This window comes from Eptesicus fuscus, chromosome 21, assembly GCF_027574615.1.
Source record: "Eptesicus fuscus isolate TK198812 chromosome 21, DD_ASM_mEF_20220401, whole genome shotgun sequence".
Classification (NCBI taxonomy): Eukaryota; Metazoa; Chordata; class Mammalia; order Chiroptera; family Vespertilionidae; genus Eptesicus; species Eptesicus fuscus.
Window position 1 is genome coordinate 35,559,957 of NC_072493.1, and position 565,033 is coordinate 36,124,989.

The following is a 565,033-nucleotide window of genomic DNA, read 5'->3' on the forward strand; positions in this document are numbered from 1 at the left end:
AAGAAGAGAGATGAAATGGAAGTAGCAAATGGCACAGGTGGGCTACTTGCTAGAAGCTATTGGAAGATTCAGCTTCACTGGAAAGAGGCAGTTCTAAAATCTCCATAGTGGGGAGAGAAGATCAGGAAAGTAACATGATTACTGGCAGTGACAACTTCCTCCACTTTACTAGCCCTTTACCTTAACTCCGTGGTTGGCAAACTGTGGCTCTCGAGCCACATGCGGCTCTTTGGCCCCTTGAGTGCGGCTCTTCCACAAAATAGCATGGCCTGGGCGAGTCTATTTTGAAGAAGTGGCGTTAGAAGGAGTTTAAGTTTAAAAAATTTGGCTCTCAAAAGAAAATTCAATCGTTGTACTGTTGATATTTGGCTCTGTTGACTAATGAGTTTGCCGACCACTGCCTTAACTCTTGTCTCCTTAATTGCTAGAGGAAAGGATTATAAGTCCCTAGGCAACAGGGCAAGGAGAGGGAGCTACTTGAACTTTCACTTAATCTTCCAAATTCTAGCATCTTCCCCAAATCCTATGTCCAGGTATTAGAAAAGGAAATGAAAGACACAGGCTTCCCTCCTTTCTTTCTGCTTTAATCTCAAATGGCCTTTTCCTTAGTGACATCCAGTAATGAAGTACTAGCTAGAACTTGTTGAAGCTCTTTCCTTTACTCTGAGGGTCTCCTCAACATCTAACACACCTGCTGTTTTGGATTCAAGTCATCAGCATGCTATGATAAGGGAAGTAGAACCTGCCTCCACTGTGTAACCCCCAAAACTAAGGGGGAAAATGCTGGGTTTTCTGATTCAAAAATCAATTTTTTCTACTATATCAATGCCTCATATTAATGTAAAATATACATTCATTTTTGTGCCAGGTGCTTTCCTTCCTATATAGTCTTTAGGAGAGGATGATGGGAGACAAGAAGGAAGAGGACAAGGACAGATTCTTCTGTCTGAAGGCCTCCAGAGGGTGAGCACCACTTGATTCTGTGTGTTTTTTTATTATATATTTTTTTTAAAATTATTATTGATTTTAGAGAGGAAGGGAGAGGGAAAGAGAAAACATAGATCCGCTTCCTCCTGCATGCCCCCTACTGGGGATGGAGCCTGAAATCTGGGCATGGGCCCTAACTAAAAATCAAACTGTTGACCTTTCAGTGAATGGGACAATGCCCAACCAACTGACCCACTGGCCAGGGCTTCTGGTAAGTTTTCTCGACTCTTTGGAGTATGTATCTGGTATCCATGGCTACATTTCTGGAGAAGCAACATTTGAAGAAAAGGGACATATCACAGAGCTTGTTGGATATGAGAACTTGATCTTTATTCCACATATAGAAGCTGGCTCCTGGAGCTGGGTAGGGAAAGGGCTTTGGCCTGGCCCTACCTCTGTATGGGCCTTAGGAATAAAGGTCTAGATCTGGTGGCAAGACCTTTCTCCAGGTGGGAATGAAAAGTCCTGATGTCCAGTCAGTCCTAAATTAGGGGGTAGGAGGCACAATGTGGGACAATTCATTGGTAAGGTGAATATCAGCTTGGGGCAGGCTCTTCCAGGCAAGTTCTAAGATGCCATAATGGGCAATGCCCATTGGAAGCATGGTATGCACGTTGTTCTGTCCTGAGAGAGACACCACCTCCTGGAACTCCAGAGGACCTCTAGGAATGTGAGAGCGACCACAAAACAGGTGGTAGAACAATCGCTCCCCGGGAACCAGCTCCATGGCCTTTTGGGCCTCTTTGTAGATGATCTTATGGGATTGGGGTTCCTCTCTCAGTAGCAGCTCTTGCAGCAATCTCTGGATTCCGGGGGACTTAAATTGGTACAGATCCATGAGGTGGTAGAACTGTTCTGTCCAACCAGCACTGTCTTCTGCATATTGCTCCTGCAACATCCGTAAAACATGGTAGAGTGCCACAAATGTATCCCATAGAGGCACTTCTTCCTGTTTTTTAGAGCTGGGCTGTGTTGTCTTCTCCATCTTGGGCAATCTGGGAAACCTGCCTTTATCCTTAAAAGCCCATAAGTCCTTTTGAAACGTCAGTGCTAGCGTTTGTTTTTCTACAGAGGCATGGGCACCTATGACAATGTCTCTTGTAGCAGGATAAACATGTTGCCTCTCCATCTCCTTAAGGGCACTGAATATCTGCTCTGCCCGTGCACTCCTATAAGGCTCTGATAGAAGTTGCCAATTTATAGCCTCTGGAATCCTTTTGTTAGCTAATGAGGAAAAAGCCAAAGGTTTTAGATGGCTTTCCTTTTCCTTTCTTTTTATAGGAGGGATCACTTCCAAGTATTTAGGACCCACGATCTTCTTACTGGGTTTTGAGATACATGTGCTTTGTGATTCCAGAACCTGCCTGTGACGGTAAATGATAGCTTCAAGTTTGGCTAGATGCATCCACTCTAAGGTTCCCTTTGAAATAAGGTCTTTGACAAGCTGACACAATCTGTGGAAACTCTCTCTGGAAAGCTGTTTTCCTGCCTCTATCTGTTCTAGGACATGGTGGACCCACTCTTTATCTGAGAGGCTTACATCTGCAGATATTTCCTCAGCTGGGATTTGGGGCACAGGTAATTGTACCTTAGTTTGTCCCATCAGAGATGGATGACGCTTCGAAAGCCACTGCCACCTATCCCCTAGTGGTTTGCCTTGAAGTTTCTGTTCTTTTTCGCTCTTCCTCAATATATGGGATAAATATGGGGTCTTGAAATCTGGTTCTCGGGACTCCAAAACTGTATCCAAAACTTGTAGAGGAATGGGCTGATATTTCTTCAATAGCTCGCGTTGCTTATCCATAAAATTTGTCTCTGGGAATATCCTGGGTGTCTTAAATACTGCATCCTTATCTATCCAGGATATTTGTTTCTTAGACCCTGGCACTGGGATAGTCTTTTCCCTCCCCAGAGCTATTGAGATCAGTTTCTTGGAAGGGATCTTCGGAATTTCCAGGTTTATATCCCTGCCTTTGACCTCAGGGGTTCTTTTTCTAATAGAAGGAACTGTTTCTCTTCTTTCTAGATCCTTTTCTCTTTTTTCTTGTGACTTAAATAATTTTTCTTTTTTAAAGATCTCTTTTTCCTTGTCTATGTCTTCTTCCAATGAACTTCGCACCTCTTCCTCCTCTTCTTTCTCTCTCAAACTTTCTAGTTCTTCCTTAATCATGCTTTTATCCTTCTCAAACACTTTTTTCTTCTCCTTCTCTGCTGCCACTGCTGCTGCCTTCTTCTTCTTTTTCTTTGTCTTCTTCTCCTCCTCTTCCTCCACTTTTTTGTCTTCCATCTTCTTCTCTTCCTCCACTTCCTCTCCCTCTTCTTCCTCCTCCTCCTCTTCCTCCTCCTCTTCTTCCTCTTCCTCCTCTTCTTCCTCCTCTTCTTCCACTTCTTCTTCCTCCTCCCTTTCTTTATCCTCTTCCTTCTCCTCTTCCTCCTCCTCCTCAGACAAACTCTCTCGCTCTACTTCATCTAACAGGCTTTCCATTTTTCCAGAAAAGCTCTCTTCACTTTCTACCTCATCCCCCTGACTGGGAAATTTTTCCTGTGGCATTTCAACTCTCTTTAGTGCTTTTTTCTTACTTTGCTTTTGTTTAAGAAATGTCATTTCTTCTTCTTCCTCTGTTGTTCCCAACTCCTCTTCTCCCTTCATGATATGTTTCTGTTGCCTGGACAGTCTGGTTTCCTCCTCAGTTATTTGTTGCTCTTTCTTTATCATTCTTCTCATTTCCTTGGCCAGTTTTCTCTGTTTCCTAGCCAGTTTCTCCTCATCTTTGGTCATCTCTGATTGTTCCTCAGAAATATCCAACTTTCTGGCATCAAGTTTTTTTTGTTCTTTGCTCAAAATTCTTTCCTGATCCAAGAATGACCTTGTTATCTGTGTCATCTGTGTTTCTTCCTGGGTTAGTATCCTTTCTTTTTTGATAAGGTTTTGAAATACACTTAAGATTGTTTTGCTAATTTTTGCTAGTTTCTTGAAAATGTTTCCTTTAGTCAGCTTCGTTATTACTTTGGTTAGCTTCCTTTCTTCCTGAGCATAAACTCTTTCTCCTCTGGCAAATTCTAATTTTTCTTTGGCAATGTCACTTTGTTTTGTGGCCAATATCCTATTTTCATATGTCAGTATCTTCTCCTCTAGTGACAATTTCCTTTTAAGTAGTTCTAGTTCATTCTTATTCAGTTTCCTCTGTGTTGAGGTTTCTTGAATCTCTCCCTTTAAGACAGTTTCCTTTTCTTCAGCCAGTCTCACCTTTTCCTCGGTCAGTTTCTTCATTTCCATGCCCAATGTCTTTTCTTTCTTAGTAATATCATCTTCTTTACTGAGCAGGTTCAGTTTTTGAAGTACTGCCCTCTTCTCCATAGTGAATTTCATTTTGTCCTGGGCTAGCTTATGCTGTTTCTCAGCTAGGTTTTCCTCTACATGGGCCAGTTTTTTCTCTACATCAGCCAGTTTCTCCCTCTTCTGGAAAATTTCCTCCTTTTCCTTCACCAGTGTCTCCTCTACCTGAAATAATTTTTCCTTGTATGTGTCCAGTTTCTCCTTTACTTGCAGTAGTTTATTTTTGTTCTGGGAAAGGTTTTCTTCAAGCTGGTGCCAGTTCTCTTTCCTATGAATCAATTTTACCTTCTCCTGACCCAGCTCCTTCTTCTCCTGATCCAGAGTCTTCTTCCTCTGGGCTAGTATTTTCTTCTTGTTTGCAAGGTCCACTTTGTTCTGGATCAAAATTTCCCTTTCCTGGGCCAGTTTTTCCTTATTCTCCATCAACTGCTCCCTTTTCTGGGCAAGCCTTTCTTCTTCCTCAGGCAGAAATTCTTTGTCCTCAGCCAGTTTATTCTCTTCCTGGATCAGCAGCTCTTCTTCCTGGACCAGTTTTTTCTCTTCCATAGCCAGTTTATCCTCTTTCCAGGCCAGTGTCTTCTCCTCCTGAGCCACTCTCTCCTCTTCCTTAGCTAATTCCTCCACTTCCTGATTTAGTTGCTCTTCTTTCCAAGCCATTTCCTCCTCTTCCCATGTCAACTCCTCCAATTCTTGGGCTAGTTCCTTTTCCTGCCATGCAATATCTTGCTCCTTCTGGACCACTTCCTCCATTTTCGGGACCAATATAGTTTTAACCTCAGCTAGCTTCCCTCCTTTCTTTGCTATTTTCTCTTCTTTGCCAGCCAGTTTTTCAAATTTTTTGGCCAGTTTTGTCCTATTCTGGGCCAATTTCTCTGCTCCCTGGCTTAGCAGCACTGCTCTTTGGGCCAGTTTTTCCTCTTTCTGGACAAACTTCCTCTCTGCCTGGGCCATTTTCCTGTCTCTCTGAATCAGTTTCCCGTGATCTCTGGCCAGTTTTCTCTCTTCCTGAGCTAGTTTTCCCTCTTCTTGTGCCAGTTTCTCTTCTTCTTGTGCCAGCTTCCTCTCTTCTTGGGCTCGTTTTCTTTCAGCTTGGGTTCGTTCCCTCTCAGCCTGGGCCTGTTTATATTCTTCCTGTATCTGTCTCTGCTCTTCTGTCAACAGTTCTTCTTCTTCTTCTCCTCTTTCTCCTTCTCCTTCTTCTTCTCCTTCTCCTTCTTCTTCTCCTTCTCCTTCCTCTGCTTCTTTTTCCCACTCTTGAGACAATTCTATCTCCAGGGTCAATTCCTCTTCATCCTTGAACTTTTGCTCCCTGGACCTGTCTGACATAGTTTCCCAGACATGTGCCTCCTCATCCCATCCCAGCTTCTTTTCCCCAGCCAGCTTTTCCTCATCTAGAGGTAGCTTCTCTTTGTCCTCTTGTGGTTTCTCCTCTTCCTCAAGAGTCTCCCTTTCCCAAGCTTTCTTCCACTCATCCCAGGATATCCTTGTATCACCATGAGCCTGTTTCCACTCATCCCAGGATTTTTTCCAATCCTGCAAAGACAGCTTCTTCTCATCTGTAACTGCTCTTACTTCTTGCTCAACCACTTTCTCCTCTAGTTTGGCCATTTCTCCCTCTTCCAGACTCACATCCCTCTCTCTTATGGTCATTCTCTCCTCTTTTTTATCCACTTTTATTTCCTTCTGGACTACTTTCCTCTTTTGCACAGAGGGCTTCTTAGAGGATTTCTTATCTTCTTGTTTCAGTATTAGTTTCCCCTTAGTTAAGTCACCTGGTTCTAAAAAAATAACTTTCTTTTTCTTCCCCTTTTTGGGAATCACCTGGATTTCCTGTAATTCCTGTATATCCCTTGCTTCCTTTTGTACTTGACCCTGCCCCTCTGGTATTTCTTTAGTGTCTACGCTCACCATGTCCTCTCTAATTGCTCCTTCATGAATAAAAATTGGTTTCTCCTCTGGCCAAGCTACATCCCAGTCAAGGTCCTCAAGCAGAACTTCACTTTCTTTCTTCAGCAGGGGACAGATCTTCTCAAAGAGCTCCCAGCTGGGGCGCTTATCTGCCAGCACCTTCTGAGCCATGGTTACTAACTCAGTGTTTAGAGATTCTAACATTGTTGTTTGGGAACCAGATATCCTCAGTGTCATAAGACGACATAGGTCATCTCTCCAGGATGAGCCATCTCCAGGGATAGCCCTGTGTCCAGGAGCTCCAAAGGCACCCCGCCTTATGTCTTGCACCTTCTTCGCAACTGGTTCTTCCTTTACATCAGACAGAGGTTCCTCAATTATAACTTCATCTTGCTTTGTCTTTTTTTTGTGCCTCTTTTTCTTGCCTCTTTTGTCTTGTATTTTCCTTAGCATCCTCGTGGTCATTGCAATATCCTTTGAGACATCTTTCTCTGAAGGCTGTTGTTCAGCATCTTTAGAAATTTTTAGTAAACTATAGATTGGAGAACTGATGGCTGTATCCTCCATCTCAACTTTACTCTGATCACTTTCACCTTCTAAGGGACTTGGCTCTGTGCCAGTCTCTTTCAACTTCTTTTGGGCTGCAGAGAAAATCAGGAGATATAGATAAGAAAGTATGGGAGGCTTAAATAAAATATTTTCCAATATCTAGTATGAGCTAGAGGACTACTATAAAAGAAATAGCAATAGAGGGGGCTGAGGCCAGTGTTCCCACCCAGGCCTTGGAGTCTTCCTGAGTTTGGGTGGATTCTTTCTAGGAAGGTTCTCTGTGAAAAGATCTTTCCACTTATCTCTAGTCCTATCTGATACCTCTTGACCCACTTTAACCCTAAACTACATTGTCTCTTGGGGACTCTGAGGCATGAACTGGATCACCCCATACATACCATGCTTTCTTCCCCCTGCCCGGCCCCGTCTGTGGCCTTTGCTGGGCTTGATGACAACTTCAGAGTCATCTGGAATTACATCAGTTTCATCGAGAACGGATATTGTTTTAGGACTCCTTGAGACATCTAAAGAAAAAGAAGGCTTTTCATCTCCATGTGACAAGGTCAGGTTTTCATTTAATCGCTGCTCCACTTGAGTATGAAGAATTTGGAGATCTGTGGCACGCATCCCCAGCAGATTGTCCAGGCTTTCTTCACCAATCATTTCCTGCCTGTGAAAATTAAAAGAGAAGGAGCATGCTGAATTAGGGGCAAGAGAAAATGAAAAAGAACTAATGTGGAACAAGCAGGGGGTTTAGCAAAGTGGACAACAGAGACAGTGTTATGTAAAGTTAAAGGATGGTCAAGAAGAAAGGAAATGTCTAGGAAGATAAATGTCAATTAATGGAGTGATCTGTATGGAGGCTGCAGGAATAGGAGAAGAAATGGAAAAAGGACTGAAGAGTCAGAGGGTTGTCAAAATAGTCTAGGAATGGGGAAAGATTGTGAACAAGGAAAAAGAACAGGAAAAGCCAAGGAACAGGGATGAAGAACTAGTGAGAGAATGAAAGGGGGTAACTGGGAAAGGAGAGAAGAAAATTAGAAGCTAGTAAAGAATTGAGGAAGGCACAAAGAACTTACTGCATCCCCTGGAAAGTATCTCGATTCTGGATCAAGTTTAAGAGTGAAGTCTTAGAGTGAATTCCAGTGTCAGCCATGAGGTTCAGTGCCTTATTCCTCACTCTTTGGTCCTTGTCCATTAACCCTTGGGCCAGAGCCATGGCAAAGAGATGAGTGATAACTCCTAGACGATTCAGCCCTTCCCAGGCTAGCTCTCGGATCAGTGGATTAGAATTGGTTGTATCATCTAGCAGACGATGGGCTGTTTCAGAGCGCAGGGGTGGAGACACTTGGTAAGAAGCAAAGATTTGCCCTAGTGCACTAACACAGTATTGGTACTTCAATGGAGGAGGAGCATAAATCATAATGTTGAGGATTGTCTCAATCAAGCTATTAATAGCTACTTCATTCATCTTTTTTCCCAGCCAACTACGGTTTGTTGTGTCTGTAAAGACACTATAAGTTATATCCTTGGACATTCTCCTTTTTAGGAAGTCTTCATCTTCCTTTTCCTGTGGTTGTTCTTTTACATCATGTATAGGTCTTACCTTACTGTGCCAGAAGAATTGTTGAGATTTGTCCCATTCCAACTTCCGTATGGGTGAATGCAGGTTGCACTGTAGGTATATTGGGCTGCCCTCTGGCCAAAGACGGGCACGAATCACTGAGTTAGGGATATAGCAATCAGGAGCAAAGGGCCATTTCCGGCCATAACCAAAATAGCATTTCAGTATCTGATAAGGGTTGAGTCCATCCCAGGCAGTCAACTGTAGTTGGGGAGGAACCACATAACGGGAATAAGGTTTCTTCAAGCGTATAGCAGTGTCCTCCTTATTCAAGAAACCTGGTCTTGGGGTAGACAGTAGTATGGAGCTTCCTTGCTCATCGTCTTCTATGACATGTGGCACAGTATGGTCAAAGGCAATGGCCCGCTTATTGACAAGTTTCTCCAGACCCACTAATACTTGTTGCCCTTGTCCAAGGTAGATATATTTGGGCACAAACATGGTCTCAAAGGAGAAGAAGAAGCTTGGTATGAAAGGCTTAGGGATTTCTAGCACATCATCTGGGATGCTCATAAAGGAAAGGCGAGCCAACAGGGTTGGAGGAAGTAGTTTTAAACAGGATACCAGATAAAGACTCTGGTTGAAAGTCACAAGCAGGTCACCCCGGTCATTTGCAAAGCAGAGTGGACCAAAATGCAATGATGAGTCCAGCATGGCTACAAGTCTACCGTGAAAGTTCCATATTCGGACAGAGCCATCAATGCTACCTGTGACAAAAAGATTCAAGGTCAGGCATACATCAAAGGACGTAATTGCATACTGGTGCAGAGGCAACGTCTCTATAAACTTTGCCTGTGTCTCAGAGGGCAGAAAGTCATGGAATTTCCAGAGACGCAGGCAGTTAGTTTCTGTGATGGCACCCACAGACTTTGGCAAGAGTATCAGGTGTTTTAGGTGACAGCTGCTGAGAATGCTAGCTAGAGGACGCAGATGTACTCTGGTCCCATTAAGCACAGCTTCTGATAGGCGTATATAGTCATCCATTCCATAAGAACAAAGCAAAGAGTTTTCTCGGCCACCTAAAAGCCCTCCAGGCAGTGTAGAGAGGGCCAATACGGCCCCAAAATGCATGAATTTCTCTATTCGGGCACAGCTGTGCTGGGAAAGGACTCTTATCATACCACTCTGGTATCCAGAAAACATTAGTCCTTCTAGACCCCGACCGAGGTGGAAATGCCCATAAGCCATACATTGTACTGAGTCCTGAGAATTTGGTGAGGTGCATAAAAGATACTTGGCTGGGCAAGGGCAGCGGGTTGTGTCAAAGACCAGCACCTCTGAGCCCCCTGTTGCTACGAAGAGCTCCTCTTTATCTGGGTCATAGGCCCAATCCACAGCCTGGTCCAAGATTGAGAAGGGCCAGGTGAGAACCAGAAGATCCCCTGTTATTGGGGACACAAAGCGTAACAAGCCATCCTCAGTAGTGCATAGAATCCGGAACCAGTTATTACCACAGCGGACCCGACGAACCTGCTCTGGAGCAGAGCCACAAACATTGAAGAGGCTATAGAAGCAGGGCAGACGGCGCAAGGAGAAAGTATGGGCAGTTTGGCAGAAGAAAGTAATGTTATCAATAAATTGGAGTCGATACAATTCCTCGCCAAGTTCTAGTTGCCGAAGCAGATTCCCAGAAGTAAGATTCCACTCCTTAATGAAACCTTCCTTACCAGCTGTTAGCAGGGTGTGGGCTTCTGGCCGGCTGCAGATACATATCACTGATGAGGAATGGGCCTTGAAACTGTGGAAAGAGAAGCTTTGACTGAGGTTCCATACCTGGATGTACCCAGTCGAGTTTCCAGCATAGAGAAAGCCCTGATCAAAACAGGTGAAGCAGCAGGTGATAGATGAGCCACTAGTGGTAGAAGTGAACCTCTTCACTTCTACTAGCTCACTCTGGCCCTGGCGCTCAAGGACCCTCACCACAGTCTCACACAGGGCTAGGAGGGAGCCACTGGGGCCATTCAATATGATGTCCTGGACAAGTTCATCACCAGGCATGGAAACCATGTGGGCGATTTGGAGGCCCCTGCCACTTTGCTCAATGGTCCAGGTGACCACTGCCCCCAGGATACCTGACAGAAGCATCTTCGTTTCTGGGTCATAGCAGAGGCAGTTGATGTTAAAGCGGCAGGGCACTATACCCAGGGGTTTGAATGACCGAAAGTGGTCCCTAAAGAGCCGCAGAAGCAAGTCACCACAGTAGGCCACAAGGATATGAAAGGAACCTGTGTGTACCAAACACTGGATGGGCGGCAATCGTTCAGTCATGGAGAATGTTCTCTTCTCGACCATGTCCTCAGTTTTGCTCTTCATCCATACTACAGCCTAAAAGAGAATAAGATGGAAAGTGCCTAGAAATTATAGTAGAAAAGGAAAGGACAGAATATTCAGCTGTTTTCCCCTATTCTCATACCAAGGAGAAATTAGAGGATTCTAAAGTAATTTTACCCCCTGGTTATGGTGGTTGTAGAAGCAGGAAGCATAGGATTCTTTCCTTGACCTTGGCATACTTTAGGGAAACCATAAAATCTATTTAATGTGAAGACTGTAATTTGAGAAAGTATGAGGGAGAATTCCTGGATCCAAGTCACTTTTTTAAAAAATAAGAGTTTATTTAAGCCATAATGAGGACATATATCTGGGAGCAAAATATTGCATGCTCTCCAGGTCACTGGGTGAGGGCTTATATGGGCAAGGCCCCTGAAGGATGGGCTAAAAAGAAGAAAGAGTAGGCAGTTTTACCTGTATTTCTTTTGTGCTTGTCACCCATGAGAGAGAGGCAAAGAAGTCGGCATCAATGAAGTAATAGCATATAAGTGGCATATTCTGAGGATGGCGAGACTCTTTAAATAGTATCTCAGACCGGTCACTCAGCACAACTACATCATTCTTTGAGTCATCTAAATTTTGCTGGGGAGAGGCATGGAATAAAGTAAGAGAGCAGGACACAAATGCACTAAATATATTCTCACTCAAACTACAATTGAAGCAGTTCCAAAAGTCATGCTACACCCTCAAAAAAAGATCACTTGTGTTACACCCACACATGCACAACGTATCACTCGTGGACACCTACACTTAACAAGCATGTAACAAAACCGCCAACATGAGAGAACCAACCTCTATAGGGCCTATATGGGCAAATTTTATAGTGTGAGCACAGGGGAAACTGATGTTCTTCTCAATATGAAGTTAACTATACCTGTCCTCTAACATTCTCCCTTCTGTCTAAAAGGTACATATGCCATGAAAGAAACATTTAACACATTAATTAGGAAAGAGCACTGCCATATACCCACATACAATATAACTGTGTCCCAAAAGGCAGTGCAGCTTTAAGCTATTAAGGCTTAGAAGTGCACTAAATAAAATTTCTAGGACACCATACCTGGCCTTTAAATTTGACAGTATGATGTTATATACAAAATATATTATCCCACAGTGACAGAACATGTGCTATTCAACATGAAATTGGGATTCTTATACACAGTCAACTTTAGCAAAACTGAGTTTAGCAAATGTTTTCTCTAGTACTTTCTCCTTTCTCTTTTATTTATTACTAGAAGCCCGGTGCACAAAATTTGTGCATTTGGGGGGAATCCCTCAGCCCAGCTTGCGCCCTCTCGCAGTCTGGGAGCCCTCGGGGGATATCTGACTGCCGTGGAGGTGGAAGAGGCTCCCTCCACTGCTGCTGCACTTGCCAACTATAAGCCCAGCTCAGGGCTTGTGGCTGAGTGGTACTCCCACTGTGGGGGTGCAATGACCACCAGGGGACAGCTCCTGCATTGAGTGTCTGCCCCCTGATGGTCAGTGCACATCTTAGCAACTGGTAGTTCCACATTTGGTCAATTTGCATATTATCCTTTTATTATATAGGATTATTATTTTGTTGTTAATCCTCACCCGAGGATATTTTTTCCATTGATTTTTAGAGAGAGTGGGAGGGAGGGAAGGAGGAAGGGAGGGAAGGAGACAGAGAGAAACATTGATGTGAGTGAAACATATCGATTGGTTGCCTCCCACACGTCCTGAACTAAATTGAACTGAATTGTATGTGCCCTTTACCAGAATAGAACCCGAGACCCTTCAGTCCGTGAGTAGGTACCCCAACCACTGAGCCAAAACAGTTAGGGCTCCTTTCTTTTTTAGAAAAATCTCTTTTCCCAGAGGGCTAGTTTCTCTGACAAATCTCCGAAGTGTTCACCTTCCACTATCGAAATGTTCTTGCAAGCCCTGGCTGGTGTGGCTCAGTTGTTAAGAGTGTTGTGGCTCAGTTGTTAAGAGTGTTGTCCCATGCACTGAGGGGTTGGATTCCGGGCCCTGTTCGGTGTATGTGCAGGAGGCAACCAATTAATGTGTCTCTCTCACATCAAGGTTTCTCTCTCACTTCCTCCCTCCTTTCCACTCTTTCTAAAAAGTCAATGGAAAAAAATACCTTTGGGGAGGATTAACAGCAACAGAGCACATACTAGGTTGCAGGTTTGATCCCCAGTTGGGGTGCATACACAAGGCAACCAATTGATGTTTCTCTCTCACATCGCTTCTCTCTCTCTCTCTCTCTCTCTCTCTCTCTCTCTCTCTCTCTCTTTCTCTCTCAGGTGAGGATTTTAAAAAAGTGTCTTTCCAAAAGGTCCCTAGACTCATTTGGAAATTGATGGTCCACTTCCTCCTAAGGTGACAATTGTCTTTATGGTCTCCTCTGCCTGCTTCCACGAATCTATGCTCCTCAGAAGTGCTCATAACTATTAAGCCAATAACGTTTATGTCCTACATATACATTACCTTGTTTTTAAGTGTGTCATTTATGAGGTATTTAAAATCCTTCCACAGGGGAATGAGTCTGGGGGAAGACATCACCTTGATTATCCCTGGTCCTGCTCAAGACCATTCCTTAAAAACCTGTGGAAATCCAGAACATGCAAGCTTAGCCAGTATACTTTTTTGAGGAGCTAGGAATCAGAAGGCAAGATCCATGAACTCATGTTTATTGCACACTTTTTACAGGAACTATATATAGGACATATTTTCTCATCTAATCCTCACTCAAGCCCAGTAAGGTAGGTATTATTTCATTTTATAGACAAGAAAACTGAGGTTTGGAGAGAGTACATCAAAGAGTTGAGGATTGAATCTTAATTATCATAACCCAGTGGGATTTATGGGTGAGGGAAGCAGAGAGGGGCTAAAAGGGAATACCATCCCAGGCAAATAATAATTCTTTGCTGCTGGTGGTGTGCTAAGAGAGCATTTTGCATGGACTAGGAGTTCCCAAAGTTCCAAAAGGCAGAGGGTATGTCTTAAAATGCAGATCCCCAGGTCCTGCTCTGAACCTACTGAAACAGAACCTTGGAGGTGGGATTCAAGGACCTTCACCTGTTACAAGCTCCCTAGATGATTCTACGAACATTCAAGTCTGACTACTGAGATAGGAAATTGAGATGTTGGGTGCCTAGGACTAAGGGTTAGCCCACATAGCACAGCTGGAGAAAGGATCCAGCCATTTTCCCCAGGCTGTTGGAATCAAGTAGCTCCCTTACATATGAATCATCTGTTCATCATCCTCTTCTGCACTCCTTTATCTTTGGCCTTCATGAAAACAAACCTGTACTTTTTCCAAAAGGATTGTGAATAAATCCTACTTTTAACAAGCCCCCTCTGCCAGGAAGTCTCTCATTACTGTCCTGACAATAGGCTTGTTTTCCTCATTTGTAAAATAAAAATGCCAGTGTTGCCTATTTCACAGGATTGTTACAAAGATCAAATAATTCTTGTGAATACTTTTTAAAGTATACTCTAAAGCAACAAACAATTATTATGATTGCTGTTTTTAGGCTGGTTTGGTTTCAGACAAGTATTTCCTTCCAATCCATAATTTGTACTTTCCTCTTGCTCTGGAAACCTGAAGTAAGTTTATAGTTTGGCCAGAAGAGGGCAATGGAGGCCATCCTTGAGCCTGCCAGATGAAGAAAACATGAACCTCAGTTTAAAGAAGTGGTTCCCCAGAACCAAGATGGTGCCAGGCTGAATGGAAGTCCCACAACTAGAGAAGTACAGAAGAAAGCACATTGAAACTGGTAGGAGGGGTGGAGGCGCAAAACAGGCTGATCTGACACCCATATGTGCTTCTTTTTAATCGGGAGGGAGATCATCTCTGCAGAGGCCACACATGAGGAACAAGAGGTCCCAACCCTACACCAGACCCCCAGCCCTGGGTTTCAGAGAAGTCCCCTAACTTTGGGCTGGAAAAACTAGCGGGGATTGAGGCTGAGTACATTGGAGGCTGTTGGACACCCGTGTGTTCCTTTTAAAGGCTGGTGCATGAACTTACTAGGACTCGATCCCTCTGAGCTCCAGGAGCAGGAGGCTTTGGGGGATCCAGGGACATATGGGGAGGAACTGGATTGTCTGACATCAGGGCAGAACTTGGGGGCAGCTTTCTCCCAGATAGGGGTCCTCATAGGGGTCACTGTTCCTGTGCTGTCACAGAGTTGACTGGCAGCATATCTGAGTTTCCTTCAGCCTGGCTCACACTGTTCACTTGACCCTGGTGATTCCCTGAGACCCTGCCCCATCCAATTTGCAGCCCCACCCAAGCTGTTAGCAGCTGCTTTTCCATAGAGTAGGTGTGCCAGAAGAGGCAGAAAGGGAGAAAGGGATAGAGAACATATTTGAAGAAATAATGGCAGAAACTTCCCTAACCTGGTAAAGGAAAAAGTCACACAAGTTCAGGAGAACAAAGAACTCCATGAAAGAAGAACCCAAATAGACCCACACACAGACACATCATAATTAAAATGCCAAAAATTAAGGACAAAGAGAGAATCTTAAAGGCAGCAAGAGAAAAGCAAACTGAAAAGCAATACCTACAAAGGAATTCTCATAAGGCTGACACCTGATTTCTCATCAGAAACAATACAGGCCACATGATTACTATATTGAGCAAGGCTATCATTCAAAAATAGATCGTCAAACTTACCAGACCCCCCCCCCCCCCCCAAAAAAAAAGGCTAAAAGAGTACATCACCACCAAGCCGGCATTACCATAAATGCTAAAGGGACTTATGTAATGAGAAGAATAGAGAAACCTAGGCATACAGAATTAAAATGGCAGTAAGTTCCTATCAATAATAACCTTAAATGTAAATATATTAAATGCTCCCATAAAAAGACATAGGGTAGCTGAATGGATACAAAAACATGATCCAATTATATGCTGTCTACAAGAGACCCACCTCACAAAAGACACACACAGGATGAGAGTGAAGGGATAGAAAAACAAATTCATGCAAATGGAAAAGAAAAAAAGCTGGAGTAGCAATACTCATATCCAACAAAATAGACTTCAAAATGAAGGCTATCACAAGATACAACAAAGGTCACTGCATAATACTACAGGGATCAATCCGACAAGAGGATATAAACCTGGTAAACATATATAAACCCAATATAGGAACACCTAAATATAAAAAAAAACTTCTAGAGGACTTTAAGGGAGAGATCAACAGCAATACAGTCATAGGGGATTTAACACCCCACTAATTTCACTGGATAGATCTTCCAGACAAAAACTTAACAAGGAAACAAAGACTCTAAAGAACACACTGAATCAGATGGATTTGACATTTATAGAACATTTCACCCCAAAGCTGCAGAACATACATTCTTCTCAAGTGCACATGGATCATTCACAAAGATAGACCACATGTTAAGACACAAAACAAGTCTCCAGAAGTTCAAAAAGATAGAAATCATATCAAGCATCATTTTCAAATCACAATGGAATTAAGTTAAAAATTAACTACAGTAAAAACACCCCAAAACATTCAAACACATGGAGGCTAAATAGCATGTTATTAAACAATGAATGGGTTACCAACAAGATCAAGATAAAAAAGCTTCCTGTAAACAAGTGAAAATGAACACACAACAACCCCAAATCTCTGGGACACAGCAAAAGCAGTCCTCAGAGGGAAGTTCATAATACTACAGGCCTATGTCAACAAACAAGAAAAATAAACAATAAACTATTTCATCCTACAACTTAAAGAACTAGAAAGAGAACAATAAGAAAAGCCCATTGTAAGTGTAAGGAAGGAAATAATAAAGATTAGAGTAGTAATAAATGGCATAGAGACTAAATAAACAATGCAAAATAATAAAACCAAGACCTGGGTTTTTCAAAGGATAAACAAAATTGATGAACCATTAGCCAGATTCATCAAGAAATAGAGAGGACCTAAATAAAAAAAAAAAATCAGAAATGAAGGAGATAAGTAACCACTAACACCACAGAAATACAAAGGATTGGAAGAAAATACTATGAACAACTATATGCCAACAAGCTGGACAATGTGGATGAAATGGACAAATTCCTAGAAAAATACAATCTCCCAAAACGGAATCAGGAAGAATCAGAAATCCTGAATAGGATGATAACTACTGGTGAATTTGAAGCAGTAATAAAAAAACTCCCAGCAAACAAAAGCTGGGGTCTGGATGGTTTCACAGGGGAGTTTTACAAAACATTCAAAGAACAGCTATCACCTATCCTCCTCAAATGATTCAAAACAATTCAAGAGAAAGGAACACTTCCAAGATCTTTTTTATGAAGCCAGCATTATCCTAATTCCAAAACCAGATAAAAACACTACAAAGAAAGAGAATTACAGGGCAATATCCTTGATGAACATACATGCTAAAATCCTCAACAAAATATTAGTAAATCGGATCCAACAATATAGTAAAAAGGTCATACATAACGACCAAGTGGGATTTATTCCAGGTATGCAAGGCTGGTACAATATTTGCAAATCAATAAACATGATACATCAAATAAACAAACTGAAAGACAAAAATCACATGATCATTTCAATAGATGCAGAAAAAGCATTTGAAAAAATCCAACACCCATTTTTAAAATATATAATATTTAAATATATTTTAAAATATATATTTCAGAGAGAGGAATGGAGAGGGAGAGAGATAGAAACAGCAATGATAGAGAATCATTGAATGGCTGCCTCCTGCACGCCCACTACTGGGGATCAAGCCCACAACCTGGACAGGTGCCCTTCAGTCTGCAGGCCAGCTCTCCATCCACCGAGGCAAACCTGCCAGGGCTCCAACACCCATTTTTGATAAAAATTCTCAGCAAAGTGGGAATACAGGGAGCATATCTCAACATGATAAAGGCCATATATGACAAACCTACAGTGAAAATCATACTCAATGGGCAAAAACTAAAACCATTTCCCCTAAGAACAGAAACAAGACAAGGATGTCCACTTTCACCATCTTATTCAACATAATACTGGAATTCCTAGCTACAGCGATCAGACAAGAAGAAATAAAAAGTGTCCAATTTGGAAAGGAGGAAGTAAAACTCTCATTATTCGCAGATGACATGATGTTATACATAGAAAATCCTAAAGATTCCACCAAAAAAAAACACATATACTAGATTTAAAAATGAGTTTGGCAAAGTTGCAGGATACAAAATCAACACCCAAAAATCAATGGCTTTTTTGTACACCTATAATGACCTCACAAAAAGAAAAACTAAACAATCAACCTCTTTACCGTTGCAACAAAAAAATTAAGATACCTAGAAACAAACTTTACAAAGGTAGCAAAGAAATGTCCTCGGAACACTATACAACGTTGAAAAAAGAGATAGAGAATATATAAACAAATGGAAGAATATACCATGTTCATAGATTGGTAGAATCAACATCATTAAAATGTACATACTACCCAAGGCAATGTACAGATTCAATGCGATCCCTATTAAAATACCAACTGCATATTTCACAGATCTAGAATAAATACTCCAAAAATTTGTATGCAACCAAAGAAGACCCCAAATAGCTACAGCAATCTTGAGAAAGAACAAAGTTGGAGGAATCACAATACCAGATTTCAAGTTATACTACAAAACAGCCTGGTACTGGCACAAGAACGGGCATTTAGACCAATGGAACAGAACAGAGAACCCAGAAATCGACTCAAGCCATTATGCTCAATTAATACTTGACAAAGGAGTCAAGAGCATACAGTGGAGTCAAGAGAGTCTCTTCAATAGTAAATGGTGTTGGGAAGATTGGACTGATACATGCAAAAAAAAAAAAAAAAATGAAGCTAGACCACCGACTTACACCATATACAAGAATAAACTCAAAATGGATAAAAGACTTAAACATAAGTCAGGAAACCATAAAAATCCCAGAAGAAACCATAAGCAGCAAAATCTCAGACATCTCTCATAGCAATATGTTTATGGATACATCTCCTAAGGCAAAGGACACAAAGGAGAAAATAAACAAATGGAACTACATCAAAATAAAGAGCTTCTGCACAGCAAAATAAACCATCAACAAAATCAAAAGGGTACCCACTGTATGGGAAAACATATTTGGCAATGATACATCTGATAAAAGGTTAATATTCAAAATATATAACGAACTCATACAACTTTTTTTAAAAATATATTTTATTGATTTTTTACAGAGAGGAAGAGAGAGGGATAGAGAGTTAGAAGCATCGATGAGAGAGAAACATCGATCAGCTGCCTCTTGCACACCCCCTACTGGGGATGTGCCCGCAACCAAGGTACATGCCCTTGACCGGAATCGAACCTGGGACCCTTCAGTCCACAGGCCAATGCTCTATCCACTGAGCCAAACCGGTTTCGGCTGAACTCATACAACTTAACAAAAGGAAGACAAACAATCCAATTAAAAAATGGGCAAAGGACCTAAATAGACACTTCTCCAAAGTGGATATATAAATGGCCAAGAGACATATGAAAAAATGCTCAAAGTCACTGACCATCAGAGAGATGCAAATTAAGATGACAATGAGGTATCACCTCATATCTGTCAGAATGGCTACCATTAACAAATGAAAAGTGCTGTTGAAAATGTGGAGAAAGCCCTAGCGGGTTTGGCTCAGTGGATAGAGCGCCAAGCCTGCGGACTCAAGGGTCCCAGGTTCCATTCCAGTCAAGGGCATGTACCTTGGTTGTGGGCACATACCCAGTGGGGAGTGTGCAGGAGGCAGTTGATTGATTTTTCTAACTCTCTATCCCTCTCCCTTCCTTTCTGTAAAATATCAATAAAATATATTTTTAAAAATGTGAAGAAAAGGGAACCCTAGTACACTGCTGGTGGGAATGCAGACTGATGCAGCCATTATGGAAAACAGTATGGATTTTTTTCAAAAAATTAAATACGGAACTGCCATTTTACCCAGGGATACCACTTCTAGGTATATATCCTAAGAAACACGAAGCACCAATCAGAAAGAATGTATGCACCCCCATGTTCATAGCAGCACAATTAACAATAACTAAAATCTGAAAACAGCTCAAGTACCCATCAGTGGATGAGTGGATAAAAAACCTGATGTACATTTATACCATGGAATACTATGCGACAGTAAAAAAGAAGAATCTCTTACCCTTTGAGACCACATGGAGGGATCTGGAGAGTGTCATGCTAAGTGAAATAAGTCAGTCAGAAAAAGACAAGTATCACATAATTTCACTCATATGTAGAATCTAAGTAACAAAATAAACTGATAAATGGAATGCATCTAGGGACAAGGAAGCATGGAACAGAGTATGGAATCTTGTAAGGTGAGGGATGGTGGGTGGGAGGGAGGGAATCAATCAAAAACCTTATATGCATACTAGGTGTACCGGCTAATAATGGTGGATTTTATAATCAAAGAAAACATGATAATTTCAAGAGAAACATCAGAAGTACTTTATTCAAAGTAATGTCCATTGCTAGCTACACATTTTCCCCATCTTTCAGTTAAATTGTGGATACCGTCACAATAGAACCTTTCTTGTTTTGAGGCAAACCATTTAGAGACCCAATTTTCCACTTCTTCGTATGTTTTGAAGTGCTGCTCAGAAAGTTCATGTGCCATCAATCGGAACAAGTGGTAATCTGAAGGAGCAAGGTCTGGTGAATACAGCGGGTGGGTTAATACTTCCCAGGCAAGATCTTTTAATGTGTGTTCAACTGATTTTGAAGTGTGTGATGGTACGTCATCATGAAGCAAAATTACTTTGCTGTGTCTTCTGGCACGTTCTGGTCATTTCATGATCAAAGTGTGGTTCAAATTGATTGATTGGCCGAAACCGGTTTGGCTCAGTGGGTAGAGCGTTGGCCTGCGGACTCAAGGGTCCCAGGTTCGATTCCGGTCGGGGGCATGTACCTTGGTTGCGGGCACATCCCCAGCTGGGGGTGTGCAAGAGGGAGCTGATCGATGTTTCTCTCTCATTGATGTTTCTAACTCTCTATCCCTCTCTCTTCCTCTCTGTAAAAAATCAATAAAATATATTAAAAAAAGAAATTGTTATTGGTAGCGATCAGTATTAATGGTTTCACCTGATTTTAGAAGCTCATAATACACCATACCTTCCTGATCCCCCCAAACGCAGAGCATTGTCTTCTTTCTGAAGTGCTTTGGCCTTGCAGTTGATGTTGTTGGTTGACCTGGATCAACCCATGATTTTGTGCTTTGGGGATTCTCAAAATAAACCCACTTTTCATCGCCAGTCACAATTTGATGCAAAAAAGACTTTCTTTCGTGCTGTTGAAGCAACATTTTACAGCTGACTTTTCGGTTTTCTATTTGTCTTTCGTTCAGTTGATCTGACACCCATTTTCCTTCCTTTAAAACCTTTCCCATTGCTTGTAAATGATCAGAAATTGTTTGCTGAGCAAAGTTTAATCTTTCTGCAAGTTGTTTTTGAGTTTGACATGCATCTTCATTCAATAATGCTTGTAATTGTTGCTCTTCAAACTTTTTTGGATGACCTGGATGTTCTATGTCTTTCACATTGAAATCATCACTTTTAAAGTGTTTAAACCAACATTCACAAATATCTTGACATGGAGCTTCCTGAAGTATATGATAACTTTTTCTTCAAAATAAAGTAATGAATTAAATCTTCCCACAAACGCTCCTTTTTTGGCATGAAATTTGACATTTTTAAGCATAAAAATATCTATGATGTTAACATATTCAGAAAATTTGACATATGAAGTTTTGAAGCTTGCTGTTAATACAAAATAGCATACATATCAAATCGTATATATATCAACATATGTGTAACTTCATCTATTAAAAAAATCTGCATTATTAACTGGTACAACTAGTATATGCATAACCATGGACACAGATAATAGGGTGGTAAAGGCCTGGAGTGGGGGTTGCATGTGGACTGGAGGGGGTTAATGGGGGGAAAGGGAGGACATATGTAATATTTTCAACAATAAAGAATTATTTTTTAAAAATGTGAAAATATTGTAAGGAGTCTCTGGGACAACTTCATGCATACCAACATTCGAATTATGGGGGTGCCAGAAGGAGAAGATAGAGAGCAAGATATCTATAATAATAAAAGCATAATATGCAAATTGACCGAATGCCCAAACAGCAGAACGACAGTCTGGATGACCTTCCAGATGACCTTCTGGACGAATCCGCGGCTGCGAATTTTGTGCATCGGGCCTCTAGTTGAAAACATATATGAAGAAATAGTAACAGAAAACTTCCCCTACCTGGTGAAAGAAATAGACTTACTTTTTCCAGATACTGCAGAGAGTCCCAAAGAAGAGGAACCCAAAGACACAACATAATTAAAATGCCAAGGGTTAAAGACAAAGAGAAAATCTTAAAATCAGTAAGAGAAAAGCAGTTAGTTTACCTACCAGGGAACACCTATATGACTGTCAGCTGATTTCTCAACAGAAACTTTGTAGGCCTGAAGGGAGTGGCAAGAAATATTCAACATGATGAATAGCAAGGACCTACAGCCAAGATTACTCTACCCAGCAAAGCTATCATTTAGAATTGAAGGTCAGATAAAGAGCTTCACAGACAAGAAAAAGCTAAAGGAGTTCATCATTGCCAAACCAGTATTACATGAAATGTTGAAGGGTATTCATATATATATATATATATATATATATATATATATATATATATATATATTTCAGAGCGGAAGGGAGAGGGAGAGAGAGATAGAAACATCAATGGTGAGAGAGAACCACTGATGGGCTGCCTTCTGCATGCCCCCTACCGGGGATCGAGCCCGCAACCCAGGCAGGTGCCCAGACCGGAAATCGAATTCTGCCCTCCTGGTTCATAGGCTGATGCTCAACCACGGAGCCATGCTGGCTGGCTGAAGGGTATTCTTTAAGAAGAGGAAGAAGAAGAGAAAGAAGAAGAAAAAGAAGGAGGAGAGGGGAGGGGAGGGGAGAGGGAGTGGGAGAAAAAGGGATAAAAATATGAACAATAAAATGGCAAAATACGTATCTATCAACAATTGAATCTAAAAATCTAAATAAACAAAAAATAAATCTAATGAACTGTTTCATAAAAAAAGAGTCAGAGGCATGGAAACATGGAACAGACTGACGAATCTCAGAAGGAAGGGGTAGGTCCGGTGGGAATAGGTTAACCAAAGATCTTACCTATGGACATAGATAGTAGGGTGGTGAATATCTGGGGCTGGGGCAGGGAGGGAACTGGGTGGAGGGAGGGGTGTAATGGGGAGGGGGGGAAGAGGGACATCTGTAATACTCTCAACAATAAAGATTTTCAAAATGAAGAAGTGGTTCCCCAAAGTGTGATCCCCAGGCCAACAGCATCACCATCACCTGGGAACTTGTTAGAAATGCAAATTTTGGACCACATCTCAAATCTACTGAATTGGAAACTGAGGGATGGGCCCACAAATCCGAGCTTTAACAAGTTTTCCAGCTGATTTTATTGCACAGTAAAGTCTGCAAACTACTGGCTTGGAGAGCTATTTGAGTTTCAGTCCAGTTTATCCTCGGCCTCTTGAGGCAAGGTCAGTAGAACCCCACCCTCTAGCATAGACCCTATGTTGCCAAAGACTTCATGGCTGGAGTTTGGGGGCAGCAGCAGACAAAATGTATCATCATCATCTCATATGTAGAATGGGTTAGAGCCCACTAAAAAGCTTTCAAATCAATTGCATTAGTTCTTGAAAAAAAATCTGAGGCAGATATTGTAAATGCAAGGAATGTGAACTCAGAGAGAGAAACAGTGTTCACAAGGCTACATAGATTTAAAACTAAGATTCAATCTATAGTTAAGGATTCTTCTCCATATAAGAGTGAAGAAGAGGTTCTGCTAGCTGATGCTAAGAAAGCTCTCTGACCCACAAACCCACTAATGGGAACTGGGGACTGGCTGTCGGACATCAGCATCCCCTCTGTCTCTTTCCATTCTCCCCCAAACTGAGTGCTGTCCTTTTGCCATATCTTTTTCCAGTCTATTCTACTGTAACCCTGCACTTGCTGCTGCTTTGGACCACCTTTCAGGAGCCAGTGGGATTTGCTTCATATCCTGCACATTAGTGGCTGGCCCGGTTGGCCAGGTCCCACAGCTCAAATTTACCCCACTGGCTCCTTGAGGCCCCAGAGCTGCTGAGAGAGTCATTAACCGCAAATTTTCAGCCCATTGCTCCTAATATCTCCTCTGGGTCCAACTTCTTTTAACAAGCCTTCCAAAAGCAAGTGGTTGGGACCCTTTGGGAGCATATGCCTTAGTGGTTAGTGAAAAAGAAGGCCCTCAAACCCCAAGCCTATTCTATTTTTGCTACTTTCTCCCATCCCATATACCAGCTTCCTCAGGCTACCTCAAAGGAAACTTCTCTCCTAAAACCCCCATGTGTAATTCCCTAATCCCATTACCCATCCTTAAAAGCAAGTCCAGAGTGAGCTCCAGATGCCCTAACCTCAATGGTCTTGACTTCTTAGTATCTCGATAATCCAAAGATGACCTAATGGGAGAATTCAAGCCTTTCAGCCAACTTGGGTGTCAGTATTTGGGACCAAGACATGTTATGTCCTCCTGCCAATGGAGACAAACCAGGTTTGTGACACTGCCACTACATCCTTTTACTTAGCTGCAGGCCCCTCCAACATACTGTCAGTAGTTGGTATGTTGGAAGGCCACCATCCTATGAGCCCTGCCTTTGTAACATACAGCTAGGTGTAGGGGGCACTGCATTCCATGACACTATTGCCCACCCTGAGCTCCTTTTGAGTCATTCAGTGGCTCCATATGCTCTGTTGTAGGAGTGTGAAGGTGTACAGTTCTTGTGCCAAAGAGCTTATAGTTCAGCAGGGAAGGCAGACATCAAAAAATAGTCATAAAATTAATTACAATGGTAAATTCTGGTGATGGTTTATATTATTTTTTGAAACTTTCTGCAACTTTTAATTTTCTCAATCTTAAAACATTAAATTATGCTAGTGGTTCAGTTTTAGGAAGGTAACTAACAAAGTGCTAGGAGTACTTATAACAAGAAGGGTGATGTGTGCTCCATTCTCTGAGGTAGGGCCTGGCACAGATCCCACGGTTTTGCAGGTGGCTCTCATATTTGGGGACGTGTGTAGAGATCCCAGGTAGTGTTAGAATGGCCTAATGAGTTGACTGTAAGGTCAGAGGGGCTGTAAAGCTAAAGGACAATCTTGGGTTATTTATTATACTTTTTTGAATGACATTACTGGTAAGAAGCCCAAGTCTGTCCCTAGGGCTTGGGAATGTTACTCTGGTCTTGCTCTGACTTCGTAGGTGAAATACCAGGTGTACTGGTTAATAATGTGGATTTTTTTTTCAATAGATGAAGTCACACATATGTTGATATATATGCGATTTTATATTTATGCTATTTTGTTGTATTAACAGCAAGCTTCAAAACTTCATAAGTCAAATTTTCTGAATATGTTAACATCATAGATATTTTTATGCTTAAAAATGTCAAATTTCATGCCAAAAAAGGAGCATTTGCAGGAAGTTTTAATTCATTACTTTATTTTGAAGTGCTGCTGAATACTTTGGAAAGCTTATGGTGAACATGCTCCATGTCAAGATACTTGTGAATGCTGGTTTAAATGCTTTAAAAGTGATGATTTCAATGTGAAAGACATAGAAAGTCCAGGTCAACCAAACAAGTTTGAAGACCAACAATTACAAGCATTGTTGGATGAAGATGCATGTCAAACTCAAAAACAACTTGCAGAAAGATTAAACGTTGCTCAGCAAACAATTTCTGATCATTTACAAGCAATGGGAAAGGTTTTAAAGGAAGGAAAATGGGTGCCACATCAACTGAACGAAAGACAAATAGAAAACCGAAAAGTCAGCTGTAAAATGTTGCTTCAACAGCACGAAAGAAAGTCTTTTTTGCATCAAATTGTGACTGGCGATGAAAAGTGGGTTTATTTTGAGAATCCCCAAAGCACAAAATCATGAGTTGATCCAGGTCAACCATCAACATCAACTGCAAGGCCAAAGCTCTTGTCTTCAGAAAGAAGACAATGCTCTGTGTTGGGTGGGATCAGGAAGGTGTGGTGTATTATGAGCTTCTAAAATCAGGTGAAACCATTAATACTGATCGCTACCAACAACAATCAATCAATTTGAACCACACTTTGATCATGAAATGACCAGAATGTGCCAGAAGACACGGCAAAGTAATTTTGCTTCATGGTGAAGCACCATCACACACTTCAAAATCAGTTAAAGACACATTAAAAGATCTTGCCTGGGAAGTATTAACCCACCCGCTATATTCACCAGACCTTGCTCCTTCAGATTACCACTTGTTCCAATCGATGGCACACGAACTTTCTGAGCAGCACTTCAAAACACATGAAGAAGTGGAAAATTGGGTCTCTGAATGGTTTGCCTCAAAACAAGAAAGGTTCTATTGTGACGGTATCCACAATTTAACTGAAAGATGGGGGAAATGTGTAACTAGCGATGGACATTACTTTGAATAAAGCACTTTTGATGTTTCTCTTGAAATTATCGTGTTTTCTTTGATTACAAAATCCGCATTATTAACCAATACACCTAGTACACTTAACTATCTTTATAGAAACAATTTCCAGGCTGACATACATTATCAGGGTGGCCAGTTTCGATTGAGTAGAAGAGTTACTGGGAGTAATGATAGCATCCAGAATGTTTAGGTTGTAAAGTGGTAGGCAGGTATTTTATGTTATTTAATTCTTACAGTGATCCCATGACTTAACTCTCATCCTCCATTTAATTAAACAAACTTCAAAAATGGACATGGTAAAAATATTCAAAATATATTAAGGAGCATATAATGAAAAGAAAAGTCACCTTTTCACTCCTGATCACCTGTTGTTTACCCTTCACAAATGTAACCCTGGTTGTATCCTTATACACTTTTTTCTGTACCTACATAAGCATATATGTAAAAATTCTTTTTCTTATACAAATGGTAGTATGCTCACTGTTCTGCATTTTTCTCAATATATCCTAGAAATGAACTCATATTAATACATATAGTTCTGTTTCATTTTCCAACAGTTGCCAGTTGCATGCTTTCCACTGTGTGGCCAAACTGTCATTTATTTAATATCCAAACTTCTATTAATGGACATTGGGTAGTCTCCAACCTTTTGCTATGACAACCCATGCCACAAATGAATACCTTTTTTAATGCCTCAGACTTTTTTGTTTCTTTTTAATCCTCACCAAGGATATATTTTTAAATTGATTTTAGAGAGAAACATCGAGAAACATTGATCAGTTGCCTCCAGCATGCACCCCCACAGGGAAGTGAACCCACAACCTGTGTGTGTGCCCTGACCAGGAATTGAATCCCTGACTTTTTAGTGTATAGGACAATGTTCCAACCAACCTAAGCCTCACTGGCCAGGGCTTGGAGTTTTAATTTTATTTAACTAAAATTTCAAAATGGAAGCAATTTAAAAGTTTTTCATTATATATATAACTTATTTAGAATAAATTGGGTTAAATAAATTAAAATTTCACCTTTCAAGTTTTAATGTAAAATTTAGAGTTGCATATGTAGCTTGGATTATGTTTCTATTAAACAGTATCGATTTAGATTGTCACTGCCCAATGGTGGTCTGATACCCACACTGGATTTAGCTCATTGAGGATAGGAACCCAGTCTGTCTTGATTTCTCTTGTATCCCCATAATCACCCAACCTGGCATGAAGTGGGTGCTAAAAACATTTCTGTTTAATGAATGAGCAGATGAATGAGCCCTATTCTCTACCCGGAAGATATATATGCTTCCCAGCTTCAAGTCTTACTGATCCTCTTCTTGGAAGGACGGATCGGGTGGGAAGGGTCCTGACTGGCTTTATTTGACCAGAGGTCCTGGCCGTTCCAGCCAATGACCTCGGTAATCCCCTATGGAGTAGGAGTAGCAACCCCTCCCCGCCTCGTTTTTAAGGGTCAGATAATTGATTAGGTGAGCAAGTGCACTAAATGTGGGCGAGGTTTCACAGGCCACAGGTACTCAACCAATGCTCGTCTCCCTCGGAAAGTTATTTTCAACAAATGGACCGTACCTAACAAGGCCTCCCGGCAGACCTCTGTGGGTAGCGGTCCTGAGGCTCCCCTCGAAGGCAAAGCTCTGGAGCGGCCTAAACGGGGAAAAGGCGACCACAACACTGGAGTCCCTCTCTACACATCCGGGCGTCCCGGTCCTCCGGGTGGCGGGGGAGGAAGCCGTGCCTGCCTCTTCCAGTTGGGGCCGCGCCTATTACCTGCGACGACAGGGCTCGTAATAAGGGGCGGATATGGCGTGTGAGGCGGCACACCTAGCAGCTCCCAGGTGAAGGGCCAGACCTAGAAGGAGCGTCTGAGGAGCGACCTTGGGGAATGCCTTGGGAGGACAAGGGCGGACCCAGCGGTTAGCCTCCCCACCTCGCGCCCGGCGGACTGACCCGGCGAGGGGAGTGAGCACGCTTGCGCACTGGCCCGCAGCCGGCAGTAAAAAGCCCAGCGCGAGGTACCGCGCGCGCGCGCACACGCTCTCAAAAGGCAAAAAAAAAAAAAAAAAAAAAGTCCTCCCCGCGGGGCCCGCGGCAATTTAGACTGGAGTTGGCCGGCGAACACACGCAGATGTCCTTCGCCGCCGCTCCGCTCCATTGGGAGTCTAGCGCTGTACGGTCCCCGCCTTTCCCCAGGCACGCGTCCTCGGCGTAAGTACCTCGCGCCTGGCGGAGAGGGAGGGAGAGGGTCCGCCGAAAGGAAGAAGGAGGCGGACGGGGCTGGAAGAAAGGGGACCCCCCCCCCCCCACCCCACCCTCTTCGCGGAGTAAGGAGCGTGGCAACCGGGTTGGAGCCTGCAGAAGACACGCCTCCACTCCTCACTGCACTAGGGGCTGCGGAAGTGCTCTGAAGGTTGGAGCGGCCGGGAGGCGACAGGTGGACTACCATTCCCAGAAGGCGGCGCGGTGCTGCGCCTACGCTCCCGCGGCACCTGCGCACCAGGCGTTTTTCAGCTTGCTGCCGCCTAGGGCGAAACTACAGTTCCCAGGAGGCTCCGCTCGAAGCGGCTTGGAAGTGGGCAGCCTGGAAGTCACTCGGGCCACCGGAGCTGGCGGCGTCTCTAGCGAACGGTGCGGGGCCGGACGCCGGGGTCGTGGGGCCCGCGAGGCGGGCAGCCGGGATGCCCAGGTATGTGGCTCTAGGAGTGGGGGGCCTCACTTAAGGATGGCGGGGAATCGGTGTCTATTGGAGCGCGAGCGGGAGTGTTCTGAAGGTTGGCGGCCGGCCAGGTGTGGGCACCAGTTTTGGGGGCGGCGGCGCTGGGATTCGAGTCCTCCAGACCTGGGAGGGCTCGTATCCGCATGGCTCAACTTTCTAGACGTGCTACCCGGCTCTGTGCGGAAGAGCATGAAGTGGGAGTCGGGGTGCAGTGGGTTCGCGTCCTGGCTCTGCCATTCCCCGGAGCTGCGGTTTAGGGAAACCGTGCGGAACCTCAGTTTCCCCTTTCGGTAAAACGGGGCGGGGGGCGGGGGGAGAAGAGGATCTGCCCTTTGCTGGGAATTCTTTTGAGGTGTTGAGATCTGGCGGCGAGTAAAGCGTTTGGCACGCAGAGGGCACTTATTTCGTGTTTGCGCTATTGTTAGCTCCGGAGAAATGGGGTGAAGGTGTTAGCAACCGCATAGGATTAGTTGAGGGTGTGCGTGTAAAAAGCGGAGTCCATAGTTAGCCGTCAATGCAAGGTGGCTGCTGTTGGCTGAAATTATTTTGTTAAGAGCTTTGGTTTGGGAGGCAGAGAGACCCTAATTCACATTTAGGCTCTTCCACTTACCAGCTGTGCGACCTAGTGAACTGACTCCACCGATGTGTGCCTCGATTTTCCGATCTATAACATGGGGATTTTAATAGTCACCTCATAAAGTTGTTTTGAGGATGCAATGCGAATACCATGTGTAAAGTGCTTAGAGCAGCACCTGGCACATAGCATTCACGAAATGGTCCCTTTTATTCAGCGTTTTTCCAGTGCCCTAGAGACCCTTTGAGGGTGGGGCTCTGGCTATAGTCTTGGTCTCCCCATCGGGATAGATTCAGAACTGGTCTAGTTTACTTCCTGTCCTGCAGCTTCATGTTCCTCATTTGTTATATCAGCCTCAGAGGGTTGTAAGGATTTGCTGAGGTTGTATTCTCTCACTAAGGAACAGCTCTTATGTAAAATAATTGTTTTTCTTCAGTGTTCTCCATCTGGTCCAGAGGCTGCCTGACTGTGGGCTGTGACATGACAGCCCTGAGCGCCTCCCCACATTCACTTCCAGCCTCAGTATCCCACCTGTGAAGTGGCAGTCATAGGACTTTTGAGCCAGGCTTGTTTTGATGATCTCAGGAGATAATTCATGTTTAGTGTTAAGCACCGGGCCGGGTGCATAAGTAAGCACTTAATTTATCTTGTTTTTCTTGATAGGCCTTTGCTGCTGCTTCATAGGGCAGAGCAGAGACAAGGTTATTGGCCTCTTCTCCCCCATTTTTGTTCACTAAAGGTTAAATTGTGGAACATACTGCAGGATAAGGACCTGAGAAGAGATGGTGCTGACCTGCTAGCAACAGTCTTCTGCTCATTCACATACTCTTCCCCCCAAGTTAGCACATTCATTCCAGTGCTTTCTGACCATCCCAGTTCTGTGGGCACTTTGTTTCAAAATTATACTAGCCCACTGAACTCCTTGATGCCTGTGCTTCCTCGATGTCCCCTGGTGACTTGTCCCTTGGCTACTATGAACTCAACATGTTCAGTCTAAACCCCTTCTCCCAGGACCAGTAGTCACCATCTTGGCAAATGGGCCAATATTGACCCAATTGCCCAAGCCAGAAACTTGGAAGTTGCTCTTCTCTCCCAGCCTTCCCAGGTCTAGTTGATTGGTAAGAAGGATGGAGCTGCCATCTCCAAGAAATGTCATTTCTTTGGCCAACCTTGGTTTCCCATCTTGTGGACACCGAAAGTCCTCCTGGGCCACTGGTGGCCTTTTCCGACTAGGTTGAGTTGTTTCTGTGAAGTTGCTAAGGATTAATGTGTGTAACACATTGTATTAGTGAGGAGCAGAGAAGGCAATATAGATTTGGCCAGACTGCAATGCCCACAGGTGTGGTGTCAAGGCTTTGCTTTCAGGGGGCCCATTTCTACAGTGTTAGCCTGGCAAAGCTTGGCTGAGTTGTTCATTTCTTTCTGAAAAGTCATACCTTGTCAGCAAGTTAGAATATTCTGTAAGGGAAGGTGGCCCTACTTGGCATTTCAGGAGGCAGCAACACACCTGGAAACAGACTGGGAAGGGAATTTATTAGATGCCCATTTAGGTTGAGTCTGTTGTCAGAAACCCATTATTGGGAACCCGTGGTTTTAATTAAATTTGTGGTGGCCATCAAATTTCCCTAAATGTTTTTATCTGAGGAAATAAAGCAGTGACATTTAAAAATTTTTTGTTCTTAATTATTAGGGACAACACATGGTTTTTAGCAATCTGTGGAATGGTCTAAGATTTAAATGTGAACTTGTTTTTCAGACATTTCAGTTGTTAGGTAAGTAAAAAAATGGAATTTAGAAGTGCAGTAATTGGTGTCCTTTTTTCTATAAAGCAGATTTTGCCTATGTATTTCAAACAGGTTTAAAAAATGACACAGGTTATGGTAACAGCTTAACCTTGTTATGTGTTTAACTCACAAAATCTAAATTAATTTTTTAAAATTTGCCAAATCATTTTATTTTTATTTTATTTATTTTATTTTTGTTAATCCTCACCCTAGCATATTTTTCCATTGATTTTTAGAGAGAGTGGAAGGGAAGGGGAGAGACACAGAGAGAGAAATATTGATGCGAGAGAGACAGATTGATTGGTTGCCTCCCACATAGCCCCAACCAGGGTTGGGGATAAGATTGAGCCTGCAGCTGAGGTACATGCCCTTAATCAGAATCGAACCCAGGACCCTTTAGTCCGAAGGCTGTTGCTCTCTATCCACTGAGCCAAACTAGCTAGGACATGTGTTTGTGTTTTAGTAAAAGAATTAAACAGTCATTTCCTTTAAGGTAAAGTGTTTGTTTTTAGCTTTCCATAAGACTGGTATTGCTCCTGTTAAGAAAGGAGGACTAAGAAGGACTGCTCTGATCATGGCCTTAATTTATGTGTGTGAGAATGGGTTGAATTTGACTTTTAAAAAGTTATGCAAAGAAATGCATGCTCATTGTAATACTATGTCAAACAATACAGAGCTGTATAAGGAAAATAATGGGTGCCACCCTCCACTCTAAAGTCCCTCCAGGAATAGCCATTCATTCCAGCAGCAAGTATTTATTAAGTGTTTATTGTTTGGGTTTGGAGATTTAGTAGTGAACAAAATGGATATGCACTCTGCCCTTTGAAGATTTGCGTGGATGCTCTCACCTTATTCGGTGCGTAAATGGATATATATATTGATTGTTTTGTTCCTTTTCCCTCACCACTCCCAAAAAGGAGAAATAGGGATCAAGTCACATATATTTGTAACTTGAGTTTTTCAATTATTGACAGGGCATCTCCCTTCAAATCATTACATACAGATCCGACTCATTCTTTTTAACTGCTAGACTCACATTCTTCTAACTATGGAGAGACCATGCTTTATTCCACCATTCTTCTATTCCTGGACATTTAGGCTTTTGGGGGATTTTACCTTCATAAACACATCCATTGAGCATCCTGGTACATAGGCAGTGAAGCATAGTGGCTAAAAGCATAAACCCTAGTCAGGGAACAAGACAGACAAGATCTTTGCTCTCCTAGGGTTTATATTCTAGCTAGGGAGACAAAATAAACAAGGTTATTTCAGATGGTTTTACGTATAGTGGGTGAAATGACAGGACGAGGGTCTAGAGCATGGATGATGGGGCAAAGCTGGTGGTGAGGAAGGGATGGTTACTTCAGCTTGGATGGTCAGGGAAGGCACATGAGCTGAGAGACTGGAATGAACCAAGAGCTGTGAGCGGAATATTTCAGGCAGAGGGAGCAACAAGTGCAAAGGCACAGAGATAGAAATGAGTTTGTTGCAAACAGTGTCACTGTGGCTGGAAAAGAGCAAATTCCTATTTTTCAAGTTCATCTAGTTTGATGAAAAGGATAATATGCAAATTAACTGTCACTCTGCAACAAAGATTGCAGGGCCCATAGCACCCAGGCCTCGGAGGGAGGGAGGGCTTCGGACACAATGCGTGGCTGCCTGACTGGGGCGTGCTCCGAGCCACCGCTGTGCAGCTTGGGGCATGCCCCCAGCCCAGCGGACACAACACAGGGGCTGCCGGGCTAGGGGTGTGCTCCTGGTGGCCGCCGCATGGCCCGGGGCAAGCCCCCAGCCCGGCAGCCCCACGTTGTGTCCGCTGGGCTGGGGGTGTGCTCCCGCCGCCGCCGCGTAGCTTTGGGCAAGCCCCCAGCCCAGCGGATACAATGCAGGGGATCCTCTGCGCATGAGCTGCCGAGGAGACACCTTTTCTGACCGCTCACTGGCTAAGCTCCCTGTACACCACCACTCGACAGTGTTCTTCGTTACTTGGGTAATAAGAATCCAAGAAGGTGATCTAGGGTTTTTCCACCACACTCCTGGAGGAAAAAACTAAGGACCGCTGCTGGAGGGGCTAAGAAATGTCATATCCTGCCCTAGCCGGTTTGGCTCAGTGGATAGAGCCTTGGCCTGCTGACCGCAGGGTCCCGGTTTGATTCTGATCAAGGGCATATACCTAGGTTGCAGGCTCCTCCCTGGCCAAGGCCCAGGTCAGGGCTCATGCAGGAGGCAACCAATCGTAGTGTCCCTCTCACATTGATGTTTCTCTCTGTCTTTCCCTCTCTTCCCCGCTCTCTAAAAATTAATGGAAACATATCCTCAGGTGAGGATTAAAAAAAAAAAGAAAGAAAGAAAGAAATGTCATATTGCATGAAAGACACATCTTGAAAATGCCTAAAGAAAGTTGTCATTTTTTTCATGGTGAAGGGACTGGAGTCCGTGTTGATGAAAACACCTTTGCAGCTATGGCAGTGGCAGCAGCAGTGGCGTGATGGGGTTGGCGCCTTCCCCTGATCAGCCCGGTCACCTCCTGTAGAGGGGAGCGGGCCTAAGCCGTCAGTAGGACATCCCCTGAGGGCTCCTAGTCTGTGAGAGGGGGCAGGCTGGGCTGAGGGACCCCCTCACCGCCCCCCCCCCCGCAAGAATTTCATGCACTGGGCCTCTAGTACTACTATAATTTTGTAAAACAATGATAATAAAAGCATCTAACGTTTACCTAATGCATACTCTGTAGTAGTCATTTTTCTAACCATTCATACTTTTCCTCAGTTAGTTCTCAGGAGTCAATGAAGTAGGTAAGTTTATGGATCTTGCTTTACAAGTGAGGAAGCTGACTCTAGACTCCTTCACACTCATGCCTAATCCCTCTCTTCCCAGGCCCTCTCCAGTTGGCTGAGGCAAGTTTAGGAAGTGGAAGCAGCATTTCCTTCACATGCCGTCTGACACCTGTAGACTATATCTAGTACCTAACTCGTGGCAGCAGGAATGGTGTGAGCATTGCTTCCTCTGGCAGTAAGACACAGTGGGGTCAATTTCTGTTGGAATGTTGGGTTGCTTCAAAACTGAAGGCCCTGCAGCAGAGCCTATCCTCAAAACAAGGTTGATTGCTTGGCTACTACACCAGACACAGGTTAACAGGCAATAGGGCAGGCGTCAGAGGAGAGTTAATAAGGTAAATGCTCCATTTAGGTGAGTTTTGCAAGGTGACTTGGGCTGGCAGGGGAAAGAGTGTTTGAAAGTACTGAGCCAGCAACTCAAGTGGTTGTGTGGCCCAGGACCTTGCTTCAGCCACCATGACTGGGTCCCTTTTGATTTGGTATATCCTGGGTCTTATAGGTTGTTAAATATTTTGAATGGAGCAGGCCTGGTTAGATGTGAAGACAGCAGCAGGTATTTTTAAGACCAGTATATAAGTACAAAGAGTCTCTTTCATCCAGCGGTGTATGAAGCATTTTTTTCTACCTAGCCTGTGTGCCAGGCACCATGCTGGACACGGACAGTATGAAGGTGAATAAGAAGACACTGGTAGGGTTTGCGGAAATGCTGTCCACTAGAAATATAGCGCTAGCTACTGATGCAGACATAATTTAGAATTTTATAGTGGCCACATTTTTAAAAAGTCAAAAGAAAGAAAAAAAAGAAACAGAGGAAATTAATTTTAATAACATTTTATTTAGTTTAAAAGGTTATCATTTCAACATGTAATCAATGTAAAGATTATTGATATACTTTACATTCTTTTTTTCCATATGAAGGCTTCCAAACATAGTGCACTTTACACTTTCAGTACATTTCCATTCGCCCTGGCCACATTTCAGTTGCTCATGTATTGGACAGTGTGGGCTTAGGGTGTGAGAGAGACACACGTAAATCAAGGGTGGTAGTTCACAATGATAGATCAAATATGTCATCCCTGTTTTATATTGGTGAGTAAGGGCAGATGAGTGATGAAAAGCATATTTATTGTAGGCAGGTATAGCTAACCTCACAGCTGCTGCCCATCAGAGGTGCCTTACAGGCCTGGCACTGTTCTTAGTGCGTGGGGGCTGTGCCCTGTGTTCTGAGGTGGCTGATATTGTACCGATGGGGAAGTTGAGGTATGGTGATGAGGAGCCACTTGCTCAAGGTTAGGCAGAATATGAACTCAGGTGCAGAGGCCATACTGTTGTATGCGTTGCACTAGATGGTGTTTGTGGGGGGTGGGGTTTGTGTTTTGTGCAATGAAAACCATAGGAAGGACTCCTTGCACAAAATGAATTCCCAGTTTGTTAGCATCAATCCTCGAGTCTATATTGGTGCTGGTTTAGACTTGAGCAACTGCTAGGTCCACTCCTTAAGTTGAGCTCTAGGTTTTGTTTGAAATAGGTCTTACTTCCCAGGACAGAGTGTAGTTTTGAGGGACTGGGAGGAGGGTGGGCAGCAAGAATGAGGGAGCCCAGCCTATTGAAAGCTCATTTCTAAATGGCTTCTTTGGGTGTGAAGCCTATTTTCCCTTTTTGTCTGCTAACTCTGTCTCTCACAGCTGTAGCCTCCTGTGGAAGCTGAGTGGCATCTTCTTGTGAGCTCAGCAATAGCAGGGCTTACTCTGCATATGAATCTTGCCTTTGCTCTGACCCAAAGAAGCATTGCCGGGTGGGGACACGGGGAGAGGGATGACACTGTTTTCCTCTGTCAACTCTATGGGAGTCATAGTTCTAGATCAGGGGTCCTCAAACTTTTTAAACAGGGGGCCAGTTCACTGTCCCTCAGACCGTTGGAGGGGAGTCGGAGAGTGTGGCGCACATTCCACACATGCGCACTGCGGGCCTGGGACGAATCGGCTGCTAAGCAGGACAGGCAGCGGCAGCAAAAACACCCGGCGGGCCGCAGTTTGAGGACCCCTGTTCTAGACTCTTAGTTACTTCCTTGGCTCAGGGTTCTCCATCTCAGAGGCAGGTGAATCTGAGCCTTCTCCCCAAACATGGCAGGTGCTGGAAGATTCTGAGTCTGTTTATGTCTCCAGGTGGTGACCTAGTGCCAATCCCTGTCCCCGGGTGGTGATTCACAAGGCTTTTAACCTTACCACTATCTCCTACTGTTGGACAATACTTGGCATGTGAAAGATGCTTGGTAAGTGTCTGTTGGCTGAATTAATGATACTAACCAGCATTCACTGAACTCTTAGTGTGTACAAGACACTTCTATATACCTGCTTTTTGTGTAATATCTCTTTTAATCTCAATAGCTACTCCATGATCTAGAACTATGACTCCCATTTCCCATATAAGGATACTGAAGTCCTGAGACTCAGTGCATGTCACAAAGGTGATGAGTGTCTAAGCCAGGATTCAAATGCAAGCCAATGGCTCCAGCGTCTGCAGTCTCTCCATGGATGGATGTATGGACGAATAGGATGGGCAAGCAGGACCATACTGACTAACACCACTCTGGGTACCGGCTTTTTTTTTTTATGATTCAGGAATCTGCACTTCCCCTTTCTTTAAAATTATAAAAATGAACTGGATATTTGATATTATGAAGGAATTCTTGTTAATTTTTTAGATATGATAATGATGCTGTGGTTCTCCTTAAGGAAAACAACCTTATCTTTTAAGACATACCTTCTGAAATACCTATGAACTGTTAAGATGTTTTGGATTTGCTTCAAAATAATATGGATAGGCAAGGAGTGGAGAGGACAAGTGTACAGTTAAATAAAGAGGAAGTAAGATTGGCCATAAGTTGGTAACTGTTAAATATGGTTTATTATATTCTTCCTTTCACCTTTGTGTGTTTGAATGGCTTATCATGAAAAATTAGAAACAAGTACCACACATTTCACTCAGCATTTGTATGTTTCAATCCTAAGTGTATGGTGAGGGAATTCCCTGCCTCTGCTCAGTCCATTTGTACAACCAAAACCGTGTGGCCCAGCCGGCGTGGCTCAGTGGTTGGGTGTTGACATATGAACCAGGAGGTCAGGGTTTGATTCCTGATTAGGGCACATGCCCGGGTTGCGGGCTTGATCCCCACTGTGGGGCGTGCAGCAGACAGCCAATCAATGATTCTCCATCATATCTCTCTCCTTCTCCTCTCTGAAATCAATAAAAATACATTTTTAAAAATCACAAACAAAAAATGGTGTGTTTTTTTCTTGGTGAAATGAGTCACTACTTGGCCCAAGGCTTCAGAAACACTTTGGTAACGTAGCATCCAATAGTGTTGAGGACATCTGCGAGGCTCCATTGGCCACAGGCATTCCCATTGCTCTGAGGAAACAGCCACAGTTTGCCGAGAGCCTCTTCCGGAAGATCTCTTTTTCTCCAGCACCTGACCGTGGGGCCCCTCCTACATTTTTTTTTTTTTTTCAAGGACAAGTTCCAACAAGATCCTCGTATCCTCTTCCATCCTCCCCTCAGGACAGACATGCACAGACCCTTCCACTGACGGGGCTTTGTTAAGGCCCCACACAGAACCAGAAGCCAGCTTTTGATTTGCCTCCAGCACTGCCGTGGGAGGCAGGGAAAGTGGCCCCTTTCCGTTCTGACACTTGACAGCAGACGGAAAGGGGCAAGATGCAGCTTGTGACAGTGCCTTGGACTTGATGATAATTTCACGTCAGGCCAGCAATTATAACTTCTTTACAACAAACACACCCGCACACCCCTTCACATCGACTAAAGACTCCTATTGCATTTGTTCTTTTGGGGTCTGTAAATTAACAGCAGATAAATGTGTGGCAGGAACGCTTGTGTGGAAGCGGCAGGAAAAGAGTGCACCTTTGGGGGTTTCTGCTTATCGTTTTTTGCCAAGTAGGTAGAAATGGTTAATGGTAGCAGTAGCTCCAGCCCTGTTTCTGTACATCATGTTCTTGGTATGTGGGGAGGAAAGCAGGGGAAGTCCTACAGACCCTCTGGCCTTCTCCGAGACTTTGCCCCTGGCACCCTCTTCAGTTCTGCCCTTTCTTTTTCCTTCAAAGGCCTTGAGGTGAGCCCAGAGTGGAGAGAAGTTAGGAGCGCTGTCACCCGTTTTAGCAGCTTAAATTTTTTCAGAGTTTCCAGTGTGGAGCTGGCTGTGTTGGATCTGAGGTTAGCAAACTCTGAATACTGATCCTGCATCTGCTTTTTAAACTTACTCAACAGGTATCCACTGAGCTGATCACTCTTCTAGGTACTAGGGCTACAGCAGTGAGCAAGGCATACAGTGCTGCTTTGAATGGGACTCTCATTTAAGTGAGGGATTCAGACAGTACACAAGATAAGATGTGTGCTGTGTTAGGTGGTTATAAGGACTAAGTGGGAGAAATTAAGCAGGGAAAGGAGATATGAGATACTGGGGTGGAGTGTGTTAACATTTCAGACTGGGTGGCCAGGGATGGCCTCCACGGGAAGGTGACCATGAGTACAGATAGGCCTGAAGGAGGTGAGACTGTGCAAGCAGCGAGGGTGTCTGGGCAGAGGGAGCAGCCAGTGCAAAGGCCCTGAGACCATGAGCCTGGTAAGAAATAGGAGCTCACAAGGAGGCCTGTGTGACTGGAGCAAAGTAAGGGGGAGAGTAAGCGGGGATGGGGACAGAGAGCTGACAGGTTTGCAGATCACTTAAGATTCAGTACAGGTTTGTTTTTTCCTCTGACAGAAACAGGGAGATATTGTAGGGTTGATTAATTTGTTAAATTTTGAATAGTGACCACAGATGTGTGGAACCAAAGGAACAAAAATAAGGCACCCAGTTCCCTTCCCCAGAGATACCACTATCCCAGTTTCTTACTCGTGACCAGTTCCTTGACATTGCGTTATTTGAGTGAATTTCCTGGCTTATGTTAAACCATGTAAAATTACCTTTTTGTGGGTCAAAAATGGTTAAATGCTGGTAATTTTGTGAGGTTCAGCCTAATAACTCCCTTTCGGGAGCCCAAGGAAGCTTACCAATCCTTTCTTGCTGCAGGGGTTGGTGGTCAGAGTTGGGGACCTCTTCCCCTTTCTGCATCCCACACCTGTCTTTCGGTGACTGGCTCCACAGTGTCAGTGACACCACTGCCCCACCTAAGGCCTCATGAACCTTAGTTGTTGCTGTTGAGCCTGACAAGAGGCTGCTGCTTCCTGCTGGGACCTTACCTGTGGGTGGCATTCGTCATTCTTTGGCTTTCTGCATCTTGGTGCCACCAGTTTTGAAATCTCAGATAGCTTCCAGAGGGAAGAGCACCCTTGGACTCTTGCCGACATTCAGCGTGACCTGTGTGACCGGGGTGCTCTCTCTTGGTTCAGGCAGAACTTGTGGGCATTCCAGATCAGTAACTGGCTAGAGTAGCCAGAAGAGTGCCCAGCCTGGAATGTCCATGGGAGTACCTGCTGGACCGTGGAAGCTCAAGCTGTGGGAGGAAGTCTCAGGGATGATGATGGTCTGGACTTGGGAGAAAGGCCTTTAGCACCTCCTATGTGTCACACCCCTATGCTGGCCAGGGAAGCATAGGTCTCTGGAAACCCAGAGTACTGGGCTGGGTCCCAGGGGTGCAAAATAAACCTCAAGGAATTATGGATGCAGCTTTCCGGGTGCTCAGAAAGTGGTGTCAGTTGGTATGCCTTTGGGTGCAAACCACGGTAATAGCAACACATAGTGATTTATATAACATCTGCTATATGCTAGCACTTTGCTAGGGCTTACCATGAAGTGACTCAAGCCTCCTCACAACCCTGTAAGATAAGCAGTCTTATTATTCCCCCCATTTAAAAAAAATATATTTTTATTGATTTCAGAGAGGAAAGGAGAGGGAGAGGGAAATAGAAACATCAATGATGAGAATCATTGATTAGCTGCCTCCTGCACACCCCCTACTGGGGATCGAGCCCACAACCCAGGCATGTGCCCTTGACCGGAATTAAACCCGGGACCCTTCAGTCTGCAGGCCAACACTCTTATCTACTGAGCCAAACTGGCTAGAGCAGTGGTTCTCAACCTTTCTAATGCCGCGACCCTTTAATACAATTCCTCATGTTGTAGTGACCCCCAACCATAAAATTATTTTCGTTGCTACTTCATAACTGTACTTTTGCTACTGTTATGAATTGTAATGTAACTATCTGTGTTTTCCGATGATCTTAGACGACCCTGCTAGCGGTTCTCAACCTGTGGGTTGCGACAGGTTTTAGAGCTGCTATAGAGTCTAAGACCATCGGAAAACACAGATATTTACATTACGATCATTAACAGTAGCAAAATTACAGTTATGAAGTAGCAACGAAAATAATTTTATGGTTGGGGGGTCACCACAACATGAGGAACTGTATTAAAGGGTCGCGGCATTAGAAAGGTTGAGAACCACTGGGCTAGAGCATCCCCTCCCCCCCGCCTTTTATTTTAAAGAAAAATGTATTTTTATTGACTTCAGAGAGGAAGGGAGAGGGAGAGAGAAATAGAAACGTCAGTGATGAGAGAGAATCATTGATCGGCTGCCTCCTGCACGCCCCCACTCTGGGGATGAAAGCCTGCAACCAGGGCATGTTCTGGGAATCGAACCATGACCTCCTGGTTCATAGGTCGTCGCTTAACCACTGAGCCACACTGGCTGGGCTTATTAATCCCCTTTTGCAGATGAGACAACTAAATTTAAATAACTTACCCAATGTCACACAAGAAAATGGTGGTGACATGATTTGGATCCAAGGAGCTTGACTCCAGAGGCCTCACTCTGAACTCTTCATCTCTGTGTGCTCCTGCAGTGGTTCTCAAACTTGAGCTCATAGAATTCCCCGAATGGCTTCTTAAAACACAGAATGCCAGGCTTCACCCACTTTCTGATTCAGTAGATCTGGCTTAAGAATTTGTATTTCTATCAAGTTTCTAGGTGATAATGGTACTCTTGGGAGCACATTCTGAGAGGACCACTAATCTACTCTAATAGGAAACCCCAGGGGAAATTTGTCTGAAATCAGATTTATGAACTCATATAACAAAGAAGCTTATAGGTAGGTAGCACCAAGGTTGACTGATTAAGAAGTTTCACAGGGCCTGTAGGCAAGCTCTCTCTGTTATACCACTCTGCCATCCTTCATGTGTCTCCTGTGCCTTTGTCCTCAGACGCCTCTCATGGCCATAAAATGACTGCCACAGCTCCAGTCGTCACATCCAATAGCAGAAAGAGGGCATCTCTCACCCGCTATGTTTCTCTTCCTGGGTGTTCTGCCTCCTATATTCCCCTTATATCTCACTAGCCAGCATTGTGACACATGACCATGCCCGGGGAAATCACAGGCAAGGGCCATTCAGGATTTCCACATTTTCTTTGTGGCTGGGGATGGAACCGCCCTCACCAGAAGCACATGACTGCTGGGAGGAGAGTGGCTACAGGAATTAAATCACAGTATTATTTGGAAAAGGACTGGAAGAGGGGAGTGGATATTGGGTAGGCAAATAACTGGATCTGCTGCAGAAGTTAGTGAAACAAAGTGGGAACATAATACCCATCCACTTTTGTGTCATAATACTTACCAACTTTGTTTTGTAATCACCTGAATCAGGACATAGCCTTTTCTCCAACCTCGTCAACCTTTTGTCTGAAAATGAAGGTAATCCCAAACTGGGTGACGAGGCAGCACTGTGAGGGGCAGTGTGCTTGGTGTTTGAGAGCATTCACTCTGTTCAGAAACACCTGGATCTCACTCCCCTCTCTCTGCCCCTGACCAATTCCTATGCAAGTTGCTTCTCTCAGAGGTTCAGCTTTCCCCTCTGAGGACTGCCTCATTGGATGGTTGTACAGAGGAAGAGGAAGATAAAGGTTAAGTGTTTACCTCCGGTAGCTGGCACATGGGAAGTGCTCAAGAATGTGGCCTCTGCTATAACATACAGTTGACCCTTGAACAACTAAGGGTTAGCACACCGCTCCCTCTACCCCCAGTCAAAAATCTGTGTGTAACTTTTGACTCCCCCCAAATTTTACTAATAGCCTACTGACCTTATTGACAACAGTTGGTTAACACATATTTGTATGTGATATGTATTATATACTGTATACTTTACAATAAAATAAACTAGAGAAAAGAAACTTAAGAAAATTATAAGGGAGAGAGAATACAATTGCAGTATTGAATGAGGAAAAAAAAATCCACATGTAATTAGACCCACACAGTTCAAACCCATGTCCAAGAGTCAACTGTATTGTGTGAGTTATGTGCCAGTTGAGTCAGCTCTGACTCTCGGTGACCCTGTGAATGAGTGATGTTCACAGAGTCCTATTCCCACAGCTCTGCTCAGCTCCTTAGACTCATGCTTATGGCTTCTTTTATGAGTGAAGCCATCTCATATTTGATCTTCCTCTTTTCTTGCTGTTTCTATTTTTTTCCAGCTTTATTGTCTTTTCCAAAGAGTCCTGCATTCTCATGATATGCCTGAGGTAGGACAGCTTCAGTTCTGTCATTTTTGTCTGTAGAAACATTTCAGGCTTAATTTGCTCCAGGACCCACTGTTTGTCTTTCTAGTGATCCAGGATATCCATAGAGCTCTCCTCTGACACACTATTTCAAATTAATCATTTTTCCCCCTATCACTTTCTTCACTGTCCAACTTTCACATCCATATATAGTAATTGGGAATATAAGGGTATATGTGATCCTAACTTTGGTATTTAATGAGGCATCTTTGCTCTTAGCGACCTTTCCTATTTCTTCCATTGCTGCCCTTCTGAGTCTCAGCCTTCTCTTGAGTTCTTAGCTGCAGTCTTCATTTGAATTGGTGACTGAGCCAAGATAAGCAAACTCTTTAACAGTTTCAGTGTCTTCATTGTCTGTGTTAAAGTTGTGTACTTCTTTGATCATGATTTTTTGTCTTCTTGATGTTCAACTGCAGTCCTGCTTTGGTACTTTCTTCTTTTACTTTTATCAGAAGTCATTTCAAATCATTGCTACTTTCTGCCAATAGAATGGTGTCATCTTCAAATTATAGGTTATTGATATTTCTTCTACCAATTTTTACTTCTTCTGAGTTTAACCCACTTTATTAACATACTAAATGACTTATTAATTGAATAATTAAATATTTTATAATCATGCTTTCCGTTCCCAACAACCTATGAAAATGACCATTTATGTTGCAGACTGAAATTCCTCTGGATGCCTGTTGCTATTACTTATAGATACAGTGTAAAGCTGTTTTTTGCCTTGTAAGACTACAGAGGGACTCAGGAATGGAGGCGTCGGCTCTGAAGTCAGACCACCTGGATGCAAGTCTTGGCTCCATTTTGGCTCCCTGTGTGACCTCAGGCAAGCCACTTAGCCTTGCAGTGTTTGTTTCCAAATCTGTAAGGTGGAGTTGGTAGTGGTACTGCCCTGTTAGGCTGTTGAGAAGATTCAGTGCACTAAAGCTGATAAAGGGCTTAGAATACTGCAGTGCCTGGCCCATAGGCACTCTGTCTGCTGTTCTTTCACTGTTTTACGCTGGTGTGTTCACAGATGACTGTGAGCTATCTGAGAGCAGGGTCTGTGTGGCTTTTGTTTACCACTCTGTCTTAGTGCCTGACTCAGAATAAGTAGGATGCATATATATTTTTGTGGCAGTATTCTTAATTTGTTTCCTTTCAGCTGTCCAGAATTTATTTTATTTTTTTAATTCTCACCTGAGGATATTTTTTCCACTGATTAAAAAAAAGTGTGTGTGTGTGTGTGTGTGTGTGTGTGTGTGTGTGTGTGTGTGTATTTATTTCAGAGAGGAAGGGAACGGGAGATAGAAACATCAGTGATGAGAGAGAACCATTGATAGGTTCTGCCTGCCTCCTGCCTCCTGAAAGTTCCACACGGGGATCGAGCGCATAACTTGGGCATATGCCCTGACCAGGAATCAAACTGTGACAATGTTCATGGGTTGCCGCTCAACCACTGAGCCACGCTGGCTGGGCTCCATTGATTTTTTAGAGAGGGCAGAAGGGAGGGAGAAGAGGGAGAGAGAGAAAAGAAAAGAAAACAAAAACATCAACGAGAGAGAGAGAGAAACATCAATTGGTTGCCTCCTGCATGTGCCCCAACTGGGGCTGGGGATCGAACCTGCAACCAATGGTATGTACCCTAGACCGGGAATCGAATGCTCAACCCTTCAGTCTGTGGGCTGATGCTCTGACCACTAAACATCCAGCCAGAGCAGCAGGCCAGAATTTAAACTCTATGACCATGATTACCCCCATTTTGAAGGTATCAGCTGAAGTTGATTGAATGTGAGGTCAGTATTTAATAATTGCAGCTGATAGTTATTGAGCATTTTTTGTGGGTTGGGGCTGAGTGTTCACCATAAAGATTTCACTAATCTCTCACACTCATTCCATTTTACAGATAAGGACACTGAGGCCCAGGGGGAGGACTGGTCTCTCTTAAGAGGAGATCTGGTGCAGTGGTGAAGAACTAAAAACCAAGAGTTCTTTCACCCCTTTCTTGCTGTGTGACTTCTGGCCTGTGACTTTTCTGTTCTAGAATTTTCTCATCTGTAAAATAGAAATGATAATAGTACCTACTTAGAGGGCAGCTGTGAGGACTAGGGGAGAGAATTCCTATGAAGTGCTTAGAATAGCACCTTGTGCAGAGAAGCTCTCGGGTTTTGGTGGTTATTAATTAGGCTTAGCCGTTCAGTTGTGCTTCCAGAGCTAGCCAGAGAGTCCAGCAGACATGCTTAATCATTAAGTTGTGTTGTTGCCTCTTCGAACTAGCTCCCTCTCTGCACAGGGAAAGAAGTCCACCTTTGGATTGTGAGATTGTGAACGAAGCGGGCAGGCACAAGCCCAGGGCAGGGGGCATACTGTGGGCACAGGTCCAGCCCTGGCTCGGTCAGAGAACAGGTGGCCTATTTCCTGGAGTGGAGGTAACAGGCTAGCACTCTTTGATACCTTTGAGCTTTTTTTTTAAAGCCCATTCAGGCTCCTCAGACCAGGTGTCTGATGAGTAAGGAGTCCTTTTATTTCCCTCCCCCAAATGGACCGTTGGCAAAACAGTCCTCCGGTAACGTGCCTGCCTGTTCACAAACACCAGCCAGTCATCACTTGGGGAACTCCAGTGGTTGGCATGTTCTTGTGGCTGTTGAATAAGTCCCTGTTAGGAGCTGGCACGGCAGGTTCCCGTTTCCGCATTCCAAACGTGCAAGTGGCTGGGGAAGGCACCACCAAGGCCCAGGCAGCCTGCAGAGCTGAAGCAGGTGAACTTTGCCTGGAGAACCAGGCTCAAGAGCCTAGCGTTCCCCTTACAGTTACCTGCCTGCTTTGTGATCAGCGCTATGTTCGGGACATCTTGTAGGTGAGTCATGTTTGTTAAGTTTGGTAGTGACTTGAGGAGTAGAGAAAGTTAATATTGCTTCTCCTTTTCGGGGACCAGACTGGTGGTTTTTTTGTCTTCCTTTTTTTCCTCCTGCCTCTTTCATGAAATGTTTACCTGTCTGCTCCAAACTGTGAAGAAAAGGTGGGTGGAGTATTGAGGGAGTGAGCAGGAAATGTAGGCTCTTTCTCCCTGGAGAAGGAATGGGTCAGTGTTGAGCTCCTATGGGATGCAAACTTCTGTGCCATGTGGTATGGGGCATCCCAGTCTGGTACAGATAAGCTGTGTGGTCTCAGGTGAGTTCCTTTCCTTCTCTGGACCTGTTTCCTTATCCGATGAAATGGGGAAAAAGAGCAGTACCCACTCTCCTTTCTAGTATATGTAAAGTGTTCACACCTTGGCCATGGAGTGGTACTCAGTGTCAGCTATGCCTGTGCCCCCACCCCAACCACCAGGCCCCCAAATCCCATTTATGATCTTATTTGAGACATCTCAACTGCTGCTGGCTATACTCCAGCTATACTGGCCTCCTGCTGCTCCTCCCTCAGGGCCTTTGCCGTGCCTGTTCCCTCTGTCTAGAACACTTGCCCCAGTATCCCTAAAGCTCCCTCCCCCTTCAGGTCTCTGCTCACATGTCACCTTCTCAGTGAGGCTTCTGTCCTTAAATAGTACCTTCATCACTCACTCTTTAGCTCTTTACTCTGCTTTTTTTATTTATTTTTAATCCTCACCTGAGGACATACTTATTGATTGGTGTGTGTGTGACAGAGAAAGGAACACCAGTGTGAGAGAGAAACATCAATTGGTTGTCTTCCCATACCTACCCCAACCAGGGATCAAACTAGCAACCTAGGTTATGTGCCCTGATCAGGAATTGAACCTGCAACCTCTCAGTGTATGGGACGATACTCCAGCCAACTGAGCCACACTGGGCAGGGCTGCTTTATTTTTCTTTATGGCATTTATTCCTACTTGACATGCATTATCTGTCCCCCCCCCCCGATCCCCACTCCTAATTGTATGCTCCATGAAAGCATAGGGATCTGTCTCTATCCTTGTCTCTACCAGTTCCTGGCATGTGGTGGGTGTGGGATAAATTATTTTATGAATGAATTTATGATATCAGGTGCAGGAGTAACCTTATCCAAGGATGGGTGGCTGTATCCATTTGGGGTTTTAGTAGGATGTCAGCATACCCACAGACATGTGGCTGGGAGGGAGGTGGCATGCACACACCCTCCCCTTGGTCTCCCAGCGAGTTCTTGGGCCTGCCTGTAGCCTCCAACCTTCTGGCTTCCTGTCCCTCAGCCCATTCAATCTGCATAGTCCAGCCCTAGCAGTGGCTCATCTGGACAGCCTGGGTGCATATGGCATGGAACAGACGGCCTTGGTGCTAGTGAATGTAGAGGATGTGTGCAGGTTAACTAGGTGGAGAAGGCTTTGTTGGAGATACCACCCATACACATACACGCCCCTGTATATGGAAAGCTGACTATATCACTAGGTTTTGCTCAGTCTTCCTGTGGTAGGGAGGTCAGGGCATGCCTTGGAAATAGGAATGGTAACTGGCCAGGCACAGTTTATCAGTCTTCCCTGCTTTCGCAGGCAATAATTCTTGTTCTGGGACTGAACAGGTTTTAATTAATCGGCGAGCTTGAAGAGTCTTGCTGTGTAATAGCTGACACCTCTTCAGCAGTTTTCTGGCTCCCAGTGTCAGCGGTTGATTCTGTAAGAATATCCTGGAATGGTTTCCCCAAGCTCCACGGAACAAGGTCAGTGGCTCTCTGGGATCTCTCCCAATAGCATGGGACTGAGGTTTGTGTATCACACATTATCACACCTGGGGCCTGCTGCTACTTGAAAAATGTGCAGAGAATTAGAGGAGGTGCCTTTGAGTTCCAAGTACAATGGTTTTGGGGACTTTCCTGGGAGTCCATTGTACATAATACTCATATACTAGCACTGCCTCAAGTCTGGACACAATACTTATCTTCTTAGGGCCTCAGTTTCCTTATCTGGAAAATGGGAATAATTAATAGTACCTGCATTAAATGAGAAGTTAAAATGAGATCAGGTGATCTAATTAGAACTGTGTCTAGTACATAGAAAGCTCTCAATAAAAGGGGATGATAATTATTTTATTTTTTTTATTTTATTTTATTTTATTTTATTTTATTTTATTTTATTTTGAATTGATTGATTTTAGAGAGAGAGGAGGGAAGGGAGAGGGAGTGAGAAAGAGAGAGATTGATTTGTTTTTTACATATTTATGCATTAACTAGAGGCCCAGTGCATGAAATTCGTGCATGGGGGGGCGGGCGGTGTCCCTCAGCCTGGCCTGCACCCTCTCCAATCTGGGACCGCTGGCTCCTAACCGCTCACCTGCCTGCCTGCCTGATCGCCCCTAACCGCCTCTGCCTGCCTGCCTGATCGCCCCCAACTGCCTCTGCCAGCTGACCTGATCACCCCCTAACTGCTCCCTTGCTGGCCTGATCACTGCCTAACCGCTTCCCTGCCAGCCAGATCGCCCCCAACTGCCCTCCTCTGCTGGCCTGATTGCTCCCAACTGCCCTTCCCTGCCGGCCTGATTGTCCCCAACTGCCCTCCTCTGCTGACCTGATTGCCCCCGACTGCCCTCCCCTGCTGGCCTGATCACGCCCCTAACTGCTTGCTCCCCCACGCCGGCCTGATCTGGCCCCTAACTGCTTGCTCCCCTGCCGGCCTGATTGCCCCTAACTGCCTCTGCCTGGGCCCCCGCACCCCTGGCTTTGTCCGGAAGGAAGTTGGACGTCCGAAAGATATCCGGTCAACTGGTCTAATTTGCATATTACCCATTTATAGTATAGATTGGTTGTTCTTGTATGTACCCTGACCAGGGATCAAACTCACAATCTTGCCATATTGGAACGATGCTCTTAATCAACTGAGATATCCAGTTGGGGCCTGATAATTATTTTTATAAATTGATTTCAAGTCCCTTTTTACTTTTCAGTCTGTCCTTTTAAAAAGTATATATATATTTTTTATTGATTTCAGAGAGAGGAATGGAGAGAGAGATAGAAACATCCATGATGAGAGAGAAGCATCAATCGCTTCCTGCATGCCTCCTACTGGGGATCAAGCCTGCAACCTGGGCATGTTCCTTGACCGGCAATCGAAACCATGACCTCCTGGTTCATGGGTTGATGCTCAACCACTGAACCACACCAGCCAGGCATTGTGAAGCTTTTTTATTTTTGCCAGTTTGATGCATATGAAATGAAATCTCATGGTTTTCATTTGTATTCCCCTGGAAACCAGTAAATATCTTTTCATTTATGTTTCTTGTTCTGGTATAGCCTGTTCATCCCTTTTGTTTCTTTTTCTAATTGATTTGTAGGTGTTCTTTATATACTTCGGTTACTAGTCCTGGGCAGCAGCTTATTTAACCTAATAAAAGTTTTGTAATCTCATGTCATTATTTCCTTGGTTGTTTCCTCTCTTCTGTCTACTTCTTTATGTCATTCCAAGAGGAGTCATTCAATTTATGGGCATTTTTATACATTTGTATAAATATACTAGCTGCCCTTTGCAGGAAGATTCCTACAAGAATAGGGCTTCCTGCAGCCTGAGCAAAGCAGAGAAGGGAGCGAAGCCCACCGAGGCGGACTTCCCTCCCCCCGCCGCTGCCGCCTCGCGCTTTCCCTCCCACCGCTGCCGCTGTCCCACTTTCTGCTTTCCCTCCCTCTTCCTTCTATGCTGTCTTCATTCTTCGCTCTGCGCCTGCATATGCAAATTAACGCCATCTTTGTTGGGTTAATTTGCATACTCGCTCTGATTGGCTGGTGGGCGTAGTGGAGTGATGGTCAATTTGCATGTTTCTCTTTTATTAGTGTAGATGACTGTATCTGTGCCACCCACTCTATACATAGCTTTTTTACTTTAGGTATATTAGGATTAAGTTCAACAGCATATAATAGAAAATCTTTCTATATATATAGAAGGCTAATATGCTAAGTGTCCTTCCCATTGTCTGACCGGTCACTATGACGTGCATGGACCACCAGGGGGCAGATGCTCAACTCAAGAGCTATCATGATGCACACTTGCCATTTACTGAGAAATGGCAGCATGGACCTGGCTGACAAAGCAACACTTGGCTTTCCTCAAGTGGGACACAGGCCCCGGAACCACCCTGGAGCCACATCCCACTAAATCGCAGTCGATGCTGCCGAAGACCCCATGGCGCAAAATGGGGCCCACAGCCCAGCCCAGCCTGGAAATGGTGCCTGTGGGCGCTGGATAATGATGTCATGTAGCAACGCCTGGCTTCCTCTCCCTAGTGACTAGCCTCCTTACAGCTTCTGCAGCCCAGGAACACAACTTGCTTTATAGCCAGGTGGAAACGTTTTACACTTTAACCAAATGTCTGTGAAGCGTTTTCCTGTGCCTCATCTCATTTGATCCTCACAGAAGTCCTGGAGCAGGTAGATAGGAGACTTGGTGGAATCCTATTTTTTTTTTTCATTAGCCAGAAAATGGAGATTTAGAAAGTTTAGAAACTTGACCCAACTGAAAAGAAGTAAGAAATGGTGGAACTTGAAAATGACTTCAGGTTTTGTCACTGCACAGAATATAGTCAAACACTGCTACAGTTAATTTTTTTTTTAAATTTCTTTATTGGTTATGGTATCACATAATTGTCCTCATCCCCCTATTCCCATCCCGAACCCCTCCCCACGTATGCCCCCACCCCCCTGTTGTCCATGACCACTGGTTAGGCTTATATGTGTGCATACAAGTCCTTTGGTTGATCTCTCCCCCTTCCCCCACCCTCCCCTGCCTTCCCTCTGAGGTTTGACAGTCTGGTCGATGCTTCCCTGTCGCTGGGTCTGTTTTTGTTCTTCAGCTTATGTTGTTCATTATTTCTCTTAGATGCTTGAGATCATGTGATACAAGAAATACACTTATAAGAACCGAAAATGAGACAAGCCATAATGGTTATTTGCTGGGAGGCAAATGAATCAGTCTGTAATGAGTTTCTTTCTGGGCCAACAGTTCTTTTGAGTCCCAATTTCAATGTCGAACATTTCCTTATGTGTACATGTCAGCAATGATATTTCAGTTCTGGGTGGTGGACAAATGGTAGTGATGCAGGTCCGACCGTCTCTGGTTTGGTCCTGGGCATCCTTCAGCGGCGCACAACTGCTGTCTGCTAGTATGGCAAGGCGTTGTCAGGTCTTCCATCTCTAAACTGTTTCTCTTCTGTCTTCATGGCTGGAGCAGTCCTGTCAATTCCTCTCTATTGCAGGAATCCACATGGTCTTGGAGTTATTTTCTGAAAATATACAAACATATTCTCGACCAAAAGTTAGTATAAAGGAATATTTTCTATAAATTTGACTTGGGGTCCTTTCTCATTTTTTTTGCCCAAATGCTTTTCCTCTGGCTTGTTTTGACACCATGTGTGTTTTTCATGGGTTTCTAGAGCTGCTGCGAATGGTGTATCTTTGGATGTGGAGGTCCGCTGGTCTGCAGCTGGGGTAGCAGGATATTGGCTGCGGTCAGTGATGGGTCGTGGGGCAGTTCCAAGGCCTGTCTTGTTGGTGGTGTTGATGGGTTTCTAAAAAAGGCCGTTCAAGATGGTGTGGGCTCCGTGCTGGAATTCCTCTGTCCAGGGAGTGTCCGCAGCCGTGGTAGTCTCTCCTTGTCAAGGAGAGGCTGTCTGCCAGCCCCTGCTGCTCCTGCGAGATGTAACTTTCCCTCCCTCACTCACACACACCCCACGCACAGCCACACACTCTCCTTTCATACCCTCACTCACTTCCTCTCTCTCCACTCCATCCTGCCAGCCGCCATCTTTCGCGGCTCATTTTGACAGTTAAATATTTCACCCTTTGTTCTCCCTGCGTGATCTACAATAATAATGTGCTTCATGTTGATATTTACTGCTGTGTTGTTCACAGTTAGCTGAAAGAGAAGTTGGGGTGCTTCACTGGGCTGGAAAAAGTAGCTAAATTAGAAAGCATGTCTAATTAAGCAAGTTTATATACTAGAGGCCTGGTGCGTGAATTTGTGCATGGGTGGGGTCCCTTGGCTTGGCCGGCATTTGGGGCCGATCGGGGCATCTCACCCAGTCCCGATTGGCCTGGCCAGCTAGCTGGGAGAGGAAGGGGCCGCGGGAGGTTGGCTGGCTGGCTGGCCGGCCAGGGGGAGGGGCTGCGGGAGGGTGGCTGGCTGTAGGAGGTTGACCGTGGGAGTGCACTGATCACCAGGCGCAGCGGAGGCTTCTGAAAGGCCTGGTGCCTGAGCAGACAGGCACCCAGCTCCCCCGCTTTTGATGGTCCGCGGCGGGACGTGAGCTCGCTGCCCCAGAGGCCCCTTCTGTGCCGCAGCACAGCCATGGCGCAGACGCTGAGCTCGCGCCGCCGCTGGTGACGCGAGCTCAGCATCCCGCTGGCCCAATCAGCCACCCCAGCCACCCCAAGTCCCGCCCCCCCACGCCTCCTGGCCAATCGTGGGCATAGCGAAGGTACGGTCAATTTGCATATTTGTCTATTATTAGGTAGGATGACCACTCTGATTTTATACATGCATAGCCACCACCATGCACTCCCCGCTGGATTACTTTTAAACTAAATAGTTCAGTGTATATCTATGCAAGATAAGGATTCTTTAAGGATATAATGACAATATTATCATAATTAAAAGTAGTTGCTTGACATCACCTAGTATCCAGTCAGTGTTAACATTTCAGATTTTCTCATAAATATCTTTTTAGGTTTAATGTGTTCCAATCAGGATCCAATGAGACTTATCATACCTGTTAAGTCTCATTTAATCTATGGATTCCCCCTCCTTTTTTTTTTTTTAAATAGTTTATTTGTTGAGAAAGGCCATGTTATTTGTCCAGTAGATTGCCCACAGTCTGTATCTGGCTGATTGTATTCCTGTGGTGGTGGTGTTTAACATGTTTTTCTGTCCCTGTGTTTTCTGTAAATGGGTTTTGGACTTAGAGAATGGATCAGATTCAGGTTTGAGATGTCAACACACATACATATACACATACATTTTTCTTTTCAATTCTCACCTTCCCACTTGACTTCTTTCTTTCTTTTTTTAAGAGAGAGAGAATGGAGGGGAGGGAGCAAGGAGGAGAGAAGAGTGAAAGAGAGAGAGAGAGAGAGAGAGAGAGAGAGAGAGACATCGATTTGAGAGAGACACATCGATTGGTTGTCTCTGGTTTGCACTGGAACCAGGGCCAGGCATTGAGCCTGCAACCAATGTACGTGGTGTCCTTGACCGGGAATTGAACCTATGACCTGTGGTTGAAGGACCCATGCTCTAATCACCAAGCAACCAGCCATGGACACTCACATTTTTTTGTGTGAGGAAGGGGCAACCTGGGTGTTGCTGCTTATATGTGTGTATCCAGTAGGAGATATGTAGAGTCCATTGTCTTTTTCTGTGATGTTCCGTAGTGAGTGTGAACGCCATGAATTGCCATTGACTAGATCAATGATTGTCAACTGGTGTGCCACAGAAAATTTAAAACATGCAATACCTGACTATTTAGTCAGGGGCACTGACCTCTTTCCCTGAGATTGTCAAATAAAAGAATGGCCACAGCCAACACAACAATAGCTGTGCAGTGTGAGTAAATCAGAATTATAACTATTTGTTGTCAGATTGGTAAAAAGTACAATATATTTTTTTGTAGAATGTTAGCAATTAGTTTAGGTGTGCCATGAGATAAAAAAGATAGAAAATTGCTGGCCTAGACCCATGATCTCATTTGGTGTTTGCAAAAATTGTGACATTGTAATTCTCTCCTCCTCTGTACTTATTAGCTGGAATATTCCTCTAGAGAGAAACCTCCCTCATCTATTATTCAGTTATCCTGAGGGTGTACTGACTCCTTTGAACTTTTGTTTGCATTAGAAATTTGTATTGAACAATTACGCTGGTGATTTCTTATTGGCTGATTTTTGCTGCCTTTGTTTTTATGTTCATTCGTTCTGTGCTTACTGGTCTCTGCTACTGCCCACACCCCATCTTGGACTTGGGAATAAATGGTGAACGAGTCACCTGTGTGGGCACAGCTGCTTCAGGCCTTACCTTTGACCAGGTGGAGCCCTGTGTGTCTGTCAGTCAGTGTAACCAGGGAGAGACGATCCTTTTGATACTTCCTTTATTTCCCCACCTCTCTTTTTCTGATCATATATTTTCAACCTCTCAGCCTCTGAAGAGTACTTGCTTGGTGCTAGGGGATTAAACCTTTATGCTTGGGGCAAGAGCACTGGAATTTTTTCTGATCTGAAACTTCATTCCTAGACAAAAGAACAATTAAGAGCTCTGCTGCACTGGAGAGACTAGTCCTAGTAGCCTGGCCTGGGGTGAGCTCTACCCCCAGCTACTGTTGTCTGAGTCATAAATTCTTTAGAGCACCAGCATGCTTGACATCATTTCCATGTCTTGGGATCAGTTACTCATTATATTGTATAACCCCTAAGGGCTTTCTTTTCTTCTGGAGATGATGACACATTTATTCCCTAGGCGGCGGGGGGGGTTGGGGGGGTGGCATTTGATGTGGAATGGTGTAGATTCATTAATTCATTCAATCATGGACTTGTTCGTTTGGCAGATATTTATTGTTCAGTTGGTAGATATTTATTGAACATCACATGTATTCCAAGTGCTGGGGTCAGAGCCTAAGAAGGTCCATTTTGGAGTTTATGTTCAGGTTGAAATACACAGGTGATAAAGTGGTAAATTAATAAGATAGTTTCAGGGGGGTTGATAATGCTGTGGCATCATGAAAGCAGAATGGTGAGAGATGCACACCAGCTGGAAGGTGGATGGGGCTGTGGGAGGCTGGATAACTGGTGTTGGAGGAGAGCTTCGCTGGGGTAGGGACACATCAGCTGACTGGAATGTCACAAAGGTGGCACTTCTGTGAAAGACCTAGGGGATTAGCCTTCCTGGAGGAAGGAACAGCAAGTGCAGAGGTGCTGAGGCAGGAGAGTGTCCAGAGCGGCTGGAGCATTGTAGAAGGAGGTTAGAGGGTAGGCAGGGCTGAGCCTCTGGTAGAGGGCTTGGGATTTATTCCGAGTGCCTTCTCTTTCATTCCCTCTGGCTACTGTGAGGAGCATAAATGGAAGAGGTGGGAGTGGATGGAAGTGGGGCAGTGAGGGATGCAGCCTGTACTGGAGTGAGGAGAGGGGTGTGGTGCCAGACCTGAGTGGTGGCCGAGTCACTTGAGAGAAGTATGCGGCCCAACAATTTACCAAGAGATTGTTTCACAGTGGGCGCTGGGTATGGTGAAAGGTTTTCCAAAACTTTCCCGCTTTGGTCTGCAGGTTTGGGTGGGAGTAATAACCATCCCAACTCTCCTCTAACATGAGCTGAGGGTCCTGCTCACACATGACTCGTTTAATCCTCATTACAGTGGACTCTTATTCCCCATTTTAGAAATGGGGAAACTTAGGCCCAGAGAAGTGTAGCCCTAGGTCAGCTAGTTGGGGCTGGGGTTGGAACCTAGGGAGCCGGGCCCACAGTCTGATCTTGTTGCACTTTTCTCACTTCAGCCACAGCTGTTAATTCATGATGTTGACACAGCCTGTGCCCAACAGAAGCAGAATGTCAGTGTCCTACATTTATGAAATCAATAGGGCATCAAGTTTTCATCGATGACTCTTCCACCATCCTCACCAACCTACATCCCAACTCACCTTTTATTATAGTATCACAGGTCAGAAAGCAGGGACTTTCTGGTAACACATACGTAACTTGACACTTGGGCCAGATAAGGTGTATATAGGCCCAGGACTTTGAGCGCTTGAACCTGCTTAACTGATTGGGCTGAAAGTCTTTTCACTATCAAATCCTTCTTATCGCCTCCTCTAGCGCTCCACATGTAAAGGGAGCTCACTCCCCATGGGGCATGTGTCCTATGTGATACCTCAGCCAGCCACATGGATTTTTACCTGGTATCCTCTAGGAGAGAGGTGTGACACCCCCTCCCTATGTGGCTCGTGTGAAAGGTGGTATTGAGATTGGTACTACTTCAGCTTACCACTCACCCTTTGGTGGCACTGAGAGATGCTGATCATGTCCTGTTTCTATTTGCATTTGGGTCATGTGGCAAAATTTTATATTAATTGATTTTTTAAAATTCTGTTTTAAAATATCTTTATTGATTCAAAACTTACAGAAGGGACATGGTGGTTATAAAATAGTTCAAACAACAGATGAATACATGAAGTAAGGCATGCAAGTTTCACGTTCCCAGCATGACCCTGGCACCTGCCACCCCCAAGTCTCACTTGTCTGAGGGACATCAGTGTGCCCTTCCTTATTGTGTGTGCAGTGGATTATGTTTGTTAAGAGCCTGGGCTTGGGAGGCCCCAGTGCTTAGGCTCAAATCCCAATTCTGTCATGTACTGACTTAGGCCTTTACTTAAAGTACTTTGTGCCTCAGTTTTCCCACCTGTAAAATGGTGGTGATGGTCCTAACCTCTAGGCGTGTAAGGATTTATTTTGTTAATGTATGTAAAAGTTAGGGTGGCATCTGGCATGTGGTAAGCACTCCTATGTTATCTTTATTGCTCACATATACATATATGGTTGTTTGTTTTGCAGTCATACTCTCTATATATTGTTCTGTAGATAGCACTTTGCTTTAATAATCTATCTTGGAGAGCCTCCTGTGGCCATGGGTCAGGTCAGCCACATTCTTTTTAATGACTTTATAGTTTTCCATCCTGTCAAGGCCCTGTTTTTAGACACACTGATCGTTTCCAACTTCCATTATTATAACTCTGAATACCTTACACACAAAAAAGCCTTTGTTTTCTTCTTAGATTTTTCTTAGGACAAAGTCCAGAAGGTACAGTTACTGAAACAAACGGTATAAATATTTTTAAAGACTTGTGACCACATGGGAGCAGCCATCGTGTGTGAGGGCGTGATGGTCAATTTGCATATCATCTCTATTATAAAGGATGTATTTCCTTGTTAGTTTGTTTTTCTAGTGGGGTAGTTTTTTATGTGTTTATTTCTTGTTGTTTTACAGGGATTTACAAATCTTTTATTTACCTATTGCAGATTTATATTTCTAGTTGTTTATCTTTTAATTTTTAAAATGTTTTTAAACACCATACTTAGACTTTTTGTTTTGCTCTTGTGTTTTGGCTTTGAATTTAAGATGAGATAAATACTATATCTTCCTCCAAGTTATTTTATGGCTTCATTTTTTTACATCCAAATTCTGGAGTTTTTGGCATCTGGTGTCAGATAAAGATCTTAAACCCACCCCCCATCTACCCTTGGCAGTAGTTAACCAAGTGTCCCAGTAGTATTGATTGAATAGTCTAATCCTCGCCCACTAACTTGAAAAGCTTCATATGAGCCAGGCCCCAGTATAAGTGTTTTATTTAATGTTTACCTTCCAGTTCCCTACCATAACTCAGTGAAGCAGGTTGGTAATACGGGCAGTCCTCGGGTTACGTCTGACTTGACGTACATCATGTTGTGGTTACGGCGCCATCTCCCATTTATTTATATATAAAAAATAAAAGTTCTGTTATTTCAACATATGTACATATGTGTTTTATGTTTTTTATTATTTATTTACCACAAGTAAAGGTCAGGAATTGTTATCTTTCTTTTAAATTTTTTTTTACTGTTTCACTTCATTACTGCTGTGTATGTGCTCCATGTGAATGATGTAGGTGCTTATGTAGGTGGGTTCCGACCTAACAGTGAATATCGTGTTATGTCGGGCCATAGGAATGGATCGCTGACGTAACCCGAGGACCTACTGTTCCCATTCACAGTGAGGAAACTGAAGCCCAAAGTGGTGACCTTACTTGCTCACTGTCTCACAACTTTGATGAGGCAGAGTCTGGTTTGAAATATTGTGGATTTACTCAGTAGCCAGTCCCCTTATCTATATATATCTTATATAATAAAAGGGCAATATGCAAATTGACCAAACGGTGGAACGACCGGTTACTATGATGCACACTCTCCACCAGGGGGCAGATGCTCAATGCAGGAGCTGCCCCCTGGTGGTCAGTGTGCTCCCACAGGGGGAGCGCCAGTCAGCCAGAAGCCCTGAGCCAGACTCACAGCTGGTGAGCACAGTGGTGGCAGGAACCTCTCCTGCCTCCGCAGCATCTCTAAGGAGCAGTGAGTTGAGTGGTAAGGAGCCTGCTGCTAAGGAGCGAGCAAGCGGGCGGTAAGGAGCGAGGGATCCCGGATTGTGGGAGTGATGTTTGCCTGCCGGCTTAACTGGCAGTCAGACATCCCCCGAGGGGTCCCGGACTGTGAGAGGGCACAGGCTGGGCTGAGGGATCCCCTGCCACCAGTGCACGAATTTCGTGCACCAGGCCTCTAGTCCTATATAATAAAAGAGTAATATGCAAATTGACCGTACCTCCGCTACACTGACAAGCCACGCCCACCAGCCAGTCAGGAGTGAATATGCAAATAAACCCAACCAAGATGGCTGAGGTCATGGAGACCAGGAGGGAGGCTTGTGTTTCCCCTGCGATGGAGGAAACCAAGCTTTCCACCTGCCCTTGCCGGCCCAGGCCTCCACTTAAGGCTACAAAGTTTCAATTATAGAAGGTAAATAAATCCCAACAGAAATGGCTGTGGCCACGGAGCGAGCAGAAGGCTTGGCTCTGCTCCAGGCTACAAAGTTTCAATTGTAGAAGATACATAAATCCCATATACCAGGGCCTCCGCTTGGGTTGCTGGGAGGCATGGTCGGCCTGAAAACCACCACAGGCCCCTCGCCCAGGCCACCCCATGCCCCAAGGGAACCCCCACCCTGATCCGGGACACCCTTCAGGGCAAACAAGCTGGCCTACACCCATGCACCAGGCCTCTGTCCTATCTAATAAAAGAGTAATATGCAGATTGACCATCACTCCAACACACAAGATGGCTGCCCCCGTGTGGTCAAAGATGGCTGCCCCCATGTGGACACAAGATGGCCAGCAGGGGAGGGCAGTTGGGAGGGACCAGGCTTGCAAGGGAGGGCAGTTGTGGGTGATCAGGCCAGCAGGGGAGGGCAGTTGCGAGGGGCCAGGCCTGCAAGGGAGGGCAGTTAGGGGTGACCAGGCCTGCAGGGGAGGGCAGTTAGGGGCAAATAGGCTGGCAGGGGAGCAGTTAGGCATCAATCAGGCTGACAGGGGAGTGGTTAGGGGGTGATCAGGCTGGCAGGCAGAAGCGGTTAGGGGCAATCAGGAAGGCAGGCAGGCAAGCAGTTGGGAGCCAGCAGTCCTGGATTGTGAGAGGGATCCCAGATTGGAGAGGGTGCAGGCTGGGCTGAGGGACACCCCCCCCTCCGCCCCATGCACGAATTTCGTGCACAGGGCCTCTAGTATATATATAAAAGCCTAATATGAAAGTGTCCCCTTGGGAGTTCAACCAACCGGGAGTTCGATCGCTTGCTATGACATGTGCTGACCACCAGGGAGTGGCACAGAATGAAGGAAGGTCCTGGCTGGCAGCCGGGGAAGGGAGGTCCCAGCCGGCAGCCGATAGAGACCCTACCCATGCTCAAATTTCTTGCACTGGGCCTCTAGTTTCTAATATTTTTAGCAGAATTTCCTGCTTTCTTGGCTAAACTTCCTTTTGTTGATTAGTAACAGTCATTTGAAGTGTTCCTATGCTATAGTTGTATCTTTTAGACTTATTCCCTGCCTTGTTGCCCTGGCCTGATTTAATTTCATGTTTTTTTCAATAATGTGCTATATAGCTTGTAGCCTAGGAACAATAGGCTATACCATACAGCCTAGGTGTGTTAGTAAGCTGTACCATCTAGGTGTGTGTAAGTACGCTCTAATGTTCACACAACCACAAAATTGCCTAATGATGCATTTCTTAGAATGTATCCTTGTCATTATGCAGCATATGACTGTGAATGTTGGTCATTGTTTCTCTGTTTCACTGTTTGCTCTTTCTCTGTTTTTGAGGGTGGGGACAAAGATTGCAGGAGATGTACAGATATCACTCAGGTATTTCCTGAACACCTATGACATGGCACAAAAGTAATGAAGCCACAGCAGGGCTTATGATAGACACGGTTCCCTCTCTTGGAGCTCATGTTCTAGAGGGGAGGTGGACCATAAACAAACATAAATAATGTAATGTTAAGTAGTGAGTTGTGCTTTGAAGCATGCATATGAGCATAACTAATGGACACGGACAGTAGGGGGGTGAGGGCACATGCTGGGGGATAGGAGTGGCTGGGGAGAGGTCAATGGGGGAAAAAGGAGACTCATGTAATACTTTAAACAATAAAGAATTTAAATTAAAGAAGAAAAAAGAAAGAAAATAGATAGGGGAAAGGCTAGAGAATGATAGAGGCTATTATTTCAGCAGAGGTGACCAGAACAGACTTCTGAAGAGGTGACTTTTCTTCAAAACCTGGAAGATAAGGAGCCAGCATGGAAACATTTGGGAAAGGACATTCCAGACAGCCCAGCAAATGCAAAGGCCCTGAGGTAGGAGCTTGCAAGAATGTTTTAAGAAGTACAAGGAGGCCAGTGTGGCCCGAGGGCTGTGAGGGAAGAGAAGGTGAGAGTAGCAGGAGATGAGGTGGCATAATGAGCCAGGTGGCAAGTTCTTACCCTAAGTTCTTATAGTTGAAAATAACACAGACCTGTGTCAGATCCACATAAGCCTAAAAGAATTCTGAGATGCCTTCTCGAGCCTGGGACAGGTATTGTGTGCTGAAGTCATGATCAATAGGGCCAGGGTCTAGACAAAGTAATTTACTGAGCACTCCCCACTACATGTAGAACACTGCTTATTCTAGGCACTGGGGATGTGGCAGTGAATTAGCCCTGCCCTAGAAAATGGAGTGACATAACAGTACAGTCACACATTGCTTAACGACAGAAATTCGTTGTGTGAAATGCATCATTAGGCCATTTTGTTGTACTATGAGCAACATAGCATGCACTTACACACACCTAGATGGTACAGCCTAGTACACACCTGGGCTGTATGGTATAGCCTATTGTGCCTAGGCTACAAGCCTGTATAGCATGTTACTGAATTGAATACTCTAGGTCCGTGGTCGGCAAACTGCGGCTCGCAAGCCACATGCGGCTCTTTGGCCCCTTGAGTGTGGCTCTTCCACAAAATACCACGGTCTGAGTGAGTCTATTTTGAAGAAGTGGCGTTAGAAGAAGTTTAAGTTTAAAAAATGTGGCTCTCAAAAGAAATTTCAATCGTTGTACTGTTGCTATTTGGCTCTGTTGACTAATAAGTTTGCCGACCACTGCTCTAGATAATTATAGCACAATTAGTGCCCCAGTGCACGGATTTGTGCTCATTGAAAGGAAATTAATTAGTAGAAATATTTTAATATGGCTATTTGCCCTTTCTCTATAATAGAAGTGTCAGAGGTGAAAAAAATTAGTAAGAGGAACATGGAAATAATATATAAATTGATTAGTAAATAAACAATAACAACATGATATAACAAAGACCTGATATGAAAACAAAAACGTGATATAAAAACAACAAAAAGGTGATAATGAAAACCACAAAAACATGATATAAAACAACATTGATACAAACAATGACTGATAAATTGATTGAACTTATTCTAATATCTCCCTGTATACCACATTAAGAGTAAAAACACTTTCAGAGTGCTTGACTAAAAATTCACAACTTTACGGCACACTCTCTTCAAACTCAAGAGAAAGCAACCATGTTCGAAATCGGGTTCAGGTAGGAATATTCCTACTCTGTCTAGAGTTTGTCCTTGTGATTTATTAATAGTCATCGCAAATGCTGGTATCATGGGAAACTGTCTTTGAATTAATTTAAATGGGAGGCCAGTGTCAGATGGGGACAAATCAGTTCTTGGGATCAGAACAACCGCTCCTTCCGCAGATTCTGTTAATACTTCAGCCTCGATTATGTTAGTTTGCAATCTTGTGATCAGAAATCTGGTACCATTACAAAGACCCCATTTACTATTAAGATTTCTCAATGGCATGATGATTGCACCTACTTGCCACATAAATCGAATTTACATATCATTTAAAAGAGTATTCAGCTTAATATTTAAAAACCCTGGCTACCAAGTCAGGTCTGTTTTCAACTTTGCCAGCGTTTTAAATGATTTATAATATCTGCCCATTTTGGGTTGCATGTCATGGTTACGAATAAATCAGGCTTGCCATACTTCATTACAATTGCCATAGCATCCTGATATCACTGCTGCGTATTTCTGGGACTACCCTTCAAAGACAGCGCAAGTATTATCATTTTACCAATCGGCACATTGTCATTTTCAGATCTGGATGTGAGATAATTCATCAAATCACTATATTTTTCAACTCTCAGATTGGTTTGCTTTAATGAAATTTATCCAATTGGTTTCCATTTTTGAATATGAATCGATAATATACAGTTGAGTTAATTTTCCTGCATTTAAAATGAGATTGAACATGTCCCGGACGTAGAGTTGAAGTTCATAATACTGCATTTGTGTGACTTGCTTCCTTACATTTTGTCTAGTATTATTGTCGATTACACTGTTGTCTCTGAGTCTTAATGCAATATCTGTTCCCTGGCCTTTTTCACTATGTGGAAAAAGAATAGGATATGTCATTGCATCTAATGTAGAAAACAGGATACTGATTTGTTTCATTTTAGTGGCATTCGGATTATTGGGATCTGGTTTACAATGAATGAACAAGTCTCTTTCAAAAGGAGGTTCTCCATCTTCATTTTTGAATATGACAGCAACTTCGGTTACACAGGGATAATTATATCTACCTGGATCACTGTTATGATCATATTTAATCGCATTGTTACTTCCGTGGGAGCAATACCTTTCGCTGCTGCTTCACATTGGGCTTCCTTTTCTACCTCATGTAGCATCTTGTATGATTTTGTTAATTCATTTATTTCATTCATGAGGTTGCTGATATTGATCATGAGTCTTTCTGAGCAAACTTGGTTTTCTGGCATTGCTAATCTTTTACTCATCGCTTTGGCTGTATCTGAAATACAGACTTGAGCAAACTTCTGCGAAACACCATTTGAAGGATGTAAAGTTCCAGTACAGTGATAAACTTGACCGTGTATTCTAAAACAGTATGGCCCACATCCTGATGGTGATGCAGTATTTGCACCCATTGAAGCAAAAGAACTATTTATCGAATAAATATTTCCCATGAAATTTTTACTGTCAGAATCGTTTATTGTTAATTGTTTTAAATATGCCAGGTATTCTGGAAAATTTATATCATTTGGAGAAACTTTGCCTTTGCTACAGCATCAAGTAAATTTTCCATCAGATGGTTTTTCATTGGAGAAATTTAGGGATAGGCAAAATTCCACCACAACTGTGTTCGATAATTGCATCCTCATTTACCTGATTTTCACTATGAAGACAGTTCCTACCAGTATTGGTAGTACCCGTCGATGACTTTCTTCAGACATATTCTGTCAACAGCATTGCTTTTCTTTTGGCTTTAGAGGTACGTTGTGCCAATAGTTGGTCTTCAGACATAGTATTCTGTTGACAATTTTGGCTTCAGAATGTCAACAAAAACGTGATGTCATTACCCAGCGCCCACAGCCACCGTTTGCAGGCTGGGCTTGGCTAGGCTGTGGGCCGCATTTTGCGTCATGGCAGCATCAGCTGCAATTTGGTGGGCTGTAGCTCTGGGGAGGTGTTGGGGCCTGTGCCCCACTTGGGGGAAGCTGAGTATTGCTTTGTCAGCGCCAGATCTGCGGTGCCTTTTCTCTGTGCGCGTCACGGCAGCTCCTGTGCTGAGCGTTTGCCCTTGGTGGTCAGTGTGCGTCATAGCGACCGGTTGGACAGTGGGAAGGACACTTAGCATTTTAGGCTTTTATATATATAGACTAGAGGCCCGATGCACAAAATTTGTGCAAGGGGCTCGGCCCTTGCAGCAGTGGCGGCTTGCCTCGGCCCTCGCAGCCCCAGCTTCCTCAGGAAGGTCGTTTGGCTGTCTGGTCTAATTAGCATATTATGCTTTTAATATATACTAGAGGTCCAGTGCACAAATTTGTGCATGGGTGGGGTCTAGCTGGCCCGGCCCCAGTTGGTGGATTGGGGCCGGGCGTGTCGGGAGGAGGGCGTGTCGGGAGGAGGAGACGGTGGGAGGTTGGCCAGCTGGCCCACCCTGATCGGGACCCAATCAGGGCCAGGCCTACTGGGGGGAGGCACCGCAGGCGATTGGCCGGTGGGCTCCGCTCCTGATTGGTATGGTGGGGGCCCATTGGGGGCCCAGCAGGGGTGGCCGGGGGAGGGGCTGCGGGAGGTTGGCCAGCTGGCCCCACCCACTATTGGTGTATGGGGGGTGATCAGGGGCAGGGCAAGCTGGGGAAAGTGGCTGTAGGAGGTTGGCCGCTGGCCCCGCCCCCAGTCAGGGTGGGAGAGGCTGATCAGGGGCAGGGCTGGCTGGGGTGAGGGGCTGTGGGAGGTTGGCCAATCCCCCAATTGAGCCAGTTCGCTGGCTGCAGTGGGTGTTATAGCAACCAGTCGTTCTGGTTGTTATGGCATTCCAGTTGCTGGCTTGTTATATATGTAGATAGTATTTATGTATCTATATCTAAACATAGGAGGGTACAATAAGAATCTATAATAATAAAAGCGGTCCTGACCCGTTTGGCTCAGTGGATAGAGCATCGGCCTGTGGACTGAAGGGTCCCGGGTTCGATTCCAGTCAAGGGCATGTACCTTGGTTGCGGGCACATCCCCAGTAAGGGGTGTGCAGGAGGCAGCTGATTGATGTTTCTAACTCTCTATCCCTCTCCCTTCCTCTCTGTAAAAAGTAAATAAAATATATATATAAAAAAAAAGCGTAATATGCTAATTAGACCAGATGTCCTTCTGGATGATCTTCCGGGTTAAACCGGGGCTGCAAAGGAAGCCTGGGTCCTGAGTGCCTGCTGGTGCTGGAGGGAAGCCCAGGTCCCAAAGGGAAGCCCGGGTCTTGGGTGCCAGAGGGAAGCCAGTGCCGGCAGCCAGGGGAAGGAAGGACTGCCTACTCTTGCACGAATTCTGTGCATCAGGCCTTTAGTAGGGCATAAAAAGATAAAATTGGCTCACCTGTATAGGGCACTTATTGTGAATGGAACTTGCAGGACTGGAAGTTGCTCTGGGTGAGTCAGTGAGTGAGTGGTGAGTGAATGTGAAGGCCTAGGACAGTGGTCAGCAAACTCATTAGTCAACAGAGCCAAATATCAACAGTACAACGATTGAAATTTCTTTTAAGAGCCACATTTTTTAAACTTCTTCTAACGCCACTTCTTCAAAATAGACTCGCCCAGGCCATGGTATTTTGTGGAAGAGCCACACTCAAGGGATCAAAGAGCCGCATGTGGCTCGTGAGCCGCGGTTTGCCGACCACTGGCCTAGGACATTACTGTCCACTACCGTAGACTTTACAAACTGCACACTCACGCTACACTAAATTCATTTAAAAGTTTTTTCTTCAATAATAAATTAACCTTAGCTTGCTATAACGCTTTTACTTTATAAACTTAAAATTTTTAAGCTTTTGACTCTTTTGTAATAACACTTAAAACACACATTGTATAGCTGTACAAAAATATTTTCTTTATATCCTTATATATTCTATATAAATATATTTTTAACTTTATAAACTTTCTTGTTGAAAAATAAAACATAAACACATACATTACCCTAGATCTCCATAGAATCAGGGTCATCAATATCACTTTCTTCCACCTCCACACCTCATCCCACTGGAAGGTCTTCAGAGTCAGTAACACACATGGGGCTGTCATCGCCTCTGATAACAATATCTTCTTCTGGAATAACCTCCTGAATGACCTGCCGGAGGCTCTTCTTGAGGAGGTGTCAATCGTCTCAAATACCTGATACTTTGCTTGGTTTGTTCCTTTAAAAAAAAATTATTTTTAGAAAGAGAGGAAGCAAAGCTGGGGAAAAAGGAGACATATGTAAAACTTTAGACAATAAAAAAAAAAAAAAGAGAGGAAGGGGGAGAGAGAGAGAGAAAGAGAGAGAGAGAGAGAGAGAGATAGACAGACATCAATTGAACCCATAACCTGGGTTTGTGCCCTGACCGGGAATTGAACCCGTCACCTTTGGTGTATGGACTGGCACTCCAACCAACTGAGCTATACCAGCCAGGGCAGCTTTTTTCTTTTTTTAATCATTTGCTTGTAAGCAGATAATACATCATGAGCATTTTTCTCTATTCATGAAAACCTTTCAGTATTGGGGCCCATGTTTGCTTGTTAAGGTCTGCAGAAGCTGCTTCTTTCTTCTTCCTTCTTTCTTCTGCCTCCTCCCCCTCTCCTCTATCCCTCCCCCTCCCCCTAAGGATATTTTTCCCATTGATTTTTAGACAGAGTAGAAGGGAGGGAAAGAGGCAGAGAGAAAGAGACATTGATGTGAGAGAAACACATCCATTGGTTTCCTCCTGCATGTGCCCCAACTTTGGGCCAGGGGTCAGTCCTGCAGCCAAGGTACATGCCCTTGACTGGAATTGAACCTGGGACCCTTCAGTCTATGGGCCAGTGCTCCAACCACTGAGCAAACGGGCTAACTGTGAATATTTGGGGGGTGGGGGGGTTGACTTGCTTTTTATTTTTTCCTATACTTTCCTTTTCCCTTGCCAATTCTTCAGACATGTGTTCCTGTTCTAGTTCCAACAACTCTTCATTAATCATTTCCTCAGGAGCTATCTCAATATCATTCTCATCCACACCCAGGGTAAAGTTGTTGGTCATCTCAATTACAGCCTTGTGTAATGTTACTGCTTTTATCCCATTGCAGTTGAAAAAATGTTAGTTCGAACCATTGTAAGTCGGGGTTTGTTTAATACAGTAGTTTTAGTTAATCCTAGAATTTGTATCTTCAGATTTTCCACAAATGATTTGTATGAGTCAGATGTTTGAGAACCACTTTGCTAGACTTTTCTGAGTGCTGATTTTCAGACTTAAGTGAGCAATAGACATGTTTGGGGAGTTTGTTAAAAATATAGAGGTTCTGCTCCAAACTGTGTGATTTGGGGTCTGACTTCCTGAGTTTTGAGTGACATCCTGGGTGATTGGATGCACATCTGATGAAGTGTAAGAATCATGCGCAGGCTAAGGCCTTACCCATAGAGGGGGCCCAGGGTCTTTCTCAAGTGAATGAAAATAGAATTTGAGAATAGGTCTTTGGAAAATCATTCCTTTCATACTTGTTTCCTAGCCATGCACACTGCATCTTATTTTAGGAGAAATTTGGTTAGATATGTGAGCTTTATTAGTATAATGGTTTAACCATGTGTAGCCCCTCAGTGAGAACATTTGGCAAGAGCTAAATATAGTTCATGATGCAGAGTTGCTTCAGATTCAGAATAAAGTTTGTTCTTGAAGAATTTTGATAGTAGTGGAAATGTTCAAGAGGGTAATTATTCACTGATTTAGTTTGAAGTAATTTATGGTGAATGCTTTGCATGTGTGTGTACACATGTGTACCCATAGTTACTTGGAGGTGAAGGAAGGGCCATGGCCTTTTTACTAGGGTGAAAAGGAATCTTTTGAGTTGACCCATTGGGCTAGATAATCTCTTTTGAAATACTGTCTTGTAGCAGTTTTGCTTTTGAAGCCCCTGAGCTGGGGGTCTACACATGGGCGAAAGACTTGAAGTTCTCCATGAAAGATATACAGATGGACGGTAGGCATATAAATATATGCTTAATATCATTAGTCATCAGGGCAATACTAGTCAAAATTACAATGAGATTTTACTTCACACTAACTAGGATAGCTCTAATTAAAACTATGTACAATAACAGGTGTTAGCAAGAATATGGGGAATTTGGAACCGTCTTCATACATGGCTGGAGGAATTGGTGAGTCTACTTTGGAAAACAGTTTGGTGGTTACACATAGAGTTATCATAAATCTCGAGAATTCCACTCCTAGGTATATACCCAAGAGAGATACAAATGTATGCCCATATAATAACTTGTACACAAATATTCACAGCAGCATTATTCATAATCGTTAGAAAGTGGAAACAACCCAAAGGTTTATCAACTGATGAATGGATAAACAAAATACAGTATATTCACACAACAGTACATTATTCTGTCATACAAAGGAATGAAGTACTGATATATACTACAATATGGATGAACCTTCAAAACATTATGCTAAATAAAAGAAACCAGACACAAAAGACCACATAGTGCCTGACTGTTATATGAAACTAGAGGCCTAGTGCATGAATTCGTGCACCAGTAGGGTCCCTTGGCCTCGCCTGCGGGATTGGGCCAAACCCAGATCTCCGAATCCCTCTAGGGGTCCTGGATTGCAAGAGGGTGCAGGCCAGGCCAAGGGACCCCACTGGTGCATGATTGGGCTGGGGAGGGATGCGGGAGGTTGGCCAGCCGGGAGAGACTGTGGGAGGGCTCCAGGGCGTGCCCAGCCTGTCTCGCTCAGTCCCAACCGGCCAGACCCCAGCAGCAAGCTAACCTACTACTGGTCAGAGCGTCTGCCCCCTGGTGGTCAGTGCACATCGTAGCGAGTGGTTGAGCAGCCTTAGCATATCATTAGCATATTATGCTTTGATTGGTTGAATGGATGACCGGACACTTAGCATATTAGGCTGTTATTATGTAGGAAGGAGGCTGTTCAGATAAGCAAATCTGTAGACAGAAGGTAGATTAGCATTTGCCTACAGCAGGGAAAGCATGAGGGGAGAAAGGTAAGTAATTGCTTTAATTGATTTATTTTTGGGTTGATGAAAACTTTCTAATCTTAGGTTGTGGTAGAATGATTGTACAACTTTGTGAATATACTAAAAATTGTACTCTAAAAGATGGTATATAATCTATTCACATTTAATATGATTATTGGTATGTTTGGATTAACATCTGCCATTTGGCTATTTGTTTTCTATATGTCTCTGTCTTTTTATTCTGTTCCTCTTTTATAACCTTCTTTCTGTTAAGTATATTATTTTCTAGTGTTTTCATTCCTTTGAGTTTTTAAAAACTTTCTGTGTTATTTTAGTGGGTCTCTAGGGATTACAATATGTATGTTTTCATTTATCACCATTTACTTCAGATTAACACTAAAACTTAGTTCCAGTTAAACATAGAAACTTTGCTCTACAATAGTTTCATTTTCTTATCCTTCTTTTGTTATTATTGCCAAGTATATTGTTTTATGTTACAGACCACACAGTACAGTTTTATAGGTGTTTTATGAAATCTTACATTTTTAAATCAGGAGGGGAAAAAACCATGAATCTTTTTTATTTACCCTTGTATTTACCTTCTCTGCTGTTCTTTATTTCTTCTTGTCAGTTGGAGTTACCATATGGTAGGGATGGGGGATGTCTGGCCTGCAGGCTGTATAAGGCCTGCAAAATCATTTGGTCAGGCCCTACCAACACTACGGGTGAGATAATTAAATGTTTGACCAAATATAACAGGCTAATTTTTAAAAAATATGTTTTTATTGATTTTTAGAGGAAGGGAAAGGGATAGAAAGATAGAAACATTGATGAGAGAGAAACATCATCAATTGGCTGCCTCTTGCATGCACCCCTACTTGGGATTGAACCCGCAACCCAGGCATGTGCTCTGACGGTTAATTGAACTGGAAGCCTCTTGGTTCCTGGGTCAGTGCTCAGCTGCTGAGCCTCACTGTCCAGGCCAGGCTAATTTTTAAGTTGATAATTTTGTATGGCCTATGAATGATGTTATACATATCCAAATGGCCCTTGACAGAAAAAAGGTTCCCCACCCCTACCTTATGGTGACAGTAAGGAATCATCAATGCCATAGGTCCTTTCAGCCTACTTCCTGTAATATTTCTTGCAAGTCACATCCAGTAACAGTGAATTCTCTCAGTCTTCTTCTGGGAATGCCTTTATTTCACCTCAATTGATAAAGGATAGTTTTGCTGGATATAAAATTCTTGTTTGATAGGATTTTTTTTTTTTTTCCTTTTAGCATTTGGAACATGTTATCCTGATGCTTTCTGGTCTCCATTTGTTTTTGGTGGGAAAAAAGCTGTTGATTGCATTGATGCTCCCTGTGCCTAATGAGCTGTTTTTCTTTTCATACTTTAAATATTTTCTTTTTGTCTTTCAACAACTTGACTATGTTATATCTAGGTGTGGATCTCTTTTTTATTTTATGTGGAGTTTGTTGGACTTACTGGACTTGTAGACTAATCTTTTTCATCAAATCTCGGATTTTTTAGTTATGTATTTAGATTTCTTTTTCTGTTCTTTCTCTTCTTCTGGGACTTCCACTATGCTTATGTTGATATCCCACATGTCTTTAAGAGTCTGTTTATTTTTATTCTATTTTTTTCCGTTTCAGATTGGATAAATTTTATTGACCTATCTTTATGCTCACAGGTTTTTTCTTCTGCCATTTCAAATCTGATGTTGTACCACACCAGCCCCCTACCCCGTGAATTTTTTTTCCAGTTATTATAATTTTCTTTATTTTTTAAATATATTTTTATTGATTTTAGAGAGGAAAGGAGAGGGAAAGAGAGAGAAACATCAATGATGAGAGAATCATTGATTGGCTGCCTCCTGCACTCCCCACACTGGGGATTGAGCCCGCAACCCAGGCATGTGCCCCGACTGGGAATCAAACCGTGACCTCCTGGCTCATGGGTCGACGCTCAACCACGCAGCCATGCTGGCTGGGTAGTTATAATTTTCACCTTAAGAATTTCTTTAAAAATATTTTTCTATTTCTTTATGATGTCTAATTCTTTAAACATGATTTCCTTTAGATTGTGAACATATTTGTAGAGCTATTTGAAGTATTTGTCTGCTAAGTTCAACTTCTGAGCCCTCTCAAGGATAATTTCTATTAACTATTTCCTTTCCTGAGTATGGATCACACTTTACTATTTCTTTGTATCACAATTTTTTTTGTTGTTGAAAACTGCACATTCTAGATCATATATTGTAGCCACTCTGGATTCTGATTCCTCCTCCCCAGTTACTGAAAACTGCACATTCTAGATCATATGTTGTACCAACTCTGGATTCTGATTCCTCAATACTCCCCTTTTTGCCATTTTAAAAGTTGTTTTGAATTATTTGTTTGTTTAATGACTTGAGTGGACAACTTCTTTGGTATGGAGACCAATGTCTCTGCTCTTTTTTTTTTAAATCTTGTCTTAATTTTAAGTGTGAGTTACTAGGGGATGCCTTTGGTTCAGTATGGTTTAGTGCTCAGCTAATGCCTGATCAGAGGTTGTGCTAAAAATCTGAGTCAATAAGGCTTTTATCTTTTGCTATTGGATCCGTGCGTGGACTGGGTAATATTTTCAAAGTTGAAGCAGTTTATTAATCTGCTGCAGCTATTGCCTTCTGCCTGGCCATCTGATATCTTCCTTGCACACTCCTGAGGCCTCATGTTCATCCAGGGATGTGTGGATAGATAGCTAGGGCCCTTTCCAAACTCTCTGGATCTTGCATGCAGCCTTGCATATCAGTTTTATTGCTGATTGTTGGGAGGAATAATTTTTTGAATTCCTCATTCCTCCATTTCAGAGGTCTGGTTGGCAGTTTTTACTTTTGATTTTCTCTTTAGCGTAAGACATACCCAGAATTACCAGTATTTACAAATTTAAAATATGTAACCTTGGCTGCACATATGGCGAACTTTAAAAATTGGTTTTGTGTCTTTTCTTATTACATTTTACTTTTTATTATGGACAAATTGTAAGCATATGTAAATAGAGCATATATTATTATCTATCATGACCAATCTTGTCTCATTTATCATCTGACTTTACCTGCCCCCTGCCTATTATTTTGAAGCAATTATTACACATTATATTGTTTCATCCACAAATATTTAATTATGATGTTCTAAAAGGAGATCTCTTTATTTTTAATTTTTATTAAAACAATTTTAGTGAGGTATAATTGACATATAACATATTAGTTTTAGGTGTACAATAGAGTGATTCGATATTTGTATACATTGTGATATGATTGCTGCAATAAGCATAGTTGAAATCTGTCACCATGCATAAATTTTTTTTCTTGTGATGAGAACTTTTAAGATCTGCATTATTTACAATAGACAAGATATGGAAACAGCCTGTCTAAATCAGTGGATGAATGAATAAAGTACATACTTTCATTTTATGTACAATGGAATATTCCTCAGCCATAACAAGTGGAGTCTTGCCATTTGCAGCAATATAGATGGAGTTCAAGGGCATTATAGTAAGTGAAATAAGTCAGACAAATACAAATATTATATGATCTCACTATGTGTGGAATCTTTTTAAAAAACTGAACTCATAGATACAAAGAAAAACTGTACTCATAGATAAAAAGAACAAATTGGTGGTTTCCAGAGGCTAGGATGTGGGGTGGGCAAAATGGGTAAAGGGACTCAAAAGGTACAAACTTGCAGTTGTAAAACACATAAGTAATGGTAATGTACAGAAAGGTGACTGTTGTTAATACTGTATTACATATTTGAAAGTTACTAAAACAGTAGATCTTAAAGAGAAGGTCTCTTTTTAAAGACATGACCACAATATAATTACAGCTAAAACAATAGTGATTCCTTAATATCATCACGTAGACTTAGGGAGCTGTGAAAAATAAGGTGCCCAGTGCAATCAAATCGGACTTTCTGGGGTGAGGTCTGGACATCAGGATATATTAAATTCCCCAGGTAATTGCAACATGCAGCACAGATTGAAAACCATTGAGTTAGGTTTCTTGTTATCCTTTTCCAAAATTATTGTTCTTGTTTAAATGTATTGGAGTCAGAGTAGTGTGATAGAAAAGGTTCTCTTTTGGAGCTTTGGGATTTTCCTTTTCTTTTCCTAACATAGGATCTGTTTCTATGAATGTTCAATGAATATTTTATATAGACTGTTTTCTTGTAAAAGAGTTGTATATTATAAACCTTGAAAACCAGGTTGCTAGTTTGTTTTATTCAGATGTTCTCTATCCCTACTTTTGGCTAACTTTATGTTACCCTCTTAAAAGGAGAGAGAGACTGTGTGTGTCTCCCACAGTGATTATGATAATATCAGTTCTTATATTTCTACTGGTTTTTGTTTTAAACATTTAGATTTATATTTCATAACTTCAGCCATGAAAAGTTGAGGAAAACAACAGACTGTCTCCCCGCCCCCAGTTTCTGCATTTCTGAATCCTTTACTTGTAGTTGGAAAGTGTTCTGATGTCAGTGTCATCACATGTGTGTGTTGACATCAAATGCCATTTCAATCTATAAAAATAAAAGCATAATATGCTAATTAGACGGGAAAGCCCAACGACCTTCTGTAGGAAGCCAGGGCTGCAAGGGCCGAGGCAGCCACTGCAGCTGCGAGGGCCAAGCCCTTGCATGAATTATGCGCACCGGGCCTCTAGTCCTTTTATAATAGGCCCTGTCTCTCCACAGGCCATGTTAGCGGCCCAGCCTTCAACTGGGCCTTCAGCATGTCTGGATATTGCCACCTCCTGCACACTTGGAAAGCACCTGCTGCATTTTTATCTTTCAGTGTGGGCACTTTAGGAAAATATGTACATTACAAGCAGCAAGCTGTGATTTAACACCTGATTTTCACATGGTCTGGTGTGTGCTGGGCTGTCTCTCCATCCCCTCTGTTAGTACCATTTGGTCTATACACAAAATCCCCCACTTCCCTGCTGTGATCCATAGCTCACTGTTTTTCCCGAAATAAGTGCTAATTGGTTTTCAGTTCCACTTGGATTTTAATGCTGCCCACTGCAGCCTTGGTCCAGAAACACTGATGTATTTGAAATAATATTTCTCAGGAGGAGAAATCAGCATCGTAGGGAGCTGGCTGGCTCTGCCCTTCCCAGATTACCACAGTGGCTGTGGGCCTCTGCCAGCCACATGCACCACTTTGCTCAGGCTCAGTGAGAGATGCTTTGCAGAGACTTACTCATGATGGCAAGGACAGGTTTGGACAGATCTCCCTTTCCTCCATGAGTGGAGAGCGACGGGGCCTTGGCTCATGGGGGCTAGAGGAATGTCATTTGATCAGCTTGGTTGGTCATGGACTCCTGATCTGGGACCCAGGAGTGTTCCTATGTCTTCTGGACAATTCCTGCCAGAGGTCCACCTCCTTCTGCGTTACCCATCTGGGGCAGCAGGAGGGAGAGGTTGGGTCGTGTGGTGCTAGCCATCTGGGCTGGGGAAGTGATTTCTATCTGCCTCTACCCTCCTCCAGTGTTTTTTTCTGCTCACAATACTCTCAGGATTGTCCCACTCCAGATCTGCCTCAAAGGCCTGCACCTCCCCAGCTGTTCTTTTTCACTCCCTTCATCCGCCCAGGCATTGAGGCAGAGGGGGACAGATGTCAGTCCTGCAGATGGACAACAGAGGCATATGGATGGCTCAAGACTTTTCTAGACCACAGGGTGGAGGGGAGCAGTTCCAACAGGCCAGAGGAACAGTATAGTTGTTAGAAATATGCCCTCCCGCCCAGCTGGTGTTTCTCAGTGGTTGAGCGTCAACTTATGAACCAGGTAGTCTGGATTCGATTCCTGGACAGGGCACATGCCTGGGCTCCATCCCCAGTGTGGGGTGTGTAGGAGGCAGCCAACCAATGATTCTTTATCATCATTGATGTTTCTATCTCTTCCCCCCTTTCCCTTCCTTTCTGAAATCAATAAAAATGTATATTAAAATATATACATATGCCCTCCCAAAGTAGAAAGACCAGTACGTCCTATTGGTTACGGCCATGGTCGGCAAACTGTGGCTCGCGAGCCACATGCAGCTCTTTGGCCCCTTGAGTGTGGGATTGGGCCTAAATGGGCAATTGGACATCCCTCGAGGGGGTCCCAGATTAGAGAGGGTGCAGGCTGGGCTGAGGGACACACCCACCCCCGTGCACGAATTTCATGCACCAGGTCATACACACACACACACACACACACACACACACACACACATTGAGTGGCCAGATTATTATGCGTTCAGAGATCATAATAATCTGGCCACTCAGTGTATTTCTAACTGTTCCAATCTCAAATTGTTCTCTGATAGTTACTAGATGATTGCAACAATTGTAGCCTCAAATTATGAAGTTTAAGCTCAATGGAAGAAGAGGGAGAGAGCCCTTTTTTGCATGTGGAAATGTGTACAAAAGTTCTGAAGTTGACTGTGTACACGTATTGCCATCATGATGACCAGTGCAGGGCGGGAGGCTTTGATGGGCAGTTAGTCCTAGGTGTGGGCTGGAGCTCCACTGACATCTCAAGGTCTGAAAGTGGGGGTTATTTGGGCCCCAAGTGAAAATGAGGTGCTTTGTGGGAAGAGACGATGGATACCAGTGGGGAACAAATAACGGTTATCTACTAATATACTCATATACTCCTGTACTTAAAATAACATTCAGAAATCCTTCTTGTGGCCTTACCTGGTTTGGCTCAGGGATAGAGCCTCAGCCTGCAGACTAAAAGGGTCCTGGGTCCCGGGTTCTATTCTGGTCAGGACTACGTGCCTCGGTTGCAGGCCCTGGCCCTGGTCAGGGCACGTGTGGGAAGCAACCAATCAATGTGTCTCTCATGTCATTGTTTCTCTATCTCTCCCACTCCCTTCCATTCTCTCTCTCTTTTTAAAAAAATATTTTTATTGATTGCAGAGAGGAAGAGAGAGGGAGAGGGAGAGATAGAAACATTAATGATAAGAGAGAATCATTGATTGGCTGCCTCTTGCACGCCCCCCACTGGGGATCAAGCCCGCAACCCAGGCATGTGCCCTTGACCAGAATCGAACCCGGGACCCTTCAGTCTGCAGGCTGATGCTCTATCCACCGAGCCAAACCAGCTAGGGCTCCATTCTCTCTTAAAAAAACAAACAACAACAACACTCTACTATGGCCCCATGATGCAGCCCCTGCCAGCCAGTTTTTTATTTAGTTTCTCAAACAAGCCAACATTTTTCCTACCTCGGAGTCTTTGTCTGTGCTCTTCCTTGTGCTTCAAATGCTTTTCCTAATGGCTTTTCTCCTGGTCTTCTCATCCCTCAGATCCCAGCTTAAATATCAGATCTTTTAAGAGGCCCTCCTGGACCATCCTGAATCTAAACTTGGCCCTGTTATTCTTTCCTGGCAAATCTTCAGAGCAGTTATAAAATTTAATTAAATGTTACAGTTGCCTTGATGTCTTTAATATCTGTCTTCCCCACTGGGCTGTAAGTTCCAGGAGGTCAAGCCCAAGCCTGTTGTTTTTTTCCTCTCATACCTAGTACATACTAGATAATAAAATTAAAGATAACAACACGAAAATACACACCTTTATTTAGTGGATGTGATGAAAGTGAAATGGTTCACTCATTTAAAATTATGGTTAGCCTGTCATTGAACTGGAGCAAGGAATAATGACTGACCAGAAGTTTTTAAAGCCTGGCAGTGAAATTTCAAAGAGAAAGCTTTACTGGTAGATTGAAGGAAATCATGCTTCAACCATATTTTTATGGGCCCTTTGGTATTAATGATGCCAAAGTGACCTTACTTATGGAGTCTTGGGGCCAGTTGAGATGGTACCATCCAGTAATAAAAACTTTACCATGTTAACTAGAGTACGGCAATTAACATACATTTTTTAATTAGTCTGTTACTCATTTAAGGAGGCCAAGGGAGTAGGAAGCTTGGCTATTTGAAAACTTCCAAGGAACTATCTATCCCATACTGCTGACACCATCCTGAATCCCTGCTGTCCATCAAGGATCCTGCAGTTGGAAGCCTTTTTCTGGGTTGCTCTCTTTTCTCTTAAAGGCACAGTGAGTCTCTCAGAGCAGAGTTAAGACAAAGAGAGAATCTTTAATATTTTTATTGATTTCAGAGAGGAAGGGAGAGGGATAGAGAAACATCAATGATGAAGGAGAATCATTGATTGGCTGCCTCCTGCACACCCCCAGACATGTGCCCTTGACTAGAATTGAACCCGGGACCCTTCAGTCCGTAGTAGGCCGATGCTCTATCTACTGAGCCAAACCAGCTAGGGCACAAAGAGAGAATCTTAAAAGCAGCAAGAGAAAAGCAGTTAGTTATCTACAAGGGAGCACCTATATGACTGTCAGTTGATTTCTCAACAGAAACTTTTCAGGGCATGGCAAGAAATACTTAAAGTGATGAATAGCAAGGACCTACTACCAAGATTACTCTATCCAGCAAAGCTATGATTTAAAATTGAAAGTTAGATAAAGAGCTTCATAGACAAGAAAAAGCTAAAGGAGTTCATCACTACCAAACTAGTATTGTATGAAATGTTGAAGGGTATTCTTTAAGAAGGGGGAGAAGGAGAAGAAAAGTATGAACATTAAGATGGCAATAAATACATATCTATTAACAATTGAATCTAAAATCAAAATAAACAAGAAATCTAATGAATAAAATAAACTGTTGAATAAAATAGAATCAGAGACATGGAAACATGGAACAGACTGACAAATATCAGAGGGAAGAGGTGGTGGAGTGGGAAGAGATTAGCCAAAGATCTTAACATGCATATATGCATTACCTATGGCAGTGATGGCGAACCTATGACACGCGTGTCAGCACTGACACGCGTAGCCATTTCTGATGACACGCGGCCGCTGAGGCGGCCGCATGCCGAGGATAAAACATTTGCTGCTCCTGAGGATGAAACATTTGCGAAATAATGTTTTTCCCTCAAAGTGACACACTACCCGAGTTATGCTCAGTTTTTTGGCGAAGTTTGAAACACCAAGCTCAAAAGGTTGCCCATCACTGACCTATGGACATAGACAATAGGGTGGTGAAGGCCTGGGGCAGGGCAGGAACCAAGTAGAGGGGACAATGATGGGGGCAATGGGGGACATCTGTAATACCCTCAACAATGAAAAGTTACCAAACTGGCATGACAGCCAAGGTGGCTGAACCCTCCTCTCTGCAGAAAAGGGGACACTCAGATATGGGGGGGGGGGTGCATCTCAGGGAAGAGTTAGCTTCAGCCACATTGGGTAAAACAAAATCTGTAGAGTGAGATCACCTTTCATCTCCTCTTAAAAGGATGTTGGGTATAAGCTGAATATAGGTTTGGCTGCTATGACAGACTCAGATTAGCAGTGGTATAAGTGAGAAAGCAGTTGATTTCTCTCTCATGAAGTCGTTTAAAAGTGAGTAGCCCAGGGCTGATAATGTTGGGGACCCAGGATCCTGCCATCGCGTTGCCCCATTGCTGGGATGTTGGCCCCATGTTTGTCCCGAATGACTCTCCGCCATTACAGTGTGTGTATTCTGCTCCCTGGGAAGGGAGGATATGAGAGAAGGGGGCACCACCGCCTTTTCTTAAGGCAGGAGTTCTTTTTTCTTCTTTACAGATAATTTACATACCATAAAATTTACCTTTTGAAAGTGTGCAATTTAGTGCTTTTTAGTGAATTCACAAGGTTGTGCAAAATCTCATTACAGAACGTTTTCATCATGCACAAAAGAAGCCCTGCACTCATTTCCCATTTCTCCCTCCTCTCAGCCCCTGGCAACTACTAATCTACTTTCTGTTTCTGTTGAGTTGCCTCTTCTGGGCATTTCATTTAAACTGAATAATGCAGGGTTTGGCCTTTTGTGTCTGGCTTCTTTCATTTAGCATAATGTTTTCAAGGTTCATCCATATGTTGTAACATGGTTCAGTATTTTATTCCTTTCTGTGGCTGAATGATACTACATTGTATGGCTGAATGATACTACATTGTATGGCTATACCACTTTTTATTTATTCACTCATCAATTGATATACCTCTGGATTGTTTCCACTTTTTTATTACTATGAATAATACTGTTTGTGTCCGAGATTTCGTATAAACATATTTTTTCAGTTTTCTTGGATGTGTACTTGAGAGTGGGATTGCTGGGTCATGTGGTAACCATGTTTAACTTTTCGAAGAACAAAGTAGAGTTTCTTAATATTTGTGTGCCATGGACTCTTTGCCATCTACTTCACAAAATCATATTTTTAAATTAATAAAACACATGGAATTACCAATTGTGTTGAAATATAGTTTTTAAAATATTAAGATAAAATTTTGACATAGAAATGGCAGAATTCAGTGGCATAATTTTATAACTATATAATTTCAAAATACTAAAGGGTGTGAATACTATTTTCAGATGTTTGTAAGAATTGTGTAATGTGATTATTTTAAAAACCTATGATTTCTGTTGGTGAGAAATTCATAGGTGTTGTGAAGACTATTGTGGTTTGCCTACTGAAATGCCGAATTGCAATTAGAGGTTAGTGAAAATAAAGAGGTAACCCACAATTAATCAAGCTCCTGAATTCTATCACACTTCCAAAGGGTGACTCAGAAGTAGTACAACCTCTCCCATTCCCATGCCTTTGGTCTGAACATGACCACATCTAGCTGCAAGGGAGATGTAGTCTTCATTGAAACGTAGTCTTCACTCACATCAGCATTGTTCTGGCTAAAATATACTAGTAGGAGTTCAATTATTAAAGAGAAAAGGGAGAATATGTATTAGGTGGCAAGAAAAAGTAAATATTACCCCATACAGTCAGTTCCCCCTCTCCCCAGGTTCAGAACGTATTCTCTCTTCTGATAAGCACCTGCCAAAGGAATTGGTTTGCCTTTAGAGGCCATGCTGTATGAAAATTGTGTGTCTTGGGACAATAGAACACTACTCAGAGTGGTGAGCTACTCCATGGTGAAGAACTTAGCCTGCCTGAAGGAATACATATGCTTGACTCTCATCTCACATTCACACCAGAGCCAGTGCTCATGAAGTGGAATGCTGGACATCTGTTCTATTTAAATTACTTGTCCATATTGCAGGGGCCCAAGGGGTTGTGAGAGGGTCAGGTGCATTCTTGAGAGTGTGGGAGGGAAACCTCTACAATTTGATGCAACCTCTTTATACCGTCTTTTCTGTGCTGTAAGATGTGTGGTTGGCATCTTAAATGACGGGACATTGCTGTTATATTGTAATGCTTGCTTCTAAGTGTCAGAACTCACTTTAGATTACTAAAGGCAAACAAGGGACTGTTTTGTTGGCTCAAAATCCAAGGTCAGCAACAAAGAGAGAGGGCAGCTTAGGCATCAGTGGTAGGAAGTATGGCCCACTGGCAAAGCGGCCTCCCCATTATCTTGGCTGTAGGGACTGAAGAGCAGTGATGTTGATCATAATAATGGTAGCAGCTTATCTTTATTGAGTGCTTACTGTATGCCTGGCAGTATTCATGGGTGAACTCATTTTACAACAACATCATGACCTAGATCCTACTGATCCCCATTTCCTGATGCACAGTGGTTAATTAACATACAAACACACCCAAGATTGTATATAGTTATTCTCAGCAGAGGTGAGATTTGAACACAGATGGTCCTGTTCGCCATTCCCTGTGCTCTTAGTTAGCCTTAGTGTTGTTGGGAGGGTGTGAGATGAAATGCAGGAGTAGAAATTCTAGGCAGAATAATTGGTGCTTACTTTAATGCTCTTGTTTCTCCAGTATTTATTTTTAATGCTAACTTTCAAGTTCCCATGATTGTGCCATCACAGACTCCCTTCCCTCTGTTATGTCACCCAGTGGTGCATCCCCCCATCCTCAGTTCCACCATTTAAATGCTCAGGTGACTCTGCTAATCTCTTTGTCTTCCTTGATTCTAGGCCAGGCCTTCACCCTGGTTTCAGTTTTAAGAACCAGGCTTTGCTGTTCTAGTTTAATTTTTATTATTATTATTTTTTATTGTTTAAAGTATTACAGATAGTAGTAGATATGTCTCCTTTTTTTTTTTTTTCTTCCCAATTGACCTTCCCCCAGCCTCCCCTATCCCTTGGCACATGCCCTTATCCGCCTCTCAGTGTCTTGCGTCCATTGGTTATGCTTATATGCATGCATACAAGTCCTTCGGTTGATCTCTTACCTTCCCAGCCTTCCCGCTGTCATTTGACAGTCTGTTTGATGCTTCTCTGCCTCTGTATCTATTTTTGTTCATCAGTTTATGTTGTTCATAATTTCATAAATGAGTGAGATCATGTGGTATTTTCTTTCACTGACTGGCTTATTTCACTTAGCATTATGCTCTCCAGTTCCATCCCTCCTGTTGCAAATGGTAAGAATTCCTTCTTTATTATAGCAGTGTAGTATTCCATTGTGTAGATGTACCATAGTTTTCTAATCCACTAATCTGCTGATGGGCATTTAGGCTGCTTCCAAATCTTAGCTATTGTAAATTGTGCTGCTATGTAAATAGGGGTGCATGTATCCTTTCTGGTTGGTGTTTCTGTTTTCTTGGGATATATTCCTACAAGTGGTATTAATGGGTCAAATGGCAGTTCCAATTTTAATTTTTTGAGGAAACGCCATACTGTTCTCCACAGTGGCTGCACCAGTCTGCATTCCCACCAGCAGTGAAGAAGGGTTCCTTTTTCTCTGCATCCTCTCCAGCACTAGTCATTTGTTGATTTGTTGATGATAGCCATTCTGACAGGTGTGAGGTGGTACCTCATTGTTGTTTTGATTGCATCTCTTGGATGATTAGTGACTTTGAGCATGTTATCATATGTCTCTTGGGTTTCGGAATGTCCTCTTTCGAAAAGTGTCTATTTAGGTCATTTGCTCATTTTTCGATTGGGTTGTTTATCTTCCTTTTGATAAGTTGTGTGAGTGCCCTGTAAAATTTGGAGATTAAGCCCTTATTGGAGATAACATTGGCAAATACGTTCTCCATGCAGTGGGCTTTCTTGTTGTTTTGTTGATGGTTTCTTTTGCTGTGCAGAAGCTTTTTATTTTGATGTAGTCCCATTTGTTTATTTTCTCCTTAGTTTCCATTGCCCGAGGAGCTGTATCGTTAAATATATCGCTATGACAAATGTCTATTTTGCTGCCAATGGCTTCTTCTCAGATTTTTATGGTTTCCCCTCTTATGTTTAAGTCCTTTATCCATTTTGAGTTTATTTTTGTGTATAGTGTAAGTTGGTGGTCGAGTTTCATTTTTTTGCAAGTATCTGTCCAGTTTTCCCAGCACCATTTATTGAAGAGACTGTCATGACTCCATTATATGGTCTTGCCTCCTTTGTCAAATGTTAATTGAGCATAATGGCTTGTGTCAATTTCTGGGATCTCTGTTCTGTTCCACTAGTCTATATGTCTGTTCTTGTGCCAGTACCAGGCAGTTTTGAGAACAATGGCTTTGTAGTATAGCTTGATATCTGGTATTGTAATCCCTCCAACATTGTTCATGTCTTCCTCTATCTCTTTCCAGTGTTCTGAAATTTTCTGAGTATAGGTCCTTTATCTCCTTGGTTAAGTTTATTCCTAGTTATCTTAATTTTTTTGTTGAAATGGTAATGGGATTGCTTTTTTAATTTCTCTTTCTGTGAGTTCATTATTGGTGTATAGAAAATCCATAGACTTCTGGGTGTTAATTTTGTATCCTGCTACATTGCTGAATTAATTTATTAAGTCTAGTAGTTTTTTGATGAAGTCTTTGGGGTTTTCTATGTACAATATCATGTCATCTGCAAATAAGGACAGTTTTATTTCTTCTTTTCCAATTTGGATGCCTTTTATTTCTTCTTCGTGTCTGATCACAATGACTAGTACTTCCAGTACTCTGTCGAACAGGAATGGTGAGAGTGGGCATCCCTGTCTTCTTCCTGTTCTTAGTGGAAATGGTTTTAGTTTTTGCCCATTGAGTATGATGTTGGCTATGGGTTTGTCATATATGGCTTTTATTATGTAGAGGTATGATCCTTCTATTCCCACCTTGCTGAGGGTTTTTATCAAGAAAGGGTGTTGGGCCCTGATGGGTTTGACTCAGTGGATAGAGCATCGGCCTGTGGACTCAAGGGTCCCAGGTTCGATTCTGGTCAAGGGCATGTACCTTGGTTTCGGACACATCCCCAGTAGGGTGTGTGCAGGAGGCAGCTGATGGATGTTTCTCTCTCCTCAATGTTTCTCTCTCTCCCTCTCCCTTCCTCTCTGTAAAAAAACAATAAAATATATATTTAAAAGAAAGAAAGGGTGTTGGATTTTGTCAAATCCTTTTTCTGCATCAATGGATATGATTATATGGTTTTTATCTCTCAGTTTGTTTATGTGGTGTATCACATTTATTGATTTGCAGATAGTGTACCATCCTTGCATCCCCGGAATAAATCCTACTTGGTCATGGTGAATGATCTTTCTAATTTATCACTGGATTCGATTTGCTAGAATCGAATTTTGAGGATTTTGGCATCTTTGTTCATGAGGGATATTGGCCTGTAATTCTCTTTCTTTGTATTGTCTTTATCTGTTTTTGGGATTAGGCTAATGCTGGCTACAAAGAGCTTGGAAGTGCTCCCTCCTCTTGAATTTTTTGGAATAGTCTGAGGAAGATAGGTTTTATTTCTTCTTTGAATGTTTTATAAAACTCCTCTGTGAAGCCAACTGGTCCAGAGCTTTTGTTTATTGGAAGATTTCTGATTACTGCTTCAATTTCCTCCATAGTAATCGGCTTATTCAGATTTTTTGATTCCTCCTGGCTGAGTTTTGGAAGGTCATTTTTTTTTTAGGAATATGTCCATTTCTTCTAGGTTGACCAGTTTGTTGGAGTAGAGTTGCTTATAGTATTTTTTATGATTCTTCGTATTTCTGTGGGATCTGTTGTTATTTCACCTCTTTAGTTTCTTATTTTGTTTATTTGTGTCCTCTCTCTTTGCTTCTTGGTGAGCCTGGCTAGAGGTTCATCAATCTTATTTATCCTTTCAAAGAACCAGCTCTTGGTTTCATTGATCTTTTGTATTGTTTTTTTTTTTTTTTTTTTTCGTCTCTATGCCATTTATTTCCGCTCTGATCTTTATTATTTCCTTCCTTCTGATCACACTGGGCTTTTCTTGTTGCTCTGTTTCTAATTCTCCAAGTTGCAGAGTTAGATGGTTCATTACCAGTTTTTCTTGTTTTTTGAGATAGGCCTGTAATGCTATAAACTTCCCTCTCAGGACTGCTTTCACTGTGTCCCAAAGATTTTGGATTGTTGTGTTTTCATTGCCGTTTGTTTCCAGGATGTGTTTTATTTCTTCTTTGATCTCTTTGGTAACCCACTCATTGTTTAATAGTGTCCTATTCAGCCTCCAAGTATTTGAATTTTTGTGATTGTTTTTACTGTATTGATTTCTGATTTTATGCCATTGTGATCTGAGAAGATGCTTGATATGATTTCAGTCCTCTTGAATTTGGAGAGACTTTGCCTGTGTCCCAATATGTGGTCCATCTTTGAAAATGTCCTTTTGAGGAAGAATGTATATTCTGTAGTTTTTGGGTAGAATGTTCTAAAGATGTCGATTAATTCCATCTGATCTAGTAAGTCATTTTGGATTGAAGTTTCTTTGCTCATTTTTTTGTCTATAGGATTTATCCAGTGATGTTAATGGGATATTAAAGTCTCCTGCTATGATTTTTTATCTCACCCCTGATATCTTCCAGAAGTTTTTTTTTATGTATTTGGGTGCTCCTGCATTGGGTGCATAAATGTTTACCAGAGTTATATCCTCTTATCGATCCCTTTAGAATTATGAAGTGGCCTTTCTTGTCTCTTATTATGGTCTTCACTTTGAGGTCTATTTTGTCAGATATAACTATTGCTACCCCAGCTTTTTTTTTCATTTCCATTTGCCTGATAGATATTTTTCTATCCCTTTACTTTTAGTCTGTGTGATTCCCTTGTTCTGAGGTAGATCTCCTGTAGACAGCATATATATGGGTCATGTTTTCTTATCCATTCATTCACTTGATGTCTTTTGATTGGAGCATTTAATCCATTTAAATTTAATGTTAATATCGATAGGTACTTGTTTGTAGCCATTTCTGTACTTTATGCCTGTGTTCCTTCCTCCCTTTCTATTTCTTCTTTTTACAGTATTCCCTTTAGTATTTCTTGCATTGCTGGCTTGGTAGTGATAAACTCCCTTAGCCTTCTTTTGTCTGCAAAGCTCCTGATTTCCCCTTCTATTTTGATTGATAGTCTTGCTGTATAGAGTATTCTTGGATTCATTCCTTTGCTTTGCATCACTTTGTATACCTCCTTCCATTCCCTTCTAGCTTGATGTGTTTCTGTTGAGAAATCATTTGATAATCTAATGAGGGATCCTTTGTAGGTAACTCTCTGTCTCTCTCTTGCAGCCTTTAAGATTCTCTCTTTGTCGTTAACATTGGCCATTGTAATTATGACGTGTCTTAATGTGGGTCTTTTGGGACTCATCTTACTTGGGACTCTCTGTACTTGTGTAACATTTTTCTTTCCCATATCCTGGAAGTTTTCCATCATTATTTCTTCAAATAGATTTTCTAATCCTTGCTGCTCCTCTTGTCCTTCCGGCAGCCCTATTATGCGTATGCTACTTCATTTTGTGTTGTCCCAAAGTTCCCTTAGGCTCTCCTGCTTTTTAATTTTTTTCTTCAGTTGCTGTTCAGGTTGGGCTTATTTTTTTTTTTAATGTATTTTATTGATTTTTTTTTTTTTTTTTACAGAGAGGAAGGGAGAGGGATGGAGAGCTAGAAACATCGATGAGAGAGAAACATCCATCAGCTGCCTCCTGCACGCCCCCCACTGGGGATGTGCCCGCAACCAAGGTACATGCCCTTGACCGGAATTGAACCCGGGACCCTTCAGTCCGCAGGCCGACGCTCTATCCACTGAGCCACACCGGCCAGGGCAGGTTGGGCTTATTTATATACCTTATCTTCTAACTCACTCATTTGGTTCTCAGCTTCTTCTAGTCTACTGTTGAAACCTTCCATGGTGTTTTTGATTGTAGGTATATCACTTTTGATTTCTTCCTGGTTTTTGCATAGATTCTTGATTTTCTCATCCATCCGGTGTATGAACTATACAACCATTACTCTGAATTCTTTTTCTGTCATGTTGCATGCTTCCATTTCACTAATTTCCTTTCTTGGTGACTCCTCATTTTCTTTCCTCTGGGGATTGTTTCGTTATCGCCTCATTCTAACGAAGAAGGTTCAAATGTTGATTTTGCAGGGGCCTGGGCCGTGTTCAGTGGGAGCTTCGCACCCCCTGAGTGTCATTGAGGAGCTCCGACACTAAGACGTGTGGCTGCCGTGGGTTGGTGGGAGGCATGCTCGCCCAGGGTCAGGGTCACAGGCGCTTAGTGTGGCCTCGTGTGCGCACCTTGAAACAGAGACCCCGCTGGCATGTGCCAAAAATCAGAGTCCCCTAGCATGTGTCAGGAGTCCGAGACCCCCTGTGCCGGCGCTGAGAATCGAGTATCAGAGTCTCTGTTGCTTGTGCGGCGTCACACCGGGAATCAGTGTCCCTGTGTGCGCATGCACCAAGCACTGGAGTAACTGGCTCTTTGTGTAAATGCACTGGGAGTCAGGGACCTCAGGTGCGTGCGATGAGAAACAGAGCCAAGTCACTGGTGCTCAGTGCTGCCTCTCACGTGGAGAATCAGGGTCCCCAGTCGCACTGTGTTGGCAGGAGGTCCACTCCTACCCTGCGGAAGCCACCTTCCCTGTGCGCTTGCTCTGAATCAAGGTCAGGTGGCTCTGCCGTCCTGTGTGGGCGTGGGATCTGGTCCCGCGAGTGTGCACTGCAGGAAACAAACTCCCCGAGTTTATGTACCCAGGCTCAAATTCAGCGCAGCCTCCCTGCGTGGGCGCAGGGTCTGGTAGCGGGAAACAAACTCCCCAAGATTGCGCGCCCAGGCTCAGATTTATGGCAGTCTCCCTGCATGGGCACGCGGTCTGATCACTGGAAACAAACTTCCCATGTTCGCACACCCAGGGTCAAATTCAGGTAGAGCCGCCGCTGCTGTGTGTGTGCAGGAGGCCTGTTTGAGTGGAGAGGGTCTGGCAATTTCTATGCCATTGCCACGGGGCTGGTGGGGAGGGCGATTGGCTCTGTGACTCACAGAAATCTGCGGCCGGGGTGCCTGGGGTCTTGGTGTCCGTGGGTCTGCAGCTGTGGTTGCAGGTCTTTTCCCCAAGTGGCTGTAGGGTCCCGGTTTGCGTCTGAGACCAGATTGGGTAGTGGCGAGGTTAGGATCCTAGTCTCAGGCAGTTCTGTTCTTCAAGATGGCGTGGTCTCTGTGCCTGCACTGGCTGCTCCTGGAGTGTTTGCGGTGGCAGTGAGGTTTTGCTGTCTAAGACTGCCCGGTTTGGCAGCCCCTTGGAAGACCTACAGGATCTAACTGTCCCTAGCTCTCACTCACACACACCACTCACGTCCACACACTCCTCTATCGCTCCCTTGCTCTCACACACTCTCCCTCCCTACTACCTTCTTGCCTGTCGCCATCTTGGGTCTCTTGCTGTTCTAGTTTTAAATGTGAATTTTAAAAAAGTAGTTGATTTGTTACTCAGCAAACATTCATAGTGCCCACAGGGTGCCAGGTCTGGATCACCAGACACAAGCACATCGTTAAGCAGTGCTCCCTCATGGAGTTGACAGTCTGAAGGGGAGGCAAGAGACTCAGACACTTGACAAATACCTTTACAAACGCTGATTGCCACTGTGATGAGTTCCTTAAAGGAAAAATACAGGTGGTTGGAGAGCATGCTAATCTGTGGAATGCAGTAAGGACGGTTTTCTGATGAGGCCTATGGCAGTGGGGTGAGGCTTAAAGCTGAATGCAGAGGGGAAGCAGACCACCTCCAGGGCCAAGCAGAAAAGCCTTAGGCACTCGTCATAAGCCCCAATCCCACCACATTCTGAAGAGACTGCCCAAATCGAGGCTTTCCCACCTGCTAGCAAGTCACGCAGCCTGTTGGGGCTCAGTTTTCTCATCTGTAAAAGGAGAACACTATTGGTCATGGTGCCCATTTCATTGGTGGCTGTGAGGATTAAGTGAGTTACTATATGTAAGACATCTAGAAGAGCAAAGGCTCTGTGGGTGTTAATAAGTAATTAAAACTTGAATGTTGTGGGACTTCACCTTTTGCACTCGGATGTCGAGTGTGACGCGACACGGTTAGCATTAGAATAAAGGAATAGAGAAAAAAGCAAGCGAGTGCAAAGGGTTAAAACAGCTAATAGAAAATCAAAGAACCCAGCTTGGGGCCAGAATCTAAGTTAGGAAAGTGCTTGACAGGGGCTGCCAAACATGGGAACTTGGTGTGGGGGTTAGGGATGCAGCCACTGGATACCACCCCCCAGGAGGCATGTGGGATGGTTTGGTCTCACAGTGAAGGGAGTTTAGGACCTAGGGGCCAACGATAGTAAATGCCCCCCAATGCGGAGGATTGGTGTAGTAACAAAGGATTGTTCCACCCAGAGTGCCAGCAGTATGTCCCACCCTGGGGTGGGCCACTAGTGTAGATTTCCTGGGCTCTCCCTCCTGCCGTCAGTCTCCTATTGGGTTTCCCTCCCCAGCTGGAAAGATGGATGTTTTTGCAGGTGCAGGCTGCCCCCAAATGCCCTGACCACTGATTCTACCTCCTAAAATGTTTATAAGCTGTTCCTGCCCTGTAGTATTTGGAAGCACTGCCGGCTTCCATGTGAAACCAAGTAAGTAGTCCCAGTTTATTGATCAGGTTGCTTGGGCTACAAGCGACAGAAACCAGGGTGGCCCCCCTGCAGCAAAAGTAAAACTTAAGAGCAGCTCTCAGGGGCATCTCAAATTGGATGTTCAGGGCTACGTCCTTAGGGCCCTGCCATTCTGGGGTGGAGGGTAGCAGTGAAGAGCTCTGACTCTGTAGCTGACCTCTGGCCATCCATTCCAACCTCAACACCTACTCAGAAGTTTCCCAGCCTTTCTGGGCCTCAGTTTTTCTGACAGGGCTAAGAACAGACTTGCTATGAGATTAAATAAATTGATAGATACTTGAGACATTTAGAATAGTGCCTTATACAGAGTATATGGTTAGATAAATATTAATTGCTATTTTTATTTTACTGCTGCTGTTATAACCATTATTATTTTTATCAGCAGTTTGAAATTCAAATTCTTCGGGTCAAGCAGTTGATTGGCCTAGCTTGGGTCATGTGAGTGGGCAGGGTCCCCCACAGATAGGAGGAATGGATGTCCCCAGGAAAAGTGGGCTGCTGTCACCAAAAGTTGGGGCAGAGACACCAGGTAGGCCAGATACCAGATGTCCTCCATGCTCAGTAATTTGAACCAATAAATGTTGGATATTTGCTGGCCAAGGTTTGAACTGAGCACAGAGGACAGAGAAGAGATTGTGATTCATTCCCCAGGTTCCTTCCTGGCAGGTTTCAAAGTTCAGAGAATGAGGGTCCCTGTTAAGACCAAGTGCCTAGAGCAGTGCCTGGCCTTTAGGAGATCAGTAAGTATTTGTCAAATGAATAAACACACAGAGAAATACAAGAGGTTTATGGGGAATACCCAACCAACGCATCTACTCTGTGGTCCCACCAATTATTTTAAAAGAAGCTCATGTTTGTACCTGCAGCCTCCAGAGTGAAGTCCAGAGGGATGTCTCTTCTTGTCCTTATGCACAGTAGGTGTTTAATAATGGCCACTTAATGCTCTCATGAGTGCATGGCCCTGCAGTGTGACAGTCAGGGATAGACCCAGACTTAGGGAGCAGCTCCGTTGAACAGGATGTGCAGACGTGGCTCCAGGATGCATCTCTGTGGAATGCGGTTGCTAATACAAATGAGCTTCCTCACGTCACAAAGCATCTGTTATGTGGACAGATGGATGACTCGCTGTGGAACTGGGCGGGCTTTCAAGGGGAGCTTCATTGCCGCAGTGATGTTTCAGGCTTCCCTTCAGAGAAGTACTTTTCCCCATGAATGACTTAATAAGAAAGATAACAATAGCCAGCACAGTCCAGGTGCCTGACAAAGCACAAAAGAATTAACCCATGGAATCCTCACAACAGCTCATGAGGCCAGTACCAATCCCCGTGGTGCTAAGGCCCAGAGAGGTAAAACAACTTGCCTGTTGGATGCACAGCAAGTGAGGAAGAGAGGTGGGATTTTGGCCCTGGTCTCTTCCTCCAGAGCTTGGGCTCTTCATACACAGCCTCTTTTCTCTCTTTAGTACTAACTTTAAAACAATATTTTATTAATTTGCATATGGTACATTATTTAAAAGTAAAAAAGTCAACTTCCTTCCCATCCCTGAACCCTCCATTTAAGCAGCCACTGTGACCTGTCTCCTTTTTGAAAGTATCTATATACAGCAAATACATCAACATAGTGCCATGCTGCCTGTTTTTGTATGGTCCAGGAACTAAGATTAGTGTTTGCATTTTTTAATGGTTAAAAAAATAAAGTATTTCATGGCATGTAAAATGGTATGAACTTTGGGTTTTGGTATCCATGAATAAAGTTTTATTGGGCACAACCATCCATGCTCACTCAGTTATGTATTATCTGTGGCTGCTTTCACAGCAGAGTAGAGTGGTTGCAACAGAGACCATATGGCTCCCAAACTTAAAATATTTACTTTCTGACCCTTTACAAAAAAAGTTTGCTGATCCCTGCAGTGCAGACTTTCTTTCAGCACTATTCTTAGAGCACTTTTCTTGCACTGGTGGCTGTCTTCCCTTCCTTCTCACCCATTAGTTTTATATCATGGAAACAGAGCCAAGCTGCAAGCTGAGGTACAAGCCTAGGTGGGTTGGTTAGTGCATCCACTCACGTTCGCTTTAAGCATTTCTCAGTCACTAGCTGCGTGCAGGCATCTGGCTGGCAGCCAGAGCAGGTCTAGGCCCGCCCTCAGGAATCCACAGGCCAGTGGGAGATTTGGACAATATCCTACAGTCCCACAGATGGATGTATTCAGGTCTGCAATCACAAGCCTTCTCTGACCCTCTGCCATACCCCTGCTTTGTTTTTACTTGTGATATTTAAAAAAAAAAATAGGTCATGCATTAATATACTTTAAAAACCAATTCTCTGTGTGTGCCTGTGCATGTGCATGCCTGTGTGCCTGTGTATAGATATACACACTGATAGATCTCTCCTACCCCTTCCCCTTGCCACCTTGTTCCTCTTGAGTAATCATTTATATTAGCCTCTGGCATATCCTTCTAAGGTGTTTTTTTTTTTAAATACAAATATCTATTTTTATCTTCTCCTCCTTATACAAAATGTAGCCTTCTCCACACCCCGTCCTGCACTTTGCTTTTTAAAATTTTTGTTATTTATTTAATAGCACATCTTGGAGCTCTCTTTTTATCTAGCTGAGTGGTTTCTTCCAGAGTGGAGGGAAGGTCTGTAAGGCTAAAACAAGGGAGGAGGATCTGTTCTGGCTGTGAGGGACCATGGCCTTGATTCTCAGAGCTCTGTTTCCTTCCATGCCCTGCTTTTCTCTGTGGCCAGGTACATATGGCCTTTACCGCATGTGGCCAAGGAGAGGACAAGAATGTCCTTGATTTACTGTGGTTAATAATGAAAGAAAATTTCTCCTGCGACCTGTTTCCATGAGGCGTGATCTGGTGTTTGGTGGAGGCCCTTTAGTCTCCACGGTTCTTAGCAATCATGTGACAAGACCTGTCACCTATTACCTGTTCACTGGACATAGTCATGGTGCTCAGCACAGGGGGTGTTTGGAGGGTACCACACACACACTGGCTGCACTTAGTTCCAGGGTTGCCACATAGTAAGTGCTCAATGTGTGGCAGGCATGGCTTTGGTTATTTTCGTAGGATGGCCTGGGCTCCTACTTGTAAGTGTAGCTAACAATGAAGAATTTCAATTAGAGAGTCTAATCAACTTGGGTTCTGATATCCCCTCTGCCTCTTAAAATCCATGTTGGGCAAGGTGCTTACTTTGTGTACTTGACTTCTGCCATTGTAAATGGAGATAATAATACCTGCCTCTTGGTCCTATGCTCAGGAAGAAATGAGTTAACATTTGTATTGCACTTAAAATAGTGCTAAGCAAGTAGTGACATGAGTGGATGCCAGCTATTTTTATTTTACTGTGTACCCTTTGCTTTCCATCAGTCTGTGTAGTAGACTCAGGGGAACTCAATGCCCCTGAAGGCCATGCCACCTCCATTCAGAACAGTACCCATCATTAAGCAGTAGTACTTCACCTTTCCCAGAGAACACCTTCCTGCAGTACCTGGAGCAAAGTATTGTCTATTTAGTCAAGAATTACAATACCAACAGACTCACTCCCTTTTATGTGTCATTGGCCATATAAAGTCACATGACCATTCTTAAGTACAAAGAAGGATGGGAAATCAAGAATTTTCCTAATTCTCTCTCCTAGTAGAACAAAAATGTGATCACAGGCATGTTCAGTAAATATTTGCAAGCACACAAACCCATTTACCAATCTAGCCATCACAAGGGGCTCTCCTCTCGGCATTTGTAGGAAGTGACCCATGGAATGTGGCAAAGCAGCTGGTTGCCAACCTGAGGTGCTGGAAACAAGCTTGTGAGGGACACAGTTCTAAAGCCTCTTGAATTGTATCTTATCTGAAACGATTAATTAACCTTTTGCACCTTTTGCACTCGGATGTCGAGCCACACTTGACGCGTAGTTTCACCGCGGGGGGGGGGGGGGGGAAGGGGGATTTTTGTCTATTTTTCCAGTATCTTGTTTTCATTAGCATGAAAGGACAAGTAAAATGTAAATGCCGTCTCAACTGATGCCAAAAAAGAAAAAAATGAAAAACTGATAATGCATGTGAATTTATTAGGAAACTAGTACATGATCTTGTTGGAGAATTCAGAGATGGTACACTAACTTCCAGGGGTAGATTATTATCCACTAACTTAGAGCAACGTTTAGATGGAAAGCTCCATATAATCACACCTCACCCTAACAAAAAACACAAAGATTGTGTTGTTCTAACAGAAAAATCAAAGGAGGAAGAAGAGAGACGATTTATATTTGCGAAACATGTGAATGTAAACCAGGTCTTCATGTGGGTGAATGTTTCAAAAAATATCACACCATGAAAAATTATAGAGATTAAAATTACTCTTTGAATGTATCAATAATTTGCAATATAAAAAAATCCAAATAAATAAGTTTGTATGAAAAGAAACTCCAGTTTTTTATTCTACTGCCACGCTTTGTAAAATCTGGGGTATTTAAAAAATTAAATCCCGAGTAGAATAAAGGAATCGAGAAAAAAGCAAGCGAGTGCAAAGGGTTAAACCTCCTAAATCAAAGTTTTGAGGCAGTCTCAGGGAACTGGGCCCAGAGCAGCCAGAGAAAGGTTGCAGAACTGGTTTCTTCAGGCTGGTTTGTTTATCTGCTTGGCTGCCTATTGAATAATCCCATTGGCTGCTGAGGCCTTCCGGTCCTCTCCTCCCTCAGACTGGCCTCTTTCTGCTGGTGGCTGGATCCCCTGGGGCCAGAGAGTGCCTACTTTGTGTCAGATGCTGTCCAGGGTGCTGGAAACAATAAACCATACATTGGAAATATTTTGGGTTTGGTTCCAGATCACCACAGTAAAGCTAGTTCCTAATCGTGCTAGTGGAGGGTCTTGCCTTCAATTTGTAAGAAAAGTAACAACTGCCTGGCCAGTGTGGCCCAGTGGTTGAGCGGTGACCCAGGAACCATGAGGTTACCGGTTTGATTCCCGGTCAGGGTACACGCCCGGGGTTGCGGGCTCGATCCCCAGTAGGGGCATGCAGGAGGCAGCCGATCAATGATGTTTCTCTCTATATATCCCTCTTCCTTCCTCTCTCTCTAAAAATCAATAAAATAGATATTAAAAAAGAAAAAGAAAAGTAACAACTGTGAAATGCAGTCAAGTGAAGCACAATAAAACAAGGTATACCTGGCCTGGCCAGTGTTGCTCAGTGGTTATAGCATAGACTCATGGACCGAAGTGTCATGGGTTTGATTCTGGGTATGTGCGGGAGGCAACCAATAGATGTGTCTCTCTCACGTGGATGTTCCTCCCTCTCTCTCTACCTCTCCCTCCCTCCCTCCTCCCCCCTCTCTCTTCCCCCTTCCCTTCCTCCCTCCCTGTCTCTTTTTCCCCTTCTTTCCCCCTTCCTCCCTCCCACTCTGTCTGAAAATCAATGGAAAAAATGTCCTCTGATGAGGATTAAAAAACAAGGTATAACTGTAATATGTAACATTTATTGTGCACTCACCATGTGCCAGCCTTTGCAGGTAGTTGGAGTAACTCATGGAATCCTCTCAGCAGATCTTTGTTAGACCCATTACAGAGTGGGAAATGGGGGAGGGGGGGGGAGTGAGTCTAAATTTTCCCTTATTTTACATAATGTTAAATTTTTAAAAATTATGAATATTTGTTATTTCAGTATAATATGAACCTTTTCATTGGTTGCTTATTTTGTTAGCCTGCTTTTTTAAAATAAAAAAAGCAGCTTCACTTTTTAGAGTAATTTTAAGTTCATAGCAAAATTGAAGGGAAGTTATAGAGATTACCCATATATCCCCACTAATGCATAGCCTCCCCCATTATTTTTTAAAATCTTTATTGTTTAAAGTATTACATATTTCTCCATTTCCCCCCCCCCCCCCCATTAACCTCTTCTAGCCTGCCCCCGCCTCCTCCATTATTAACATCCACTACCACAGTGGTGCATTTATTACAATTGATGAACCTGCATTGACACATTGTTATTGCCCGGAGTTTATAGTTTACATTGCAGTACATTCTATAAGTTTAGACAAATGTATACTGCCATGTATCCACCATTATGGTATCATACAGAGTATTTTCACTGCCCTAAAATCCTGTGTGCTCCACGTATTCATCCCTCTTCCCCTCAACTCCTGGCAGCTACCAATTTCTTACTGTCTCCAGAGTTTTATCTTTTCAAGAATATGTAAAGATACACTTTGTAGTTTTTTAGATTGGCTTCTTTCACTTAGTAACAAACATTTAAAGTTCCACCATGTCATTTCATGGCTCGAAAGCTCATTTCTTTTCTTTGTCTCAATGCACCACAGTTTATCCATTCACCTACTGAATGACATCTTGGTTGCTTCCAAGTTTTGGCAATTACAAATAAAGCTGCTATAAATATCTGTGTGCAGGTTTTTGTGTTGACATGGTATTCAACTCATTTGGGTACATATCAAGGAGCTTGATTGCTGGATCCTAGCATGAGTATGTTTAGACTTGTAAGAAATTGTCAAACTTTCTTCCCAAGTTGCTGTACCATTCGGCATTCCCACCAGCAGTGAATGCGAGTTTCAGTTGCTCCACCTCCTGGTCAGCATTAGGTGTTGTCAGTGTTGTGGATTTGGAGCATTCTAAAAGGTGGGTAGTGGTAGCTCATTAATGTTTTAATTTGCATCTTTTCATATGCTTATTTGCCATCTGTATATCTTCTTTGGTGAGATGTCTGAAAGGTCTTTGGCCCATTTTTTAATTGTATTGTGTTTTTTTTCTTGTTGTTGAATTTTAAGAGTTCTTTGGATATTTTGGATAACAGTCCTTTATCAGATGTGTCTTTTGCAAATATTTTCTTCCAGCCTGTGGTTTGTCTTCTCATTCTCTTGACATTGTCTTTCACAGAGTAGTTTTTAATTTTAATAAAGTCTACTTATCAATTCTTTCTTTCATGGATTGTGCCTTTGGTGTTGTATCTAAAAAGTCATAGCTATGCTCAAGGTCATCTAGGTTTTCTTCTATGTTATCATCTAGTTTTTTAGTTTTGCACTTTACATTTAGGGCCATGAAACATTTTGAATTAACTTTTGTGAAAGATGTAAGGTCTATGTCCAGATTCTTTTCTTTTTTTTTTTTTTTTTTGCATATACATGTCCACTTGTTCAAACACCATTTGTTGAAAAGATTAGTTTGTTTTATTAGTATTGCCTGTGCTCCTCGGCCAAAGAAGAGTTGACTATATTTACGTGTGTCTGCTTCTAGGCTTTTTATTCTGTTCCAGTGTTCTATTTGCTCATTCTTTCATTAATACTTGATTACTGTAGCTTTATAGTAAGTCTTGAAGTCAGGTAGTATCAGTCCTCTGACTGTCCTCCTTTAATATTGTGTTGACTATTCTGGGTCTTTTGCCTCTTAAAATAACTTGCTGTGAGTTTCACTGGGATTGCCTTGAATCTGTAGATCAAGTTGGGAAGAACTCATAGTTTGAAAATGTCGAATCTTACTATTTTTGAACATGGAATGTCCATTTATTTAGTTTTTCTTTGATGTCTTTCATCATAGTTTTATAGTTTTGTTCATATAACTCTTTTAAATTTTTTTAATTGATTTCAGAGAGGAAGGAAGAGGGAGAGAGAGATAGAAACATCAATAATGAGAGAGAATCATTGATCGGCAGCCTTCTGTATACCCCACAATGGGATCGAGCCTGCAACCCAGGCATATGCCCCTACCGGAAATCTAACTGTAACCTCCTGGTTCATAGGTCAACCACTGAACCATACCAGCGAGGTGCTCATATAACTCTTGTACATATTTTGTTAGATTTATACCTAAATATTTCATTTTGGAGGGTGTTAAAGTACATGGTTTTGTGTTTTTAATGTCAAATTCCACTTATTTGTTGTTGGTATACTTTTGATTATTAACCTGTATGTTACAATCTTGCTGTAAGTGCTTATTTTATCTTTATTTGTAGATTTTGGGGGTTGAGGAGACACAGAGAAACATCAATTTGTTATTTTACTTATGCATTCATTGGTTGCTTCTGGTATGTGCACTAGTGGAGATTGAACCCACAACCCTGGCATATCGGGACAACTCTAACCAACTGAGCTACCCAGCCAGAGCATATAAGTGCTTATTAGTTGCAGGAGTTTATTGTTTTCAAGTCTTTAGGATTTTCTACATAAGTGATCATGTCATCTGCAAACAAAGACAGCTATATTTCTTCTCTCCCAATCTGTATACCTTATTTTTCCTTTTTTTTTTTGGGGTTGGGGGGGGTTGTTTTGTCTTACTGAATTAACTAGGACTTCCAATACGATGTTGCAGCGATTTTCAACCGTTTGCTACAAGCATTTTTTAAAGAGGGCACTGCCCTCTTTTCTCTTAGATTATCAAGTTTAAAAATGACAACAGCCAATGCAATAATAGCTGTCTGGTGTGAATGAATAAAAATTATACCTTTTTTTGTCAGATTGGCAAAAAACATATTTTTTTTCTTGGTGTGCCATAGAATTTTAGTAATTAGTTTATATGTGCCATGAGATGAAAAAGGTTGAAAATCACTGCGATGTTGAAAAGCAGTAGTGAGAGGGGACATCCTTGCTTGTTCCTGTTCTTAGAGGGAAAGTTTCAAACCTCTAACCATTGCCTTTTTACTCATTAGTTCCCTAAGCCAAACATTTGTAGACCAGGGGCCTTGCATCCACTTCCCTCAGCCCAGTTCTGACCATGCAATCAGTTTTTAAAATATGTATGAATGAATGAGTGAATGAATGACTCATGTGGTACCATAAACAGCTAAATAGACTTACTTGCAATATCTTCTGAGCAGATGTGAAATCAGGGTTAGAGAGGCAGCAGAGGCTGGTGATTAAAAGAAGACTCTGGAGCCACGGGTTGGGGCTCCAAAGCAACTCGGCTACTTACTTAATAGATAACCTTAGGTAAGGGACAGCACCTCTCAAAACCTCAGTTTTCTCATATGTGAAATGGGGATAATAATAGGAGCTATTCTATGAGGTGGTTGTGAGGGTTAAATGAGCTGGAGTTAAAAAAAGAAAAAAAAAGAATCTCCATAAAGGAGAAAAAAATAAATAAGGGGAGAGAGAGAGAGAAGAGAGAAAAGAGAAGGGGAGGGGAGAGGAGGGGAGGAGAGGAGAGGAGAGGAAGAAAGGGAGAGAAAGAAAGGGGAAGTAAGTGCTGGGCACACAGGTACAAGTATAGGAGTCAACTGTTGCTCTAAGGTGTGATGTGGTAATTTTGACTTGAAGAGTAATTGAACCTTTGCTTCAAGTATGAAGAGAGAGAGAGAGAGAGGTTCAATTCTGGGGGAGATGAAATTCAACCCCTGATCCTAAGAACCAGTGATTTAAATAAAAAATGGCTGCTCAGCACTGATGTGGAATTGTAAAACCAACCCTGATCAGCAAAACTTGCATAGTACAGATCTGATTAGAATGAGAACTTTTGGATTTGTGAGGAACTGTGTGTTCTTTTTGGAAGAAGTTGGAAGAAAGACACAGCCGGCTGAATCTCCTGAGAACCATGAGTCACTTTCCCAGATATGTCCTCCGGTTGCAGTCTCATGGAGCACTGCCACAAATCCTGTGCTGGGTGGGGCAGCGCAGTGGTTAAGGGTCCTACACTGTATTGGATCCTTACTAAAGTGCTGTAGTTTGACCTTGAGCAAGTGACATACGCTTTCCCAGCCTCGGTGTCCATCTCTGCAAAATGAAGAAAAGAACCAGTTACTGCGCCGGGCTTGTTCATGAGCTTTGAACTAGTAAAGCATCTTACGCGGTTCCTGGCACTTAATAAATGTGCATTAAATCAGCAGTCGCCAACCTTTCGGACCTCACGGACCGACCACCAGTGGTCCACGGAGCACCGGTTGGTGACCGCTGCATTAAATATTAGCTGTGCTACTATGCTGTAATTACTATTGTTGTTACAGTTGTGCTTTAGCTTGCTTTGGAAAATTGCTGGTCTGTTACTCCACAAATATCTCTGATGCAGACAACTCTATAGCAAACTACAGCATATCATCCTGGTGAACCCTCAAGAAGATCATAGTCATTTCATTAACCTGATTAGAAATAAAGATTTATGTATTCATTCAGCAAATATTTATAGAGCTTCTACTCTGTGCCAAGCACTGTTATAAGCTCCAAGGACACAGAAGACAAGACAGACCCTGTCCCTGCCCTCCTTGAGTGCAAAGCCTGGTAGGGGGAGACAGACTAGAAATAAATAGTATGTATCAAAGGTGATTGGTAGAGCTACAAAGAAACTTGGTAATGCTATGAAGAAGGTCAGGACACTGCGATATGTGTGTGGTGGGAGGGTCTCCTTAGTGGGATCAGTAAGTCTGAGTAGGTGACATTGACCCGAGACTTGAAGGGTGAAAAGGAGCCAGCCAGGCAAATAGTTGTAAAAAACAAGTGCCTGGCAGTGAGAACAGCAAAGTCCTTGGAGTAGGAACGAGTTTGGCAAGTTGGACGAACAGAGACGTGATGAATAAAGGTGAGAATATGGTGGAAGGGATTTGTAGGCTGAGTTTGCTCCCTGAAACCTCCACTTTCTTGCGTCCCTGGGAGTGTTTGGAGAGGAAGGACTGTGGGGAGCTGACTTTGTCATCTAGAAAGAGGTGTAGGGGCCCAGAGCCTTGGTCCCTGCCTTGCTCTTATCAGCCTTCTCAAGGCCCTTACCCAGGGACTGCAGGTTGTTTAAATAAGAGACCCTTCCCTCCATGGCTGGGTTCTCTGACTTCTCAGCCAAGATTGTGGTTTGCATTTTTTGTCCCAAAGGTGGCTCAGTTTTGCTGTCACGCAAAGCCTTGATGCACTACGCCCAAAGCCCACTTTCTTCTTCCCCAAAATAGGCCATTTGAAAGCTAGCTGCCCTGGAGAAGTGCCAAAGAGCAGCTCAGCCAAGGCTAGCCTTCTTCTTGAGGGTGTGAGGCATTAATAAGCCCTTTTCTTTATGCCTAAGGTGAGGAGCGTGTTAAAGTACCAGGGCTTGGTGGAGTAGAGCAGCAGGTAGGAGCCTAGATTCTGGGTTTTAGCTCTGGCTTCACTACCTACCACCTATGTTACCTTGGACAGATAACTTACCTGTGACTTCTTGCCTTGGCTTTCTCATCTGTAGAAGGGGGATAATAATTTCTATGCTTAGAACAGGGAAGTGCTAGCTATTATTATCATCACCTTCCAATTTTAAGTCACAGTAACATGAGTTCCTCTTTCCTCTAGTTTCTTGTCAACAGTTAAGATGCTTGGATTGAATCCTGTTTCTCCACATCAGTCCGTTCTTGCCCAAGAACTTGTTGGTTGTCTGGCAAACAGGCAGGTTTCAGATGCCAAAAAGCAGCCCTGCTTCTGGGGGGGACAGATTATTCAATCCCAAGAAGCTGAGAGCTGTCAGGATATGTGTTACCAGAGATTGGCGACTGTGTGGAGCCTATGCCATGGTGACTGCTCTGCCTGCCAGAGAAAAAAACACTTCCTCCAGGGAAGTCTCTGTGCTCTCAGTCCTTGGCTGTGTATGAGAACCAGAGGAGACTTAAAATCTACCCAGGCTTCCCCTCTCCCCAAAGGATAAAGATTTTTCCAAAACTTCTGAATGGGCCACCAGGATTTCCAGACACTTGATTATGCCTGAGAACCACCTGGAGTTCTTACTAAAATGCAGATTCTGATTCACTGGGAGAGAGGGGGAGGTGAGCGTCTGCCTTTCTGAGGACTCCCCAGGAAGGGTAGGATACTGTGATACCTAGGCCACTGGGTACCCTGCTCCCTGGACCACAACTCTGAGGATCAAGGGCCTAGAAGTTGGCTTCTCAGACTGCAGAATCTCAGACCCCACACTCAACCCATCTGCGTTTTTACCAAATCCCTTGGTTATTCACTGCCCTTTACAGCTTGTTCACCACTATTGAACTTTGCGGCTAGGTCATTCTTTGTTTGGGGGCTATCCTGTGCATTGTGGGATATTTAACAGCATTCCTGGCCACTACCCATGAGATGCCAGTAGCAGCACCCAGCCATGACAGGTCAAAATGTGTGCAAGTGTCCCCTGGTGCATAGGTTGCAAAATTACTCCCAGTTGAGAGCCAGCAGCCTAAAGCCCTTAAGCTTAGCCATGCCTGGGAATCCCTGAGCCAGCTGGGCCCACCTGTCCAGGGTCCACAGCAGAGGTCACAGCTACTGCTTGTTGGGATGGTGCATCCAGACTGGGCCTTGGGCTCCTATCCATCCAGTGGGAATGCTGGGACCTTACTGAGGCGGCTGGAAGAAGAGAGGATTGGGGGTTCACAGATGTGTTTGTTGATGTTGCTTATCTAGCCTATATAATAAAGAGGTAATATGCAAATTGACCATCACTCCAACGTACAAGATGGCCGCCCCCATGTGGTCAAAGATGGCCGCCCCCATGTGGACACAAGATGGCCAGCAGGGGAGGGCAAATAGGGGGGACCAGGCCTGCAGGGGAGGGCAGTTGGGGGCAACCAGTCCAGCAGGGGAGGGAGGTTAGGGGTGACCAGGCCGACAGTTGGGGGCGACCAGTCCAGCAGGGGAGGGCAGTTAGGGACAATTGGGCCAGCAGGGGAGCAGTTAGGCCTCGATCAGGCTGGCAGGGGAGTGGTTTGGGGGTGATCAGGCTGGCAGGCAGAAGCGATTAGGGGCAATCAGGCAGGCAGGCAGGCAGGCGAGTGGTTGGGAGCCAGCAGTCCTGGATTGTGAGAGGGATGTCTGACTGCTGTTTAGGCTCGATCCCACCAGGATCGGGCTTAAACAGGCAGTCAGACATCTCTCAAGGGGTCCCAGATTAGAGAGGGTGCAGGCTGGGCTGAGGGACACAAACCCCTACCCCGTGCACGAATTTCGTGCACTAGGCCTCTAGTATATATATATAAAAGGCTAATATACTAAGTGTCCCTCCGCCCGTCTGACCGGTCGCTATGACGCGCACTGATCACCACGGGGCAGATGCTCAACTCAGGCGCTTCCGTGAAACGCACTGGCCATTTACAGAGAAACGGCAGCTACACTTGGCGTCCCCCAACCACCCCAGAGGGACAGCCCACCAAATTGCAGCTGATGCTGCTGAGACCCCTTGGCCAGCCCGGAGACGGTTGCTGTGGGCACCAGATAATGACATCAGGTAGCAATGCCCGGCTTCCTCTCCCTAGCGACTAGCCTCCTTACAGCTTCTTCAGCCCAGGAACATGACTTGCTTTATAGCCAGGTGGAAACATCACATTAACCAAATGTCTGTGAAGCGTTTCCCTGTGCCTCATCTCATTTGATCCTCACAGAAGTCCTGGAGTAGGTAGATAGGAGACTCAGTGGAATTCTATTTTCTTTTGATTAGCCGGAAAATGGAGATTCAGAAAGCTTAGAAACTTGACCCAACTGAAAAGAAGAAATGGTGGACCTTGAAAATGACTTCAGGTTTTCTCACTGCATAGAATATAGTCAAACACTGCTGCAGTTAAATATTTCACCCTTTGCTCTCCCTGCGTAATCTACAATAATAATGTGCTTCTTGTTGATATTTACTGTTGTGTTGCTGACAATTACTTGAAAGAGAAGTTGGGATGCTTCACTGGGCTGGAAAAAGTTTAGCTACATCAGAAAGCAGGTCTAATTAAGCAAGTTTATTCTGTATCTATAAAAGGCTAAGTTGACTTGTACATGCACGATACACATAAAGCTCTCGCTGGTGGCAATTGCACGCATGTGTTTCAATCTGTCATTGTCGGTCGTGAATTTGGTTGACACATATTATAAAGGGTGAATAGCGATATTAAAATATTGCTTCTAATTAATTTCCTTTCATTGTGCATGAATTTGTGCACCAGGCCACTGGTGTTAACATAGAAGCATTCAAACCTGTAAACAATTTTTGTGAGTTTATTTGAGCCAAACTGCTGTGGACCGCTGCTGGGAAGCAGAATCTCAATGGATTGAGCTAATCCTCCAGGACAGTGGCAGTTTCACACCTTGTTTTATACATTACAATCAAAAGAGGAAACATAAGTGGGTTACATGAAATCCATTGGTGATAGACTAGATAGATAGGAGAAAGCAAATGGGGTGTGGGGGGGAGAAACCTCTGGGACTGGATAAAAAGTAAAACGATACACATCTTTTACTTAGGTGGGTGCAGGATAGTTAACAGTCAACAATGAACTCAGTAACAATGAGGGGATTTGTGGTCAGCAGAGCTTTGAGCGGGTCTGGAAAAGGGAAAATTACTTTGACATTCTAATGATATATTATCAGAAATGTAAAAAGGCAATAGATAGGTTCAGTTAAGGTAAAAGATTGACCTTTGTCAGGGAAGAAACTGGCCTAGGACAGGACTTCCCACCATAAACAGCTTTTAGTTAAATTTTAATTTCAGACCATCTTTTGTGGTTACGTTAGGTCTCTGAGTTTGCAAGGCCACCTTGAGCTTGTCAGGTTAGCACGTGGCCCCTTTTCCTCCACACTTAGAAAGGCAGCTTGGTCCTACCCGTTGGACTTAGTGCAGTGGTCGGCAAACTCATTAGTCAACAGAGCCAAATATCAACAGTACAACGATTAAGATTTCTTTTGAGAGCCAACATTTTTAAACTTAAACTTCTTCTAACGCCACTGCTTCAAAATAGACTCGCCCAGGCCGTGGTATTTTGTGGAAGAGCCACACTCAAGGGGCCAAAGAGCCGCATGTGGCTCGCGAGCCGCAGTTTGCTGACCATGGACTTAGTGGATAGAGCCTCAGCCTATGGACTGAAGGGTCCCAGGTTCCATTTTGGCCAAGGGCACAAGCCTGGGTTGCAGGCTCAGTCCCCAGTAGTGGGTGTGCAGGAGGCAGCCAATCAGATTCTCTCTCATCATTGATGTTTCTATCTCTCTCCCTCTTCCTTCCTCTCTGGAATAAAAATATATTTTAAAAAATAAAAGAAAAACAGCCAATGGGACAGTCGGAGAATTCTCTTCACATAGGACCCTGGTCAAGGGGTGAACATTTATTGAACCCTGGCTTGTGCCAGGTCCCATGGGTCTGAAACACTAGCCTTGCCTTCACAGAGCTTTCTGTTCTGGTTGGGGTGAGGGCAAAAATTAAACACACAAACAGCTGAAAAAGCCAAATAATTGCTCTTTTACAGCTGGTTAGCAGGAACCAAGAACCCTGTTCCCAACGCTAAGCTATAATGTGCTCTTGTCACCAGTGGGCCATTGGGGTCCTTTTCGATCAGGGGTCCTCAAACTTTTTAAACAGGGGACCAGTTCACTGTCCCTCAGACCCTTGGAGGGCCGGACTATAGTTTAAAAAAAACTGTGAACAAATTCCTCTGCACACTGCACATATCTTATTTTGAAGTAAAAAAACAAAACGGCAAAAACACCCACATGTGGCCCGCGGGCCGTAGTTTGAGGACGCCTGTTTTAGATAGTCTGCTTTTATTTGATATGTAACTGATGTGTGATCACAGGGCCTTAGAGGCCCAGTGGACATCTCTGCTTATCTAAGGGGTGTGAGTTTAATTGGGCCACTCATAACTGAAAGATTAGTCGGAGGCCAAAAACCAAGTGACACAGGCTTTGTTAGAGGAAAGACCTGCCGGGCTGTCTCGCAAAGGGAGAGCAGCAGCCCGTGCAGCGGTTAGAACTCTTTGTAAGGAGAATGAGGAAGGCACGAGGGCTTGGGGTACTTGGCGAGAACTGGTTGGCTAGTCAATGTATATGTCCATACAAGGTGTTCCTTCTGGGTTGGGGCCATATCACATTTACAGTAAGTCATTGCCATTCCAGGGATGGATGGGTTTAGTAATCACATTCCAGGGAAAGGTGAGTCTATCAATAACACTCTTAGTATCAGGCTGCACTCTAATTTTTTTAATAATATATTTTTATTGATTGCAGAGAGGAAGGGAGAGGGAGAGAGATAGAAAAAACATCAATGATGAGAGAGAATCCTTGATCGACTGCCTCCTGCACACCCCCTACCAGGGTTCGAGCCCACAACCCGGGCATGTGCCCTGACCAAGAATCAGACCTCTACCTCTTGGTTCATAGGTCGATGCTCAACACTGGCTTTTCTCTAAATGGTTTTCAAATCCACACAACAACCTTGTGATGTTGGTACTATCACTATCCCCCTTTTCCACATGAGGAAACTGAGGCACAGAGGGGGTGTAACTTGTCTGAAGTTGCACAGCCAGTAGTGGCAAAGCTGGGATTTGAACCCAGGTCATGTGGCTTAGAATCCTTGCTGTTAAGCACTCTGGGGACACATTGGGTGGTTGGGCAGGACCAAGATTGTTCACTGGTTCATCTGCCTGGCGACGTGAGGAAGGCCCTGCCTGTGTCGAAAGAAGCAGAGTCCCAATTCCAGACCTTCAGGGAAGAATTACACGGGATTATGTTATGAATGGGTTGGATTTAGGAAACTCCACTTTGATCAGCCTGCTCCTCTCTGGGCCTGAGAGAGAGTGACATGAGGCTCCCTTTGATTGTATCAGGGACTCTTTTTCTCCTCTCAGAGGAGAGTTGGCCTCTCAGGGCCCACTAACATGAGCTAAAAGGCGGCAGTGGGTGAAGGAAGTGAAGGAAGGTTCGATTCATGCTCCCATACTTGCTGGCTCGGTAGTTAGTTGTGCATGATAAGAATGAGCACGGGGATCAGCAGGCCTGGATCCAAGGTACTCCCAGTGGTGTGACTTTGAAACCAGACAACTAATGGGTTTGGGCTGCCTGCCACTACTTGATTCAATTTAGCAGAGACAGGGTCGAATTATATATAAGCATTTATTCCAATAATGCCGGCAGTATGGGAGAGCAGCAGGTCACCCATGAACGTATGCTCTGCATCCCCCCATAAGCCAGCTGCTTATATGGGGTACAAGGACAAATTTTATATGGGGAAGTGGGCAAAAGGAATAAGAATGTGTATGATTATAGGCAATGTGGGCTGGAGGTTTGCAAAAGGCAGGGGCATCCGGGACTCAGTTGTTTCCTTTCTTCAACAAGGTTGTTAATCTTTCCATGATAATAGGCAGCTCCTGGATGGGGAGAATGGGCAGCATTTCCAGGTGAATTCCCAGGTCCCGGGAACAACTCCCAGCCAGGTTAGAATGTGCTTTCTTTAATCAAAACAAAACAATCATGGTTAACAGAGCGTGATTAATATTTCTTATAATTAATAACTAGACCCCAGTATGCTATTTCTGCCCCTAACAACATGCAGGTGATGAAATGTAACAGGTATTTGCTGCTGGCCCTCTCTGCAGTGGGATGTAAAAGCTGTGGTAGGGCTTTGAGCAGCTAATTGTGATAATGGTGAAACAGGAATTTTTAGGGGTGAAACTAGCAGATTTAGGAAATTTTAGAAATCAAGGGGACCATGGAAGAAGCACAGGGCTACAGAGCAGAAGAAGGTGTATTTTCATAGAATAGGAAAGCTGAAAACAGCAGAAGGTCTATATTTATAAAATAAAGGGAGAAGAAGAAAGCCCAAAGGGGATAGGAAAACAATAAGGAAGGAGGGGAGGAAAACCTCATGTGTCCCTTGTGAGGTTCGACCTTTGAGCCCAGGAGTTACATAGTGTTGCAGAAGACCAAAGAAATACCAAGCACGCTTCCTAGAGAAAGGGAGGGACCCCGTTTATTAATACTGGTGGACTCTGGGAATAATTTCCAACACGCAGAGGGCTTCACTTTTTATAACCTTCTGGGGTCTTTGTCTTGCAGATCTGGTTCTGCCCCCTTTTGTGGGCTTACAGGAAGGCCCCCAGGTGTTGGGGGTCCCCAGGCCATATCGGATGATCTGTCCTGGGGCCAGCGATAACGACCCTTCCCTCCCCCCACCCCAGGGCAGTGCATTGTTCACAGTCTTTATGGCCGGACAGCCTTGCAAGACTAGTTGCCTCCTCAGTAGTAACCAGTCTAAGGGGATCGTGACCAATCAGAGGGGATATCAAGGCACCAGGATCTGCAGACTTTATAAGCCACAGGGAAAAGGAACTCCAGTGGAACTCTTCCCCCTCCCCACGTGGGAGTCTGTGCCGTGAGTTACTTTCCCCTTCCCCACGTGGAATCTTGTTCTTAAATAAATTTCCACCTTTGCTATACCACTTTCCGTCCGTGGATTCATTCTTCGATTCCACCAGGCAAGAGCCCAAGAACAATCCTTCCCAGGGGCATGTTCCAATCCAAAAATCCCGTTTCAATGGTAATAATCTTTAACCAAATTGAGTGAGTGCCAATAATGTGCTAAACACTTTACATGCATAATTGCATTGAACCCTCACTCCATGAGGCAGTCTGTCAGTTGGAACACATCTGGCTGCAAGTAACCAGATGCCTGGTGAATTGGCTGAGTAGTGGAGACAGTTCATTCTCTCACTGCAAGGCTCCAGGTTGATGCAGAGGCTCAGGGATGACCTTGAGAACTGGGCACTCTCTTTCTATTTTCCTAACCTTTAGTGTGCAGGCATTTCATCCTGGTGTTGGTTGTTGCATGGTCATGGGAATGGCTGACCCCACCTTATTATACTCATGATCACATCCCTATACAGCATCCCAAGCAGGTAGAAGGAGCAGGAAAAAAGGCTTTCTCTTCCTGTGCCTTTTCTTTCAGAAGGGAATATGTTCCTATAAACAGCTCTACCCCCAGCAGACTCCTTTTTATCTCTTATTGGCCACGAAGGAAATAGGCCTCAGTGATACATCTTCAGCATAGTCAACTATTAATGGAAACGATTACTGAATTTCCCCAGGGCAAACAGAATGTAGGGAGGATAGGATAGGATATAAGAACAAAGAACTGTGTACATGAGCCAGCATCGAGGTGGATACTGTTAACCCCATAGTACTCAGCCAATGAAGAATTGGAGGAGGGACTCTCGCACCCAGGGATAAATAGCCTGTGATCACTACTTCGTGTGCGCCTGTTCACCAGACACGCCGTGCTAAAAGTCTCACTTTTGCCATACTTCTGTCTCCAAGTCTGTTACTTGAATTTGGACAGGTGAGCATTTCTCACACTGTCCCTAGCTGCAAGGGAGGCTGAGAATGTGGAATGTCTGTGCAGTGGGAGGCAGCAAGAGAGACAAGAGTTGGGAATGGCCATATGGTTCACAACCAAGTGTCTGCTGCAGGTGGATATTATTTTCTCATCTCCAGAGATGAGAAAAATCAAGGATCAGAGAGATGAGGAAATGGCTTGCCAGGATCTCATAATTTGTGGTGGTTTGTGGTTTGAATCCCCATCTTTCCTCCTCCAGAGCCTCTGGTCTTAACCCTTGTATAGTATTGCCTTCCCAGGAGGGGACACCTAAAAAGCCATAATGAGGGTTGAGCACCAAAAGCTGTGGGAACACAGAGGAAAGGGAAATTCTGCTCAGGCAGTCAGGGAGAGTGAACTGTCAAGAAGACAGGAGTGTGTAGAGCATATGCACTGGCCTTTGAAAGGTGAACAGGAGTTATGAAGATTCCACATAATAATCATTCACTAGGTTCCACGTAATAAGCATTAACATAATATTAATAAGTATGCATAGAGAGTGCTGTGTGGAACCTGAAGCAAGTGGCCTCCCAAGTGAGGAAGGCCCAGACGCCACCTTTCTCGGACCTGAGATGGCTTCAGTTCAAATATTGGCTCTGGCACTTAAGACCTGTGTAACCTTGGACAAATGACTCTACCTCTCTGTGCCTTGATTTCCATGTCTGTACCAGGGAGGAAAATGCTTAGGATACTTTCAGGCACGTGATAGACATCCATAAATATTTTTTTGATGGTCGCGTGATGGAAAACTTAAGTCAGAAGACAGGCGGAGGTTGTTAATTCTTTTTGGATTTGTACTGCCAGGAAGCCCTCCAGAAAAGCATTACTTCATCAGCTGAGATGACCCATTTCCCTACTCCTTTGTCAAAACTGGGTCTTCCCTTTTAGGAAAATATTCATTGTTATTTTGTTGTTATTGTTGTTATTCCTCACCTGAGGATATATTTTCCCCATTGATTTTTAGAGGGAGTAGAAGGGCAGAGAGAAAGAAGCACTGGTTGATTGCCTCCCGCTCGGCTAGGGATGGAGCCTGTAACTGAGGCACCTACCCCGTATCAATCAAACGCAGGACCCTTCAGTCTGTGGGCTGACACTCTAACCACTGAGCCAAACTGGCTGAGCCTCATTGTTATTTTTTTAAAAATTTCTTTATTGATCAAGGTGTCACATATCTGTCCTCATCCCCCCATTCTCATCCCCCACCCCTCCCCACAGATGCCCCCACCCCCCTGTTGTCCTTAACCATTGGTTAGGCTTGTATGCATGCACACAAGTCCTTTGGTTGATCTCTCCCCCCTACCCCCACCTTCCCCTACCCTCCCTCTGAGGCCCGACAGTCCGATCGATGCCTCCTTGTTTCTGGGTCTGTTCTTGTTCATCAGTCTATGTTGTTCATCATTTCCCCTAGATGAGTGAGATCATGTGTTACTAGAAATATACTTAAAAGAACCAAATGTGAGACGAGCAATAATAGTTATGCTGACAGGCAAATGAATCAGTCTGTAGTAAGTTTCTTTCTGGACCAACAGTTCTTTTGAGACCCAATTTCAATGTCCACCAGTTCCTTATGTGCACATGTCGGCACTGACTTTTCAACTCTGGATGGTGGACAAATGGTGGTAATGCAGGTCCGACTCCCTCTGGTTTGGTCTCGCCCGGACCCAGGGGCACGGCTTCACCCGGACTCATGGGCGCGTGGCCTCACCCGGACCCAGGGGCGCATGGCCTCACCCGGACCTGGGACCCAGCCTCACCCGGATACAGGGGCGCATGGCCTCACCCGGTCCCGGGATCCCTCATTGTTATTTTGATCAGTATGAAACCAGCCTAATATTATCGGTACATCAGACAGTGTCCATATTTTTCATTTGAAACATGAAATGGTGAAATAACGTCATATCTGGGATTTACTTTAATTCAGTGAGAAGGAAAAATGGGGGAAAGAAACAAATTAAGAATAGATGAAGCTTATGCAGCAGAATCTTGATGATTACCAAATCTAGGTTTAAGTACATTGGAGTTTACTGTACCTTTCTCTCTACTTTTTTAGAATGTTAACAATAGCAATAACAGCCCCATTCACCACCCCAACACACACACACACACACACACACACACACACACACACACACACACACACACAGCGTAATAATTGAATAGCAGCGAAACGTTACTGAGCCCCTGCTGTACACAGGTGGAGTTGGATAAATGGCAGCCTTGCAGCCCTTGGTTTTTCCAGTCCTCCTCTCCAAGGTAGCTGGAAGGATAGTAGCTCTCAGACCCAAAGCAGCAATGTTTCTTTTCCTTCCCTGAACTGAGTACTGAGTGACATTTTCCTGAAATGGAGGTTTTTCCCTTCCCGCCTGTAGGGGAGACAAACTCTCTAGTGATCAATTTCTTGGGAACTCTTCCCCCCACCCCCACCCCCCACCCCCGTCCCCTTAGTGGCTAGTCTGGTTTTGCCATGAGAGAGTCATGTGCAATGATGGCAAAAACATAACTGGCTGATCCCCCATACTGACCGAATACTGACTCCAACCTCACGAATCAAGTAAACACACAAGAGAAGTCCCTGTCAAACAGCCTGCAACCATTACCCTTTCTGCAGATTCATGTAAATAGGTAGTGGGCTGTGAGTTTTCCAGTTTGTTCTCCATCCTCCTACATGGTAAAGTTAAGGAGGAGCCTTCACATCCCATCTGGAGCTGGGTGGGGTCTCAGTGAGTGAAGGATGATCTACCCAGGAACTGACCCCTAGCCCCTCCTGAAAAGTCATTCATTAAGAATGTTTCTTGTGAAGTCCAGCAGGGGACTCACATGAGTATGTGTTCAGCTATAGCTTCCGATTGTCTCACTTCTGAATTCCAGCAATTTCTCATTTCCTTTAGGAAATAAAAATGAGTCTGGAGAGAAGTATGAATAATCATGACAAACTTGGCAATAGGGACATTGGGAACTTTGCCCTGAAGCTCAAAGTTGGTGTCACTGTTGCTAGGGTCTCGAACTGTGTGGACCAGGGAAAACAGGACATTTGGGGCCAGATGGCCTGGGTTCAAATCCCAGCGCCACCTCTTAGTGGCCCTGTGACCTTATGAAAGTCACTTAATATCCCTGCCTCTGTTTCCTTTATCTGTAAAATGATGATAGGATTGAAAGTATAAAATTAAGTACTGTTTATAAAATGTTTAAAACCACTTCTTCTGTAGTAGTTGCTCAATTAATACTAGCCATGCAATTATTATATCCCGCTGTGATGCTCAGGCACAGTTAGGGTTGAAAACCACTGTTTAATAATAGCAGTTCTGTGAGAACAAAGATCGGAAGAGAGGAAGAGAGAAGCCTTCTTCTCCCTAGAGTCTGTAGTTTGGGGAAATAGGCTTAATTTTATTATTTAAAAATATTAATTTTCACTTGATGTTTAAAATCCCTTACAAAAGCACAAATGAAAGATTTTAAAGAAGAGATTTTCTCCTTTTCTCTATTCATATACTGCTCATACTAGAAAAAAAAAAAAGACTGGAAGGAAATGAACCACCCTCTTTTTTTGTTGTTGTTAATCCTTACCAGAGGATATTTTTCCATTGATTTTTTTTTTTTTTTTTTTTTTTAGAGAGAGTAGAACCTGGGGGAGAGAGAGAAACATCAATGTGAGACACACAGATCAATTGGTTGCCTCCCACACTGGTGCCCGGGATCAAACCTGCAACCCAGGATGTGCCCTTGACTGGGAATTGAATCCAAGAGACTTTGGTGCGCAGGCCGACTATAACCATTGAGCAACACTGACCAGGGTGAACCAACTTTTTTTATAGTGGTTATCCTTTGGTGGGGAGATATGGGTAACTTTGTATTGTTCTTTATACCTTTATTTTATAAGTTTTTACATGTATATATAAGCATATACCTCTTTCATAAACAGGAATAATTTTGAAAAGGTAAGAAATAATGTGAGCTGTGGCTTCCAGGGCAGTTTGGTGGAAACTTCTCAGAGTGCAGCCGTCTGTTTAATGTTTGTGAACCTCAAGCAGCCTGTTTCCAGCCTTTCTTGCAGCGGTGTACTTCAGCCCTCTAAAATTTCTACTCAGAAAGTTCTTAAAAATCAAAGCAGGTACCTCAACACCCATTGCTCCACATGCCCAGTCTTGCTCTAGGTATTCATACTCTCTCCCGTCCTTCTCTAGAAATGAAAGAACTCCATTTCCTCTGTGGCTCTGACCTTGAGGAGGATCCCCAGTTTTTATTGGCATGACAGTAGTAAGCGCACAGCTCAGCTCACTGCCCATACCTATGGGTGCTTACATGTTAGCTAAAGTAATGAATAACAATAAAATTGGGAACAGAACAGTTGATTGATTTATTCAATAAACACTGATTGAAGGCCTGTTCTGGGCCAGGTACCAATTAGCAAAGCAGACACAGACCCTGCCCGTGAAGCCCACAGACGGCAGGAAAACATAGTTACACGGATAGGGCCTGTGTTCTGAATGTTCAGAAGAAGGATGTTTTTTGAACCACAGAACAAGGCCTACCCAGAGGCTCCCCAAAGAAGTGAAGTTTAAGTAACACATTCCGGTGCAAATGGAAAAAGTGAATTTGGTGTACATCTCTAGATAAACTTTGCTTCTGAATGTTTCCAGCTGTGGGCAGGGATCTCCAGATCGGCGTTGCTATGGAAGCGTCTTTCAGTTCTCGCTTCCTCGCAGAGTTTATTTCCAACTGAGTTGCCTATGCCCGTGCCAGTTCCCAGCTGTAAATACAGACGTGGCGGGGCCCCTTCTTCCTGCTGCCTCAGAGCTGTGCGGAGAGCAGATGTGGCTGCAAGCCAGCCTGGCATCCTCCTCCCAACAGTTAGTTGTGGAACCTGCTGTGTCGCAGTTTCTCTTCCATCCGGGCTCTCTTTCCTTTGTCCTCTCCTGGGACTGTGTCCAAGCCTGTGTTTTGAAACTTTAGACCCCAGCTTGCATTTGATGGAGAAATGCGCTCACGAGGGCTTCCTCTACCACCCAGCTACCAGATAAGTTGAGTGGAAGGAATCTCTTTTACTCAGATCACCTGTTGAGATGAGATTTGCCACCTTCTTGACTGAAACTGTGCTGGCTGTTCTTTGGGACTGACTGTGAAGAATGGACTTGCTGACCTGAACAAAGGAACAGCAACAAAATGGGGGTGGGGTGCAGCTAATTGCTTTTTGAGATTGAAGCCTTTCAGCTATCCTTCAGTACTTTAGAATAATCATTGCTAATGTGTTTAATCCTTTTAAAACCCAAGGAAGTGTTTGTTATTCCCATTTCATAGCTGGGGAAACTGGCTGGGCAAGTTAAGTCCTTGGCCAAATTGCTGTACTGCTCTCCAAGCACCATAGGCAAAGGAGGATTTAACTAGAGGGTGCTGGGCGGCCCAGAGAAACAAAACAAGGCCTCAGGAAGGACTGTGTACCAGTCAGTTACTTAGTTGCACGGAAAAGAAACACTGACTCAAACAGGCATAAACCCCAGGGGACAGGATTGGCTCACATGACTAGAAAGCTCAGAGGTGGGGTAAGGTTCTGGGCTAGTTGATCCAGGAGCTCAGGGTCATCATCAATGACCCACTTTCTTTCTGTCCCTCCATTCTTCCCTCTGATGCCCATGTCATCCTCAAACCTGGCTTCCCTGGAGGACTGGCTGCCAGCACTGATCCAGGTTTATTTCTCCTCAGCTCTGGCCTGAGAGAGAGGATATCTGTCCCCCAACCATAGTGCAAAGCTCCAGAGCTCCCCTTGGATTGGACTAGCGCAGGTAATGTGACTTCCCCTGAACCAATCACTGGCAAGGGTGTGGGACCACTAAGGGGCTACAAAAGCAGAATGGGTGCTGGGAAGCAGCCAACCTATGGATTGGAATCACAACACAAATGCCACTATCAGGATTCTCTTCCTTACTGCTTTTCCCCTACATCTGCTATATTCATTTTCTCCTATTCATAGTCTCTCTTTCTGCCTTTCCCTTAACTTGGTGGGAAACCTGGCCATCCACAGTCCTTGTAGTCCAGGCTGTCAAAGAGAATAGCTCTGTGTTCTCCCAGCCCCAGCCCAAAACAACACAAGGAAGGGAAGATGTCTTCCTTTGGATTCATTATCAAGGGCCAGGGAAGGGGTTCTCAAGATGGTCCAGCAGAGGTCGGGTATTCTCCCTGGGCCAATCAACTGTAGGCAGGCGGGGGGGTCATTGTTCTCTCTGTTCCTTCCTAGCTGCCTACTGTATCCTCTTCCTGGGACCTCTGAGCTAGAAGCTCAGGAATGAAATGAAGTTTTAGTGTCACTTTGGATGGGACTTTGAAAATATCTATCAAGGGGACCCTTGGACACAATTATCCTTTGCCCCAGCAGTTCCACTTCTGGGAGCTTTTGCCTACAGATGTTCCCAAGTGTGAGAATAATCTGTGTCCAAGTGACTCATTGGGGCACTGTTGGTCAGAGCAAAAAATGGGAACTATCCTAGGTGTTCAGTAATAGGGAACTGGCTCAATCAGTCAGGTTGTCTGTCCAGTGGAACACTGTGCAGCGATGAAGGGGGAATAAGGTCCTGATAAAGAGTGCCCTCTAGGTCCGTGGTACACTGCCAAGTATAAAAAAGGAACGCCCTTTGTTAGTACTTCTCAGCCACGGAGGGCATATTGGAATCGGGGAAGACTCCAATCCCTGGCAGCCCAGGAGCATTCTTACCTATCAGACTAGAGCACTTTAGATTTCCATAGCAGTACTGTGTTCTTGGCTATACGTGTGTGTATATGTTGTATATAAAGACATATCCACAATTATATATGTATGTGTTTATATATAATTTTGCTACGTTATTCAAGTCTCTGCTTGCATGGCAGAGACACCACCTCAAAGCGATCTTCCTAAGCACCCTGTCTAAAATGGCCCTTTCTGTGCTCGCTTTGGCAGCACATATACTAAAATTGGAACAATACAGATTAGCATGGCGCTGCGCAAGGATGACATGCAAATTCGTGAAGCGTTCCATATTTAAAAATAATGATAATAAAATAAAATGGCCCTTTCTTTCTGCTCCCTGCTTTATTATTATTATTATTATTATTATTATTATTTATAGCACATACATTCTCTAATGTTGTACCAGATGTACCAGTTAATAATGCGGACTTTGTAATCAAAGAAAACACGATAATTTCAAGAGAAACATCAGAAGTGCTTTATTCAAAGTAATGTCCATCGCTGGCTACACATTTCCCCCATCTTTCAGGAAATTTGTGGATACCGTCGCAATAGAACTTTTCTTGTTTTGAGGCAAACCATTCAGAGACCCAATTTTCCACTTCTTCGTATGTTTTGAAGTGCTTCTCAGAAAGTGTGTGTGCCATCGATCGGAACAAGTGGTAATCTGAAGGAGCAAGGTCTGGTGAATACAGCGAGTGGGTTAATACGTCCCAGGAAAGATCTTTTAACGTGTCTTTAACTGGTTTTGAAGTGTGTGATTCTGGTCGTTTCACAATCAAAGCATGGTTCAAATTGATTATTTGCTGTTGGTAGCGATCAGTATTAGTGGTTTCACCTGGTTTTAGAAGCTCATAATACACCGCAACTTCCAAATCCCACCAAACTCAGAGCACTGTCTTCTTTCCGATTTGGCTTTGCAGTCGATGTTGATGGTTGACCTGGATCAACCCATGATTTTGTGCGTTTGGGATTCTCAAAATAAATCCACTTTTATCGCCAGTCACAATTCAGTGCAAAAAAGACTTTCTTTCGTGCCATTGAAGCATCATTTTACAGCTGACTTTTCGGTTTTCTATTTGTCTTTCATTCAGTTGATGTGGCACCCATTTTCCTTCCTTTAAAATCTTTCCCATTGCTTGTAAACCATCGGAAATTGTTTGCTGAGCAACGTTTAATCTTTCTGCAAGTTGTTTTTGAGTTTGACACGAGTCGTCATCCAATAATGCTTGTAATTGTTGGTCTTCAAACTTGTTTGGTTGACCTGGACGTTCTTTGTCTTTCACATTGAAATCATCACTTTTAAAGCATTTAAACCAGCGTTCACAAGTATCTTGAGATGGAGCATGTTCACCATAAGCTTCCCAAAGTATACGATAACTTTCAGCAGCACTTTTCTTCAAAATAAAGTAATAAATTAAAACTTCCCGCAAATGCTCCTTTTTTGGCACAAAATTCGACATTTTTAAGCGTAAAAATATCTGTGATGTTATCACCTTCAGAAAATTTGACATATGAAGTTTTGAAGCTAGCATACATATCAAATTGCATATATATCAACATATGTGTAACTCCATCTATTGAAAAAAATCTGCATTATTAACCGGTACACCTGGTTACATCTGCTATATTCATTTTCTCCTATTCATAGTCTCTCTTTCTGCCTTTCCCTTAACTTGGTGGGAAACCTGGCCATCCACAGTCCTTGTAGTCCAGGCTGTCAAAGAGAATAGCTCTGTGTTCTCCCAGCCCCAGCCCAAAACAACACAAGGAAGGGAAGATGTCTTCCTTTGGATTCATTATCAAGGGTTTGCTTAAGAGGGTTTATTAAGAGGGTTTGCTTTTGGTGGCTTCCTCTTTAGCATGTGAGCAGTGAGGGTGAGGATTTGTTTCATTTCTTCCTATATCAGCATGAGAGCCTTAGTTGTTGCTTAATAAGTATGGGTTGAATGAGTGTGAACAAGCCTTAATAATGAATATAATCCCCATGTTCCAGTTGTGGACCCGACTCCCCCAGAGACCTTGCCTTCCTTGCTTGGAGCAAACTGAAGGACCCACTGCTATTCTGAAGGGGGAAGAGACAAGAAATTTCCCCAGACTGCCTTTTATGCTGTTAAAACTCTCCCTTTTCTCACATTTCCTTGAGAGAGATGGATACAGGCTGGGGTCTCTTCTCTGGGGGCTTGTGCCTGTGATGGGCTGAGACAGTGGTCGGCAAACGGCTGCTCGCGAGCCACATGTGGCTCTTTGGCTGCTTGAGTGTGGCTCTTCCACAAAATCCCACGTGCGGGCGTGCACGTACAGTGAGATTGAAACTTCGTGGCCCATGCGCAGAAGTCGGTTTTCGGCTCTCAAAAGAAATGTCAATCGTTGTACCATTGATATTTGGCTCTGTTGACTAATGTGTTTGCCGACCACTGGGCTGAGACATGTGTCCATACCATGTACATTTGATGCTAATTCCTCCAGACGTCTGTGGGCCATCTCCTTTCTCTGGCATGGATGAAGCTGTCCTGGGCAGTTATTACATGAAGAGGTAGAGGGAGAAAGAAACTTACATTCTGAAGGCCTTTCTCCTCTGGAGGACCCTTCACTTCAGCCCCATGCTTAATATCAGAGTCCAGTTTGCCCAAGGGACAGCCTCAGGCTTGAGAAGTTGATAATGTCACTGTTATTTCTTTGGTATCTCAGTTATAAAAACACCTTTGCTAACATCTTTTAGGGCTCTCTGTTCCCAGCACCTTGCCAGCCACTTGATCCTTGTTACCTAATTTAACTCCCCCAACAGGCTTATCAAGGGTGGAAATTACTATCCCCCGCCCCCTCCCACTTTACTGATAAGGAAGCTTGGGACCCAGGAAGGTCTAGTAATGAATCATAGTTCACACAGCTGCTGAGAGGCAGAGTTGGAATTTGATTTTGGCTCTAGCGAACCACCAAAATGGCGCTTTCCTGGCATGTGGCCATAGTCTGTTTCCCATCAGCTTTGGGGATTCTCCCAGTGGCCAGTGGAGGAGGGTCTGGTGTCTGTAATGTGATGTGGATTGCTAATCATCTTTGCAAAGTCCTGCTGGCCATCATGAGGCCTTGATGGGTTGGAGGAAGTGGGTGGAGAGCCTTCTGCTTATTTATTTCTCATAGACATTTGCCACACAAGTTACCAAATGTCTGTTTCTTGTCAAGATTGGTTTCCATCTTGGGTAGGGAAGAGGGTTGGACAGGGCCAGAAGAATACTGTTAATCACCCAAGCAGATCCATCCCTCTGCTGAGAACCTTCTCATGGCTCCATCTTACCCTGCGTGAAAGCCAAAGTCCTTACTGTGGCCAACTAGGCCCCACACAATCTATTCCCATTACCTTTGACTTCTCTTCAATGACTCTGCTCCAGGCACATGGGCCTCCTCAGTGCTCCACAGACACTCGGTATGTGCCTGTCTCAGGGCCCTTGCACTGGCTCTTCCTGCTGCTCGGCAAGCTTTTCTCTCATACCACATGGTTCCCTCACATCCTACAAGCCTTTGTTCATATATTGCCTTTGCAGGGAGATCCTCATCTCCCTTCTCTATTTTTCTCTGTGGCACTACCTAATTATATGTTTTCCTTATTTTGTTTATTGTTCGTCTTCCCCACTAGTATCAGCTCCAGTGTTTTGTTCACCTGGATCCCTAGTGCCTGGAACAATTCCTGGCACTCAGTAGACATTTATTGAAAGAATGGATGTGCTCCCAAGTGTAGAATGGCCCAATACTGTTATTATTTTGCTGGAGGAGGAAATGTGTATCTGGTGGGGGTCCACTCATCAAGACTCAGTGACCCCTTTCCATGTGCCAGGCTCCAGCTCTGGGCTTCAAAACACCAAGGTACATAAGTCCTGATTCTCTAAGCTGATTTAAGCCATGGAGGGAGAGGGTGCATTTGCTGAGTAGAACTCAGGTCCTGCATCAAAAGCTTAGCTGTAAGGAATTGTGAGAGCCAGTTCATGGCCTTTGTAATATTTTACTATTACAAAGTGGTGGAGTATGGCCTCCCACCAAGGCTCATAGATGGTAAATTTCCAATCATAGGAAGGATTATGGGCAGCCAAAATGTTTCCATTCTGTAAACATTATATGAAACATTATCATATACATCCAGAAACGGTCCAAGGGTACATCACATATTAAGCGTATAGCTAGATGAGCTTGCACCAGCTGAACACACTCATGTAATCAGCTCTGAAAACATTATTTGCAGTCCCCAGAAGTTCCTTTCCTACTCCCTCCCAGTTACTCCTCTTTTCCCAGCAAAACCACTCTCTCAGTCTCTCATACCTGACTTTGAACCTTATGTAAATGCAGTCATACTTTATGTAAATGTTCCGTTGTGTATGGCCTTTCTGTTCAACATTATGTGGACAGAACACATTATGTGAGATGTCCATGTCATTGTGTTTCATGCCTACTCACTGCTGTGTACAGTCACAGGGAAACCTGACTGGCAGGAAGAAGCCAGCCTTGAGAATAGCTAGGAAAAGTATTCAAAGGCCCTGGGGTAGGAATAAACTTAGAGGGGAAAGGAGGACAGTGGAGTGGGAGCATTTGGGCAATGGGTAAAGTGGAAAAAGATGAGGTTTGAGTTGTATTGAGAGAATTTAAACAGTAATCTGATGTGATCCCTGTTTAATTTGATCCGTCTGACTGTGTGTGAAGAACATAATCTAGGAAGGGGAAAGTGGACTCGGGGAGATCAGTGGAGGATCTGATTGAGTTGTCCAGGTGAAAGATGATGGTGGTAGCTTTGCCTAGGAAGGAGGGAGAAAGAAATGGAATCAGGATATGTTTTAGAGATAGTAGCAGCAGAACTGGCTAATAGACTTGGAGAATAGGAAAGGAGAGACATAAAGGATTCTGTGTGTGTCTGTATCACAATTTTTCAGCCCTTCCTGCTGGTGGACACTCAGGTTGTCTCCCTTTTGCCTTACTCACAGAGGCTGCTCCAGGAAGTACCCACAGGCACATATCTTTGCTGAGCTGAGTCTTGAAGGATCAGGGCAAGGACATTCCAAGGAACCAATTGAGCTAAGGCTGTGGCCTCCCCTGCACTGAGCTCATGTTGGAGTATGGACTTGCTGCCAGTTTTGAGATGGCTCATACTCTCCCATCTCCTACCTTTCACCAGCTGATTTCTCATCTGACCATGTTTAGACCCCTCCTCTCTGTAGTTAGCCCAGAGCTACAGCCAGCTTGGTAGTGGTAGGTGCATTATGTTGGAGTTGCTGCTCCACTCAGGGCCATTGCTGTCTGCGTTCAGTGTCAGCTTTGTTTTCCCTTTGTGGGAATCACAATAGGGTTTAAAAGCAGTGGCCGAAGAGAGGCCTTTGGTTCTGGGCCAGGCATAGAGGATGACTGGCATAGAGGAAGTAAATAAGAAGACTTCATGTTTGTATGAGCCTGATTCTTCTGTGTTCTTTGTCCCCTGGTCCCTCCTGTTTCTTGTCTCTAAGGTTGTTCCTGAGAAGTCAGGGCCTTTCTGAGAGGCTTTGTGCATTTGGGGGACTTCGTTACTGATGGCAGGTCAGCCAACATAAGTTTAAAACAGGCTGTGCTGCAAGCATGTGGGGAGAGAGAGGCCCTGCTCCTGTCTCTTTCCACCATCTGGGCCTTCAGGTCTCTGGAGAAGACCTGACTCCCACCCTGGCTTGGATTTCTCTCTTGTGCTGCTGAGAGGTGCTGGCCAAGATGACTTGTCTAAATTAGCAAATCTGGGAGTTGCCTTCTGCCTGCCCACGGGCTATAGAATAAGAAGAATCATGGATCATGGATAATGGATCATGAGCAGATAAAACTTGTCATGTTTCAGCTCGTAATAGGTCCAAAGAGAGAGAGAGAGAGAGAGAGAGAGAGAGAGAGAGAGAGAGAGAAAGGGGTGGGGGAGGGATGGCCTTAATGGAGAAAAATATAGGGCATAACCAAGTACTCTCAACTAAGTACTCTCCTAAATTGCTGGAGGACATGTGAATCATTGCAAACTTTTTAGGAGATGGCCTGAAAAAATGTTGTATTTATTCAGTTTTGAATGAGCAGTGCATGCACATGATAAAATGTTCAAATGGCACAAAAAAAAGATATACAGTGAAAAGTAAGTCTCCCTACCCATTGTTCCCCGGCTGTGTGAACTCCCCATTTCAGATGTGTTCTTCCAGAGATACTTAACACTGAAAAAAACACATACATGCAATTCTGTACTTTGATCTTGGACACCATTCTGTACTATAACTTTGTAATATTCCCTAAGTAGTTTTTGCTACAGCAGTGGCACTTCTAGAATCTACCCCAAAAAATAAAAAAATAAAAAATAATGGCCCCAATATTTATTTATTGCGGCATTGTTTGCAGGGGCAAGACAAAAACCAAATCCTGAAAATAAAATGAGTGCCCACTTTTCTGGGAATGGTAAAGTATGGCACATCTATTCTATGAAATATCAGCTGCTAAAAAGAGTGAGTAAGAGCACTGCTAGCTGATTTGGAAGCATTTCTGTGCAATATATCTAAGAAAAAGCAGGATTCAGAGAAGTAAATGTGATATCCTATTTGTGTAAAACACAGTGGCAAAAGTCTTTATGTCTGTGTTGTGATCAAGTGATGGATATCCATGGACCTCTGTCAGACTAGGAGAGGCTAGCATGGTACCAGGTGCTGTTGTGAGAAGTAACTTCTGAGTGAAACCACAAGCCGTTTGACCTCCTTCCCTCATCTGGTAGGATGGAATAATCAGAGTTCAGTCAGCTGTGTGAAACATTCAGTGCCACCAAGTCAGTCCCTTGTGAGTAACACAGGAATTACAGAAACACTGAAGTGAAGGTATGTTCCAGATGAAGCTTCATGGAGCAGGCAGCACAGGCAACAACTTACCTTGCATCCACCCCAAACGCAGCACACACAGACATCCAATGGAACATTTCTCACGCCCAACTTGTAAAATGACTGAGAATCTACCCTACAGAAAAAATGGCCCTAATATTTATTTACTAGGGGCCCAGGGCACGAATTCGTGCACCTTGAAAGGAACTGTGGGCCGTGAGGCTGTGGTGGGCACAGGGGCAGGTCTCGGCCCATCCTCTGTGCCCCTGCCCAGCCCCTCCCGCCACGGCCCCTAGTACCCTGTGTGCCAGCAGCCCCGCTCCCGCCCCCACCGCTGCCACTGCTCCCATGGCGCCGATGCTGATGGCGCCGAGCGATTGGGGCCAGTGCCAGCAAGGAGGTGGAGAAGCCCTCGAGCGATTGGGCTGGCAGCTGCTGCTCACACCCGCTGATGGCACCAAGCAATTGGGACTGGCGTTGGGCTCCAGCAGCGGGTGCGAGCAGCAGCTCCGGCGTCAGCAGTGGGTGTAAGTGCCCGGCGGGACCGCAGCATGCGGGAAGCAAAGCATTTTTAGTAACCACCAGAGGCTTCCCCATGACAGCAACGGGCACCCCACCTTGGTCTGGTGTCCCTGCTCACCTGCTCCGCCATCGGCCGATGCCCGCCATGTTCCCCAAGTGCCGCCTGGTGGTCAGCACACGTCATGGTGACCGGTTGTTCTGCCGTTCAGTCTATTCGCACATTAGGATTTTATATATATAGATTGTGGCATTGTTTGCAGGGGCAAGACAATGGTCTGTGACCATGCTGGCCCTCTCCTGGTTGCAGGATAAGGATAGTCTTCTAGGGTTCTGGTGTTCCCCACAGAATAAATGTGGCTGTCAGGGTGGGTTGTAGCTCATGACTCCTTTGGGGTTACAACTTGTCTCTTGCTGGGCTTCAATTCTAGTAGATGTTCTTGAAGGGAAAGGCAGAGGGGTCATATTGACACCCCCTCTCCCCACTGCCACTAGGCCACTGTTATCCATAGTACTCTCCCCGCTCTGGACTATCCCACATTTCTTCCACCCCCACCAAAAAGAAAGATTATAATACTTCCTGTCTCTGGAGTAGCATCTCTTCCTCTCTTTTTACAGGTTGTTCATCAGAAGTGAGAGCTTACTTCTCACTGGCTTATCTATTTCTTTGACCCCCTCAGAGAAGGAAGGACCTGGTTGTTACTGATTCAGTAGCTCTGTCTTGCTTAGGGTGTATATATATAAAAAAAAATATCGCCTCCCCCCGCCCCCGAAAAAAAAAAAAAGAATAACCCTTAGGTTTCTGGTTTGAATAGATGTGTAGTTGATGGAATGTGGTAGACCAGTATCTACCAGTGGATGGTAGAGAAACAGATATAGGTAAGGATATAATGTTTCTATATGTAGATATATGTATATATCTGTATCTAAGAGAAAGAGAGAGAATTTACATCTTTAGTGAAAATACAAAAATGTTCCCTACCAAAAAAAAAAAAAAGGGCAGTGACTTTGTTCACTTTTTCAATTCATTTAACAGGCATTTGGTGAGCTGCTCTTACTGTGCTGTGCACAATTTGAATCTGGCAGAAAACCACTTTGGAAATACTCATGAGACTATGTGAAGATCTTTCTTGAATCTCTTTTCTGCCTCACTCCCCCAAGACCAATCCATTAACAAGGCCTATTTGTCCTTGATCTGAAACAGATCTTCACCTGCCTCCTCCTTTCCATTCCACAGCCCTCACCCTGTCCCAGGCCACCACGCTCTCTTCTGCCACATCTCACAGCATGCCTCCCTGGCTGCAGCCATCTGTCACACGGGCCTCCTGTGACTTTCACCAGGCTTGTACATTCTCCTCTATCTCCTGGGATAGTTTTTTTTTCTTTTTAACCTTCATTAGAAACTTTATTACCAATCCAGTAATTCAATTTGGGTTGCCCTTTGAGTGTCTTTTAATCCTATATAATAAAAGCGTAGTGTGCAAATTGTTCCCTCGGCCAGGGTTGTCCCGGAGTTCGACCAGGGAGCGGCCGCAGGCGACCCGGGATAGGGAGGGAGTACCTGGACAGCAGCTGCTAGGGACCCTACCAGTGAATGAATTTCATGCCCTGGGCCTCTAGTTTATATATAATTCACATGACTTAAAATTCACCCTTTCAAAGTGTACAGTTCATGGGTTTTTGGTGTAATTACAAGATTGTACAACCATCACTGGTCTCTAACTCCAATGCATTTTCATTGGCTTAAAAAGAAACCCTATAACCATTAGCAGTCTCTCTCCCCCCATTTCTACCACCTTCTAGCCCCTGGCAATCACTGATCTACTTTCTATCTCTGGAATTGCCTATTCTGGACACTGTCTCTACATGGAGTCATATAATATGTGGTTTTGGATGACTGGCTTCTTTCATTCAGCATAATGTTCTCAGTGCTCATACATGTTGTACCTGAATCAGTGCTTTATTCTTTTTATGGTTGCATGATATTTCATTGTATGGATTGTACCATAGTTTTTATTTATCCATTCTTCAGATGATGGACATTCTGGAATATTCCCACTCCCACTATTCACATGGGTTCCTTCTCCTTTCTCTGCTTCTGGGCTAAACTCACTCTGATTTCCGATGTGCTACTTCTCACCATTTGTACTTAACACTGTATTTGTTTGCCTATTTGTTTTCTGTCCCCTGTTCTGGACTGGAAGCTTCGTAAGAGCAGTGACTACATCTGCTTTTGTTCACCAGATTTAGTCCCCTACCTTGCAGAGTCCCCAGCATAGAGTAGTATTTAATAATTGCTGAATAAATGACTCAGTATATCTCATAGTTCTCATTTTACCTCCATCTAAGGCAAAATTATTGTAACCCCATTCTGTGGGAAATTCTGTATCTAGCTTTCTACGTGGTATTGAGGAGAAAGCAAGGGTCCTAAAGCATGAGGACACTTTAAATGTTGGCAGGTTACTAGAAGGATTTCTCTGACAAAAAACACTGTCCCTTTTGGTCATCTGCTGTGTAAAACTATAGTGTTATTTGAAATTATTTGAAAGTGCATTTGGCTGTCAAACTGGACCTCGGAACTAACAATGGTGCAAACTCAGTGGAAGGTGTTTTCTCTCATGAGTAAGATGCCAGAGATTTGTAATCCTGGTTTGTGGCAGCCCCACAGTCATCAGGAAGAGCAGGCTTCTTCTCTCTTTCTGCTTCACCATCCCTAGTCCGAGATGTAAGGTGGCTTTATGGTCCAATGTGACTACTGGAGTCAAGCCAGTGAGTCTGTAGTCCAGATGGGACTCTGGGTGTGTGTGTGTTGGAGGGGGTTCGGGAGGACACAAAAGTGGAGTCCAGCCAGTGTTTCTGGTAAGGAATTTCCCTGAAGTCCCATAACAACCATTTATCTCTTGTTGGTCACCCCTAGTCTTAAAGGAGATTGGGGGATATAGTCTTAGCTGAGCATCCTTAGAAGAAAGACAAGAATGGCTAGCTGGTGGGCAGTTAGCACCCAGTAGGTCCATTTCCTGCCTGCAGTATCCTGGGCCAGGCAGCCAGTTTCTGCTCATTGGCCTGGACCTTCAAGTCTCCCTAACTGGCCAGAATCAGAGCAGTAGTGCCTTTCTCCACGTGGTTTACCAGAGGATAGATTTTGAAACATCTCAAGGACCTTCAGTCCTCAGCAATGAAAATATTGGTAGTTCACCTTTATTGAACATTTATCACATGATAGGTCCTGCTCTAAACATTTGTCATGGTGTGATTTCCTAACCCTCACAATACCCCTATTATTATCCCTGTTTTATAGGTGAGAAAACTGAGGCCCAGAGAGGTTAAGTAACCATAGATGTTCTTGCTGGTAATAATGTGGTTGTTTTGTGTGGTGTTTTTGTTTTTTTTTTCATTCTTCCCTTTCAATATATTATGAATAAAAGGATTAAAATATAAAGCCTGACCTATTTTGTTAGATTGACCACTGTTCTGTCTTTCATCTGATTAGCTGGGATCTGGGGAGTTCTTTGTGGAAAAGCACCCAGCATTCGAAACCACATTGACAGGTTGTTTGTATGGGAGTGCAGGAAGAGGTTTAATTGTTGGCACATCCAGCAAATGCCTGGTGACACGGAGGAAAGATCTGCAGGCAATGCAGGATTTCCCAGGCAGTGAGCCCGGGGCCAGCAGACCATGATGCGACTGTGCCAGTGCCCTGGGCTTGGCCTTTATTATTATTATTATTATTATTATTATTATTATTATTATTATTGGTTTGGGGGTTGGGGGGGAAGAGGAGGCTTGGCCTTTAAAATCAGTCTCCTGACTAGAAATCTTTAGAGAGAAAGAAGGCTGTTCCCAATTCAGGTCCTCTAGATGCCCCTGATCAGCCATGCTTGGTAGCATTCTTTCCTAAAGATTGCCAAAAGTTCATTTCTGAGCTGTCCTTCTGGGACACCTTCAAATCCATGTTAGTGACTGCAAACTCTCCGGGGTGAGTTTAGCAGGTGTTCAGTCAGAAATGCTCTGGACTGCAAGCATTGTACCAGAATACACAAGTGGCAATGTCACTTCAACACCTAGGAGGTTGTTTGAATCCTATAACATCTGGATGTAGAGGATGTGGCAGAATCAGCACCAGTGCTGCTGTGACTCTCTGGCTGCAAGGTGGCTGCTGCACCCACCTTTCCCAGGAGGCTGGGGCTTCCAGAGTTCAGCCCTTCTGTTCTGTTAGCGTAGTGTTCTGGGAACAAGAGGGATACTCTCAAATCTAGATATCACGTCCACATTCCACACTGGAAAAAGGCAGACTGGAGAAGGGACACAGGACTGTGTGTATGAGTCTGACCCTTTTTGCGAGGGTGCTTTTTCAGAATCCCTGAGTGAGAAACCTTCACTCATATTTTTCCCTTTGTATTTGTGTCTCTGATCCATTAAAATTGATGTCTGAAAGTGGAATCACATAGGTTTCAAGGCTGAGCCCATATTCTGTTTATAAGTGGCATTGGTGGCAGTTCTGGATCCAGACCCACTAGGTTTAAATCCTTCCTGGCTGTGCCACCTACTTGCTGTGTGATCTTGGGTAAGTTACCTCTCTGTGCTTCTGGTCGGTTAAAAGTGGGGATGCTAGTAGTTCATTTGAGAGTGAAATGAGTTGATAGTTAAAGAACTGAAAACAGTGTTTGGCATGTAGTAAAATCAAAGTGAAAATCTCATGCTTCAAGCCAGAATGAGAATTTATTTGCAAAGCCACATCGTTCTGGGATCTGGGCAGGGAATCCCAGAGCCTAGTCAGTGGGGCGGTGAAGCGTGTCACTGAGGTTACTGTTTCTTCTTCCATAGAAATTGGCAGCTGTATAATGGGAATCTTCCCTGAATGAAGAGGGATTGAACCACTTTATTAGTGGGTAATTCCCTGATATCTCAATGTGAGGCTCTGATAAAGTCTAGAAAGGAGAATGCAGCTTATGGCAGAAGGTCCCGTGGGCTTGGTTCTCCTTCACCGCAACCTCAAAGCCTAGATCAGCCACGTACACAACCTGTTACACAGAGGAGAGCCTGGCTGCCCCTGTCAGCACTTGGTCAGGAGGGTGCATGCGGCCAGGCCATCTTAGAGGTTGGGTGAACATTGCCCAAGCTGTGTGTTCTCCAAGGCAGAAAGCAGAAGAGAGCCTGCTGCCATCTCTGGACACCAGGAGAGCTTGTGGTCCTGGTCCAGCCTTTGGGGCTAATAACCTGCCCACTGGCAAAGCAGGTGCCAGCAAGAGTCATAATCTCTGACCAATCAGATTAGCCACACGTTTGTGTGGGGTTTTTTGTTTCTTTCTTTGTTTGTTGTGTGTGTGTTGGTTTGTTTGTGGGTTTTTGTTTGTTTTGGGTTTTTGTTTGTTTGTTTGTTTTTTGGTCTTTGGAGAGGACCAAGTGAAAGGGAATGAAGAAGTATGAGTGGATGAGCCCCTTCCTTCCTTCCTTCCTTCCTTCCTTCCTTCCTTCCTTCCTTCCTTCCTTCCTTCCTTCCTTCCTTCCTTCCTTCCTCCCTCCCTCCCTCCCTCCCTCCCTCCCTCCCTCCCTCCCTTCCTTCCTTCCTTCCAGAGATAGAGGAAGGGAGAGAGAAGCATCAATTTATGTATTCATTGGTTGATTATTGTAAGTGTCCTGACCGAGGATCGAACCCACAACCTTGGGGTATTGGGACGACACTCTAGCCAACTGAGTTACTCATCCAGGGCCTGGATGAGCCTTTCCATGTGAGTTGGGATGGAAATACAAGGGAAAACTAGAAATGTCAGGTCCAGAAACACAGGAGCAGAAAGGCCCAGGCACACCGGCTGCCTTGGGGTCAGGAGAGCAGCACCCCGGCTGGCCAGCCTCGCAGAAGTATCTCACATGGAGCCATGGCACTATCAAAACCTCACAGTATTTTTGCATTCCCCACCGCGGTTTCCTAAACTTGGATCCCCAACCAAAAATGGAAAACTGTTTTTGATCCTCAGTGAAGTTGAATTCACAGATGTGAAGGGCTGACAGTAGAAGCACAAGTTATACACAGAATTTTGACTGTGTTCTAGGGCCATCTGTACTTTGAAACACGATGTAAGAGATTGGTTTTCATTATGTTGGTTGTGGAGTGATGGAACATGGTCAGACACTTCCCTGAAGGCCCATTTTATAAAACAGAACAAAGTGGAGCTGTTGTAGGTAAATGGGGGTCCTCCCCTGACCCTCTGCAGTCTCCTCAGGACCATACTCAGAGGGGGTAAGGGTAGCACCTCCTGGGCTCTAGTGAGGCCTGGCTCTGCCTTCAGCTGGCCCTGGGCTCTAGGCAACTCACTGAAGCATTCTGAACCTCACTTTCCATCAAGTAGACAGATCAGACTAGATCCAAGGGTCCTTCACCCAGTTTCTGTGGACAGCTTCAGAGGTCTTCGACTTCTTTGAGACATGCAGTATTTTGTGGGTTTTTGTTTTTTTTCTGGAGAGACATGATATAGTTTTGTCAGCTTCTTAGAAGGATCATGTTCACCCAAACATGAAGGAGCACTGTATTGATTTCTGAGATCCCTTCCAGTTCAATCAATCAGTTATTTCTGTTGTATATGATAGGCTCTCCCAGATTCAAACTGGTTTGAACTGCAAAGGCAACTTAATGGCTCTAGGACCTGAGAAAATCCCAGAGCTGGTCTGACCAGAGTCAGTATTCAGGTATTATTCTCAAGATTCCACCCTTCTCCACTTCTGGGCTCGCCTCTCTCAGCTTTTACTTCATTCTCAGGTGTCCCACCCCTAGAGCAAAGTAGCCCTCCAACAACCCCTGCCTTACATCCCATCCTTTCCCCCAGTAATTGCAGCAAAATTTCCAGGGCCAACTCTGATTAGCCCTGCTTAGGTCATGTGTTTCTCCCAGAACCCAACACTGTGGGTAAGGGGAGGGGCTGCTCAGGCTAGGAGTTAGGCCAGGATGCCCTCTCACCCCCAGATTCTTTCATCTGAGTTTCTGTTTCTTGGTATAAAATCCCAGGGAAGCTTTGCTCTTGGCCCTGTGAGTGTAACATAGGGGACAGGTGGGACAGGGTTATTGCTGTAGTGGGTGTGCTGGGGCATCTGGAGTCCTGGGTAAACTCCTGCCCCTATAGCCCATCTTTGTTGCCATTTCTACAACCTCTTGGCATCTGCCTCTCTGCTGTGGCTCCTCCCATGTATGAGGGATCCCAGACCGATGACCATCACAGCTTCCTCCATTTGGCAGGAAGAAGATTCCCAGCTCAGAGAGACAGATGAGTCTGTCAATGCTGATGAGTCTTTCAAGAGCCCTATGCATCACTCTAGAGAAGGAAAGGGGGAAAATTAGAGCAGCATAAAAGCAAATTTTAAGAGGCAGCTATTAAAATTTTACAGGAGCTTTATTGCAGGGGCTTTCTGACCATCCCAGGAATTTTTAAAATGGGAAGTCTGGTGATAAAGGAAAATGTCTGGAGACTTATGGTTCCCTCCTGCCCTCCCAAGCATCTTGAAAACTAGAACTGTTAGAGACTCATAGACCAGTTTGGGGATAGTGCCTACCCAACAGGCTATTTCTGAGTTTTTTAAAAGTATGTATTTTTCTGTATTTGCTGTTTCTATGTTTAGTAACTGTTTTTAAATTTTATTTTGTGCTTTCCTAAGTGACTTGGTAATGAGTTGTGGGAATCATCAAGAACTACAGTTGTCTCTCCCCTTCCATGTTAGTTGAGAGTCATTTAGTTGTGTGAACAAATACTAATGCAGGTCAGCCTGCTTCAGTATAAAAGGAAATGTATGGACTCATAGTCTGTGACAATGTACATGTGATGGCTTCAGGCATGGCTGGATCCAGGGCCTCTCCTAAGGTTTCCAGGACCTAATTTCCTTTCAGCTCCTATCTCTGCATTTCTCTGTGTTGATTTTAACCTCGGGTAGTCTCTTGGGCAGTTCCCCGTGTATGTCAACCACTTTAGCAGCTCCAAGGGAAATAATCTCTTTCTCTGTAGTCCTAGGACATGTCCTAAGGCTGCCATTTATTGGATCTAATCAGCCTGGCTTCAATGCCAGGGCCACCCTGAGCCATCTGAGGCCAGGGGCAGGGAAGAGGAGGTACAGTGGCTTTATTAGTCAGGCTAGGATCATAGGCCCACCACCACCACCACCCCTTTCCTATGTGTAGAGTCATTCCCACAGGAGTTGAGTGGGAAAGGTGAGGTTCAGGGGGCTGAGATGCAGTGTGAGTCAAAACAGCCAATGCTCAGTATCTGATTCTACCCCCAACCCCAAATTATTATCTTCCCTGATCTCAGGTATAGCTTAGGGGTTCTTAATCTCAGGACCATTGACCCTTGAAAGATCCTTGGATGGAATTTAGAGGTTTGTGAACTTGGCTTGAAGAAATTTACATCTTTATTTTATCTACCATCTGAAATTTAGCATTTTTCTTTCCTTCTGAATGAGAACCACAGGCCACAACTGTATTAACTGGTGACTGTCACGGCTAGAAATCATAAATATTTCCATATCACATTATAGTTGGGGTAATATAAAAAAATATCATGTAGATTCATCTATTTCTAAATAACTGTAGTCATTGGATCCACCACTGAGATTTCATAATTTAAAGCATTTATAAAGAAGCATGTGTATTATTATATCTCAAATTTGGTTGTATTTTACAGATATTTTGATACCTGAATATAATTGATTTCCTTTGTAATCTTGTGTATTGTATTTTATACATTTAAAAACATGATTCTAAGAAGAAATTTACGCCCTTCTTTATCAGGCTACCAACAGGAGTCCCTAGCATGAGAAAGATTAAGAACCTCTTTTTTAACCAGAAGCATAGGGGCAAGATTATTGAATCTGTTCTGATTTCTGTACCCTGGAAAGTTGGTTTGTTAGGGTTTCCTTCCTGGGGGGGCTTCCTGGAGGAGCTGGCTAGTGTTTGAGCATGGCCTTGGTATGTGGCAGCATTTTGGCCATAGCAGCATTGGGGAGGAGGGTCAGGGAGGCATTGTCAGCCTGTGGTTAGCCCTCTCTTCATTGACCGCCATGACTGTCGCCTGGCCAAGTAGTCTGGAGCAAGACTGTCTGGGTTCATCCCAGCTATAGTGTACTTTTGACTGGCTGGATGCCTCAGCTAGTGGGTTCCTTACTCACTCCATGCCTCAGTTTCCTCATCTGTAGCATGGACACAATAATAGTATCTATTTTTAGGGTTATTGGGAGAGTGAAATGAGTAGGCACATGTCTGCTAGGATAGAAGGTTCTAGGTTGTCCTCTCAGATCTCATCTCCCTGACTTAGTAAATTCCTGGCCTAAACTGAAATGGGATGGTGAGCAATATAGACAGTAGCTTCTCATTCTGAAGACATTCATTCATCCATGAAATATCCATTTAAATATGAGCAACTCTACTAAATATTCAAAAGCATAAATTAATAATATAAAGTTGCATGTGAAGATAAGTGCTATTTCTCTGCCCCTCCTCACAAGTGTCTGAAGGAAATGTGCTCAGAATGGCCTACTATCTGCCCCAGTCACCTCCCTGTCCTCCTCTCCCATCCCTCAGCCCCTCACTCACCCTGCACGAGGCACATGGACCTCCTGTTGCTACTCAAATGCTCCCCCTACATATGCCTGCCTCAGGTCCTCTGCCATTCTAGTGACCTGGAAGGTTCTTTCTGAGCTAGCCACATAGTTCTTAGTCTCTTATATTCATGTCTCTGTCCTCTCCTCAAGCCTCTGACCACTCTGTGAAATAGCAGCTGCATCACTCTCCTCACCCTGCTCCCTGACTTCTTATTGTGTGTTCATTGTCTTCCTCATCTACTGGAATGTCTGCTCCCTGAGGATAACAACTTTGTCTGGATCACTGGTGTCCCTTGGTGCCTGGCACAGAGCAGGTGCTCAATAAATGTTTGTTGAGGGAGTGAATTTGTGAACAGAATACAGTTAGCAGAAAGGCTCCAGTTGGCCAAAAATACAGCCTTATTCTTTTCTGTCTCTGTAGAAGCACAATTTTTGACATCAGCTCTCCTGGGACCCTCAAGGAACACTAGAGTCCGGAACGTACTAAGGGTGAGTACAGTATGGTTGTTTATTTGTTTGCTTAAATTTTACAACTAGTATAAATAAAGTCTCTTTATTTAAAAAAAAATGAATTTGAGTGTCAAGGGAAAGATGGAAGTCTCCTTCACTGCCCCTCTATACCAAAAGTCTAGCCCCCTCAGAAGTAATTACCACCAGAAGTTGGGTGAGTATCCAGCCAGACCTCTTCCCATCCATGAACATATATGTATCCTATATAATAAAGAGGTAATATGCAAATTGACCCTCACACCCTCGCACAAGATGGCCGCCCCATGTGGTCAAAGATGGCTGCCACAAGATGGCCGGCAGGGGAGGGTAGTTGTGGGCGATCAGGCCAGCAGAGGAGGGCAGTTGGGGGCAACCAGAACTCAGGGGAGGGAGAGCAGTTGCGGGGCACCAGGCCTGCAGGGGAAGGCAGTTGGGGTGATCAGGCCTGCAGGGGAGGGCAGTTAGGGGTTACCAGGCCAGCAGGGGAGGGCTATTGGAGGCAATCGGGCTGGCAGGCAAGTAGTTAGGGGTAATCAGACTGGCAGGCAGGTGAGCGGTTGGGAGCCAGCAGTCCTGGATTATGAGAGGGATGTCTGACTGCCAGTTTAGGCCTGATCCCACAGGGGCAGTCGGACATCCCCCAAGGGGTCCCAGATTGGAGAGGCTGTAGGCTGGGCTGAGGGACATCCGCGCCCTTCCCCTCAGTGCACTAAGTTTGTTCACTGGGCCTCTAGTCCTATGTAATAAAAGCCTAATATGCAAATTGTCCCCTCAACTGGGAGTTTGACTGGGAGTTCGACCGCTCACTATGATGTGCGCTGACCACCAGGGGGCGGCGCAGAACATGGTGGGCATCAGCTACACAGATCTGGCAGCGGGTGGCAATGGAGGCGCTGCCAGCCCTATGGACCCTGAAGAGAGGGGCACCGTGGCGGGATGCTGGAGCACGTGAGCAGGTGGTACCAGGCCAAGGTGGATGTGAGTGGGGCCCAATTGCCCTGCTGATTGCCCTGTAGATGGCAACCAGCAGCGGCAGAGGGGGGCGGGGCCGCCATCCAGCTCCTAGGCGCTAAGGGAGCCGGGCGAGGGCCCAATGACTCAGGCAGAGGTGGGCACAAGGGGGCCTGGGGACCCAGGTGCTGCCTAAGGCCCAGAGGCCAATTGGGACCTGCCCTTCCACGCCAGACGCTCATGCTTCGATCGTCAGCCAGGCCTAGGGACTGTACCTGTGCATGAATTTTGTGCACTGGGCCTCTAGTTTACACATAATTACACATAAGGGTTTCGAATATATTACATTTAAGTTTCATGGGGATTGATAATGAACACCTTCTTGTGTTTCTTTGGGATAGAGTCTAAGCAGGGGAGTGGGCCTCAGAATATGAGGTGTTCCAGTTGGGCCATTCCTAAGTGGGACACCAGCCTTTGTTGGCAGGATGCAGGGAGGGTGCTTAGGGGTTGTTGTCTGAGTCTCGAAGCACCAAGACTCCAGCAGGGTAGAAAGTGGGAGGGTAGAAGATTCTGGCATCCAGACTCTGGATGCAGGCAGTGATGTTGGCTCAGTTGCAGGCACTAGTCAGTGGAGCTGTGAGAACTGAGTGGATCTAGGCAGTAACTTCTCCCTTGGCTGTTTATTGGGTACCATTGCATTTCTTCATCCTGGCCTAAGGCTCTGCCTGGATACCAGTAGGATGTTTGTGGGACAGTCTCTAGGGGCCAGATTTTCATCAAAGGATGCTTCTTAGCCCAATTTTTACCTTTCTTATTTGAAGGAATTTTAGATTTATAAAAATGTTGCAAACATAGTACAGAGAATTTAAATACACATACCCATCACCCAGCTTCCCCTAATATTCCTATCTTAAGTAAGTTTAACACAACTGTTCGAACCAGGAAATTAACACTGGTCCAGTACTATGAACTAAATGACAGATTTTAGTCACATTTCACTAGTTTTTCCACTGATGTCCTTTTTCTGTCCCAAGATCTTATCCAGGACCCCATACTGCATTTAGTTGTCACATCTCTTTAATCTCCAATCTGTAATGATTGTTTGGAAGACAACTACTATGTTATTTTGTAGACTGTCTCAGTTTGGGTTTGTCTGATGTTTTCTTATGTCTAGAGGTTAGGCATATTTGGCAGAACACCACAGAGGTCAGGTGCCCTCCTCAGTGCATTGTACCAGGGAGTTCTTGGTGTCCGTGTGTCTTATCACTTGGGCTATTGACACTTGGTGAAGGTGCTATCTGCTGGGTTCCTCTTCTTCTTTCTTTCTTTTTTTTTTTTAATAAATTTTTATTGTTGAAAGTATTGCATATGTCTACCTTTTTTCCATTGACCCTCTCCAGGCCTCCCCTGCTCCCACCCCAGGCCTTCACCACGCTATTATCTGTGTCCATGTGTTATGTACATATGCATATAAGGCCTTTGGTTGATTACCTCCCACCCACCCACACTCCCTCCAAGATTCTGCACTCTGTTCCATGCTTCTATGTCTCTGGATACACTCTGTTCATCAGTTTATTTTGTTAACTAGGTTCCATATAGGAGTGAGGTGAGATCACGTGATACTTTCCTTTCTCTTTCTGGCTTATTTCACTTAGCTTTATGCTCTTCAGGTACCTCCATGCTGTCTCAAAGAGTAAGAGATTCTTCTTTTGTACAGCTGCATAGTATTCCATGGTATAAATGTACCACAGCTTTTTTATCCACTCGTCTACTGATGGGCACTTGGGCTACTTCTACATTCTAGCTATTGTAAATTGTGCTATGAACATAGGGGTGCATACATTCTTTGTGATTGCTATTTCTGGTTCCTTAGGATATATTCCTAGAAGTGGGATCACTGGGTCATATGGCAGTTCCATATTTATTTTTTTGAGGAAACTCAATACTGTTTTCCATAATGGCTGCACCAGTCTGCATTCCCACCAGCAATGTACTAGGGTTCCCTTGTCTCCACATCCTCGCCAGCACTTGTCATTTGTTGATTTGTTGATGGTACCCATTCTGACAGATATGAGGTGATACCTCATTGTCATTTTAATTTGCATCTCTGTGATGATCAGTGACTTTGAGCATTTTTTCATGTGTCTCTTGGCCATATACAGTATATGTCCACTTTGGAGAAGTATCTATTTAGGTCCTTTACCCATTTTTTAATTGGATTGTTTGTCTTTCTTTTGTTAAGTTGTGTGAGTTTGTTATATATTTTGGATATTAACCCTTTATCAGATGTATCATTGCCAAATATGTTCTTCCATACAGTGGGCTCCCTTTTTGTCTTGTTGATGGTTTCTTTTGCTGTGCAGAAGCTTTTTATTTTGATGTAGTCCCATTTGTTTATTTCCTCCTTCGTGTCCTTTGCCCTAGGAGATGTATCTGTAAACATATTGCTATGAGAGATGTCTGAGATTTTGCTGCCTATGGTTTCTTCAAGGATTTTTATGGTTTTCCGACTTACGTGTAGGTCTTTTATCCATTTGACTTTATTCTTGTGTATGGTGTAAGTTGGGGGTCTATTTTTTTTTTTTTTTTGCATGTATCTGTCCAATTTTCCCAAAACCATTTATTGAAGAGACTGTCTTGACTCCATTGTATGCTCTTGCCTGCTTTGTCAAATATTAATTGAGCATAATGACTTAGGTCGATTTCTAGAGACTCTGTTCTGTTCCATTGATCTATATGCCTGCTCTTGTGCCAATACCAGGCTGTTTTGAGTACAGTGGCTTTGCAGTATAACTTGAAATCTGATATTGTGATTCCTCCAACTTTGTTCTTCTTTCTCAAGATTGCTGCAATTATTCAGGGTCTTTTTGATTCCATATAAATTTTTGGAGTATTTGTTCTAGATCTGTGAAATATGCTGTTGGTATTTTAATAGGGATTGCCGTGAATCTGTAGATTGCCTTGAGTAATATGGACATTTTAATGATGTTGATTCTACCAATCCACGAACACGCTATATTCTTCCACTTGTTTGTATCTTCTTTTATCTCTTTTTTCTATGTTGTTTAGTTTTCCAAGGACAGTTCTTTGGCCACTTTGGTTAAGTTTATTTCTAAGTATCTTAATTTTTTGTTGTTGTTGCAATGGTAAATGGGATTGTTTGTTTAATTTCTCTTTCTGTGAGTTCATTATTTGTATATAAAAAAAGTCATTGATTTTTGGATGTTGATTTTGTATCCTGCAACTTTGCCAGATTCATTCATTAAATCTGATAGTTTTTTGGTGGAGTCTTTAGTGTTTTCTATGTACAATATCTTGTCATCTATATATATAAAAGCCAAGCGACTGGTACAACGAGTCACTATGACACACACTGCAGCCAGCCAACAGGCCTGATCAGGGGCGGGGCCGGTGGCCAACCTCCTGCGGCCCCTCTCCCTAGCCAGCCCGCTGCCCCCCGCCCTGATTGGGGGCTGGGCTGGCCGGCCAACCTCTTGTGGCCCCATCCCCCTCCTCTCCTCGCCCCATCCTCCCAACCCAGCCCTAAGCACCCTGATCGGAGCGGGGCTGGCCAGACCCCACCCATGCCCGAATTGGTGCATCGGGCCTCTAGTCTGGAAATAAATGAGAGTTTTGCTTACTCCTTTCCAATTTTCGGATGCCTTTTATTTTTTCTTCTTGTCTGATCACTGTGGCTAGTACTTCTAGTACTATGTTGAATAGGAGTGGTGAAAGTGGACATCCCTGTCTTGTTCCTGTTCTAATAGGGGAAATGGTTTTTAATTTTTGCCCATTGAGTATGATGTTTGCTGTAGGTTTGTCATAAACAGCCTTTATCATGTTGAGATATGCTCCTTCTATTCCCACTTTGCTGAGAATTTTTATAAAAAATAGGTGTTGGGCCCTGACTGGTTTGGCTCAGTGGATAGAGAGTCAGCCTGAGGACTAAAGAGTCCAGGTTCAATTCTAGTCAAGGGCATGTACCTTGGTAGCAGGCACATCCCTAGTAGGAAGTGTGCAGGAGGCAGCTGAATCGATGTTTCTAACTCTCTATCCCTCTCCTTTCCTCTCTGTAAAAAAATCAATAAAATATATTTTTAAAAAATAGGTGTTGGCACACCTGGCATGGCTCATTGGTTGAGTGTTGACATATAAACCAGGAGGTCATGGTTTGATTCCCAGTCAGAGCAAGTGCCTGGGTTGTGGGCTTGATTCTCAGTGTGGGGCATGCAGGAGGCAGCCAATTAAAGATTCTCTCTCATCATTGATGTGTGTATCTCTCTCTCCCATTGCCTTCCTCTCTAAAATCAATACAAAATTACATATACTTTTTAAAAAGGTGTGGGAGTTTTTCAAATGCTTTTTCTGCATCTATTGATATGATCATATGGTTTTTGATTTTCAGTTTGTTTATGTGATGTATCACATTTATTGATTTGCAAATATTGTACCAGCCTTGCATACCTGGAATAAATCCCACTTGGTCATGGTGTATGATCTTTTTAATATGTTGCTGGATCCAATTTGCTAATATTTTGTTGAGGATTTTAGCACCTATGTTCATCAGGGATATTGGCCTGTAATCCTCTTTCTTTGTAGTGTCTTTATCTGGTTTGGAATTAGGTAACACTGACCTCATAAAAAGAACTTGGAAGTGGATTTTTTGTTCACAGTATTTTCTTACAATCCTTTATATTTCTATGGTTTCAGTTGTTATTTATCCACTTTCATTTCTGATTTTATTTATCCGGGTTCTCTCTCTTTGTTTCTTGATGAATCTGGCTAATGGTTCATCAATCTTGTTGAACCTTTCAAAGAATCAGCTCTTGGTTTCATTTATTTTCTTGTATTTTTTTCAAGTCTCTATGTCATTTATTTCTGCTCCAATCCTTATTATTTCCTTCCTTCTACTTACTCTGGGCTTTATTCTCTTTTTAGTTCTTTATGTTGTAGAGTTAAATAGTTTATTATTAATTTTTCTTGTTTTCTTGAGGTATGCTTGTAGTGTTATGAACTTCCCTCTTAGGACTGCTTTTCCTGTGTCCCGGAGATTTGGGGTTGTTGTGTATTTATTTTCATTTGTTTCCAGGGCCTTTTTTATTTTGTACTTGATCTCGTTGGTAACCCATTCATTGTTTAATAGCATGCTATTTTCCCTCCATATGTTTGAATGTTTGGGGGCATTTTTACTGTAATTGATTTCTAATTTCATTCCACTGTGATCTGAGAAGATGCTTGATATGATTTCAGTCTTGAACTTGTATAGACTTGTTTTGTGTCCTAACATGTGGTCTGTCATTGTGAGTGATCCATGTGCACTTGAGAAGAATGTATATTCTGCAGCTTTGGGATGAAATGTCCAATTAATGTCAGTTAAATCCATCGGATTCAGTGTGTCCTTTAGAGTCACTGTTTCCTTGTTAAGTTTTTATCTGGAAGATCTCTCCAGTGAAGTCAGCAGGGTGTTAAAATCCCCTAATGTGACTGTATTGTTGTTGATTTCTCCCTTAAAGTCCTCTAGACCTATATATTGGGTCATATATGTTTACCAAGGTTATATCCTTTCATCGATTCCTGTAGTATTATTGTCTCTTGTGATGACCTTCATTTTGAAGTGTATTTTGTCAGATAGGAGTATTGCTACTCCAGCTTTTTTTTCTTTTCCATGGAATTTTTTTTTCTATCCCTTCACTCTCATCCTGTGTGTGTCTTTTGTTGTGAGGTGGGTCTCTTGTAGACAGCATATAGTTGGGTCATGTTTTTCAGCTACCCTATGTCTTTTTATGGGAGCATTTAATCCATTTACATTTAAGGTTATTATTGATAGGAACTTACTTATTGCCATTTTAATTCTGTATGCCTAGGTTTCTCTCTATTTCTTTTTATTACATAAGTCCCTTTAGCATTTCTTGTATGCTGGCTTGGTGGTGATGTACTCCTTTGGCCTTTTTTGTCTGGGAAGTTCTTTATTTGACCATCTATTTTGAATGATAGCCTTGCTCAATATAGTAATCTTGTGGTTTGTATTGTTTCTGATGAGAATCAGGTATCAGCCTTATGGGAACTCGTTTGTAGGTAACAGTTTGCTTTTCTCTTGCTGCCTTTAAGATTCTCTCTTAGTCTTTAATTTTTGGCATTTTAATTATAATGTGTCTGGGCATGGGCCTGTTAAGATTCTTCTTGCCTGGGACTCTCTGTGCCTCCTAAACTTGTGTGGCTTTTTCCTGTACCACATTAGGGAAGTTTTTTGCCATTATTTCTTCAAACACGTTCTCTATCCCTTTCTCCCTTTCTGCCTCTTCTGGCACACTTGCTCTTCGAATATTGTTATGTTTCATGTGTCCCATGGCCCCCTTAAGCTGTCCTCCTGTTTTTTAATTGTTTTTTCTTTCTGGTTCTCTGAGTGATTTTTTTTCTGTCTCTAATTCACTGATCTGTTCCTCAGCTTCCCCCAGTCTGCTGTGTATTCCTTCCAATGTGTTCTTTATTTGTGCTATGTCATTCTTTATTTCTGTTTTCATAGTTGGTAACCCATCTTTGTTTTTTGTTTTTTAATATATTTTATTGATTTTTCACAGAGAGAAAGGGAGAGGGATAGAGAGCTAGAAACATCGATGAGAGAGATGCATCGACCAGCTGCCTCCTGCACACCCCCCACGGGGGATGTGCCCGCAACCAATGTACATGCCTTTGACCGGAATCGAACCTGGGACCTTTCAGTCCGCAGACCGACACTCTATCCACTGAGCCAAACTGGTTTCGGCAACCCATCTTTGTTTACCATAGTTGGTAACTGTGTCTTTTCTCATGCTGTTGATTATCTTTACCATCATTATTCTGAACTCTCTATCAGATAAATTTCTTATTTCCATTTCATTTATCTCTTCTTCTGGAGAGTTCTCTTTTTCTTCCATTTGAGGGTTGTTTTTTTGTCTCCTCATTTTGGCTGACTGTTCAGATTTGTGACTATGTATTAGGTAGATCAGCTGCGCCTCTCAATCTCTAGTGCAGGACAGTGTCAAATGCTTTTTCTGACTAATTAGATCAGGCAAAGACTCAAAGCCTTCAGAGACTGCCTCTGGCTACAGACTGATAGGATTTCATCTTGAATAGCCCTCAGGCAATTATCCACAGCCAAGGTGAGAGTTTTTTAACTGGGTGGGGCAATTGCTTCTACCTGGAGGGTAGTTGTTATTCTCAGTCTCTTTACAGGCCTCAGACACTCCACACTGTGGCAAGGGGTTTTCCAATAGGGTGGGTCAACTGTCTTCCCTCAGGCAAAGCTGCCTGTCTAGTAACTGTATTCATGAGAAAGTTGATCTCCATAGCATGAGGGAATGACTCAGCACAGAAAAGCAGAGTGCCTGCCTTCTGAGCTCTAACCCTAGATTCCCCAACCCTGGCTTCTGCTGACACAGCTGCAGTCCACTCTGCCCTCCCTCTGTTGGAGCACACGGTGAGTGCCTCCACATGGAATTTTGTGCATTGTCCCTTTAGAGGGTGCCTGCATTTCCAGCCATCTCTACCTGGCAGACAGCAGCCTTACTGCTTTTCACAGCCATGTGGGTACCCTTCTCAGTTCTGGTGCTCTCTACTGTGGGGCCCAGCTTGGGGATTAGACCACAGAGTTCTCAGTGGAAACCCCCCACAGTTGAAATATCTCTCTGGACCTTCAGTTGCTGTCTATGGGAGCCTGACCAGCCTTTTCAGACCTCCTACCAGTCTTCACTTTCCATCCTTGGTTATCAAAGTCCTCTCCAGCAAGTCTTCCATTTATATTCAGGAAATTTTTCTGTATTTTAGTTGTAATTCCAATTTGGTCCTGGAAGCGTGTCCATGCAACATCCACTTATTCTGCCACCATTTTTAATCTCCTGATTTCTCTACTGTAAAGTGACTGATTTTTCCCTTTGTAATTGATACATATCTTGGGGGAGGTACTTTGAAACTATGCATATTTCTCCTCAGACTTCCTGCCACTCATTTTGGCATGCATCTTGCTTGCAACATTTATTATTATGGTAGTTACCTAATGGTGATTTTTGTATGTCCCTTATTTCTTCTACATTTATTAATTGTTCATATAATTAATTCTGAAGGGAAGGCCTGTTCTCATTAATTTCAGTTTTTGGTTAACATGTTTCTGTGTGGCCTCAAATATTCATTTTATCCTAACATAGTCATGGTTAATGTGGTGAAAGGTCCCAATTCTGAGTGAATTTCTGGTATTGCCTCTTAGACTTCAGAAGAACCAGCAATTTTCCACAAGGTAAGCCTTCGGGCCATAGGGAACTGGAAAGTAGAAGATGGGGTCTCATTTGCTCATTTGCTTCTTTCCTTTATTGAAAAAAATAAGCATTGAGCACCTACTGGTATGTTCCAGGCACAGGAATTCAGGAATGAACAAAATAGATAAAATCCTTTCTCTGACATTCTACTGGACATAAAAATAAATAAACAAGTGAACACAGCGTAAGTTGTGTGGGGACAAGTAACTACAGAAATAAGTAAAGCAGGAAGGGGACTAACTGGGCATAACCAGCGTGATTTTAGACAAGATGATCTGGAAAGGTCTCTCTTAGGAGGCCCTGAATGCAGGGAGTAAGGCAGGTGTCCAACCTAATTTTTCCACCACCCAGTGGGAAATCTAAACAAATTATCTCACTTTGGATCAGTGTTCCAGGATTCATAGCAAACTGAAAAATGTGTCTCCTCTCTAAGCAGTAGCTCCTTTTTACCTGTAGCTCACTGTTGCACTGTGGAAATGCCTAGTGTTGCCAAATCTTCTGATAGTGTTTCCCCAGTAGAAGACAAAAATTAGGAATTCTTGCTAGTCCATTGCACTCAAATTATGGTGTATCAGGTAATTTCTAGTGGTATGTGGATGAATATATTTTGTTTTCATTGTATTTATTAGGTCATTGAGTTACTTTTGTAATAAAGGACTCCTATTTTGCATTTTAGTGGTAATGCAGATTTCTTTTTAAATATATGCGTATATATGTGTGTGTGTGTGTGTGTGTGTGTGTGTGTGTGTGTGTGTATTTAACTGTAAAAGTAAGTTGATTTAAAGAAAATCCTATATAATAAAAGGCTAATATGGAAATTGACCGAACCGTGGAACAACCAATGACTGTGATGTGCACTGACCACCAGGGGCAGATGCTCAATGCAGGAGCTGCTCCCTGGTGGTCAGTGCGCTCCCACAGGGGAGTTGCTGCTCAGCCAGAAGCCGGGCTCATGGCTGGTGAGTGCAGTGCAGGTGGCAGGAGTCTCTCCCGCCTCCCCAGCAGCGCTAAGAACCCCCAAGGGGTCCCGGACTGTGAGAGGGTGCAGGCTGGGCTGAGGGACCCCCCCTTACCCCCTCAGTGCACGAATGTTGTGCACCGGGCCTCTAGTATTGAATAAATATACAGATGGGGCAGATGTAGCTGAAAAGGAAGGGTAGAACACAGTGACTGAGCTTTTTGGTAAACACTGTTCTGGCTCAGTCTTTCACTCTTTCTCCTCTAGATTTGGGGTTCTCAACCAGGAAACTGAACTGAGTTTGACAAATGATTACCACGGACGTGTGCTCTGAGCCATTTGTGTCATGGTGGGTGCATCAGCCAGGAATGCTTTCAGGTGCAAACAAAGACAGCCTAGCTCACAGCAGCTTAAACAAATGAGGATTGATTTCTCTCCCATCACAATAAACCTGGAAGTAACTTGGCTACCATTAGTTGAGAGGCTAGGCTGAGTGATGTTCAGGCTGGAACCTCTGATTTGCTTGGCCTTCCCCTCATGGTTACAAGGTTGCTGCTGCAGCTCCAGCCAGAACAAGGAGAGGGAGGCTCAACTCCAGCAAGATGTGTTTTTCAGTTCTGGACTGCTTAAGCACTCCCCGATTCCCCACAGATGATTCCACTTACATCTCATTGGCCAGGAATGGGTCGCATGGCCTCCCCTACCTCCAAGGAGGACGGGAAATTTCATTTAGCTTCTCAGCCTCTCCTGAGGAGGAAGCCAAAGAAAGAGCGAATTGAGGGTTTGCAGCCAGCAGTGCCTGGCTCTACAGGGGAAGGAAAACAATAATAATTAACATTGGTGGGTGTAGACTGCGCCAAGCCCTGCTGTAAGCACTTTCGTGCATGATCTCATTCAGTCCTTCCTTACACCCAGCTTATTAAGTTGCTGCTATGATCTCCCCATAGAAACTTTTCATTTTTCTTCCCAGAATGAGGTGTCTGGCCTTGGGGTTTTTCCTTTCTTTGGGTACTGCTGGTCAACTCAACAATATTTAGCATGTGCCTCCTCTGTGCCTGTCTCTGTAAGGGATGAGGTGTGGGTGAGACAGCTTCATGCCTGGGTGGTCCTGCACTCACTGGGCTCTTCATCTAGTGAGGGAGGCAGCCCTCAGTGACAGCTCATAGTGGTCAGGGTTGTATGGGGAATCCAGGGGACAGTGGGAGTCCAGAGAAGGTGCCCAGCCCTGCTTGGGGTTCTGGGAGGACTCCTGGAAGCATCTTTGGGTCTTACAGGAGGAATAGATAGCAGTTTTCCTTTCTGAATCTCCACTCCCTTCCTTTATATAAAGAATTTGGACTTAGGTTTCCATCCATCCATTCACCCATCCACTTAACAAACATTGACAGCATATCCCATTTCTGGTCCTGTGCTAGGCACTAGGCTGTTTCTCCCAAGGTTGTCTGGAGAATTAAAAAGTGGTTACAATTCTCAAGGACTTAAAAAATTGTCTGGTACAGAGTAATCATAATAGATGAGCTGGTGGTGATGACCGTGCTTACATTCATTAGCCCCTACTACATGTCAGGGGTTAGGCAGCTTAGTCACCAGCCCATAAGATAATAAACTTTAGCTGGTGCTGTTGTGATTGTTCATTCACCACATACGAGTATTTACCTTCTGTCCAGCCCCAAGCTTGCATAGTGCCTGGATATGATAGAACTATGCTCTGGAAACAGGGCTTGTGGAGTTGAGTCCTGGGCCAGAAATTTCATGGCAGAAGACAGGAGTTTCTTTGGTCTATTTGGAAACCCGCAGCTGTCGTCATCTCACCCCTTTCCATCTAGTTCCCAGGCCTCTCAGCACTGGCTTCTAACACATGGGCTGCTCTTGACCTCTGTGGCCAGAATGCATAGATGCTCTGCTCAGTCCATCAGTTGAGTCCCAAATTAGACCTGACAGTATGGTTTATTCTCTGGGATGGAGCTGGGAGGGCAGAGGAAGGCTGTCAGCCTGAATTAGTTCAGGCCCTTCATGCAGCCTTGCTGGTTCAGCTTCCTCCAACTAATAGAGCTTTCCAGGGTATTAGGGCTTCTGAGTATCCTCCTCCCACCCCCAGGGGCTGAGATTTAGCTGTGATTCCTAAGGAGCTGTGTTTGATGAGGACCTCCAAGGCAAGCTCTGTCTGAAGGAAGCCAGGGCTCTGGGTCCTTTCATCTGCTGCATCAGGAACTGAAAGTGGCGATTCCCCAGGGAGTACAGATCAGCCCGACTTATGATGGTTTGACTTACAATTTTTTGACTTACAGTGGTGCAAAAGCGATATGCATTCAGTAGAAACCATACTCCAAATTTTGAATTTTTGTCATTTCCAGGTCTGGCAATATGTGGTGTAAGATGCTCTCATTATGCCAGGCAGTGGCCATGAGATGATTTTGCCCAACTGTACACTAATATAGTGTGGGTGAGGCTGCGATATGGTGTTTAGTAGGTTAGGTGTATTAAATGCATTTTTTACTTACCATATTTAAGCTGAATTTATTAGGACATGACCCCATCATAAGTCAAAGAATATCTGTAGCTGTTCTATATCACCCTCATCCTTTTTAAAAAATATTATTATATTTTTTATTTCAAAGATGAAGGGGGAAGAGAGGGAGAAAGAGAGAAACAAATAGAAACATCCGTGAGGAGAGAGAGTATCATTGATCAGCTGCCTCCTGCATGCCCCTGGGGACGAACTGTGGCTTCTTTGTTCATAGGTCATAGGCCACTGAATCATGCTGGCCAGGCTCACCCTCATCCTTTCACTGAAGTTCATTACTGGCAGCTGGAGGCCACTGGCTTGCTCCTCACCTCCCAGTCTGTGATCACAATTTCCTCTGCCTCTAGCTGCTTTCATTTATTCCCAGGACTGCCAATGATATGCAGGATTCTATTGTGGTAATAAATCAAACCTGAAATCTTAGAGGTTGGGACACAACAGATGTCAATTTCTTTCTTCTTTTTTTAAATATATATTTTTATTGATTTCAGAGAGGAAGGAAGAGGGAGGGAGGGAGAGAGAGAGAGAGAGAGAGAGAGAGAGAAACATCAATGATGAGAGAGAATCATTGATCGGCTGCCTTTTGCATGGCCCCTACTGGGGGGGTCGAGGCCTCAACCCAGGCATGTGACCTTGACCAGAATTGAACCCAGGACCCTTCAATACACAGGCTGATACTCTATCTGCTGAGCCAAACCGACCAGGGCCAGATGTCAATTTCTTACTTAGGGCATAAAGTAGATCAGGGTGGGGCTTCACGTTATGGTGGGGCTTCATCAGGGCCTCAGACTAACAGGCTCCCTGTCTTAAAGCCTCATGACTGAATCACAGCCTCCAGGGTCATCACTGCACAGGCACCTAGAAGGTCACACAGCAGAACTTAGAGAGTGACACAGTTCATTTCTGCTCACCCCTGGAATTAGTTGTGTGACCCTGCCCAACTACAAGGGGCTGGAAATGTGGGGGGTTATTCAGTGAGCAGTAAATATCCTGAACACAAGAGATAGGGGTGGTTTTTATTTAAGCACCTACTATGTGCCAGGTTTTCTAAGGGCTCTGGAAATACAAAGGAATTCCTGACTTCCTGGAGCTCATAGAGTTCAGTGGAGGAAACAAAATCTAAGAATGTAATTATGGAAGCAGCTCTGTAATTACATCTGTGCTAAGTGCCTTGATGGAGGAGTGGTGAAAGCATATCCCAGGGCGGCCTCGCATGTTTGGATTGGTCGGGAGATGTCTGTCATGAGGACTGCCATTTGAGAGGAGGCCTGAAGGATGAGTAGGTTTTAATGGAATGGGAGGAGCATTCCCAGTAGAGGGAACAGAATTAGCAGAGTCCTGGACATAGGGAGGAGCTTGACTCTGCAAAAGAACTGGAAGACAGACAACCTTAACTGTAGGATCATGGATGGGCGAGGTGGTCGGGGGCAGACCATGCAGGGTCTGCATGGCTGTGGAGAGGAGTTTGGTATTTGTAACACCTGCCGTTTGGAACTGGTGAAAGAATCAAATGAGCTCCATTATTCTTTCAAGGAATGCTGAGTTTCTGCTCTTGGCAGGCAGTGTTTCAGGTAGTAGGGACATAGCAGTGAACAAGACAGACAAATGTCTCTGCTCTCATGGAGCTGGCATTCTACAAGAAAAACAAATAGCCCTAACCGTTTGGGTCAGTGGATAGAGCGTCAGCCTGTGGACTGAAAGGTCCCAGGTTCTATTCCGGTCAAGGGCATGTACCTTGGTTGTGGGCACATCCCCAGGGGGAGGTGTGCAGGAGGCAGCTGATCGATGTTTCTCACTCTCTATCCCTCTCTCTTCCTCTATGTAAAAAATCAATAAAATTTATTTTAAAAAAGAAAAACAAATAATTAAGGCCACCTTACTTGGTAAGAAACTTATGACCATCCTACCTGATTTGGCTCAGTGGATAGAACGTCGGCCTGCGGACTGAAGGGTCCCGGGTTCGATTACCGGTCAGGACACATGCCTGGATTGTGGGCTCGATCCCCAGTGTGGGGCATGCAGGAGGCAGCCAATCAATGATTCTGTCTCATCATTCATGTTTCTATCTCCCTTTCCCTTACTCTCTGAAATCAATAAAAATATTTTTAAAAACACTTAAGACCAATAAATAGGGTAATTTAAGAGAGCATATAGTTTGGCTGCTGACCCATAACAGAAAACCCCATTTGAATTGACTTAAACCATCAGGAAACCAACTCTTTTTGGGCCTCTTTTTAGGCTGGTAACATGACAGCTCAACAATGGCATCAAGATCCCAGATTTATGCTGCTAACAACTCCGCTGTCTGTGAAACTTACTGCCTTCACCTTAAAGCAGGTCCTTTCCACGGTCATAAGGGGGCAGTTGGTATCACTGCAGGAAGTCTCAGGTAGGAACGGAAGTTTTTCAAACTTTGTATGCCTCAAGGATCTGCTAGCCCACCCTTGTGGGCAACGAATTGTAGGGCCAGTGGGAGAACAGGGAGGAGGCAGCTGCCATAGTCTAGATGGGAGAGCGGGGAGGACAAGACCAGGCCAGGGAGAGGGGGGGGTTGTGGAAGGGCCGTTAGGAGGTAGACTGGACAGGGCTTGCTAACAGCATGGCTGCTTGAAAGAAGGAACACTCAGCACACACACACAGATGTCCACTATGTACTATGTCTTCTGCTTGTAAAAGCCATGGGGCACATTTGCATTTTACAGGCTCTGAGAAATCTTACATGAAAGAAACCTGCTTCTTTGATTATAAAATCATTTTTTTTTTATTTTCTAAAACACGCTTACTAATATGTTCTGTAGACAGTTTTGAAAAATGTTGCTTTGATGCCTATTCTCATTGTTGCTGCACATTAGAGTCACATGGGAGCTTTAAGAAACTCCCAGGCCTGGGCCCCACCCAATTCATTAGACTCATTGAGGGTAGAACCAGGTGCATGCTGTTTTTTTAAAGCTCCCCAGATGTTTCTAGGGTGTGGCAAAGAATGAGGACTGCTACTTTATCATGTTTCTTGGGTGAGTTTCCCATTATAAAGCTCCCATTGTTTGCTTGCATGTCTGATTATCCAAGTCATACTTGCTTGTTGTTTAAAAAAAAAAAGTCAGCCCAGCTGGTGTGGCTCAGTGGTTGAGCATCGATCTAGGAACCAGGAGGTCACAGTTTGATTCCAGTCAGGGCACATGCCTGGGTTGCAGGCTCAATCTCCAATAGGGAGCATGCCAGAGCCAGCCAATCAGTGATTCTCTCTCCCTACTACTAACAGCTCTGCTGTCTGTGATACTTACTGCCTTCACCTTAAAGCATTTAAGGTGATGTTTCTATCTCTCCCTTCCTTTCTCTGAAATCCTATCTTATAAAGAGGGAATATGCAAATTGACCCTCATGACATAACAAAAATGGCTGCGCTCACAGCGGGGGCAGGGATTCCGTAACACAAGATGGCTGTACCCACAGCAGAGGTGGGGATCCCATAACACAAGATGGCTGCACCCATAGCCGAGGCTGAGTTCCCATAACGAGCCTTAACGAGCAATCAGCAGGGACCTGAGGCTGCGTGGCACTGGGCCAGGCAGGGGACCTCAGGCCATGTCCCCAGTGCCGGACTGTGGGACCTGAGGCCATGCCCCCCACCTGGCAGGGCTTGACAGGGGACCTCAGGTTGCACCTCCCACCTGCAGGGCTTGACAGGGAACCTCAAGGTGCGCCCACTGCCCCGGCCCGGGCTGCGGGACCTCAGGCCACACACCCTGCCCCAGTGCCGGACAGGGGGACCTGGGGCTGCGCCCCCCACCTGGCGGGGCTTGACAGGGGTGGGGCCAGCTGGGACTGCGATTTTAAGGCACACGTGGGTGGGCAGGGACTTGACTCTGGTTCCCATGGCATGCCCCAGACTCTGACAGGAGGAAAGTTTTCATATACATTTTACTAATTTTCTTTCATCTCTGACACTTGTATTATAGAGAAAGGACAAATAGCAATATTAAAATATTTTCTCTAATTAATTCCCTTTTAATGTGCATGAATTTCGAATTTCGTGCACTGGGTCACTAATGTGTGTATATTATATCTAATAAAGAGGGACTATGCAAATTGTGTGTGCCTGCGGACTAAAGGGTCCCGGGTTTGACTGTCTACACTGGAAGGTCTGTTGCGCAGGAGACACCCTTATGTGGCCTGAGACACAGGTCAGTTTACTTTCTTCCCATGGCACATATTTTTGTTGTTGCTGTTAATCCTAGCCTAAGGATATTTTCCCCATTGATTTTTAGAGAGAGTGGAAGGGAAGGGGAGAGATAGAGAAACATCGATATGACACAGACATCAATTGCTTGCCTCCTGCACAGCCCCCAAATCAGGGCTGGGGATCAAGCCTGCAATCAAGGAACTGCCCTTTACCGGACTCAAACTTGAAACCCTTTAGTTTGTGGGCTAACGCTCTATCCGCTGAGCCAAACCAGCTAGGGCAATAAAAAATATTTTTTTATAAAATGACCTGTGTTGTAATCACAGTCCCTTTCTACCTCTCTGAGTGTGGCCAAGGCACAAAGCCTTCTGATGCCTTAGTTTCCCCATTTATAAAATAGAGTGGTTGTGGGGATTCAGGGATTTAATACAGATCCACAATCATAGGTGGAACATGATCCAAACAGACAGATTATCTTCACTGCAGAAATATCTGTGTGCGGATACTTCCCCAGACCCGCCAGAGTATAGGCTGTATATTGCCTTTCTAGAATCCTAATTGTCCAGCCCTAGCCAATTTGGCTCAGCGGATAGAGCAAAAGGTTCGATTCCAGTCAACAACACGTACCTTGGTGCAGGCCCCTCCCCAGCCCCAGCCCTGGTCAGGGTGAGTGCAGGAGGCAACCAATTGATGTGTTTCTCTCAGATCAATATTTCTCTCTGTCTTTCCCTCTCCCTAAAAATCAATGGAAGAATATCCTCAGGTGAGGATTAACAACAACAAAGAAATTAAATAAAATAAGGCTCATGCCTTATTTTTTCCATATATATCCCTATTATGCAAATAGACTGAATGGTGGAACAACCGAACAACATGACATGTGCTGACCACCAGGGGGCACATGCAGAATATGGCGGGTGTCGGCCTTGGCGGGATGGTGGATCAGGTGAGTGGGGACACCAGACCAAGGCAGAGCCCTGGTCACTGTCATTGGGGCAAGCCTCTGGTGGTTACTGAAAATTCTTTGCCTCCCGCATGCCGAGGTCCTGCCCAGCGCTCACACCTGGTGCCAGTGCCAGCCAGCTCACACCCGCTGCTGGTGCCCGAGCCACCACTCACACCCTTGCTGGTGCCTGGCGCCGGCCCCAATCGCTCAGCACCATCAGTGAGTGCGAGTGGCAGTTAGTTGCTGGCCCCAGTTGCCCCTCAGGGCTTTTCCACCTCCCCCTGCCCTTGAGGGGCAATCAGGGCTGGCAGCCACTTCTAGCACCTGCTGGTGGCGATGGCCCCGCTCGCACCCGCAGCCGGCAGCCAGCGCCAGTCCAGATCACTCGGCACCATCAGCGGGTGTGAGTGGCAGCTGCCGGCCCTGATCGCCCCTGAGAGCTTCTCCACCTCACCCTGCTCCTGAGGAGCGATTGGGGCAGCAGCCACTGCTCACACTTGCTGATGGCACCGGCCCCAATCACTCTGCGCCGGCAGCGAGTGTGAGTGGGGCCGGCGCTGTCAGCCTGTGGGAGCAGCGGTGTGGTGGTGGGAGCAGGGTTGCCTGCAGAAAGGGGACCAGAGGCCATGGCGGGGGGGGGGGGCAGGCTGGGGCGTGGAGGATGGGTCAAGACCCGCCCCTGTGCCCACTGCAGCCTCGCCACCCACAGTTCCTTTCAAAGTGCATGAATCCGTGCACTGGACCCCTAGTTAAAAATAAATAAATAAAATAAAATCCTAATTATTCAGAACTCTGAAACATATCTGGCCTAAGAGGTTGGAAAGGGATTATGCAGCTATATATATAAACTACTCAGCATAGTGCATGGCACGTAATGAATGCTGTGTAAATGTTAATAATAATTATTATTATTATTTAAAGTACTTCATCATCCTTAATCATAATCACGGAAATGCAAATGGTAACCATAGTGAGATACCATTGTACACCGACCTCAGTGGCTAAAATAAAAGGCAAAAAGGTAGGAGATGAGGTCAGAGAATGACATGTGAGGCCTTTTCCCAAATGTACAGTGGGAGGGTTCTGAGCTGAGGAGTAATGTGATCTGACTCACATTTACAGAGGCCCTCTGGCTGTGTGTGGGAGCAGGGGTGATAGCCAGGAGATTGGGGAGGAAGCTCCTAATAGGTCTAGGCAGGAGATAGGGGAGAGGGGAAGGGTGAATCTTAATCTTATTTTGAAGGTGGAGTTGACAGTAAGTGTGAATGGAGTGGGTGTCAATATGACACAGAAGGGTTTGGCCTGAACACCAGGTGAATAAGTGAAGGCATTGAGTTGAGCACAGAGAGAACATTTGCATGGAGAAGTTGAAAGTGCTGTGAAGAATCAAGAACACAGCTGTGTGAGCTCTTCAAGTTTCGAGTTGAGGGGAGAGATCCAGGCTGGAGATGGAAACATAAGAGTCCTCAGGAAAGCAATGGTATTTAGAGCCAGGGACCAGATGAGATCACCAAGGGAGGGTGTGGATAGAGAAGAGAGAAGCTGTTTAGAGAGATGGTCAGGAAACAGCAAAGGGTGGGGTTGCGGGTTGAGTGGGGGTGGGGGCAGGAGGAGGAAGAACATGGAGCCTGAGGCCAGCAGAGGAAGGAGGCAGATGAGGGCCCAGAGATGACTACTGGTTCGGCAGATGTGAAGGACAAATGGCTGATGGGAGCAGGTTCAAGAGAGAGGGCTTTTTGTTTTGTTTTTTTTGTTAATCCTCACCTGAGGATATTTTTTCCATTAGTTTTTAGAGAGTGGAGAGAAAGAGAGGAGAAAGAAACATCAATGTGAGAAAGACAGGTAGGTTGGTTGCCTCCTATACACACCCCAACAGGACCAGGGATTGAACCTGCAACCCAGGTACGTGCTCTTGACGGAATTGAACCTGAGAGCCTTTGATACCTGGGCCGGTGCTCTATTCACTCATCCACACTGGCCAGGTTTTGTTTGTTTTGTTTTGTTTTGTTTTTTACAGAAGTTTTAGGTTTACAGAAAATTATAAAGTACCGGGTTCCCAAACTCCCTCTGTCTCCACCACACAGTTTTCCTATTACTTCCATCTTGTATTAATATGGTACATTTGTTACAACTGAACCATTATTGATACATCATTATTAACTGAAGTTTATAGTTGCCATTAGGGTTCACTCTGTGTTCTACATGGGTTGGGTTTTGACAAATGTATGACATGTATCCTCCATACAGAGTAGTTTCAAGGCCCTAAGGCTCACATATGTTCCACCTAGTCTCCTTTTCTTCCTTCCTCTCATGACAACTACTGATCTTTTTAAAAAAAGATTCTCTCTTTGTCGTTAACATTTGCCATTGTAATTACGAAGTGTCTTGGTTCGGGTCTTTTGGGTTCATCTTGTTTGGTACTCTGTGCTTGTGACTTTTTTCTTCCCCAAATCAGCGAAGTTTTCTGACATTTCTTCAAATAGGTTTTCTAACCCTTGCTCCTTTTCTTGTCGTTCTTAACCCCTATAATACATATGTTGCCTTATTTCAAGCTCCCTCAGGCTCTCCTTCTGTCTTGATTTTTTTTTTATCCGATTGTAGTTCATATTGGGTGTGTTTTGCTTCCCTGTCTTCTAATTCGCTAATTCGGTCCTCCGCTTCTCCTAGTCTACTGTTGAAAGCTTCCATATTGTTTTTTTTTTATTGTAGCTTATCACTCTTTATTTCCTCCTGATTCTTACATAGGTTGTTGATTTTTCTCATCCATTCAATTTATGAACTGTATGACCTTTATTCTGGATTCTTTTTCTGACATATTGCATGCCTCCGTTTCATTCTGGCAATTCCTCCTTTTCTTTGGGGGCTGTTCTTCTGTCTCTTCATTTTTTTTTTAATGTACTTTATTGATTTTTTACATAGAGAGCTAGAAACATCGATGAGAAACATCCATCAGCTGCCTCCTGCACACCCCCTACTGGGGATGTGCCCGCAGCCAAGGTACGTGCCCTTGACCGGAATCAAACCTGGGACCTTTCAGTCCGAAGGCCGATGCTCTATCCACTGAGCCAAACCGGTTTCGGCTGTCTCTTCATTTTTTATCTCACCAAAGGATATAGGTGTCGAGTTGCGTGGGGCCTGTGGCTGCAGTGGTGGGTTTGGTAGCAGGTTGCACGGTGTCAAGCGGCGGCTGGTCCTCAGGTGGTTGCTGGTGCTGTCTGCTCCTCTGGTGGTCATGGGTGGCAGCTGCTCCTCAGGCGGTTGCAGGGAAGCCACTCCTTGTGCGGTCACGGGCGGCAGCTGCTCCTTGGGGTAGGGTTTGTGGGTCGGCTGCTCCTCGTGCAGTCGCTCGTGGTGGCTCTCCTCCTGTGGTCATGGGTGGCGGCTGCTGGAGTGGTCATGGTGTCCAGGGCTGCTGCTTAAGGCTCAGCAGTGGTGGTGCCTGGGGTTGAAGTGTCTGGCTGGCTTGAGGCAGGAGTCCCGGTGTCTGTGGGTCGGCAACTGAGGCAGCAGGTCCCTGTCCACTCAGCTGTAGGATCCCAGGTGGTGTCTCCGAGCACCCTGGGTGGAGGTGAGTCTGGGCTCCCAGTCATAGCAGCTTTCCCTTTCAAGATGGTGCAGCCTCTGTGGCAGAGCCAGCGCTCCAGGAGAGATTACAGCAGTAGCATAGGCTCCCCAGCTATGCGAGCCTGGTCCACCAGCCCCTGAAGGTCCTGTGAGATCTAGCTGTCCCTCACTCAGACACACACAAATACCACACGTTCACACACTTCTCTTTCACTTCCTCCCTCATACTCTCTTCCTCATTGCCATCTTCCTGGACACCATCTTGGAATCCTCTCTATGCTTTTTTTTTTTTTTGAAACTAAAAAGTTTTTGCACTGCAAAGGAAACCATCAACAAAGTGAAATGCAACCTACTGATTGAGAGAACACATTTGCCAATGATAGATCTGATAAGGACTTAATATCCAAAATTTATAAAGAACTCATACAACTCAAGACAAAAAAAAATAAAACAACCCAATTTAAAAATGGGCAAAGGACCTGAATAGACACTTCTCCAAAGAATACATACAGATAGCCAGCATACATATGAAAAGATGCTCAAGGTGACTAGTATCAGAGAAATGCAGATTAAAACCACATGAGATATAACCTCACACCTATCAGAATGGCTACCTTCAATAAACCAATAAACAAGTGTTGGCAAGAATGTGGAGAAAAGGGAATCCTTGTGCACTGTTGGTGGGAATGCAGTCTGGTGCAGCCACTGTGGAAGGGCTGCATTTTTGTTTGTTTGTAAATCCTCCCCCGAGGGTATGTTTCCATTTATTTTTTTTTTTTAGAGAGAAGAAGGGAGGGAAACATTGATGTGAGAGAGAAGCATCGATTTGTTGACTCTTGTACAAAACCCCGACTAGGGATCCAACCCACAGCATCTGTATGTGCCCTGACCAGAAATCGAACCCTCATCCTTTTGGTGTATGAGATGACACTCCAACAAACTAAGCCACCAAGCCAAGGCAAGGGCTGCATTCTTTACATGTGTTAATTTTTTTTTCTCAACAGTTTTGTGAGATGGACCCTTCTGTTTATACTCTATAGATGAAGCAACTCAAGTCAGATCGCTGGTCCAGCGTCACAGGGCTAACTCCAGGCAGGTTCCTGTGACCTCCTGGTAGTCTCACTCGGACCTTCGCTTTGATTCTGATGGCGTGATGATGCCCTGTGGCCACTGTGGCCTCCTCACGGAGGTCCTTGTGTGCCATTTCAGACAGCCCAGCTGCAGTCAGATCTTAGGGTAGCTCAGATCCAGAGAGCCCAGCTTTGATTCAGGAACAGAGCCACCGTAGGAGGGCTGGGCGGGGCTTTCTTGTCCTATCTCTCATCCTCAGCTCCAGCCAGCTGGAGACTAACCCCCTGCCGTTGTCAGGAGAATTAGAACATAGGAAACTGCCTGCAGTTTCTTGTGATGAATGAGAGAAACGAAGTAACCTCCTGTGGCAGGTTTCCTGAGTTCTTGTGTGCAAAGGACACTTCAACTGACTTTTTCTGTGGATCACATGTGAAGGGCTGTAAACGTCCTCCATGCATTGGGATTCGTCGTCCCTTCCTGTCTCAGATGCCCCGTTTCCCTCCTGCAGAGATTTTTCCTTGTTAAACAATTGAAAATGGCTGCCTAGTTTATTGGTCAGTTAGGATTCTTGTAGTTGCAAGTAACATAATGCTGATATCATCTGGCCAAATGGCAAAGACATTTAGTATATCTTGGATTGTAGAAGTGGGTGGGCATCAGGTGGGGTAGAATCAGCAGCTCAAATGTCTGTCATCGGGGACTCAGGTTTTCAGCTTGAGATTCATCCTGGGGCCTGTGTGTTTTCAGGCTTGGGCAGAAGTAGGTTTACAGTTGTGAGTACTTAAAACAGTTTTTTCTTTATTATTTACTAGAGGCCCGGTGCAGGGATTTGTGCACCGGTGGGGTCCCTTGGCCTGGCCTGCAGGGATCAGGCCAAAACCGGCTCTCTGACATCCCCTGAGAGGTCCCAGATTGTGAGAGGGTGGTTCTCAGGTGACACACCCTGGAATCAGACTCCCTCCTGTATGGTTCTGGGTGTGTCTTCATTTTCTTCTGTCTCTAGCAGTGGGGAGCCTTGTTCAGGCAGCTTTGGATTCTTGGGCCAGCACTTCTATTAGTTTTCTAATCACTGGGTTCATGGATATGCATGGTTTTAATTTAATTAACTGACCAATTGCCTTCAAAGAAGGTTCTACGCATTTGTATCCCCACTGAAAGAATAGAGACCTATTTTCTCATACCCATTAGTTTTGTTTTAATAATGGAAAATTTCAAACATTTACAGAGGTAGAAAGAAGAGCACACAGGGCCCGTGGGCACATGCCTGTTATCAGATCCCACAGGTTTTCGCACACGGCCAACTTGCTTCATACATCCCCCTGCCTTTAGATTATTTTGAAGCAAATCTCAAATATGATATAATTTTGTTTGGATTTTAAACTCCACACCCACAATGTGCCTGCATGTTATGGAAGACAAGACAGTGTGTCCATAAAACACTCCTTGGTTTGTGTAGTGCTTTTCACTTTCCAAATGCATCTTCTCCCTTCATTTTTAGATAGATGGGGGTGGGGGAGGCACGGAGAGAAAGAAACATTGATTTGTCCCACTTGTTTATGCATTCATTGATTGATTCTTGTATGTGCCTTGACCTGGGATCAAACCCACAACCTTGACATAGCAAGATGACACTCTAACCAATTGAGCTATCCAGCCAGGGCTCCCTTCATTTTTAGGTGCCTCTAAAATGCAGGCAAGGCAGATGTATCTGTAAGGAAAATAGAGTCCACTCTTGAGTGAGGAAGGAACAAAGAAACCAAGCGGTCAGGGAGGCAACCAGTGCTATAGGGACACAAGGGGTGGGGGCATGGGGGGTGATATGACCAGTGCCCAGGGCATTGTTGGGGAGGAGGGGCAGAGAAGCATCCCCTACCCTACTCAAGATGCTGTTCAAGGTGGAGAAAGAGAGGGAGGACCACCCTGGCTTCTTTCTCACCACCTCTACCTTTCAGGCCTTTGCCACTGTCCCCATTGATTGAACTTAACCAGGAATCCTGGGAAATGTAGTTCCCTGTGGGTCAGGGCAGCACAGGAGGAAGACAGAAACTTAGGCAGCCAGCCAAGACAGTGGTACCACTCTTATCAGGAAGCTTCCCCTTCCTCCTAGCAGACTTCTCAGCTGGAAAAATGTGTATCTGGCTTTTTTAGCCCAATATTGGCAGGTGGAGGCAAATAGAAAGGAGCAGAATGTCACAAGAGTGTTTGCTCTGGCTTAAGAAGTAAGCTTTGCCTTCCACTCAAGCCTGGCCCCAGGCATCTCTCTTCGTGCCATGGACATTTGTACATTTATTCATGCAATAAGTATGAACTTCTAGAGTCAGTCTGCAAGATTTGAACCCAGGTTTGCCATTTACGAGCAGTGTGACCTTGGGCAAGTTACTTCATTCTGTGCCTTACTTTCCTCATGTGTAAAATGGGGTGATAATAGTACCTTTCTCAAAAGATTGCTGTGTGGATCAAGTGAGTTAATACACCTAAAGTGCTCAGAAACAGTGCCTGGGCATATAATGTGTTAGACAGTGTGATTTCATTCTCCCATTCATCGGATGTACTTGAGCATCTCTTGGAGGTGCCAGCACTCCTGTGGAGGCAGGTGAGTAGGTGGGCTGCCTGCCCACAGGAACTGGTAGTGGTGGAGTGGGGATGGCCAGGTAGATGCATGTATGTGAATGCCAGGTAGACAGCCTTTCACACATTCAGCAGGAAGGGTCCCAAGGGCTTCCCAGAGGTGCCATGCCAGATGGAGGTAGGGAAATCAGGGAAGGTCTCACCCAGGAGGTGGCTTGGGAAGTAGGCCTAAGGAAGGGGAAGGAGTAGTGTGCAAAGAGCATGGCAGGCGCCCTGGTCAGTAGCTCAGTTGGTCAGAGTATCGTCCCATATGCCAAGGTTGTGGGTTCAATCCCTGGTGAGGACACATACAAAAATCAACCAATGGCCCTGGCTGGTTTGGCTCAGTGGGTAGAGCGTCGGCCTGCGGACTGAAGGGTCCCGAGTTCGATTCCAGTCAAGGGCACATGCTTGGGTTGTGAGCTTGGTCCCCAGTAGGGGGCGTGCAGGAGGCAGCCGATCAATGATTCTCTCTCATCATTGATGTTTCTATCTCTCTCCCTCTCCTTTCCTCTCTGAAATAAAAAAAAAAAAAAAAAAAAATCAACCAATGAATGCATGAATAAGTGAAACAACAAATTCTCTCCTCTCCCTCCCTCTTTCCCTCCCTCCTCCTCCCTTTCTCTAAAATCAATAAATAAATCTAAAAAAAAAAAAAAAAAAAAAAAAAAAGAACAAAGAGCATGGCAGTTACTACAGGCAGAGCACAAGACCACGGCCAAGGCGGGAGGCAGATCTGGTTACTGAACATTTGGGAATTAGTTGGGAATCCTGGGGGGTGTTTGACCTGTGAGTTATAGCTAGTTTGTGAAGAGAAAACACCTTTGAATCCAAGGGTTGTTGTTTTTTTGTTTTTGTTTTTTAAAATATATTTTTATTGATTTCAGAGAGGAAAGGAGAGGGTGAGAGAGATAAAAACATCACTGATCAGCTGCCTCCTGCATGCCCTATGCCAGGGATCAAGCCCGCAACCCAGGCATGTGCCCTGACCAGGAATCAAACTATGACCTCCTGGTTCATAGGTCAGTGCTCAACCACTGAGCAACACCATCCAGGCTGAATCCAAGTGGTTGTTTGTTGTTGTTGTTTTTTTAAAAAAGATCATCCTTTTGGTCATGCAGAGAGATCTTTGGAAGAGGAGATCGCAGCCTCCGTGGTGGTCATAATGGATCCAATAGTTGGGCACTTACTGGATGGACATCATGCCCTATGCTTTATGTTTCTTCCTCATTGAACCCTCGTAGCCTCCTGTGAAGCCATTGGTGGTGGTCCCGTTTTCCAGAAGAGTCATTTGACCTTCCCAGGCATTGTCATTACTCCTTCAGGGGGAGGTGCCGACCACCTGCCAAGAGCCCTGTGCTGTTCTAGGTCGTTTAGAATGGGCAGCAAAAGAGTCGACATTTTGTGGAGTTCATGCTTCTGCTGTGGGGGATGGACAAGCCAACTTCTAATTGGAGAAGTGAATAGAAGCCAAGGTTTCTCCAAAACCAGAACTCTTAACTAAGGCTCAAGGTGCTGTTTTGAAGTAGTTAGGAACACAGGCTCACATTCCAGCTTTATCTCTTCCTGGCTCTATGTGACTGCAGGCAAGTGACCCCCTCTCTCAGAGCTTCAGTTTCCTTATCTTTAAATGAAAATCTGGGTAGTACCTCTTGTTAGTTAAGATTGTACTCTACTCCTAGTAACAGAAAACCAGTAAACAGTAAACAGTGGCTTAAAAAAGACAACAGTTTCTCTTTTGCGTGTAGGAAGGAAAGGGTGTGTAGGAGAGTGGGTTCCTTCTGACTCCTTGCCCTGCCATCCTCAGCATATGGTTTTCCAACCTCAGGATCACAAGATGACTGCCACATCTACATTTCTAGGAGAAGGGTGGAAGGGACTGAGGCCGAGAGAGAGAGAGAGAGAGAGAAGAGAAACAGAGAAACATTGATGTGAGAGAGACACACTGATTGGTTGCCTCTCACAAGCACCCTGACATGGTGGGGCCAGGGATTGAGCCTGCAACCAAGGCAGGTGCCCTTGACCTGAATCCAACCCGGGACCCTTCAGTCTGAGGGCCGATGTTCTATCCACTGAGCCAAACCGGCTAGGGCAATGTCTTCTTATTGGAAAGTGTAGCTTTACCAGGAGGCCCCTTCGCACACACACCCCCCAGCCAACATTCACTTAATCTCTCATTGACCAGAATGGGACACATAATTATCATAGCTGCAAGGGATCCTGGGAAAGCACGCTTTTTGGTTGAGCGTCCTCTCCCCAAACAGACTTGGACCTCTTTTGAGGAAGAAAAGAAGAGCAGTTGGAGTCTGTGTGGCCTCAAATATGAAGCATTCAGCCTGGTATCCAGTACGGTAGCAGCCCGCAGAGAAAGGTCATAGTGTTCTCAGATTGAGAGGCAAAGTTCTCCTTGTCAAGGACTGCCACCAGTTTGTGTGTAGTTTCCTTATCTGCCCATTGGGAGTGATGTTCCTTGCCTTCGGGTATCCTGAGGAGCATTTGTGAGTCTGTGAAACTGAATGGGAAGGACTCTGAGATACCTCCCACCCTGAAGGAAGCTGGGGCTGGCTTTTGTTTGGAAAATTGCCACATTTTCTTAAAGTTGAATCCATCCCTACCAACTGACCTTCCACCCAAACATACTGTCCTGAAATAGCTCATTTATTCATCTCTGTTCCCCTGTAGTGAGAGAACAGGAGTAGTGACCTGAATCTCCGTGACCAGGTCTGGCACAGCACCATGGCCACCTGGTACTCAGTGGGGACTGAATTCTTTTAGGCTCCTCCTCAAACCTCTGCATCAGCACCATTCCTGCCCCCATGTGGACAGCTACTACAGCTTCCAATGGGACCATCTGCCTCTCATTGTGTTCATTATCCACGTGGCAGCCAGATCACGCACTGTCCTCCTGTACCTGCAGTGAAAGTCAGCTCCAGAATCCTAAACACTCAGGGTCTTTGCACCTGCTGTTCATTTGTCCTCCTCACTTACCATCACCCCTTTCCTTGGCCACCTCTGCATTCTTCAGGGTTTAGCTTAGACACTGTCCCTTCGTGAAGCCTTCCTTGACTACCCACTCTGCAGCACCCTGCTCCTTCCCTTTGTCGATCCTTCCCTCCTGCTTTATATTGACATGTACTTGGTCAGTGCACTCAGTTCATGTGTGTCTCCCCCTCTAGCCAGAGTGCACAGAGGGCTCTTCTTCATTCACTGCTTTACTACATAGTAAGACCCCAGGAAATGTTCATCTGCTGCATGAAAATCAGTTAAGTAAATGAAGACTTACTGTTTTTTCCCGATTTTGAAAACACGTGCATTTTAAAGGTAATTAGAATAAATATAAGAAGGTATAAAGAACACATTTCCAAAAATGACTGGTAGTCCCAGCACCAAGAGATAATCTCAGATAACCTTTTAGCATAATTTTTCTAGTCTTTTTTCTGTGACTGCATCTGCGTGTATATAAATGTTTAACATCATAGGACGTGCAGTAATTTCTTTAGCCATTATCCTATTTTTGGACATTGAGGTTGATTTTTGTGTGTGTGTGCTTTATAACCAATGCCATGGATTTATTTATTTTTTATTCATCTGTGTGATTTATTTGGGATCAATTCCCAGAAGTAATATCACTGGTTCAGAGGATAAGAACATTTTAGAAAGCTACTGCCAGATTTCCTTTAGAAAGGTTCCAACTGTGAACATTAAACAAAACAAAGCAAAAAGTTTATGGTCTGGGAGTGAGTGGCTGACTTCCTAGTGTCCTGGGCCCCCTGAGAGCCATTGCCCTACTTCATCTCCTGAGGACCCAGTGCCCACTTCGGCCTGTCTTCCTCTGCCTTGGCCCTGGCCTGGGTACTCATCCTGCATGCAGTCCTGGGGCTGGATGTTTGATTACAGTCTTGTGCAAATAGAACGGCAGGCCCTCGCCATCTGTCAGCCAGTCCATGGGCCCAAGAAGAGGCTTTGCACCCAGTCGAGGGTCAAAACTGAAGCCTCTGGTGTCACTGCAGGGACATGGCCAGGATGCACTCCTAACAGCATCTGGCCCCACAGCCCCTGTGCCCTGAAGCCCTCCTGAACTTTCAGGTGTGTGTGGATCCCTTCCCCTCAGTCCCCAGCTGTCATGTGGTGAGTTGTCCAAAACTGCTGCTGTGTTTAGCTTTGCTCTCCTTCCTTCCCCCTGGCCAGGAGGAAGTGCACATTCCCCCAGCCTGCCCAGGATGTTTGTGTGCAAACAGATGAAGTGGCCCTACCCTTCTGGGAAGTGGATACCTTTTCTAGGAGAAAAAGTGAATTTTGAGCCAGGGGAGCAAGAGTGACTGGTATGTGTGTGTTTACATACACTGCACACAAAGTCTTGAAACTAATCTTTAGGTCTTCAGAGAGGGTCTTTAAATATAAAACAGCTATGACTTTTAAAAAATATTTATTTTTATTGATTTCAGAGAGAAAGGGAGAGGGAGAGAGAGAGAGAGAGAATGAGAGAGAATCATTGATCTGATGTCTCCTGCACGCCCTGTACTGGTGATCGAGCCTGCAACCCTGGCCTGGGCTCTGACCAGGTATCGAACATGGGACCCTTCTGTCTGCAGACCAGCGCTCTATCCATTGAGCCAAACCAGCTAGGGCAAGACTTTTAAACATACATATCTTTTTCATAAAATTGTATATGTAATACAGCAGTACAGTCTTTAAAAAGGATTCATGCAATGCAAAAGACTTTAAAACTTTGTTATTGTGAAATGTAACAAAGGCTCTGAGAAGTGCGTAAAATGTAAATAGACAGTTCAGCAAGCACTCATGTCAACCTGAGATCAGCAAGGAGATCCTGCCAGCATCCCAGAAGCTTCTCCCGCCCCCAGGAGGCTCTGCTTCTCAGACTTCCATGGTCACCATTTCTTGCTTTTTGAAAGTTTGCCTCACCCATGTGAACAACTCTGAATACCATGGTTCCGTTTCACCTATTTTTGAACTTTCTATATACGAATCATAACTCTACATGTTGTTCTGTGTCTGGCTTTTTGGCTCAGAGTCATGTCTGAGAGTCACATCCTGGTTTTGATGTCGGCACATTTCTGGTACTAAAGCTCATTTTAACTGATACGCAGACAAGCTTTATGAATTTTCATATTTGTGCATTTTGTTTAATGAGTATTAGGAAAAATATGATTCCAGTGCAAGTATCATTAAGTCTTTAATGAGTCAGTTGGTAGAAAGGACCCTCTTGAATCAAAAATAGTACAGGTGGTCTGTGATTGTGCCAAAGTGGAGACAAGTGACTGGGAAGTTTGGGAGCTTCAGGGTTGAGGACAGGAGGATCACACGCATGCATACACTGCCACTCCCCCCTCCCTGGGGTGACCACTTGCAGCTGGAGGTCAGCCTTCCAGGTCTTCTGTTCTGCACTTGACATATGTAGATATAGATACTAGTAGATATAAAATAATTTGGAGTGTGGGGGACTATTTTTAAGTACTAATTTTTTTTATTGTAAAGAGAGAGTATGCCATTCTTCCTCATTACTTCTTGGGGTTTCTGAGCTATTTGATTAAAGGAGCCAATTTCCTTATAAGATTCCACTACAGGGTGGAGTGAGACTGGCAGTGGTGACTCCTTCCTGGAATACGAGAAATTAGGGGCCTGAATAATGCCACACATGCCAGTGATTCTTTTATTTAACAGATGGTTTGGTATCGGCCTCCCCATTTTATTTTATTATGTCAGTAATCTTGGCAATTCCCTAGCGTCTCTCCCTTTCGGCACATGTTGGGAACTTGGAATCTGGAAAGGAGTTAACAGGGGGACCAGGCAGAGGCTTGGGACATCCTCAGTACTGAGTTAACATAGGATTGTGACTCAGGAGCCACAGATGTGCAGGGCTGTGGCCCTCTGTGCGTGCACATGTGTGAGAGAGACACACAAACAGTGGGACATGGAGAGACTGCAATAGGGACCCAGGCAGCAGAGACACAAACATGGCACAGAGATGCAGAGAGATGGGGTAGAGATGTAGATAGAAAGGGACAGGGACACAGAAACATGAGACTCTTTGGCTGTTTGGCTTGCTGATTAGTTGGTTGGTTAACGGGGTGGGTGGTTAGTTGGTTATCTGCTTGACAGGCTAGTTGATTATCTGGCCAGTTGGCCGATTGGTTGCCTGGTTGGTTTTAGTTTTTCTTTTCATTTTAAAGGACTCAAAATACTTATGGAGGACTCACCCTGATCACAGTGCTGTTTGGAATCTGGGAATAAAGCAGTGAACAGTTGCTGCAGGCATTTGGTTGTCTCCCCACAGCTCCCCACTGTGAGTGTAGCTGCTTTGTCGTCATTATTGTTTTTAAATGAAGATGTATGAGGATTATCTCATGCTCCTCCAGCAGTCAGAGGAGGTGGCACTGCTCTCTTTCTGGTACGCGTTGGGGCCCGGATTTGATCCTAGGCCATCTGACTCCAGAGTGTGACCCTGATTTCCGCCTTAAAATCACTCAGAGGTGGAGGGCAGGCATTTATTGAGCCACTGTGTTCACAGCTCTGTCCCTGGGTTTTAGAGATGAAAGTGGTTATGATGACCTTAGAGTCACCCACCTGGCTTTGAACCCAACCTCTGCCTTTTCCCTCCCGGGGCGGTCTTGAACAGGTAACTTGCCACTCTGAGCCCCAGTGCTCCCTTCTGTGGGGAGAACTGTAGGACCCCCTGCCTAGGGATGCTGCATGGGTTGAGTAGGGCCAGGTGTGAGGCCAGTGTCACATGTAGCTTAGGGAACTTGCCCAGTGGAGCAGACCTGGTCTCCTGACTTCATATGTACCCGTTTTTGTTCTTATATGGAATGAGTGGTCACAGGGCAGACTCTGGGGTCAGCCAGACCCAGGTCCAGAGGTCAGCTCCTCCTCTCATTCTCTTTGTGACTTTGGGCAAGTAATGTCCCCTCTCAGAACCTTGGTTTCCCAATTTTGTGTGGTAAGTGCTCTGCACGGGGCCTGGCTCTTGGCAGCCCTGAATCAGGAGACTGGGTGATTACTGATGGCAGCTGGGCAACACCCAGGATAACACAGCCCAGCTGTGTATGTCCAGCTCCCTCACTCCCCTCCCACCACAAGGAGCCTTCCTTTCCACAGGGTTCCTGGTGGGCTTCACACACCTGCACCCCACTTCACCCCACTCCAAAGCTGTTCTCAGGTGAAAACAAGCAGAGCCAGAGATGCTCCTGGCTGGCTCCCTCAGAGCAGGATGGAAAGAGCAGAGCATGAACAGATGCTCTTTGACGAGGATTCCCTGGTTCTATTTAATCAGTATTGTCAAATATTGATTTAATCTCCGGGCCCAACAGATGTGATCATAGCAGGTTTCAGTGGCAGTTAGCCAGGATTAGTTCGCAAGTCAGGCTCCATGTTGGCAAACCATCTTCTAAAGGTGTGTTGGCCTGGCCACAGGCGTGAGCCCTGTGGGGAAACGTGTAAATATTTAACCACCAGTCCAACCTGGGCGGCAGCAGCCATGAGAACAGACACAAGGTTGCCTCACACAGTGATTGGGAGCACTCGGGGTTCCAGGCAGCGGCATCTACCAAAATGTTTCAGTATTGAAATAAATGGCATGGCCACACAGTGCGTATGGCTTGGCACTGGGCTGGCTAGAACCAGTGAGATCCCCTGGAATGTCAGGCCTCCTGGAGCAATGGTTGTGACTTCCCCAGAGGCCCTCATTTGGCCTTTCAGGCCCCTCGCCCGGCTGTCACATCATCCCCACTGCACAAGCGTGGCTGCACTCCTGCAGCTCCTGGGTGGGCCCATTCTTCAGGAAACATCCTTTCGTAATTTTGTATTTCAAAGTCTCATTTGAAATGAGTGGGACTGCACCCAGAATTAGAACAGGAAGCTCTCAATTCACATGTGCTTCGGGGGAGGTAGCAACACCATAGTCTAACACACCCAACCCCACAGGGCCTTGGAGGGGACACCTCCCCATGGCCCTGGCTCTGGGCTACCAGGATAAGCCCCCGTCACTGGGACTGGATCACATTTCTATGAAGGAGAAACACCTTCAGCAGATCAGGGCAGCCCTGGATACAGAAGGCTACCTGGGAAGGAGGCCTTGGCTCCCCGCAGTGCCCTCCCTCTCCCTCTCCCTCTTCCCAGGGACAGATACACCTGGACACCAAGCAAGCTTTATTTGCCCTCAGGTCACAGACCCCTACTGTGTCAGTGCTTCCTGGTCCATCCATCCATGTATTCACCAGCTATTTATTCCGGCTTTCTATTTGTCAGGTCTGTGCTGGGGATGCAGGCAGTGATTAAGACCCTCACTTCAGTGCCTCACACACTTACATATAGCAAACAATTAATTACATGGTAAACTACTTATATATATATTGATGCAGGTACCCCAAAGAGAAAAGCAGAGTGCTCTGAGAGCTCAGGTTGGTGAGAGGGGATAGTCATGTGGAGAAAGTGTCCCCATTTGTCCTGAGTCTTGAATTACCTAGGTAAGGGAAGGGGCAGAAGGAATGGCATGTACAGTGGCCCTGAAGCAGCAGGGAGGCTATGGTATTGTCAGTCAGTGAGCAGTCAAGGCAGCTCAGACCAGCGTGGTTGTGGGAGAGAGCAGGATATGGGTGGTGAATTGGATATGTGGAGCGAGGGGAAGGAAGTATGAAAGAGGACATTGATGTTTCCACTTTGAGCCCTTGGATGTGGCCATCCCCAGGGATAAGTCCTCATGGCCCAAGGGCACTCAGGACAGTCACAGATTCTGGCTTTCTCAGAGTTGCTAACAAGTGACCACATTCTGGCCAATGAAACATAAAAGAAAGTCTGTTGAGCCGAAACTGGTTTGGCTCGGTGGATAGAGCGTCGGCCTGAGGACTGAAGGGTCCCAGGTTCGATTCCGGTCAAGGGCATGTACCTTGGTTGCGGGCACATCCCCTGTGGGGGGTGTGCGGGAGGCGGCTGATCGATGTTTCTCTCTTATTGATGTTTCTGGCTCTCTGTCCCTCTCCCTTCCTCTCTGTAAAAAATAAAAAATTTTTTTTAAAAAGGAAGTTTGTTGAGGTAGGGGAGATGCTCTGGCAGATTCTCCTTCCTGATTGGGTCAGATAGGTAGAAAGAACACTCTTATATTAACTCTTTCTTTCCTCCTTGCCCATGGTTCAGTGAGAAGCTTAGCTATGGCCGCCAGCTGCAACCACGAGGCCACAAGTCAATGTTGAGAACCAGCAACACACTGAGCGAGGCGGGCGGGAGAGAAAGAGAAAGTGCCTGACATCATCCACTGTACCAAGCATGGAACTGTCATATCTACTTCCTTGTTACATGAGATAATGAAATGTTCTTGTCACCTGAACCATTGTTGGATGATATACTCCTACTTTCAGCCAAATGCATCCCCTGTGACTGTCCCACTGCTGCTGACTTCTCATTGTGCTGCTGTGTTGGCCCCATTTTTCCCCCTGTCTACCATTCCCAGCTTCCTTCCTTGCACACCATGCCATGTATTAATCAAGGTCCTCAGATGGCAACAGCAGAAGCCACATTGGCGATCTTGGCTTATAGAATTAACAGGGCCAGAGGAACAACACAGAAAATGGGCAGGAGCCCAGGAACACTGGAGGGAGGGAACCAAGGGTCCCCAGCAAAAGCCATGCCACAGGAAAAGCCAGGTCCACCATCCCCCACCATTATAGGACACTCCCCAGCTTCCATGCTCTTCTGAACCTTGCTCAGATTAAGCAGAGAACATTGGCTTGCTGGCTAAGCCGGGGTCCTGTGCTTACCCCTGGCTGTGGTATAATTGTGGGGAGGGGATGGAGCTCTTGCCCAAGATACATGAAGAAGTGATTAATAGTAGCAGTAACTGTGGGTTAGGTGGCATTATCCCCATTTATAGATTAAAATTGAGTCACAGTTTCAGTAACCAGGCCATGGCACACCATGTTCTAAACCAAGGCTGTATGTCTCATAATGGAGGTCCCCATAGGAAAATCAGGGTGCTTTTAGGAAGGTGACACTCAACAGTGAACAGCTGGAAATGTCCCAATGTGCACTAGTTCTTGAATCCCAGAGGGGCTGTGGGTATCACTCAGCCTCAGAATGTCACAGGGACACTCGGCTGCACCTACTCGGAGAGCAGATTTGTGCAGAGACCAGGGCCTTGAGAACATCTGTGTGTTTTCGCAGAAGGGAACAAAACGGATTGGGGTTTTCCAACTGAGCTGAAAAAAAAAAATGCCATCAGCAAAGCCCATCTGTCAGAAGGTGCTTGTGTAAACAACTCCGGGTCACATCTCAGTGACCGGTTTTCCCAACTAGACCAAATGTGGCTTCAAAGGACTAGTTCTTTGCACTCTGCCAACCTGGCCCAAGGGTGCAGCTGCCCTGCTTAGTGCAAGCAGTGCCCTTGACTGGCCAGACACCTGAGCCTGGCCTGGGACCCCACGCCCAGTAGGGTGTGGGCATCATGACCTCAGCTCTGGCAGATGTCAAAAACCCTAGAGGTCTCAAACCAGCAGCCCCTGCCCAGATCTGGCCCACATACTTATTTTGTTTACCCTCATTGTGGTTTTTGCTGGTGATGCTTTTAAGAAGTATTTATTTAGTGGCTAGAAATACGTGCAAATAATTGGTAAAATGTAGCCAGTATAGCTCCTTCCCTCCCCCCACCCCCCAGTTCAAAACAGATCCTGGGGGATACACAGGGTCTCGTGGAGTGGGGGGCTGGGAATAATAAGAAGAACTGAGTGTGTTCATAAGTACTCAGGAGAAAAATGAAGTGGGGCGGGGGTAGGAGATGGGCAGGACACCCAGCTCCCCTCCCCAGAGGCAGCCACTACTAGTAATTTCATATTGGGAGATATTGCATACAATTCTAGATTTCCGGTTTCTCTTAAAAAATCTGAAGGTCTGGCATCTACATCATACAAGGCTTGGTTGCTAGAGCTGAGGAGGCCCACCTGCCTCTTTAGAAGACACCTCTGCTGTCCAGGTCACCATAGCTTCACCTGGCCTCACTCCTGCCTCCCTTAACCAACCCAACCCTGGGGGCTTTCCACTTTCCTCCCCTGTTCTCTGCCCCATCTCCTGCATGCCTCCCTGCAGTACCCTTAGGAATGCTCCATGGGAACCAGGTTCTCACTTTCTCAGAGGATACAGGCTCACCCCAGTTTTTCTCCATGAATCTGCTTCATGCTTTCCCCTTTCTGTCAAGTCACACATGTACACATACACTCACAACAGGAGGCCTTGCAGTTCTTCACTTGGAGAGAGGATACTAACACTCGCTGACCAGAGTGGCCATGTCTGGCTCCAAATTCCAAAGGAAAGAAAACTTACTGGTCACCTTGAACCAGATACCCAGCCCAACCTAGACTCCGCTGCTCTGAGCAAATCAGGCAACCAACAGATTCTGCCACAGACCATGACTCACTTTCCCTTTCTTCTGCAGCAGAGGGTTTCATCTTCCAGAAGTTCAAGGTAGAGATGAAGGGAGATGATCCTGCAGAGTACTTCAGGTTGCCGTGCAGAAGCACAAATTCGCTTCCCCAGTGGTCTACAATTTGGGGTACACTTGAATGTCAAGTTAGAAGCTGTCTGTTCACTCATTCATACAATGAATAGTCCTGGACACTGTTCTAGGGACTGGGAATACATGGGTGACCAACACAGACACCCCTGCCATTCTGGAACTGATAATGTGTGGTGAAAAGAGTCCGTAAAAAGATAATGAACAAAAATAATTTCAATTGGTGCAAAAACAAAGCAGAGGAGGCTGGTGACAGAAAGAAAGGCTTTGAGGAGACCAGGCTTTTGTGTCTTCATAGCGTGGTTTGGGAAGCTTTATTGAAGAGCTGGCACCATGGGAGGGAAGCCAGCTTGGTGCAGAACCAAGGAAGGCTACCCAGATGTCCTGATTGGGGTTTTCTATGTCAGAATAATAGAAAAGAAGACCCGTGTGATGGGATCTTGGTTGGGGATGGTGAGTGGCATCAGGGAGACTGGCAGGGGTCAGATCCTATGACATTTGGGGGCCAGCAGAAGGAATTTAAACTTTATTCTAACACAGGAGCCATTGAGGAGATCTCAGAAATAAGAGATTTACCACCTCAGGTTTCTAGAGACATTCCTCCCCCAGTGCTCACAGTAACATCTGCCCTTCTCATTTCCTTTCCAGTGGGGTAGCTAGTCCGGCAGATTGCAGAACAGGCCAACAACAGTCCAGCCTCTGTATACAGCCACCAATAGACAGGACTCAGGGGGCAGCAGAGCGTGTTCCATGAGAAAAGTCATTCAGATCCTGGAAGTGGGAAACTCTGCGCACAAGTGATCCCACAAATAAATAGCATCAAGTAAAGGGGGTGGCATTATAAAGTAGAAGAGACTGAAGAAATATATCTGCCAAAGCCGAATGTGGATCTTGTTTGGATCTTGGTTTGAACAAATCAACCTCAGAGACACCTTTGAGACAATGGGGGAAATGCAGTGCAGATGGAATATTACATGGTATTAAAGACCTCTCGTTAATCTAGATTGGTGTGATGAAGTTATATTTTTAAAAGGCTTATCTACTAGAGATATAAGCTAAACTATTCATATAGGTGAAATGGCCTGCTGTCTGGGATTTACTCTAAAAGAGTCTCTCAAAAATAGTGTAGGAGTGGGTGGATGGATAAAACAGCAATGGCAAGTACAATAGCCCCCCCTTATTCACAGTTTCAGTTATCTGTGGTCAACCACAGTCCAAAAATATTAAATCAAAAATTCCAGAAATAAATTATTCGTAAGTGTTAAATTGTGCACTATTCTGACTACCTCACTTCATCTCATCACATAGGCATTGTTTCATACCATCTCAAGAAGGGTGAGTACAGTAAAATGAGGTATTTTGAGAGAGAGCATATTCACATAACTTTTACTACAGTATATTGTCATAATTGTTTTATTTTTATTATAACTTATTGTTGTTCATCTCAAACTGTGCCTAATTTATAAATTAAACTTGATCATAGTTATATATATGGGAAAAAGCATAATACATAGGGTTCCACTGGTGGTCTTGAAGTATAACTCTCACAGATGAGGGAAGAATCCTGTTTACTAAAAGGGTAATATGCAAATTGACTCTAATGGCAGAACAACCAGAATTACCACTGGACCAGTCACTATGAGGCGCACTGATCACCTTGTGGTCCCTTTCCCCAGCCAGCAGGCTCCGATCACCTGATGGCGAATGGGGAACCCAGGGTAGGTGGTGGGGAACGTGTGCAGCGCCAGGCCAAGGCTCCCTCCCCACTGGTCACCCCACACACAGAGGGCAACCCATGGCGGGGGCGGGGCCAGCTGCAGGCAGCCGGGAAAGATGGCCCTGATTGTAGGCCAGGCCTAGGGACAGTACCCATGCATGAATTTCGTGCACTGGGCCTCTAGTACTATAATAAATGGCTATTGAAATTGGTGGGATGGCTCTTCATAGTCTTCTCTCTGCTTTGGGGTATGTTTGGAAATTTCCATAATAAAAAGATTTTTTAAGTGAGTGAAGCGGTCCAAAAAGGTCACTTTCTAGAAGCAGTAACATCACATCTCACCTTTGCCTTTTCTCCCTTTTCAGCATGGCACCCCTGCAGCCTGCTGGCTCTCGCCCCCATCTGCTGTTTGCTCTGCCCTGCTGAACCACTCAGACTGTAGCTCCGGGACAACACCTGCCTCCTGAGGTTGTCCTGGCTCGGTTTTCCACAGCGATGGTGGAGAATTGGACTCCACAGACTCATAACCTTCCTGTCAGGCTTCAGGAGCCAGCATCCTTCATCCTGGGACTGGCAGCCCTGAACAATGGCTGAGGGCCAGAGGACCCCATAAAGTTACTCCACAGCTTATAGGGGCCAAAGCATTCCAGTGCCTGTGGACTATGACCACTTATCGGCCCATTCCCAATGATGGCATGGACCTGGCCGCCAGCTGTGGGGCTAGGGGAGGCAATGTCCTCCCCGGGCCCCAAACGGGAGACTATGCTCCCATGGGATTCTGGGTCCAGAATGGCAGCATGCCCCAGCCCGTTGGTGAGAGCCCAGCTACTGCCATCACCCGCCCCAGTCCCACCACCCCCACAGTGCCCAAGATGGGTGTGCGTGCAAGAGTGGCTGACTGGCCACCCAAGAGAGAGGCCCTGAGAGAGCAGAACAACCCAAGCCCCTCACAGGACACAGATGGCACAAAGACCACAAAGGTGGCCCGTTCCATGAGGAGCATACAGAATGGAGAGCCCGCCGCCAACACCCCAGCCTCCTCAGGGTCCCGGGCCTTCCACCGACTCTCCAGGAGACGGTCCAAAGATGTGGAATTCCAGGACGGGTGGCCCCGGTCCCCTGGCAGGGCCTTCCTCCCCCTGCGGCATCGCAGCAGCAGTGAGCTCACCCTTAGCGAGTGTGACATGGAGGACATGGGGGAACCTAGGGGGGGCCGGCTCATGGGAGCCTTGCCTCTCTTCCGCGAATATGGGAGCACCTCCTCTATCGATGTGCAGGGCATGCCTGAGCAAAGCTTCTTTGACATTCTCAATGAGTTCCGGAATGAGCAGCCGGAGGCCCAGGGCTCCCAGAACCTCACCGAGCTCCTCCAGGCCCATTCAGGCCCACACCTCCCAGGGAGCGTCAGCGGAGCCAAGGGAGACCTCCGCCACGAGCAGCCCACCAGGGACAACCTTCTCCCGCTACAGCCCGGGAAGGAGAAGGAGAGGGCCCGCAAGAAGCCCGTGCGGGGCCTGGGCAGTGGGGACACAGTGGACTCATCCATCTTCCGGAAGCTGAGGACCAGTAAACCAGAGTGTGACGCTGGCCGGTCCCCGGGGGAAGCAGAGGAAGGGCGGAGCCCCCCAGAGGCCAGCAGGCCATGGGTCTGCCAGAAGAGTTTCGCCCATTTTGATGTGCAGAGCATGCTGTTCGACCTCCACGAGGCAGCCGCCAACAGGGTGTCCTCGGCCCAGAGGCGGAACACCACCACTGGGGCCTCAGCCGCCTCGGCCATGGAATCCCTCACAGTGTCGCGGGCCCATGGCCTCGGGGGCCTGGACCCGGCCTTCACCAGCACGGAGGACTTGAACTACAAGGAGAACCTGGAGCAGGACCTGGGCGATGACAACAGCAATGACCTGCTGCTCAGCTGCCCGCACTTCCGCAATGAGATTGGTGGCGAGTGCGAGCGCAATGTGAGCTTCTCCCGGGCCTCAACCGCCTCCTCGGGCAGGAGCGAGTGCCGCCTGGCCGAGCCCAGCCTCAGCACCTACCGCACCAACGCCAGCATCTCTGTGCTGGAGGTGCCCAAGGAGCAACAGAGGACGCAGAGTCGCCCGCAGCAGTACAGCATCGAGCACGTGGACCTGGGTGCCCGCTACTATCAGGACTACTTCGTGGGCAAAGGTGACTGGGGCAGGCGGGCGGGTGGTGGCTTGTCTCTGAGACTCCCCTGCTCATTCACTCATTGTGTGCTAGGAACTATGTCAGCGCAGAGCTGTGAAGATTTAGTGAGCAAGCATCAGGACACAGGGCTGGCACGCCGAAACCTTGAGCTATGTGAGGCAATAGATAGGCATTCATTTAGCAAATATGTGCCTGGCTCACTGTGTCAGCACTCTCTAGAACCTGGGGATACAGTATTGGCCAGTTAAACACAAAAACCTTGTTTTTAGCACTATAATGTTTTAGGGGTGGGTGAAAGGCAAACAATAAAATTAGATAAATAGCCTGGCCAGTGTGGCAGTGATTGAACATCGACCTATGAACCACGAGGTCACGGTTCAATTTCTGGTCAGGGCACATGCCCGGGTTGTGGGCTCGATCCCCAGTAGGTGGTGTGCAGGAGGCAGCCTATCAATGATTCTTATCATTGATGTTTCTGTCTCTCTCTCCATATCCCTTCCTCTCTCTGAAATCAATAAAAACATTTTTAAAACTAAATAAATAGATAAAATATATAAGGTATCATAGGGTAGGAAGTGCTGTGGAGAAAAGTAAAGCAGCCAAGAGAAAAATAAAGTGTCAGGGTGGGAGGTTACGATTTTCAATAGGGAATGGTTGGGGAGAACCTCCTAATAGGTGCCATTTGAGTATTGAGCTGAAGGAGGAGGGGAGGAAGACTAGGGACAGTGTTTCCAGCACAGGGAACAAGTACAATAGTCCTGAAACACCAAATAGGAAGAAGGCCATTGTTGCTGGGCTGAGTGACTGGGGGGAAGAGAAGGAGCTAAGGCAGAAAGGTGACAGGGGCAGATCATGTGGGACTTTGTGGGCCATAGTGAGAACGCTCACTTTTACCCCAAGTGAGATGGAACTGCAGGAGGGTTCTGAGCAGGGGAGGCCTGATCTGACTATGTTCACAGCCTCCCTCTGGGGGTAGAGAGCCAAGAAGGAGATGATTGACACATCTAGGATAGGGGCAGGGAAGAAACAGGCAGGTTCTGGATCCCCTTTGAAAGTGGAATTATTGATGTTTTGAAGTCATTAACACCAGGGAGAGACAGGCTTCATATATCATTAAATTTATTGGTGCTGGTGGGGCAATTCCACGCGGCAACATAGCTTAGGGCAGAGACCACAAACCCAGGCAGGACACTTACAGAAGTGACGCACACCAAGCAGGGACTACGCAAAGGGCAGCTCCTGCTCAGCTCCAGCTCGTCGTTGTCTTGTAGGGAATGCAGACAAACTCAGGGTTGCCATCCTTTATGATTTTTTTCAAGATTCTCCTAAAATTCAGATTTTTTAAAATGTGGATTCTTCTAATGTTTAAATGATGGTAACTGTATCAATTCACAATTGCTTACAACTACCAATAACAGGCTTACACAGCATAGAAGTTTATTTCTCTCATGAAGAAGTTCAGAGGTCAGCAGCCCAGGGCTGGTATTGTTACCCCTCAGCATTAGTGGAATGCCAATCTGAGTGCATGGTCTCCAGGCCTCAGGTGGTCTCCCGGTCCAAGATGGTTGCTGGAGCTCTAGCCATTTCATGCATGTTTCCAGGCAGAGAAAGAGAGGACAAGATAAGGGCAAAAAGGTAGACCTCCTATCAAGTCAATCCCTTTTAAAGAGTTTTCTCAGAAGCCCATCCAACTATTACTCCTTATTGTCTGCTCCTATCTGCAAGGCAGGCTGGGTAATAGAGATTTTTAGCTAGACATAGTCCCTCTATTTTTCTTCCCTCAAGATTAAAGGGTTTTCCTAAAAAGGAAGAAGGGACAAATGGATAGGCAGCTAATACTTCATAGCAACTAGTTGAAAAAATTTTAAAACAGTGTCCTACTCAAGCATAACCACAAGGCTCAGAGTATAGTTTCGAGTCAGGCAGCCCTGGGTTTGGGGTGTTCATCCCATAGCTTATTGACTACATGACACATTTCTTCCTCGAGACTCCGCGTCCTCCTGTGAGGAATAGACATGATTGTAGTAGTATCACATGCCCAAAAACAAAATGACACAGAAATTGAAAATAAAGGGATTAAAAAAGAAGTTTCAGTCAGTTGCTAACCAAGAGAAAGCAGGTAAGGCAACATCAGTATCACACAAAACTGATTTCAAGGCTAAAAGCTCTTTTAGGAGGAACTGAAAAGGCCATTTCATGCTGATATTTAAAAATTTGCCACAAAGCTCTAATAGTTGTGAACCTTTGTATTTGCCAACCTGGTTTAGGGGCATATGTATATGTATACAGGGAGAAGTGAACAAATCCATAATCAGTGGCAGCAGCTGACACGGCCTCTCATTGAAATTGATGGATCTAGGAGCCAAAACAATAAGGTGGAAGTGGATTTGAATAACCCATCAAAACTGGGTTTTGATATTAGTACATATTCATTTTGTGTACATATTACATATACATATGTATACAGTTATGCATATTAATTTTGTACCTAATTAACAGAGGATACATTCTTTTCAGCTCACACCTAGAAATAACTACATGAAAGGACTGTAATGAGGATCAAATAGGATTGTACATTAAAACATGTTGCCGAGACCGGTTTGGCTCAGTGGATAGAGCGTCAGCCTGTGGACTCAAGGGTCCCAGGTTCGATTCCGGTCAAGGGCATGTGCCTTGGTTGCGGGCACATCCCCGGTGCGGGGTGTGCAAGAGGCAGCTGATCGATGTTTCTCTCTCATCGATGTTTCTAACTCTCTATCCCTCTCTCTTCCTCTCTGTGGAAAATCAATTTAAAAAAAACACACAAAAAAACACATGTAGCTCTTCATCAGGCTGGTAGTAAGTACTCATGCAACTTTTTTAAAAAGCAGCTTTCTTTAAAAAAGTATTTATTTGTAGCCCTGGAAGTTCATAAATTAGTTAGTCATTGGTCATTATTTATTGAGTGCCTACTGTATGCCAGGACCGATTGGGAGATACCTGGGTATGCATTAGTGTATTAAAAAAACAAACACAGCAACCGCTTCAGGAGTGAACTGGTATTTGTGGAGTATAGTATTTACTCTGTTCTCTGCCAGCTGGGGAAATTATTGAACCCACTGTAGGTGCTGTTCTGATTGGGTTATTAACTAACATATTATTTGGGCCTTAGATAAACCTTTGATTTGCAAAAGCATCTCATGAAAATAGGCACCATCAGTTCAACATCAGAGCACTGGGATCGGAAGGAATTTCTAGCAGTGGGTAGATGCTGACTTCATGGACTTGGGTCAAGTCAGACTGTTGGTGGGTAACCACCACAGGCAGGAGATACTTGGGGTATACATCAGGAAGAACAGTTTGCTGGGAGCATAATAAAACAGCAGTATGTTTTAGAAAAGGGGTGAGACAGCTGTCATTTCCTGGAGCGAGCAAGAGACTTCCTCCATGACTCTAATGGCTATGTCAGCACAAGGGGAAAAAAGAGTAGTGGTTAAGTTTCCTGGGTCTATAGGAATGCGATCAGATAAAGGTGATGCTTATCGACCTGAATCATGGTCCTTTTTCTGTGACAAACATCATGCCCTGGGAGTAGTAATAGCTAGCACTGCTCACTTGCTTGCTGTGTGCCTGGCTCTGTGCTGGGTGTTTAGTACTTTTTAACTTAATTCTCACAATCATACTGAGAAGTGGGTCCATCCTTACTGATCCCATTTTACTGATGAGAAGACTATCGAGTGACTTGGGCCAAACGCCTGACATAGCTAGTCAGACTTGAGAGGCTCTTTAGCTAGAATCTTAATCACTTCTAGAGTGTTAGCCATTTCATGAGGTAATTTGGCAGCTAAACTGATGAACATTTGCAAATACAGAAGATTCACAATGACGCTGGGTTATTAGGTGCTGTGTACCACACTGAGCATTTTATATTTGTAGCTTCATTTCACCCTCCCATCAGCTCTATGAATTGTGGGTAATGTCAGGGCCCTCATTTCTGAGAGAGCACTGAGGCTCAAGTTGTGTGACTTGGCAGACATGGTATAGTAAGATGGGCGTTCACCTCTTATGGTCTCTCCATTGAATGTGGCCGTGACGGGACTGAGAGCCTGCCCTGACCCGCCGTCCCCTCAGCAGGCCTGCCGTGGGATATCACCAGAGAGCTGTCTCTGAACTCACCTACTCTTCTCTCACAGAGCATGCCAATTACTTTGGTGTGGATGAGAAGCTAGGGCCAGTGGCCGTGAGCATCAAGCGGGAGAAGCTGGAGGACCACAAGGACCATGGGCCTCAGTACCAGTATAGGATCATCTTCCGGACCCGAGAGGTACGTTCCCTATTACATAAATCATAGCTGCTCATACCTGCACTCTTCCTCCATGCCAGGTTCTGTGGGCAAGCGCTTCAGCTGCTTCATCTCTTGTAATCCTCCTGATAACCTCACGATCACGAGTCTCCTCATTTCACAGAAGAGAAAACTAAGACTTAGAGAAATTAAACATGTCTAAGATCAGTGAATGAGTGTCCAGGCCAGAATTAGAATCTGATGTGTCTCACTGCAGAGCCCTGGGTCTTCTATTTGCAAGAAATTATTAAAGGGAGGTATGCAGAGGGTTCTTTCAGGACCATGAGGTGTCCTGCAGAGTGGAAAAAAGATTTAAGGCAACATGCCTGAGCAGGGCAGGAATTGGGAAATCTCAGCCCAAAGCACTGCTGTTGATACTGATGGCTCAAAACACTCCCATTGCATTTCTTCATCCTGAATGGAGAATCCCATCGTCCTGGCTTAGAGGCCTTCCTCTGGGTTACATGTCAGCTGTGACTAAGGAACAAGGCTTATTGGGGACACCCTGCTTGATTAGGCTCTAAAGTTGTAAGTAACAGAAATCTACTTCTAACTTTTTAAGCCAGAAAGATAATTCATTGGTTCTTGTATCTGCAAACCAAGGGGTGGGGCTAGCTTCTGGCGTGGTGGCCCCAGGCACTCCAACAGTGTCACCGGAGAACTCTGCCTCCTCATCTCTCCATTCTGCTCAGCTTCTTTTTAGATTGTGAATGTCATTCTCTTTTGCCTCCAACAAACTCTCTTCATGTCACAGGCAAATGGAGACTGGCCGCTCAATTCTTCTCTATCTTTATGCCTTCCTCTCTACAGGGAAGATACTCTTATCTGCTGAATCTCTAGGAAGGACTCTGATTGGCTCTGCTTGGATCACAAAGTCCACATCCTGGGCCAGTCATTGTCATCAAGGATGATAGAGGAAACTGGCCAGATCTAAGATAATGCATTCCACCCAGGGAGTAGGGGCAGGGCAAGGCATTGTGATTGACAGTTCCATCAGAGCCACCTGGAGGAGGCTGCTTGACAAAAAAAAAAGTGGCGGGGGGGACTGGGTGAGCAAAAACAATGGAGATTTCCAAAAAATCTTTCCAGAAAAGGAGCAATTATCAGCTGGGAAGGTCCCCAGAAATGGGTCTCCCTCAGCCCTGCATAGCCCCTTGGGCCTGGCCTTTGCCCAAACATGGTATGTGAGGCCATCCAAGCCTGGAACTCATCCTGATAGGCAGATGCTATACCAAGGACCCAGCCCCAACCCTTCATGAAGACCTTCCCACTGAGGGGAAATGTGATAACACAGAAGCTTTGTGGCAGCTGAGGCGGGGGCAGCCCCCAAACCTTGTGCCCCATTTTGCAGGTGGTCACCTACCCCTGTCTCTCCAGCACTCTCCTCCCTCTCCTTGCCTTTCTGACCACATGAGCACTGGGGCAGAATATGAGGAGACAGCTCAGCTCAGAGACTGTTGTATGACATGGGAAACTGCTAGGTGTGGTGGTAATGATCAAATACTAATAATATTTACTACAGTTGTTTAGCACTATGTGTTGGGCATTTTCTATACCCTATTATGTCTGTTCACTCACTTAAATGTCATGACAGTTCTGGCTAGCCCCTCACTGCCCCCCACCGCCTCTCCCTGCCAGCCTGGTGGCCCCCAACAGCCCCCCCTGCCTGCCTGGTCACCCCTAACTGTCCCTCCCCCCCGCCGGCCTGGTTGCCCCCAACTGCCCCCCATTGCCCACCTGGTCACCCCTCACTGCCCCCCCCCACTGGCCTGGTCACCCCTCACTGCCCGCCCCTGCCAGCCTGGTTGCTCCCAATTGCACCCCCATGACGACCTGGTTGCCCCTCACTGCCCCCCTCTGCTGGCCTGGTCACCCCTCACTGCCGCCCCTGCCAGCCTGGTCACCCCATACAGCCTGCTGTTCAGTTGTTGTGTGAGGGCGCACCGACCAATTTGCATATTACCCTTTTATTAGTATAGACTAGTGGCCCAGTGCATGAAATTCGGGCACAGGGGAGGTTATGTCCCTCAGCCTGGCCTGCACCCTCTCTAATCTGGGACTCCATAGGGATCAGGCCTAAACCAACAGTCGGACATCCCCCTCACAATCCAGGACCATCGGCTCCTAACTGCTCACCTTCCTGCCTGCCCGATCACCCCTAACCACTCTGCCTGCTGGCCTGTTCGCCCACAACTCTCCCCTCTGCCAGCCTGATTGCCCCCAACTGCCCCTCCTTGCTGGCCTGCTTGCCCCCAACTTCCCCCCCTGCCAGCCTGCTTTCCCCCAACTGCCCACCCCTGCCAGCCTGCTCGCTCCCAACTGCCCACCTCTGCCAGCCTGCTCGCCCCCAACTGCCCCCCCGGCCGGCCTGCTCACCCCCCACTGCCCTCCCCTCCTGGCTTGATTGCCCCTAATCGCCTCTGCCTCAGCCCCGCCACCATGGCTTTGTCCAGAAGGACATCCAGAAGGTTTCCTGGAAGGTCTCCCGGTCTAATTAGCATATTACCCTTTTATTAGTATAGATGAAGAAAAGGGCCCAGGGTCACACAGCTGGAGAAGTGGTAGAGCCAGGATTCAAACCCTGGCAGACTGATTTCCAAGTGGCCTCCCAGGAAAACATGCTTAAAGGAGGGTGGATGCAGCACAGAGAAAGGCAGTGATGCTGGTGGAGAACCATCTGTGTACATAGGAACTTCCTTGTTTACATGGCCCTGAGGTCCTTTTGTGGCTCACCTGACAAGTTTCCCTCAGTGAAATGCCAGGGCCTTGCAGGCAGAGCAGTAAATGTAGATTTTATTCTTAAAGTGATGGGAAATCCTTAGCAGGTTCTGTGTAGAGCAGAGACATGATCCGACTCAGGCTGTGGAAAGAAGGGACCTGGGTGGGGTGGCAGCAGGGCAGGAGGAAGGAGGCCTGGAGGAGGCTGCTGTCACAATCCAGGTAGTACATGGCAGTGGACAGGACCAATCGGAGAGTAGAGGTGGCCACTCGTTGCAGCCTGCCAGTGCCCTACTTTCTGTCCCCAGCAAAGAAGGAAAAGCTTGGGGAGCTTTTCAGGTAATGGCTTTTGGTCAAGTAGTCAGAGCCAAAATGTGACCATAGGCCACCTGTCTCCATTGTGGAAGAGAATATGAGGATTTCTGGTCCACGCTGATCCCTGGCCCCAGCAGAGGGTGCTTTGGAGCAGTGTCTATGGGATACTAACACACTGATCTTGTTGGTGCATTAATTGAAACCCATAGTTCCAAGGCCACCCAGATTAGCATTGCAAAGCATAAGATGTCATTGCTTTTAATGATCTATTTCAATACTCCCCTGCTTATGATAAGAGATTTGTTTGTGTATTAACTACCAAGACCAGAACTGGGAACTCCCAAGCATGAGGTCATTCCATTCCTTCCACGCACACTTCCTGTCCAGGTCTAGTTTGGCAAGGGTCAGCTGTACGTTTAAAAGCAATGTCATGACACATTATTTTTGCTACCTTCTGTCTGTTGACTTAGGGTGAGTATGTTTTACTAGTTAGAACTGGTCCTCCTTAGTCTTTAAACCATAGACCCAAGTGTATTTTGTTTGGGTGCTTGTAACAGTCCCTCAGGGGAGGGTTTTTTCCTTGTACTGCTGCAGACCTTGCTGTGCCATCTTGGTGTGGTCCTGGAGCTGCTGTGCCTAGCCCCAGGTATGGCATCACCTAGTGGCCAGCAGCACATTGTGGATAGAAGCCTGAGCTAGGGTTAGTGAGAATGCAAAGCAACAGGAGTTCTCAGACAGGGTAAGTGGAAATTGGTACAACCACTTGGAAAACTTTGCAGTGCAGTATAATTGAATATTAACATGCCTGGTGTTGCAGCAATTTCTCTCCTAGGTATAAATCCAAAAGAAAATGTGTTCTTGTGCTCTAAGAGGTGCTTCTGTGAATGTTCCTGACAGCACCTCACAGTTGTCGAACACTGGAAGCAGTTTCCATGCTCGTCAACAGTAGAGTGGATTAAATCCATCGTGGTAAATATGTCAGCCTCTTGCAGCAACATGGTCAAATCTCATACCCATAGCATTCAGAGACAAAAGCCAGATATAAAAAAGAAATCCAAACTGTAGGAAACCAAACAATAGGCACAATAAGTTATGGGGTTAGAAATGAGGATAAGGTTGCCTTGGGGAAGGAGGGGAAGGCACAGAAAGGCTTCTGGGAGCTGGTTGTGTTTTTTCTGTGGGTGATGATTACCTGAGTGTTCACTCTGATTATTCCTTCAGCTCTGCTTTATATGTGTTACGGACTATACTTCACAGTAAAAAAAAAAAATTTTTTTTCAAATGAAAAGAATAATGAGCTTTGGAGAATTCAAGCCTGGGTTGGAACCCTGGTTTAGCCACTTAGCTGTGGTGACCTTAGATAAGGTGCCTAACCTCTTGGAGCTTACATTTTCTTTTTCTTTCAAGTTGTGGGGGGTGTCTTTTTTCCCCCACATTTTAAAAGAATATCTTTATTGTTGAGAGTATTACAGATGTCCCCGTTCTCCCCTCTCCCCCCCCCCCCCCATTACTCTCCTCCACTGGGTTCCCACCCTGCCCCAGGCCTTCACTATCCTATTGTCTGTGTCCATAGGTAATGCATATATGCACATAAGATCTTTGGTTAACCCCTCCCCACCCCCCCATCCCCCACCCCTTCCCCACTTCCCTCTGAGAGTCATCAGTCTGTTCCATACTTCCAGGCTTCTGGTTCTGTTTTATTCATCAGTGTATTTTGTTCATCAGAATCCTTGTTCATTTATTTTGCTTTTTAGATTTAATTGTTGAAAGAATACCCTTCAACATTTCATGTACTACTGATTTGGTGGTGATGAACTTCCTTAGCTTTTTCTTGTCTGTGAAGCTTTTTATCTGACCTTCAGTTCTAAATGAAAGCTTTTCTGGGTAGAGTAATCTTGGTTAAAGGTCCTTGCTATTCATCACTTTGAATATTTCTTGCCACTCTCTTCTGGCCTGCAAAATTTCTGTTGAGAAATCAGATGGCAGTCATATGGGTGCTATCTTATAGGTAACCAATTGCTTTTCTCTTGCTGCTTTTAAGATTCTCTCTTTGTCTTTAACCCTTGGGCATTTTAATTAATGATGTCTTGGTGTAGGCCTCTTTGAGTTTATCTTGTTTGGGACTCTCTGTGCTTCCTGGACTTGTGTGTTTATTTCTTTCACCAGGTAAGGAAAATTTTCTGGCATTATTTTTTTCAAATAGGTTTTCAATTTCTTACTCCCTCTCATTTCCTTCCAGCACACCCATGATACAAATGTTGGGATGTTTGAAGTTGTCTCAGAGGATCTTTACACTATCTTCATATTTTTGGATTCTGCCGTCAGGGTCAATTTCCATATTACCCTTTTATTATATAGGATAGAGGTCTGGTGCACAGGTGGGGGCCGGCTGGTCTGCCCTGAAGGAGGCCCCAGATCGGGGTGGGGGGGTCCCTACTTGGGGGCGGAGCCAGCTGGGGCAAGGGGCCACAGGGTTTGCAGGCTGGCCGCACCCCCAATCAGGGTTGAGGGTCCCTGCTGGGGGTTGGGGCCAGGTTGGGCGAGGGGTCATCAGCGGTTTGCAGGTCAGCCACACTCCTGATTGGGGTGGGGAGTCCCCGCTCAGGAATGGGGCCAGCCTGGGCAAGGGGCCGTGGGTGGTTTGCAGGACAACCATGCCCCCGGCTTTGTCAGGAAGGACGTCCGGAAGACTTTTGATCTATCTGGTCTAATTAGCATATTACCCTTTTATTAGTATAGACTAGAGGCCCAGTGCATGAAATTCGTGCACAGGGGTGGGGTGTCCCTCAGCCCAGCCTGCACCCTCTCCAATCAGGGACCCCTCAAGGGATGTCTGACTGCCCGATTAGGCCCACAGGATTGGGCCTAATCGGGCAGTCAGACATCCCTCTCACAATCCAGGACTGCTGGCTCCCAATAGCTCGACTGCCTGCCTGCCTGCCTGATTGTCCCTAACTGCTTCTGCCTGTCAGCCTGATCGATGCCTAACTGCTCCCCTGCTGGCCTGATTGCCCCTAACTGCCCTCCCCTGCCAACCTGGTTGCCCCTAACTGCCCTCCCTTGCAGGCCTGGGCCCCCCCCTACTGTCCTCCCCTGCTGGCTATCTTGTGGTGGCCATCTTGTGTCCACATGGGGGAGGCCATCTTTGACCACATGGGGGTGGCCATCTTGTATATTGGAGTGATGGTCAATTTGCATATCACCTCTTTATTATATAGGACTAGAGGCCCGGTGCACGAAATTCATGCACGGGGGCGGGGGGTGTCCCTCAGCCCAGCCTGCACCCTCTCCAATCTAGGACTGCTGGCTCCCAACTGCTCGCCTGCCTGCCTTCCTGATTGCCCCTAACCGCTTCTGCCTGCCAGCCTGATCACCCCCTAACCACTCCCCTGCCAGCCTGATTGATGCCTAACTGCTCCCCTGCCAGCCTGTTTGCCCCTAACTGCCCTCCCCTACAGGCCTGGTCACACCTAACTGCCCTTCCCTGCAGGCCTGGGTCCCCCGCAACTGCCCTTCCCTGCAGGCCCAGTCACCCCCAACTCCCCTCCTCTGCCAGCCTAGTCACCCCTTACTGCCCTCACCTGCAGGCTTGATCGCTCACAACTGCCCTCCCTTGCAGGCCTGGTCCCTCCCAACTGCCCTCCCTTGCTGGCCTGATCGCCCACAACTGCCTTCCCTAGCAGGCCTGGTCCCTCCCTACTGTCCTCCCCTGCTGGCTATCTTGTGATGGCCATCTTGTGTCCACATGCGGGCAGTCATCTTTGACCACATGGGGGCAACCATCTTGTGTGTTGGAGTGATGGTCAATTTGCATATTATTCTTTTATTAGATAGGATGATATTGTAATGATAGTGAGAGTGTCCATTTGAATGCCTACCTCACAGAGCCTATTTTATTTGTTACTAGAGGCCCGATGCATGAACATTTGTGCAAAAATGGGCCTTCCTTCCCCTGACTGCTGGCACCATCTTCACTCCGGCCGGAGCCACCTTTTCACTCTGGCCTGGAGCTGCCTTTCCGCCTTCCCACACTGCCTAGAGGCCCGGAGTGGCTGGGGTGGTGCGGAATGCCTGTGTCGTCACCATGGCGATGGCACAAGAGTCCCACCCTGCCCCCGGCCGCTCGGTGCCTGCGTATGCAAATTAACATGCCATCTTTGTTGGGTTAATTTGCATACTCACTCCTGATTGGCTGGTGGGTGTCATGAAAATATGGTCAATTTGCATCTTTCTCTTTTATTAGTGTAGATACTTCTTGCCCCCTGACATAATCCATCTCCCACTAGAATGACAGCTCCTAGAACAGGGCTGGCACTTAAGAGGCGCTGAGTCAATATCTGTTAAAAGAAACGAAGTTATGCCTGGTCAGCATGGTTCAGTGGTTAAGCACTGACCTATGAACCAGGAGGTCACTGTTCTATTCCCAGTCAGGTCACATTCCTAGCTTGTGGGCTTCATCCCCAAGTAGGGGTCATGCAGGAGGCAGCCGATCATTGATTCTCTCTCATCATTGATGTTTCTATCTCTCTATTTCCCTCTCCCTTCCTCTCTGAAATCAATTTCTAAAAAACATTGTTCCATGCACTGTCTCATTTAGTCCTCCCAACACCCCTTTGGGGTTATGATATTGTCACTCTACCCATTTCACAAAAGAAGACACGTGAGGCTCAGAGATAGGAAGTCACTTAGTCAAGATCACATAGCCAAGAGGCATCAAGTTCAAGTCCTGGTCCAGACCCAGGGCTTTCTGGCCCAAGAGCCCAAGCTACTGACCATCACACATATATGTTCTAATCCTTCCCTGGTTCCCAAGAGCCTCCTAACAGTCCCTTCTCTCCCTTGAGCAGCTTATCACCCTGCGGGGCTCCATCCTGGAGGATGCCACACCCACAGCCACTAAGCATGGGACTGGGCGGGGCCTACCCCTGAAGGATGCCCTGGAGTATGTCATTCCTGAGCTTAACATCCACTGCCTGCGGCTGGCTCTCAACACTCCCAAGGTGACGGAGCAGCTTCTGAAGCTGGATGAGCAAGGGGTGAGCTGGGGCTGGGTGAGGGCGTGGGGGGCAGTACTTTCTGTCTTGGTCACTTTCCAAGATCAGAAACCAACGTAAGCTAGTTTCAATAAAAGGAGGAATCTTTTATCAAATTCTGGGATTGCCAAGAGCAGGAATGTAACTGGGTATCAGGAGGAAAATAGTCTAGGGATAAAGGAGCCACCAGGTTCGTGTGTGTGTGTGTGTGTGTGTGTACATGTGTGTGTGTGTGTGTGTGTGTGTGTGTGTGTACATGTGTACACTTGTGTTTTCTCTCTCCCTCTGCACACTGGTACCTTTGCTTCTCTGGCCCTCCCTCAGCTCTCAGAGTTGCTGTTAGAATTGTGGCCGCTTGCAGAGACCATCTCACTGATTCTCAGCCCAGGAGAGCCTCTACCTAGCCCACACTTTAAGTCAGATGTTGGTCCATGGTCCAGTCACCAGCGACCAGGGGAATCAGGGATACATTAAAAAAAAAAAAAAAAAAAAACACGGTTATTGGGGGCCCACCCCCTAAAAAAAGTGTTGACTCTACTGATCCCTGCACGCTTCAGAATTTCCTTTTGCAGAGTCCTAGCCAGCTCCAATCCACCTACTATGGGAAGCCGGCCCAGGCAACAGTCTCTTTCATGAGAGAGTGGCATTGCCCTCCATAGATAGATTAAGAATTGGAGGCATGGGCACCTTGTCATGCCTTCCTATAATGGGAGGAAGGGAGAGGGACAAGACAACTGGGACATGTCCCCATGCCTTTTTCCTTCCTCTGGCTGTGGCCCTAAATTCCTGTGTCACTCCAGCAATTTCCTGGGCTCAGCGCCCAAGAAAGCCCCCCTTTGTTCCATCCTCTCTGACATCTCTGCCTGTCCTACCTCCATAAAGCCGCTCTCGCCTCTGCAGCTCTGCCGGAAACACAAAGTGGGGATCCTCTACTGCAGGGCAGGCCAGAGCTCAGAGGAGGAGATGTACAACAACGAGGAGGCCGGCCCCGCCTTTGAGGAGTTCCTCTCCCTGCTCGGTGAGAAGGTCTGCCTGAAGGGCTTCACCAAGTACGCTGCCCAACTGGACGTCAAGAGTAAGTAGCCTGGTGGGGGAGCCAGTTAGACCATAGTTAGAACCGGTGAACCACTCCTGCACGCCCTCCTGATGGGCAAAAGGCCTGGTGATACTAGGTGAGGACCCTGGGCAAGGGGAGCTCCAGGTCTCTGCTGATGGGAGTGCAAGTAGTACTCCCCTTTTAAAAACAGCACAGCATATTCTGGTTAAGTCTGAAAATTCACCAACTCTGTCTCAGCAATTACACTGCTAGACATGTCCTTTGAGAACTCATGCACATGTGCCAGGATATATCCTGCATACTTATAACTGCAGAGCCCAGGACAGTGCCCAGTGTGCACGAGCAGAGCTGTGGTATAGTCACACAGTGCCACTCTATATGGTGACAATGACGACAACAAACTGGGGTCTGCATGAGATGCGTGGCCAGCAGGGCTCGGAAGAGGGGGTACTGAATGATGCCTTTTATACAGTAACTAGAGGCCCCGTGCACAAAATTTGTGCAAGTGTGTGGGGGCCTCTGGGTGGGAGGCCAAGGCCCTGCGCCCAGCCGCTTGCTGTCAGCCTGGGCCTGGGAGTGGCGGCCCTGGCCCCCGCCGCCGCTGGTCATTTGTTTTGTTTTGTTTTTTCTTGGTGTCATTTTTTCCCCCCATTGCTGCTGCTGCTGGTCGCCCTCTGTCTGGCTCCCTCAGTGCCTGGGAGCAGCAGTGCACCCCCCCCCCCGCCCCCCCGCGCCTCCACTGCTGGTCTGTTTTTATTTCCCGTTTTTATTTCCCCCCTGGTGGTCAGCACACAGCAGAGCAGCGGTCGAACTCCCAGTCAAAGTCTCATTCAGTCGACCGCCCAAGAGGACAATTTGCATATTCGGCTTTTATTACATAGGATTATTTTAAAAGCACATTCAATATATTGTTTGAAGGTTTGTTCTTACATAATAAAACTAAAGAAAAACAAGGCAATGATAGATGCGACAATCAGGATAGTGGTTACCTCTCTAGGGTATAACTGAGAAATGATACATTAGAATGTTGGTGGTGGTCTATTGCTTAAGGTGGGTAGTAAGTACAGCATATATGTCAGAACATCCCCTGTACATATATATGCATAAATATATTTGTGTATGATGTATGACAGCAATTTCAACCTGTGTGCTGTAACACAAATTTTTAAAACATGTAATACCTGACTATTTAGTCGGGGCACTGACCTACTTTCCTTTAGACTGTCAAATAAAAAATGACAACAGCCAACACAACAGCCATCCTGTGTGAATGAACCAAAGTTATACCTATTTTTTGTCAGATCGGCAAAACAATATATTTTTGGTGTGCCACCGAATTTTAGTAATTAGTATATGTGTGCCATGAGATGAAAAGGGTTGAAAATCACTGATGTATGGGATTGCAGTGGAAAGTAGTTTGAAGGAGGGAGTGGAGGGTGACATTGTGAACTGGCATCACGGCCCCTCTGGAGAGGACTTGGCCATTGATCTTGGGGGTGGACTGTCGTTGGATTAGTTGCTCAGGCTAACTTGGAAAGCCACAAGATGGGGCCCTGGCTCACTCACTCATTCTTTGCCTTGCCTTGCCAAGCCTCAGTTTCCTCTCCTAGAAATTGAAGGTCTGGATTAGGAGACCAAGTTTAGAGGGATGAGTCAGGAGTTTAGTAGGTGCCTGCAGGTGTCATCATCATCACCTTTGCCTCCTCCATTGAAGAAGGCGGTAGGAGGAAAAAGCATCTTATTGTGCCAGTTACTGGTTTTGTGGTCTCGGGTTTGCCCCTCTCTACCTCAGTTTTCTCATCTTTAAGGTGACAGTAATAATTGCACTTAACTCGGAAGCACAGTATTGAACCTAACGTATTGTGCCAGGCAGTGGACCTGTCCAGCTTCCCAGAGCTCTGAAGGTTGGTATCGCCTGCAGTGTGCTAATGGGGCGCACAGGACTCTTATTACCACCTGGCACACAGGAAGCCTGCAGCAAGTGTGAGCATTAGTATTGTGGTTCTGTTGGTGAACCGCTGAAGGGGCAATACATTCAGAAAAAGGAATAGGAGACTTATTATCCCCTTCTCAGACAAATGCCTGCTTTGTGGCTCAGCGTCCTCCACTAAGTGACGGCCATAACCGTACCCTTCACTGGCTTACTGTGAAGACCAGATGCCTAGCATAGTGCATTACAGAGAATTAGCTCTCAAATAAACATCAACTGCTGCCAATCATTGCAGTGTCACCTTGGGCAAGTCACTCACTCTCTGTGCCTCAGCTTCCCCTTCTGAAACATGGAGCCAGTAATGAGTTGTGCTTCTCCCTGGTCATAACCCCCCTCACATTAGAGGTAACCAGTATCCTGACTCCCATGATTATCATTCTGTTTTTTTTCTTTATAGTTTTGCTACTTCTATGTGCATGTCTACACAACATGTTTTGCTTGTTTTGTAACTTAATGTGAATGCAATCATACAGTGTGTGCTCCTTTGTTTTTGTTTTTTTTTTAATATATTATATTTATTTTTTACAGAGAGGAAGGGAGAGGGATAGAGAGTTAGAAACATCGATGAGAGAGAAACATCGATCAGCTGCCTCTTGCACACCCCCTACTGGGGATGTGCCCGCAACCAAGGTACATGCCCTTGACCGGAATCGAACCTGGGACCCTTGAGTCCGCAGACCGACGCTCTATCCACTGAGCCAAACCGGTCTCGGCTGTTTTGTTTTAATTTCTTTATTGATTAAGGTGTCACATATTTGTCCTCATCCCCCCATTCCCATCCCACACCCCTCCCCACGCATGCCCCCACCTTAACCACTGGTTAGGCTCATATGCATGCACACAAGTCCTTTGGTTGATCTCTCCCCTTTACCCCCACCCTCCTCTACCCTCCCTCTGAGGCCCGACAGTCTGATCCATGCCTCCTTGTTTCTGGGTCTGTTCTTGTTCATCAGTCTATGTTGTTCATTATTTCCCCTAGATGAGTGAGATCATGTGCTATTAGAAATACACTTATAAGAACCAAAAAGTGACAAGCAATAATGGTTATGCTGACAGGCAAATGAATCAGTCTGTAGTGAGTTTCTTTCTGGGCCAACAGTTCTTTTGAGACCCAATTTCAATGTCAAACAGTTCCTTATGTGTACATGTCAGCAATGACATTTCAGTTCTGGGTGGTGGACAAATGGTGGTAATGCAGGTCCGACTCTCTCTGGTTTGGTCCTGGGCAACCTGCAATGACGCACAGCTGCTAACTGCTAGTATGGCAGGGCGACGTCAGTGTCTTCCATCTCTGGACTGCTTCTCTTCTGTCTTCATGGCTGGAGTAGTCCTGTCGATTCCTCTCTGTTGCTGGAATCCACATGGTCTCGGAGTTGTTTTCTGAAAATATACAAACATATTCTCGACCAAAAGTTAATAAAGGAATATTTTCTATAAATTTGACTTGGGATCCTATTTCATTTTTTGCCCAAATGATTTTCCTCTGGCTTGTTTTGACACCTTGTGTGTTTTTCATGGGTGTCTTGCTTTTAGCCTTACAATTAATTTTCTAAAGTATTAATTTTCTAGATGTAATTTACTTACAGGATATTTTTCCTTACATGATATTCTTCTACTATCCCCCCTTTTTTATTTAAACATTAGGAGGCTTTTGAAAATTTTATAATGTAGTCTTGATGGCTTTTGAATTTTAATTTTTTGCACTATAATATTACTGTTTTAGGTTCATTACATGGTGTGCAATTTTATCATGAGATGAACTACCAATAAAAATTTTAGTTAACACTTTAGGAACACCTTTTTGTCCAGTACAATTAATTTTTCTAGAATATTCGCTTGTTTCAACTAGCCAATTTAAATTTGCCTGAAAACTTGACTACTATTTTACTGTCAAATTTATTACTCTAACAGCAATCTTATGTTACCCTGTAAATATTAGTGGAAAGGATTATTTGCCTTCTTGAGTAGGTCCTGAGCATTCCTGGTGGTAGGCTGGATTTAGATATCAAAAACCCACTTCCCCACACCATGGGTACAAGACAACTCAAACAATTCTTGTTGGAGTGAGAGGGCAGCTGCTGTCGGCCAAGTCTCTGTCTGTTACCCGGGTCCCGATTTGAGCTGGGCATGGGACGTTAAGCAGCCCTGGGGGCAGGAGACTTCCTTTAAAAGGGGTGAGTGTTCAGGCCCCTGCAAAGTTGGGGGGTGAGGGTCAGTGTGTGCTCCTTTGTGTTTGGCGTCTTTCATTCAACATTATGTTTGTCAGATTCAACCATGTGGTGACTACAACTCATTCCTTTTCATGGTTGTGTATTTTCCACAGTATGAATATACCAGTTTGTTTCTCTGTTCTTTTTTTTTTAATCTTTATTATTGAAAGTATTACATAATGTCTCCTTTTTTCCCAATTGACCCCCTCCAGCCTGCACCCGCCCCCCCCCAGGCCCTCACCACCCCATTGTCTGTGTCCATGGGCCATGCATATATGCATACAAGGTCCTTGGTTGATTATCTCCCACCCACCTGCCTTCCTTCCAAGATTGTGCACTCTGTTCCATGCTTCTATGTCTCTGGATACACTCTGTTCATCAGTTTATTGTGTTAATTAGGTTCTATATATGAGTGAGATCATGTGATCTTGTCTTTCTCTGACTGGCTTATTTCACTTAGCATGATGCTCTCCAGGGCCCTCCATGCTGTCTTAAAGGGTAAGAGATTCTTCTTTTTTACTACTGCATAGTATTCCGTGGTATAAATGTACCATAGCTTTTTTATCCACTCATCTACTGATGGGCACTTTGGCTATTTCTACATCTTAGCTATTGTAAATTGTGCTGCTATGAACGTAGGGGTGCATACATTCTTTCTGATTGGTGTTTCGGGTTTCTTAGGACACATTCCTAGAAATGGGATCACTGGGTCAAATGACAGTTACATATTTAATTTTTTTGAGGAAACTCCATACTGTTTTACATTATGGCTGCACCAGTCTGCATTCCCACTAACAGTGTACTAGAGTTTCCCTTTCTCCACATCCTCCCCTCATTATCATTACAATTTGCATCTCTATGATGATCAGTGACTTTCAGCATTTTTTCATATGTCTCTTGGCCATCTGTATGTCCACTTTGGAGAAATGTCTATTTAGGTCCTTTACCCTTTGTTTTTTTTTTTTAATTTAAATTCTTTATTGTTGGAAGTATTACCTTTACCTGCCGGGGCTGACCAGCAGACTCTAAGCAACGAATGAATGATTACTTTGACACACATTTCTGTGAAAAGGAGGGCTAAGGGACTGTCTGGCTAAAGGAACCAGACAGCCCCGTTCGCCTGCCTCCTTAGCCTTTTATTGTAACAACAGCTTGAACTAAAATTAACTATTAGATACTATCAGCAGGGTAAGTATCCTTGAGAAGACACATGCATCTGTAGTGTCCTTTAAGTAAGGACATCTGAAAGATTCCAGTAAACACCCAGTGGCTCAGACTTACTTGGAAAAGTCAAGGAGGGGTCTGCCACCTTCAGCAAGAACCCCCTAGAGGCCTCCCAACTTTTGGGAGATTCCTCCTTACAGACTTTCCAACCAAGTCCTGTGCTTCCCCACATTTACTCATTTTTTAATTGGATGTTTGTCTTCCTTAAGTTGTATGAGTTCCTTATATGTTTTGGATATTAAACCTTTATCAGATGTATCATTGCCAAATATGTTCTCCCATACAGTGAGCTTCCTTTTCATTTTGTTGATGGTTTCTTTTGCTGTGCAGAAGCTTTTTATTTTGATGTAGTCCAGTTTATTTTCTCCTTAGTTTCCTTTGCTCTGGGAGATGTATCTAGTAAACATATTGCTATGAGAGATGTCTGAGATTTTGCTGCCTATGGTTTCTTCTAGGATTTTTATGATTTCCTGACTTACATTTAAATCTTTTATCCATTTTGAGTTTATTCTTGTGTATGGTGTAAGTTAGTGGCCTAGTTTTTTGTTTGTTTGTTTGTTTTTTTGGCATGCATCTGTCCAATTTTCCCAACACCATTTATTGAAGAGACTGTCTTGACTCCATTGTGTGCTCTTGCCTGCTTTGTCAAATATTAATTGAGCATAATGGCTTCAGTCTATTTTTGGGGTCTTTCTTCTGTTCCATTGATCTATATGCCTGTTCTTGTGCCAGTACCAGGCTGGTTTGATTACGGTGGCTTTGTAGTATACCTTAATATCTGGTATTGTGATTCCTCCAACTTTGTTCTTTTTTCTCAAGATTGCTACAGCTACTGCCAAAACCGGTTTGGCTCAGTGGATAGAGCGTCGGCCTGCGGACTCAAGGGTCCCAGGTTCGATTCCAGTCAAGGGCATGTACCTTGGTTGCGGGCACATCCCCAGTAGGGGGTGTGCAAGAGGCAGCTGATAGATGTTTCTCTCTCATCGATGTTTCTGACTCTCTATTCCCTCTCTCTTCCTCTCTGTAAAAAATCAATAAAATATATATAAAAAAAAAAAGATTGCTACAGCTACTCATGGTCTTTTTGGATTCCATATAAATTTTTGAAGTATTTGTTCTAGATCTGTGAAATATGCTGTTGGTATTTTAATAGGGATTGCATTGAATCTTTAGATTGCTTTGGGTAGTATGGAAATTTTAAATATGTTGATTCTACCAATCCATGAGCAGGGTATAATCTGCCACTTGTTTATATCTTCTTCTATCTCTTTTTTCAATGCACTCGGAAAACTTTTCGAGTACAAGTCTTTTACCTCCTTGATTAAGTTTATTCCTAAGTATCTTAATGTTTTTGTTGCAATGGTAAATAGAATTGTTTCTTCAGTTTCTCTTCTTGAGAATTGGTGTATAAAAAAAAGCCATCAATTTTTGGGTGTTGATTTTGTATCTGCTATATTGCCAAATTCATTTATTAAATCTGTTAGTTTTTTGGTGGAGTCTGTAGGGTTTTCTGTGTGCAATATCATGTCATCTGAGAATAATGAGAGTTTTGCATCCTCCTTTCCAATTTGAATGTCTTTTATTTCTTCTTCTTGTTTCATCACTATGATTAGGACTTCCAATACTATGTTGAATAAGAATGGTGAAAGCGGACATCCTTTTCTTGCTCCTGTTCTCACGGGAAATGGTTTTAGTTTTTTCCCATTTAGTATGATGTTAGCTGTAGGTTTGTCATATATGACCTTTATCATGTTGATATATGCTCCCTCTATTCCCATTTTGCTGAGAGTTTTTATCAAAAATGTGTGTTGGATTTTGTCAAATGCTTTTTCTACGTCTGTTGATATGATCATGTGATTTTTATCTTTCAATTTGTTTATGTGATGTAACACGTTTATTCGTTTGCGAATATTATACCAGCCTTGCATCCCCGGAATAAATCCCACTTGGTCATGGTGTATGATATTTTTAATATATTGTTGGATCCGGTTTGCTAATATTTTGTTGAGGATTTTAGCACCTGTGTTCATCAGGGATATTGGCCTGTAATTCTCTTTGTTGTAGTATCTTTACCTGGTTTTGGAATTAGGATAATGCTGGCCTCATAAAATAGAATTTGGAAGTGTTCCTTCCCCTTCCTTTTTTTTTGAATAGTTTGAGGAGTACAGGTGTTAGTTCTTCTTTGACTGTTTGGTTAAACTAACCCTGTGAAGTTGTCGGGACTCGGGCTTTTGTTTGCTGAGAGTTTTTTTATTTCTGCTTCTATTTTATCAGTTGTTATTGGCCTATTCAGGTTCTCTGATTCTTCCTGATTCAGTTTTGGGAGATTGTATTTTTCTAGGAATTTGTCCATTTCATCTACATTGTCCAGCTTGTTGGCATATAGTTTTTCATAGTATTTTCTTATAATCCTTTGTATTTCTGTGGTGTCAGTGGTTACTTCTCCACCTTCGTTTCTGATTTTATTTATTGTAGTCCTCTCATTTGTTTCTTGATGAGTCTGGCTATCAGTTCATCAATCTTGTTTATCCTTTCAAAGAACCAGCTCTTTGTTTCATTGATGTGTGTGTGTGTGTGTGTGTGTGTGTGTGTGTGTGTGTGTGTGATTTTTTTAGTCTCTGTGTCATTTATTTCTGCTCTACTCTTTATGATTTCCTTCCTTCTACTTACTCTGGGATTTTCTTGTTGTTCTCTTTCTAGTTCTTTAAGTTTTAGGGTTAAATAGTTCATTATTAATTTTTCTTGTGGTTTTTGTTGTTGTTTGTTTGTTTGTTGTATTTTGTTTTGTTTTCTGTTAATCGTTACCCAAGGATATTTTTCCATTGATTTTTAGGGAGAGTGGAAAAGAGATGGAAAGACAGAGAGAAACATTGATGTGAGAGAAACACATCCACTGGTTGCCTCCTGCACAAGCCCCAGCCAAGGCCTGGGCCAGGGAGGAGCCTACAACTAAAGTGCGTGAGCTTGATCAGAATTGAACCTGGGACCCTTCAGTCTACAGACCGATGTGCTATCAACTGAGCCAAACTGGCTAAGGCAGTTTTTCTTGTTTTTTTGAGGTAGGCCTGTACTGCTATGAACTTCCCTCTCAGGACTGCTTTTGAAGTTTCCCAGAGATTTTGAGTTGTTGTGTGTTCATTTTCATTTGTTTCCAGGAAATTTTTTATTTCTTTCTTGATCTCTTTGGTAACCCAATCATTGTTTAATAACATGCTATTTAGCTTCCATGTGTTTGAATGTATTTGAGTGTTTTTACTGTAGTTAATTTCTAATTTCATTCCACTGTCATCTGAGAAGGTGCTTGATATGATTTCAGTCTTCTTGAACTTCTAGAGACTTGTTTTGTGTCCTAACATGTGGGCTGTCTTTGTGAGTGGCCCATGTGCCCTTGAGAAGAATGTATATTCTGCAGCTCTGAGGTGAAATGTTCTCTAAATGTCAATTGAATCCATCTGATCCAGTGTGTCCTTTAGAGCCACTGTTTCCTTGCTACTTTTTTGTCTGGAAGATCTATCCAGTGAAGTCAGCAGCGTGTAAGTCCCCTACTATGACTGTATTGTCCTTCTCTCCCTTAAAGTTCTCTAGAAGTTTTTTTATGTATTTAGGTGCTCCTATATTTGGTGCATATATGTTTACCAGGGTTATATCCTCTTGTTGGCTCGATCCCTGTAGTATTATGTAGTGACCTCTTTGTCTCTTGTGATACCTTCATTTTGAAGTGTATTTTGTTGGTTATGAGTATTGCTACTCCTGCTTTTTTTACTTTTCCATTTGCATGAAAAATATTTTCCCATCCCTTCAGTCACATCCTATGTGAATCTTTTGTTCTGAGGTGGGTCTCTTGTACACAGCCTATATAGTTGGGTCGTGTTTTTTTATCCATTCAGCTACCCTATGTCTTTGATTGGAGCATTTAATCCATTACATTTAAGGTCATTATTGATAGGAACTTAAATATTGTGATTTTAATTCTGTATGCCTAGGTTTCTCTCTCTATTTCTTCTTCCCATTGCAGCAGTTCCTTTAGCATTTCTTGTAATGCTGGCTTGGTGGTGATGAACTCCTTTGGCATTTTATTATCTGGAAAGCTCTTTATTTGACCATCTATCCTATATAATAAAAGCCTAATATGCTAAGTGTCTGGTCATCCAATCGTCCGTTCAACCAATCAAAACATAATATGCTAATGATATGCTAAGGCCGCTCAACTGCTTGCTATGACATTTACTGACCACCAGGGGGCAGATAGTCAACCCGTCAACCAGTCGCTATGACGTGCACTGACCACCAGGGGGCAGACACTCCAACTGGTATTAGCTTGCTGCTGGGGTCCAGCCGGTCGTGACTGAGCAAGACAGGCTGGACACGCCCTGGAGCCCTCCTGCGGTCCCTCCCTGGCTGGCCAACCTCTCGTGTCCCTCCCCAGCCCTGATTGTGCACCAGGTCCTCTAGTTTTGAATAATAGCCTTGCTGGATATAGTAATCTTGATTTCAGATCCTTGTTTTCTTTTACCTTGAGTACTTCATGCCATTCCCTTTTGTGCTGTACAGTTTCTGATGAGGAATCAGATGATAGCCTTATGGGAACTCCTTTGTAGGTAACAGTTTGCTTTTCTCTTGCTGCCTTTAAGATTCCTTCTTTGTCTCTAATTTTTGGCATTTTAATTATAATGTGTTTGAGCATGGGCCTGTTTGAGTTCTTGCTTGGGACTTTCTGTGCCTCCTGAACTTGTGTAACTTTTTCCTTCACCAGGTTAGGGAAGTTTTCTGCTATTATTTCTTTAAACATGTTCTCTATTCCTTTCTGCCTCTTCTGGCACACCTACTATTCAAATATTGTAATGTTTCATGTTGTCCCACAGCTCCCTTAAGCTGTCCTCCTATTTTATTTGGGAGGGGGCGATGTTGTTTGTTTTAATCCTCACCAGAGGATAGTTTTCCATTGATTTTTAGAGAGAGTGGAAGAGAGAGGGAAAGACAGAGAGAGATATGGATGTGAGAGAAACACATTGATTGGTCACCTCCTGCATGAGCCTTTACCTACCAGGGCCCAGGCCAGAGAGGAGCCTGCAACTGAGGTCCATGCCCTTGACCAGAATTGAACCAGGGACCCTTCAGTCTGCTGGCTGACGCTCTATCCACTGAGCCAGACTGGGTAGGGCTATCCTGTTTTATAATTGTTTTTTCATTTTGGTTCTCTGATTGAGTGATTTTTTTTTCTATCCTGTCTTCTATTTCACCGATCCAATCCTCAGCTTCCCCTAATTTGCTGTGTATTCCTTCCAATGTGTTCTTTATTTGTGCTATGTCATTCTTTATTTCTATTTTCCTAGTTACTATATCTTTTCTCATGCTGTTGAGCATCTTTACCATCATTATCCTGAACTCTATATCAGATAAGATTTTTAGTTCTATTTCATTTATCTCTTCTTCTGGAGAATTCTCTTGTTCTTTCATTTGGGGATTGTTTCTTTGTCTCCTCATTTTGGCTGCCTGTTTGGGTTTCTGACTGTGTATTAGGTAGATATTGTACACCTCTCAATCTCTAGTGCAGGACAGTGTCAATCCCTGTTTCTGACTAATTAGATCAGGTAAAAAATCAAAGCCTCCAGAGACATCCTCTGCCTACAGACTGATTGGATTCAGTCTTGAATAGCCCTCAGGTAATGGTCCCTAGGTGTGGTGAGAGTTTTTCCAATAAGGTGGGGCAATTGCTTCTGCCTAGAGGCTAATTATTATTCTCAGTCTCTTTTTTTTTTTTTTTTTAATATATTTTATTGACTTTTTTACAGAGCGGAAGGGAGAGAGAGAGAGAATTAGAAACATCGATGAGAGAGAATCATCTATCAGCTGCCTCCTGCACACCCCCTACTGGGAACGTGCCCACAACCAACGTACATGCCCTTGACCGGAATCGAACCCGGGACCTTTCAGTCCGCAGACCAACGCTCTATCCACTGAGCCAAACCGGTTTCGGCTATTCTCAGTCTCTTAATGGGCCTCATCAACTCTACACTGTGGGGCCAGGTGTTTTCCAAAAGGTGGGTCAACTGTCTTGCCCCCACACAAAACTACTTGCATAGCAAATTCTGAGTAAGATGACCTCCACAGCACAAGGGAATGACTCAGCACAGGAAACTGGGGTGTTTGCCTCCTGAGCTCTAACCCCAGAGTCCCCAACCCTGGCTTCTGCTCACACAGCTCCAATACACTCTCCCCTCCCTCTGCTAGAGCACAAGGTGAGTGGCTGCACAGGGTATTTTGTGTGTTGGCCCTTTAAAAGGGTGCCTGCATTTCCAGCCATCTTTCCCTAGCAGTTAGCAAGCCCACTGCTTTTCACAGCCAGGTGTTATATGGGCACCTTTCCCACTTCTGGTACTCTGGGCTGGGGAGCCCAGCTTGGGGTTTAGATCCCAGAGTTCTCAGTGGCAACCCCCCACAACTGAAATATCTCTCTAGAACTTCAGTTGCTGTCTGTGGGAGCCCAGACAGCCCTTTCATGACTTTGCACTTGTACCAGTCTCTATGTGGTCTCCACTTTCGTCCTCAGTTATCAGGGTTCTCTCTAGCCAGTCTTCATTTGATTATTCAGGAAGTTTTTCTGTATTTTCATTGTAATTCCAGTTTGGTCCTGGGTGCATGTCCAAGCAGCATCCACTTACTCTGCCACCATTTTTTATTCCATTTATCCATTCTTTTGACTGACATTTGAAGATACTTGTACCCATCTCCCAGGGCACAGGTGTGGAGTCATCTACACTATGATCCTAGAAGAGGAAGTACTGGATCATCCATTATGACTATCTTCACATTCAATAGATAATTGCTAAAAAAAATTTCCCAAGTGGTTGTACCAACTTACAACCAGCCACATAAAGGACTTTAAAAAAATATATATGTTTATTGATTTCAGAGAGGAAGGAAGGGGGGAGAGAGAGATAGAAACATCAAGGATGAGAGAGTCATTGATTGGCTGCCTCCTGCACGAACCCACTGACGATCGAGCCCACATCCTGGGCATGTGCCCTTGACCGGAATCGAACCTGGGACCCTTCAGTCCGCAGGCCGATGCTCTATCCACTGAGCCAAACCGGGTAGGGTCCACATAAAGGATTTTAGTTACTCCACATTCTCACCAACCTGGGTATTGTCAGACTTTTACATTGTTACCCGTCTGGTGGGAGTATAATGTAAGGTTTGCTTTTTCTCTAAATGTATTGAATTTTAAAGAACAGAGTTGAGTGAACACATCAAGTTAAAAACGGACACAGATGGTAAGTGGGAGATGGCAAAAACCCAGAGGTTTGGAAACATGGTACTAACTTGTGTTTCTGTTTCAGCTGACTCCACGGGAACCCACTCCCTCTACACGACGTACCAGGACTATGAGATCATGTTCCATGTCTCCACCCTGCTCCCTTATACCCCCAACAACAGGCAGCAGGTCAGTAGGGTCCAGCTGATAATTTCCAGCTGGTACACGGCTGAACCCCAAGGCACTCTTTCCCCACAGCTGCTAGCTGGCTCCCTGCCTGGCACTAGTGGCTCTGGTGTGGTCCTGTGCAACAGTTGGAGGCCTTTAACCTTGGACCCCTGCACCACAGTTCCATCACCTGGGTCAGTTGTCATTTAATGGCAGTTTTTTCTTAGCTGTTCCTTGGCCGCCCTGCTGGCCTCTGCCCCAACTATCCTCTAGGGCAGGCGTCCTCAAACTACGGCCCGTGGGCCACATGCAGGTGTTTTTGCTGTTTTGTTTTTTTACTTAAAAATAAGATATGTGCAGTGTGCATAGGAATTTGTTCATAGTTTTTTTTTTTTTTTAAACTATAGTCCGGCCCTCCAACGGTCTGAGGAACAGTGAACTGGCCCCCTGTTTAAAAAGTTTGAGGACCCCTGCTCTAGGGCCTCTTTGGTCATTAGGGATCCTATGAAGAAAAGAAAAAAAGTGAATAGGTCAACATTCTTTTAACTGCAACTAAATGAAATGCAAACCAAATTGGCATAAGCAAAAAGTGGGATGAGCTGCACTATATAATTCTCAAGTGTTGGGGGAGTACTAGCTTTACGTATGGCTAGATCCAGGGCTTAAACAATGTTAGGAATCCTTCCATTCCTGACCTTTGCTTTTCTTCATAGTGTTCTTATTTATAGGTCTTCCCAAGTATCAAAGATGCCCATTAGCAGCACTTGCATCATATCCCTTTAGCATAGCCACCACAGGGGAAAGAGAGTGGTGCCTTCCAGGTGTCCCAGAGACATTTCAGCACTAAATCTCATTAGATCACTTGCCAGTCCCTATGTTTGGGGTAGGGATGGACTGGGCTGAGTGGCCCAGCCTGAAGTACATGCCCACCCCTAGAGAGAGTGATTGGCATCAGGAAGGTGCTTTCCAAAAGGGGATTGCTGTGGCTGCCAGAAGGAGGAAGAGGTGAGGTGCTGGTTGGGCAACAACAGCTAATGCCCACTGCCAGGAGGCTCCTCTCCTAGACACACCATGCAGACTCAGTCCAGGAGCAACTCTTCCTAGTTTCTAATGAACAGAAACCCTGTAGACTTTCAATGATTTGGGAAATGTATATTTTTTTCCATTGGTACAAGTGGCATTGTAGATGTTATATGCCAGAAATGGTCAACTCTGGGTTATTTCATAAAGTTAACGGCATGCTATAAGAGGATTGGCCTTAGAGTTAGACCTGAGTGTGAGGTCTTTCTGCACCACTTCCTAGCAGCATGATCTGACCTCTCTGAGACTCAGGTTCCTCCTCTGTAAAATGGGTGGAATGATAGTGCCCATGTCTCGGTTTCATTAGGAAAGGTTCCTGCACTCTTGCATGAAATCAGAATACAAGGCATATCCTGACCAGAGGGGCAGGGGAAGCGGTACCTATTTCTAGGTATTGGAAGCATGAGGGAGGGGTGGAAGCTTGAGTTTGTTTTATTGTTTTATTTATTTACTAGAGGCCCAGTGCATGTAGGGTCCCCTACACGCTTTTGCTTTCGATCGCGGGGGAGCTGGGTGCCTGTCTGCTGGTGCACCAGGCCTTTCAGAAGCCTCCGGAGGCTTCTGAAAGGCCTGGTGCCGGAGCAGACAGGCACCCAGCTCCCCCGCTTTTGATGGTCCGCGGCGGGACATGAGCTCGCTGCCCCAGAGGCCCCTTCTGTGCCGCAGCACAGCCATGGCGCAGACGCTGGCCCAATCGGCTACCCCGGCCACCCCGAGTCCCGCCCCCTACACCTCCCGCTGGCCCAATCGTGGGCATAGCGGAGTGATGGTAATTTACATATTACCATTTTATTAGGTAGGATTTACTTATTTATTTAAAGTTTGGTTTTTAGAATCAGGCAGAAGTAGACTCAAATTCTGGGTCTTTCCCTCCATGTCTGTGTGACCCAGAACAAGTTGTGTAACCATTGTGAGCCTAAGTCTTTTCATCAGTAAAAGGGGGATAGGATGAGTTAATGCCTCAAAGAATTGTTGTGAAGATTAAATGAGATTGCATCTTTAAGATATGGGTATAAGCCCTGGCCGGTGTTCTCAGTGGTTAGAGTGTGGTCCCCTGCACTGAAAAGTTGTGGGTTTGATTCCCAGTCAGGGAACATACTCAGATTGCGGGTTCAATCTCCAGTCAGAGTACATGCATGAGGCAACCATTTGATCTCTCTCTCTCTCCCGCTCCCTTTCTCTCTCTCTCGAATTACTGAAAACTATATCCTCAGATGAGGACTTAAAAAAAAAAAAGATAGGGTATAAAATGCCAGCCATAGTAAATGAGTATTTTTATCTGGAAATTTTATTTAATCCAGTTTAAAACACACATAAAGAACTAACAATATAACAAAATGATGTGAGTCGTGCTTCTAGGAGTGTCTGCATTTCCCACTGTGGCTACCTCACATAGAACTACACGCAGCTCTTACCTGTGGATTCCTAACAGTTACATGAAGGCTAAACTTAGGTAAATAAGAACCGTGTAATTTCAGCAAATAAGTAATATGCCATGAATACATCACCCCTGCGAAGGTTACAGAGTCTCCCTTGGACTGACAAGTAAGGGAGAGAGTACAGGGCTCCCATAAGCCTATATGAAGCTGAAGTTGCCCCAGTCTTCTCGACTCAGCTGTCCCAGGGAAGGGGCAGTGGCTTGGGATCGACCCTGTGGGCTGTCTCTGGTCTGCCTCTGCCATTGTCCATGAGTGTAGCCTTGAGCAAATTGAAGGCTGCCAGCCCATGCTGCCCTCCAGTAGATGTTTCTTGAGTACCTACTGTGTGCTAGGCATTGCTCCTGGCACTGAGGATACAGCAGTGAGCAGCAAACAAAACAGACAAAATCCCTGTTCTCATGAAGCTGACATATTAATGCGAAGAGGCAGATGAGAAACAAACGGAAGAGGGAAAAGCTGTTTGCGAAGTGTCAATAAATATTAAATAACAGGGACAGAAGAGCAGAGATGGGAGTATTGAGGGGGTGAGATCTTGGATAATACACTCAGCAAAGGCCTCTGTGGGAGGGTGACATTTCAGCCAAGACCAGGAGGGAGCCATGTGGGGATCTGCAGGAAGAATGTTTCAGGCAAGAGGCTTTATGCAGAGGCCTTGAGGAGGAAATGTTTCTGGCATGTTTGAGGAGCAGCAAGAAGCCAGTGTGGCTGGAGCAGAGTGAGCAAGGGGGAGCGTGAAAGGAGATGTCAGAGAGGTGATGGGGTGGGGGGGCAGCATGCCTGGAGCTCCCTGGGCCATGTGGCAACTCGGTCCTTGCCCTGAGTGAGCCACAGGAGGTCTCTGAGCAAGGAAGGACATGATTGTCCCAGGTGTGCCGGTTCCCTCAGACCAGTGGTCGGCAAACTCATTAGTCAACAGAGCCAAATATCAACAGTACAACGACTGAAATTTCTTTTGAGAGCCAAAAACCGACTTCTGCGCATGGGCCACGAAGTTTCAATCGCACTGTACGTGCGCACCCGCATGTAGTATTTTGTGGAAGAGCCACACTCAAGGGGCCAAAGAGCCGCATGTGGCTCGAGAGCCGCAGTTTGCCTACCACTGTCTCAGACTATGGAGCGGGTGGGAATAGCGAGACAGTGAGGAGACTGCTGTGATGGTCCAGATAAGATCCTGGAGCCAAGTCGAACTTTGACGCTTTTCTCTCCCACTCTGTTTCCCATTTACCAGCTTCTACGGAAGAGGCACATAGGAAACGACATTGTGACCATCATCTTCCAGGAGCCGGGGGCACTGCCTTTCACCCCCAAGAACATCCGCTCACACTTTCAGCATGTCTTCATCATTATCCGAGCCCACAACCCCTGCACTGACAATGTTGGCTACAGGTATGCACCTCCGCACGTGGCTCCAAGGAGCCACCCAGGGCATTGCCCCACCTCACCCCTATTTCCTTAAATCCCAAAAGCTATTTCCAGCATCTAGGCAGCATGCAGAGAGACGGACAGCGAGCAGTGAGATAGCTCAGGTGGGGTGCCTCCTGTGTTTCAAGTTTGTGCTTCAGCAGGGGAGCTCTTTCCACACACTCCCCCACCTTATAAGAGAATGATTCTCAGCCAGAAAGTGGCATAGTGCCCCAGTTTTTATATTTTCCAGGAGTTTTGAGAAAACCCACTTCTATCTGACTTACGGCAAGAAAGCAGTTGTATGTATTGGCTCTCACAAATGACAAGTTCAGGCCTAGCTAAATCTGTTCCATTGTCCTGTGCGTTGCTTTATTTGCTGGCAGCTCTGAGCACAACATCTTTCCAGCTGCAAATCCAGCAAAAAGAGAGTTTGCCTTTCCCAGGAAAAGAAACTCCAGGATTGAGGCTTGTTGACCGGCTGGGGCTCAGGTGCCCATACAAGAGCAAAACCACCAGCTACACCTAGGCATCAGGTGTGTGAGGAGTAAGGTCCCAAGGGGAAGTCGGTAGAGGGAAGGATGGAGGCAGGGCAGGTAGGAACTCCCTTGGGAGGTACTGCTGAGATTTTTAGTTTACAGATCAACAAGTGACACAGGCCTCAAACCCATTCAGTATCTTCTCCAAGCACAAGTTGTCACCTGGTTCCCAAATGAAAAGCACTCTGGGTGTGGGGTGAGGATAGAGTTGTGGTCCTTGGAAAACCAGCCAATCAGTAGTTCAGGCCCAGGGTCAGCAGTTTACCCTGGAGCAGTGCTGCAAACTCTGGGGAATGGGCTAGGAAGTGATATTTTCTGTCTTTTGAAAGTGATTTGAAATTCAAAATATAGAAAAGGTAAAATTAAACAGTAAAAAATGATCCAAGTCTCCCACCTTTGCTTCTTGGCGGATTGACAACGAGAAGCAGGAGAGGTCTACGTGCATGCACATGCCTCACTCTGCCTGCGGTCCGGAGACTTTCCCCTAGGCACAAATGAGGAACCGAGTCCTCTGTCTATAGCCTAGGCAACAGGCCTTCAGCACGAACTCCAAGTCTCCCACCTTTGACCCCACACTAACCCAGTTGCCCTCACAGAGGCAACTCCTAGTAGCAGTTTATTATACATTAGAGGCCCGTTGCACAAAGATTCGTGCAAAATAGGCCTTCCTTCCCCTGGCTGCCAGCACCAGCTTCCTTCTGGCACCTAGGACCCGGGCCTTAGCTCTGGCCGCTGCCTTCCGCCTTCTCTCCGGCCCTCCTGTAGCTCTCTCCATCCCCCGCGCTCTCCCACCCCCGGCTTCATAGCAGGAGTCCTGCCCAGCCCCGGCCGCTCTGCGCAAGCATTGCCCAAAGGCTCAGAGCGGCCGGGGCGGGGCAGAACACCTGCGTCCTAGCCTAGCCACCACCATCTTTGTCGCGTCAATTTGCATATTCCTTCCTTATTGGCTGTGGGCACCACCATCTTTTGTCACGGCGTGATGGTCAATTTGCATATTCCTTCCTTATTGGCTGTGGGCACCACCATCTTTTGTCACGGAGTGATGGTCAATTTGCATATTCTGTCTTTATTAGATAGGATTCTGCTATTTTGTGCACATACAGGCAAATACTTATGGGTTTTTCTTTTCTACCTTTTTAATACAGAAGGTAGCATATCACACACACTGTCCTGCACTTTGTATTTTTTTCACTCAATAGTCCTTGAGATCTTCCCAAACCAGTACACAAGTGCTTTTTCATTTCGTATGACTGTGTAATATTCCATCACAGGGATGCCTGAGAATCTTCTTCCATCCCTGTTGTTTGGGTTGTTTCCTGTCACCTGCTATTACAGTCCATCCAGCAATGAATAACCTATTTGTACTCTCATTGTACACATGTCCAAGTATACAGCTGGAGAGATTCCTAAAAATGGAGAGACAAAGTCAAAGGATATGTCTGTGGGTGCATTGGTAGCCTTGGTGGAATTGCCAGAATCTATCAGTTTCTTCTCAGCTAGTGTCTGAGAGAAGGGAGGGGGATCCCAGTGTTTGGCACTTGCTGTTAAGGACCATTGTGCTGGATGTGTGGCAGGGCCTCTATGCAACACAGGCTCAGGCCTAAGCCCCCCACTCCACCCCTGCCACCCCTCACCCCTTTGTTTCAGCAGCAGCTGTAAGTGCCTATGCCTTGTGGCTTGAGGTCGCTCAGATGATATCCCATGTTCCTCAGCAGTTGAAAGATAGCCCTGATGAGGGAAGATAGAGTTGTTCTTGGGTGTGCCTGGGTGAATGCACATACTCAGAGGAGGAAGTAGTCCTCTCATCACACATGAGAGGCAGAGGCTGAGCAAGGTTGGGTGGGCCTTCTCCCTTCCTCCCTACCCTAAAAAGTACAGAAAATAATACAACAGAAGCCTGTGTGCCTACCACCAGATTTAACAGATGTTAACATTTTGCCACATTTGTTCCAGCTCTCTCCTCTTTATTCTAAAGAAAGAAAATGTTAGAGATACAATCAAAGCTGCACCCTCACCCTCCTTACCTCTTTCCCCACAGGCAGCTCCTCTCTGGACAAACCTTACCCTGTCCCCGCTGTGTTCCCAAACACATTGCTGTCATAGCACTCATCACCCTGTAACAATGACTTAGTGATGTGGCCCTTGCCTCCCTTGAAGGAAACCCCGTGTCATGTTCATCTTCATATGTTTATCACGGAACAGTGCTTGCCATAAGTGGGTCCTCGAGACATTTTTGCTAGCTAGACAGATACCTGGCCCAAACACCAGGGACACGGAGGAAATAGTTGTTGAATAACTGTGCATACTCTAGAAATACTTAATGAGCTACAGTGAGCAGGTGACCTGGTAGTCACACCGTCTCTAGTGGTGGGACAAGTTGTTCTCCTTTCCCATTTCACGTGTGCTGTTTCCAAACAGTACACCAGCATCCCTGCAGCCTGGGAGCTGTGAAAGCCCAGCCCCTCCTGCTAGGGAAGTTAGAGTCCAGTGTTTTGATTGTCCAGAAATCTTTAGCAGCTTACAGTTTCATGATTTTTAAAATCATGAATCAGGACTATGAGAAAAGCCAAAATCTGTCACTGTAAACAGCCACGTGCTGAATGAAGAAGTTGCAAAGCTATTCACATCTGTAAAGCACAGTCTGAATGCACTGTTGTTTAGTTAGAGTAGAGAGACTGGTGAGGTCATCTCATCCATCCCTCTGCCTGGGGACAAGGCCATGCTCACAAGGTTTTCCACAGAAGAAAATCTGTGTGGCCTTTGAAGAGCCTTTTCACTGGAAAGTGCCCTTTTCTGTCAAACCTGTACACACTGTATGTTGGTAGAAATCTGTTTCTTCTTGGTCTGTCTGTTCAAGATTAAATATTTAATTTTCTTTAAGTTAATCAGTGTTGAGAGCCTGTGATGGTGCTGGGGAACCAACTAAGCCGGGGTGGCACCTGCTCACATGGCCCTCCTAGGACGTGGAACAGGGTCTCCGGGCAGTGGGCAGTGGAGGTGGAGAGCAAGGGGTCTGGGCTCATCGCAGGCAGCATGCAGGAGCTCCCTCGGCAGTCTGCACATGCTTTGGTCCCTTGCAGTCCTTGCTTCATGGGAAAGCCACAGTGATCCTTACAGATTGTCAATCCGGTTATCTCTCTTGGCTAGTGCCTGCATCTGTCAGGGACCTAGCAAGACACAAATGTCCCCCTCAGGGTTTTAGCTGAAGGGATTAATGAACTGACTACTAACAGTGTGGCTAGGTTAAGGGAACATGTACAGGAAAGTGAGGCATCTAGGGATCAGCAGCAGCAGGGGGAAGTTTCTGGAAGTTAGGGAGAGCTATGGCTTTGGGAGAGAGGCCGCCTGACAAAAGCTATGGCTGTGAGTAAAGGACCAAGGACTACAGCTACCGCCACTATCCAAGCCCTGCAGGGAGGCAGTGAAAATAAATCAATACTCCACCTTCTCTCTCCTCTCACCTTCCCATCACCTGCCTGTGCTTCTGTTGGCTGAATTCACCTGGAAGACAGAGGGCACAGGAACACAGGTGAAAGTGACAATTTGTAGAAACCCACCTTCCAGGATGCTGAGCAGGTAGAGAATGGCAGGGACTAGATCTGGGAGCATAGATGGTGGATAACCGGCCCAGATGGTTAAATGCTTGCTAATTCTCATGATCAGGATGAAAAGTGCTAACGCACCTGGCCCTAGGTGACCTTACTAGCCTCCTGCTCTTTGCTCTCTGAGCTCTGGCTCTTTCCTGGTCAGGCACATGCTACATTCTCCCTTTACCTCTTCCTCTGGCTCCTGCTCAGCCTTAGATCCCAGCTTCATTGTCACTTCCTCAGAGAGGCCCTCTCGGACTCCCTGTCCAAATCAGTTCCTTCTATTGTTCTGTCATATCCATTCCCTGTTTTGTCTTTATAAGTTAATTAGAGGCCCTATACATTAAATTAGTGCACCAGTAGGGTCTCTAGGCCTAGCCAGCAATTAGGGCCGATTGGGGCCTTCTGGCTGCCGGCCAGGGCCTCCCTTCCCTGGCAGCCAGCTGCTGGCTGGGGCCTTTCTTCATTCTGCACCGCTCCCAGTGGTCAGCACATGTCATAGCAAGCGATCGAACTCCTGGTTTTCCGGTTGAACTCCCAAGGGGACACTTTGCATATTAGACTTTTATATATATAGATTTGTGAGTATGTTTCTTCTCCTAGATTAAAGGCTCAGGAGGGTAGGGCCCACTATATCCCAATACCTAAGGAATAGGCATCCCAGAAATGGTTGTCAAATGAATATTGTACTGGCTATCTTGTGTTGGGAGTCAAAACCAATAAGCTTACATGGTGTTTGGGGTTTAAGGAATATGTTTTAATCAAGAATCTCATTATTTAGCCCTAGCTGGTTTGGCTCAGTAGATAGAGCATCGGCCTGAGGACCGAAAGGATCCAGAGTTCGATTCCAGTCAAGGGCATGTACCTTGGTTGCAGGCTCCTTGGCCCTAGTCCTGGTCAAAGCTCGTGCAGGAGGCAACCAATCAATATGTTTCTCTCACATCGATATTTCTTTCTGTCTTTCTCCTTTCCACTCTAAAAATCAATGGAAAAATATCCTCAGGTGAGGATTAAAAAATATTTTTTTAAAATCTCATTATTTAAAAAATGGTTCTACAGTAGGTAGAGAAACAGTAGATCTCTTCTTTTATATATATTAGAGGCCCGGTGCACGAAATTCATGCACGCGGGGTTCCCCTCAGCTCAACCTGCACCCCCTCCAATCTGGGATCTCTCGGGGGATGTCCGACTGCCAGTTTAGGCCCGATCCGCACCATGCAGCTTGTTCGGTTGCAATGGTTGCTTAGGCTTTTATTTATATACTAGAGGCCCCATGCACAAAGATTCGTGCAAGAATAGGCCTGCCAGCACCGCCTTTGCTCTGGCCCAGAGGCGCCTTTCCGCCTTCGCTCCAGCCAGAGCTGCTTTCCGCCTCTCACCTTGTCACATCAATTTGCCTATTCCCTCCTTATTGGCTGTGGGCACCGCCATCTTTGTCGCAAAGTTACAGTCAATTTGTATATTTCGTCTTTATTAGATAGGAGGATAGATCTTTTTTTAATTGATTTCAGAGAAGAAGGGAGAGAGAGGCAGAAACATCAATGATGAGAGAGAATCATTGATCTGCTGCTTCCTGCACGCCCCAAACTGGGGATCGAGCCTGTAACCCGGGCATGTGCCCTGACCAGGAATCAAACTGTGGCCTTCTGGTTCATAGACTGACGCTCAACCACTGAGCCATGCCAGCCTGGTAGGAAGTCTTTTCTAACACCATACTCTCGAGTTGAAGTTGTTGTAGAGGCCCAGTACTGTACTCTAAGGAAATCTTACCGAACTTATTGCTCACTCATTTACAGCAACTCGTACTATTTTTTTAACCATCATATGTAAACAGCATAACTCGCGGTGACTCTGTAGCCCCTTGAAATGTCTTTCAACAAGAGTCATCCTCCCCAGTCCTGGGTGATCACTTTGGCAGATGCCACAGCCTATTCACTTGATGTTAGAAATTATCTGTCTTTTAGCCTCTGGGTCTCAACTCAGTTTAGTCATTAGAATGTCCAAAGATACTTGTCAAATCTCCAAATCCTTTCCCCCATCGAAGCTCAGAGCTGCTTCTGCCTGGAAGCCTCCGTGGACCAAGTGGTAGGGAGGCTTACCTCTCCTCTGTTTCTCCACCTTGCACTTGCTTCCCCAGTCCTGCTGACTGCCATGTCTCACCTGTCCAGGGTTGGAGCACAAGGAGAAAAACGAGACCAGGAGGTGTCACTGAAACTGATTGAAGCTGGCTGCATGCTCTCTGGGCTCCTCCTATTATAAGGGTCACCTAGAAGGCCCCTAGCTGGGGGTGGGCAGGGATAATGGGGCTCACCACCCAGCTTTCCCTAAATGTTCCCTCCCTCTCTCTATAGTTTGCATAGTGGGTGAGGAATTTTTGGGAACAGGTTTTATATCATTTCCTTTTTTCCATTCTCACTCAGTTGCTATCTGATTTTTATCATGGTGGCATCTTGGTCAAAACTGAAGTAGGCAGGGTCCCATTCTAACTTCCTAGTAACAGTGAATTTTCAAAATGACCTTGATGAGATGATTTATATCACTCAGGCATTCTACAGTAATGCTGCTTAACTCACCCTCCCCCCTTAAACTCAGTGATTCACACATTTGCAGGTGAGCTGAGATCTAGCTGGCCTTGGTTCCAGAGCACAGGTCAGGTCTATGTCTACTCCAAGTGGCCCTTATCCCTCTGGGACCAGTAGGCCATCTAGAGCGTGCTCATCTCATGGCAGGAACACAGGAGGCGAGCCCAGGCCCCACCCCGCCACACATTGCATGCCTTTGCTTGACAGCCATTGGCTAAATCAAGTCATGTGACCAGGCTCATGATCAGTGGGATAGGGGTAGACCTGCCCACAAAATATATATATTTTACATAATATGTAAAATGAGAACAATTGAAGTTAAATGGTGCAGGAGAATTATTCTTTAAATATCAACAGTATTATAACATCTACTGTATAAGAAGTAAAAAATGCATGTATGTCCCCTAAGACTCTCTAAAGTTTCCAGTCTAGTTAGCCAGCAACTAACTAATTAGAGGTAGACTTCCATTCTTAAAAAGGTGAGCTCTCTAATCGTGTATTTTCTTTCTAAAGGGGATCTCAAATGCCTTTCTTTCTACCATCTAAATGATTTCTCCCTCTTCAGTATGGCTGTGACCCGATCCAAAGATGCTCCTCCTTTTGGTCCCCCCATCCCCAGTGGAACCACATTCCGCAAATCTGATGTCTTCAGAGACTTCTTGTTGGCCAAGGTGATTAATGCAGAGAATGCTGCACACAAGTCCGACAAGTTCCACACTATGGCCACCAGGACCCGCCAAGAGTACCTCAAGGATCTGGCTGAAAACTGTATCTCCAACACACCCATCGATTCCACTGGCAAATTCAACCTCATCTCCCTGACCTCCAAGAAGAAGGAGAAGACCAAAGCTCGGGCAGGCGCTGAGCAGCACAGCTCAGGAGCCATTGCCTGGAGGGTGGCGGCTCAGGACTATGGCCAGGGGGTGGAAATTGACTGCATTTTGGGGATTTCCAATGAGTTTGTGGTACTACTGGACCTACGCACCAAGGAGGTGGTATTCAACTGCTACTGTGGGGATGTCATTGGCTGGACCCCAGACTCCTCAACGCTAAAAATCTTCTATGGGCGAGGGGACCACATCTTCCTGCGGACCACAGAGGGCTCTATGGAGGACGTAAGGGACATTGTCCAGAGACTGAAGGTAAGGTCGAGACAGCAAGGGCTGCAGCGGTTCTGTGGTTCACTTACCAGCTATGTGACCTTGAGCCAATTTGCTTAACTGCTATGTGACTCAGTTTCTCCATCTGAAAATGGGAATGATAATCATCCTATTTTGGGTGATTGCTTTAAGCATTGGATGAGTTATATTGCCCAGATAAGCTTGCTTGAGTTGGTGGACTGTGGCCTCCGGATGCCACTGTCTGCTGGCTGTCTTTGCCTTTCTAGGCCTTGGCACTCTCTGATTCAGTTCAAGTTGGATTGGTAAAGCCCTGCTCTCAGCTTCCCTCACTTTAAAATCCATGCACAGGTTTAGTATTTAGATTTTTCCATTGGGATATGAAGTCCATGAACAGAGCTTCTGCTTTGCTCACTTGCTTATTTCATTTCCATAGATAAGGGCTGGCACATAGTAGCTGTTCAATCAGTACTGATTAGTTGGTTAGTTGAATGGGTTTATTGAACCCTGCTTCTGTGTAATCATTTTACATGCATGATTTCACAATCCTTCAACCGCCCCCATGGAGTATAAGTGCTGTTCTTATACCCACTTGACAGATAAGGAAATTGAGACTCAAAGAAATAAAGATATTCACCTAAGGTTATACAGCCAGTAGATGGCAGAGCAGGATCTGAATCCAGGTTTTTCTGACTCCAAAATCGATTTGTGCCCAAACTCGAGACTGGTAGCCTACTGTTTACTCAGCATGTCCACTTGAGTGTCTATAAGCCCCCAAAAACATGTCTAAGAGCAAACTCCTAGTTTTCCTCCCCCTGCCTCCCGGAGTTTTTTGTCTTAGTAAAGGACAAGTTGGCACTTCATTTGTTGAGGTCAGAAGCCTTGGCATCAGCCTCACTCCCCTCTTTCTATCACACCCACATCCAATCTGTCAGCTCCACGTCCAGTAGTCAGACTCCAGCTACTTCTAGCTTTCTACAGCCTCCACCCTGGCCTTTCCTGGACTGTCCAATAGCCTCCTTACAGTCTCCCTTGCCTCCGCCCTTGCTGCCCTATGATCTGTTCTCAGCATGGAAGTCAGAGGTGTCTGATCATGTCACTGCTGTGCTTAAAACCCTCAGCTCACTCTAGGTAAAGCCAAAGTCCTTATGGTGGCCCGTGAGGTCCTACATGAGGTCAACCTCTCTGACCTCAGCTCCCCATCACTGTCTCTGCTCCAGGCACACAGATTTTTGCTGTTTCCCCAGTGTGCTAGGCAGGCATCCAACCTCAGGGCCTTTGCACTGCCTGTGCCCTCTCACTGGAACAATTTTCCTGATCTGCACATGGCTCACTTCCTCCTCTCCTACAGGCCTTTTTTCATATATCACTTTGCCAGTGAGGCCTCGTTATCTAAAATTGTAAACCCTCTCCACCCACTGCCCCTGCTTTAATTTTCCCTATAACTTTCCGCCATTTGAAGTGGGTTTTTTATATATGTTGTTCACCACTGTCCTCGGCACCGAGTCCAGCACCAGGTATGCAGTAAATATTCAGTGAACTTGTACTGAAAGCATGTATGTATACCACCCTGTAGTAAAAGCAAAAGTGAACATTTATGGAGGACTAACTGTGTCAGACCCTGATCAACACCTTGCACAACTTTGCATTTCTTCCTCAAAGGGGCCCAGTGAGGGAGATACCATTGTCATCCCCACTTCACAGATGAGGAAACTGAGGCCCAGGGAGGTTAAGTGGCTTGCCCAGGACCCAGAGTGAGTTAAGTGCCTGAGTTCTTCCTCCCCAAATCCTGAGAGAAGATTGCACATTTTACCCACATCCTCTTTGTGCCACTCCATCCCATGCCCACCTCGTGCCTACTATGGGTGTGGTGCTTCTAGAGCACCTTTCCGCAGCCCTCCTCACCATCTCAGTGCCCCAGAGCCCACTGAGAAACCAGGTGGCCAGGAAGTGATGGCATAAGCCATCTTCTGTGAAGGGCAGGCCCATCTGAAACAACTCATGAGAGCGAGTCTCTCTTCTTAAATCCTTCGGGGTGAGGAGTCCACACTCACCCTGCCCGCAGACATATTCAATTAGGTACCAAACCTTAACATTCAAAGGATTTTATATAAATACTAGAGGCCCAGTGCACAAAATTGTGCACAGGGGCGGGAGGGTAGTCCCTCAGCCTGGCCTGCACCCTCTCCAATTCAGGACCCTCTGGGGATGTCCGACTGCCTCTCGCAATCCGGGACCACTGGCTCCTAACCGCTCGCCTGCCTACCTGATCTCCCCTAACTCCTCTGCCTGCCTGCCTGATCGCCCCTAACCACCTCTGCCTGCCTGATCGCCCCTAACTGCTCCCCTGCTGGCCTGATTGCCCCTAACCACCTCTGCCTCACCCCGCACCCAGGACCCAGAATTCCCTCCTCTGGTCGGTCACAGGCACCCGAGACCCAGGCTTCCTTCCCTCTGGCCGGCCGCAGGACCCGGGCCGGCTGCAGCCGCAGGGGATGGCTTTGCCTGGGCCGCAGCCGCTGGCACCCGGGACCGCGGGGCAGGCGGCTTGTCCCTCTCCCTGGCCACAGATGCAGGTACAGCCGCTGGCACCTGGGACTGCGGGACAGGCGGCTTGTCCCTTTCCCAGGCCGCAGCCTGGCTGGTCCCCATTCCTCTCTCGCAAGCTCATTTGTGCCTGGCTGGTCCCCATTCCTCTCTCCCCAGTGTTGAGTGTCTGAGCCTTTACAGCTTGACAGTGTGAGGGCGTGACGACCATGTGCATTAGCTCTTTATTATATAGGACTAGAGGCCCACTGCGTGAAATCGCGGGACCCAGCGTCAAGTCCTCGCCCACTTTGAAGACAGTTGTGGACGGAGATAAGAATAGTTTCCTGCCCTAACCTTTCCTTCTCAGGAGCACTTAAATTAACCTTTGTTGGAAGATGAGAATTGAACAGAGCAACACTTAACTTGTTCCCATGAAGAAATCATGATGTTTGGTCGTGACGGCGTCTGGTCGTGACGGCGTCACGGCCACAGGGTTTTTATAATAGAGATAGCTCTGTGGCTTCTCTTAAAAATGGCCTGCGTTTGCACAGGACAGTAATTAGCTAAAGCAGGTGTTGGGTGCCCCCTTTAGGTGATACAAGAAGCATACCATTTGGCCGTGTTTCCACCAACCTTCTACTCACATACATTACCCACCAAGCACCTCAGCTTGTGAGCCTGGCCCCAAGGGTTGGGGCTACCTCCATGAGGAAAGTACTTTTATACTGTGACTAGAACAATAAATAAGAATCATTCTGATTGCCCCTAACCTCCTCTGTGAAGAACGAGGGACAAAGAAACAAAAGAGCAAATGGCAGAGGGAGCAGCAGGGGAATACAGCCCAGTGGCTGAAAGTTGGAGTTCCAGAGTCAGACCTAGGGGAACTGACATGATCTCAAGTTTCCACACCCAATAAAATAAGCTAATTATTAATACTAGCGAAATTGGGCATATAAAGGGCGTACCCAGCACCTGGTACACAAAATTCAGTCCTCAGGAAAATGATCTTTCAGAGGGGGGCTTGGGGCAGTGTGGCTGCATGACACGGCAGAGGTTCCTTCAAACTGATCTGTGTGTTTGGTTTCATAAGGTGTTCCCTCTGCCATTGGACCATTCTGGAGCCTTGTAAACTTCAGGACTGGATCTCTCCTTCGGGCAGTGATTTCTTTGGTTTGTTACAAAAGCAAAGGGGACAGGCACAGCAGTTTCAGGACACTGAGACAGTTGTCCTACCAGCTCCTATCCAAAACGATCCAAAGTAACTGTTGTGGGTGGTTGTAGACTGATCTGCTAGTAGCTGAAATAAGGTGGGCATTTAATACTCTTGTGCTTGGTGCTCAGGCTGGTCAAGGCTGTCAAGGACAGGGCTCACATCCCTTCCATCTCATGGTTTCTCCTTTTCCTTCGGTCACTCCATACCCACATCCCTGTCTGCTGGGAAGGAGAATGTGTGAGCATGGAGAGCAAGCAATTTTATTTTTAAAAACACAAGTAGAAGTTCCATCACTTCAACTCATATCCTGTTAGCCAAAGCCAAGTCATATGTCCACACCCAGCTGTGGGGAAAGCTGAGAAATGTGGTCCCCAACTAGGTGGTCCTGTACCCATCAGAACTCTGACTTGCGGTCGGGGGTGGGGAGTCTTATTACTAAAGGGAAGGAGGGGAGAATGGAGTCTGAAGGCCATTAGCAATTCTGCTGCAGCATTATCTGAGCTGCCTGGAACCCCCAGAAGATTGGGCCCTCCCCAGGACTCCCAGGGCTGGTGTGGCCTAAGTGGTCATGGGCACAAACACAGATGTGCAGATTTGACTCTATAACCCACAGCCAAATACTTTGGACACAAGGATGACTGCTTCAAAGGGAAGAAATTTCAACTCCCAAAGTAGAAGTAATAGGTCAGGATAAATCCAGTCATACTTTCTCTTTGAGGCTTTAAACAATTTTTTAATTGATTTGAAAGAGAGAGATGTAAAGAAAAATACTGATTTGTTGTTCCACTTATTTATGCATTTATTGGTTGGTTCATATATATATATATATCAGAGTACACCCCAGTGAGTAAGGATTTCCACTCTTTTGTGGCGTTCCCATCTTAGATGTTGCCCTACTTCCCAAATTCTCTGTCCAAATCAGGAACCTAACAGTTGTGGTTTCATTTTCAGGTAAGTTTTTTCCATCCAAACTCTCATTTCTTGCTAACTACAGTCACAAATGTGATCAATTTGGATTGCAAGGAAGATTTGTGTGTGTGTGGATGTATGTGTACATATGTGAATGTGTAGTGTGGCTTGTGGGATAAATTAATTTCTTAATGTGGTCAGAAAAGTGTGAAAGCCACCACTCTTATAGGCACTTTAAATAAGATAATTTCTAGCCAGGAGTTGACTGCTCACAGGAAATTTGAACCATCACACATTCTCTTTCCTTAATGCAGATTTAGGAAAGGGAAGACAGATCTTGATGGAACTTGCTTAATAGCTATAGCTTGTTAGGTTCATCTTTTTGTCCCAAGAAGAGGATGTGCTAAAGGACAGGGTTCTGTTCCTTGGATCCTCACATCTATATATGTTTGGAGAACATGGCTTGGCTAGTGACTGCTGCCTCTCTCTGAGATAATGAGCCATATGCTTTCTCTCCAGAAGTCAGGATCCTGGGCTGGGACTAGGTGGGTGTTTGTGCTCCTGCACCCTGGCATCGCCTGGGAGGTTACATGGGGATCAGCTGGGTCTTTGGCCTCAAAGGAAGGAATCTGATCAGGTGTCTTCCACAAGAGCTGACCCCAAACAGCTTGTGAAGCTAGATCCCACCTGTTGCCTGCAGGTGATGACCAACGGCTGGGAGACGGTGGACATGACTCTGCGGCGGAATGGGCTCGGGCAGCTGGGCTTCCACGTGAAGTACGACGGGACTGTGGCTGAGGTAGAAGACTATGGGTTTGCCTGGCAGGCCGGCCTCCGGCAAGGCAGCCGCCTGGTGGAGATCTGCAAGGTGGCTGTGGTCACCCTGACCCATGACCAGATGATCGACCTGCTGCGCACCTCTGTCACCGTCAAGGTGGTCATCATCCCGCCCTTCGACGACGGCACCCCCCGGAGGTAAGGGAACTCACCCTGCAAGGTGGGAGGGGCATGGGGGTGACAGCTCCCAGAGTACTAACAGGAGGCCTCCCCAGGGTTGTTGCTTGAGGGCCTTTGTCATCTGGAAGAGTGGTAATGGTGATGGAGTAGGAGTCAACATCAGCCAAACACATACTGCAAGCCAGTTACGGTTTAAGCGCACCATATGCGTATTATCCCATTTCATCTCCACAGCAGCCCCATGAGATGGGCACCCTCAGCAGTCTGTTTTCTAGACAACGCATGCAGCATTAACCTTTTGCACTCGGATGTCGAGTGTGACTCGACACAGTTAGCATTAGAATAAAGGAATCGAGAAAAAAGCAAGCAAGTGCAAAGGGTTAAAGTAACTTGCTCTATCCCTGGCCAGTGTTCTCAGTTGTTAGAGCATCGGCCCGCTCACCAAAGGGTCTCAGGTTCAATTCTCAGTCAAGGGCATGTGCCTGGGTTGCAGGTTCAATCCCCAGCCCCAATCGGGATGCATGCGGAAGGCAACCAATTGATGTATCTCTCTCGCATTGATGTTTTTTGCTCTCTCTCCCCCTCCGTCCCTTCCACTCTCTCTAAATATCAATGGGAAAAATATCCTCCAGTGAGGATTAACCAAAACAAAGGTAAATTGTCCCAGAGTACACTGCACTTCATTGATTTGTTTGGCACGTGTTTATTGAGACCTTACTATGTGTGAGCTCCAATCAAAGTGCTCAGGATAGAGAAGTGAACAGTGCCTGTTCCCTTGGCATTTGTGTCCTACAGGGAAGGGAAGGCAATCTATACTAATAAAAGTGTAATATGCTAAGAACAAACGACCTTCCAGATGTCCTTCCGGACAAAGCCACCATGGCGGAGGCTGAGGCAGAGGTGGTTAGGGCAATCAGGCAGGCAGTGGAGAAACTAGGGGCAATCAGGCCGGCAGGGGAGCAGTTAGGGGCAATCAGTCAGGCAGGCAGAGGCAGTTAGGGGGCAATCAGGCCGGCAGGCAGAGGCAGTTAGGGGCGATCAGGCAGGTGAGTGGTTAGGAGCCAGCGGTCCCAGATTGCGAGAGGGATGTCCACAGCAGGGATCAGGCCTAAACCAGCAGTCAGACATCCCCCGAGGGGGTCCCAGATTGGAGAGGGTGCAGGCCGGGCTGAGGGACCCTCCCCCTCCCCCAGTGCACGAATTTCATGCACCGGGCCTCTAGTCTATATATATAAAAACCTAAGCAACCGAACGACCAGTTGACTGGTCACTGTGACGCACACTGACCACCAGGTCACTCAGTGTAGGAGCTGCTCCCTGGTGGTCAGTGCATTCCCACAGCCAACCTCTCACTGTCCCTCCCCCTGGCCAGCCAGCAAACCTCCTGTGGCCCCTCCCCCCCAGCCGGCCGACCCACCCCCACCCCCCAATTGCTGGCCGACCCCAATCGGCCCCAATTGCTGGCCAGGCTGAGTGACCCCACCCGTGCACGAATTGGTGCACCGGGCCTCTAGTTATTAAATAGGCAGGTAATCTAGGATCAGGCAGCAATGAGATCTAATGAGAGGATTAAAGTGGGGTAAATACATGGTCTGTAGCATGGCAGAGAGCTACAGATAGAGTGGTCATAGAAGGCTCGTGGGCAGAGGTAGCCATCTGGTTTTCTAGGCCAGACAGGGACTGGTCAGGGCAGTCTCTGAAGTGCAAGTGTATTGGGCATGTTCCTATAGCACAGTGGCTGGAACAGAGTAAGCAGGGGTGAGAGGTGGGAGAGAGGGACTGAGGGGGGCTTTCTGGACACAGTGACGAGCTTGGTATTATTCAGTAGGAAGCCAGTGCAAGGTTTATTTCTTTTCTTTTTTTTTTTTTAATGGAACGTTTCAAACATATTAAAAGTATACTGAACCTGTTGTTTCAACATTTGTCAACATGTGGCCAGTTTTTTGTTTTTAAATCTCTAGCTTCCCCACATTGAACTATTTGAAACAATCCAAATTCTTGGATTGTATCTCTACCCCAGTAGGACCTTTAAAAAATTACTACAACACTTACAAATTTTAACAGTAAGTGAATATCAATTACACAGTCCATTAACTTCTGTCATATCAGAGAGATACTTTTAAAAAAACAGTTGTTTTGTTAATCAGGCTCCTCCTGTTGCATTTGGTTGATGTATCTCTTCGTGCTCTTTTAATCTATAGTTCTCCCTTTTATTTATTTTTTTCTTGGGAACTTATTTGGGGAAGAAACCAGGCCACTGTTCCAGGAGTTTCCCGCTTCATGAAATTAGCTGCTTGCATCCCCTGTTCCTTTAGCACGTGTTTTTCCCATAAACTGGAGTTCAATATTGACCAGATTGTGGTTAAATTTCTTTTGGTAACAGCACTTACCAGTGTGTGTCCATCAGGAGGCACCATGTATCTGGCTGTCCCTCTGTGAGTGATGCTAAGGGCCATCAGAGGGTTCATGTGTGGCAACCTGACTTGTCATCACACATTTCCCCTCAGCTTTCAGCAGCCATTGCAATCATTACCTAGATTTATTTTTTCATTATAGTTTTTACTAGAGGCCCGATGCATGAAATTCATGCAAGAGTAGGCCTTCTCCCAGCTGCCAGCACCGGCTTCCTTCTGGCATCCGGGACTCGGCTTCCCTCGCAACCCCGGCAGCAACGTCTGGTCTAATTAGCATATTATGCTTTTATTATTATAGATATGCTCAATGCTGTCATTTTTTCTTCACTTATTGGCTGTAATTCTTCTGAAAAGAACTTGCCTTCAGTAACTATATGGTTATTCTGAGCTATAATTTACACAGGGAAGACAGGATAAATTCAATTTTTGGATTGATGAGTTGGTACCGTAGCCACCTCCAGAAGTGACCAGAGACAGAGAGGGAAAATCACTACATTCCAAGCTGCACAGAGGGCAGTCAAGGATTTGGCCCTGATTGAGCAAACAAATGGGTCATGAGACAGACAATAAACAACTAAGCAAATAAGACAATTTCATACAGCAAAAAGGGGAGGCGGCCGAGTGTAGTGGGAAGGTGGGCTCTGCAGTGAGATTGCCTAATTTTGAATCCAGCTCCTTTTATTAGCTATAGCCCTTTGCAAGTGGCCTCACCCCCTGTACCTCAGTTTCTTCATTTGTAAAATGGGGACGATAATAGATCCTTTCCTCAAAGGGTTGTTGGAACATTGGAGGAGGTAAGACTGGTAAACCATGTGAAATAGTATTTGGCCAGTAGGAGGCACTCTAGAGACACTAGCTGTGAGATAACTGAGTGTGAAGAAATAAAGGGCATGACCTGATCTTGGAGAAGATGGTCGAGAAAGTGAGAAGGAGCCAGAAGAAGGCCTTGCAGGGAGGGAGCATCCATCACAAAGGTGAGAACAAAGGTCCTCGGCTTGTTGACAGATCAGTAGGAGCATGATGTGACTGCTTTAAGAAATTAAAGGTGGAGGGTGGGAGGAACACCTGAAAGGATTAGAGAAATTCCCAAAGTTCACAAGAGCCTGAACCAATTCCTCTTACCAACAGTTAAAAGTGATTAAACACACCCTGGTTGGATAGGTCATTGGTTAGAGCGTTATTCTGATGCACCAAGATTGCAAGTTCAATCCCGAGTCAGGACACATACTAGGAGCAACCAATGAATGCATAAATAGGTATAACAACAAATCAATATTCTCTCTCTCTCTTTCTCTCTCTCTCTCAAAATCAATACATTAAAAAGAAGAAGTAGGGTGGTGTGACTAGAGCAGAGTAACCCAAGAGGAAGGCATGAGATGAGGTGACAGGAGTGCTTATACACATGAACTCCCAGGACTGGTGTGATCCCCACTTAACAGATAAGAAAGTGAGGCCCAGAGTGGAACAGTCAAGTCACTTGGTGCAAAGTTGTACATCTAGTAAGTGACAGAGCAAACTCAATCCAGGTTGCCCATCCCCATATGCTCTGCTGCCTTTAAAAGATGTTGAAAACTCACCATAGCTGGTTTTGCTCAGTGGATAGAGCATCAGCCTATGGACTGAAGGGTCCTGGATTCAATTCCAGTCAAGGGCATATGCCAGGTTGCAGGCTCAATCCCCAGTGGGGGGCATGCAGGAGGCAGCCAATCAATGATTCTCTCTCATCATTGATGTTTCTATCTTTCTCTCCCTCTCCTTCCTCTCTGAAATAAATAAAAAAATTTTTTTTTTAAAGAGAGATGTTGAAAACGCCCCAATATGCAAGTTCTGGTTATTCCATCCCCACCTTCCTGAGTCCTGCTTGCTCTGAACTCAGTGGGGGACAGTCTGGGCAAGTCTAAGCCCTGCAACCAAGGGTTTGGCCACCCACGTGCACACCCTAGTCCCTCAGCCTTGGAACTCCTGTCAGGCCTCAGGTATCCCTTTTCCCAGTCCTATTCTGGGGCCTCCTGCATCTTTGCAGAGCCAAAGCCCAGCCACCCACTCTGAGCTCTGCAGGGGCAAGTCAAACCAAAGTAACCCCACAGGCTGGCTCCTCCTCTCCTCTCCCTACATTCATGCTCATCCCTACATGTATGCACGCAGCAAGCCAGCCCACCTGTCAGATGACTCTACAAAACTCAGGGAGTGTGAGAGGACGTGAAGGTGCCCTGCACCTGCAGCAGGGCCCAGCTGAATAAAGGTGAAAGTCTGCAATCTCACTTCTCTAGCTTTGGCGAGACATACCAGGGAGGGTGTGACCAGACAGACGAGTTCTACTCCCTGCCCTATTTAAGAGAAAAACTGTCATCCTGCTCACTTTACAAAGTGGCTACAAAACAGGATCTCCTGTTCACAGGGGTGGGTGTGAGTTGGGACTCCTGTGGGTTTTGTTGTACTCCAAATGCAAGAGTGTCTGACTGGCCTCCTTCAGAGAGCTGATAACCCAACTCACAGGTCCCTTCAGCCTCCAAATGCACACCTGGCCTCCTGGCTCAAGTGTCACAATGAGTAGTTTCATTTCTTACTGCCTGTGTGACCTTCTCTGTGCTTCAGTGTACGTCTCTCTAAAGTGTGATGGGCTGATCAGGATTAACAGAACCAACTCAAGCATGATAAAGCAGAAGAGGGACAGTGCTGGCTTATGCGCTTGACAAGATTGGGAGACAGGGCAAGATTTAGGCAAGGCTCTGTTCGAGGACTCAGACACCCTCATCAGGAATCTATCATCTGCCTCTTTTTCTGCATTACTGTCATTCTCAAGCCATCTCCTACTTCATGGGGACAAAGATGGCCCACTCCTCCTCACAGCCCCAGCTATTGGTCTCCCCAGCTCAGCAGCCACAGTGAAATAGAATTTTCCTCCAGCAGTTTTAGAAACAGTTCTGGAGTTGATGCCCACTGTGTCTGATTGGCCCCACTGTAGGGCACATGGCAGTAGCACATGGCAGTCATATGCCAGTCATGTCCAGAAGGAGAGGGGTTTCTGATTGGCCAGACCTAGATCACATGCTCTTACCAGGAGCCAAGCAGTGGGGTCAAGCCCTACCCAGAGCCCACAGACCTGCTCTCAGGAGCCAGGGGTGGAAGCTGGGCAGGCAACAGCAGGTGTGCACTGCCTAGGGCCAGAATGCTGCCCTCCTCTACTTCTACCCAGCCTACCATATCTACGAACTCTGTTAGACATTTGTGTCCTTGTCATTCCTCACCTGGTACCATTCTTCTCTGGACTGTCAGTACCATTCCTCTCTGACTGTCACAACAAGCTGCCAGATGGCAGCTCTGACGTTCATGCTGCTGAGGGGCAATGTGTCTGCTAGGTGCCAGAGCATACCCTCGGGTCACCTTTTGATAACTCTTTAGTAGCCATGTCCTGGGCTCGCAGCCATCAAGCCCTGAAAGTTCCCTGGGCTCCAGAGGACTCAGGAGAGTCACAGAGGACTGGCTCAATGGGGGCATGAGAGCTTCCAAGACAAGTACTCTGAACTGAGCTCCCACAGCCGCTGGGAGGTGGTTTTCTTGAGCATAGCTCCTTCCTCAGGCTCAGAGCCCTCCTTGCTGCACTGCAGCCTCAGTAGAGAATGCCAACCCAGCCCAAGACTCTCCCCACCTGCAGCCAGGAATGCTGCAATTCCTGTGCCAGCCTGGTCTGGGGGAGTCACAGGCCCTTAGTTCTGCATTTATTTCAAGGTTCTGAATTTTGTGGCTTTTTTTTTATTTTTTTTAATTCTCATCCAAGGATATTTTTCCATTGACTTTTAGAGAGAGTAGAAGAGAGAGGAAAAGACAAAGAGAAATATTGATGTGGGAGACACACATTGATTGGTTGCCTCCTATACAAGCCCTGACCAGGGCCGGGAGGAGCCTGCAGCCAAGGTACGTGCCCTTGACCAGAATCGAACCCAGGGCCCTTCAGTTCACAGGCCAACTCTCTATCTACTAAGCCAAAACAGCTAGGTCTGTGACTCGTTTTTTTGGTGTGTTTTTTTAACCATCCTGTAAAGTAGGTCCCCTGCTCCTCTTCCAGCTGTCATTGAAATTCTTGGAACAAAGCAGATACTATCCTTTGATCCTAAGGATATCTCCCTTTCTTTTTTTTCTTTTTTTTTTTTTTAATCCTCATGGAGGATCTTTTTTCATTGATTTTTTTTTTCCTTAGGAAGAGACAGAGAGAAATATTGATGTGAGAGAAACACATCGATTGGTAGCCTCTTGCACATCCCCCGACCAGGGTCCAGGCCCAGGGAGGATCCTGCAACCTAAGTATGTGCCCTTGATGGGAATCGAACCCGGGACCCTTTGGTCCATAGTCCAACACTCTATCCACTGAGCCAAACCAGCTAGGATGGGATCTGCCTTTCTGGCCCCAAGTACTGCTAAGGGGGGGGCCGAGCCAGTCCATGGAGGAAACTGGCTGACTTGAAGCCTGGGTCAGGGAGAAGGGAGAGGAAGGAAAATGAATAGAGGAGGAGAAGAGGGGCGAGGAGAGGAAGTCAAGCCTAACAAAGTTTCTCTTCCTAGGGGGTGGCCAGAGACCTACGACATGAATACCTCGGAGCCCAAGCCTGAGCAGGACAGCCTGCCCTCCGGGGGCCGGCCCCCCTACCGCAGCAATGTTCCCTGGCAGTGGAGTGGGCCCGCCTCCCACAACTCTCTACCAGCCTCCAAGTGGGCCGCTCCTGCTACCCCCGGCCACGCTCAGTCCCTGAGCCGGCCCCCGAAGCAGACCCCCATGGTCCCCTTTCGGGAGTCCCAGCCTCTGCACAGCAAGAGGTAAGGACCCCCAAGGGCATCAACCCCTGTCCCCGCCTCCCTCCTGTCCTTTTCTCTCTCCTTCCTTTTCTTTCCAGTCCCTTCTAAGTCCTTCTCCTTTCCTTCTTGTCCTTTGTCTTCCCCCCTCCTCCCTTCATTCATCCATGCCTTCCTCCCTCCCTCTGTCCCTGCCTCCCTTTCCTTCAACTTAAAATCTGAGCCTGATGTGTGAGGGCCTAGTGCTAATAGCTCAGTCTCTGAGGTGGAAATTCACCATACTATGTATGGTTAAAACTATATATTTTTTAAAAGGTCAAGGGACTGATAAACACAGAGTATAGGATGGGATAACTTCCTGAGGGAGTCAGGGAAGTGGGAAGGGGAGCAGCCCACATGTGTATAGGTATTGCCACCATTCTAGTTCAAAGAGTTTATTGTGGTGACATATACCTTACAGATAAATTCTTTTGAATATCCTATCTAATAAAAGAGCAATATGCAAATTAACTGTCACTCCGTGACAAAATGGCAGCGCCCATAGCCACAAGATGGCCACCCCCAGTCCTCTCAGCCCCGCCAGAGTCCCCCAGTCTCAGGGAGGGCTGCCGCTGAAAGCCGGCAGAGTAAGTGGCCTGGCGGAATGCTGCCCAGAGGCCCTCCAGACCCTTTATAAAAAACAAAAATTCACTCCCCACAGCGCAATCCCCTCGCAGCGGCGGCAGCCTGGGGTCTCAGCCTGGGAGGGGCGCGCAGCCTCACGGAGCAATCCCGTCCCAGCCCCAGCCTGGGGTCTCAACCACTGAGTCACACCAGCCAGGCAGATATGGAGGAATCTTAAATGTTTCTTTCCTTTTTTTAAATATATTTTATTGATTTTTTACAGAGAGGAAGGGAAATGGATAGAGAGCTAGAAACATCTATGAGAGAGAAACATCAATCAGCTGCCTCCTGCACACTCCCCACTAGGTATGTGCCCCAACCAAGGTACATGCCCTTGACTGGAATAGAACCTGGGACCCTTGAGTCTGCAGGCTGACGCTCCATCCACTAAGTCAAACCAGTTAGGGCTATCCAATATGTTAAAGAAAAAACCCTATCTAATAAAGAGGGAATATGCAGGGGAGGGCATTTCGGGGTGACCAGGTTGTCAGGGGAGGGCGGTTGGGGATGATCAGGCTGGCAGGGGAGCAGTTAGGCATCGATCAGGCTGGCAGGGGAGTGGTTAGGGGGTTATCAGGCTGGCAGGCAGAAGCAGTTAGGGGCAATCAGGCAGGCAGGCAAGCAGTTGGGAGCCAGCAGTCCCGGATTGTAAAAGGGATGTCTGAGTGCCTGTTTAGGCCCGATCCCTAAATAGGCACTCAGACATCCCCCAAGGGGTCCCAGATTGGAGAGGGTGCAGGTTTGGCTGAGGGATTCCCCTCCCCCATCCAGTGCACGGATTTCGTGCACCGGGCCTCTAGCATTATATATTAAAAGGTAAAGGACGGCCCTAGCTGGTTTGGCTCAGTGGATATAGCATCAGCCTGCAGACTGAAGGGTCCCAGGTTTGATTCTGGTCAAGGGCACATGCCTAGGTTGCTGGCTTGATTCCCCAGTAGGGAACCTGCAAGAGGCAGCCAATCAATGACTCTCTCTCATCATTGATGTTTCTATCTCTCCCTCTCCCTTCCTCTCTGAAATCAATAAAGATACATTTGGGGTGGGGGGTGGGGAGTTGGGGGAGAGATAAAGGAAGTTTTTTAAGAAATGGAGGGATCTAAGCTGCAGAGAAGCATGTCGTCCCAGGAGTGGGCTAGAACAGCCCTATCAGGCCCCTGTCAGGGCCACAATGGCTGAGGGCATGGGGGGCCAAAGTGGGAGAGGGGGAGGGGAGGCTCAGGGGTATCCCCAGCTTCCTGCTGCCCTTTGCTCAGCAGCCCTCTCCACCCCCAGGGGATGATAGCAGATAAAGCAGATGGGATGTAGTTGGGCCTGGGTGAAAGGTCTGTCTGTCCCTCCTTTGTGAGGGCAAGGGTATCTTCCTCACTCACCTACCTTCTTCCTCCCTCCTGTCTGTTCCAGGCCTGTTAGCTTCCCAGAAACCCCTTACACAGCATCACCAGCAGGGGTCGACAAAGCCCCTCCCTACCGACAGCCTTCTGGGAGCTTCTCCACCCCAGGCTCGGCCACCTACGCAAGATACAAGCCATCCCCAGAAAGGTCAGAATCTCCACTCTTTTCAAACTAAGGAATCTGGCGAAACCTGGGGATCCTTCTTTCCCAGGAAATGCACATACCCTGTAAGTCCAAGGCCGTTTTATGGGGTTCTGGCACCCTGCAAGTCATCAGAGGGTTGGCTGTGCCTGAGCAGGACTCCTGTTGGCTTATCTTGCAGCAGAATATTGGTTGCCACTTTCTTGATACCTGTAGCACTTGTTTGAGCAAGAGCATTCGCTTTCCAGCATGGCCATATATTTCTCTCTCCAGCCCCACTCCCCAAGACCAGGCCACCTGCATTACCCAGTTTTCATAGCCTCTCAGGCTTCAGTCCTGTCCCCTTGGATCCTTCCCCAGTCTGGTAGCCTAAGGGATTGTCCCAACTCCTCCATGACTCCCCGTGCCTCCAGGATAAACCCAGCTACCTTTAGCCCCGGTACCCTGTGCATTTCCGCCTCTGGGGTCCCAGGGACCCCCACCATTCTCTTGTCATCAGACCTGAGCCATGGCCTCATTCTGGATGTCTCCCTTTGTCCTCTCCTTTACTGCGGTCTTCAGCCTTCTGAGCACATCTGCCCCTACCCCCACCTCCTGTACCCACTGCCCAACCCTTGACACCTCCCTGAGCCCCCAGCTTCCCTCCCACTTCCTCTGGTTCATCCTCCACTCAGCAGCCAGGGGAAATCTTTCTATATCTGGCCATATATGTCCCCTGCTCCTGGGTGTCTTAGAGCCCTCAGGACACAGCCTCAGTGCCTCCCTGTGGCCACCAAGACCCTACCTGTCTCTCCGGCTTTCTGCAGTGCCACATGTCATCGTCACTGGTCACTTCCAGTTTCTTGGGTAGGCTGTTTGCATTTCAGTTCTCATGTTCTTACCTCTGCCTGGTTAATTCTTACACTCTTGACCCTCACACCCCACCCCTTTCCTGCCCACCTGAGCACTGGTGCTCCTCCTCCAGGAAGTCTTTCCTGAACCTCCCCTAGCACTAGGGGTTACCACTCTTCCCCTCAGTTCCCTGAGTATTTCCTGACCTTGAGCATTCTCCATTCTATTAGCCCAGTTGAGAGAGAGAGAGCACATTCATGCTTTTCAAGAGCTAAGACCTTCCCAGTTCATCTGTATGATTATCATACAGCACAGATCTGGCACATGGTAAGATTCTTGGTATATGTTTGATGAAAGGATGGAGTGAGTTAGTGATTGTGTTTATATAAGACCACCTTGCCGAAACTGGTTTGGCTCAGTGGATAGAGCGTCGGCCTGCGGACTCAAGGGTCCCAGGTTCGATTCCGGTCAAGGGCATGTACCTTGGTTGCGGGCACATCCCCAGGGGGTGTGCAAGAGGCAGCTGATCGATGTTTCTCTCTCATCGATGTTTCTAACTCTCTATTCCTCTCTCTTCCTCTCTGTAAAAAATCAATAAAATATATTAAAAAAAGAAAAAAAAGACCACCTGCCATAAGACCAAGGATCAGTCCACTAAGCTAGTGGGTCTCCATCTTTAGTGTGCCTCAGAATCACCCAGGAGGAGGACTTGTTAAAATACAAGTTACTGGGCCTCTCCCTCTAGTTTCCAACTTGGTGGGTCTGGAGTAGAATGTGCCATACCAATGCTGCTAGTCCAGGAAACACTTTGAGAGCCGCTGAACTAAACCATTGTTTGATTGAAAGCCTCTGCTGTAAAATGGGGAAAACATACTCTTTCATCTTCTAGTAGTTACCATTCAACTTTCATTCAGCAAAGGGTCCCAAGAGCTTTTTGTGTGCCAGGTGCAGGGAGAACTATTTGAAATACTTTTCAGGGGCTCTTGTTGTCAGTGTTGCTGACCGTGATGGAGAGAGGGTCTTAGAACCGATGTGCACTCTGATGCGTGCTCAAATAGACTCAAGGGGAGTACAGTCCAGCCCCAAAGTTCTAGGCTGGCTATCTGGAGGAAGTGACACTTGAATGGGGCTTTGAAAGATTAGTAAGAGTTTGCCACAGAAAGGAGGGAGTAAGCAGAATGGTATGGAACACAGGAGGCATGGAAAGGAGTCGTGCGTAGGGGTGATGCTACTGATGACTTCAGGGAGCTTGGTTTTTTGTGTGTGTTTTTCAAAGGCTCGGTGTCCTCCATTATTATTATTTTTAAACTTTTTATTGGAAATAATAATTCACAGGAAGTTGAGAAGAAATGTACAGGGAATTCCTTCACCTAGCCTCTCCAGTGTTAACATCCTGCTAACTAGGATATAATATCAAACCAAGGCATTGGTACAATCCCTAGAGGTTCTTCAGAATTCATGTCCTGAGCATGCATGAAAACAAGTTTTTATTTCTCTGGCATAAATGCCCAAGAATACAGTTGCTTGCCAAGATAAGGAATCAACCTAAATGTCAGTCAACAAATGAATGAGTAAAGGAAATGTGTCATATACACACAGTGGAATATTATTCAGCCATGAAAAGGGCTATTCGGCTATTTGCAACAGCATGAATGAGCCTGGAGGGCATTATGCTAAATGAATTAAGTCAGACAGAGAAAGACATATGCTGTGTGGTATCACTTCTATGCAGAATCTTAAAACGAGTCAAACTCAACAAAGAGGATAAAATGGTGGTTGCCTGAGGGTGGGGGAGATGGGGAGATTTTGCTCAAAGGGTACAGAGTTCCAGTTATGAGATTAATAGGTTCTGAGATGGACAGTATGGTGGCTGTAGTTAATCAGTTAGCTGCCATGGAAGGTGGTCTGCTGCTTGTGTCTGTAGACGCTTATGGGGGGCAAATGGTTAATAACTCTGTATTATACACTCGAAATATGCTGAGAGAATAATCTTAAGCATTCTCACCCCAAAAAAGTAACTGCATGAGATGATAAAGGTGTTAATTAACTTGATTGTAGAAATCATTTCACAATTCATATTGTGCACTTTAAATATATTACAGTTTTGTTAGTTATACTTCAAAGCTGGGGAGAGATGTTTCTGAGAGTGCTCCTTGCTCAGCAAATTGAGAACAGCATTAATTCAGTGAATGGGTGAACTGACTACTCTGTATTGCAAGTAGAGAAGTGTTTAGAAAAAAATACAATTGCTTTTTTGTGTGGTATGTCCATTTTTAATTTTAAAAGGAACTGCCAGACTATTTTCCAGAGTGGCTGTGCTATTTTACACCCGCCTGGCAGGGTAGGCCTGCTCCAGTTTCTCCTCCTCCTCAGCACCGTTTGGTGTCATCACTGGTTTTTGTTTTAACCATTCCAATAGGTGCGTAATGATAGCTCTCTGTGGCTTTAATTTGCATTTCTCTAATGGCTAGCAATGTTGAACACCCTTTCATTGCTTATTTGCCAATTATATCTCTTCAGTGAAATGTCTTTTGCCCATTTTCTAATTGGATTTGATGCTTTTTCAATGTGGGAGAATTCTTTCCATAATCTAGACACAAGTCCTTTGTCAGATAGGTGATTTGCAAATATTTCCTCCCAGGCTTTAGTTTATCTTTTCATCTTAACAGGGTCTTTTGCAGAACTAAAGTTTTAATTTTGATGAGGTCCAAACTATGATTTTTTTTTTTCTTTTATGGGTTATGCTTTTGGTATAAAGTCTAAGAATTACTTGCCTATATCTGGGTCCTGAAGATATTTTTATGTTTATTTTTCCAGAAGTTTTATAGTTTACATTTAAGTCTATGGTCCATTTTGAGTTAATTTTTGCAAGAGGTGAGAGGTTTAGGTTGAAGTTCCTTTTATTTGCCTACAGATGTCCAGTTTGTTCCACCATTTATTGCAAAGGATCCATTATACTGCTTTTGCCCCTTAAAGCAAAAATTCATTGGAAGGGGAAATTAATTGATCATATTTGCATGGATTTATTTCTGGGTTCTCTAGTCAATCCCATTGATCTATGTGTATGACCTCAGCTCCACAGGTGGATAGTTGAATTATTTCATTTTACAGGAGGGAAACTGAGGTTCAATGAGATGAATGCACTTAGTCAAGGTCACTCTTCTGGGAGTTGCTGAATCAGGACAGGAACTTGGGCCTGTGTGATTCCAGAGGGCTGGTCCTGACTCCAGACTCTGCTTCCTGCCAAAGAACCCTGAGCTCATTCTCCAAATTAGGGCAACATCGCTCTGGCCAGTGTTGCTCAGTGGATAGGACATTGGCCCATATTCCAAAGGGTCTTAGGTTCAATTCCCAGTCAGGGGCACATACCTGGGTTGCAGGTTTGATCCCCAGCCCTGGACAGGGTACATAGGGAGAGGCAACCAATCGATGTGTCTCTCTCACATGGATGTTTCTCTTCCTCCCTCCCTCTCTTACTTCCTTTCTCCCTCTCTCTAAAAATCAATGGAAAAAATATCCTCAGGTGAGAAAAAAAAAAATTAAGGCGACATGCATGGTTCCTGTGGGCGTCGCTGCCCCACCGTGACACTTGATGGCTGTGATTTTGTGTACTAGGCTCTCTGGCATTGACAAGTAGGAAACTAATGCTTTTTCTGTGGAGTCAAGCTCTTCTCACCCTACCCTTCTCTTTCCAGGGCTCCAGTGGAGCCTGCCTTAGCTCTCTGTGGCCCATTATCTCAGCATTTTTATCTCTATCAGCAGTTGGGCTTCAAGTTTTGCCAAATGTTCCTATCACACCTCATCCCTGAAACCCCCAGAAGAGTCTTTCACAGGCTGTCACCAGCCTTCAGTAAGAGGCTGAGAGCAGGTCAGGGTGCCCCATCTCCTTTCCTCTTTTCCTGCTGCATAGTTGCCCCGTGACATCCTGGAGCCTGTGTGTCCTGAGCCAGACATTCCACCCCAGCACCAGACATTTCTCCCTCGGGACTCCTCTGTCTCATGCTGTCTTCTCCAGCAGGTTGCTACTTTTAGGAAGGCAGAGGTCCTCATAGACAGAACCTGTCTTGTGGCCCATCTTAGATTTACCAAGAGACAAGATGGCAAATTGGCCTACTCCTGCCTGCCATGTGAGTGTGCGCAAGTGACTTTCCCTCTCTGCACCTCAGTTTGCTCACAGTTAAAATGTCTGTCTCTGAGCAGTGTTAAGAATATTGAAGGAGGGCCACCCTTTACAGCACTTGGAAAGGTGCCTGGTACATGGTAAGTGCTCCATGAGGGTGATGACTGTTCCTGCTGAGTGTGGTTCCTATACTGGCAGCTGGAGTACAGAGGCTGGTGGATGCTGTCCCTGTCCTCAGGAGTTTGCTCCCCTCCTGTGCGAGAATAACAACCCACCCACTCAGTTCAGAGCATTAAAAGGCAGAATTGTAAGCCCAGCTCTGCAAGCTGGCAGGGCTGGACTGGGCCCTAGACTTTTGCTCATCACACCACCTGGTTAGCTTTTATTTTTTTCCTGTTTTTCTCCTTCAGCTCCATAAAGAGTGGTACATTTTTTTAAGAGGCATTTGACTGCAAGTGACAGAAAGCCTAACTCGAGAAGGCAGGAAGCATTAAGGGGCTTTATCATCACATAATAAGTCCAGCGTTAGGGTGGGTTTAGGGCTGGTTAGTTCTGCAATGAGGTCCTCAGGGACCAGCTCCACTCATGACCCACGATGGCTACTGTGGCCCCCAGCAAAACCAGTGCCCTGCAGAAGAAGAGGAGAAAGCTTCTCTTTGTTTTCAAGAGTGCCCACTCCTGAATCAACCCTTGGCAAGGTCCCATTGGACCAGCATGACTGTCTTAAACTGTCAGGATGTGCTCCAACCACATGGCAGCATTATCGAGGGCCGCCAGAGCAGAATCTGGGCTCCACCAGCAAGGACAAAGATGAAGATGGCTGGCTGTTGGAGTGGCAGCCAATAGTGGCTACATTGTCTGCCCTACCCTTCCATTGTCCCATCAGTCAGGGTAGGAGATGGATAGCAGTGGAGCCTTCCACCCAGGAGAGGCTCTTCCTCATGTTCACGTCTTTCTTGTTCCTCTCCTCTGTGGCCAAGTGGGAAGCTCTGTTCCAGCATCCCAGTAGCCCAGCCCTGCTGATCTTAAGGCAACCCCCACCTTGGCTTTCCCAGGGTCAGTCAGTCTGTCTAGTTTGTGCCTGGAGACGCTTGAAACTATAGCTAGTTAGTTCCTCACTAAAACCTCAAGCCCTTTAATTTTAAAGTGATTTCCAATTCTGAGAAAAGGTAAGAATACGTTATATTTTCTCAGAAGATATTAAAGATATATTTGATCTCTTGTTCTAAGGATTTTTGCCCAGAACTGTGCATGGTGAGATGCTGGAATGTCCTGCATTCAACTTGACCAGACACGGCAGTAATAGAATGGCCCTGAATGGGACAGCATAGGTCAGTCAGTTTGCACTGGGATTGTTATGTGAATGGACAACAAAGGTTGTCTTGATTGAGGACAGTAGCTGAGAGATGAAGCACAGTAAATACAGGGGAACCTCGGTTCTCGAACGTAATTCGTTCCAGAAGGCTGTTTGAGAAGCCATTTGTTCGAAAACCAAATCATTTTTCCCATTAAAAACAATGTCAATTGAATTAATACGTTCCAGACCCCTTTTTCACATATCACTGTCTCCGAAATGCTATCACCACTGGCAAACTGCTTTTCCTTTATTTAAATCAACAACAGTTTTTCTACCTCTTTAGTGCCTGTGATTGTTGTTTTGTGAGCACTTTCATATCCTTAGCAACATCAGCACACTCATGGCCTCTTTATGTTTTAAAATTGTGCTAATTGTCTATTTCACCAGCAGCAAAAGAAAAAAAAAAATAACATGAAAATATTCACAGCCCAATTTCCTGAGGTATAGCCTGAGAGGCATTTTTGTCATGCTGAAGTATCAGCATGAAGGGTTATCAGGTTGAGAACTGAAGTTGTATTAGAAAAGGGAGACATGTTTTCAGTGAACAACTTGGTCGAGAACCAAATTGTTAGAGATAGGACATGTTTGAGAACAGAGGTTTGACTGTATGTCCCACTAAAGTTAGGATTAGGTTTAGCTGCATAAATATAGAAAGCAGATATTCAGATGAAATAGTTTCTTTCTTTCTCCCACATTGTCAGAGACCCAGGCTCCTCTTCACCAATGCTCTGCCATCCTTGGCCTGTTGCCTGTTGGTCTTAAAGTGGCTGCTGGAGCTTCAGCCTTAGGAGATGGTGAGGCAATGGCACCCACAGCACACCTGCAAAGATTTCCTGAAAGTCACATGCAGCACTGTTAACTCATTGGCCAGAACTGCAAGAGAGTCTGGGAAATGTAGTCTGTTAGCTGATGCTGCCCCAAATATTGTTGGGATTCTGTTAGCAGGGCAGAAGCAGAGAATAGATAACTGGGGGAGCTGCCTTCATGTCTGCCACTCATACCTTCCACTTTCCTCTGATGGACCCCAGCCACTGCTGATGTTTTCCTTTAGTGCTCAGGATATGATATAGACATTTTGAAAAAATAGAATAAACATGTCCATACTTCAATTTCCAGCTGTGGTGGAGCCACATTTTACCAGGTCACCCCATAAGGTGAAGATTGCTTATGCGTTTTATTGTTTGGGCTCTCTCTTCCTTTCCTGGAGGCATTAGAAGTCACGGTCTGGGAGGGCAGGGATGATATGTACACTCTGGGGAGGCGAGGAGGGTTGAGTTTTCAGAAAATCCAGTGCACCACTGAAGCACCGCTCTGCTGCCCTGGCAGCGTTGAAGCCTAGGGGTTTGGAGTTGTCTTTGCAGAGGCAACCCTGGCTTTGTGGCTGGCAAGACGACCCTGGAGAAGCTAACTTCTGTTTGGGATGTTGGGGGTCCCAATTTATCACCCTTCCAGTCTGCAGGTATAGACACAAGCAGCCGAATGGGGAATGTCAGCATCCACTTGACACGTAGAGGCTCAGTAACCCCCAGAGTACAGGGCCTGTGTCCGTGGGGTGCAAGTGACTGAAATTTGTCTGGTTCAAACATTGTAGGAATTTATTATCTCACAGAAAAGGAGGCTCAGAGGCAGAACAGGCTTCAGGGAGGCTTAATCAGGTATTGTGACAGCATTATCGAGGGCCTGGTTCCTCCGCCTCCTCTTCTCCACCCTCGGCATTGGCCTCATCCATCTCCAGGCTGTCGTGAGAGGGCAGCACAGACTCATGGTGTTATATCTGGACCCAGCAATGCCTGGATGAAGAAGAGAGGCCATCTTTCCTCATCATTTCCCTTAAGAGCAAAAGACTTTTCTCAGAAGCTCTCCCCCATGCCCCAGTGGACTTGCGCCGTTTCAGTCAGGTTATGCTGAGTAACGGACATCTGAAACTCTGTGACTTATATCAGTCAAGGTTTGTTTCACACCCACACTGCAGCCCCCTGCCAGCTGGCAGGACACCTCTCAGGACACAGGCACCGCCACCTCCTAGTCATCCCCCTCACAACTCATCGGCGAGATCTAGTCACACAGCCCACCCGGCCAATCTGAAGGGGCTAGGCAGTGTAGTCCTGCCACCTGCTTGCCAGGTGGAGAGCCAGAATATTTTGTGGGAGTCTTAATAACTCACACCCTCTCCCATCTCAGTGGCCAAAATTGTGTCATTTGCCTGTCCTGAACCAACCCCAGGCAAGGCTGGTTTCCTTCATGACGGGCTCTGATGTGTGGTGGAATGGACATCAGGCGGTGTGTTCATCGGATTCACTCCAGGGCGTAGAGAATGCCGCTGGGATTGAGGCCCAGGGTGAGACTTCTGTCACGTCTCTTAAATCTCAACCGCGGCCTGTGGGTGTGCAGAGCCAGCCTCCAGGAGAATCTTTGATTAGGAGATCACTCTATTTCACCTGCTCCACACCCAGTGTGGTAGAAAATGTTATCCCTTTTTTCAAATGGGAAAACGGAAACCGATGAGTTATGCTGCTAGTAAGGCCTCATTCGGAGCCCTGAGTCCGCAGCTTCTCCCACAGTGCCTTCCTCCACAGAATCCGGAGGCCAGTTGTCCCAGCTCACCCTGGGTCATGTGTCAGCCTCAGGCTAAGTGCTGGCATACAGGATGTCATTCAGTCCCACAAGAAAGAGGCTGTTGTGATCATCTCTTGACAACTAGGCAAACTGAGGCTCCAAGTTGAAAAATTGACTGCCTGGCTGGGCAAGAGGCAGTGGTGAGGTTTAAACCCCAACCTGCTGGCTCCAGGGCTCCAGTGTGTACACATAGACTGCCTTACCCTGCTCTTCCCCACCAGAGTGAGGGAGCCCAAGACAGGCCCCATTTTACAGCCAAAAAACAGGGCCCCTGAAAAGCCTGTGGGTAGGGCCATCGCCTAAGTGGCTTCTACCCCTCCTCCCTGGAGAACCCCTCCTTGCCCATCACTCCCTGCCACCAGCAGCTCCTTGGCCTCCTCCCTCAGGCTACAGCACATTTAGCCTCATCTAGCCTCCCTCCACTTGGGCTCTCCTGTGCTTAAAACCCACTGGAGACTAGCTCTCAGGTGGTTTTGACACACCAGCCCTTCACCCTGCACTTGCCTCTTCTCACTCCCCTGCAGGTATGCGGCCGCCCCACACCCACTGCTGTCGTTTGATCCCCACTTTGGCCACGACGGAACATCCAGCGGGGACTCCTCCTCAGGTGGACTGACCAGCCAGGAGAGCACGATGGAGCGCCAGAAGCCAGGTAGGGAAGGCTTCCCTGGGCCAGCTGTTCCCTCCCGCATCACCCTACAGGATCTCTACTCACACAGCCTGACGGGTGACACCCCTCCTCCTGGCAGATGGATAAAGCACACAGGAAAGCTGTGAGGGGGCCACACATGGATTAGAGAGGTCGCCCAGCAGAGCAGTGGGGACCACGGGACAGATCCTTCTCCACCCAGACAGGGCATCAGAAGGGTGTCTGCCAACATTGTCAGTCAGGATTCAAGTACAGATGTGTGACGTGAAGGTGGCAACCGCAGAGGAAAGAGTTGAAAAGGACTAAGAGTGGTGCTCGGGAAGCAGAGCCCACTGGGTTCTGAGGCTTTTCATTGCACAGACCCTCCTGTTTTATATTCTTGAATGTTACGTAGGTGCAGCACATACCGAGAAAAGAGCCCAAAGCATGAATGTCCAGTGTGATGACATGTCACAAAGCAAGCATGCCATGTTCCACACCCAGAGCAAGAACCTGGCCCGGGCCCCTCCCAGTCAACACCCTGCACAGGCCACCCCGTCCTGCTTCTCACAGCCCAACTTCGTCTTACCTAGTTTTGAATTTCATGTGTACAGAATGTAGAACTCATGCTGAATGCATGAGTCTGGCTTCTGTTACTCGGTATCATGTTGGTGAAAGGTGGCCACGTGATTGTATGTAGCAACACAGTTTCTGAGTCGTTCTCATTCCGTTATCTGAATGACCCACCACTGACTGCTCCGTCCTCATGCTGATGGACATTTGAGTGGTTTCCAGTTGGGCACTGCTTGGACTGGTGCGGCTGAGGATGAGCGCTGTGTCTGGCTTCTGGTGAGCACAGGCTCCCACATCTGTAGGGTATAGACCTGGGAGTGGAATCGCTGGGTCATATGTTTAACTTTATAAGAGACTGCCAAACCTTCTCCCAAAGTGACAAACCATTTCCCACACCCACCTATGACATCTGAGAGTTGTAGTTGCTCCATGTCCTCACCAACCTTTTCGTTTCAGCCGTGTAGTAGTAGCAGCACATCGTGGTTTTAATTTGCACTTTTCTGGTGCCTGAGGAGACTAAGCATCTTCTCATCTGTTTATTCTCCTATATGTAATGATTATCATGGGTGCATACACTAAGATGAATATTTTCAACATAATTTTTCATAACAAACTATTGCCCCTTTGAAGTCTGAGAACCACTAGATGAATGGGCAGATTCTAAAGAAAGAAAACCAGTGAAATTACTATCAGACATTAGAGGGGAAGAGTGGAGATGTCAGCTTAGGGGATCTCCCAGACTTTCCAGGCAGCTCAGGATGACCATGTCAGCACGCTACCAGCTTCCCCAGGCATTGTAGGGTATGGAAGAGGTTGCATAGCCCAGGACTGGTGGCCTAGGGAAGTCCTTGGCATCCCAGCCCCATGGTGCCCTTAAACCAGGAAAACAGATGGACTCAGGCAAGTAGGTTGCCCTCCAGGGCCTGTCGACACCCTTGGTCCTGCCTGTCCCTGCCTGCAAGTCTGTGATCTTGGCTCCAAGACAAACAGATTTGCATCTTTTTTTTTTTTCACCCCCGCCCAGTTCAGAAGAAGAGAAAAGTGTTACTTGGTGATCTCATTACACTAAAGTATAAATGAGGAGGAAATTTTTCCAGCATTCACCATGGAACCCAAATAAACTCACCATTATTCTTACGTCTCCTTCTGTCTCCTAGAGCTCGGGTCCCCTGTCCCTTCCTTGGGACCTTGTTATAAATCAACTGACACCTTCTCCTGCTCCCCTAGACCTTCCCCCAAAAATCAGGGCAAGCATCATGAAGTCTGGAATGTATTCTCAATCCAGAAAAAAAGGCAGTTCAGGCTGGGAGGAGTCAGGCACCATGACAGACAGGATTTGCCCAGCCCTGAGCAGATGATGATAATCTTAGTAACAGCAACAGGGTTTTGTGTGCTTGTTGTATGCACACAATGTGTGCATACTCCACATTTCCTCCTATTTAATCACCTCAGGAACACAATAGAATGGGGCAACTTTTCTTAAAATACATTTTTATTGATTTCAAAGAGGAAGGGAGAGGGAGAGAGATAGAAAGAAACATCAATGATGAGAGAGAATCATTGACCGGCTGTCTACTGGGGTTTGAGCCCACAACCCAGGCATGTGCCCTTGACCAGAATTAAACCCAGGACCCTTGAGTCCCCAGGCTGACACTCTATCCATTGAGCCAAACCAGCTAGGGCTAGAATGGGCACTTTTTACTGCCCCATTAGAAATGAGGAAGATGAGACACAGAAAGGTGGTCACTTGGCTGAGGTTCCTGCTGGTAAGTGTCAGCGTTAAGATTTGAAATAAGGCCTGTCGGGTTCTAGAACCCCTCCTTACCCCACAATTCCTCACCCACAGAGTGTGGTCGTTTCTCAAGCCTCAGAGCACCCAGGTTGGGAAGGTGTCCCAAGGATCACCAGCTACCCCAAGTTCATGCATGGCCATGGTTTCAGCATGTGAAGGGTGAAGCATGAGAGTCAGGTCATTGGGGGCCAGTTCAGAGGATCAGTGAAGGGCCCAGGCTCAGGGCCAGCCAAGGGCAGACCCAGAGACACTGAGGCAGTGGGTAGGGGAAGGAACCTGGCCCTTCACTAACAGTACACCAGGCTGAGCACCAGGGATACAGTGTGAGCCAAGCAGGCATATACCCTGACAGTATGCTGGGAAAGATGGACAGTGATAAGTCTCACCCATAATGCTGAGTATCAAGGGGAACTAATAGTGCTGAGAGAAATTGGTGGCATTTGGGAGAATCTCTGAGCAAATCAGGCAAAGGAGACAGTGGGGAGAACATTCCAGAGGAGGGAAGAGCTAGTCGACAACCCTGAGCTAGCATGACTCTGGTGTTGGAGGAACAGTAGAAGGCCCATATAGAGACCTGATGGGGGGTGACAGGGACAGAAGGTGTGGTGCACAGATAGGATAGGATCTGCCTGAGGTGATCACAGGGTCTCTTGCTGCATAGTGGGGACAGTGGAGGGGGAAAGATGGGTGGGTTCTGGACGTGGTCATTTGAAGGTAGAGTTTTTTGGTGTTTTTGTGGGGTTTTAATTTCTTTTTCTCATTTTGAAGGTAGAGTTGACAGAATTACCTGATGCCTCAATGTGGGTAAGAGAGAAAGGAATCAAGGGTGATACCAGGTTTTTGGCCCGAGGAGCTGAAAGGATAGAGCAGCCATTGACTGAGCAGGAGAGACTGAGAGATTCAGGTTTGGAAGAAGATAAGGAGCTGGCTTTGACCATGTTCAGTGGGAGGTGCCCAGCCGTATATACCAGTCTGAAGTCAGGGGAGAGTCTAGGCCAGAGGCAGAAATATGTGCATCGTCAGTGTCCTAGGTGGTAGCTAAGGCTGGATGTGACAGGCACAGGCTTGGCTCTCTGTAGAAATGTGGTTTCCCAGCATGGGCTGGCCGCCTCCAAGGAGACCAGCACCTTCTGGGGTGTGGGATGCTCCAAAGAGGATAATCATCTCCAGAGGCAGAGCAGGTGGCCATCCTCCCTGCTCTCTTATATCCATGGTTCCCACGTGAAAGCCACACAGGCAGTGACACCTCGACTCTGCCAGACAGGCTGCTCTCGCAGTGATCCTCCGACAGGCCCACCTTCCCCAGAGCATTTAAAAGATTCATAGATATTAACTAGTCCTTCCTTGGTTGTTTTTGGTGTTTTGGTGTGGGTTTTTTTAGGGTCAGATGCTCAATTTATGCTCACTGGTTTTAGGAGTTTAGACTAATTTATACCCACACCAGCCATCACAATTTTAAATCTGTTTCACATTTGAACCAGCAATTTCACTTGTATAATTCTGTCCCAGACAATCCTGCACTTGTTCAAAATGTAAGTATATTGTAAAGTGAAAATCAACTTGTAGGACAGTGTTTATTATTATCCCATTTTCATTAAACAAAAAGAAATTATGTTCACTTAACCAACAAAAGATTGCTACTTTGTATATACATATAAAGAATCCTATATACCAATAAGATGAAAAAAAAATAGTCAATTCCATGGAAAACTGGGTAAAGAATGCAAGCAGGTAATCCTATCTAATAAAGAGGGAATGTTCGAATTGACCCTCACACCGTCGCAAAGATGGCGGCGCCCACAGCCAATAAGGAGGGAATATGCTAATTGACTGTCCCACCCTCAAAGATGGCGGTGCCCAGTCCCCTCAGCCCCGGCTGCTCCACATGCCTGCCTCCGGAGTCCCCCAGTCCCCTCGGCCCCCCAGCTGCCCAGGACCGGCCTGAGGCGCAGGCAAGCCTCAGATGGCTGCTGCCCAGGGCCACCCGAGGCTCAGGTAACCAGGGCTGACCGAGGCTTGTGCTGCCAGCAATGGCAGCAGCAGAGGTGTGATGGGGTGTCACCTTCCCCTGATCACCAGGTCACCTCCTGCCCCTGAGGGCTCCCGGACTATGAGAGGGGGCAGGCCAGGCTGAGGGATGCATCCCCCCCCATCCCCCCCCCCCCCCCGGCTCCAGTGCATTAATTTTCATGTACCGGGCCTCTAGTTTATGAAATAAATACAAATGGTCAATAAGGATGAAAATGTGCCCAATCTCCTTTGGGAATAAAGATGGAGGATTGTTGTAAGGCTTCGATGAGTTCACCCATGCAAAGCACTAGAATGGGGCTTAGCACAGAGTAAGAGCTCTATAACTGTTCCATTACTGAGTGTTGTACCCACAAGACGTACATTGATGGGGTTATGGCCCTGTGTGCGCTGAACAGACAAGCTGGTAGAGATGTGGCTCCATCACAAACCATATTTAGGGCCAGATTCTTTGGTTGGACTCGGGCCAGGACCTGAGTCACCTCTAACCACTGATGTGTCTCCTGTCTTCCTGCAGAACCTTTGTGGCATGTGCCCGCCCAGGCCCGGCTCTCAGCTCTGGCTGGAACCAGTGGGAGCAAGCACACCTCCAGGCAGGATGCAGCAGGCAAAGATTCCCCCAACAGGCATTCCAAAGTGAGTCTGGGCCCCACCGCCTCACCCTGGGGAGTAAGGGCTGTAGGAATTGGCTAATTGGTTGCTCGGCTTGCCATGACTGCTATGGGCCAGGCAGCTTCACCTGCCTGGGCCTCTCAACTCCACATGTGAGCACATTCTCTACCTTTGCCAACTTTCACTCGAGCAGAGGGGCTAAACACTAGAGTTAGAACCAGCCAGGTGCACATCTTGGCTCCAGCCCTCACCAACTATGTCATCCAGAGCAAATCAGTTCAACTCTAGCTGGTTTGGCTCACTGGCTAGAGCATTGGCCTGCAGACTAAAGGGTCCCAGGTTTGATTCCGGTCAAGGGCACATGCCCAGGTTGCGGGCTCAATCCCCATTGGGGGTCGTGCAGGAGGCAGCCGGTCAATGATTATTATCATTGATGTTTCTATCTCTCTCTCCCTCTCCCTTCCTCTCAGAAATCAATAAATATATACATTTTTAAAAATGACTTCAGCTTCTCAAGCCCCACTTTCCTCATTATTTATTACATCAGTCATGGTAAGTATCTTCATCAGCTCAGGCTCTGTAACAAAAATGCCATATACTAGGTTAGCTTATATTAATGATTTTTTTTTCTTTTTTTTTTTTTTTTTTAGTATATTCTTATTGAATTCAGAGAGGAAGGGAGAGGGAGAAAGAGAGAAACATCAATAATGAGAGAGAATCATTGATCAGCGGCCTCCTGCAAGACCCCCAATGGGGATTGAGCCCGCAAACCAGGCATGTGCCCTTGACCAGAATCGAACCTGGGACCCTTCAGTTAGGAGGCCGATGCTCTAGCCACTGAGCCAAACCAGCTAGAGCAGATATTTATTTCTCATAGTTCTGGAGGGGTGGGAAGTCCAAGATCAAGGTGCAGGCAGATTCAGTGTCTGGTGAGGACCCGTTTCCTAGTTCACAGGCAGCCTTCTCACCCCATGTGGTAGAATGTGTGATGGAGCTCTCTAGGGTTCCTTGTATAAGGACATAAATATCCATATGGATTTTATAATCCTGTTCATGAGGAATGTAAATATATATATAGGAATAAATAGGTAGATATATATAAGGACTTAAAAATTCCATTCATGAGAGTTCCACCCACATGACCTAATCACCTCCCAGAGGTACTACCTCCTAATACCATCACACTGGGGATTAGGATTCAGCATAGGAATTTGGGGGGAGTAGGTTAACATTCAGTCTATGGCAGCAGGTTAACAGCTATGACAGGCAGTCCCCAAATCTTAGTGACTTCACACAAGAGTTTATTTCCTTCTCATATAACAGTTCAGTGCAGGTATTCAGAGAGCAGCTCTCCACATGGTGATTCAGGAACCCATGTTCTGGTCTCTAACATCATCTTGTGGCCCCACTGTCCCTCAGGGCCTTGGAGCCCTCTGCTGGGGATGGGAGGGAGAGAGGTTCATCTGGGAAGTTTTTGTAATCCAAGCATGGAAATAGCAAAAATCACTGTCACTTATATTGCCTTGGCCAGGACTTCATCCTTGACCACACCTCACCGCAAAGGAGGCTGGGAAAGTGGTAGTAGTCCTGTGTGCCCAGAAGGAGATAGTTTGGGTGAGCACTTGGCAGTCTCTTCACATCCATTCATTCAGTGAGTGTTTGATGAGCACTTGCAACAAGCCAGGCATTGGGGCCACAGTGATAAAGAAAACAGACGAGCCCCTGTGCTCACAAAGCAGACAGGCCATTAGGGGCAACAAGCAGATAAGTCATGAACACCAAGAACTGATTCTTGCTGGGAAAGGAAAACAAAGCACAGTTAAGGGAAAAGGTGCTTTAGGATGAGGTGGTTAGAAACGGCCTTTGAAGAAGGTGACCTTTAAGTCAAAACCCTAAATGAAGTAAGGGGTGATCCATGAAGACATCTGGGGGAAGAGCATTGCAGGCAGAGGGAACAGCAGGTACAAAGGCCCTGCAGTGGATGTGTGCCTGGCATGCTCAAAGAGCAGCAGGGAGGCCCAAGCGGCTGGCGCAAAGTGAGCAAGAGGGAGAGGGAAGTCAAGTTAGAGACCAGAACATGGGGCCAGGACTTAAAAATTCCATTCATGAGAGTTCCCTCGGGGGCCTTGGTGAGGACTCTTGCTTCTCCTCTGAGTGAGATGGAATCACAGGAAGGTTCTAAACAGGGAAGGAACATGAACTGATGTGGGTGCAAATAGGGAACCAATGGGCAGGGTTGGCTGAGACATGGACAGGAGCAAGGAGACCAGGAAGAGGCCACTGGGGGAGGTAGTGGATGGAGCCGGAAGAAGTGGTGAGTTCTAATCAGTTTTGAAGATGCTAGCAACAGGATTTACTGTTGAAGTGGGCATGGTGTGAGATCAAGAGCAGGATCGAGGGTGACTCCAATAATGGTGGTGCCATTATTGAGACGGGGAGAGGCAGATTCGGGAGGGAAGGCCAGGAGCTGAGTTTTAGACATGTTGAGCTTGAACTGTGAGCTCTTGTTGCATACATAATGCCATCCCCCCAAGTGACCCCATGAAGTGGTTAGTATCAACCCCATTTTACACATGTGGAAACTGAGGTACTTGCCCAAGGTAACATGGTCAGTAAGTGAGGGAACCAGAGTTGGAAGCTGTCTGGCTCCAGGGGTCACACTCAGGGGAGTAGGACCCAGGGAGGGAAGGTTTGCCCCGTCCTGGAATCTAGAGATGACACTTCTCTTGCCTTCAGGGAGATCCTCAGTACTCCAGTCATTCCAGCAGCAATACCCTGTCCAGCAACGCATCCAGCAGCCACAGCGATGACCGCTGGTTCGACCCCCTGGACTCTCTGGAGCCAGAGCAAGACCCCCTCTCCAAGGGCGGCTCCAGTGACAGCGGCATTGACACTACCCTCTACACCTCCAGCCCCAGCTGCATGTCACTGGCCAAGGCACCTCGGCCTGCCAAGCCACACAAGTCACCAGGAAGTATTGGCCTTTGTGGGGGTGGGCGCGAGGCCACCGGGCATTCCCACCATGCAGACAGGCGAAGGGAGGTCTCGCCTGCCCCTGTGGTTGCTGCCCAGAGCCAGGCCTACCGACCGAAGCTGTACAACTCAGGCTCCAGCACCCCTACAGGCCTGACCGGGGGCAGTCGCAACCCATCAAGGCAGACCAGGTAAGGCGCTGCTGCTCGCCCGGGCCCTTCAGGGGATCCTGACCTCTTTCAACTTTCCCCACAAGCTTGATGACAGGGTCCCAGCCCCAGAAACATGGTTACAAATGTATGAGCTTGTGCAAGAGTTTGCTTACAGAGTTAGGAGGCTCATGGAGCACCCCCTGCTGCCCATCCATCAGCCTTTAAGGACACAATAGAGGGAGAGAAACCCCTGGCTGGTTGTCTCATCTGTCTCTGATGTCCTCTGTCTCTTTCCTTCTCCCTCTGCTGAGACCCATGGTTTTTATGCTTCCTGGGGTCACAGACTGCATCTGATAGGAGTGTGTTTGGCTGGAGGTTATGGGAAACCTGATCCACACCAGCTTAAACAAACAGAGGTTTAACAGCGCCCTGAAGGAAAGTCCAAGAGGACAGAGCCTGGCTGATGCAGCAGCTCAGGGAGGGCCTCATGGCTGCACCCTGTGTCTTCCTGCTCCCCCATCCTTATACAGGCTGCCACTTCCTGGTCTCTAGGTAGCTGTGGAGCCCCTGGGGAACGTAGAAGCAGAGGGCAGAGGAAAGATTGCAGCATCTGTATAGATCATTTTATATGGAGAACACAAAAGCTTTCTCCAAACCTTCTTCAGCAAGCAGTGTCACATGACCATCCCAGCGTCAGTGAAGTCTGGGAGATCACGGTATAGCCTTCCAGCCGCACAGTAACATGCAGTGGTCCCCAGACAATCCCCTGGAGGGCTGTTCAACACAGAAACTGGGTCCCACTCAGAGTTCCTAAAACAGTACGTCAAAAGGGCCAAAGAATATGCATTTTTTTAAAGTTCCCAGTAGATCCTGGGACCACACTTTGAGAACCATTGTTAGAGAGACGGGCAGGGGAATGAGAAAGAACAGGCACTGGGGAACCAACAACCTGGAGTCCAAACCACACACTTTGAGAATCTGATGGAAGCAGTGAACCATCCCTCAGAAAAATGCAGAGGGTGAAAAGTTGTTTTGCAGCCACAGGGCTCAGCCTGGTCCATGGCCCCTTCAGAGGTCCATGGCTCCAGGCAAGGATTATTGAGCTGCCTGACCCTAAGGAGAACCCCTAAAGCCACAGCCTCACAGCCTCCCTTCCCTTCCCTTCTCTGAGCACTCCTCAGCAGGGCTAGCCCAGGTCCCAGACCCCATCAGGGGTCCTTACCTCTTTGGCTTCCTGATGCCTTTGCCAGAGACTTACAGCCTCTTTCCACTCAGGACATATGCACCCAGGCACTGCCTTCGGCCTCCTTAACACAACCCTCAGTGGATTTATGTGTATGTCGGTGTTTAAAAAAAGGTGAAGCAAAAATTTCCCAAACAATACTTGGCCGGTGTGCGAAGCACTTAGATCTAGTCTCGTCTTTTTAAAATGTTAGAATGCTGCTTGATACCTCCTGAAGTGATGTCATGACTTCACAGTGGTTCTGTGGCGATTTGGATTTCAGGGTGCCTGTAAGTCGGTGCTTCCCTTCGCCTCAGTGCACAGATCCTGAGTCAAGGGGCCCCGGAGAAGGGGGAAGGTGGGGAGAGAGAAGTGTCCCAGCTGGGTCCCAGGTCTCCATCTCAGGCTGCCTCCCTAAACAGACAGTCTTTGATTGGAACTCACAGACTTTTGACAGCTCCTTCGTTCGTTCATTCATTTATTTATTTATCTGTTCACTTTGCTCACAAATATTTCTTAGGGATTTGTTATGTCCCAGACACCTCAGCCCACCACCAGTGAGTGAGACAGATGAGAACCAGGTCATCACTGAGACACATGTCAAAGTGCGCCCACCGAGTCCCAGGTCTCTGCTGCGGTGGCCCCTGTGCTAGGCACAGGCCTGTGATAGGGACCTGAGTAACTATAGGTTGCAAAATCTTTGACATAAAGGTAGCAGCGCTGGGAAGTAGAGTATGGCTGAGGCAGGAGGTGGGTATAAAATCACCCTGTGTCTGAGAGGATTTACTGAACCCAGAAATGAAGACAATAATATGGGAGGGGAGCCTGCTAGGAAAGAGGGCCCTGCGGTTACAAGCTTTAATTTGCATACAGACAATTGATGCTAATTGCACATCATTCTTATCTAGTCATTAAAGCTGCTTCCGGAAGTTTTCTCCTAGGCAACCAGGCTCTAGTGTGGAACATTTCCCAAAATGTCCTAGGTGATTTGGGTGGTACCCGAGGAAAATGTATTTGAAATGGATGTATGTTTGCTTTAATGGGTAGTATTAAAGAAAGTGTTGCCACTCATCCTCTATAAAATAATATAGATATGGCCTTGACAAGTTCAGGAAAAGTAAATGAGTTGATTTAAAGACACAGCTTCATGGTAGGTGAGAGTATGAGCTCCAGAATCAGCCCACCGGTGTTCGAACCCTCCCTCTGCCTTGTCTTGGCAATTATTTTTGAAAAGAAAGGAAAGATGGGGTGTGGAAAGGGTGTCCCTGTGCAAGTAGCATGTGCAAAGATCCTGAGGTAAAAAAAGAGGATGTGTACCGTCAGGTCGCTGAACAGGCCCCGGGGCTCAAGTGTAGAAATTGAGAGGGCAGCTGAGTTTGGGGAGGTCAGCAGCGGGCAGACCATGCAAGGCCCTTTCAGCCACGTTATGGAGTTTGGAGTTGATCCTAAGAGCTGCGGGCAGCAGGGAGGTTTTCAGCAGAAAGGGTAGTGCAGACAGATTTATGTTTTGAAAGATAGTGCTATGCTGGGGCTGAGGCCAAATGTGAATGAGAAGGAAGAAGGCCTGATCAGAAGACAGAACAAGTGGCACTTCCAGGGCATAAGGAGGGAGACAGACAGGGTCCAGGACAGTGCCAGCGAGCTGTGTAAGAGTCAGGGCCAACTGCCGAGTGTCAGGAGGCTGCTGTAGACTGGGAGCTTGAGATTCTTGAGAGAAGAGGAGAGCAGGACTGGGCAGGCCTGACCATTAAAGCACCCACTTTGTGCCAGGCACTATTCCCAACATGGTGATACAGCAGGGAACACAGTCAAACTAAGTCAACTTCCTTGTGGAGCTGACATTCTCCTGGAGAGAGTGAGGCAGACAACTGAGCTACCATGTAACATTAACATGCCAAATGGCAATAAGGTCTGGGGAGAAAAACACTCGGGGCTACTCTAGGGCAAATAGATCATTTTGGGGGTAGAAGGAATGAGTTTGCAGGCAAAATTTGAGGGCTGCTAGGAAAGGGATGGGCCTTGTCATGTTCAAACAGGGAAGCCCCACAAACACGGACGCCCTCGTACACTCCAGCCCTGCTGGGGAAGGCACTGCAGCCTGTAGCAGCTTGTGCCCACTGATGATTTCAGTGCACAGACTCTCCCCCAGACATTCGTCATGGGAGCCTGGCTTCCAGGCACACCGCCAGGCGCCAGCGCCTACTGTGGGCACCACAGTGGGCTGAGTGATCCCAGGCGGGCAGCCACCTGGACCCCTGCCCTCTCCTGAGGCAGCACACACTCCAAACCTTCCTGGGTTTCCAGGGTAATTTGTCAGAGCTGTTTAGGGGCGATCAGAGGCTCTGGCTTCATGTAGAGCTGACACAGCTGGGCGTTCCCAGGCAGGCAGGAAGCACGTGGCCTCCCGTCCCAGGGCTGTGCTGCAGGAATCATCAGGATACCCTTCTGGGGGCAGAGCCCCAAAAGGTAATGTGAGGGCCTTAGGATCCATTGGGGCCCACCCTACCTGTGTTAGCCAGGAGACTGGGGTCACATATGCCAGAGACCTCTAAGAGTCATAGTCAGCTAGGGAAGAGGAACCCAGGCCAACTCAGGGAAGGTGGAACCATGAAGAGGTCTTGGGGGAGAGAGCAGTGCAAAGGCCCTGAGGTGAAAATGTTTCTGGCAGGTATGGGAGCAGGTTTCATGCAGCTGCAGCGGAGGGAGTAGGAGGGAGAATGGAAGAAGCTTGAAGGCAGAGGGGACATTCCAGGTGGCGTGTGGAGGACTGTGATCTCACTCGGTTATTCCCAGATTCCTCCAGCTGTGTTGGGGGTGGGCAGGAGGAGGCCGCTGTGATGGTGAGTGGGCAGTAGGTGGTGGAGGTGGCCAGCGCTGGTTGGATCTACATAGATTTTGACCCCATAGCCTCTGCCTCCACTCTCTGAAGACCTGCCACTTCTGCTCCCAGGCCACAGGGTGGAATATGGCCACTCATGGTTACTACACTGGAGCGTTATTCCAGCCACATGCGGGGGCTGACTGACTCTCAGGCCATGGTACATACTAGGGAGAGAGGGAGAGATTGGTCCTGCAGTTAAGGTCAGATATCAGGGGCCCACCTAAGGGTATCTGGGTGAGCAGTGTTATTTCCCAGGCTCTAGCTATGTCCAGATCACAGCTCTACCACTAACCGACCATGTGATCTCCATCAGTTTCTCTGAGGCTCCATTTCCTCATCTGTAAATGGGGGTAATGATAGGCTCTGTGGTCTAAGGCTGTGTGGATGAACCGACATTATCCATTAAAGTACTTAGCACAGGACCTGAGATATATCTGGGTCCAAAAATATCAGCTGCTGCTAGATTTTCTGATCACTCAACTACATATTGATCGTGACTTCTGTTGTCATTGAAAGTACAGGCTGATGGTTAAAATCAGGTTCTCTTGAGCCAGACTGTCTGGGTTTGCACCGTGGCTCCATTCCCTCCCAGCTACATCATTTGGGGAAAGTTACTTGATCTCTCTGAGCTTCAGTTTCCCCGCTTGAAACATGGGGATGGTGGTAGTTCCTGCCTTGTGGGGTTGCTGAGCTAACTGAATGAAATGACAGCTGTAAGATGCTCAGAGCAGGGCCTGGCTGTGCTCACACCGGCGGGATCAGTACTGTCAGTCTCCTGCTCCACCACTGCTCTTCCTCCCGAAGGCAGGAGCACAGTGCCCTTCGTGCTTGTCACCCACCCGAGGCCACCCATCAAGACCAGAGCATTGCACAGGTCCATACAGCTGTGTGACTGCTCCATCTCGCCTATGGAGCCACAAAACCTTGTACTCCCAACAAAATCTTCAATGCTTCCCTGAGATATAACTTAGCCTCTCTGGGTGAAGGTGGGGTGAGCGTGCCGAGTCCAGAGCCCATGCTTTTAGCCTCTGGACACACCATGTCCCTTTATAACTGCAACTCGGGGAGCGCATCCCTGGTTCCTCAGACTGTGCGAGTACTTTGCACATATGAGCTCATGAGGCAGGTGGGTTGTTGCCTCATTTCTCAGAGGAGGAAACTGAGCCTCACAGAGGGAAGGGACTCGAGCAAAGGTTGCAGTGTGTCAGTTGGAGCTGGGATCGGAACCTGGGTCAGGTGAGCAGCACGGCTCATGTTCTCATCCACCACTTGGTGCTGCCTCGTTTTTCAGGTCAAAGCTAAGGCCCAGGGAGGACACCTAAGGCCCAGGGAGGACACCTGTCCACACGGGTGCTTCCGAAAGGAAGTGTGTTTACTCTGGGTTGCTAGGCAGGTGAGGAACTCCACCCAGCACTGGGCACCTGGCACTGCTCACGTCCATTGGTGTGAGGGAAAGGGTGCCCACCTCAGGGGCTGAACTGAGATGCACGGAAATTCAGGAGAATAGTTTTTGGTTGAGGCCGTGCCTGAGGCACCATCTAGTCCTGAGCCTTGTCAGGGTGAAGATGAGCACAGTCATGGGAATATCTTTGTCTACAAGTAGCAGAGAATACCAGCTCAATTGAAGGAAGACGCTTAGCTCATAGAACATGAAATCCCAAATTATGGAGGCCCCCAGGATTGGGTAATTTCTTGACTCAAGGACCCAGGTTCTTTCCCTGTTTTTGTTCTGCCTCCATCAGACTATAGGCTAGCTCCCCTCACAGTCTCAAAGAGGCTGCCATTCTACCAAAGAATCACAGTGTCCAGAGGAAGAGGAGGTGTTGTTTTCTGCAAGTTTTTTGTTTGTTTTTATTTTGATTTTTTTATAGTTTATTGGTGTGTGTGTTTTTTGGGGTTTTTTTTTTGTGTGTGTGTGTGTGTGTGTGTGTGTGTGTGTGTGTTTTTTAATTTCAGAGAGGAAAGGAGAGGGAGAGATAGAAACATCAATGATGAGAGAGAATCACTGATTGGCTGCCTCCTGCACACCCCCTACTGGAGATTGAACCTGCAACGCAGACATGTGCCTCGAAATGTGATCTCCTCGTTCATAGGTCCATGCTCAACCACTGGGTCACACTGGCCGGGCAGTTTATTGATTTTTAGAGAGACAGGAAGGAAGAGGGGAGAGAGTGAGAGAAATATTGATGTGAGAGTGCAACATCAATTGGCTACATCCTGCACACTCCCTACCAGGAATTGAGCCTGAACCAGCAACCTCTTCATGCACAGGACAGTGCTCAACCAACTGAGCCACACTGGCCAAGGCTGTGTGTTTGTTTTTTAGTGAAGAGATCTTCCCCAGAAATCACCCAGCAGACGACAACACACACACACACACACACACACACACACACACACACACACACTCCCAACAGCTCACTGGCCAGAAGTAGTTCACAGGCCCACCCCACACCCATCCCAGACAAGTGGCATCAACCAATCAGGATTTCTCCCCTGGGTTGGGTGTTAGGTCACCTTCCCCAAGCAAAGAATGAGTAAAACCAGCCGTCATATATATAGGGTGAGGGGACATTAGGATGACATGCTTAGTGTCTGCCCCAGGGCCTGAAGAGGAGCAAACCCATATCAAAAGCATCAGTGGATAGCCCTGGCCAATGTGTCTCGGTTGGTTGGGCATCATCCCGTGCACTGAAAGGTTGCCAGTTTGATTCCTGATCAAGGCACATGCCCGGGTTGCTGGCTCAATCCTTCGGTAGGGAGTGCCCAGGAGGCAGCTGATAAATGTTTTGCTCTCACATCAATGTTTCTCTCTTTCTCCCAACCCCCTCTCTCTAAAAATCAATTTAAAAAAAATTTTTTTAAAGACGCAGTGGATGGAGCTGGCTAACAAAGACAAAGCATGTTCACCCTTTCCCCCTCTTTCTTTAATCATGTTTTTTAGCTCATAGAAGTTGACATTACTGATAACAAGGTAGAGAAAATATGTGCTGTAGAAAGTAAAAGTGAGAGTAAAATCATTTATGATGTAGTCACAGAGTGGCCCCTCTGCAGCCACTGAAGAGAGAGGGCCTTGTGTAGACTGACAATGGAGCGAGCTCCAGAACATATTACTAAGGTCAAAGCCAAGTGCAGAGCAAGCTTACTATGTGCTGCCATTTATTTTACAAAGAAAGGCTGGGAGGATACTCACTCCCTCACACACATGTGCTTGTGTATGCATAGGTGCTCTGTTGAAAAAAGGAAGGGTGGACCAAGGTTGCCTTGAGGAGGGAGACTGGGGTATCAGATGGTGCTTGCTTTTGCCCTGTGTGCCATTTATATAGTTTCATTTGACTGTTATTCTGTACATGTTCCCTATCATCACTATATCCAGTGATATAGTAATGTTAGTGTATGCTCCCCCAGAGATCTTTCTCCAAACTTGTATCAGCCCAGTTCTTTCAAATATTTTTGACCATTCCCTTAAACAGGAAAGGCATTTTACATTATAAGCCAGCATGGACACCCCTAATGAAGTCCCACAAAACCATTTGCCCTTTCCTCACTGTTGGTTTTTATACTAGCCTATTTTTCCCCCCTTAATAATGCTCAGGACCCAGTGAGTTGCTTTTATGACCCAGTGAGTTGTGGCAGACACTAAGCGTGTCATCCTAATGTCCCCTCACCTTATATATATGAAGGCTGGTTTTACTCATTCTTTGCTTGGGGAAGGTGACCTAACACCCAACCCAAGGGAGAAATCCTGATTGGTTGACGCCACTTGTCTGGGATGGGTGTGGGGTGGGCCTGTTGGGAAAAATATGCACATTCCTTTTTGTAAAAACAAAACAAAAAACGTTACATAATCATACAATATTATGTACATTTAAAAAAAGAAAAAGAGTAGAGCCATGCTTTGCACCATGCCTTGCTTCCACTTGCTGTAGCTCAGACATCTGTCCTTATCCACAAACAGAAATCTACCTTATTCTTTGCACTGGCTGCATAGTTTTGGATCACGTGGGTATGGTTGTAATGACCTATTTAATCCTCTATGAAAAGACATTCAGGTCACGTCCAACTTTTCCTGGTTACAGACAGCACCATAGTGACCATCTTATGCAGGCTTTTCTGTGGCATTGATTTCTGGGAGTTCATGTTTTAGATTGATGCTACTCATCCTTCAGTTTTCAGCTCAGACGCCATTGCCTCCTTGGGGGAGCCCTTCTGACCACTATAGACAGAGTCCATTCCCTGTGTTATATATTCCATGGCTCCCTGGACATCTCCCACAGATGCACAACCTAGGCCCTATTAATAGCTGTTGCTAAAATTGTAGAAAATATAAATAATTGGAGCTTGCTTTTTAAAAATTCTTTATTGTTGAGCGTTTGCTTTTTTTTTTTTTTTTTAATTCACTCTGACAGTTTCTTTCTTTTAATTGGGGTGTTTAAGCATTTACATTTAATGAAATTATTACTAATGAGTGGGTTCACATTTTCTGTTTTGGTTTTCTATATGTCTGACTTTATTGCTCCTCTGTTGTTTCTCTACGCCCTCTTTTGTGCTAAGAAAGTGTATTTTAATGTACTGTTTGGGGTTCTCTTGATTTTTGGCTATTTTTTAGTTGTAATACGCATCTTATCAGGATAATTTAGACTAATACTAACTTAATTCCAATATATCATAAAAACTTTTCTCCACTATAGTTTCATTCTCTTCCCCTCCTTTGTACTATTTTCTCATGTATGTTTTAAACCCAACAATATATTAGTATTATCGCTGTACATAACTTATGTCTTTAAAGAAGTTGGAAAAGAAATAAGACAAATCTATAGAGTCTTTATTCTAACCCATAAATTTACCATCTTGGACCCTTCATTTCTCTATATGGCTTCAGATCACCACTTACAGTAATTTTCTTTCAGTCTGAGGACCTCTTTTATTACTTTTTAGGCAGATGTGCTAGCAATGCATTTTCTCAGTCTTTATCTGCGAAAATCTTTATTTTGCCTTCTTTTATGAAGGGTAGTTTTGCTGGATATAGAATACTTGGTTGACAGATTTTCTTCAGTGCTTTGAAAATACCATTCCATTCCATTGTTTCAAATGAGAAGTCAGCAGTTGGTTATATTGCTACTCTGTGTGTGACAAATCCTTTTTCTGGTCATGCTTTCAAGATTTTTATCTTAGTGTTTGACTTTCATCTGTTTTTTTTTTTTGAGGGGGGTGAATGTCTTTGTATTTACTAGTATCCTGCTTGGGGTTTGTTGAGCTTCTTATATGTGTAGATGAATGTCTTTTATCAAATCTGGAAAGTTTTCAGCTGTTATTTCTTGAAACCTTTCTTCTACCCCATTCTCTCTTCTGAAATTCTGATTGCACATATGTTGATATGCTTAATACTATCCCAAACGTTCCACTGTGGCCAAACTTCCTTGTTCATTGAGCTGGGCGGGGGGATGAAAGGAGCCCTAGGCCAAAATGCCTCAGATGTCTCTGTTCTTACCTGAAGTTCAGCAGTTTTTTAAGCATAAATGAATCTTGGTTTGTTATATGCCGTTGGTCAATTTACAGAGTGCTAAAATGGTTGTTTTTGTCAAATTTATGCTTTTGGAGTCCAGGATTTGCCAATCTCCTCATTAGGCCATAGTCAGAAATCCCACCCCTCTAATATTGCTAAATTGACCTTCAGAAAGGATTTATTTTATTTTATTTTTCTAATTCTCACCCAAGGATTGATGAGAATTGATCCTTACAGTGTGGAAAGGAGGTAGGAGAGAGAGAGAGAGAGAGAGAGAGAGAGAGAGAGAGAGAGAGAGAGAGAAAAGAGAGAAAGAAAACATCGATGTAAGAGAGACACAATTGATACACGCCCCAGTTGGGGGCTAGGGATCAAACCTGCAACCAAAGTACATCCTTTGACCAGGAATCAATCCCATGACTCCTCAGTCTACAGGCTGATGTTCTAACCACTAAGCCAAACTGACTAGGACAGAAACGATTTATTGAGGCATTAATTTTCTCATTAAATACCTCTTATTTGAAGTGGAATTGGACTTTTATTAAAAAGTTAATTGCCTTCATGGTGTAAGCAGTTGGGTCCCCAAGAATTGGGTGTCCTAGTCAACACCATGAGGTTTGTTACAGCATTAATTCCACAGGAATTCAGAATTTGTGATATTGAGCTATGGTTTGGATTAGATCAGCTGGAATAGTGTCTGATATGTAGTAGATGCCTTTAAAATTAATGAAGAGCTACATCACAGATATATTTTAAGTTAAAAGCCCCACAGTTACAGTACAAAATAGTAACATGACCCCAGTTATATAACCCATAATCCTCACTCCCCCTACCCCCTATTTCTGCTTGTGTATATTTTAATGCATAGGAAAAGGTTAAGGCCATAGAGCATATGGTTGCCTATAGACAGGCAGTCAGAATTCCCACCTTCAGATGTGTAGATTGTGCCTAGGAGGAGAGGAATCTCACAGGGGTCATCCACCCATTGGGGGCTATGTTTTTAGATTCCCATAGAGCCATGGTCAGCAAACTGCGGCTCTCGAGCCATATGCGGCTCTTTGGCTCCTTGAGTGTGGCTCTTCCACAAAATACCACGGTCTGGGTGAGTCTATTTTGAAGAAGTGGCGTTAGAAGAAGTTTAAGTTTAAAAAAATTGCCTCTCAAAAGAAATTTCAATCGTTGTACTGTTGATATTTGGCTCTGTTGACTAATGAGTTTGCCGACCACTGCCATAGAGGAACTACATGTGTTAGAAGGGCATTCCTGGTGGGATTGAGTGCTGTGCAGCAGCTGTACCTTTAGAATTTTCTGCAGCAGCAATGTATTTATGTGTCTCTTGGGTTATTGAACTTTTTTATTTCCCAAGAGTACATTTAAACAGATCTGTTTTGTGATATAGGATGAATTTCCTCACTTAATTCTTTCATTTTTACTTTGCAGTGACATGAACTCAAGGGCTGGCTACCCTGCTCAAGTTTACAAAACTTCCAGTGCAGAGACTCCTCAGCCTTCACAGCTGGCCCAGTCCAGCTCCTTCCAGCTCTCTGCCTCCGTCCCCAAGTCCTTCTTCTCCAAGCAGCCTGTGGGCAATAAACACCCAACAGGGTGGAAGAGAACAGACGAGCCCCTGCCACGGCCACTCCCCTTCACTGACCCAAAGAAGTAAGTGCCTGGCCACCCACTAAGGCAATGCAGGATCAAAGGCTGAGTGTCTCGGGGCCGGGAAGATGGTGACACCTCAGTCACTGATCATCAGGACACTGTGCCAATCCGTACACTGGGAGTGTAGCTGTGGACAGGTGCACCGGGGTCCCTGCCCTCAGAGAGCTGACATTTTGGTTGGGGAGTCGGAGAATAAATTGGGTAACTAAGAAAAGCACACGGTGCCCGACGGGCGTGGCTCAGTGGTTGAGAATCAACCTATGAACCAGGAGATCATGGTTCCCAGTCAGGGCACATGCCCAAGTTGTGGGCCTGATCCCCATTGGGGGGCATGCAGGAAGCAGCTAATCAATGATTATGATCATTGATATTTCTATCTTTCCCTCTCTGTTTCACTCTGAAATCAATAAAAATATTTTTTTTAATAAAAGCATACAGTAGGTCAGTCAGTGGCTCACACCATATAGTGTCTGGATGAGGAACATTTCAAGCACAGGGAATAGTAACTGCAGAGACCCATGCTTAATCTGTAGGAGGAAGGCCAGTGGCTGGAATAGCGTGAGCACATGAGATCAGAGAGGCAATGGGGACAGGTTACGGAGGGTCATGTGACCTGTCTTGGCATTTGCTATAAGTGAAGTGGCACCATGGAAGGGTGTGGAGCAGATGAAGAACATGATCTAAATTGGGTGTCCTTGGGGCCCCTACCTCTGCATTAACTCATTTAATCCTCACTACAGAATGGTGAGATGAGAAAAACTGAGGTGCGGAATGATAAAGTCACTTGCCCAAATTCACTCACTCAAAGTTAATTACTGCAAATATTATGAATGCTGGTTTTATAATTTTTGGCCCCACAAAGTCACCACATATTATGATCTTATCTCCCCCCAGGAGAATTACCTAATCTATCTATTATATATCTCTGCCTCCTTTCTCCTTGGTTCTGGTCATTACTGAGGCTATGCATCCTCCAGAGAAATGACTGGTTGTGGCTAACACAGGGATCCCTGCCTTCAGCCACGCTACTCTCCTTGGGTTGGCCCCATTCTCCTGGCTATCCCATGAGAAGAATCCTATTTCTGTCCCCATTTCCAGATGAGACACAGTACCTAGCCCAGGTCACCCAGCCAAAAAGTGGCAGAGCTAGGATTCATACCCAGCAAGATAACTAACAGAGCATCTCATCATGTGAGAGGCTCGGGGAGGACACGCACACAAGGCAGTGACTCACATTTTCTGAGGATGGGTTTCTTGGAGGGAATAGTCTCTCCGTATTTGGCACTCCCTGCTATGCTTGAGCACATGCTCCATTTGGTGAACAAAAGATGCAGTGAGCTAGTGAAGGACGGCAGTCTATGCAGAGGGGATTGAGAGCACTGCCACAGAAGGTCCCTCATGCTCAATCCTTCTGCTGCAGGCCCCAGTCAATGCTGGCAGCTCCATCTCAGGAGATGGCCAGACAGCACCCTTAGACCGCTTTGTCCCAGGACTCTTAATTCATTGACCTGTTGTATCCCAACCTTTAGAGAGGAGAACAACATGTGGGACAGGGCCGGAATCCCTCATAGGCTGCTTACCCCCTCTTTTAACTCTTTCTTTTTTATTTTATTTTTTAATTTATTTTTTTAACTTTTAAATTACAGTTGACATTCAATATTATATTAGTTTCAGGTGTACAACATAGTGATTAGCTATTTATACAATGTGATACCCCCCCCATAAGTCTAGTACTCACCTGGCACCATACATAGTTATTACAATACAATTGAAAGGAAGTTAATTAGAAGAAATATTTTAATATTGCTATTCGCCCTTTCTCTATAATAGAACTGTCAGATATGAAAGAAAATTAGTAGAATGTATATGAAAATCCTATATAATAAAACCCTAATATGCAAATTGACCGAACGTTAAACATCTGCCCCCCAAGAGGGAGGCAACCAGCAGCAGCAATCGGGTGGTGGGGCCGGCCAGCAGGTGGCACCAGGCCGCCAGCCAAAGTGGGGGCCCCTAATTGCCACGCCCACCAGTCGCCCCACAGATCAGCCCTGATCACCGGCCAGGCCTAGGGACACTACCCTATATATTGGGAATAGTCTCTTAGATTTTAACATTAAAACCTGGAAAGACTACTCTAACACTGAAAAAAACAGAATGATGCAGCAATGACATGCATGGACTCTGGCTTGCACATTTTGTGGTCAGCCCAGATTCTGACACTTAAAACTGTGTGATAAAGCCAATTTATTTAACTTCTCTCTGCTTCAGTTTTTCCACCCATAAGATGGGGCAAATGGCACTACTGCCTCAGAAGGATCAGGTTATGTACTACTTTCTATAATCAGGGCAAAAAAATGTAGCTGCCCATACAACAGCAAGATGCTTTTCACCTGTATGAAAAGTATGGTCACTGGTGCATGCAGCATCCCAGGTTGTGAGAGGAGAGTGGGTCTAAACTGGCAGTCGGACATCCCCTGAGGGCGCAGGCCGAGCTGAGGAAACCCCACCCACCCCACCCCATGCACAAATTTCATGCACCAGGCCTCTAGTAATATATAAATCTACACTAATAAAAGAGAAATATGCAAATTGACGATCACTTCATGACACCCACAAGCCCATCAGTAGTGAGTATACAAATTAACCTAATAAAGATGGCAGCGGCCCTGCCCCCCAGCCGCTCCAGGCCTCTGGGCAGCATGCATGCAGACAAGGAGCAGCCAGGTGGGGCAGGACGCCTGCTATGAGGGGTAGGGCGGGGGGCGGAGGAAGCTACAGGAGCGGTGCTCCGGCCAGAGCGAAGACTGAAGGCTCAGGCCAGAGCAAAGATGGAAGGCATTGGCCAGAGCAAAGGCCTGGGTCCCGGGTGCCGGAGGAAAACCGATGCTGGCAGCCAGGGTAAGGAAGGCCTATTGCATGAATCTTCATGCAGCGGGCCTCTAGTTGATTAATAAGTAAACAATAACAACATGATATAAAAACAACAGAAACATGATATAAAAACAATACTGATAAAAACAATGACTAACAAATTGATTAAACTTAATCTAATATCTCCCTGTATACCACATTAAGAGTAAAAACACTTTCAGAGTGCTTGAATAATTTCCTTTGTGATGAAGTATTTACAATTTTAACATCATATGCTCTTCGAACTCGAGAGAAAGCAACATATAACTGACCATGTCCAAAAATGGGTTCAGGTAGGAATATTCCTATTCTGTGTAGAGTTTGTCCTTGTGATTTATTAATAGCCACCACAAATGCTGGCATGGGAAACTGTCTTCAAATTAATTTAAATGGGAGGGACAAATCAATTCTTGGAATCAGAACAACCTCTCCTTCCACAGATCGTATTAATACTTCAGCTTCTATTATGTTAGGTCGCAATCTTATGATAATAAATGTAGTACCATTACAAAGTGAATCTCCCATTTACTATTAAGATTTCTCAGTAGCATGATGATTGCACCTACTTTCAATTTTAATTTATGACAAACATTCTCAAAGGAGTAATACTATTAAGAAATTCGATGGTCCAAAACCGGTTTGGCTCAGTGGATAGAGCGTCGGTCTGTGGACTGAAAGGTCCCAGGTTCGATTCCGGTCAAGAGCATGTACATTGGTTGCGGGCACATCCCCGGTGGGGGGTGTGCAGGAGGCAGCTGGTCAATGTTTCTCTCTCATCGATGTTTCTAGCTCTCTGTCCCTCTCCTTTCCTCTCTGTAAAAAATCAATAAAATATATATTAAAAAAAAAAAGAAAAAAGAAATTCGATGGGAAATTTTTCCTTTTCGGTATCATCCGTTGAATCGATGGAATCATCACTCAAATAGGTGTGAAAAATCTTCATCGAGTATATCCAAAATTCCTTCATTTAATTTATGATCATGCTCATTTTTAGGACAAAGAATTGCAAGTTTACACTATTTCCAAAGGTAGCTTCAATAATAGATCCGTTACAAAACATTTCATGGGGGATTTCAATAATATCTAATCCTAAATGAAAACTGCTATCAAGTTTGCCATCTCCAAGTTTTACTAACCATTCACTATAAGTAGGATTCTCTGATCTCATATTTGTTTTAAGAGACAACTGTCTGAAATATCCCCAAACATTACAGTACTTTAAACTCATTTGTACTATGGCCGATCGCATAGCATGCAGCACAACACTGAGACATTGTCGAAAATCCGCTCTGAGAAGAACTTTCTCACCAAATGCAACATTAAAATTCATAATTTATCTTAGTATCTATCTATGGTGTTTATAGCATGACTGGATGCCATGGTGCATTCATCAATAATGAGAAGTTGAGCCTTTTATTGCTTTTAGCAACTTCACTCTTTATATCAAGTCTAGAAATTGAAGTTTCATTTAATGGAATTGGTAATTTATATTGGGAATGAAAGTTTCTTCCACCGAGAAGTAAATTTGCAGCAATTCCTGTAGACACTGTGGGTAAAACAGTACCACCATGACCTCTAATATAATGTATTAAAACTTTATAAAGATATGTTTTTCCACTACTGCCTGAACCATCCAAGAAAAAGCATTGGGGTGTACAGTTTGATCTTCAATGGCAGAAGTTATAGTCTGAAAGGCTGCCAACTATTCCTCGTTCAGAGAATTGATCAAAACCTCTGCCTGTTGTTGCTCATACGATTCATCACATGTGTTTGTATTCATTAATAAAGGATAGTCCACCCTGACTGGTTTGGCTTGGTGGATAGAGCGTCTGCCTGGGGACTGAAGGGTCCCAGGTTCGATTCCGGTCAAGGGCATGTACCCTGGTTGTGGGCACATCCCCAGTAGGAGGTGCGCAGGTAGCAACTGATCAGTGTTTCTAACTCTCTATCCCTCTTCATTCCTCTCTGTAAAAAAAAATCAGTAAAAAATATATATATTTAGCCGAAACCGGTTTGGCTCAGTAGATAGAGCGTCGGCCTGCGGACTCAAAGGTCCCAGGTTCGATTCCGGTCAAGGGCATGTACCTTGGTTGCGGGCACATCCCCAGTAGGGGGTGTGCAAGAGGCAGCTGATCGATGTTTCTCTCTCATCGATGTTTCTAACTCTCTATCCCTCTCTCTCTCTCTCTCTGTAAAAAATCAATAAAATATATTTAAAAAAAAAAAAAATAAAAAAAAATAAAAAATAAAGGATAGTCCAGAAGTTTGAAATCGGAACATTTCATTCCATGAAATGTGAATACTTCTTGAATTTCATTAAGGGCATGCATTTCACAGTTCACACAGGCATGCACAAGTCAACGTTTATTTTTAAATTGCCAATGCGTGTCATGTACCAGCCGGTCGATCGTACCAGCAAGAGCTTTACATGTATCGTGCATGCGCGAGTCAATGTTTATTTTTAAATTGCCAATGTGCATCCTACGTACTGACTGGTCGGACAGACAGATGGTCAGTCAGTCACTTAGCCTTTTTTAAAAATATATCTTTATTGATTTCAGAGAGGAAGAGAAAGAGAGAGAGAAACATGATGAAAGCGAGAATCATTGATCGACTGCCTCCTGCAGGCACCTCACTGGGGATCGAGCCCGCAACCTGGGCATGTGCCCTTGGCCAGAATCGAACCCGGGACCTCTCAGTCCACAGGCTGACTCTATCCACTGAGCCACACCAGCTAGGGCTAGCTTTTTATATAGAGAGATTATTGACTATATTCTCTATTCTGGGTCAACGCTCAACCACATGTGACTGTGTTTATAACTGGCAATTTGTACTTTTTGTTTTCTAGGATTAATCAGAGCTCTTTATTCTTCTACTTTATTTGTTCTAATTCTCTACATTTAGAATCCAAAGAACGTAGCTTTTAACTTTTCCTTTACATCATTTATCTGGTCATGGGAAAAAGTAGTGGAAAGCAACATTTTCAGCCAAGAGATTTGCAGGAGTCGATGCATTCATTCACAATGAAGATACTCAGCTGAAATGGGCAATTTGTACTTTTTAATCCCTTCCTCTTTTTCACAACTCTTCCCCCAAATCCCCTGTCCAGTAACCATCAAAATGTTCTCTGTATCTATGATTTTATTTCTGTTTTGTTTGCTTATTTTGTTTTTTAGAATCTACCTATAAGTGAAATCATATGGTATTTGTCTTTCTCTGTCTGACTACACTTAACATAATACCCTCTAGATCCATCCATGTTGTTGCAAATGGCAAGATTTTCTTCTTTTTTTAATGGCTAATATTCCATTGTATATATGTACCACTTCTTCTTTTTTTCTTTTTCTTTTTTAATATATTTTGTTTTGTTTCTTTTTTTCTTTTTTAATATATTTTGTTTTTTACAGAGAGAAAGGGAAAGAGATAGAGTTAGAAACATCGATGAGAGAGAAACATTGATCAGCTGCCTCCTGCACACTCCCTACTGGGGATGTGCCTGCAACCAAGGTACATGCCCTTGACCAGAATCGAACCTGGGACCCTTGAGTCCGCTGGCCGATGCTCTATCCACTGAACCAAAACGGTTAAGGCTGTTCCACTTCTTCTTTATCCACTTGTCTATCAATAGATACTTAGGTAGTTTCCCTATCTTGATTATTGTAAATAATGCTGCATTGAACATAGGGGTGTATATGTCTTTTCAAATTAGTGTTTTGGGTGTCTTCAGATAAATACCCAGAAGTGGAATTTCTGGGTCATATGGTAGTTCTATTTTAAATTTTTTGTTGACTTTTTTTTTTAAATCCTCACCCAAGGATATGTTTGTTTGTTTGTTTTTTCATTGATTTTAGGAGGAGGAGGAGGGGGAGAGAAAAACATCAATGTGAGAGAGAAACATCATATGCACCACCCCACCCGGGAATCTAACCCACAACTTGGGCATATGCCTTGACCGGGAATCGAGCCCTCCACCTTTCAGTAGAAGCTCCAACCAACTGAGCCACAAACCTCCATGCTATTTTCCATAGTGGCTGCACCAATTTACAATCCCAAGTTTCCCTCTCTTTAAATTGGGAGGACAGTCCTACCTCTAGAGTTGCTGTGAAGACCTATTGAGTTAATTCATGTGAGACCACCCCCGCCCCAGCACTGAGTTCGAGTTGCACAGGACGTAGCAGGTGAGGGGCATGACTAGGTAAATGGCTTCCCAGGCTGACAGGAGGAGGCCAGGCTGGAGTCCCACAGAGTAGGAGACACAACCAGCAGCCCTCGGCTGTCCCGATCTTGACCCAATTGAAGGACTCGCACTGCCCCTGCAGGCTAAGGGTCCCTCAGCCACCCTGGGAAGCCTCACAAGGCTGACACAGCTAAGAACAGGCCTCCGCTCTTCCAGGGAATGTGCACACTGACACCACTTATCCCTCAGTGGTAAGCAGGTCAGCCACAGCACATAGGGTTGTTATGAGGTACATGTGTGTTGGCCCCTGGCTGCTGGCCCCTGGCCCCCAAACCCAGGGCCCAAACCTCCATGGAGGATGCAGGCCCTGGGGAAGATCCTGTATCATTGTCTTAGGGTGGAGTGGTGGTTAGGGAGGGTAAGCCCAATGGGTCACACCCGAGGACCCAGGCCCCAAGCATCCTCATCTATAAGAGGCTCAGCCCTGCCTCATCTAGGACGATTGAGGAGATGAGATGAAATAATGCGTGTGAAGGGCAGCGGGGGGCCTGGGGGAGAGAGCCCTCAGGAGGTGAGTTCTGTTGCTGATACTACAACTGCGGTCAAGAACAAGCCCGAGTTGACCTCAGTTCACACCCCAGCTCTGCTGTCCTGTGTCAAACCCTTCAGAGCATCAGTGCCCTTGCCTGCAGAGTGAGGTGATGGTGGCACCAATGCCTCTCACTGTTGTCGTGAGTAATAAATGCAGCCACACAAGACACACTGGCCCCAGGTGAGGCCCACGTCACAAGGAGCTGCTGATGTCACAATTTGTGCACATTGAACTCTGCTTTCATCGTGAGAGAATCTCAGGGTGGCTCAGAGCCTCAGGAAGATATGGGTTCTGGGTGTTCTTAATTCACTGTGCCTCAGTTTCCCCAGCCTTAAAAGTCAAAGACTCTGAGTACTTACATCCCAGAAGTGGCATGAGGATTCAGTGAGTCATAGGGAAGTGCCTGGTCATTGTTGGTTGGACTGACGGACACTGGCATCTGGTAGTGATTGACACCTGGCATGGGCGGCCTCCTTTTTCAGGTTTAGGACCCCTGGGTCCAGCACAGCGCACCCACAGCAGGAGCAGGGAAGGCCTCTCCCTGAGGACCCCACCCCTAGAAGGCTGCCCCACCCTGCCACCTCTCCCAGCCACCCTTCCAGGAAACTGCCTGCTGCCTGAGGTTGAGACCTGTGAGTGTCCTCAGTTGGTGACCCACAGCTCAGGCAGGTGGGCAGTGGCGCTAATTCGCTTAATTAACCCGCCCCAAGGGAGCTGCCCTAAATGGAAGCCAGAACTCTCAGTCAGCTGGGATCAGACCAGCCAAGTTGGAGCCTTTGGTTGCCTTCCACTTCTGGCCCTTCAGTCACAGGAAAAAGAAGTTGCTATTGTCGGGGTCCTAACTGCACAACCTTCTGTCTTTTTATTCTTTTCTTTTTTTTAAAAAAATCTTTATATTTCAGATTATTACAGTTGTTCCTCTTTTTTTCCCCCCATAGCTCCTCTCCACCCGGTTTCCACCCCATCCCATGCCCTTACCTCCCTCCCCACTGTCCTCATCCATAGGTGTACGATTTTTGTCCAGTCTCTTCCCGAACCCCCTACACTCCTTCCCCCCGCCCCAGGATTGTCAGTCTACTCTCTTTCTATGCCCCTGATGCTATTATATTCACCAGATTATTCTGTTCATCAGATTTTTTATTCACTTGATTTTTAGATTCACTTGTTGATAGATATGTATTTGTTGTTCATAATTTTTATCTTTACCTTTTTCTTCTTCTTCCTCTTCTTACAGAATACCTTTCAGCATTTCATATAATACTGGTTTGGCGGTGATGAACTCCTTTAGCTTTTTCTTATCTGCGAAGCTCTTTATCTGACCTTCAATTCTGAATGATAGCTTTGCTGGGTAGAGTAATCTTGGTTGTATGTTCTTGCTATTCATCACTTTGAATATTTCCTGCCACTCCCTCTGGCCTGCATAGTTTCTGTTGAGAAATCAGCTGACAGTCGTATGGGTGCTCCCTTGTAGGTAACTAACTGTTTTTCTCTTGCTGCTTTTAATATTCTCTCTGTCTTTTGCTCTTGGCATTTTAATTATGATGTGTCTTGCTGTGGTCCTCTTTGGATTCCTTTTGTTTAGGGTTCTGTGTGCTTCCTGGACTTGTAAGTCTATTTCTTTCACCAGGTGGGGGAAATTTTCTGTCATTATTTCTTCAAATAGGTTTTCAGTATCTTGCTCTCTCTCTTCTTCTGGCACCCCAATAATTCGGATGTTGGTATGCTTGAAGTTGTCCCAGAGGCTCCTTACACTATCTTCATGTTTTTGGATTCTTTTTTGTTTTTGCTTTTCTGGTTGGGTGTTTTTTGTTTCTTTGTATTTCAAATATTTGACTTGATTCTTGCGATCCTCTAGTCTACTATTAGATCTCTGTATGATATTCTGTATAATATTTTTTATTTCAGTCAGTGTATGCTTAATTTCTAGTGCTAAATTTATCGGCCTTTTCTATAAAAATCTTGAAAAACCTTATAACCGTGGTTTTAAACTCTATATCCAGTCATTTGCTTTCCTCCATTTCTTTCATTTGTGATCTCTTTATTTGTCTCCACATTTTGGCTGCTTCCCTGAGTTGGTAGAGTGGCTTTGTGTGCTAGGTGTCCCATAGGGCCCAGTAGCTCAGCCTCCCCAGTTACCTGAGGTGGACACTCTTGGTGCACTCCTTTGTGGGCTGTGTGCACAGTCTTGTTGTAGTTAAGCCTTGATTGTTGTTGGTATCACTGGGAGAATTGACCTCCAGGCCAATTGGCTGTGAGGATCAGCTGTGAGAACTTCTGTGCTGGCGACACCCTTATGAGACAAGACTTGCAAAAGCCTCTGTGCTCAGCTTGGATGGGGCAGAGTCTCGGGGCGGAGCAGACAGAATTGGTTTCCTGTCAGCCCTGCCCTAATAGGCCCCTGGGTCTCAGTGTCCCGTGGTAATCGCTGCAAGCACCTCTGATAGAAAGCCGCCCTTGAGTTCCGCCCGCTGCCAGACAGTCCAGTTTCTCCCCAAATGAGTCTGGGTCCCCAGAGTCTCGCCCAGAACTGGAGTTCAGTGCTGTCGGGAACTTTTGTCTCCCTCCGACTTGAGAAAGCCAGCCACGTACTCAGTTGCCCGCCCTCCCCGCGTGCGCACCTCACTACCTCTGCCTTCTGCAGTTCCTCTGAGTCTCAGTTTGCTTTTCTCTTTCCTTCTAGTTGTAGAATTTCCACTCAGCCAGCCTTCCTGTGGTTCTGGATGATGTCCATTTTGTCTTTTAGTTGTAGTTTTGAAATTGTTGTGTGAGGCAGCAGGTTAGGTGTTTACCTATGCCGCCACCTTGGTTTCTCCCGACAGTTTTATATCTGCCGTTGTGCCTTCTCTCCTGCCGTACAAGTTTAACAGCATACAGGGAGTCTTCGGGACGGGGGATGGTGCCTGCTGCATAGTGAGGACTGTGCTCCTGGTAGCTGTTGCTTTTTCTCTCCTAGCAATACCTCAGGTCAGAGGCCCAGTTTTCACCAGGGAAATAAGACCTGAACCCAAAGGCTGGGCTAGAATCAGAAGGCAGGAGGAGGCCTCAGGGGAAGTCGCAAGAGCAATGACCCCAAAACCCAGGGGAGGGCCAGGGAGCTATCTAGTAGCGGCCTGTGGGGCCAGTAGAGGGGAGAGGGAGCAGCTCAGGGTGCTGGTCAGCCAGGCAAACTGTTCCAAGGGCAGCCCTCATTTTCCCAAGCATCACTCTGGTCAGATGCCGGCAAGTGCTTTGCAGCAAACCCTACAATGCCATAAGGTCAGCGTATTTTCCTGGTGAGCAAACTGAGGGTCAGAATGATGGTGTGACTTGCCCGGGGTCCCACAGAAGTAACAAGCAGTCAGGACTCAACTCTAAGCCTGCATCTTCAGGGCTGCTGCCTTTAATCCAGACTGTGCTTCAGTGGCTTTTAAACCACAGTGTTCTGGAAGGCAGTGTGAGGTCAGCTTTGGGCAGTGATCAGTGACTCGAGCTCACAGACCGACTTCTGGAATGGAAGGCAGAGTAGAAAGTGGAGATGGGAAAGTCAGAGGCTCCAGGCCCCTGCCCAGGGTACAGGAGCCTCATCTCTGGACCCTGTTACCTCATGGTGTATGAGCTCCCTTCCCCCATGTAACGGATGAGGAAACAGGCTAGGAGAGCTGATGGCAGCTCCTAGAGCACCCAGGCCAGAGATCTGCTGCGTGTGGCCTGGCACTTGCTGCTGGGGACCAGTCCCCAGTAGTTCTCCCTCTGTGAGGTCTCATTCCTCTTTGTGGCTGGAAGTCCTGGTCTGGGCCACTTTCATCTCACCTGCAGGAGCTTCCTCGCTGTCTCCCTGCTTCCCCTTTTGTCCCCACCTCTGTGAAGGTCACTTTTATGTTCAACAACCAGAGTAATCCTAAAAGGCAATCCAGGACCCCGCACTCGCCAGCTCAGAACTGCAGAGCCTCCCCACATGCCTCCAGGTCCCCACTGTGGCTCATGAGTCCCAGACAGTCTGCCCCTCCCGCACCCAGACCTCACCGCCCACCACACTGCCCTCCTCACTCCACCCTCCAGTCCTCAGACTCACCACTCTTGTTCCCATGTGACCCCTCAGAAAAGCCATCCTCCACCCCGTCATCCTGTCCATTTTCCCAGCTCTATTTTTCTTCTGACACCTCTTCCTACCACACATTCTGGGATCTCTGTTTATTTGCTCATTGTCAGGCTTCCTGACTGGAGGGAGGCTCCATACTCACTGCTGCGTTCCTCCTGCAGCAGCTTGGCGCAGAGTAGGTCCCTGGGAAGTATTTGTGGGGTGAGTGAATGAGGACAAACGAGGTCTCTCTTCTGTCGCACCAGGTGGCGCCCAGTGGCGTCAGGCCTTCTCGGGCCAGGACAGCTGTGAGACTCAGCTCCCGCCTCCCCACGACCCTGCTGACCCTGCTCTCTTGTTCCAGGCAGGTGGACACCAATACGAAAAACGTCTTTGGGCAGCCACGGTTGAGAGCGTCCCTCCGCGACCTGCGCTCCCCACGGAAGAACTATAAGTCCACCATCGAGGATGACCTGAAGAAGCTCATCATCATGGACAACCTGGCACCAGACCAGGAGAGAGATGCAGGAGTACGAAGTGGGCTGCGAGGGAGGGCAAGGGCGGAGGACCTACCTCACACGGCCACTCCAGCCTCTTCCTGCAGGTCCTTGGCCTTTGACCCCTGCCCGCCCTGTTTGGGTGTATGTGGCTTTGTGGCCGGGATTCGGGGCATCACATCATCAGTCAGGCCAGAGGCACGGTGTAAACCAGCCTGGTGGGCAGGCAGGGATTTATTCCACACTAGAGGACCTCATGTGACAGGGGATGTTCTTAGAGGCCTCATGGAGCCCAACCTCGGGCACTAAAAGTGGAGGCAGGGTTCCCAGGCACCAGAACCGCAGTTGTCCTTGGTCCCTCTACACCCATTGTCCCCGCCTACCCCTGACTGGTCTTGCTCTCAGGCATGCACTCTCTAGTGCGGATGGAGAGGCCTCTATCCCGCAGCACTAGGGGAGGCAGCGCTCTGTCCCCAGTGGTACCCAGCAGTGACCGATTCTCATTGGCCCACCTCAGGCCACACTACCTTCCCTAACCTGACCTGGAGCTGGAGGGCAGAACTGAGTGGTCTACAAGTGGCGGAGGAGGAATCCTCAGGGGGAAACTGGGGTGCTTTGGCCAGAAAGGGGCAAAAGTGGAGGCTGGGTGGGTAAGAGCCACAGATGTCCAGGACAGGAAGGCACTTCTGAGGACGGTGACCATGGGCCAGGCCACGACCATGCCCCGCGTCCCTCCCCTGTCTCAGCAGCAGTCGCCACAGAAGAGTCTTCAGCGGACGCTGTCGGACGAGAGTCTATGCAGTGGGCGGCGTGAGCCCAGCTTTGCCAACTCCGCCAGCCTGGAGGCAGGCCTGCCCAGCGACGTGCTCTTCACCAGCACCTGCGCCTTCCCCTCCAGCACGCTGCCCGCCCGCCGCCAGCACCAGCACTCTCATCCGCCAGGCGGCGGCAGCCCCAGCACCATCCCTGCCCCTGGCAACGGCTTCCCAGAGAAGACATGTGAGCCTGGGGCTGGCAGGGGAGTTACCCCATGGTTGGAAAGCAAGAGGGACAGGGCTTGAAGGTCACCTGTGGGTTACCTGGAGGTCAGAGGCAAGAGGTCATTGGAGTCAGCTGAGGGAGGGAACTGGGCTACACATGAACTTCAAGGGGGCCTGATGGGTAGGCACAGTGTCACTCAGGAAGCAAGGGATTATTGGCTAAGACAGGATTTCCAGAGGTTCACCTTGGAATCTGGAGCACCTAAGGATTGGGGTCATCTGACACCAGAAATGGGAGGTCAGTCTTGCCAGGTGGAGCCCTGAGGATCAGGGGTTGGCATCAGTTGACCCCCAGCCCCGTTACCTGTTCCAGCTTCAAACAGATTACCTAGTGATCATGGCTTTACCTACCTGACTCCCCCAGGTCTGCCAGGGAGGGAGTCGGGGCAGAGGTGTGGCTCATCCATCCCTCTATTCATCCAGCAAATATTTACTGAGCATCCCCCATCAAAAAGCCTTTGGTCTGCCTTCAGATCCCTTTCCACACCCTAAGGCTCTGAAACTGAAGGGAGGGAGGAGGTAGGGCCAGGCTCTCTGGCAGCACAACCCAACACCGGTGCACATGAGGCTCCTGACGATCCTCGATTACCCCGCTTAGCGGGAAAGAGGTTGCTTCCTTGCAGAACACCACCTGCCCTCCCTGGGTGCTGCGTCACATGTAGCACAGCCTCCCAAGTCCAGGCAGGTCTGGATTCCAGAGGTGTGTTTTCCCCAAGGGTTTTGTCTGAAGGACTGTCCCGTATCACTGATGGAGCCTCTTGTATGCACAGGCTGGATGGAGGAGGCTCTGGGATTTTTTTGAAAGGGTCTGTTTCTCCGCTTAGAATTCTCTGTTGGCTCCCCATTGCCATAGTGTCTGGATCCATATTCTTATGTTTTGGGGCCCAACATCAGCTCCTCCACTTCACAGTACCCTTCTTGAGATCCTCCAGGCCACCAGACCTTTCCTCCTCAGAGCATTCCACATGTCTGTTCCCTCTGCCTGCCATGCTGTTCTCCCAACCCTGCTCTTGAAACTCCTGCTTCTCCTAAAGGCTTTGTTCAGTTATTGCTCTTTCCTAGGCGTCTGCCCCAGCCCCAGGCTGGCCCATCTCCCTCGCTTCCTCTCCAGGCACCGGCCCAGCCCCTCATTACCTTCATTCCACTCTGCTGTGGGCCAGGCTCTGCTCTAGGCACTGGGCACGCAGTGACGAGCACATCAGAGAACATTCTTGCCCCAGTGGGGCTGAGTTTCAGGGGGAATTCCTCAAGCTTCCCTCACCCTCACTCTGCCTCCCTCCTATGTCTCTCATCCTTACTGCCCTGTCTGCCTCCGGCTGGGCCTGGCACACGGTTGGCATTGAACACATACTGAGGAGAAGGTGAGAGAGGGCCAAGGCAGAGGTGGTATGCACAGAGAACAAAGAAAGACACATGTGAATGCCTCTGACCAGCTCCGCCGCATCCTGTCCGTCTCAGCTCAGACGCTGCTGCCTCCAGGATGAGTCAGACACTCCTCTTAGTCCTCACCTGCGGGTGCCCCCATCCCATTCCCGATCCCTCTGCCTTTTGTTTCCCCATCACAGCCCCATTCACTTTGGTTGTCATGTGAGGATGGGTCTGTTTCCCTCCCCGGACTGGAGGCTTCCTCAGAGCAGGTACACACGTACACCTCTCTTCGCCCACATGACACCGTCCCCCTTAGTCAGGGAGAGTGCCATCTGGCCTCAGCCTGGCCGTGGGGTCCAAGTCTCTGCCTCTCCCAAGCCTGCTCAAGAGCCCTTTCCAAGCCATGTCAGAGCTGAAGATATGGCCCACCTCAGGCTTCACTAATCAAGGAGCCTCTCACAGCAGCACCTGCTGATTTCTCGCTGGGCAGTGGCAGCTGCTCCCGCGGCCCCACCAGCTCAGCGGTGAAATGCCGGCAGGCTGGAGAGGCAGAGCATGGTGGTCGGGCTCAGCTTCCTTCCAGCCTCTGTCACTTCCTGCGCGTCCACGGGGCAGATGCACCTGAGTTTGTGCCAGGTCCCCACTCACAGAAGTAACCTCTCTGTGCCTCAGTTTCCATGGTAGTAAAATGTGAACAAACTTTCTCCAGCCCTATCAACTCCTCTGCTCCCCAAGCCCCTCCTGGAACTGTAAACTCTACCCTTCCTGTCAGCCCTGATCCTGGTTCCCTAGCTGACCTTCAAGTTCAGCCACAAAACCCACCTCCCCCAAACACAGCTCCATCACAGGCTCCCCTCTCCTTAGCCCAGCCTTCGTCACCCCCCAACCGAAACCCTCTTCCCTCAGTCCCCCACACTTCAGGGTTTCTTCAGCTCCCAAGGGTCTTGTTGGGAGGGGTTGGGTCCAACTGTCAGGACCTCGGAGAAAAATCGTTAGTTTTTTGTCGGGTTTTTTTTTAGACATTTAAGTCTCCAACATGATTCTCAAATGACAACCGTAGCTGTTTAAAAAATATATATATGAGCAAAAATACTGCCCACCTCACTGTGTTAACCTGAGAGTCAAACAAGTTAATAGTGGAAAATGCTAGCACAATGCCTAGCATATAGTCAACACTGAAAAACAGCTATTCATTGTTTCTGTGATATTCTATCATCTGGAGCAAGTGTTGTAATCTGCCATGAGTCAGCTTAATGCCTGAGCACTGGAGAGCAGGGTTAAAGCAGTGTCAACAACAACCTGACCACCAAGCCATGTGGGCTTGGGCTTGGAGCAGGGTTAGTGTCGGACCACCGGCAAGTGTAGCCATGGGCAAGGCAGCTTCTTGCTTTGAGCTTCTGTGTCCCCCTGCACAACACATGGGTCATAAGGACACCTCCCTCCTGGCTAATTGGAGGTGAAGCTGTGAGATGAGCCCCATGGTGCCCAGCAAGAGGGTGCACTCAGGGAACACAGCAGCCCTGGTTCAACCACGGCTGGCCCTGCCTGAGTCGCCTCCTGACCTCTCTGTGCCTTGCTCTCCTCCTCTGTCCCATCCCCTTTATGGGCTATGAGGCATCGGACGCGCTCAGTGGCTGTAGCAAATGCAGCTGCTGATGCGACTCCTATGCTGTCTGTCACTCCAGCACCCTGAAACTTCAGGGGTCACTTTCTCCACTCGAACCCCCAGGTCTCCCCGCAGTGACTCTGCCACGGCAAACACTGTCCAGACACTGGCAACCCATTATACCTGCAGCCTGGCACCTCTCCTCCACCCCACACTCCGTAGACAGACACCACCCACTGGCTCCTTGTGGGAGTCTAATGGCAGCTCACACCCCACGCCCCCAGCAACAAACTTCTGCTCCCCCCAGCCTTCCCAACTCAGCACCAGCTCCAGCATCTTGACGTCACCGTGGATCCATCTCTGTCTTACACCCACATCCCCTATCAGAAAATACTGTCAGCTTCACCTACAACAGAGAGCCAGGGTCTCCCAATCATCCTCCACTCTCATCTCCCTCCTTGCCGTCTCCCTGCTCCTCCAGTCCCCTCCACCATCCATCCCCCAAACAAAGCCAGGAGGTCCCCGTGAACTCTGCTTTGGGTCACATCTCTCCCTGCTCAAAGCCCTTCTGTGGCTCCATCTCACTAGGAGACAAAGTCCTCATCATGGCCCACAAGGCGCCTCGCAGTCCAGCCCTGCCACCCGTCTGACCTCACTTCTCTGGTGCCTCAGTTTCTGTGATAGTGAAATGGGGGCAACCATAGTGCCTACCTCACTGTGTTAACCCGAGAATCAAACAAGTTAACACATAGAAAACGCTACACAATGCCTAGCGTGTAATAAATACTGAAAAAACAGCTATTTCCATTACTCTCTCTCCCCCTTGGCCCCTGTCCCAGCCGCATGGCCGCCTCGGTGTTCCTTAAACCCTCAGGCACATTCCTGCCTGGGGAATTTTTTTCTGGCTGTTTCATCTGCCTGGATACTCTTCCCTCCTGGAACCCCTGGCTCAGTCCCTCCTCTCCTTCAGAGCGTTTACAAATGCCATCTTCTTAGGAAGGCCTCCCCTAGCACCCTGTTTGAAACGGTACCCACAGAATTATCCAGCACTCCCACCCCCTTCCCTGCTGGGTGTTTTCCATGGCGTTTATCATCTAATAAGGCATTTATTTAATTATATATATACTGTTATAATAATTGCATAATGTGGCATAATTATATATAAGGTATAACAATATATTAATTTCTTTGTTTCTCCCACGTCATTCGTGCCCCACTCCCTCTCTCTGTTCTCCCCACCCAGCCACCATCTCGGCCTCTGAGCTCTCACTGGCTGATGGGCGGGACCGGCCACTTCGACGCCTAGACCCTGGGATGATGCCACTGCCTGACACAGCCGCGGGCCTTGAGTGGTCCAGCCTGGTAAACGCAGCCAAGGCATACGAAGGTACGTGTCCTCCACCCAACCCCACCAGACCCTACCTCCGCTGTGCCCTAAAAGGACCAGCAGAGGGCCTTGGGGTTTGGAAAGGGGACACGCTCAGGTTCCAGAATCAGGCGGAACAGGGTTCACATCCTTCCCCTGTCACTTGCTCGCTGTGCAGTCCTGGCCAACTGTCTTCATCTTTCTGGTCCTGTTACCTTATCTGCAGATCAGGGGCGTGACTGTGCCCATGACCTGAGGCTGCTGTGAGGATTACATGAAAGTTGTGTAAAACATGTCAGGCACAGAACAAGCCCTCAACGGACAATACCTTATATTATTACTATAGGGCAAAACTATAGTAGCAATCCAAATTGTGTTTAGATTTGCTTTGGCTGCCTGTCCCCACCGGGCACACGCACAGGCCCACCTCCTGGGCCTTCTCGCCCCGCTCTGTGGTGCATTGGGGCCCTCGCCAATGCTTGTCGTTACAGAGAGATCCCCTAACAGTCCTGTTTAAAACTGCCAGCACTCAGGCCCCACGCAAAGCGAGTTTTCTGCCGGGGGTCCCCGTGACTGTTCACTTGCACCAGCAGGCCCTGTGACTTCTGTTCTCTCTTCAGCATACGTGATTCTGCATTTCTGTTTTGCATTTCTTTTTGCTTTTGTGATTTCACAGACATTCTTAGAACTGGACTATAACTAGCCCTCATGGACTGTGTCACTCAGGACACTCCACTTTTTGCCATTTTTTTCTGCCACTTATTTGTTGACTAAAGCAAGTCATTTATGCTAAGAATGTGCCAGGTTCTGAATTGGGTTACTGCTATAATTTAACCTGTCTCTCTCTCCCTTGAATTTTGTCTAAACTGGTCATTTTGGTCTAGGGCAGTGGTTGGCAAACTGCGGCTCGCGAGCCACATGCGGCTCTTTGGCCCCTTGAGTGTGGCTCTTCCACAAAATACCACGGCCTGGGCGAGTCTATTTTGAAGAAGTGGCGTTAGAAGAAGTTTAAGTTTTAAAAATTTGGCTCTCAAAAGAAATTTCAGTCGTCGTATTGTTGATATTTGGCTCTGTTGACTAATGAGTTTGCCGACCACTGGTCTAGGGGCTTGCTCAGAATCACAGTGGGGTTTTGTTGTGTCCTTATCTGATGGGATTTTTTGGCAAAAATTCATCCACATTGCCTGTGTGATCTAACAAAGGTGTGGTTGGAAATGTAGTGGCGGTTCAGGCGTGAGGTGCAGAGGGAAGGCCATCGAGTGAGGAGGAGCCGGATCCCCGCTGACCCCTATCCCCTCTCTCTCCACCAGTGCAAAGAGCCGTGTCACTCTTCTCTCTCAATGACCCAGCTCTGAGCCCGGACATGCCACCTGCACACAGTCCTGTCCACAGCCACCTGAGCCTGGAGAGGGGGCCCCCAACCCCCAGGACGACCCCTACCATGAGGTGAGGTTTCCCTGGGGACATCCAGGCGAGTGACAGCCACTGCAGGTCACCCCACCACCCGGTCTGCAGTATCTGGGGAACATCTGCTTCCTCATCTAACGCTGTGGAGTGATCCACACCCTGGGCTCAGCAGTAGCCAAATCAGAGTGGGTCCAATCCTCATGGTCGGGTGGACACAACACTATACTCGGTGTTCTCACAATTGTTGCACTTCCAACTTTGAACAATGTGCTAAGTTGTGACCCCCATTGTCCTCTCTGTCGGCTTCTGGGTCTCCTCCTCTGCATATTCCTAAACTATGTGACTCTTCTCCCTGTCACCTTTCACCTCTTCCCCAGCAGGTCCCTGCTGGGCTGTCTGGGACCTGGGAATGAGGAGGCAGGAACCCTGCCCTCAGGAGCCTCCCTGGGGAAGGGAGGAGACGTGGGCCAGGCTGTCACGTTTGCCATCGTGTGTAACGTCTTTGACTGCATTGTCTTGGCAGACGGTAGAATTAAAGAGGGAGACAGCATGGAAACGACATGTGTGCAAGTCCATGAGTGTGAAGAGTGCATTGCACATGTGCACAGCCGCCCTCCCCTCGCAGGACTCTATACCACAGTCTTGCACTGGACCTGTGGGCGGTACAAGCGATTTTTCAGGATAATTTTGATTCTTCTTGTTGGCATCACACAGTGGCTTCAGGACTCAACCTCCTCCCAAATGTGGCCCCACTGTAATGACAGGAACGAGGCAGTTACAGGTGGTGCCGCCACAGAAAGAGCAGGAATAGAGAGGGTGTGGAACTGGTGGCACCTGTGGCGTCTGGGTGCTCTCCTGACCCCCTCCCCCCTGCATCCCGTCTCCCCCTGCAGAAGATCCAGGACCACGGAGGGAGGGGAGGGTGAGGTGGCCGAGTCCTCTCCCCTTCTTGGGCTGAGACCCCTTCGTCTGCTGCAGCCCACCCCCTCCCCAGCACCCACCAGATATGTGTGTCCCACGTGCCCAGTGGAGCCTTCTACAGGAAGGGGCTGCCCACTGTGCCCCGCAGAGGCTAGGCAAGCCCAAGGCCGGGGAATCTGCACTGAGGAGGAGCCATAGGCTGAGGTCCTGGGTGCAGTGTCCCTGCCTGAGCCTGGGTTTGCCTTCTGTCCAGTGGGTAATGACATGGTGACCTCCCAGGCCGTGTGGGGCCAGAGCCTGTTAGATGGAGACCATGTGCAGTGCAGGGTGGGCGCCCGGGGCCAGCGACTGTCGTCCTCCTCGGTCCCATTGTTAGTCCTGTCCACTCACGGGCCTCGTACGCTCCATGGATGTCTGCAGGATGGATTCTTGGTTTCGTGCCACGGGAGCTGGTCACACGCGGGCAGAATTTCTCCCTGAGCACATACATGGTCCATCCTCTGGGGAAAGCACACGTCAGGGCAGGCACGCGCATAGCCTTCCACCTCCACCCACATCTGACTTCCCCCAGACCTGCTCCTCCAGGCCTCCTTGGGATACCAGCAGGGAGAGGATGCCCCAGAACCTCAGGAGTGAGAGTGGCCTGACCCTGTCTCCTGTCTTTCCAGCGAGGAGCCACCCCTGGATCTGACAGGCAAGGTGTACCAGCTGGAAGTAATGCTGAAACAGCTGCACACGGACCTCCAGAAGGTAAGCCCCCCACTCCACTGCCCAGACACTCGGGGGCCAGCAAGGCTGAGGCACCTGTCCCTCCACCCCTGCTATTCGAGGGGAGGCCACCCAGCTTTGAAGATAGTCACGAGTAAAGAGTAAAAAGTGACATTCCCGAAGGCTGGTGAACACAGAGAAATCACACGTTCTTGGAGGAGGAATTAATTAGTCTAACCTTTTGGGGGCAAGAAAAGTAATTATGTACCATGTTGACCCACCAATTCCACTCGTGGGAATTTGCCCAGCAGGATCTCAAGCATGGGCACAAAGAGACCTGTGGGCGAAGGTGTTCATGCTGCACTGTTGACAGAATAAAAAATGGGAGCCAGGCCCAGCTGGCATGGCTCAGTGGTTGAGCGTTGACCTATGAACTATTTTTCCCCCCCTAATGGGAGCCAGTGTAGCCATCCCCGCACAGGTCAGTGCTAATGGACGTGACAGGTCACCCGGGCAGCAGGCATTCTGCAGCCAGTTAAAATAGTCACAGAAATCTATATATTTACTAATATACAAAAGAAATCCAGCAACTTAAACAACAAACTAAGCAAGCTGCAGAACTGTTTTCTAGAGCAACGTCATACTTGAAATAAATGTTTAACGTCCATGGGTCAGAGGACTACATAGAAAGCAGCAGTCTGAATTGTTTGTTGTATTTACCCCCAGGGTAGAAAAGTGAGAAGAAATAAGGATGGAGGAGACTTTTACTTGTTGCTTTATATATTTTGGGGTAAAAGGCAGCATATACTGTGAGTCTCAAGCACAGAAATCACAGGAGCTCTGATTCAGCTCCCACCCCAGCACCTCCTGTGACCTTGGACGAAGGGCCGCCTCTGGATGTGGAGTATCCTGGAAGGGTACCCCCGGAGAGGCCATGGAGGCAGCCCTGCGTCCACACCCCAGCTCCCCCTTGCTGTATGGGGCTGGGTTTCCCAACATCCTGGGGTGGCTGAGGGTGAAACGAGGTGATGATAATCGCAGTGATGTCTGTCAGACTGTCACCCCACATCACGCTGTGTTGTGAAAGCTCCACATATATGACCTTAGGGAAAGCTCTCAGCCACGCCTTTGTAGAGTTGAGGCTATTGGTCCCAGAGAGATGAAGTGACTTGCCCGGGGTTACTCAGCTGTGAACAAGCAGAGCTGAGCATGGCACCTGGCAGCCCAGCTCTAAAGCACAGCTGAGCCAGGGCTCACAGGCCTAGGGAGCCCTTGGCTAGACCACTCGGCTGATGCCCACACCCCGCCCTGCAGGAGAAGCAGGACAAGGCGGTGCTGCAGTCAGAGGTGGCCAGCCTGCGTCAGAACAACCAGCGGTTGCAGGAGGAGTCACAGGCCGCCAGTGAGCAGCTGCGCAAGTTCGCCGAGATCTTCTGCAGGGACAAGAAGGAACTCTGAGGTGGAGAGGCCGCCTCACCCCTCCACCTGGGCGGGTGGGGGCTCCTGCTCTCCTCTCTCCCTTAGCTCAGCTCCTGGTTGCAGGTGTGACCAAGATCATCCAGCTAGGACCCCACCACACTCCCCTTAGACACGGAAACCTGAGGGAGGCCTCCCCGGGGCTGTGAGGTAGGGTCTGCTCATGGTCCTCGAGCCCCAGCAGGCCACAGGGCCTCAGGCCTCCCTTGGCACTGCTCACCTCTGGTCCCTAGGGCTGGGCCCTGCCCACTCTGCCTCCAAGGGCCCCTCCTTCCAGGCCCCATCCTGTCTCTTCCTAGGATCTAGACATCAAAGCGATAGGAAGGAAAGAGGGAGGGCAGTAGTGAGTCTCTAAACTCCACAGTTCCAGGCGTTCATAAACCAAGTTTCTTCACCACGTACAAGAGTGTGGGCTTGGCTTGTGGGGCCCAGCCCCCTGCATGAGAAATCACAGTGTGAAAACGGCCCATTCTGCCCCGCCCAGGAGAGATCAGGGCCCGTGTGGAAACAGGCCGAGGCTCTCCTTCCTGCACTGGCGCCAGGAAGCACGGACATCACCCCCTCCTAACCCCGAATTTCAGAAAACATCCAGGAGCACGTTCTTAGCGTTTCAATTATTTCTTGGGGGTCCCCGGTCAGAGAGGGGAAACTCCGACATCAGAGTCATGTGCTTTGAGGGGGAAACTACGTGCACAGCGTTTATAGTCTGTCTCTATCCGCCCCTCAGCCACAGGTCACAGCGCCTCAGCCCCTCCACGTGCCACTTGAGCTCCTGCCCCGCCAGGCCCAGCTGCAGAGCGGCCACACCGGCCCTGACCCCGCAGCCACAGCCTCCTCCCGGCACCAGAAGGGGCTCCCCGAGCCCCCAGGTCCCGGCTGGAGAGAAACAGCCTCCATCTCTCTGCTTCTGTTTTCTGTTGGCACGTCCCTCGGCCCCCCTTGCAGCCCCCACAGCAGTGGAGACGAGGCCCCCCTCACTGTGCTCCCCGGGAGCCTTTGCTGTGGGAACCCCCATGAGACGCTGGTCCTCCAAAGGCAATAAGGGGCAGCTTGCCAGGCAGCGAGCTGGTGTGACACTACACTGTTCACCCAGGAAACAGTTTCTTTTTTTTTTTTTCCTTTAAAAACAAATATATATATATATTTTTTTCATGTAGAGTTGTGCCAGAACAAGCCTGTATGGCCACAATCTGTGGATTCCCCCAACCTCAAGCTGAGGGTTGAGGCCAGTTCCCTGTGGCTGGTGCTCAGCAGGAAGACTCCGAGGGACAACGTCAGGGTGGGCAGGCCCAGGTCTTTCCTTTCCAGGAAGCACCAGACCAGGGGAGCGGCGCGGGCCCGGCTCGGAGCTTCAGCTCCAGGCTGGGAGCCAGCACCAGGCGGCCCGGTCCCTGTCCAGAGACCTCACCGCCTTCTCTTTGGGACCAGAAACCTCAGGGAAGGGGGTGCTGGGACACAGGCATTCGGGAAGCCGGAGAAAAAGACACTGACCACGTCCCCCTGCAGTCAGCCCCTGGCCCCTGGCAGCACTGCTGCCCGGGACAAAGCCTGCACATCCGCCACCTCCTCGTCCTCACCTGGGCTGTGGTGTGAGAGAACCTGCCGGGTCCCCAGCCCTGGCCAACTACTGTGATGTCTCCACTCCTCCTCCCAGACCCCCTTTCTGGACGGGTTCTCCAAGACCTCCCCGCCCCCTTTCTCCAGTCCCTAGCCTGGAGCCCGCGCCTCCCCCACCCCTTGCTTTTAAGTTGTCACCTCATCTTCAGATCATTCTAATCATTTTGGGGACCTAATCGGACCTAATCGTGTACATTGACAAGTGTAAACTATGATTTTTGGTTTTCTGTTATTTTTTAAGGATCTCTGCAAAACAAATCTATTTAATTTGAAGCTGGTGTTCTATCTCATGGGTAAGATAGAAGCATGATTTGGTTTGGGGTTTTTTTTGTATGATTTGTTTCATTTGGATTTTTTATTCTTGTCTTTTTTTCTATCCCTGTCTTGAGATTTTCTGGCATGTTTCTGGAGGTTTCAAAGGAAATAAATGTTTCATAGAAATAAAGGGTCTGTGTGTTCACTAGCTGGGCAGCGGCCTGGAGTCACTGTGAGAGGTGGTCCAGCCCCAGCCGCCCGGTCGTCCCCTTGTCCCACAGTCTCCGTGCGCACACACTTCCCGACGTACCAGGGGACACCACCTTTGCAAACATTTCCCCCTGAAACCCAAATGACACAGATCCACCCCTCAGAACCTAAAAGTCCTTCTTACGTTACAAAGGGAGATTCTGCCTCCGAAGTCACATACCACTAGTGAATGCCTGAAAGCAGGGCCCAGCCCACAGAGTTGTGTTAGTTTTAGAATTAGTGGGCAACTTTCAGAAATCGAGATTGAACAAAAGGAAAGCCAGGTTTCCAGCTTGGTAACTCTTGTCCTTCACAGTAACACCCAGAACTAAGGGCCCACCCACGCCTCCTTCGGCTAGGCGGTCGCCCAGGCCACTCCCCCCAGCTCAGGCTTATTGGCACCCCGTCCACCCAACGTGGGGAGGGGCGATGCCAGGCACAGTGAGTCGGAGGTGTCAGAGAAAGACTGACACACCCCCTGTGACCTCCCCTGGCCAAGGCCTTTCTCTGGGGACTCCCATCTCGGGGTGGGGGTGGGGGTGGGGGGGCCTTGAGCTCTGGGCCCCAGATCTGCAGCTGAACCCTTACAGCTTGACCCGGGGACCACAGTCCAAATCTCAAAATTCCATGTGAACATCCCAAAGTCTGGCCTCGATCTGGATCTGAGAGCAGCCCAGCCCTCTTGGCAGAGCTGGCCAGGTGGCTGGGTCTTTCTGGCCCACCTCACCCATTTCCCTGTCTCTGAGTCAAACCTGTCTCTGACCCAGATCCTTCCCTCACCACACACAAAAACTTTTTCCTAAACGGGTACATATTCTTTTTCCAGAGGAGGTGGACCAGCTATTTTCACATCTGAAAATCCTAGAGTGTTCCAGGCACTCCCTTCCCGGCCCTCCTTGAGGCCCCATCCTCAACCGAGCTGCCCTCCCCCCACCAGGGAACACTGGAACAAGCTGTTCTCACATCTCCTCCTGGCGCCTGGGACACACCAACTTCCAACACCCCACAACTCACACATGCACTTGCCAGTCCTCGCTCTCGCCTGAACTGTGCCCTGCTTGTCCCTTCCCCGTTTGCCTGATTTCAATTTCCGCCTCATCCCCCTGTTTCTCCTACAGGCGCCGTTTGGAGCCTCCCCTAGTCTCTCCCACCCCATCTCTGGCTTTCTCCTCGCCGTCTTTGAATCCCTTCCTACCTTTGGCTCTCGCACAATTTTTCTATTGTCCCATTAAATTCTTTGTGTCCTTCCCTCCCATGAAATCTCATTCCTATCCCTGTGTCCTTGTCCTGAGACTTTATCTGTCCCTGGATCCTAACTCTGTATCTCTCTCCCCAACATGTTTCTCTTCTTATTCTTTTTCTCTATTTCATGCACGCTGGTTCTCTGCCTCCCCTCCTGTCTCTCCCAACATGTCTATTTTTTATTATTTTCTCTCCCACTAAATCTCCATCTCTTCTCATCCCCCATAATTCCTGTGGCTCTCCTCATCTGTATCTCTCTATATATATTTTTTGCTTCCCTCTTCTCTCTCCTGCTGTCTTTTTTTCTGATTCTCTATAAATTTGTGATTCTCGTATCTATGTCTCTCTCCTAATCACTTTTTCCTGGTTCCCTCTCCTCACCCCACCTCACCCAAATCTCAGCCTCTCTCCTAACGGTCCTGTGTCCCTATCTTTCTGTCCCCTGCTCCTTCCCCTCCGCTCTTGGCCCCATACAGGAAGTCCCAGGTGATGTACTAGGATGAGGTGCTCCTGGCACCCTGCCCTCTACCCCAGCCCAGGAGGGGCGGACCAGCTTCATCTGTTCATCCCTTCCCTTCCCCCAGCCCCCAGTTCCCCGCCTTCCTCCTCTCAGCTTTCTGCTGCAGCTGCAGTAGTCTGTTGCCAGGACAACCACAGCTGGCTGGGCGGGAGCCCCCTCCACCCCATCCCCCCTCTTCCTTCTGCCAAGGCAGTGAGGAGGTGGGACAAAGCCAGAGAAAGGCGGGGTACGGGAGGGAGATGGAGGTAGGAGCCAGCTCCAGCTGTTAGCCTCTGTTTCTTCTCTCCCAGATGAGGCCCCAGCTCCCCTTCTTGGTGACGCCCCAGACCAGCCTGGAGAAGGAGGTAGTCGTGGCAGAGGGGTCAGGCCCAGTTTAATACACAGAACAAGTTAATTCACAGCAGAGGCAGGCAATAAAGGAGACTCATTTACAAGGGGGGGGGGGGCATGCCTGGATTGGGGGAGGCCCCCAAAATCCACAACCTCATCCACTTGCAATCTCAATTTCCCTTTTTTTAACCCGAACAATAAACATACACAACCACAAGAGATAACCACTCCCCCTTGCTACCCTCGATATGGCCAGTAAGGGGCAGGGGTAGCCGGGCCAGGCCGGTGGGGATCAGGGCAGGGGAGGAGGAAAAATTAGTCCATGGCAGAGTCTGTGCTTCTCATCCCAGCAGGCGCTGGGCAGGGACCCGCCTGCCCCACCAGTAACACTGGTGGTGGTGGCAGACAGGGCGGGGCTCTCAGGAAGGGGCAGGAACAGATTTCAAAGCCACAGTTCAACATCATGCAGGATCCACAGTGGGCACCAAGAGGGGGTAAGGGGTGGGCATCACCCCCATCTGCCCTGGGCAAGAGTGGGGAATGGTGCCCACCTGGGGAGGGGAGGTGGGGTTGTTGCAGCTCCAAAACTGGGGGGAGGGGTTGCCAGGCAGGAAACTGATAGAGACTGGTGCCCTGTGGACTCACTCAGCAGTGCCCCCTCACCCAGCCAGGCCTTATAGGACTCTGTATATATTAATTTCTTTTTTCTTTTTTTTTTTTTAACTTTTTGATTTTTTCTTTAGAAAAAGGCTGGGTCCAGGCCCTGGGCTGGCATCCACCACCCCTCATGCCCGCCCAGAGGCGGGGTATGGCTTTGAGGGGAGCAGAAGCCCCTGGCGCCCATTTGCCAAGGGATGGGGAAGGAGGAAGAGAGGGGAGCCCTGCTGGGCCCACCAACCCCAGGGCAAACATTCCACTTGCACAGCGGGAAGGGGGCGGCCCAGCCCCCTCTCCGGCTCCCAGCGCCCCTTCCCGCTGTGGCGCATTAAGGATGAGGAGAGAGGAGAAGAGCTCTGAGAGGCAGATGGGCAAGCACCACCCCAGAGGTCCAGGTGAGCCAGAGCCAGGCCTAGGTGAGAGTGATGTAGGCAGAGGCCTTCTCCTTCAGGTGCCGAAGACACAGGTGGCAACTCCAGCTCCCTGTGGAATGGCCAGAGGACAGGGAGTTAGGCCCAGGTCCAGAGAGGGCTGCGCAGCCCCTCCTATCCAGAGGGCAGGGTCCTCACCAGCAAGAAGACAACTTTCTAGCCCACCCACCCCAGTGTCATGCCCACCTCTGCTCTCACCTTCCGGGGGCTCCGCCATGGGAGGGCTCAGGCAGTACATGTGGTAACCCCGATCACAGTCATCACAAAACAGCAGCTGGTCCTGGGGGGTGAGACCCGCCCAGTTGGCACCCTGGGAGCACAGGCACTAGAGATCGGGGTGGGGGGCTGGGGCAGGGGCTAGTCAAAGGGACTGGGGGCGGTGGGCCCTTCCGAAAGAAAGGGCTCCCGCCCTAGCTGGTTTGGCTCAGTGGATAGAGCGTGGGCCTGTGGACTGAAAGGTCCCGGGTTCGATTCCAGTCAAGGGCACATGTCTGGGTTACAGGCTCAATCCCCAACAATGGGGGGGCATGTAGAAGGCAGCCAATCAATGATTCTCTCTCATCATTGATATTTCTATCTCTCTCCCTCTCTCTTCTCTGAAATCAATAAAAAAGGAAGGAAGGGAGGGAGGGAGGAAGGGAAGAAGGGAGGGAGGGGCTCCCAGAGGTCTGGGCCATGGAATCTTTGCAAAACCCTGCTTGGCTGAGCAAAACACCCCTGAGCACTGGAAGTTGGCAATCTGTAGTGCGGGCTTCCACTGAGATGGCCCGATACCAGCTCCAAAAAGAGTGGACATGGGTTCAGGCCCCAGCTAATCCATCTCCCCAGCTGCCTGACCTTGGGCAAGTTATTTCCCCTCTCCGTGAAGTGGGAACACAGGCACCTGCCTCAGAGGGTGTTGGGAGGAGTCAGAAAGAGGAGAAGTATTACGTACTGGGCTCAATGAATGGCCACTAACAATAATGAAAATACAGGTTACTAGTGGTCAGCAGGGCGGGGGCTCCAGGAAAAGGCTTTAGGCCCATCCGGCCAAGGTGGAGGTGCCAGGTGGGGCGGCCAATGGGGCTATGTCCAGGGGGGCTGGGGGGGCACTCACATCGTTCTCCGAGGTGCCACACAGGCTGCAGGACTTGCACTCGATGCACTGCCAGCGGTAGGTCCGAACGGCTGCTGTCATGTTCACCGTGAACTGTAAACACGAGGGGTGTCCTGGGGGCCGAGGGGCAGGGATGTGGTTAGGGGGCATCACGTCCCTGGTGACTACAGACGCGGGGGAAGAAATGACTCAGCCCTTACCCCTGGCTCATAATGATGAGTTTCTGTGGTCCACAGCCTAACCCCACCCTGCCCAAGGTGCACGGCAGCCTACTGCAGGCGGCACGACTGTGGCCACCGGTCTCCTACCCAGCCACCATGGCAACCGCATTCCATTACCCACAGTGCTGTGGCAACCACTTCCTACCACCCACAACACTGGGCAGCTACACTCTGTTCACTACTGTGCGGAGGGAACCACATAACGTAGCAACCACATTCTCCCAGCCACAATGCCATGGCAACCACCATTCACAGTCGGGGGGCACCCCGGAGTTCCTTGCAACCCAAGCCTGTTACATAGGATGCCCCAGCGATCAAACTGTTAATAGCAATGCTGTGCAATGCCAATCGGCTAGTCCCCAAGTGCCACAACTACATTCTACCACACCCAGTTGCCATGACAACCATATTACACTACCCACAATACCATGACAACCACAATTCATTAACCACTGGGCTGCGGCAACCACTGTCTGTCACCCGCAAGTCCACCATGAGAAACCACATCTATTAACCACAATTCCATGGCACCCTCTGTTACCCACAGTACCCAGGCGGTGGCAATCCATTACTCACTTATCACAGCCCACTACCCACAATGCCTTGGCAACCAGCTCCCACTACTCCCCAGCAGGATAAGCACATCACTACCGGCAATGCCGAGACAACCACATCCCATTATTCCCAGAGCCTCCCCGATCCCACTCAAGTTTCCCACAATCCTCGGCAATTGAGTCAACCCCACTCAATCCTCGGCAATTGAGTCCCATGTTCTCAGTGCCATGGGACACTCTGGGTCCTCTCCCCTCTTCCCCCCCCCCCCCCCCCCCGCCCCAGTCCTCACTCCTCTGCCTCCCATCCTCCAGACCTGGACTCCGGGAGTCCTCTCTCCACCCTGGCTCCCAGAAACCTCAGTGGGGGTGTCACCTGATCGCCCACAGTCAGCACAGGAGATGAGGTCCTCGGGACACCCTGTCTTCTTGGAGCCACCCAGACAGAAGTCACAGTAGCCGTTGGGGATGACAGTACCGTCGGGCCCCTTCTTGGCTGAAAGACAGCAGGTGGGGTCGCTGTGGGCAGGCAGGGGCCCCCAGTCACAGGCTGCTGCAGAAGTCGGGGGAGGGGGAGGCGTCCCTACCTGTGTGTTTCCTCTGTGCCTCAGGGACCCAGGCCAATTCTTTGTAAAACTCTGGGAGGGGGAGGGGACAGAGAGAGGGACTCTCACCACAGGCAAGGCTCCACCCTGTCCCCAGCCTCAGCTCCAGGGAGGGACCCTAGGTCCGGGCTTGGGGGAGGTGGGAAGAGAGAGTACTACCCCAAGCTGCGGCCAGTAGCAAAAGAGACTTTGGGGACCCAAACGATTCTCATCAGGATCCCCCTCCCATTTCTTTGTTGTCAAGTGGCATGTCCTTTTTATGACGTTAAAAACTGACCATTACAGCTTCAGGTAGAGGCCGCTGCTTCCCCATGCAATCACTTTGATCAGACAACCACCCCCGACTAGATGAAACATTGGGTAGATACTACTGGCCAAGATCTGGTATGAAAACATTCCCAAGGAAAATTGTGAACACAGAGATGCCTGGGTGTGCCGTGGGGATAGAAAAAGAGATTGTCCTCTCCCACCAAGGGATGGGTGGGAAGATGGCTTCTCCGCGGACAGAACCTCCCTCCAGGCCCTCCCCCATCCTTCAGCTGGCCGGGTTGGCATGGAATTGGCATGGGTGGTCCAAGGACTCCTAGGCCACAGACCCTGCCCCTCCACCACAGCTTAGCAGAGAAGGGAGAAAGGGAGGCAGGGACGGAGGGGAGTCATCTATCACCCCCCTCCCCAAGCTCTAATTGAAACAATAAATCAGACCCAGAAATATTACAGCCGGGAGAGAGGGAGAGAGGGAGAGAGAGAGAGAGAGAGAGAGAGAGAGAGAGAGAGAGAGAGAGAGATGGTTGGTTGCCATGGCAACCCCAGAGCCAGCTTCCCCATGATCCGTGGGGGGAGGGGACGGCGGAGCTGGAGATTTTCCAGAAATGTCTAATGTGCCCCCTCCCTCCCAGGCTCCTAGCCCCCATTCCCAAGGCCCCTCACCAGCCCAAAGCCCGCCTGCCTGCTCACGTTTATGGTTGTTTTTCCGGTGGAAGGGCAGGGCGTGGCGCTCGGTGTTCTCCTCCCCCTCCTCCTCAGCCAGGTGGGTGTGGGTGTAGTGGTAGCTGAGCCCTGGCCGGTTCTTATACCGTTTCCCACAGACTGGAGAGCAGAGTGAGCATGGAGGGCCGGTCAGCCCTCCCAGCCCCTGCCACCTCCATTCTGGCCTCTGGGGTCACACCTCCCCCTCTGCCAGAGGCCTGAGCATCCTCCCACCAGGGTCCTGAACAGGAGGAGGTGACCAGGAGGGGGCAGGTCACTGGGCCCCTCTTGCTCTCTTTCCCTCTCTTCAGAAGGACTCACTATCACAGACATACGGCTTGTCTCGGTCCTCCAGGGAAGCGGTGTCCTGACGTTTCCGGAGACCCCCGATGCCATATGCCTGGGGGAAGAGCAGGAGTGAGGGGCCAAGAAAGGGAGGCAACCGAAAGAGTTCTCATCATTTGGGCCTGGAAGTTGAATCGCAGCTCTGCCACTTCCTTACAGTGGGCCAATTATCTATAGCACAGGTATGAAGACAGTTCTAGTCTACCTTACAATCTCTGGTTTGCAGATGGTTTAATATAGCCAAGCCTCAGCCTCCACATCTGTGAAATGGGCATAAGATCCTCTCTCCACGCCAACCCCCCATGCTGTTCTGAGGGTTACATGAGGCCACATCGGGGCAGGTCTGATCACTATGTCTGCTTAGTACACGGGCTCTGCTGTGAAGGGATGGGTGATGGGAAGATACCTTTCCTTTGGCCCTGTTTTTCCTCCTGGGAATATCATCCTCCAAGTCTTCCACCTCGAGATCGTGCGGAAACTCCAGCAACTGCTGTTTCTGAGCACCAGAAGAAGGGAGATTGGAGTCAAGAAAATGGGGAGCACTGTTTTGTTTGGGGGGATTCTGTGCAGAGCTGGAGATTGGGGTGGCAGGGCAAGTCAGGAGACCTTCCAAAGGGAATGGTGTTGGAAGACAAAGACTTGAGATGCCAGAGGCCCTAGGGAGCCAGGGGAGGTTTCCGAGCAAGAACGGGATGTGCCAGGGCAGGAGAGCTGGGGACCCTGAGGTTGGTCCTACCTGGCAGTCCATGATGGCCTCTTCCTCCTTCAGCTCAATCTTCTTCTCCCCTGTCTCAGCACACAGGAGAGCCTCAAGGACCGGCCCTTCGGGAAGGCCGCCCTCCTTCTTCAGGGGTGCCTCACAGTCTGGGGACAAGGCCATGGGAAGGGGGGGTGTCAAGTGGGAAGTTGTCCCTGGAGGCTTCCTCAAACTGCCCAGGTGGGGGAACCATGCGCACTGAGGGAGAGAAGAGGCTTTCCCACTCCCGAGCAGCAGCCAATTTGAAGACTCAACTACACCTACTGGGAAGGACGCTCAGACCCTGGAGAAGACACAGCCAGACCCTCAGAATCTCTCAGACACACTCAGGAGGAGACCCCAGCCAGACCCTCACTTACACCTGGACAAATATGGAAAGATACAGATAGTCCAAGAGGATACACATGGGCATGCACAAGGGAGATACAGATCATCTGAGACAGTCAGACAAAGGAAGAGATATACCCAGACACTCAGATGTACCTAGGCACGTGGAGGAGATACATGCAGACCCTTGGATATACCCAGAGACACTCAGAAAGCGATTGTTAGACCATCAGACATAGCCAGACCCACATGGGGCAGACACAGGCAGACCCAATTATACACCTGGCCACACATTGGGGATACAGACACAGCTAGGGAGAATCACTCAGATGGACACACATAGACAATACAGACAGTCCCTCTGAGGCAGTCAGACGCACCCAGGAAGATACAGCCAGCTAGACACCTGGGCCTAATATACCTGGACCCAAACAGATCCTTGATACACCTGGACAGGGAAAAGAAACAGCCAGTGACTCTGATAGTATTAGACACATTTAAGTGATAAGGCCGGACACTCTGGTGGACCAACACACATGGGCAGAAACATACCTAATACACCAGGTACTAAGGGAAGAGAGGCATTCCAGTGCAAGCATCTGGGCACTCAATGGAAAAGGCAGCCAGGCCCTGATATCACACACACACACACACACACACACACACACACACACACACGGAAATCAACCTTCTAATACACTTGGAAACACCTGGAAAGAGACTCAAGACACTTAGATACACTCCACTACAAAGGCAAGAGTTACAATCAGACACTCTGATGCACCCAGACAGATTCAGGCACCCACAAGAAAAAACAGAGCCAGACATTCCGATACATCCCAGCTCACCAGGGAAGATATACAAAGGCCGGATACACCTAGACACACATAGCAGACACCACTCTGCTCTCAGCTACACCTGGGCCCACATGGAAGATACCACCTGAAGCTCAGTCACTCAGGGGACACTGGAGAATCTGTGGACTGTACCCAGGCACACACAGAGAGACACACAGCCAGCCACGCAGACACTGGCTAGAAGGGAGAAAAGGTGAAGGCTCGGACACCCGCTGGCATGCCACACACTGAGCGGTGCAGGGGAGCACACGGAGGCCACCTCAGGCACAGACAGCTGCACCCACCGATCTTGTACTCGCAGGGCCGGAGTCTGGGGTCCTCTAGGATGTTGAGTCTCCGTTTCTTTCTCCAACAGCGAGCGGGGTACGTGTAGATCTGTCCTGGAGCCAAACCTGGAGTGAAATGGGAGGTGAGACCTCGGGTTTCATGGCGGCCACCCCGCCCCACCCCTGCCCAACCCTCCCCACCCTCCCGGCGGGTACCTGGCCCACGGTGGGTCTTCTCCATCCAGATGTAGCAGTTGTTCTGGGCCACTCCGGTCTGAGAGTCCAGGAAGGGCAGGCGCAGGCTCCGCTCGGCACACAGGCGGGCGTTGTAGCTGCGGCAGTGCTCGATGGCCTCGCGGTAGAAGTCCTCGCCTAGACTGTGAGGGGCAGTGAGCAGGCCAGCAGGCGGCTGTCAGCAAGGGCAGGAGCGCCAGGTCGCCAGCATCCCTCCCCCAGCCCTCCCGCCCAGAATGGGGTGGGGGGCAGAATCCTCCAACCTCACCTCTCCCCTCCTGTGGCTCCTGGACTCAGGAGCCCCCCGCCTGGGACTCAAGCAGGCCTCTAGCCAAGTAGATATACACGATATAAAACAAACAAAAATACACCGGGCCCCATTCATATGTGCACGTATCCAAACACACAACATAAAAAAAAATCGCACACAGTCACACCAATTCACACACAAAGAGAGACATCCTAAGACACAAAGGAGCAACACAAATCTCACATGTGTGCACATACATAGCTTCTGAAACACAAACATCCCAAGTCACAGTGTAGAAGCAGACAGATCACACATATACTAGTATCCATGCACAAGTATGCATCACATATCCAAAGACACACAACATCAATCACCCACACAAAGACACACAACATGCAAACCAGACAGATCAGACACACCATAGCACACATACACACAAACTCAAGCATCCAAACACACACACAAATGTTGAAAGAAGGAATGTTAAAGCAAACTACCCATATGCACTTACACACATGACCAGAGACACAACACAAACAAATCACATACACACACTGAAGGGCCCCCCGGGGTTTGATTCTGGGGCAAGGGCAAGGGCAAGTGCCTGGGTTGCAGGTTCACTTGCCTCCGGCCCCCAGTCGCTCCCTTCCATTGCTCCCCGCCCAGGTCCCGGCACATGTACATGTGGGACAGTAGATGTGTGTTTCTCTCGCATCAATGTTTCTCTCTCTCTCTCTCTCTCTTCTCTCTCTCTCTCTCTCTCTCCCTCTCTCTCTCTCTCTCTCCACTTCCCTCCCTCTCTATGAAAAGCAATGGAAAAAAAATATCTTCAGGTGAGGATTAACAAAGCAAAAACAAAATAACATATTCAACACAAAGACACACACATACACAACATGGATATATCTACCCATATTCACACAAAAATTTACACATAGACACATGCACACCCACATATCCAAAGACTCGGAACACAAATGATGCACAGTTTCAAAGGGAATGTACACACACTCAGACCCAATGAAACACACATATCCCCCGAAAAAAACAGAACACAAACAAGTGACACACACTCCACATCCCAAGACAAAGGTGGTGTGGGCTTCGCTCAAGTTTACCAGGGTCCCCGCACCCCACAGCCATTTTATCCTCTCCCCTACTCGGGGGTCGCAGGGGGGACATGACCCTGCCCCGAGGAGGGCTCCACACCCTCCGCTTTTCCAGAAGCATTGCGTCGACCCCAGAAACCCAGGCACACACTCGCACCCCCACGCAGCCGGGCCACGGTGACAGCCCCCAGACACCCCATCGGCCCCACCCCCAGTCGAGACACACACACACAGACACACACACGCGCGCGCGCGCGCACACACACACACACACACACACACACGCCCTGCAGACCCGCCCGCGCGCCCTCCCCACCTCCCGCCGGCCCGCATCACCTCAGGGGGCCGGGGATGACCGTGGCCATCTTGCTCCCCGGGTCCTGCCCCCAGCAGGTCCCCGCGGGTCGGTCCTCCCAGCGCACGGGCGGGCAGGCGCGGAGGCCGCCCATCCATTCATTCCCGGGGGGGCGGGAGTACGGGGGCTACAGCCAATCAGGGCGGCGGGGCGGGCCCGCCCCTGCCATGCTGGGAGTCGTAGTCCCGGCCTGGGGGCTGGCGGGATCCCGCGGGGAAAGGGGGTGCAGAGGTGGGGCCCAGGCACTCACACACACATCTGGTCTCACGGGCGTACACTCACACGCACACCTGGACGCACACACGGCCATTTACATAAAAATTCACATGTATACTCACTGCTTCCCGCGTAGACTTACGCACACTCCAGTCCCACACCCCACATGTACTCACATGCATTTACACTTACACATACTTCGGCACTACAGGTGCCCACACAAATGTCCCACCAACATCCCCGCACGCACGCAGACGTAGGCTCACTGACACCGCCCCCTCCGCACCCCCACTCCCTAGTCCCTCCTGGCTCCACTAGAGCTGACCCCACCCAACCTGTTCCACCCCTTGGAAGGCCAAACAGTGGCGGTGCTAGTCAGGGACTGTAGCCACACCGCTTAGGTTCAAACCCTGGCTCTGCCACTTGGTGGCCATGTGACCTTGGGCAAATGATGTGACCTTTCTGGGCCTCAGTTTCCCCATCAGGGTGGCGCCTCACGGAATCGTTGTGAGGATTAAAGGAGTAACTAACTGTAAGGGAAGTGTTTTCAAAGGTACCTGGCAGGTAGTAGGTGCTCAGTAAATTCATCCCACAAAAAGGATCTGATAGGTACGAAGATGCAAAATGGTAATATCATGACCATCATTAGAAAGAATGATGCCTGGCACATAGTAAATGCTCAACAAATGTTTTGGAATGAAGAGACAAATATACTGAGCACCCGCCATGTGCAGGACAGAGATCTCAGTGCTTTACAGGGCTTAACAATTTCGTCTTCGTAATAACCTTCCCGGGTGATGCTCTTATTACCCCCATTTTCCAGATGAGGACTCCAAGGCACAGGGAGGTGGGAGTTCCATGTCCCCGGCCCCTGGAGGCTGTCTGAAGTTGTGACTGAGGGAGGGATTCACTCACCCAGATGTCCGTGTCCCCAAGTGGGCCTTACTGCCTTCTCTTCCCCACTGTCTCTCACAATGACTCTATCCTAAGGGATCCCCAGAGCGCGAGCTGACTCACCTAGTCACACACAGTCTCTCTATGCACACACCCACAGCCCTCCTAGTCCAAACTTTGTGTTCAGGTTCCAGCCTCCGCAGGGATGAAAACACCCACTAGGGGGCTCTCCAGCAGACAGAGGAGGCATATTAGCCTTCACCTCTTTTGTTACTTCATACCCTCACGTCCCCCTGATGAGAGAGACCCTCTCAGGCCTCCCATCCCATGGTCACTTCTACACACACACACACACACACACGCACACACACATCTAGTCTTAAACCCCTTCCACAAACTCTCCCCGTCTGCTCCAGGTAAGGCCTTGAGGAAGGGGGTCCCTGCTTCACATCTGGCCCAGAGGTGTGACAAGGGTGAATAATGAGATATGCTGGCAGCCCCACTCTCACTCTGGCCTCCAGGCCCCTACAGTGGCCAGTCCATATGTCCCCTGTAAGCCCTGCCCCCTGACCTGTCAGCTCAGCTCAGAGGGTGGCCCTTGCCACCTTCCTCTCTCACCTGCCACCACCCTCACAGCTCCCCATCACACCCTCTAACCCTCCCCACACCTCCAGCCTCAAAAACCCAGGTTTTCTCCTTCCCCATTCCGGACTCTCAAATCAACTGTATCCATTTAGCCTTAGTGCAGACCCTTCACCTCCTCCCGGAGGCCCTTGTCTGCCCGCCAGCACCATTTGACCTACAGACTCAGGTGGAAACTCAGAGAGGGGTCTTCCACCCTTTTCTTACTCCTGTCACCTTCACAGACCCCTCTCCCAGTTCTTTCCCCTCCCAAACAATCCCCTCACCCCTCGCCCCCCTCGCCCCCTACGGCTCTTTGGGAAACTGGACCACAAATGAAATCAATACTGACACCTCTACTAGCAGTCACTACACTTAGTCAGTCTCAGGCTCTGTGCTAAGTGCTCTACGAAGATCAAACAGCCCCCTGAGGTAATAAGAACGGCTGATTCCCCAGTTCACAGAAGGTAACACCGAGGCCGGGGAAGGGGAGAACTAATGGCTCGAGCTGGGTTTGAACGCAGGCACTCGGAACCCCTGAGGGCTGCACCCTCCAGCCGCTCACCCCCAAGGAGATTTGACTTCAGGAGGCCCTCCCTTCGCCCCTGCACAGGCCTCAGAAGGTGAGAGCAAAGGAGGGTGCTGGCACCCCCACCCAAATGCTGACTCTGGCCTCCAGGTCCCTGCAATGGGTTGCCCCACATATCCTAGAGGTCTGGGCAGATCAGGGTGAGGAGGCCTGGATGTCTGCCTATAGATCCACCAAACACAGGAATCGGGTCCCAGCCGGTGGAAGGTATCCCTCCTAGGGGAGGCGTCTACCTGTGTGTGAGACTTAGAAGGAAGCTGAAAGGAGTCCCCATCACACAACATCTCGTACTGACCCAAGCCCCACACCCGCCCTCCAAGCCTGCCTTTGCACACCGCTGAGCCACACGTGTAGGTGCGAGCCTGTGAGCCTCCGCCCACCGTCTCTCCCAACTTCTCTCCGCCAGAAACGAGAAGCAACCCGGGACCTGAGGTCTACCCCTCCGGCACAGCCCTGAGGGTGGGGAGCGCTCCGGGGCCCCGCCCCTCTCCTCACCGCCAGCACAGGTGCTCAAGGTCAAGGTTTGGACAGGGGCAAAGGGTTGGGGGGAGGTTGGGGGAGGTAACCCCGGCCCCCGAGTGCGGCGCCGCGGCGCTCGCCCTCGGTCCTCTCCCCGAGCCCGAAGGGAGGGGGAGGGGGAGGGGAGCGCGCGCTGGCCCGCGGAGGAGGGTGGGCGCCCGCGGCGCGCCTGTCACTCGGAGCACGCGGTCCCCGCCTGGGGAAGGGGGTGGGGAGCGCTGGGACCTTGGAGTTCAGGGTCCCGACGAGGGAAAGAGGTGGAGAGATCGAGGCGCGGGGAGATAGGGGCGGGTGCTCGGCTCGAACCCAGACATCCTGGGTCCCAGACCCTGGGCCCAGGAGGAAGCTAAGGGAAGGAGAGGGACTTGGACCGGGGGAAAGGGGGGGGAATTCTCGGAGACGGAGGGCGCTCCCAGAGCCCTCTCCGGAGGCTTCCTGTCCCCGAGAGGATGGGAGATGCTCCCGTTAGATGTGTCTGCGCGGGCAAGGGAGGACTCCCACGGTCCGGCGGACCAGGCATCGGGGCTTCTGGGTCCCGGAGACCCGAGGAGTAAACTGGGAGACAACAGGGATCTCACCGGGAATCCCCGAAACCTCAGCTCCCACCCCCGGTCGCGTGGGCCGAGAAAGAGGGAAAAAGAGAGAAAGGTGCTTTGATGAGGGGGGGGAAAAGGGGGACCCTGGAGACTGAGGTCTGGACTTGGGCGTCCGGACTCCCAGCCCCAGGTCCGGGCAGGCCCGGCGCTCCCGGAGACCAGGAGGAGGAGAGATGGAAGAGGAGAAGGAAGCCCCTACCCCCACTCTGGGTGGGAAGACGGCCTCCGCCACCCCCCAGCCCGCGCCACATTCCTTCACTGACAGCGACAAAGAAGGGGCTCCCCCGCGACCCTGAAGGAGCTCCCAACCCCGATCCCACGGGACACAGGGGAGTGGACCCCCCAGGGGGCATGGGGACTGCGCTGGGGGGGGGGTTATTCAACTACCCTCCGCGCACTGCATCCCCCTCCCCAGCTAGGGCGGGGGAAGGGCGGGGGTTACGGAGGGACGTGGACGGCAGGGACACTCACGACTTGAGCGGGTTCTGAATGGCGGTGGCCATGGCCCGCTCGGCAGGGCCGCCTCCGGCCCGGGGCGCCGCTGCCGCCGCGCGCGGGCCCAGCCCGGCCTGAGCCGCCCGCTCTGCCGCCCAGCGCGCTACGATTTCATTCATTCTTGGGGCTGCGGCGCGAGCGGAGTGGGGCGGGCTGGGGGCGGGGCTGGACCAATCCCCGAGCCTCAGGGCGCACGACGGGACGTGGAGTCTAGGGGCGCGCAGCGGGGCCCCAAAGCACTCCTAGCCGGACTACACGTCCCAGGGGGCGTCGGGAGGATCGGGCGCCCATTGGCCGCTGGGGATACAGGGCAGGGCGGGGCTTGCCCCTGAGCATCCTTCCCTCCTCCCAGGGGTGCTCCATTCCCAGCTAGGACTCTATCCTCCAGGCACTGTGGGGGGAGCGGGAGGGAGGACCGCAGGTGCCCCTGGCTTCTGGGGCTCCCCAGGGCCTGTGGACAGCCACAGGCTCTGTCCTGGATTCTTGTCTATGCCTGCTTGTCTGGGTGTCTCTCCTTGTGTAAGCCAGTCTGTGAAGGGGCAAGGGGGTTCATCAATGCCTTTGTTCCTTTATTAAGTGTTTGCTACGTGCAAACACTCTCCTAACCACTGGGGAAACAGCAGGGACCACACAAGTCGCTGCCCTCAAGGAGCTGACCTTCTAGTAAAGAAAGACAGCTGATAAACAAAACAAAACGAAGGATGAGATCATTTTAGAGAGGGGTAAGTGCTATAAGGAAAGGGGTGACTTCTCTGTGGAAGTGACATTTAGGCTGAGACCTGAGAAATTGCCAGCCATGCAATGTACCGGGAAGGGGAACACGCTTGGCATGTGCAATCATCAGTAAGAAAGTGAGTGTAACTGGAGCAGTGTGCGTGGGGGGGAGACAAGCTTGGGGAGAGAGCAAGGGCCCAGATCATGTAGGGCCTTGTAGGCCATTATAAAGAAAACTAGAGGTGCGGTGCACGAAATTTGTGCACTGGGGGGGGGGGGCTGTCCCCCTCAGCCCAGCCTGCACCCTCTCCAACCTGGTACCCCTTGGGGGATGTCCGACTCCCAGGTTAGGCCCGATTCCTGGGATCAGGCCTAACCTGGGAGTCGGACATCCCTCTCACAATCCAGGACTGCTGGCTCCCAACCGCTCGCCTGCCTGCCTGCCTGATTGCCCCTAACCACTTCTGCCTGCCAGCCTGATCACCCCGTAACCACTCCCCTGCCAACCTGATCAATGCCTAACTGCTCCCTTGCCAGCCCGATTGCCCCCAACTGCCATCCCCTGCCAGCCTGGTCACCCCTAACTGCTCTCCCTCCCCTACAGGCCCAGTCACCCCCAACTGCCCTCCCCTGCAGGTCCGGCCACCCCCAACTGCCCTCCCCTGCCAGCCATCTCGTGGTGGCCATCTTATGACCACATGGGGTGACCATCTTGTGTGAGGGCATGACAGTAAATTTGCATATTATGTCTTTATTATATAGAACTAGAGGCCCAGTGCACGAAATTCATGCACTGGGGGAGGGGTCCCTCAGCCAAGCTTGCCCCCTCTCACAGTCCAAGAGCCCTCAGGGGATGTCCTACTGATGGCTTAGGCCCACCCTCTCTGCAGATGATCAGGTGAAAGTGCCACCCCCATCATCCCACTGCTGCTGCCACTGCCGGCTGCTGCAGCCACCAAGGTGTTTTCATCAACACGGACTCCAGTCCCTTCACCATGAACAAATGACAACTTTCTTTAGGCGTTTTCAAGATGTCTCTTTCATAGTATATGACATTCCTTTCTTTCTTTCTTTCTTTCTTTCTTTTTTATCCTCCCTTGAGGATATTTTTCCATTGATTTTTAGAGAGCATGGAAGAGAGAGGGAAAGACAGAGAGAAACATCAATGTGAGAGGGACACTTTGATTGGTTGTCTCCTGCATGAGCCCTGACCTGGGCCCCGGCCAGGGAGGAGCCTGTAACCTAGGTACATGCCCTTGATCAGAATTGAACCTGGACCCTGTGGTCCGCAGGCCGAGGCTCTACCCACTGAGCCAAATAGGTAGGGCAGGATATGACATTTCTTATCCCCTCCAGCAGTGGACCTTCATTTTTTTCCTCTAGGAGTGACATAGAAAAACCCTAGATCAACTTCTTGGATTCTTATTACCCAAGTTACCAAGAGCACTGTGAGTGGCGTACAAGGAGCTTAGCCAATGAGCGGTCAGAAAAGGTGTTTCCTCTGCAGCTCACATGCAGAGGCGGGACTGCTGGTGCGCTGTCTCCCAGCGAGGGTGGGTTCTCCTGTGTGTTGTGTCTCCGCTCTGAGCCTGGCCCCAGTGGCTGTCACGCTGAGGCTGCTGTGGCTGGGGGTGGACACCCCTGTGTGTTGTGTCTCTGCTCCAGGCCCATCTGCACGTGCAGCCTCTTCCTGAGCCGGTCAAGCTAATTTGCATATTCTATCTATCTATCTATCTATCTATCTATCTATATTGTTTCAAGTGCAATCAATCATCCTTGACTCTCTTCTTCTTTTACACACACACACACACACACACACACACACACACACACATCAAGCCATCAGCAAATCCTGTTATCTCTACATTCACAAAATAAATCCAGGACCCACTCACACTTTTTCTCTTCACAGCCTCCTGTCCACCATTGTCTCTCCCTGGACAGCCCACAGCAGTCAGAGTAGACTTATCTAAAGCATATGGCATCACACTGCTCTCTGACTTAAGACCTCCAATGACTTCTTTCACAATTAGAATAAAGTGCAAAGCCTTCAAAGCCTTTCTGGATCCCCTCCCTAGACCCCATCACATTTCAGACCTCATTTCCTTTCTTTTTTCCCTCGACTTACTTTTCTTCAGCTACGCTGGCATCCTCTCTGTCCCTGGAACATTCCAATCCTGCTTCCATCACAGGAACTTTGCACCTGCTATTTCCTCTCCTAGAATGCTCCTCCCCCTTATACCTACACGGCTTCATTCCTCTCTTTATTCAGATTTCTAATTAAAGCAGAGGCCCAGTGCACAACATTTGTGCACTGGCAGGGAGTCCCTCAGCCCAGCCTGTGCCCTCTCACAAGGAGTGGGCCTAAGCTGGCAGGCAGACATCCCCCAAGGGTTCCTTAGTGCTGCAGCGGAGGTTGGGGAGGCTCCTGCCACTGCCTCTCCGGCCCTGAGCCTGGCTTCTGGCTGAGCAGCACTCCCCCTGTGGGAGTGCACTGACCACCAGGGGGCAGATCCTGCATTGAGCGTCTACCCACTGGTGGTCAGTGCACATCATGGCGACTGGTCATTCGATTTGCATATTAGCCTTTTATTATATAGGATGTCACTTCCTCAGAGACAATCTCAACTAAAATAGCACCCTCCATAATTCTCTGTCCTCTTAAATGCTTTATTTATCTTCCAACGTTTATCATAGTTTGTTATCATGTTATAGACCTATTTAGTTATTTGATTTATTGTCTGTCTCCACTCATTGGAATATCAGCACTTATGAGGGCAGGGACTGTTGCTCCATCCATTGCTGTCTCCCAGTGCCTAGAAAAGGGCCTGAAAAATAGTAGGTGCTCAAAAATTATTTGTTTACTAAATAAATGAATCAATTAGTCATTATGCTCTGTGTCTCTCTGCACTGTCCAGATCTGAGGCATGCAGCCAGCAGAGAGAGAGGGTAAGATGGGCTCCAGAACAACCTGAAGGGGTGGGGATGGGGCTGTAGTAAGGAAACCTTCCCAGAAGATGGTCTGGAGTTAAAAAGTAAAAAGAAGGGAAGAGGTTAATGGCATATTCACTGGTTTGTAGAGTATTGTGGTCCCCAGCCCTGAGTGGACATGCTGAGAACACAGAAGTGATATTTCTGATGGCTCCCTGTCCCGGGTTCTGCCTTAAGCTCATGGTCCAGTGAGGAAACAGACCCATCACCACTACAACAATAGCCAAGAGTGGGGGAAGCCAACCTAGAGGGACAGGGAGGCTCCCGGCCCAGCCTAGGGTGCCAGGGAGGGGCTTCTTGGAGGAGATTTAAGAGGAGTCTTTTTCAGTCCTGACCCACTACCTCTCCAGACACAGGGCAAGTCCCTGTTCTGGTCTGATCCTCCTGTCACCCAAATAGTGATATAGGAAGACCCAACCTTAGGTCACATCTAGTGTTGGAACCTAAGGATTTGGCCACTAGAGGGCAGGGTGGCCTTAGTCTTCAGCAAAAACCGCTCTTTTTTTTTTTTTTTCTTTTTTAAATTTCTTTATTGATTAAGGTATTACATATGTGTCCTCATCCTGACTCAGAAGAGACATGTTTGGGCAGTGGGGCTTGCCAGCAGAGATAATGGTCCCCCGCCTCTGACTCCCTCCTCACCAAAGGTTCCTGTGGAATCACTAGCAGACCCTCTGTCCTAGACCCCCTGGGACCTCTGAGGAAGATACTATTACCCCCTCCCCATGCCTCTCTTCCCCGCTAATCTTCAGAGGATACAGCCTCTCCTGTGCTGAGCGATTCAGACATGACCTTCAGAAGCCTCCTTCCCAGGTGGGAAAACTGAGGCACAGGGGATGTGAGACTGGGTCACACGATACCAGGACAACAACACTAATGATTAATAATAATAACAACAATTCGGCAAGGTCCTGTTGATTTGACTCTGCCTGTGGGTCAGGACCTGTGTCGCGCTTTTACAGGATTTACATCACTGAATCATACAGACCATGCTTAGGAAGCAGGACTTGTCACCTCAATATCACCTCAGCATCAGACAAGGGAACTGAGACTCAGAGGGCAATACCCTCACCAAGAGGCCCCACCGTCAGGGCAGGTAGACCTGAGATTTGAACTGAGGTCTGACTCAGACGCTGATACCTCATGCCTCCTCCCTGTGCTACTCTGAAGTGGGGGCAGTGCTGACTACCTGTGTCAGAATCCTCTTAGGCCCTCTGCGAAAATGTCATCCCTGCCCACTCACCCCAGCCCCCCAAGTCCCAGGGACTTAGGGTCTCCGAAGACAGATCCCTGAATCTGTCGTTAACAAGTCCCCACGCCTTTCTGATGAACACCAAGGCCTGAGAGTCTCTGGGTTAATGTTTGGGGACAAAGAAAGAAAGAAGAAACAAAATGCAGTTGAAGGAAAGTTGTTAAGCTCTGGGGTAGGGTAGGGTGGGGTGCTCCTATGGGTTGATCAGAGGCCATAGAGCCAATGGTGGGACATGGGTTCCGCAGGCCAACTTCCTGTGTCACCTGATGGCCCTACTGGAACTTCCCAAATCTTTCTGGGATTTCATTGCCAAGCACCACTCAAACCTCTCACTCTCCTGTGGCCCTTACAATTCTGAGCCTGGGATATCTTCTCTCTCTCTCTCTCTCTCTCTCTCTCTCTTCTCTCTCTCAAATCAATACATTTAAAAAACTATTTTAAAAACTTCCCCCTGCTAGCTCTAATATTAACAGAATTGCAATCCTCTTCTAGGCAAGAGTGTTTACCTGAAGATAGCTAGTTATAGCATAGGCTTAGTGCAAATTGAACAATAATAACTTATGAATAGAGTAAGCTGGGAAAAGCCACCTGTTCATCCTCTAGAGCAGGCATGGGGAACCGTTTTTCTGTCAAGTGCCATTTGGATATTTATAACATCATTGGAGGGCCCTACAAAACTATCAGCTTAACAATTAGCCTGCTACATTTGGTCAAACATTTAATTAGCTCACCCCAAATGCCTTGGCAGGGCCAGACCGAATGATTTCATGGGCCTTCCACTAACATGGGCTGGACGTTCCCCACCCTTGCTCTAGAGAATCTAGTTATCTTATTTCTTCTTTCTTTAACTTTTTTTTAAAATTTCTTTATTGATTAAGGTGTCACATATTTGTCCTCATCCCCCCATTCCCATCCCCCACCCCTCCCCACGGATACCCCCACCCCCCTATTGTCCTTAACCATTGGTTAGGCTCGTATGCATGCACGCAAGTCCTTTGGTTGATCTCTCCCCCCTACCCCCACCCTCCCCTCCCCTCACTCTGAGGCTCAATAGTCTGATCGATGCCTCCTTGTTTCTGGTTCTGTTCTTGTTTATCAGTCTATGTTGTTCATCATTTCCACTAGATGAGTGAGATCATGTGTCACTAGAGATATACTTATAAGAACTGAATGTGAGACGAGCAATAATAGTTATGCTGACAGGCAAATGAATCAGTCTGTAGTGAGTTTCTTTCTGGACCAACAGTTCTTTTGAGACCCAATTTCAATGTCCACCAGTTCCTTATGTGTACATGTCAGCACTGACTTTTCAGTTCTGGATGGTGAACAAATGGTGGTAATGCAGGTCCGACTCCCTCTGGTTTGGTCTCACCCAGACCCAGGGGTGCGGCCTCACCTGGACTTAGGGGCGCGCGGCCTCACCCGGACCCGGGACCCAGCCTCACCCGGACCCGGGACCCAGCCTCACCCGGACGCAGGGGCACGTGGCCTCACCCGGACCCGGGACCCAGCATCACCCAGGCCCAGGGGCGCGTGGCCTCTCCTGGACCCAGGGATAGTTATCTTATTAATGAAACTTTGGACCCATGTAAAGTGTGTGTGTTTTTCAAGTTTATGTACCTTTGTTCAGATCACTTCATGTAATTGCCGTCTCACGTAATGTATTTTTTTATTATTATTATTGATTTCAGAGAGGGAGAGGGAAAGAGAGAGAGATAGAAACATCAATGATAAGAGAGAATCATTGATTGGCTCCTCCTGCATGCCTCCTACTAGGGATTGAGCCCCCAACCCAGGCATGTGTCCTGACCAGAAATTGAACCATGACCTCCTGGTTCTTAGCTCAATGCTCAACCACTGAGCCATGCCAGTTGAGCTCATGCAATATATCCTTAAAAAACAAAAACTCTATAACTCATTCTAGCCTTGCTTATGTTTTTACATCATTTTTTTCAGTTACAATTGACAAATAATATTATATTAGTTTCAGGTGTATATCATAGTGATTAGATATTATAAAACTTATTAAGTGATCATCCCAAAATATCTCATCCCCATCTGAAACAATACATAGTTATTAGAATATTATTGACTATATTCTCTATGCTATACTTTATACCTCCATGGCTACACTATAATTACTAATTTGTACTTCTGAATCCCTTCACCTTTTTCACCCATCCTCTCAATACCCCTCCCATCTGGCAACTGTCAAAATGTTCTCTGTATCTATGAGTCTGTTTCTGATCTGCTTGTTTGTTTATTTTTAGATTCAATTGTTGATAGATATGTATTTATTGCCATTTTATAGTTCATATTTTTTATTTATTTTTCTTCTTAAAGAAGACCCTTTGACATTTCATATAATACTGGTTTGGTGGTAATTAACTCCTTTAGTTTTTTCTTGTCTGGGAAGTTCTTTATCTGACCTTCAATTCTAAATGATAGCTTTGCAGGGTAGAGTAATCTTGGTTATAAGTCCTTGCTTTTCATCACTTTGAATATTCCTTGCTATTCCCTCTGGCCTGCAAAGTTTCTGTTGAGAAATCACGTGACAGTTGTGCTCCCTTGTAGGTAACTAATTGCTTTTCTCTTGCAGCTTTTAAGATTCTCTCTTGTCTTTTACCTTGGGCATTTTAATTATGATGTGTCTTGGTGTGGGCCTCTTTGGGTTCATCTTGTTTGGGATTCTATGTGCTTCCTGGGCTTGTACGTCTATTTCTTTCACCAGGTAAGGGAAATTTTCTGTTATTTCCTCAAATAGGTTTTCAATTTCTTGCTCCCTCTCTTTTCCTTCTGGCACACCCATGATACAAATGTTGGGATGCTTGAAGTTGTCTCAGAGATCCTTATATTATCTTCATATTTTGGGGTTCTTTTTTCTCTTTGCTGTTCTGATTGGATGTTTTTTGCTTCCTCTTATTCCAAATCACTGATTTGATTCTCAGCATCCTCTACTGTATTGTTGATTCCCTATAAATTATTTTTTTTGTTTCAGTTAGTGTATCCTTCATTTCTGATAGGATGGAGGGCCCCTTTTTATGTTGTTGATGTTATCACTAAGTTCCTTTCACTTCTCATTAAGTTTCTTGACATTCTCACAAAGTTTCTTGAGCATCCTTGTAACCATTGTTTTGAATTCTGGTAGTTTGCTTGCTTCCATTTCATTTAGTTCTTTTTCTGGAGATTTCTTCTGTTCTTTCATTTGAAACATGTTTTTTTAACTTCTCATTGTGGTTGCTTCCCTGTTTACTTTTATATATTAGGTAGAGCTGTTATGTCTCCTGGAATTGGTAGAGTGGCCCTGTGTAGTAGGTATCCTATAGGGCCCAGTGGCTTAGCTTCCCCAATCACCTGAGCTGAAAGGGTGTCACCTCCAGGCCAGTCAGCTGTGGAGACCAGCTGGGATTACAGTGGAAGAGCGGCTGTGCAGGAGCCAATCATATGGAGTAGGACATGCTTCAGTGGGGCTTTGGTGCTCCCTGAGTCCACCCTTGAGTGTGTCACTCATGGATATAGTGGATGTGGTAGGGTTGTAATCTGGTGTGGTCTGAAACTGACCACTGGGTATGTTGGCTCTAGGGCGTCCCGTGAGGTACAGAGTCAGCTATTGCCTGTACCCTGCCTGGGGCCACCCAGCATGAGCAACAGAGTGATCTGCAGATTGTTACCACTTGTGTTGGGCTTAGAGGTGCCAAGGAGAGGCCAAGCTGTGAACCAAGGCAGGCTGCTACCAGTGCTATTGTTTACTGAACTTTACCATTGATATGCCTGTTTGCATTCCTAAAGGGCAAATGTGTATTCAAGTAAATAAAAGCTGATGGGTCCAAGTTTCAGAGGGCCTCTCCACTAAAGAAATGTCTCCGCCTGGCTCCCCCATGCCTTCTAAATTTATATTTCTTGTCTAGTGTATTCATTTGTGCGTCAGCCCCTTCTCCAGACCTCGAGCCCCAGCCACGAATGGATGCGGCATTCACAGTGGCTAATATTAAGCTACCTTATTCAAGGCCATGAATGGTATCATTTTTTCAGATTATCTTCTATATCCTTTATCCAGCATTTAAAATTTTTTCCATGTGTCTGCATCTTTAAGTTGTTTGATAAACTATTGTATTTATTGCTCTTAAAAACTGTACAGCCCAACTGGCGTGGCTCCATGGTTGAGTGTCGACCTATGAACCAGGAGGTCATGGTTCAATTTCGGTCAGGGCACATGCCCAGGATTGTGGGCTCAATCCCCAATGTGAGGTGTGCAGGAGGCAGTCGATCAATTATTCTATCTCATCATTGATGTTCCTATCTCTCTCTCCCTCTCCCTTCCTCTCTGAAATCAATAAAAAAAAAATTTAATTCTTCTCTTTGAAAAAACTGTACAGTTTTAAAAAATTATATTCAATTGCTTACTACAGTGTTGGTGAATAATACTGATTATTGTAGGTTGATCCTGTATCAACCAGGTTAATCCCTTTGCTAAGAGCCTTCCTGCCCACTTTATGAGGGCAGGAAGTATTTCCAAGACATTTTAGCCAGTTGTGAATACCAATCATATCATTGATGCAAGCCCATTTCTAATAGTTATTCTTATTTTTAATTGTTTAAAGCATTACAAATAGTAGCACATATGTCTCCTTTTTTCCCCATTGACCTTCCCGCAGCCTCCCCTTACTCCCCCCACCCCACCCCACACATGCCCTCACACCCCGCCCCAGTGTCTTGAGTCCATTGGTTATGCTTATATGCATGCGTACAAGTCCTTCGGTTGATGTCTTACCTCCCCCTCTCAAACCTCCCCCGCCTTCCTGTAACAGTCATTCTAATCAGCAAAGCCGCTGGTGTTGAGCAGAGATAAAGATAGGTCAGTATTTTTTTAGTAGTTTCCTCAGAGCCTTTTCTTTTAATGCATTATCTGCCGACCACCCCTGGAGTAACTGACCTTTGGAGTTTAGTTGTAAAACAACTCAAAACAGGCAGGAGGGGGCACCAAAGCCTCACTTCTACACAAAGGAGGGTTACTATATGGTGGCCACCAGGGGGCACTGTCATTGGATAAGCACTATTGCGTGCCAGGTGCTGTTGGTTGAAGACATCAGGAATAGAGCCCTGCTTGAGGGCAAGCCAGAAGCTAACATGCTAAAGGTGGGGGAATCTAGACAGACGATAAGATGATAATTTCGGGGTCTCATAAATTCTGTGGAGAAAATAAACCAGGGTAACAGGGTAATGACTCCTTAAGGAAGGGGCGTAAGGACACCGCTCTGATTACATCTCAATGAGGAGGAGGACTCTGGAAGAAGGGTGCTCTGTGAAGAGGACAGGTGTCTGTGGATCCCGGAGGGGAAGCGCCTGATGGATGGAGTGGCCGGTGCAGGCAAGGGACCGAGCGGGCAGGGAGGAAGGCAGAACGGTGATGGGGCGGAGCATGGAGGGGAGGACTGTGGCTTCTGTTCTGGGGCCAAGGGAAGCCTGTGGAGGGTTGTGATAGGAAAGATCCCCGAGATAGGCTATTACAGGAACAAGCAAGGTTAGGATAGTGTTCACACTGTCTGTCTGTGTGTAGAGGGGAAGCAATACAAGTTCACATTGGTCTGTATTTGCCTGAGGATATACCGGGACAATAGCAAGAAAACGATTAAAACAGTGACCTCTGGAGGAAAGAGGAGAGGGAAAAGGATGGATGGAGACTAATGTCAGGGTGAGAAAAAGCATCCTCTGGCTGCTGAGTGGAAAGCAGACCACAGGCCTCCATGGGCAGAGCCCAGTGAAGGAGGCAAGGGGGGCAGGCCAGGTTTTCCCATGTTCCAGGGGTGTGGGTTGGTGTCTCCAAGGGGCAACTTGCTGGCCAGGTGTGGTGGGTGTAGAAGCAAATGGCCCAGCTCCCTCTCCCTACAATCAGGTTGATAACAATGCTTATTATGTGCCCAGGGTCTGTGCATTTAAGCCTCCACTACCCTGGGAGGTAGATACTATTATAATCACCTTAATTCTACAGATGTGGAAACTGAGGCACAGAAAGGTTAAGTGACTTGCTCAATATCACACAGCCAGGAAGTAGGACAAATGGCATTTGAATCTGGGCTCTTACCCACTTCAGGATGCTGCTTCCCAACCCTTTTGTTTGTAGCCTTATTTTCAGTCAAGTTGTATTGCCCTTTAGATAGGATTTCTCAGGTAGGCTGTGAGAAGTCACCAGCACCTTAGTATGAATCAGTCAACCTCTTCCTGCCACTGAACAGCAATCACTGCTATAGTTCACACGAGTGCCGTAGTGTAGGAATGAAATAGCTGGGCTCTGGAGCTATACTGCCTGAAATTAAAGCCCAGCGCCACTTCCCAGCTGTGTGACTTTGGGCAAGTGACATCAGGAATCTGGGCCTCGGTTTTTGTGAAGTCCCCATTTTCCTGATGAGGAAACCGAGAGGCACGCCCAGGACGTTAGAACCTGGGTCTGAGTATATGCCGCCTCCACAAAGATGAGGAACCAAAAACAGGTTCTGTGAGAGGGAGTTCAGAGTTCCTTAGGCCTCCGTGGGTGTCCTGGGAGAGGCCCAGGCGCTCAGATGCCAGGAGGTGGGATACCTCCAGTCTCCACACATTCATTCTCTGCACCTTTTGTGTGGAGGGAAGGGGGCACTGGAAGCCTGAGGCCTATCTGTGCAGGGACAGCGAGGCCACCCGCAGGGCTGGACAGGCCAGGCCCACCCTGCATGCTCTTCTTCAGGGGCACCTCCTCTTCCTGCCAGATGGGAACTCAGACTCCCCGGGATGGGTGCCTGATCCTGGCCAGGCTGCGGAGTGGGAACTGCAGCTGGGGCCCCAACTTCAGTCAGCAAAGGCAAGATGGGAGATGTGCTTTGTCCTGGGGGGAAATCACCCTAGCTCTGGTCCTGCGGGTCCTTGGTGCAACCCCAGCCACCCTCCATCTCCTGACTGCACCCAGCTGGGATCACCGGTACACTAGACCTGCTGTTAAAATATTGAAATAGCCCTAGCCGGTTTGGCTCAGTGGATAGAGCATTGGCCCACAGGCTGAAGGGTCCCGGGTCCAGGGCACGTACCTGGGTTGCAGGCTTGATCCCCAGCCCTGGTCAGGGCATATGCTGGAGGCAACCAGTTGATGGATCTCTCTCACATTGTTGTTTCTCTCTCTGTGTCTCTCCCCCTCCCTTCCACTCTCTCTTAAATATCAATGGGAAAACATCCTCCAATGAGGATTAACAAAAAATGAATTCTTTTTAAAGTACTGAAATACCTTCCAGTTTTTGGTCAATAGCCACTACCCACGTCTGACGCCCAGGCTCCTGCCCTAGGACCCTTCAGGCCTCCCCATGCCCCAGCCCAGGGGCTCTCCTGATGGGCCCCTGGGAGACTTGCCGATCCTGATTGGTGGAGGGCCCGGCCAATGTGTATCTTCCCTGGCTCAGCGTCCATGTCAGTTCCCACACACACAGGTTCCAAGCCCTCAGCTATGGATATCCATTTCACACAAATGCCTGTGCATCCTCCGAAGCCCTGCCTCCATGGGACTTCCTTCAGGAAGCAGCCCTCCAAAAATGTGCCCCCCCACAGCATGACAGGTGCCTCCCACTCCCTGGGCTCCCCGGTATCTCGGACCGTTCACCACTTTGCTCTAATCTTCTGCACCAGTGTAGAGTGTGAGCACCTCGGCACCAGGGGCCATATTCTCCTCCTCTTTGTGGTCCTAATCCCAACGGCCATGCCACGTACACAGTAAGTGCTCAATAAAACTCATGGCATGGATGGCTGTTCTTGATGGGTTGCGGTGATAGCAGGCATACAGGGTCCTGTGCGGGCCGTCATTCCCACAGGAGCTGGGTGCCATCTGGACACTAGGGCCCGGGCAGCTGGGATGGGCCAAGGCTGGGGGAGGGGAGGACAGGATGTGAGTCCCGGGGCTGGAAGGTCAGCAGAGCCTGTTCTCATGCTCTCTGGCCGCTGAGGAGTGATTCTCCATCTGTGTGGGCCAGCTGTGGGTGCTGGACACAAGGAGGCCAGCAGGAGAGAGGAAGATTTTAGGAGTGGAGCCAGGGGAAGCCTGGAGTGACCAGGGAGAGGAAAAACAGGCACTCAGTGTTACTGTTACAGAACCATTAAATACTACTTATAAACAACCCAGGAGGGCACTAGGAAGGGGGGCGGGGGGGCCTCAGCGGCCAGAGCGTGTCAGGGCGGCAAGGTCCGGGCCCGGTCTTGGAGGGGGCTCAGGCTTCTGTCACCGGAGGGGCTGGGCTGGCGGAGGCCGGGCTGCTTGTGGAGGCCTCGCAACTTCACCAGCAGCTCCTGGACGAAGTCCTGAGGACAGGGTGGAGGGTGCTGAGAACAGGGGGAGGGGTGGGGCCCTGCCCAGGCCAGCCCAGCCCAGCCCCTCTGACCTGACCCCTTCCTTCTACTTCCAGGTCAGTGAGAGGGGGTGGAGGTGAAGTTAGGGAAGAGAGGCCATAAAGAGGAAGAAGATTTGGGGTGGGGGGGGGGGGGGGGGGAGACAGAGATGGGAGAGGGCAAAAGGGAGAAAGAGATACAAGGAACGAGAGAGATGGAGACAAAGAAAGAAAGACAGGGAGCTGTAGAGACAGAGAGAGACTGGGAGAGAGATGGAGACAGAGACCAGGACACAGAAACAGACAGAGGTGCAGAGAGAGAGTCAGAGGGCAAGACAAAGGGACAGAGAAAGGAACGGAGCCACAGAGAGACATTCCAGATGTTTCCCAGGCCAAGAGATCCCCAGGGGGGTCCCCAGGGCAGAGCCTGAGCCTGCAGAGCAGACACACACACAATCTCCCTCAGGCAGCCCAGAGCTAGTTAGAGAAACATGAATATTTTTCCCTTTTAAAGCAGAGAAGGAAGTGGGAGGGCTTGAGCTGCTCAGCTTCAAGGCCTGGAAAGATGTGTGTATGTGTGTGTGTGTGTGGGGGGGGGGGGTGGCGGGACGCAGAGGTGTGGAAGGGAGCCCCGGGAGTGAGGGGGGAGGCAGTAACAGGGAGAGGGAGAGAGGGAAGCAGACAGAGCATAGCAGAGGTAGAAACAGGAGACAGATGGGGGAGCTCTCAGAGGGGAGGAGATAATGGAGGCCCAGTGGCAGATGGGAAAAGAGGAGAAGATAAAAGACTCCACTAGAGAAAGAAGAGGGTTCCCCAGAATTCCCTCTGCTGGTCCTGGATGGCAGCTTTCCCCTGCTCCCCAGACACCCCCCCCTTCCCCATGAGGATGCAGGGGGCCAGAACAGGGCCTGTAAGGGGAACGAAAAACTCACCTCTGTGGGGTTCGTGCACGATTTCAGGAGTCCCTAAACCCCCACCCACGCAAAAAAAAAAAAAGTAAATAGTAAATGACTAACAACACCTCTGCCCCTCCAGTTCCTTCCCGTCCTAACAAAGCCCCAACAACAAGACAATGAAGTCAGACTCCAAGGTGGACTTCCCACCTGTCTTTAAGGGAGGAGCACAGGCTGAGGGCAGGCTGAGTCCAGAAACTCTAGGCTGAGGCGAGGTCACACAGCACTTCCTGCCTCTGGGAGAAAACAGGCCATAAGAGCCGAACTGCCCGCGTGCTGTGACGCCCAGCTCCGCTCCTCCTGAGCTGAGGGACCCTGGGCAAGTGATTACATCTCTGGGGTTCACGTTCACCATCTGGAAAATGGAGAATAGTGCCTACTTCATAGGGTATTGTGAGGATTAAATAAGATAATAAGTGTAGCCCTAAGTGGTTTGGCTCAGTGGATAGAGCATCGGCCGGTGGACTGAAGGATCCCGGGTTCGATTCCAGTCGGGGGCACATGCCTGGGTTGTGGGCTCGATCCCCCGTGGGAGGCAAGCAGGAGACAGCTGATCAATGATTCTCTCTCATTGATGTTTCTATCGTTCTATCCCTCTCCCTTCCTCTCTGAAATCAATAAAAATATATTTTTTTAAAAAAGTAAGTGTAAAGCGATTGAAATAATTCCCAGTACATAGTAAGGACTCAATAAACATGGTAGCCATTGCTAGGAATCTTAGGGAGGGGCGTGGTGGAGGACTGGGGGGCAGCTTTCCCCTCCACCTACCTGGATTTTCTGGCTTCTGTCCTCTTCACTCTCCAATTCCAACAACTCGTCGATGTTGACTTCATCGGGCATCTCTGCCTCCTAAGGCGGGGAGAAGAGAAAGCTGGTCGGGCGCCCTTTTCCCTCCCTCCCCTGCCTTTGTCCCGGGGCTCTGTGGGAGCCCAGGCCCGAGGGCCCAGCTGGCGGTTCTGGAGCAATAATGTGGCAGTCAGGGACAGCACCGCCAAGGCGGGACATCTGGGGGTTGGGGGCAGGAGTGACAGATGAGTTGACAAGAGGCCCAGGGCCTGTACCAGCTCAAATGCCTGGGCCCCTGGGCCCCAGGGACCTCAGGGCTGTCATGGGTCTCTCTGCTTGGCCCCAGTTCCCACAGTGGGGAAACAGGCCTGGTGGTGTTTTGGAATGTCAGATTCTGGGACTCAGGAGAGGGGCTGGCTCTGCCCTTGCAAGGAAAAGTCTGAGTTAGGTGCGGGGGAGGGGAGCTGGGGGAGCTGCCAGCCAGAGCCTGCTGGGGTTGGCCCCTTGCCCCAGGCGACAGGAAGGAGCACAGGGGGCCAAGTGCAACCCCCTGAGCCCAAGGAGATGGCCACCAAGCCCCTCCCCCCCAAAGTAGGTAGGATGAGCCATGAGCCTAACTTTAAGCAACTAAGAAGGGGACTCCTGCCGAAACCGGTTTGGCTCAGTGGATAGAGCGTCGGCCTGCAGACTGAAGGGTCCCGGGTTCGATTCCGGTCAAGGGCATGTACCTCGGTTGCGGGCACATCCCCAGGCGGGAGTGTGCAGGAGGCAGCTGATCGATGTTTCTCTCTCATCGATGTTTCTAACTCTCTATCCCTCTCTCTGTAAAAAAATCAATAAAATATATTTAAAAAAAAAAAAAAGAAGGGGACTCCTAATGGCCTCTTGGGCCAGAGGGCCAAACTCAGGCTGGCTCAGGATCCCTGCAGGGGACAGAACCCAGTTGTCTGAGCACGAGACCTCTGAGTCTACAGATGTTTTCTTCCCTCACCCAAAGTTCTGCTGACTTTAGTGCAGCCTTCCAGACTGGGTGTTCAGCAAAGGCACGGAGTGTCTATAAGTGTGTTACACGCCTGCGGGTGCCCCTGTGCTGGGGGCTGGGGCCAGCATGATGGTGCAGAGGTATGTGGCATCATGTGTGTGGCCTGCACAGGGGCCTGTGGTCCTATGGGTGCAAAGTGTGTGGCTCTGGCTTACTGTGTTTGTCTCATCACCATGTATTACAGGCAGCCATAGTGCCCACCGCCTGAGGGTGACCTCTAGGAATACCGCTTACCACAAGCAACTGGACTTGACTGTCATCTGCACAAGCCCATTTGTGTCTGAGAACAGAGGGACCTCATGTCACTGTGAGGGGCCATGGCTTCTACCATCGTCACACTGTGTGGAGGACATCTGCCTCCTGTGTGTCTGTGTACTCCTGTGACCCTCAGGAACCCAGGACGGTGCCCCCAGCATGTGTGTTGTACAAAGTATGACTTCTATCAGAGGCTCCAGTGAATACAAGACTATAGTTCATGCTCTGTGTGCCCAGGGGCAGCGATAGTTTCTGCCATTGTATGTCCACATGTACCTACATCTTTTTAAAAAATATATATTTTATTGATATTTTTACAGAGAGGAAGGGATAGGGATAGAGAGCTAGAAACATGGATGAGAGAGAAACATCCATCAGCTGCCTCCTGCACACCCCCTACTGGGGATGTGCTCGCAACCAAGGTACATGCCCATGACCGGAATCGAACCCGAGGCCCTTCAGTCTGCAGGCCGACACTCTATCCACTGAGCCAAACCGGTCAGGGCTACCTACATCTTCTGCAGCTTACTCTGTTCTCTATCTGGGTGTAACGGTTATTTCTGTCTTTTTTGTTTTGTTTTTGTTTTCAATCCTCACCCAAGGACATGCTTAGCGAGAGTGAGAGCAAGAGAGACAGACATTGATGTGAGAGAGAAACCTCAATCAGCTGCCTTCCGTACGTACGTGCTCTGATCAGGGATTGAACTCTCAACCCTGGTACGTGCCCGGACCGACAATCAAACTGGCAAGCGCTCAGTGCACTGGATGATGCTCCAACCAACTGAGCCACTCGAGCCAGGCTCATTTCTGTCGTTTTATGCCCGAGTGCCTGTAGCATATGCCCTGTAGTTATAGTTTTTGCCTTTAGGGAGTAACGGTCTGATTTAGTTGTAATGGTTGTAGCTTGTACTATGAGCCGCTACAGCTTGTGCTGGTGTATATCTATGAAGAGCTGTAACTGGAGTCCTTTTATGTGAGTGTAGTTTAGTTGTGTTGTGTTGTCTGCATATGGCTGTGGCCTGTGCTACTATGCCGTGCATGCCCATGGCTGTAGCATATGTTGATGTGCAAGTGACCACAGCTTGTGTCCTTGAGGGTCTGTGTATGGCTGTCGCTTTGCTCACTGTGCCTGTGAGTGGCTGTTGCTTTGCCACTGTGCACGTCTGTGAATGTTGTTGCTTCCTCTGCTTCGTATCTCTGCGTGGTTGTAACTCCCCTGTCACCATGTCTATGTTTGGCTTTAAGACATCCCCTCCCCCCCACCCTTTCTCCAGATATGGCTGCTCCGACTCCCCAGCTTTGCCTCTTCACCCCCCACGTGGCCAACCCCTGGCCCTCCCCAGATGTTGGGTCACATCTCAGGTGATTCAAGGGTGTGTCTCTCTCTGTGTGTCCACAAGCAGAGTGCCCTCGACGGTGGATGGCCAGGCCAATACGTGCAGTGAGTGCCCGACCCCTTGGCGTGCGTGTGCAGCAAGCAGCCAGCACACGCAACCAAAGACCCCCCCTTCCCCCCAGCCCAAGGACCTAGGATACCCGGTAGCTCCCCACCGTCTTCACGCCCCGCCCAGTCTCACCTGGCCGCGGTACAGCTCCTCCAAGCGCCCGTCTATCCACTTCTCCACGTCCAGCCGCCGCTGCAGCTCCCGCCGGTCGTACTTAACCGTGACACGCGCGTGTCGTTTCTGCAGCCCCCCGGGACTGCCCCCCGGCCCGCGGGCCCGCGACGGAGCCTGCAGCTTACTCAGCACCCTCTTGCCCAGCCGCTGAGCTGCCATCGCGTCCTGGCCCCAGACCCCGCGCCGCGCAGTGAGCCTTCGCCGCGCGCCCGGGGGGCCTCTTACGCGGCGGGGCGGGGCGGGGCCGGCCGGGGGCGGGGGCTCGGACGCGCCCCGGGGCCGACCCCGCCCCAGCCTCCCGGGGCCTCAGTTTTCGCTCTGGCCGCGCGAGCACTGGCCGCCGCTCTGGTGGAAAGCCGGTAGCCGACGATGCCGCAGGTAGGGGTCGGGTCTGGGAGCCTCCGGCCAGGCTGGGGCTCCAGGCCACTGGATCACAGGGTCGGGGTACCAAGACAGGCTCAGGGGAACCCGCCGCTGAGCGCCTTCTGGCGGTTGCCAGGAACGGTGCAGGAGGCCCCGTGCCATCATCCTTCTTTGCTCGGGGAACGTCAAGCCTTCGTACTCACTGTACATCATTTGTTCGTTGCTTCATTTATTCACTCATCCGTGCATTCATTCGTCCATTGATTTGCTCACTCTACCAATATTGAGTGTCTACTCTGTAACAGGTCAGTGAACAAAAGAGACAAGCCCAGCCCTCGTGGAGTTGACATTCTGTGGTGGAGACGGGCAGTAAACGTAAGTACAGTATATTATAGAGTTTATTAGAATATGATCAATTCTATGGAGCTGCAATTTTAGCAAGGGTGACAAGAGACGTCCCTTACCTTATTTCACAGGTCTGCCCACTTCTAATTATAAGCAGTGAGAAAGATACCTTAACGCTTCATTTTGGCCATGTCCCTCCCCTGCTTAAAACTATCCATAACTAGGCAATATCTTAGATATTGTCGACATAAGGAACATCAAAGGTCCTAGCTGGGTAACTCAGAGCATCATCCCAATAATTCAAGGTTGCAGGTTCCACCCCTGATCAGGGCACATACAAGAAGCAATCAATAAATGCATAAATAAGTGGAACAAATCAATGTTTCTCTCTCTCTCTCTAAAAAAAAATCAATCAATAAATTTAAAAAAAATGTTCAAACCTGTAGAGAATTTTTATGAGTTTGAGCCACACTGAGGACATATGCCAGGGAGCAAGATCTCAAATGCTTTAGAGAATAACAGTTTTGCGTTTCTTTCATAAATTTAAGATTAAGGAGGGAACTAAGGAAGATGATGTGAAGTTGGGAGAGAGCAATGCAAGCACGGGATTACAGGATAGTTAAGATCATGTGTTCTCTTGAGGGCGGTTAAGTTTATTGTCAGGAACCAAGAGTCGGTCAAAGGATTAACTCTGACCTTCAGTAAGTTACTGAAACTAGGCCCACTTCCTCTTGCCTGAGGACAAAGCATTTCTTCTGTAGCCGCCCTTCAACTGCCACACCCTTTATCTATAGTTACGACTTTAGCCGATTATCTAGGTCAGCCCCCACCCCTCCTAGGCATCCACCCTTCTAGAAATCACATATAAGGAACGCTGTAAAAATAAAGTTTTGAGGCTTGATCAGAATCCCTTTTGTCTTGCCTCCATTCTTTGCGTCCCTTGTCTGTCTCTCATTCTCTTAGGTGCGCCGCCTCGGTACCCCCGTTAGAAGACCCCGCAGGTCGGGGAAATCATGGAAGACTTAAAGTTGTGACTTATAAAAGGACCTGAATTTGAAACAAGGAGACCTCTTTTCTGTGGCTTGGACTGAAGATAGGGAGAAATCCCACAGGATTTTTAAAAAACTGATGGTTTCTATGAGAATAAGTTACTGCAATGATACGGATTTTCTTATTTTTGTTCAAATGATCTAAATGTATTGAAATTTAAAATAATGAAATGTTGATCTAAGTATGCCTAGTATGAAGTCTAGATGTTGTAAGTTAACCTATTAATTGAATATGCCTTATATTTTATTTTGGAAGGAAATAGAGAGGCTTGATCAGAATCCCTTTTGTCTTGCCTCCATTCTTTGCGTCCCTTGTCTGTTTCTCATTCTCTTAGGTGCGCCGCCTCGGTACCCCCGTTAGAAGACCCCGCAGGTCGGGGAAAGTTTATATCAAAGGTGTGTTAGCCTAGATGCACAGAAACAATGGACAGAGCTTGCTTAAAGCAAAGATAACCTTTTACTAAAAAGTTATAGAACTGGGCCTCTCTACCCATAATGACCAGCCCAGTTAGGAATTTATGATCAAATCACACTGTGAGGCTGGTTTTTTCATCCACAGATGATATCCAATTTATGTATTTTTTCTTTTGTTGCTTATGCTTGTGGTATAATACTGTGGACTAAAAAAAGGAAGGGGGTATGGAAAGTAACCTCATAGGGTGATCTAGTCATAAATTCCTAACTGGGCAGGTCATGGTGGGGTGGTCAGGCTCAGGCCTATAACCGCCTAATAAAAGGTTTATCTATCCCTAACCGGTTTGGCTCAGTGGATAGAGTGTCGACCTGAGGACTCAAGGATCCCAGGTTCGATTCCAATCAAGGGCATGTACCTTGGTTGCAGGCACATCCCCAGTAGGGGTTGTGTAGGAGGCAGCTGATTGATGTTTCTCTCACATCATTAACGTTTTTATCTCTCTCTCCCTTTCCCTTCCTCTCTGAAATCAATAAAATAATATATTTAAAAAATAAAAATGGACAAGATCTGAATAGACATTTCTCTAAAAAATATATATGAAAGACAATCAACACATTAAAGGACATTCAACATCATTAGTTATCAGAAAAATACAAATCAAAACCACAATGAAATACCACTTCACAGCCAGTAGGATGGCTGTAATTAAAAGAAAAAATTTAAATCCTCACCTGAGTGTATGTTTTATTGATTTTTAGAGAGAGAGAGGAAGGGAAAGAGAGAGAATCATAGACTGGTTGTCTCTCCGTATGCGTTTGGACTAGGGATCAAACCTGCAACCTAGATACATGCCCTGAGAAACTCAAACCTGCAACCTTTAGTGTAAGGGATGACTCTCCAGCCAACTGAGCCACCTGGCCAGAGCTGGCTATAAATAAAAATGGGAAATATTAAGTGTTGACAAGGATGTGGACAAATCAGAACCCTCATACATTGATGGTGGGAATGTAAAATGTTGTAACCACTTTTGAAAACAGTCTGTTGGTTCCTCCAAATATTAAACTTCAAGTTATCATATGACTCAGCAATTCCACTCCTAGGTATGTACTAGAGAATTGGAAACTTAGATTCACACAAAAATGTGTATATGACTTTTCATAGCAGCATTGTTCAAAATAGTCAAAAGATAGAAATAACCCAGCCCATCAACTGATGAATGGATAAATAAAATGTGATATAACCACACAATGGTTCATTATTAATAAAAAGAAATTAAATACTAACGCTTGCTACAACATGGATGAACCTTGAAAACACACTAAGTGAAAAAATCCAAACACAAAAGGCTATATGTTGTATGACTATTTATATGAAATGTTTAGGTTGCTTGGGGCTAAGAGAATTGGGGTGCAGGGGGAATGACGGCTAAAGAATATGGCATTCCTTTTTTTCTTTTTTATTCTTTCTTTTGTTTTCTTGAGGTTGATTAAATTTTCTAAAATTGTGTGATAGTTGCACAACTCCATGAATATACAAAAAAAATTGAGTTGTACACTTTAAAAGGGTGAATTGTATGATGAGTTATATCTCAATAAAGTTCTTATATTTAAAAAGAAAAAAAACTGTCCATAGCTCTTCATTGCCCTGAGGCTGAAGGCCAAGCTCCTTCCTTTACATTCAGAGCTCCAGGCATGGTTCCATTCCAGCAGGTTTGCACGGGCAGTTCCTCCGCCAGGAAAGCTCTTCCCCAGAATGATATCCACAGGGCTCACTCCTACATCTTCCCCAAATGTCATCTGTTTAGTGAGGTCTTCTCTAGCTACCCTGTTTTTACACGTTTTATTTATTGTCTCTTTTCCAACTAGTGGTGTCCCAAAAGGAGGGCAATGTGAGTGGTCTACCTTGGGTACAGGCAATAAGTGATGTACCGTCTGTAGAGAACTTGAAAATAATAAAAATGACCAAAAGCTTTTATTATACCATGCACTGAAAATTCTATACAGTATCTGTGATAAAATGATCCTCCCACCCCCCCAGGGAAAAAAAAATCTTTTGTTGTTCTATTTACTAAACAGTTACTATAAAAATTTAAAAATATTTATATAGGTAAGCTTCAACTTAGATTTTTTATTACTCTGTTCTTTAGCAAACATTGTATTTGTATTCATTTTCTACTTTTGCACAATAAATGACTACACACATTTATTATCTCATAATTTCTGTGGATCAGTTCAGTCATGGCTTAGCTGGGGCCCTCTGCTCCAGAATAACCAGTTTGCAATCCAGGTATCAGCCAAGGGTGTGGTCTCATCAGAGACTCAACTGAGGAAAGATTTGCTTCTAATAACTTGAGGGATTTGGTCTTCATATTCCTACTGGCTGTCCATGCGGTTCCTCTTAGCTCCGTGAGGCCATCTACAGTTCCTTGCTGTGTGGTCCTCTCCATAGGTCCTCTCACAATGTAGTAAATTCTTTGAAAGCCAGCAAGGAGATTTTCTCTCTCTCCAGTCCAATAACAGGGGGTTTTACATAATGTAATGTAATAATGAACCTCCTTTGCCATATTCTAGTGGTTACAACAAGCCACAGGTTCTGCTCACACTTGAGGGGAGGGGATTATACAGGCCATGAACATGGGGGCTTCCCAACATCTATTTGCCACAATATTCTACAGGGAAACAAATACAGATATACCTTGTTCTTATTTATTTATTTTTGTTTTGTTTTGAACTTTGCATTATTGCACTTCACAGATGTTATGTTTTTTTACAAATTGAAGGCAAGACCCTCCACCAGAAAAAAAGATTACAACTTCCTTTATACTTGCTTTATTGCAGTGGTCTGGGACCAAATCCAGAGTATCTCCTAGGTTGGCCTGTATAGAGAACTCCCAGAGTTAACCTCTAACACCTAAAGATTCAGCTTTATGGTCCACTTTGAAAATAAGTTCATAACAATTTAGAATCATTTGAGTTTGTATCAGGCACAGCTTGAGTCTCTAACCTCTGTGATTCTACATATTCTTGCATTTAAATAACAGATTAGAAATTAGAAGGATAGCACTATGATCCTAAAGATGAAGAAACTCTTCAGCCACTCTATTCTTTTGGAGTTTTTGTGTTTAAATTTTAAAACAGTGAATCAGGGTATGAACTGCAAGGTGTAATATTTTTATTTGGTAAATGCAAATTTTTATTCATACATGAAATATTCTGACTTTGAGTAATATGTCTAAAAACTGCAATCTATTCATTTTCAATTGTTAACTTTAAAATGAAATAACAAATAAAATAATTATTAAAAATAATTTTCTAGGGGACCCTTTTCCCCCTCCCTACGTGGAAGTCCATTTTGTGGGACTCTTTCCCTCTCCCCCTGTGGGAGTATGTACTTATTCTTCAATAAAACTCCAACTTTGCTATAAAAAAATATTTTTCTATCAGAGAGGAGGGGGTGTAGTAAAAAAATTAGTTCCACCACTGTTCCCAACATTATAAAGGGAGTTCCAACAAGCACAAATTTGCTGTTTGCTGTTGTATCTTCTCAAGCATTTACAACAGCACCTGACTCACAGTGGTTACTCAATGAATGTACAGAAGGAAGGGATAGATGAATAGATGAATGAATGAATGAATGAATGAGTGAATGAATATGCCTGTGCCTCCTCATCAGCCTCACCTCTTACTCTAGTCCTCTCAGTCTTCTAGTTCAAGCCTGGGCTTAGTGGGATAGGGGAAGGGGTGGAGTGCTCAGGTGCTGGAGAGATCTTTGGGTTCACATTAGGGAACCGTAGAGGCAGAGCCTGAAGCTGGCGTTCATTCATACGTCTATCACCTCCTCCGGGGAAGCCCTTTCTCACACTGAGGCGGGGATTGGTCTGGGCTCCCATCATCCACGACCCCAGCTCATGATCCCTTGGCCTGTGCTTCCCCCGTCACACCCCTAATCACTCCGCCCTATGGCTGCTCCTATCTGGGGACGCAGGAACTCGTCTGACGTGGTCAATGCTGCATTAACCAAGTTCCGACTAGGCGCTTAGGGAACGTCGAATTTAGAAAAAAATAAACAAATTTCTCTTTCTCAAAGGAAGGCTGAATTGAGGCGGGCAGAAAGCCAGATTTCTAGGAAGAGCGTGTGTGCGCCCTCTGCTCCCGCTTGGAGTGGGGCGAAGGTACTGGGTCATCATCCACCGGCCCCGGGAAAAGGGTGGCAGGACGCCTGGGCTCAGCCGGCAGGCGCCTACCGGCCATGCCAGGCTTTACCCGGGGCGGAGCCAACGTCAGCCCGGGCCCCGTCCCCAGCGCCGGGGGCGGACCCAGGTGCGCCGAGAGAGGAGGACACCGCGCAGGTGCCTGCTCCCTGCGCCTGCGCCAGGTGCTCCCCGCCCCCTCCCTGGCGGCCACGGCCACCTTCGACGTCTCCTTCCAGGCGGCCGCCATCGGCTCCAGCACCCCCCGAGCCATTTGCCGTGTGGTGGTGGGGCTCTGAACGGTGGACAGTCGCTGTGGGTTACTGGGGGGGCCACGGGGCGAGTGAGGAGCGTTCTCCCGCGTTGTGGGCGTAGGAGGTAGAGAAAGGGGCTTTCTTCCGGAGACTTCGGCGCCAGCGCCGGCGCCAGCGCAGCCCCTCTTCGAGCGTCCGCACCTGCCCGCGAGGCGCTCCCGTGCGCGTGCGCAGCAGGGGGGCTTCTCGCACCTGATCGCGAGACCCCAACGGCCGGCGGCTGGAGGCTTCGCCTGCGCGCGGCCGGCGGAGCTAGTCATGGCGCAGCTGTGTGGGCCGAGGCGGTGCCCGGCGCTCCTCGCCCTGCTGGTATCGTTGCTCCTCTTCGGGGTCGAAGCGGCCGACGGAGAACGTGACGTCCACGGTGAGCGCCCGGGCGGGTCTCCAGGGAGGAGTGGACGGCCGAGAGGCCGAAGACGGGACGTTAGGCGGGGGGGGCAGGATGTGGGGGGTCAAGTTGGATCCGAGAGGCCCCTGGACGAGGTCTGAGTGGGGAGGATTGGCGGGCGAGGGAATGGGGGCGACTTGGTGACGCTCACGGCGGGTTCCGGTGGCGGAGCCCCTCTGGGAGAGGGAGCCCGCTCTGTGACGGGGTTTGGCGGCCCCCATGGGAGGGAGGCCGGGCGGAGGAGTCCGCGCTGAGAAAGTTTCCAGCGGGTGAGGGAGGAGACCGGCGTGTGGCCGCGGAGTAGCGCGGCTCCCCCCGGTGGCAGGAAGGGGGTGAGGGGCCCACCCGCAGGCCGGCCGCTTCCTGGGCGCAGCACGTCCCAAGGTTCCGGAAAGCCCAGGAGGCCAGGCCTGGGAGGAAGGGGGCTGGGTTAGTGACCCGGGGCCAGTTTGCTTCTTGGAAGCAGGCTCCACCCCCACCGCTTCAGATCTTGGACGTCAGCCTCCTGAGACACCTTCCTGGTTCGGCTGCCAAGGAAGGTGATGCTCAGTGAAATCAACAGGAAGGAGAAGAAAAGCAAAAGTGTTGGAGGGGAGAAATTTTGCCAGATGCCGAGGTGTAAGAAGGGTATTGGCGCCCTGGCCGGGTGGCTCAGTTGGTTGAGGCACCTGTCCTGTCCACCAAAGGCTGCGGGTTCGATTCCCGGTCAGGGCACCTACCTAGGTGGCGGGGTTTGATTCCCCTCCCCTACCACCCCCACTCCCCCTGGGGCTCGTGCGGGGAGACAGCCGATGTTTCTCTCTCACTTCGATGTTTCTCTTTCTTCCTCTCCCTCCCTCTCTACAGTCAATAAAAAAAACACATGTCCTCAGGTGAGGATTTCAAAAAAGAATAATATTGATTGTGAGGAGCTAGGCTTAGACTTATTGGATTGGTCCTTTAAGAGGTTCGGATTAAAACCTCTCCACTTTTTTTAAAAAAATATATTTTATTGATTTTTTACATAGAGGAAGAGAGAGGGATAGAGAGTTAGAAACATTGATCAGCTGCCTCTTGCACACCCCCTATTGGGAATGTGCCCGCAACCAAGGTACATGCCCTTGATCGGAATCGAACCTGGGACCCTTGAGTCCACAGGCCAACGCTCTATCCACTGAGCCAAACCGCTTTTGGCAAAACCTCCCCACTCTTTTTTTTTTTTTTTTTTAAATATATTTTATTGATTTCTCACAGAGAGGAAGGGAGAGGGACAGAAAGCCAGAAACATCGATGAGAGAGAAACATCGACCAGCCGCCTCCTGCACGCCCCCCACCGGGGATGTGCCCGCAACCAATGCACATGCCCCTGACCGGAATCGAACCTGGGACCCTTGAGTCCACAGGCCGACGCTCTATCCACTGAGCCAAACCGGTTTTGGCAAAACCTCCCCACTCTTAAGGAAGTTTAGCTTGAAAGGTCTTTTTGAACAGGTGTTGTTAGAACCTTAACTTGTTAAGACAAGCACAAGTGGGCTTTGAAAATAACTGTTGAAAGAATTCATTGATTCAGCAAAAATTTGTTGAGGCCCTGCTATGTGTCAGGGACAGTGCTTGTGACTCAGACGAGCCGCGACTCTGCGCTCACAGAACTTCTCATCTGGTGGGAGAGACAGAGACAGTGAGTAAACATTTAAATAAAGAGCACTCATCACGATATTAAATTACTGAGAAGTAAATGAACAGGGCCAAGTACACAAATGAGGTGAAGTAAGATGATGGGGGCCACTTTTCCTCCCCAATATCACCAAAAATTTTATTCTCTATGATGAACAAGCAACAGGTTCCAAACTTCATTTTTTTTTCCCTTCAAAAAGTACACTATTCAGATTCCATGTGTATATTTTGAGGCAATTTGCTTCTCTTGCCATGCTTTATGACTTGCCCTGTGACCCAGATATATAAATATCTATGTTCGTGTGCTTCTTCTCCTAGTCTTTTCTATCCTTCAGCAAGATTGTGTTCCTAGAATTGTGCCACCCTTCCATACCCAACCCCTCTGAGGTGGGTGCCTGGCATGTGCTCCTTGTAAGATCCATATAAAAATATGTCTGATGCGGGTACTTTGGTTCAGTAGTCAGGGGAGATCTCTCTGAGGAGGGCGACATCTGAGCTCTAAGAGGAAAAGTGAGGAGGTGGCAGCCACACAAAGACCTTAGGGCTGAGTGTCCAGTTGGAAGTAATGGAGTACAAAAGCCTTGAGGCTGGAACACACATGGTGGTTTTGAAGGAAAAGACCAGGAGAGCTAGCCAGCCAGTGTGTGTGGCTGGAGCAGAAAAGGAGGAAGGGAGAGTTGGAGGAGGATGTGAGGTGAGAGCAATAGGCAGGAGCCAGTGGCTTTATAGGCATAGGCCAGCAGATTGGGTGAAAAGTGTGCAATAAGTTGTCACCTGCAGTGACTTCTGAAAACTTAATTTCCCTTTGCCTGAGGCAGAGAGGGGAAAAAAATGAGTTAATGGGTATGTCAAGGGCTCAGCTCTAGAGGAATAAGAATTAGGAACGCATATTCTTATTCTTTGTTCATTATTCTTGCAGTCTGAACCAGGATTTGTCAGCCCTTCTGGACTTTTGTAGATGAAGTAATTATGTTAAGGATGTATAGTACCTTCCAGTTACCTGGCCTGGACTTTGTCAAAACTGAGTTTGGGACTAACATCTATTGCTTACTCTGCGCCTGTATGTCAGGGGTGGGAACCTTTTTTCTGCCAAGGGCCATTTAGATATTTATAACATCATTGGAGGGCCATACAAAATTATCAACTTAAAAACTAGCCTGCTATATGTGGTCAAACATTTAATTAATTCACCCCTAATGCCTTGGCAGGGTCAGACCAAATGGTTTCACTGGCCTGACGTTCTCCACCCCTGCTGTATGTGTTATTTAATCCTTGAGACAACGTGGTGTGGTGAAGTTACAGATCTTATCTAAGGTCACAGAATAGTAATTGACAAAGCCAGGTCTGGCTGCAGAGGCCGCCTCTGTTCCCAGTGGCCTCCCTGGCTGCTGCAGATGGCTGGACCTACTGACCTTTCACAAGTATTCCTGTTTGGCTGGGTCAACTAATGCCCTTGCTTATCTGAAGTTGTTTGTTTGAAAGCTTTCTACCTTTTCTTCTTCCTCCTCCTTCCTTCTCCTTCCTCCTTCTTCCTCCTCCTTCCTCCTCCTCCTTCTTCCTTCTTCTTCCTCTTCGGTAGGATATGGTGGGCAGTGAATGAGATGCATGAAACTGAAGTTCTGGAGAGGCTGCAGTTATTTATTTATTTATTTATTTTAAATATTTTTTTATTGATTTCTTACAGAGAGGAAGAGAGAGGGATAGAGAGCTAGAAACATCGATGAGAGAGAAACATCGACCAGCTGCCTCCTGCACACCCCCCACCGGGGATGTGCCCGCAACCAATGTACATGCCCTTGACCGGAATCGAACCCGGAACCTTTCAGTCCGCAGACCGATGCTCTATCCACTGAGCCAAACCGGTTTCAGCATGCAGTTATTTTTATTTTTTAAAATATATTTGTATTGATTTCAGAGAGGGAGAGGGAGAGAGATTGAAACATCATTGATGAGAGAGAATCATTGATTGACTGCCTCCTGCATATCTCCCCTTCTGGGGGTTGAACCCAAAACCTGGGGGTGTGCCCTTGATGGGAATCGAACCCAGGACCCTTCAGTCCCCAGGCCGATGCTCTATCCACTGAGCCAAACCGGCTAGGGCTAGACTGCAATTATTAAGACAAGGCCTAGGCATGATCATGGAAGAGTCTGGGGGAGGAGAGGATCATTGGAGGAGAGGAAATCTACTAACCAAGAGGTCAGGATGATTCTAGGATCATGGGCCTGGATATGGAAATCACCAAGAATGATGATGGGAGGAGGGGGAGTGGCAGTGAGCCTGGAGCTAAAATTATGGAGAAGTGAGGTATAATGGCCTGGGTCAGAAGATGATGCACAAGGTGGATACTGTCTACTCTGATGATAAGATTCTTAGCTGGGGGACTGGGGAGAAGATGGAAGTAGAATGTCTGGAAGTAGCACCCAGGAGCAAGGAGACCTACCCACTTAGAGGGGAGAACAGATTAGGTTAGAGATAAGAAAATCACCATGTTTAGAGAAGTGATTGAGAAAATGAGAGATTTTGCTTAAGATAGGTCTTAAATAGAGAAGCCCCAAGAGTTGGGGAAAAGGAAATGGTAACAAAACAGGATGATGGGTATTTAGGAGTCTGGAACTGATGTGATAAGCAGGTGAGAGGAGAATCATGGAAAGCACAAAGAAAGTATAAAATGACCATTCCTTGGAGGCCTCAAACAGATTTTATGTGACTTGTAGTTTCTAGAATTGGGAATTTTTTAATGGGAAAATTTGTGTTTTAGCTTTGCCTGAAAATTTGAAGATCTGGTGCCACCAGGCCTATATTCCCACATATCACCATCGGCTGGGGCCCATCACTCCTTTTGGACAGGCTAGGTACTACTCTCCCAAAGTGTGTGTTTATTCACTTGGCCTGCCCTCTGTATCTGTAAACATTGGAGCTGTGACGTCCACCTTAAGAATATGCTCCATTTAATAAATGGAGGTGGATAAAACAACTCTATAAATTGTACAGTGAGTGTATGTATGTGTATTATTGATGTTAGGGAGGGGAAAACCCCTTATCATGTGACCACAAATGTGCATAATTTTTTCTTCTCTTCCCCAGGTATTTGGAGGGGCCCCAAATAGGTAATTTTGATCAATACAAGGACAGTAATATATTCCTCTTCAGAGTAGAACCTCAAAAATTCCTTTAGGGAGTGGTCAGTTAGGCATACTACAAGTAACTGTTGCCAATACCTTTATCCCGGCCTGGGACTTATTTTTTGGGACTTATGCTGAGGACAGATGCAGCATTTGAGAGCCTCTATTGCACTTTCAGGTGACTTTCAGTTTCCATCCCCCTCTTGGGTTAATTACAGTTTCCCCAGAACTTTGATTAAAAGGGTGAACTTTAGCAAATCTTCAATAAGCGTGTTATTAGTACATTTTTCTCTTCTCCTCACCCCCATGGATGGTCAAAGACACAGAGATAGATAGGAGCTAAAGTGCAGTTGGTATTGGTGATCAGCTGGGGATTCTCCAAAATAGCATCTTCTGGTATTCTTGTCCGCCGTAGAAGAGGCTCTTGTTCGAAAGTGGTTCCAGGACAGTTTGAAATAATTATTCAGCACATTTATTGAGCACATACCAAGCTTTATTTTTAGGCCCGGGAAATAGAGCACTGAAAAAAAGACACACAATCCATGGTAGTTACATTGTGATTAGATGAAGACAATACAATAAAGAATTGAACAATGAATATAGATCTGGGGGTGAGTACTTTGAAGAAAAGTAAGGCAAGTTTTGGTGTTCACTGAAAACATGGGCTTTGAAGCTCAAATGGCAACAATCCCTAAAGAACATCCAGGGCCTGCCTTTTAGGTCCACAGAGGGAGAATGGACCTTTCTGTGGAAAAAGATATTTTCCATCAGAAACATTCTTTTGTCCTGGTCAGCATTTGAAAGTGCAGCCTGTGATAGAGAAAGCCAGCTTCTCTTTCACTGCCACTGCCCCACCTGTTTCTCATTTTACCTATCCCCAGAGCCATTTGCTTGCTCAAGCTTGTCTCTTGGTAGTTGGCCAGACAGCCAAGCCTCTGTTTGCCATGTCCTGAGACTGACAAGGAAGGCCAAATAAGGGATATGGTAGCCTGTGATTCATGTGAGGGGGAGATAACTCTGAAGAAGTCACACCAAAATGACTTCATTAACCCCAGGAGGCTGATGGTCATAATTCACAGATGAGTCTAGAATCATTAGCTTATGGATTATGGATATTTTTGTATGATCCTGGTCACAAATGTTATTTCATGTGTTGTTTCTGGCAAGATCTTTTTGAAAACTCCCTGTGATGGAATGTGAGGCCCAGGAACTTTGAAGAAACAGCTTTAGAAATAAGGGTTGTCCTGGCTGTAGCTCCGTTTGTTAGAGCATCATCCCAGTGTGCCAAGGTTGCAGGTCAGGGCACATGCAAGAATCAACTAATGAATGCACAAATAAGTGGAACAACACACTCTCTCTCTCTCTCTCTCTCTCTCTCTCTCTCTCTCTCTCTCAAATCAATAAAAAGAAATAGGGTAAAAATTTAATTGTTGTTTTTCAGATGTTTGAGATGAATCTCATCAGTGGGGTCCTGGGTCCGTGTCTTCAGAAGCCCTGTAATCTGAAGTCCCTAAATTCACATGTGATATTTTGTCTATGTGTTTCCCAGTGTCTAAGGCATGTTCGGGGGTTGGAGGAGATATAATATATTACAACAGTTTATGACTATACAAAGGGCCACTCTGTATAAATAAGTATACAGTATGTGTGGTATTGGAATTTCCTGGGGTGACTAAGGAAAAACATATCAAGGCTCCTTGGGGTGGGTGGGGAATGTGATACTAAAAAACAGGTTGAGAAACACTGCTCTAGGAAGAGGGTCCATTAGGTTTTATCAGTTTCTGAAAATGATCCATTATTCAAACAAGGTTAAGATCCCCTGAATGTGAACTAACAGTCTCATGAAAGACTTTGAAACTGTTTGTTTCCAAGTTGTTCAGATGGGCTACTGTATTTCTAGTTATGAATTTAGGTAAGGGTATAATTTATAGTCCTGTTTGGGTGATGAATATGAAATGGCGGTGGGCAGGAGTGCTGGTTTGTGTAGTGTTGGTAGTTTATGAAATGTAAACTTTATCTAAATATTTTATATCTTAAAATGCCAAGATTTTATATCTAAAACAACAAGATTTTATGAGCCTTATAATTGAAGTTGGATTTGTCCATGTAAATATTCTTTCCTCATAAATACCTACAGGTTATTTTAAAGTTTCTGAATTATCCTATTAATGACAACTTCCAGATACCTGGACCTAGAGGAGATGGATAGTTAGTAGTTTTCCATCCTGTAAACAGAAGTACTCAAGTATGTAGAACTTATCTAGCTACCAAAATAGGTGAATTAAGGCCGATTATAAAATAAATGTCAACTTTGGAATTTGGCATGGTAGAATTAAAACAGCTTGCTTACCTCCCTGGTATTGACTACCTCTTCACTCATACAATGAGATTCTCTCAATTTTCAGAGGAAAGATATTTGCAGTCCAAATGGGTAACCAAGGCATATTTTTTCTTATTTTCTCCAGTCCCACCCTTGAGCTTTCTGTCCCTGAACTCTTGATCTCATGACAATCTCGTGATACAGGAGTTCGATCTGTATGATAGTTTGCCATTACCTTACTTTAGGTGAAGATAGGGAGTTTTGTCACTTCAGTCATGGCAAATGGTACATAGCAGAAAAACCAAGGGAAGGAGTGATTGAGCTGGTTTGACCAATTCTTTAATCTGAGGTTGTACTTTTTTTTTTTAAATATATTTTATTGATTTTTTTACAGAGAGGAAGAGAGAGGGATAGAGAGTTAGAAACATCGATGAGAGAGAAAGATCGATCAGCTGCCTCTTGCACACCCCCGACTGGGGATGTGCCCGCAACCAAGGTACATGCCCTTGACCGGAATCGAACCTGGGACCCTTGAGTCTGCAGGCCAACGCTCTATCCACTGAGCCAAACCGGTTTCGGCTGAGGTTGTACTTTTGATTTTCCGTATTCCCTATATCCTGAAAGTTGGACTTTCCAGTGAAGTGTGTCAGCCTTCTCTTTATTTTCGTTCCCACTGTCTCTACTAGTATATTAGTCTGGTCTTCATAAAAGTATAATATCTACTATTTATTCAAAGCTTTGTGCTAAATGTTTTAAGCGCTTGTAATGGATCATAAACTATTATAATCTTCTGATATTAACCTGTATATTTTAAAGACAACCCTCCCATTTGAATTGTTTTCAAGAAATGCTTCAGAGCCTGGCTGGTATGATTGAGCATTGACCCATGAACCAAGAGGTCACTGGTTTGATTCCCCATCAAGGCATATACTTGGGTTGCAGGCTTGATTCCCATTATGGGGTGTACCAGAGGCAGCTGATCCAGGTTTCTCTATTCCTCTCTCTATAAAATCAATAAAAACATTAAAAAAAAAAAAAAGAAATGCATCAGAGCAAGCCTGCAGAATTTAGCTCATTGGGGCCTATGGAAGGAAAGCCAACTGAATCTCCTCACCAGTGAATTCAAGTTACAGTGAGCAAATGCCCTTTCCCAGACACGCCATTGTCAAGATATACTCAAGGTTAATGATGTGTTCCTCAGCAGGAAACATAGGGGGACATTTTGCTAACAAACTTGCCAAATAACACTTTTATACTAACTAGATCCAGAACAGGTATAAATTACACACAGAGGCCTTCACATCAACTTGGGCTGAGTTATATTTATAATGTCCTCAAGATTGTTCTCTTGCTAACATTCTTAGCCCTTAACTAAGTGAAAAGACTTTAAAGTGAAAACTCTCCTGTTTACTACAGAATACTTTTGACACCAGATGTGTGGACTTTTCTACATCAAGCAGTTCTTAAGTTCTCAGACACTGATGGGGTGTCCTACGGTTTAACTCATAACTCAATTTTTTTTTTTTAATAAGTCAATTTTGATAGTACCCAGAGTTAGCACAGACTCCACTGGTTAAGGGCTCAGTCCCACAAAATGCCCCTCCTCCCTACATGCCACTTAAAAATCCCAGGTTGTCATACGTACTTCTGACTAACTTGCTATAAACGGAGGGTTCCTTTTATATACCTTTGGGTTGAGTAGTTCAATAGTTTGCTAGTAGAACACTCACAGAATTCTGGAAAACAACATTTGCCGATTTATTATAAAGGATACAGATGAATAGCCAGGTGGAGACATAGATGAGGTCCGGACGGTCCCTAGCACAGAAGCTTGGGGTGAGCCAGTCACTCTCCCGTCATGTGGATGTGTTCACTAACCCAGAAGCTCTCCTAACTCAGTTTCTCACCCCTGTCCCCTCCCTGGAGGAAGGGAGGGGGGGGCTGAATGTTCTAGACCAGGGGTCCTCAAACTTTTTAAACAGGGGGCCAGTTCACTGTCCCTCAGACCGTTGGAGGGCCGGACTATAGTTTAAAAAAAGCTACGAACAAATTCCTATGCACACTGCACATATCTTATTTTGAAGTAAAAAAACAAAACGGCAAAAACACCTGCATGTGGCCCGCGGGCCGTAGTTTGAGGACTCCTGTTCTAGACCTTTAACCTGGCCTTGGTCTTTCTGATGCACGGCCCCATTTTGAAGCTCTCCAGCCCCTCCCCCCCCATCATCTCATTAGCATACAAAAATTAATTTTATCACTCCAGAGATTCCCAATTATGTAGGGAACCTGGGTCAAAGAACAAATATTAGAACAAAAGATGCTCCTAGCACTCAGGAAATTATAAGGGTTTTAGGTGGCGGAGGGGGGGGGGGGAAATAGGGGGTCAAAGACCAAATACATTTTTCTTACTGTGTCACAGAAAGCACTGCCTAATCTTCCTAAAACCTCCTAAGAGTCTTTGATTTAGATACTCCAAGTCTCTAAAATATACATGATTTTTTTTTAAGTAGGCAGGCGTAAATCAATGAATATGGGGCTTGGTGAATTAAGAAATACACTGAGTGGCCAGATTATTATGATCTCTGAACGCATAATAATCTGGCCACTCATTGTATATCCTATATAATAAAAGGCTAATATGCAAATTGTCTCCTCCACCAGGAGTTCGACCAGCAGGCAGGCCGGCCAACCACCCATGTCTCCTCCCCCTGGCCAGGCTGGCCAGACCCCACCCATGCACGAATTCATGCACCGGGCCTCCAATATATATATGCTGGGCCTCTAATATATATATTAGAGGCCCAGCATATATATATTGGAGAGAGGAAGGGAGAGGGATAGAGAGATAGAGAGATATATATATTAGAGGCCCGGTGCATGAAGTATATATATACACACGTGCACACACACACATATATACTGAGTGGCCAGATTATTATGCGTTCAGAGATCATAATAATCTGGCCATTCAGTGTATGTGAGTTACACATTTTCCAGTTTTATTAAGAGGCTTATACATTTTTGTTCCCATGTTATGAATGAAGAAATACTAGGAGGTTAGGAAAATGCCCCCAGGTAACTTCAGCAGGTAAAAGAGCCAGGTATTCCTTCAAGCTTTGGTCCTTTACCCGACTAACTACCGACTCTAATCTGTCCTATACTTTTGCCAAAAGACTCTTCCTTATTTTGTCACTCCCCTATACCAGAGTCTTTAGTCATTTCCTCTGTACCTTGTATGGCTTATAAGCCCTTTGAATTAGGCTGTGCTTATAATATTTTACCTTGTGTGATTCCTTTTTTCTTCTCTTTCCTACCCAAGGGAGTCTTGTGGCTGTAATTGAATTATAAACCCCTGGAGGACAGAGGACCACATCCCTAGTTAGTGCCTTCAGTGTATAGGATGGCTTGGAGGATTTACCTTGGATGGTTCCAATTTACACCACCATATGTCCCAGGGTAACTATTAATACTCGTTCATTCTGAAAAGTGTCTTGATGAGGATAAATTATGTGGTCACCATATTTACATATGATAGCTATTCACAAACACTATAGCTTAATACTGCTCCAGATACTAGGGAATTTAATACATTCAGTTTTAATTCATGTAGTTTAAAATTTTTTTACTGAAAAATTGAAGCAAACAAATAGGACCATAATCTGCTGTCCAGATAAGGCCACTGATGGCTCACACTATACCAAAAATACAGATGAAAAAGAAAACCTGTATGTAAATGTCTCCTTCCTTTAGTCCCTTTCCCTCGAGGGTTAGATTCATACACGTGTCTAAATTAAAAGTTTAAAAAAGGAATTATGATACAGAAACCATTCTTTAGCCCCCATTCCCCCATCTCAGATTTAGCCATGTTTCTGTACCAGCACATACGCATTGGACTGTCACAGCTCTGGTTATTCCATTATGTGGTGTCTCACAGTTATTCACTGGCATAAACAAGATGCCTTGGTGGTGAATTTTCAGCTGTGGTAGGTCTGTGAAAACCAAGCCCTGGTAATAGTTGCCCCTGGTCTTTGAAATTCTTGAATTATATAACTCTTCATTACTTTCTTTGCTTTTGAATCTTGAACAGTGAACTGTTCTTTGTCTTATTTTTTGTGTATAAAATATGATTTTCAAATGTCCAAGAATTAAAAAAAAATGTTTTTCTTGATTTTTAGAGAGAGAGGAAGGGAGAGGGATAGAGAGATAGAAACATCGATGAGAGAGAAACATCATGGATAGGCTGCCTCCTGCACACCCTTACTGGGAATTGCCCCTTTCTGGGAATTGAGCCAGCAACCAGGGCATGTGCCCTGACGGAATCGAACCAGTGACCTCTTGGTTCATGGGTTAACGCTCAACCACTGAGCAACACTGGCCGGGCTCCAAGGATTTTTTATATCAAATAATTTCTCTTTGGCTGTTATCTCTTAGAATTCTAAGTGGCTTCAGTGAAGAGAGTAGAGCTGTTTTTAGTGCTACAGTCTTTTTAGCAAAGGAATGCACGGTCAGTGCTGTTAAAGAAACCTGAACTCTAGCACTCGAGCTTCAGACTACACATATAAGACTGAGTTCTGTAAGGGTGGAAAATCTGAACAGGGAGTTTTCTATAAACACTGTAAAAATAATTGGCAAGCTAAGTACGATTTTTACATTTTTTAATGGTAGAAAATAAAAATAACTTTTAAAAGCATGTATAGATTACGTGAGATAAAATTTTAGTGTCCGTAAAAAAGCTTGATTGGAATGACAGCCTTGTCATTCATTTACATATTGTCTGCGGTAGCTTTTATGCTACAATGACAGAGTTGAATCAGAACTATGTGATAAATGGTGATGGGGAAAAAATACTGCAACTAAAAGTTAAAAAAAGAACTATGTAGCCCACAGCTCTTGAAATAATGGCAGTCCTTGCTTTGCAGGGTTTTCAACATGCAAAAATTTCCATTACCACACATTCATAAATAATTTCAGTCCCTTAACAACAGGGCTCAGATTTCAGTTACCACAGTATAATAACTAAGTACTTGGGTACAGGTTTCCCCTGCTAGTCCTACAGTCACAAATTACTATAAACTACACATGTGCCAGTGATTGGTCCTTGCACATTTGTTAGTTCATCCACAGCAAAGCATGTAGTTGTGCGCATTGTTTCCCAGTGATAACCCTATATAACAGTTTATATAAATGGTTAATCAGTAGAGGGAATTGGCCAAAAATAGACTCCAGTGCAGCGAAGAAAAAAAAGTGGTAATGCCAGAACTGAAATTCCAGTGGAGCATAAATGGAGTGAGTGATAGAATAACTAGCTGACTGTGGGAATGTTGACTCTACCTCCAGTTGAGAGACTGGATATGCCCCCAGAGGACCTTAGTGAGGGCCCACTTAGCAACAGAAATGTGGCAAAAAGGATGATGTCCCAGAGGAAGTAACACTGGCAAAAACCTTCACAAAATGTAAAGTAACTCTCAGAGCAATTTTTTTTTTTTTAATCCTCACCTGAGAATATGGTTTTCATTGATTCTAGAGAGAGCAAGGGAGGAGAGGAAGAGAGAGAGAGAAACATTGATGTGAGAGAGAAACATCTATTGGTTGCTCCTGCTAGGTGCCCCAACCAGAATTGAACCCTTTGAAACATATTTTTCCTGTTTATTTGCATGATATCAATACTAGCATGCAAAGCAAGTACTATCTGTATGTGCTATTTGACCCATCATAAAAGAAGTTTACTGACCTTTGCTCTAGAGAAACAAATGGTGGTTGGGAAGAGGAAGACCATTTCATGGCAGGCTTCAGGCTTGGGAGATGATTGGACTTTTTATCAGGCCTATAGTGAGGCAATGTGTTCTTTAGTTTATAGCACTCATGGGAGTAAAAAGTATATCAAGGACTTGAATCCTAGGAAAGTTATTTTTGTTTTAAAAGTAAACTGACTCTGGCCCAGCTGGAATGGCTCAATGGTTGAGTGTCAACCTATGAACCAGGAGGTCACGGTTCGATTTCTGGTCAGGGCACATGCCTGGTTGCGGGCTCAATCTCCAGTAGGGGACGTGCAGAAGTCAGCCGATCAATGATTCTCTCTCATCATTGATGTTTCTATCTCTCTCCCTCTCCCTTTCTGAAATCAATAAGAATATATATTTTTTAAAAGTAAACTGGTGCCCTGGCTGGTTTGGCTCAGTGTATAGAGTGTTGGCCTGCGGACTGAAGAGTCCCAGGTTCGATTCTGGTCAAGGGCACGTACCTGGGTTTCAGGCTTGGTCCCCAATGGGGGTGTAGGAGGCGGCCAGTCAATGATTCTCATCATTAGTGTCTCTTCCTCTCCTTTCCTCTCTGAAATCAATAAAAAAAATATATTTTTTTAAAAAGTAAACTGGCCGAAACCGGTTTGGCTCAGTGGATGGGGCGTCGGCCTGCGGACTCAGGGGTCCCGGGTTCGATTCCAGTCAGGGGCATGTGCCTTGGTTGCGGGCACATCCCCAGTGGGGGTTGTGCAGGAGGCAGCCGATCGATGTTTCTCTCTCATCGATGTTTCTAACTCTCTATCCCTCTCTCTTCCTCTCTGTAAAAAAATCAATAAAATATATTTAAAAAAAAAAAAGTAAACTGACTTTGGGTATGAAAACATGAATAAAAGAAAACACCAAGTTCAAGATAGGTGTTAATTGCAAGTGGGATTGAAGTGAGGGGTATATAAAATATTTCAGCTCTATCAATATTTTAGTCCTTTAAAATGTTATAATTTGATAAAGCTGAAAACTAGATACCCCAGTGTTATATTTTCTGTACTTTTCAGAATGTTTGAAATGCTTTATTAAAGTAAACTTTAAACTTATTTTTCAGTCTGCACAGCTGTAGTTGTGCATTTTTTGTAGAATAATTAGACACCATCTTCTTCAGCCTGTGAAGTTAAATTAGATTGGTAGTGCCTGGGAGCATACCACCAGGCTAATGTTTCTGTGATGTCCTTGTTAGGGGTGACAGCAGATGGTTCCAGCCAGCTGCACACAGAGAGGAATTGTCTGAGCCATTGACTTGGTGTCTTGGTTAAAGCTCTACTGGTTTCAGAACCTGAGAAACCTGTTTTCCAAGATAAAGACCCAGCTATTTGGCAATTTTGTAATAACTAATGTTCAAAATGCCTGCCTGGGTTTTATAACTAAACAGTTTATATTTCAAGTAATGTGTGATTTTTAACCATCTTGGATGCTTTTCGAAGGGTATATAACTGTTACTTGAAGGCCAAAATTTCATTTTTGCATATTGTGAAGCGAGTATATTCAAATTTGGTTCCCTTCAGCTTTTCTTACTCTGCATTTTGAAAACAGAGTATTTAATTTCTTTTATCCTCACCCAAGGATATGCTTACTTACTTTAGAGGGCGTTAAGAGAGAGAGAAACATCATTGGTTCACACACACACACACACACACACACACACACACACACCCCGTGTGGGCCCTGACCAGAGTATCAAACTCATAACCTAGGTATGTGCTCTGACCAGGAATCAAACCCGCAACCTTTTGATGTATGGGATGGTGCTCCAACCAACTGAGCCACACAGGCCAGGGTAAAAGTGTTTAATTTTGCACTAGCATTTGTGAGCATACAAGTCGGACTTAAGACATTTAAAAAAAATGTATTTTATTGATTTTTTTTACAGAGAGGAAGGGAGAGGGATAGAGAGGTAGAAACATCGATGAGAGAGAAACATCGATCAGCTGCCTCCTGCACACCTCCTACTGGGGATGTGCCCGCAACCAAGGTACATGCCCTTGACCAGAATCGAACCTGGGACCTTTCAGTCCAGAGGCCGATGCTCTATCCACTGAGCCAAACTGGTTAGGGCTTAAGACATTTTTTATGATTGTTTCCTAACACTATCCTAAGACTCATTTTGTCATCTGCATAATAATAGAATTATTCATTAACAGATAACTTTCTGAAAATTTGTCCAACCAAATCCATCTCAGCGTTGGCCAGTTTCTTTGGTATGACAAGGCCCCTGACCCTGTCACAGAGTGTGACTGAAAACAGAGGCCCAGCCAAGGGCCTGACCTTGGTGATCCCTCAGATTGTGATAAAGGTTTTCAGGAATGTTGTGGCTTTTAGGCAACTTCAGTGTCATGTTTTTCCCAGTGCCTGGTACTGTAGTAGCTTTTTCAGTCTGCAGAGTCATTACAGTGGTGCTTTCTAATCAGATCAGTATGAATCGAATGCACATCCAAGTCTGCTGCTTGCTTAGCTTAACTGCTCCTGTGTCCTAATCTGTAAAGTGGGGATATTACTACATGATTCACAGTTTTATTGTGACAATTAGAAATAGTGCACATAATGTGCCTGGTTTATTGCTTGGTGAAAGCAATAAATGGGGTGTCAAGAAATAAGTAAAACTGCATTTTGATTTTAATCTGATCTACCAAAGTACAGTACTTTTTTTTGTTGTTGTTGTTAATCCTCACCTGAGGATATTTTTCCATTGATTTTTTTTTAATCTTTATTGTTCAGATTATTACAGTTGTTCCTCTTTTTTCCCCCCCAAAGCTCCCTCCAAGTGGTTCCCACCTCACCCCACCCCATGCCCTTACCACCCACAACTGTCCTCATCCATAGGTGTATGATTTTTGTCCAGTCTCTTCCCGTATCCCCCACACCCCTTTCCCCCCAGTATTGTCAGTCCACTCCCTTTCTATGCCCCTGATTCTATTATATTCACCAGATTATTCTGTTCATCAGATTTTTTATTCACTTGATTTTTAGATTCACTTGTTGATAGATATGTATTTGTTGTTCATAATTTTTATCTTTACCTTTTTCTTCTTCTTCCTCTTCTTATAGAATATCTTTCAGCATTTCATATAATACTGGTTTGGCGATGATGAACTCCTTTAGCTTTTTCTTATCTGTGAAGCTCTTTATCTGACCTTCAATTCTGAATGATAGCTTTACTGGGTAGAGTAATCTTGGTTGTAGGTTCTTGCTGTTCATCACTTTGAATATTTCTTGCCACTCCCTTCTGGCCTGCATAGTTTCTTTTGAGAAATCAGCTGACAGTTGTATGGGTGCTCCCTTGTAGGTAACTGACTGTTTTTCTCTTGCTGCTTTTAATATTCTCTCTTTGTTTTTTGCTCTAGGCATTTTAATTATGATGTATCTTGGTGTGGTCCTCTTTGGATTCATTTTGTTTGTGGTTCTGTGTGCTTCCTGGACTTGTAAGTCTATTTCTTTCACCAGTTGGGGGAAGTTTTCTGTCATTGTTTCTTCAAATAGGTTTTCAGTATCTTGTTCTCTCTCTTCTTCTGGCACCCCCATAATTCTGATGTTGGTACGCTTGAAGTTGTTCCAGAGGCTCCTTACACTACCTTCATATTTTTGGATTCTTTTTGCTTTTTGCTTTTCCTGTTGGGTGTTTTTTGCTTCTTTGTATTTCAAATCTTTGACTTGATTCTTGCGATCCTCTAGTCTGCTGTTGGATCTCTGTATATTATTTTTTATTTCAGTCAGTGTATGCTTAATTTCTAGTTGGTCCTTTTTCATATCTTCGAGGGTCTCACTGAATTTATCGGCCTTTTCTAGAAAATTCTTGAAAAAACCTTATAACCGTGGTTTTGAACTCTATATCCAGTCGTTTTCTTTCCTCCATTTCTTTCATTTGTGACCTATTTCTTTGTCTCCGTATTTTGGCTGCTTCCCTGAGTTGATAGAGTGGCTTTGTGTGCTAGGTGTACTATAGGGCCCAGTGGCTCAGCCTCCCCAGTAACCTGAGGTGGACACTCTTGGTGCACTCCTTTGTGGGCTGTGTGCACAGTCTTGTTGTAGTTAAGCCTTGATTGTTGTTGGTATCACTGGGAGGAATTGACCTCCAGGCCAATTGGCTGTGAGGATCAGCTGTGTCTATGCTGGAAACACCCTTATGAGGCAAGACTTGATTCAGTGGGGCTTTGGTGCTCACTGAGTCTGCCCCCTGAGTGTGTCCCTTATGGATCTGAGGAGTTGTAATCTGGATGGTCCTACTCTGACCCCTGGGTACACTGGCTCTTGGATCTCCAAGGAGGTGCTAATTTAGCCTCTGCCTGAGACCACCCAGCAGGAGCTACAGAGAGATCTGCAGATTCCTCTTCTTTGTTTGGGTTTTGGAGTTGCCCAGATGAGGGCCAGCTGTGAAGCAATGCAAGCTGCTGTGGGGCCTTGGGCCTTCTTTTGGATGTTCTGGGTCTCACTGACTCAGCTACAGTTAGTTAGGTAAGTTTAGAATTCAAAAGACCAGGCCATTCATATGCAAAAGCCTCTGCGCACAGCTTGGAAGGGGCGGAGTCTCAGGGTGGAGCAAACAGCAATGGCTTCCCGTCAGCCCTGCCCTAAGATGCCCCCTGGGTCTCAGTGTCCTGCAGTAATCGCTGCAAGCACCTCTGAGAGAGAACCACCCTCGAGTTCCACCCGCTGCCACACAGACCAGTTTCTCCCCGTATGAGTCTGGGTCCCCAGAGTCTTGCCTGGAACTGGAGTTCAGAGCAGTCGGGAGCTAGTGTCTCCCTGAGGATTGAAAAAGCCAGCTGCGTACTCAGTTGCCAGCCCTCTCCACGTGCGCCTCCATACCTCTGCACTTCCGCAGCTCCTGTGAGTCTCAGTGTGCTTTTCTCTTCCCTTCTAGTTGTAGAATTTCCACTCAGACAGTCTTCCTGTGGTTCTGGATGATGTCCGTTTTGTCTTTTAGTTGTAGTTTTGAAGTTGTTGTGCGAGGCAGCAAGTTCAGGTGTTTACCTATGCCGCCATCTTGGTTTCTCTCTCCATTGATTCTTAGAGTAGAAGAAAGGGGAGGGACAGAGAGAGAAACACGATGTGAGAGGAACAAATCAAACATCAATTGGCGGCGAGCCTACAACTGAAGTATGTGCCCTTGACCAGAATTGAACCCGGGACCCCTCAGTCCACAAGCCGATGCTCCATCCACTGAGCCAAACTGGCTAGGAGTTAAGTTCTTTTAAGGAAGATAAGTCGTGGAATCTGTCTTACATACTAAAAGTATTTCTGGTTTCTTGTACAAGCTTTTTGGAGAATAATGAAAGAAAATTTGTTGATATTATTTGGGGTGAAGGTCAAGAATATATTGCCTGTGTTTCCTAAAAGGACACTGTCTCCTTTGAGACAAGCAAATAAAACAGATTTATTTTTCATGAGCTCATTTCTCTCAAGCCTAGAGAGTAAAAATTTATATCATAGAGGCTCAAAAGCAATTTAGTTAGTAAAAGGATGTGACAAAATGAGATTTTCCACCATTCGGCACGTAGCTTCTATATTCACAGAAGCACTTGTCTTGATATAGTAAGTGGATGGTTAAATTTCATCTTAATGGAACCTCGCTTTGGCCAATTAATCTGCTACTTAGAGCTCTTTTACTTTTTTGCCCCCAAATCTATTTTTATTGATTTTTTTTTTGAGTGAGGGAGAGAGAAATACCGATTGGCTGCCTCCTGCATGCCTACTACTGGGAATAGAGCCCATAACCCGTGCATATGCCCTGACTGGGAATCAAAAAAGTGACCTCTTGGTCCATGGGACAGCGCTTAATCCACTGAGCCACACACCAGCCAGGCTCTTTTACTTGAATGAAATTTGAATAAAAAGAGATTCCCTTTTTTCTCTTTTTATTATGGGAATTTTCAAATGTACACAACAAAGTAGTGAAAACAGTTTTATGAGCCCCGACAAACCATCCCTTGGCTTCAACAAGTATCAACATTCTCTCCAGATACGCTGCATTTTTTATCGAATTTAAAGATAAAAGTAAAGTTTCCCCATCTCCTCCTACTCTACCCAAGGAACTTGGAAATAGGCTGCTTTTGAAACTGAAACTATGAAATCAGAGTGTGATAATTGAGAGCAGCTGTGAGCAGCTGTCTGCGACAGATTGGCCTCCCAGGCCCGAAAGATTAGTAAGGAAGGGACCAACATATCCACAGAAAGAACATTCCAGTCAGGAAAGAAAGCATCTCTGAGGCAGACCCGAGGGAGAGGTGTGCCTGGGAATCCTACGGCACACTTTCCTTACCCGCAAATCCAAGTGACCTTTTACGCTTCGGCTTGCTTTCTGAGATGGTATGCTAGTGAATGTACACATCCAACTGGCTTGACAGTTATTTCCTCAGTATCCTCTTGTGTGCTGTGGTAGCAGGGATCAGCATCCCTGGGCGTGTTGTCTGCGCCTGTAAAGATGAGGGCCACGTTCCAGGCAGTGTTGACTTCCTTCACCAAGGAAACTGCCATCCACCCCTGGATAGGTGTGTTTTTTCTCTTCTTTACAGACACTGAGGCTTCCATACCTGCACAGAGTGTGTATCTGGCACCTGTCCTTATGAAAAGCCACCAAATTTTCACCCTTTATACTTTGGTCACCCTGTTGTGTTGGTGTCTGAGCTTCGATGGGCCCTCTCTCAGGTTTTGTTGAAATGTAATTCACATACTATATAATTCACCCATTTAAAGTGTACAATTCCATCCTTAACTCTTTGCCAAAAAGGCAGTAACTGGGCATGCTCTCCCTCCAGGTAGCATGCCCATGCCATTCCCTTCCCCCTCTCCTTCCCATATAGGTACATACCTCCTAAACTCCAAAGGACCACATGAGACTTGCAGCCAGGGTGGTAATGGGCAGCAGCACCTTGTCCCGAGTAAATCCCCTGAACCTGTATCTGACTTCCCAATGAGCCAAAGCAGCCCAGCCTAGCCTCATTTCCCCACCTGGTCCCTCTCCTATTATCCTAGGCCCTTCCTTGTTTCACTGTCCCCAGTTTTAATGTCCCCTAAAATAAAATTTAAAAAGGCAGTACCTGGTACTGCTCAGGAAGCAAGGACACACAGCAATCAGGGTGCTTTCCATGGCTCTCAGCTTGGCAGGGCATCGGGCAGGCTGTTGCTGCCTCTAGCAGTTGGGTGCTCCCTGCCTTGATGATTTCAGTTTGGGGTCCTAAGTGGATCCTCACTGTCTTGTCTCAATAGCTATGCTGCCACTGACATTTGGCCAGCCATATGTGTCGGGCAGAATCATATGCCAGAGAGCTCTCCTGCCTTGTTTCCCCTGGGTTGTGTTGACTGGATACGTTTTGTGACCTTTTTTGTTTGTTAATGCTCACCTGAGGGTATTTCCTCCATCACTTTTTAAAATACATATATATATATTTTTATTTCAGAGAGGAAGGGAGGGAGAGAGAGGGAGTTAGAAACATCAGTGATGAAAGAGAAGCATTGATCGGCTGCCTCCTGCACACCCCCTAGCCAGGCATGTGCCCTTGACGGGTTATCAAACCTGGGACCCTTCAGTCCGCAGGCCACTCTTTGTCCACTAAGCCGAACCAGCCAGGGCCCTCCACTTTTCTAGAGTGGAAAGGAGGGAAGGGGAGCGAGAGAAAAAGAAACATCGATGTGAGTTGACTGGCTGTCCCCAATATGCACCCCAACCGAGGGCAAGGGAGCGAACCCACAACCCAGGCACGAGCTCCTGACATAGAATTGAACCTGAGACCCTTTGCTGCACCGTCCAGTGCTCTAACCACCGAACCATGGCAGCCAGGGCTGTTTTGTGACCTTTGGCACATTGTTGAAAGTACCTGCTCCAGGTGCACACCAACTGGTTCTGGTTGAAGTGTTATGGACAAAAAGTATCCCTATTTTATTTTTAAAAAACTGCTTTATTAAAGTATTATTTACATACCAAACGTCATTGGTACATTTACAGAGTTGTACAACCATCTATTCCCACAGTCCAATTTTGGAACATTTCCATCATCTCCAAAAGATTCTTGTGCCCATTTGCAGGGACTCTGCACCCCATCTCACAGCACCGTAGACCATTAATCCACTTCTTACCCTATTGATTTGCCTTTTCTGGACATGTTGTATGATTCTATTCATATCATATGTCCAGATAAGGTATGTTTTAACTGGTGATTTCATTGATAGTTGCTTTCAAATTAACAGTTTCTTACTTCAGAATATGCTTTTCCTGCTATACTAGTTACTTGTGATTTATTGGTGTGTGGGGGGTATTTTGCACAGCACCAACCATTTTTGTGCAAAGATTGATGTTTTGTGGAACATTTGGTTTCATGCTTATCATTGTGACTTATTTTGGAGACACAAGAGAAGCACAAATCCTCTTCCTATGCTTTCTAGAGTCATCCTCTAGTTCAACGGTCCATGAGGTCTGAAAGGTTGGCGACCGCTGGTTTAAGGAAACCTTTAGAGCAGCAGTCACCAACTGCTGGTCCGCAAGGTCCGAAAGGTTGGTGACCGCTGCCCTAGTTGGTGAAGTCAACCTAACAAACATGAAAACAACATGGAGCCAAGTGTTGGGCTCTGGGATGTTTATTGAGACGTTTGTCGAGCGCCCTGTGCTAGGCTCCCTCCTGCCAGAAGGTAGAGATCATGGAGGCCAGGATGTGGGGAGAGGTAGTGTGGACTCATGCTCGCTTGGGAAGGTGATACAGTGGTAGAGGGTAGACGTTGAGTCACCTGGCTTTTTTTTTTTTTTTAATATGTTTTTATTTATTTCAGAGAGAGGGAGGGAGAGATTTAAACATCAATGATGAGAGAGAATCATTGCCTCCTACACGTGCTGTACTGGGGATCGAGCCCGCAAACCGGGCATGTGCCCTGACTGGGAATCAAACCTTGACCCCCTGGTTAATAGGTCAATGCTCAGCCACTGAGCCACGCCAGCCAGGCTCTCTTACTTTTTTTTTAACAGAGGGAGCAGGTTGCTAGACCTATCTTAGGCAGATGTATCTGCCTGGAATTTGATAACATTGTTTTGTTTCCCTTGTACAAGAGCAGGCCAGATTTGGGGGCACCTTGGTGTGCTCAGGTGGAAGCAGAGGAGTGACTTGAGTTGCCCTTGTAGCTGGGGGCGAGGGGGAGCTAGAGTTAGGGCGTTCTTTCTGAGGCTCTTGTGGTGGTTTAAGTGTGAAGTGGTGTGCTGGGTCAGAGAGTGGGTAGGAAAGCTTAAGAGAGTTCCTCAGGAGAGGTGCTGAGTGCCCGTGTGCTTCCTTCCTGATTCCCATCGCCACTGCTGGCTTTTCAGCACCCAGTTCCCCTGGGCCCACTGTGATGGGACGCACATTCAGAAGGACTTTGAAGTCTGTTTTTTTTGCATCTGAACATCAATTTCTGTACTGGATATGTGTGTCTTTGATAATGGGGGCAAGGACAGAATCAACATGCAACTGAAATACAATTCGGTTGAGTGGGTTGGGATCTTTGTCATTAGATGATGTGCTTTCCTGTACAAGGAAGGAATCACCACGGAGGGCCTGATGGTGATGTTGTAGAAACAGCTCATGGAGGAACTGTGCTGGACTGGCCCTTGTCTTGGGGCTCTGGGCGACTGTGGGCCTCCTCCTGCAGGTGTGGGCATGTTCTCTGTTGCTGGGATTGCCCTGCCAAGCTAACTGGTGTCTGCTTTGTGTTTTAGACTTTTGCCAAGTTCCGAAGGTAGTGGGAAAATGCCGGGCTTCCATGAATAGGTGGTGGTACAATGCCACTGGCGGATCCTGCCAGCAGTTTGTATATGGAGGCTGTGGTGGGAACGACAATAATTACCTGACCAAGGAGGCGTGTCTTGAGAAATGTGCTGATGTCACAGGTAAGACAGTGGTAGTTGAGGATATGTTACATTTAGAGTCAGTTTATTCATTGGGATGTGGGTGCCTTTTGCTCTTCACTAGTTCTTCATGGCTGAACTTGGGGGATGTTTTAAAAATCAGAAGAAACAGGCATAGTGCGAAGGTCACCAACACAGTGGTTTCACAGTGGTCCTCTCCATCCTCTTCCCAGAAAGGGGAGAGTAGGCAGCAGGCAGGGTGGAGGCAGGACTACGTCTTCTCCATGACTTCCTTTCTCCCACTACTGAGTGCAGGTTCCACACCAGACCCCACAAAGGAGGAAGTGACTTCCCCTTGAGCAGAGTCCAAGGTTCAATCAGGTAGGCTGCCCCAATTGCTCCCTAGGCATTTGGGTTATTTTTGCCTCTGGGGCAAATGACTTGAGGAGCTCACCCAGCCAGCTGAGTTCTGAGTCAAGTTAAAACTAGAACAGCCTGACCAGCATGGCTCAGTGGTTGAGCATCCACCTTTGAACTAGGAGGTCACAGTTCGAGTCCCCATCAGGGCACATGCCTGGGTTGCGGGCTCGATCCCCAGTAGGGGGCGTGCAGGAAGCAGCTGATCAATGATCCTTTCTCATCATTGATGTTTTTATCTCTCCCTCTCCCTTCCTCTCTGAAATAAATAAAAATATTTTAAAAATCAAAAAACCTGGAACATACTCCTTTCCCAGCCCTCACTTGCAAGGGATTCTGTGGAATCAAGATAACATTGACCCTGAGAGCCTCACAGTTTGATTAAAAACTTAAAGTCCCACTACAACCTGCACTGGCTCTGAACTGAGCCTCTTGATGGCAAATGAGACATTGGACCTCTGAGGCCTGATCCCTCCCAAGTACTCTGGAGAACCCAAACTGTTAAACATTTTCATTGACAATCTCTCTAACATTGTTATGTGACTTCCCTCATCCGTTCTTGATGGCTTGGCATTGACATTAGGACTCGATTCTGATTCTGTGTCAGGATGTGCTGGTGCCTTTACTGCTCCCTGCATACCGCCGGCCTGTGAGCCTGTGAGCCTGTGTCCCGCATCCTTGTGCAATTTTTCTCGCTCCTCACTCACCGGCTGTAATCTCTCTTGGCTTTGCACTTTGCATTAAAAAATCAGATAAACTTATTAAAGTTATATGTAAAGGGGGGGAGGGAAATAGTGGCCTTGGCTATGACTTGAGATTTGAAACAGTGCTGAACACACAAGCCCACCAGTGACTGAGTGCCTTGAACACTTTGCTGATCTCTGTGTGCCTGGTGCCCAGTAGGCATTCAACACGTGTTTGGAGAGCTGTGGTGATGGGGTATTGTTTTTGGACCATACAGACAAGCTCTTCACCTTTCAGGGAGCAATTGGCAACCTTACCAGATGGTGACTGAGGAAAATAGCATCTATTGTAATTTTCCATCAGCTGGGATCCAGTGTTGGGGAAGGAACTAAGAGGAAATAATTTTGCTACCTTTTCTGTCTCTTCCTAATTGATTTGACTGTAGGAAGTGTACCTGCCCATTCTGGTTGCTTCTCGTTTTCTCAGGAGGAGAGTTGTTTTTAACAATGCAAGCAGCAGACACTAGGCATTAAGACAGGAGGTCACTACAAGGGGTCAGGGATGGTTGTTTTTGGCTGGGAGAAGACAGACAGCTGTCTTTGTTCAGAGTCTGGCCCTAGTCTTAAGGGCCCAGAAAGCTCTTTTTTGGCACCCAAGCATGTCTCCACTGCATGTCTCTTGAGGATCTCTTGTGAGTCTGTGCAAGAACTTGAACTGTCAGAGCCACTAGGCACTGGGGCCTTTGCTAGTAAGTTCTCTCCCAGGCAGGCAAGCTCTGTGGGAAGCCACATAATAATGAGAATGCCAGTTTATTAATTTATAATGAAAACCAGAACCACCAAGGGGACCAGACACTCAGGTCCCTGTGCCTGCACCTGTAGTCCACTTAGGCAGTCCTCCCAGCCAAATTCCCAGAAGATTGCTTGGTGAGGAGCAAGGCAGAACAAGGGGAGCTGGTTTGTGACGTTGATGTTTAATGGCATCTGGTCAGGCCAGCCCCGTGCCTCTCCAGAAGGTCTGTTGGGACCAGTAGGGAGGTGGGAAGCCAGGGTCCCTCCCTCCTGCACCCTGCCAGCACTCCTTTTTGTGCTTCCTTAAGTGGCTAGCCTCTCTACCTCACACCCTTAACTGTGTATGTGTGTGTGTGTGAGAGAGAGAGAATATACATAATATAAAATTTACCATTTTAACCATTTGTAAGTGTACAGTGCGGTGGCATTAAGTACATTCACATTGCTGTGTACCCCCTTAACTTTTTATTCATTAATAGATTAATACAGTTAACAGGGTATTTGGCCCTGTAAGCCATATTATCTTTTTACATGCATTTCACACATCTGTGTTCCAATTACCAGCATGTTGATCTTAAAATTTAACCCACAAGGACAGTCTTGGTTCCTTATTTCTAAGTTCTGGCAGGCTTGTGGTCCAGTGTGCTCATTGAAAGGCCCACATAAAGGAGAAACGGGAGTCTCCATGAAGCTCAGTGTTACGCTGCCTTGTTTTGTTTCACTGGATATCTTGAAGGGAGGGGTACTTTCTCACTGTGGTTTATTTGTCTCCTTGTAGAGAACACTAGTGATGGTCTGGCCACCGGCAGGAATGGAGCAGATTCCTCAATCCCAAGTGGTAGGTTTTTAATAGACCCAGGATGGAATGAGAGCCATCCAGATGGGGAACTACGAAAGGACATTTGGAATCGGGCTTGTACATGAGCTTCCATCTGGTTCTGTTTACTCAGCATTGGCTCTGCCTGGGCTGCCACCTTCTGGCTCCTTAATGGAAAGGAGGGCCAGGGGAGTCTGCAGTGCTTCTGAGCTGGCCTCAGCTTCCTCCTGGGGGTCAGGGAATTGTGATCACTGCCCATGTGACTCAGGCCACTTCCCTCTCTCTAGGCTGGCCTCCGCTTTCTCACCGCCCACCCCGCCTCTCCTGCCTGTTCTGTCTCCTCTGCTCCCTGTGCTCAGAGTACTGTCCTCTGCCACATGCCTCCATTCCCACTACAGTTCTTGATCTTGAGCTTTGTGTTAGCTTGCTTTGTACTGCTGATAGAGTTACCCAGTTCCTCCTGTATGCTTAAAGGGCTCTGCATCAGAAGCCTGGGGTGAGCGATACAGATGCATTAGCAAGTTCAGCCTAGCTTTCCCAAAGGCCAGTCCCTAGGTGATGGGTCCTGCTAGGCAAGTCCTATTGTGGAGGGAGGAAGTCCGCTCCCACCCAGTTGGAGGGCAACCCCCTCTGACTGTGACACCAGCACTTATGTGAGAGTGTTTATTCTGTGACTTGCAGAATGCTGAAAGTTAGGCTAGAGCCAGTTTCCAGTTTTGCTAGGCCAAGAATCCTGTGACCATCCTGGCCATCACTTTGCCTGGGCTCACTGTTTATTCCCAGTCTAAACTCTCCAAGGTCATCCAGACCCTGGGGCACTGGCATAATAACTGGTGTCAGTCCTGTTTCAGAAGAAAATTTCCCTAGGAGAGTAAGAGAGGGACCTCCTTGCTGTGTAGAGAGTGAACACAACCAGCTTCCTCATTGCCGTGTAGAAAGTGAACAAGACCACCTTCCTCATCACCCCAGAAATTGTGATTGGGATTAGTTTCCATAGCATCCCCTGGAGTGGCAGGCGGGCCTCCCCATTTAGCATTCATTTGATATGTGCTATGGAATCCATTGGAACCGGAGGTAATGATGCAAAGCTGCCCACATAGGGTGCCAATGTCCACACTCCCTCAGTGGGCCCTTTTAGACTCAGCCCCAGCCACACCACATGTCCTGTGTCCATCCCAGCCTCCCTGACACAGATGTTTGTGTTTTAGTTCCCAGAAGACAGAATTTTGATGACCCCTCTGGCGATACTTTCAACTACGAAGGTATAACAGTTTTTAAAATTCATTTTTTTATTTTAGATGGTAGAAAGTATAACTTTTAAAAAATACTTTTATATGGGCAAGATGTATTTTCTTTAGTTAGTTGGAATTGAGACACATTGGAGGATCTCCACTAAGGAAATTGTAGCGTGGGGCTTCATGGCCTTTCCCAGGTGGTGTCGAATGCACAAGGATGCCCAGGGTGGCAGGCAGCAGGGCATGCACAGCGTGCTGCAGGAAACTGAGCTCCAGAGAGGCAGTCCAGCGTGCAGGCCCAGCCTTAGGGTCCCTAACGGTGAAAATAAGGGGCCTAGGACAGATCTCTTAGAGATCAAGTTAATACATGGAAAGTACCCAGAACAGTGCCTGGCATAGAGGAATCTCCATAATAACATAGTCTGACTGTAAAGAGAAAGATACTAGAAATGTGGAGGAGGGTGTCGAATGGGCCAAACTGGCCATGTCTGTAGTTTACCAGTTTCTGTAGCAGAGAGACAGTTCTCCCTTGGCTGGAAACTGTGTGACTGCCCTGGAACACTCTAGCTCCATCTCCCTTCCCTGGGCCCTGCTCATTTGTGCTCCTCGGCTCTCCCGCTCCCAGAATACTGCACTGCCAAGGCGGTCACCGGGCCTTGCCGCGCATCCTTTCCACGCTGGTATTTTGATACCGAGAAGAACTCCTGTGATAACTTTATCTATGGAGGATGCTGGGGCAATAAAAACAACTATCTCTCCAAGGAGGCATGCATGAGCCGCTGCGTAGGTGAGTGTGTCTGATCCTGGATCCAAGAAGCAATGGTGGGTGGATGGCCCTCCCAGAGTCATCCCCCATCCCTAAACCACGCCTTCGGAAGGCTGTCACCTGGCCTCCATCCTTCTCTGGCTCCCTAGTCGGGAACAGGTGGGCTTTGGCCCTGGCTGTTGAGCAGACATGTCCTAGGTCCCCACCAAGGTGACAAGGTCTTAAAGACCTCAGAAGAGCTGGAAGAGGAAGTATCTCAGAACGATTCTGCCGTGAAGTCCCAGGGCCGAGGGGGTCTTCAGGTGGTGACAGCTCTGGGGGAAGAGGACTGAGCTGACCTCAAGGTTGTGTGTTCTCTTGCAGGCAAGCAGCTGTATCCTGTCCTGCCCCGTAGCACTAAAGGTAAGTGGCCTCCTACCCCTCCCACCTGCCTGCCTGCCTAAGCTCAGCTGTGTTTTGCAGGCTCATGTTGTCTTGGACACATCATTCTTCACCATAAACATCTTTAGGTAGAAAGTCGTGTTTCTGCACGAGAATAGCCAGGCAGCTTGGGGAACGTGTGGTTGATGTTTGTCCGACCGCAGAGTGTTCATAGCGGGGGCTGGGAGTGAGGCAGCTGGTGGTGACTGGAGCGGCGAGTCCTGCTGTTAGGCATGTGGGGATCTGCTGCACACAGGCCTGAGTCTCACTCCAGGTTCGGAGGGAACTTTGCTTCGTGGGGTGGACAGAGTTGGTCATGGGTGACAGGAAGGAAGTTGGAAACCTTGCTGTGTGCGAGGCACAGCCAGTGCTGCTGTCCCCAAGCAGCGTGGTCTGTGGTCTGATAAGGAGGCGGGGCCTCTCGCTTCTGTTTCTGATTCTGAGCCTGTCATGGAGGATAGTGTTTGCACAAAGGACCTGCCATACTGGTTTGGCTTCTTTCCACCTGTTGCCCTGGTAAGGAGCCCCAACCTGGCCTGATGCCTGCTCTATTTTAGAGGAGGGGTGAAATGAACTGGTTTGCCAGGCCTAGGCTGAATGCAGCCCAGCCCACATCTGGAGTGCTGGTGGGGTAAAGATGGAGAGGGACTCGCCCCTTTCTGATTCTGTAGCCAAGTGGGGAAAGGGAACCAGGTAGCAGCCACAGGAGCCACATTTCTTTAGTGGAACCCCACCTGGAAAGAAAGCATCTTCACCGACCAGAAGGGTGACAATGTTAAATTTCCTAGGGCCATTAGGAGCAGTAGGGTCCCCTCCTGGCAGTGCTCCAAATACACCCTTGCCTCCACCTTTACCTCATTCCACAGGCAGCCTCCCAGCCACCTGCAGCCCACCTTTCTCTGTGGCTGGTCAGGGGTGGTATGTGAACACATAGCCTGGGGTTTTATGTTTCCATACACCCCAGAGATGTATGCTCTTTACATCCTGGTGTGCAAGGGCTTAGGACTCCTATACAGTTTGCTCCTGAGCAGTGGAGGGAAATAGAGAGTTGAAGTGAAGCGTTTATTCAAAAAGAAGGAACACAGTTGCTCTGTTTGTGTGAATATAGCATGGCACCTCCTTTTCAGGAACCAGCTTCTTAGGACTGTAGGGACTCTCCTTGATGACCTCCCTGGTGGGCCATGTCAGTTCTCCAGACTCTCCTAGGTTGGGTGGAGGGATGAAAGGCACAAGGGATGCTGGTCCTTACCGTCAGCCCCTAGGGCACCTGTGTCCTTCCTAAGCTCTGTGCTGCCCCACACTGGCTGTGGCCCTCCTCGTCCCCCTGGTTCTGAGGCCTCTCTCATCCTCAGTGGTGGTCCTGGCGGGGCTGTTCGTGATGGTCCTCATCATCCTGCTGGGAGCCTCCGTGGTCTGCCTGATCAGAGTGGCGCGGAGGAGCCAGGAGCGCACCCTCCGCACTGTCTGGAGCTCCGGGGACGATAAGGAGCATCTGGTGAAGAACACATATGTGCTGTGAACACCCTGTCACCAAGAGGCACTTCTCTTCAGGATTCAGGACCCCCTGCCGATGAAGAGAACCTGGGGTGGGGGCACAAGTGCAGAAAGTGTGTGTGCGTTTTAAAATAGAGTGACTGATTTGTATTTTGTGATCATCAGGGCTTTGGTCTGCTTGTTACTTCAGAAGTTAAGAGGGCTTCCTGGTCCTCTGGGCAGGTTTGCTTTGTTCACATTTGGGTGGCTTGGCCCCAGACCAGTCAGTTCCTCTTTGATTTCTTTACTCCATGTATAGTTTTCTTTGTCTGTGTTGAAGCCTTTTGCCTCCTTCCCCATCATAGAAATTTCCTTTGTTTGATTTGTGGGGTATTTTTTTAAAGTAAACAGAATAAAAGTTTTTTTTATTAGAATTCTGAAAGGAAGAGAGTAAAATGTACCAGTTCAATAAAAAGGGTCTCCCCTTTTAAAATAGATTTCAGCATGTGTTTTATTTCTTTATGGGAATGCTAATTTAAACTCGACCAAAATTATCACAGGACACTACATAAAATGTCCCGTTCTAGAAACAAACTCTTTTAAAAAGAGCATCTTTCAGATCTTTTTGAGTGAAATATATCTTGTTTTATCAAACAACACAGCCTCACCACCCATGGTGAGCTCTGGGAGTTTGTTTCTTTGTTGTTGGTGGTATTTTCTTTTCTAGTTCCCTTTTTTAAAGATTTTGGCCATATCCCACTGAATTAAGAGCAGGAGGGTTACTCTTAATAGATTTTTTATTTTTTGTTAGTCCTCACCTGAGGATGTTTTTCCCTTGGTTTTTGGGGAGAGTGAAAGAGAGCGAAGAAGACAAACACATCGATTGGTTGCCTCCTGCATGTAGGGCCCGGGCTGGAGAGGAGCCTGCAGCCAAGGTATGTGCTCTTGACCGGAATCAGACCCGGGACCCTTTGGTCCACAGGCCAACACTGTCCACTGAGCCAAACGGGCTAGGGATGGTTTTTTATTTTTAAATGATCCACTAAAATTGAACACTGCTTTGCACAGGAGGGTTGGAATAAGGATGCATCCTGTTCAGGGGAAGACCAAGACCTTCCTAAAATTGGAGTGGTTCTAACCAAAATCACTTGGGCCTCATGATTTTCATCTTTTCCTACAATTCTACAGTTTTCTCAGGTCTCCCATGAGTCCCTGTATTGAAAAGGGGACAGGATAAATTCAGCCCCCAGGCTCAGTCCCGATTCTGCTGCCTATCTGTGGGTGTTCCCTTCCTGTCTTGATTCTAGAAGCCACTTTCCTCCCCTCTATCTTCCAAACATATAGTCCTAAACACAGCAGAATCCAGGCAACCCACAGCAGTAGGTAAAATTTCCCAGGATTAGAGACCAAAGAAAAAGGCTAATAACTCCATCAGTGCATCAAGAGTTTTTTAAGGGAACTTGGAGCCTATCTTGAGCAGTAAGAGGTCCTGGAGGCACTAAAGAATTATAGTGAACAGGGCAAGATGACAAAGGTACTGGGGGTGACTTGTTTCAGGTAAAGGAAAATGGCTTATTATGCTTGCCTGGGACAAGCAATGGCCTATTCCAGGAACCAGCTCTAGTGGGGCTAGGGTAGGAGACAGTCAGACAGCCTCTGAGGAGGCTTACTGGGAAGCAGTCTCTGTTCCAGCTGGGTGAATTGGTCACATCAAGGAACATGCTCAGTCTCTCCACCTGCCTTGGTGACGCAGGAGGCTGGACCCTGGCTTGGGAGTGGGCAGAGGTACCTGGCCAGCCTGTGTGCCCTATGCAACCCGACAGTTCCAATATTGCTTCGGCTGCTCCTTGGAACAAAATAAAATCCGATAAACTCTCCTTCCTAGAAATCCTCCAGCCAAAAAGGACACATTCTGTACATTGGAGGAAAGATCTGCATCCATCAGGGCTTAGAAATCTATTCCAGAAGCAAGTTGGCAAATACCTCATCTGCTCCTTCCTGGCCTCCCTTGTCCATGGTAGGTGTTGCTCGTGGATTCTAGCATTTTCCCTGCCAAGCCTTTCCGTCACTGCAGTTGACTCAGTTGGTGAACAGTGAAGCCTGCACTGTCCTCCACACACATCGGGAACCCCAAATGGGAGAGCCTGTGGCCCAGGAAAAGGGCCTATGCATTGGGAAGAGACTGCCCACCACCCCAGGTATTCAGTAGTGGGCAGCTCACTTAACTCCTTTGAACCTAGAGTTTCCTCACCTGTAAGATAGTGAGGAAACTTAAGATAGGTGGAGGTGAGGGTTACACGAGATCACATGGCAGGTCGCCTATGGGACATGCTCAGCAAGGGGCCTCCTTCAGGGCGGGGGCTGGTTTCCACCTCTGCCCACGTACCTACTTCCTTGTTTCTCAATAGTGGGTGGCTCTCCCCTAGACCTACCCTGCCACCATGAGCAACCATTAAATCCATGTACGTCTCCATCTTCAGGAACCTCAAACTCACTGATGCCTCAGACCTAGGAGAAGGCCTTTCTCCACCTACAACAAGCATTGCCACCTTTAAATCTTAGTTACATGAAAGGAACGTGTTATGTGTTTGGGTTTTTTAAGAAACGTGGGAATCATTTTACTGCTGTAGGAAGATCAAGTAAAATTTTCTTTTTTCTAAAATATATTTTATTGATTTTTTTACAAAGAGGAAGGGAGAGGGAGAGTTAGAAACATCAATGAGAGAGAAACATCAATCAGCTGCCTCCTGCACACCTCCTACTGGGGATGTGCCTGCAACCAAGGTACATGCCCTTGACCAGAATCGAACCTGGGACCTTTCAGTCCGCAGGCCGACACTCTATCCGCTGAGCCAAACCGGTTAGGGCTCAAGTAAATTTTCTTAACACCATCAAGACTAGTTGAGCTTTTGAAGGCTTTATGTTTATGTTTCTGACACAGAAGTTCTCGCTTCTGTCAAAATATGTCTCGTTTGTCTCATGGTGAGGGAGGCCACAGGGCCCACTTGCTCCTGTAGATGGACTGCCAGTGGTGTCACCTGCGCTCTTTCAGGTGTGGTGCTGTCGTGCCAGGCTGGTCAGGCACTTCCTGCCATGCCGCTGGGCCCTGAGACAACTGCCGTGAATCCGACGTGCTGGCCCATTGACAGGCTAACTGGTGCTCTTGTTCTTTCAAAGGCTGCCCAACAGTGAGCCAATAGCCAAGTTACTCAGTGGACACTTCACAGCCTTTGGCCTCATTAAATGAAATGGACTTTTTAAAAATCACCTCACAAAAATCTCACTTCCTCCTGGTCCATATACCTTAGGAAGGCAGTTTGGTCACTGACTGGCAGTTCCCAGAAAGGGCCTTCCTATGATAGCTGTCCCTGTACGTTTGTAAAAATGCTTGTTCCACTCAGATCTGACCCAACTAAAGGTGTGAGTATGAGTAAGTGTTGGTAGAAGAAGTGAAGCTATTCCTACTGGGATGGGATATACACTGATTTCAAGTCCTTGGAGGGAGGCCCTAGACCCCAGGAAGTGTGGGTGGGGGGAAGGGTGCAGTCAGAGCCTTCTCTGTCCTCTAGATCTAACACCGAATCCTGGCCAGTCACCTGGTCCACCTGAGCCCTGCAGCATCTGCAGCTGCCAGCGTGACCGACAGGCTTGGCTAGCCCTGACCAATTCTGTGCCTAATCCCATCAGTAGCAACTTGTGAATGTGGGCGCCACCTCTAGACATTTATAAGCACACAGACCTGCACAGCCTTGTCCTAATCTGGCTGATGAAATCACACACTGCTGCCCCAGCAGCCCTGGGTTATGCCATGTATGGCAATGGAGGCTGTAACTACCCAGTGGCACTGCCCATGTGGCTTAACCAAACCAGGGTAGTGTTCCAAGTCAAGTTTAACAACAAACCCTGAACTCCTGTGCCCTGTGCCCTAGCACTCTGTGCTTTGTGTGTGGGAAAGAATGAGTCATAATGTCTCGCTGTGGGGCATGAGGGCTGCTTCTGGCTTTGTGATTATTAGCAATGACATGGAAGATCAGCAGGGCACCCTGCCCTCCCTGTGTGAGTCCTAGCAGATGACAGATGGCCTTTACACTATTTCCTGGAATGAGCCCTGCTCGTTCACAACTGGACGGCAGATTGGCCTCATAGCAACCACTGCTGTTTGGAGTCCTCTGTTATTTGTAGCCTTATTTAAGTGCTGTATGAGAAAAACTGAACAAATATGTTCCCAGCCCCTGTTAGATTAACCAGTGGCTGACAGAATGGCATACTCATGTGAAAATTCATCAGAAACCGGGAGTGGGGGGTGGGGAGGGACAGACTGTTGGTAGAAACAGTACTCCATGCTGCTACAGGTCTTTCTGGGTGTGCCAGAGGTTGTGCCAGAAATGCATGACACTGACAGCTGTTTACCTGGGCCATTTCTCAGGGTTCGGTTTGCAGTGAGCACCTTGAGGGATGAGGAAATGGCTCCAAAGAGCACACTTGTATACTGCCTACTGTAAGGTGGCAGGTCCCCCCTCTTGTAATGCAACCCTCTGCATGTGGAGGGCCCATTTGGACCCTCCATTTTGTCCCCATGTGGCAAGGGAAACCAACACAGATGCTGATCCTTATGTGGCTTGCTGTGAGTAGTAAAGCCTTTTATCACTGACCCAGGGTCTGGAGGCTTCTGCCAGCATTTTGGAAACTGCTACAGGCCAACTTACTAGCTAGCTGGTAAACAGTAAAATCAAACCCCAGACACAACAGTCAGCTGGGCTGTCAGCCGCTTGGCAACTCCCAAAGGCTGGTTGTCAGAGTTTTCTGATTATTAGCATTCCAGAATGACTAGGGCCAGCACAACACTTTTGTGGGGAAGGAAACCAAGGCCCTGCCTACTGCATGCTTAAGGTCATCCATCTCCTGAGATGTGGTTAAGTTCCAAGGAAACAGTCCACAACGGGGACTGTGGTGTTTATAGGACCAGGGCACTCTGTTCATGTAAATTCCAGAAAGAAACGAAACCAGGCTTCGAAGCAGTTGCTTTTCCAGTGAGTTGTGTCAGTCGAGAGGAGTGTGGGACCCCCATGGAGGATGTCTCTCCCTACACCATCTTGTTTTCTCTGGCCACTAAAGTTGGCATCCAGAAGTCTTTTCCTAAATTGTAGTGATTAAAACGTCAGGGTTGGAGTGACCCTCTGAAGAATGTGTGCTAGTGAAAAGTTGGAGGAAGAGTGAATGACATCAGTATTGCAGACCAGTTGGAATACACGTCCCCTTTTCCCACAAAGGAGAAGGCATTACTTATGCCCTTAGGTAGGTTTTTAAAAAAATTTCTTTTAGGCAAAAATAATAAAACAAGCAGGGGAGGGCAGTGCCATTAGATGCTGGGGCCAGGCAGGGACTGGATAGGACAGACCTAAGCTACTGTCTCTCAGAACTAAATGCCAAGGAACTAATATTTTCCAAAAAGCAGAAAGATGAACATGCTCTTAGGACTTCACACCTGTTTCCTGTCCAAGCATTTGTGTCTGCCTTCCCAGCGTTGCTCTGGCCTCCATTTGTAATGTAAACCTCTGGGTCAGGCAGAGCAGGGCAGTAAGGGACACTCCTGCCACCAACAGGGAGTAGTGAGACAGACTCCTGTATCTATTTTCCTCTTCTTCCTTTCAGTGATAGGAGTCCCCAGGTTTTAGGGGCTACGTGGCTCCCCAGCTAGAAACTTGATCTCCGTCTCCCCTGCAGATACCATGTGTCTGTGTCCTGGCCGAAGGGGTGTGTGCTGCCTCCAGGTAGGTTACTTAAAAGGAAGTGCTGTACCCTCCACTTGCCCCTTCCCTTCCAGAGGAACCGATGGTGGGGGCCAGCCTGTCCAAGGCAACACCCTGGAGGGATGCGGAACCAGACGGAAGGAGCGTCCCATACCACCCACTCGATTCCCATCAGCTCAGCCTTTTGTGGTGGAGAAAAACAGCTATGTTGTTCAGCCTCTTGTCTTTGGGTCTCTGCAAAAGCTGCCACGTCCTAACTGTAATAGAGGAGTGATTAGAGGACCAGGCCCTGGTCTCCCCAGACCCATTCGCCCTCCCCGCAATTTTAGCGCAGTAGAGTGCTACTGCGTGTTGCGTTTGGAAGACTGTTCATACTGCTACCCACAACCTTCTAGCCCGGTGTCCTTGGGCATGGAATTGTACCCTTTGAGGCTCAACTACCTTATATCTAACATGAGGATCCTATTGGCAGTTTTATGAGGAATCATGAGATTGTGTTTGTGGATAATAAAACGTGACATTTAATGAGCATCTATTTACCTTGTTCCAGGCAGGCTCTGTGGAAAACCATCTACCTTATCAGGTAAGTTTTCCACTTTACAGAGGAAGAAACTGAGGCCCAGAATGGTTGACGTCTTTGTCCACAGGGCAGTAGAGCGAGGGTTTAGCTGTAAGCAAATTGACCTCTGGAACCCAATTCATGGCCACTCTGCTTGCTCTAACCTGCCATTAGATTAGCACAGTGCTTGGCATCAAGTAACCTCACTCATTCACCAAATAACAAGCACCAACTCTGAGCCATGCTGTTCTGGTGTTGAATAAAGTAGACGAGGTCCCCACACTCCTGGAACTTATGACCCACCCGGAGAGACAGCCACTTTCATATCCTGCATCCAGCTGTGGGGAAAACCACAATCATTTCACTTCTTCTTCTCATTCAGAGTAAAGAACAAAGACCTTTGCTTTACAAGACATCGGCCCCCATTCCTCCCCATTTTCTTTCCCTCCATTCTCACTGCCATGCTGAGGGCCTTTGCACTTGATAGTCCCTCCAGATCCTTGCATGGCTTTCTTCTCATCGTCAGATCTTTACTTATAAATTACTTCAATGATGCTTTCCTTGGTATCTCCACCTAAAATCCAACCCCTCCCCAACATACCATATAGTTATTACCTAGTCCCCTTTTTTGCTGTATTTCTCTTCTTAGCAAATATTATTTTTAATAGATTTTATTGGGGTACAAGTTACATAAAACTCACCCCCTTTCAAATGTAAACTCAGTGATATTTAATAACTTGACCAAGTGGTGCAACTGTCTTCCTAAATCCATTTTAGAACATTTTCTCCCCTCCACTCCAAGATCCCTCCTGCCCATTTGCAGTTAAAATCCATCCCCACTTAGCTCTGAGCACTAATCCACTCTAATTGCCTTCTGTGAGCACATCACATGGATGCTATCATACAACAGGTGATCTCTGTGCCTGGCTCCTTTCTCCCGTGATGTAGCAGGCATGTGCCAGTTCATCCTTTTTGTTGTCAAGATGTCATTTTCCCTATCCATTCACCAACCATTGGTCAATTTTCCAGTTGTTTTTTTTTCTAAAATACTATACATTTTTACCTTATTTCCCACATAGAATATCAATTCCAGGAGGCTGGACATTTTGTTCACCTCTGTACCCCCCAGCACTTGTACTGTGCTGGACACATTGTAGGTACTCAATAAATATATGCTGCTGGGATGAGTAAGAATCAAGATAACTTAAAGATAATAGCAAGGGCTGTGCTGGCCATCAAGCAGTGGAGAGATAAAATGACGGGACTCTGTGGAGCCAGCAGGCTCTTAAGGAATGGACTTTGGAGCAGAGACCTGAGTGCACAAAGCTGATTACTGCACATTCATCGTCATCCCCAGGCCCCAGCCACCTGCTTTAGGTACAGGCTGCCCAGCTGCTGGCAGGGCTGGGCTGGAGAGAAACGTAGACAACTTAGCCTGACAGTGAAGGGAGCAGGTGGCCCAGCCCAGTGTGGGGAGGGAAGGCTGGGTTCTGCCAGCTGCCCCTTCTCCTGAGCACCCTTCAGGTGCTCAGATTTGAGCCACACCCCCTGTGTGAACCCCAGCGCTAGGCTGTTCATTGCTGCACTTGCCCCTTGTCATCTTACTTAACTGTTTGATCCCTCAGTTTTCTCATCTGTAAAACAGGGACAGTAACAATATCTACTTTTTATTTTTAAAAAGCCAAAACATGATTTCCTAAGCACTTCCTCTGGCCCGGCTGGTGTGGCTCAGTGGTTGAGCATTGACCTATGAACCTGTAAGTCATGATTCGATTCCCAATCAGGGCACATGCCCAGGTTGTGGGCTGGATCCCGTGTGGGATGTGCAGGAGGCAGCCAATCAATGATTCTCTCTCATCATTGATGTTTCTATCTCTCTCCCTCTCTGAAATCAATTTAATATATATTGTATATATATGAATAAGCACTTCCTCTGTGCCAGGCACAGGTCTAGGAAACTAATCCATCTGATTCTTACCTTTACCCCATATGGTAACTCATTTACAGATGAGGAACTTGAGGCACAGGGCAGCAAAGCAACTGTCCTTAGCACACCCCACTACTAAATGGTATAGCTGGGCTTCAAATTCAGCAGGCTGGTCCCGAGTTCACACTCTCCACCCTTCTAGACTGCTTGTCATCAAGCCACAGAGGGGTTGCTGAGTAATAATGCATGGAGCCCTCGGAACGGCGCCTGGCACGCAGTAAGCACACAAGGAGTGATCGTGTTCTCACGGCATACAGGTCACGGGGAGCCCTCCCTCTTGTTTCTCCAAAAGCAGGCATCTGACCCTTTTTGGGGAAGCTGATGACAGCTCTAGTCCCCGGAAATCTGCAGCTGCCCACCCCAACTCCCATCCACACAGCCCCAGCTCACTTGCCAAGGCTGGAGGGGAGTGGGGTTTTTGTCTTGCCGTTATCTGTCCACCCTCCCCATTACACACAGAGGAAAAGTTGGGCGGTGCTGGGGAGGGGCTGAGGCAGAACTGAGGACTCTGAACAAAGGTCTGGAGGGACTCGGCATTCCTTTCGAGGGCATGTCCCACTGCTCCCCCACTATACACACACACACACACACACACACACACACACACTTTGGACACACCTCTCACCAGAGTTGGACCCGTGTTCCTGGGAGTGTGCAGGAGACATTCCCTATCCCAATCCAGCCAACTTCTCTCAGCAGCCCTGGAGTCCACTTCGAAGAAGCTTACGGGGGCAGGCCAGGTGAGTGACCCCAAATACAGCTCCCCCAAAGTTCAGGGCCTGTCAGAAGCAGGGGCAGCTAACCGAAGGGTTAATCACCTCTCAACAGGGAGGGAGTGCATGATGGAACTGGGTGCTTTTGACCCCAGAGTCTCAAGCTCAGGCTTTCACTTTCGGACATGGAGGTGAAGGTAAAGGACTTGTCCCTCCCAAGTGGGCGCCTCTCTCCTCTCCTATTCCCACAGCCCCACCCTGCAGATTCACGGAAGCACCCCAGTCAAGGTCAAGAAGCCCAAGTTGAAAAAGGGGAAGAAGGCTTCCCACTGACGGCCTGGGCGAGGCTCATTAAACCCTCAGGTCTCTGGTGGCCTCCAGGTTGCAGGCCACTGGGAACCGCCCGCCGGCCCGCTTCTCCAGCGGGCCTGGCCTGCCCCCTGTGGGACCCGCACAGCCACCAAGGAGAGGCTACCCAAGCTGGGCTCACCAAGGTTTATTGTTTCCAGAACAGAGGCCGCCGGCTGGGGGGCGGCTAGTGCCCCAGGGGATCTCCAACTGGGGAGGGGGCGGGGCAGAGCGTCTCAGGCTGCGGGGCCGCGGCAAAGGCGGGGCTGGCAGGTGGCCCGGAGGAGCCGGCAGGTGGTCGGGAGATGAGGCGCCTGGAGCAGCGATGAGAGGCGGGCGCGCCGCCCTCACCTCACCAGGTGGAAGGTGAGCCAGTACATGAGCAGAGGCTGCGCTGCCGCCACGGCCATGGTCAGGTACATGCGCAGCTGGTTCCGCGCTCCGCGCACGGGGACTCCCTCGGCCGCAGCCTCCGCCAGGATCTTCAGCCGCAGCGTCCGGATCTGGGGCCGGTAGAGGTTACCCTTCAGCCCTTCCCGCCAGTGGGAGCGCCTGGACCCTTCCAGTCCCTGCCCCTCTGCATTCTCTCCCTCCCTCCACCGGGCAGCTGCGCTCGTCTCCACTTCTGGGGCTCCTTGGCTTCCCCCAAATCTAACAGATGGTGGTGCTCTTCCCAAGGCCTTGAGAAAAGGTTAGGGTTCAAACCCAGGCCAGGCCCCTACGTGAGTTAGGGAGGAACGACCCTGTCTGAACGGGGTGGCCAGGCGCGGCTCTGGTTGCTGTCCCTGCTTATGCTGGCCAGATGATAATTTTTAACACAAACCAGAATGCCTTTTTAAAATCTTGTAAATAACAACATCTAAGTCCAAGTTTATCTGATGATTAGACGTGGCCCCCAAGTTCCCCGTTTGTGCCCTCTGCTTCTCACACTAATCCTCCAAGTATCCTGAGGTGCAGTTATCGTCCCGATTTTACAGAAGAGGAAACAGATTGAAAAGGAGAAAGTGATCTTCCCAGGATCCAGCTAAGCTTGGGATCAAACTCAGGCCTAGCTTACCCAGCACCCCCACAAAGAGCCCTCAAACAAGCTACTTCAGGGGTGCTGAAACTTTTTCATCTTAAAGAAAATTCTGGCAGGAAAGTCCATCGTGTAAGGCGAGTGCTGTGAGGGTGAGCACCCGCCCACCCTAACGGTCCGGCTGGATCCTCTCTTCCTTTAGGCCCTAGCTTGGACACCCCCTCTTCCAGGAGGCCCTCCTGAACCCCAAGCTGTAGCACCCACTCCAGGGCTCCTCAGTTCAGCAATGCAGCTCAGGTCTAAACTCTCCACCTAACGTCTCTGTTTGGATGTCTGCAGGGGAACCCAATCTGCTCAAGGGACCTGTGTCTTCAACTTCATGCTCCCCTGAGCCCCAACTTACCATGAACACAAAGATCGACATGCAGCACCAGCCCAGCACCAGGTAGTAGCCAATCTTTCCAAAGAGCAGGCCCATGAGGATCCCGCCAATCATCCTGGGAGGGAGAGGGGAAGGCCGGTCTGAGGAAGAGGCCCAGGGCTGGGGCTGTTTGTGGAGAGGAGATGGTAGTACTCACCCAACGTATTTGTAGCCCAAGAAGGCCACCAGGTCGATAGTGGTGAGGTCGGTGTTGACAGTGACCAAGTAGAGGCTGAGCAGGATGGCCAGCACCTCCAGTGTCAGCCAGGCCAACGCCGAGCTGGCCTGTAACCCTAGGAGGTCTGGGGAGAACCTGCCGGCACCCAAGCTGTCATTCGATTGGCCTCCTCAAACCCTCCCTACACATCCACTTGGGGACAGCCTGTGTTGGGTGGGGCTGGAGACCCGGCAGTGACCAAGGTGGATCCGGGCCCGGTCCTCATGAGAGTCCCACTTCAGGAAAGGCAGATCTGTCCTCAGTGACACCCTAGACATGTCAGGGATGCAACTGGGGAAGCACAGGGCAAGGGACGTGCCTGACCCAGCGGGGAGGTGTCAGAGAGGGCTTCCCAGAGGCACACCTGCCTGAGGCCTGAAGGAGTAAGGAGCTGGGTGCTCTCTGCCATTTTCACATGATAATTATTTTCAGTGCCACAAAGGAAATGAACAGGGGCCTATGCGCAAGAGGTGGAGGCTTGACCCAGGCTGGGGTGGTGGGAAGACTTCCTCAAGGAAGTGACACTGGAGTGGAGACGCCCTGAGTGAGCAGATGCTCAGCAGGTGATGATGCAGGGGAGGAACATGCTCCTGAACAAAGGGAACTAGATGTGCAAAGGCCCTGGGATGGCAGCGCTAGGCCTGGTGGAGGATGCAGAGGACCAGAGTGGCACAGCAGAGCGAGGCGGGGCAGAAAAGGGCCTCGTGGAGGGCAGTGCAGGGCTAAGCAGCTGGGGCTTGGTCTGGGGCCTGGGGAGCTATGGTCAGCTTCTTCTGAACAGGTTGGGATGTGGTCAGGCCTGCCTCTCAGACAAGACCTTCCTGGCTGCTGCTAGAGTCAGGGCACCGTTGGGGGAGGGGGGGTCAGGGCAGCTGGTTAGGAGTGGGAGAGGAGGAGACCAGATCTGGTGGTGGAGGCCAAGAAGGACGGATTTAGAGAACCACCCTGCACAGAGAGGGTGACCCTGAGGTGACACCCAGAGAGCACAGTGGGGCTATTCTGAGAGGGAACCAAGAGACTCTCCCACCTGCCCTCAGCCCTCCAAAGCCCATGCCACCCTACCCACTTGAGTTCTCTCTTACCTATCCTGGGTTCCCAGTGCCAGGCCAGCCACCAAGACGTAGGTGATAAAAGCCATAGCTATGGGAAGCAGACACACAGACACACGTCAGCGGAAGGGCCACCTGGGCCTCCAGGTACCTAAACCTCTGCCCTCGATATGCCCACCCAGAGGGAGGAGGGTGCAGGGCCGTGGTGGATAGGGTGAAACCTGGAATGTAGAGGTCCGGAGCGTTGACATCAAAGCGGGGGGCCACTGGCGTGTCCTGCTGGTACTGCACCTCCCAGTCCTGTGGGGACAGTGGGGGAGCAGACAGGACCCCCAGAGCTGGGCTCCTCTACCTTGCTTACAGGCCCTCTCTGAAGGCGAATCACCCACCCTGCCCCTCATGCAGGCCCCGGACTCTGACTCAACCCCATCCACTGCCCCCTCCCAGAGGCTGTCTTTCCCTCCGACCGTGCGGCCACTTCAGCAGGCGGAGCTCTGACCTGGTGCAGGTAGGGGAAGAAGAGCAGGCCCAGCTTTTTGCCCACGTACAGGGTGTCCACAGCGAAGTAATACTTGAGCTTGGTGACAGGGATGAAGCGGTCGATCTGGGGAGGCAGAGCTCTTCCTGAAGCCCTGGCCTCCTGGCCCCAGCCTTCCCCCCACTCCCACCAGCCCAACCCACTCACATTCTTATCCACCAGCTCCTTGCCCTGGGCGGCTAGGCTGCTCCCATAGGCCATGGCCATGTTGGACACAGGATCAGCTAGGAAGGCTGCCTGGGGCGAGGCAGAAGCTGTAGGGTAGCCCAGGCCACTGGGTCCCCGCTGGGCTCCATAGCCCTGGCTCTGAGCCGAACTTGTGTCATCAAAAAGCTGGTGGGGGTCAGCCATGCCCAGATGGGACACAGGGATCCTCCGCTTTGAGGCTGCAGGGGGAGAGAGGTGGACGCCTCATTCATTCTGTGGGCGCACCCCCTCCCACCCTGCTCCAGGGGAGCACCGGTTTTCATGTTAGATGGGTCGGCCAGTCAACTGCGGGCAGGCTCTGCTTGCCATCCATCCATCCAAATAACAAGGATGGTGATGTTGCTAGCTGCCATGCACAGAATGCTCTACTAAGCTTTTTACAAACAAGTTCTCTGTCCATATCCCTCTTCATGTCCCCCCTCACTCACTCAGCTCCAGCCCCACGGGCTTTCAGGGAGCAGACCAGGCATGCGCACAGCTCCGGCTGCTGCCCTGGATGTTCCTCTGCCTGGATGTTCCTCTTCCCCAGATGTCCTCATGGCTCACCGCCCTCCTTGAAGTCTTGGCTCAATGGGACCTTCCCCCCCTATCCTGTATACAACTGCACCTCCGAAGATGGCATTCCCCCTTCCCTGCTTCATTCATATCCACAGAACTCGGCACCAGCTGGGATACTAAATGTCTTACTTCTTTTTTTCCCTGTCTGTCCACAAAAGCGTGAGTCCCTCAAAGTGGGAATCTCTGTCTTGTTCATGGCTGAGTCCTGTACACAGCACTTGACAAAAACCCACTAAATGAATCAGTAGCTATCCCCATTTTACAGATATGGAACCTGAGGCCCGGACAAGCTAAATTACTTGTGTAAAGGGCCAAACAGAGTGAGGGAAGAGCAGGAGTCCAATCCAGGTTGCCCAATAAATATTACAATAATTCAACCCCAACTGAGCACTAACCACACATCAGGCCATGTTTTAAACACTATGGATTACCTCATTTAATCCTCCCAACAACCTATTTGTGTTGATGCTATTAGCACCCCCATTTTACAGATGGGAAAAGCAAGCCCCAAAGAGGCTCAGGCCCCTGCCCAAAGTCATACAGATAATATGAGGCAGAGCCAGGGTTCAAGTTTTTAAAAGGTCTCTCTGGCTTCATGTTGGCGATAGATAGAGGAAAGGAAGGAGGAATTTATTGATGGTGCAGGTGGGAGACCAGGATGGAGAGTGGAGACTGAGGGAAGGGGAATGGGCTGCTTCTGGATAGATTTTGGAGGCAGGTGGGAGGGCCAGGACTTGCTGGAGGTGTGCTTACTTGGGGTTGGGTAAGAGAAAGGAGATAGGAATATGGAGATGACCAATTTGAACCCAGCACTCCGGCTCCAAGGCCCCTACTCCTAAGCAATAAGCAATGCTGTGGCAGCCAATATTCACTGAGCTCCTTCTATATGCAAGGCACCAAGTGGGCACAGGAAACAGGGTGGTAGGATTACAATGGATGGGGTAGGAGGCAAGTCATCTGCATCATGACTTTCTCTGTGCCTCAATTCTCTCCTCTGTAGAATGGGTTAATAGTCCAAGGCGAAGTGACACTCATAGACTCCTCAGCCCGTGGCCTGGCACCTATTGTCAATTACAAGCCCCTCCGCTCTTCATCGCAATTATCTGTAGCTGGAAAACTGACCCAGGGGTCCTCAGTCCCAAAGAACGCAGCCATGCTTCTGGCCCACTTGTCCTCAAGTTCCACTTCTCTCTTCCCTCTCATTTATGGCCTGAAGGGTCACTTCCTGAAAGCTTTGTTGTGAGCCTGTCCTCCCTCCTAGTCACCCCCTCAGCCAGTGGCATTTGGGGTCCTGCTCCCACTGGCCTCTAAAGGCTCTCTGCACCACCATTATTCTGCTCTCATCCAACTCAAGTCCTCACAGCACTAGGTGCATTGCCCCAAATGCCAACCTCCAACTCTTGGCTTCTGAGACACTGTGCCTGTCTTTTTCTCTTTTCTGTCTGAGGCCCACAAATACCTACTTAGCACCCCCCCCCCCCGCCCCCCGTGTTAAGCTCTGATGCAGGTAGCAATGATCAAAAGGACAAAAACTCCTGCCTTCATGGAGCTGATGGTCTCCCGATCTGTCTCTCTCAATCAGTGACTTATTTCCAGCTCCCTGGAATGTGTGACCCAGTTCTCCACCCTTGCCCTGTCTTCTGCCCGCACCTAGGGCAATCTCACCCACACTCACAACTCTCACAGTTTTAGGCTCCAGGCTCTGTCTCTGGCCACCACTTCTCTCCTGTAGCCAGACCCAGGTAGGCCACTTCTTGGCAATGGCCTCTGGTTGCCCCTGGGCCCTAGCCTCAGTCTCCAAACCCTTGACTCCCCTTCCGTCTGGCATCCAACCCATCAATCACTAATTCTTGCCCACTATGTCTCAATGTTACCCTCCCCTCTCAGACTATGTCATCTTGCACCTGACGTAAATGCCCTCCCCCCAGGTCCTCCTGTCCACTCTTAGCTGCACCAGCCTGCTCTCCAGTGGGCAGCCAGAGACACCTTTTTAAGTGAAAAAGAGAACATTTCCTGTCTTCTGCCTACGATCAGGGCCCACTGTGTTTAGAATAAAATCCTAATGCCTATGAGGCCCTGCGGGACCCAGCCCTGCTAACCACCCTCTTTTACTACCTTACCCCTCCTTGGGGCTCACTGCATCTCAGTCACAATGGCTTCCTCTCAGACCCTGACCCTGCCAAGCTCCTAGCCCCCACAGGCTTTTTAAAAAATATATATTTTCTTGATTAGGGAAAAGGAAAGAAAGAAACATCGATGAGAGAAACATCCATCGGCTGTCTCCTGCAAGCTCCATACTGGGGATCGAGCACACACCCTGACTAGGAATTGAACCAGTGACCTCTGGGTGCCTGGGACAATGCTCAACCAAGCCACACCGGCCAGGGCCCCCCGTAGGCTTCTGAACATCCATCACCTTGGAACACCTTCCCACTATTGACAACTGCCAATGTTGCACTCAGGCCTCAGCTCAAATGTTTCCTTCTCAGAGGCCTTTCTCATTCCTCTATATAAACGCTAGCCCCACCTTGTTCTTTCTCATCACACCCAGCGATCCTCCTTTCCCTTCTGAGCACTTATCACAATTCATTTGTCTCCTTGTTGACTCAGCACAGGCCGCCAATGCTTCTCCCTCACTACAAATCCCCTTCTCTGGGCTACTGAGCTGTACCTCTTCCAGGAAGCTTCACTGGCACCCCCAGGCGGGATCACATGCCTAATCTGGGCGACCACAACACCTCCATCCCAGCCATAATCACTCTGATTGTGCTCCCTCTCCCTGGCTCTAACCCGTCTGCCTGTGCGGCTTCTCTCATCAAAATGTCCATCACTCAAGCCTGCTGCTGCCTTCTGCTCTGTACTGGTAGCTCCATGAGGACAGGAACCTGTTGGGCACCGCTGTATTTCCAGCATCACCTACCCCAGGACCAGCCAGGCACCTTATTGGTGGTTGAAGGGAGGAATGAGCGCATCGCACTGTCTCCCTCAACGCCTAGTCACATCCTGATTATTCCCTTCATGGCTCTAATTAGTCCCCAAATTATCTGGCTGCCTTGATTGTTTCTGAGTTTAGTGTCTGTCTTCCCACCAAACAATGAGTTAACAATGACCGGTGCTATGCTGGTCACTACCAGGTACCCACATCCCAGCCCAGGGCTGGGCACAGGGGAGCTGAGGCAGGATAGGCTGAATGACTAGATGAGATGCATGCACATTCACGGAGATTAGACATACAAATTCACAAAGATGGAAAAAAAGAGGTTAACAGCCAAATAAACAGAGGTTCAAATCTAAATAAGGTTTAACCATGGCCCTCTTCGCTCACGGAGGGCTACGAACCCCTGTCCTAAGGCATAGGCGACAGCCCGTGGCTACGAAGGGGTAAGGGTGACTGCTTACTGCAAAATCAATGAAAGTCGGGCTTTTCTGCTCATCATACAACATCCTACCCAAAGTCGTTTTCTTTCCAAATAATATCCTAAGGGTGAAAAAATCGACCCCAAAGCGCCCCTACCCGGAGCTGGCATCCTGGTGCGGTGCACACCTCGAAGCTCCAGATCCCTGACTTCCTGGCCTCCGACCTGCAGCGACCTCGCCAACCGGCGCGGCGGCCCCGCCACACCCCGCCCGCCCGCCTCATCACCTCGGCGGGCCACGTACGCCACTTACGCTGCCGGGGAGTCCCCGCCGCCGCCGAGCCAGCTGGATGCATCCTTCGTTGCTTCCGTCGCCGCCCCAGCCGCGGTTCGAAAGGTGCCCGCCCGGCTCCCGTAGCCACGTCCCACCGGCGACGCGACAGCCAATGGGCGTTACGGGCGTTCAGAGGCCACGCCCTCTCGTGGAAGCCTGGCCGCGTTCGCTGTGGGTAAGAGGGGCGGGCTGGAGGCCCCTGACGTAAGCCGAGAGTCCCGACCGGAGCGGCAGGAAGGCGGGGCAGGGACCAATCCGAGGAGTAGACGGTGTCGTGCATGATGGGAAATGTAGGCGTCGAGCGAAGAGGCGGATGGGAAATGGAGTTCTCCACGGACAGACGCTCAATTTGGGTCGCTGAGAGCACGCGGGAACCTGGGAAGGGTGTGGCGCAGGGAAGAAGAAATCCATTTGTATTCCCAAGGAGCTAAGCCGAGTGGTGCGGGCTCTGCCCTTTACAATTTTGGCAGATCTTAGGTATTAAAGTGAATGTTTAGAGTGAGAAAAGGATGCTCAGCAAGTTAGGTGGTAAGAACTGATAGGTCCTCTCTTCCCCCAACTGATGGACGGAGTATGACGTAAACTCCACCTGCAGCCGGACATTCCTGAACACCTTATATGGACTGTACATTGAACCACCCATCAGCACCTGCCAAATACCCTAAGCCCCCGATTCCTAAGTCCCTAGGTCCCTAATCATGTACCTTACATGAAACCACCAATCCTCGTGTGCTGAGTGCCCTATGCCCCGACCCCTCCTTTCCTCCCCTCAAAAGGCGCTTTCACCCCCGGCACGCCCTCTTTTTCCCTCTGGAAGGCGGCCGGCAGGGGTCTTCTCCTCCAATAAAGCCTGTGTCCTGGTCTCCGGCCCTCTGTTTCATCTTTCGAGAACCAAGATGTCTGTCTTGGAATATATCTTTACAAATTTTCCCAGAAAATGATAAAAAAAAAAATGCTTTGCGTTGCGACCTGGTTTTCCCAGTCCTCCAAAAACATTTTACACCCCCCTTCCCCCCCCCCCAGCAACTCACAGCACACACAGGCACCCCTACAAGTGAGAAGCCCAGAGAATTAAGCTTCCTTAGTCTCTCCTCTCTTGGTCTTCCAGTATCCCCATGTATCTCACTCGGTCTCCCCCTTTCTCTCCCCTCCAGCCTCCTATTTTCTGTCCCACGCTTTCCTCCACTCATCTCCGGCAAAGATAACGGTAGAAGTGACTTCCGGGCGATGACAGCACTCCGGAAGGATGTCAGCAAGTGATTGACACTGTGGCTTTCCCTTTCCTCCCGAGACATCGCCTTTCCTGGGGACCGTGAGGACTGCTCTGGTCTCTCGGTTATGAGTGCTGGCTTGGTGGCGGCTTTCTCTGTGAGGTGTCCCCATTCCTCTTCTGAACTCTGGTTCAGCATCTGTCCTTTGGGCTCCATCACTATTTTCTCATCCTCAGAATACTTTTCTTAGTAAGCAAGGATTTTAGCTTTGTGTTACCTTATGTTCACATGGTCACACCTTACCAGTTTTGTGACTACTCAATTGTTAAGCCTAAAATTCCGCATCTGTTTAATGAATAATAGAGGAGGGGTTGAGCTACAAGCTTATGTGTCCGTAGGGCCTGACACATTGAAGCCTTTGATCACTGGCCCCTGCTGTTGCTGTTGTATTATCAGGTGTCTCTTCCTGTGATTTCTAAGCCCCAAGTTGGGTTCTTTCCCAAGAGCTGCCACCGTTTTATAAACAGAACCATCTGGGTGTGTCTGAACTGGTCCCCGAGCCCCACTCCTCAGCCAGTCAGATGCGGTCAGGATCCGGGGCTGCCCTCCGGAAGGCCGTCAGAGAGGGAGATGTGCAGAAATGTGCAGAGGGAGCAGGGAAGGCAAGATCCCCCCCCCCCTCCAGTGAAGGTGTGAATCTGTGATTCTGCTTGGAAAAGAGACCCTGGCTCTTTCCTGCTCATCCATCCTCTCTCACTTCGGATATTTCCTTCCTCCAGAAGCTCTTGATTTTCGGTAGCCGCCTCCTCTGGGCCACCCAGTCCTCTGGGCACCCTCCACCCCAGCCTTGGTCACTGCCTGTGCTTCTTTCTGGGCTGTCACTCTGTTGAAGTGCCGGGAGCCCCCTCAAGGCAGGTTCCCGAACTGTCTTGGTTACTGCTGTTTCCCCAGCATCCCTCAGCCAAGGGCCGGGCACAAAGTGGGCACTGAGCCAGGATTCGGTGAAGAGCTAAATATCCGATTCTGTCTGTAAGGGCACGAGGACCCCTGCCCCTGTGGTGTCCTTCCTTGTGACTTAGGCCTCCCCGCCGGTGGACGCAACCCCACTCCAGAGCGCACGACTTGGCGAAGGGAACGAGGGCTGGATGCCAGTCTGTGCCCTCGTCCCCTCGGCCATGCACCCGGATGAAAAGCACAATCTTTGTAGCCCAGCAAGATGGCCCGGAGGAGATGGGGCGCGACTTCTCGGTCCTCGAGCAGAAGAGAGAGTTCGGACTCTTTCTGACCGAAGGCATCTAGACGCCCGGGACGCGGAGAGGGAAGGAATGAAGGCGGGGCGGAACGCCCCGCTCTTCCCATCCTGTTCGTCTCCTGGGTCCGCCCTCTCGGTGTTAACACCTGGCGGCGGGGCGTGCCTCAGTTTCCCGGAGGCGGGGCGCTTCTCCTCCCTCCCCTGCCCCTCCCCTTCTCCTCTGGTTCCTCTTTGGGGAGTTGGAGGCCGTGCTTCGAGCTCCCGGAACTAGAGCTGGGCGCCCGGCCATCTGGAGGCGGGGGCCACGTCAGCGGGGCGGCGGGGCTCGTGGGAGCCGGTCCGCGGGGCGGCGGGGCTCGGTGGGCGCGGGGAAGTGCCATGCGGCGGGGCGCGCTCCTGGCGGGCGCCCTGGCCGCCTACGCCGCGTACCTGGGGCTGGGCGCGCTGCTGGTGGCGCGCCTGGAGGGGCCGCAGGAGGCTCAGCTCCGCGCGGAGCTGGAGATGCTGCGGGAGCAGCTGCTGCGGCGCAGCCCGTGTCTGGCCGCCCCCGCTCTGGACGCCTTCGTGGAGCGAGTGCTGGCGGCCGGCCGGCTGGGGCGCGCAGCGCTCGCCAACGCCTCGGGGCCCGCCGACGCCTCGGACCCCGCCTGGGACTTTGCCTCTGCTCTCTTCTTTGCCAGCACGCTGGTCACCACCGTGGGTAGGTGAGCGCCGCCCCAATCCCCAAGCCAGCGAGACCCCCACCCCCAGGGGCACTCGGGAGCCCCCAGGAGATAACCTTGTCCCAGCGGATCGCTCCGGGTCCGTTCTGGGCCTAGGATCCCCTCACAACCCCTCGGAGGGAATCCGGGGTCCACAGTCGTGGGAGCTGCCTCCCTCGGAAGACCCCATCCAAGCCTCTCCTCCCGGCAGGAAAACACCCAGTTCTCCAGGAGGAGGGCCGGACTCAGTACCTGCCAGGGAGCGCCTGGGACATTGTTCCTCTGCCTTACCCCCTGGAGACATGGCCCTGCCAGGCCCCTCTGGGCCTAGGACTGCACTCAGAAACCTCCAGCGAGGACCTGGGACCCTGGGCCTGAGACCCTCACCCTCTCTGGACTCCAAAGACCTCTGCCCTTCTCTCTGGTCTCAGAATGCCATCCCCTCAAACAGTGTCTCCTGACTGACCAGATAGATCTTTCCTGGAGCCTTTTGGGAAGCCCTGTCCCAGTCTTCTCCTGACTCTGGTGCCCAGAGAGAACCCTGAATCTCCAGACCCCCTCAGGGTGCCATCACGAAAGACCTTACTGCCAGTAGAGACCCCTCAGCCAGGACTTGGGGCCTCCCTCTGAGAGGGCCCTGCCTCTGGATCTGGACCATTACCCTGAAAGGGGCCCTGCCCTCCCTCACACTCATACTTCCCAGCAGGTAAGCCCTGACTCCCTCTCCACATACCCCACTCCATCTGGACATCTCCCTTGTATTGGGGAGCCCTCAATACAGAGTTTTCTCCCAATAGAGACACTTTGGTTTTCTCTGGACCTGGAGTTCCATTGTAGCAGCCCCTAGCTATGGAGGTATGAGAGGGAACCACCGGGGAGGGAGCTAGATTATCCCCCAGAAGCCCCCTGGCCAGGACTCCCTCCCCTCCAATCTCAAAACTGGCTCCAGCAAAACCCCTGCTGCTTTCCAAACCAGGGTCTCCCCATAGGGGCCTCTTTGAACCCGAGAACCCCTAGTTGAGACTCATTACTCTCTGGACCCTTGACACTCTCAGCAAAAGCCCCAGAACCACTTAGACCTTTTATCAGGGACCCCAGTGCCCTCCACACACACACACACACACACACACACACACACACACTGCCATTGAGAGCAGAATCCCCACCACACACACACGCATACACACACACACACGCACACACACACACACACACACACAGGATACCAGCCCAGAAACTCTGCTCTCTGCACCTGCTACCCCTGTTCAACCTGGATTTCCCGAGAAAGGGAATCCCCTAGGCACTGGGAAACACTCCAATCTCTAGACCCACAGCTGGGAACTCCCTCTTTGCTCTAACACTGCCACAGCCTGCTTTGGGCCTGAAATTCTCCCCTCCAACAAGGATGCTCCAGGCCCCCCTGGGCCCCGGACCCCTCCCCATGTCCAGTCAAAGCCATTACCACTTTCCACCCTCGGACCCGAGACACCCACCCTGTCCCATCATCCCCTTAGCATTGTCTACCTTCATCATGTCCTCTCAGGCGTCCTCGGGCTCATAATCCCCCTCCGCCTGAGGAATCCCCTCCCAGTCCCATTTGTCATCCAGACAATGCCCCCACTGGGGCCTGTCACCTTTCCCCTGGTCCCAGGATCCATTTCACACCAGAAACCAACCTCCTCAGGTGGGACCAACCCCCTCCCCCTAGCCCTACCCGGGACATCCCTTCCCACCTCAGCACTTGCAGACCTGGGAAATCCCAGTTGTCAAGGCTCTGCTGGTCCTTTCACATCCCCTCCCCAAAGCTCCCTCTTCCTCTCTTCGCTTGGAATTTTGCCTGGGGGTGAGGGGGGAGGGGGGCTGGGGCAGGCCTAGCAGACTCCTAACTCCGCCTCCCTGCCTGCAGTAGCAGGTGGCCTTTGCCTTTGGTGCCCCATCCTGTGGACCAGCAAACCAAGTCCATGGTCAGCAGGGAGTCCTGGATGCTCCTCGTGCACTCTGTTCCACTGGCTGGGCCTGCCTGACCTGCTCCCGGGCTTCCCTGGGTCACATGAGTGTCTCCATCAACCTCCTCCCAGATCCTGGCTTCTGAGAAGTTGTCCCAAGAAGGACAGATGAAGAAGCCAGACTCAAGGCATGCACAGCCTGGGTTTGGATTTCTGCTCAGCCCACTGCTCAGCTCTAGGCCTCAGTGTCCTCCCACATCTGTAAAATGGGAATAATGACACTCCCCACTTCACAGTGATAACAAAACCTGGCAGAGGAGTGGCCACGTATGGGCTTTAACTCAATCAGCACAACAGCCTTGTAAAGCAGGTACCATTAGTGGTCCTATTTTTTAAAATAAATACACTGTGTTTTTATTGATTTCAGAGAGAGGAAGGGAGTGGGAGAGAGAAAGACATCAATGATGAGAGAGAATCACCAACTAGCCACCTCCCACACGGTCCCTTGGTGGGGGGCCGAGCCTGCAACCCAGGCACCTGCCCCAACTGGAATTGAACCCTGACCTCCTGGTTTATGAGTAGACCCTTAACCACTGAGCCACATGGGCCAGGTCTGGCCCTATTTTTTTTTTTTTAATATATATTTTATTGATTTTTTACAGAGAGAAAGGGAGAGGGATAGAGCCTTAGAAACATTGATGAGAGAGAAACATCGATCAGCTGCCTCCTGCACACCCCCTACTGGGGATGTGGCCGCAACCTAGGTACATGCCCTTGACCGGAATCAAACCTGGAACCCTTGAGTCCGCAGGCCGATGCTCTATCCACTGAGCCAAACCAGTTCGGGCCTGGCCCTATTTTTTTTTAGCAATAGAAACTGAGGCCCAGAGAAGTTGGACAACTTGTCTGAGGTCACACCAACTAGGCAGGTGTAGAGTAGAAATTTGAACCAAGGCGGTCAGGCCTCCGAGTCCCATGCTCTTAACCAATACACTGCACTGCCTCTTAAGCCTGCATGAAGAGGAGTGATGTGTGTATACCGAAATGAAAAATAAAAATGGTAAGTTGTTGCAATAAGGGAGAGAGACTGAACTCAATTCTGAATATAACAAAGACAGCTGGAGATGGAGAGCAGAGTGAGGGGATCAGTGGACCGGAAAGTATTCAGAGACCGGGGATTCCTGTTGACTGGCTGAATGGGATTGTTGCAAAAGGCCAAGCCCTCAGCTCTCAAAGGTGGAGAATAAGGAATGTGATTAGATATCAAGAGTGGAGGGATTCTCCCTAAACTCAGGGTTCTTGCTGAAACGGCCTAGTCGAGAGGAGCCTAACTGAAGTTTGGTCAGGACGAAGTCTTTGTCAGTTTGAAGGGCTGGGGCAGTGGTCGGCAAACTCATTAGTCAGCAGAGCCAAATATCAACAGTACAACGATTGAAATTTCTTTTGAGAGCCAATTTTTTTAAACGTAAACTTCTTCTAACGCCACTTCTTCAAAATAGACCCGCCCAGGCCGTGGTATTTTGTGGAAGAGCCACACTCAAGGGGCCAAAGAGCCGCAGTTTGCCGACCAGGGGGCTGGGGATGATAACAGGTTTTCTGTGCCTCGGTTTTCACTGTTATTGGTGGGAAAGCCTGGAGCTCTGAATGTGTCCGAGAAATGAAAAGCCAAACGTCTTTCAGAGAGACTAATCCCACAGCACCTCTGGGCTTGTCAGGCCCGAGCCCTCTGAGAAAGGCCTGGGGCCTGGAATTGATCCGGGCAGCCTTGCTCCAGGTGAGGCCAGGGATGGAGGGGTCAGCAACCCGGAAGCGAGCATGCCTGTAACTCTTTTTATGTTTTGCTGGATGCTATGCAATCCACCCTGGTAAGGTGGGAGGCATTTTTTATGAGCCCATTTTGCAGGACTCTGCTTTGTGTGTGTGTGTTTGTGTGTGTGTGTGTGTGTGTGTGTGTGTGTTTTCTTCTTTTGTTGTTAATCCTCACCCTGGGGGAGGGAGGGAAGGAGCCAGAGAGAGAGAAACGTTGACCGATTGCCTCCCACACATGCACCCTGGACCAGAATCAATCCCGAAACCCTTCAGTCCACGGCCGACACTCTAACCACTGAGCAACCGGCTAGGGTGGCACCTCCCTCTCCTTGAGGACACTTCTTGGAACCTGTTTGCTTCTTTCTTGTATGCCTTATGGGTCAGAAATTATTCCAGTTACACCTAGCTGCGTCTTATTTACGCAACTATTATTTGAGGTTTTTCCTTTATGGCTCCAACCCTCATTAATACAAAGGTTTTAATGGAGAAACCCCATTAACGAGGGAACGTCTTTAGTACACGTGGCCATGTGTGCAGCGAAAGCCAGAGAGTCTTTTTTATTTTTTCCCCATTTTTTATTATGGTAAAATACACATACAACTTACCGTCTTCACCATTTCTAAGGGTACACTTCAGGGATATTAGGTACATTTACATTGTTGTGCAATCGTTACCACCATTCATCTCCAGAACAATTTTCATCTTGCAGAACCGAAACTCTACCCTTAAACACCAACTCCCCATGTGCCCTCTCCCCAGCTCCTGGCGACCACCGTTCTACTTGTGTCTCTATGATTTTGACTACTCTAAATACTTCATATAAGTGGAATCATACAGTATTTGTCTTTCTTCGACTAGCTTTTCTCATTTAGCATAATGTCCTCAAGGTTCATCCATGTTGTAGCATGTGTCAGAGTTTCCTTCCTTCATAAGGCTGAATAATATTCCATTGTATATATTTATGGGTTTTGTTTACCCATTCCTCCATCGATGGACACTTGGCTGTGAAGAATGCTGCTATGAGCGTGGGTGTACAGGATTCTCTTCCAGCCCTTGCTCTCAAGTTTTTGAGTATGTAAAAATCAGATCCCTTTGTATGGGAGATGTGTTCATCTGCACAATTCCACATGTTATTTTTTTTAAAATATATTTTATTGATTTTTTTTTTTTTTACAGAGAGGAAGGGAGAGAGATAGAGAGAGAAAAACACTGATCAGCTGCCTCCTGCACACCCCCCACTGGGGGTGTGCCCGCAACCAACGTACATGCCCTTGACCGGAATCGAACCTGGGACCCCCCCAGTCCGAAGGCTGACGCTCTATCCACTGAGCCAAACTGGTTTTGGCTCCACGTGTTATTTTTTATCACAGGGCTGGATCTGCATACAGTCTTTTGGGCTAAAAACGTTTTACTTCAACATTAACCAGGCCTCTTACCACCCCCATCATATCTCTGACCTTTTGGTTTGCTTTATTTGGGAAAAAAGGAGATTTTAAATTATACATTGCCACGGTGAGCCAGTCTCACCTACACCTGAATTCCCCTGTATCATGTTTCTGTTTGCAGCACTCACACCCACGGTCCTGTGGTCCTGTGTTCTCACGGCCCTCCAGGAGGTCACTCCATTGTAGAGTAGAGGGAGCCAGACTTGAGCCTGCACCCTTCAATTATTTCAGCTGTTGACTGAGTGCCCACTCTGTGCCAGATACCAGGACTATGGCCCTGAACAAAGCACACAGAAGCCCCTGCCCTCCTGAGATGGCACCCGAAAGGGGGAGACAGAGAGTAGCCAAAGAAGTAAATCCTGTCGTTTGCTAGGCAGTGTTAAGTGCTATGAAAACAAACCAAAAAAGTTGGGTGAGAAAGTGTCACAATTTAAAATAAGGTGGTCGGACCTGGTCGGTTTGACTCCATGGATAGAGCGTCGGCCCACAGATTGAAGGGTTCCCTTCCCATCAAGGGCACGTACCTCTGTTGCCGGCTCCATCACCAGCCCCAGTAGGGGCACATTCAGGCGGCAACCAATGGATGTGTCTCTCACATAGACGGCTCTCTCTCTGTATCTCTCCCCCTCCCTTCCACTCTCTCTAAATAAATCAATGGGAAGACATCCTCAGGTGGGGACTACAACAAAGTAAAGGTGGTCAGGGAAGGCCTCGCTGAGAAGGTGATGTTTGAACAAGGACTTGGAGAGGAAGGGGGCCTGTGGAACCCGGAAGGAAGGGTGTTGCACAGGGAAAGGACAGACAGTGCAAAGGCCCTGAGGTGGGAGGGTATTTCCCTGCTGGTTTGTGTGGGGCCTCGGGGTCACGGTGAGGACTTTGTCCTTCCTCCTGAGTGGGATGGAGCCACCGGGAGGCTCTGAGCAGGGGAGGGACATGACTTAACACTGGTGTTCACAGTGCCCCTCTGGCTGCGTGGGGGGGGGGGAGGGGGGGAGGGGGTTCAGACGGTGGGGGCAAAGGTGGAGGTGGAGGAGGGAGGCCCGGGAGGAGACTACGGGGTAGACATGGAGGTGGAGTGGGGTGAAGTGGATGGACTTGGGATCTATTTGAAATTTGAGACAATGGGATTCACGGACAGAAAGTGGGTGTGAGTGATAAGGAAGTCAAGGATGACCAGCAATGAAAGAGTCGGGGGTCAAGTTCAAGGGTAACATGAGGTCTTGGCTTAGGATGGCCACAGACCCCAAGCAGGTGCCAAGTGGGCAGAAGGATTTCCCCGTTACTTCCACAGGCTATGGGTACACGACACCACTGACGGATGCGGGCAAGGCCTTTTCCATTGTCTTTGCGCTCCTGGGCGTGCCGGCCACCATGTTGCTGCTGACGGCCTCAGCCCAGCGCCTGTCACTGCTGCTGACCCATGCTCCCTTGTCCTGGCTGAGCATGCGCTGGGGCTGGGACTCCCGGAGGCTGGCCCGCTGGCACCTGGTGGTTCTGCTGGGGATCACGGTGACCATCTGCTTCCTGGTGCCCGCCGCAATCTTTGCCCACCTTGAGGAGGCCTGGAGCTTCTTGGATGCCTTCTACTTCTGCTTCATCTCTTTGTCCACCATTGGCCTGGGTGACTATGTGCCCGGTGAAGCCCCCGGCCAGCCCTACCGGGCCCTCTACAAGGTGCTGGTCACAGGTGAGTAGGGTGGCTGGCTCAGGACCCAGGGCACAGCCTTGTCCTGGAGGGTATGAGGGGAACCTGGCCTGTCTGAGGGGGGGAGGTGAGGGTCACAGCCCCACCCTCGGGGTCCAGTAGCTCCTGGGGCCTGCCTAGGTTCTGAGTTCACCCATGACCCCTCTGCCGTCTTTGCAGCCTACCTCTTCCTAGGTCTGATCGCCATGGTTTTGGTGCTGCAGACTGTCCGGCATGTGTCTGACCTTCATGGCCTCACCGAGCTCATCCTGCTGCCCAGTCGTCGCCCTACCGGCTTCCATGAGGATGAGGACGACCGGGTGGACATTCTGGGTTCCCAGTCAGAACCACACCAGCAACTCGCCACCAGCTCCCACGCCGACTACGCCTCCATCCCCAGGTAGCTGGGGCAGGCACCTTGAGGCTGGATGGACCTAGCCTGCGGCTGAGGGACCATGTGACTGGAGCGGACATACTAGACCATCGTGGGCACACGCCAGTGCTCCTGAGAGCACCGCCACAGCTGTCCCTCCTTTGTCGTACCTGCCCTGGGCTCCCCAGGCACCCGCATTGCTTTGTTCTCCTGGCTCTTCCCTCCTCTCCCTCACATTCGATGCCTCTTCGGCTTTCTCACCGTCTCTGTCTTTCCCTCCCAACGTCTCTTTTTCTCTTACTCTTTTACTCCATCACTTACTTCTCTCAGCGACGCACCACCTACAGTTCTGCCAGGCTCTGGGCTCTATCATTTCAGGCACCAGATCGGTCACTACACCTTGGGCACGTGACAGTCCTTTCTGAGCCTTCATTTCCTTATCGTGGAAAGAACACAGGGTAGGGCAAAAGTAGGTTTACAGTTGTTCGTATGGGAAAATAATGCAATATTTAATAAATAATACAAGAATAAACTGTTTCGTGTACTCACAACTGTAAACCTACTTTTGCCCCACCCTGTATATTAATTCATCCCAACCTCTTCCAGGTTGGGTAATGTTAGTGACGTAGCTGGGCCCTGTTCTCCCGGGGCTCACAGTCTAGTAACATAGACAGACGTCCCCACACAGTGGGCCCAGAACTGGCAGGACTTTACCAGCAGAGGCAGAGTGGTCAGCGGTGTGATGGAGAAAACATAGAATGCACCCAATACAACTTGGAAGGTCAGGGAGGACTTCCTGGAGGAAGGGACAAGTGAGCTCACCCCTGAAGTATGCGTAGTAGTCAAGGGAAGAAGGTGTGACTGATTTTCCTCAGGTGTCTCCAGGGAACAAGACCCATGCAGAGAGCCCTGGGGTAGGCCTGGGTCCTAGAGTCTTCCTCAGCAGGAAAGAGGATCCCAGTCTGGATCCCAATGGCACAGAAGGCCACTGTTCTTAGCCACAACAGTGCTGTAACAGCTGTCCCCATTTGTGGAGCACTAAGTGCCGATTCTGTGAGCTTCGGAGCTAGCCTGCTTGGGCTCAGATCCCAACTCAGTTGCATACTGCCCATCTCCTCGGGCAGTCACTTCCCCTGTAGGTCTCAGGTCCCTCACCTGCAAAATGGCAGTAATAATAATAGTACTTCACAAGATGACTTCACAGAGCCTGCCATGTTGTTCTGTGATGCTTTGGCTAGGCCCTGTTCTGGGTAATTTACATGAGAAAATATTACCCTCTCTCCACAGATGAGGAAACTGAGGCATGGGAGGGGAGGTTCCTTGTTTTCGGCACAGAGCTAGGAAGTAATAGATTTTCTCTCCCTCCTCCCCCCAAATGAAACATCAGCAATAGCACTCACTGTCAAAGGCCCATCTACTGAGCTGTTACCTCTCCCAAGCCCTAGGTGACAAGGGATGGGCATCTGAGCCAGGCCTTGATAGTAGACAAATGGGAAGGGCGTTCCAGACAGAAGGAACCATGTATGCAAAGGCCTGGAGGTAGGAGAGCATGTTAGACATCAGCTTCTGGGACGAGTGTGGAGTGAATGGGGGAAGGATAGTGGCGTGGTTGACATGGGCCCCTCTTAAGTGTTTTTTTAAATGATCAGCTTGGGAAACAGCTTCTTTCTTGAGGACACTAGAGAATCATGGCAGGGCTTCTACCAGAACAGGGTCATGGTTAGGTTTGTGCCTTAGGAAATCCCCCAGCTTTTCTGTGGATGTAGATGAGGGCGGGGGGGACAAAGGCTGGGTGCCCAGGGAAGGCTATGGCGGGAACAAAGCAGGAGATGATGGGGCTGGACAGGGCCAACAGGAAGGAGGTCCAGGTGGAGGGATGCTCAGAAGGCCAAGTGGACAGGCCATAGGCCTTATAGACTTGGGGTGGGGAACAAGGCCCTGGAAAGGCGCAAGGCACGGTCAGCTGCACTTGAGATGGGGGCCTTGGAGGGAAGACGCTGAGGCTAGTTGGGAACATGGTGAGCGTGAGGGGCTGAAGACACCCAGGGGAGGCCATCAGGAGGCCACAGAGCCCCCGGGGCTGGGGCTCAGCGTGGTTGAGGCTGGAGACAGATGCAGGAACCGAGGCCATGAGGTAGGAGTGAAGAGAAGACCGGCCTTGAGAGAGCAGCCTAAGGGTATTTGTATTTTGTATCAGCAAGGAAAGATTTGGGCAGCGGGGAACAAAACCCAGACTGGCAGGAGGCGAAGCCGTGAGCTGAGTGTATATTGCACATCACCAGCGTTGCGGGGAGCTTTAGGCATGGTGCAGCGGCAGCTCCAGGCGGGTCTTGGACCCCAGGCTCCCTCTCTGCTCTGCCACCCTCAGCCGAATGTTTGGCTCCCACATGGACTCCCCTCGTCGCCCCAAAGTGGCTGCTGCGGGTCCAGGCATCACAACCAGATGTGATCATTTTTAGTAGAGGAAGAGAGGGGCATCTTTTCCCAGGCCCTCTCTGGAAGCAAGAAAATCTTTTCCTGAAGCCTCCCGGCAGACTTCCTCTTCAATCTCATTGGCCAGAGTTGCCTCACATGCCCATCCTGAGCCAATCATTGGCCCGAGGAATTCAGGATTAGCTTAGATTCTTCAGGATTCCCCCTGCTCCCCAGAACTGAGGCTGTGGGTAAGGTTTCAGCTTGGAGGCTGGTGAATACTTGAATGATATTGGGCTTCTATTAGGAAGGCAGAAGAGTGGGAGGATGGATGGATATTGATGAACAAATCAGCCAAGGCCATCATGTACAATTATGCAGGTTGGGACCTACATAAGGGATGCCTGGCTGGCCGGGTGGACACAAATAGGGTCTGAAGGTCAAGGCTAAACATGCCAAAGGGAGGCTTCTTTTTCTAAGTAAAGGCCCCTTCAACCAATGTCCTCATACTAGAGAGAAGAGCTTACAAAGAAGACAGGAAAGGGGAGTTCCAGAGAGGAGTAGGAAAACCAGGAGGGTGGGGAGTATTGGAAAGAGAATGAGAGTATTTTGGGAAGGAAGAAGCCAACACTGTCAAATCATGCTAAAAAGGCACACAAGATTGTTTTAATAATAGTAATGGAAAACACAGAGAGGATTTACTATGAGGTAGGCACTGCTTCAAGCCCTTGATTTATTTCCTCCTATTTTTTTTTAAAAAAAATAATTTATTTACTCCTCTTATCAACTGTTAGGTACATTCTCACTACATTTTATAGTTGAGGAAAGGAGGCCCAGAGAGGTCAAATAATTTGTCCAAGGCCACCCAGGAAGTGCAAAATGGGTTTGAGCAAGGTTTTGATTGGTCACCTTGTCCCATGGGAGTTCAGAAACACCTGCTGTCCAGCTCTTTCTCAGCCTCCCAGTCTCCTGTCTCCTCACCGGGCTAAAGTCAGCGGCTGGCTGGGGAGGCAGTCGTTTCTCCCCTTCTTGAAAAAGAAACCAGACCCTGTTCAGTTGAAGACATTTAAAAAAAAACGGTGCATGCCGCCCTAGCTGGTTTGGCTCAGTGGGTAGAGCTTCGGCCTGCGACCTGAAGGGTCCTGTGTCTGAAGGGTCCTGGGTTGCACATGCCCAGGTTGCAGGCTCGACCCCCAGTAGGGGGCGTGCAGGAGGCAGCAGGTCAATGATTCTCATCATTGATATTTCTATCTCTATTCCCCCTCTCCCTTCCTCTCTGAAATCCATTAAAAAAATATTTTTTAAAAAGGTGCATGCTAAAAATTCAAAAGGTACAAAAGAGTGTACAGTGGAAAGTCAATCTTTCTCCAGCACTCCGGCTGTGTTGACTGATTTCTCGGACAAATACCAGCAATACGCACGTGTGTCAGTGTCTTTCACTCCACACACATGGTACCTAGTGTGGCGAGGTGGTTGGTTACCATTACAGATTCTGGAGGCAGAGTCCCTGGATAGAAATCAGAACCCTACCACTCCCAATCAGGGCAGGTGATTTCGCCTCCCTGTGCCTCAGTTTGCCAATCTGTAAAATGGGAGGATCATGGCACCTACCTCATGGGCTTGTTAGAGAATTAAGCAATTTAATATCTGTAAAACTCTTAGAACAGTGTCTGCTATTCATTAAAATGTTAGCTAAGCATCATGTCTGCACTTTGCTTTTTTATATGTTATGTATAATTTTATACACTTTTTCTAACATTCTCATTTCTGCACCTTGATATTTTTTTCTTTCACCAACCCAGTGTAGTTCATAGGTCATCCCAGAGACACCCAAGTAGGTCTTAAATCCTTTCTAATTTCTGCAGTGCCTCCTCTAGGACACACATCCCATAAATCATTCCAAGGTCTCCTTAATGGACATGTGGGTGGTTGGCAGTTTCTGGCATAAAGGGTGTTGCAGGGTGTACCTTTGTATCAAGGTCTAACAGAGGCACCCCCCAGGGGGCTGTATATCTGAGCTGGGGTACCAGGAGAAGACACCAGTCTCTCCGATTCTGCTCGGGAAGCTAGAAGGCCTCAGGTACACAGCTGCTGAGTTTCCTCTCTCCGGTGAAGTCATTCTTCCCTGGCCTGTGGGTGGGCTAGGGGCGGGAGCCTACGCATCCATCAACTGTTCATTTACATAGAACACCTATTCTGTGTTGGACAGAGTTGGGAACAACAGTGACAGAAAGCCCTAGGCCCGGACACCCTGAAGTCTGTGGTTTTGTGGGAAAGAAAGACCGATTCCCAGATGGTCATGTTCGGTGTGGTCAGGGGAGAGATAGGGACTCGCCATGTGTCACCAGACCCCAGGGAAGGAAAGTGTTCAGTCACCGACAAAGTGGAGAAAAGTGTTTCGGAAAGTGCTACAGCATGTGCAGTCCCGAGAAAGAGCATGCCTCACCCAGGAATTCAGGTTGCGCTGTGTAATGGGCTGTGGGCTACGTACACCCACAGGGAGAAGAGAGAAGCGCTGGACAGGAAGGCCAACAGGCAGGGTGCTGAAAACCAACTTTGGAGGTTTCCCCGAAGTCCCAGGGAGTCACGAAGGGTTTTAGAGCGCTGGTCTCCAAGGTGTGTGGTCCCCAACCGTCAGCATCAGCATCACCTGGGAGGGGGCCAACGTTTACTACTGAAAAACATGCCTTTGGAGATGCTGATTATTTTTTAAAAAAATATATTTTTTTTATTGATTTTTTACAGAGAGGAAGGGAGAGGGAGAGAGAGTCAGAAACACCAATGAGAGAGAAACATCGATCAGCCACCTCCTGCACGCCCCCTTCTGGGGATGTGCCCGCAACCAAGGCACATGCCCTTGACCAGAATCGAACCTGGGACCTTTCAGTCCGCAGGCCGGCGCTCTATCCACTGAGCCAAACAGGTCAGGGCGAGATGCTGATTATTTCAAGCTGGTTATTTTTAACAAGAGCTAGAGGACCTGCTCCTGACGGGAGCTATCGTCAGAGATAACTACAATTCAATAGGAACCAGGTGTGAGAGCAGGGGGCACCTGGAAAGGCTAAACTGACCAGAGTCCGGCCTGTGTCCCATTGTTAAACAAGGCTCAGCAAACATTTACTTACGGAACATCTGCTGTGCTATGTCCACGTGAATTGCCTTCCTGCCTTAGGAGTGGCAAACCACAACCTCCCCACCACCAATACCTCTCCTTAGCTCCAGAATGGCATATAAACTTCAACGGCCTCAAGCCTCTTTGGGTCTGCTGTTTTATGGCACCCCTGCATGTGCATCTGAAATAAATGTGTGATATTTTTTCCTAATAACCTGTCTCATATTAATCTAGTCGTAAGTCCAGCTAGAAGAGCTTAGAGAGGTGGGAGGAAATGGTATCTTCCTGCTCCCACACCTGGAAACGTGGTAGAAGTACACATTTTCAGACCCTACCTTGAAGCATAATAACCTCTATCTTATGTAATAACTGCTGTTTGAAATTTTAACCCTGCTATTTTGGCTTCTGTAAACGCTTGCTTGCTTAAATAATAAGGAAAATAAGACTACTCCCATTCCAGAGAGGCCATAAACTATGCCCCAGACAGAGTTGCCAGTGCTGGTGCCAGGCCAGGTGTTGAGATATGGTCTCATGGCCCCTTCCCGGCACACAGGACTTTTCTCAGAAGGTCCTGAAGTCTCATTCCAAATTTGGAAGATAAAGAGCTGAAAAAAGTACAAATAGGGAAAGTTCCCTCCATGTTGGGGGCTCAGAATTTGAAAGACACATTTTTCTGGGCCTGCGCAGAGGTAATATGCAAATTTACTGCTGCCCCCTCTGTGGTCACAAGATGGCCGCCACAAGATGGCTGGCAGGGGAGGGCAGTTAGGGGCAACCAGGTCGGCAGGGGAACAATTAGGCATTGATCAGGCTGGCAGGGGAGTGGTTAGGGAGTGATCAGGCTGGCCGGCAGGTGAGCGATTAGGAGCCAGCAGTCCCGGGTTATGAGAGGGGTCCCAGATTGGAGAGGTTGCAGGCTGGGCTGAGGGACCCTCCACACACACACTCACACAGTGCACCGGGCCTCTAGTAATTATAATAAAATGTAATTCCCCTTTCTCTAAGCATTGCTTGGTTTTTCTCCAGTCTTCTGTAACAACCTCAGACTTACTGAATCAAAAACTCAGGAGGTGGATCCCAACAACCTATTTGAACAAGTTCTTCCAGCAAGTCTAATACACGCTAAGTTGGAAAACTATTGGTTTAGAGTAAAGTCAGCTCTGCAGTTCATCAAGAAGTAATGGTCTGCCTAGTCTAGTGGCTCAGTTGGTTGGAGCGTCTTCCATACATCAAAAGGGTTGCAGGTTCAATTCCCAGTCAGGGCACATACCTAGGTTTCAGATTCTCTCCCAGTGAGATCCCCTAAGGGAGGCAACCAACCCATGGTTCTCTCTAATATGGATGTCTTCTCTCTCTCAAATCAATAATAATTTACATAAATATATATAAAAGCCAAGTGACTGGACAGCGGAACGACCAGAGTGACCAGTGGCTATGACACGAACTGCGGCCCAATGGGCCTATAGGGGGTGGCCTCTCCCCCCTGTACCCCCTCCCCGCCCCCATCAGTGGTTCTAAGTAAGTAAACGCTCTCCAGCCTTCATAGACCAGGAACCTGAGTGATGAGTGATCAGGAGGAAAACTGCTCATGGTCTGGACCATCAGTCAGGTGTCCAGGAGAGGTGCCCAGCACAACCACCATCTTCCCGCCCCCGACCACCTGCCACCCCAATTGGGGGTGGGTGGGTGGACCCCATGCATGGGGCCTCTAGTAATAATAATAATAATAATAATAATAATAATAAAACATCCTCAGGTGAGGATTAAAAAAAGTCATGGACTGAATCCTTGTTAGGCATCCGGATAAAAATGGAAATTGTCAACCTGAATATTTATTTACCTGTGCCAGGCACTCTTCACGTGTCGCCTTATTGACTTCCCACAACAACTCTACACGATGGCCGCCTTTGTTCTGTTTTGTTGGGGAGAGTGTTAAACTGCAGTCAGATTAATTCCCACAAGGAGGCCAAACTTTTTTTTTTAGGTGCAGCATTTTTAATACAAAAGCCTGATTGGGTGGAAGCACGCGCAGGTATCACAAACGTTGTCTCCAGCGCCCTCTGCCGGCCAGTCCCCGCGCGCCGCCCGCCGGTCAGAGGCGCGTTGCCGTGGAGACCGCCCCGCACGGGCCGCGGGAGGCGGAGGGCAGTTGAGGAAGTGCGGGCAGAAGCGAGCGGTCCCGGAGCGGCCAAGTGACGGTTGGCCGGTGTTACCGAAGTGACTGGTACTTCGGGGCGGGGAGAAGAGAGAGGTGCCGGGTGCCATCCTAGGGAGGGACGCGGGCGAACGGGGAGGAGTTGGGGGGAGAGGCAAGGAAAGGGAGGCGAGTGGAGGGACCGCGCGGAGGCGGGGAGATGCGGAGAAAGCGCGGGGCGAGGAGCGGCCGGGCGTGGAGCCCATTGTAGACCAGAGCGTGGAAAGGGGGGTGAGCAGAGCGGGTGAGACGGAAAGGTGTCGCGGTTCGGCGAGGTGAAGGTGGAGGAGACGGCCCCGCCATGGAATGAAGATCAGGTGCAGGGCCAGGAGAGCGCGAAAGGCGGTCTCTAAGAAGGGGCGGGGCCTATGGGTGAGGGGGCGGGGCCTATGGGTGAGGGGGCGGGGCCTATGGGTGAGGGGGCGGGGCCTATGGGTGAGGGGGCGGGGCCTATGGGGCGGGGGAAGAGCAGCTTGGCCAGGACCTGGGGAAAGAGAGCGTCGATAGGGGGCAGGTCGAGGAACAGGGAGCAAAAGCAAATCGGGAAGCAAGCTCTGGCTGAGAAACAGGGCAGGGGACAGGGAAAGGGGCGGGGCGGGGCGTGGAGAAGGTCCACGACCGGGAGAGGGGCGGGCTAGGGACCGGACCCCGCAAGCAGTCTAGATTCGAACCAGGAGAAAGGGGCGATACAAAAAGAAGTGGGCCTGAGGCGAGGTGCAGGTGCGAGATCGGGGGGAGTAGCCGGCCTGGGGAAAACAGGTGGGACGCAGCCCAAGTGAGAAACAAGAGACCGGGTGCAGGGCAAGTGCAGAGCAGAACACAAGGGTGGCGCACGGTTGCGGGGGGAGAGAGGAGGAGATGGAGCAAAACCAGGAGCCGGGGCGTGGCCAGGAGCGGCGATAAGGGCGGGACCCGGAGAAATAGCCGAGGTGGGATCTCGCTTCCCAGCAGGTGCAGGACCTGGGGCACCCGCGAGGTCTGAAGCAGAAGCGGAGCCCAGAGCAAGAGCAGCGTTGGGGCCAAAAGTCCTAGCAGAGGCGAGGCCTGGAGCAGGTGGGGGGGCGGGGGCGAAGCAAGGACAGAGGTGGGACCTCAGAAGGCGGCCCCGGGGCGCAGTCTTGCTAGCGGGTGTCGACCCCCGCATTCTCCAGGTTCCAGCCACGCTGCGCGCTGCCCCGCGATGAACCCTGCCGGCCCTTCGTGGCCGAGACTCCGAGTCCTGTGGGCGCTGTGGCCCCTGACGGCGGTGCTGTTGTCACCGCGGAGGCTGTGGGCTGTCGAGGATAACCAGGAGTGCACCTGGCAGGTTGTCCTGAACAAGTTCGAGACGGTAGGCAAGAACCACGGGAGTGACCGCTTCTTTGAGCAAGAGCCCCTGGACACAGTGGACAACCTGTTTGGCCTTCTGGTGGACGCGCCTATCGACCCGGATGAGGTGAGGGGGTTGGGGTCCGGTGAATGGGAGAGGTCCTGGAAGTGCATCCGATTGGGCTCTGGCCATTTGCCCAACCTCTCCTTGCAGAAATACCTGGGCTTCCCTTACTACCTGAAGATCGACTACTTCTGCAAAGGAGAGGTGAGTGTTTGCAGCTCGAGCAGGCTCATTCTGAGTGAACCTCAAGTTTCCCCTTTTCTTTTAAAATATATTTTATTGATTTTTACAGAGAGGAAGGGAGAGGGAGAGTTAGAAACATCGATGAGAGAGAAACATCGATCAGCTGCCTCCTGCACACCCCCTACTGGGGATGTGCCCCGCAACTAAGGTACATGCCCTTGACCGGAATCGAACCTGGGACCTTTCAGCCCGCAGGCTGACGCTCTAGCCACTGAGCCAAACCGGTTTCGGCAGTTTCCCCTTTTCTAACTTTATCATGGTAGTGGCACCACCAAACCCTGGGAGCCCTTAAGGAGTCACAACGATTGCCAGTGCCCCACCTGGCACATAGTAAGTTCTCAAGTAAGCATGTTTGTGTTGTGTTTTTTTTTTTTTTCATTAAAAAATTAAGATATAATTCACCTGCCATAAAATTCATCATTTAAAATGTAAAAGCCGCCCTGACTGGTTTGGCTCAGTGGATGGAGTGTCGGCCTGCGGACTGAAAGGTCCCAGGTTCGATTCCGGTCAAGGGCATGTACCTTGGTTTGCGGGCACATTCCCGGTGGGGGGTGTGCGGGAGGCAGCTGATGGATGTCTCTCTCTCTTATAGATGTTTCCAACTCTCTATCCCTCTCCCTTCCTCTCTGTGAAAAATCAATAAAATATACTTTTAAAAAATGTACAAGCCAATAATTTTAGTGTATTCACAAACTGGTGCAACCATCACCACTAATTCTAGAACATTTTCATCACCTCAAAAAGATACCCTGTACGCCCACCCCTCCAGACTCTGGAGACCACTAATCTACATTCTGTCCCTATGACTTTGATCATTTCAGGCAGTATAATATGTAGCCTTTTATGTCTGGCTTATTTCACTTAGCATGTTTGTTTGTTTTTGTTAATTCTCACTCCAGAATATTTTTTTCTCCCATTGATTTTTAGAGAGAGTGGAAGGAAGAAAGGGAAGAGGGGGAGAGAGAGAGAGGAATAGAGAGGGAACATCCATGTGAAAAAAACGACATCCGCCGAAACCGGTTTGGCTCAGTGGGTAGAGCGTCGGCCTGCGGACTGAAAGGCCCCAGGTTCGATTCCGGTCAAGGGGCATGTACATTGGTTGCGGGCAAATCCCCGGTGGGGGTTGTGCAGGAGGCAGCTGGTCGATGTTTCTCTCTCATCGATGTTTCTAGCTCTCTATCCCTCTCCCTTCCTCTCTGTAAAAAATCAATAAAATATATTTAAAAAAAAAAAAAAAGAAAAGAAAAAGAAAAAAACGACATCCATTAGTTGACACCTACATATGCCTTGGACCAACCTGTAACCCAGGTACATGAACCTTGACAGAGAATCGAAACCTTGACTGGGAATCGAACCCACGGCCCTTTAGTCCTAGGGCTGAAGCTCTAACCACTAAGCATACATTTTCAAGGCTCATCCATGTTATAGCATCTATCAGTATTTCCTTTTTATGGCTGAATAATATTCAACTGTATAGATGTTACATTTTTTTAATCCATTAATTTATAAACATTTGGGCTATTTCCACTTTTTTGGCTGTTCTGAATAAATGCTGCTATGAACATTTGTATATAGATTTTTGTGTAAACATGTTTTTAAAAAATATTTTTTTTTATTGATCTCAGAGAGGAAGGGAGAGGGAGATAGAAGCATCAATGATGAGAGAATCATTGATGGGCTGTCTCCTGAATGCCCCCGACTGGGGATCAAGCCCACAACCCCAGCATGTGCCCTTGACCGGAATCAAACCCAGGACCCTTCAGTCCACAGGCTGACGCTCTATCCACTGAGCCACACCGGCTTATAAACATTTGGGTTATTTTCACTTTTTTTGGCTGTTCTGAATAATGCTGCTATGAACATTTGTGTGCAGATTTTTGTGTAAACATGTAAACAGGTTTTCAATTATTTCGTATATGCTTAGGAATGGAATTGCTCTGTTATATGTTAACTCCCTTTCACTTCTGAGGAACTGCCAGATTATTTTCCAAAGCAGCTGTACTACTTTACATTCCAATCTATGAGGGTTTTAGTTTCTCTTCATCCTCAATTGTCTTTGTCCATCTTTTTTATTATAGCCATCCTCGTGCGTGTGAAATGGTATCTCATTGTGGTTTTGATTTGCATTTCCCTCATAACTAATGATTTTGAGCATCTTTTCGTGTACTCATTGGCCATTTATCTACCTTCGGAGAAATGTCCATTCGGATCTTTTGCTCATTTAAAAATTGGATTGTCTTTTTATTGTTGTGTCGTATAATTTCTTAATATATTCTGATACTAGTTCCTTGTCAGATGTGTGATTTGCAAATATTTTGTCACAGTCCATTGGTGGTTTTTTCACTTTCTTTTTTATTAATTTAATTTATTGGGGTGACATTGGTTAATAAAACTATATAGATTTTAGGCGTACAATTCTATAATACATCAGCTATATTGTATTGTGTGTTCACCACCCCAAGTCAAGTCTCCTTCCGTCACCATGTATCCCCCTTAGACTCTCTTCCACCGCCCCATCTTTCCTTCTTGATAATCACCATGCTGTTGTCTGTGTCTATGAGGTTTGCTGTTATTGTTGCTTGATCCTTCCACCGTTTTCACCCAATCCCCTGTCCTCTGACAGCTGTCAGTCTGTTCTCTATTTATGAGTCTTTCCTTTCACTTTTTTGATGGTGTCCTTTGAAGCACAAAAGCTTTATGTTTATTGAGATATAATTCACATACCATAAAATAGCACAAAGTTTTAAATTTCAATGAAGCCCAATTTATCTTTTTTGTTATTGTTGCTTGTGCTTTTGGTGTTGTCTAAGACGGCTTTGCCTAACCAAAGGTCGTGAAGATATACTCTTGTGTTTTTTTACTAAGAGTTTTTAAGTTTTAACTCTTACATTTAGGTCTTCAAAACATTTGGAATTAATTTCTGTATGTAGTGTGTGGGTAAGAATCCAACTTTGGCCCTAGTTGGTTTGGCTTTGCGGATAGAGCGTCGGCCTGTGGACTGAAGGGTCCTGGGTTCAATTCCAGCCAAGGGCACGTGCCTGGGTTGCGGGCTCGATCCCCAGTAGGTGGTGTGCAGAAGGCAGCCCATCAATGATTCTCTCATCATTGATGTTTCAATCTCTCTCTCCTTCTCCCTTCCTCTCTGAAATCAATGAAAATCTATTTTAAAAATAAAATAAAATAAAATAATAAAAAAAGAATCCAACTTTGATATGTAAATACCCAATTATCCCAGTACCATTTGTTGAAAATATCATTCCTTACCCCAGTGAAATGTCTTGGCACCCTTGTCAAAAATCAATTGACGATAAATGTAAGGGTTTGTTTTTGGGTATACATAATTCTATTCCATTGTTCTATATGTCTATCCATATGCTGGTATCACATGGTCTTGATTACTATAGCTTTGTAGTAAGTTTTCAAATTGGGAAGTTTGAGTCTTCAAACTTTGTTCTTTTTCAAGATTGTTTTGGCTCAAGTAAGCTTTTTGAAGACAATGGGATGTTGTGGTCTAGCAGCGAAGTTCTGGAGGCTGTAGACTTGGGTTTGAATCTGCCACTGATTAACATTTACTTGGAGGAAGAATAGCATGATTGTTAACACTTGGAGCCAGGCTGCCTGGGTTCAGATCCTATACCGTAATAGCTGTGATCTCAGGCAAGTTACTTAACTTCTCTGTACCAAAGCTTCCTCATCCTTATCAAGGGTAAGGCAGTGATCATGCCAGCTTCATCAAATGGTTAACTGTGTGTGAAGCTCTCGGCACAGTGTCTGGTTCACAGAAGGGGCGCGGTGAATGCTAGCAACAAGCTTCTAGAGCATGACCCTGGGCATAGAGTTTTACTCCGTGAACCATCTCTCCTTACCTGTAAAAGTATGGTAATAATACCTTTATTCGTTCATGCAACACTTACTATGGGTCAGATTCTCTTTTACAATGGAGCGGGGGTACAGCGATAAACAACACAGACAGGTTTTTCTTATGGATTTAGCCCATCAGGAGAGCGATCAGTAAGTACATACATACAATATTTATGAAGGGTAGTCCATGCAGAGAGGAAAGCCTGTGCAAAGGGGATTAGGCGGTTAAGTGTCTCACCCTGGACTTGAAGCCCACTCTGGCCTGAGTGCAGCCTTCTCCTGAGGATCCACCCAACCTTTTGCATATGCTTGTTCCATACATTTGGCGTACCCTTCGTTCCTCCTTCCATCTGCACCCTAAGCCCTGCCTGCCCCTCTCAGCCCAGCCAGGATTCTGGCATCTCTGAGAAGTTGTCTCTGGCTGCCCCCTCACCCTCTTCCCCAGTCTTTTCTGTCCCCTGTCCCATCCCACCTTTACCCCAGGTCCCAGCCCCCACCCCTGGCTATCTTTGGACTATTGAGGGTGGCAGAGAGTCTCATTTCTGGAGGGAAAGTGGAAACCTCAAGAGTGGGCCTGGGAATCCCTAAGTGAGGGAGAAGCGATTAATAGTTCTGGGTGCCAGGTTCATTCCGGCCATCACGATTTTGCTTATCCCATGCTGCCCTTCTCTATGTATTCCTTACATTCAAATTCTATCTGAAGACCGTGGCCCTGGACTCACCTCCTACAGGAAGACCTCCTGACTGCCTCTACAGTTCCTAGCCCCTCTCCCCCTCTCCTAGCCTGGTCTGTCCTCCATCCCAGCTCCAAACCTAGACCTTCCCCTGGTGGAGATTCTGTTCTCCCTACCCAGCCCAGGAAAACAGGCTACTAATGGTGGGGTCAAACCTGGGGGCCCAGAGGTTATCTTAAAGACACACCTGTGGGGCCATCTCGCCCTCAGTCCTCCGAGGCTCTGGTCCGCAAGGGCCACCTGACGGGGCTGAAGCCCGTGGTGCTGGTCATCTTCCAGTCCCCAGTTAACTTCAACCGCTGGAAGCTAGAACAGCTGCAGATCCAGATGGAGGCAGCCCCCTTCCGCAGCAAAGGTGGGCCTGCGGGGTGCTTGGAGGGGTGGGGGACTTCTGGGGGCCTTGGAGGGGGTCATGACTTGGAGGGGGAGGCTGGGGTCATCAGAGGAGTCCATGACCTGGTGGAAATGCGGGGTTTGTTGGGGATCCTCAGTGAGGTCTGTGACCTGGAGGAGGGTATGGGGAGGAGGCTTCAGCAGGTTTCATGGCCTAGATGGGGCTACACAGAGGCCCCAGTGGGGTTCAAGGTGTAGAGCAGGACATGGGAAGTTGCAGGGAGAGCCCAGTCGCCTCAGTGCCCCCTGCTTACCAGCAGAGCAGTGCAGTGCAGAGGAGGTGTGTGTCATGAGCTGGTACACACCCATGCCCGTCAAGAATGGCAGTGTGGTCATGCGTGTGGACGTCAGCAGCAATGGCCTCGGGCCCTTCATCCCCAATAAAAGGTGCCCTTCCCCACACCCGGGTTAGGGGGTGGATTCTGGGAGGGACTTCCTTATCTCCAGATTCCCAAAGAAACCAGGAGGAGACCAATGGGAGGGAGTAGGGTGGGGGGGGGTTGGCTATGAGCTGTGGCAGGAGTCCCTGAACCCAAACCCTCGCCTGTGCCCGCCTCACACCGCTGCCAGGTTCCAGGTGAACATCAATGGCTTCCTGAAGAGACAGCAAGACGACAGACTCCAGTTCACTGTGGGAAATGAGGTACGGGGGCCTGGACGGCGGCACAGCAGAAGGCGTGGGTTAGACCGTGGGCCGGGGCTCTGATTACTCCCCACACAAGTGGCACGCTCCACTGAGAGCAGCGGCCGCCAATCTTTGGGACCTCGCGGACCACCGGGGGTCCGCAGACCACCCTGGTGACTGCTGCTCCGAAGGTTTCCTTCAACCAGCGGTCGCCAACCTCTCGGACCACCAGTGGCCCACGGTCCACCAGTTGGCGACCGCTGACTTAGAGCACTGACTTGGTGCCAGGCCCGGGTGAAGTGTCCTACTGACTGCACAGTCACATGACGTCTTCCACACTGACCCTGTGTGGGAAGGCACTCTTACCCATTTTAGAGAGAATAAAACTGAGGCTTGAAAGGGATGGGACCATTTGCGCAGACTCTCAGCATGTGCATATGGAACAAGCTATGTCTGCCTGACTCCTGCACCCATATTCTTTTTTTTTTTTTAATTTTTTATTGATTTTTCACAGAGAGGAAGGGAGAGGGATAGAGAGCTAGAAACATCGATGAGAGAGAAACATCGACCAGCTGCCTCCTGCACACCCCCTACTGGGGATGTGCCCACAACCAAGGTACATGCCCTTGACCGGAATCGAACCTGGGACCTTTGAGTCCGCAGGCCGACGCTCTATCCACTGAGCCAAACCGGTTTCGGCTGCACCCATATTCTTAATCAGAGTGCATTCATTCAGTCACTCAGCAGGCACTTACTGAGCACAAGGGCGTCCCCATGCGAACAAAACAGTGGACACACCGACCCAAGTCTCTGACCTCTCAGAGCTGACATTCTCGTGGGAGAGACATACAGCAAACCAGTAAACACGAAATCAAGTAAATGCTGTGGTCGGTGCAGAGGTGGAAAGGGGTCTGGGTAGAAGTCAGACAGAGGGCAGTGGGTAGGGGCTGTGCAGGAGGGGATTGCAGTGTTTGATGGGATAGTCAGGAAAGGCAGAATTGAGCCCTGACCAGTGTGGCTCGGTGGTAGAGTGTCAGCCTGTGCACCAAAGGGTCTCAGGTTTGATTTCCGGTCGAGGGCACATACCTGGGTTGCAGGTTCTATTCCTGCCCTGGTCAGGGCATGTGCGGGAGGCAACCAATTGATGTCTCTCCCACACATTGATATTTCTCTCTCTCTCTCTCTCTCTCTCTCTCTCTCTCTCTCTCTCTCTCTCTCCCCCTTCCTCCCTCCCTCCTTCCCTCCCTCTTCCCTTCCACTCTCTCTAAAAATCAATGGAAAAAATATCCTCTGGTGAAGATTAATGAAAAAGAAAGAAAGGCAGAATTGAGAAGGTTGACATTTGAGCAAAGCCTTGAAGGAGAAGGGGAAGGAATCATGTGGATCCTAGGGGAAGAGCACTGTATACAGAGGGAACAGCCAGTGCAAAGGCTCTGAGGTGGGAATGTTCTGGGCAGACTGAGAAGCAGGAGGCCCATGTATCTGGGAAAGAGTGAGCAAGGGGGAGAGTAAGGGGGATGAGGTCAGAGAGGTGTGTGGCGGGGCAAATTGTGTGGGGCCTCCGGTCAGGGAGAAGACTTTGGCATTTGCCCTAAATGGGATGGAGCCATAGGAGGGTGGGGGGTGTTGAGCAGTCCTCCTGCCCCTTCCCCTGGCAGCTCTTCAATCTGATACCCCGGTACTTTGTGAATGTCCCATCGAGGCCCCTGTGGTACACTGTGGACCAGACACCGGTGCTCATCCTGGGTGGAATTCCGGAGGAGAAGTCAGTGCTGCTGACTGACACCAGCTTTACGGACTTTTTTCTTGTGGAGGTGAGAGGTGCGAGGCAGGCAGTGGGCTGGGGCCTCTGGAAGGGTGCTGGCCCTCAGCCCCTCAAGTGGGTTGCAGCCTTGGGCTTTGGAGGGGGGTCCCCAAAGACATTACCATCCCCATTAGAGGCAGATAGCGTGAAGGAAGGACATAGGACTCTGCAGCCAGACAACCTGGGTTCAAATCCCGGTTCTGCTACCTCCTAGCCGTGTGACCTTGGGCAAGTCACCTCACCCACCCCGGCCTCAGAGTTCCCTTCTGTAAAATGGGAATTCTACTTATCTTATAGAATCAGTGTGAGGATGGCATCAGTTAACATTAGCTGGACACCAGTGAGCACTATGTAAGTGAAAGCTATTATTATTTGTAGGTCCATCATTTGTAATTCTGAAATACAAAAAGCTTTGAAAATGGCATTTTCACAAATTTAGGGCTCAAATTCATTTGTCAAGAAACTCTGACCTGAGCTAACAAACGCTACTTAGTCTTTTTGCATCCCACGTAGTCTTAACCCTTTGCACTCACTTGCTTTTTTCTCGATTCCTTTATTCTAATGCTAACGGTGTCGAGTCACACTCGACATCCGAGTGCAAAAGGTTAATATTCAGATTCTGCCCTGCAGAAATCTTAAGGTGTGTGCTTATGGGGTGCTGCCCCAGACCCTACTGGTTTACATATGAATGCTATTTATGTGCCATACTACCTTCTAAACACTGAGAATTCTGAACTGCCATATACATCTGACCCCCAGGGTTTTTAATTCAGCTTTGTGTGCCTATGATGTTCCCAGAATGGGGAAGCAGTGCTGAAGCAAGGTCCTTTTGGTGTGAGTGAGAAACACACTGGAGTTGGTACAGCTGCAGGCAGAGTTCCAACCCAGTTTGGTTTAAGCAGAGGAATGGATTTAGTAGGTGCACCTAACTGCAAAGCCCACACAGAGGAGGCTTCGGGCCTGGCTTGACCCGGGACATCAGATGAGGACTCCTGCTCCATTTCTTCTGGATTAGCTCTGTCCTCAAAGTGGCTCAGATTCCAACGCCCCGGGTGGAGAACAGGAGCATCGCTTTCCTAAATAGCCTTTCGAAAATCCCGAAATGTATCTCCTTGGTCCTGATTGGTCCAATTTGGGTCATGTGTCCCAAAATAATGGAATATGCCATCTTTATGAGGAGAGCAGCTGAGACAAGAGGCAGAGAAAGAATGGCTCCCCAGAGTGAAATCAGGGTAGCTTTACCACAAGTTGAGGGGAGAAGATGCTGGTTGTTAATGGTGGCCAAGATAACAACTGTGCTCCATAGCAACCCCGAAAGGTTGCCTCAATCTCTTTCCATCAAGTTGAAAGCCTCACCCTTGCTGTCTGAGAAGCCCATATAGATCAACATTCTAGTTCCCTCTGGCACTAAATTCCTGCTTTACTGAATTTGTTCAATTTATAGACCATCTCCCTGTCCTGTGTCAGCTTTCTCCCATCTGGGCCAAGTCTTTCCAGACATTGCTATTTTCTCACTCCTGCTCCAAAGACACCCACAGGGGATATTATAGTTGATAGGGATTCTGCTGAAGAGATTTGGAGGGCAAAGAAGGAGGTTTACGTCACAGGAATGAAGAATTCAATTTTAACTCCAGACATCCTTATAATTGTACTAGAGCCCCGGTGCATGAAATTTGTGCACTGGGGGGGGTGTGTGTCCCTCAGCCCAGTCTGTGCCCTCTCACAGTCTGGAACCCTTCAGGGTTGTCCAACTGCTGGCTTAGGCCCGCTCCCCAGGACCCCTCACTCATTACTGCCTGCTTGCTGCTCCTTAGCGCTGCCGCCAGCAGAGCTTCCCCTGTAGGAGCACACTGACCACCAGGGGGCTTGAACATATAAACTGGGGAGGGGAACACAATTAGTCGATAGCACAACATATTGCCAATCTAAAAGCTTGATTAAATTTAGATTCAATCTTAGAGGCGAGAACCCTGCATTGCTGGAGCTTTCCCACTGTTGGTGATATTGCCAGTGTTAGTGATCAGTCAGTAAGTTCAGGAAGTGTCAGCCTGACAGTCAATTGTGTTCAAGTTAGAACAGGATTATTAAGTATGTGCCTTGGGCCAAGCATCGGATCTTTTGGGTCTACATGGGTACAACACTCAGGGGCCATTGGACACTCTGTACACTGTTTACATTTAGGGAACACACACAGCTCCAGGCACCTGCCTGGTCACCTCCTTCCCTTGTCCATGTTGAAGAAGTTTGGCCACTGAGGTGCTGCTGCAGAATGAGCAGGCAGCTGCATGTGTTCATCTGGAGCAGTTGTCAGAGCAGGACCCCCCCTCCCCCCGCAAGGCAGGACCCCCCCCCCCCCCCCGAGGCAAAGGCCACCTGCTCACCACTGGCTGTACTCCTCTGCAGTTGAGCATTGACAGCTGCTGGGTAGGCTCCTTCTACTGCCCCCAGGGTAACTTCACCGCCACCATCTACGATGCCATCGCCACAGAGAGCACCCTCTTCATTCGGCAGAACCAGCTCGTCTACTATTTTACAGGCAGCTATACCATACTCCACGAGAGCAACCGTGGCAGCGGTGAGAGGGCTGGGACCGGGCCATGTGCCTAGGGGTCTGTGGCATCTTGGAGAAGGGAACTGCCAGTTGGAGCCCCAGGGGCCGCCTTAATGAACCCATCCACTGTGGCACGGTCGGGGGTGGGGGTGGGGGGGTGTCCGGGGGAGGAGGGAGTGTTGGAGGGACTCTCCAAGGTCCTGAATCACCCTGCCCATCCTGGAGGGCATTTTCCCACTCTCTCTATGCTGGGGTGGGGCCTTCATCCAGACCTTCCCGGGAAGTGTGAGTCAGCTAGGGGAGGTTGAGAGGGAAGGAAGAGAGGAGAGAGAGAGAGAGAGAGAGAGAGAGAGAGAGAGAGAGAGAGAGAGAGAGAGAGACTCTCTCACAGTGTCAGAAAGACAGGGAAAGACATACTGAGAAAGGCATACTAAGAGAGGAATTGGGTGTGGAGATGGGAGAGGCATAAGGGTCAGAGAGAAAAACAGAGAGAGAAACAGAGACGGGCAGAGTCATGAAGGAGACTGATCAGAGAGAAAAAGGAAAGACTTTGACTCAGCCACATCCTTTAAATGGGAGGCGGGGGGGACTTTTTCTGTCAAGGGCCATTTGGATATTTATAACATCAATATTTATGCCATACAAAATTATCAACTTCAAAATTAGCCTGCTGCCCTAGCTGGTTTGGCTCAGTGGATAGAGCATCAGCCTGCAGACTGAAGGGTTGCGGGTTCATTTCCAGTCAAGGGCACATGTGTGGGTTGCAGGCTCCATCTCCAGTAGGAGGCATGCAGGAGGCAGCTAATTGATGATTCTCTATCATTATTGATGTCTCTCTCTCTCCCCCTTCTCTCTGAAATCAACAAAAATATATTTTAAAACATTTTTTTTTAAATTAGCCTGCTATATTTGGTCAAACATTCAATTAGCTCACCCCTAATACTGTAGCAGGGCCAGACCGAATGATTTCAGAGGCCCGAGGGCCGGACATTGCCCACCCGGTTTTAGATGGGAGCTCTCTTAGTTCTGCTAGGTTTCCCCCCAATTCAAATGAAAGATGTCATTTAGACTTCGGGTCACTTGGACTTACAGGGTCACAGGAACTTGGTGTCGCCTATATTTCATTAGTTAATGCATGTTCTCAACAGCTCATTTTTCTTCCTTTCTTACTTAGGACACTTGGCCAGTGGGAAGAACCAAATTAAAATGGGCTCAAGCCAAAAAAAAAAAAGGGGGGGGGGTGTTTTCTCAGCTTAGATAGCTAAGATACAAAACAAACCAGGAACATGTTGGTTTCAGGTATAGTTGGATCTAGGGACTCACTGTTAGCTGTTAGACAGGCCCCTCTTGTGATGGCCATGGTGACTCCCAGCAACTGCAGACTTTTATACCCCCAGGGGCCCGGGAAAGAGCATCTCTTTGTTAGTGGTTGCAAACTCAGACTGTCTCTGATTTGCCCCGCTTGGTCACAGCCCAGCTCAGAACCAAGGGCTCTGGCCAGGGGAATGCAAGGGTGGGGTCAAGCCCAACTGGAACCTCAGGGACAGAATGTGAGTCAGGAGGAGTTTCTCCAAGGCAGCTGGAACCCTATGCTAAAACGTCCCTCAGTCACCACACTGAGCAGCTGCTCCAGGGGGAGAGGATGATGACAGGTTCATTAAGGCCAGGGAAATGTGGATGCAGGGCCCAGGGCCCAACGCCTGGGCCTGAGGCCCCATGCTGGCCACTGCAGAGAGCTGGGTTCGTGTACTGCCCAACGAGTGCATCAAGAAGCTGTGCCCCGTGCATTTTCATGGAAATGGCTCCGAGTACATCATGGCCCTCACCATTGGGAAGCACGAAGGTTATGTCCACTTTGGGACTATTACAGGTAAGGGCGGGGGCCTCTGGCAGCCAAGAGACGCCTCCATTCCCTCTCACCTCCAAGAAGTCTGACCTTGGGCTCTAACCCCTCACTATGTATCTTCGGAAGGAGTCCAATGGCCTAGCCAGTTTGGCTCAGTGGATAGAGTGTCAGCCCGAGGACTGAGGGGTCTCTGGTTTGATTCCTGGTCAAGGGCATGCACCTCGGTTTCAGGCTCGATCCCTGGCCCTGGTATGGGCGTGTGTGGGAGTCTCTCTCATCGATGTTTCTCTCTTTGTCTCTCTTCCCCTCGCTTCCACTCTCTCTAAAAATCAATGGGAAAATATCCTCTGGTGAGAATAAACAAAAACAAACAAACAAACAAACAAAGGAGTCCCAGGCTGGAGGTTGGCCCTAGGACTTAGGCATTTGTAGGGATAGTGCCTGGGTTATATTATGTATCTTGTATTGTTTGGTTTCAAAGGGCATAAGTTCAATTCAAAAATCATTTAGGCATAAAGAATTTGTGGACTTATAAGTGAAAAGACAAAGTGCCAACTTCAGGCATGGCTGGATCCAGGGGCTCACAGGGTATATTGTCAAGACTCTGTCTCTTGGCAAGATAGTATAGCACAGTGATTATGGCACAGGTCTAGAGAGAAACTGCTCCGACACTGCCAACCCAAGTCACCTGTGGTGTGGACAGGTGACTTACCCTCTCTTTTTGGCCTCATTTAATCAGAAAAATTGGGCCAATAATACTACTAGTACTTGCTTCACTGTGTTGATATAAAGATTAAATATGTTGGCATCCATAAAGGTCTTAGAATTGTGCTAGGGACATGGTGAGTGCTGGGAAAGGGTTTCCTATTATGAGCCCTGTAATTTAGCTTCATCTTCAGGTGGATGACCCTCTTGTGGGGGTTAAGGAGGACTCCCAGGAGCTTGAGGATCTTCTCCCACCGGCTTGAGTCACCCAGGAGAATGAGAGCAGCCTCTTCCTCATTAGCCCTAAGGGTGCACTCTGATTGGCCGGTTCTTAGTCACCTGCCTGGACCTGAACCAATTACTGTGACCAGAGACAGACATACTGATAGGCCAGGTGTGAGTGACTGAAAGGTCAGGGCGTGAGACCTGTCCCCTGAAATCCCTAGACTGGAGCAAGTGGGTGGGGCACCGGCATTCTACTGTGGTGGGATGCCTGTTGGGCTGAGAATGGGAAGGGCCTGAACGTGGAACTGCCCTGCTCCGCAGATGGCGTTGTTTCCTTCCAGAGGCTGCCCAGGCAGCAGTCGGTGTGCGAAAGTATACAAGGTACCCCTGTCCCAAATGGGTCTGCAGTGGGTGGGGGTGGGGATCTAGGGTATGGGAGCCCAGGGAAGGGTGGGAGAGGTCCCGAGGAAGGAAAAGGATGGGCAGTGGGCAGTGTCGTGGGAAGAGGTGGAGAGTGACAGGGGTGAGATGGGGTGGCAGTCTCAGAGAGGGAGGAGGTGATGGAGAGGGGTGGGATCGGGCTGCTCTGGACCTCCCCTTCCCTGCCAGTTGCCAACTGCTCCATAACCTGGGCTGTGTACACTGAGGGGAACTACAATCTGCTGCTGCTGGTGGAGATTGAAGTCACTGCTGCCAGGAAGTATTTCCAGTTGGTCCGCTACGACCTGGGTAATTGGTGGGGGGCTTGGGTGCACAGCAGACCATGGGGGGGGGGGGATGTTGCTCGTGTCCCTCCCAGGTAAGGGGTGGTGGTGGCGGTCAGGCTTGGTGGGGTGGAGGAACGGAGAGGAAGCCAGTGTGACTGGAACAGAGCAGGTAAGGGAAAGGAGGGAGATGAAGACATGAGCAGAAGCCAGATAGGGAAGGGCCTGTGGCTCACAGTGAGGAGGTTTGGTTGTATTTCACCTGAACTGAGAATAGGCTGTGCGCTGCACTCCCCTGTCAAGGAGCTACAGGAGACACGTCCTGTGCCCTGGCTGGATGTGTCTTCTCAGAATTCACGTGAAGAAACAGTAAGGGCCGAGAGGCCCGGAGGGGAAGCCATGGCAGGGTTTGGGGGAGGAACTGGGAAGCTGGTGACTTGCCTAGTTTCAGGTTTTTGAAAGCTCAAGGCCTCAGGAGATTTTGCCGTGTTCTCTTCACCTGTAGTCAGTGATCGCCTGTCCATTCTCTACACCATCCCGGAATTCATTCCTGAGGGTAGGAGGGGAAGGTGGAGGGGGCCTCAGAGGTGGGTGGGAGCCAGGAGGGATCCCGCCTCACCGCTGTGTCCACTCTGCCTCTGCCCCGGCCAGCTCGAGGCCTGGAGTTCCTGATGATCCTCGGGACGGAGACTTACACCAGCTTCCCGATGGTGCCCAAGGGCATGTCCTACAACTCATTTAACAACATGCTATTCATCTGGGGCAACTTCCTCCTGCAGAGGTAGGGGCATAGTCTGCTTCCCCAGCCCCACGAGGGTGGGGTCCTTTCCAAAGTCACCACGTTTTCCGTTTGCCCAAGTCCCGCTGTTATGAGGACTGTAATGGGGAAAACATAGGCTGGGGTGGCGAGGGCTAGAATGGGGGGAACTAGGGGAGCCCTCATGTGAGGTCCCAACCTATGTGAGCAATAGAAAGCATTGTCTGGGGAAGGTTAGGGCACTTTTCGCCCCTCAGGAACCTAGGAGCCCCTGAGTCAACTCCATGGGCAGTTGGCAACATGTCAGGTTGACAGAATCCTCCTGTTTACAGACGGACAGGTCCCCCAGAGGGTTTGGAATCAGGGGCAGAAGCTGAAGTCCCAGGTTTCCTTTTCATGTTCTCTCAAAACCAGTGGAGAAGTGAGAAAACAGCTCTTGTGTTATGTTTAGCTTGGACTGGGGAAAACATATCTTCCAGGGGCCTTGCCTCAGTGCTCCCAGCTTCCATCTCTACCCCTGCAGCTATGACAGTGAAAACTTCATCTACCTGGCGGACTTCCCCAAGGAGCTGTCCATCAAGTACATGGTCAACTCATACCATGGAGAAATAGCTATTGTCACAGAGACCGAGGAGGTGGGCTGCCTGCTCCTCTCCCCACTTCCGCTCTGCCCACCCCAAAGCCCAGAGGTCTCCCTTCTCCCCCTGCCAGCGTAAAGGGGCCAAGGGGAAGGAACGCCCTCAGGGCGGTGGGGGAAGGGCAGCAGAAGCTCCGTTTACAGCTGAGAACCCTGGAGCTCAAAGAGGCTAAGTGTCTTCCCAAGTTCCTCAGCAGAGTGATCGACCTGTGCTCAGAGTCATATGATCTGATTTCCCGAGGGTGCCCTCTCTTATTTCATCATGCAGGTGTTCCTTTCACAAGCACACAGCACTTCCTGGATGCCTGGCCCCGTGCTGGGGCACAGTGGCAACCGAGTCAGCCCTGGGCCTTGCCCTCACAGGGTGTCAGGCCAGTTGGGGAAGACAGAGTCGTCCCCAGACAGTGACAGTTGAGAGTGGTCAGGGGAAATCACCTATGGATATTTAGAGAAGTGGCCTGACCCAGTGTGTGTGCCAAGAATGGCCTCACAGAAGAGGCCACATAGACGATGGGGGGGGGGGGGTCTTGGAAGCTGAGGTTCAGGAGGAGGTGAGATCCAGAGTCAAATGTACTGGGGGCATGGGGGCTGGGCACCAGTGCAGAGATGGGAAATTAAGGCCAAGGCGAAATTGAGACCCTGGAGAGTGAGAAGAAGAAAAGGAAAGCTCAGCCCTAGGAACCCCATCCATTAGAGAGTATATGTATTAGGAAGGCTTAAGTTGCAAGTAATAGAAACGATAGCAGACAGAAACACCAAAGAAATCATGGTGAGTGGGAGCTGGAAGCCGAAATGGTGGGCTCTGGGAAGTAGAGAGGTGGCACTACAGAAAGAAGGGGTGTGAGCTCACCTGATTCCAGCTGGAGGTGAGCTCCCAAGCCTCACCCCTCAAGGAATGGGGCCATCACACTTGGCAGAGGAAGAGGGGGTCAGAGTCCCCATGGCCCTCACACACACAGCTGTTGCCCCTCCAGATCTGGTACCTCCTGGAGGGCAGCTATCACGTGTACCAGTTGTTCCCATCCATGGGCTGGGATGTGTACGTCAGACTCCAGGTGATGCAGCAGTCCTCTCTCTATGCCTCCAACGAGACCATGCTCACCCTCTTCTATGAAGATAGACTTCTGTACCAGGTGCCAGTCAGGGGCTATGGAGAGACGGGAGGTGGCGGGGGGGCGGGGGGGGGGGCAGAAGGGCGGCTGACACTAGCTCATCTGGCCCTGCCTTCCCACTGCAGCTGGTGTACCTTGTAAACAACCAGCAGGGCCAGCTCATCAAGAGGCTTCTGCCTGTGGAGCAACTTCTGATGTACCAGCAGCTCAACAGCCACCACTCCTTGCAGCAGCAAAAGTGAGAAGATGCTGCATGCAGTAGTCAGAGAGCCCCACACGCTTCCCACACAAAGCTCCCCTTCCTCCGGGGGCTGGAGGGAGGCCAAACCATCCCCAGCTGACAACCTCGGTGCTCTGATGTGGGGGGTCAGGGTGAATGGAAGCTCAAAGAAGGGGTTTCACCCAGACAGGGAGGGAGGGAGGGAGCACCAGGGAGGGCTTCAAAGAGAAAGATGTGCACGGGCTGTGAGCTGTGCGGACGGATTGGCCAGATAATAAGATGGAGGGCGTTGCTGCAAACAGGGGGAATCCTATGTTCAAAGGCCCCGAGAAGGAAAGGAGATTGGGTTGTTGAGAACTGAGAGAAAGTGTGGAAAGACAGAGTGCCGTGTAGGGCAGACAAGGTGAGCCAGTGGTCATAGGGAGGAACTTCACCTTGAGGGCCCTGGAATGCTATGCTGGGACTAAGGGGAGGGACTGCCTGGTCCGGTTTTACTGAGTTTAATAATAACCCTGTGGTCACCTGCCGAGGAGCCGGGGGATAGTGTGTGTGTGGGTGGGGGGGTGCGGGGGGGAGGGGGGCGTGGAGAAGGGGGAGGTGGAGGGACTCTTAGGAAGAGGAGAGTCTAGGGTGAGGTCCAAGACTCTGGTCTGAGGCTGAGAGGAAGAGCAGGACTGGATTGCATTTGGGGAGTCTGCAGCGCAGGGGTGGCAAACAGGCCTGTGCAGGCTCTTGGGGCGCGGGGCGCAGAAAAGTAAGCGGCCACCCCCCCCCTCCCCCACTACCACCGCGCAGGACTAACCTGAAGCTCTCCTTCATCAACCTGTGCCCCTTCACGGTGATGCGCCTGCGGGACCTGCCCGACCAGAAGATCTACACGCGCCGGGAGCGCTACCGGGCGCAGCCGCCGCGGGTGCTGGAGCCCACGGGCTTCCACACCGAGAACTCGCTCGCTGTCTACCAGGGCCTCGTCTACTACCTGCTCTGGCTGCACTCCAAGTACGACAAGGTGGGCGCCTGGGCAGGCTGTCCCCGCCAGGGCTTGGACACGGAACGGCGGAGGCCCGGAAGGCGACGTCTGCGGCGGGGGGAGCAGAGCGCAGCGGCCTCGTGTCTGAGGCTGAGCGGGGACCGGGGACCGGCGCGGGGGCTCGGGCAGGGCTCTCTCTGGGAGACGGCTTTCCGGCGCTAGCCCTGGGCTGGAGGCGGGGCGGGCCAGGCTGTGATCTTTTGCTTTGGGTTCGGGGCTGGGACCGAGGCTGGGGAAGGGGTGCGGGACGGTCGTCTGCCGGTGGACGCCCCCTCACGGTGCTGGCGGTCTCTGCAGCCTTACGCCGACCCGGTGCACGACTCCACCTGGCGTTGGTGGAAGGACAAGAAGCAGGACGAGGTGCGTGGAGGGAGTCGCGAGCCTGCGGGAGGGGCTCCCCCACCTCCCACTCCGCCCCACCCCGTCCGCCGGCGCGCTCAGGTGCCGCCTCCCCCCGCCCGCCTCCCGTGCTCCAGGATTACTACTACTACCTGGCGAGCAACGGGAGGAGCGCGGGCAACGTGCACATCGACATGGCCAACTACAAGAAGAGCTACGACGTCAAGGCCGAGTACCAGCTGCCGGAGCGCATCTTCCTGGACAAGGGCACCAGCTACAGCTTCTCCATCTTCCTGACCGCCCGCGGCCACTCCTTCAAGTCGGAGCTGGAGCCCGGTCTGTGGGCAGGGCTGGCTGGGACCTGGGCACCGTTCCGGGGCGGGCGGGCCTGGTTCTAGGCCTTAACCCCTTCTGTGCCCCGAGCAGGCAACATCTTCCAGCTGCTGAGCCAGGTGGACCTGGGCGTGGTGCTGGCCGACCCCAGCTGCATTGAGGCGGTGGTGAAGCAGAAGGTCCTTATTAACCGCAACTCGGTGCTTTTCTGGGTGAGGACGCGTAGGGCCAGATTGACCCGGGCGGTAGACTTGTTGGTTCCTTAAACCGCTCCTGGATCTTTGGGCATGCCGGTTGACCCCTTCGTTTTCGCCCCCAACCCCAGGTTATGCTCCGTGATAAAAGGGTTTGCTTTGACCAGGGCATTAGTGGCCATCACTTCATGAAGACGTCCATCCTGGTCAAGGTACGGTCCAAGTCTGGAGGGAGGAGGGAAGCAGGATGAGGGGAAAGGCTGGTCCCATGGGACCCACCCTCATCACCTGGTCCCACCCACAGGTGGTGGGGTCATCTGGGCAATGCTTCCAGAACACGATCCAGGGGCTCCGCATGCAAGTATTGAACCTCGGGGTGCTGGGCCCTGTGCTGGGGAGGAAAGGGTTGGGCAGCGCGGGAACAGGGCTGATTCTGTGTGCTCCACCGGGAGCCCCGCCCATCCACCCACTCCTTTCATCCATTTCTGTTTTCAGAAAGGGCTGCCCTTATAGTGATGTAGATTGCATCCAAGTTGGTATGTTCCTTCTAATACTTTTCTGCTAGGGGAAGTAAGGTACCTGTGGCACGGGCTTCCTTTTCCAATTGGCACGAAGGCACCGTGGGGGCCCGCTTGGCCCTTTCCCACATGCTGCTCTTCACGGGCCCGCTTACGTGTGCTTTGATCACTCCTTTGGTCCTTCACTTACGTACACGTGCAATATCCCCTTTGCACAGAGGCAGAAACTGAGCCTCAAAGGGATGCAGACATGTGCTCAGAGTAACTCAGGGAGCTAACAAGTGGTAGAGGAGGGACGTGACCCAGAGGCATTGCTGTCACCCACCTCCCTGCACACTAACCAGCAGGCAGACCCTGGTGCTCCTCCCTCCTGACTTGATATGTCGGAGAGCAATAAGAAAACGGTTGTAACAACCCCAACACAATTCGAGTCCAGTGCAGGGTAGAGTGACTCACCTCAGTCTCCATAAGTGTTTCTTGCTATGCTTAGTGATATGCATTATTTATCATAACCACAAAAGGTCAAAGTTAACATCCCCATTTTGACCTGGCAGATTCCTTCTGGGAATCTAATCTATAACACACTTACAGCGAAGGGTAGGAAACAACCTAAATGTCCATGAATATGGGAGTGGTTAAATAAATTATAGTACATTCATGCAATGAAAAACTATAAAAAAGAAAGAAAGAAAGATCTCCATATACTGGCATGGAATGGTCTCCAAAGTGTATTTTATTCTTAAGAGAAAAAAGCAGGGTACACAACAGTATATACAAAACATTAGCGTGAAATAGGTTCATTGAGAACATATACTCATGTTTGCTTTTATTTGCATGAAGAAACTTCAAGGAAACGGGCAAAAAATACTCAGGGTGGTTCTCTACTCTGGTGATAGAGGACAGGCAGGATAGGTAGAGGATGGAAATGGAAACTTTCACTGTGTGTGTCTATGTGTGTGTGTGTAACTACATATATTCATACTAGAGGCCCAGTGCACAAAATTCATGCATAGGGGGGTCCCCTCAGCCCAGCCTGCACCCTCTCCAATCCAGGACCCCTTGGGGGACATCCCTCTCACAATCCTGGACCACTGGCTCCTAATCGCTCACCTGCCTGCCTGGTCACCCTTAACTGCCCCCCTACCGGCCTGATCGTCCCTCACTGCCCCCCTGCCAGCCTAATCTCCCCAACTGCCCCCCCCTGCTGGCCTGGTTGCCCCAACTGCAACCCCCCTTGGCCCCCCCCCCCACGCTGGCCTGGTTGCCCCTAACTGCCTGCCCTGCCAGCCTGGTCGCCCCACGCAGCCTGCTGTTCAGTCGTTTGGTTGTCCCTCACTAACCCCCCTGCCGGCCTGGTCATAGGCAGCCATCTTGTGAGGGCATGCGGGTCAATTTGCATATTACATCTTTATTATATAGGATGTGACCATGTTATCCATCTAAATTTGAAGTTTAAAGAAAGCTAATGATTTGCCCTGGCCAGTGTGGCTAAGTTGGTTGGAGTGTCGTCCTATACACTAAAAGGTTCAGGGTACATACCCAGGTTGTGGATTCGATCCCAGTCAAGGTGTGTGTGGGAGGCAACCAATCAATGTTTCTCACATTGATGTTTCTCTCTCTCTCTCTCCCTTTCTCTAAAAATCAATTTTTTAAAAAAGCAAATGACTTTTAAAAAGATAGGGAAACAGAGATGCTAAAGGTAGTCTGAGCTTCTCTGTCTTTGTATTCTCAGGCTGTGGCCTTTCCGGTTTCTAGCCCCTCTCTCTCGCTACCCCCACATTACCAGATCAAGAGGCATGTGTATTTAGATGGCCTGGAGCCTCTCTCTTGCTCCCCATTCTGGAAGAAAAATGGAAACTGGAACTAATTGATGAACAGTGGGTTTTCAATTTGTAAATATCTTGGGTGAAGGAAAGAAGAAATGAATTTACACATAATAGGTGCTCAATCAAATTTGGTTAGATGAATAACGGCTTGGAGGGTCTTTTAGCAGGCCAGATCCAAACATGGTCCTCCATGGGGGATGGACCAGGAATAGACTTCACTCTCTGTATCCAAAGCTTACTCATTCATTCAACCAATATTTATTGAGTGCCTACTACATTCCAGCATTGTTTTAGGGGCTAGAGTTATAGCAGTGAACAAACCAAACAATTTCTGCCCTTGTGAAGCTGATGTTCCAATGGGGGAAGTGTATTCATTCCTAGGTCTGCCATAACAAATTACCACAAACTGGGAAGTTTATTCTCTCCCAGTTATGGAGGACAGAAGTCTAAAATCAGGGTTGGTCCTTATGCAGGTTCTGAGGGGGGATCTGTTCCAGGCCTCTCTTCTGGGTTCTGATGATTATTGACAATTGTTGAAATTCCTGGGGTTATAGATGCATCACTGAAATCTCTGCCTTCATCTTCACAAGGCCTTTTCCCTGTAAGTCATTGTCCAAGTTTCCCTCATGTTATAAGGACACACCAGTCATTGGATTAGGGCCCAGCCTAATCCAGTATGATTTTTTCTTAACTATTTTTTGTTATTGATTTCATAGAGGAAGGGAGAGGGAGAGAGAGATAGAAACATCAATGATGAGAGAGAATCATTGGATACCTCCTGAATGCCCCCCCCCCAATTGGGGATCAAGGATCAATCTGTAATCTGGGCATGTGCCCTTGACTGGAATGAAACCTGGGACCCTTCAGTCCATAGGCTGACACTATATCCACTGAGCCAAACCAGCTAGAGCTGACTTCATCTTAACTTGATTACATCTATAAAGACCCTATTTCAAATTAGGTCACATTAGCAGTTACCAGGGATTTAGGACTTCAACATATCTTTGGGATGCACAGTTCATCCATAACAGAGTCAGACAATAAGATAAATAAAATATATTGTGGGAATTAAAAATGGCAGTGGAGTAAGTGGATGCTGTATGGACACGCTCCCAGAAACAAACTGGAATTACAACAAAAATACAGAAAAACTTCCTGAATAATCCATGGAAGACTTGCTGGAGAGAAACCTGATAACTGAGGATGGAAAGTGGTGACTGCATAGAGACTGGTAGGAAGGGCAGAGGCAGGAAAGGGCTGGCCGGGCTCCCACAGACAGCAGCTGAAGTTCTGGAGAGATATCTCAGCTGTGGGGGGTTGCCACTGAGAACCGTGGGGTATAACCCCCAAGCTGGGCCCCCCAGAAGAGAGCACCAGAACTGAGAAAGGTGCCCAAATAAAATCTGGCTGTGAAAAGCACAAGGGTTGCTGTCTGCCTGGGAGAGATGTCTAGAAGTGTAGGCACCCTCTTAAAGGGCCAATGCACAAAATTCCCTGTGCAGCCACTCACCTTGTGTTCCAGTAAGGGAGAGCAGAGTGGACTGGAGTTGTGAGAGCAGAAGCCAGGAAAGGGAACTCTCAGGTTAGAGCTTGGAAAGCAGACATCCTGGTTTGCTGTGCTGAGTCATTCCCTCACGCTGTGGAGGTCATCTTTCTCATGCAGATAATTGCTACACAGGCAGCCTTGCCTGGGGGGGAAGACAGCTGACCCACCCTATTGGAAAACACCTTGCCTCGCTGTGTGGAGTTTCTGATACCCATTAAGAGACTGAGAATAATAGCCTCTAGGCAGAAGCAATTGCCCCACACTGTTGAAAAAAAACCTGTCACTACAGCTGAAGACAATGGCCTGAGGGCAATTCAAGACAGAATCCCATGAGTCTGTAGGCAGGGGTAATCTCTGGAGGATTTAACCCTATGCACTTGCTTGCTTTTTTCTCTATTCCTTTATTCTAATGCTAACCTTGTCGAGTCACACTCGACATCCGAGTGCAAAAGGTTAAATCTCTGACTGATCTAATTAGTCAGAAACAGCATTTGACACTGTCCTGCACCAGAGATTGAGAGTTGTAGCAGATCTACTGAATACACAGTCACAAACCCAAACAGGAAGCCAAAATTAGGAGACAACAAAACAACCCACAAATGAAAGAACTAAAGAATTCTCCAGAAGAAGAGATAAGTAAAATGGAGATAAGAAAATTATCAGATATACAGTTCAGAAAAATTATGGTAAAGATGCTCAACAGCATGAGAAAGATATAGTAACTATGGAAACAAATAAAGCATGACAGCACAAATAAAGAACACATTGGAAGAAAAACCCAGCAGATTAGGGGGAGCTGAAGATATAATCAGTGAATTAGAAGACAGGGTTGGAAACAATCAGAGAACCAAAAAACAAACAAACAAAAAAAACACAACAAAAAACAAATTAAAAAACAGAAGGACAGCTTAAGGGAGCTGTGGGACAACGTGAAATGTAACAATATTAGAATAGCAGGTGTGCCAGAAGAGGCAGAAAGGGAAAAAGGGATAGAGAATGTGTTTGAATGTAATGGCAGAAAACTTCCTAACATGGTAAAGGAAAAAGTCACATAAGTCCAGGAGGCACAGAGAGTCCCAAGCAAGAAGAACCCAAACAGGCCCATGCCCAGACACATCATAATTAAAATGTCAAACATGAAACAAAAAGAGAAAAGCAAACTGTTACCTACAAAGGAGCTCCCATAAGGCTGACCCTGATTTCTCATCAGAAACTATATAGGCCAGAAGGAAATGGCATGAAGTACTCAAGGTATGGAAAGCAAGGATCTGAGACCAAGATTACTATATCCAGCAAAGCTATCATTCAAAATAGCTGGTGAAATAAAGAGCTTCCCAGACCAAAAAAAAAAAAAAAGGCTTACAGACTTTATCACCACCAACACAGCCCTACAAGAAATGCTAAAGGAACTGCTGTAATGAAAAGAAGAGATAGAAAGAAAAACCTAGGCATACAAAGTTAAAATGGTAATAAATAAGTACCTATCAATAATAACCCTAAATGAAAATGAATTAAATGCTCCAATCAAAATGTATAGAGTAGCTGAATGAATACAAAAACATGACCCAACTATATGCTGTCTACAAGAGACCTATCTTAGAACAAAAGACACACACAGGATGAGAGTGTAAGGATGAAAAACAGTTTTCCAAAAAAATGGGGAAAAAAACCTGGAGTAGCAATACTCATACCCAACAAAATAGACTTCAAAATGAAGGCCATCACAAGAGACAACAAAGGTCACTATATAATACTAAAGGGATCAGTCCAATAAGGGGATGTAACCCTGGTAAACATATATGCACCCAATTTAGGAGCACCTAAATATATTTTTAAAAACCTTCTAAAGGACTTTAAGGGAGAGATAGATAACAATATAGTCATAGTAGGGGAATTTAACACCCTGCTGACTTCACTGGACAGATCTTCCAGACAAAAACTTAACAAGGAAACAGAGACTCTAAAGGACACAGTGGATCAAATGGATTTAATTGACATTTATACAACATTTCACCTCAAAGCTGCAGAATATGCATTCTTCCCAAGTGCACATGGATCATTCACAAAGATAGACCACATATTAGGACACAAAACAAGTCTCTACAAATTCAAGAAAATTGAAATCATATCAAGCATCTTCTCAGATCACAGTGGAATGAAATTAGAAATCAACTACAGTAAAAACACCCAGAAAACATTCAAACAAATGGAGGCTAAATAGCATGTTACTAAACAATGAATGGGTTACCAACAAGATCAAGAAAGAAAGCAAAAATTTCCTAGAAACAAATGAAAATGAACACACAACAACCCAAAATCTCTGGAACACAGCAAAAGTAGTCCTGAGAGGGAAGGTCATAGTACTACAGGCTTACCTCAAAAAAACCCAAGAAAAATCAACAATAAGCTATTTAACTCTACAACTTAAAAAACTAGAAAGAGAACAACAAGAAAAGCCCAAAGTAGAAGGAAGGAAATAATAAAGATTAGAGCAGAAGTAAATGACATAGAAATCATATATATCCTATCTAATAAAAGAGAAACACGCAAATTGACCGTACCTCCGCTACGCCCACCAGCCAATCAGAGCGAGTATGCAAATTAATCCAACAAATATGGCGGGCAGCCACAGAGCTGGAGCGAGCAGGAGGCTTGGGTTGCCCCTGGCGATGGAGGAAGCTAAGCTTCCCACCTGCCCTGGCTGGCCCTGGCCTCCACTCAAGGCTACCGATCAATGTGGAGGGGCAAGTGTGATTGGATCAGGATGAGCAAAGAGGTGAGAAATGAGGTAAAAGTGGTGATGGGGCAGATCATGTGACATCTAATGGGGAGGGCTCTAAGTAGAGGAGTGACTCGCGTGTTCACAGGGTCCCTCTGACTGTATGTGGAAGACATATGGGCAGTGTTGGAGGGAGGAGGGACCAGGGAGGGAACAAAGTTAGGAAAGCAAGTGTGGGGCAAAGGAGCTGAAAGGTGGGGGGGAGAGAATGGCTCTATTTTGAAGTCAAGCGACATAGGCTCTCTGAATGGACTGGATATGGGGGTGAGAGAGAGAAGGGTTTCCAGGGTGAGACCCAGGCTTTTAGCCTGCACATGGAGGGATGAGGTACCATTAGTTGAGATGGGTTGTGGATATATATTGAATTGAAGATGCCCATTAGACTCCCAGTGAGTGAGTGGCTGATAGGTGTAGTCTTTGGCCCAAGTCCAGCATGAGAAGTGCTTAAACTATGACTGCTAACGCCTCTCCACAGTCACTGTCAAGCCCAGTTTCTGGATACCCATGTCCCTTTGACAATTGGGCGAAACCCTTGGGACTTACCCCTGAAATGGGCCAGGGGTCATTCACTCCGAAGACAATGTCACACGGATTTCCTCACCCCTGACCCACCTGGCTGCACTTTCCTCCTATACCCCACGCTCCACCAGGTCAGTGGTTTGAGACTTCAGGCCCGACTTCAACCCTATAAAGTCTGACGAGGTGTTAGCTGCTCCATAGGTGTAGGCTTTATTTTTTTTTATATGTGTTTTCCTGAAGGCAGCTGGAAACTACAGGGCCCAGTTTGGGTTCCAGCTCTACCACTTAACTGCTGTGTGGCTTTGGATAGTTAATAAGTTGCTTGACTTTTGACTTTTCTGTGCCTCACTTTTGCCATCTCTAAAATTTACTATAGCCCATTCGGCATGGCTCAGTGGTTGAACGTTGACCTATGAATCAGGAGGTCACAATTCAATTCCCAGTCAAGGCACATGCCCAGGTTGGGGGCTCGATTCCCAGTGTGGGGCATGCAGGAGGCAGCTGATCAATGATTCTCTCCCATCATTGATGTTTCTATCTCTCTCCCTCTCCCTTCCTCTCTGAAATCAATCAAAATATATTAAAAAATAAATAAATAAAATGTATGATATCCTCAACCTTGCAAGGCTGTTTGGAGAATCAAATTTGAATATGTAAAGTGCTTAGAACACCAGTGCTTTGCACACAGTAAAAGCTATATAAGTATTTGCAGTTATTCGAGTATTGGTTTAAGGAAAATAGTAATCGGATTGCCCCCTGGTGAGGGTGAGCCCGGCAGGTAGTGATGGTGCGTGTGGGAGGAGGGGTGTCCTCCCCTTCCCACTTCCCAAGCGAGGCTTTTCTCCTCCCACTCAGGGGAACTTGGTGGTGCCAGTGCTTATAGGCTGTCCACCGGGAAAGCGCCTGGCCTTCGACATCACCTTCACCCTGGAGTACAACCGCCTACAGAACAGACACTATTTTGACTGCGTTCACATAGACCCCGAGATGCCCTGCTTTCTCTTCCGTGACAGTGCGTGTCCAGTCTCCTCCTCTGCATTGTTCACTGTCCTCTGCCCCCACCACTTTGCCCTCCCTGCCCCCTTACCTTCCACCCACTCTCTGCTCTTCCCCTTGGTCCTCTCTCTCTTTTCTCCCCTCACCATCCTCCACTTCTCGAGCCAAGCTAATTTCTCCTCCTCCTGGCCTCCACCCCCTCCACCCCCACAGTCTTCCGCCCCTTCTTCTTGATCCAAGATTTGGTGACCGGAGAGTCTGGCAGTTTTCAGGGCAGGTAACGGCATATCCAAGCCTGGGCTGATGGGAGGGGGTAAGGGGTAAAGTTGGGGTTGTAGATATGATGCAGGACTCAGGAAACTGAGGCCAGTTGGTGTGCACCTCTGCTCCTGGCAGCTATGTACTGAAGGTGGTGGGCGGCGGGCCCACCATGGACACCATCAAGGAATACAGTGAGGAGGAGATTTACCGCTTCAACAGCCCCCTGGACAAGTAATCCCTGTGGGACCCAGGCCCCCCCCGTAATTGGGCCTTCCTTTCCCTGCAGAACCCTCAGGCTTCCCAGCCACAGACCTCACCCTTGCTCTTGCTGCAAGCCTCACCCACCTTGGTATCTCAGGCCCCTGTCCACAGCAAGGCTCCTGAGGTCCCACAAACTCTTGCTCCTTCCACAGTGTGAGGCCCCGTGCCCTTCCCACCAAAGGTTCCAACCTCTACCCCAACCCCAACCCACCCCCGCCCCCTAAAGTCTTCAACCCCGACCCCACCACCACCACCACCACATTGCTCACATTGCTGGCCTCCCTCTGCAACGGCGGCCCAGGCCGCCCCCCCCCCCCCCCACCCACTGAGGTTCCATGGTCCTCTACTGAGGTTACGGCGGTCTTCCACAGCACCTACAGCCTCATCTGGACCACCGATAACTCAACGGCCACCAGCGACTTGGCTTTCAACATCATGTCCCAGAGCACGGGCATTGAGTGAGTGCATATCCTGGCTGCCAGCCCTTTATCCCCCACATGCCCATCACCTATCAGCCGATCCATCCCTCTGCTTCTGGGAGACAAGCCGCACTGACGGCCTTTGTGTTCCACAAATGGGGCTGATCTTCACGTAAGCTGGACCCTCCGTCTGCAGTGCTAGTCCCTCTTCCTTCTTCCTCAGGCCTTAGTTCAGATGGCGCTTCATCTAGGAGGATTTTTCTGACAGTTCTAGATGGGACAGTTGGTTTCCATCCTTCTGTGCTACCCCATTCCAGCCTTGACCCTCTGCCTATGTTTCCCATCCCAGCCCTGTCTCCTATGGGGTCTGTCTCCTATATAGGCCCAGGTTCAAATAAACTCAACATAATATCTGTGGAATGAGACAATGAACAAGGTTAATTCATGGTAGGCATTAGTGACATTTGAGTAGAGGTCTTAATGATGAATTAAACAATGGAGGAGTAAGTTAGTATATAGGAGCTCAATTACTTTTTTGTTGTTGTGTTGTTAATCCTCACTCAAGGATATTTTTTTTCCATTGATTTTTAGAGAGAGTGAAAGGGAGGAGCAGAGGCAGAGAGAGAGAAAGACATTGATGTGAAAGAGACATATTGATTGGTTGCCTCCCACACATACGCAGACCAGGGCCAGGGATAGAGCCTACAACCAAAGTACATGCCCTTGACAGGAATGGAACCCAAGACCCTTCGATCCTTGGGCTGATGCTCTAACCGCTGAGCAAAACCAGCTATGGCTCAATTACTATTTTTTTTTTTCAATGAAGGGAAGAAAATGATGCCATGAGCAAATGACAGAAGTGAGTGGATGAACAAAGTAACCAACTTGCACCTAGTCAGCATTCAACCTATGATTGTTGAATAAATGAATAAAGGAGAGAGTACATGAATAAAGATGTGACTTTGTACCTAATAGTTGCTGCAAGCCTCACCCACCTTGGTATCTCAGGCCCCTGTCCACAGCAAGGCTCCTGAGGTCCCACAAACTGTAGGGTCAAGCTGTATTTGTAGGATGAAGGAATGAAGGTAGTAAGGAATAAGTGAGGAGTTGGTACATCAAAGGTGTACAATCCATAATCTAGATCAGGGGTGGGGAACCGTTTTTCTGCCAAGAGCCATTTGGATATTTATAACATCACTAGCAGCCCGTTTGCACGAAGATTCGTGCAATAGACCTTCATTCACCTGGCTGCCTGCACCAGTTTTCTGCCGGCACCGGGAACGCAGGCCTTGGCTGTGGCCACCGCCTTCTGCCTTCTCTCAGGGTCGGGGCTTGGCCCCGGGAGGCGGCCTTGGGCTCGGCTGCACCCCAGCCTCCCTGCTACGGATCGCAGGAGCCGACCCCTGGTGGTTGCCTGCGATCCGTGCAGGCTCCCCCCTAGTGCCCAAGGCCGGGAAAGCCCCCGCCCAAGGCTTTCCTGGCCTTGGGCTCAGCCACACCCCAGCGTCCCTGTGACGGTTTCCTGGTGGGCGTAGCTTGTGGGTGTAGCAAAGGTACGGTCAATTTGCATATTACTCTATTATTAGGTAGGATTCTCAGGCCATACAAAATTATCAACTTAAAAACTAGCCTGCTACATTTGGTCAAAAATTTAACTCACCCCTAATGCCTTGGCCAGGCCAGATCAAATTATTTCACGGGCCTTATACAGCCCCTGGGCTGGACATTCCCCACTCCTGATCTAGATGAATGCATAGTAATAGAGGAACTGACAGATGGACATGGAAAGGCAGGAGGAAATGAATGAGTAAACAAATGGCCTACCACTTCCTAGGCGTTCAGCCAGCCTTATTGGGTGAATGAATGAAGGAACGAATTAGGTATGAAGTTATAAGGTTGTACCTAATTGGTGCTCACTTAAAGTTTTTGGGGTAGAGGGAGAAATCAAGGGTGGGCACTTGCTATGCATGATTTGCAGCACAAATGCCTGAACATGGGCCCCCCAGGTGGCTGTGTCTGGAGAACTCTCCATGCCATGACACCGTTCCCCATAGCATCTTCGCCCCCGAATACTTCTTCAAGGTGTTGGTGAGCAATAGGTAAGCCAGGCATGTGGCCCAGGTGGGGGATCAGGGGCTTCCTGTGGTGGGGTGCCTGACTCCTCCCCAATCCTTAACCCCTTCCCCCACCAGAGGTGTGGACAAGAGCACATACTGTGACTACCAGCTCATCTTCCTGCTGCACCTACACGGGCTTCCACTCAATGCCAAGCGAGCCCTCTTCATCCTCATGGTGAGTGGCTGGCTGCCCAGGAGCTGCCCTGCAAGTCGGACGGGGTCCCACCCGGCTGCCCATCCACACCTGTTGTGTGGTGCGTTGCAGGTGTCCACCAGTGTGTTTCTTGGCCTGGTGATCCTCTACATCATCTGCTGCCTCTTGCTGCCCCTTATGTTGAAGATCTGCAACACCCTCCGCTGGAAGATCAACAGCATCATCACATCAGATTCCTACTATACCTACAGCTCCTCTTCTATCGGCTTCAACAGGACATCTAGTGTCGTCTCCAAAGTCGGCTCCAAGGTGGCAGTGAACAAGGCTGAACCTGAGGAAGCTGTGAAGAAGTCACCGGCCTAGGCTCCTTACCTGCCCCAGCCACTCTCCTTCCTTCCTTCCTGGGCCATCTTTGAAACGCAACCTGTCACCACCCCAAACCTGTCTCTCCGTTTTGCTTGAATTTTCATTTCTCTTTCAGACCACATAGCCACATAGGTCATTAAAATACTGAAGTCCTTCTGTGCCAGCTGGTCAATAGCAGCTTCTCTATGTGCCTGCCAACTCAGCCCCTCCCCAGGGTGCCCATGACCTCTCTACAGTCCAGCGGGGTCCTCCATGACCCAGGCCCATTGCTATGGCCTAAAGTTTGTTCTGATTGTTCAGTGCTCAGGTTTAGTACCAGCCTATCTGTCTTTTTGCATCTATAAAGAAAATTGATAAATATCCCTGCGCTCATGGAGTTCCTATTCTAAGTGATGGTGATGAAACGGAATTTTTGGACTAGAACCTGGATTCTTTGTCCACCGGAGTTAAAGAATGAATGCAGGGACAGAGGGTAGCACATACAGCAAAGGTGGAGATTTATTGAAGAATAAGTACAGACTCCCGCGTGGGGCGGGGGAAAGGGTCCCACAGCTTCCTGTTTCCATGGTTTATAAAGACTGCAGTTCCTGTGCCCTGATATCCCCTCTGATTGGTCAATATTCCCTTTCCAATTGGTTACTCTAGTGACTTCTGAGGCCCTCCTCCCTCACTGTCCTATTCCCTCTGGGCTTTATTCCTCCTCCTTTATTTTGTAGAGACCTTTTTTGGCTATTTCCAGTTCCCTTGTCTTATAGAAATGTAACTGCTCCTGGCTTCCTTGTGTTATGGAAATATACCTTTTCCCAGTCTGTAGTCCTGTATTTTTCCATGGACCCCAATTCTAAAAATTCCCTAAACCTGCCTAAACATTCCCCTAAAGTTCCTGTTTCAGTGACAAGAGAGTTGGGTTTGAGAAAAAGTGGAAATGTCGGATATGCAGGTGTGATACATATGGAGGAATTGGGAGTAGGGGGAAAAAGTTGGGAATCTTCCACATACAGGAGCCATTTAAAGCCGTAAGACTGGATGCTTTTTGTCAAGTCTGTGCGTATTTGCAAAAACTTGGAGAAGACGCGGAAGGATGCACCGAGAGACCAGAGAGGAAGGCTGGGGTTCAAAGCTCAGATGACGGCAGGCTCCCACAGCCCGTTTGTAAAATGAAAACGACAACGCGGCTTTCCAAACGGCCCCGCCACTGCCACCTCTTGGCTTCCAGAAGCTGCCCTGGCGTTGGAGTTTCCCAGACAGAAACGTGGCGTCCGGAGAGCCCAGGCTGAAGCCAGGACAGCCATATTGAGGATGGGACGTGCGGAAGCGTGGCGACCACGGCCATTTTCACTGAGGGCGGCGGGCGACTTCCGGTCACCACCTCGAGAGACAGCCGCCGGAGCTCTGAGCGACGTGCCCCTCCTCCAAGGGCCGGGCCCCGCAGGCGCCTCGGGGCGGCGGCGCGCAGCCGTAGTCCCGCCCCCAGCTTGGGCTCCACCTCTCGGCCCCACTTCCGCTGGGTGAGGTCGCCCGGCGTCGCCGTCGTGACTCGCGCCGGCGGTTTGCCGCATCACGGAAGATGGCGGCCGCAGCGCTGAACGCCGGCGTGGGCTCCTCGAACTCGGGGCCTTCGGCGGCCTCGAGCGCGGTCCTGCAGGCGGCGGCCGGCATGTACGAGCAGCTCAAGGGCGAGTGGAACCGTAAAAGCCCCAACCTCAGCAAGTGCGGGGAGGAGCTGGGCCGTCTCAAGGTAGGGGTGGCCGGGGGCGCGACGAGGGGCTCTAGAGTCTAGACCGAGCCGAGTTTCCGGACGCGGGGTTCAGCGGACCACGTCGGGGGTCAAACAGAGTGAGGGATTCGGGACAGCCCAAGTGCGGACTTGGAGGGGTGATGGAGGGTGGTTTGGGCACAACCCAGTGAGAGCGCCAAGTGTGGGTGCTTGGGGGGGCCTGACTGGCTGGAGGGGCAGGACGGGGTTTGTCCGGGTGCGGGTTCTGGGGGAGACCACGTGGGAAATGAGGACGGGATAGGGGGCGATGAAAGAAGGTAATGGGCTGTGGAGTCTAGGCCAGACCAAGTCTGGTTCTGAGATACTGGGGTTAGGGATGCATCTGGAGGGAGTGAAGGCTGGACTAAACCTACAAAAAAAAAAAAAATGTCTATAGCAGAGGACTGGAGTGGGGTTCATGGTACTTCCGACCAAGTGTTTTTGGGAAGGTAGACATACTGTGAGTTGGGCCAAGTTTGAGTGGGGCGTGTTGTCAGATAAGAAGTGAGGTGTGGGCTGGACTGTACCGGGAGGTTAGCATCCCTCCCTCCCTCGCTGGTGTGGATTGGGGTTGGGGGGAGTAAGCTGGGCTCAACCCAATAGAGTATGGGAAAGGTCTGCAAGAACTGAAGGTGCTAGTGTCCCCCTCCTCCCCCCTCACCCCCACCACCACTTTGATTCCACTGGGCCAGGCGTGGATTTTGTCTCCTGATTCCCCAGTAGGGCTATTAATAATTGTAATGTGAGGCAATCCTGAATGAGCCTTCGGGATTTATGAGGACTGACTCCGTTCATGCTCATAACAACCTTATGAGTAAGCGATGATGATGATGATGAGTTACATTTTCTAGATTGGGAAACCAAGGCCTAGAAAAGGTAAGTAACCATTACCTGAATTCCCATCTTCTTTCCTTCCTTTTCCCCTTTCCATTCTTTCTTGTCAGCTGGTTCTGCTGGAGCTCAACTTCCTGCCAACCACAGGGACCAAACTGACCAAACAGCAGCTCATTCTGGCCCGTGAGTGTCACTGGCGTTGGTGGGGGGTAATGTGTTGGGGGTCGTGGCAGGAATAGTATTGTGGTGGCCGGGAGAGGGACTCATTCAACTGAGAGCCTGCCCTGTCACCCACAGGTGATATACTGGAGATTGGGGCCCAGTGGAGTATCCTACGCAAGGACATCCCCTCCTTCGAGCGCTACATGGCCCAGCTCAAATGTTACTACTTCGATTACAAGTGAGTATGGACTCTGCCTGATGGCAGCTCATTGATCCCTGGTGCTCTAGCTTGGGAACTTCCTCTCTGCAGAGCTTCATCCCCAGAGACTGCGGGCTCAGGAGGTTGGCCTTGAGGCCCTGAGTCTCTGTTGGCCTTCATTCTGTCTCCCCCTCCATATTCCCACACTACATTTCCACTCCCCAGTGTAGCCACCATTACCTTTCATATGCCCTGGCCCCAGCCTTAACCCCTTGGATCATTCCTCCTCCACCCACCCCCACCCCATGGCAGCCAGTAGGATCTTTGTGACACTAAACTTGGACCATGTGGGTGCCCTGCTTAGAACCTGTCATGGCTCTCCATAACCCTCAGGCTCCAGGCCTCGTTCTTTCCTGTGGTCTCCAATGCAGTATCAGCACTCTTCCTAGCTGCCCCATCCTAGCCCTGACCCCTCTGCCTGTGCTTCTCCTATCCCAGGCCTGTCCTGCTGGACTGTGAGCCTCCTCAAGGCAGAGGGGTCTTGGTCACTGCTGTGTCCCAACTTTGCCTAGCATGGGGCCAGGCCCAGGGCATGGATTCAGTGGATATGTGTTGAATATAAAACTGAATGGTTTTATAGCTCAGTGGTGCCTGCATGGATTAATGACTAAGATTTTGACATCAAAAGTCAGACAAACCGGAGTTTGGAACTGATTTTCTCACTTCCTGATTATGTGGTCTTGGGCAAATGACCTTACCTCCCTAAGCCTCACTTCTCCCCCTTAAAATAAAGGCTATGATTCTTAACCTTTTGCACTCGGATGTCGAGATTAAAATTACTCTTTGAATGTATCAATAATTTGAAATATAAAAAAATCCAAATAAGTTTGTATGAAAAGAAACTCCAGTTTTTTATTCTACTGCCGCGCTTTGTAAAATCTGGGGTATTTAAAAAATCAAATCCCGAGTAGAATAAAGGAATCGAGAAAAAAGCAAGCGAGTGCAAAGGGTTAATATCATAATCATAACTAATACTTGTACCGTACTTTTTTGGGCCAGGTACTGTTCTAATCACTTTATCTAGATTAAATCATTTAATTCACTTAACCCTTCTTCATTTAACCCTCTTCTTGTGGTATGAGTACGGTAGTAATACCCATTTTACAGTTGGGGAAATTGAGGCTGAGTCACTTTACTGAAGTGAGGTCACTCACTTGGGCCCATATGATTTGTGACTTCTTTGTACCTCTCTGGACATCATTTTCATCTGAAAACCCAGGGCTCAATACCTCTCCAAGGGGACAGCATGAGACAGTCATAGGGGGTCCCTGGAACCTGGGGTGGGAGACACAGTAGGTACCTAAGTTCTTACCTTGGTTCCCTCACCCTGGTTCACAGGGAACAGCTCCCTGAATCAGCGTACATGCACCAGCTCTTGGGCCTTAACCTCCTCTTCCTGCTGTCTCAGAACCGGGTGGCTGAGTTCCACACGGAGTTGGAGCGGCTGCCTGCCAAGGACATCCAGACCAATGTATACATCAAGCATCCTGTGTCCCTTGAGCAGGTGAGTCTGGAGAAAGGGAAAGGAAGGGCCTGGCTAAGGAGGGTGGTGCAAGGACAGACATTAGGGAGGGTTTCCTGGAGGAGTGGACAGGGTTCACCCATCTTTCAGCCCATGGACTCATTTGTCTAACAAATATTGAGCACCAGCCATGTGCCAGGCACTGTGGTTGGTTTTCAGACTATACAGTGAACAAAACAAATAAAATCCCTGATCTTGGGAGCATGGCATAAGGGTGGTCAGGGAAGGTCTTGCTGAAAAGGTGAAATTTGAAAAAAGACTTGAGAGGAGTAAAGAACCCAATCATATGGACATCTAGGGGAACAGTGGTCCAGGTAGCCTGGACCTTCTGCCAAAGGTCCCAAGGCAGAAACATGCCTGGTTGCCTGGCTGAGGGGTAGCAAAGAAGACAGTGTTTCTAGAACAAGGTCAGCAGGGTGAGGGAAGAGCCTTAGTACCCAAGGTTAGGAAGTAGTTCCTAGAGCTGAGGTCTCAGGGGAGGATTTGGCTGTGGGGAGAGGCTGGGAGAGAGGACAGTTAAGGCAGGCAGCTCAGCTTGGGCAAAGGAGGAATGGGCTTGCCGTACACCCAGCTCTGTCTCCTCCTGTGATTGGATAATAGATGATGTTAGTACATACCAGCCCAGGGCAGGCTGGGTGTGTGTGTGTGTGTGTGTGTGTGTGTGTGTGTGTGTATGGAAGTAAACCGGGGAGGCCTCTCTGGTAGAGCAGGTGCCCATTCTGCATGGGGAATGGGTGTTCTAGCAGAGTGGGGCTTATGGTAGCCCTGGGAGTATGGTGAAGCCTGAGAGGGTAGGCCACTATGCTGTCTCTACCTCATCTTCTCCTCTTCCCCACCCTCGGTCTCTGCAGTACCTGATGGAGGGCAGCTACAACAAGGTGTTCCTGGCCAAAGGCAACATCCCTGCGGAGAGTTATACCTTCTTCATCGACATCCTGCTTGACACTATCAGGTTCATGGGGAACCAGGGCCTTGGAATCTGGAGTCAGACAGCCCTTAACTGAATCCCATTCTGGCCACTTGTGCTCCGGGGAGACTGGGCACATCAGTTTTCTTTTTCTGTGCACTGGAACTGGTCATGAGGTTGTGGGAAACAGTCCTCATCTCGCTCTGGGCTGTTTTCCAGTGTGCCTGTGCATTCCAGACCCAGAGCATTGATTTAGCACCCAGACAGTGCTCAGCGAACAGGGACCATGCTGCCTTTCTTAGGAGTGTTCCATGAGTCCTGCGACCTCACCTCAGATCACCTGAACTGTGAAGCCTTTAGTTTCCACTTCTTTAAAATGGGGCCCTTAAACCCACTAACCCTCCGGGGGTTGCTCTGTGCACAAGTGACATCACAGAGGAAGGTGGGCATGACATTTACAAGTCCTTTGAGAAGTAAAAGAGTGCCCAGGTGGTGGCAGAGTATCAGATTGAGAGGTTTCCATTCCTCGGGTGGCAAAGCCAAGCCCAGAGAGGTGGTGGAGGAGTGAGGATGGCAGTTTCATGGATTTGGGTTATTTTTAATTATGAAGTATTTTGACTCCAAAATTAAAGGAGTGAAAAGTGAGTATCCATATACTGCTTGGCCTAAGAAATAAAATACTTCAGAACAGATGCACCCTCCCTGTCATCCCCACCCAACTCCCCCCAAGCTAACCCCTTCTGTTTCAGTGACTCCATGCCTTGTAGTTTTTCTACTCAAATGTTGATCATGATACCTCTTAGCAAGGGTACAAGGAACCCCCTCAGGATTGGATCTGGAAATGGAGTGCAGCACCCTTGTAGGGGGGGTGGTGTTATGTGAAAAGACCCCCTACATGGGAATCCCAGGCTGGCTTTCAGATAGCCCGAAGTCCTTGTCGCTGGGAGTGGAATTCAGAGTTTGGGCCAGGAAGTCAGACCTGAGTGTGGCCCTGGCTTTGCAAGCTGGTCAAGCTTCTCCCTCTCTCCCTGAGCCTCCATTGGTTAAACAGGACAGGTAACAAACATATTCCAGTAGTCGGTACTGAATTGGAAGGTCAGAACTTAGCCATGTCAGACCAGGGAGGACAGAGCCTGGAGTGCTGTCTGTGTTCAATAGCGAGACCCTCATCTTCCCCCAGAGATGAGATTGCTGGATGCATCGAGAAGGCCTACGAGAAAATCCTCTTTACTGAGGCCACCCGGATCCTCTTCTTCAACACACCCAAAAAGATGACAGACTATGCCAAAAAGGTGGCTGGGGTACCGGGGGTCATGGGGCCAAGGGGTGCACTTACTAATAGCTATGAGGGTGGCCTGGAGGGACCTGGAGCAAGACTGCCCACGGTTTAAAAATCCAGGTGTGTATCCTCAGGCAAGTCACCAAACTTCTCTGAGCTTCAGTTTCCCTATCTGTAGAATGAGGCTAGAATTTAACATGTGGGATGAGCTTAGCATAGCATCTGGCACGAGGTGGAGGTGAAAACTCAGCACATGTTGGCTGTTGCCCTTAACAGAATTCCTTGGAGGTTGTCGCTTTCCCCACACAACTTTGCTTCATTTGGTTTGGGGTATTTGTGCAGGAGCAGTGCCCCTGGACATGTTGGTGCATGGGGTGCAGTGACCCTGGCTAGAAGAGGTGAAATTGACCTTGAGTGGTGGTAATGGTTGATATTTAGTGGGCCAAACACTATTCTCAGCACTTTACAAGTGTTGATTGAATTCTCATAGCAGACTTGAAGAGGAGTGTGATTAGGGTCCTAGTCTCAAACATGGAGAAACTGAGGCACGGAGAGGTGAAGTTACTTGCCTAGAGTTGTGCGGGTAGATTATGGTTAGTAAAGCAAGCCAGGGCCTACGTGGGTAAGTGCTGGCTCTATGGGGTGGGGAGGGAGCCTATGTGATCACCCCACCCATCTCTCATCCCTCCCTTTCTGCAGCGAGGGTGGGTCCTGGGCCTCAACAACTACTACAGCTTTGCCAGCCAACAGCAGAAACCAGAAGATACCACCATTCCCTCCACGGAGCTGGCCAAACAGGTCATCGAGTATGCCCGGCAGCTGGAAATGATCGTCTGAGCCCAGCAGGCACTGAGTGGGGCAGAGCTTTCATTATTGAAAGCAGTTGCATTGCAGGGTTTCCTCTAATAAAGCTGAATGGACATTCTCTCTCCTAAGTCCTTGTCTCCCTAGGTGGAATGGTGGGGAGACAAGTCTTTGTCTCTGAAAAACTTGGAAGTTTGAGGGCCCTCAGGGCCAGTCTTTGTCCAGTGGCCTTTGCAGAGGGTATCAAAACTAATGCCCACTGCAGGGTCCTGGTGGCAGTGTGGCCTGGAGGAGCACAGGCCTTGGGTAGAGGAACTGTTGCACCTACCTGTGGGCACAGGAGGGCCAGGCTAAGGTACCAGTTTTTTAGTGAAGGGGATGAAGTATCCTAATTTTTAAAAATAAGTTTGCAATGAATTAAACTAGTTTACAATAATATGTGGAATGGAACCCTTGTGTGGGTTACCACTTTGAGACCTCTTGGAACAAAAGGCATGGGCTCTGGCATGGGCTTGTCTTGGTTCCCGACCTTCCTGAGCCAGTGCGGGGACTTAAAAACTCCTACACCCCCAGCCTATGTTTCCTGCCTTGAAATTCTTGAGGTGTTTAAGGCTGAGTCCAAGTCTAGCTGGGCTATATGTGGCATTTTCAAGCCTTCCAGAGTCAGTTTCCCCAGCTGTAAAATGGGAATGTCCACTCCTGCTTTCCAGAGTGATTTGTGCTGAACCCTTGAGTTTGGCACGAGATCAGCTCAGAAATGGAGCTGATGGTATTATGGGGAATGAGACCATCTCACCCTGGGCCCCATCAATATGGTGGATGAATGGAACTTCATTACTGTTGCTCTGGGTCCAGCCTATTTCTAGGATGTGGTGCCTGCATGGAGACTTCTGCCATGCCCCAACCCCACTCCTTCAACCTGTAGTAGGTGACTTGAACAGGCAGCTAGGCATCTGGTTGGTGGTTATTTTATTGTCAAGGAGGGGAAGGTAGAGGCCATTGAACAGACTACACTCAGTTGGAATGGGTGGCCTGCAAGTCGAAGTGCTCCAGCCCGGCTACCAGGGAGCCGGCCAACTTGATGGTGGCAACCCAGGATGGCTCGCTCAGGTGGTTGATGGGTGTGCTCAGCCTAAGATGAAAGTAGATTCAGCAGGGTCTGGCAGTGTGGTGAGGTCTTTACCCCTTCTAGGCTTCACTTTCTCCATCTACATGAGGGACCATGTCTGATATACTATAGGCAGTCTAGGGCAGGGCTATATCCAGTTAAACTAAATAGGAAAGGGGCCTGAGATTTGGTGAGTGTGACATCCCCCACTCTCCCTAGCTGAGCTCCAAGGGGTCCAGGGCAGAGGGTCTCCTAGTGCAGTGGTCAGCAAACTCAGTCAACAGAGCCAAATATCAACAGTACAATGATTAAAATTTCTTTTGAGAGCCAAATTTTTTAAACTTAAACTATATAGGTAGGTACATTGTTATTAACTTAATTAGGTTACTCCTAAGCTGGCCTTTGCTAAAAACTCGAGGGGCCAAAGAGCCATATGTGGCTCGAAAGCTGCAGTTTGCCGACCACTGTCCTAGTGATTCAGGATTCTCAGGAGCCAGGGTGACTGATCCTGAAATTCATTGTTGGGGTAATTAGATGATAGTGTCTCCCCTGGATCTGAAGACTCAGGAGTAGTCTCTGCAGCACTAAGACTGGAACATCAGTGCCCGCTGGCAGTCAAAACCTTGGGTCCCAGAGTCAGAAGTTGCCAGAGGCTAGAGGGAGGAGTGTCAGTCTGAGGGGCTAGACCAGGGACTTCCTTTGGAGTGCTGCATTTATATCCATTTGGTTCCAGAAGACGGTCATTTCCCCTCCCGTCCCTGAAGGGCTTGGAACATGGCCCCTCTTGGTACTCTCAGGGACAGTGTCAAGGCTGAGAAGACTGTCAGCTGGGACCAGCTTCCCTCCCTGATGGCTCCAGAGAGCAACGAAAGTAACAACAGGGCCAGGAGTCAGCTTGAAGGGCTGGATACCAAAGGGCTGGGCCAACGTGTTCCCACTTGGAGCCCAGTTGGGTTTGAGTTGCAGCCAAGGAAAAGGTCAAGGGTAACCTGGGGTCATGAGCAAAAGGGCTGAGTGGGACTCTACCCAAGGAAGTTGGGTTTGGGACTTAAAAGGGGTATGCCCTCCTCTCCCTAACTCCCCACTTTCCCTCCCTAACCCCCTACCTCCCCTCACCAGGCAGACACGTTGCGTGGCAGGCGGCGATGGCGTGGCTGGTGGCGGCAGTAACACTTGCAGGGGCAAGAATTCAGCACCTGGAAGGGCGGCCAGTGGCGTCGGGCGGCAGTGTTAGCCGTCCCCGCTGGAGGAGCTCCGCCACCACCACCTCCACCACCGCTGTCAGTCATGGTCGCTGCAGTCCGTTCACGAGGACCCTCTCCAGGTGCACCATCCTCACGGGTCGCGCCCCGGGCAGCGCGCGGGCCCTTGTTTTTGCGTGTGCGGGTTTTGATGGGCGCGGGCGGGGGCGCAGGTGGTGATGGTTCGACCCTATTGGGAGCTGGAGCCGGGGATGGGGCTGGGGCCTGGTCTGCAGCCAAGGCGAGGGGCGGGGCGGTAGCCTGGGCGGACTCCAAGGGGCCTGAGCCTGGGTTTGGTGGGAGCGCTGCGAACTGTGGCGTTGGCTGGAGAACTGGTGGCTGCGGTATGGGCTGCGGCGCCAGAGGCGGCGTGGGTGGTGGCGTGGGCGGTGGCGGAGGCGGTAGCAACTCCTGTTGGCCGGGAGGCCTGGGGCGCACCGGCTCTCCATTGGTGGGCGCTGGGAAGATGAACATAGGCGGTGCAAGCAAGGCGGGTGCGGGCCTCCGGGGGGGCCCGGGAGCTGGGTGCGTCTGCCCTGGAGGAGGCTGCAAGGAGCCCCAGGGACCTGAGAACGCGGCTGCGCGCCGTCTGGGGGCCCCGATGCCTCCGCCTGCCCCGTTGAAGCGGAAGTGGCGTTCAGGGCCATCGGGAGGGCTCACCCAGTCAAATTTGGGCTTCGAGCCTGGGAAGGTGGTGTAGGGTGGTGGCGGAAGGGCCCGGGCGTGGGACGCAGGCACGGAGGGGGGTCCAGAACACCCTTCGCCGTCTCCATTACCGCCCTCTGCTTCCTGGGTCACCCGAGGGACCTCTCCAGGGGAGCGAGCGGCCCCAGGAGTCAGGGGCCCTTGCTTCAGGACCTCGGCGTAAGAGATGGCGCCCGAGGCAGTGGAGAAGAGTCCCCTGCCTCCGCTGCCCCCTAGCGAGACTTTGGCGACTAAGGAACTCGATGCTGCCGCTGGGGGCAAAGGAGGCCCCGACTTGAAGGTGACTTTACACAGCAGACTCAGGCCGGACTCGGAGGCCACAGGCCGGGCCATTTCACCCTCGCCGGCTGGGGCAGGAGCTCCTCCGCCAGCCCTGCCGGCTGCCTGGCGCTCGCTGCTGCGAGGGACCTGGTTTTCTATGGGGGTTGCGGCAAGTGTGGCCACAGCAGGACTTATTGTGTGGTCCGGGGTTTGCTGGTCGGGAGGCGGCGGTGGTGACGTCTTTCGCGGCTCCAAGGCTGGGGGAGTCAGGGATGGGGCCCTCGGGACTGGGTCGGGGTCCTCTTCGGTTCGTGGCAGAGGCGGCGGCGGCGGTGGCGGCGGCGGCGGCGGCAGCGGGCGGAGGCTCGGAGGGTCGCCCTGGCCGCGATGGCTGGCTTCCAGTAGACCACGGAGCCGAGGCACCGGAGTGCCCGTGGGTTTCCGCCACTTAGACGGCGTGGGCAACAGGGTGCCCACGGGGGGTGGGGATGGTGTGGAGACCGCGGCCGCAGCCGTCTCCTCTGAAGGGGGCATCCCTGGCGAGGGCAGTTCTAAGGACAGGGGCGAGGGTGAGGCCTGGGGCTCCGGGGGTACCAGGAGTCCCTGGGGCGCTGAGCTGCTGGGGAACCAGACGCCCAGCCCGCGAGCCAGGCGTACGGCAGGGGAGGAGGGGGTCACCTCGGGCTCCGCCAAGGATGTCCGGCGGGAGTCGGAAGAGCGGTCCGAGGCCTGCTCTTTTCGGGAGCCCCCGCCCGCGGACGGCTCCGACTGCACGTTCCCCATTCCTGACGGAGGTCGGAGACTGTGGTCGGAAAAACGTGCACCAGTCAGTCTGCCAGGTGTGTGGGGACCCGACGAAACTGGCTGTCCTTGGTCCACTCAGGCACCAGTCTCTAGGCGCATTCGTGTTCCCTGACCCCCGCTCTCACGCCTTCTCCCCCGCGGCCCCAGACAGCTGCTGTTCACACACAGGCTCCACCCTTAGTTTAGTGAGGTTCTATCCCCAATGCCTCGGCTGGTCCCTCCGATCAATCCCTACCCTTGGGCCACCTCCTAGGTCTTCAGGCTCCAAGACACAGGTCTTGCCCTGCCCGCTTTTCTCTCTCAGGCCACCTCATTCATGATGCTTGTGCTCAGTAGCCTATAAGGTCCACAAGTTCAAGCTTCTCTCCCTGCACGGTAGCCTCACCCCCACTCTAGTCCCGCCCCCAACTGCCAGGAAATAGGGCCTCCTCAACACCTACTCAGGTCCGGCCCCGCCTCCACCTAACAAATTCCAGGTGTGCTAGTAATGCTCAGCCCTCAGCCCTCACCTCTAATCCTCTGATCTCTCTCTCTCTATCTCGATGTCGATCATTTGGGGCCTGCCTTCTATCCAAGCAGCGGCAGCGCTTCAGGCCTCACTCCTAAACGCTTTCCTGCTCGGGTTCCAGCGCAGGCCTCAACACTCAGGCCCCACCCCTTCCCCAAGCTCCGCCCTTGGCTCCTCCGCCCAGCGGTTCCCACTCACCGATTTCTCCTGCCCACCAAAGTTCACACCACGGCCCCCTGGGCCCAGGGCAGGGCGGGGAACGGCCGTAGAGGAAAATAACCGAAAAGAACGGGGATGCGGGCGAAGGCAAGTGGGCGAGACAGCTAGGGCGGACCCCGAGATCCAGGCCCCGCCCCCTGGCTCGAGGCCACGCCCTCCTGTTCGACAGCTTGAAACTGGCCTCTCGCGAACCTGGATCTCCCTGGGAAATACTCGGGGGTCTTCTTCCCTACTCCTAGGCCTCGGAGGTCTAAGCCCCACCCCTTTGGACAGTTCTCCTTAGCCCCGCCCCTTTACAATGCCCCGCCCTCCCATTAGTCCCCCTCCCTAAGGCCCGCCCATTAGGAACACGGCCACGTAGCTCCTCTCTTGGATCTCTCCTGCGCCCCTTCCCCAAAACCATTTACTCCTAAACTCCCAAGACCCTCTCTGTCCATCGCCCGCCCTGGAGGCCCATCCACCAGGGACCGGCCCTTCTCCATGACGTACTCACTAGCCTGCGCCTTGGGCGTCCGGTCTCTCCTTTCCCGGGCCCTCCGACCTCGCCCCCTAGTGAAGGCTCCCTTCTCGCCCCCTGCCTTTGGAGCCCCTTCCGTCTAGTACCCAAAGCGCAGACCCTCGCCTCTTTAGAACGCTGAGGCCAGGCCATGTCCCGGACCCCTTCCCCACATCCTGAGGCGCTCATGGCTGGGAAAGCAGGGTATCCTTTCTGGATCCTGAGAAAATGGGGGCTGGGGGGCTGTTCCCGGGAGCTGGTGCCGGGCTCTAGGACCCAGCGGGCAAGTACTCCCGCCTCGCGTTTACACCACCCCAAGCCTCCCCCTCCCCCTTCCCATCTTCCAAGCTCCCCCTTCCTCCCCCCTCGCCCCGGCTCCCGGAGCCCGTCTCTAGCGCCGCCGGAGCAAGCGAGGGAGCCGGAGCGAAAAGGAGGAGGAGGAGGAGGAGGCCACGTCGCCGCCGCTCGGAGCCCGGCCGGAGCCTCCCAGGCAGGTGCCGCGGAGGGTGAGGGGGCGAGGGCTGTCCTGGTGTGGGGACGACCTGCACCGCGTTGCGCCTCCTGCCCACCGGGGCGTCCCCAGATCCCGGCTGGAAGAACAAGGGGGTGGGGGCTCCTAAACTGCGCGGCAGCCATTTGGGGTAGCAGTCTCCATTTGGGGGGCCTGGACTTCCTCCCGAGGATGCTCCATTCATAAAATTCTGTACAGGACCCCCACCATTGAGAAGCTGTGGGGACCACTCCTCCGGGGAAACAGATGTGTGGAGAGCATAGAGCACCCAGGAACCCCGGCGTCCCTTCGAAGCGAGGCCCTGCAGGGGACCCCTGCCCTTTTTCTCGGCTTCACCTGTTGTCCGGGGAGGCGGGCGGACAAAGGAAGCTGTGTCACGTGACTGCTCATTCACAAAATCCCATCCCATTGAGAAAAGGGGGCTGGGGGCGCTGGCGGCTCTGCGGCCGCCCCTTCCCCTATTGAAGGGCCGGGGGAACCGGTAGCCTGCTAGTGGGGGAAAGGGCCAGAGTTCGTTGCGTGGGTCCCTAAGTCTGGGACGCCAGGGTCCCTGCACTAGGCGGTAGTGAGGGGCTGGCCGGCGGCCCGAGTCCCGGGCAGAGGGCTAGGTCTCTGAGCTGGGGGGCGGGGTAAGATGGTTTTGAAGGATGCTGGGGCGGGGAGAAGGAGGGATCAACGCCCACCCCCTTCCCCCGCCAATTTCTCCCCTTCGCCTTCCCGCGGCTGGGGCCTGAGGGTGCAGGCTTGTTTTTTATTTTGTTTTTTTTTTTGTGAATGAAATGCTCTCTGGATGTGCCTCCGTCGCCGGTTTCTGGCTTCCTCTGCCTCCATCTCCCTGTCGGCCTCTTTCTGGTCATTTCTGGTTCTCTCCCTGACCATCTCCCGTTGCTGGGTGACTCAGTGAACTTTGCATCCGGTCTCATTCATAAATGCGGGAAGGGGGAGGGGGGGGCGGGGAGAGCCCAGTGGCCTGAGCGGCAGCGTGCAGAGGCAGTGAAGGGGGGACTGGAGCTGACTTGATGGGCTCTAAGAAAATACGTATGCGCAGGCACCCAGCTGCGAGGGGGAAGGATGGGTGGGGCTGTGGGTATGAGTAGGAGAGGAGAGAAGGGAGGAAGGAGATGGGGTGGATGGGTATGAGCAGGAGGGGGAAGGGAAGTGGAAACCCAAGGCTGTGGGGGTTCGGATGGGAAAGATGGGGAGGGGGAGAAAAGGGGTATGGAAATAAAAGGTAGATACGGAGAAGGTGGGGAGGGGAGAAAAGAGACGGCCTGAGGAAGAAAGGAGCCATGCTGGAAGAAGGGGGCAGGGAGAGAAGGTGGGTACGGGGAAGAAGGTGGAAATGGAAGGTAAGCTGAGTATCAAAGGTGAAAGTTGCAATGGATCCAGACGTGAGAAATGAAGAGGGGAGATGAAGAGGGTTCGTGAGACATCGAATGTGAGAACAGGATTGGAGTTCACTGACCATGTTGTCCCTGTCCCCCCACCTCCAGGTACATGGTTCGGGTCCGAGCTGTGGTGATGGCCCGAGATGACTCCAGTGGGGGCTGGCTGCCTGTGGGGGGCGGGGGCCTCAGCCAGGTGAGCTTATGTCGGGTCCAAGGGGCCAGGCCCGAGGGGGGGGCCCGCCAGGGGCACTACGTCATCCACGGGGAGCGACTCCGGGACCAGAAAGTGAGCCTCCCTGGGGCACGGGGACTAGGGTGGGGGCCTGGGAAAATAGGGACATGGGCCTGGGAGTGCAGAGGTGAAGTCAGGTCATCTCCAAGCCTGGGGACCAAACCTGAGTGTGGGATGGAGTTTGGAAGTGGATATCTGTCCTATGGATAAAAGTGGCGAGTTTCGGGAACATTTGGAGTATTCGGCAGGTCTTGTCCACTGCCATCGCCTGATGGACTATCGTAGCAGCCTCCTCACTGCTCTCCTGGCCCTGCTCCCTCCCCCACCTCAGTGTGTACCACAGGGGCTCTGCTAACACATCACTCAGATCACATCCCTCCTCTGCTTAGAACCTCTCACTGTTCCATCTTGTCCCGAGTCCTCACCGCAGTGCCCTACACTCTTGGCCTCTATCTGCCCTAAATACCTGGAGGCATTTGGTGGGGGACTATCTGGAAACGTCAAATAGGGCTTACAACCCTATATTTGGGTTCAGCAGGCATATTCTGGGCACGATAGGGAAGAACAGTGTTAAAGTTTCAGTTGGGGGTGTAGTAGAAAGATCTGGATGGTTTGCTAAGGCTTGGGGGAAGGGTTGCATTTCAGGGGAGGGGTCAGAAGGAACAATGCATGGGGATTTGAAATGGTGTGAAGGAATATAATGATGTTGGGCAAGGATATAAGGGATTATCTAGGGTGTTGACCAGCATGTGTTGGGGAATCTGTGGGAGTTTGATAAGAATTTGGGGGGTAGTGTTTTGGGAGATTATTGGGGCATTGATAGGGGATTAACAGTAATATTTTGAGGAGTTTAATAAAGTTTGGGGAATACTATTGAGTCAGAGGAGGGATATTTGATTATCAGAAGTGGACTAATTAGTTTTTTGAGGCATTCGATAAGATTTGGGATTCCTATTGGGATATCAGAGGAGGGGGATTGGAAAAAGGGATCAGGGGGTTTGGGGGAAATATTGGAGTATCAGACGTCCACTCAATAAAATTGGGGAGTGATATTGGTCAGGGTTCAGGGGTACACCTAGGATAGAGAAATGAGGTTTAGGGGTATGCAGAGAGGCTGGGGGTGGAGGAGAAGTCATACGCATGGCTGGATGGAGGTGTCTGACCTGCTCCTCCTGCCCTCAGACCACCTTGGAGTGTACGCTGAGGCCAGGCTTGGTTTACAACAAGGTGAACCCCATCTTCCATCACTGGAGCTTGGGTGACTGCAAGTTTGGGCTGACGTTTCAGAGTCCTGCAGAAGCTGATGAGTTCCAGAGGAGCCTGCTGGCAGCACTGGCGGCACTGGGTCAAGGTGAGTGGTACAGGTGGTGGGCACTGGGGGCTGGGGTGGAGGGGTGGGAGAAGCTGGGGTACATGGAACTCATTCTCTGCTTCTCTCCCTGTCCCAGGCTCACTCACTCCCTCCTCCTCTTCTTCCTCCTCCCCTTCCCAGGACACTGCAGAGACCCCCTGCCCTCTGACGGTGAGTTTCCAGGACCAGCTCTGCTGGAAGGGCAGGGGTTTATTTCTGTTCCACAACCATTATTGAGCACCTACTGTGTATCAGGCATCATGCCACAAGCTAGGGACAGAAATTTGGGCCCAAACTATCAGGTCAATTCTATCCCAGTTATTCTAGTTTCTGTTCTATCATGATAGAACATATTCACACATTCATTCAAGGGTATTTATTGAGCAACTTTAATTAGCAGTGTTTTAGGCACTGGGGATACATCACTGAACAAAACAAAGTCCTTTTCCTCATGGAGCTTCTCTTCTAGTGTGGAAAGGCAGATTTTTTTTTTTTAAAGATAAACTATAAAATGAATAAATACTAAAAGTAAATATATGAACAAATTAATGACAAGTCCATCCTTTTAGTGTCTCAGGGTACAAACCTTGAAGTCAACCTCGACTCCTCTCCTTTTTTATGCCTCTCTATCGGCAAATATTGGCTTCACTTTCAAAATGATCAGACTCTGCCTCCAATCTGGTAACTGCCCAACCTCATCTCCCAACTCGACCATCCCACCCGCTTCTCATTGTCAACGCCTTCATCCCCCCAAAAAACAAAACAAAACAAAACAAAACAAAAAACTCTTCCTGAGCACAACCAGAGGGACCCTATTGATATCTAAGTCAGATTATGGCCATCCCCCACTCAGAACCCTCCCCAGGGCTCCATCTCACTCAGGGTAAAGGACAGAGTCCCTTACAGGGGTACATAAAATCCCACACCATCTGGCCCCCTCTTTTTCTCCCTCGTTCCCACTCTGCTTCAGCCACACTGATTGCCTCACTATTACTCCAAAAGGGCAGGCACATTTCTGTCTCAGGGCCTTTGCCCTGGCTGGTCCATCTGTCTTGGGACACTCTTTCCTAAATTTCCACATGGCTCGTTTCCTTATATTTTTCAGGGCTTTACACACATCGCCTTCTCACTGAGGCCCTCCCTGAGGAACCTGTTAAATTGCAATATCCTGATGCTCCTTATTCTGTTCTAATTTTTCCCCAACTTCTAAAATATTGTACTTATTTTCTTTCCCAATAGACCATTTTCTTATCTTTTAATTTACTGTCATTCTCCCATGCTAGAATGTCAGCTCCTAGAGGGCAAGGATCTTTCGTTGCTGTCTTGCAGCATCTCCAAGGCTTAAAACAGGGCGCGGTAGAGATACAATAAGTGTGCAGTAAAGATGTGTCAAATACATTTATTGAATCAATAAATGCCCAGAATGTCCAATGTGATTTGGCACTTGCTGGGAACAGTGGGAGTTGCTTGAGACACTGAGGAACAAAACTGGTTCTCTGGCCCTCGCCGGTTTGGCTCAGTGGATAAGGCATCGGCCTGTGGACTGAAGGGTCCTGGGTTCGATTCTGGTCAAGGGCACATGCCAGGGTTTCTGGCTTGATCCCTAGTAGGGGGCGTGCAGGAGGCAACTGATCAATGATTCTCATCATTGATGTTTCTATCTCTCCCTTCCTCTCTGAAATCAATAAAAATATATATATTTTTAAAAAACACACACAAAAAAACTGGTTCTCTGGGCAGACCTGGGGAACTCCCAGTGTAATGGGAGATTTCAGGTAGGTCTACAAAAAACACATAGATAGTTCTCGATTATTGAGTGCTTACTCAGGAAAGATGGCGTGCCTTCCATGCTTCATCTCACATCCCTACACGAGCCTATGTGAGCCTGGCATGTCGTGGGTGTTCAATGAATGGCTATTGAAGAGAGTAAACAGATGACTTAGGAATGATTCCCAAGTTACAGAAAGGAAACTGAGGGTCCGAGAAGTGATGCTTCAGCTTGTAAAGGATAGAGCTTGGTCTGGGTGGGAAAGAAGGAATTCTAGGTGGTGAAACTGCCCCAATAAAGGTGTGGTGGTGAGCATGAGGCAGGACGGCAGCTGGCTGGCCAAGGGAGAAGGCTTCTGAGAAGGGAGAAAGATGATTTAATGTTATGTAGGTTCGTGAGCTGAGCAGGTAAGAAGTGGGGGGGGGGGGGGGTGCGGGGGGAGAGAATAACAATAACGATAACCATTTCTAGCTCTTCCTGAACTTCAGGCATGTGCCATGCCCTTTACAGTGGCACCTAACCGCAGCCTTAAGAATAGACACTATTATAACCCTAATGTTACAGAGGAAGAAATTGAGGCTCAAAGAGATTAGCTCACTTGCAGGAGGCCACACAGCTAGTCAGAGGGGGGTGGGGTGGTTTGAACCCTGGCCTGGCTGGCCACAGAGCCCTCGCTGGAGGGGAGGGGGTCTATGTGAGGGCATCAGCTGGGTTGTGCCTACCTGGCTCTGAGGCTGCCAATCTCCCCCCAGTCCCACGTGGACAGCGACTCCTCCTCCAGTCACAGCCGCCAGGAGACCCCTCCCACCACCGCTGCAGCGGCCCCCCAGGTCACCGAGGAGTCAGCTTCCAGCTTCGGGCCAGCCACGCCCCCCCAGCACCGCTGCTCCTCCACTCAGGTGCGCCCTTCAATCCCCAGCAGAAGTCTGGGGCACCTCATGGGGCGCCGGGAGTCCCGAAGTGGGCAGGAACTGAGGCTGCAGAGGGCCAAGAAACCACAAACACTCTAGGGGTGGTTGGCCGGAGTTCATGGTGTGATCGGGTGGAATTGGAGAGTCTGGGATCCTTGGAGGGTTGGGTGAGGGTTTCTAGCGTCTCCTGCGCTCCTGGAAATTAGTTCTGAATTCCAGAGGGGTTTGGTGGACGACTTGGGCAATGAATTCTTCTAGTATTAGGGGGTTGCTCTTGGATTTTTGAGAGAGCACAGGACGGGAGCCTGGACTCCTGGGCCCTTAAGGTGTGGGCTTGGTGCCTGGATTCTTCTGTCCGTCCCTAGATTTCCTCTGACCCTGGGAGAGGAGTGGGCTTGGGGTTTGGAAGACTGCTGGACTCAGGCCACAGGGTCCCAGGACAGGATCCTCGGGTGAATGAAGCCTGTGGCGAGGTCTTTGAATTCTCGGGTTTTTCTGAGACGAGGCTGGGTTGTGATTGTGATGGGATGTCAGGGATCACAAACCCCACTGATGGGTTCTCCTGTCTCTTCATCCCACAGAGCTATCCTCCGCTCCTACCGTTCACAGGATTTCCGGAGCCCTCAGAGCCCCTGGCCGGGGCAGCGGGGCTGGGCTGGGGCAGCCGCGGTTATGAGGATTACAGGCGCACCGGCCTGCCCTCGCCCCTCACCCTGTCCACCTGCGTGGTTCGCTTTGCCAAGACTGGCGCGTTGAGGGGTGCAGCCCTGGGGCCCCCAGCCGCCCTACCTGCTCCTCTCCCAGAGGCGGGACCTCCCGCACCAGCCAAGGCCTCCCCGGAGGCGGAGGAGGCGGCACGCTGCGTGCACTGCCGCGCGCTCTTCCGCCGCAGAGCCGATGGGCGCGGTGGCCGCTGTGCGGAGGCCCCGGACCCGGGTCACCTGCTGGTGCGCCGTCTCAGCTGCCTGTGGTGTGCGGAGAGCTTGCTCTACCACTGCCTGTCGGATGCCGAAGGCGACTTCTCGGACCCGTGTGCCTGCGAGCCGGGCCACCCACGCCCTGCTGCGCGCTGGGCCGCGCTGGCCGCACTCTCCCTGGCCGTGCCCTGCCTCTGCTGCTACGCGCCCCTGCGCGCCTGCCACTGGGTTGCAGCACGATGTGGCTGCGCGGGCTGCGGAGGTCGCCACGAGGAGGCCGTGCGGTGAGGATGGCCTGGTGGACCCAAAATGGAGGGTCCAGGACCCCCGGGCTCCGTTTGGAACCCAAATCTAAACTTAGGCACACCTGGAACTTGGAGCTCGAGTTTAGATTGGGAGACCCCAGACCTGGAACCTGGACTCCAAATCTAGGATTGAGGGTTCCCAGGCCCAGCGTCACCGAGCTGTCTGCCTAAGTCTTAGGCATCCTGAGTTCTGGCATCCTCATCCTGCTGTGCCCCTCCCCCCATGACCTAGACTGAGGCGACCCCAGTCACCCCCAGGCTCTGCACCTCAGGGCACACAGGTCCCTGACAGAGGCAGGGCCCTGAACCCTGACTGAGCCCCCAGGTTACAGCCCCGGAAGAGTCAGGAGTTTCAAAATACCTGACCCTGCCTGTATACAATTACTCCCACATCTTGAGATCACAGGACCCAGAATCACCCCCAAATGGTTCCTGAATGCTCATCTAAAACCTGGGGCGCCTAGCCCCAGGACCCCTAAGACACCAAGCCCTCTTAAGATGCCCTGGGTTCGAGGATATGCTCAAATAGATGTTCTCTGACCAAAATGGCTTGGGAGACCCACCTCATAGCCTCACCTCTTCCCCCCGTCCCCCAATCCAGACATCAGATTCCAAGATACTCTGGGAGCCAGAGATCAAAGACAGCTGCACACACACACACACACACCCCCACAACCTCCCCAGCCAATGTTTCCAGGAGCTTTGAATCTCATACAGGACGCTGAGGTGCCCAGTACTTTCAGATTAGGACTGAAGGCCACCCACACCTAAGGACCCAAGGCAGTGGTACCATATCCTCAGAGAGCCCTCTTGGACCTAGATTTCAAGCCCCAGGATGTCCTGGGATCTTTGGCTTCTTTGTACCCACAGATTTCCCCAATCCTCTAAAGGCTGGAAGCCTGGCTCCCAGAGGATGGGGTGTTCATGACAACCCTGACCTTGGTCCCCAGCCTAGAGTGACCCTAAGGTGCTTTAGGAGCACTGGATCCAAGACCCCAAGGTGCCACTGACCTTTCAAATTCAGGGCTCAAGCCTACACAGCATTGGGATTATCCCAGACCTGAGACCTTGGTCCCTGCATACCAGAGTGAGATCTGAGGTGCCCCAGGACCCCAGCACCCTCAGATCTGATTTCTTTGAACTCAAACCTCTCTAGTCTGATATTCCCTGTGATCTGCTGCCCCTTGAATTCTGCTATCCATTGGTCCTTGAGACCCCCAAGATCCCAGACTATGGAACTCTGGGATTCTAGTTCCAGAGTCATTCTCTTCCCCCGCCCCCCGCATGTTCCCAGCATACCACCTAACTCTCTCTTTACCCTAGAGGGGGGGAAAAAACCACCATTGTGAACTGTTTTTGGATGCTAGGACCACTGAGTTCCTCCACTCTCAACATTTCCATAGATGTTTGTGCAGGCCGTTCACTAGCCAAAGGCACCTGGCTGCGGCGGTGGGGGGGCTGGGATTCACCCCACACTGCTCTCAGAGGAAGGTGTGCCTTTTTCTAAGCTGCACCAAGGCACCTTTGGGGCCAGCTATGGCTCTGCTGGTGCACACCCATACTCTCTCCAGCCTCCCAGGCTCTTCCCCAAGCCCGACCTTGAGTCCTGGTCCTAGTCCAAGCTTTTAATGTTTCACCCTCCATTAACCCCTTCTCTTGCATCTCAGAGTTGAGGGTGGCTTCAGAAAGTTTGAAAGCCTGCTTCATGCCCCCCCTGAGACTCCTGTTCAGGGGGAAGGGGATGCCACAACGTTTCTTTCCCTTGAGTGGAATGGGACTCCAGGGTCCCTCAAATCTGATGGCCTGAATAGGGATGAGGGGATCGAGGTCTTGGAGCAACACCATTTTAAATCAGTATATGGGCTTGGGGCCTGCCTCTGGTCCCAAGCATCTGGAAACGTGCACTTATCTTTCTTCAATACCTAGACGTGGGTGGCATGGTTCAAGGACTAGGTCAGGGGGGGCTAGAGAGATAGAGCTTTCTGTCACTTCCTTTAAATGATTAACTATTTCTTACATCTGAACCTGTGAGATTCAGCTCTCCCAACCAGACTCTGGGATGGGTAAGAAAAAAAGGGGGTGTCCCTCTCATCCCCACTCTGCCCAGCTCTCATCACTGTTAGACCCACCAGAGCTGAGACAGAGGGACTGGGGGCTGGGGCACCCTGGGTCCCCACCCCCCTCTCTGTACCTCCAGTCTCCTCCCTTCCGTGATGGGCAGGGGAAAGCTCCATTCTTAACCTACCTCGTTTTGGGGAGGGGTGGGACAGGGGACCAGAATGCTGTAAGGTGCTGTGGGATCTGCAAATGAAGCAGTGGGGGGCTGGGGGAAAGTTCCCCCAACACCACCTGGTCAAGGTCTCCCAGTCCTGCGCCCTGATGATACCCACCTCTGATCCATGAATTCTCTCCATCACCCCAACATTGGGTGCATGGAGGGCTGATCTTGGGAGCCAGGCCTAATTTCCCAGCTGCTTGCCCCTCAGATTGGATACTTGGCCCCCAGATTTAGGGAAGGCACCCTGACATTTATTTTCCTGATCTTGATTCCAAGCCAGTCTGTGACCTCAACATTGTTACTGAAGTGGTGAGGGAGCCAAAGACCCAGCCTTGTCATCGGTGGAGGGGGCATGAGATATTCACTCCAAGAAATGTCTTCGACAAAGTCTCAGCCTGTGTGTTTATTTGCATTGACGTGGCCCATCCACTCACCTTCCTGAGCTGTCCAACCAGCCTCCTACCCAGTTCTCTTCTCCGTATCCTTTAGTCCCAAGCAGACGCTTGGCTGAGTGTATACATCCCACCAAATGCACTTAATTGAGCACCCATTGTATGCCAAGTCCTGTTTTAGGCTCTGGAGAGAAAGCCGTGAACAGAACACAAGAATTTCCCACAAGCTGCTTATGCACGTTATAGGGAACGACACAAATAAATGGCATGTAAGAAATGGTACGCACTGTAGGGGAAACGTGGAGATGGGGGATGAAGTCAGTCTTAGCCGGGGTAATTGGGTTAGGCCTCACTGCTGAGCCTCTGAATAGAGCCCCGAGGGAGCTGTGTGGATGTCTTCTGGAGGAAGAGGCCTGCACGTGAAAGAAGGGTCAGGGGAAGGGCCTGCGGGAGGAGCATGTCAGGGACATTAAGGGAGCTGGAGTGTCTGGAGGGGAGAAAGCCAGGAGGAGGTTACTTAGGAGATGAGGGCGGGTCTGTGGGGACTTGCAAGCCATTGCAAGGACTTTGGTGTTCACCCTGCGTGAGAGGGAGCTATAGGAAGGCTCCAAAGATGGGGGGTGGGGGGGGACTGTGACCTGACTTAGGTGTTCACAGGTTCCCTCTGGCTGCCTCTGGGGAACAGACCCTGGGAAGGGAGGTAGGGAGGAGGCTGATGGGATGGTCCTGGGGAGATGATGGTGCAGAGGACCAGGGTGAGAGCAGTGGAGGTGGGGAGAAGGGTTTTGAAGGTAGAGTCCACAAATGTAGATATGGGGTTTGCACTAAAGAGAGAAGTCAAGGTTATGATTCCTGGATTTTGGCTCGGGCAATTTTTAATGTTTTCTTAGTGTTAACGAAGGCCTCCTGGATACCCATTCTTGAGGTAGACAGGACTAAGGTGGAGCCAGATTAAGGGTAGGTAGGCTCTGCCCCTGAGGAGGAAATTCTGGCCTTTGTTCTTGCCTGAGGCTCAACACCTAGGCCACCCCTGCTCCCAGCGGAATTAAACTAGGAACTACTGGAGATCAGAATAAAAGAGTCGGTATAAGATTAAATCTGGACCAATTTTAACAACAACAACAAACCAGTAGCAGTAATAACAGTAGTAATAGGTTAAATAGCTAAACGCATGGACTTCAGAATGATCCGAATTTGAGTTCTGGCACCACTACGCATTCAGTGTAACTTACCCTCTCTAACCCTCAGGGACTTGGCCCAGTGACACACAGGAAATGCTCAATATATGTTATTCTAACTAAGCACTTACAGACGGGACTCTAACCCTCACCACTGTGAAAGGTACTGTCCCCTTAGAGGTTAGCAGGGAATTTGGCAGGGACATATGTGAGTAGTGGAGTCAAATCCTAACCCCTGTTGGCCTGACTCCCAGGGTGTCATCTCAGGCCCGGGCTCTGCTGCACCTGCTCCCTCTCTCCAAGGCTTGGGAGGCAGAGGGGTGAAGGCGAGACAAGCACAGTGTGATCCATGGGGAGGGCCTCTGTTGGGGCCGGACTTTCTGAGTTCCTGACTTAACTCCAACCCTAAGCAGGGAAGGAATAGGTACGTTTCTGGATTTGGAGCGGAGGTGGAAGAACACTTGGTCTAGGGTGCTTTAAGAGCTGAGGGAGGCTGAGGAGAAAGCCGGAGGTGCTTCTACGTTGCAGCAGTAGCGACCCCCACTGGCTGGTCGCGACAGCCGGGATGCTGGACTCACGCTCCGACTTTTCCCGAGCCTGGAGGGTTTCCAGGGCCCTCCTTAGCTGTCCCCAGGGCGGCGCTCCTAAAATACGGCGTGGGCGGGCCTGGGGGCGGCGCCGTCTCCCGCTGCACCAATGGGAACGCAGAAGGTCCTTAGCGAGAAGAGGCTATTGGTCGGTTACGCCGCGGCCGGCTGCGCACGCCACTTTTGGGGCGGGGCCTCCCGCCTACCGGCAGGGGGCGCACCCCGGCGAGGAGGCTACGTTTCCATGGAGGAGGGGGCGGAGGCCGAGGCCCGGGAGGGGGCCGCCGTAGCCCAGGACCTGCAGGCCCTGGGGTAAGGGGCGCGGTGCGGCTGAGGGCGGCGCTGGAAGGGGCAGGTCTGCCCTCAGGAATTCTGAAGGCCTCCCCGGCTCCCTCTCGCCCTGGCGCCGCCGCAGGTATGAGGACTTCCTGGGGGCGGCGGCGCGGAGCCCCTTGTGCCCAGACTTCAGGGCGCTGTGCGCGCGGCTGGCGGCGGAGCTGGCGGCTCTGGGCGCCTTGGAGCGGGAGCGAGAGGAGGGCGCGGAGGCACTGAGTGCCGGCGACGGTACGTGGGGAGCGGCAGGCCCCGAGGGGTGGAGCCCGGTGCCACCGCCGCGCCCTGAGGCCTCCCGCCTCCCGCAGGCCCCGGCGCGGAGGAGGAATTCCTGCGACAGCTGCCCCGCCTGCTGGAGGAGCTGCACTGCCCGGACCGCGCGCTCTGCGGCGGAGACTGCGCGGCCGCGCTGCGGGAGCCGGGCGCGGGCCTGCGCCTTCTGCGTGAGCCCGGGCGGGCCGGGGCGCGGAAGTGGGCGAGGCTTCAGCCCCGGGCGGGCGGGCGGGCGGGCGGGCTGGGCGCTGAGCTAGGGCCGAGGTTTCCCCTGCGGGGGCGTGGTCAGAAGGTGGAGGGCTGCGAGAGGGGTCAGGTGGGGGTGGAGGCGGGACCTTGCGGGTGGATTTCGGGCTTTTGAGTTGGGCGGGATTCGGATTTTGATGGAAAGGTTCTTGGAGCTCAAGTGGGTTGTGTTAGATGGAGCCTGGCAGTTGGTTCTCAGGTGGGCGAGGTTCAAAGTCCGCAGGGGCCTGGGTCTCACGGTGGGTGGAGATTATTCGGGAGCTAGAGCCAGGGCCCTAGGTGGGCGGAACTAGAAAGAGGGAAGGCGTTTTTGTTTGTTCTAATCCTCACCTGAGGATACTTTTCCCGTTGATTTCTAGAGAGAGCTAAAGGGAGGGAGGGAGGGACAGAGAGACAGAGTGACAGAGAGAGAAAGAAACATCGGCCTGAGAGAGACACATTGATTGGTTGTCTCCCGCGAGCGCCCCTACTAGGGCTGGGGAACCCGCAACAGAGGTACCTGCCCTTGACCTTGAACGAGAATCAAACCCGCCAAGCTCTAACCATTGAGCCACCGGCCAGGGCCTAGAAAGAGGGAGGGTTTGGCCGAAACCGGTTTGGCTCAGTGGATAGAGCGTCGGCCTGCGGACTAAAAGGTCCCGGGTTCGATTCCGGTCAAGGGCATATACCTTGGTTGCAGGCACATCGCCAGTAGGGGGTGTGCAAGAGGCAGCTAATCGATGTTTCTCTCTCATCGATGTTTCTAACTCTCTCTCCCTCTCCCTTCCTCTCTGTAAAAAATCAATAAAATATATTTAAAAAAAAAAAAAGAGGGAGGGAGGGTTTGAAGCTGCAGGAGCTTCGTCCCTTCCCCCAACGCCCCCCTCCCCCTCCCCCGCCCCGCAGGAGCAGCTTTTTGGCCCAGGTGGGTGGGCGGGGAGCACGCCTAGATTGGGCCACTCCCTTTCCCTGCTTTTAGGCTTTCTCTGCACAGAACTCCAGGCTGCCCGCCTCCTCCGCCTGCACCACCGGCTGGATCCCCCCCCAGCGGTGCCCGCATCCCATGGGGAAGGGGCAGAGGAGGGAGATGGCATGGTTCGGGAACTGATCCTTACCCTCCAAGCCCTGGGGCTGCTCAGACCTACGCTGGGGACCCTCGCCAGCAGGCTGCTGTGGGAGTTGCATGCCAAGGTAGAAAGCAAGAGTCCTCTCCTTACCCGAGCCGCCCGTGGTCTGGGTCCTCAGGCCTTTAGGAAACTAGGGCCCACGGAGAATTCCCACAGTTTCTTGCGGTCATTCAGCCTCTTGACTTCTCCCATCAGGTCTCAGAGCTGCTGCCTTCCCTGCCCCCAGGATCCCTGCAGCCCCTTCTAAGCTACCCACTAGATGCACCCAGATGGGTAAGACTGTGTGGCTGTGTGCAAACAGTGTCCTCATTCAGGGATGGGAGTGATGTGACCAAGACCCTTCTCCCCAGGAAGCACTGGAGTCCCTGTGCCAACGCCTGAGAGATCAGTACTGCTGCCGCCGTTGCCTCCTCCTCAAGCGCCTGGACCTCACAATATCTGCGTTCCACTGGAGTGATCGGGCAGAGGTGTGGGCATAGGGCCCTGGAAGGGGGTCAAGGAGGCCCAATGGTGGGAGCTACCCCTGCAGGGCAGCGGAATGAAGGCCAGGAATATTACCCTCTTGCATGTTCTGAGGTCCAGGACAATGTAGGATCTTGTGAGGTTGGGGCCCTAGAATCTCGGGGCCTCCAGGGCATTCTAGAATTCCCAGCGCTGAGTTGGGAGTGTTTTCAGAGCTATACCCCTTATTGAGAGAAGCGGGAAGTGAGACCCTGAGTGAGAAAAAAAAATGTTTCAAAAATGAGAGGTTCCCACCCTGATGGGCTCTTGGGTACCTTCTCCATGTTCCCTCACAACCCCCCAGGCCCAAGGGGAGGCCATGAAGGCAGTGCTGATCCCAATTCGAGAGATGCTGACCCCAGAATCGGATGTCTCCATTGCACACATCCTGGCTGCCCGAGCTGATCTGTCTCGTCTTGTCCCAGCCACGAGCAAGGCTGCCCGCCGAGGGACCAGCTGTGCCATCAACAAGGTGGGCATCTGGGGCTGGGGAAGGGCCCCAGCATTTTTGGCCTTCAGACTGGCCTTTCACCCTCTACCTCGGCCCGGCCTGGTCCTCTCCTCTGCCTGGTTTCCTAGCCTCTGGATTCGTCACCTCTAATCCACCCTCTCCACATAGCAGTTGGAAGGATATTTCTAACTCAGAAATCTGGCCATGTCCCCACCTTGCTATGGCTCCCCAGTCCTTCCAAACAGTCCAGCTGAGCCCCCGGCCCAGCTCTCCAGCTTTGGCTTAAACTCCTCCCCCAACACCTCACTCTGTTATGTTAGTTTTCAGCCATTTTAAAAGCAGAGATACCCTCTGTTTAAATGATTGTTATTTGGCCTCATACCTCTGTTTAAATAGTCTTATACTTATGTGAAAACTAGGGAATGAAGTCTAGCACAGCAAAGAGAAGTAAAATTTACGAAAGTTGTTTGCTTTAAGGAAATAGAGTAAGTAAATAATATTATAGGTGATGCACAAGTGATGGATATTTAGAAAAAAATATATGCTGCTTTACCGGAAATGTTATACAAAGGCCAAATATAAAATAAATAGACATTGAGGTGTCCTTATTACTATTGGTGGGGACTTGGGCCTCTGCCATCACTCTCAGTTTTATTTCCCTCTTCCTGAGGCCCCTGGAACCCAGTTTGAACGCTCCAGGCCTGTATCTTCCACCAATCCAGCCCCCCAGACCAGTGGTCGGCAAACTGCGGCTCGCGAGCCACATGTGGCTCTTTGGCCCCTTGAGTTTTTAGCAAAGGCCAGCTTAGGAGTACCCTAATTAAGTTAATAACAATGTACCTACCTATATAGTTTAAGTTTAAAAAATGTGGCTCTCAAAAGAAATTTCAATCGTACTGTTGATATTTGGCTCTGTTAACTAATGAGTTTGCCGACCACTGCCCCAGACCATCCCACCCATTGTACCCAAATAGTCAACATCTGCCCTTTTTTTTTATTTTTTATTTTATTGATTTTTTACAGAGAGGAAGAGAGAGGGATAGAGAGTTAGAAACATCGATGAGAGAGAAACATCGATCAGCTGCCTCTTGCACACCCCCCACTAGGGATGTGCCCGCAACCAAGGTACATGCCCTTGACCGGAATCGAACCTGGAACCCTTGAGTCCGCAGGCTGACGCTCTGTCCACAGAGCCAAACCGGTTTCGGCAACATCTGCCCTTTTTTAAATTCATGCTGTTCCCTGGCTCTGGCCCCCTTGCTCAAGATACTTTTCTTCTCTGAAACTAAAGTCTAAATCAACTCTCAGGTGCTCATGGGCAACGTGCCAGACCGAGGGGGACGTCCCAATGAGTTGGAGGCTCCGATGCCCAGCTGGCAGAGCAGAAGAGATAATGGAGGCGGGAGGAAGGCCGGCCGCCACTGCTGGGGCGGTAAGAAGAAAAAGAAATAAAGGGGGACTGGGTCCTCTGTGAGATGCTGATACCATTGATAATCTCTGGGGAGTCAATTTGAGGGTGTTTCTTGGCACCTGGCACCCAGACGCCACATCTCCTATTCCTGAGGCCTTAATTTTCTCCCCCCCCCCCCCATCCACCATTTAACATCAAGGACCATGTTCTCTGGAAAATAAATTTAATTTATGACAGCTGTGGACCTATCTCTGGGGGCTGGGGGGGAGGGGCAGGTCAGGGTGCACAGGTTTGAGGAGGAGGGAGGGGGTCTCGGTCCCTTGGATCTAAATAGGCTCCTGGGGCTCTGACCCTCACAGTCCTCTGTTCTTCAGCGACACATTTGTCCCTTCCTGTGGGCAGGGGGAAAGACATGCAGGCGCTGGACAGACATTCATCAGGGACCCGCCATGTGGCAGCTCTGTTCTAGGCTCTTGGGATAAAGCAGTGAGAAGTGCAGCCCCTGTCTTGCTGGAGCTCACATTTCTAGTAAGGATGGGCAGACATTCAACAAGAGAAAAAGGGAGTAAAATGTATAGTTGCCAGCTGAGGAAAGGACTTTGGAGGAAAATAACGCAGGAAGGTGGGATCCGGGACCATGGGGAGATTGAAACTTTGAGTACGGTGAGGGGTGGCCTCACTGAGGTGACACTTGAGCTAAGTCCCAAAGAGGGAGTCATGTGGGCCTCTGGGAAAGTGTTCCGGGCAGAGGGAACAGCCAGTGCAAAGGCCCTGAGGTAGGAGTCTTTTTGGCATGCTCAGGGACCATGGAGGCCAGTGCCGCTGAAGCAGGATGGGAGGGGGTAAGTGGTAGGAAGTCACAGCGGCAGACCGTGTGGAGTGGGCTACAGGGAGGACTGTGGCTTGTAACCTGAGTGAAATGGAGCCACGTGGTCAGACTCAAGCGTTCACTGGCTCCCCTTTCTACCCCTTCTCTACTGTCTCTAGGACCCCAGCGTCTAGGACTCTGCCCTCCTCTCCCATCCCCCTCCTGACCCACCCCGACTGTCAGTGTGGCACATTGATCAGAAGCTTCTGTTTTAGAGGCGGACAGAAGACTTGGGTTTGAGTCCTGCCTCCAACACCTAGGAACTCTGCCACCTTGGGTGAGCAGCTTAACCTCACTGAGCCTCAGTCTCTTCATCTGTAGAATGAAGATGTAAGGAGTTGGTAAAATAATGCTACAGATTAAATGTATCCAACATGGAGCTGCACAGTTGCCTAAGTGCAGGAAGAGGGAGTACCATTAATAGCTACTCTGATGCAGAAGAAGAAAGTAACTTCCCGATGTCTAGGAATTGGGCTTGGAGGACTGGATGGGTGGCGGGGCCATCGTTGGGAGGGGAACCTGGAAGGAAGAAGATATTGGGTGATGTGGGGGTGGTGGTGTATGATGTCCAGGAGATGTTTCACTGCCATCAGTACCTCACCAGACTTCTCTCTCTCTCTCTCTCTCTCTTTTTAAAATACGGAGCCCTTCACGAATTTGCGTGTCGTCCTTGCGCAGGGCCATGCTAATCTCTGTATCGTTCCAGTTTTAGTGTATGTGCTGCCGAAGCGAGCACCTCACCAGACTTTTGTTAAGTGGATGAATGAATGTCCACTTAACCCAATCTCAGAGTCTCTGCCTTGGAATAGTGGAATTTACTCCATGACATTTATTGTAGCTCCTGATATATTTGGCCTTATTATTGCCATCTCATTATTGTCTTTATTTTTTTCTCCCTAAAATCCTTTTTTTTCTGTTCTACTAGTGGCTACCCCTTCTTCCCACCAACATACTGAAATTTCTGTTTTTCTAACAACATTAAAAATTGACCAGAGTCTCCTACCCAAGTAACTGAGGATTTTTGCACATTTTTACCTGCCCTTGCTTCCCCAATCTGTTTGGGTTCCACAGGCAAGTGAGTTGGTCTCCCCTGTATCCACTTGGGGGGAAGGGGCAGTTTCTCCTCACCGTGTCTGGTTCCCAGGAAGGTTGTGGGTGCTCTGTCTGGGTCCAAGCATGGTGAAGGTGGCACTCCGTCTCAGGTTCCAGGGCGTATGTGTAGGAAAGACTGTCCTCAGAGCCTGTTTTGGGGGTATGGGTGGGAGGGAAGAGCTTCATGACCTTGGGATTAATCCCTATGTACCAAGCCCCCTTCCCAGGCCCGTACACCCTGGAGCTCACCACAGCTGGCATGGGGCGTTGGTGTGGGTGGGACAGGGGCTCCTGAGGGGCTCCTGTCGCTCTTGGTCCCTGGCCGCCTACACTCCTCCTTTACTCGGTCTCTGCAGTGCTTGTGGCAACACAGCCCACAGTCTGGGGGGAGGCAGCAGTCAGTGGCCAAAGGCCCAGTCCCTGCCCCCATTCTTCTGGGCTGCAAGTCCTGAACTCGCTCCCCCCTCACTGATGTCCCACTTACCCCGACAGCGGTAGCCTTGCTTGGTGACACCCCAGAGCTGGGAAGAGAAAGCAGAATAGGTTGCCAAGGCTAGGAGAGGTAGGGCTGTGGATGGGTGGGGCTCTTTGGAAGTGTGGAAACCACCCAGGTTTTGGAAATTCTCAAGGCTAGATAGAGGTCTATGTGGGATGAGGATTAAAGGAATTTGGAGGTTTACTCGAGTTTGAGGAATCATCTAGGCTATTAGAACTGGGTCAAATTTGGAATTCTGTGGGCAGGGATTGTGTCTGTTGTGTTTTCTGCTGGCACCCCACTCCCCCCACATACACACCCTGAGCCTAGAACTGTACTGGCACACAGGAGGTACTTAATAAATATTTAGTGAATGAAAAGCAAATTTTGGGAGGCCAAGGGTTGTACATTAGCCTGGGAGATTGAGAGATTTGTCCATTATCCAGAGATTGAGTGTACTTTTGGAAATTACCCAGGGTTTGAATTATCTAGAGTCTAGAAACTCGGAGATTGATTGTTTAGAAATAATCTACCCAGGCATGTAAGTTAAATAGGACTTTAGGTGTTATCCATGCCTTGGCAGTTATCCAGGATGGAGGTCAGCTGGGATTTGGGCGTTAGCTAGACTTTGGAAACATCAGGATATAGAGAACATTCAGTGTTTAGGTGTGTCTATGAAATGTGGGGATTATTTGAGGTTGAACAATTTTCTGGAATTCGCAGATTGTTCAGGGCTTGGGGACTGAGTACTCCAAGGAAGGTCTGGCGTCTGAGCCCAGACTGTGAGGAGCTAGGACACTCCGAAGATGGGCCCCAAGGATAGTGGGCCGGATGCTCACGAAACCACTGCAGCTGTCACAGAAGGTGGGCTTGCGGAAGGTGACCTCATGGAAGGTGTGCAAGAAGGCCAGGCCTAGCTTGGAGCAGATGGCGCTGGCCCGGAGAAGGTATTCCGTCAGCTCCTCTCGGCTGAAGGAGCCACTCCTGGGGGCAGAGACCTCACTTCAGCGTGACTGGCCCCTTTCTCCCAGACCCCGGGATCCTGGAAACCCCAGGATCCTCATCTGTGGGCGCCTTGGGAATTAGAGCACTTACTCTTGGCGGGGGGATGGGTGAAGCCCATGGCAGGCAAAGGGGAAGTTGCCTGAGAGTCGCTCAAAGTCCTCAAGAGAGATGGTTCCTCGGCCTTCAGGGTCATAATTCTTGAACACGGACTTCAGAGGAACATGGGAAGGGGAGAGTAAGGCCTTGTCGTGATCCCTTCAGTCTTAGGGTCAGGGCTATACAGGTAGCTTCCTTCCCCCTCCTTACCTCTACCAGCTGCTCCACATGTAGACCCAGGGTGGCCCTGTCGGGCTTGGGCATCACACCAGGGGCCCACTCCACCACCAGGGGTGCTTTGAAGGGGGAGGGTGGCTGGGGCAGGGACAGAGGGGCATAGTTAGTCAGTGTATAGGCTTGGGCCAGGGGTCAGAGATCAGGGTTTGGGTCTCACCAGACTCTTGGGACAGCGAGGCTCCCGGGTGTAAGAAAGCTCATAGATCTCGTCCTCCGTGTAGAAAAGATCCAGGGAAAGCTGGGGGTGGGCAGGGGTTATAGACCCTCTGTCTCCATCCTCCTACCTACAGCCATTGCCCTGCCTGGGCCTCCATTCTCCTCCTCTTCCCCAAAGCCCCCTCTTCTCTGGGGACCTGGAAGGTCTTTTCTCCCACTGAGACCTATTCATTCTTCACAGCACCTGTCCCCTAGTACAGGTATGCTGTTTTCTCACTGAGGCTTTTTTGGATCCTACTTAAAAGTGCAAACCCCTGCTCCTTTCCATGCCGTTTTCTGCCTTAATTTACTCTGTCATACTTATCTCAAAGACCATGCGATTGACTTAATTGCTTTGTTTTATGTGCTGTCTCCCCAACTAGAATGTCAGCCCCACAAGAACAGTCTCCCCCATCCCCCCCTCTTTTTCTGACTTGCTCACTGCTGTGAAACCTAAGTGCCTAAAGTAGTTTTGCCTGGCTCACAGTGGGTGTTCAATAAATATTTGGGCTGCTGGCCTCATATTAGGGCGGGGCCAGCTTCATGGGCAAGCCCCACACTTAGAAGGGCCCCCACTCTGTTTAATGCCCTGTCACCACAGTCTTGAAAGTCTGAAGAATTTGGAACAAGGAGCTCCATTTTTTTATTATTTGTATTGCAACGGTAAACCTACTTTTGCCCACCCCTGTATATATGTATCTCCAGAATCCCACACTTCCAACCTTAGGACATAGTGCAGTAGTTTACATGTTACACACGTGGGTTCTGAAGCTGGCCTGCCCGGGTTCCGATCCAGGTTTTACTGCTATGGGAGAGTGGGCAAAGGGACCTCACCTCTGTGGCCCTGTTTCCTAATCTGTAGGGAGCATGATAAGGGTCCCCACCTTGGAGTTGCACAGAAGGAATGAAGTACTCTGTAAAGAGTGTTTTACATGTTGCCTGGCCCAGAGTAAGTGATCAATAATTATCACTAGCTTTTTGCTTAGATTCGTAGTATGTTAAAGCTTGGAATTTTGGACCAGTGACATGAGAAGCTCAGAACCTTGGAGTTCAGAAGTGTGAAAGCCCAAAGCAATTCTGGAGCTTAGATCCATGGATACTTGAGTTGCTGGGGCACCGGGAGGAAAATGCATAATATATGTGGAGCTCACTGTGTTCCAGGTACTAATTTAAGCACTTTATGTGAATTATATTGATTGGTTCTTCTCAACTACTCTCTGAAGTGGGTCCTAATTTTCCCATTTTGCAGATAAGGAAACTGAAGCCACGGGGCTAAGTGACTTGCCCAAGGACACATAGCTGGGGGGGGGGGGGGGAACGGGCGGGGAAGAAACACCTAGAAGCTCTGGTTTCAGTATATGTGCTGCCAAAGCGAGCACAAGAAGCTCTGGTTTCAAAGCCCAAACACCCCAACGCTATTCTCTCCCGGCACACAGCCCTTCACCCACCCAGGGCCCCAGGCTCAGCCTCCGGGAGCCCAGCTGGGGCTGGGCAGCTCACCGTAAGCAGATGCAGCAGGTCCTCATTGGCACTGCAGGGCGGGTGCTGCTTCTGAAGGGCTGCCAGTTCCTGCAGCCGTAGGTAGAGGCTGTTGAGCTTGGGAAGGTGCAGGCGGCCATCAGGTAACCTGTCGGGCTGCGCCTCATGCAGGGACACCAGGTCCTTGAGGTGCACACCCAGCACCGGCAGCCGGAAGCCTGCGCAGCCAGCCCAGGCGCGGCGATAACAGGCATAGTTGTTGTGGGCAGCGAGCAGCTCAGTCAGCTCCAGCAGGGTCTATGTGGGAGGCCATGGTGGGGAGAGGGCAGCATGTTATCGGGGGAAACCAGGTTCTGCTCCCTCAGCCCCGTGGAGGGGTGTATCTTAGCAGCCCCCTGTGTGGGCTCCTGACCCCCAGGGGCCCAATGCCATTTTTGGACACCTTCCCAAACCCTATCCATGCCCCACATCGGCCTCAATATCTTCTCAAACTGCTCTTCCTTGGGTCCCCAGGCTAGAGTGATTCTTCCCACACCTAAGTCTGATCATGGATGTTGCATCATTCTCAAATGTTCCCTAACTCCCCACTGCCCTCTGGATAAAGCCCAGACACCCTAATGGGCTTGCAAGGCTCACCTGGATCTTCCACTGAACATCATCTGCCACCTCCTGACCTCAGCCACACACCAGACTCATGAATGACTCACTTTCCCCAGACATTCCCAGGATCCCATCCGATGCTCCTCCATGGGTGGCCTGAATGTTGGCACTCTTGGGGGCATTGTTTTACTCTGCACCTGGACTGCAAGTTCTCCACTAGCACCTTTCTCCTGTCTCTCGCCAGTCCCGCTCAGGACTGGATGGACACACAGTAAGAGATGTCAGCATGACAGGTGGATGGGTGAAGAGGGAGGAAGAATGGCAGAGGAGGACAGAGCCTGGGGGTCTGTTGGGTTTGGATGAGCAAGGTCTCCAGAGCCCCAGGGGTAAAGGGGGTTGGAGAAAAGTGGGAGTTCAGGACCACTAGAACTTTGGGGAGGGTAGTGGGGCCTCACCTTGGTGCTGTCAGGACTCAGGTGGGCATGGGAGTCCTTGAGCCTGGAGATGGCACTGTGACACAGGCCCCCAGTGACCGCCATCAGTGTGTTGAAATTCTGCAGCTGGCGGAGACTCTAGGGAGGGCGATGCAGATGTGATGGGGGTCACGTGGAGCACGGATACGTTGGGGGTTCAGATGGCGGCATCCCAATGGGAAGTACCCAGTTGAAGTTGAGGTCCCAGGCATGTGTGGGTGTGGGCCAGTATTGGGCATCAGACAGTTGAGATGTGTCAGGCAGGAGTGGGCCACAGCAGGTATGGAACAGACTAAGGTGAGGTCAGGCAGGGAACAGACTTAATGTGAGGTCAGAAAAAAAGTGGAGGGACTCCGTCAAGTGTGGGGTGTTGGACTAGACAGGTGTGTGTCAGACAGGTGTAGGTGATTCAGACAGATATCAGGGTGTCAGGCACCTGGAGGTCTCACTGTTCTGAGAGTCAGATGTGGGGAGAAAGAAGGTGGGGCTCTGGGCCGGAGCTAGAAACCGAGCAGAGGTGAATGGGGTCAGAGTGATACAGAGGGGTCAGGTAGACAGGTGTGGGGTCAGCTGGCCATCAGGGAGAATTGCCTCGCCCTCCCCTTTTCCAAGTTTGAAGGGCGCAGGTCGCTGCGAGGAGAAAGTGGAACAAGGAGGAAACCCGCAGGCAAACCCAGAACCGCAGGTCTAAGGGGCCCAGCAAGGGAAGCACAGGCGCAGGGAGAAGCCAGAGGAAGGGTGTGGCTGCAAGGAAGTGCGCAGAGGGGCGTGGCCACGCTAGGGGAAGGAGGGCTTCCCTTTTCTCCGAAGGGCGGGGACCTGTCTGCAGGGAGGGGCGTGGCGTGGGGCGGGGCCGGGGAGAGAGGCGACGCGAGGGGAAAGGATGTGGTCACTATTCCCGAAGAGGCGGCTGGAACGAATGCAGGGACTAGGGTGGAGGATGACGTAGAGGTGGAGGCATGAAAGAGACGCTTTTATTGCCTCGGAGACAATATTCGGGTGTAGGGCTTGGAAGACGGGGCCAGGAGGGATGTGGTCAACTGCCACGTTTAGGACCACGGGGTGGGGCCAGGGAGGGTTGGATGCGGTGATGTCAAGGCCAAGGAACCAGGGCTGTCACAGTCTGGGTAAGAACCACCAGACTGAGACCTGGGGGGGGGGGGGGCGGGGTCAGGATGGGGCGCGAAGCCGCGGGGCGCGGCCAGGGCACGGTGATGTCATCACCGGGATGGACAACTGGAACCGAAGGGGTGCGAGCGCCCACAAAGCGAGCAGAGCGGCGGGGCGGGCCTCACCTGTGCCACATGGATGAACTTGTCCAGCACCTGTGCGCGCTGCGTGGGCCCGGGCCGGCTCAGCACCATGACCTGCACCCAGCGGGACACGCTGTTGCTGAGACCTACGGATACCTCCAGGGCCGAGCAGCCCCGCACGGAGCCCTGTAAAACGTAGTCTCGCAGGTCCTGGGGCTGGGGATGAATGGGCGTCAGGGTGGGCCTGGCATCCCGGCCCTGCCCCTCACACGCCCAATCCCCCAGCAGTCATGACCTCCTAAGTCCTAGCCATGGCTCTTTCCCACCTGAGGAGAAATGTTTATTTATTGATTATTTTAAAAAAATTCTCACTTGAGGATATGTTTACTGATTTTAGAGAGAGGAAGGGAGACAGAGAGAGAAACATCAATGGTTGCTTCCCATACTCACTCTGACCAAGCATCCAACCTCCGCCTAGGTATGTGCCCTGACCGAGAATCAATGTCACAACCAACCGAGCCACACGAGCCAGGGCCAGGGAAATGTTTACAAAAAGCCAGGCACGCTTCTGAACCTTTTGTCATGTTGACCGATTTAATCCTCACATCGACTCTATGGAGTGACTACTATATTATTCCCATCTTAGAGAGGAGGCCCAAGGAGGTACAGAGAGGACAAGTAATTTGTCCAGGATCACATATGCTTGAGTCAGGGTGGGAACCAGTCTGTTGCCCTTAACTGTTTACCTGTCTGGTATACAGTCAGCAAAGGGAAGAATGACGAAGAGGACAAGAAACCGATTTCTATTTGTTCTGCTCAGGGGTCAACAGTCCATATCCACATGCACTGTGCTGTGTGTGTGTGTGTGTGTGTGTGTGTGTGCACATGATCAGGAAATGTTCACATTAAAAAACCAGATCCCATCAGGATGATCACTTTGTAAGGTATGCAAATGTCTAATCACTATGTTGGACACCTGAAGCATAAGCATGTTAACTGTAATTTAAAAATAAATTTAACAAAACAAAAGTATAAGACAAACACAACAAAAAACTAGATCCCCACTTTCCCTTGAAATTATGATCGCAATAACGAGCACTTACTATATTGAAACATGAAATTACCATTTGGGTAGATAAAATATGATAGGATCTACTCTGAACCAGGCACTGATCCTATCTTTAGCACTTACTATGTGCCAGGCATTGGGACAAGCATTTTCAAATGGACATATTAATTTAACTCTCCCAACCATCCAATAAAGTAATATGACCTGCATTTAAAAACACTCAGTCCGCCGAAACCAGTTTGGCTCAGTGGATAGAGCGTCGGCCTGCGGACTGAAAGGTCCCAGGTTCGATTCCGGTCAAGGGCATGTACCTTGGTTGCGGGCACATCCCCAGTAGGGGGTGTGCAAGAGGCAGCTGATCGATGTTTCTCTCTCATCAATGTTTCTAACTCTCTATCCCTCTCTCTTCCTCTCTGTAAAAACACTGAGTCCCAGAGAGGGGACTAGTTCAAAGTTACACAGGTAACAAGGGGCTGATGGATTTGAACCCCAGGGGCTCTGTGCTCGGCCAGCTTAACTCATTTTCCTGGCCCTTCCAGCACCAAGTTTGAGAGTGAGATCCCTGCCCAGAGTCCAGGCCAGGGTGGGGGAGTGTCCTCTTACCTGGCCCAGCCAGTCCCCGCCCCATCACAAGTCCTTCCTAGCTGGAGGAAGGGGGTTCTCACCTTGATAGCCTGAAAGGACCGGAACTCCAGGTAAGTGAGGTGCTGAGCCAGCTCCCTTGCCTCCAGGTGGTCGAAAAGCAAGGACACTTTGCACTTTTTGCCCAGGCCTGGGCTGCTCATGGGGGGTGGGGGGCCGGGGCCACCAGGGCTCAGACTGGGGGTAAAGAGAGGCAGGGTATTATAGGGGCTCAGGGTGGAGAATGTGAGGGGTATGGAGAGAGATGGCAGAGTGGTGGTAGGGACAGAATGGGGAAGGGCTGACTCACAGGTTGGAGGAATCTCCCAGGTTCCTCTGGGCTGAGTTGCCTTCCTGCTCCACAGTGGCCCAGAAACGACCTATAACTTCTTCTAACTGGGGCTCCTGGTGCACTGTCTCAGGGTGTTGGGTCAGCCAGTACCTGAGGATGGTTTAGAGATGGTGGGATGAGGCTGGATGGTGGGATGGTGGGGTGAGGGTAGGGAAGTTCTCTGAGGAATCTCTAGGTGCTGGACTGGGGAATCCCTGGAAGGCCAGGGTTCAGAGAGGCACCAGGCTAGTGCGGTCTCTGGGATTAGGATTGGGGGCCTCTTAGCACAGGTTAGCGGATCAATAGGATATAGATTGGGGGGGGGGGGTCTCTTGGAAGTGACATTGCTAGGTAGGACAGTGAGGAGGTCTCGGGGTGAGATTTTAGGAGAGCAAGATGAAGGGGGTCTTAGAAGCTAGGCTGGAGTATGTGGGAGGTAGGGGTTTGGGGATCAGAGCTAGCAGTGTCTGGGCACCAGCTGTGAGAGGGTCTATAGGATCTGGTTAGGGGTCTCTAAGAGGTGAGGATTCTAAGGAGTAGAACTGGGAGAATCTTAGCAATCAAACCAAGTGTCTGAAAGTGGGATTTGGAGGAGCAGAGCTGGGGAACTGGGTTGGGGAGACTCTGGGAGGTGTTTTAGGGATCAGCAGGGTGAGGGTTTGGGGTCATGGGTATGGAGGTCTTGGCCCAGGCCTACCTGACCAGGTGACAGATCTGCAGCCGCCTCAGCTCCTGCGTGTTCCCCGTGGCCTCCTGATACTTGGGTTCTGGTTAAGGCTCTGACAGCCAGCATCCCAAACCTGCCTGCTCACTTTGTCCCTATCTCTCAGACTCCCATCTCCGCCCTCTGCCCTCCACCACTGCTCATGGCCCTGGGAGGATATAAGGTCAGCAGACGGGCAGCAAGGTGGTCAGAAGGCAGCACCCAGCTGTGCATGGCCAGTACCATGTTGAGAATGTGGTCCCCACGGCGCAGGCTGCCAGCTGAGTCTGGGAACAGGAGGGGACTCTGTGTCAGAATGGCCCCCAGGCAATGAACTGCAGTCTCCAGAGCCAGTTGGACCGCCTGGTTCAAACCCCAGCTCTACTCCTGACTCCCTACACGAACTTGGGAGAGCAACTTGGCCTCCTTGAGCCTCAGTTTCCTGGCCTGGACTATGCATGAATCAGAACGGTGCCTGGCAAGTCATGTTGAAGACGGAAATATCATCAGACTTCCTTCTTCTCCACATCTCAGGAAAGAGAAACGCAGGTGTCTCTCATATCCAATGTAGTGATTCCACACACCCTATGTTATAACCCCCCACCCCCACCCCCCAAGTGAGGCCTAGAGAGAGGAGAGCACTTGGCCCAACCTCAGTATTTGGGAGGCTGACCAGGGAGGGGGACACTCACCAAAGGACTGAATGCATTTCTCCAGCAGCTCATCTTCGCTGCAGCCGCCCTCTTTCAGCATGTCCAGAGCCATGGAAGCCATGATCTTGCTGATTTCCCTGGGGCTGGGGCACGTCTTGTGGCGGCGAGCCAGCCGGGGCCGGCCCCGCCCTCCTGTCTTTCCTGGACATTCCTGGTGGGACTTCCTGTGGGCATTTCCCCCAGGGAATCATGGGAACCCCTTTCTTCAGACAGGCCCCCTGAATCCTTGACCTTAAAGCCCTAAAGGCAAAGCCTCAGGGTTACTCCTGACCCCCCATGGACTCATGGGAGAAAACCCCCAGAGTATTCCAGATCATGGGAGCCTTCTCCTACAGGTAAACTCCAAAGGTTACTCCCGTCTCCAGGGAATCAGGATAAGACCCTCAAAACTACCCTGAAACATCTACCCCCGCCCCCACAGAGAATCATGGGAGATGACCCTCTAGGTAATCATAAGAAATTTCTCCTCTAGGCATTGCCCCCAAATTCCCCTTGACTATACAGTCCCTAGGCATCATGGGAGATATTTCCTGTTGGCAGACCCCTGGAATTACTCCAGATCTTAAAGGGAATTATGGGTGAAGACTACCAGAATCCTGTCTTCCCAGGGGAATCATAGGAGATTCTGCCTTCAGGGAGACTCCACAGAATTCCCTTTTGTTCTCCAATGCCGTGCCTTCTTTTCCCAGCCCTCATGGGAGCAGCAGACCCCTGAGATTCTATCTCCCTCTCCCCTACCTTGACACCTCCATCAAGCCAGCCCTTCCGCAGGACTTGAATCTTAGCCACCCACTTTAGTCCCTAGATTTGGAGCCTAGAGAGAAAGTATGGGTGCTCTTCAGAGTGGGTGGGGTCCTTGGGGCTGAGACCGTTTTAAGGGAAGTTTAAAAATAACCCTCACTCTGCTTTGTGCCTCCTCAAGGCTGGAGGCTGGTGTTCCAGTTGGGGAAAGAGGTAATGGAGAGACTGGGATGGTGGAGGAAGCAGGGAGGAGAATCCAGGCAGAATAGCCTTGGTTTCCACAAGTCAGACAAAATGAGGCTGGAGAAATGTATGCTGGCCATGTGGCTATGTTAGTCACTTAATTTTTATACAAAAAATGAAGAGTCACCCTGGGACCTTCCCCAGGAATCTCCTCTGACCATTCAATGCCTAGCTCTTCAAAAGTGCTAAGTAAAAAAAAATAAATAAATAAAATAAAAATAAAAAAAGTGCTAAGTAAGCATGGCTGGTGTGGCTCAGTGGTTGATCATTGACCTATGAACCAGGAGGTCATGGTTCGATTCCCAGCCAGGGCACATGCCTGGGTTGCAGGCTTGATCCTCAGTAGGGGGCGTGCTGGAGGCATCCAAGCAATGATTCTCTCTCATCATTGATGTTTCTCTCCCTTTCCTTCCTCTCTGAAATCAACAACTATCTATAGGTCATGCCGGCAGAAAATGAGGCAACTAGGTCTCAACCACTAAACTGCTGGATATTATGGGGAAGGGACCCCTTTGTACATCAGAGACGTGCTGGAGGAGCTGCCCAGGCTAGGAACCCAATTACATGGCCAGCTTGCCCAGGCGATAGAGGTCCATGCCAGCATCTGCTGCTATAGCCAGCTGCTAGGCCCTTACCTGCAGACCGACCCCTGTAGTAGCTGAAGCAGCCAGGAGTGGTTTAAGAGGCAAGGGAATCCCTTTGCCCTGTGTCACCTCCTCTCCCCCGGGGCAGGGCCCTGCAGGAGCCTGGAGTTTCCAGTTCAGGGGGTCAGCAAGTGACTGTTATGGGGAACCAGGAAGACCCCAGGGAGGGCAGAGTAAGGGAGATAGGATGCCGGTGGGGGTGGGGAGAAGGGGAAACAGAGCAGGTCCAGCTCCAGAGAGAGAGCGAGGACAAGACATAGAGCTCACACAAAGAGCCCCAGCCTCGGCTGGCTCTGAACTCCCTAAAGCATCTTTCCCTCTGGTGCCCCCTGCTCCTGCCCCTGCTCCCAGAGGAGCCCCACACCCCGCTAACTGGTTAGTGCCTCCCAACCGTCCCACACAATGGGAGGCCCAGGGGCTTTGGGTGCTCCCAGGCTCCTCGAGGGTCTCTCACCTCTTGCTGTCTTTCCTGTTCATGCTTCCTGGGGGTGGGGCTGGAGGGGGTCTTGCAAGAGTCTGGCTCAGTTTCTCCCCTTTCACCAATGCTCCAGCTTCTTAGCCCCTTGGGAGCTGGGGCCTCCCTAGTGCTTGGGAAGGAAAGAGGAACTGCCCCTCCCCACCCAGGCCCAGGCCAGGGGGAAGGAAGAGGCTGGGGAGAGACCAAAGGTTCCCCCTCCCCCCACATGGGGATCCCTTCAGGCTGAGGTTTCCGGTGCTGCTGGCCCCCACCCCCCATCACCCAGTGGGCTTTCTATCTCCCGCATCTTTCTGTCTCTAGACCCGTGATTCTCTGTTCATACTTCAATAAAAGCATTTTTTTAAAAGTATGCCTTATATGTTATGTAAGGCATACTTTTTAAAAAATGCTTTTATGACACATTTATGTAAAAATACACTCAAAATAAAAATTTATATTTCTATAAGGACATAGTCATGTAAAAAGAATGCACAAAGCTTTAAATGGAAAGTTGCAGACATAATATTTTGTGTATTTCTTCTTAAGTTTCTTTGATTCCTAGTTTAGTCTTCACTTTATTACCTTCATTGTAACAAAGCTTTATGTAGTGTCTACTGTATACCACACGCTGTTCTAAAGGCTTTAAAAATAGTAACTCATTTAATTCTTACACAACCTTAAAGACTGCTATCTTTTTTGTTTGTTTGTTTGTTTTGTTAATCCTCACGCGAGGATATTTTTCCATTGACTTTTAGGGAGAGTGGGAAAAAGAGGGACAGACAGAGAGAAACATCTACATGAGAAACACATGGATTGGTTGCCTCCTGCAGGAGCCTGAGCAGGGCCCAGGCCAGGAGGAGCTTGCAACCACGGTAGGTGCCCTTGACTGGAATCGGACCCAGGACCCTTTGGTCCACAGGCCAACACTCTATCCACTGAGCCACACCGGCTAGGACAAGACCGTGATCTTATTATGAAGAAAACATTAGAGATGGAGGTAAACCCTCTGGGAGCCCCCTCCCCATCCCATTGTTCCCCTTAGGCAGGCGTGACCAATGTCACATGTCGTTGGGTTTCATCTGCTCTGTTGGCTGTGTTTATCTGGGTATATGAATACGTACTCATAGAAAGACAGACTTTTCTTTTGAGTATGTGTGTGTTTTTCTTCTACCTAAATGTGTCATGCTTGACATATTTAAAAAAAAAAAAAGATTTTATTGATTTTTTTACAGAGAGGAAGGAAGAGGGAGAGAGAGTTAGAAACATCCCTGAGAGAGAAACATCAATCAGCTGCCTCTTGCACACCCCCTACTGGGGATGTGCCCACAACTAAGGTACATGCCCTTGACCAGAATCGAACCTGGGACCCTTGAGTCCGCAGGCCGACGCCCTATCCACTGATCCAAACTGGTTAGGGCTTGACATATTTTTTTAATTGACATACAAATAAAGAGCACCAATCCTAAGTGTTTCGGTTGGTGAATTGTAACAATCACACCAATAAAAAAATAACATTCCCATCCTCTACCAGCCCCCGGAGCTCCTCCGCAGGGCTACCTCCCAAAATTCAACCACCGGCCTGGTTCCTAACAGAGTAGTTTTGCCCAGTTTTGAGCTGTATATAAATGGAGTGATTTATTGTGTTTGGCTTCTTTTGTCCAGCATCATGTTTTTGTGATTCTTCCATGTAATTCTATTTGGTTAAAGTTTATTCCTTATTTTTAGCCAAATAATTTTTTATTGTGTGACTGTTCTATAAGTGATCTATCGATTTTCCTGTGATGGGCATTTGAGTTCTCATTTTGGGGCTGTTGTGAATATTGCTGCTGTTAACATTCTTGCACCTGTCTTTTGATGAACATTAAAGTGTACAATTCTGTAGGGTACATACCCAGGACTAGAGTAAATGGGTCATAGTAATTAATATGCTTGTGCCAAACCTAGTGTGTTAGTTAATTCAACCAAAGCTCTCTTAGAAATGTATGTATGTGTATATGTATGTGTGTGTGTGTGTGCACCGGGCCTCTAATATATATATACACCGGGCCTCTAATATATATATATTAGAGGCCCGGTGCATGAAATTCATGTATTGGGGGGGTGGGTATGTGTCCCTCAGCCCAGCCTGCACCCTCTCCAATCTGGGATCCCTCTCACAATCCAGGACTGCTGGCTCCAACCACTTTCCTGCCTGCCTGCCTGATTGCCCCTAACCGATTCTACCTGCCAGCCTGATCACCCCCTAATCACTCCCCTGCCAGCCTGATCGATGCCTAACTGCTCCTCTACCGGCCTGATTGCCCCTAACAGCCCTCCTCTGCCAGCCTGGTCACCCCCAATTGCCCTCCCCTACAGGCCTGGTCACCACCAACTGCCCTCCCCTACAGGCCTGGTCCTCCCAACTGCCCTCCCCTGCAGGCCTGGTCCCCCCCAACTGCCCTCCCCTTCAGGCCTGGTCCCTCCCAACTGCTCTCCCCTGCTGGCCTGGTCACCCCTAATTGCCCTCCCCTGCAGGTCTGGTCCCCCCACAGCTGCACTCCCCTGCCAGCCCGGTCACCCCTAACTGCCCTCCCCTGCTGGCCTGATCACCCACAACTGCCCTCCCCTGCTGGCCATCTTGTGGTGGCCAACTTGTGTCCGCATGGGGCAGCCATCTTTGACCACACGGGGGCAGTCATCTTGTGTCTTGGAGTGGTGGTCATTTTGCATATTACCCTTTTATTAGATACGATATATATTTTTTAATATATATATTTTATTAATTTCAGAGAGGAAGGGAGAGGGAGCGAGAGATGAAAACATCAATGATGATAAAAAATAATTGATCAGCTGCCTTCTGCACACCCTTCATTGGGGATTGAGCCCGCAACCCGGGCATGTGCCCTTGACTAGAATCGAACCTGGGATCCTTCAGTCCACAGGCTGAGGCTCTATCCACTCAGCCAAACCGACTAGGGCTAGAAGTATATTTTTGTTCCTTTCTTTTTTACACTAAATGAAGTGGGTTTTTTTTTCACACCAGAACATTTAGACAAGTGCAGAGCCCATTCTCTTTAGCTTTTCTATGACATAACAAAACATACAGTTTCAGACCCTCTTTCTGCATCTCTTCCTCTTCCTACTTCTTTTCCTCTCTCTCTTCCCCAGTCTCAAGCTTGTGCTCTCCATAATGCGCTGTCTTTCAGCCCATCTCCTCAGCACCTGCATTCTCCGGAGGTGACATAATGCTCCTGGCTGAGCTGACTCAGCCTCAGGGAGGGTGGAAGGACATCTCCCTCAAGGCCCTCCGGGATGGTTAATACCAACAATGACATGGACAACCAGAAAAGGACAGATTTCTGAAGCAAACCACAAAACTCATATGGCAGGAAAAGGATGCATTTGGTAACACTCAAATAAGGACCTTGTTTAATGAGGACACCGTGGGACAAATGTTAGATGCTACAGCAGGGAAAGCTATTTCCAATGTCTAAAATCAATGGGACTCTTTTGTTGTTGTTGTTAATCCTCACCTGAGGATATTTTTTTCATTGATTTTTAGAGAGAGTGGAAGGAAGGGGGGGAGGGAGGGAGGAGAGGGAAGGAGAGAGGGAGAGAGAGAAGGAGAGAGAGAGAGAGAAGCATCTTTGCTCCACTTATTTATGCATTCATTGGTTGATTCTTGTAAGTGCCCTGACCAGGGATGGAACCCACAAACTTGGTGTATTGGAATGACGCTCTAACCCAGTGGTCGGCAAACTGTGGCTCGTGAGCCACATGCGGCTCTTTGGCCCCTCGAGTTTTTAGCAAAGGCCAGCTTAGGAGTACCCTAATTAAGTTAATAACAATGTACCTACCTATATAGTTTAAGTTTAAAAAATTTGGCTCTCAAAAGAAATTTCAATCGTTGTACCATTGATATTTGGCTCTGTTGACTAATGAGTTTGCCGACCCCTGCTCTAGCCAACTGAGCTACCCTGCCAGGGCTATCATGGGTGGGTCTTCAACACATAATGATGACTGAAAAAAAATAGAATTATTAATATCTTATGATATAATGCAAAATGACAGAATAATTTTACATTATATATAAAATTCTAAGGAAAAACTATTTAATATACATGTATATTATATAATGTATAATATGTAAACACATAACTGTATTGTACTCTATAATTACATAAGCCTAAATATATAATTATATATTATCCATTATATAATTCAACAATATGGTACAAACATATGCTATATATTACAATTGTATCACTATACCAATATTTAACTATGTTACTTCTAGCAACCTATGTAACACTAGATCCCAGTGCACGAATTCGTGCACCAGTGGGGTCCCTCGGCCTGGCTTGCAGGATCTGGCCAAAACCAGCTCTCCCACATCCCCCAAGGGGTTCCGGATTACAAGAGGGTGCAGGCCAGGCCGAGGGACCCCACTGGAGCATGATCAGGCCGGGGAGGGACCATTGGAGGGCTCCAGGGCGTGTCCAGCCTGTCTTGCTCAGTCCTGATCGGACCCCAGCAGCAAGCTAACTTACCAGTCAGAGTACACATTCATGGTAAGGAAGGGGCCATCTTTTTTTTTTTTTTTTAATTTAGTAAATCTTTATTGTTCAGATTATTACAGTTGTTCCTCTTTTTTCCCCCCATAGCTCCCCTCCACCTGGTTCCCATCCCACCCTCTTCCCTTACCTCCCCCCTACTGTCCTCATCCATAGGTGTACGATTTTTGGAAGGGACCATCTTTCTCCCATTTCACAGAGAGCAAACTGAGACTGAACGGGAGACTGCTCAACCGCTCGTTATGACATGCACTGACCACCAGGGGCCCTCAAAGGCTGCCCCTGGTGGTCAGTGCATGTCAAAACGAGCGGTTGAGCCGGAACCGGTTTGGCTCAGTGGATAGAGCATCGGCCTGCGGACTGAAAGGTCCCAGGTTCGATTCCGGTCAAGGGCATGTACCTTGGTTGCGGGCACATCCCCAGTAGGGGGTGTGCAAGAGGCAACTGATCGATGATTCTCTCTCATCGATGTTTCTAACTCTCTATCCCTCTCTCTTCCTCTCTGTAAAAAAATCAATAAAATATATTAAAAAAAATAAATAAATAAAATAGCATTTTCACTAGGAGCTTATGATAAAGAAGCAGAACTATTTAAAAAAAAAAATGAGCGGTTGAGCAGCCTTAACATATCATTAGCATATTATGCTTTGATTGGTTGAACGGATGACAGGACAACTGGACACTTAGCATATTAGGCTTTTATTATATAGGATTTTATGTATAGTTTTATTTAACTGTAAAATATTGTTTTATATAACTTAATAGATACCATTACATGTTAACTATGATAATAATTTTAATAGATCCCTGTATCCATCAGTTACCATGTTGGTTTCCTCATCAAAATTTCCCCATGTCCCCATTAGGTAGAAACTATTCTAAATTAACCCAATTGCCAGATGAGGAAACTGAGGCCCAGAGGCATGAAGTTGCCTGCCTGGCAGGAGGCCCAAGTAGGTGAGGCTTCTGTGTTGGGCCTCCAGGCCCCACAGCTGCATGTGTTTTTTGAGAAAATATGTTTTTATTAATTTTTTTAGAGAGAGAGAGGAAGGAAGAGGGAGAGAGAGAGAGAGAGAACATTGATGAGAGAGAAACATCGATGGGCTGTCTCCTCCATGCTCCCTACTGGGGATGGAGCCCACAACCCCGGCATGTGCCCTGACTGGAAATCGAACCAGTGACCTCTTAGTACGTGGGACAGTGCTCAACTCACTGAGCCACACAGGCCAGCACCACAGCTGCCTGTTTAGGAAAGTGTAGAGGCCCTCCACACCTGCTCCCAAGAAGCTGCTTACCCCTCTCAGGCCTCCTATTTACAAAGCCCAGAGTGCTCATCTGCATAAAGCAGTGGCCCAGCTAGTGGCCCTCAGCGGCTCAGGTGACCCCTGCAGAGGGGGAGGGTTAGAACTCTGGGGCTGGGGCCTGGACATGGGGAAGTGGGTTTTTGTTATAATTGGAAGATTTTATGCAACTATTGAGACAATAAAGCAGAATGGTTAAGAATCCTGGCTTTGGCCCTAACCAGTTTGGCTCAGTGGATAGAGCACCGGCCTGTGGACTAAAGGGTCCCAGGTTCAATTCCATCAAGGACACATACCTTGGTTGCAGGCCCCATCCCTGGCCCTGGTCGGGGCACCATCTGTGGGAAGCAACCAATCGATGTGTCTCTCTCACATCGATGTTTCTCTCTCTCTCTGTCTCTCACTTCCACTCTCTCTAAAAATCAATGGAAAAATATCCTCAGGTGAGGATTAAAATTTTTACATATATATATATATATATATATATATATATATATATATATATATATATGTTCTGGTTTTGGGTTCAAATCCCAGACTCAGTCTCTGTGTGACCTGGGACAAGTCACTCCACTTCTCTGTGCTCAACTTTCCTTATCTGTAAAATGGGCACCGTAAGAGTATGGCTTCACCAGACTGCTGTGAGAACTACCTCATTTTATTCATGTCCTTAAACATATACCAGGTAAGGACCACGCATTTTTATTTCCTCCTCTAAACCATGTGAACAATAGCAGGATTGTTGTGAAAAGTAAAAGAGATGCGTAAAAAGATCTAAGCCCAGGGCCTCGAATGCAATGCAGCATGCACACAAAAGACCTCTGCTATGGCTATTGTTCCTGCCTCGTCAGTTTTTATAACAATGATGATGACGATGATGATGATGATAGTAGCAGCACTTACATAATCTTTACATTGGTTCTGCTTTAAGTGCTGTAAATAAATGATCTCATTTAATCCTTGCAACCGCCCTGTGAGATAAGTACTATTAATGTCCTTCTTACCAGCTGGGGAATCTCAGGCACGTGGAGGTGAAGTGACTTGTCCAAGATCACACAAGGGAGTCACAAGGATCCAGACTGTCTGGCCCAGAGTCCTTGCTTTTTTAATCACCAAGTATGCTGCGCCCTGAAGTCCGGAGACCTCGTGCGCATTCGGGCTCTGCTGTGCGCACGCTCAGCCTCAGTTCGCTCTCTGTGAAACGGGAGAGAGACGGTCCCTTCCCGACCGCGAACGTGTAGAGAGAGCAGCTGCGGGCCTGTGGGCGGGGCACCGGCGAGGGGGCGTGGCCCGAGTGGTCCCGGCCTAATGGGAGCCCGGGGGCGGGGACCTCCTTCCAGCTCCGCCGGCGCGCGGGTCCCCCTCGCAGTTCCATCGGCCTCGCGGGGTCCCCTGGTGTCCCCGGAGGTCTCCGGTCCAGCCCGCCCGCAGCCCGCCCGGCCCGAGTCTCCTCCTCCCGATTCCTAGACCTCAGCGTCGTCCCCTCGGGCCTCGACATCATGGGTGACGGGGGAGAGGGCGAGGATGAGGTCCAGTTTCTGCGCACGGTGCGTATCTCTCTGTTGGGGGGACTCTGGGCTGCTTCCCGGGCTCCTCTGCCTTCTCTGCCCTGACTGCTGGTGGTCTCTGAGACCCGAGGTCTCTTCCTCTGTCCCTCTGGGTCAGTGTCACTCGGTCTTTCTCAGGTTTTGTCTCTCTCCGGCCCCCCCACCCCCACCCCGTTTCATCACAGAGAATTAGCCGACTTTGGGGAGGGGGGGGGATCTTGGGCCGCCCTCTCTTAGGCCATCAGCGGCTTGTCTCGGAGAAGGGGTCCTCTGGGGAGCACCCTCTCTCATCACCCTGGAAGCAGCACTTGGGGAAGGTGGTTCTAATTCCTGAGCTTAATTTAGCCCCAAACCTAGCCCTCATTCTCTTCTTGCTCCAGACTCTGACCTACTTAAATTCTGGAGAAGGGAACTGGGGCGGCTGGAAACCCCAAGTCCTTTGCGCTCCCAGCCCTTGAGGGCCTCCTGGGGGGGTCCCTCAGCTCCTGGGTCTTCTTCCTTTCCCACCTTGGTTTTGGGGAGGAGGGTGAAATGGCTGTTGATAACCTCTGGCCCTGTCGTTCCCTGTGGGTTGTCTCTGTGTCTCTGTCTCCCTGTCTCTGTCTTTGTCTTTTGGGTTCAGACCTTCTGTGTCCCACTCGTCTCTCTAGCGCTGTCCCCACGTCTCTGATCCCCTGCTGGGGGCAGGGATGGGAACTGGAACAACAGGTGTCTCTCCCAGAATAGCCGCTCTTTGGGGGCTGGGCAGAGGGCAGGGAGATGATGGGGTGGGGGGAGGAGCTGCCTGTCTCAGAGTCCCACCTACCTTTCCCGCCCAGTGGCTCAGCTGGATGTGGGGTGTGAGTCTGGAAGGAGATGTTCTCTCTTTTGGGCCAGGTCTGCTGACCCTGCACTAGCTCCTCCCCTCCCCCTCTGGGCCCTGGGAAATGCTGACACAGCATTCCGGCTGGGACCATGGCTCTAAGGTCTTGTTTCCTGGGAGGGAGGAACGGACAGCTGGGGCTGGCAGTGAAGGGTAGGGACAGCTGAGCATGCAGCCGGGGGAGGAGTCCTAGCTTCACCCTAGACTCTTGCCCCAGCTCCAGTCCCTTCCACTGGGTTGGGTTCTCCTCTCCTCTTGGGCCCTAAGGAGCCGGTGGCCAAGGCCATCAGCCCCTGAGCTACTCTATGTCAGACCCGTGCCCAGGGCCTCAGCCTCTGAAGCATCTAATTATATCCTCGCTGCCTATCTTCTGAGCTAGGGCCCTATCTTTATCTCTCTGGGAGATTTGAAGGAAACCAAGGTATGAGTGGAACAACTTGCCCAAGGTCAAGGCCAAGAAGAATCATCTCTCGATGCCCCTGGGGGCCCAGCACTCCTGCTTTCACAGGCTGAGTGCTTTTTCCTGAACTTCACTGATGCTGTGTGGTGGTTCTCTCTAACCTTTTATACCTCATTTCACCAATAAGAAACATTTTCTACTGTAACCTGGTGCATGTACATACATACATACATTATTTAAAAACCTACTTTGTTGAGATATAATTGACATGCAATAATGGCACCCATTTTAGGTGTTAACAATTCAAGGAGTTTTGACAAACTGTACACAGTTATGTAATCAGTATCATAACTAAGACAGAACATTTCCTTTACCCCAAAAGGTTCTTTCTTGCTCTTTGCAGTAATCAACCTGTCCATTTACTTTATGTCACTAGAGATTCTATTAGTCATTCCAATGTTTCATATACAATTCATGCTCATTTGTCTTGCTTCTTTTGCTCAGTGTAATATTTTTGACATTCAGCCATGTAGCATTTCAGAGAGGAAGGGATAGGGAGAGAGAGATAGAAACATCATCGATGAGAGAGAATCATTGATCGGCTGCCTCTTGCACGTCCCCCCGCCCCTCCCCTTACTGGGGATCGAGCCCGCAATCCTGGCATGTGCCCTGACCAGGATTCGAACCATGATCTCCTGATTCATAAGTTGATGCTCAACCACTGAGCCACACTGGCTGGGCAAAAGTTCATTTCTTTTTTTTTTCTTTTATTTATTTTTTATTTTTTGTTAATCCTCACCTGAGGATATTTTTCCCATTGATTTTCAGGGAGAGTGGAAGAGAGAGGGAAAGACAGAGAAAAACACCGATATGAGAAACACCTGGGTTGGTTGCCTCCAGCATGAGCCCCGATGAGGGCCCAGCCTGCAACCAAAGGGAAGCCTGCAGCCAAGGTACGTGCTCTTGACCTGACCGGAATCGAACCCAGGACCCTTTGGTCCACAGGCTGACACTCTATCCACTGAGCCAAACCAGCTAGGGCTCTTTTTGGTGCTGGCAAGTATTTCAATTGTGTGAATATAGCACAATTTGTTTATCAATTCACCTGCTGATGGCTGCCTCCGATTCATGTTATTATGGACAAATTAGGTGCATTCACACACACACACACACACACACACACACACACACACACACACACACACTTATTTTTAACTGAAATTTCATGAACTGTAGGGAGCCCTTAGAGCATGATGGGCAAGTTGGTATTTTCTGTTCTTACTTCCCTTTTTAAGCATGGTGGCCATGGACCCCCAAACGAATTTCCTTTCCCTTAGATGTGTGGTGGCCTCTAGCCCACCTCCCCCCCACCCTCCTTTCCCCGGGCGGGGCTTTCTCAGAGCATGGCCATGTCAGAACCTCCTGAGGGTGTTAATGGCCCAGGTTCCCTGCTCAGGCAGAGCCGATGAATCAGGCTCTTGGTGTTGGATGGGGGTGGGAAACTGGCACAGCAAGGAAGCTGCATTTTAACCAAGCGCCTCTCTTCATTCTTGTTTGTTTTTTAAAATATATTTTTATTGATTTCAGAGAGGAAGGGAGAGGGAGAGGGAGATAGAAACATCCATGATGAGAGAGAGTCATTGATTGGCTGCCTCCTGCACGTCCCCCTACTGGGGATGGAGCCTGCAACTCAGGCCTGTGCCCTGACCTGGGAATCGAACCACGACCTCCTGGCCCCTCCCTTCATTCTGATGCAGGAGAAAGTTAGGGAACCACTGGTGTAGCCATTCTCTGGTTCGTGTCTGGCTTTGCCATTTGCCTGCTTCCAGACTTTGGCCAGGTGGTTTTTATTTTTCTCTCCAAGCTTTAATTTCCTAACCTGAAAACTGGGGACAAGGATCGATTCAGCAGCAAATATACTAAAATTAACAATGGGGCCTTTGGCTCAGTGGATAGAGTGTCGGCCCGCAGACGGAAGGGTCCCAGGTTTGATTCTGGTCAAGGGCGCATATCTTGGTTGTAGGCTCAATCGGGGTGCGTGTGGAAGGCAATCAATCAATGTGTCTCTCTCACATTGATGTTTCTCTCTCTGTCAATCCCCCCACCTTCCACTCTCTCTAAAAATCAATGGAAAAATATCCTGGGGTGAGGATTAACAGCAACAACAAAAAAAATAAAAAAACAAACCACACACACACACACACACACACACACACACACACAATGGGGACAAAAAATCTGTACCGTAAGGGTCCCAGGGGTCTGTGCAGCTCTCTCTCTCTGAGCTCATCTCTCCCACTCTCCCTTTGTTCCTGCTGCCACCATCCTATGCCCCTGGCTCTTCCTCAACACCCTCGGCCCCCTCCAGCCACAGGCCTTTGAACAGGGTGCCCCTTCTTCCCCCAGAGACCATCAGGCCCGATTCCTTCTCATTCTTTGGATAAGGTTTATGGTTTGGGATAAAGTATTAGGCTCAGCTCAAATGTCACCTCCTTGGAGAGGCTGTCACTTCATCCCCTCACTGATGTCATCCCTACTCCAAAAGCCACTCGCTTACATCACCCTGGGAATTCTTTCCATTACACTTATCACTGACATTTAAATTATGGACCTATTCACCTGTTTATTGTGTCTCCCCCAAAGGATGTCAGCTCCATGAGGGCGGGGTCTGTCTGCTTTAGTTGATGCTCTATTCAGGGGTCCTCAAACTTTTTTTTTAAATATATTTTATTGATTTTTTACAGAGAGGAAGAGAGAGAGGGATAGAGAGTAGAAACATCGATGAGAGAGAAACATCGATCAGCTGCCTCTTGCACACCCCCTACTGGGGATATGCCCGCAACCAAGGTACATGCCCTTGACTGGAATCGAACCTGGGACCCTTGAGTCCGCAGGCCGACGCTCTATCCACTGAGCCAAACCAGTTTCGGCAAGGGGTCCTCAAACTTTTTAAACAGGAGGCCAGTTCACTGACCCTCAGACGGTTGGAGGGCCGGACTATAGTTTAAAAAAAACTATGAACAAATTCCTATGCACACTGCACATATCTTATTTTGAAGTAAAAAAAACAAAACGGCAAAAACACCCGCATGTGGCCCTCGGGCCGTAGTTTGAGGACGCCTGCTCTATATACTAGTACAGCTTCTAGATCAGTGCCTGGCAACCACAGATGCTCAATAGTTGTCTGTCAAATGAACATAAAGCCCCGAGCATAAGGCCTAGCAGACAGCAGTACTTAATAACGCAAGCTCTATGATTCCCATGAATGCACAAGTGCCGGGGTGTCGTGGTTCGGGATTACAGGACAGAAAAGCTGTGGAGCCTCCTTGCCAACAGGCCCGCCCACCCCCACCCCCCCTCCTCTTGCGCTGGATAGACAGACTCAGGGCTGCCGGTGTGGGTCAAAGCCCGGGACTGGAACACGTTTGTGTGATACGCTGGAAGGGCTGGAGACTGTGCCACCTCAGGCAGGATGCCTGGGCTCCTTGAGTCCGTTTCCTCAGCTACAAGATGGAATAACCACGGCCTTCCTCAGCAGATAAGAGCTGTGGTTGCCATCACTTTTGATGAAGACCTCTATCAGTGAAAACCCTGAGCACTCCCCAAGGACACTGTACTAGTTATAAACGTAGACGTGGGCTGCTATAGTCATGTATGAAGAGGTGGTCTAGTGTTCTAAGAGTGTGACATACAGAGTTGGGATCAAGTACCAGCTATGCCATATGACAGCTGTGTGACTTCAGGCAAGTTGCTTCACCTCTCTGGACCTCCGTTTCCAAAGGTTCACATAATAAGACTTAACTTCACAGGGTTGTTGTGAGGAATCGATGCGTTAACTTCTTGGAATGGGACCCACCACATGAAAATGCGTCTATTTTACTTAAAATTTTCATTTATAATCTTGAAATCATTTCAAACTTAGAGAAAAGTTGCAGGGTTAGTTCAAAGAGTTCCCATACGGCCTTCAGTCATTTTCCTTAAATGTGAAGATTTGGCATATCTGCTTCCCCCCCTCTCTCTCTCCGTATTTTTTTCCTGAACTGTTGTAGCTGTTTTAGGGTAAGTTGTGAACAAGATACCCTTAACCCCTAAATACTGTAGTGCCTGATTCCTAAAACACAAGGGCCGTCTCTTACAAATCACAGTACAGTTATCAAAATCAGGAAAATTAGTATTGCGATGATACCATTAGCTAATTCACAGTCCTTATTCAGCTTTGACCAGTTGCTGAAACACCATCTTTTGTGGCATTTTCCCCTCCAACCAGGATCTAGTCCAGGCTTTGGCATCACACTCAGATGTCATTAGAAAGCACTCCTTAAAGGATAGCTTTTTAAAAATATATATTTTTATTGATTTCAGAGGGGAATGGAGAGGGAGAGAGAGAGAGAGAAATATCAATGATGAGAGAGAATCACTGATTGGCTGCCTCCTGCATGCCTCCTACTGGGGATTGAGCCTGAAACCCTTGACCAGAATTGAACCCTGGGACCCTTCAGTCCGCAGGCCAATGCTCTACCCACTGAGCCAAACCGGCTAGGGCAATGGCTTTTTTTTTGTGTGTGTGTGTGTGTGTGTGTGTAATTTTTTTTTTTTTTCAGAGAGAGGAAGGGAGAGAGAGAAACACTGATGAGAGAAATATCTATCAGTTGCCTCTGGCATGCACCCAAATTGGGGATTAAACCCTCAACCTGGGTTCGTGCCCTGATGAGGAGTAGAACCCATCACCTTTTGGTGTACTGCACTCTGCTCCAACCAACTGAGCCACGCCGGCCAGGGCAACGATTTTGTGTATTAAGAGAAATTAAATACACAAAAGAGAAATTAAAGGAGGCTGAGCTTAAAAGCCATTGAACTTGATGTGTTCAGACTTTCCACCCTCCAATGGCTCGCCTTGAAGACCCCACCTGGGAGGCCTCTGGAGCCAGCTAGACTGAGGCTCAAATCCCAGCTCCTCCTTCTAGTGGTGTGGTCTTGGACAGGCCATGTCTCCTCTTTGAGCTTCAGTTTCCCATATTAAAATGGGATGACACCAGCTCCTATTTCATGGGGGTGTTAGAAGTATGTGGAGCGTTCAGTACGGGCAACCTACTTTATTGCAAGATGGTGTATCTCTTTCATGGGGACAAGGGAGGGGTGAGTGGCATGGTATGCAGTGCCTGTGGGGTGAGGGTGAGTGCCAGGGAGCCCTGAACCCCCATCCCTCCCCAGGACGACGAGGTGGTCCTACAGTGCAGTGCCACCGTGCTCAAGGAGCAGCTTAAGCTCTGCCTGGCAGCCGAGGGCTTTGGCAACCGCCTCTGCTTCCTGGAGCCTACCAGCAATGCCCAGGTCAGCACGGGAGCGAGGGCAGGGGCCAGGGGGAGAGGGGGTCTAAAGGGGCACAGAATCTGTGGCCCAAAGAAGGGTGGTCTGGAAGTCTGAAGAGGGGGTGCTGATGGGAGAGAAAACGGAGGGGGCTAAGAGGAAAAGGGGGCTGGGTTTGAGGAGGGAGGGACCAGGGTCTTAGGAGGCAGGTGTCTGAGCTGGCAGAGGGCCTTGGATCTGATGTGACAGGGCCTGGAGGGTCAGGAGGATGCTAGCAGGGAACTGAGGTGGGGGTGGGGGTTGAGGCTGAGAGGTGGAGGGTGCCTGGGGTCTGAGGGTGAGGTGGACTCAGGTCGGAGAGAGGAGGTGACCTGGGGGATGGGGTGAGGGCTGGGAAAGGGAGGGGACCTAGCATCTGATGGGGGGAAAGGGCCAGGGTCTGCAGGGGGCAGAGAGCCTTGGGTCCAAGCAGGAGGGTGTCTGTCTAGGAGTCGAGGTAACAGGTGGGAGACTGCGGGGGTGGCTACGGGTGCCCTCCTGCGATTTGGAAGCAGTCTTCTCAGTGTCCATGCAGGAGGCAGGAGCTGGGCTGCACGGTGACGGCAGGAGGCGGGGCTCCCTCTGGGGTTGGAGAGATCTGAGTTACCTGCAGGGGAAGAGGAGGAGCCCTGGAGATGGGCGGATGCAGCCTGTCTGAGGATGGAGGCGTCTTCTGAGATTAGGTGGGGTGTGGGGTGCCTGAGCAGGAGGGTAGCGTGGAAGCTTCTGTGGGGTTCAGATGTTTGAGGGAGGAGGTGTTTTCGGTGATGTTGGTGAGGACTCGGGGTGTCTGAAGCAGGAGGCAGAGGGCAGGGCTTCTCGGAGGCTTGGGGTCGAGTCTGGGCGTCCGTATTTAGAGGGGCGAGGGGTACGCCGGACCTTTGGGCCTGCAGGCCCTCTGCTCACATCTCACCCCCCTCCAGAATGTGCCCCCCGATCTGGCCATCTGCTGCTTTGTCCTGGAGCAGTCGCTGTCCGTCCGAGCCCTGCAGGAGATGCTGGCCAACACCGTGGAGGCCGGCGTGGAGGTGAGGCTCCCCCGCGCCGATGGGTGACCAGGATGGGTGGGAGGACGCGGGCTTCGTTTACCATCTGCTCTTCTTCCTCTCTCTGACCCACCCCCACAGGCCCTCAATTTGGATAAGTGGGTAGGTCTGGCCTTGGGTGTCACCTGTCCTTCCCCCCTCTTCTGAGCCCGGTCTGCCTCTTAGGCTCACATCCTGCATATGAGGCTGGGGTTACGGACCCCAGAACAGGCCGGGAAAGAAGGAAGGAAAGAAGGAAGGAAGGGGATGGGGGTTCTGAACCCCCTGTTCCCACCGCCTGCTACTTCCTCCTCTTTCCCGTCCTTTCCCTGACCCTGATCCCAGCTCTTCTCCGCATGGGACCTCTTCCCTCCCCTCTCTTATCCCAAGTGTGGGTCCCCTCCGGTCCAGGAGTGGGTCCGCCATGTGATCATGTGGCCCCATCACATGGCCCCCTCAGAGCATGGGCATGAAAGAGCTGGGATGGAAGGCCTGGTGCCATCGAATGACGGGGTGTCACCCCTCAAGAGGGGTGGAGTCTCCTTGTGGCAGTACAGGGCAGGTCTCTGCGGTGATGTTCAAATCTTTAACAACTGGCAGGACTGTACTAGTGCTCACCAGCTGCCGCCAGCCATGATGCGACAGGTTAGAGTAGAAGGAGCTGAGGTCCATGGGACATGAGATGCTGGGGCTTCCTGGAGTGTCCTCGGTACCTAGAGGAGGGGTCCAGCCTCCCTGAGTGACTCTTGGCCTAGTTAACAAGGTGAAGGAGGCAGGGAGGACAGAGGGGGCTTTGGGGAATATAAAGCACTCCATCCACAGGCTTCTCAGAGACAGAGCCCCCACTTTCATGGGTAGGGAAACTGAGTCAAAGAATCTGCTACTGGTCTGAGCGGAGGCTTCCTTGCATCCAGGTGTGAGCATGGTATTTTATGGGGATCCTATTCCCACCTGGGATAGGCCAGATGTATTGGGGGGTCTGTTCTCACTCTGTGCCCTCACTCCCCCACACCCCCTGTAGTCATCCCAGGGCGGAGGACACAGGACACTCCTGTATGGCCATGCCATCCTGCTCCGGCATGCACACAGCAGCATGGTGAGTGGATCAGCAAGAGGGCAAGGGCAGGGGGCAGGGGGCAGGGAGTGCAGTGCCTTCCAGGAGGAGGCTGACCCCTCTCTGTGACCCTAGTATCTGAGCTGCCTCACTACTTCCCGCTCCATGACCGACAAGCTGGCCTTCGACGTGGGACTGCAGGAGGATGCAACAGGTGGAGGAGCTGGAGGGGGCAGGGTGTGATAGGGACAGGACAGGCAGGAAGTTGGGGTGCAGATCTACAGAATTATGGGGTAGACATGGAAATGCTCTGGGGGTAACGAGGACTTTGGGGCAGAGAGTCTCTGGGTGCGAATGGACAAATTTGGATGGGGAGACTTGGGCAAGCATGGGGGAATCGTAGGCAGAGGGTCTGAGGGCAGGAAGAGGGAACTGAGGCAGAGTTGGTGGCAGCAGTAGGAGAATTTGGGGCAGAAGGCTTGGAAGGCTCAGGACTGGGAAGACCTCGGGAAGAGAATTCTGGGCAGCCGTCATCCTGAGAATCCTGCCCCCATAGGCGAAGCCTGTTGGTGGACGATGCACCCAGCCTCCAAGCAGAGGTCCGAAGGAGAAAAGGTTCGCGTTGGGGATGACCTCATCCTCGTTAGTGTCTCCTCTGAGCGCTACCTGGTGAGCAACCCCACCCCCTCGTGGCTACTACTGCCCCCGGGGCTGGAGGCACGTGGGATCCACCCCATCTCCTTATCACTGGTTAGCCTGGCCCCAAGGTCCTGACTCCCAATTTCCAGGTTCCTGACCTTTGACATTCAATTCCTGGTTTCTGACACCCCATCTCCGGACTCCATCATGGTTTCCTGATCTGTGACCTCTAATGTTCTGTCTTTCATCTGCTGCTTTCCTGGCTTCCCCCTCTGGGTTTTGGCTTCTGCCTCTGGAACTATTGGCCCATCACCATCGTCTCTGACCATCACCTCCTGGTTGCCTTCAGCACTTGTCAACAGCCAGTGGGGAGCTCCAAGTCGATGCCTCCTTCATGCAAACATTGTGGAACATGAACCCCATCTCCTCTGGCTGTGAAGAGGGTGAGGACTCCCATACTTCCGGACCCTAAACCGAGAGCCCCAACATAGACTTCCCACATTGCCTCTCAGATATGCCCAAACAGAACCTTGTAAACTCAGACCCCAAACCATGACCCTCACAATTAGATCTCCAACCGACCCCAAATCCCGAACTCGGGATCAGACTCCCAAACTCAGACCCAAAGTGTTGGTTCCCCAAAGCTGACATGCCAAACTCGGGTCCTGGAGGCCAGACCCCTAAACTCCGATCCAAGCTCAGAACATCAAATTTGGAGCTTATTCTCAACCCTAAGCCTCAGATGACAAGCACAAGCAGCATGTGACCTCAACCCCCAAACCCAGACCCCCAAATTCAAACCCTGATCCCCAAACCAAAACCCCTCATTCAGACTCTAAGCCAGAGCTAACCAACCTCAGACCTCCACTTTAACTTCATATCTCCAAAATCATCGCCCAGATTCAGACTCCCATGCTAAGACCCCAAAGCATGGCCCCCAACTTTGACTCCAACTCTGACACCCCAAACCTCAGAGCCCTAAGCCAGACTCAAGCTGAGACTCAAAGGACAGATTCCAAAACTCAGGCCTGAAGTTTGAATCTCAGACTCACCAACTTCCAACTGCAAAGCTCAGACTTCCAACCCTAAACTATAACTTCAGACCCTAAATCGCAGCTACCGGCCTCAGACCTTCAAAATCACACTCAAAATTCAGATCCCAACTTCAGAGCCAACCATCACACTTCTAAACCCAAACCCCAGGCCAAACCCTGGAACTTGGACCCCAATATCAGGGAGCATGGGATCCAAATCTCTAACCCTAATCTCAGATATCCAAACTCAGACCCCAGCTCTGCACACCCGACCCTCAACCCGAGACCCCTACTTCAGACCTCAAACTTAGCCTAAATCTCAGACTACACTTCCTACCCTGAAACTGAGGTCTTAAACTGCAGACCCCCAACCCAGGCCCCAGCCTCCCACGGGGGTTAAACAGGCCCCCGAACTCCCCATTTGGTTCCCGGGCTTGTCTGGGGCTCCAGCCCACAGTGATCATCTTTCCTGGCTCGTCTGCAGGCTATGTGACTGGGGGCCATGTCCTCCGCCTCTTCCATGGACACATGGATGAGTGTCTGACCATTTCCCCCGCTGACAGTGATGACCAGCGCAGGTCTGGATGGGGGACAGGAGGGCATGGGGTTTCAGGGTGTGGGCAGGGAGGAGTGCAAAGGTCAGTTGGGGGGCTGGGGCCCTATGGGTAGGGATCAGATTCTGGGGGACTGAAACCTGAACTGCCTTCGCTCTCTCCCATGTCCTCAGGCTTGTCCACTATGAGGGGGGAGCTGTGTGCACCCATGCCCGCTCCCTCTGGAGACTGGAGCCTCTGAGAATCAGGTGGGAGCATTGGGTGGAGCTGGGGGAGGGGAGTGGGTTTCGGGGGGGGGGAAGCGTCTGGAGGGGACAAGAGGGGAAAACTAAGGAAGAGACTGGAGAGTTTTGAGGGGAAATCTGGGGAGCCCAAGAGGGCAATGAAGTCCTCAGGGTCCTAGAATCCTGGAGGAAAAGGAGGTCTTGGGGGTTGTGGGGGTGCTGAGGGAGAGGTCAGAGGGTTCTGAGTGAAAATGTGGGGAGTGGAGAGGGATAAGATGACAGGTCTGGGAAAACTGGGGGCACTAGAGACATCTGGGGAGCCAAGAGGAAGCTGTGAAGGCCCGAGAGGAGATGATTAGGGTTCCTGAAGGGGGATTGAGGGTTCTAAGGAAGATTTGAGGAAAGTTTGGGGCATCCTGGGAAGGGGCTTGGGGCTTGAGGAGGTTTGAACTAAGACCATGGTCTCCATGGGAGGATCGGGGCTGGTCTCTGACCATCTTGCCCTCACCCTCCACAGCTGGAGTGGGAGCCACCTTCGCTGGGGCCAGCCGCTTCGCATCCGCCATGTCACCACGGGGCGGTACTTGGCACTCACTGAGGACCAGGGTCTGGTGGTGGTTGATGCCAGCAAGGCCCACACCAAGGCCACCTCCTTCTGCTTCCGCATCTCCAAGGTCGGTGGGGTCAGAGTGTCCTCCCTCACCTGGAGCCCCAAATTCCATCTCAGCAGTCTCTCCACGGGGCTCCCCTATGAACTGCACAGCAGAGGAGCTAACCTCTGTCCCCTGCCCCCTGCAGGAGAAGCTGGATGTGGCCCCCAAGCGGGACGTGGAAGGCATGGGTCCCCCTGAGATCAAGTATGGGGAGTCGCTGTGCTTTGTGCAGCACGTGGCCTCAGGCCTGTGGCTCACCTATGCCGCTCCGGACCCCAAGGCCCTGCGGCTCGGAGTGCTCAAGAAGAAGGTGGGCGCCTGGCAAGGAGAGAAAGGAGACGGGGTGGGGGGAGCGGGGCGGGGGGGGCGGTTCATGCTTGAGCCTTCAAAATAGCAGGGGTTTGAAGACGGGATGAGAGAAAGACGCAGGCTGAGAGAGAAACCAAGATTGAGAAAGAGGAAAAAATGAAGAGAAATATATGTTGTTAATACACATGGAGAAGAAGAGAGAGCGAAATATAGAGTCAGGGAAAGGCAGAGATAAAAACAATATGGAGACAGAAAAATAGAGAAAGACAGAGATGGAAAAGACAGAGAGTGACAAGCGGATGGAGAATGACATCCAACAAATTAATGAGTATCCAAGTTGTTTTGGATGTGTGTGTGTGTGTGTGTGTGTGTGTGTGTGTGTGTGTGTATGTGTGTGTGTGTGTGTGTGTAAATATAGGCCAGCTATAGAGACTTGTTCCCAGCCCCCCCCCCCCCCCATTGCTCAGAACTGGTGAATAAACTGCTTTTAATGAAGTATATAGCTACATAACTGAAGAGAGGGAAAGCTGCTCTTGACAGAGGGAAGAACATGTGTAAAGGCCCTAGGGTTGGAATGAGGTTGGTTTGTTGCAATAACAGAGAGAAAGTCCAGTTTGGCAAGAGCAGAGTGAGCGAGGGGCAAGTAGAGGGGCAGGTGAGGACGGAGAGGAGACGGGAGCAGACCGTGTAGGGCCTTGTGGTAACGGGGAGGGTCCTGGCTTTTACCTTTACCTTGCATGAGATGGAGCCACAGAGTGTTTTGGTTCCTTAGCTGCTTTCAGGAACAGATTGTCTGTGGTGGGAGCTGGGGTGCAGAGCTGGAGTAGAAAGACCGGGAGGAGATTGCTGGTAGGGTATAGGTAGTAGACGACAGAGGACAGCACAGGGTGGGGTCTGTGGAGTGGGGGAAACATGGTGGATTCTGGTTGTATTTTGAGGGTTGAGCCAACAGGATTTTCTGACAGATTGGGTATTGGGACAAGAGAGATAGGGGTTGGGGGTGATGCTATGATTTTTACCCTGAGCAACCAAAAGGATGGAAGTGCCAGTAACCAAGTTAGGGACAGTCAAATGTCAGCTCAGGAGGACAGGGATCTAAAGTGTTAGCTCCAATGTGTATAACAAAGTCACTCAATAAAGACTTGCTGAGTGAATGAGTGGGAAGACGAGGGAGGCACCTGTTTGCAAAAAGAACAAGGTTTGTCGTTGAAAGCATGAGTGGAGGAGTCCCAGCCACGGGACTAGAGGTCAGCTCAGGGGAAGGCTGGCAACTGTGATGGCCGTATTCACAGAGGGTGCCAGGCATTCTGTCTGGGACATATTAAGTTTGGGGAGCTGCTATAGTGCTCTGATGGGGGAATGTTAAGGCATTAGTAGATACAAGTGGAGGGCATCCGGCCTGGAGACAAGAAAGAGACAGAGAAAGAGAAGGAGAGACAGGGAAAATGAGACCAAAGTGTGCAATAGAGATAAGATATAGATAAGGAGAGAGAGAGACAAAGATGAACAGACAGAAAAAAAGAGGGACAAAGACGCCAGAGAGAGACGGAGACAGAGGTGAAAGGGAAAAGAGAATGAAAGACAGAATCAGAGAAAGAGGGATGGAAGGGGAGGCCTGGCAGAGAGATTTGGTGGGGGAAGCAGGCAGCTTTGGGCTGGAATCCAGGGAGCAAGGCCCCCTCCTGACTTCTCTGTCCTCCACCACCAGGCCATGCTGCACCAGGAAGGCCACATGGATGACGCGCTGTCACTGACCCGCTGCCAGCAGGAGGAGTCCCAGGCTGCCCGCATGATCTACAGCACTGCTGGCCTGTACAACCAGTTCATCAAGTGAGCGACCTGCCCACTCTGCCCGGGGGCCAGGCCACACCGTGACCCCCATGCTCCTGACCCCATGAATCTCTACCGCTGACATCCACATCCCTGCTAACCTTCACTTGACCACTAACCTCTAAACTCTTGACCTTTATATACTTGGTCCCTAATCTGACTGAGCATTTCTGATCACCGCCTTTCAAACCCCTGACACCCAGGCCCTTGACCCTGGCCCTCCCCACTCCGACTCCTGTTTCCCGGGTCCCTGTGCCTACACAGGCTTGGGTCCTAGTTCCAGCTCTGCCCTTGGCCGCGTGTGACCTCAGGCCAAGGCCCTTCTTTGTCTTTCTGCATATCCGTCTCCCTCTCTGTTAAAGAGGCGTGTCTGTGGGAGTCCTGCAGGGACCGGGGTAGGGGGCCACCCGAGTGCCGCATCCATGGTCAGCACTCGGCCCCTGGCGAACGAGTGCGCGATCCCACAGGGGCCTGGACAGCTTCAGCGGGAAGCCGCGGGGCTCGGGGCCGCCGGCTGGCACCGCGCTGCCCATCGAGGGCGTCGTCCTGAGCCTGCAGGACCTCATCGGCTACTTCGAGCCGCCCTCCGAGGAGCTGCAGCACGAGGAGAAGCAAAGCAAGCTGCGCAGCCTGCGCAACCGGCAGAGCCTCTTCCAAGAAGAGGTGCGGGCGCAGGGCGGGCCTGCGGGCGCTGTAGGCGTGGCCTGAGGGCGGGCGTGGCCGGGGGCGTGGTCTCCAGTAAAACGGGGACGGGTCCCCGGCTGAGCGGGGGCGTGGTCTGCGGGTGGGCGGGGCATGGGGCGGGGTCTCCGGCGGAGCGGGGGCGGGGCTTGGGGCGGGGTCTCCGGTGGAGCGGGGGCGTGGTCTGCGTGTGGGCGGGGCCTGGGGCGGGGTCTCCCGCGGAGCGAGGGCGGGGCCTGGGGCGGGAGGGAACCTGTAGACTAGTGAGGGACCGGGCCCTCGGGGAAGGCCTGAGAAGTCCGAGGATAAAGGCCCAGAGGCTGCGCACTCAGGGGTGGTGTCTGTGGGGGCGCGGCCTGTGGGGTGAGCGGGTGGGACCGGTGGGGCGTGGGGGCGGACTAGGGGCAGTGGTGGGTCTTTGGGAGACTTGGGAGGGCGGTGTAGGGCGGAAACTCAGATGGGCTCAGGGCTAGGAGTTTGGGTTAGAAGAGCCCGAGGAGGAGAGATGTGGGGTCTGCGTGGGAAGGGCTGAGCAGAGTGGGAGGAGGGGGCTGGACAAAGGCATGGTGAGGGGGATGTATGTTCATTCAAAGGTTGACAACTTGGTCCCCCTCCTCTCCAGGGGTTCCCAGTCTGATGGAGGAGGCAGACATAGAAATGATAATACCAACAATAGCAGAACTTACTTATGGAGTAGATTTACTTGTAACAGCCTACAACTAGAAACAGCTCAACTATCCACCACTAGAATGGATCCACAAATGTGTCCTATCCGTAAAATGGATATGGAAACACTCAGCAATGAAAAGGAACAAACGAAATGATAGATGCAACAATGTTCTTGGACCTTAAACTGTAACATTGAGCAAAAGAATCCATGTACAAAAGGATACTTTCTGTATATCCCAAGTTCAAATACAGGCAAAAGCCAATTAGAAAATTAAGGAAAGGATTTTCGTAAACGTCAGGATGATGGTTTATCCCTAGCAGCAAGGGTTGTGGTGTAATCAGAAAGGGCATCCAGGCGACTCTGGCTGGCTGGCAAATGTCCTCTTTCTTGACCTGGGTCATGGTTCCACAGCTATTCTTGATATTGGTTTGGTAAAACGTATACTTTGGTCTTTGTCATTCGCAGATTCTGTATGTTCAATTTGCCTACTTGCTGAAGTTTATTTGTGTTACCCTCATCAATACTGGAGCACATGTGTGGCATGTGCAGCGTGGTAAAACATGTCAGTCTCATGTCGCCAGCTGAGGTGGAGCAAGGCTATGCTCCACTTTCATCTCCTTTTTAGAAAATTCCTCACTCCAGAATATGTTTTTTAAACCGACCTTTAGAGGGAGAGAGAGAGAGAGGGAGAGAAACATCTCTTGGTTGCCTCCACTAGGAACCTGCAAGCCCTGCAGCCTTTTGGTGTGCAGGGGCAATGCTCCAACCAACCAAGCCACACTGGCCAGGCACACTCTGTTTTCTTGCTTCACGTCTCATATTATACACAAGTGCCCTTTGGTCACATATTTGGTGCCATTTTTTTTGTGTGTGCACTTTTGTTGATTTTGCTGCTTAAAACGGGCGCTAAGTGTAGTGTTGAAGTGCTGTCTCATGTTCCTAAGCACAAGACATCTGGGAGGTGCCTTACTGAGAAAATGCATGTTAGATGAGCTTCATTCAGGTATGAGTGATTGCTGACTCTTAATGTTAATGAATCAATAATATATATTAAATCAGTGTTTTTATTGTTTTCATTTTTTTATTGTTTAAAGTATTACAAATAGTAGTACGTATGTCTCCTTTTTTCCCCCCATTGACCTTCCCCCGGCCTCCCCTAACCCCCTCCCCCGCACATGCCCTCACCCCCCCCCCCCCACTGCCTTGCGTCCATTGGTTATGCTTATATACATGCATACAAGTCCTTTGGTTGATCTCTTACCTCCCCTCCTCTCCCCAGCCTTCCCGCTGTAATTTGACAGGTCTGTTCGGTGCTTTACTGCCTCTGTATCTATCTTTTTGTTCATCAGGTTATAATGTTCTTTATTATCCATAAATGAGTGAGATCATGTGGTATTTTTCTTTCATTGCCTGGCTTATTTCACTTAGCATAATGCTCTCCAGTTCCATCCATGCTGCTGCAAATGGTGAGAATTCCTTCTTTTTTATAGCAGCATAGTATTCCATTGTGTAGATGTACCATAGTTTTCTGATCCAGTCATCTGCTGATGGGCATTTATGCTGTTTCCAAATCTTAGCTACTGTAAATTGTACTGCTATGAACATAGGGGTGCATATATCCTTTCTGATTGGTGTTTCTGGTTTCTTAGGATATATTCCCAGAAGTGGTATTACTGGGTCAAATGGCAGTTCCATTTTTAAGTTTTTGAGGAAACGCCATACTGTTTTCCACAATGGCTGCACCAGTCTGCATTCCCACAAGCAGTGAAGGAGGGTTCCTTTTTCTCCACATCCTCTCCAGCGCTTGTTGTTTGTTGATTTGTTAATGATTGCCATTCTGACAGGTGTGAGGTGGTACCTCATTGTTGTTTTGATTTGCATCTCTCGAATGATTAGTGACTTTGAGCATGTTTTCATATGTCTCTTGGCTTTCTGAATGTCCTCTTTCAAAAAGTGTCTATTTAGGTCCTTTGCCCATTTTTTGATTGGATTGTTTATCTTCCTTTTGTTAAGTTGTATGAGTTCTCTGTAAACGTTGGAGATTAAACCCTTATCGGTGATAACATTGGCAAATATATTCTCCCATGCAGTGGGCTTTCTTGTTGTTTTGTTGATGGTTTCTTTTGCTGTGCAGAAGCTTTTTATTTTGATGTAGTCCCATTTGTTTATTTTCTCCTTAGTCTCTCTTGCCCTAGGATCTGTGTCTGTAAATATATCGCATATATGATATATGTCTGCAATTTTGCTGCCCATGGAGTCTTGTAGGATTTTTACGGTTTCCTGTCTTACATTCAAGTCCTTTAGCCATTTTGAGTTTGTTTTTGTGTATGGTGTAAGTTGCTGATCTAGTTTCATTTCTTTGCATGTATCTGACCAAATTTCCCAGCGCCGTTTATTAAAGTGACTGTGTCGACTCCATTGTATGCTCTTGCCTCCTTTGTCAAATACTAATTGAGTATAATGGCTTGGGTCAACTTCTGGGTTCTCTGTTCTGTTCCATTGGTCTATATGTCTGTTCTTGTGCCAGTACCAGGCAGTTTTGAGAACCGTGGCTTGGTAATACAGCTTGATGTCTGGTATTGAGGTAAATCAGTGTTTTTAAACAGAAATGCACATAAAACAAGGGAGTATGAAATTGTTGTGACTAAACAGAGGAACTGCCTGTGCTTCCCCGGGGAGTCATGGTTCAGGATTCGCTAGCTCAGTGTTCATGGGGACGTTACAGGACCTAAATATCATGAGTAACCATTGGCCATATATGGCTTATGTGCTTTTCTATGTGTCTGTTATACTTCACAATAAAAAAGACAGAAGATTAAAATGTAAAACAACAAAATCTCTCTGATGGTCAGTGTGGCGAGTGAACTGGGCCAAACTGGGACCAGGAGTGGGGTGCTTGGAAGTGAAAAGGGTGGAAAGAAAACCGTGGGGAAGAGAAGCACAAATTCAGTCCGGATGCTAATAAGGCTGGTATGATGTTGGGGACAGAGACACAGAAGACAGGACTGATCTGGGGAGCCAAGAAGGAGAGGGGGGTGATGGGAGTGAAGGGGGACATGGAGCTATTGTGCTGGTGTAGATCTGGGAACTCACAGTCACTAGCTGCGGAAGAAATATAAATTAGTAAATCCAAGAAAGGCAAGGAAGGACGACTTGGAACTCCTGGGTGACCCTTGTTTCCCCACCCTCAGGGGATGCTCTCCCTGGTCCTGAATTGCATTGACCGCCTAAATGTCTACACCACCGCGGCTCACTTCGCAGAATTTGCTGGGGAGGAGGCCGCCGAGTCCTGGAAAGAGATTGTGAACCTGCTCTATGAACTCCTGGGTAAAGGGGCCTAGTTATGACTTCCCCTGGAACTCCGCAGGTCCCAGTGCTGTTGGGTCTAACCTCTCTCTCCACCTTCAGCCTCTCTGATCCGTGGCAATCGTACCAACTGTGCCCTCTTCTCCACCAATTTGGATTGGTTGGTCAGCAAGCTGGATAGGCTGGAAGCCTCATCTGGTAGGAGAGCTCATGGGAAGAGACAGGGGTTTGGGGGAGGGAAGGGCCACAGCCACCTCACCTCTCATTCTGCTAACCATGCAGGAATCCTAGAGGTGCTGTACTGTGTCCTGATTGAGAGTCCTGAAGTCTTAAATATCATCCAAGAGAACCACATCAAGTCCATCATCTCCCTTCTGGACAAGCATGGGAGGAACCACAAGGTCAGCCCTCACCCCTGACTTCTCACCCCCTTAACTCTGAACCCTGGCCCCACGGCCCCAGAACTCTCCACTACCCTTCCTCCCCTCCTTCATCTTATCTCTTACCTGGATTCCTCTCCCATATGCTTCCATCTTTTTAAAATATATATTTTTATTGATTTCAGAGAGGAGAGAGAGATAGAAACATCAATGACGAAAGAGAACCATTGATCAGCTGCCCCCTACACACCCCCTACTGGGGATTGAGCCCTGCAACCCAGACATGTGCCCTTGACTGGAATCAAACCCGGGACCCTTCAGTCCCCATGCCGACACTCTGTCCACTAAGACAAACTGGCCCATATGCTTCCATCTTAACATAAGGCCTCTAACTCATGGTTCTGGAATGGATTCTGGGCCATACATGTGCTTCATTAGATCTATGAAATGCTTTTTAAATTTCCTGTAATTTTCCAATTTTATAGTGTTTGGTTCGGTGCATACACACGCTCCACTTTGGCACAGGTCCTACCTGCATTATTTCTAACCACATCACAGATTTACATTACCCATCCGGGAACTCACAGTCACTGGCTGCTGAAGAAATATAAATTAGTAAATCCAAGAAAGGCAAGGAAGGGAGGGCCTGGGACTCCTGTGGTGACCTCTTGTTTTTCCCACCTCAGGGGATGCTCTCCCTGGTCCTGAATTGCATTGACAGCCTAAATGTCTACACCACCGCTGCTCACTTCGCAGAATTTGCCGGGGAGGAGGCAGACACTAGTTTGCAACCCCTGCTGATCTCAAATCTCACCCTGACCCCTGCGCTCTCTCACTAATATAGCCCTTTCACTCTTTCCCTGACTTTTTCCTTCTAACATCTTACTTCAGACACTCATTTCTTACACCTGACCTTTCTCTTTGACCCTTGACCTTTCTCTGTGATCCCTGACATCCCACTTTCTCTACCTCCTCTCAGTCAAAATGTCCATCTCCTATTCTGACATACCACCCTTTACTTCTGGCTTCCCACCCAGGGCCTCTCATGGATTCCTGCCTTGGTGCCCTTACATCATGATCTCTGACCTTGACCTCCAGGTGCTGGATGTGCTGTGTTCCCTGTGTGTGTGTAATGGCGTGGCTGTGCGCTCCAATCAAGATCTCATTACCGAGAACTTGCTCCCTGGCCGTGAGCTTCTGCTGCAGACAAACCTCATCAACTATGTCACCAGGTCTGAACCTAGCCTGACCTCACCCTGACTAAGAGACTCTAGTCCCTTCCTCTGTCTCCCACCCTGGACTTAACACCTGGCCCTCACAGTTGTCTGCTCTTGCCCCAGCTCACCTGGCTCCCCACTCGTGTCCTCGGTCCCTTCTCCATTTCTGCATCTGTCTGTTCCTTTCACTCTCTGTTTCTGTCTCTCTCTATTTCTCCTCCTCATCTTTCCCCCCATCTCTCTCTTCTCTCTGTCTTTGGTCTCCCTGTCTGTTTCTGTCTCTGCTTGTTCTCCCTTTGTCTGTTTCGTATTCTCTGCCTTCATGCCTCTGCTTCTCTGTTTTCCCTGTGTATATATCTCTTTTTCTGTCTCTGTCTCTTTGCCTCTCTTTCTCCCCACTCTCCCTCTCCCTCCAACTCTGCAATTACCTGGCTCTCCTCTCCTCTCCACCTCTCCTTCATCCCCTACTCTTGTTCCCTCTCTCCTACAGCATCCGCCCCAACATCTTTGTGGGCCGAGCAGAGGGCTCTACACAGTATGGAAAATGGTACTTTGAGGTGATGGTGGATGAAGTGACTCCATTCCTGACAGCTCAGGCCACCCACCTGCGGGTGGGCTGGGCCCTCACTGAGGGCTACAGCCCTTACCCTGGGGGTGGCGAGGGCTGGGGCGGCAACGGGGTTGGTGATGACCTCTATTCCTACGGCTTCGATGGACTGCATCTCTGGACAGGTATCTGAACCCTTCTGGGGGATGACCAACCCTGACCATTGACCCTAGAGTTTCCAAGCCTCTCACCGCATACCTTAGAGTTCTTAGGATCCTGACCCCCCCCAAACAGGCCAACTTTTTATTCTTTACTCCTCATTTATCATGACCCTATACCTAGAGGTTCCAGAATCCTGTTCCTAATACATTTCTTCATAGCCTCCAGAACTCTGACCCCAGAGGATGTATGATCTGTGACCCTAGAGATCCCAGAAAACTGCCCAGATTATTTTGACCTCTGATTTTGACTTCTAACTCCAAAGGATCCAAATCCTAACTCCATAAAGTCTTTAATCTCTGACCCCACAGCTTTAATGGTCCTAACCTCAGGGAGCCTTGATCTCTGTTTGTTGCAGAGCTACAGAAACACTTGACTTTAGAGTTCCCAGGATCCAAACTCCATAAGATCCTCTAATACAGGGGTCCTCAAACTTTTCAAACAGGGGGCCAGTTCACTGTCCCTCACACCGTTGGAGGGCCGGACTATAGTTTAAAAAATCTATGAACAAATTCCTGTGCACACTGCACATATCTTATTTTGAAGTAAAAAAAACCAAAACGGCAAAAACACCCGCATGTGGCCCGCGGGCCGTAGTTTGAGGACGCCTGCTCTAATATCTGCCCCTTGTCTCTTGAGATCATTGGTCCCATGGGACCTCTGACTTCTGACCCCTCCCTGGTGTCCCTGGTGCAGGACATGTGGCACGGCCAGTGACTTCCCCAGGTCAGCATCTCCTGGCCCCAGAGGATGTGGTCAGCTGCTGCCTGGACCTCAGTGTTCCATCCATCTCCTTCCGCATCAATGGCTGTCCCGTACAGGGCGTCTTCGAGGCCTTCAACCTTGATGGGCTCTTCTTCCCTGTCGTCAGCTTCTCAGCTGGTGTGAAGTAAGGACTTGCCCCTGTCCCCTTGCCAGTCCCCAGACCTGGGACTGTCCTGAGACAGCTTCCCCAAGCACTGTCAACACCCAGCAGCTCATCTTCAAGATGAGCTGTCAGACCCATAGGTAAAGGTCCCAATGACCTCTACATGACCCCGGACACTTTCGGTGTCCTCCCAATGACCTTAGCTTCTCCCCAACTCCAGGTTCTTCTGGTGACCTTCAAGTGTCCCCAAAATTTCACAATGACCTAAAAACTTCAGACTCTTAAATTACCTCAGACTGTCCCAATGACTCTATGCTATTCCAGTGACCTCCAAATGACTCCAGAATATGATGATGATCTTCTAATGACCCCAAAACCTCCCAATAAATCCGCAATGACCTTGGACATTCCTAATGACTCCATACTCTTAAACACTTCTCAGTGACTCCAACATCTCTCAATGATCTTTCAATCGCTTAATCTCCCACTGACCCCAGAGTGACCCCACATATTTCAAAGACCTCTCAATTAGTCAGCCTTTTCCCAATGATCCCCAAGCTCTGTGAGTGACTTCCCATTCAGGGGCAATTATGGTTATCTCATAGTTACACCAGATTCTCAGTGACTCCCAAATGACCTTCTTGGTCTCCCCAAAACCTTCCAATATCCCCAAATGCTCTGTTGACCAAGAGCCTCCAAAAGACGTACTGTGACCTTACATTAACTCTCTTAAGGACCCCACACTTTCCTTCTTTGACTTTCCAATGATCCCCATTGACCTCAGACATTCTTTTTCGACTTTAGAATACCCTTTCTGACTCCTTTTTAGCCTTTATCATCCTTTGACTGTCCAGTGATCTCAGGTCTCCCCAGAACCTTCCACCAACCCTAGGATTGCTCCCTTATTGCTACTGAGTACAGACTCACCCCTGTAACCTGCCCCTCCAGTGACCTCACTCTCCCATCAGGGTACGGTTCCTTCTTGGTGGCCGACACGGTGAATTCAAGTTCCTCCCCCCACCTGGCTATGCCCCATGCCATGAGGCTGTGCTGCCGAGAGAGCGACTCCATCTGGAACCCATCAAGGAGTATCGGCGGGAGGGGCCCCGGGGGCCCCACTTGGTGGGCCCCAGCCGCTGCCTTTCACATACCGACTTTGTGCCCTGCCCCGTGGACACTGTCCAGGTAGTGCCTGTCCTGCAGGGGTTTCCCGGTGAGGCAGACTCCCTTCGGAGTCAGGGAGGTGGGGAGCTGAGCTGGAAGTTAGGAATCTTGTGTAAGAGAGAGGGGAACTAAAGTAGAGAGGAGGAGGCAAAGGACTCTCAAGGCAGACTCCCCATTTCAGGGAGTCCTCACTATAGCCCCCTAAGGAAATGACTATTGTGACCCCCAACTTACAGATGTGGAAAAAGAGGCCCAGACATGTTAAACAATCTGTGCAAGTCACACCGCCGATGTGAACCGAGGCGGTGTGATTCCAAAGCCTGTGATCTTATCCACCACTCCCACCACCCTTATCCCGACCTGAACTCCCCACCTTCCCTCCAAGCATGTCCCTGTAGCAGGGGATTTCAGCAGTGTTCAAGAGACTGACCACGCGCTGGCCGGTGTGGCTTAGTTGGTTGGAGCATTGTCCCATATACCAAAAGGTTGTGGGTTAAATCCCCGGTCAGGGCACATACCTGGGTTGTGGGTTCAATCCCCATTCGGGGCTCGGATGGGAGGAAACTGATTGATGTTTCTCTCTCTCTCTTCCTCCTTTCCTCCCTCCTTCTCTAAAATAAAAAAGCATGTCCTCTGGTGAGGATTTAAAAAAAGAATAAGAAAGACTGACCATAAGGGTTTGGTTTTTAATATGTCACCATGAGCATGTGGCTTCACTTCTCTGTGCCTCAGTTTCCTCATTTGAGAAAAGGGGATAACAATAGAACCTACCTCATAGCATTGTTGTGAAGTGTGGATAAATTAATAAAGGCAAAGTGCTTAGCACATTCCTGAGTAAATAGTAAGTACTCAATATAGTTCCTGTTAGTAGTAGTAGTAGTAGTAGTAGTAGTAGTAGTAATATTATTTCAGGGATGACCTTTCCATTCCCCTGTAGCCAGGCCAGAGCCCTGGGCCTCCTTCTTGGTATCTCCCTCCCCAAACCCCAGCCTCCTGGACATCCTCATCCCCTTCCCTCTCCTCCCCACAGCCCACCCTGGTTCACCTATCTCCTGCCTGGAGAACAGCAACAATATAAACATTTATTAGGCACCTACTATGTGCCAGACATTTAGATAAACTACATACATCTAATAATTTATGGAAGTGATTTCACTGAACCTTTATGAGGTATTATGAGTTAAGTATTGTTCAAATCCTCACTGTACAGAGAAAGAAAGACACTTGACCATTCATTCAGCAAACATTTTCCAAGCATCTCCTCTGGGCCTGGCTCTGGACTGGGCAGGCCTGGGAAAATGGTAGAAACTGAGGAAGCCCAGGTTCTGTCCTCTGGAGCTTCCCGGACATGGGAGAGACAGACCCATTTCCAGACGACCCCTTAATTCTGATGATGCTAAGTCCTTACTTGGCTGGTACCAATCCTGGAGTCAGGTCATGGAGATGGGGAGCAGGGCTTGGAATAGCAGAAAAGGTCAGAAGAGCATGCTGGGGGGGGGCGGGGGGGGCGACGGGGTGACAGAGCTTGCACATGTTCTCTGGAAGAGGGGTCACAGTGCAAGCTGGAGAGAACTCAGGGGCTCACGGATGTCTTCTGCCCCAGATTGTCCTGCCTCCCCATCTGGAGCGGATTCGGGAGAAGCTGGCAGAGAATATCCATGAACTCTGGGCTCTGACTCGCATTGAGCAGGGCTGGACCTATGGCCCGGTAAGTGACTACCTGCAGCATCAGGCTGGACTTGCTGCAGAAGGCGCGGCATGGCTCACTATTGGGAGGGGTCAGTGGCTGAGGGAAGGGCCTTTACAGCATGGGGCGAGGGGGTGTCCTTGGGTTTCCAGTGGCAGAACTAAGGGTGGGAGGTCAGGGGTCACAGTCTGGGAATGTTGGGGGAAGGGAAGAGGGAACCCAGAACTTGACCCTGGGGTTTCTCCAGGTTCGGGATGACAATAAGAGGCTGCACCCATGTCTTGTGAACTTCCACAGCCTACCAGAGCCTGAGAGGAATTACAACCTGCAGATGTCGGGGGAGACACTCAAGTGAGGGGGGTCCCATGGAGCAGGGGCTGGTGGGGAGGGCGGTCCCATGGAGCAGGGGCAAAGGGACAAAGGGAGAGGGAGACAGACTGAAAGAGAGAGAGAGAGGAAAAATGGCAAAAGAAACAGACAGAGAGAGGCAGGGCTTGTGAGGAAGAAACTGACATAGGGCAAGAAAGAGAGATAGAGGCAGAAGGCAAGATAATCAAGAAGAGACAGACAGACAGACAGAGAGAGAGAGACAGAAAGAGGCAGAGGGGAAAATGGACAGTCAAAAGATACAGAGAAAGAAACAGGGAAAGACAGAGTCAGAGAGACAGAGGCTAAGACAGAGAGAGGTGGGAACAAAAACACCCAGGAAGCTGGGGGAAAGATAAGAAGAGAGCTGGAGACCTAGAGACAGAGGCAACAGGGGCTGCAGGAGAGAGACATGGGGCAGGGGACTGGGTGGGGTGACCCTATACCCCCACCCTCCACCCCAGGACGCTGCTGGCTCTGGGCTGCCATGTGGGCATGGCAGACGAGAAGGCGGAGGACAACTTGAAGAAGACAAAACTCCCTAAGACGTGAGTGTGGGTGGCCTGGGTCCCCCTGGGGAATAAAGTACGGGGCTGGCATGATTGAGGGATCTTGTGGGGAGACTGGGGTCAGAGAAGAAGGGGCCATGGGTTGAAGATCATAGGCTCAGGGGTCAGGGTCTGGAATCAGTGGTGAGTGTCTTGGGAAGTGTCAGGATTTTAGAGTTAGGAGTTCTAGAGGGAGAATAGAAGCATGTCAGGCCCCAGGGGTTATATGCAGAGGTTAGATCTCTAAGTTAGAGGCCAGGAATCAATGGGAAGAGGCGAGACTTTGTAAAGGATCCTAAAATTATAGGTGAGAGGTCCTGGGGATAGAGACCAGGGTTCAGAGGTCAAGGGCTCCCAAGCTAGGAGTCTGGAGCAATAAGGTCTTAGGGTTAGAGGTAAGAAACCTCAAAGCTAGAGGTGAGAGGTCAGAGCACTCCAGGGTTAGAGATGAGGCTCCCAGAATCAAGATAGAGTCACAGAAGCCAGAGGTCAGTGAAATCAAAGCTTTTGCTAGGGTCACAGGATCCTGGGGTCAAAGGTCAAGCATCTCCAAGATTATTCAGGGAGTCATAGACCCCTAATGTCAAAGATCAAAGGTCAGAAATTCCAAGATTCGTGGCCCCTGGGGATCCTGGAGACAAGGGTCAGTTCAGAGTCAGGGGTCCCATAGCACTGAGCTTATACACCAGTGCCACCACACCTGTAGGTATATGATGAGCAACGGGTACAAACCAGCACCGCTGGACCTGAGCCACGTGCGGCTAACGCCAGCACAGACGACGCTGGTGGACCGGCTGGCAGAGAACGGGCACAACGTGTGGGCCCGAGACCGTGTGGCCCAGGGCTGGAGCTACAGTGCTGTGCAGGACATCCCTGCACGCCGAAACCCTCGCCTAGTGCCCTACCGCCTGTTGGATGAGGCCACCAAGCGCAGCAACAGGGACAGCCTCTGCCAAGCTGTGCGCACCCTGCTGGGCTATGGCTACAACATTGAGCCACCTGACCAGGAGCCCAGTGAGTGTTGACCTCCGGCCCCCAGCCCTGACCCCTGATCTCTGAGCCAACTCAACCTCTGAACGGGCTACAGCTACAATACTGAACCTCTACCCCCAACTCTGACCTTTACTCTGACCCCAACCCTGAACTGGATCTTACCCACTGACCTTGACTTAATGCAAACTCTGCCTGGGCTATGACTGCAACACTGAGCCACCAGACCAGGAGCCCAGTGAGCACTGACCCTGACCCCAGACTCCAATCCCTGACCCCCAGCTATGATCCTTAACCCCTAACCTCTGGACTATAGCTAATACATGGAGCCACCCAACCAAGATCTCAGAGACCCCTAACTTGACCCCTGACCCATTGCTTTCCTCTAACAGCAGCCTTGACCCCTAACCCTGGCTATGGTCCCCAGCCTTCAATTTCTCAACCCCTTGGTACAACCCCAATTTCTATTTCCTCCCTGACCCTGACTCTGACTTTCTCTCTTTGATCCAGCTCTCAACACTTGATTCTAAGTATTAACTGTAATCTTGATCCTTAGCCCGAGACTATGACCATGACCGACCTGACTTCCTCCCTCTATGTCTCTGTCAGTATCTCTTCTCTGAGAGCTCTGACTGCTAAAGACAATAGGGGAGAAGTTTCACTTAGTAGGTCCCTTCTACCTTTCTTTGTCTAGTCCGAGATTTCCCAGTTCTTCTCCTCTAACACCAAACAATTGTCCCTCTTCTCCCAGCCTTACCTTCGCGGGTTTCTCCCACCACCCTCCCGTTGCCTTGTATCCACTCCCCATCCAGCCTCTTTGACTCTGCCTGGCCCCATTTGTAGGTCTGGTCGAAAGCCAGTCCCGTTGGGATCGAGTGCGCATCTTCCGGGCAGAGAAATCCTATGCGGTGCAGACTGGTCGCTGGTACTTCGAGTTTGAGGCAGTCACCACAGGCGAGATGCGAGTGGGCTGGGCGAGGCCTGAGCTGCGGCCTGACATGGAGTTGGGAGCTGATGAGCTGGCCTATGTCTTCAACGGGCACCGGGTGGGTAGTTCCCTGGGCTCCACTCTGCCATGTCCTGTAGTCCCTCCCACAGCTCATATACGTCAGCCCTGCCTCTGTCTGTGCCCCACTCTCTCCACCCATCCCTACATCTACCTTACTACTCACCCATTCATCCACCCATCCATCCTTCCCTCTTTCTCTGTCCATACATATATCTACGCATCATCCATCTCTCTATCCAACTATCCATTAACCCATCCACAAATCCAACTCTCCATCCATCGAATCGTCTGTCCAGATAATCACTTAACCATCCACTTTTCCACCTACTTAATTCATTTGTTAATTCAGCTGCTCACCTATTTAATCAATTTGCAATTTCACTTATCTATCCATTCATCTATTCAATAATTTAGTATGTGGAACCATTAAGTCATTTAAAAATACTATTATTTATTTCAGAGAGGAAGGGAGAGGGAGAGAGGGATAGAAACGTCAATGATGAGAAAGGATCATTGATCAGCTGCCTCCTGCACACCCCACTCTGGGGATCGAGCCCACAACCCAGGCATGTGCCCTGACCGAGAATCAAACCATGACCTCCAGGTTCACAAGTTGACGCTCAATCACTGAGCCATGCCAGCTGGGATCCATTAGTTCATTTATTTATCCATCCAACAACTCATCCAATCATCCATTTATCTATTTGTCTATACTTTCTTTCTTCCCTGCATCAACCCATGGACTCAGTAGAGAACCTAAGCAGAAGGGAAGCAAAAGCATAAAAGCCTGTCCCTTACATTCCAGGGGTCATGGATACACATGTGGGGAAAGATGGGGACACTGGGGGGATGACCACTGCTTTGTCCCACATGCCCTGGACCTGACGCTTTGTAACGTGTACATTTACATGTCTCTCCTTGCTTTCTTATGTCTCCATTCCTTTGTGTGTCTCTTTCATGCCACATCTTCCCCTTGCCTCCTCACAGGGCCAGCGCTGGCACTTGGGCAGTGAACCATTTGGGCGTCCCTGGCAGTCGGGTGATGTTGTGGGCTGCATGATTGACCTCACAGAGAACACCATAATCTTCACCCTCAATGGCGAGATCCTCATGTCCGATTCAGGTTCCGAAACAGCCTTCCGCGATATTGAGATTGGTGATGGTGAGGGCTGGCCTCGTGGCCCCTTTCTGATTTTCTTCTGTCTGACCCGACCCTACGCTGCCCGTTCCAGCCTCCCCCTCTTCCATCCTTTCCTTCCACGTTACCCGCTCCCCACAAGTCCTTGCCCTGCCCACCTATCTCACCTCTGCCCACTCACGCCCTCCCACCAGGTTTCCTGCCGGTCTGCAGCTTGGGACCTGGCCAGGTGGGCCACCTGAACCTGGGCCAGGATGTGAGCTCCCTGCGGTTCTTTGCCATCTGCGGTCTTCAGGAAGGCTTTGAGCCATTCGCCATCAACATGCAACGCCCGGTCACCACCTGGTTCAGCAAAAGCCTTCCCCAGTTTGAGGCCGTGCCCCTTGAGCACCCCCACTATGAGGTGAGGACTGACCCCACTCAATACCTTCTGATCTGCCTCCAGACCTCATTTTCCCTGCAATTCTCTTCCCCGAGCTTCTCTTTTCCTTCCGTGTTAGCTGACAAACCGTGTACAAGGGGGTGTCAGGGTGATGGGTTCTCAGGGCCACCTTGTAGGGTATAACCTTGGCAAACCACAACCTTACTCAGCTCCAGGTACCTTGCCTATTAAAATGGGGAAATGGAGGAAAGAGAAGCTGGATTAAATGATTCCATTGGAAATTTCCAGTCTTTTAACTATCTGATCATAGAACAAAAGTTTAAAGAAATATAAACCTTGAGTACATTTTGGCACCCTCGTTACCGATTGTTATTTGCCTTTTCTGTTTGTTCATTTATTTGTTTTTAGTATCCTAATTTTTTAAAAATAATTTTTATTGATTTCAAAGAGGAAGGTCGAGGGATAGAGAGATAGAAACATCAATGATGAGAGAGAATCATTGATTGGCTGCCTCTTGCACGCCCCCTCCTGGGGGTCGAGCCCGCAACCCGGGCATGTGCCCTTGACCAGAATCAAACCCAGGACCCTTCAGTCCCCAGGCCAGCGCTCTATCACTGAGCCAAACCAGCTAGGGCCAGTATCCTAATTTTTAGACTCCAGTGTCTTTTCTTTCCCAGGGTTGAACTCAGGGTCAGACTCTTACCATAAATACCCCCCATTGACCAAAGTGATAGTCCTTTTCTCAATCTGGGAAGAACTCGAATCCTATGTGACTGAGGTTCAGCTTTAGAATCAGTCAGAGCTGGAGCTGGCCTCTTACATTGGGCGTATGACTGTCTCTTCCTGAGCCCCAGTTTTCCCATCCATGGCATTGTTCGGATCTCCCTCTCACACAATCTTCCTCTTTTTTTTTTTTTTACTGAATCATTTGAGTAAGTTGGAGACATCATGCCTCTTTACCCCTAAACTTTCAATATGCATTTCTTCAGAACAGACTATGCTCTTACAGAACTACATGCAGTGCAGTTATGAAAATCAGGAAATTTAACACTGGTATAAACTATCACCTAATTCACAACCCATGTTTAAAATTTATAAATTGTGGCAATAATGTCCCTTTTTATTTTTCTGGTCTGGGATCCAATATGGCGTTTATTGCTATGCTTTTAGTCTTAAAATAGAATGTTTCTGAGCCTTTCTTTGTCTTTCATGACATTGACATTTTGAAGTGTACAGGCCAGTTATTTTGCAGAATGTCCCTCGGTTCAGGTTTGTCTGATGATTCCTCATGGTTAGGTTCAGGTTCTGTGTACTTGGCAGGGATTCCGCAACATTTACGTTGTGTAGGCTATCAGGAGGCACACGATGTCTCTGTATCTAAGTTGATGTCTTCTATCAACTTAGACTCTGTAGTTAAGGTGGAGTCTGACAGATTTCCCCACTGTAAAGTCACTCTCTGTTTGTAATTACGAAGTCTTTGTGGGGAGGCATTTTAAGACTACATAAAAGTTGAAGGGTATTAAACAGGGAAATGTACAGTGTAGATTTGAGTTTTGGAAAGATTCCTATTGACAGTAGAAGGTGAGAGTGGAGACAGACCAGAGAGGTGGCTGGGGCAGGAGAAGATGATGGAGTAGCCGTGAACTTCCCAACTCCTGCCACTGCCAGTGGCCTTCACAACACAAAGACCAGAATGCTAGATAGCAGTGAGAATGAGCAAACTATAGTATATACACAACACACGGACAAACCTCACAGACATAATGTTGAGTGAAAGAGCCAGGCACAAAAGAACACATACTGTGGGGTCCCACTTGTAGAAAGTTCAAGAACAGGCAAAGCTAATCTGTGGTGTGATAAATCAGGAGGGTGTTACTGTGAAAGGATAACTCAGACATTTAGTTACTTTGCACACACATCACAGGAGGGAGAGGTCAGTAGACTGTTGTCAAGGAGCAAAGTCCAAACAGGATTTATAAGGAAGGGAAGAGAGAGAAGATCCTGCTTTCAGTCTGGGGACAGCAAATCTCTGTTGCACAGTTTGGGGTGAATTCTCTTTTTACATTTTAAAAATTGATTTGAGAGAGAGAGAAACATCCTCCCACACTGGCCCCAACTGGCCCCAGTATATGCCCTGACTGGGAGTCGAACCCGTCACCTTTCGGTGTACAGGGCGATGCTCCAACCAACTGAGCCACACCAGCCAGGGCTTGAGGTGAATTCTTTGGCTGGTGAGGAGCACAGAGGTCCATCTCAGCAGCTAGTCCTTCAGGAGGTCAACTTGAGAGGGGCATCAAAGAAAGGGAACCTCTCCAATTGTTGATGGAGTCTCCAGAAAACTTTTTTTGTTCTTAAGTAATTTATTTTTAAATAAGATTACAATGCTTTGATTATACAACATAGCATAATGGAAATTAAACCAAATCAATAAACCAAAAGAGAAAGAAAGCTTGGTTTTCTTCAATATCAGTACTTAAATCATCACTATAAGTACCTGATGTCCCAATCACATCTTATGTAGACATGAGTATAATCATTTCAAACATTTCACTTGTGGGTTTAATTTCTAATTTTCAGCTTTTATGAACTACTAGAGGCCCGGTGCATGAAATTTGTGCATGGGAGGTGTGTCCCTCAGCCCAGCCTGCACCCTCTCCAATCTGGGACCCCTCGAGGGATGTATGACTGCCTGTTTAGGCCCGATTCTACCTAAATGGGCAGTCGGACATCCCTCTCACAATCCAGGACTGCTGGCTCCCAACTGCTCGCCTGCCTACCTTCCTGATTGCCCCTAATTGCTTCTGCCTGCCAGCCTGATCACCCTCTAACCAATCCCCTGCCAGCCTGATTGATGCCTAACTGCTCCCCTGCCAGCCTGATTGCCCCTAACTGCCCTCCCCTTCAGGCCTGGTCACCCCTAACTGCCCTCCCCTGCAGGCCTGGTCCCCCCCAACTGCCCTCCTCTGCCAGCCTGGTCACCCCTAACTGCCCTCCCCTGCAGGCCTGGTCCCTCCCAACTGCCCTTCCCTGCTGGCCATCTTTTGGCGGCCATCTTGTGTCCACCTGGGGGCAGCCATCTTGTGTGTTGGAGTGATGGTCAATTTGCATATTACTCTTTTATTAGATAGGATAATATAACTTATTTTCAATCCTATGATACCTAGTGTTTATACTGCAACAGCAGCAAATCTCACATGTGCAATTAAATGATTAACTGGGACACAGATTTTAGTTTTTAGCCACAGACAAAAATTACACACTGCATTCAGTACAGCAGAGTATATTACATTAACCAGAGCATGGCGTTTCATACACTTATTGCAGGATTGGTATTTCTTTCCCTTTGAACTGAACCAGAAAACTTTTGAGAGTCTGTACTTGGAGCACACAGGACAGACATCTGTCCCTCTACCTGCTTCTGTCCCTTATTTAGGCCAGGTCGGTGCATCTCCCTCATCAGAAACTCGCATGGTCCTTGAGAGGGTAGTGACTAAACAGGCACTGAGGGGGCTCCTAGAGGCTTGGTTGTGTTCTGTTCCTCCTTCTGGGTGCTGGGCACACATGTGTGTTCACTCTGGAAACTCAAGGTGCTATGCACTTATGATGTGCGTACTTTTCTGAGTGTTATGTTTCCATTTATAAGTGTAACAAAATTTTTTCTGGGGCACCTTTACGAAACCCTGGGCTGCTCTCCCCAAGAGGTCTCCCTGAGAGACCAGGATGGCAAGACCTTTGTTCTGTTCACTGCTGTGTTCCCAGAACCTGGAACAGTGCCTGATATACAGTAGGTAGTCAGTAAATATCTGTGGGTTGGATGGATGGATAGACCGGTGGACAAGTGGACAGGTGGATGGACAGGTATATGGACAAATGAATGAGTGGACAGATGGATGGTTGGATGGATGAGTGGATTGATGGATGGGTAGATGGGTGACTTGGTCTGGAGTAAGGCCTGTGCATAGGTAGGTTTTTTTTAATACTCACTGGAGGACATTCTTTCCATTGATTTCTAGAGAGAGCGGAAGGGAGGGAGGAGGGGGAGAGAGAGAGAAAGAGAGAGACACATCGATTGGTTGCCTCCCACACATGCCCCCAGGGTACATACCCTTGACAGGGAATCAAACCCAGAACTCTTCCATCCACAGGCTGATGCTCTAACCACTGAGCCAAACCTGCCATGGCTATAGGTAGGTTTTGAAAGTGATCCCAGTGTCTGACCAGGGCTGCCACTGTACCAGGTGCCCAGACAAAGGTTGACAGAGGGCTGACTGCACCCCATGGCCAAACTGTGTGCCCCATGGGGAGTTTATCCACCCAGAGGAGGGGATACTTTTGACTGATTCTCACACAGGTGCTCTAAGGCCTAATGGTGGCTCGGTGTGTAACCGGGTTTAGGACCAATGGCCTAGCCCACCTATCAGGCTCAGTGCTCCCTGCCCCTCCCCGCAGGTGGCCCGTGTGGACGGCACTGTGGATACACCCCCCTGCCTGCGCCTGACCCACCGCACCTGGGGCTCCCAGAACAGTCTGGTGGAGATGCTCTTTCTTCGCCTGAGCCTTCCAGTCCAGTTCCATCAGCACTTCCGCTGCACTGCGGGGGCCACCCCTCTGGCGTCCCCTGGCCTGCAGCCCCCTGCTGAGGACGAGGCCTGGGCAGCAGAGCCTGACACAGACTATGAGAACCTGCGCCGCTCAGCTGGGCGCTGGGGCGAAGCTGAGGGGGGTAAAGAGGGAACTGCCAAGGAGGGGGCACCTGGAGGCACCCTCCAGGCTGGGGCAGAGGCCCAGCCTGCCAGGGCGGAAAATGAGAAGGATGCTACCACAGAGAAGAACAAGAAGAGAGGGTGAGTCAAGGTGGGGCCAGGCGAGGCCTAGGGTCTGTCCTGGGACCCCCAGTTAGACAACCTCAATAACGATAAACCCCATTGTATCCCAAGGTATCCCCATATATGCGAAGTAAGTCAAAATACTGATGGATCCTATCGTGTCTCAAGTGAACGCCTTTATTTTCCTAGGAAGCTCTAATTTCCCTGAGAATGTAAAATTGGGGTGCCCCACTATGTCTATGGAGAACTTCACTATCCTTGGGGTACCTGGTGGGCCTCAAAGCATTTCACCCAATGGGCTTCATTAACTATGGACTTTATAGGGAGGACCTCAGTATCTTGGCAGAGTTGACCATATGCCAAGGTAACCCGGTGAACACCAGTGGTCTTCTAAATCAGGGTCATTTCTGTGTCTCACATGTACCCCCAAAACTATTTCAAGGGATGCCCTCAGAAGGCATTAAACTTGAATTGAAATGAAATCAGCTTTCCCCCACTATGGTAGTGGTTTTCAGTGGGATGTAGTTCTGTGTATTTTGGTGATGGTGGTGGTGGGGGGCGGGGGTTGGAAATGATGGAAGATTTTGGTTATCAGTTTGGGTTATCACAGCTGCTCCTAGGGTCTCCATCGATTCTACTTGCTTTCAGTGTACCAGACAGTGCCACACAAGAAAAATGGTCCTTTCCCAAATTCCTTTAACACCCATATGAGAAACGCATATGAGAAATGCTGACAATAGGGGTACCACTGTATGCCCCCAGGGAAGTTCCATGTTCCCAGATGCTCCTCTAAATTTGGGTCAACCAGCATTCACAACCTCAGAGCGCAGCACTTTCAGAATAGATTAGGCTGGCATAGTTGGGAATTCTATCCTCTAGGGCAGGGGTCGGCAAACTCATTAGTCAACAGAGCCAAATATCAACAGTACAATGATTGAAATTTCTTTTGAGAGCCAAATTTTTTAAACTTAAACTTCTTCTAACGCCACTTCTTCAAAATAGACTCGCCCAGGCCGTGGTATTTTGTGGAAGAGCCACACTCAAGGGGCCAAACAGCCGCATGTGGCTCGCGAGCCGCAGTTTGCCGACCACGGCTCTAGGGGCAAGGCCTTGGGTATGAGAAACAGGATGTAGTTAGGACAGATGTGGGCAGCATGAATGTTGTAGTCAGGAGGATTGGAGGGCTGGGCTTGAGAGCTAGTTCTTACGAAACTTCTCCTCCCCACCACCAGGTTCTTATTCAAGGCCAAAAAGGCTGCCATGATGACCCAGCCACCAGCCACTCCGGCTCTGCCCCGACTCCCTCGAGAGGTGGTGCCTGCTGATAACCGTGATGACCCTGAGATCATCCTCAACACCACCACGGTGTGAACCAAGGACCTTCAACTTTAGAAACCTGTCAGATTTCAGAATTTCATGTTGTGATTCCTAGGAACTGCCATACCTCAATATACACTGGAGACTCCTTTGAACTCCTAGATCCATAGAGCCTAAAAATTGTGGGAATCACTGTGAAGTTACAAAGCACACTAGCATAACTCGCAGGGATCTAAAAACATCCAAGGGATAAACCAATATAAACTTGGGGCCCCAATATTTGTATTCACCCATATAAACTCAATATATCCAAATTTAAGTTATTCTAGCATATTCCTGGGAACCAAAATTTACCATTATTCCAATAGTTTTGGGATTCCCCAAATCTAGAACATTTTCTGAGACAAACAGCCATGTTAGGATCATGGGTGATCTGGGTGCCACTTGTCAAAGAGCTCTATGGTTTTTTCCATCCGTAAAATGGTAATGATAAGGTTATTACAATTGATGGTAATTGTAAGGATTATGTGAGTTAATTTGTGAGCTAATTAGTGAGCTGTTTGTTAGCCATTGTTTATTTGTAACTTTGCTGTAACCTGAGGAGAGACCCAAACTTGGGGGTATCACAAAATACCCCCAAAGGATTTCCGAGTTTAGAAATAAATCAATAAACACAGAAACAGAGGGACATAGACCCAGGGGGTCTCAAATCTGGAGACTTGTTAAATTCCCAGAAGACACTGAGAATCCAGAGAAACCCACTTAAAGTGCCAGGGAAGCCCTATGTCACCATTCTTTTGGACTGACCACTGATCTTCCCTTTGCCTCTCCAGTACTACTACTCCGTGAGGGTCTTTGCTGGCCAGGAACCCAGCTGCGTGTGGGTGGGCTGGGTCACCCCTGACTACCATCAGCACGACATGAACTTCGACCTCACCAAGGTCCGGGCAGTGACGGTGACCATGGGGGATGAACAAGGCAACGTCCATAGCAGGTGCCAGGGAGGGGTGGGGACTGTGGGAGGCGGGACATCGGCGCTGGGCACCTGGCTCAGAAGCTTCCCTCCTGGTTTTCCTCCTCTCTTCCTGTTTATTTTCTTCCAATGGCTTCTGTTCTGCTTTTTTTTCTTCCTCCTCTCCTTTTTCCATTTCTTCTTTTCTGTTTACTCCTCCTTTTTCATCTTGCCCTCTTCTTTCTACCTCACCTCCCTTCTCTGTTCTCTCCTCTTTGCTCCCCTTCCTTCTCCTCCTTCCAGGACATCCCACCAGCTTTTAAGAATTCTAGCTCTGAGGGGCTCAGGGTCTGGGGTGAGGGGTTTCAGTGCTCAGGTCTGCAGGTGGTGGAGGTTTGGGGATGAGCCCTGAGGTTGCGGCATTCTAGGAGCTTGGGGAAGGGGGTATCCAGGGTCCAGAATGCTTTGGCTGAGGACCCACGCACTGATCAACCCCTGTCTCCTCCAGCCTCAAGTGCAGCAACTGCTACATGGTGTGGGGCGGAGACTTCGTGAGCTCCGGGCAGCAGGGCCGGATCAGCCACACAGACCTTGTCATTGGCTGCCTGGTGGACTTGGCCACTGGCCTAATGACCTTTACAGCCAATGGCAAAGAGAGCAACACCTTTTTCCAGGTGAGCCCAAACCTTTCAACTTAGCAATAGCATCATGTCCCAGCCTCCTGGGACAACCTTCCCAGACACCCCTGGAGTCCAGACCTTAAAAAAATTCAGGACAAAAACAGCACCTAAAACAAAGCAAACAGTACCTGCTCTGTCCTCAGGACTGGCCAGAGCTGGCAGGCCCCAGGGAAACAGTCTAGTTGAACCACCCAGTGAACTGAGTCCCAGAAAGAAGGAGTCAGAACATAGCCTTGATCTTAAAGAGAGTTTTGTATTCCCTATTAGGATGGGTGCCACCAGTCACCACCTTTTCACCAATCAGGGAACACCGTAGGTAGGCCAGAATCCTAAGGTGGACTTTTCCTTTCAACATTTTATTATGAAAAATTTCAAGTGTACAGCAAAACTAAAGGAATTGTACAGTGAATACTCATATACCCACTACCAAGAATCTACCATCCATGTTTTCCTACAATGGCTTTCTGTCATATTTATTCACCTGTCCCCCCATTAATCCATCTAAAGTATGGTCCCTGGATCAGCAGTGTCTGTATCACCTGAGAGTTTGTTAAAATACAGAATCTCTACAAAAAGATACTCAGCAAAACTAATCATCAGAGACACCACAATGAGATATCACCTCACACCTGTCAGAATGGCTATTTTCAATAAGTCAGCAAGTGTTGGTGAGGATGTGGAGAAAAGGGAACCCTCCTGCAAATTGGTGCAGCCACTGTGGGAAACAGTATGGAGGTTCCTCAAAAAAATTCAAGATAGACTTGCCATGTGACCCAGGAATCCCACTTCTGGGTATTTATCTGAAGAAATGCAAACCCCTAATTTGAAAAGACATATTACCTCTATGTTCATTGCAGCATTATTTGCACTATCCAAGATATGGGAGCAACCTAAGCGTCCACTGATAGACAAGTGGATAAAGATGCGGTACAGACATACAATGGAATACTACTAAGTCACAAAAAGAATGAAATCTAGGCATTTGTGACAACATGGATTGACCTAGAGGATATTATGCTACCAAGAAAGACAAATACCATAAGGTTTCACCTATACGTGGAATCTAAAAACCAAAACACACAAACAAACAAAACAGAAACAAATTCATAGGTACAGAGAACAAACATGGCTGCCGGATGGGAGGGGGATTGGAATGAAAACGGTGAAGGAATTAAGAAGTACAAATGGCCAGTTATAAAAATAGTCCTAGGGGTGTAAACCACAACCTAGGGGATATAGTCAATAATATTGTAATAACTATGGATGCTGTCAAGTGGGTACTAGACTTATTGGGGTGATTACTTTGTAAGGTTTTATCACTATGTTGTACATCTAAAAATAGTATAATATTGTATGTCAACGGTAATTGGAAAAAAAAAATATTTTAAGAAAAATGCAGAATCTCACCTCTCCCCAGACCCACTAACTTGGAATGTGCACTCTAACAAAGCCCAGGGGACTCTGTGCACACTGCCAGCTGAGGAGTATGGCCTGGTTCCCACTGTCAGGATCTGGCTGACACATCCCTGTGGTATCATCCGGACATTTTCCTCTGTATTTCCTGGAAACTGGGGGTGGTGCAGAGGCGCAGTTAGATTCCGGTTTGGTTTTGGCAAGGCTGCTTCCAGATGGTGGTGTCTGTGGTGGTGGAGGCTGGGTGGGTTCCCCTGGGAAGATTAGAAGTGCTGGGGGGCGGGGGAGTCAGAGGAAGCTTGCTGGATTTTGGAGAATGAGTATGCTTGGGAGAGAAGTGGGAATGGCATTCGTGGTGGGGGACAGGGACCCAGGCGACAGGCTGCCCCGGTGGAGTTGGAGGAACTGGACCTGGCTGGATCAGAGGAGTGCGGCCCAGGGCGGCTTCAGGGCCACTGTGGAGCCTACCGGTGCCTTGGTTTGGATCTGCAGATGCCAGCGGGATCAGGATGGGACAATCAGCCCCAGAGTTTGGGTTCCAGGGTCAACACCGCCTGCAGCTCACCCTCTTCCTCACCCTGCTGTTATCCCTTGCCAGGTGGAACCCAACACGAAGCTCTTTCCTGCTGTCTTTGTCCTGCCCACCCACCAGCATGTCATCCAATTTGAGCTGGGGAAGCAGAAGGTAAGAGTGCAGTGAGGGGACGGGCCGAGGTGGGAGGTGTGGCAGGCCAGGCTGGAACACTAGCTGGAGGGGAGGGGGCAGCCCGGGAGGTCTCCCTGGAAGCAGGGTGGCAGGCTGGAGGGCTGGGGATCCTGACCAGTGCACTATGCCCCCAGAACATCATGCCGCTGTCTGCCGCCATGTTTCTGAGCGAGCGCAAGAACCCGGCCCCGCAGTGCCCGCCGCGGCTGGAGATGCAGATGCTGATGCCCATCTCGTGGAGCCGCATGCCCAACCACTTCCTGCAGGTGGACACGCGGCGTGTGGGAGAGCGACTGGGCTGGGCCGTGGAGTGCCAGGAGCCACTGATCATGATGGCGCTGCACATCCCTGAGGAGAACCGGTCAGGGTCCCTCCGCTGCATGACATGCGGTGGGGTGGGGGTGGGGGGGAGGGCGGTAGGGATCTGGGTCCCACTCAGTGCCCACCCCCAGTACCCTGGGACTCCAGACAACACTCTAGAAGGCCCAGACCTACCTTACTGTCCCCAGATAACACCCCAGGGAACCTTAGATCCACTTCAGTGGGCCCCAGACACACCTCATGGGACCTAGACGCAGTCCAGGCATTCCCAGATACACTCCAGGGAACTCCAGACCCACCTCAGGAGATCCTAGGTCCTTCTCCGGGGACCGCAGACCCGCCTCAGGGGGCCATAGAAAACGTCCCAAGGGGCCCCAGACCCACTTTACAGGGCTCCAAACCCACCTTAGGGAACCCAGATCCATATCAAAGAGCCCACTCCCCCAAGGGGCCTCAAGTGCACATCGGAGGGTCCTGGGCATTCCTTGGAGAGGTCTGGGTGCACCGCAGCGTCTCTCGGGCACACCCCAAGGATCTCTTTGAACCCCACTCCAGGCGACTCAGACACACCTGGGTGGACATGGATCGCAGGAATACTCTTAAGGACTCTGAACATGGCCAGGAATCCCAGGCTCACCCCAGGAGGCTTCCAACATGCCTCATCTTTCCTTTATTCACTCATGTGACAAATAGCTTCGAGCTCTTCTTATGTAACTGATGGCATTCCAGGCTGTAGACCATCAAGCCCTTGTGAACGAACATTCTAGTAATGCTCATGTATAGCTCAGTGGGCTCACACCCATCCCCAGGGGCCAGACACATCCATTTATTCAGTCAACAAATACTTACTGAACACCTATTATGTGCTACGTCCAGTTTAGGTGCTGGGGAAATCAGAAAGAAAAAGAAAAACACCAAAACAGACTGAAATGGCCTACCCTAGTAGCATTTACATTCTAGTGGTGCTCACACATAACCAGGATACTCAGACCCGCCCTGGGAGGGAGGGGGTCAGGCTCGGTTCTGGATCCCAGATACATGTCAGAGTCACAAGATCTTCTCCATAGAGTCTCGGATACCCCAGAGTGCCAGCCATTCCCAGGGCGCCCCCAGGCCCCTTAGGGGCGTCCAGAACCATTCAGAGACTCCTAAACCCAGTTCCATAGACCGCACAGAACCTTGGCCCAGCAGAGCCCTGGGATTCCCTGCTGGGGCCGCCAAAACTCACCTACACACCTCTTTGCCTCTCTGTGGTTTGTGTCTGTCTCCCACCTCCTCTGCCTGCTCCGTTCCTGTCTGTGGCTCATCTTTGCCACAGGTGCATGGACATCCTGGAGCTGTCGGAGCGCCTGAACCTGCAGCGCTTCCACTCCCACACACTCCGCCTCTACCGCGCAGTGTGCGCCCTGGGCAACAACCGCGTGGCGCATGCTCTGTGCAGCCACGTGGACCAGGCGCAGCTGCTGCACGCCCTGGAGGACGCGCACCTGCCTGGCCCTCTGCGCGCTGGCTACTACGACCTCCTCATCAGCATCCACCTGGAAAGTGCCTGTCGCAGCCGCCGCTCCATGCTCTCCGAGTACATCGTGCCCCTCACGCCTGAGACCCGAGCCATCACCCTCTTCCCACCTGGAAAAGGCGCGGATAATGGTCCCCGCCGCCACGGCTTGCCTGGCGTGGGCATCACCACCTCCCTGCGACCTCCACACCATTTCTCGCCCCCCTGTTTCGTGGCTGCCCTGACAGCTGCTGGGATGGCAGAAGCTCCAGCCCGCCTCAGCCCCAGCATCCCTCTGGAGGCCCTGCGGGACAAAGCACTGAGAATGCTGGGGGAGGCAGTGCGAGATGGTGGGCAGCACGCACGCGACCCTGTCGGGGGCTCTGTGGAGTTCCAGTTTGTCCCTGTGCTCAAGCTTGTGTCCACCCTGCTGGTAATGCCTTCCTCCTGCTTTCCTCTGCCCCAGTCTTCCACAGTCCAAATAATCTGTCCACACATGCATCAACTCCCCTCCCATTTATGCATCTAATCGCCCATTCATCTCTCCATCTGTACATCCTCCACCTTTCAAGTTATCCCTCCATTATCTACTCATCCTTCATTCACTTTTCCTTCCATTCATTAATCTGTCATCTATTCATATATTTATTAAATTCTTATTTCCATTCGTTCTCCCAACCAACCGCCATTCGTACATCTATTTATTCTTCCATTCTCCAACCATATATCCATGCACCCATGTGTCAATCTGTCCAGCTTTCATCCTAGTTTTTCAGTTAGCCTTCTATTCACTCATACATCAGTTCATTCACCATGCCATTTATTCACCTATCTATCCACCCATGTACTTAATAACCTAACTTCCTTTTCATACATCTAATTATCATCCTGTTTCCACTGGCGCATCCATACATCCATATATACATCCATGCACCATCACAGATTTATCTGCTCTTCATTACCCACCTACCTGTCCACCCATACATATATCTGTCTATCCATATGTGTTTTTCACCCATCCACCTACCTATGAATCCATCCAACCACCCACACTTATTCATCCACTCACCCATCCACCCAATCTCCATCTTCTATTCATCCCTTATTTTGTGTACCCTTTCATTCACATACCCATCTAATAATTCATCCACAGGCCTACCCACAAATTCATCCAACTTTTCATTCACAAATTCATCCATCCATACCACCTCATCCCCCATGACTACTTACCCATTTATCTATTTACCCATGCACTCATTTACTTGCTCATGCATCTATCAGACAATCCATTCACCTACCCACCTATCCATATGTCATTTATCCTGTCATCTTTTCACCTCCCATCCCTTCCTCCACTTTTAACTTCACCTCTCCATTCCTTATCCACCCATCCATCTTTCTTCTCCTTTTCAAACCCTTACTATTCCATCTATTAATTCAGCCACCCAGTTCTCCCCCCATGCATCCATGTTTCTCTTTCTCGACGCTTCTTCCCTTTTATCCACCCAATTTCCTTCCATCTGTTGGCATCTCCATTATGTTGATTGAGAACTGGCAATGCTGGAGGCGATAAGGGCCTCCATCAGGTATAGGGTGTGTCCAGTTCCAAAGGCACAGATGCTGAAGCTTGGGAGACTAGACGCTTGGGAAGGGGAAGCTGCTCCCATTTAGCTGTGTGGTCTGGACCATGTGGGTGGGACACAGGATAAGGATTTGAGGGGATCTTGAGGATGAACATCAGGGCAGAGAAATGGCATTCCTGCTTGTGAGAGGAGCCATATGGCCAATGCAGGAATGAACCTGCCACATGCAGGAAAAGCAGATGTGGGAAATGATGCTGGGACTTATTTATGGGGGCCCTGCAGGCCACAGTGAAGGACCCAGGCTTTGTCCTGTAGGTGATGGGCGTCTTTGGCGATGAGGATGTGAAACAGATATTGAAGATGATTGAGCCTGAAGTATTCACTGAGGAAGAAGAGGAAGAGGAGGAGGAGGAGGAGGAAGAAGAAGAAGATGAAGAGGAAAAGGAGGAGGATGAGGAGGAAGAGTCCCAGGAGAAGGAAGATGAGGAGAAAGAGGAAGAGGAGACAGCAGAAGAGGAAAAAGAAGGCTTGGAGGAGGGGCTTCTCCAGATGAAGTTGCCGGAGTCTGTGAAATTACAGGTGGGCTATGTGGTCTGGACCATAGGGCCTCCGTCAGTTATTTCATTTTCCAGCCTCCATTCATCTGGGGTGGGAGAGAGTGGTGAGGCTTGAGTCCGGATTTGTTCCGAGGCAGCGGGGAGCTGTGGAAGTGCACGAAGCAGTGAAGTGCTGCTGGTTTGAAATTATCTCTCTGGTTTCCAAGTGGGAAATGAATTGGAGAAATGAGGCCATGGAGAAGTCTGGTTTACGGATCCAGGCAAGAGATGATGGTGGCTGGACGGGGTCAGAGCCCCTGAGAGGAGGACAGAAAGCAAGAACAGTTTCAAGGAAGTCCCGATGGTCTGACCACCATCCCTCCTAATGCATGGCTGTTCTCCCACAGATGTGCCACCTGCTGGAATATTTCTGTGACCGAGAGCTGCAGCACCGCGTCGAGTCCCTGGCAGCCTTTGCAGAGCACTACGTGGATAGGCTCCAGGCCAACCAGCGGGACCGCTATGGCCTCCTCATGAAAGCCTTCACCATGTCTGCAGCTGAGACGGCCCGACGTACTCGCGAATTCCGTTCCCCACCCCAGGAGCAGGTCCTCTGACCCCTGACCCTGGTTGGCCTTACTGTCTAAACCCCAACCTCAACTTCTCCCCTACTCATATCACCAATGGTACTTGACCTCTAAACTTTTTCTTGATCTCTGACCCTATTGATATACTTATCTCTTACTGTCCTACCTATCTCTGAATGAACTTGACCTCTGAGCCATCCAGACTGACCCTGACCCTTTACAAGCGTCTAGTCTCCCATATATTCTTCATTAACTTATACTTTGGCTCATGACCTTAGACAGGAACTCACAATCGAATCTTTTATCCTTGATGGCAGTGTTTCTGCTCTGGGGTCTCTGACCCTCATTCTGACCTTTGACCTTCTCCTAGATCAACATGCTAGTGCACTTCAAAGATGGTCAGGAAGAGGAAGATTGTCCTCTCCCTGAAGAGATTCGACAGGATTTGCTCAACTTTCATCAAGACCTGCTGGCACACTGTGGTAAGGAGAAGGGATCAGAGAACCTTCCTCCCAAACTTTTCCTTGAGACCTCTCCTGAAATTACCCTAAGATTTCCTGATCTTAAACATCTAGAGTATTGTACTATGTAACTGTTGGTTGGTTGAATGAATGAATGAATAGATGTATTCGTGAATAGATAGGTGATGAGAGGAAGGATATGTTTATATAGGTACTAGCTTTCCCGTTGCAGGAAAAATCCTGCAATAGGATTTCCTGCTGCACTCTACCCCGCCTCCGTTCCTCCTTTGTCCCCCACCTCACCTTCTCCTCCAGCCCCCCGCGTTTCCCTTCGCCCCCGGCCCCGCCTCCGCTCCGCCATTGTCGCCCACCTCACCTTCTCCTCCAGCCCGCCTGCGTTTCCCTTCGCCCCCGGCCCCGCCTCCGCTCCGCCATTGTCGCCCGCCCCGCCTTCTCCTCCAGCCCGCCCGCGTTTCCATTCGCCCCCGGCCCTGACTGCGCTCCTCCCTTCTCCTCCCCTCCCCCCCCCTTTCGACGCTGTCTTGATATGCAAATTAGCCGCCATCTTTGTTGGGATAATTTGCATACTCGTCCTGATTGGTTGGTGGGCGTGGCTTGGCTGGTGGGCGTGGCTTAGGTGTAGCGAAGGTGCGGTCAATTTGCATATTTGTCTATTATTAGATTAGATTTGGGTGGATGTGTATATGGATGAATGGCTGTTGGCAGAGGGATGAGAGTGGAGAGATGGCTGACTGGAAAGATGGATGGATGACCTCCATTGTTCCTGATGAGAAGTCAGCTGACAATCTTGCTGAGATTTCCTTATAATGTATTGTTTTTCTCTGGCTGGCTTTAAAATTTTTCTTTTTACCTTTGCCTTTAAAAAGTTTGAGTATGATGTGTCTAGGTGTGGAGCTCTTTGAGTTTATCCTACTTGGAGTTTAATTTGGAGTTTAATTTCTTTTTTTAAAAAATATTTTTATTGATTTCAAAAAGGAAGGAAGAGGGAGAGAGAGACAGAAACATCCATGATTAGAGAGAATCATGGATTGGCTGCCTCCTGCAAGTCCCCTACTGGGGATCGAGCCCACAACCCGGGCATGTGCCCCTGACCAGAATCGAATCTGGGACCTTTCAGTTCACAGGTCAGTGCTCTATCCACTGAGCCAAACAGGCTAGGGCTGGAGTTTAATTTCTTGGATGTGCAGATTAATATTTTTCATCAAATTTGGAACCTTTTGGTCATATTTCTCCAAATATTTTTTCTGCCCCTTTTTCTGCTTTTATTCTGGGACTCCCATTATGCATATATTGATACACTGGATGGTGTCCTACAGGTCTGAGCTTCTGTTGTTTTTATCTTCATTATTTTTCTGTTTTTCAGACTAGATAATCTCTATTGTCCTATCTTCAAGTTCACTGATTCTTTCTCCTGCCAGCTCATATATGTGGTCATAGCCCTAGCTGGTTTGGCTCAGTGGATAGAGTGTTGGCCTGCGGAATAAAGGGTCCCGGGTTCGATTCCAGTCAAAGGGCACATGCCCAGGTTGCAGGCTCAATCCCCAGTAAAGGGCATGCAGGAGGCAGTCGATCAATGATTCTCTCTCATCATTGATGTTTCTATCTCTTCTCTCTCTCCCTTCCTCTCTGAAACCAATATATTTATATATATATTTAAGTCTACTAACCTGTTTTTTTAAAAATGTGGTCATCCTCTCTAGTGATTTTTAAAATTGTTCTTGTACTTTCCAACTCCAGAATTTCTATGTGGTTATTTTTTTTATATTACATACCTCATTATTAATATTCTCTATTTGATGAGTCATTGTCATCATACTTCTCTTTAATACTTCAGACATGCCCTAGCTGGTTTGGCTCTGTGGATAGAGCGTCGGCCTGCGGACTGAAGGGTCCCAGGTGCGATTCCAGTCAAGGGCACATGCCCAGGTTGCAGGCTCGATCCCCAGTAGGGGGCGTGCAGGAGGCAGCCGGTCAATGATTCTCTCTTATTGATGTTTCTATCTCTCTTTCCTTCTCCCTTCCTCTCTGAAATCAATACAAATATATTAAAAAATAAAAACTTCAGACATGGTTTCCTTTAGCTCTGTGAACATATTTACAGTAGCTGGTTTAAAAGACAAAGGCTTCAAAGAATGAATAAATGAAAAACATGTGGACATATAAAGAAACTAGAGGCCCAGTGCATGAAATTTGTGCACGGTGGGGGTGGGGGTTGTCCCTCAGGCCAGCCTGCACCCTCTCTAATCTGGGACCCCTCAAGGGATGTCTGACTGCCCGTTTAGGCCCAATCCTGGTGGGATCGTGCCTAAACGAGCAGTCAGACATCCCTCTCACAATCCAGGACTGCTGGCTCCCAACTGCTCACCTGCCTGCCTTCCTGATTGCCCCTAACCACTTCTGCCTGCCAGCCTGATCACCCCCTAACCACTCCCCTGCCAGCCTGATTGATGCCTAACTGCTCCCCTGCCAGCGTGTTTGCCCCTAACTGCCCTCCCCTTCAGGCCTGGTCACCCCTAACTGCCCTCCCCTGCAGGCCTGGGTCCCACCCAACTGCCCTTCCCTGCAGGCCCGGTCACCTCCAACTTCCCTCCTCTGCCAGCCTGGTCACCTCTAACTGCCCTCCCCTGCAGGCCTAGTCTCTCCCAACTGCCCTCCCCTGTTGGCCTGATCGCCCACAACTGCCCTCCCTTGCAGGCCTGGTCTCTTCCAACTGCCCTCCCCTGCTGGCCATCTTGTGCCGGCCATCTGGTGTCCACATGGGGGCAGAATCTTTGACCACATGGGGGCAGCCATCTTTTGTGTTGGAGTGATGGTCAATATGCATATTACTCTTTTATTAGATAGGATAAATGAAAAAACCATGAAGCATGCATGAGTGAATGCACAGATGAAGGAATGAAAAAGTGAATGGTTAAGCATATGAATAGAAAACAGATGAGTGACACTCCCTTCGTCCTTGACCACCTCCAGGAATTCAGCTGGAGGGGAAGGAGGAGGAACCAGAGGAAGAGGTCACCCTGGGCAGCCGCCTGATGAGCCTGTTGGAGAAAGTGCGGCTGGTGAAGAAGAAGGAGGAGAAACCTGAGGAGGAGCTGCCTGCTGAGGAGAGCAAACCCCGTGAGAACCGGGCCATTAGGGAGGGGGCTGAGGTGGGGCAGGCAGCCCTGTGCTTGGGGGAACCCAGCTCTGGGTTCAAGACAGCTTCTGAGGAGTAGCGCAAGGGAAGGGTAAATGGATATTCGAGAGGAGGGATGGAGGGCGAGGTGAAAGGGCAGGCATGCTGGAGTGGGGCTGCCTGTGGACATGCAGACCTCCAGATGTTGGGGCTGCACAGTGTGTATTGGACCAGGGTGGTCTATGGCCCTCCCAGAGAAGAGACCCACATCCATACGTGGCAACTCCCGCACCACCGTGGCTTCCACGTCCTTGTGGCTTTTCTTTGTTTTTCTTTTCTTTTTCTGGTGAAATGATTACCATGCTGAGGGATTAGAAAAGCAGTTATGATAAATGTTGGGCCAATGGCTCATTATGCAAACTATGTATTAACCCCATCTCACAAAGGCAGAATCATTGATGTTTTATAGGGTTTATTCTACAACATATAGCAAACTATTATTGGCCAACTCTGGGCCAGGCAATGTTGGAAGGGCTGGGGAATATATTAGGGGGAAGAGTCAAAGTCCCCACCCTCAAGGAGTTTAGAATATTATGACAGATACATATATACGCCATACTGTCAGGTGGCCATGGGTGTTAAGAAGAAGAATAAAGTTGAGTGAAAGAAGAGAGAGGGACTAAGATGGAGGAGTTGAACTGGGGGAATGAGGTGTGCAAAGGTCTGGGGAAGATTAATTGGTACAGAGAGAACAGCCAGTGCAAAGGGCCTGAGGCAGAGACATGCTTGGTATGTTTAGAGGCCAAGTGTGGCTTGTGCAAAATGAGTAGGGGGAGGGGGGCAGGTGATGAGGTCAGAAGTGATGGGCCAGAGTGTGGAAGGAAGGTAAGATGAACACATCACAGGTCATGAATTGACACCATCATTTAATGCCAGCGCCTGGAGGTTTCTTTTAACACAGGAGACATCCGTCTTCTCTCCCAGAAATCCTGGGAAGAAAATGGGTTGGGAGAGAAAGAGGGACAGAGAGATAAATGGATGCTGGCTGTAGGAGAGGCGAGGCCTAGGGAGACCCCCAGGGAAAATAAAGGAGTTGTTTTGACATTATTTTCAAATGATACTGAAATGTTCCCCGTTTTTTTTGTGTGCCTATTGACTCTCGTGATGACAGGTTGGCAGTATTTTTATAGAACACGCAGAACTGAGGCCTGGGCTCTCAGAGGTGCATAGTGAAAAGCTCAGAATAGTGCTCTGGTGTTCTCTAGCGATTTCATCTTTTTTCCTTTTAAAATTTGTAGGAGGTCCTTATGGAAGGGGTACCAGGGTGAAGAGAACAGACAGAGTCTTAGGGCAATAAAAAAAATCTGCCAGAATCCGGGCACTCCTGCCTCGTGGGGCAGGCAGCTAGTAACTGAGAAGCCACTGGAAAGAGGGGTCCCTTTTACCTTGTTTGGGCTCAAAGCCCTGGTCAGGCCATGTGTACTGACCCTGTGTCTCCCTCCCAGAGTCGCTGCAGGAGCTGGTGTCTCACACAGTGGTGCGTTGGGCCCAAGAGGACTTCGTGCAGAGCCCCGAGCTGGTCCGGGCCATGTTCAGCCTCCTGCACCGTCAGTACGATGGACTCGGGGAGCTGCTGCGCGCCCTGCCCCGGGCATACACCATCTCGCCATCCTCCATGGTGGATACCATGAGCCTGCTGGAGTGCCTCGGCCAGATCCGCTCGCTGCTCATTGTGCAGATGGGTCCCCAGGAAGAGAACCTCATGATCCAGAGCATCGGGTGAGGCACTGCCCCCTCCTTGACTTTGCAAGTCCCAGGGGAAGGGAGGGGAGCTTGTCCCCTGGGCCACGTCCTCTGGATACGATAATGTCTCCTTCCTCCACCTCTGCCCTATCCTCAGGGTGATACATTCTGGCAACTAGCCCATCTCCCTAGATAATGTCCCTTCCCCTTACCGCTCCACCTACCCCTGGGATATCAGCTCCTACTCACCTGTGACTGACTCTTGGCACAAAGTCCACCCCGATGGAGCTTCAGTTTCCTCATCTCAAATGGGGAAGAGGCATGCCCACCTTGTAGAGTCCCTGTGCAGCTTCAGTGAGCTCTTGCTTGTAGCAGTAGCAATAATAATAATAATAATAATAATAATAATAATAGTATTGAGCACTCAGTGTCAAGTGTCTCGTTCACTCACTCAGCAAATATTTATTGAGCACCTACTGTGTGCGAGGCCCTTTCTAGGCGCTTGAGGACACAATGGGCAACGTGACAAAGGTCTCCTCCCTAGGGGAGCCCACTTGGTGATGACTCCCCCAAGAGTCAGGGGGCTCTCCCTGGACTTGGGGCCCCACCTAAGAACTACATTTGTCCACAGGAACATCATGAACAACAAGGTTTTCTACCAACACCCGAATCTGATGAGGGCACTGGGCATGCATGAAACAGTGATGGAGGTCATGGTGAATGTCCTTGGGGGTGGCGAATCCAAGGTAAGGGTCCTGCATGGGCTGGGGAGCTCAGGGGCAGGGGCCACGGGAGGCAGGCGCTGACCACTGGCCCACCCTGCCCACCCCAGGAGATCCGCTTCCCCAAGATGGTGACAAGTTGCTGCCGCTTCCTCTGCTACTTCTGCCGCATTAGCAGGCAGAACCAGCGGTCCATGTTTGACCACCTGAGCTACCTGCTGGAGAACAGTGGCATTGGCCTGGGTGAGAACCCCCGGGCTCGGAGATGCCTCCCAGAGCCCACTCCTGGCAGTCCATCCAGGGGGGGCCCCCCCTCACTCTCCAATGGCTCACTCATTCATTCAGTAAACACTGACTCTCAGCTGCCCTTGGTCTGACCCTGTGATGAGCAGTGCTGGGGGCACCCAGACAGCCCTGGGCCTGGCCCTCATGGGGCTCCTAGTGCATCAGGGAAGACAGACCCATCCCAGACAGCAACAGCCCAGAGTGGTCAGACCTTGGATGGGGAAGCACAGGACAGAAGAGGCACCCAACCCAGGCTGGAAAGGGGTGGTCACGGAGGGCTTCCCGGAGGAGGTAAGGTAGGCAGGAGACAGGTGGCTGAGCACCTCCACAACGCATTCTCACAGCCTCTCGCCCCCACAGGCATGCAGGGCTCCACACCCCTGGACGTGGCAGCGGCCTCTGTCATTGACAACAATGAGCTGGCCTTGGCGCTGCAGGAGCAGGACTTGGAGAAGGTGTGGAGGGAGGAGGCCTGGACCCTGGGGGCGCCTGCTGATTCAGGACCCATTATGAGGGGCTTGGATGGCCCAGGATCAAATCAAAAGGGGAATAATTTTCAAGAAAAGAACAGGACCCCAGTCACTCATTCGTGGAGCTGAGGGCAAATCCACGCTCCACCCTTCCCAGCCGTGTGGCCTTGGCCCATTTCTGGGCCCTCGGTGCCCCTGCTTCTGGGTGTAGCACTGAAGCGCTCTGAGTTCAGACACTTAGATTTAACTCTCCCCACTCCCTTGCTGCATGGCCTTGGACAAATGCCCTAAATTCTCCAAGCCTCTGTCTCCTCATCTGCAGAATGAATATGATTAAAACAGCGTTATAGAGCTGATCAGAGGACTAAGTGAGTTAACCTGTGAAAGCATTTACAGAACAGTAAATACCCAATAACCGTTATCCACTGTTATGTTATTTAACAGATGTTTATTGAGCACCTACTATGTGCAGGGCAGCAGGGGTCTGACAGTGATTGAGACAGAAATCCTTGTCTTTGTTCTAGTTGGGAGGATGGATACTAAACAAGATGAATAAGTGAAAGACACGGTATATTAGCTAGTGATAAGTGTTGAAGAGAGAAAAAAGTAAGCAAGAGAGAAAAAATATCAAGTGTCAGAAGGGTGTCCAAGTTTAAACAAGAGCGATCAGAGAAAGCCTCCCTGAGACAGTGACATTCAGGTGAAACTCTGAAGCAGGTGAGGAGCCCTGTAGACAGCCGGGGAAAGAGCATTCCAGGCAGGAGAACAGCCAGTGCAAAGGTCACGAGGCAGTAGTGAACCTCATGATTTTGAAGAACAGTGCGGTGGTTGGGAGCAGAAGGAGAGAGGGGTGAGTGGTGGGAGGTGAGGGCAGGAGGTGCTGTGGGGAGGTCGTGTGGAGGGTCTGGTGGGCCGCAACGAGGGTTCTGGCGTTTACCACGTGTAATGCACTACCAGAGCATTCTGAGCGGGGGAGGGACATGACCTGATTCAGGTGTTTACAGGGTCCCTCTGACTGAGTGTAGGGGACAGACTTGGGGGTAGCAGGGAGCCCTGGGTGGAGAGGCCCCACTGGTGGCAGGTGGGAATTTAGGGCAGAGGATGAGAGCTATTGTTTGCAGAGGGTTCCGGAGATAATGGGAGTGCAGAGCACCAGGGATTGGCAGGGACCTGAGCCTTGGGGAGGACGGTAGTGTGGGTCTGGCCTCTGGCTGAGCCCTCCTCTGCCCCCAGGTGGTGTCCTACCTGGCTGGCTGTGGCCTCCAGAGTTGCCCCATGCTCCTGGCCAAAGGGTACCCAGACATCGGCTGGAACCCCTGCGGCGGGGAGCGCTACCTGGACTTCCTGCGTTTTGCTGTCTTCGTCAATGGTGAGGCCGGTGGTGGTGGTGGTGGTGGTGGTGGTGGGTGGTGGTGGTGGTGGAGGAGGTGGTGGTGGTGGAGACGGGGGTCACTGGCCAAAGTCTCCCTCAGGTGTGGCTCACGTCTTGAGCTACAGGCCTGGCGTGGGCAGGAGGCAGGGTCTGGGCATGAACTCTTGAGGTGCAGGGTCCAAGGCTACCCGGGGAGGGACCCTGGGCTCACAAGGCCTCCTGACCCCACCCGAGCCACCAGGCGAGAGTGTGGAGGAGAACGCTAACGTGGTGGTACGGCTGCTCATCCGCAAGCCCGAGTGCTTTGGGCCGGCCCTGCGGGGCGAGGGAGGCTCGGGGCTGCTGGCTGCCATCGAAGAGGCCATCCGCATCTCTGAGGACCCTGCGAGGGACGGCCCCGGTGTCCGCCGGGACCGCAGGCGTGAGCAGTGAGTCCCCCGCCCCCCTCCTCAACCGAACCACCTGCCCTCCTGTGCCCCTTGCTGCCTCCCCAACGCCACCTTCCTCCTCCTGCAGCTTTGGGGAGGAGCCCCCTGAGGAAAACCGGGTGCACCTGGGACACGCCATCATGTCCTTCTACGCTGCCTTGATTGATCTTCTTGGACGCTGTGCACCAGAGATGCATGTGAGAACCAAAGACCGAGGGGCGTGCATGGCCTTAAACCTCTTCATTCAGGCGTTCAACACTGGTCCTGAGTTAGGCAATGCTGGGGACACACCAGGGACCAAGATGGCCCCAGATCTCACTCTCCCAGAGCTCCCTGTCCAGTGGGGGGAGACCAGGTAGTGAGAACATGGGGTAGTCAAGGCTGAAGTGGAGACACACCGGCTGGGGTCAGGGCTGTGTCTCCCTGACCCCTGAGTCATCCCCATGAGAAGGATTTCTGCTGCAGTGCATCAGGAAGGGATAGAGTGGGGTAACGGCCAAATGGGTCATGGGCTTCCCAACGATATGCTCACCTTCCCCCTCCAGCTAATCCAAGCCGGCAAGGGTGAGGCCCTGCGGATCCGTGCCATCCTGCGCTCCCTCGTGCCCCTGGATGACCTCGTGGGCATCATCAGCCTCCCACTGCAGATCCCCACCCTGGGCAAAGGTGTGAGGGGGCGGGACTCAGCAAGGGAGTAATGCTGGGGAGGGTGGGTCTGAAGGGCATCTCTGACCCTCTCTGTGTCCTTGTCCACAGATGGGGCTCTGGTACAGCCAAAGATGTCTGCATCCTTTGTGCCAGACCACAAGGCGTCCATGGTGCTCTTCCTGGACCGTGTGTATGGCATCGAGAACCAGGACTTCCTGCTGCATGTGCTGGACGTGGGGTTCTTGCCCGACATGAGGGCAGCTGCCTCACTGGACACGGTGAGCAGCCTGGCCAACCTCCCTACTTCCAGGGTGGGAATCGCGTGTTCTGAAATTGTGTAGCTATCCTGACCCTCCCTCCCCCACCATCGAGATAGAAGACAAAACCAGGAAAAACTGAATTCTGGGAAAGGGACAGGGTGGAAATCTCCAACACCTCGGGTTATAAGAAATAATCGTTCTCAGAGATGGTTCAGCACCACGGAGACACAAAGACCTGTGCACAACAACAGTACTAATAACAGGTGACAAGGTCAAGTACGATGAGGACTGAGAACTGACCACGGGTTTGGCCAGATGGAGGTTACTGGTGTCCTTGACAGTTTGAACAAGGTGATGGGGCAAAAGCCTTACTGGAGAGAGTTTAAGCGGCCTGGGAGGGGAGGTATGGGGGACAATGAGTGTTGACAGTCTTTACACAAGTTGGTAACAAAGAAGGCAGAGAAATGGCGATGTGCTGGAGGGATGACCTTGGTCATAAAAAGGCTCTTCTTAAGATGGGAGAAATAACTCTTAGCCGTTAATTGGGAAGAGGAACACAGGAGCTTGAATCTATAACCATCAGCTTGTCAGAAATACTGGGGCAAAGGAACAAGTTAACTGACACCACCAGGAAGCGACCAGCCAAAGCCAAAATGTAGGAAATTCCACTGGACTAATGACACAGTTACTTCAGCAAATCAACAGCTTTAAAGGGGTGGGGAGGAAAGAGACCGCTGCAGATGAAAAGACCTGAGACCTGTCAGCTAAACAGAGTATGTTGACCTTCCTGGGGCCTGATCCAAACAATCTCAGCTAAATGCAAAGCAACTTTTGAGACAGTTGGAGTAAGCTGATCATGAATATGAAGACACTAGAGGCCTGGTGCATGAAAATTGTGCACTCGGGGGGTCCTTCAACACGGCCTGCACTCTCTCGCAGTCCAGGACCCTTCGGGGGATGTCCACCTGCTGGCTTAGGCCCGCTCCCTGGGGGACTGGGCGTAAGCTGGCAATCAGACATCCCCCTGGCAGCCCAGGAGCCCTGGGGGGAGCGGGCCTAAGCAGTTAGTGGGACATCCTTAGCGCTGCCGAGGAGGCAGGAGAGGCTCCTGCCACCACCACTGCACTCAAGCTTTCAGCCGGGTTTGTGGCTGAGTGGAGCTTCCCCTGTGGGAGCGCACTGACCACCAGGGGGCAGCTCCTGCATTGAGCGTCTGCCCCCCTGGTAGTCAGTGTGCGTCATAGCGACCAGTAGTTCCACCGTGAGGGTCAATTTGCCTTCTACCCTTTTATTATATACTAGAGGCCCAGTGCATGATTGAATCAAGCACGTGTAGGGTCCCCTACACGCTTACGCTTTCGATCGCGGGGGAGCTGGGTGCCTGTCTGCTGGTGCACCAGGCCTTTCAGAAGCCTCTGGCTCAGCGGAGGCTTCCGAAAGGCCTGGTGCCGGAGCAGGCAGGCACCCAGCTCCCCCGCTTTTGATGGTCCCCGGCGGGATGTGAGCTTGCTGTCCCAGAGGCCCCTTCTGTTCCGAAGCACAGCCATGGTGCCACCGCTGGCGACATGAGCTCAGCGTCCCGCTGGCCCAATCGGCTACCCCGGCCACCCCGAGTTCCACCCCCTGCGCCTCCCGCTGGCCCAATCGTGGGCATAGCAGAGTGATGGTAATTTACATATTACCATTTTATTAGGTAGGAAGGAAAATTGTTAATTCTGTGAGGTGTGATAATGGCGGCATAGAATGTTAAACAGAACTTCTTGTCTGAATGGAGATACATATTTAAGTATTTTGGAATAAAATGGTATAGGCTGGGTGTTGCATGAAAATATCACAGGAAAAAAGGTGGGGTTAGAGGAAACAAACATGCGGAAGGTGGAAACTGCAGGACAGTGTCTAGTCTGGGTAATGAGGATTCCTTAATTGGCTCCCGCACTTCTGTAAGAGAGGAGAGACTGGGAGGAGCAGGTTTGGAGGGAAGATCAGAAGCCTGGGTCCTTTGCTCCGAGTTGTCCAGGGCGAGTGCCAGGGCAACCCCAGGAGCCACAGAGGACTGAAGTCCCCTCTCTGCGCCCCAGGCCACGTTCAGCACCACTGAGATGGCGCTGGCGCTGAACAGGTACCTGTGCCTGGCGGTGCTGCCGCTCATCACCAAGTGTGCGCCGCTCTTTGCGGGAACCGAGCACCGCGCCATCATGGTGGACTCCATGCTGCACACCGTGTACCGCCTGTCCCGCGGCCGCTCCCTCACCAAAGCGCAGCGCGACGTCATCGAGGACTGCCTCATGGCGCTCTGCAAGTAGGCGGCCCGGGCGGGGCGGGGCGGGGCGGGGGGGGGGGTGGGCTTCCAGGTGAGAGCCCACCGCCCGCTGCCTGTCCTCCCAGGTACATCCGCCCGTCCATGCTGCAGCACCTGCTGCGGCGCCTGGTGTTCGACGTGCCCATTCTTAATGAGTTCGCCAAGATGCCGCTCAAGGTGAGGGCAGCCGCTCTTTAGCTCGCTCACTTCCATGCCCCGCCCACCGCTTGTTCTGCATTCGGACTCGGGGGCTCATTTGTATCAGCACCCCGCCCCCCCCCCACCCCCCCCCCCCGGCCAGTTAAACTGCAAATATGAAGCCATTCTTTAGCATTTTCATTTGCATACGGGGGTTCCCAGAATATTCACTTTGTGCCATTGGTGCCTCTAACACTCTCTAATTAAAGTTTAATTTCCCTAACATTGAGCCAACCCGCACATAAATTAACATATATTTGCATGGGGCACACCACTTTTCCTAATTAGCATGCTTATTCTTATGCCCAGACCATCAGGCTTCTATTATTCAAATGAGTACATTTATTTTAATAAACAGTTCCGCAGCTATTTTGAATCTTTGCACACTGTCTTTCCTATTATTTTCTATTTCCATGCTAGTTTTTAAAAATATATATTTTTATTGATTTCAAAGAGAAAGGAAGAGGGAGAGAGAGAGAGAGAGAAACATCAATGATGAGAGAGAATCATTGATCGGCTGCCTCCTGTATGCCCCACACTGGGGACTGAGCCTGCAACCTGGGCATGTGCCCTGACGGGGAATCAAACCATGACCTCCGGGTTCATAGGTCGATGCTCAACCACTGAGCCATGCGGCCGGCCTCCATGCTAGTTTTCATAAGGAGATACCTCCAACTCAGATATCTTGACCATTTTGCATAATACATCGAAATTAGCCCCTATATTAAATTTGCATATTAAATGTGGAGGCCCTCTTCCCAATTACCATACAAATTACATTTGTTTGGAGTGCTGCTAATAATGTTTCTATTCCACGTGATAATTTACATAAGAGCAAACCACTGCATCCGTGTGTCCATTTACTCATAATGCTACTCATGGATTCTTTGTGTAAAACAACACCAGACAAATCCAGCTCTGCTTTAATGCCCATCCTGACGCAAAATTAGAATGCTAAATTTGTGTGATAAACTGTCCAGGACCACTCCCCAATACGCATACCATTCCCCTCATTAGCACAATTTACATAACCCACACCTCCTTCCATCTGTAAAAGCACTGGCAGCCCCGGGCCTCCCAGGACTTCATTTGCCTGCCAACTGCTTCCGCCCCCTCACTTGCTTGCCTCTTCCTCGCCCCCATCCAGCTCCTGACCAACCACTATGAGCGCTGTTGGAAGTACTACTGCCTGCCCACGGGCTGGGCCAACTTTGGCATCACTTCAGAGGAAGAGCTGCACCTCACAAGGAAACTCTTCTGGGGCATCTTTGATTCGCTGGCACACAAGGTCCGGGCACCTGGGGACCCTGAACAGAACCTGTTTGGAGGGGGTGGAGTCCAAAGTTGAGATTCAGGATGACATCTCCAAATGCAGGGTTCCGGGAGGGAGGTTCTTTGGATCCGAGAGAATCCAGGAGTTGGACCTCTGGTTTGGGTGTCATGGAAGATGGGATGGACCTCTCATTTGGGGGCTTGGAGAAGGTCACATAGGATGGCTGGAGGGTCCAGATGGGACTGAGGCTTGGGTTTTAGGAAGAGGGACCGTAATTCATGTTTGTGGGCCCAGGGAGGAGGGTTACTGATGGCAGGGATAAGTTTGAGGTCCTTGGGCTCCAGGAACCGCAGGCTCAGCCAGGCCTGCAGTGACACCCCTGTCCTTGGCATCCCTAGAAGTATGACCAAGAGCTGTACCGCATAGCTATGCCTTGTCTGTGTGCCATCGCGGGGGCCCTGCCCCCTGACTACGTGGACGCCTCATACTCGTCCAAGGCGGAGAAAAAGGCCACGGTGGATGCTGAAGGCAACTTTGATCCTCGACCTGTGGAGACCCTCAAGTGAGGCCTCGTGGAAGGAGAGGGTGGGGCCTGGGGCAAAGAGCAGTAGGATGTGGCTGTCAGCGATGGGAGGAAGGGCCAGCCCCAACACCTGCTGACCCTGTCCCCTCTCACAGTGTGATCATCCCAGAGAAGCTGGACTCCTTCATTAACAAGTTCGCGGAGTACACACATGAGAAGTGGGCCTTCGACAAGGTTGGCGTCGGGGTCCTCCCCTTCCCAGGAACTCCTACCCCTGCCTCGAAACACCAGCTTCTCTGAGACCCTTAACCCTTCCTGAGACCCACAATCTCCTCCGAAGCCCTCAGTCCCTCCAGGGTTTCCTCTCTGTGTCCCCCAAGCTGCCGTCTACCCCTCCTCTTGCCCCTACCCTCAGCTGTGTGGTAACACTGCCTCCACCCATCCCTTTTCACCTCCAGATCCAGAATAACTGGTCCTATGGGGAGAACGTCGATGAGGAGCTGAAGACCCACCCCATGCTGAGGCCATATAAGACCTTTTCAGAGAAGGTGACCAAGCCTTGGGGCCCAGTGTCGGGGGTCCAAAAGGAAACCTCTAAGTTTGGAGGTCCAGGGAGGAGTGAGTCTGCTTCAGAGGCTTGGATCTCGCTGGATCCCTCTCCATGGACTGTGCCTTTCCTCGAACTTGGCTGCCTCCCCTAAACCCAGGACTCCTAGTGTTCCTTCTGGAAGAGTCGGAGAGACTGGGTTTGATTCCTTGACCACCCTTAACTTCTCTGAGTCTCCTGTGTAAGCTGGGACAATGCGAGTGTGTTTGGAAAGCCCTGTTACAGAGCAGGGAGGAGACCTGGGTTCAAATTCAACTGGACCACTTCCTAGCCACGTGCTGGAGGCTTTCCCCTTCTCGGGACTCTGGAAGCCAGGGAAGCTAAGCCAGGGCCTCTTACCTCCACTTCCCTCTCACCCCATTCCACCAACTCCGTTTTCTCCTGTCAACCCCAGGACAAAGAGATTTATCGCTGGCCCATCAAGGAGTCCCTGAAGGCCATGATTGCCTGGGAATGGACCGTAGAGAAAGCGAGGGAGGGTGAAGAGGAGAAGACGGAGAAGAAAAAAACAAGGAAGATCTCCCAAAGTGCCCAGGTGGAGGCTGGACCCGGGTGGAGGACCGGGCATTCAGGGGGTGGGGAGTGGCTAGAATAAGGGGCAGGGCCAGGAGAGGGTGGGGCCAGGCAGGAGATGGAGTAGGGGAAGGAGGAACGCCTGCAATGGGGTGCAGGAGAAGACCCAGGAAAGGAGACAGCAAAGTAGAAAGGAGGGGGTGGCTCAGAGGCAGGGCCTTAAGGAGAGCGTGCAGAGCAGGGGTCTAGGGCCAGGTGAGGGGGAGTAGATTGGGTCAGGGCATGGGCTTCCTGCTAACCCACCAAGCCCCCCATTTCTCCCTTGTCCTCCCAGACCTATGATCCGAGAGAAGGCTACAACCCCCAACCACCCGACCTCAGCGGAGTTACCCTGTCCCGGGAGCTGCAGGTGAGACCCCTCATCTTTCCTTTTGGGGTGTGGAGCTGTCTGTTTGGGTCGGGGAGGACATCCTCTGAATCTGGGCCTTGACTCTCCGCATCCACACCCAGGCTATGGCAGAACAGCTGGCCGAAAATTACCACAACACGTGGGGGCGGAAGAAGAAGCAGGAGCTGGAGGCCAAGGGTGAGGGGACCCATCCGCCTCTGCCCAGATCCTCCTCCTCCACAGTCCCCTAGCCATAGGCTCTGGATCGGAAGGGCCTGTGTTAGAGCTGTGTGACTTTCATCTTCCGCAATTGCTTTCACCCCCCTGAACCTTGTTTCTGTGTTTGTACAGTGGGGATAATAGCATTTACTACCTTAGGGTTGTGGTGAGGATGTGAAGAACATCCAAAAGCAATGATTTGGTTATTTTTATCTCTGTCTTTATTACTGTCCTATATAATAAAAGCCTAATATGCAAATCGACCGAACTACCCGTCACTATGATGTGCACTGACCACCAGGGGGCAGAGGCTCAATGCAGGAGCTGCCCCCAGCCTGCAGGCCCCAGGCCAACCAAGGCAGATGCCAGGGGGCCACTCAATCGCCCCACCAATCGGCCCTGATCGCTGGCCAGGCCTAGGGACCCTACCCGTGCACGAATTTCGAACATCTGGCCTCTAGTAATTGTATAAGCCTTCAACCGCAGGAACCACTTCCAATGAGAGTGGCCTGGGTCCCTCCCAGCCCCCTGATTTCCCGTCTTTGCCACCCGCCAGGTGGTGGGACCCACCCTCTGCTGGTCCCCTACGACACTCTCACTGCCAAGGAGAAGGCACGAGATCGAGAGAAGGCCCAGGAGCTGCTGAAGTTCCTGCAGATGAATGGCTATGCAGTCACCAGGTACGTGGGCTGGGAGCCAGACCTGAGAACAGTGGGCAAGAGAGGCAGAACCCACAGGGCAGCAAGCAGCTGGGAGAACTGGCCGGTGTAGGGGAAAACAGGGCCAAAAAAGGGAGGAGGCTAAGAGGGCAGGGTCTGGAGAGCAGAGGCGGGACCAGAGAGGGGGAGAAAGCTAAGAGGGTGGAGCCTGGCAAATGGGGTGGAGCCAGAGAGGGTGTGTTAAGAGGGTGGGACTTGGGATAAGAAGCGGCTCTAGTCCAGGGAAGGAGCTGGAAACTCCAGGGACCTGGGGTGAGGCAGAAACTCGAAGAAGCAAGGCCTGGAGGAGCAGAGTCGGAGCTGGAGAAGGATGGGAAACAGGGCATTCTGGGTCTAAGCTGATCCTTTCCTCCGCCCATCCACGCAGAGGCCTTAAGGACATGGAGCTGGATACATCTTCCATTGAGAAACGGTTCGCCTTTGGCTTCCTGCAGCAGCTGCTCCGCTGGATGGACATTTCCCAGGAGTTTATCGCCCACCTGGGTGCGGAGAAGTCCCTCCCCGATGCCCGCCCTACCTGGGAGCCAGGTCACGCATGTCTCCTCCCTCCCTCACATAATTACTGCGCCAGACGGTGTTCTAGGTGTTGAGACTACACAGTGAGCAAGACAGACAAAGATCCCTGTCCTGGATTCAGACAATTAATGTCAGAAATAACTCACTCACTTCGTGTGTTAGAAGGCGCTTGATGTTATGGGGGAAAGACTGCCATGGAGCCAGCTAAGGCGTGAGCAAAGGGGAGTAGTCCCGAAGACCTTGAAGGAAGTGGGGCGGGGGCCGTGTGGACATCTGGGGAGAGTATTCCAGGCAGGGCAACAGCCAGTGCAAAGACTCCGGGGGGGTCCCTGCCAGGAATATCAGGCCTGTTTGGCTGCAGCAGCGTGACTGAGGGGGAGAGTGAGAGGAAACGGGGTCAGAGACGTGACAGATGAATGGAGTGATTTCTTAAATGTATGTAGAGCTCACATTTATTTCAAAGTTTAATATTGGAAGTGTTTGGGGCCTTTACTTAGAAGTTTGGGGATGAGGACTATGCCATAGGAACTTAACCCTTGTTTATGTCCGTTAGCCTGGGGTCCAATCGGTGCCCTGATGCATTGTTTTGCTTAAAGTCAGTTTCCAAGAACCTGAGGAGGACGTTAAGTGAGAACGTGCTGTACACAGACCCCCCGGGTGGGAGGAGATGGCACAAGGATGTTTCTCACGGTGCCAAGAAATAGCAAGTCTCTAATAATTAGGGTCGGCATTATTACTTTAATAGCATTAATTATCATTGTCACCATTATTATTATGTTTGAAATTGATTTCCATTTTAAAATGAACAATATTGACCTCTTGTTCCATTTATTTCAAATTTACTCAGTGTCAGGTATTGACGTTCAGGAAGAAAAGGGCTTGTGATAGGAGAGGAGGGGGATGTTCCATGGCCCTGCCCATTCTCAGCCTCAAGAAGGGTTTGATCAAGGAGTTAGGGCAGCAGATGAAAGGTAGGAGAGAGAGTTTTATTTCAGAGCCAACAAGGTGACTTCACGTGAAGAATTTATCTCCCATCCTCTCCGAACGCTGCCCCATCAGAACACCGTGAGTTCGCTAGCCTTGAATCCACCATGACCCCTTTTTGCCCCCCTCCTCCCCTCTCAGAGGCTGTGGTCAGCAGTGGACGAGTAGAAAAGTCCCCGCACGAACAGGAGATCAAGTTCTTTGCCAAGGTGAGAGGTGGGCTCAGAAGCTGGAGGAGGCTGGGAACGCTCCCCACCCTTCACTCAGTCACACTCATCTCTTCCCCCCCCTCCCTCTTCAGATCCTGCTCCCTTTGATCAACCAGTACTTCACCAACCACTGCCTGTATTTCTTGTCCACACCGGCCAAAGTGCTGGGCAGTGGTGGCCACGCCTCCAATAAGGAGAAGGAAATGATCACCAGGTGGGCTTCCCTGTGACCTCTGACCCAGCCCTATGACCTCCCAGCATTGTAACCCTGGACCTTATACTCCTACCTTGGACCTTAGGGTCTCTGTCCTGGGGGCCGGGCACTGACTACCTCTACCTGCAGAGGCAGCTAAAGGGCAGGGTGGCCGACTGTCCTGTTGTGCCGAGACCGAGGTGCTTCCCAGGACATGGGCCTTTCAGGCAAACTGGGATGAGTTTGTTGTCCTGTCAGAAAGGCTGACCAGTCTCCCCACTCGGCCCCAACATGCCGGTTATTGCCAGTTCCTTTCAAGCTTACTCACCTCTGCCCCTCCCCACCCCTCCTGTCTTCTTCTTTTTTCTCCCCCATCATCCTATCTCCCCTGGCTCTGCCTTCTGTCCCTGTCTCCCTATGCCTGCCGCCTCTAACTGTGTCATCACTGCCCCCGCCCCTCGGAGCCTTTGCACCCTGTTTCCCCTGTCCTCCTTTCTCTGTCATTAGCCTCTTCTGCAAGCTTGCTGCTCTTGTTCGTCACCGAGTCTCTCTCTTCGGTAAGTAACTTGGCTCCCTAAGCCCTTCTTCGTAATCTTCCCTCTCTTCCCCTCATTACCAACCCCACCCTGGAGAAGTATGGCCCAGGTTCATGCCTTCATTTGAACAACCTTGACTGTATTCTTCCCCTGGACCCTACATGGACTAGGCAGACCTGGGGGCAGTGACTGGGACCGTCCTGGGCCCTGCCCTCATGGAGCTCACGGGCCAGGACAGGGAAAACAGGCTCATCGCCAGAGAGTGAAGGCCTGAGGGGTCAAGGCCTGGATGGGAGAGGGTCAGGGCCTGGATGGGGAAGAACAGCAGCCTATGGGAGTCTGGGTAGGGGTGCGGAGAGATCACTTGGGGTGGATGTAGATGGAGGTACTGTACTGTAGTCCTTCCTTCATCCAAGCTCGTCTTCATCCCTCAGGGACGGATGCCCCAGCTGTCGTCAACTGTCTTCACATCCTGGCACGCTCCCTGGATGCCAGGTAGGGCCACAGGTCATGGTGCCCATTCCTAGATTCCCTGAAATCTAAACTCTCATACTCTAGAACTGGGGTGCCCCCACTTCCCTCCTAGGACGGTGATGAAGTCAGGCCCCGAGATCGTGAAGGCTGGCCTCCGGTCCTTCTTTGAGAGTGCCTCCGAGGACATCGAGAAGATGGTAGAGAACCTGAGGCTAGGCAAGGTGTCACAGGCGCGCACACAGGTGAAGGGCGTGGGCCAGAACCTCACCTACACCACCGTGGCCCTGCTGCCCGTCCTCACCACCCTCTTCCAGCACATCGCCCAGCACCAGTTTGGAGATGATGTCATCCGTAAGGACTCCTGACCCTAAGGGCGGGGGAGGGGGGCAGTCCAGCCAACATCTCCCGTCCCCATGTGCCCAATAGAAAGATCAGGTGTTTAAATGTGTATTTGTTGAGTGGATTTATTGCCATAAGCAAAGTGCGCATTCAGTAAATTAGTAGGGAACAGAATGAGTTAATTAGGATGACTTCAGCTGCTCTATCAAAAGAGCCTACATCGCGTAGCTTAAGCAAGATGGAATTATATTTTTGTCCTGCGTAACAGTCTCTTGTAAGTGGACCACAATGTCAGGATCCCAGGTTCCCTTCATTTTGTTGCTCTGCTGTCTCTGAAATATTGCCTTTATCCACATGGTCCAAGATAGCACACCGTTACATCCTTATTCTAGCCGGTAGGAGCGGAGAACAAGCAAAGAGGAGGGCACCTCAATTATTTTAAAGGAACAGCCTACAAGTGTTCCGCATCACTCCTGCTTCCATCAGGCCCATCGGCCAGAACGTAGCATGTGGCCCATGTTTCTGCAAAGGAAGCTGGGGAAGTAGCCTTTATTCTCGGAGGTCATGCGTAGAGCTAAATACTGGAGGTCTAGGAAGAAGAGGAGTACAGAAAGCAGGTAAGAGCAGGTGCTGGGAGTCAGTTAGCCGTGTCTGCCCTGTTTATTCTACCAAGGGGCTCGATCCCCAGCAGGGGAGAGCCAATCAGTCAATGTTGATGTTTCTCTCTCATCAATGTTTCTAGCTCCCTCTCCATTCCTGTATCTCTAAAATCAATAAAACATTTTTTTTAAAAACCCCAGTAAGAAAAGTAGCACTTGGATGGGGATTCCCATTTTACTTGGAAATTTTAATAATATACAGAAAAGTCAACAGGAGAGAATTGTGAAGAACTTGCCCCGTTTGCTTTACCTTTCACTTTATGGGTGAGAGGATCTGCAGACTTTCCTGACTTTTGAATGTGAGTTGCACACGTAGTGACATCCCACCCCTGAACATTCAGCTTGTATCTCCTAAGCAAGAACCTTCTCTCATGTAACCACATATCAGAGTCACCCCCAAACTGACTATATCTAAGTTTCCTATTACCCTCAAAATGCCTTTGATTTTTTTTAAAAAATTCAGAATCCAGTGATGTTTCTCTCACGGCTTTGTAGTCTCTTTTCAATCTAGGACAGCCCCCCCCCCCCCATGCCCTCTTTTTGCCTTGTGACATTTGTGAACTTGATGAGATTCTTAACCCAACCTTCCAAAGAGGATGTGTGGCTAACCTAAAATTCTAGCCAGGATTGCATGTGTGTTTGCGTTTTTCTGGAGAGTATCCATCACTATCATCAAAGAGATCCATGAGTCCTTTCCTACTGAGTGCCTGCTGTGTGCCTTGTTTTAATTGCTTTCCGAGTATTAACTGGTTTTATCCTCACAATAACCCCCATGAGGAAGATACTATAATTATCCCCATTTTACAGATAGGAAAACAGGCCAAGAGAGTGGTATTTGCTCACGTCACAAAACTAGTAAATGGCAGGCAGCTCTCCAGCCCCTGCTCTTACCCTCCATTTGGATACAAGGGAGGGGGTTGGGGCACTGGTGTGGTGGGCACATCCTCCACCCTTGTTCTCTCTCTCTCTCAGTGGATGACGTCCAGGTCTCATGCTACCGAACACTGTGCAGCATCTACTCTCTGGGAACAACCAGAAACTCTTACGTGGAAAAGTAAGGAGGAACAATCATAGTTTGGGGCTGGAATGAGCACTCTGGGGGCTCAGGGAGGGGAGGGCGCAAGAGAAGATGGGGGTGAGTGAAAAGCAGGGGAGATCAACAGCGGCACTTTGTGGCAGATGCAGTTCCCCAAGGTGACCACATGAGGGCACTCAGGTGAAGGCTAGCAAAGGAAGTGGAGGCCTCCACGCTGGGGGTGGAGTAGGGTTGAGGGGGTGGGGGGATGACCAGGCTCTTGCTGGCCCAGATGCCAGGTTGTTCTTCGCTGAGGAACAAGCTTGCCCTGACAAGGGGCTTGCAGAAATTAGGGGAGCACACGGGAGCCATAGCACACTGTGGGGCACTGGGAGGGCTCTCCTGAGCCAAGATCACAGGTGGGACAAGAGGGCATTCAGGAAGCTGGAGAAAAAGGTCACATCTGTGCCCGCTGGTGAGCAGCACTCTGTTCCAAAGGGTTCTGGGGAGAGCCACTTCTGTGGAGGCTGGGGCTGGGACCCAGGTCCAGGCGGAGGACATGGGAGCTAAGGAGCGCCCTCTTTCAGGCTACGGCCAGCCCTCGGGGAGTGCCTGGCCCGCCTGGCAGCGGCCATGCCTGTGGCGTTTCTGGAACCTCAGCTGAACGAGTATAACGCCTACTCGGTGTACACCACCAAGTCGCCCCGGGAGCGGGCCAGTAAGTTGTGTGGGGCGAGGGCGGCTGTCAGGGCTCCAGTCCACGGGGCCCAGGGCAGAGCCCACTCTGGGAGCAGTGTGGCCCTGTCTGAGCTCTGAGGGGGCTGAGGATTCCCAAGCTTGGGTGTGCTCCAGATTGGGGAATCCCGGGGTTTATGGGGGACCCTAGTATGTGGTGTGGACACTGAGGCCTGAGGGTGATGGGCTGGCATGCCCTGATCCCTCCCTGCACCCCAGTCTTGGGGCTCCCCAACAGCGTGGAGGAGATGTGCCCTGACATTCCAGTGCTGGAGCGGCTCATGGCAGACATCGGGGGGCTGGCCGAGTCGGGGGCCCGCTACACAGAGATGCCCCACGTCATTGAGATCACACTGCCCATGCTGTGCAGCTACCTGCCCCGCTGGTGGGAGCGCGGACCTGAGGTGCCCCCACCCGCCCTGCCCGCTGGGGTCCTCCCACCCTGCACAGCCGTCACCTCCGACCACCTCAACTCCCTGTTGGGGAATATCCTTCGAATCATCGTCAATAACCTGGGCATTGACGAGGCCTCGTGGATGAAACGGCTTGCTGGTGGGTCTGGGGGCACTAAGCCAAGGAGGGTTGGGGCCAGGGTCTTGGGGCTGGAGCCTCTTGATCTTAACAGTCTGAGAGGAAGATCCCAGGCTCCATGGTCTCCTGGGAGTTGAGAGGAGTCAGAGTCTAGGTTTTCTCAGGATTGAAAGTCAAGGGTCATCCCAAGGGGTGAGAGGCTCAGGGCTGAAAGGATGAGCCCAGGGAGTCCTCCAGGCTGGATTCTGAATTTCTGGAACCTCAAAGTGGGTTAGATCAGGATTTAGGAACGGGGTCAGAGCCTGAGTTCCGTATGCAAATAGTCAGAGGATGAGGTTCCTGATGAGGATGGGTTATAGGTAAGAGGTCAAGACACTAGTCCTTAAAGGGTTGGGATTCCTGGTTTAGAAGTTCTATGTCAAAAATTGGTTCAAACTAGGGGGTGGGGCTGGAATTGGAGGCCAGGATTGGAGGCAAAAGGCTGGGGTAAGAAGCCGTAGTCAGAAATCATGTAGTGAGGAAGTCTGGGAAGGGACCAGGTGAGAGGTTCAAGACAGGTGAGAGGTTACAGGCTAGGGTAAGATATCAGTTGGGGTCACAGGCCAGGCACATGTGTTAGGCTGGCATCACAGGTTCAGGTTATGGGTTATGGTTGGGATCAGGATTCAGGGACTATGTTACAGGTCACGGCCCAAGGTCCAGAAGTGGGATTAGAGATAAATGCTGGAGTCAGAAGCCAGGGTCAGGCTCAATGATAGCTGCTGGGACAGAGGAGTCATGGGAGGATGGGAACAGAGGTCATAGGTCAGATGCTGGAGTTAGAGGCTGGCCAGCAATGAGTGTCGCCCCTTTGCTCCTGCAGTGTTTGCCCAGCCCATCGTGAGCCGGGCCCGGCCTGAGCTCCTGCACTCCCACTTTATCCCAACCATCGGGCGGCTGCGCAAGCGGGCGGGGAAGGTGGTGGCCGAGGAGGAGCAGCTGCGCCTGGAGGCCAAGGCGGAAGCCGAGGAGGGTGAGCTCCTGGTGCGGGACGAGTTCTCCGTGCTCTGCCGGGACCTGTATGCCCTCTATCCACTGCTCATCCGCTACGTGGACAACAACAGGTCAGCACGTCCCCACTGTCCCCCCACATACCTCAGCCCGCCCTCTGGCTTTCCCGAATCCCATCTGACCCTTCGCCTTATGACTTGCTATAAACGTCTTGCAATTCTCACCCAACCTTCTGACTCCAACCCCATTGTTTCTGGCTCAAAACCCCACCCACTGGATTTGCTCCCTTCCTGCCCCTTTGCACTCCTGAACCTGAGCCCTGCCCGGCTGCAATGTCAGCTATAAGGAGCCCTGCTTTCCTCTCCGGCACTTGGCCTCCAGGCTTGGGTACATGAGGTGTCTGATATTTGTGCAGCAAAGCCCAATCATGAAGTCTTTCTCTGTCATTGAAGAGAAGAAAGATAGTCCAGATGCGGCCAGTCTCATTCCCCCCAGAAACATGGATCTTTATTAAAAGGGCAAGTGCAGGTATCAACCAACTGCTAACGTCTCTCTAAATTCAGAAACTATTAACTCCACGTGCAGCCTAATTCAAGGATAGTAAATGAGTTTCAGCTCCAGTTCCATCCTTGTTGGAAAAGGTTGTCCTGGGAGCAGAAAAGGAAGCGGTGGTATGCATGCTGGCTGCATCCTGGCACGTCCATCTTTGTGCTCACCAGTGGGTACTGCTATAGGGTAGATTCCTCGGAGTGGGAGAGCTGGGTCAAAGAGTTCGAACAAGTAAATTGTGGTATATTCACACAGTGGAATATTACACAACAATTCAAATGAACAAAGTCACAACACACAACATGGATAAATCTCACAAACATCAGGTTAAGTAAAAGCCAGGAAAATAAAATTAAAAAGAGTACATATCATATCATCTATTTATGTAACGTTCAAGAACAGACAAAAATAATTCATGCTCTGTAAGTCAAGATAAGCGTCATTTTTTTCAAGAGGAAGGAAGTGGGAGTGGCTGGGAGGGACACAAGGGTAGTTCTAGGGACTGAAAATGTTCTATTTCTTGAGTTGGGTGGTGGTTACACAAGTGTGTTCACTTTGTGATAATTCATCAAGTTGACATTTATATGCATGTTAAATTTCTTTTTTTTCACTGTAGAAAAAATTTATTTGCCTCATTAAAAAATCTCCATAGTGCATTTAACTATAAATTCAATCTTCTCATTCAAGGAGTTGCAAACAAAGTTTAAATAGAAACTTTTGATTGCTTTAGGTTTAAAAATTTTATATTTTTAAAATAAATCTTTATTGTTCAGATTATTACAATTGTTCCTCTTTTTTCCCCCCATAGCTCCCCTCCACCCAGTTCCCACCTCACCCTCTGCCCTTACCCCCCTCACCCCGCCGCACTGTCCTCATCCATAGGTGTACGATTTTTGTCCAGTCTCTTCCCACACCCCCACACCACTTTCCCCCCAAGAATTGTCAGTCCACTCCCTTTCTATGCCCCTGATTCTATTATATTCACCAGTTTATTCTATTCATCAGATTTTTTATTCACTTGATTTTTAGATTCACTTGTTGATAGATATGTATTTGTTGTTCATAATTTTATCTTTACCTTTTTCTTCTTAAAGAATACCTTTCAGCATTTCATATAATACTGGTTTGGCGGTGATGAACTCCTTTAGCTTTTTCTTATCTGTGCAGCTCTTTATCTGACCTTCAATTCTGAATGATAGCTTTGCTGGGTAGAGTAATCTTGGTTGTAGGTTCTTGCTATTCATCACTTTGAATATTTCTTGCCACTCCCATCTGACCTGCATAGTTTCTGTTGAGAAATCAGCTGACAATCGTAGGAGTGCTCCCTTGTAGGTAACTGTTTTTCTTTTGCTGCTTTTAATATTCTCTCCTTGTCTTTGCTCTTGGCATTTTAATTATGATGTGTCTTGATGTGGTCCTCTTTGGATTCCTTTTGTTGGGGTTCTCTGCACTTCCTGGACTTGTAAGTCTTTCTTTCACCAGGTGGAGGAAGTTTTCGTTCATTATTTCTTCAAATAGGTTTTCAGTATCTTGCTCTCTCTCTTCTTCTGGCACCCCCATAATTCGGATGTTGGTATGCTTGAAGTTGTCCCAGAGACTCCTTACACTATCTTCATATTTTTTTTATTCTTTTTGCTTTTTGCTTTTCCAGTTGGGTGTTTTTTGCTTCTTTGTATTTCAAATCTTTGACTTGATTCTTGCGATCCTCTAGTCTGCTGTTGGATCTCTGTATATTATTTTTTATTTCAGTCAGTGTATGCTTAATTTCTAGTTGGTCCTTTTTCATATTCTCGAGGGTCTCACTAAATTTATCAGCCTTTTCTAGGAAATTCTTGAAAAACCTTATGACCGTGGTTTTGAACTCTATATCCAGTCGTTTGCTTTCCTCCATTTCTTTCATTTGTGACCTGTTTCTTTGTCTCCACATTTTGGCTGCTTCCCTGAGTTGATAGAGTGGCTTTGTGTGCTAGGTGTACTATAGGGCCCAGTGGCTCAGCCTCCCCAGTAACCTGAGGTGGACACTCTTGGTGCACTCCTTTGTGGGCTGTGTGCAGTCTTGTTGTAGTTAAGCCTTGATTGTTGTTGGTATCACTGGGAGGAATTGACCTCCAGGCCAATTGGCTGTGAGGATCAGCTGTGTCTACAATGGGAGAACTTCTGTGCTGGAGACACCCTTATGAAGCAGGACTTGCTTCAGTGGGGCTTTGGTGCTCACTGAGTCTGCCCCCTGAGTATGTCCCTTATGGATCTGAGGAGTTGTAATCTGGATGGTCCTACTCTGACCCCTGGGTACACTGGCTCTTGGATCTCCAAGGAGGTGCTAATTTAGCCTCTGCCTGAGGTCACCCAGCAGGAGCTACAGAGAGATCTGCAGATTCCTCTTCTTTGTTTGGGTTTTGGAGGTGCCCAGATGAGGGCCAGCTGTGAAGCAATGCAAGCTGCTGTGGGGCCTTGGGCCTTCTTTTGGATGTTCTGGGTCTCACTGACTCAGCTGCAGTTTGTTAGGTAAGTTTAGATTTCAAAGGACCAGGCCATTCATATGCAAAAGCCTCTGCACACAGCTTGGATGGGGCGGAGTCTCAGGGCAGAGCAAACAGCAATGGCTTCCCGTCAGCCCTGCCCTAAGAGGCCCCCGGGTCTCAGTGTCCCTTGGTAATCGGTAATCGCTGCAAGCACCTCTGAGAGAAAGCTGCCCTCGAGTTCCGCCCACTGCCAGACAGACCAGTTTCTCCCCGTATGAATTGGGTCCCCAGAGTCTCGCCCAGAACTGGAGTTCAGAGCAGTCAGGAGCTTGTGTCTCCCTGTGGATTGAAAAAGCCAGCCACGTACTCAGTTGCCAACCCTCCGCCCACGCACCTCCGCACCTCTGCCTTTACTTCCGCAGCTCCTCTGAGTTTCAGTGTGCTTTTCTCTTCCCTTCTAGTTGTAGAATTTCCACTCAGCCAGCCTTCCTGTGGTTCTGGATGATGTCCATTTTATCTTTTAGTTGTAGTTTTGAAGTTGTTGTGTGAGGCAGCAAGTTCAGGTGTTTACCTATGCCGCCATCTTGGTTTCTCTCTCTAGGTTTACATTTTAAAAACTCTTAAATTTACTGAGGGAACATTTAAAAAGCCAGATTTTAAAAATCTTGAAGCATAAATTTATAATTAATGGGCCTATTATTCTGCTCCCAGTGCCGGCTCTGCAGGAGAGAACACTTCCAACCTATAGCTAAAGCATGAAATAAAACAGTTACAAACTAAATCCTGCATCAGCTACTGAAAGAGCTGAAATAATTTAGGGTGGGAAACTTATGTGTCATTATCTTACACAATTTCACTCCAAAATTAAAAAAGCAAACCCAAAGGCTCAGCTCTTTCCCCACTTTAAAAATGTCCCTGTCCGCCCTCCTCCCTGCAATCCCTCCCTCTCTCCAGGACAAAGTAGAGCTACAGGTCCCTGTGGTGGTGACTTGGACCAGGGCTGTCCTCACACCCAGAAAACAGAGGGGATTCCCAGCCATTGTCCTCCCTCCGCTGAGCATCACCAGCACTATGCATGTTATATTTCACTGGAGAGAGAAAAACGTTTGTAAAGGAATGGTCATTGAACAATTTTAAATAATTTGAAGGGCCAGATTACCTAGAAAAAATTCCACCCCTCCTTTTGGAGTCTCCTGGTCCCCCTGATCCTCTCCCCTAAGATCTCTTGTGTAGCCCCTCTCCTGGGTGTCCCACCCCATCCCTCACCAGCCCCTTCCCTGCTGCCCAGGGCGCACTGGCTGACGGAGCCCAATCCTAATGCTGAGGAGCTGTTCAGGATGGTGGGCGAGATCTTCATCTACTGGTGCAAGTCCCACGTGAGTCCCTGCTCACTCCCTGCTCCTCTTCATACCTGAGAAGCTGCTGCCCTGAGATGCCCTCCCCACACCCTGCCTGACCCCAGTACTGCTTCTACCATCAGAACTTTAAGCGTGAGGAGCAGAATTTCGTGGTCCAGAACGAGATCAACAACATGTCGTTTCTGACTGCCGACAACAAGAGCAAAATGGCCAAGGTGGGTGCTTTGCTCTGGGAGGTGGCCTTATCAGGGAGGGAGGGAACACCCAAGGGCTTCCTACCTGCCCCTCCTCATCCAGCTGGCTTCCCTGTCCTGGTCACATTCCCTGCAGCCCTCACAGCTTTGTCCTCTCTCATCTTGTATTTCCTTCCTCCTATCCTCATTATCCCAGGTCCCCCACTCCTCTCCCCTTATTACTTCTCAGAACTGCCCTCTACAGGGCAAACGCACCCACCCTGAGTCAAGGTGTGGGAATGCCCTACAAGGGGGTGCATGTCCGGTGGGCAGAGAGCTTGGGTTGGGCCAACTTGGAATTAGGCCTGGGGTTCTCTGAGGACTGGGGTAACCCTTTTTGTCTCTGTCTGCCATCTGATGAAGCAGGCAGGAGACGTACAGGTCAGCCCCTCATCTGGAACCTTCCGCATGACTCTTGGCTAATACCCTCTTCCCCACAAACCCCAGCATCTGCACCCCTCCAGAAAACCCTTGTCCCTATTCCCCACCCCTCATCCTTGGCTCCCAGACACCATCCTCTTTCTCCCCCCATTCCTCCCTGTCCCCAACCATCCATTCCCTTTCCAACTCTCAGCTTTGAGCAAATTTACTTCTTTCTTTTTTTTTTTTTTTAACTTACGTTGAAAAAAAAAAACAACAAACAAACAAAAAGAAAGAAAAAAAACACACCACCTCTCAGCTTTCCCCGAAGCATTGAAGCATTGTGGGCTAAGGTCCATTGTGGGCTGAGGTTGTGAGGAATGGAATGAGGGTGGGGCAGGCACGTGCATGCCGAGTTTAAGTCTTGGGGCTCTGGAGTGAGAGAGACTTGGGTTAGAATCCTGACTCTGGCAGTTGGCTATGTGACCTTGGTCAACCGTCTTATCCTTCTGAGTTGCTGGTGGCATTTGGCCTATGGCCCCTGGCCCAGGACTCTGCAAGGACTCAGATGCATGTACGGCCTCCAGATTTCGAGCTGGTGTGGGTGTGGCCCTGGCCAAAGCTTGTCACCCTGGTTTCTCATTGGCATGACTGGGGTGGTCCTGACCACAGGTCTGCACCAAGGCTTCAGAACATGGCTATGGGACCCCATGCCCGTGTTTCTGTTCCCAGATCTTTTTGGATCTCTCTTGCATCTTCTGTCTTCCTGTTTTCTTGTCCATCTCAGTCTCTCAGTGTCTCTCTTTTTCTTCCAACTTCTCTTGTCTCATCTTTATTTCATTCTTGGGAACTCAGTCTTGAGATATGAAGTGTGGGTTTGTGCATGTTTTTTGGAGGGATGTTGTACTGAGAGTTCTTAGGGGATTCTGGGAGAAGACCTCCAGAGGTTGAGAAAGGCCTGGAATTTGGGGGAATCTGGAAGGGTTTGGGACCGGAGTTAGGAATTTGGGATAGGGGCTTGGGTCTGGGAGGGTCAGGGCTGGGCATCTGGTGAAAGATCAGCAAGGTCTGGGGTGGTAACTGGGGCAATGGCTGTTGGGGTGGGAACCGTGCATGGGGCTGGGCTGGCACTCAGGCTGGTGCTGAGCCCCATGTCTCCACAGTCAGGTGGCTCAGACCAGGAACGCACCAAGAAGAAGCGCCGGGGGGACCGGTACTCTGTGCAGACCTCGCTGATTGTGGCCACACTCAAAAAGATGCTGCCTATCGGCCTGAACATGTGTGCACCCACTGACCAGGACCTCATTGCGCTGGCCAAGACCCGCTATGCTTTGGTGCCTGCCGGACCCCATTCTGGGAATCTGCCAGGATCCCACTCAGCACCCTACACCGAGCCCCCAAGACCCCAGGAGCCCACTGGAAGCCCTCCCTTAGGACCCTACTGAATCCTTCTCTAAGACCCTAAGGACTCACTGGACACCCTAGGATGTTTAGGACCCCACTCAGGAAACTGCCAGAGCCCTGGGACCTAAGGACCCTACCTGGGACCCTACTGAAACCCAGAAATACTAAGACCCTCTCAGATCCTCCCTACATAAGCCTTCCACCAGCTGCTGGGTTGACAGGCCTAGAAGGACCACATTGAGCCTTCAGGGATCCAACTGAACACCCTCCCCCAGGACCATGCCAAACCCATTATGACTCTGAGGACCCTACCCAAGATACCATTAGCACCCCTGAGACTCCTCTGAGCCCTCCACCAGGACCTCTCAAAACTCCTTGAAACCCAATGAACCCCTCATGATCCCACTGCCCTCCCCTGAACCTCTGGGTCTCCACTGAGCTCTCATCACCTCTTTCCCTCAGGACCCTGCTGGACCCTCCCTCTGAACTCTCTTGACACCCAACTAAGCCCCTCAAAACTCTCAGGGGCCCAGTGAGCACCCTGTGACCCTAAGTAGCCCTGCAGAATCCTAATGGTCCCTTCCCCAGATCTATGAACAATCCTCTGAGGTCCCAACAATCCATGGGATCAGTTGACCCTGCCCCTGAACTCTAAGCGCTCTGGGACTTAAAGGAGGCCTCCCAGGACCCCGCTTACCCCTTGTATGGAATAACACCCTCCCCACACCTGATCCTTTTCACCACAAGAACCTATGAGGGTCCTATCTCAAGACCTCTAAAACCTCCCCCCAGGACCCTACTACCCCCCACTAACCTCCCCTGGTATCCTTAGGACCTCAGGCTCCTCCTAGGACCTTGCTGAGTCCTGCCAAGACTCCAAAGAGCTCTTTGACCCCTCAACTTGGTCCTTGAGGGCCCCCCTCTCCTGGGACCCTAAGGAACCCCCACCCTACTGACCTCTCCTTTGGCCTGTGAAAACCCTACTTATGACTTGGTTGATATGCCTGATCTCCCATGACCTCTACTAACCTGGCCATCTTCCTTATAACCCCCTTCACCCCATCTGATCAAATATACCCCATCCATCTCCCACTTACTTGCAGTCCCACTCTGACCCTTCTCTGACTTCCAATAATTCCTCTGTGGTCTTATTTGACCTTTGAGGACAGCCTGTCACCTTCTACCTCCTCTCATACCCCCACGAGGCCCTTCTAATCCTTACTGTCTCTTCAAGGTGCCTCAGTGGCCTCTAGGACTCCCCCTCTGACCACTCCTGATCTCTGATTTCTTTTGAGTTTCTCTCCCATCCTCCCTACACAAGCCTCCCACCAGCTGCTGGGGTGACAGGCCTAGAAGGGAAAGGGTTATGGGTCAAGGAGAGAGCTGAGCCCTCCGGAGTGACCCAGCTTGGCCATGTTTCTCCCCCGCCCCCTCCCAGAAAGACACGGATGAGGAGGTCCGGGAATTTCTGCATAACAATCTTCACCTTCAAGGAAAGGTAGGTCTCCTTAATCTGCATCTAGGTACATTGAGATACCAGCAACAAAAAGAGCCAACTTATGAGCACTAACTATGTACCAGGCATCGAAAGAGGGACCTTAACTTGTACTCACTTCCCACGGAATTAAGTATGACCGCATTGAAAGGGGCCGGGTAGGCCAGAGCAGCCACTGCATGCAGGGCCATTCCCCACCCCACCCCACCCCACCCTGCCAGAAACCAGGCAGAGAGAGGGCTTTGTGGACAGGGTAGGGGCCCTCATGCCAGCCCACTGTTCTTCCTCCTCTCAGGTGGAAGGCTCCCCTTCTCTGCGCTGGCAGATGGCCCTGTACCGGGGCCTCCCGGGCCGCGAGGAGGACGCAGACGACCCTGAAAAGATCGTGCGCAGAGTCCAGGAAGTGTCCGCAGTGCTCTACCACCTGGAGCAGGTGGGCGGCTGGCCTATGATCTCCTGGCCGGACAAGGGGCAGGCCTTACATTTGTGGGCGGGGCCGGAGGGTGTACCTCGGCTTTTCTGGGCGGGCCAAGGGGTGGGTCTTGGGTCTGTGAGTGGAGCTTGCATGGAACCTTGAGTTTAAATCGAGGCTTAGGCCCAGCCAGTAGGGCTCAGTGGTTGAGCCTTTTAAAAAAATTAATGTTTATTGTTGACCCCATTGCAGCTTGTTTGAGAGATTTTAGCAAAGTCTGAAGCCTGAGCAAAGACAGGCCATTCATATGCAAAAGCTACTGCACACAGGTTGGGTGGGGCTGAAAATTGGATGGGGCAGGGTGTCAGGGAATCACCAGGGTAGTGGAGCAAACATGTATGGCTGCCAGTCAGCCATGCGACTGGGGAGGTCCCAACACAGGAACAATGACCCCCTGTTAGCACCTCCGACTAGGAGAAAGCCGCCCCTGAGTTCCTGCCCTGATGCCAGACAATCCAGTTCCTCCCCATATGTGTCTGTGTTCCCTAGAGACTTGCCCTGGCACTGGAGCTCAGAGGAAGTGGGACCTTGTAAGTTCAATTTGTGTACAGGGAGGTGCTTTAAGAGGATCAGCTGGGTCTTCAGCAGCCTCCGTGTTACTGAGCCCCAATCCCTGCTGGTTTTTACAGCCCATAGTTATGGGGACTTCTTTTCTCAGCTCTGGGAGCCTAGGCTAAGGGTCTAGTGTGGGGCTGGGACCCCTTGCTCCTCATGGGGGGCCTCCACAGAGATGATCTCCCACCCGATTAAAAAATCCACACATGTGGGTGCCGGTCCAACCCATTTCATGCTTCTACCCCACCTACCACTCTCAGGGTGCTTTCTTCTTTATTTCTCTAGTTGTAGGACTTCCATTCAGCCAGCTTTCAGGCGGTTCTGGATGATGATTGTTCTGTATTTTAGGTGTAATTTTGATGTGGTTTTGGGAGGCAGCGGGTACAAGCGTTTTCCTATGCTGCCATCTTGGTCCCAGGAACTAGGAGTTCATGGGTTGATTCCCTGTCAGGGCACATGTCCCGGTTGAGGGCTTGATCCCCAGTAGGGGACATGCATGAAGTAGCTGATGGATGATTCTCTCTCATCACTGATGTCTCTCCCTCTCACTTCCTCTTTCTGAAATCAATAAAAACATTTTTAAGTTGTTGTTTTTTTAAGTCTAACGTTAAGATGAGTTATAAATAAATAAATTGAGGCTTAGAATGGAAACTTGAATCAGTGCGCTCAACCTTGGGCCCGGAACTGAACTTTGGTTCAGATAGTAAAATCTGATGGAGACTACTTGACTCTCTAGGAAGGGCCTTGGAATTGGGGGCGGAGCCTGGGTAGAGACCCTGGGTCTGTGGGCGGGGCCTAGGAGAGAAATTCTGGTCTGGAAGCAGAAACCAGGTTGGAACCTTGACTCTGTCAGTGGAACCAAGGTGTTTCTTTGGCCCTGTTCGTCAGACCTGGGCACAGATGGGCAGTCTCACTCAGGCTGGAAGTGGGAATCAGGCCAGGGGCAGAGTCTGGGGACATGACATTGTTCTGCCCCCAGGTCGAGCACCCTTACAAGTCCAAGAAGGCTGTGTGGCACAAGCTCTTGTCCAAGCAGCGCCGGAGGGCGGTCGTTGCCTGTTTCCGCATGACCCCCCTGTACAACCTGCCCACGTAAGACACCCCGGGTGCAGGGGACCTAAAGGGACCTCAAAGAAAGGGTGGCTGAGAGGGCAGGAGGATGGAGTGCCAATATGACGGGTTCTTTAGGAACGGTTGGTGAGGCAAATTCCTAAGAGGTCAGAGGAAGCGGAGGAGAGAAGGTCCCACTGTCACTCCACACGTTTCCCTTGCAGGCACCGGGCAAGTAACATGTTCCTGGAGAGGTACAAAGCCACGTGGATCCTAACTGAAGACCACAGTTTTGAGGACCGCATGATAGATGACCTTTCAGTGAGCTGGGGCCTGCCTGGGAGTGTGGGGGCAGAGCTGGATAGGGCTGGGGCTGAGGCTGCCTGTTGTACCTCTCCAGGGGTCGCCCTTCACATGGAGAGGTATGAGAAAGGTGGCCTCTGGCTTGGGCAGAACCAGGGAAGGGTGCAGGATGTGGGGCATGTGAGAGAAAAAGATCCAGCCCATCAGGGCTATGGGTGAGACAGGAGGGGACTCTGGAAGCCCCTTCCCCAACCCCACTCCTTCCCGACAGAAAGCTGGGGAGCAAGAGGAGGAAGAGGAAGAAGTGGAGGAGAAGAAGAAGCCAGACCCCCTGCACCAACTGGTCCTGCACTTCAGCCGCACTGCCTTGACTGAAAAGAGGTGAGGACCCTTCATCGGTCTTGGGGAGATGACCCACTACCCCCCTGCCCCCAGCAACCTCCCTGTTCCTCAAGAGAGACCTTCTGTGTCCTAGGGGAGCGGATCTCTCAATGTCACTTTGCGAGGACTGGCAGGGCCACCGTGTACCACTGTGCAGGCAGAGCACTCACAAGGGCATCTTCGAAGGTTTCACATCACAGGCAATATTGATTTTGACATTTTTAGAAGAAAGCACCTTGCTCAAACAAAAATCAGTATGTTATAGGAACGAATCAGCAAATTACGACAAATTTCCAACAGAGGGACGTGTGGAAGGGGTCCCTTTTCTAGTTCACACAAGGCTGCATATGGACTAATGACAGTCTTGGGAATAAATGACCGAAATAATGGTGCTGCTGCTGATAACAGGTGACATTTATCAAGTGCTTATGTGTCAGGCACCATGCTAAGCACTTGGCATCCATATTCTCCCACTTAATATTCACACTATAAGATAGACACTATTATCAACTCCTTTTCGTGGACAAGGAAATGGCAGCACAGAGATGTATTTTTCTCACATCACATGAAGTCAGGAGGTAGGAAGTCCAGGACTAGGCAGTGACACAATGACAGTCACGAGTCATTCAGGCTGACAGGCTTGCTCAGGCTTTCTGCACTGCATTCTGAGCTTCTGTCTTGTGGTCACAAAGTGGATGCTAAACTTCCAGACATGACCACGTGCCAGGCAGAAAGAAGGGAAGAGAATTTGTTCCCTCTATGCAAGGCCAAGATCTTTTTATCCAAGGAGAGAAGCCCTCCTTGGTGGGCTTCTGCACAAATCTCATTGGCCAGAATTCTGGCTTCAGGCTACCAATAGCAGCAAGGGAGGCTGGGAAGTTCAGTGTCCTGGGAAAGCAATGACTCTGGACTATCCAGGTGTGAACCCCAGTAAAAGCTGTGTGACCTTGGCCAAGAAGGGTCTTTGTGCCTCCCTTTCCTCACTGGTAAAATGTGGCTAGTAATATACCTACCTAATAAGATTATTGTGAGAATTTATATCTCTCTCTCACTTAGAACAGGGATTAACATAGGGTAAACACTTAATAGGTCTTGCCATTACTATTATTATTATTACTAGTGTTTCCGTTGCAGGAAGAATCCTGCAATAGGGTTTCCTGCTGCACTCTACCCCACCCCACCTGCTCTCCTTCCTTCTCCCCCGCCCCGCCTCCACTCCTCCCTTCTCCTCCCCGCGGCTTGCTTGCTTCTCCGCAGCTTTGCTCCCTTCTGCAGCTCTTCGCTTCTTTCTATGCTGTCTTGATATGCAAATTAACTTCCATCTTGGTTGGGGTAATTTGCATAGCGTCCTGATTGGCTGGTGGGCGTGGTTTGGCTGGTGGGCGTGGCTTGGGCATAGTGAAGGTGTGGTCAATTTGCATATTTGTCTATTATTAGGTAGGATGGTTATTATTATTATTATTATTAAGACCCAAGGATAAGGTGGTTGGTCATAGTTGTCAGGGTGGTAAGATGGACCCAGAAACTCCATATTTCCATCACACCATTTTAGCAACCCCAGTGGAAAGGGAATAACTCTACCAATAGCTTCAGCAAAATTCCCCATATGAGTTCCCCTGGACTATCTCTAGCCTGTTCCTGTGGCCAAGCAGAAAAAAGTACTGATTGGGCCCAGTCTTCATCACAGGCCCACTCTGGCAATGGACAATTTACCCTGCGTGAACCACACGGGCTGAGCATGGGGAGGGCTGGCTTTCCAAAGGAAATCTGGAAGCTGCTATAAGACGGGGTTCTCTCCACTGGGTCCTGACTGTCTCCCCAATTACTTCCTCAGCAAACTGGACGAGGATTACCTGTACATGGCGTACGCTGATATCATGGCAAAGGTGAGGCCCTGCCCCCATCCAGGCCAGGTCCCCTTCTCCTCAGCTGCAACGCCTGTCCACTGAAAGGGGTGGGGGTGGGCTGAGGATCTCCTCTGTACCCCATCATCCCTAACTTATGCCCCATCCTCAGAGCTGTCACCTGGAGGAGGGAGGGGAGAACGGCGAAGCTGAAGAAGAGGTTGAGGTTTCATTTGAGGTAGGTGGGATCAGGAGGTCCTGGAGGAAGGGATGGGGGACGCTGACTTCAGTCATCCTCATTCACTCAGCAGACACTCACAGAGGAGTGCTCTGAGCCAGGCCTGGGCGGGTGATGTTGGGGACACAGCAGTGACCATGTTAGTCCATTGGGGAGACATGTGCATCACAGACAGTAGCAGCACAGAGTGTTCATGGTGGTGAAGAGGGAAGCTCAGGCGGGAGGGTCAGGGCTGGGAACGCAGAGCGGCTCAGGGGTAAGTCACGGGGCTGTGGAAGCCCACCCAAGGTGCTCCACCCAGCCAGAGGTGCAGGGTGGCAGGAAGGGCTTCTCAGAGGAAGGGATGTCTGAGTAGGGGTGTGCCGGTTGAAGAAAAGGAGAAAGGTGTTTCAGGTAAGGTAACAGCTTTTGCAAAGGCCACGCAGTGAGAAAGAGCTAGTAAACGTGCAATTAGCCCACCTATTCATCATTAAGGCAATCAGCAAGCATTTCCTGGAGTTTCTTAACCATTTTCGTGCCAGGGTTCCTTTTGGCATCTGGTGAAGCCTTTCTCACGATGATGTTTTTAAATGCAGAAAATGAGTTCAGCCAAAACCGGTTTGGCTCAGTGGATAGAGCGTCAGCCTGCGGACTCAAGGGTCCCAGGTTCAATTCCGGTCAAGGGCATGTACCTTGGTTGCAGGCACATCCCCAGTAGGGGGTGTGCAAGAGGCAGCTGATCGATGTTTCTCTCTCATCGATGTTTCTAACTCTCTATCCCTCTCTCTTCCTCTCTGTAAAAATTCAATAAAATATATTTTAAAAAAAAAGAAAATGAGTTCATAAGAGAGGAAATAAGCATATTGAAGTAGTTATCAAAATACTGAGTTAAAAATTTGTGATACAGTAATATCTGCACTTCTTTATTAATCTATTAAATAAGATCTAGCAGTGGGTCCAATAGCTACTGTAAGTGATAAGTAGTGGTGAATAAAACAATATTTTGAGATGTCTACAAAAATGTGACATGGAAACATCTGTGATGCTTTTTGATGTTGTTAATCCTCACCTGAGAATATTTCCCATGGATTTTTTAGAGAGAGTGGAAGGGAGGGGAAGACACAGAGAGAAATATCAATGTGAGAGAGACACATTGATTGGTTGCCGCCCGTACTCGCCCTGACAGGGGGGGGCCAGGGACCGAGCCTGCAGCCGAGGCACATGCCCTTGACCAGAGTCGAACCCGTGACTGCGGACCAATGCTCTATCCACTGTGCCAAACTGGCTAGGGCTCATCTGTGATTCTTATTGATGACACAACCATGGCTTCTATAATATTGCTCTGTTTTATGGCCTCATCCATAATGGGAAGAAGTGCTCCATTTCAGTTAGAGGGTAGTACACATAACCTTTTTCCTCATTCGAGTTCACAGACTTCCCGGATTTTATCCATTGACCCCCTGGAAGGTCTGTGGGCCCGGGTTAAGATTGCACCATGCCCCGTCCTGCACTAGGTGCCAGAAACAAATGGAAGGTTTCAGTCCCAAGAGATAGAGGAGGTTTATGAGTTGAAGGAATGAGCCAGTGACTGGAGCAGGGAGCACAGGGGTGAGGGACTGGGCTGAGGGGGGAGGGGAGGGTTGGCTGGGGAGCCTGGACTCACTTGGCACCATGGGCCTGGCTCTGCCCCAGGAGAAAGAGATGGAGAAGCAGAGGCTCCTGTACCAGCAGGCGCGGCTGCACAACCGAGGGGCGGCGGAGATGGTGCTGCAGATGATCAGTGCCTGCAAAGGTGCCCTCCACAAGCATCCGGCTCCTCCTGAGCACACGCATCCTGTTTGCACTCTCCCAGCCCACATTTCCTGTGGACCCAGCGGCACGCTCCCACCCCTGCATGTCTGTGGTTTGCACACACACACACACCAGCCCTCGCACGTTTCACTTGCCTTGTGATTTCTTGCTCATCCTCCCGTCACTGTCACACTCCACACTCCTCTGACCCTTTCTCTCACACCCCCTGCGTTGGCTGTTTCCTGGTGGATGGAGAACCCCGCTCCCAAACTAAGTAGACCATCTTTTGTTCCCTGCTGCCCCCCCCAACCCCACCCCCAGGAGAGACGGGAGCCATGGTGTCCTCCACCCTGAAGCTGGGCATCTCCATCCTAAATGGGGGCAATGCTGATGTGCAGCAGGTAGCAGGAGAAGGGACTTGGGAGGAGGGCTAAGAGGGTTAGTAGGTTCCTGTGTGACTACCAGTTCCCCCTGTCCTGCCGCCCCCTCTGCAGAAAATGCTGGATTATCTGAAGGACAAGAAGGAAGTTGGCTTCTTCCAGAGTATCCAGGCGCTGATGCAGACATGCAGGTGGGCTCTAGTGTCTATCTTTTAGTGAAACTGTTGGGTGCCACTGTGCCCCTACTCCTGCTACCACTTCTAGTTCCACTCTCTTGGTTCCAGGAACAGAGACCCATTCAGACTAGCTCAGACGTTAGGGAGTTTATTCTAAGAATTCGTGTGTAACAATAAGGAAGGCAACATGCCACCCCATGGATCCAGGCAGGTGGAACTGGAAGGCTGTTGAGAATTCAAGGGGCACCGAGCAGCAGGGAACCTGGGCTCTCTCTCTAATGACCCCTATTAATGTGGCCCTAAGATTGTCCGCCTTTGTCCTCTTCTTGATGCTGACCCTCTGAAGCTTTTGCCGATTGATGATGTCCGTACCCTCCTGATTTCAACTGGGACCCATTTCGTCCTTACCCCATATTATTGCACAGCTTCTTAGTTTCTGCTTCCTCTTGACCTCTGCTCATTCACGGTTCCCCGTGGCTCTTCACCCGCCACCATCGGGGGGGCTGGGGGGCTCTGGAAGAGGACCTCAGCCCACCTTCCCATCTCCCCTTTCTTCCCCTCAGCGTCCTGGATCTCAATGCGTTCGAGAGACAGAACAAGGCGGAAGGGCTGGGCATGGTGAACGAGGACGGAACTGGTGAGGCCTTCTCTTGGACTTCCCTCTCCACGGGATTTCTTTTTCCTTCAGGATCTGCCCCTTCCCCCAACACTGCCCAGGGCTCCCTTCCTCCAAGACACCCCCTCTCCAAAAGCATCCCCAGGTCTCCCCGCCCCTACCCCACGCCGTGGTGCCCAGTCCTGCCCCCAATTCCTCCAGGGTCTCCCCCCACCACCACCATGATCTCCACCCCTGGGTGCCCTTGTGTCCTGTGTTCTCTCACCCATCGCCACGTGGACCCTGCCTCCCACAAGCCCCAAGTCTCCCACCCTGGTTGCTGTTCTCTCATTAATGTCCCTAATCCGGGTTAATCGAGTCTCCTCTTTGCTGTGTTGTGATGTGTTTAACCTTTCTGCCCTGATCCTTGCCTCCTGCCTCTCCACCTCTACCTGTCCATCTCTCTTTCTCTTCCCTCTCCTTTCTTTCCCCGATACCTTTACCATCGTTCCCTACTCTCCTCCTGGCTTCCTTCTGTATCCTTATTGCTCTCTCTGTGTGGGCTGTTCCTTTATCCATGTCTGTGTCTTCGTCCCTGACCTTGTGTCACTGTGTGTTTTTCTGTCTCTATCTCCTTCTGTCTCTCCCCCCCCACCTCTTTTTTCCTGCTTCCTCCTCCCATCCTGTTGGCTGCCCCAGTCATCAACCGCCAGAACGGTAATTTCCCAGCCCATTCCCCTTGCTGTGCTACTCTGCCACCCCTCCCTTCTTACCCCCATCGCCCCCTTCACCTGGGGGCTGAGGATCTGGGACCTCCAGGGAGGAAGAAATTCTTTCCTGGGTCACTGTACCTGGAGAAAGTCTTGAGAACAGGGTCCAGAGACCAAGATTCCAGTCTCAGATTAGCCACTCACCTACTTTCCATTGGCCTCAGTTTCCCCATCTGTAAAGTAGAAGCTAGAGAAGATGGCAAATGTCCCTTTCCCAGATGGATGTTCTCGGACTTCCTGACCCAGATTCACAGCCCCAGGGTGGGGTGATCCCCATTCCCCCCCCCACCCCCACCCCCCCCACCCCCCGCTCTCTGCGCCATGACCCCACCCCACATTGGTGGGGTCTGCAGTTCCCATCCACCAACCAGATTGGTTGCTCCTAGCTTCCACTCTGATTGGTGTGTGTGCAACCTCTGTGCCTGCTCTGATTGGCCCTAGCCTCCCCTCTTGTTCCTCCCCTACAGCCCTTCTTGATGGGCTTATTTCAGATGCTTGTTCTGATTGGCCCATGTTCACACACACACACACACACACACACACACACACACACACACACTCTGCTTCTCCTGGATTGGCTGCTTTCAAGGCACCTGAGCCTATTTCAGTCCTATCCCTTTCTGCTCAGAGCCTTTGTGTGAAAGTGATCCCAGTCCCCATAATCCATTAACCCTTTGGCCCTGGAGGAGTGCTGAGGGAGGTGCCAGCTGCTTGAACCTTTGCTGGATCAGGCAGACACTCCCAGATGTCATATAATGATGACATCAGAGAGACACTGATGTTGTAGAAAGACACCCAAGGCCCCAGCTTCATGACTCGGGGCCCATCAGGTCTACATCAGCTGTCAGATTCTGAAATCAGGACTCCTGGTGTCATGGATGTCCATGGCCCACACAGTGTCTTTGAAGTGATGGCTGCTACCCGCCCCCCCTATGCTTTGCGCATGCGTGTGCAGTGTGCATGGGCCCTGTGTGCGTGTGCCATGTTCTGGCGCACCTCACTCCTTCTGGGCCCTGCCCCTTTCTCCACCCAGGGGAGAAGGTCATGGCAGATGATGAATTCACCCAAGACCTATTCCGATTCCTGCAATTGCTCTGCGAGGGGCATAATAATGGTGAGAAGGAGGGGTGGGTGGAGTGGAGAGGAGGTGAGGTTTGGGGACAGTCTGGAAGAGTTGCCTGAGTTCATCTCCAGTTCCCTCCTCCCTTATCAGTGATGACCTCCCTACCTATCCTTATCCCATTGTCATCATTTACTTTCAGCCAGGGTCAAATTCAATCCACCCCCCTTCCTAAATCTCTCTTGAATTTCTGGAATCTAGCCAGAAATTCACTTCCTGGCCAGTCCAAAAGCAATCTATCAGAAACCAATTTGGCCAAAAATCAATTTGCCAAAATGAGTAATTAGCTACTTGCCATTTTTCCACAGTCATTTCAAAGTTGAGTAAATGTTATGGATTTCCATACTTTGGTCCTGTACAGGGGGAAAAATCACATGGCATTTTTCAATTAATCTATTACAACTAGAAGCCTGGTGCACGAATTTGTGCACGGGTGGGGTCCCTTGGCCTGGACGGTGATCGGGGCTGATTGGGGCCAGCCAGCCTGGGGGAGGGACCACGGGAGGTTGGCTGGCTGCAGGAGGTTGGTTGTGGGAGTGCACTGACCACCAGGGGGCAGATGCTCAATGCAGGATGTAACAGTCACTTAGGCTTTTATATATATGAATAATTGAACAGAAAATACAGGACAAACGTCACACACACAAAATAACACATAGTAAAAGCAGATAACTCAGGGTTCTTCCACCATTCGGTCTTTGTGATCCAGTCCTCTGCCTAAATTCTTGCATATTAGCCTTTTATTATATGGTATTGTTTATTAATTTTGCTTATAAAAATGCTTTTCCAGAAGGAATAACTACAGATTCTTTCCTAACGTAAGCGAGAGTTTTTACATTTGTTCTGGTTCCAGGGTGACCAGCAAGTTAAACACACAGTCAGGGAGAAAATTAAACCCCTTGTGGCACACATAGCTTATAACATTAAAGGGACAGCCCAAACTCTGTCCAACAGACATTCTACCCAAAGTCATTTCAGTCCCAAGGGTGTGGTTGTAATGCTTAGCAGGTGATTATGAAACCACAGACTGCCCAGGAATTAGCCTTCATGACAAGAAGAGGAGTAATTATAAATCTAACTTTCATAGAACCTGCACCCTACTTGGCTAGTGCTCTCTAAGGTAACTGATTTGTAAATATCTCTATTCTTCACTCTTTTCAACAAAGGATAAAGCATGATCTATTGCTTTACATTCTCAAAAGCTCTTAGGGCCACAACTATTCTTCAACATTCATTAAATACTCTTCTGCCACATAACTAGGATTTCCTTTCTTTAAATTCAACTAAAGTGGAATCGGTCTTTGGTGTTAAAAATGAATTTTATTCCCTGGATCTATCACTTTTTGGAAATGAAAACATTCTTATGGGTGGGATTTCTTTCTCCCAGTAAATTTGTGATCCAGTCCTCTGCCTAAATTCTTGGGTTCATAAACCAGCCCAATCAAATAAGTATTTGAAATCTCAGATGCCTTGCATGTCTTGAGTATTCAATACAATTCAAAGAAGATAAAGGGTTTGTCTCTTACTTGCTCATGTCTATGACAGCATTCTCAGTTGGCAGAGCTCTTTATGAGAGTGGAGCGCTGTATATCTAACCACTTGTGCATATAGTCTGATGTAAATGAACACAAAGGAGTTAGCAAACAGGGTTGATGAGAAAAACCTGCTTATAAAATCTTGAATATTTTAGTATACTTTATCTATAATGTGAAACCAGGCAAAATGGACATTTCGCCTGACACAGTGATTGTGAGGTGATTATAGGAAAGTCAAGGGGGGAGTAAGACTTCGGAGGGGAAATACCTTTCGAGGGCTGCTAAAGCCATCCTGTGCCACAGGACATTGCTCTCAACATTGAAAGGGCTTCACTGAGCCGCATGTTTGGTCATTTGGCAAATAGGTGGTCTCAAACATAAGCGTGCCTGAGAATCAGCTGGAAGCCTTGTTAAAATACAGGTTTCTGGGCCTCACCCCAGGATTTCCGATTCAGTAGTTCTGGGATGGAGCCCAGGAATGGGAATATCTAACAGGGTCCCAGGAGGTGCCGATGCTACGGGCCTATGGTCACCCTTGGAGAATCACCACTCCAAAGGGCAGCTCTTAACCTCAGCACTTCCTTTAAGGCCCTTTAAGAACAGCTTAACGTTCACTGAGCACTTCGTACCAGTGCTCTCCTAACTCCTTTATGTATGTACGCTAAAGTATTAAAACTCTACGATAGCTCTAAGGAGTCTACTAAATGTGACTGCCACGCTACCAATGGGAAACGGGCAAGTCCGTGCCACACAGAAAGGTTCAATAACTTGCCCGAGGTCACACAGCCCAAGGTCACAATCAACTCCTACTTATCTTCAGGTCTCAGCTCCCAGGTCCCCTCCTCCAGCCTTCCTTGGTTACCCAGGCTGGGCCAGGATCTCCTCTGGGCTCCTATTGTCCCTCTGGGTTTCCCCATCACAACCAAGATCACTCTGCTCAGTCTTCCCCACCACCACTCCTGCCACCAATGAACAGTGTATTATTATTATTATTTATTATTTTTATTTTATTTTATTTTATTTTATTTTATTTTTTCTGGGGTCCGAACTTGGGTCTTCTCCAAATCTTTTTTTTTCATTTCTTTATTGATTAAGGTGTCACATATTTGTCCTCATCCCCCCATTCCCATCCCACACCCCTCCCCACGGATGCCCCAACCCCCTGTTGAACTTAACCGTTGGATAGGCTCATATGCATGCACACAAGTCCTTTGGTTGATCTCTCCCCCCTCCCCCCTCCCCTCCCCTATCCTCCCTCTGAGGCCCGATAGTCCAATCGATGCCTCCTTGTTTCTGGTTCTGTTCTTGTTCCTCAGTCTATGTTGTTCATCATTTCCCCTAGATGAGCGAGATCATATGTCACTAGATATATACTTATAAGAACTGAATGTGAGATGAGCAATAATAGTTATGCTGACAGGCAAATGAATCAGTCTGTAGTGAGTTTCTTTCTGGATATTATTTATTATTATTATTATTACCACCACACACTGAAGTAGAGAATGGTCTAGTAAACCCCCAAGTACCCATCACTCAGCTTTAATAGTTACAAACTTTCTGCCACAGAACAATGTTTTTTAAATAGTGGGAACTAACTCACGAGAGGTCCTGAGCCAGTTTATCATAGAGGTTCTCATCCTAATTGCACATTGGTATGCCTGGGGAGCCTTAAGAAATACTAAAGCCCAGGTTTCAACCCCCTCCCCCTTCACGTTCTAAGTTAATTGGTCTAGAATGGGGCCTGAGCATTTGGATTTTTAAAAATGCATTCGGGTGATTCTAATGTGCAGCCAAGGTTGAGAGGTTGAAAACTTCAGATTTAGTGGGTTGAGATCAGAATTCCTTATAGTTAATGAGACAGAACATATCAGAATGCACAGCACATAGTAAGAGTATGTGAAACTTCTGTTTCAGGTATATGTGGATATAATTTCAGTTTAAACACATGTTCTGGGTCTCAATGGAAAATGAATTTCCTACCATAGATTGCAGTTAGAAAATACTGAAAATTACTACATGAGAATCTAAACTTTACAAGGGCAGGGACTTTGTTTTCTCTTACTGCTATATCCCTAGGGCCTAGAACAGTGCCTGGCACCTAGTAAAGGCCTAGTAAATTTGTACTATCAAAGAATAAGTGGTCATTCTACATCTCCCACTAGCATATAGTATACTAGTGGCCTGGTGCACAGATTTGTGCACATTGAAAGGAAGTTATTTAGAAGAAATATTTTAATATCATTATTCGCCCATTCTCTATAATAGAAGTGTCAACCAAATTCACGATCGACAATGACAGATTCGAAACACACGCGTGCGATTGGCGCCACTGAGAGCTTTATATGTATCGTGCATGCGTGAGTCAACATTTATTTTTATAAATTGCCAGTGCGCATCATATGTACTAGCCAGCCAGTCGGTCAGTCAGACGTACGTATGGTTGGTCACTTAGCCTTTTATATATATAGATGCTCAGTAAGTATATATTGAATTAATGAACAAAGAAATTACAGATGCTTATTTCCTCTGGCTTTTGGTAGGTGCTCAATAAATATATGTTGGATAAATAAATACATAATAACCAACCTTCCATCTCCCCCAGCACATTGTAGACATTCAAAAACCATTTTGGAAACAAATGGAGGACTAAATCTCCATGTACCCTGCTGCACTGTAAGTGCTCCAGAACCATATTTTGGAAAGTAATCAATGAGTAAATGACCCTCTACCACACCTTGCATATTGTAGGCCCTCAACAAATATTTATTACATAAATGAATAGATTATCTTCCTCTGACACACAGTAGATACTTGATAGTTATTAAATTAATGATTATAGCCCTGGCCGGTTTGGCTCAGTGGATAGAGCGTCGGCCTGGGGACTGAAGGGTCCCCGGTTCGATTCTGGTCAAGGGCATGTACCTTGGTTGCAGGCACATCCCCAGTGTGGGGTGTGCAGGAGGCAGCCGATCCATGTTTCTCTCTCATGGATGTTTCTAACTCTCTATCCCTCTCCCTTACTCTCTGTAAAAATCAATAAAATATATAAAAAAATAAATTAATGATTATATGTCTCAACATGCAATAGGCACCCTATTTGAACACTTATGCATTCATTCATTAATGAACTTCCCTGAGCACATGGTAGATTCTCAATGAATGAATTAACTTTTAATCTTTTTAGATTTCCAAAACTACCTACGGACACAGACAGGAAACACGACCACTATCAACATCATCATCTGCACGGTGGACTACCTCCTGCGGCTGCAGGTGAGGCTGTGAGGGTATCCAGGTGTGACCTGGGTCGGGGACTGGGGGGCCATCGTTGGCCCAGCATCCCCTCACCCTCTGTCGGCCCCCCCCCCCCCGCCCTAGGAGTCCATCAGTGATTTCTACTGGTACTACTCTGGCAAGGATGTCATTGAGGAGCAGGGCAAGAGGAACTTTTCCAAGGCCATGTCGGTGGCTAAACAGGTGTTCAACAGCCTCACTGAGTACATCCAGGTAGGGCCCGCCGGCTGCTGGGACAGGGCGGGGAAAGTCGGCCCCCGCGCCGCGCCGTGCCGCGCCCTCACGCAGCCCTCCGCCCGCAGGGCCCCTGCACCGGGAACCAGCAGAGCCTGGCGCACAGCCGCCTCTGGGACGCCGTGGTGGGATTCCTGCACGTGTTTGCCCACATGATGATGAAGCTAGCTCAGGTGCGGCCCCTCGGCTTTTCCTCCAACTGCTTCAGGGCACCCCCACCGGCCCGCTCCCAAGTCCCGCCCCACCCAAGTGCTCCCGGCACGTTCCAGGCGGGTCCCCTCCCAGAGGCTCAATCCATCCTCCTTCCGGATTGGCTCTCGGCCTGACCCCGCCCCTTCCTTTGCCACCAATCGGTTGGTTTCCTATCCACACTTCCATTGGTCTGACATTTGGTCCCGCCCCCTCTGGCCGGAGCTCCTCTAGGATTGGTTGATGTTCTTTCCTCTCCGATGAGGGTATCCATTCAAACAGCACCCCCCCCACCCCACCCCGGAATGGGGTACCCGCAGGCTTCTGGATGAGGGCCCGGGGCTGGAGGAGTATTTTGCTTCTTTACTCTGTCTTGCGGCACATGACGTCGTCCATCGTGGGCATCCTGGATGTAATGTCCATCTCCCATCTCCAGAACCTTCGTGCTCCGCTTCCCCACCACTCCCTCCCCTTGGCGGCCTTGTCCGTGTCTCCCGAACACCATAGGCATTTGCTCTGCTTCCGTCCGGTAAACAGATCCGAGGCAGCCACAAGGAAACACTGCGCCTGGGCCCAGCTTCTGAAGGGGCGCCACCCCCCTCCTAGACATCAGACACACAGCGGTGTGTTTGTTGCAATAGTTTTCCAGCAGATGGCAGTAAAGTATTCTGTATATTATAATTTCCCAGCAGGAAGAGTCGTGAGAAAGGGAGGCCTTTTTCCGATTTACTCTAAGGTGCCACAGGTGCTGGCATAAACCCTGTCTGGTGCCATTCGACTTTTGGAAAGGAGTTAAATTTTGAAATGCAGTTGCTCAGTGTCAGTGCAGTTGAAGTCCAATGTGGGTGCAATCTTAAAATTCTAGAGACTGTTGGTATCATAGTGTAGCGTTTTAGACCCTGCAGAATTAATTCAGAGGGTCAGGTTGCAAAGGCCGGATACCCAATGCAAAGTACTGGCTCACAAGGGGAAAATAATGTATCAGTTCCCATCACAGTTCCAAGGCCTAAGGTGATGTCAGCAGAAATGTCTCTCTTGTCTGGCTTCATTCTCAAGCAGGCTCGCCCCAGGGGTTGGAAAAATGGTGCCCTAGGCTTCTGAGCCTCCCATTAACAAGCTCCAGAGGGAAGAGAGCCCCTTTTTCATGGGAGCCCTGGAAAAGACCTGCAGTTCTCTCTGATTGGGTTATTGGGTCACATGCCCGTCCTGAACCAATCACCAGGGTCAGGAGAAAGAAGGCTCTGATTGGCCAGATCTGGTCATATGCTCAATCCTAGAACCAAGAAGATGGAGTCAGCCTCACATGCTCTGAGAGTGGAATTAAGAGAAACAAGGGCTGGATTCTGGGCAGGCACCCACCACAGGCACGCACCCAACCATCTCAGGATCTCGAGATCCTGGGATTGTTAGAATCTTGGACTCAGAATACAGAGCTTTGGAACTGTGGACATGTGTTAGGGTTAGAATGAGCAACTTTAGAACTAACATTGGGGTAGGAGCCTTATGTCCCATTTCTCTGCTATCCTCCCCCCTCCGCCATTTTATTAGGTAGAGCCATATGAAATTACCACTTTGTGGGTCAAAATGGTCGAATATTGGCAATTTTATGTAGCTCAGCCTATACACATGTGGACCATGAGGCAGGACTTTGACCATGTTGGAAGCTTTCCTGGGCTTTACATCAGGCACTGTAACAGAGTTGTTCCCAAACGGCTCACCAGAAAGCACATGGCTGTATCTTCCAGCCTCCTTCCCGAACCCAGAGTCCCACTTTCCCCATCACACATTCATTCACTGACCATGTGCCCTGCACCCATCATAGCCAGACGCAGTGCTGAGCTCCCATCCCTTCAGATACTCCCATCCCTTATTTGTGTCTCTGACCCAGTACTTGCCCCCGCCTGTCTCTGTCTGTCTCAGCCCCCAGAGTCTGCGCCCCAAGACCCATACTCCTCCCAGTCCTTGTCTGCCAGCCCTGGCCCCTGCATATCACCTGTTGGGCCTGCTTCTCCCCAAATGTCAATCCCATCCCCACACTTTTGTCTCTCTACCCTTTCCCCTGCTTCCGAGGAGCATGTCTGGACTCGGGTCCCCTCGGAGGTAAGAGGGGAGGAAAAAGATGTCTTAGGCCCTGCTGGGTGGTGAGGAGGAGCAGAAGCAGCTGGAGATGGGGGAGGTGTCTCTGCAGAGACCAGTCCTCATACGGCTGTGGTGTGGGTCTCTAGGACTCGAGCCAAATCGAGCTGCTGAAGGAGCTGCTGGACCTGCAGAAGGACATGGTGGTGATGCTGCTGTCACTGCTGGAAGGTACACACCCGGGGCAGCGGAAGGCGGCTACAAAGCTGCAGACCCGAACCTTCAACCCCATCTGATACCATGTCGATATCAATGGGTTGATTAGGAAGTCACATTAACAAGCTCAGCAGACATTTATTGAGAACTTATCATGTGCCAGGTCCTGGCTGTACATACATTAGTTTATTGAATCCTCAGAAAAATCTTTTATATATATATATATATATATATTTTATTGATTTTTTTACAGAGAGGAAGAGAGAGGCATAGAGAGTTAGAAACATCGATGAGAGAGAAACATCGATCAGCTGCCTCTTGCACACCCCCTATACTGGGGATGTGCCCGCACCCAAGGTACATGCCCTTGACCGGAATCGAACCTGGGACCTTTCAGTCCACAGGCCGACGCTCTATCCACTGAGCCAAACCGGTTTCGGCAGAAAAATAAAAAAATATTTTTGTATTGATTTCAGAGAGGAAGGAAGAGGGAGAGAAAGATAGAAACATCAATGATGAGAGAGAATCATTGATCGGCTGCCTCCTGCAAGCCCCCCACTGGGGATCAAGCCCACAACCTGGGCATGTGCCTTGACCAGAATTGAACCTGGGACCTTTCAGTTCGCAGGCCGACGCTCTATCCATTGAGCCAAACTGGCCAGGGCCCCTAGAAAAATCTTAATAAGGTAGATGGGCTGGACACTTTTTAAATAACCTAATAGAAAAAAGATAAAATAAAATAACCTAATAGTCAGTTATTTAGTTTCTAAACATATCAGCTATTATTTGCCACCTAACAAACATCCCACAACTTAGCAGACTTAAAAACAACCACAATTTCCCAGCCAGAGGGGCACAGTGGTTTATCATCCTGTGCACGGTTCTCAGTGAGGGCACATATCGGGGTTGCAGGGTCGGTCCCCATTTGGGCGCGTACAGAAGGCAACCAATGGATATTTCTCTATACATCAATGTTTCTCTCTCTCTCTTCCTCTCTCTAAGCATATCCTCCGGTGAGGATTAAAAAATAATAATAAAATTAAAAAATAGAAGAACACCTATAATTTATTATTGATTAATGAAACAATTTAACCAATAGACAGACTGTTTTCTATAGAGGTCATAAAGCGTGTCCTCATTCATTTATATGGCTGCATAGTACTGCATTGTATGGGTTACAATGATTCATTTAACCACATTCCTATTGATAGATATTCAAGTTTTTTAAAATATTTCACTACAATGTTGTAATGATTAATCCTCTTAGAGTTTCAGGTTCTTTGGTAACTAAGCATTAACTTTAAAAATCAGAAGGCTTTCTTTAAACGTCAGATTTCCAGCTTTTCTTGAAAAAAAAAGAAAGATTTGGTGACCCTGGGTTCACAGTCTCACATGGCAAAAATTAGCTGGACGGAATTAAATAGCTGAATTATATCGGTTAAATCTTCCGATTTTGGTTACTGTGCTATGATTATATATGTCTTTTAGGACATATCCACTGAAATGCTTAGGGGGAAGGCCTCGTGCCTGCAGCTTACACTCAAATGGTTCAGGGGGAAAGAGAGTGGGAAGAGTATAAAGCACAAAAGCAAATGTGGCAAAATGTAAACAATTGTTGCATCTGGAATATATGAGGGTTCCCTTGCACTACGGCACCTTTTATGTAAATGTGAAATGATATGAAAATTGAAAGGTGCAAGAAGAAGCTGGAGCCCGTTTGCTTTAGAAGGCAGTGTGAGATCCCAGTTTACCAGTCTCCACCTCTCCCTGCTCTATCACCTGTGGCCTGCCTCACTCAGCTGGGGACCTGCTTGGCCTCGGTGGGCGAGTGGAAGGCTTCAGTGTGTGAACTCTGAAGTCATGCATTTCTGGGTTCAAACCCTCCTCACCCCTTTACTGGCCGTGTAGTCCCGAGTGCGTGACTTTCCCTGAGTCTCAGTTTCCTCACCTGTAAAAACGGATAGTAGCACACCTCCCCTGCACGGGTGAGATCATGCCAGCACAGCATCGGTCACCTGCATTAGCTTTTGCCGTCGTTACTTTATGGATGGCTCCTTCAGCTCTCCGGGAGGTGGACAAAGACAGGATCAGCTAGGTTGGCACATGATGCTGATTGAGATCAGGAAGTGAGCCATGCCCTTGAAGGGGAGGCTTGGGTGCTGGCCGGGAAAGCTTCCACCAGCACAGTGGATCCTGGGGAGCTATGGGAAGCTCTTGAGCTGGAGAGGGAAGCAAGCCATGGGACTCCAGAAAGGGGGCTCTGCTGGACCACACTGACCTGGGGCCGTCTGCAGGGAACGTGGTGAACGGCATGATTGCCCGGCAGATGGTGGACATGCTGGTGGAATCCTCATCCAACGTGGAGATGATCCTCAAGTTCTTTGACATGTTCCTGAAACTCAAGGACATCGTGGGCTCAGAGGCCTTCCAGGACTATGTCACTGATCCCCGTGGCCTCATTTCCAAGAAGGACTTCCAGAAGGTGAGTGCTGGAAAGTAGCTGGGTGGCGGTGCCAAGTGCCAGTCATATCCTTCCTGGCTACCTGCCTTGGGCAAGAGACTTCTCTGCAAGCCTCAGTTTCCTTATTTGTGAAACGAGATACAACAGCCCTTGGGATTGTTTTCAATGTGAAATATAATAACACAAATGAGAACCATTATTTTATTATCATTATAAATAGTTATAATATCACTAGAGGCCTGGTGCACGAAATTCGTGCATGGGTAGGGTCCCTAGTGGCTGCTGCTGCTGGACAGGGCCTCCCTTCCCACACTGGCAGGCCAGGCCCCGCCCCCTGGACGAAATCCTGGTTGAACTCCCGGTGGAGGGGACAATTTGCATATTAGGCTTTTATTATATAGGATTATTATAACAGATAGAGATCAGCTATGTAGCTGGTAAACATCTACTGAGTTTCTGCTCTGTACCATGGACACAGCATGATGGAGACAGACACAATTCTGCCTTCATGAAGTTTATAGTCTTATGACATAGGCAGTCACCAGTGAAACATGGCAAGTCTAAATAGTGAGGCTGTTAGGAGGGAAATGCAGAAATCAGCTTCATCCAGGAGCCCACTCATCTCCCTCTGTCCACTCCATCCCAGCTGTATCCTCTCTCTCCCTATGTAAACCCAGCTAAGTCACTTGTCTGCTCTGAGCCTCAGTTTCTTCCTCTGTGAAATGGGGCTGAGATAATAACATTAACTATCTGACAGGACTGCTGGGAGGGTGGACAGTACCTGGAACACAGGAGCACTCAAAAGGTGTTAGCTACTATTTTTACGGGCATACCTTGGAGATATTGCCGGTTTGGTTCTAGACCACAGCAATAAATTTAATATCGCAATAAAGCAAGTCACAACTTTTTTTAGTTTGCCAGTGCGTATAAAAGTTATATTTACACTGTACTATAGTTGGTCAAGTGTGCCATAGCATTATGTCTAAAAAACAATATACCTACCTTCTTTTAAAAATACTTTGTTGCTAAAGCATTGCTAACTATCATCTGAGCCTTCAGCAAGTCATAATCTCTCTTTTTTAAAATTGATTTTAGAGAGAGGAAGGGAGAGGAAGAGAGAGATAGAAACATCAATGATGAGAGAATCATCAATCAGCTGCCTCCTGCATGCCCCCCACGGGGGAAGGAGGGGATTGAATCCTGACTGGGAATCAAACCGTGACCTCCTGGTTCATGGGTCGAAGCTCAACCCCTGAGCCACACTGGCTGGGCACAAGTCATAATCCTTTGCTGGTAGAAGGTCTTACCTTCAATTTATGAAAAAACGGTATCTGCAAAGTGCAATAAAGTGAGGTACACCTGTACTATTATTACTGCCAAATCATTTCCATCACCATCTCGTTAACTTTTTCTTTTGAAATGATTTCAAGTTTATAGAGAAGTTGCAAAAACAGTACATTGAATTCCTGAATACACTTCCCCCAGATTGCCCAAATGTTAACTTTTTTAAACATATATTTTTATTGATTTCACAGAGGAAAGGAGAGGGAGAGAGAGAGAGAAACATCAGTGATGAGAGAGAATCATTGATCGGCTGCCTCCTGCATGTTGGGGATCGAGCCCCCAACCTGAGCATGTGCCCTGTCCAGGAATTGAATTGTGACCTCCTAGTTCATAGGTTGACACTCAACCACTGAGCCATGCCAGTCAGGCAAATGTTAACTTTTTACCACATCTGTTCTATTATGATTCCCCTTGACCTCTAAATACCTTAGTGTGTATGTCCTGAGAACACGTTCATTCTCTTTCGCAACCACAGAACAATTATGCAAATCAGGCAGTTAACACTGGTGTAACGCTGCTACCTACAGAGCTAATTCAGTTTTCATTCATTTTTCTTCCCTGTCAAGGATCAACCCAGGATCAGGGATTGCTGTTAGTCACCCTGTCCCTTCAGCCTCCTTCCATTTGGAACCATTCCTTGGTCTGTCTTTGTCTTTCATGCCCTTGACATTTTTGAAGAACAAAGGCTAGTTGTTGTATACAGTGTCCCTCAGTGTGGGTTTGTCTGAGTTTTCATCATAATGCAATTCCGGTTACACATCTTTGGCAGGAATGTCATAGACATGATGTGTCCTTCTCAGTGCGTTGTATCAGGAGGCACATGGTATTAGTTCTTCCATTGCTGTTGGTATTAGCTTGACTCCCTTGGTTAAGGTGGTGTTTACCAGGGTCTCCACTGTAAAAAGACTATCATTCCCTTCAACATCGTGTGAGGACCAGCTAGGAAGCTATGTAAGTATCTGGTTCACCCTCTAGACCAGGGGTCCTCAAACTTTTTAAACAGGGGGCCAGTTCACTGTCCCTCAGACCGTTGGAGGGCCGGACTATAGTTTAAAAAAAACTATGAACAAATTCCTATGCCCACTGCACATATCTTATTTTGAAGTAAAAAAACAAAACAGCAAAAACACCCGCATGTGGCCCGCGGGCCGTAGTTTGAGGACGCCTGCTCTAGAGTTAGCATCTCTGGATGATTCTTCCCTGAAACGATTATTACTATGGTAATTGACATGTGTTGGTTCTCCAATTTCACCATAACCTTTACCTTTATTAGGTGCCATTTTACCACATGGAAGAGTTTTTCCTTCTCCACTTTTTTACTCATCTATCTATCTATCTATCTATCTATCTATCTATCTATCTATCTATCTATATCTTTGCTTCTTTTATTCTAGGGGTTGCAATCAATACTGATAATCAGTCCTGGCGGGTTTGGCTCAGTGGTCAGAGCGTCAGAACAAAGACTGAAGGGTCTCAGGTTCGATTCCAGGTCTGGTCACATACCTAGGCTGTGGGTTCGATCCCCAGTTGGGGTATATACAGGAAGCAACCAATCATTGTGTTACTCTCTCACATAGATGTTTCTATCTCTCCCTCTCTTCTCTCTTTAAAAAAAAAAGCAATTTTAAAAGACTGCTAGAAATTAAAAATAAATAAGTCCAGGGTTTCCTGAGTTAAAATAAAATGCCTCACACTCGGAGCCTCCCTGCATCTCTCCCCCCATCTCAGCCACTCCTCCCAAGAGCTGTCTGCCCTCGCTCACTCCTTCCTCACCTCCCGCTCCTTCCCTGATTCAGGGCTTGCTGGCTTCTGTCCCTGTCACTCCTCTGAAACTACCCTGACCAAGATCATCCGTGACCGCTTCACCTCTGAATCTCTACTCTGACTTATGGTGGCAGCATTTGCCACAGTCAGCCATTTCTTCCCCCCAGCAATGTCTGCCTGCTTCCTTGGGTATCTGTGCCACACACTCCTGGGACCCCCACCTTCCCTGCCAATCCCACACAGCCCCTTCAATGTTCCTGTCCCTGAGCTCTCTACCTTTAGGAGGAGGAAGAGCTACCATTTATCATGTTCTCACTCTGTGCCAGGTCCTGTGTGGAAATGAATTACAGATAACCCGTGTACAACACAGGTTTGAATTGCACAGGTCCACTTATGTGTGGATTTTTCCCCAATAAATATACAATCAGCTCTTCCTATTCCCAGGTTTCACATCCACAGATTGGCCAGCTATGGCTGGGAATCTGCAGATGCCGAGGGCCAGCTGTATAGATTGTTCTGTACCATTTATACAGGGCACTTGAGCACGCATGGAGCTTGGTATCTGCAGGGGGTGCTGGAACCAATCCCCTGCGGATACCAAGGGATAACTGAAGCTTTCGGGGGTCAAAAAAGAAAAGTAATACTGAAAAAAGAAGAACTGGTGGTGTTTTTAAGTGAAAAATTTTGTTTCACAAAGTTATAAATAATCTGTAACTTTAAAAGGACATGGGTTTTATTTTTGAATGAATAATACAATCACATGATTAAAAAGATACTTTCTGTCTAATTTATTCTTGGTCAGTATGCCCTGGCCAGGAGGCTCAGTTGATTGGAGCCATCGTCAGGTACACCAAAAGGTTGTGGGTTTGATACACAGTCAGGGTGTGTATGGGAAACAACTGATTGGTGTTTCTTTTCTTTTTTTAAAATATATTTTTTTATTGATTTCAGAGAGGAAGGGAGAGAGAGAGAGAGATAGAAACATCAATGATGAGAGAGAATCATTGATCGGCTGCCTCCTGCACACCCCACACTGGGGATCCAGCTGCAAACTGGACACATGCCCTGACGGGGAATCGGACCATGACCTCCTGGTTCCTAGATCGATGCTCAGCCACTGAGCCATGCTGATCAGTGTTTCTTTCCCTCTCCCCCCACTCCCTCTTTCCCTTCCCCTCTCTAAAATAAATTTGAAAACATTTACATGTAAAATATAACACGGTATGAAGTGAGAGGTCTCATTCTCACCTCTTTCTCAACCTGCCCTTCCCCCACTCCCACTGCTGTAAGTAGCATTAATTTCTTTTGTATCCTTACATCATTTTTCCAGATATAATTTCCCTCCTTTTTTTTTATAATAGGTAATGAACTACATACATTAGTGTATACCACTTAATATATTCTGGAGATACAGGGAGTCCCCTCATTATTTTTTTTTAAATATATTTTATTGATTTTTTACAGAGAGGAAGAGAGAGGGACAGAGAGTTAGAAACATCGACCAGCTGCCTCCTGCACACCCCCTACTGGGGATGTACCCGCAACCAAGGTACATGCCCTTGACCGGAATCGAACCTGGGACCCTTGAGTCCGCAGGCCGACGCTCTATCCACTGAGCCAAACCGGCCTCGGCCCCTCATTATTTTTTTTACAGGTGCCCAGTATTCCACTTTGTGTATATATTATGTTTTACTTGGTTATTCCCTGCTGATGGACATTTGCTTTGTTCCCAGTCTTTTGCTGTTACAGCACATTCTGCCGTAGCTGTGCACTTTACACATGTGCAGTGTATAGCACAGGTAGTGTAGCTTTCTAGGAGGTGGAAGTAAGTGTGCTGAGGAAGGCGCCCTCTGGTCCATTTGCGATGCTGGCTACAACCACACCCTTGCACACACATCATTCTGTACGTGCAGTTCCGTCTAAGCGTAAACTTCCGAAAGCAGGATTGCTTGGTTAAAGGGTAAATGCATTTGTCATTGGACAGATTTTGTCATCATCTTCCCGCTCATTAACATCATGTGAGAGCGCCTGTTTCCCCACAGCCTCACCACCAGACCGCATTGTCAAATATTTGGATTTTTGCCCATCAGATAAGTAAAAGATGGTAGTGCATTGCAGTTCTAATTCACATTTCTCCTGTTAAAGGAGCAGTTAACCATCTTTTCATGTTATTTCTTTCATGTTAGTTGTTCAGTGAAATGACGATGCCCTGGGCTTATTTTTCTCTTGGGATGTTGGTACTTTTATTCTTGATTTCTAGGAGCTCTTTATGTATTAACTTATTATAACTTTGTTAGTAATAGGAGTTGCACCTATTTTTTCAAGTTCATCATTTTGTCTTTTGACTTTGCTTATGTTGTTTGTTTGTTTGTTTGTTTTTGGGAGGGGGTCATGCAGAATACTTAATTTTTATGTAGAAAATAATTTAAAATACTTGATTCATTTTTAATGAAATAGATAATGCAGAAATACACTCCTCTTGTAAAGAAACTCAGAACTTACAGCTATGATTGAGGTCACCTTTGGCCCCAATTCTGTTCTCATCCCACCTCTCCAAAGGCTGCCACTATTATCCACTCTCTAGTTTTTTATTTCTGCATCTCCATTCATATATAAATCTGCATTAAAACTATATAGCATTGTTTTATGGTTTCCCAAGTTCTTCATGGTTGACAGAGTTCTTGACAGTTTGCAAGACACATCTCCATTAATAAGTACTTTGCAGGTTCCAAACCTTTGCATTAGTTTGGAAAGCCCTTTTTGGTAGTTGAAAACACCTTAAAAGCTACTAATTTATTCTTGGTCAGTACTGTTTTGGGGTTTTCTTTATTTTTTGATCTGCAAATATTTTTCACTGTATCTCTAAATTTAAAATTTTCTTTCTAAAAATATCTTTGTAGGAATATAATTCACACACCATAAAATTCACCCATTTAAAATGTACAATTCAGTGACTTTTTTTTGAGTATATTTACAGAATTGTGCAAGCTTCCCTACAATCTAATTTTAGAACATTTTAATCACATCCAGAAAGGAATCCCATACCCTTTGGCAGTCACTTCCCATTTCCCACACCCAGGCAACACTAATCTACTTTCTGTCTTTATAGATTTGCCTATTCTGGACACTTCATATAAATGGAATTGTAGGCTTTTTTTTTAAATATAACAAGCCACAATGTCATTATCATCCCCAACCAAAACAAAAAAATATTCACAATTCTTTAAATCATCAAATATCTAGTTGGTGTTCAAATATCCAAATCTCATAAATATCACATAATTTTTGTAACTTCTTTGAACCAGGATCCAAACAAGGCCCATCTATTGCAATTGACTGATCTTTCTTCTTCTTTTTTTTTGTAAGTATATTTTTATTGATTTCAGAGAGGAAGGGAGAAGGAGAGAGAGATAGAAACATCAATGATGAGAATCATTGATCTGGCTGCCTCCCACACGCCCCACACTGGAGATCAAACCCACAACCCAGGCATGTGCCCTGACTGAGAATCGACCTTCTGGTGCATAGGTCAAAGCTCACCTACTGAGTCATGCTGGCTGGGCTGGTTGACATTTAAATCTACTGCTCCGCTCTGTCACATTTGCCTTTTCTGGCGCTTTATCTGCTGGAGACCCAGGTGACTGGTCCTGTAGAAGTCTGGCAGAAGTACAGTATGAGCAATATGTATAATT

General features: G+C 48.4%; 14 protein-coding genes, 1 long non-coding RNA gene, 1 other non-coding gene and 1 pseudogene across 32 annotated transcripts in view; 10 read left to right on the forward strand and 7 right to left on the reverse strand.

Moving 5' to 3' along the window:
- Window positions 1-1,298: 1,298 nt before the first annotated feature.
- On the reverse strand, window positions 1,299-13,519 carry WDR87 (WD repeat domain 87). The gene is made up of 5 exons (XM_054710124.1): window positions 13,188-13,519; window positions 11,148-11,315; window positions 7,861-10,730; window positions 7,180-7,451; window positions 1,299-6,873 (listed from the first exon to the last, which is right to left on the reverse strand). The coding sequence occupies exons 1-5, from the start codon at window positions 13,257-13,259 to the stop codon at window positions 1,475-1,477; spliced, it is 8,781 nt and encodes a 2,926-aa protein (XP_054566099.1). The 5' UTR covers window positions 13,260-13,519; the 3' UTR covers window positions 1,299-1,474.
- A 14,529-nt stretch (window positions 13,520-28,048) lies between these two features.
- SIPA1L3 (signal induced proliferation associated 1 like 3) lies at window positions 28,049-277,985 on the forward strand. Its single transcript, XM_054710125.1, has 23 exons — window positions 28,049-28,932; window positions 131,248-131,315; window positions 170,002-171,805; window positions 175,978-176,108; window positions 184,007-184,195; window positions 185,093-185,267; window positions 198,014-198,117; window positions 201,844-202,001; window positions 209,290-209,866; window positions 215,194-215,468; window positions 222,425-222,676; window positions 224,717-224,854; window positions 234,297-234,424; window positions 239,311-239,429; window positions 242,142-242,569; window positions 253,580-253,801; window positions 265,905-266,070; window positions 266,787-267,036; window positions 271,295-271,438; window positions 272,728-272,863; window positions 274,414-274,495; window positions 275,768-275,912; window positions 277,087-277,985. The coding sequence occupies exons 3-22, from the start codon at window positions 170,299-170,301 to the stop codon at window positions 275,909-275,911; spliced, it is 5,325 nt and encodes a 1,774-aa protein (XP_054566100.1). The 5' UTR covers window positions 28,049-28,932; window positions 131,248-131,315; window positions 170,002-170,298; the 3' UTR covers window position 275,912; window positions 277,087-277,985.
- On the forward strand, window positions 114,081-114,181 carry LOC114230975 (U6 spliceosomal RNA; annotated as a pseudogene).
- A 3,087-nt stretch (window positions 277,986-281,072) lies between the features above and the next one.
- DPF1 (double PHD fingers 1) lies at window positions 281,073-293,110 on the reverse strand. Of its 4 annotated transcripts, none has more exons than XM_054710640.1 (12): window positions 293,079-293,110; window positions 287,441-287,601; window positions 287,243-287,350; window positions 285,754-285,881; window positions 285,424-285,513; window positions 284,994-285,072; window positions 284,661-284,792; window positions 283,686-283,736; window positions 283,475-283,594; window positions 282,327-282,439; window positions 281,429-281,510; window positions 281,073-281,282 (listed from the first exon to the last, which is right to left on the reverse strand). In XM_054710640.1, the coding sequence occupies exons 1-12, from the start codon at window positions 293,108-293,110 to the stop codon at window positions 281,212-281,214; spliced, it is 1,167 nt and encodes a 388-aa protein (XP_054566615.1). In that variant the 3' UTR covers window positions 281,073-281,211. The 4 variants fall into 4 exon arrangements, with proteins under 4 accessions (XP_054566615.1, XP_008137873.2, XP_054566614.1 ...); XM_008139651.3 differs by lacking the exon at window positions 293,079-293,110 and adding an exon at window positions 289,154-289,204; XM_054710639.1 differs by lacking the exon at window positions 293,079-293,110 and adding an exon at window positions 289,154-289,182 and having other exon boundaries at window positions 281,429-281,540.
- Window positions 293,111-306,106: 12,996 nt separating this feature from the next.
- PPP1R14A (protein phosphatase 1 regulatory inhibitor subunit 14A) lies at window positions 306,107-311,277 on the reverse strand. 2 transcript variants are annotated; one of them, XM_008139649.3, is made up of 4 exons: window positions 311,009-311,277; window positions 308,117-308,197; window positions 307,328-307,360; window positions 306,110-306,369 (listed from the first exon to the last, which is right to left on the reverse strand). In XM_008139649.3, the coding sequence occupies exons 1-4, from the start codon at window positions 311,207-311,209 to the stop codon at window positions 306,241-306,243; spliced, it is 444 nt and encodes a 147-aa protein (XP_008137871.1). In that variant the 5' UTR covers window positions 311,210-311,277; the 3' UTR covers window positions 306,110-306,240. The 2 variants fall into 2 exon arrangements, with proteins under 2 accessions (XP_054566798.1, XP_008137871.1); XM_054710823.1 differs by lacking the exon at window positions 307,328-307,360 and having other exon boundaries at window positions 306,107-306,369.
- A 6,292-nt stretch (window positions 311,278-317,569) lies between these two features.
- On the forward strand, window positions 317,570-347,903 carry SPINT2 (serine peptidase inhibitor, Kunitz type 2). 4 transcript variants are annotated; one of them, XM_008139648.3, is made up of 7 exons: window positions 317,578-318,089; window positions 340,675-340,845; window positions 343,474-343,533; window positions 344,721-344,774; window positions 345,373-345,534; window positions 345,877-345,915; window positions 347,286-347,903. In XM_008139648.3, the coding sequence occupies exons 1-7, from the start codon at window positions 317,984-317,986 to the stop codon at window positions 347,450-347,452; spliced, it is 759 nt and encodes a 252-aa protein (XP_008137870.2). In that variant the 5' UTR covers window positions 317,578-317,983; the 3' UTR covers window positions 347,453-347,903. The 4 variants fall into 4 exon arrangements, with proteins under 4 accessions (XP_054566464.1, XP_027998573.2, XP_008137870.2 ...); XM_054710488.1 differs by lacking the exon at window positions 317,578-318,089 and adding an exon at window positions 328,543-328,665; XM_028142772.2 differs by lacking the exon at window positions 343,474-343,533 and having other exon boundaries at window positions 317,573-318,089.
- An 8,993-nt stretch (window positions 347,904-356,896) lies between these two features.
- Window positions 356,897-364,543, reverse strand: YIF1B (Yip1 interacting factor homolog B, membrane trafficking protein). 4 transcript variants are annotated; one of them, XM_008139645.3, is made up of 8 exons: window positions 364,441-364,536; window positions 360,154-360,392; window positions 359,968-360,072; window positions 359,690-359,768; window positions 359,502-359,559; window positions 358,360-358,515; window positions 358,185-358,278; window positions 356,897-357,266 (listed from the first exon to the last, which is right to left on the reverse strand). In XM_008139645.3, exons 1-8 carry the CDS (start codon window positions 364,481-364,483, stop codon window positions 357,111-357,113), a joined length of 930 nt encoding a protein of 309 aa, XP_008137867.2. In that variant the 5' UTR covers window positions 364,484-364,536; the 3' UTR covers window positions 356,897-357,110. The 4 variants fall into 4 exon arrangements, with proteins under 4 accessions (XP_008137867.2, XP_054566367.1, XP_008137868.2 ...); XM_054710392.1 differs by having other exon boundaries at window positions 364,432-364,536; XM_008139646.3 differs by lacking the exon at window positions 364,441-364,536 and adding an exon at window positions 364,286-364,394.
- Window positions 364,544-367,246: 2,703 nt separating this feature from the next.
- KCNK6 (potassium two pore domain channel subfamily K member 6) lies at window positions 367,247-375,388 on the forward strand. Its single transcript, XM_008139643.3, has 3 exons — window positions 367,247-367,624; window positions 374,117-374,512; window positions 374,690-375,388. The coding sequence occupies exons 1-3, from the start codon at window positions 367,303-367,305 to the stop codon at window positions 374,911-374,913; spliced, it is 942 nt and encodes a 313-aa protein (XP_008137865.1). The 5' UTR covers window positions 367,247-367,302; the 3' UTR covers window positions 374,914-375,388.
- Window positions 375,389-377,011: 1,623 nt separating this feature from the next.
- Window positions 377,012-414,207, forward strand: CATSPERG (cation channel sperm associated auxiliary subunit gamma). Its single transcript, XM_008140044.3, has 30 exons — window positions 377,012-377,016; window positions 383,492-383,529; window positions 383,752-384,035; window positions 384,123-384,176; window positions 389,021-389,165; window positions 389,464-389,590; window positions 389,774-389,846; window positions 391,487-391,642; window positions 394,036-394,207; window positions 395,916-396,053; window positions 397,281-397,340; window positions 397,569-397,688; window positions 398,169-398,219; window positions 398,315-398,444; window positions 398,944-399,055; window positions 400,032-400,190; window positions 400,295-400,407; window positions 401,185-401,398; window positions 401,717-401,779; window positions 401,896-402,094; window positions 402,185-402,303; window positions 402,417-402,497; window positions 402,590-402,646; window positions 410,329-410,485; window positions 410,683-410,746; window positions 410,866-410,961; window positions 411,363-411,449; window positions 413,417-413,509; window positions 413,603-413,702; window positions 413,793-414,207. Exons 1-30 carry the CDS (start codon window positions 377,012-377,014, stop codon window positions 414,042-414,044), a joined length of 3,519 nt encoding a protein of 1,172 aa, XP_008138266.2. The 3' UTR covers window positions 414,045-414,207.
- Window positions 414,208-415,554: 1,347 nt separating this feature from the next.
- PSMD8 (proteasome 26S subunit, non-ATPase 8) lies at window positions 415,555-421,691 on the forward strand. Its single transcript, XM_008139642.3, has 7 exons — window positions 415,555-415,785; window positions 416,748-416,820; window positions 416,935-417,037; window positions 418,397-418,562; window positions 419,432-419,532; window positions 420,668-420,779; window positions 421,466-421,691. Exons 1-7 carry the CDS (start codon window positions 415,615-415,617, stop codon window positions 421,601-421,603), a joined length of 864 nt encoding a protein of 287 aa, XP_008137864.1. The 5' UTR covers window positions 415,555-415,614; the 3' UTR covers window positions 421,604-421,691.
- An 831-nt stretch (window positions 421,692-422,522) lies between these two features.
- Window positions 422,523-426,605, reverse strand: GGN (gametogenetin). Of its 2 annotated transcripts, none has more exons than XM_008139640.3 (3): window positions 426,396-426,593; window positions 423,795-425,687; window positions 422,523-422,702 (listed from the first exon to the last, which is right to left on the reverse strand). In XM_008139640.3, the coding sequence occupies exons 2-3, from the start codon at window positions 425,666-425,668 to the stop codon at window positions 422,585-422,587; spliced, it is 1,992 nt and encodes a 663-aa protein (XP_008137862.2). In that variant the 5' UTR covers window positions 425,669-425,687; window positions 426,396-426,593; the 3' UTR covers window positions 422,523-422,584. The 2 variants fall into 2 exon arrangements, with proteins under 2 accessions (XP_008137862.2, XP_054566594.1); XM_054710619.1 differs by having other exon boundaries at window positions 422,696-422,778; window positions 426,396-426,605.
- A 2,315-nt stretch (window positions 426,606-428,920) lies between these two features.
- SPRED3 (sprouty related EVH1 domain containing 3) lies at window positions 428,921-434,278 on the forward strand. Its single transcript, XM_008139639.3, has 5 exons — window positions 428,921-429,097; window positions 430,226-430,394; window positions 430,492-430,565; window positions 432,915-433,061; window positions 433,655-434,278. Exons 1-5 carry the CDS (start codon window positions 428,921-428,923, stop codon window positions 434,276-434,278), a joined length of 1,191 nt encoding a protein of 396 aa, XP_008137861.1.
- Window positions 434,279-438,933: 4,655 nt separating this feature from the next.
- On the forward strand, window positions 438,934-443,287 carry FAM98C (family with sequence similarity 98 member C). Of its 5 annotated transcripts, none has more exons than XM_054710642.1 (8): window positions 438,934-439,042; window positions 439,146-439,294; window positions 439,372-439,534; window positions 440,541-440,752; window positions 440,884-440,961; window positions 441,043-441,155; window positions 441,494-441,661; window positions 442,949-443,287. In XM_054710642.1, exons 1-8 carry the CDS (start codon window positions 438,975-438,977, stop codon window positions 443,090-443,092), a joined length of 1,095 nt encoding a protein of 364 aa, XP_054566617.1. In that variant the 5' UTR covers window positions 438,934-438,974; the 3' UTR covers window positions 443,093-443,287. The 5 variants fall into 5 exon arrangements, with proteins under 5 accessions (XP_054566617.1, XP_054566619.1, XP_054566618.1 ...); XM_054710643.1 differs by having other exon boundaries at window positions 438,936-439,042; window positions 439,372-439,506; window positions 441,039-441,155; XM_054710644.1 differs by lacking the exon at window positions 441,043-441,155 and having other exon boundaries at window positions 439,372-439,506.
- Window positions 443,288-443,475: 188 nt separating this feature from the next.
- LOC129147667 (uncharacterized) lies at window positions 443,476-444,930 on the forward strand. Its single transcript, XR_008554945.1, has 2 exons — window positions 443,476-443,579; window positions 444,039-444,930. It is a non-coding gene; the product is annotated as an uncharacterized LOC129147667 (long non-coding RNA).
- Window positions 444,324-456,467, reverse strand: RASGRP4 (RAS guanyl releasing protein 4). The gene is made up of 17 exons (XM_008139638.3): window positions 456,344-456,467; window positions 454,241-454,425; window positions 453,717-453,835; window positions 453,543-453,604; window positions 452,825-452,956; window positions 452,559-452,712; window positions 450,867-451,040; window positions 449,554-449,670; window positions 448,520-448,795; window positions 446,982-447,062; window positions 446,798-446,902; window positions 446,582-446,700; window positions 446,326-446,470; window positions 445,496-445,532; window positions 445,261-445,392; window positions 445,048-445,160; window positions 444,324-444,438 (listed from the first exon to the last, which is right to left on the reverse strand). Exons 1-17 carry the CDS (start codon window positions 456,364-456,366, stop codon window positions 444,382-444,384), a joined length of 2,031 nt encoding a protein of 676 aa, XP_008137860.1. The 5' UTR covers window positions 456,367-456,467; the 3' UTR covers window positions 444,324-444,381.
- On the reverse strand, window positions 444,553-444,655 carry LOC114230973 (U6 spliceosomal RNA). The gene has a single exon (XR_003616968.2). It is a non-coding gene; the product is annotated as a U6 spliceosomal RNA (small nuclear RNA).
- Window positions 456,468-463,648: 7,181 nt separating the features above from the next.
- The window catches only part of RYR1 (ryanodine receptor 1), a 122,587-nt gene continuing 21,202 nt past the window's right edge, over window positions 463,649-565,033 (forward strand). The window contains exons 1-89 of one of the 2 annotated variants that reach the window (XM_054710466.1): window positions 463,649-463,747; window positions 470,221-470,340; window positions 471,279-471,383; window positions 472,402-472,476; window positions 472,570-472,648; window positions 472,991-473,103; window positions 473,423-473,516; window positions 474,592-474,685; window positions 474,835-474,909; window positions 475,403-475,559; window positions 475,684-475,848; window positions 477,556-477,677; window positions 478,145-478,340; window positions 482,220-482,355; window positions 482,437-482,532; window positions 482,617-482,735; window positions 483,813-483,946; window positions 484,422-484,663; window positions 485,394-485,586; window positions 486,534-486,750; window positions 488,333-488,437; window positions 488,664-488,767; window positions 489,247-489,330; window positions 490,037-490,344; window positions 491,164-491,366; window positions 492,317-492,491; window positions 492,662-492,870; window positions 497,299-497,693; window positions 498,908-499,040; window positions 499,826-499,986; window positions 500,453-500,618; window positions 502,636-502,722; window positions 502,878-503,104; window positions 504,383-504,995; window positions 506,461-506,724; window positions 507,089-507,289; window positions 507,639-507,750; window positions 510,721-510,867; window positions 512,371-512,644; window positions 513,240-513,354; window positions 513,441-513,573; window positions 513,976-514,070; window positions 515,319-515,454; window positions 515,699-515,885; window positions 515,974-516,082; window positions 516,431-516,551; window positions 516,642-516,811; window positions 518,872-519,092; window positions 519,179-519,269; window positions 520,438-520,578; window positions 520,962-521,125; window positions 521,242-521,320; window positions 521,545-521,634; window positions 522,088-522,228; window positions 522,541-522,615; window positions 522,717-522,792; window positions 523,370-523,493; window positions 523,900-524,015; window positions 525,174-525,241; window positions 525,334-525,455; window positions 525,942-525,991; window positions 526,405-526,465; window positions 526,557-526,795; window positions 528,415-528,496; window positions 529,045-529,175; window positions 529,412-529,744; window positions 530,586-530,826; window positions 535,013-535,100; window positions 535,205-535,297; window positions 535,682-535,696; window positions 536,839-537,009; window positions 538,518-538,577; window positions 538,870-539,007; window positions 540,581-540,693; window positions 540,876-540,972; window positions 541,226-541,335; window positions 543,170-543,221; window positions 543,352-543,417; window positions 545,089-545,188; window positions 545,509-545,588; window positions 545,682-545,758; window positions 546,307-546,380; window positions 547,038-547,055; window positions 548,142-548,222; window positions 552,948-553,036; window positions 553,142-553,270; window positions 553,360-553,464; window positions 555,706-555,787; window positions 558,067-558,254. In XM_054710466.1, coding sequence (XP_054566441.1) covers window positions 463,700-463,747; window positions 470,221-470,340; window positions 471,279-471,383; window positions 472,402-472,476; window positions 472,570-472,648; window positions 472,991-473,103; window positions 473,423-473,516; window positions 474,592-474,685; window positions 474,835-474,909; window positions 475,403-475,559; window positions 475,684-475,848; window positions 477,556-477,677; window positions 478,145-478,340; window positions 482,220-482,355; window positions 482,437-482,532; window positions 482,617-482,735; window positions 483,813-483,946; window positions 484,422-484,663; window positions 485,394-485,586; window positions 486,534-486,750; window positions 488,333-488,437; window positions 488,664-488,767; window positions 489,247-489,330; window positions 490,037-490,344; window positions 491,164-491,366; window positions 492,317-492,491; window positions 492,662-492,870; window positions 497,299-497,693; window positions 498,908-499,040; window positions 499,826-499,986; window positions 500,453-500,618; window positions 502,636-502,722; window positions 502,878-503,104; window positions 504,383-504,995; window positions 506,461-506,724; window positions 507,089-507,289; window positions 507,639-507,750; window positions 510,721-510,867; window positions 512,371-512,644; window positions 513,240-513,354; window positions 513,441-513,573; window positions 513,976-514,070; window positions 515,319-515,454; window positions 515,699-515,885; window positions 515,974-516,082; window positions 516,431-516,551; window positions 516,642-516,811; window positions 518,872-519,092; window positions 519,179-519,269; window positions 520,438-520,578; window positions 520,962-521,125; window positions 521,242-521,320; window positions 521,545-521,634; window positions 522,088-522,228; window positions 522,541-522,615; window positions 522,717-522,792; window positions 523,370-523,493; window positions 523,900-524,015; window positions 525,174-525,241; window positions 525,334-525,455; window positions 525,942-525,991; window positions 526,405-526,465; window positions 526,557-526,795; window positions 528,415-528,496; window positions 529,045-529,175; window positions 529,412-529,744; window positions 530,586-530,826; window positions 535,013-535,100; window positions 535,205-535,297; window positions 535,682-535,696; window positions 536,839-537,009; window positions 538,518-538,577; window positions 538,870-539,007; window positions 540,581-540,693; window positions 540,876-540,972; window positions 541,226-541,335; window positions 543,170-543,221; window positions 543,352-543,417; window positions 545,089-545,188; window positions 545,509-545,588; window positions 545,682-545,758; window positions 546,307-546,380; window positions 547,038-547,055; window positions 548,142-548,222; window positions 552,948-553,036; window positions 553,142-553,270; window positions 553,360-553,464; window positions 555,706-555,787; window positions 558,067-558,254 — 12,285 coding nt within the window. In that variant the 5' untranslated portion in view covers window positions 463,649-463,699. The remainder of the gene's footprint in view (window positions 463,748-470,220; window positions 470,341-471,278; window positions 471,384-472,401; window positions 472,477-472,569; window positions 472,649-472,990; window positions 473,104-473,422; window positions 473,517-474,591; window positions 474,686-474,834; window positions 474,910-475,402; window positions 475,560-475,683; window positions 475,849-477,555; window positions 477,678-478,144; window positions 478,341-482,219; window positions 482,356-482,436; window positions 482,533-482,616; window positions 482,736-483,812; window positions 483,947-484,421; window positions 484,664-485,393; window positions 485,587-486,533; window positions 486,751-488,332; window positions 488,438-488,663; window positions 488,768-489,246; window positions 489,331-490,036; window positions 490,345-491,163; window positions 491,367-492,316; window positions 492,492-492,661; window positions 492,871-497,298; window positions 497,694-498,907; window positions 499,041-499,825; window positions 499,987-500,452; window positions 500,619-502,635; window positions 502,723-502,877; window positions 503,105-504,382; window positions 504,996-506,460; window positions 506,725-507,088; window positions 507,290-507,638; window positions 507,751-510,720; window positions 510,868-512,370; window positions 512,645-513,239; window positions 513,355-513,440; window positions 513,574-513,975; window positions 514,071-515,318; window positions 515,455-515,698; window positions 515,886-515,973; window positions 516,083-516,430; window positions 516,552-516,641; window positions 516,812-518,871; window positions 519,093-519,178; window positions 519,270-520,437; window positions 520,579-520,961; window positions 521,126-521,241; window positions 521,321-521,544; window positions 521,635-522,087; window positions 522,229-522,540; window positions 522,616-522,716; window positions 522,793-523,369; window positions 523,494-523,899; window positions 524,016-525,173; window positions 525,242-525,333; window positions 525,456-525,941; window positions 525,992-526,404; window positions 526,466-526,556; window positions 526,796-528,414; window positions 528,497-529,044; window positions 529,176-529,411; window positions 529,745-530,585; window positions 530,827-535,012; window positions 535,101-535,204; window positions 535,298-535,681; window positions 535,697-536,838; window positions 537,010-538,517; window positions 538,578-538,869; window positions 539,008-540,580; window positions 540,694-540,875; window positions 540,973-541,225; window positions 541,336-543,169; window positions 543,222-543,351; window positions 543,418-545,088; window positions 545,189-545,508; window positions 545,589-545,681; window positions 545,759-546,306; window positions 546,381-547,037; window positions 547,056-548,141; window positions 548,223-552,947; window positions 553,037-553,141; window positions 553,271-553,359; window positions 553,465-555,705; window positions 555,788-558,066; window positions 558,255-565,033) is intronic. The other variant, XM_054710465.1, reaches the window with a different exon arrangement.

What these genes read in the sequence shown, in the direction of transcription:
- SPINT2 (XM_008139648.3), top strand. Translation starts at nt 317,984, where the DNA reads ATGGCGCAGCTGTGTGGGCCGAGGCGGTGCCCGGCGCTCCTCGCCCTG. An exon ending in GAAATGTGCTGATGTCACAG is followed by an intron (nt 340,846 to 343,473) that starts GTAAGACAGTGG and finishes GTCTCCTTGTAG; the next exon opens with AGAACACTAGTGATGGTCTG. An exon ending in ATGCATGAGCCGCTGCGTAG is followed by an intron (nt 345,535 to 345,876) that starts GTGAGTGTGTCT and finishes GTTCTCTTGCAG; the next exon opens with GCAAGCAGCTGTATCCTGTC.
- CATSPERG (XM_008140044.3), top strand. An exon ending in AGCCCCCTTCCGCAGCAAAG is followed by an intron (nt 389,166 to 389,463) that starts GTGGGCCTGCGG and finishes GCTTACCAGCAG; the next exon opens with AGCAGTGCAGTGCAGAGGAG. An exon ending in AAGGTGTTGGTGAGCAATAG is followed by an intron (nt 413,510 to 413,602) that starts GTAAGCCAGGCA and finishes TTCCCCCACCAG; the next exon opens with AGGTGTGGACAAGAGCACAT.
- GGN (XM_008139640.3), bottom strand. Translation starts at nt 425,668, where the DNA reads ATGGGGAACGTGCAGTCGGAGCCGTCCGCGGGCGGGGGCTCCCGAAAA. An exon ending in CCACGCAACGTGTCTGCCTG is followed by an intron (nt 422,703 to 423,794) that starts GTGAGGGGAGGT and finishes CTTTCATCTTAG; the next exon opens with GCTGAGCACACCCATCAACC.
- SPRED3 (XM_008139639.3), top strand. Translation starts at nt 428,921, where the DNA reads ATGGTTCGGGTCCGAGCTGTGGTGATGGCCCGAGATGACTCCAGTGGG. An exon ending in ACTGGCGGCACTGGGTCAAG is followed by an intron (nt 430,395 to 430,491) that starts GTGAGTGGTACA and finishes TCCCTGTCCCAG; the next exon opens with GCTCACTCACTCCCTCCTCC. An exon ending in AGACCCCCTGCCCTCTGACG is followed by an intron (nt 430,566 to 432,914) that starts GTGAGTTTCCAG and finishes ATCTCCCCCCAG; the next exon opens with TCCCACGTGGACAGCGACTC.
- RASGRP4 (XM_008139638.3), bottom strand. Translation starts at nt 456,366, where the DNA reads ATGAACAGGAAAGACAGCAAGAG. An exon ending in TGACCTTATATCCTCCCAGG is followed by an intron (nt 453,605 to 453,716) that starts GCCATGAGCAGT and finishes CCAGAACCCAAG; the next exon opens with TATCAGGAGGCCACGGGGAA. An exon ending in TGAGTCCTGACAGCACCAAG is followed by an intron (nt 448,796 to 449,553) that starts GTGAGGCCCCAC and finishes CCTCCCACATAG; the next exon opens with ACCCTGCTGGAGCTGACTGA.
- PSMD8 (XM_008139642.3), top strand. Translation starts at nt 415,615, where the DNA reads ATGGCGGCCGCAGCGCTGAACGCCGGCGTGGGCTCCTCGAACTCGGGG. An exon ending in TGTTACTACTTCGATTACAA is followed by an intron (nt 417,038 to 418,396) that starts GTGAGTATGGAC and finishes CCTGGTTCACAG; the next exon opens with GGAACAGCTCCCTGAATCAG. An exon ending in ATCCTGCTTGACACTATCAG is followed by an intron (nt 419,533 to 420,667) that starts GTTCATGGGGAA and finishes ATCTTCCCCCAG; the next exon opens with AGATGAGATTGCTGGATGCA.
- KCNK6 (XM_008139643.3), top strand. Translation starts at nt 367,303, where the DNA reads ATGCGGCGGGGCGCGCTCCTGGCGGGCGCCCTGGCCGCCTACGCCGCG. An exon ending in CACGCTGGTCACCACCGTGG is followed by an intron (nt 367,625 to 374,116) that starts GTAGGTGAGCGC and finishes TTACTTCCACAG; the next exon opens with GCTATGGGTACACGACACCA. An exon ending in CTACAAGGTGCTGGTCACAG is followed by an intron (nt 374,513 to 374,689) that starts GTGAGTAGGGTG and finishes CCGTCTTTGCAG; the next exon opens with CCTACCTCTTCCTAGGTCTG.
- PPP1R14A (XM_008139649.3), bottom strand. Translation starts at nt 311,209, where the DNA reads ATGGCAGCTCAGCGGCTGGGCAAGAGGGTGCTGAGTAAGCTGCAGGCT. An exon ending in AGGAGCTGTACCGCGGCCAG is followed by an intron (nt 308,198 to 311,008) that starts GTGAGACTGGGC and finishes TCCCCGCCTTAG; the next exon opens with GAGGCAGAGATGCCCGATGA. An exon ending in CGTGCACGAACCCCACAGAG is followed by an intron (nt 306,370 to 307,327) that starts GTGAGTTTTTCG and finishes CCCTGTCCTCAG; the next exon opens with GACTTCGTCCAGGAGCTGCT.
- YIF1B (XM_054710392.1), bottom strand. Translation starts at nt 364,483, where the DNA reads ATGCATCCAGCTGGCTCGGCGGCGGCGGGGACTCCCCGGCAGCGTAAG. An exon ending in TCCGGACCTCTACATTCCAG is followed by an intron (nt 359,560 to 359,689) that starts GTTTCACCCTAT and finishes TGCTTCCCATAG; the next exon opens with CTATGGCTTTTATCACCTAC. An exon ending in TGTCGATCTTTGTGTTCATG is followed by an intron (nt 357,267 to 358,184) that starts GTAAGTTGGGGC and finishes TACCGGCCCCAG; the next exon opens with ATCCGGACGCTGCGGCTGAA.
- SIPA1L3 (XM_054710125.1), top strand. Translation starts at nt 170,299, where the DNA reads ATGACCACTTATCGGCCCATTCCCAATGATGGCATGGACCTGGCCGCC. An exon ending in ACATTGTCCAGAGACTGAAG is followed by an intron (nt 209,867 to 215,193) that starts GTAAGGTCGAGA and finishes TGTTGCCTGCAG; the next exon opens with GTGATGACCAACGGCTGGGA. An exon ending in AGGACGACCCCTACCATGAG is followed by an intron (nt 272,864 to 274,413) that starts GTGAGGTTTCCC and finishes CTGTCTTTCCAG; the next exon opens with CGAGGAGCCACCCCTGGATC.
- WDR87 (XM_054710124.1), bottom strand. Translation starts at nt 13,259, where the DNA reads ATGTCTTCCCCCAGACTCATTCCCCTGTGGAAGGATTTTAAATACCTC. An exon ending in ATGACACACTTAAAAACAAG is followed by an intron (nt 11,316 to 13,187) that starts GTAATGTATATG and finishes GCCTCTCCCCAG; the next exon opens with CAAAATTTAGATGACTCAAA. An exon ending in CAAGCACAAAAGAAATACAG is followed by an intron (nt 10,731 to 11,147) that starts GTAAAACTGCCT and finishes ATTCTCTTTTAG; the next exon opens with GCTGTAGTATGGATGAAGAG.
- DPF1 (XM_054710639.1), bottom strand. Translation starts at nt 289,182, where the DNA reads ATGGCCACGGTCATCCCCGGCCCCCTGAG. An exon ending in AGGCCATCATGGACTGCCAG is followed by an intron (nt 285,514 to 285,753) that starts GTAGGACCAACC and finishes TCTGGTGCTCAG; the next exon opens with AAACAGCAGTTGCTGGAGTT. An exon ending in TGCTGACTGTGGGCGATCAG is followed by an intron (nt 282,440 to 283,474) that starts GTGACACCCCCA and finishes CTCGGCCCCCAG; the next exon opens with GACACCCCTCGTGTTTACAG.
- FAM98C (XM_054710642.1), top strand. Translation starts at nt 438,975, where the DNA reads ATGGAGGAGGGGGCGGAGGCCGAGGCCCGGGAGGGGGCCGCCGTAGCC. An exon ending in GGCACTGAGTGCCGGCGACG is followed by an intron (nt 439,295 to 439,371) that starts GTACGTGGGGAG and finishes CGCCTCCCGCAG; the next exon opens with GCCCCGGCGCGGAGGAGGAA. An exon ending in GGGCGGGCCGGGGCGCGGAA is followed by an intron (nt 439,535 to 440,540) that starts GTGGGCGAGGCT and finishes CCCTGCTTTTAG; the next exon opens with GCTTTCTCTGCACAGAACTC.